We start from the raw sequence: 516161 nt of genomic DNA on the forward strand, positions 1-516161 counted from the left end.
ACTTGAGACATCATTGTCTAGCACTGGCAACAAGGTGGGCTTAACTAGCCTGACTAGTCTAAAATCACATATCTCAATGTAGTGTTTAACCTAACCTTAAAGGCTCTCATGTCCTTCATTAACATTGAGGGTATGACATTTGCTCAATACTGTGAGACTGCTATACAATGCTCCCTGAACCCTGAAGGGCTCTAGGTCATGGCCTGAAGCTTGACTACAGCACTACTAGCAGTGCCTAGAGGTGAGCCTATAGATTAGTCCTATACATACACAAGTAATACACCTAGGGCCAAGCACTAATGACCCACCTATGACATGAAAGGTGTCCCCTATACCATAGATCAGGAGTTATAGGGAGGGTATGTGAAGTAGGTGATAAAGGAAGAGTTCACTATATACTGAGCAGCTAGAGTCTGCCTATAGTACATAAGACTAGGGTGTAGTACCTCCTAGTGCCCCCTTAAGCCTACTATTAATCCAGCTACCCATCAGGCAGTTAATATCTAGGCCACATAAATAGTGATACTATATAGTACATAGCTAGCTAGCCTTCTAAGGGAAGATACTAATAAGGAGGACAATATAGAATTAGAAAACTGAAGTATATAATAGAAAATCACCTGTCACACAAGGTAGTAGAAAAGGAATAGGTATAGTTCTAGGAAGAGAAAATAATAGGTTGGACTTTCTAGACTAGTGTAGTGATCAACTAATAACATGCTCTTACTGCTTTAATAGACAATAGTTGTAACTTGTTTACTATAATTAATAAAGAAACTACTACCCTTCTAAAACTCATACATATTGAAATAAAACCCTACCCCCTATAATCTATGAATAACTAGTTGGTGTTGAAAGCTATTATTCAACTTGACCTAGATATGAGTGGTTCTTATACCTACTGAGCCTTTGTGTATGTAGTCCCTAGCTAAGCTGAGAAGCTCATCCTAGGCACTCCTTGGATCAAGTAATAGAACACTATAATCTCCCCTGATAGTAGTGTAATAGAACTATATCACCCTAATACTCTTTATAAGGTCTACCCTATTGCCTAGTATAATGTTGCCAGTGCTAGCTATTGATGTCTCAAGAAGTATACCTTAAAGTGTTTTATTGTTAAATAAACTAATGAGAAAAGAGAAAGAAGAGAAACAAGTAAAAACTAGAGTGTTCCCCCTCTTTAAGTATTGTGAGGATTTGCCAAGGACACATCTCCCCTTTATATGATCCTTTCCTATACCCTTGCTCAACCTTCTCATAGGCACCTAGCCTATAACATTACCCCCCTCCTTTCTTAGGATGATATCCTCTAGTTATAGGTGGTCTATTGTTTTCTGAGATCAGGCCTTATTTAGCTTCCTAGTGGTCTAAAGCTTTAGTGTCTTTGATGTTATCTAGGGGTACCTATGTTGGGTTGTCCTAACCTAACCACTTTATAAAGGCTTTTCTAGTACTTCCTTTTCCTTAGGCTTACATTATGTCCTCTACTATCTATTCTTCCTCTCTATCTTCATTCACTATGCCTAGGGGTTCCTCTAGCACTTATTACTGACTAGGAAATAGGTCTTTTATAGCTTTTTCTATATAGTCTATATTGAAAATATTATATATTTCCTTAGGGATATCTAGTTTCACTGTCAGGGGAGTTAGTATTCCTATGACTATGAACTTATAGTATAACTAGTCTAGCTTATAGGATATTCTTATTATCTAGAGGTTCCTCATAGTGAGCTAGACTTAATCCCTAATTTAGTATAGCTCTATAGGGCATTGAGGTTAGTCTTCTAGGCATTATTGAGCTACTACTAGGGCACTAGCTATCAGGTCATTTATATCTGCTATATACTCAACTAATACTTCTGCCTATCTATAATTTGAGCCTTCTACACTATACTCTCCTTCTGGAATAGCTACTTGGACTAAGTCTATATAGTACCTATAGCTTGTAAAGAAGGGGCTGATATTTAGTTATAGTGCTAATAGCTAGTTATTAATAGCTAGTATAGCTAATAGGAGTAGCTTATCCTAGTCTAACTATGTAAAGTTGATAAATACTTGTAAATAAGCCTGGATTCCCTGGTTTACCCTCTCTATACCCTTGTTTGACTATGGATAGTAGGCTATTATCAGTTTCTACTCAATCCCTAGTAGTTTACATAGGTGTCTCTAAAAACTACTTGTGAATTAAGGTCCTCTGTCTGAGATAATGGAATTAGGGAGGCTATAGTAGCTATAGTGATATTCACTGAAGTGAGTAATGACTATGTCTATCTAGATATTTAGTAGGGCTTATAGAGTAATACTTCCTATGAGCCTATTAGTAATGACTATAATATATTTATTACCTGTGTTATCATACTTTAGGAGGGGACCTATAAAGTCTATTAAGACCTGTTTCTATTATTAGTCAGGGATAGGGAGGGGTTAGAGGATGCCTTACTTCTTCTGTCTCTAGACTTTTCCTTTACTATAGATATTATAGTTATATATAAACTACCTAGCATCTGAATTTAAGCCTAGCTAATAAAATTACTAGTGTAGGATCTCAATTATACTATCTCATCCTAGGTGGCCTATCACTTAGCTATCATAGGCTTTCTGTAAAAGTCTAGTTCTCAGGGGTTTAGAGTTTAGTATCTATAACCTGTTTCTATAGAATAGATAGCTATCTTTCTCAGTAAAGTCTCCTAGTTATCTATATATATCTTTAGGTATTTTAGTAGAGTCTTGATTTCAGAGGGTATTCTAAATAGCTTCTATATCCTTATCTTCTTTCATAGCTTTTTCCTATAGGTTCTAGAGGTCTACTTTTTCAAATAGGTTGTTTAGGGCTTGGGTAGGTATTGTATAGAGATAGTTGATATGAAGGGGTTTCTATAGTTGGAGTTCTCACCCTTCTTTCAGATCTTCTAGTTCATCCTGTTCTCTCCTGGAAAGTGTATTAGCTACTTGATTAAGGTGTCCTAGGCAGTGTATAACCTTGAAGGGGGGAAGGGATTATAAGAATTCAGACCATCTCACTTGTCTTTCATTTAGTAACTATTTCTTTACAAAATATTCTAAGTTCTTATAGTCTATAATGAGGTTGAAGCCTATAAGGCCTTAGAGCATTAGATACTATTCTTTGAAATAGCCTATTACTCCTAGTAATTCTTTATTATAGATAGAGTAGTTTTATTTAGTATCATTTATTTTTCTAGAGAAGAAGGCAACTAGTAGTCTATTCTATGAGAGACATCCTCTAATACTAAAGCTAGAAGTATTACTCTCTATAATAGTTATATCTACCTCAAGGTCTAGGTCCTATCCTACTAGTAAACCTCTATAGTAGAAGTAGTCCTTCAGTATCTAGAAGGCTTATTCTTAGTGTTCACTCTAGACAAAGGGCTTATTCTTTCCTATCAACTCTACTAAGGGGGTAGTAAGCTCTGTAAAGTTTTCAATGAAAGTCTAGTAGAAGTTTATAAATCTAAGGAAGGATTAGACTCCTTTTACTATCTTTAGGGCTTCCTAGGTAGTAATTGCTTTGATCTTTCTAAGGTCTATACTAATACCCTTTCCTACTTCTATAATAAACCCTAGGTGCTTTGTTTTCTTAACCTTGAACTCATATTTATCTATATCTAGTTAGAGCCTAGCTTTCTCTAGTTCAGCTAGTACCTTTAGTATATACTCTTAGTGCTCTTGCTTTATCCTATTTTTATAAATTAATATATTATCTATATATACTAAATAGAAGTTATCAAGATAGTTCCTCAGTACCTAGTTGATATAGTATTAGAATACTATAGAGCTATTTGAAAGTCTAAAGGGTATTACCCTCTACTTATAGAGGCTATAGTGTGCTTTAAATACTATTTTCTACTCATCACCTTCTTTCACTCTGATATAGTGGAAAGTAGTATATATATCTAGTTTAGTTAGCTATTATACTTTAGCTACTTGGTAGAGGGTTTTATATATAAGGGGGAGAGGGTATCTATCCTTAATAGTGATTGTATTCAACCTATAATAGTCTATATAAAACTATAGACCCCCTCCTGGTTTCTTAGTATATATAACTAGTGCTATAGTAGCTAATTGACTAGCTCATATATATCCTTTGTCCAGGTATTCTAGTAGGGTCTTTCTCAGGACTAGTAGTTCATCCTATGACATGCTATAGAGGGGGCCCTAGGGAGCTCACTTTTCTTTACTATTCTCATCTTTCTCTAGGCAGATCTCTAAGTTAATTCCTAGGTAGTAGGGGATTTCTTTATCTTACTTATCCTCAAAGACTCCTAAATGTTTCTAGTACATTTATAGAACTTTTGTTTTTAGGTCTGTCTTGCTCTTGACTTATAGGGCTTTCTCAATGTCTATAATAGTAGCTGTAAAAACCACTAGTTCTTCCCCTTTATACACTCTGTGTCTATCTCTCAGTATTTAGGCTACTATAATAGCTCCTATGATTACCTTAGGTTTTTCTACTTTATTATACTAGGAGATAGGGTGAACCTTATAGCTTGTACTAGGGAGATAAAGTTCTATGATACTACTATCTAGGCAGATTACAGCACTATTCTATTTAATCTATAGTATTCCTAGAATTAATTTTTCACTTTAGCCTAGTACTATATATATAAATGCTCTATATGTCTAGGCACTACTGATGTCTAAGTCTAAGTATACCACTATATCTAAGACTGACTCTCTATTTACACCTTTAAGAGCATAGGGTTTTATCTTAATATACTTTAGTTTCAGGAGGGAAATAGTGTTTTCATTGATTATAGCAAAGGAGTTATAGCTATTATCTATTAACACTGTGATTATATATCAGGAGTTTACAATTATACTGGTCTAGAAGGTCTAGCTAGTCATTTTATCTTCAAACTATATCTATTCCTATTCTAATGTCTTGTGTAATAGGTACTTTTCAGCTATATACATTAGTTTTCTACCTTTATACTCAATTCCTCTCTATCCTCTATAATATCTTCTACCTCTAGAGCTTTCCACTATAACTAGACTTAGGTAGAGTTTACCTTTGCCCTAGTATATCTAGACAGGTTAATCACTACTAATAAGGGGTATCTAGAGGTGCTATACCTAGGGCAGGCATAGTGTAAATACACTTTAGCAGCTCTTTAGGCTATAATTTCTTCTACTAATACCTATTTTACCTATTTTCCTTTAAGTTCCTAATTAGTAGGAAACTTCTTTCTAAATGAGTCATAGGTAGGTCATATAGAATGTACTAGATAAGAGTATATCTAGTCTATTGGTTCTCTATTAGCTAGAGTAGGGAGTAGAGGCTAACTGCTCCTAGTGACTATTTTCAGGCCTCTAGGGTTTATTAAACAATACATTGCTAAACTACAGTATTAGTCAAAGGTCAGGCCCTCTATTCCTATTAGTAATATAAGGGTATATAGGTCTAGGTTCATGATATTTATTAGCCAGGTAATCTTTATATCCTTATACTAGACTAGGCCTCTAGCCTATGAGAGGTGACCCTTAAACATAGGGAAGAACTCTTAGAACAAGGTATTGCCTTAGGGGGTTTACAATATAGTTAGGTGATAGTCCTATATAGCTAGGTCCTTGTAGACCTTGTCTAGGTATTCAAACAATTTTACTACCTATAGGTTAGGTTCACTCTAGAGCCTTGTGGTGAACTCATAGCAGCTAGCCTTAGTAGTTCCTTATAGGTAAGAGACAATGTAAATAAGTTACACTAAAGGTATGCCTATAGCTTCCCTATCTATGAGGATCTTATTTACTATATCTAGGCACTAGTCTAGGTACTTTTTACAGTCTCCTTCAAATATATGTAATAGTAGGAGTACTTACTAGGGATGTGGTTGTATGTAGATAATCTAGGGAGGCTAGGGAGCTGGTGGGTTTTCTAGGGTTTTAGTAGGTGGGGCTTGTGAGGTCAGGGCACCTGTTACTATAGGTGTAGCTATCATAGTAGTAGGTAGTCCTTGAAATTAGGACTTGCTTGAATAAAAGGTCAAGTCTTAGGAGCTATCATAGCATAGTTCTATATTATTATTTTCCATAGTATAGGGGGGGTATGAAAGAGGAAAATGATTAAAGAGATAAAAGTGGATGTTAAAACACTATATAATAAGAAAGAGTTTATTTAACAATTGTTGCTAGTGCTAGCTATTGATGTCTCAAGAAGTATACCTTAAAGTGTTTTATTGTTAAATAAACTAATGAGAAAAGAGAAAGAAGAGAAAGAAGTAAAAACTAGAGTGTTCATGTAAGGCTTCACAAGATATAAGAAGATTCAATTGTATAACAGCTCTGTATTTAAGAAGAACTCAATAAGTTCTAAAAGAAACTAAAGGGAGCTATGCTAATAACAGTGGTCAAGTGGTTTATATGTACATTGGGGAAGATGCACTTTGGTAGGGGGACTAGGGGAAGATGTAAGGAAAAGGGGCTAGAGAGAGAAAGGGGGGGTGAGGGCAAGGCCTGAACTATACATGATCTATAGATCATTACAATCAATCCCTTCCCCTCCTTTCAGGCTGCCTAGGGATGGTCAGTGGTCTGCTCATATTCTTCTAGGGCAGCTGTGTCTTCAAGGTACACTAATGGTTCCCAGGTTAGTTCTGTATAACCTGTCTATTTTACTAGCACTTGGTATTATTTCCTGTATTTCTAGTGTTGAAGGATCTTGTCCACTTGGTATTCCCCTGTAACTGTATCATCTGTAGCTTCCTCCTGTGATATCAGGGGTAGCTCAGGATTAGAGGACACTTGGGATGGCAATAGGTCTTCTCTATGCTAGTGGACCAGGTTGACATGGAATACTAGGTGGATGCCAGAGGGGGTGTCAAGTTTGATAGCATAGGATCTAACAAGGCCAATGACTTTATATAGTAGTGCTAACCAGTTGAGTTTCTTTGAGGGGTGTAGGGTATAGACATTCTTGAGTCTCAGGTAGACTCTATCACTGACTTGAAATGATTCTACAACTTATCAGCCTTTATTGGTGTGTCATTCCTATACTTCTTGGGCTAAGGCTATAGATGCCTAGGAGAATGTAGTGGCTTCACAGTGCTTTACTAGCTAGTTGTGTCCTGTCATGGGCAGGCAGGAAGGTTCTATGAGACTAACCCAATAGCTCAAAGACAGGACAGGCAGGACAGGTAGACAGGGACGAGGACAGGCAGGACAGGATGTTCAGGATGGTAATAGATACCAGGACAGAAGACAGGGACAGGAAGTTCAGTATATTCAGGGTAGGAGACAAGGACATTGCTTGGGGAGCAACATTCAGGTAACAGAGGGAGGTTCTATCTAGTCTATATATCTACACAGGTTGTAGTTGACAAGATCTACAGTGGGGTGTGAGGCTGGTAGCAGTGAGTGAGGCTCCAGCATTGAGCAGGATAGCAGTCATGCAGGGAACACTAAAGTAGTGTGGGAACAGTGGTCATGCAGAAACAGTAGTCATGTGGACAACAGTATCATGCTATGATGGACAGTGGTTATGCAAAGGACACTAGTGTGCTGTTACATCATGCAGGAACACTAGCATACTGTAACAGTCATGCAGAAGACACTAGTGTACTGTGACAGTACCCCCCTCTCTATGGCAGAGCTCTGTCAATGCCAAGAGGGTAACCAGGAGGGTTCACCTAGGGGCCAGGCTTGTCAGGGTAATGGCAGTGGTAGTTTTCCACTAGCTGCTTTGCATTCTCCAGGTATTTGGTGGGTTCAGTTATTGGGTCATCATAGCTGGTCCAATGAACAACATATTTCAAGTAGGGGCAGTGTCCACAGCCACAGTGTTCCCAGAAGGAGTCCAAGACTTCTTCAACTTCATACTCAGTTTGTCCAGCCACTTCAACATGAGGTGGAGGTGGATGAACTTGACCAGGGATAGGATCAGAGGTGTCAGTGTATTAGAGCTTGGACACATGAAAAACAGGATGAATCCTCATAGAGGCAGGCAACTCAAGTTTGTAAGTGTATAGGCTTATGATCTTGCAGATGCAGAACAGTCCCAAGTTCTTCTAGTCTAGCTTCTTCTGAGGCCAGGCAGTTTGAATTGTCTAGGCATCAAGCCAGACTTTGTCATCAACTTGGAACTGGTGAGGTGGCTGGCAGTGCTGATTCACCTGCTCTTCATGGAAGTTTTGGGCCATTGCCATTTCAGAATGGGTCAGTTCTATTATCTCTTCTATTCAGGCAGTGAAGGCAGCAGTGTCTCAGGACTGGGTGGAATCAGGCAGGTCAGAGATTGGCTTGAATCCCATCTGGGGTTGGAATCTGTAATTCACAAAGAAAGGGGAAATATTGGTGGTTTCAGAGTAATGCACATTGCCAGAGAACTCAGCTAGTGGCAACTAATCTTCCCAATCATCTTGTAGATATGCTATGTACACACATAGATATTGTTCTAAGACTGAATTCATTCTTTTGGTTTGACCATTGGTTTCTAGGTGGTGGGCAGAGGACAGGGTTGGTTCAATTCTCAAGGACTGAGACAGGCACCTCCAAAATTCAGCAATGAATTGAGGTCCTCAGTCTGAGATGATAGTCAATGGAAGGCCATACAACTTCCAGACATTCTTCAGGTATAGACAGGCAGTGTCTTCAGTGTTACAGTTGCTATGATAAGGAACCAGATGACACATCTTGGTTAGCTGGTCTATAATCACAAGGATAGCATTATAGCCATTGCTCTTGGGCAGGTGGGTGATAAAATCAACAGATATATCATGCCATGCTCTCTTGGGAATTGGCAGCAGGTGAAGCAGGCCTTTCTGGCCATCACAGAAGGGTGTTGTGTGGTGGCAGGTATGGCACTGGTGAACCCAGTGGGTGATGTATCTTGCCATGCCAGGCCAATAGTATTCCTAGGATAGGAGGTCATAAGTCTTGGAATGACCTGGGTGTCCTGAGACAGGAGAGTCATGGTACAGGTGGAGGAGCTCTGCTTTCAGGGCATTGCTTTCAGGAATGTACAAGCAGTCTCATATGTACAAGTAGCCTTCACACTCCAAGCACTTAGCCAGGGTGAGTGTCAGCAGGTGGCTTGTTTCAGGGTTCAGGATTGTGGCCAAGGCAGCACAGGGTACAGGGTCAGAATCATATGCAGTGTAGAAGAGTTCTTGTAGATTCATCAGCAGGATGATCTGATTCAGGTGAGTCTGGTGGCTAGCATCAGGTAGGTTGTGATTCTTCAGGACAGTTTGGCTCTAGTGCAGAAGATGGTCATCACCCTCCTTGGGTAAGTCATCTGACTAGCACATGAGTGAATCAGGCTTCACACCTAGCTTACCCAGGTGGTAAATGATGTGGAAGTTGAATCAGGACAGGAATTCAGACTAATGGGCCTGATAGTGGTTGAGTTGCTTTGTAGACATGAAGTACTCCAGATTTCAGTGGTTAGTGATAACCTTCACAGGTGAAGGGGCACCTTCCAGTTCAGGACACCATTCCTCAAAACAGCAGATGATGGCCAGGAGTTCTTTGTTATAGATTTCATAGTTGCACTCAGCTGCTAAATGCTTCTTAGAGAAGAAGGCAATAGGGTGGAGGCTACCATTGTCATTGTATTAGGACATGACACCAGCTGACACATAATTGGACATATTGGTCTCAAGGATGATGTCCTTATCCTAATTGAAATAGGCCAGGACAGGGGCAGAGGAGAAGTGGTCTTTCAGGGTTTGGAACACTGATTCACAGGTAGAATCCCACACAAAAGGGACATCTTTCTTCATCAAGTGTGTCAATGGGGTGACTAAGCTAGAGAAGTCATGAATGAAGTAGTAGTAAAAGTTACTGAAGCTGAGGAAGGCTTGGGTATCTGTCAGGGATTTCAGGGTAGGCCAATTACACACTGTTGCAACCTTGGCTAGGTCTATTCAAATGCCATCATGGCCAATGATCAAGCCTAGGAACTTGGTTTTAGTGCAGTAGAACTCACACTTAGGAGCCTGGGTGTATAATCCAGTGGTGTAGAGGTGTTTAAGGACTGTACAGATGTGTTCAGTGTGTTCTTCACAGGTACAACTGTAAATCAGGATGTCATCCAAATACACTGTGTAGAACAGGTCAAGATATTCTCTCAGGGAAGAGTTGATGTATTGTTGGAAGGAGGACAGGGCTCCTGTCAGTCCAAATGGCATGACCAGGCTCTCAAAGAGGCTAAAACACATGTAGAAGGCAGTCAGGTATTCTTCTCCTGTAGTCATTCAGAGGTTGTTGAAAGCAGAGATGATATCAATCTTGGAAAAGTAGTGCATTCCATGCAGATTATTCAGAGTTTCCTTGACTAAAGGCAGCAGGTATCAGTCTTTGATGGTCATAGTGTTCAAGGCACAATAATTGACATAGAAATGCAGTCCTCCATCAGCCTTCTTCATGAACAGAATGGGAGAGGCAACATGTGAGGAGCTGGGGTGGATAAAACCTTTCTAGAGATTTTCATCAAGCCATTCACAGAGGGCTTTCAGTTCATCTCAGGACATGGAGTACAGGGGCCTGAAAGGCAGTTTCACACCTTCCACCAGGGGGATATGGTGATCCATGGGTTGGTGTGGTGGTAGTTTTTCCACCTCATGAGGGGAGAAAACATCAGTGAAATCTGACAATTCAGTGGGCAGGGAAAAGGGTTCAGGTTTCCAGGGACTTGCAGAGTCTGGGGAGTCAGGACAGTTCAGGATTTGATTGATTTCTTCCAGTGTCATTACAAACAGTCAACAGGCAGACTGGCAGGAATAGGCAATGGCACCTTCCTTTGAGATCAGGACAATGTTCAAGTTGTGAAGGGCCTGGGGTTGTGGGGGCAAGTTACTGGGTTGATCTTTATGGGGGACATTGTGTAAGGCCTAAAGCTTCTCAGGCTTTCCAGGAACATTGCAGTGGTTTTGGCAGTATTCAATTTTCCAGCTTCTGTTTCTCTTCCATCAAATACTTTGATTCCAAATAGAGAACAGAGGGGGTGGGTCAGAATTCAGTGCAGGGATACCTAGGTGGCATCAATGAAGGCTTTTCCTTCTGTACTACAGTCAGTCAGGGTGTATGTCAGGAAGGAATAGTCTTGAAGAGACAGTTCCACAGGGAGGATCATAAGATCTGACCACTGATTGTATTCTTCCTCAATTGGAAGACCATGTACAGCAGCAGCTGAGATACGAATAATCTGGTTCAGGGTTGTGCCAGGAGGTTCCACCTAGGGGTGGCTTATTCCAGGCGAGCTCCTTTTTTTTGGTCCATCACTGGGGCAGTCTGAGTGGAAGGACAAGAAGGAGTCACAGTGGTGGTGGGAGCAGGAGACCTGGGGCATCATGGCAGTAGAGGAAGGGGACAGTGCAGCTGAGTGGAGCTGTCAGTTATCAGGTTGTGGGCACTGGCCCACTAGGTGGCCCTTTATTCCGCAATGGTAGCATTCACCCCTTTCTCAGCAGGAGGCATGGCATTGATGGGACAGGTCCATGGCATCTGGGTCTGGTGGAGGGGCAGTTGTTCTTTTTCATCAGTGTATGAAAATAAGGAGCAGACATATTCAAACCAAGCACCAGTGTGGTTGGTAACCCCTTCACTGAAGCTCTCAAAGCTATCAGGCATGATCAGGGGTTCCAGGCAGGCAGACATCTCATCAGTGTCTATGGGTGGAAGCAATGTAATGTCACAGGTAGGCAGGAAGGTTCTATGAGACTAACCCAATAGCTCAAAGACAGGACAGGCAGGACAGGTAGACAGGGATGAGGACAGGCAGGACAGGATGTTCAGGATGGTAACAGATACCAGGACAGAAGACAGGGACAGGAAGTTCAGTATATTCAGGGTAGGAGACGAGGACATTGCTTAGGGAGCAACATTCAGGTAACAGAGGGAGGTTCTATCTAGTCTATATATCTACACAGGTTGTAGTTGACAAGATCTATAGTGGGGTGTGAGGCTGGTAGCGGTGAGCGAGGCTCCAGCATTGAGCAGGACAGCAGTCATGCAGGGAACGCTAAAGTAGTGTGGGAACAGTGGTCATGCAGAAACAGTGGTCATGTGGACGACAGTATCATGCTATGACAGACAGTGGTTATGCAAAGGACACTAGCGTGCTGTTACATCATGCAGGAACACTAGCGTACTGTAACGGTCATGCAGAAGACGCTAGCGTACCGTGACATGTCCTGCTGTGGCTAGGGAAATACTTGAGCTAGTGGGGTGTGGAGCATTAGCTTCAATAGGGTCTATGTAGTAGCTATGGCAGAAGAAAAAAGGGCTAATGCCTGTGGATGCTAAAACCTGGTTGTTCAAGGCAATCTGTGCTTAGGGCAGTAGGGAAGCCTAGTCATCTTGTAGGTAGGCCATGAATGTCCAGAGGTATGTCTCTATTTCCTGGTTCAAGTGTTCCTGTGCTCTATCAGTCTCTAGGTAGAAGGCTGTGGACAAATGACAGGTGATTCCAAGTTAGTAGTATACTTCAGCCTAGAAGAGGCTGACAAATTACAGACCTTAGTCAGAGGTGATCACATATAGGGTTCTATAGTGAGTGAATATATAGACTAAGAAGGCTTCAGCTATATTACAAGCAGTTGAAGACTTCAGGGGTATGAGGACTTTAGACTTTGACAGCTAGTCAGTGATACCTATAATGACAGTGTGCCTATTAGAGGGTGGAAGGTCAATGATGAAATCAACTGCAATTTCTTACCAAGTCTGTTCTGGGATCAGGAGGGGTTTCAAGAGGCTACACTTCTGTTCCTACTATATCTTGCTCTATCCACAAGTGTCATAGTTTCTCACAAAGCACTGTATATCTTCTATTAACCTAGGCTAGGTGTAGGAGTGGCTTATGAGGTCTTATGTGATAGTAGTGCTAGGGTGGCCTATCAGACTTAAATCATAGGTAGCTTGAATTATCATTGTACAAAGTGGCTCATAGGCTAGGATCTACAGGCACTCCCACTATAATAGGTGTGTTTCCAAGTCAAGGGAGTATTCACTGATTTACTAAGACAGGCCCTAGTCATTAGGGAATATACATGCTTTTTCTTATACTGCTGAGCAGGCTTACTAGTATCTCTCATTGTGTCATAGTACAGTGTCCTATAGGTTATAGAGTTCTAGGTTAGTGAATAGAGATGGAAGAACTAGGTAGGGAGTGACTTCCAAGCCTTCTAGATCTTTGTCAGGGTTTTTAGCCTATATTACTATAGTAATGATAAAGTTCTTACTATAGGGACATAGCATCTGGTGAACTCTGGATTATAGTCTATTATTAGACAGGTTGTATAGGAGGTCTTAGTCATATCAGGACAGGGCATCAGAGGTGACTTGTGTCATTCCAGGTCTATATATTAGTGTGAAGTCAAATTCAGATAATTCATGAGACTAGTAGTATTAATGTTCTGAGAGGGTCTGACAGGTTTAGAAGTAGACAAGGTTGTAGTGGTCAGTGTGTACTTGGAATGTAATGCCAGCTAAGAAAGGGTACTAATATTTCAAGTAGGAAAAGATTACTAACATTTCCTTATCATAGATAGGATAGTTGACCTCAGCTGGGGTGAGTTTCCATGAGAAGTATATAATAGGCTACTAAAGGGAATCCAGGCCTTATTGTCTCAATGAGGCTCCCATTACCTATCCAGAGGAATCCACTTCAATAATAGTAGGGTGATCAGGATCATAGGTAGCTAGGATAGGTATAGAGATGAGGGCCTAGCAGAGCCTATCAAAAGCTTCTTACTAGTCTAGGCCCTAAACAAACAGTTAGTCTTTCTTAGTCAGTGTAGTCAGTGGTATCACTAGAGTCAAGTAGTTCTTGACAAAGCAGTAGTAGAAGTTTGCAAAGCCTAAGAAGCTATAGAGGCTATGTATAGAGGTTAGGGCTTCCTCTTCTCAAATTACATAGGTCTTTTCAGGGTCAGTATAGATTCTAATACTAGGCTCTATAATAAAGCCTAGATACTTGATTAAAGAGGATTTGAAATCACTCTTATCCTAATCTAGTTAGAGGCCTACATTATCCAGGGCCTTAATGATCTGACAGACAAGCTTGTAGTGGTCTTCTCTAGAGCCTGAAGTATAGATCACTACATTATCTAGGTAGGCTGAGCAGGTAATACCTAGCTACTAGGAGAGGACATAGTTAATAAACCACTGGAAGGAAGCTAGTGCTCCACTTAAGCTGAATAGGGTTACCAGCTATTCAAAGGAGCTAAGGTAGGTATAGAAAACAGTCCATAGTTCATAGCCTTCTTTGACTCAAAGACAGTGGAAAGTAGAGATAATATCAACTTTAGAGACATATTTAGCTGATATAATGTTATAGAGGGTGTTGTAGATGAGTGGCAGTAGGTATCCATCCTTCTCTGTAGTGTTATTCAGGGTATAGTAGTTGATGTAGAAATGAATGCCTCCACTGGGTTTCTTGACAAAGATCACTGGGGCTCCTCCTTCAGCACTACTAGCCTGAATGAAGCTAGAGTTGAGGAGCTCATATAGGGTTTTCCATAGGACTAGTAGCTCCTCTCTACTCATGGAATACAAGGGACATACAGGGGTCAATTCATCTGGCTTTAGTTAGATCTCAGTGTCTAGGCCTGGTCATGATAGTAGTAGAGTAGTAGCCTTCTTTCTGTCAAAAGCACTGATGACTAGGAGTAGCTAGCTAGGGCAAGACATTCAGGGGTCAGTATAGATCTTGGTTTGTAAGGCTTTCTCAATGTCATGGAGGGAGGCTGAAAAGACATAGATACCTTTAGTCTTAGTAACTTAGGCCTAGAGTACCTATATCATACACTAGGTAATAGCTATAGTATCTAGGTCAAGGGGAGTGGTTATAAGGCAGAGTCTAAAGGGTTATTATAAGAGGACTTCATTCTAGGCTAGGTGTATAGAGGCATTATGGTCTATTAGCTAACATTAGCCTAGTATTAGGTCTTCTATCTGGTCAGGGACAATATATGTATAGAGTTTTTCATTATGACCCCTAAGGCCTAGGTTAATCACAGTGATCTAGGTTATTATTAGGGGGTTCAGGTCACTGATGACTTGTTCAACTAGATAGGGTACAATGGGTAGGGTAGTGGCTTTACACCTAAGAGCAGTGCATAGGGAAATAGTAGTAAGATAGAGGCATCTATTGTCAATGAAAGTAGCAGTAAAGATATATTTATTTAGAGTTATATCTATGTAAGTACCTGTTGCTCCTATTTCTTTCTTAGTAATTATCTCCCCTTCAGGCACTAGATAGTGATAGTCATCTAGGCCTAGTAGTTTTCCAGGTGTTTAGTAGGGACTAGGGCATTGTCAGGTTACTAGGCTTCTATAGCCTAGGTCACTACTGGCTGCCCCTGGTTAAGGGGGCAGTTCCACCATATGTGCCCTGGTTTATAGTAGTGGAAACATGAGTTTGTCTACTTTAGGTTCTCCCTCTCCCCTAGGGTTATAGGCTTGAGGGGGACATTGGATAGTTGCCAGTCTATTTTATCTAGTGAGGGAGTGGCCTGGGTCAGGGGTGCTGGAGCAGGTGTCTAGTGGCTAAATCTAGGGAGTGCATTCACCTAGGTCTAGTGCCCTCTCAGCACTTCCAGGTCAGAGGCCAGACTAAAGACCTCAGAGACAAAGGCAGAGTAGGTTTTGGCTTTGATACCTATATAGATAGCCCTGATGAGCTTGTCATTGAGGCATTATTTAAGGCTTGAGATATAAGTGCAGTCACTAACAATTCTAGCCTTAAGGAGTAGGTTCTCAAACTTTAGTATAAATATAGAAAATAGTTCATTGTTTCCCTGACTCAGGTGGTACAGCTCAGCCTCAGTACATTCCTCTACATAGGGATCTAGAAATATAGTGTCTAGTGCTTTGAGAAATTAGGCTATAGTGTAGTTCTTCAACTTGGCTTGTCTATATAGTAGTGATACCTTAGTTTATACTACAGTGGACATCCACATCTATAGGTAGGTGAACTAGTTACTGTCATTCCTAATAGCATCACTATCTTATTCTAGCTTGGCCTCTGCTGTCTAAGACTATACCTAGTATTCTAACCCCTTTCCTAAGAAGAGGTAGATGTCTAGGAGATAGGGCTTGGGGTGTCTAGTAGGTTGTGCCTCCAGGAATACTAGGGCTAAAAAGCCTGTTAGGGCTAAGGCAGCTGGAAGGCTTGTAGAGGCCAGGGGGGTGGCTGGGGCACTAGGTGCCACTGGGGGGGCTGGAGGTGTTGGAGTGGTGAAGGCTTGAGTGATCTATAGCAGGCTAGCTATCATTTGTTACTAGAGGGTTTTGATTTCCTCCTGGAACTGCTGGAGCATGCACTGCTGAGTATGCTCTGACTGCTCAAGTTTCTAGTGCATTTGTTCCTAGGAAGTTTAGGACTGCTTCAGCCTATGGTGCAATTCAAGCAGTGCCTCCTTCATTTCTACAGGTGTTGGAAGCACAGCAGGCTCAGGAGCATGTAAGGGTTGGGCTAGGTTTGAGGGGTCTATGGTAGTGGAGTTTGGAATGGGGACAGGGGACAGAGGACAGAGGACAGAGGACAGAGGACAGAGGACAGAGGACAGAAGACAGAGGACAGAGGACAGAGGACAGAGGACAGAGGACAGAAGACAGAGGACAGAGGACAGAGGACAAAGGACAGAGGACAGAGGACAGAGGACAGAGGACAGAGGACAGAGGACAGAAGACAGAGGACAGAGGACAGAGGACAGAGAAAAAAAAATAAGATTGAGTTCTAATGTAAGGCTTCATGAGATACAAGAAGATTCAATTGTATAACAGCTCTGTATTTAAGAAGAACTCAATAAGTTCTAAAAGAAACTAAAGGGAGCTATACTAACAACAGTAGTCAAGTGGTTTATATGTACATTGGGGAAGATGCACTTTGGTAGGGGGACTAGGGGAAGATGCAAGGAAAAGGGGCTAGAGAGAGAAAGGGGGGGTGAGGGCAAGGCCTGAACCATACATGATCTGTAGATCATTACAGTTCACCCTCTTTAAGTATTATGAGGATTTGCCAAGGACACATCTCCCCTTCACATGATCCTTTCCTGTACCCTTGCTCAACCTTCTCATAGGCACCCAGCCTATAACAATAAGAAGGCTAAGTGGCCTGAAGCTATGATTAGGGCAGTTATAGCTGTGTAGATCATCAAGGACCAGGAGAGAGTATGCCATGGAAGTGAACTAAGGGTGTTCACAGCTATGATAGCTGATATTGAGAAGGCTTTGTATATGAAAAGCTAAATAGACCTGAAGTAAAAAGTTCCCTACTATTACTAGAAGTACCTCAGGGTCTTCAATGAGAAAGAGGACTAAGAAATTCCTCACTATCCTAGTATTGACATAGCTATTAACCTAGAGAAAGGAGACAATAGACATGACAAAAGACCTCTATAGGGACTACTATATAGTATATCAGAGGATGAACTACTAGTTCTCAGGAAAACACTCCTAGAACATCTTGACAAGGGATATATTCAAGTGAGCTAGTCTACTATAGCTTCCCCTGTCCTCTTTATGAAGAAACCTAGGGGAGGGCTATATTTCTATATAGACTACTATAGCCTGAATAATATTATAGTAAAAGATTAGTACCCTATTCCACTCATCTATAAGACCCTATAACAAGTAGCTAAAGCTAAATAGCTGACTAAGTTAGATGTATATACTGTATTCTACAAGATTAGGGTGAGAAAAGGTAATGAGTAGAAGACTACCTTCAATACTCACTATAGTCTATATAAGTGGAATGTCATCCCTTTCAGACTTTCAAATGGCCTAGTAGTATTCTAGTATTATATTAACTAGGTCCTATACTAATTCCTTGATAATTTTTACTCTATATATATAGATAATGTCTTGATCTACATAGATAGGACTAAAGAGAAACACTAAGAATAAGTCTACTAAGTGCTTGTAGAACTGGAAAAAGCTGGCCTCTAACTCAATATAGATAAGTGTGAATTCAAGGTTTAGAAGACTAAGTATCTAGGCTTCATTGTAGAAGTAGACAAGGGCATTAGTATAGACCTAGCTAAGATTGAAGCTATCATGTCCTGGGAAGCCCTGAAAATAGCTAAAGGAGTGAGGTCCTTCTTAGGTTTCACTAACTTCCACTAGGTATTCATTAAGAACTTCACTGAGATCATAGCACTACTAGTAGTACTCATAGGGAAAAGCAAGCCTTTCATCTAGGGATAGGACTAAGAGAATACTTTCTAAGAGCTGAAGAAGTATTTTATCAGTAGAGGCCTACTTATAGGCTAGGACCCTGATTTAGGAGTAGATATAACTATCATTAAGTCAGATACTTTAGGATTCAGTATAGGAGGATACCTCTTGTAAAATAGAATACTAGTAGCTTTCTTTTCCTATAAAATGAATAATACTAAATAGAACTATGCTATCTATAATAAGGAACTCCTTAGGGTAATCTATTGTTTCAAAGAGTGGTATACTATACTATAAGGCCTTATTAGTTTTACCCTTGTGATAGACTATAAGAACCTATAATATTTTACTAAGAAACAGCTACTCAATGAGAGATAGATCAGATAGTTAGAATTCCTATAGACCCTACTACCTTTCAAAGTCATCTACTAACTAGGCCACCTGAATCAAGCAGCTGATACCCTATCCAGGAAAGAATAGGATGAGCTAAAAGACCCTGGTGAAGGGTGAGAATTATAACTATAGAAGTATACATAGGACCTACCCCTTTAAGTAATGCTAGCCTAAAGGCAGACTAGCCTCTTCAAGAACTATAAACTCTTAGACCTATAGGAGGAAGGAGTAGTAAAAGATAAAAAAATAGAAGCTATCTAGTCTATAATGAGAAATCAAGATACTACTAAACTCCTAAAGAGTATCTAAGGTCAATTAGGAGACTTCACTGAAAAAGATAGACATTTATTTTACTATGATCAGCTATATGTACTGAATTCTAAGCTACTCTAAACTAAACTTCTATAGGAAGCCTATGACAGTAGAGTGACTAGCTACCCAGGGAGGGATAGAACTATAGAGATCCTCTACTAGCAGTTTTACTAGCCAGGCCTGAACTCAGATGTTAGACAATTTCTATATAACTGTGATATTTATAGAAGGGGAAAAGTATAGAGGCAAAAGAAATAAGGCATCCGGTTTTGACTCCACCAGAGGTTCTTTGTATATAGGAGGCAGCCTAGTTTCACCTTACTATCTAGGTATATGAATAAGTAAGCAATTTGACTTAGGGGGTTACCTAGGGCATTCCCATCTATACTCAACTTATTCTCTATATAAAACCACTAATAACATGTATTTTGACTAGTCTCCCTTAAAATAATTCAGTGGAGGGAGAACTTGTCATAGTTAGTCCTATAGAACTATTATATATACTATTAGGGGTGCTGGCAGGGGAGTAGTATTAGCAGGCCTTACTTGTATAGTAGGCAGAGCTGGCATTAGGGGTAGTTGTATTACTTCACTTATATCTATAGGGTCTATGATTCTAAAAGGTAGTCAAAGAAAACTAGTTTTTTTTTTTTTTTTTTAAAAAAAGGGGGGGGGCATATAGATAGGCAGCTAAAAAAAAAGGTATTGAAGATATTTTTTAGGGGGCACACAGAAAGGGTAGCAAATGTTTAGTCAGGAGTCATAAGTAAAAGAAAATGATAAATGAGATTTTTCTAAATTATTACTAGTGCTTGACATTAATTACTCAATGAAAATACCATAAAGCATTTTATTTAGAAAAATCTGAAGAAAGAAAGAAAGAAGGAGAAAACTAAAACTAAGTGCCTATTATCCTATTTGTATTTCTTACTTCCCTCTAGCAGAGTTTTCTCTATACCATTTGTCATCCATGGTTGCCAGTTGTCTATGCACTCCTTGCTCTGTGATCCATATCAACTGTAGGCACATAGCCTATAACATTTGAGGTGTTGTCTGATCACAAGAACCTCTTGCACTTCATGAAGCTCTAATACCTGTCAGAACACCAAGCTCATTGGTACCTAACTTTGAGTGAATATAATTGTTTTATCACCCACTGGCCAGGCAAGCTTTCTCCACTCTGTGATGCCCTGTCACAGTGTGACCTACCTGAAGGCCTAGACAATGATCAATTTGAGGAATGAAAGCAACAGCTGCTGCAGCACCAAGGGAATAGGTTAGAAGGCATACTAAAAGTGAGGCAGACTGACAGCCAACTACCAGTCCCAAGTGAGTTCACACCCCTAGAATCACTGCCAGAGAAAATCAAGAACATCTGGTCTAATGCTATAGAGCAGGACAGTGATCTAGAACAAATCAGAGCCTACCTGATAGCAAAAGATAAGCAGTGGCCAGAAGATCTTAGACATAGGATATATGTGGGCATTAGTGATTACTCCCTGGATGACAAGACCTGAGTGCTGTACTAAGGCTGATTTTGGGTCCCTGACTCAGAACCTTTGAGAATATCATTGATATAAGACATTCATGACTCACCTACCCTCATTCACCCTAGAAAGAATGTGCTGCAAGCAGAGTTGGCTCACTTGCTTTTCTAGCTAAACTTTATTATAGATATACAATAGTTCTTGAGAAACTGTCAAGTGTATAGAAGCACAAATACTTAGCACACCAGCAAAGAAGGGTTATTGAAGCCTCTGCCTATCCTAGATCAGCTATAGCAAGACATTACAATTGATTTCATTAGCCTACTGCTAACTGCTAAAAAGGGTCAAGAAGAGTTCACTCATATACTCATAGTTGTTGACTATATGTCAAAAGGTGTACTCCTAATGCCAATGAATACACTAGACATAGAGAACATAGCTAATGTCTTCTTATATAACTACTACAGACACTATAGGCTACTAAGATCTATACTTTCAGACTAAGAATTCATCAATATAGCTTAGAAAATGATTTATACTGAACTTGGAGTGGAGAGGAGGTCAACAACAGTATACCACCCAGTAACTAATAGAGCTATCAAGAGGATAAATGCTGAGGTCAAATCTAAGCTCACTAAACTTAGTCCCTAAGGTCTACACTAGTTGAAAGCTTTACTAATAGTTGAATTTACACTCAATGCAATACTAAGCAGTACTATACAAGTTTCTCTATTCTTCTTAAGCTATAGCTACTATCCAAAGACAATTGACTTAGAACCTCCCTAGACACTACTACCAAACCCTGATAGCCCTCTTGGTCAAGCAAAATGGGTTTTGGACAAGTTGAGGAGTGCTTGAGATTAGGCCAAGACAAACCTCACCATAGCTAGAGCTACTATGGAAGAAATGACAAATGAGAAATGAAGTGTCACAGGCAGGCAGGAAGGTTCTATGAGACTAACCCAATAGCTCAAAGATGGGACAGGCAGGACAGGTAGACAGGGATGAGGACAGGCAGGACAGGATGTTCAGGATGGTAACAGATACCAGGACAGAAGACAGGGACAGGAAGTTCAGTATATTCAGGGTAGGAGATGAGGACATTGCTTGGGGAGCAACATTCAGGTAATAGAGGGAGGTTCTATCTAGTCTATATATCTACACAGGTTGTAGTTAACAAGATCTACAGTGGGGTGTGAGGCTGGTAGCAGTGAGTGAGGCTCTAGTATTGAGCAGGACAGTAGTTATATAGGGAATGCTAAAGTAGTGTAGGAATAGTGGTCATACAGAAATGGTGGTCATATAGACAATAGTATCATACTATGACAGACAGTGGTTATGCAAAGGACACTAGTGTGCTATTACATCATGCAGGAACACTAGTATACTATAATAGTCATGTAGAAGACACTAGTGTACCATGATAGTACCCCCCTCTCTACAGCAGAGCTCCATTGATACCAAGAGGGTAACCAGGAGGGTTCACCTAGGGGCCAGGCTTGTCAGGGTAATAGCAGTAGTAGTTTTCTACTAGCTACTTTACATTCTCCAGGTATTCAGTAGGTTCAGTTATTAGGTCATTATAGCTAGTCTAATAAACAATATATTTCAAGTAGGGGTGGTGTCTATAGCTATAGCATTCCTAGAAGGAGTCCAAGACTTCTTCAACTTTATACTCAGTTTGTCCAGCCACTTCAATGTGAGGTAGAGGTAGATGAACTTGACTAGGGATAGGATCAGAGGTATTAGTATATCAGAGCTTAGACATATGAAAAACAGGATGAATCCTCATAGAGGCAGGCAACTCAAGTTTATAAGTATATAGGCTTATGATCTTATAGATGTAGAATAGTCCTAAGTTCTTCTAGTCTAGCTTCTTCTGAGGCTAGGTGGTTTGAATCATCTAGGCATTAAGCTAGACTTTATCATCAACTTAGAACTGGTGAGGTGGCTGGCAGTGCTGATTCACCTGCTCTTCATAGAAGTTTTGGGCTATTACTATTTCAGAATGGGTTAGTTCTATTATCTCTTCTATTCAGGTAGTGAAGGCAGTAGTATCTTAGGACTAGGCAGAATTGGGTAGGTCAGAGATTGGCTTGAATCCTATCTGGGGTTAGAATCTGTAATTCACAAAGAAAGGGGAAATATTAGTGGTTTCAGAGTAATGTGTATTGCTAGAGAACTTGGCTAGTGGCAACTAATCTTCCTAATCATCTTATAGATATGCTATATATACATATAGATATTATTCTAAGACTAAATTCATTCTTTCAGTTTGACCATTAGTTTCTAGGTAGTGGGCAGAGGACAGGGTTGGTTTAATTCTCAAGGACTAAGACAGGCACCTCTAAAATTCAGTAATGAATTGAGGTCCTTAGTCTAAGACAATAGTCAATAGAAGGCTATATAACTTCTAGACATTCTTTAGGTATAGATAGGCAGTGTCTTTAGTATTATAGTTGCTATGATAAGGAACTAGATAATGTATCTTAGTTAGCTAGTTTACAATCATAAGGATAGCATTATAGCTATTGCTCTTAGGCAGGTAGGTGATAAAATCAATAGATATATCATGCCATACTCTCTCAGGAATTAGTAGTGGGTGAAGCAGGCCTTTCTAGCCATTATAGAAGGGTGTTGTGTAGTGGCAGGTATAGCACTAGTGAACCTAGCAGGTGATATATCTTACTATGCTAGGCTAATAGTATTCCTAGGACAGGAGGTTATAAGTCTTGGAATGACCTAGGTGTCCTGAGACAGGAGAGTCATAGTATAGGCAGAGGAGCTCTACTTTCAGGGCATCACTTTCAGGAATATATAAGTGGTCTTATATATACAAGTAGCCTTCACACTCTGAGCACTTAGCTAGGGTGAGTATTAGTAGGCAGCTCATTTCAGGGTTCAGGATTATAGCTAAGGCAGTATAGGGTATAGGGTCAGAATCATATGTAGTGTAGAAGAGTTCTTACAGATTCATCAGTAGGATGATCTGATTCAAGTAAGTCTAGTGGCTAGCATTAGGTAGGTTATGATTCTTCAGGATAGTTTGGCTCTAGTGTAGAAGATAGTCATCACCCTCCTTGGGTAAGTCATCTGACTAGTATATAAGTGAATTAGGCTTCATACCTAGCTTACCTAGGCAGTAAATGATGTAGAAGTTGAATCAGGATAGGAATTCAGACCAATAGGCCTGATAGCAGTTGAGTTGCTTCATAGACATGAAGTACTCTAGATTTCAGTGGTCAGTGATAACCTTCATAGGTGAAGGGGCACCTTCTAGTTCAGGACACTATTCCTTGAAATAGTAGATGATAGCCAGGAGTTCTTTGTCATAGATTTCATAGTTACACTTAGCTACTGAATGCTTCTTAGAGAAGAAGGCAATAGGGTAGAGGCTACCATTGTCATTATATTAGGACATGACACCAGCTGACATATAATCAGATATATTGGTCTCAAGGATAATGTCTTTATCCCAATTGAAATAGGCCAGGACAGGGGCAGAGGAGAAGTGGTCTTTTAGGGTTTAGAACACTGATTCACAGGTAGAATCCTATACAAAAGGGACATCTTTCTTCATCAAGCATGTCAACAGGGCAACTAAGCTAGAGAAGTCATAAATAAAGCAGTAGTAAAAGTTACTAAAGCTAAGGAAGGCTTAGGTATCTGTCAGGGATTTCAGGGTAGGCTAATTACACACTGTTATGACCTTGGCTAGGTCTATTTAAATGCTATTATAGCTAATGATCAAGCCTAGGAACTTGGTTTTAGTGTAGTAGAACTTGCACTTAGGAGCCTAGGTGTATAATCTAGCAGTGCAGAGGCATTTAAGGACTGTACAGATGTGTTCAGTGTGTTCTTCACAGGTATAACTGTAAATCAGGATGTCATCTAAATACACTATGTAGAATAGGTTAAGATATTCTCTTAGGGAAGAGTTAATGTATCATTAGAAGGAGGACAGGGCTCCTATCAGTCTAAATAGCATGACTAGGCTCTTAAAGAGGCCAAAATACATGTAGAAGGCAGTCAGGTATTCTTCTCCTATAGTCATTCAGAGGTTATTGAAAGTGGAGATGATATCAATCTTGGAAAAGTAGTGTATTCCATACAGATTGTTCAGAGTTTCCTTGACTAAAGGCAGTGAGTATTAGTCTTTGATAGTCATAGCATTCAAGGTATGATAATTGATATAGAAATGTAGTCCTCTGTCAGCCTTCTTCATGAATAGAATAGGAGAGGTAACATGTGAGGAGCTGGGGTGGATAAAACCTTTCTAGAGATTTTCATTGAGCTATTCACAGAGGGCTTTCAGTTTATCTCAGGACATAGAGTACAGGGGCCTGAAAGGCAGTTTCACACCTTCTACCAGGGGGATATAGTGATCTATAGGTCAGTGTAGTAGTAGTTTTTCTACCTTGTGAGGGGAGAAAACATTAGTGAAATCTGATAATTCAGTAGGTAGGGAAAAGGGTTTAGGTTTCTAGGGACTTATAGAGTCCAGGGAGTCAGGACAGTTCAGGATTCAATTGATTTCTTCTAGTGTCATCACAAACAGTTGATAGGCAGACTAGTAGGAATAGGCAATAGCACCTTCCTTCAAGATCAGGACAATGTTCAAGTTGTAAAGGGCCAGGGGTCATAGGGGCAAGTTACTAGGTCAATCTTTATAGGGGACATTATATAAGGCCTAAAGCTTCTCAGGCTTTCTAGGAATATTACAGTGGTTTCAGTAGTATTCACTATCAAAAGTGATTGAGTGATTAGTGAAGTAGATAGTTAGATCATATTGCTTTAGCCAAGGCATACCTAAGACAATGGGGTAATGAGTGAGCTATGTGATGAAGAACAAAACATTCTTCTGATAGTAATCATTTATATAGAGGTGGGTATAGACATAATGAGTATATTTTCCAGCTTCTATTTCTCTTCCATTGAATACTTCAATTCCAAATAGAGAATGGAGGGGGTAGGTCAGAATTCAGTACAGGGATACCTAGGTGGTATTAATGAAGGCTTTTCCTTCTACACTATAGTCAGTCAGGGTATATGTCAGGAAGGAATAGTCTTGAAGAGATAGTTCTACAGGGAGGATCATAAGATCTGACTACTAATTGTATTCTTCCTCAATTAGAAGACTATATATAGTAGTAGCTAAGATATAAATAATCTGGTTTAGGGTTATACTAGGAGGTTCTACCTAGGGGTAGCTTATTCCAGGTGAGCTCCTTTTTTTAGTCTATCACTAGGGTAGTCCAAGTGGAAGGATGAGAAGGAGTCATAGTAGTAGTAGGAGCAGGAGACCTAGGGTATTATAGCAGTAGAGGAAGGGGATAGTGTAGCTAAGTAGAGCTATCAGTTATCAGGTTATAGGCACTAGCCTACTAGGTGGCCCTTTATTCTATAATAGTAGTATTCACCCCTTTCTCAGTGGGAGGTATAGCATTAATAGGATAGGTCTATGGCATCTAGGTCTAGTAGAGGGGCAGTTGTTCTTTTTAGGTCTATGTTCCCTAGCACTAGGGCCTAGGGGATAGGGGCATAGGGTTCAGAGGTAGTACTATAGTTCTAGGCAGGGGGAGTACAATTCTAGACAGGGGGAGCATAGGTCTAGGTAGTAGGTAATATCACAGAGCTAAAGTAGGTCATGTGGTTCTCAAGGTTCTAGAGGAAGTTTGTGAATTCAGGGTATTTATAACTTAGGGGGTCATGATACAGTAGTATTGTATAGAGTTCCTTTGAGATATTTTGCTCAAGGAGGGTTGGCAGAGTTGATTCACTTACTTCTCCCTCAAGAGCCAGGTGCTAGAACTCAGAGAAGAAGGTAGTAAAATCCTTATTGCTTTGTCAGAGGTGGAACAGTTCACTATACACATAGTTGACCTTGTCTAGGTCCCTATATATATAGTCAAGGACCTTCAGGATAGTATTATAGTCTGAAAGCAGGCATTCCCTATCCTTGATATATAGTAAAATGAGGGCATATACTAGTCCTTTCAAGTAGTTATTGATATAGGCTATATAGTCCTAGGTATTAGGGAAATAGTCATAGTTTCTTTATATCTTCTGGTGGATCTAGGTATTAAAGTGATAAAGGTCTGATTAGTCACCTTTGAACTTATTAGGGTCAGGTATACATTCAGAGGGCTTAGTAGTACAAGTCATTATGAATAGTTCAGCTATAGAAAGGGCTAGGGCAGGAGCAGGAGTAGAGGTAGGGGAAGCTATAGGGGCAGAAGCAGGAATAGAGGTAGAAGCTTCTCCTTCTACAACAGTAAAGGTAGCAGGAGCAGTAGGAGCAGTAGGAGTAGTAGGGGGTAGTATAGCTAACTGGAGTTTGTCAAGAGCCCTTTGCTCATTGAGGTGAGCCTAGTAGAGCTTACCCCAGGCCTCTTTCAACTTATTTTACATATACTCAAGCTGGCCCTAAGTTGCCTGAAGGTTAGCAGTGAGACTGCCTTATACAGTAGTGTGGTTAGTAGACTCAGTAGTCAGTGTGTAGTTCAAGGTAGTAATTTTGGCTTCTTTTTCATTAGTATATGAAAATAAGGAGTGGATGTATTCAAACCAAGCACTAGTGTAGTTAGTAACCCCTTTGCTAAAGCTCTTGAAGCTATCAGGTATGATCAGGGGTTCTGGGTGGGTAGACATCTCATCAGTGTCTATAGGTAGAAGCAATGTAATGTCATGGGCAGGTAGGAAGGTTCTATAAGACTAACCCAATAGCTCAAAGACAGGACAGGCAGGACAGGTAGACAGGGATAAGGACAGGCAGGACAGGATGTTCAGGATAGTAATAGATACCAGGATAGAAGACAGGGACAGGAAGTTCAGTATATTCAGGGTAGGAGACAAGGACATTGCTTAGGGAGTAACATTCAGGTAATAGAGGGAGGTTCTATCTAGTCTATATATCTACACAGGTTGTAGTTGACAAGATCTACAGTGGGGTGTGAGGCTGGTAGTGGTGAGCAAGGCTCCAGCATTGAGCAGGACAGCAGTCATGCAGGGAATGCTAAAGTAGTGTGGGAACAGTGGTCATGCAGAAACAGTAGTCATGCAGATGACAGTATCATGCTATGACAGATGGTGGTTATGCAAAGGACACTAGTGTGCTGTTACATCATGCAGGAACACTAGTGTACTATAACAGTTATGCAGAAGACACTAGTGTACTGTGACATGAAGGCCATATGAGGACTACTAGCCAGGTGACTAGGTCTGGTTGACACTATGGAAAGAACAATTTGGTCCAGGACTAGGGAGAAGCCTACAGAACAAGCATATATATTGCCAGGTGAAAGAAAGAGTTAACAGCCATACCTACAAGTTAGATGTCCCAGGCTCAATAGCCTATGACACTTATCATATAGATAGGCTCAGACCAGTAGTAGATGATGCTTTCCCTTCCTAGACAACACATGACAACATCCTAGGCACAGTTGACAATCAAGAAGGCATAGATATGTATAATATAGAGAAAATATTGAGTAAGAGGAAAAGATATAGCAAGCTACAGTACTAAGTAAAGTGGCAAGGGTGGAATCAACCTACTTGGGAACCAGCTGAATACCTGGAAAACACCATTGCATTGGAGGAATGGAGAGAGACACACTCACCACCAACAGAGGGAAGAAGAAGAAGGAGAAGGAGGCAGATGTAAGGGCTGTGCCCATTGGTCAGCCTTTGGCTATAGTGAAGCACCCCTCCCCTTCAACAGACCCACAAGTCCTGCTAGTATAAGGACCCTTTACCCCTCATGATACTTTAGATTAGTTTCCTTTCCTTTCCCCTCCAATGTGTAATATCTGATTATCTCCAGACCTGCTCATATGAAACTATCTGTGATCTAACCCATGACAATAAGTCTACTAAGTGCTTATAGAACTAGAAAAAGCTAGCCTCTAACTTAATATAGATAAGTATAAATTTAAGGTTTAGAAGACTAAGTATCTAGGCTTTATTATAGAAGTAGATAAGGGCATTAGTATAGACCTAGCTAAGATTCAAGCTATTATATCCTGGGAAGCCCTGAAAATAGCTAAAGGAGTGAGGTCCTCCTTAGGTTTCACTAACTTCTACTAGGTATTTATTAAGAACTTCACTGAGATCATAGCACTACTAGTAGTACTTATAGGGAAAAGCAAGCCTTTCATCTAGGGATAGGACTAAGAGAATACTTTCTAAGAGCTAAAGAAGTATTTTATTAGTAGAGGCCTACTTATAGGCTAGGGCCCTGATTTATAAGTAGATATAACTATCATCAAGTTAGATGCTTTAGGATTTAGTATAGGAGGATACCTCTTATAAAATAGAATACTAGTAGCTTTCTTTTCCTATAAAATGAATAATACTAAATAGAACTATATTATCTATAATAAGGAACTCCTTAGGGTAATCTATTATTTTAAAGAGTAGTATACTATACTATAAGTCCTTATTAGTTTTACCCTTATAATAGACTATAAGAACCTATAATATTTTACTAAGAAATAGCTACTTAATGAGAGATAGATCAGATAGTTAGAATTCCTATAGACCCTACTACCTTTCAAAGTCATCTACTAACTAGGCTACCTAAATCAAGTAGCTAATACTATATCTAGGAAAGAATAGAATGATCTAAAAGACCCTGGTAAAGGGTGAGAATTATTACTATAGAAGTATAAATAGGACCTACCCCTTTAAGTAATACTAGCCTAAAGGTAGACTAGCCTCTTTAAGAACTTTGAACTCCAAGACCTATAGGATGAAGGAGTAGGTAAAGATAAAGAAATAGAAGCTATCAAGTCTATAATAAGAAATCAAGATACTACTAAACTCCTAAAGAGTATCTAAGGATAATTAGGAGACTTCACTAAAAAAGATAGACATTTACTTTACTATAATTAGCTATAGGTATTAAATTCTAAGCCACTCTTAACTAAACTTCTATAGGAAGCCTATGATAGTAAGGTGACTAGCTACCTAGGAAGAGATAGAACTATGGAGATCCTCTACTAGTAGTTTTACCAGCCAGGCCTGAACTCAGATGTCAGATAATTTCTATATAACTAAAACCTTTATAGAAGGGGAAAAGTATAGAGGTAAAAGAAATAAGGCATCCTATAGCCTCTCCCTATACTAGACTAATAATAGAAGTAAATCTCTATTATCTTTATATGCCTACTTCTATAGTGTAATAACACTAGTAATGAATATATTATAGTTATTATAGACTACCTCACTAGGAATATAACTCTATGAGTATTACCTAATATCTAGACTAAGACAGTTATTAACTATTTTAATGAATACTACTATAGATACTATAAACACCTAGACTTAATTATCATAGATAGAGGTCTATAGTTCATAGGAGGGTTCTAGAAATAGTTTTATAATCTATTCAAAATCAGATATAAACTTATAATAGCTCACTATCCCTAATTAAATAGAGGTATAGAAAGAGCTAACTAGGAAGTTCAGGTATACTTATAGGCCTTTATAAACTTTATATAAATAGACTAGGACTAACTACTCCCCTTATTAATACTAGCTATTAATAATTAACTATTAGTACTAAGAGTAAATATTAGTCCTTTCTTTACTAGCTATAGTTATTGTGTGAACCCTATATAACTCTCTGTATCAGATAAAGACTAGAGTGTAGAAGGTTTAAACTCCAGTTATATAGCAGCCTTAGTAGAAAAAATAACTAATATAATAGTTCTGATTACTAGTGCTGTAGTAGTAGTATAATAATTATTAGAGGTGACTGATAGATGTGTTGTATCTTGAAAGAGTCTCTAGGAGATTAAAGGGGAGAAGAAGGAGGAAAATGTGAAGGTAGAAAGAAGAGGAGGAATAGCTGTTAAACTTGATTTATTAGATATCTAGTTAGAAGAATATATGGTGGAAAGGCCAACTATTTATGCATTTTCAGTCAAGTCTTTTGGTAGGTCTGTAGTCAAGACTGAGTTCTCCAAGGTTGGTGATTATGCCATTTAATCTGCCAAAAGTCATTGCTGAGTCTCAATTTCCTAAAGTTCTAGATGAGTCTATCAAGTCCTTCAGATCCTTCAGATCCTTCAGATCCTTCAGATCCCTCAGATCCTTTAGATCCTTCAGATCCTTCTAAAAGAGTGGGGCAGAAATAGGCATGTGGAGGAAAAAATAATTCTGGCAGTAGATAGGTTTGAACCCAAGACTTTCAGAAAGAACAGAACTAGTTTACTAACTGAGCCTTGAGACTTTTCTCTGGATTTGTTAGAAACTAAGAATATAGATTTCATATAAGATGTATAGTCAGTTAGGAACATCTGGTCCTAAAATACTAACACACCCCCTTGAATTCTGTATTCTTAGGAATCTATCAATCCTAAGAGATAGATAAATCTTGAGAAGGTCTCTCCTTCAAGGGCTTTTATTAGTCCATCTGCTGCCATGTCTCTGCTTGGGATATGTGTAGGTTGAAGAATCCCTTGCTGAGTGGCTTCTCTCATCTGGTGGAAGGTAATGTCAAGATATCTGGACTGTTGATTAACTGCTTCAGTGCTAACTCTTGTAATAACATTAGCACTGTCACAGAACAGGGGAACTGGTTGGGGGACTGAGTGACTTAGTTCTTCAAGTAGTTTCAGAAGATACTTAGCTTCTTTAGTAGTGCTAGCAGCTGCTACATACTCAGCATCTGCTATTGATCCTGTTAGGATAGTCTGTTTAAAGGACTTCCAAGCAATAGGCCCCCCTGCTAACTTAAACAGATATCCTGAAGTTGACTTTCTATCTAGTAGATCATCAGCATAGGAGGCATCAGTGAATACCTGAAAATCTCCCTTTGAGTAGAAAAGACCTCTAGTTTTAGTTCCCTTGAGGTATCTAAGGATATGTTTAGCTGCTTGAAGATGTTCTTGAGATGGGCCTGCTATAGATCTAGCAAGGAAAGATGTAGCAAATGAAATGTCTGGTTGAGTCATTGTAGATAGCCACTGGAAGCTCCCTATCAGCTGCTGGTAAAGCTTTTGGTCATCTGCTGATAGGGGAGGGTTGGTGTTCTGGAATAGAAGATGGAAGTCTTTCCTATTGATAGGGGTTTTTCTACTAGAACAGTCTGCCATAGAAAACCTCTGAAGTAGCTTGTTAATGTAGGCTGTCTGTTTGATTGAGATAGAGCCTGAGCCTTCATCACTAGTGATTTCCATCCCTAGATACTGGCCTATTTCAGTCAGTCCTTTTATAGGGAATTTGGTGTGAAGGTTATTATAAAGCTATTGTATCTGAGATTCCTGTGGGCAGAAGAAAAGGATGTCATCAACATAGAGAGCAATGAGTAGGTTTCCCTTCTTAAATATACAAGGGTCACCAGTAAGGGCAGTGAACCTATAAGAGGTAATTTCTGCCTCAAATATCTCATACTATCTCCTAGGAGCATGCCTTAGGCCATAGAGGGCCTTTTTCAGTCAACAGGCCTGGCCTGTTTCTTGGGTATAGAGGCTATCAGGGAGCCTTATAAAGACTCTCTCACTATCATGAATATCTCCATGTAAAAAGGCTGTTTCAACATCAGCTTGTCTCACTACCCAGTTGTTCAGTGCTGATAAGGTAAACAAAACTCTTAGACTTATAGCTGAAGCTATAGCAGCAAAGGTGTCAAACTCAGTGGGGTATTGGTAGTTCCCATAGACTACCCATCTTGCTTTGTATCTAAGAATTGAGCCATCAGACTTCCTCTTTGTTGTAAAGACCTATTTTGAGGGGAGAACCTGGTCAGTTTTCAGAGGCTTTTCCATCTCAAAGGTTTTCATCTTTGTATGAGATTTCATTTCCTCTTTCATAGCCTCTTGCCATTGGAGGGCATAGGGGCTTGCTTTAGCCTGCCTATATGTCTTTGGATCATCTGAGACAATACTAGCAGTGAGCCTAAAGTGTAGGTGTCTCATCAAAGCAGTAGACTGGTTGTTTAGGTCCTCAGGTTCTTCTGTCTGAGTTACTGGAACTAGGGCTTGTGAGTCTCCTTCAAGGGGATCAGGAGAGGTTGGTGGGTATTCAAGGTAACTTCTCCTTATAGGGAGAAGCTGAGGGGAGTTTTGTCTTAGAGGGAGGATAGGATCAGGGGAGGAATGCCTAGAGACTTGAGATATAGTCTTGTCTTAGACTTGTCTTAATGGGCTTCAATTCTGTCTTTGAGATGGTCTGTTTTTAAGGCAATTCAGGGATCCAGAGGTTGTTGTATTGGTTAGGAGAGAATTTAGGGATGGGGAAACTGTCTGGTTGGTGTCATAGTCAGAGTGTTGTAGTAAGGGAACCTCTGTCTGATCATTGTTATAGACAGGGTGTAAAGGGAGATCTGTCTGGTTATTGTCATAGACAGGCTGTAAGGGGAGAGCTGTCTGGTTATTGTCATAGACAGGCTGGGAAAGAGGTGGGGTTGAATCTTGAATAACTCCTTCCATCTGGTCTAGTTCATTGGCTAGAGTGGATTGCTGATGAATAGGCTCAGATGGGATGTCTGTCATTTGGATATCCTGAGTGATTTCCTGAACACCCCCTGGAACTGAGTAGGATAGAGGGACTATAGGGACTAGAGGGCTAGTGGGTTGTGTGTCTTCAAAGCTCCCTGTAATAGACTTATCAAACTGTACACTTCTAGTTATAATGATCTTTTTAGAGTCAGGGAGATAGACTCTATACATAGAGTTCCCAGCATAAGATAGGAAAAGGCCTTTGTGAGCTCTAGGAGCAAACTTAGCACCCCTTCCATAGGTATGCCTATCACTATAGTGAGTCCTTGATCTTTCCTTAGGTGGTATATATACATAAGCAGTAGCACCAAAGACCACTAAGTTTCCTAGGAATGGTTTCTTATGATATACTGCTTCAAAAGGAGTTTTCCAGTTGTTTCCCTTTGTAGACATTCTGTTTGTAATATAAACTGCTGTGTCTAATGCATGGGGCCAGAAGGTTTGAGGGAGTGGTGAATCAGCTAGGAGTCCTCTAGCTCTAGTCTGTAGAGTTTGGATCCATCTTTCTGCTAGCCCATTAGAGCTATGGGCATAGGGAGCTGACTTCCTAATGACAGTGCCTTGGCTAGTAAGGACTTTTGAGATCTGGCTGAATTCAAGACCCCCATCAATCTGGAGGGATTTAATAGGAATCTCAAACTGGATTTTGATAAGGGCTAGCATTTCTTCAAGGATAGTACTAGACTGCTTATTACTAAGGCATCTAGTCCAAGTGTATCTGGTTGCAGCATCCATGACAAGTAGGACATACTTAAGACCTCCTGGGGCTTCAGGATGAATTGGACCCATTAGGTCAGCATGTATCCTATCCCCAAACTTCTTAGGCTTCTCATCTTCAGGGATTGATGGAAAGGAGAAAGCCTGGGCCTTACACTTTAGACAGATTTCACAGGCTTGTTGTGGGTGATTATCCTGTGTAATTGTCATCCCTGTTGTAGCCAGACTAGTTTTCTTGATATAGTCTAGGGAGATAGTAAGGAATTTCTTAGTCCTCTTTCTCATTAAAGACCCTGAGGTACTTCTAGTAATAGTAGAGAACTTTTTACTTCAGGTCTATTTAGCTTTTCATATACAAAGCCTTCTCAATATTAGCTATTATAGCTATAAATACCCTTAGTTCATTTCCCTAGGATACTCTCTCCTAGTCCTTAAGGATCTATATAGCTATAACTGCCCTGATCATAGCTTTAGGCCACTTAGCCTTCTTATACTAGGCAATAGGGTAGACCTTATAAAGAGTATTAGGGTGATATAGTTCTATTACACTGCTATCAGGGGAGATTATAGTGTTCTATTACTTGATCCAAGGAGTACCTAGGATGAGCTTCTCAGCTTAGCTAGGGACTATATATGTGAAGGCTTAGTAGGTATAGGAACTACTTACATCTAGGTCAAGTTAAACAATAGCTTTCAATACTGACTAGTTATTCATAGATTATAGGGGGTAGGGTTTTATTTCAATACATATGAGTTTTAGAAGGGTAGTAGTTTCTTTATTACTTATAGTAAATAAGGTATAACTATTATCTATCAAATTAGTAAGAGTATATTATTAGTTGATCACTATACTAGTCTAGAAAGTCCAACCTATTATTTTCTCTTCCTAGAACTATACCTATTCCTTTTCTACTACCTTATATAATAAGTGATTTTCTATTATATACTTTAGTTTTCTAATTCTATATTATCCTCCTTATTAGTATCTTCCCTTAGAAGGCTAGCTAGCTATACACTATATAATATCACTATTTATATAGCCTAGATATTAACTACCTGATAGGTAGCTGGATTGATAGTAGGCTTAAGGGGGCACTAGAAGGTACTATGCCCTAGTCTTATATACTATAGGCAGACTCTAGCTACTTAGTGTATAGCTAACTCTTCCTTTATTACCTACTTCATATGCCCTCCCTAAAACTCCCGATCTATAGTATAGGGGATGCCTTTCATATCATAGGTAGGTCATTAGTACTTGGCCCTAGGTGTATTACTTATATATATATAGTGTCATGGACAGGCAGGAAGGTTCTATGAGACTAACCCAATAGCTTAAAGACAGGACAGGCAGGACAGGTAGACAGGGACAAGGACAGGCAGGACAGGATGTTCAGGATGGTAATAGATACCAGGACAGGAGATAGGGACAGGAAGTTCAGTATATTCAGGGTAGGAGACAAGGACATTGCTTAGGGAGTAATATTCAGGTAACAGAGGGAGGTTCTATCTAGTCTATATATCTATACAGGTTGTAGTTGATAAGATCTATAGTGGGGTGTGAGGCTGGTAGTGGTGAGTGAGGCTCTAGCATTGAGTAGGACAGCAGTTATATAGGGAATGCTAAAGTAGTGTAGGAACAGTGGTCATATAGAAATAGTAGTTATATAGATGACAGTATCATACTATGATGGATAGTGGTTATGTAAAGGACACTAGTGTACTATTACATTATATAGGAACACTAGTGTACTATAACAGTTATGTAGAAGACACTAGTGTACTATGATAGTACCCCCCTCTCTATAGTAGAGCTCCATTGATGCTGAGAGGGTAACCAGGAGGGTTCACCTAGGGGCTAGGCTTGTCAGGGTAATAGTAGTAGTAGTTTTCCACTAGCTACTTTGTATTCTCCAGGTATTTAGTAGGTTCAGTTATTAGGTCATTATAGCTGGTCTAATGAATAATATATTTCAAGTAGGGGTAGTATCTATAGCTATAGTGTTCCTAGAAGGAGTCTAAGACTTCTTCAACTTTATACTCAGTTTATCTAGCCACTTCAATATAAGGTGGAGGTAGATGAACTTGACTAGGGATAGGATTAGAGGTATTAGTATATTAGAGCTTAGACATATGAAAAATAGGATAAATCCTTATAGAGGTAGGTAACTCAAGTTTATAAGTGTATAGGCTTATGATCTTATAGATATAGAATAGTCCTAAGTTCTTCTAGTCTAGCTTCTTCTGAGGCTAGGTAGTTTGAATCATCTAGGCATTAAGCTAGACTTTATCATCAACTTAGAACTGGCAAGGTGGCTGGCAGTGCTGATTCACCTGCTCTTCATGGAAGTTTTAGGCTTTTACTATTTCAGAATAGGTTAGTTCTATTATCTCTTCTATTCAGGCAGTGAAGGCAGCAGTATCTTAGGACTAGGTGGAATCAGGTAGGTCAGAGATTGGCTTGAATCCCATCTAGGGTTAGAATCCATAATTCATAAAGAAAGGGGAAATATTAGTGGTTTTAGAGTAATACACATTACTAGAGAACTCAGCTAGTAGCAACTAATCTTCCTAATTGTCTTATAGATATACTATGTACATATATAGATATTGTTCTAAGACTGAATTCATTCTTTTAGTTTGACCATTAGTTTCTAGGTAGTAGGTAGAGGATAGGGTTAGTTCAATTCTCAAGGACTAAGATAGGCACCTCTAAAATTCAGTAATGAATTAAGGTCCTCAGTCTAAGACAATAGTCAATAGAAGGCTATATAACTTCTAGATATTCTTCAGGTATAGATAGGTAGTGTCTTCAGTGTTATAGTTACTATAATAAGGAACTAGATGATATATCTTAGTTAGCTAGTCTATAATTACAAGGATAGCATTATAGCTATTGCTCTTAGGTAGGTAGGTAATAAAATCAATGGATATATCACACTATACTCTCTTAGGAATTAGTAGTAGGTGAAGCAGGCCTTTCTAGCTATTATAGAAGGGTATCATATAGCAGTAGGTATAGCACTAGTTAACCTAGTAGGTGATGTATCTTACTATACCAGGCTAATAGTATTCCTAGGACAGGAGGTTATAAGTCTTGGAATGACCTAGGTATCCTAAGATAGGAGAGTCATAGTATAGGTAGAGGAGCTCTGCTTTTAGGGCATTACTTTCAGGAATATACAAGTGATCTCATATAAATAAGTAGCCTTTATACTCTGAGCACTTGGCTAGGGTGAGTGTCAGTAGGTGCCTTATTTCAGGGTTCAGGATTATAGCTAAGGTAGTATAGGGTATAGGGTCAGAATCATATGTAGTATAGAAGAGTTCTTATAGATTCATTAGTAGGACAATCTGATTCAGGCAAGTCTAGTAGCTAGCATTAGGTAGGTTATGATTCTTTAGGATAGTTTAGCTCTAGTGTAGAAGATAGTCATTACCCTCCTTAGGTAAGTCATCTGACTAGTACATAAGTGAATCAGGCTTTACACCTAGCTTACCTAGGTAGTAAATGATATAGAAATTGAATTAGGATGGGAATTCAGACTAATAGGCCTAATAGTGGTTGAGTTGCTTCATAGATATGAAGTACTCCAGATTTCAATAGTCAGTGATAACCTTCATAGGTGAAGGGGCACCTTCCAGTTCAGGACACTATTCCTTGAAACAGTAGATGATGGCCAGGAGTTCTTTATTGTAGATTTCATAGTTACACTCAGCTACTAAATGCTTCTTAGAGAAGAAGGCAATAGGGTAGAGGCTACTATTATCATTATATTAGGACATAATACCAGCTGACATATAATCAGATATGTCAGTCTTAAGGATAATGTCTTTATCCCAATTGAAATAGGCTAGGACAGGGGTAGAGGAGAAGTGGTCTTTCAGGGTTTAGAACACTGATTCATAGGTAGAATCCTATACAAAAGGGATATCTTTCTTTATCAAGTGTGTTAATAGGGCAACTAAGCTAGAGAAGTCACAAATGAAGCAGTAGTAAAAGTTACTGAAGCTAAGGAAGGCTTAGGTATCTATCAGGGATTTCAGAGTAGGCTAATTATACACTATTATAACCTTAGCTAGGTCTATTTAAATGCCATTATAGCTAATGATCAAGCCTAGGAACTTGGTTTCAGTGTAGTAGAACTCACACTTAGGAGCCTAGGTATATAATCCAGTGGTGTAGAGGCATTCAAGGACTGTATAGATGTATTTAGTGTATTCTTCACAGGTATAACTGTAAATCAGGATATTGTCTAAATATACTATGTAGAACAGGTTGAGATATTCTCTCAGGGAAGAGTTGATGTATTGTTGGAAGGAGGACAGGGCTCCTATCAGTCCAAACAGCATGACTAGGCTCTCAAAGAGGCCAAAACATGTGTGGAAGGCAGTCAGGTATTCTTCCCCTATAGTCATTCAGAGGTTATTGAAAGTAGAGATGATATCAATCTTGGAAAAGTAGTGCATTCTATGCAGATTGTTCAGAGTTTCCTTGACTAAAGGCAGCAGGTATTAGTCTTTGATGGTCATTATATGGCTTCATGAGATACAAGAAGATTCAATTGTATAACAGCTCTGTATTTAAGAAGAACTCAATAAGTTCTAAGAGAAACTAAAGGGAGCTATGCTAACAATGGTAGTCAAGTGGTTTATATATACATTGGGAGAGATGTACTTTGGTAGGGGGACTAGAGGGAGACACTAGGAAGAGACTAGGAGGACACTAGGTAGACACTAGGGAGATGCTAGGAGGACACTAGGTAGACACTAGGGAGAAAAGAGAGCTTTTAGTGTATTGTATAGTTTCCTAGGTGAGGGTAAGGCCTGAACTATACATGATCTATAGATCATTACAATTGATCCCTTCCCCTCCTTTCAGGTTGCCTAGGGATGGTTAGTAGTCTACTTATATTCTTCTAGGGCAGCTATGTCTTTAAGGTGTACTAATAGTTCCTAGGTTAGTTCTATATAACCTATCTATTTTACTAGCACTTAGTATTATTTCCTGTATTTCTAGTGTTGAAGGATCTTGTCCACTTGGTATTCCTCTACAACTGTATTATCTATAGCTTCCTCCTATGATATTAGGGGTAGCTCAGGATTAGAGGACACTTATGATAGCAATAGGTCTTCTCTATACCAGTGGACTAGGTTGATGTAGAATACTAGGTGGATGCCAGAGGGGGTGTCAAGTTTGATAGTATAGGATCTAATAAGGCTAATAACTTTATATAGTAGTGCTAACTAGTTGAGTTTCTTTAAGGGGTATAGGGTATAGATATTCTTGAGTCTTAGGTAGACTCTATCACTGACTTGAAATGATTCTATAACTTGTCAGCCTTTATTAGTGTATTATTCCTATACTTCTTAGGCTAAGGCTATAGATGCCTAGGAGAATGCCATGGCTTTACAGTGCTTTACTAGCTAGTTATGTCCTGCTGTAGCTAGGGAAATACTTGAGCCAGTGGGGTGTGAAGTATCAGTTTCAATAGGGTCTATGTAGTAGCTACAGCAGAAGAAAAAAGGGCTAATGCCTATAGATACTGAAACCTGGTTATTCAAGGTAATCTATACTTAGGGCAGTAGGGAAGCCTAGTCATCTTATAGGTAGGCTATGAATGTCTAGAGGTATGTCTCTATTTCCTAGTTTAAGTATTCCTATGCTCTATTAGTCTCTAGGTGGAAGGCTATAGATAAATGATAGGTGATTCTAAGTTAGTAGTATACTTCAGCCTAGAAGAGGCTAATGAATTACAGACCTTAGTCAGAGGTGATTACATATAGGGTTCTATAGTGAGTGAATACATAGACTAAGAAGGCTTCAGCCACATTGTGAGCAGTGGAAGACTTCAGGGGTATGAGGACTTTGGACTTTGATAGCTAGTCAGTGACACCTATAATAACAGTATGCCTATTAGAGGGTAGAAGGCTAATAATGAAATTAACTGTAATTTCTTACCAAGTCTATTCTAGGATCAGGAGGGGTTTCAAGAGGCTACACTTCTATTTCTACTATATCTTGCTCTATCTACAAGTGTTGTAGTTTCTCACAAAGCACTGTATATCTTCTGTTAACCCAGGCCAGGTATAGGAGTAGCTTATGAGGTCTTGTGTAATAGTAGTGCTAGGGTGGCCTATTAGACTTGAATCATAGGTAGCTTGAATTATTGCTATATAAAGTGGCTCATAGGCTAGGATCTATAGGTACTCCTGCTATAATAGATGTATTTCTGAGTCAAGGGAGTATTCACTGATTTGCCAAGACAGGCCCTAGTCATTAGGGAATATATATGCTTTTTCTTATACTACTAAGTAGGCTTACCAGTATCTCTCATTATGTCTTAGTATAGTATCCTATAGGTTATAGAGTTCTAGGTTAGTGAATAGAGATAGAAGACCTGGGTAAGGAGTGACTTCCAAGCCTTCTAGATCTTTGTCAGGGTTTTTAGCCTATATTACTATAGTGATGACAAAGTTCTTACTATAGGGATATAGCATCTAGTGAACTCTAGATTATAGTCTATTATTAGACAGGTCATATAGGAGGTCTTAGTCATATCAGGACAGGGTATTAGAGGTGACTTGTGTTATTCCAGGTCTATGTATCAGTGTGAAGTCAAATTCAGATAATTCATAAGACTAGTGGTATTAATGTTCTAAGAGGGTCTGGTAGGTTTAGAAGTAGATGAGGTTATAGTGGTCAGTGTATACTTGGAATGTAATGCCAGCTAAGAAAGGGTACTAATGTTTCAAGTAGGAAAAGATTACTAACATTTCCTTGTCATAGATAGGATAGTTGACCTCAGCTAGGGTGAGTTTTCATAAGAAGTATATAATAGGCTGCCAAAGGGAATCCAGGCCTTATTGTCTTAATGAGGCTCCTATTACCTATCTAGAGGAATCCACTTCAATAATAGTAGGGTGATTAGGATCATAGGTAGCAAGGGATAGGTATAGAGATGAGGGCCTAGTAGAGCTTATCAAAAGCTTCTTACTAGTCTAGGCCCTAAACAAATGGTTAGTCTTTCTTAGTCAGTGTAGTCAGTGGTATCACTAGAGTTAAGTAGTTCTTGATGAAATAGTAGTAGAAGTTTATAAAGCCTAAGAAGCTATAGAGGCTATATATAGAGGTTAGGGCTTCCTATTCTTGAATTACATAGGTCTTTTTAGAGTCAGTGTAGATTCTAATACTAGGTTCTATAATAAAGCCTAGATACTTGATTGAAGGGGATTTGAAATCACTCTTATCCTAATCTAGTTAGAGGCCTATATTGTCCAGGGCCTTAATGATCTGATAGATAAGCTTACAGTGGTCTTCTCTAGAGCCTGAAGTATAGATCACTATATCATCTAGGTAGGCTAAGTAGGTAATGCCTAGCCACTAGGAAAGGACATAGTTAATGAACCACTAGAAGGAAGCTAGTGCTCCACTTAAGCTAAATAGGGTTACTAGCTATTCAAAGGAGCTGAGGTAGGTATAGAAAATAGTCTGTAGTTCATAGCCTTCTTTGACTTGAAGATAGTGGAAAGTAGAGATAACATTGACTTTAGAGATATATTTAGCTAATACAATGTCATAGAGGGTGTTGTAGATGAGTAGCAGTAGGTATCTATCCTTCTCTATAGTATTATTCAGGGTATAGTAGTCAATGTAGAAATAAATGCCTCCACTAGGTTTCTTAACAAAGATTACTAGGGCTCCTCCTTCAGCACTACTAGCCTGAATAAAGCCAGAGTCAAGGAGCTTATATAGGGTTTTCCATAGGACTAGTAGCTCCTCTCTACTCATGGAATACAAGGGATATACAGGGGTTGATTTGTCTGGCTTTAGTTAGATCTCAGTGTCTAGGCCTGGTCATGATAGTGGCAGAGTAGTAGCCTTCTTTCTATCAAAAGTACTAATGACTAGGAGTAGCCAGCTGGGGCAAGACATTTAGGGGTTAGTATAGATCTTGGTTTATAAGGCTTTCTTAATGTCATAGAGGGAGGCTGAAAAGATATAGATACCTTTAGTTTTAGTAACTTAGGCCTAGAGTGCCTATATCATACACTAGGCAATGGCTATAGTATCTAGGTCAAGGGGAGTAGTTGTAAGGTAGAGTCTAAAGGGTTATTATAAGAGGACTTCATTCTAGGCTAGGTGTATAGAGGCATTATAGTCTATTAGCTAACATTAGCCTAGTATTAGGTCTTCTATCTAGTCAGGGATAATATATATATAGAGTTTTTCATTATAACCCCTAAGGCCTAAGTTAATCACAGTGATCTAGGTTATTATTAGGGGGTTTAGGCCACTAATGACTTGTTTGACTAGATAGGGTACAATAGGTAAGGTGGTGGCTTTATACCTAAGAGCAGTGTACAGGGAAATAGTAGCAAGATAGAGGCATCTATTGTCAATGAAAGCAGTAGTAAAGATATATTTATTTAGAGTTATATCTATATAAGTACCTATTGCTCCTATTTCTTTCTTAGTAATTATCTCCCCTTCAGGCACTAGATAGTGTTAGTCATCCAGGCCTAGCAGTTTTCTAGGTGTTCAGTAGGGACTAGGGTATTATCAGGTTACTAGGCTTCTATAGCCTAGGTCACTACTGGCTGCCCCTGGTTAAGGGGGCAGTTCTACTGTATATACCCTGGTTTATAGTAGTGGAAACATGAGTTTATCTACTTTAGGTTCTCCCTCTCCCCTGGGGTTATAGGCTTAAGGGGGACATTAGATAGTTACTAGTCTATTTTGTCTAGTAAGGGAGTAGCCTGGGTCAGGGGTGCTAGAGCAGGTGTCTAGTAGCTAAATCTAGAGAGTGTGTTCACCTGGGTCTAGTGCCCTCTCAGTACTTCCAGGTCAGAGGCCAGGCCAAAGACCTTAGAGATAAAGGTAGAGTAGGTTTTGGCTTTAACACCTATATAGATAGCCCTAATAAGCTTATCATTGAGGTATTGTTTAAGGCTTGAGATATAGGTATAGTCACTAATAATCCTAGCCTTAAGGAGCAGGTTCTTGAACTTTAGTATAAATATAGAGAATAGTTCATTATTTCCCTGACTCAGGTAGTATAGCTTAGCCTTAATACATTCCTCTATATAGGGATCTAGAAATATAGTATCTAGTGCTTTAAGAAATTAGGCTATAGTGTAGTTCTTCAACTTAGCTTATCTATATAGTAGTGATACCTTGGTTTGCACTACAGTAGACATCTACATCCACAGGTAGGTGAACTAGTTACTGTCATTCCTAATGGCATCACTATCTTATTCCAGCTTAGCCTCTACTGTCTAAGACTATACCTGGTATTCCAACCCCTTTCCTGAGAAGAGGTGGATGTCTAGGAGATAGGGCTTAGGGCATCTAGTAGGTTGTACCTCTAGGAATACTGGAGCTAGAAAGCCTATAGGGGCTAAGGGGGCTGGAAGGCTTGTAGAGGCTAGGGGGGTAGCTAGGGCACTAGGTGCTACTAGGGGGGCTAGAGGTATTGGAGTAGTGAAGGCTTGAGTGATCTACAGTAGGCTAGCTGTCATTTGTTACTAGAGGGTTTTGATTTCCTCCTAGAACTACTAGAGCATGTACTACTGAGTGTGCTCTGATTGCTTGAGTTTCTAGTGCATTTATTCCTAGGAAGTTTAGGACTGCTTTAGCCTATAGTGCAATTCAAGCAGTGCCTCCTTCATTTCTACAGGTATTAGAAGCATAGTAGGCTCAGGAGCATGTATAGGTTAGGCTAGGTTTGAGGGGTCTATAGTAGTGGAGTTTAGAATAGGGATAGAAGATAGAGGACAGAGGACAGAAGACAGAGGATAGAGGACAGAGGACAGAGGACAGAGGACAGAGGATAGAGGACAGAGGACAGAGGGCAGAGGGCAGAGGACAGAGGAAAAAAAAAAGTATAATTGAGTTCTAATGTATGGCTTCACAAGATACAAGAAGATTCAATTGTATAACAGCTCTGTATTTAAGAAGAACTTGATAAGTTCTAAGAGAAACTAAAGGGAGCTATACTAACAATAGTAGTCAAGTGGTTTATATATATATTAGGAGAGATGCACTTTGGTAGGGGGACTAGAGGGAGATGCTAGGAAGACACTAGGAGGACACTAGGTAGACACTAGGGAGAAAAGGGAGCTTTTGGTGTATTGTATGGTTTCCTGGGTGAGGGCAAGGCCTGAACCATACATGATCCATAGATCATTACAGTCATAGTGTTCAAGGCATGATAATTGACATAGAAACACAGTCCTCTGTCAGCCTTCTTCATGAATAGAATGGGAGAGGCAACATGTGAGGAGCTGGGGTGGATAAAACCTTTCCAGAGATTTTCATCAAGCTATTCACAGAGGGCTTTCAGTTCATCTCAGGACATGGAGTACAGGGGCCTGAAAGGCAGTTTCACACCTTCTACCAGGGGGATATAGTGATCCATAGGTCAGTATAGTGGTAGTTTTTCTGCCTTATAAGGGGAGAAAACATTGGTGAAATCTGACAATTCAGTAGGTAGGGAAAAGGGTTCAGGTTTCCAGGGACTTATAGAGTCCAGGGAGTCAGGATGGTTCAGGATTCAATTGATTTCTTCTAGTGTCATCACAAACAGTCAATAGGCAGACTAGTGGGAATAGGTAATAGCACCTTCCTTTGAGATCAGGACAATGTTCAAGTTATAAAGGGCCAGGGGTTATAGGGGTAAGTTACTAGGTCAATCTTTATAGGGGACATTATGTAAGGCCTGAAGCTTCTCAGGCTTTCCAGGAATGTTATAGTGGTTTCAGTAGTATTCACTATTAAAAGTGATTGAGTGATCAGTGAAGTGGACAGTTGGATCATATTGCTTTAGCTAAGGCATACCCAAGACAATAGGGTAATGAGTGAGCTATGTAATAAAGAATAAAACATTCTTCTGATAGTGATCATTTATATAGAGGCAGACATAGACATAATGAGTATATTTTCCAGCTTCCATTTCTCTTCCATTGAATACTTCAATTCTAAATAGAGAATAGAGGGGGTAGGTTAGAATTCAGTGCAGGGATACCTAGGTGGCATTAATAAAGGCTTTTCCTTCTATACTATAGTCAGTCAGGGTATATATTAGGAAGGAATAGTCTTGAAGAGACAGTTCTATAGGGAGGTTCATAAGATCTGACTACTGATTGTATTCTTCCTTAATTAGAAGACTATATATAGTAGTAGCTAAGATATGAATAATCTAGTTTAGGGTTACACTAGGAGGTTCTACCTAGGGGTAGTGTTATGGGACTTGTAAATACTACTAAGTTTGCTGATTGATGACTTTATTGTCAGATGAGGAAGAAAGGAAGAAACTATCTAAAATGCTTGCTGGCTGTGTGTCCTTTACATGTCCTCCCAGGTTTCATGCCATCTTTGACTGCCTTCCTCATTTAGCCTAGCTCCTCATCTTCTGCATCTCTACCCTGTAATATATTTCTCTTTCTCTGGGTCAAGATGTGTGACCTTCTCAAGTAGCATCTGGTAACCTTGCCCATTTCACTTGCAGGTTTCCTGATTTAGTCAAGTAGGTCTCTTTGGGTCCATTGTTTTCCATAATCAGCCCCTATTTTGCTTCCCATTGATCTATTGCTTGTAGATTAGTCTCCAAGATCACATTGATTGGTTCTGCAGTTGGTTTCCTAAAACCTGTCCATTTCATCTAAACTTTCCTTGCACTCCCTGTCCCCACTATACATAGAATCTCATCCACCTCCTATAGTTCATGCCCTTCTTCTGATATGATTAGTTTCACTGCTACCTCTGCTTCCCTGTTTTGGCCTGGCTAGGGGTCCTTTGCTGTAGGTCTGAGGAGATCAATGTGAAAAACCTTGTGGATCTTTCCTAGGACATCCAGCTCATAGGTTAATGGAGACACTTGCCTAACCACCTTGTACTTTGCATTTAGCTAGTCTAGCTTCTTGCTTAGTCTGCCTATCTATATGTTCTTCATCTTTAGCTATGTACTGTCTCCAGGCTTAAAAATCAGTGCTAGGCTGTGGTGTTGGTTTGCTTGGACTTCTATGTTCTGCTGTATGTCTGCTGCTACCACTTGGGCCCACTCATTTAACTCTCCCAGTTTGACTACCACTTCCTCTGCCTTCACTATTCTGCTCCCTTCTGCACTTTTATCTATTCCTTCTATCTGCACTAGTATAATGTTGTAGCTATGTGTAAGGAAAAAGGGGCTGACTCTGTGGCAGTGTGGCTAGGGACAGTTGTTCAATGAGAGCTGTGCTAAAGGAATCTATTCTAGCTAATCTTCCTGGTCTATTGCAATGTGTATTCATAGGTAGAACAGTACTTCCTGGTTCACTCTCTCTATACCCCTATCTGTTTGGGGATAGTATGCTGTTGAGAGTTTCCTTTCAATACCCAGGACTTCACACAGCCTTTTCCACATCTCACTCACCCATTACTGCCTATAGTCACTGATAATCCACCTTAGGGTCCTATGGTGTATATATACATGTGTAATGATAGCCTTGATTACTATTTCTGTCTCAATGTCCACCAGGGGAACTAGTATCACATTGCCTGTCAGGCAGTATGTAACTACTAGTAAGTTCTCTGTCTCTCCTGGTAGATGTGTCATGAAGTCTATTGAGATTCCTTACCAGGGTTGGTTAGGAATTGGCAGTGGTTTCAGCAGCCCATAGAGCTTCTCTCACTATGGTTTTGTTCTCCTATACTAATCATAGTTTCTCACTAACCTCTTGATGTCATTATCTAGTCCTAGCTAGAGAAATTGTCATCTGAGTGCTGCTGCTGTCACATCTCATCCTCTATGGCTGGAAATTGGGTCATTATAGTGCTTCTACAGCAGGATTCCTCTCAGTTATTCATAGTTTAGTACCTAGATGGCATAGTGATGTTTTATAACTCTACCTTGTATTTTATACTCTGCCACTTGGGCTGACCTCAGTGGCACTAATGATGTAGGGAATTGTTGCCTATTTTAGATATATTGAGCAATCTTCTCATAGTCCTCATTGTCCTGTAGAGCTTACTGCTATAATTCTTTCAAATCTGAGTCTGTCTCAAATGGACCTCTACTGTCTTATACCTGGATCTACACCTCTGGTTTCAGTTCCCATTCTTCTTTCCAGAGCTATTGGGTCCTACTCTATTCTCTTTCCTTTAGGTCATTGAATTCATCCTTATAGGAGAGAGTGTCTAGTACTACTGCCAAGTGTCCTGGCTAGTGAATTGTTATGAAGGGTGGAAGTTCTTCTATGTGCTACATCTATCTGACTTGTCTCTCTGAGAGGATCCACTTTATCCTGAAGTACTTGAGGTTTTTATAGTTGATGATCAATGTGAATTCCTTGAGGCTCCTCACTTCTCCCCTCCACTTACATGTGGCTTCAATGACTGCTAAGAGCTCCTTATCATGGATGCTATAATTCTGCTCTACTGCATTCATCTTTCAGGAGAAGAAGGCAATTAGCTGCTTTTTGCTCTCTGGGCCCTGAGACAGGACTGCACCTATCCCTACCCCTGAGGCATCTGTCTCCAGCCATGTTTGTTCCTCTGAGTCCTAATTGCCTAGTATCTTGTTATCCTGGAATGCAGCTTTCAGAGTCTGGAATGACTCCTCCACTTCTGAACTCTACACAAAAGGCTTGTCCTTCTTTATCAACTTCACCAAGGGAGCTGTAAGCATTGAAAAATCCCTGATGAAATCCTAGTAGTAGTTTGTAAACCCTAAGAAACCTTGTACTCCTTTCACTGTGGTAGGGGGTTTCCACTCCTGAATAGCTTCTGTCTTCTCTGGGTCCATTGAAACTCCTTCTCCTGTAGTGACTATCATTCCTAAGTACTTAACTCTTTTCACTTCAAATTCACATTTGTCAAGGTCCAGCCTCAACTCTGCTTCTTTCAGTTTTTAAAGGACTTTCCTCACTTTCACTTGGTGGTCCATCCTTGTACCTTTGGAGTATATGATGATGTCATCAATGTAGGCTGAGGCAAAGTCATCTAGGAACTCCTATAGGACATGGTTGATGTATCTCTGGAAAATCAATAGTCTATTTGCTAATCCAAATGGCATAACCATCCATTCATACAAACCATACCTTGTCCTAAACACTGTCTTCTATTCACTCCCTTCTTCAATACAGATATAGTGGAAAGCTACTTAAACATCTAATTTCATGAGCCATTTCACACCTGCTATCACCTGTAATGTTTCCTGGATCAATGGAATAGGGTATCAGTCTCTCTTGAGAATAGCATTGAGAGCTTAGTAGTCTATGTAAAACTAGAGTCCACCACCTGGCTTTCTGGCAAATAGAACTAGTGCCCCTGCTAGTGAGCTGCTTGTCCTAATGAACCCTTTTTCCACCAGTTCAGTCAGTGTCTTTCTCAATACCAGGAGCTCATCTCTTGACATCTGGTATAGTGGACCCTATAGTGCTTCTTTACCTAGTTCAATTTCCAGCTTCACATCTAGTCCTGGTTTATGTGGTGGCAGTCTCTCCCCTACATGTGCAAAAGCTTCCCAGAGGTCTATATATTGCTTTGGCAGTGCTGCTTTGACCTAATTAGGGGTTAGCTCCTTTTTCTTCTGTAGAGCCTTATTGATGTCTTCCAGGCTGGCAATAAAAATCAATGACTCCCTACTATTCTTCTTTGCCTGTTTCACCATAGCACTGTAAACTGCTGCACTCACTTGGGTCACTGTACCCATTGTGCTCTTCTGCCTCACTCTCTCCTGCCTAACTCCTACCTGCTCTACAACTACTCCACTTGACCCAATGAAGAGCTGATTGGTCTTTAGTATGTAGTTTACTTCTTGTTGTTTTAACTAGGGAAGCCCTAGTATCACATCATGTTCATTTCCTGGCACAATGTAGGCAAAAACCTCCTGCTCTTGATGTCCTTCTATGTCAATCAACATGTGAGCCACTTCTACAATAGTGCTATGTGCACCTAAAATTCCTCTCACCATTTGTATCTCAATCAGGATTCTCTAGAGGTTGGCTTGCTTTGTAAAAGATTCTAATACTATGTTATATGCTGAAGAGCCTGGGTTAATGAGTCCTGTTGTCATTGTTTTTTCATTTACTAAGACATCTACTAGTAGGAGCTTATAGTCTATCCTATTTCTCTACACACTTTCCCATAGATCAGCAAGTAACTAACTCTCTCTCTCTTCTATCCCTTCCTAGTTCTACACCTATACATGACTTTGTATAGGGCTCAGGCTTTTCCCTCCTTCTTACAAATGTCTTCTAGCAGGGGGTCCACCTATGCTTCTAGATTGTTGATCTTCATAGCCAGTCTGTTCAGGTTCTAAGCTGGTTTCATCAGGCACACTTGCACTAAGCAGCCTCTGTAAGTGCAATGCAAGTATACACCTGCATCCTTCTAGGCCTGAAGTTCTTCTTTCAAGACCCACTTCAAGACTTTGCCTCAGTAGGCATTGTCTGTCAGCAGGCCTGGTCCTGGTCCTTGGGTAGGCCTATTTCCTGCCTGGCTGGTATTAATGTCAATATCCATTGGGTTGCCCTACTGAATTTCAGTAGGTTTGTTGAAAATAGTTGTATAGCTTCTTAGCTTTTTCTGCCTCTGGGCTTCCTCCAGGCACTGGGAGACTCAATATAGGGACTTGATCTGATCTACCAGCCTCTGATAAGTTGGTATTGTAATCATTCAGTCATAGAGGTCATTGTCTAAACCTCTCATCAGACCTTGGATCTTAACATCCTTGTAGTAGTCCTCTCCTCCTGCTTACTGCAAGAGGTCACTATACTCCACAATGTAGTCATCCAGAGGCCTTCCATGTTACTATACATTCTCCAGCTTCTCACTGGCCCAGGCTCTGTAGAAGGGGTCCTCAAAGCATTTGTCCAGGATCTCCCAGATGTCCTTCATTGTGGCTTTAGGTTTCTTTTCTAGTTTCTCCAGATCCTGACCCACTCCTTCATTAGCCTCCTCTACTAAGGCTATCTATAGGGCTAGGATCATGTCCTCTAGCTTTATGCAATGTTATAGGTTCAAAGCAGCTACCATGCACTACTTCCAAATGCAATATTTCCCTTTGTTCCCATTGAATGAAGGGAATTGTAGGGATCAAGGCTGGAGGGCATTGGGACTCTCTTAGCTCTGGTCAATGTCCATTTTATCTGATGTTTCTAGTTCATGGTATTCTGATGAAGATGATTGACTGCTGTGGGGTCTAAACTACAGCATCTGCTTCTACTGTCAAAGATCTGCTGATTTTCTGAATGGTGTTTCTGATTTCAGTGTTGTGGTTCTGAATTCTCTCATCTGAAGGCTTAACAAATCTGAAGGTGTAAAGAAAATGGTGTTTTTCACTGAATTTTTAATTTGAAGATCTGACAATTTGTTACAGGACTTGTAAATACTACTAAGTTTGCCAATTGATGACTTTATTGTCAGATGAGGAAGAAAGGAAGAAACTATCTAAAATGCTTGCTGGCCACATGTCCTTTACATGTCCTCCCAGGTTTCATGCCATCTTTGACTGCCTTCCTCATTTAGCCTAGCTCCTCATCTTCTGCATCTCTACCCTGTAATAGGTAGCTTATTCCAGGCAACCTCCTTTTTTTAGTCTATCACTAGGGCAGTCCAAGTGGAAGGATAAGAAGGAGTTATAGTAGTTATAGGAGTAGGAGACCTAGGGCATTATAGTAATAGAGGAAGGGGATAGTATAGCTAAGTAGAGCTATTAGTTATTAGGTTATAGGCACTAGCCTATTAGGTAGCCCTTTATTCTATAATAGTAGTATTCACCCCTTTCTTAGTAGGAGGCATAGTATTGATAGGATAGGTCCATAGCATCCAGGTCTAGTAGAGGGGCAGTTATTCTTTTTAGGTCTATATTCCCTAGTGCTAGGGCCTGGGGGATAGGGGTATAGGGTTCAGAGGTAGTGCTATAGTTCTAGGCAGGGGGAGCATGATTCTAGATAGGGGGAGCACAGGTCTAGGTAGTAGGTAACATTACAGAGCTAAAGCAGGTCATATAGTTCTCAAGGTTCTAGAGGAAGTTTGTGAATTCAGGGTATTTATAACTTAGGGGGTCATGATGTAGTAGTGTTGTATAGAGTTCCTTCAAGATGTTTTACTCAAGGAGGGTCAGTAGAGTTGATTCACTTACTCCCTCAAGAGCTAGGCACTAGAACTCAGAGAAGAAGGTAGTAAAATCCTTATTGCTTTATCAGAGGTAGAATAGTTCACTACATATATAGTTGACCTTATCTAGGTCCCTATATATATAGTCAAGGACCTTCAGGATAGTATTATAGTCTGAAAGTAGGCATTCCCTATCCTTGATATATAGTAAAATGAGGGTATATACTAGTCCTTTCAAGTAGTTATTAATATAGGCTATATAGTCCTAGGCATTAGGGAAATAGTTATAGTTTCTTTATATCTTCTAGTGGATCTAGGTATTGAAGTGATAAAGGTCTGATTAGTCACCTTTGAACTTGTCAGGGTCAGGTATATATTCAGAGGGCTTGGCAGTACAAGTCATTATGAATAGTTTAGCTATAGAAAGGGCTAGGGCAGGAGCAGGAGCAGAGGTAAGGGAAGCTATAGGGGTAGAAGCAGGAATAGAGGCAGAAGCTTCTCCTTCTACAACAGTAAAGGTAGTAGGAGCAGTAGGAGCAGTAGGGGGTAGTATAGCTAACTGGAGTTTATCAAGAGCCCTTTACTCATTGAGGTAAGCCTAGTAGAGCTCACCCTAGGCCTCTTTCAACTCATTTTACATATACTCAAGCTAGCCCTGAGTTACCTGAAGGTTAGTAGTGAGACTGTCTCATACAGTAGTATAGTTAGTAGACTTAGTAGTCAGTATGTGGTTCAAGGTGGTAATTTCAGCTTCTTTTTCATTAGTGTATGAAAATAAGGAGCAGATATATTCAAACCAAGCACTAGTATAGTTAGTAACCCCTTCACTAAAGCTCTTGAAGCTATTAGGCATGATCAGGGGTTCTAGGTAGGCAGATATCTCATCAGTGTCTATAGGTCGAAGCAATGTAATGTCATAGATAGGCAGGAAGGTTCTATAAGACTAACCCAATAGCTCAAAGACAGGACAGGCAGGACAGGTAGACAGGGACAAGGACAGGTAGGACAGGATATTCAGGATAGTAACAGATACCAGGACAGAAGATAGGGATAGGAAGTTCAGTATATTCAGGGTAGGAGATGAGGACATTACTTAGGGAGTAACATTCAGGTAACAGAGGGAGGTTCTATCTAGTCTATATATCTACACAGGTTGTAGTTGACAAGATCTACAGTGGGGTGTGAGGCTGGTAGCAGTGAGCAAGGCTCCAGCATTGAGCAGGACAGCAGTCATGCAGGGAACACTAAAGTAGTGTGGGAACAGTGGTCATACAGAAACAGTAGTCATGTGGACAACAGTATCATGCTATGATGGACAGTGGTTATACAAAGGACACTAGCATGCTGTTACATCATGCAGGAACACTAGTGTACTATAACAGTCATGCAGAAGACACTAGTGTACCATGACATATAGGACTAATCCATAGGCTCACCTCTAGGCACTACTAGTAGTACTATAGTCAAGCTTTAGGCTATGACCTAGAGCCCTTTAGGGTTCAGAGAATATTATATACTAGTCTTATAGTATTGAGTAAATGTCATACCCTTATTATCTATAAAGGATATAAGAGCCTTTAAGGTTAGGTTTAATACTACATTGAGATATATGATTTTAGACTAGTTAGGCCAGTTAAGCCCACCTGCTTAGGCTAAGTAGCTTTCAAATATTAGGAAGAAGTCCTAGAAAGACCTATTTCCCTAGGGTCACTATAGCTGAGCTAAGTTCTACTAGGTAGTAGTAGGATCTTCATGTATCTTATCTAAGTACTCTAGTAGGGAGAAAGGGCTAGGGTTTTGACTCTACTAGAGGTTCTTTATATATAGGAGGTAGCCTAGTTTTACCTTGCCATCTAGGCATGTGAATAAGTAAGTAATTTGACTTAGGGGGTCACCTAGGGCATTCCTATCTATACATAGCTTATTCTCTATATCAAACTACTAATACATGTATTTTGACTAGTCTCCCTCAAAATGATTTAATGGAGGGAGACCTTGTCATAGTTAGTCCTATAGAACTATTATGTATACTATTAGGGCACTGGCAGGGGAGTGGCATTAGTAGGCCTTGCTTATATAGGGGGCAGAGCTGGTATTAGGGGTGGTTATGTTTCTTCACTCATATCTATAGGGTCTATGATTCTAAATAGTAGTTAAAGAAAACTGGTTTTTTTTTTTTTGAAAAAAAAGGGGGGGGGCATATAGATAGGCAGCTAAAAAAAAGGTATTAAAGATATATTTTTAGGGGGCATGTAGAAAGGGTAGCAAATATTTAGTCAGGAGTCATAAGTAAAAGAAAATGATAAATGAGATTTTTCTAAATTATTACTAGTGCTTGACATCAATTGCTCAATGAAAATACTGTAAAGTGTTTTATTTAGAAAAGTCTGAAGAAAGAAAGAAAGAAGGAGAAAACTAAAACTAAGTGCCTATTGTCCTATTTGTATTTCTTACTTCCCTCTAGCAGAGTTTTCTCTATGCCATTTGTCATCTATAGTCACCAGTTGTCTATGCACTCCTTGCTCTGTGATCCATATCAACTGTAGGTGCACAGCCTGCAACAAACCCTTTTTCTATTAGTTCCATCAAGGTTTTTCTCAGTACTAATAGCTCATCTCACAACATTTGGTATAGTAGGGACTATAGTAGTTCTTTTTCTCCTTAAAGATCTATTTTCACATCTAACTGGGGTTGGTAGGGTGGTAGTTCTTCATTTGAGTATGTAAAGGTATCCTATAAGTCTATGTATTGTATTAGCAGTCTTTTACACAGTTCTACTAGTGATGTTTCAGGTTTCTTCTTCAGTGCTTTGTTGATATCTTCTATACTAGCTATAAAGATTTTTGTTATGTTATTACCTTTTCTCTTAGCTATTCTCATCATTATAGTGAATGCTATTAGAGGTGACTGATAGATGTGTTGTATCTTGAAAGAGTCTCTAGGAGATTAAAGGGAAGAAGAAGGAGGAAAATGTGAAGGTAGAAAGAAGAGGAGGAATAGCTGTTAAACTTGATTTATTAGATATCTAGTTAGAAGAATATATGGCGGAAAGGCCAACTATTTATGCATTTTCAGTCAAGTCTTTTGGTAGGTCTGTAGTCAAGACTGAGTTCTCCAAGGTCGGTGATTGTGCCATTTAATCTGCTGAAAGTCATTGCTGAGTCTCAATTTCCTAAAGTTCTAGATGAGTCTATCAAGTCCTTCAGATCCTTCAGATCCTTCAGATCCTTCAGATCCTTCTAAAAGAGTGGGGCAGAAATAGGCATGTGGAGGAAAAAATAATTCTGGCAGTAGACAGGTTTGAACCCATGACTTTCAGAAAGAACAGAACTAGTTTACTAACTGAGCCTTGAGACTTTTCTCTGGATTTGTTAGAAACTAAGAATGTAGATTTCATATAAGAAGTATAGTCAGTTAGGAACATCTGGTCCTAAAATACTAACAAATGCTTATCCATTGACTATACTCATTTTCATTTTTCCATTGTTCATTTTTTTTAATCTTTCCTCTCTCACTCTAAGTTTTTCAACTACTATATTACTAGAGTAGATAATCATTCTATCCTCTTAGGGTATATAGATGGCTCCTTGCTTTTTGATCTATAGTAGCCTAAGTATCACATTATAGTCATTGCTAGGTATAATATATGTAAACACTTCTTTTTCTTTATAGCCTTTAATATTAATAGATATATAGGCTACTTCCTTAATCACCCCTCTACTTCCTATTACTCCTTTCATTATATATACTAGGATTAGAATACACTTTAGTTGAGCTTATTTTATAAATGAATTAGATACTATATTGTATATACATAAACTAGGGTCTATTAATATAGTTATCATGTTTACATCATTGATTAGGACTTCTACTAAAAGAAGACTATAGTCTATTATTTCTTTCTATTCTCTTAACTAAAGTTTAGTCAGATCCTCCTCTTAGTGCCCTTACTCATGACTTTGTATAGGGTTCAGGCTTTTCCCTAATCATCTACTACTGAGGTTTCTTCTACTAGTAGTGTATTCTATTCCTTAACTATAGTATTATTGACTTAGGTATGAATAGGGGCTAGCCTTCTTACTGGTTTTTGGGGGTAAACTCTAGCCTAGCATTTGGGTTATATATAGTGTAGATAGACATTTGCCTAGTGTCTTCTAGACATCTCTTCATTACTGACCTATTTTATAACTCTGCCCCTGTACTTGTAGTCATCTAGTAGCCTAGGGCTAGAGTTTTATATTGTCTTAGGTCTTAGGGTAGAGTAGGACTATATATAGTTTAAGTCAATATCTATTTGGTCATTGTATTCTCTTAGGATCTCATTATACTAGTTTAGGCTACTAATGTATATACTGAATTTATTAAGGTTTTTATTTCTCAGGATGTTCATATATACTTATCTATAGATTTTGATTTCTTCCTCTAGTGTTTTGCCTAGAGCTATAGTAAGTGTATAGTACATCACCTTCCTATCTAGTCCCTTATAGAAGGCATCTATCTTAATCTCCTCTGGCTATGCCTGTCCTCTGGCCTCCTATAGCAGTTTGTAGAAGTCCTAGATATAAACTTCATATATGTCTCCTTTCTACTTCAGGGTATTTAGCTTTATATATATAGCATCTATATGTCCTAGGTCTTCAAACCTATTATCAAGGGCCTTCTACACCTTAGCTTCTATTACTCCTTCTTTTTTTCATAGTTCTATTAGTTTTTCACTGATACCCTCACTGGCTTGTATTGTCAGGGATATTAGGATGAGGGTGATTTTTTTTTAGTCACTAAGTGTCACAGTACACTAGTGTCTTCTGTATGACCATTACAGTACACTAGTGTTCCTGCATGATGTAACAGCACACTAGTGTCCTTTGCATAACCACCATCTGTCATAGCATGATACTGTCATGTGCATAACTACTGTTTCTACATGACCACTGTTCCCACACTACTTTAGTGTTCCCTGCATGACTGCTGTCCTGCTTGATGCTGGAGCCTCACTCACCACTACCAGCCTCACACCCCACTGTAGATCTTGTCAACTACAACCTGTGTAGATATATAGACTAGATAGAACCTCCCTCTATTACCTGAATGTTGCTCCCTAAGTAACATCCTCATCTCCTACCCTGAATATACTGAACTTCCTGTCCCTGTCTTCTGTCCTGGTATCTATTACTATCCTGAACATCCTGTCTTACCTGTCCTCATCCCTGTCTACCTATCCTGCCTGTCCTATCTTTGAGCTATTAGGTTAGTCTCATAGAACCTTCCTACCTACCTATGACATTACATTGCTTCTACCTATAGACACTGATAAGATGTCTGCCCACCTAGAACCCCTGATCATGCCTAATAGCTTCAAGAGCTTTAGCAAAGGGGTTACCAACTATACTAGTGCTTGGTTTGAATCCATTTACTCCTTATTTTCATATACTGATGAAAAAGAAGCCAAAATTACTACCTTGAACCACACACTAACTACTGAGTCCACTAACTACACTGCTACATAAGACAGTCTCACTGCTAACCTTCAGGCAACTCAGGGCCAGCTTGAGTATATGTAAAACAAGTTGAAAGAGGCCTAGGGTGAGCTCTACTAGGCTTACCTCAATGAGCAAAGGGCTCTTGACAAACTCCAGTTAGCTATACCACCCCCTACTGCTCCTACTGCTCCTACTGCTCCTACTACCTTTACTATTATAGAAGGAGAAGCTTCTGCCTCTATTCCTACTTCTGCCCCTATAGCTTCCCCTGCCTCTACTCCTACTCCTGCCCTAGCCCTTTCTATAGCTGAACTATTCATGATAACTCATACTGCTAAGCCCTCTAAATATATACCTAACCCTGATAAGTTCAAAGGTGACTGATCAGACCTTTATCACTTCAATACCTAGATCTACTAGAAGATATAAAGAAACTATGACTATTTCCCTGACACCTAGGACTATATAGCCTATATTAATAACTACTTGAAAGGACTAGTATATACCCTCATTTTACTATATATCAAGGATAGGGAATACCTACTTTTAGACTATAATACTGTCCTAAAGGTCCTTGACTATACATATAGGGACCTAGATAAGGTCAACCATATGTGTAGTGAACTATTCTACCTCTGATAAAGTAATAAGGATTTTACTACCTTCTTCTCTAAGTTCTAGTGCCTAGCTCTTGAGGGAGAAGTAAGTGAATCAACTCTGCTAACCCTCCTTAAGTAAAACATCTTAAAGGAACTCCATATGATACTACTATATCATGACCCCCTAAGTTATAAATACCCTGAATTCATAAACTTCCTCCAGAACCTTGAGAACTACATGACCTACTTCAGCTCTATAATGTTGCCTACTACCTAGACCTATGCTCCCCCTGTCTAGAATTATACTCCCTCTGCCTAGAACTGTAGTACTACCTCTGAACCCTATGCCCCTGTCCCCTAGGCCCTAGTGCTAGGGAATATAGACCTAAAAAGAATAACTGCCCCTCTACTAGACCTAGATGCTATAGACCTATCCTATCAATACTATGCCTCCTGCTGAGAAAGGGGTGAATACTACTATTATAGAATAAAGGGCCACCTAGTAGGCTAGTGCCTATAACCTAATAACTGATAGCTCTACTCAGCTGCACTGTCCCCTTCCTCTACTACTATAATACCCCAGGTCTCCTGCTCCTACTACTACTATGACTCCTTCTTATCCTTCTACTCAGACTGCCCTAGTGATAGACTAAAAAAAGGAGCTCACCTGGAATAAGCCACCCCTAGGTAGAACCTCCTAGTATAACCCTGAACTAGATTATTCATATCTTAGCTACTGCTATACATAGTCTTCTAATTGAGGAAGAATACAATCAGTAGTCAGATCTTATGATCCTCCCTGTAGAACTATCTCTTCAAGACTATTCCTTCCTGATATACACCCTGACTGACTATAGTGTAGAAGGAAAAGCCTTCATTGATGCCACCTAGGTATCCCTGCACTGAATTCTAACCTACCCCCTCCATTCTCCATTTGGAATCAAAGTATTCAATAGAAGAGAAATAGAAGCTGGAAAATGTACTCATTATATCTATGCCTACCTCTATATAAATGATTACTGTCAGAAGAACATTTTGTTCTTTATCACATAGCTTACTCATTACCCTATTGTCTTAGGTATGCCTTAGCTAAAGCAATATGATCCAACTATCTACTTCACTGATCACTCAATCACTTTTGATAGTGAATACTGCTGAAACCACTGTAATATTCCTGGAAAGCCTGAGAAGCTTTAGGCCTTATACAATATCCCCTATAAAGATTGACCTAGTAACTTACCTCTATAACCCTAGGCCCTTTTAACTTAAATATTGTCCTGATCTTGAAGGAAGGTGCTATTGCCTATTCCCACTAGTCTACCTATCAACTGTTTATGATGACACTAGAAGAAATCAATTGAATCCTGAACTATCCTGACTCCTTGGACTCTATAAGTCCCTAGAAACCTGAACCCTTTTCCCTACCTACTGAATTATCAGATTTCACTGATGTTTTCTCCCCTCATGAGGTAGAAAAACTACTACTACACTGACCTATGGATCACTATATCCCCCTGGTGGAAGGTGTGAAACTGCCTTTCAGGCCCCTGTACTCCATGTCCTGAGATGAACTGAAAGCCCTCTATGAATAGCTTAATGAAAATCTCTAGAAAGGTTTTATCTGCCCTAGCTCCTTATATGTTACCTCTCCTATTCTATTTGTAAAGAAGGCTGATGGAGGACTGTATTTCTATGTCAATTATCATACCTTAAACACTATGACTATTAAAGACTGATACCTACTGCCTTTAGTCAAGGAAACTCTAAACAATCTATATAGAATACACTACTTTTCCAAGATTGATATCATCTCTACTTTCAATAACCTCTAAATAACTATAGGAGAAGAATACCTGACTGCCTTCTGCATGTATTTTAGCCTCTTTGAGAGCCTAGTCATACTGTTTAGACTGATAGGAGCCCTGTCCTCCTTCCAACAATACATCAACTCTTCCCTGAGAGAATATCTCAACCTATTCTACATAGTGTATTTAGATGACATCCTGATTTATAGTCATACCTATGAAGAACATACTAAACACATCTGTATAGTCCTTGAACACCTCTATGCCACTGGATTATATACCTAGGCTCCTAAGTACAAGTTCTACTGCACTGAAACCAAGTTCCTAGGCTTGATCATCAGCTATGATAGCATTCAAATAGACCTAGCTAAGGTCACAATAGTATATAATTGGCCTACCCTGAAATCCCTGATAGATACCTAAGCCTTCCTTAGCTTTAGTAACTTTTACCACTACTTCATTCATGACTTCTCTAGCTTAGTCACCCTATTGACATACTTGATAAAGAAAGATATCCCTTTTATATAGGATTCTACCTATGAATCAGTGTTCTGAACCCTGAAAGACCACTTCTCCTCTACCCCTGTCCTAGCCTATTTCAATTGGGATAAAGACATCATCCTCAAGACTAATGTGTCTGATTATGTGTCAGCTAGTGTTATGTCCTAATATAATGACAATAGTAGCCTCTGCCCTATTACCTTCTTCTCTAAGAAGTATTTAGTAGCTAAGTGTAACTACAAAATCTACAATAAAGAACTCCTAGCTATCATCTACTATTTCAAGGAATAGTATCCTGAACTAGAAGGTGCCCCTTCACCTGTAAAGGTTATCACTGACCACTGAAATCTAGAGTACTTCATATCTATAAAGCAACTCAACTACTATTAGGCCTATTAGTCTAAATTCCTATCCTGATTCAACTTCTATATTATTTACTATCTAGGTAAGCTAGGTGTGAAGCCTGATTCACTTATACACTAGTCAGATGACTTACCTAAGGAGGGTAATGACTATCTTCTACACTAGAGCTAAACTATCCTAAAGAATCATAACCTACCTGATACTAGCCACTAGACTCACCTGAATCAGATTATCCTACTAATGAATCTATAAGAACTCTTCTATACTACATATGATTCTGACTCTATACCCTATACTGCCTTAGCTGTAATCCTGAACCCTGAAATGAGCTGCCTGCCAACACTTACCCTAGCCAAGTGCTTGGAGTGTGAAGGCTACTTATATGTATGAGACCACTTATATGTTCTTAAAAGCAATGCCCTGAAAGCAGAGCTCCTCCACCTATACCATGACTCTCCTATCTCAGGATACCTAGGTTATTCCAAGACTTATGACCTCCTGTCCTAGGAATACTATTAGCCTGGTATAGCAAGATATATCACCTACTAGGTTCACTAGTGCTATACCTACCACTATACAACACCCTTCTATAATAGCTAGAAAGACCTGCTTCACCTACTGCTAATTCCTAAGAGAGTATAGTATGATATATCTATTGATTTTATCACCTACCTACCTAAGAGCAATAGCTATAATACTATCCTTATAATTATAGACTAGCTAACTAAGATGTGTCATCTAGTTCCTTATTATAGTAACTATAATGCCAAAGACACTGCCTATCTATACCTGAAGAATGTCTAGAAGTTATATAGCCTTCTATTGACTATTGTCTTAGACTGAGGACCTCAATTCATTACTGAATTTTAGAGGTGCCTGTCTTAGTCCTTGAGAATTGAACTAACCCTGTCCTCTACCCACCACCTAGAAACTAATGGTTAAACTGAAAGAATGAATTCAGTCTTAGAACAATATCTATATGCTTACATAGTATATCTATAAGATGATTAGGAAGATTAGTTACTACTAGCCAAGTTCTCTAGCAATATACATTACTCTAAAACCACTAATATTTCCCCTTTCTTTATGAATTACAGATTCTAACCCTAGATAGGATTCAAGCTAATCTCTGACCTACCTAATTCCACCTAGTCCTAAGATACTACTGCCTTCACTGCCTGAATAGAAGAGATAATAGAACTGACCTATTCTGAAATAGTAATGGCCCAAAACTTCCATGAAGAGCAGGTGAATTGGCACTACTAGCCACCTCACCAGTTCTAAGTTGATGACAAAGTCTAGCTTAATACCTAGATAATTCAAACCACCTGGCCTCAGAAGAAGCTAGACTGGAAGAACTTAGGACCATTCCATATCTACAAGATCATAAGCCTATATACTTATAAACTTGAGTTACCTACCTCTATGAGGATTCATCCTGTTTTTCATATATCTAAGCTCTAATACACTGACACCTCTAATCCTATCCCTAGTCAAGTTCATCCACCTCTACCTCATATTGAAGTAGCTAGACAAACTGAGTATGAAGTTGAAGAAGTCTTAGACTCCTTCTGGGAACACCATAGCTATAGAGACCACCCCCACTTGAAATATATTGTTCATTGGACCAGCTATAATGACCTAACAACTGAACCCACCAAATACCTGGAGAATGCAAAGCAGCTAGTGGAAAACTACCACTGCCATTACCCTGACAAGCCTGGCCCCTAGGTGAACCCTCCTGGTTACCCTCTTGGCATTGACAGAGCTCTGCCATAGAGAGGGGGGTACTGTCATAGTACACTAGTGTCTTCTGCATGACTGTTATAGTACACTAGTATTACAGGGTAGAGATGCAGAAGATGAGGAGCTAGGCTAAATGAGGAAGGTGGTCAAAGATGGCATGAAACCTGGGAGGACATGTAAAGGACACATGGCCAGTAAGCATTTTAGATAGTTTCTTCCTTTCTTCCTCATCTCACAATAAAGTCATCAATCAGCAAACTTAGTAGTATTTACAAGTGCTGTAATAAATTATCAGATCTTCAAATTAAAAATTCAGTGAAAAACACTATTTTCTTTATACCTTCAGATTTGTTAAGCCTTCAGATGAGAGAATTCAGAACTATGACACTAAAATCAGAAACACTATTCAGAAAATCAGCAGATCTTTGACAGCAGAAGCAGATACTATAGTTTAGACCCTATAGCAGTCAATCATCTTCATCAGAATACCATGAACCAGAAATGTCAGATAAAATAGATATTGACTAGAGCTAAGAGAGTCCTAATGCCCTCCTGCCTCAATCCCTACAATTCCCTTCATTCAATGGGAATAAAGGGAAATATTGCATTTGGAAGTAGTACATAGTAGCTGCTTTGAACCTATAATGTTATATAAAGCTGGAGGACATAATCCTAGCCCTATAGATAGCCTTAGTGGAGGAGGCTAATGAAGGAGTAGGTCAGGATCTGGAGAAACTAGAAAAGAAACCTGAAGCTATGACAAAGGATGTCTAGGAGATCCTGGACAAATGCTTTGAGGACCCCTTCCATAGAGCCTAGGCCAGTGAGAAGCTGGAGAATGTATAGCAATGTAGAAGGCCTCTAGATGACTACATTATAGAGTATAGTGACCTCTTATAGTAAGTAAGAGGAGAGGACTACTATGAGGATATTAAGATCTAAGGTCTGATGAGAGGTTTAGACAATGACCTCTATGACTAAATGATTACAATACTAACTTATCAGAGGCTGGTAGATCAGATCAAGTCCCTATATTGAGTCTCCTAGTGCCTGGAGGAAGCCTAGAGGTGGAAAAAGCTAAGAAGCTATATGACTATTTTCAATAAACCTACTGAAATTCAGTAGGGTGACCTAATAGATATTGACATTAATACTAGCCAGGTAGGAAATAGGCCTACCTAAGGACTAGGACTAGGCCTACTGACAGATAATACCTACTGAGGCAAAGTCTTGAAGTGGGTCTTGAAAGAAGAACTTCAGGCCTAGAAGGATATAGGTGTGTACTTGCATTATACTTATAGAGGCTACTTAGTGCAAGTATGCCTAATGAAACTAGCTCAGAACCTGAATAGACTGGCTATGAAGATCAATAATCTAGAAGTATAGGTAGACCCCCTATTAGAAGACATTTATAAGAAGGAGGGAAAAGCCTGAGCCCTATACAAAGTTATATATAGGTATAGAACTAGGAAGGGATAGAAGAGAGAGAGAGTTAGTTGCTTACTGATCTATAGGACAGTGTATAGAGAAATAGGATGGACTATAAGCTCCTACTAGTAGATATCTTAGTAAATGAAAAAACAATGATAATAGGACTCATTGACCTAGGCTCTTCAGTATATAACATAGTGTCAGAATCTTTTGCAAAGCAAGCTAACCTCTAGAGAATCCTGATTAAGATGTGAATAGTGAGAGGAATTTTAGGTGTACATAACACTATTACAGAAGTGGCTCACATGTCAATTGACATAGAAGGACATTAAGAGTAGGAGGTTTTTACCTATATTGTACTAGGAAATGAATATGATATAATACTAGGGCTTCCCTAGTTAAAATAATAAGAAGTAAACTATATACTAAAGACTAATTAGCTCTTCATTAGGTCAAGTGGAGTAGTTATAGAGTAGGGAGGAGTTAGGTAGGAGAGAGTGAGGCAGAAGAGCATAATAGGTATAGTGACCCAAGTGAGCACAGCAGTTTATAGTACTATGGTGAAATAGGCAAAGAAGAATAGTAGGGAGTCATTGATTTTTATTGCCAGCCTAGAAGACATCAATAAGGCTCTACAGAAGAAAAAGGAGCCAACCCCTGATCAGGTCAAAGCAGCACTGCTAAAGCAATATGTAGACCTCTAGGAAGCTTTTGCACATACAGGGGAGAGACTACCACTATATAAACCAGGACTGGATGTGAAGCTGGAAATTGAACCAGGCAAAGAAGCACTATGGGGTCCACTATGTTGCTGGTGCTAGCTATTGATGTCTCAAGAAGTATACCTTAAAGTGTTTTATTGTTAAATAAACTAATGAGAAAAGAGAAAGAAGAGAAAGAAGTAAAAACTAGAGTGTTCCCCCTCTTTAAGTATTGTGAGGATTTGCCAAGGACATGTCTCCCCTTTATGTGATCCTTTCCTATACCCTTGCTCAACCTTCTCATAGGCACCTAGCCTATAATATCACCCCCCTCCTTTCTTAGGATGATGTCCTCTAGTCATAGGCAGTCTATTGTTTTCTGAGATCAGGCCCTATTTAGCTTCCTAGTAGTCTAAAGCTTTAGTGTCTTTGATGTTGTCTAGGGGTACCTATATTGGGTCATCCTAACCTAACCACTTTATTAAGGCTTTTCTAGTACTTCCTTTTCCTTAGGCTCACACTATGTCCTCCACTGTCTATTCTTCCTCTCTATCTTCATTCACTATGCCTAGGGGTTCCTCTAGCACTTGTTACTGACTAGGAAATAGGTCTTTTATAGCTTTTTCCATATAGTCTATATAGAATACATTATGTATTTCCTTAGGGACATCTAGTTTCACTGTCAGGGGAGTTGGTATTCCTATGACTATAAACTTATAGTATAACTAGTCTAGCTTATAGGATATTCTTATTATCTAGAGGTTCCTCATAGTGAGCCAGACTTAATCCCTAATTTAGTATAGCTCTATAGGGTGTCAAGGTTAGTCTTCTAGGCATTGTTAAGCTACTACTAGGGCACTGGCTATTAGGTCATTTATATCTACTATACACTTAACTAATGCTTCTACCTATCTATAATTTAAGCCTTCTACACTATACTCTCCTTCTAGAATAGCCACTTAGACTAGGTCTATATAGTACCTATGGCTTATAAAGAAGGGGCTGATGTTTACTCATAGTACTAATAGCTAGTTATTGATAGCTAGTATAGCTGACAGGAGTAGCTTATCCTAGTCTGACTATGTAAAGTTGATAAATACTTATAAATAAGCCTGGATTTCCTAGTTTACCCTCTCTATACCCCTATTTGACTGTGGATAGTAGGCTATTATCAGTTTCTGCTCAATCCCTAGTAGTTTATATAGGTGTCTCTAAAAACCACTTGTGAATTAGGGTCCTCTATCTGAGATGATGGAATCAGGGAGGCTATAGTGGCTATAGTGATATTCACTGAAGTGAGTAATAACTATATCTATCTAGATGTTTAGTAGGGCTTATAGAGTAATACTTCCTATAAGCCTATCAGTAATGACTATAATATATTTATTACCTGTGTTATTATACTTTAGGAGGGGACCTATAAAGTCTATTAAGACCTGTTTCTATTGTCAGTCAGGGATAGGGAGGGGTTAGAGGATGCCTTACTTCTTCTATCTCTAGACTTTTCCTTTACTATAGATATTATAGTTATATATAAACTACCTAGCATCTGAATTTAAGCCTAGCTAATAAAATTACTGGCATAGGATCTCAATTATACTATCTCATCCTAGGTGGCCTGTCACTCAGCTATTATAGGCTTCCTGTAAAAGTCTAGTTCTCAGGGGTTTAGAGTTTAGTATCTATAACCTATTTCTATAGAATAGATAGCTATCTTTCTCAGTAAAGTCTCCTAGTTATCCACATATGTCTTTAGGCATTTTGGTGGAGTCTTGATTTCAGAGGGTATTCCAAATAGCTTCTATGTCCCTGTCTTCTTTCATAGCTTTTTCCTATAGGTTCTGGAGGTCTGCTTTTTCAAATAGGTTGTTTAGGGCTTGGGTAGGTATTGTATAGAGATAGTTGACTTGAAGGGGTTTCTACAGTTGGAGTTCTTGCCCTTCTTTCAGATCTTCTAGTTTATCCTGTTCTCTCCTGGAAAGTGCATCAGCTGCTTGATTGAGGTGTCCTAGGTAGTGTATAACCTTGAAGGGGGGAAGGGATTATAAGAATTCAGACTATCTCACTTGTCTTTCATTTAGTAACTATTTCTTTATAAAATATTCCAAGTTCTTATAGTCTGTGATGAGGTTGAAGCCTATAAGGCCTTAGAGTATTAGATACTATTCTTTGAAATAGCCTATCACTCCTAGTAATTCTTTATTATGGATAGGGTAGTTTCATTCAGTGTTATTTATTTTTCTAGAGAAGAAGGCAACTAGTAGTCTATTCTATAAGAGATATCCTCTAATGCCAAAGCTAGAAGTATCACTCTCTATAATAGTTATATCTGCCTCAAGGTCTAGGTCCTATCCTACTAGTAAACCTCTATAGTAGAAGTAGTCCTTTAGCATCTAGAAGGCTTATTCTTAGTATTCACTCTAGACAAAGGGCTTGTTCTTTCCTATTAACTCTACTAAGGGGGTGGTAAGCTCTATAAAGTTTTCAATGAAAGTCTAGTAGAAGTTTATGAATCTAAGGAAGGATTAGACTCCTTTTACTATCTTTAGGGCTTCCTAGGTGGTAATTACTTTGATTTTTCTAGGGTCTATACTAACACCCTTTCCTACTTCTATGATAAACCCTAGGTACTTTGTTTTCTTAACCTTGAACTCATATTTATCTATATCTAGTTAGAGCCTAGCTTTCTCTAGTTTAGCTAGTACCTTTAGTATATGCTCTTAGTGCTCTTACTTTATCCTATTTATATAAATCAAAATGTCATCTATATATACTAAATAGAAGTTATCAAGATAGTTCCTCAGTACCTAGTTGATATAGTATTAGAACACTATAGAGCTATTTGAAAGTCTAAAGGGCATCACCCTCTACTCATAGAGGCTATAGTGTGTTTTAAATGCTATTTTCTACTCATCACCTTCTTTCACTCTGATATAGTGGAAAGCAGTGTATATATCCAGTTTAGTTAGCTATTATGCTTTAGCTACTTGGCAGAGGGTTTCATATATAAGGGGGAGAGGGTATCTATCCTTAATAGTGATTATATTTAACCTATAATAGTCTATATAAAACTATAGAACCCCTCCTAGTTTCTTAGTGAATACAACTAGTACTATAGCAGCCAATTGACTAGCTCATATATATCCTTTGTCCAGGTGTTCTAGTAGGGTCTTTCTCAGGACTAGCAGTTCATCCTATGACATGCTATAGAGGGGGCCCTAGGGAGCTCACTTTTCTTTACTATTCTTATCTTTCTCTAGGTGGATCTCTAAGTCAATTCCTAGGCAGTAGGGGATTTCTTTATCTTACTTGTCCTCAAAGACTCCTCAATGTTTCTAGTACATTTATAGAACTTTTGTTTTTAGGTCTATCTTACTCTTGACTTATAGGGCTTTCTCAATGTCTACAATAGTAGCTATGAAAACCACTAGTTCATCCCCTTTATATACTCTATATCTATCTCTTAGTATTTAGGCTGCCATGACAGCTCCTATAATTACCTTAGGTTTTTCTACTTTATTATACTAGGAGATAGGGTAAACCTTATAGCTTATACCAGGGAGATGGAGTTCTATGATACTACTATTTAGGGAGATTATAGCACTATTCTATTCAATCCATAGTATTCCTAGAATTAATTTTTCACTTTAGCCTAGTACTACATATATAAATGCTCTATATGTCTAGGCACTACTAATATCTAAGTCTAAGCATACTACTATATCTAAGACTAACTCTCTATCTATACCTTTAAGAGCATAGGGTTTTATCTTAATACACTTTAGTTTCAGGAGGGAAATAGTGTTTTCATTAATCATAGCAAAGGAGTTATAGCTATTATCTATCAATGCTGTAATTACATGTCAGGAGTTTGTGATCATACTAGTCTAGAAGGTCTAGCTAGTCATTTTGTCTTCAAACTACATCTATTCCTATTCTAATGTCTTGTGTAATAGGTGCTTTTCAGCTATATATATTAGCTTTCTACCTTTACACTTGATTCCTCTCTGTCCTCTATAATGTCTTCTACCTCTAGAGCTTTCTACTATGACTAGACTTAGGTAGAGTTTACCTTTGCCCTAGTATGTCTAGATAGGTTGATCACTACTGATAAGGGGCATCTGGAGGTGCTATACCTAGGGTAGGTGTAGTATAAATATACTTTAGCAGCTCTTTAGGCTATAATTTCTTCTACTAATACCTATTTTACCTATTTTCCTTTAAGTTCCTGATTAGTAGGAAACTTCTTTCTAAATGAGTCATAGGTAGGTTATATAGAATGTACTAGATAAGAGTATGTCTAGTCTATCAGTTCTCTATTGGCTAGAGTAGGGGGTAGAGGCCAACTGCTCCTAGTGACTATTTTCAGGCCTCTAGGGTTCATTAAATAATGCATTACTAAATCATAGTATTAGTCAAAGGTCAGGCCCTCTATTCCTACTAGTGATATAAGGGTATATAGGTCTAGGTTCATAATATTTGTCAGCTAGGTAATCTTCATATCCTTATACTAGACTAGACCTCTAGCCTATGAGAGGTGACCCTTAAACATAGGGAAGAACTCTTAGAACAGGGTATTGCCTTAGGGGGTTCACAATATAGTTAGGTGATAGTCCTGTGTGGCTAGGTCCTTGTAGACCTTGTCTAGGTGTTTGAATAATTTTGCTACCTATAGGTTAGGTTCACTCTAGAGCCTTGTAGTGAACTCATAGTAGCTAGCCTTAGTAGTTCCTTATAGGCAAGAGATGATGTAAATAAGTTACATTAAAGGTATGCCTATAGCTTCCCTATCTATAAGGATCTTATTTACTATATCTAGGCACTAGTCTAGGTACTTTTTATAGTCTCCTTCAAATATATATAATAGTAGGAGTACTTGCTGGGGACATGGTTATATATAGATGATCTAGGGAGGCTAGGGAGCTAGTAGGTTTTCTAGGGTTTTAGTAGGTGGGGCTTATGAGGTTAGGGCACCTGTTACTATAGGTATAGCTATCATTATAGTAGGTAGTCCTTGAAATTAGGACTAGCTTAAATAAAAGGTCAAGTCTTAGGAGCTATCATGGCATAGTTCTATATTATTATTTTCTATAGTATAGGGGGGGCATGAAAGAGGTAAATAATCAAAGAAATAAAAGTAGATGTTAAAACACTATATAATAAGAAAGTGAGTTTATTTAACAATTGTTGCCAGTGCTAGCTATTGATATCTTAAGAAGTATACCTTAAAGTGTTTTATTATTAAATAAACTAATGAGAAAAGAGAAAGAAGAGAAAGAAGTAAAAACTAGAGTGTTCCCCCTCTTTAAGTATTGCAAGGATTTGCCAAGGACACATCTCCCCTTCATGTGATCCTTTCCTGTACCCTTGTTCAACCTTCTCATAGGTGCCCAGCCTATAACACACTATACTAGATGTCAAGAGATGAGCTCCTGGTATTGAGAAAGACACTGACTAAACTGGTGGAAAAAGGGTTTATTAGGACAAGCAGCTCACTAGTAGGGGTACTAGTTCTATTTGCCAGAAAGCCAGGTGGTAGACTCCAGTTTTGTATGGACTACTAAGCTCTCAATGCTATTCTCAAGAGAGACTAATACCCTATTCCATTGATCTAGGAAACATTACAGGTGATAGCAGGTGTAAAATAGCTTATGAAATTAGATGTTCAAGTAGCTTTCCACTGTATCTATATTGAAGAAGGGAGTGAATAGAAGACAGTATTTAGGACAAGGTATAGTTCATATGAATAGATGGTTATGCCATTTGGATTAGTGAATAGACCATTGATTTTCCAGAGATATATCAACTATGTCCTATAGGAGTTCCTAGATGACTTCACCTCAGCCTACATTGATGACATTATTATATACTCTAAAGGTATAAGGATGGACCACCAAGTGAAAGTAAGGAAAGTCCTTCAAAAACTGAAAGAAGTAGAGTTAAGGCTAGACCTCAACAAATGTGAATTTGAAGTGAAAAGAGTTAAGTACTTAGGAATAATAGTCACTATAGGAGAAGGAGTTTCAATAGACCTAGAGAAGATAGAAGCTATTCAGGAGTGGAAACCCCCTACTATAGTGAAAGGAGTATAAGGTTTCTTAGGGTTTATAAACTACTACTAGGATTTCATTAGGGATTTTTCAATACTTATAGCTCCCTTAGTGAAGTTAATAAAGAAGGATAAGCCTTTTATATAGAGTTTAGAAGTGGAGGAGTCATTCTAGACTCTAAAAGCTATATTCCAGGATGATAAGATACTAGGCAATTAGGACTCAGAGGAATAAATATAGCTAGAGATAGATGCCTTAGGGGTAGGGATAGGTATAGTCCTATCTCAGGGCCTAGAGAGTAAAAAGCAGCTAATTGCCTTCTTCTCCTAAAAGATGAATATAGTAGAGTAGAATTATAGCATCTATGATAAGGAGCTCTTAGTAGTCATTAAAGCTATATATAAGTAGAGGGGAGAAGTAAGGAGCCTTAAGGAATTCACATTGATTATTAACTATAAAAACCTCAAGTACTTCAGGATAAAGCAGATCCTCTCAGAGAGACAAGTCAGATGGATATAGTACATAGAAGAACTTCTACCCTTCATAATAATTCACTAGCTAGGACACTTAGTAGTAGTACTAGACACTCTCTCCTATAAGGATGAATTCAATGACCTAAAGGAAAGAGAATAGAGTAGGACCTAATAGCTCTAGAAAGAAGAATAGGAACTGAAACTAGAGGTATAGATCCAGGTATAAGACAGTAGAGGTCCATTTGAGACAGACTTAGATTTGAAAGAATTATAGTAGTAAGCTCTATAGGACAATGAGGACTATGAGAAGATTACTCAATATATCTAAAATAGGTAATAATTCCCTATATTATTAGTGCTACTAAGGTTAGCCCAAGTGGTAGAGTATAAAATACAAGGTAGAGTTATGAAACATCACTATACTATCTAGGTACTAAACTATGAATAACTAAGAGGAATCCTACTATAGAAGCACTATAATAACCTAATTTCCAGCTATAGAGGATGAGATGTAATAGCAGTAGTGCTCAGATGATAATTTTTCTAGCTAGGACTAGATAATAATATTAAGAGGTTAGTAAGAAACTATGATTAGTGTAGGAGAATAAAACCATAGTGAGAGAAGCTCTATAGGCTGCTGAAACCACTACTAATTCCTAACTAACCCTAGTAAGGAATCTCAATAGACTTTATAACACATCTACCAGGAGAGATAGAGAACTTACTAGTAGTTATATACTACCTAATAGGTAATATAATACTAGTTCCCCTAATAGACATTGAGATAGAAATAGTAATCAAGGCTATCATTATATATATATATATATACTATAGGACCCTAAGGTGGATTATCAGTGACTATAGGTAGTAATAGGTGAGTGAGATGTGGAAAAGGCTATATGAAGTCCTAGGTATTGAAAGGAAACTCTTAATAATATACTATCCCTAAATAGATAGGGGTATAGAGAGAGTGAACCAGGAAGTACTATTCTACCTATGAATACATATTACAATAGACTAGGAAGATTAGCTAGAATAGATTCCTTTAGTATAGCTCTCATTGAATAACTATCCCTAGCTATACTACTATAGAGTCAGCCCCTTTTTCCTTATATATAGCTATAATATTATACTAGTATAGATAGAAGGAATAGACAAAAGTGTAGAAGGGAGTAGAATAGTGAAGGCAGAGTGTTACGGGTGAGGCGCAATGCTATGATTCGTATAAGATCTTTATTGATTGATGGGGAGGGAAAGGAGTCTATCTAGAAGGTTGTGCTGGTGAGCAGGGTGAAATACTTCACTTACCCCCCGCGTTTCTGCCCACCTTCACCGCCTTCCATATTCAGTACTAAACTGCAATATCATTCTCCTTCTCCTCCCCTTCCTTCTTCTTCCACTTGCTCTTCAGTCGGCCTGTCGGTGTGAGGTAAGTTTCTTTGGGTCTATCGTTTTTGGTTATTGGTCCCCATTTCACTTCCCAACTGTGTAGGGCTTCTAAATTGTCTTCGATCACATTGTCGATTGGTTCACAAGTTGGTGTTTCAAACCCTTTCCACTTTATCCATACCACCCTCTCTTTCCTCTTTCCAAAAGCACAAAGGATGTCATCCACAAGCCATACTTCTTCTCCTTTTTCATTGAAGAGTGGGGTTGTCTTGTCAGAGTCTGCATTTTGTCCTGGCCATGGGTCTTCTCCTGCTGGCTGTAGTAGATCCATATGAAATGTTGGGTGTATCCCTCTTGGCACGTCTAGCTCATAGACCATTGGTGCTACTTGCTTTATGACTTTGTATTTCGCATTGAGCCAGTCGAGTTTGCGGTTGGGTCGTCCGAGTTTCATATTCTTCAACTTTAGCCACACTTCTTGTCCTGGTTGGAACATTGGTGCTGCAGTGCAGTGCTTGTTTGCTTGTCTTTCCATGTTTTGTTGTGTGTCTGCAGTGACGACTTGGGCCCATTCTGTCAATTCTCCAAGTTTAGTCTTGATGGCTTCCACATCTGCTATTTTGCTCCCTTCTGCACTTGTACTGACTTCCTCACATATCTGGACAGGAGCGATATTGTAGCCATGAGTAAGAAAGAATGGGCTCACCCCATGTCTTCTTGGCTGTGGCCTGTTGTTGAGGGCTATCTGTGCTGCTGGGATCCACTTAGCCCAGTCTTGTTGGTCCATTGCTATTCTCGTGCGTAGAAAGATCTGAACTTCTTGGTTTGCTCGCTCGGTTGCACCATCTGTCTGTGGGTGGTATGCTGTTGATAGTCTTCTCTCAACCCCAAGGGTTTCACAGAATGTTTTCCATAACTCCCCTACCCATTGAGGACCTCTATCGCTGACGATCCATTCGGGTGGTCCATGATGTGCGTATACATTGGCCAGGACAGCATCGACCACTGTCATGGTTTTTGTGTCTTCCAGGGGTACCAAAATGACATTGCCTGTGAGTCGGCATGTAACCACAAGTAGGTCTGTGAACTTTCCAGGCAGATGTGTCATGAAATCCATAGAAATTCCTTGCCATGGCCAGGATGGAACTGGTAGAGGTGTCAATAACCCATGGATTTTCTCTCTCCAGGGTTTTGTTCTGCCACACCAATCGCAATTTCTCAGTAGTCGTTTGACGTCTTCTATCATCTTTGGCCAGAAAAACTGTCTGTGGAGTGCTACTATTGTTGCATCCCTGCCCCCATGTCCTGATATTGGGTCGACGTGATGCCTCTTGAGTAGTTCCCCTTTTAGCTCTTCACAGTCTGGTGTCCATATTGCATGTCGGTGGTATACAATGCCGTCTCTCACTGAACAGTCCGATGCTTGTGCTGAGCCTGGAGGGACCAGTGTTGATGGGAATTGTGTTCTTTGTTCTATGTGTTCTGCAATTTTCTCATAGTTTGAGTCTTTGTTTATCGCTGTCCTCCATAGTTCTCCCAAGTTTGAGTCAGTTTCAAATGGGTTTCTGGTTTCCACTCCTGTCGATGTAGATTCTTCTGTGATGGACTGTTGCATAATCTCAGTGTGTTGCGTTTCCACTGGGTCCCAACTCTCTTTCCAAAGGCGTTTGGTTCTGCTTTCGTCTCTTTCTTCCTTGTCAAAGAATTCATCCTTTCTCGATAGTGCGTCTGGTACCACAGCTAATTTTCCTGGACGGTGAATTGTGGTGAACGTTGGTAGTGACTCCAGTTCTTCCATCCACCTTATTTGCCTTTCGGATAGTAGTTGCTTTGTTCTGAAGTATTGCAGGTTTTTGTGGTCTGTCAGCAGTGTGAACTTTTCTAGCCCTCTCAGTTCTCCTCTCCACTTTCTTACTGCCTCTATGACTGCTAGAAGTTCTTTGTCATGTATGCCATAGTTCATTTCCGTTGGGGTCATCTTTCTGGAGAAGAAGGCGATTGGTCGTTTTGCTGCTTCTGGCCCTTGGTTCAAGACTGCGCCTATTCCCACTCCTGAAGCGTCAGTCTCCAGCCATGTTTGCGCTTCTGGATCCCAGCTTGCCAGCATGTCTCCTTTCACAAAGGCATCCTTCAGCTTGGTGAATGCTGTTTCCTCTGCTTCGCCCCACTTGAACGGTGTGTCCTTCTTCGTGAGTGCTACCAGTGGTGCTGTCAATTCTGCGTAGTCTTTGATGAAGTCTCGGTGGTAGTTGGTGAAACCTAGGAAGCCGCGGACTCCTTTTGCTGTTGTGGGCTGTTGCCAATCTTGTATGGCTGCTACTTTCTCAGGGTCCATTTCAACGCCCTTTCCTGCCGTGATGATCACACCCAAGTATTTGACCTTTTGCACTTCAAATTCGCACTTGTCGAGGTCAAGTCTTAGACCTGCTTGTTGAAGTTTCTGTAGGACACTGCGGACTTTTTGTCTGTGGTCTTCTAAAGATCCGTCAGAGTATACAATGACATCGTCGATGTAGGCTGAGGCACAGCTGTCTAAGAACTCGTCTAACACATGGTTGATGAATCGCTGGAAGACGGAGGTTCCATTTGCAATACCAAACGGCATAACCAGCCATTCATATGATCCGTATCGTGTGCGAAATGCTGTCTTCCACTCATCCCCTTCTGCTATCCTTACTCGGTGGAAAGCTGCTCGTACGTCCAACTTGGTGAGCCACTTAGCTTGTGAGATTACTCTCAGAGTTTCTTGGATCAGTGGTATTGGGTAACGGTCCTTTTTGAGTATGGTGTTCAGTGCTCGATAATCAACGCACAGTCTTAGGCCTCCCCCTGGCTTCTTCACGAATAGGACCGGGGCTCCTCCTGCTGAGATGCTGGGACGGATGAACCCTTTTTCTATCAGTTCTGTCAAGGTTTTTCTCAGTACCAACAGCTCATCTCGTGACATTTGGTATAGTGGGGACCATGGTAGTTCTTTTTCTCCTTGAAGATCTATTTTCGCATCTAACCGGGGTCGGTGGGGTGGTAGTTCTTCGTTTGAGTGTGCAAAGGCGTCCCATAAGTCTGCGTATTGTGTTGGCAGTCTTTCACGCAGTTCTGCTGGTGATGTTTCAGGTTTCTTCTTCAGTGCTTTGTTGATATCTTCTATGCTGGCTGTGAAGATTTTTGTCGTGTTGTTGCCTTTTCTCTTGGCTATTCTCATCATCGCGGCGAATGCTTGTCCGTTGACTACACTCATTTTCGTTTTTCCATTGTTCTTTTTTTTTAATCTTTCCTCTCTCACTCCAAGTTTTTCAACCACTGTGTTGCTAGAGCAGATAATCATTCTATCCTCTTGGGGTATGTAGATGGCTCCTTGCTTTTTGATCCATGGCAGCCCAAGTGTCACATCGTGGTCATTGCCAGGTACAATGTATGCAAACACTTCTTTTTCTTCATGGCCTTCAATGTTGATAGACATATGGGCTACTTCCTTGATCACCCCTCTGCTTCCCATTGCTCCTTTCATTGTGCGCGCTGGGATCGGAATGCGCTTTAGTTGAGCTTGTTTTGCAAATGAATCAGATACCACGTTGTACGCAGATGAACCAGGGTCTATTAATGCAGTTGTCATGTTCATGTCATTGATCAGGACTTCTACTAGAAGAAGACTACAGTCCATTGTTTCTTTCCATTCTCTCAACCAAAGTTTAGTCAGATCCTCCTCTTGGTGCCCCTGCTCACGACTTTGTGCAGGGTTCAGGCTTTTCCCTGATCATCCGCCACTGAGGTTTCTTCCACCGGTGGTGTATTCCATTCCTCAACTGTGGTGTTGTTGACTTGGGTATGAATAGGGGCTGGCCTTCTTGCTGGTTTCAGGGGGCAAACTCTGGCCCAGCATTTGGGTCGTGCACAGCGTAGGCAGACGTTTGCCTGGCGTCTTCTGGACATCTCTTCATTGCTGACCCATTTTGCGACTCTGCCCCTGTACTTGTGGTCGTCTGGTAGCCCAGGGCTGGAGTTTTGTGTTGTCTTGGGTCTCGGGGTGGAGTGGGACTGTGTATAGTTCGAGTCGATGTCCATTGGGTCGCCGTATTCTCTTGGGATCTCGTCGTGCTGGTTCGGGCTGCTGATGTACGCGCTGAATTTATCGAGGTTTTTATTTCTCAGGATGTTTGTGTACACTTGTCTGTAGATTTTGATTTCTTCCTCCAGTGTTTTGCCTGGAGCTGTGGCAAGTGTGTAGTACGTCACCTTCCTGTCCAGTCCCTTGCGGAAGGCATCTATTTTAATCTCCTCTGGCCATGCCTGTCCTCTGGCCTCCTGTAGCAGTTTGTAGAAGTCCTGGACGTAAACTTCATATGCGTCTCCTTTCTGCTTCAGGGCGTTCAGCTTCATGCGTGTGGCGTCTATATGTCCCGGGTCTTCGAACCTGTTGTCAAGGACCTTCCACGCCTCAGCTTCCGTTGCTCCTTCTTTTTTTCGTAGTTCTGTCAGTTTTTCGCTGATACCCTCGCTGGCTTGTATTGTCAGGGACATTAGGATGAGGGTGATTTTTTTTTGGTCGCTGAGGTTGTCTTGATAATCCATTGCTCCTTGCATGTGGTTTTTCCAAGCCCTGTACAGGGCTCGGTTACCATTGTATAGAGGGCAGCCTAGGGCTGCTGCTGGTGTGTTTTGCATCGTTCGTTTTCTTGTGTCTTCAACGGGGACACTATGGGTTCTTACGTCTTCAACGGGGACGTCTTCGTGATCTGTCGGGCTTTCGTAAATGCTTGAACCTTCCGACGAGAATTGATATGTTGGCATTAAGTTTTTTTTTGTATGAGGTGTTTTTGTTTATTTTTGGGATGATCAATCAATTTGTTACGGGTGAGGCGCAATGCTATGATTCGTATAAGATCTTTATTGATTGATGGGGAGGGAAAGGAGTCTATCTAGAAGGTTGTGCTGGTGAGCAGGGTGAAATACTTCACTTACCCCCCGCGTTTCTGCCCACCTTCACCGCCTTCCATATTCAGTACTAAACTGCAATACAGAGGAAGTAGTAGTCAAACTAGGAGAGTTAAATGAGTAGGCCCAAGTGGTAACAGTAGACATATAGTAGAACATAGAAGTCCAAGTGAACTGACACTATAGCCTAGCACTGATTTTTAAGCCTAGAGACAGTGTATAGCTAAAGATGAAGAACATATAGATAGGCAGACCAAGCAAGAAGCTAGACTAGCTAAATATGAAGTACAAGGTGGTTAGGCAAGTGTCTCTATTAACCTATGAGCTAGATATCCTAGGAAAGATCTATAAGGTTTTTCACATTGATCTCCTTAGACCTATAGTAAAGGACCCCTGGCCAGGCCAAAATAGGGAAGTAGAGGTAGTAGTGAAACCAATTATATCAGAAGAAGGGCATGAACTATAGGAGGTGGATGAGATTCTATATATAGTGGGGACAGGGAGTGTAAGGAAAGTTTAGGTGAAATGGACAGGTTTTAGGAAACTAACTACAGAACTAATCAATGTGATCTTAGAGACTAATCTATAAGTAATGGATTAATAGGAAGCAAAATAGGGGCTGATTATAGAAAACAATAGACCTAAAGAGACCTACTTGACTAAATCAGGAAACCTGTGAGTGAAATAGGCAAGGTTACCAGATACTACTTGAGAAGGTCATATATCTCAACCTAGAGAAAGAGAAATATATTACAGGGTAGAGATGTAGAAGATGAGGAGCTAGGCTAAATGAGGAAGGCAGTCAAAGATGGCATAAAACCTGGGAGGACATGTAAAGGACACATGGCCAGCAAGCATTTTAGATAGTTTCTTCCTTTCTTCCTCATCTGACAATAAAGTCATCAATCAGCAAACTTAGTAGTATTTACAAGTCCTGTAACAATCCTCTACCAGTAGTTTTACTGGCTAGGCCTGAACTCAGATGTCAGACAATTTCTATATAACTGTGATATTTGTAGAAGGGGAAAAGTATAGAGGCAAAAGAAATAAGGCATCCTATAGCCTCTCCCTATACCAGACTAACAATAGAAGCAAATCTCTATTTACTTCATAGGCCTACTTCTAAAGTATAATAACACTAGCAATAAACATGTTATAGTTATTATAGACCACCTCACTAGGAATGTGACTCTATAAGCATTGCCGAACATCTAGACTAAGACAGTCATTAACTATTTCAATGAATACTACTATAGATACTATAGACCCCTAGACTTGATTATCTCAGACAGAGGTCTATAGTTCATAGGAGGTTTCTAGAAACAGTTTTACAAGCTATTGAAAATCAGACACAAACTTATAATGGCTTACTATCCCTAATCAAATAGAGGTATAGAAAGAGCTAACTAGGAAGTTCAGGTATACTGACAGGCCTTCATGAACTTTGTACAAATAGACTAGGACTAACTGCTCCCTTCAGTAATACTAGCTATTAACAATTGACTATTAGCACTAAGAGCAAACATCAGTCTATTCTTTGCTAGCTATAGCTATCATGTGAACCCTATACAACTCTCTATATCAGATGAAGACTAGAGTATAGAAGGTTTAAACTTTGGCTATACAGAAGCCTTAGTGGAAAAGATGACTGATGTAATAGATCTGATCACTAGTGCCCTAGTAGTAGTATAATAATGAATAGAGGACTAGCCCTGATGCCTAGTAGAAGTGTACTAGGCAGGAGACTAAGTGTAGCTTACTATGAAGAATCTATAGTATAGTCCTCTCACAAATTAGACTAGTTACACAGAAAATTCACTGTAATTGAAGTACTAACTCCTCTGACAGTGAAACTAGATGTACCTAAGGGAATCTATGATGTTTTCCATGTGGACTGCATTGAAAAAGCATCTAATGACCCTCTACTAAGCTAGTAGCAAATGCTAGATAAACCAGCTGTCACGGGCAGGCAGGAAGGTTCTATGAGACTAACCCAATAGCTCAAAGACAGGACAGGCAGGACAGGTAGACAGGGACGAGGACAGGCAGGACAGGATGTTCAGGATGGTAACAGATACCAGGACAGAAGACAGGGACAGGAAGTTCAGTATATTCAGGGTAGGAGACGAGGACGTTGCTTGGGGAGCAACATTCAGGTAACAGAGGGAGGTTCTATCTAGTCTATATATCTACACAGGTTGTAGTTGACAAGATCTACAGTGGGGTGTGAGGCTGGTAGCGGTGAGCGAGGCTCCAGCATCGAGCAGGACAGCAGTCATGCAGGGAACGCTAAAGTAGCGTGGGAACAGTGGTCATGCAGAAACAGTGGTCATGCGGACGACAGTATCATGCTATGACGGACGGTGGTTATGCAAAGGACGCTAGTGTGCTGTTACATCATGCAGGAACACTAGCGTACTGTAACGGTCATGCAGAAGACGCTAGCGTACCGTGACACCAGCTGCTATTATCAATAATGATAGTGAAGATGAATAGATAGTAGAGGATATTGTATAGGCCTAAGGAAAAGGAGCCAGAAGAAAGGTCCTAGTAAAATAGGTAGGATAGGATGACCTAACCTAGGTACCTATTGAAAACATTGAAGAAATAGAAGCTCTTAATCACTAGGAGGCCAAATAAGGACTAATCACCACTAACAATAGACCACCAACAGTAGGGAGACACTAGCCCAAAAGAAGAGGGGGATGACATTACAGGCTATACACCTACAGTTGATATAGATCATAGAGCAAGGAGTACATGGACAACTGGTGACCATGGATGACAAATGGTGTAGAGAAAACTCTGCTAGAGGGAAGCAAGAAATACAAATAGGACAACAGGCACTTAGTTTTAGTTTTCTCCTTCTTTCTTTCTTTCTTCAGATTTTTCTAAATAAAACGCTTTACAGTATTTTCATTGAGCAATCAATGTCAATCACTGGCAACAACTCCTATCAGCCATGCTAGCCATCAACAACTGGCCATCAGCACTATGAGCAAACATCAGCCCCTTCTTTGCAAGCCATAGGTACTATATAGAACCAGTCCAAGTGGCTATTCCAGAAGGAGAGCACAGTGCAGAAGGCTCAAATTATAGATAGGCAGAAGCTGTTACAGGACTTGTAAATACTACTAAGTTTGCTGATTGATGACTTTATTGTCAGATGAGGAAGAAAGGAAGAAACTATCTAAAATGCTTGCTGGCCACATGTCCTTTACATGTCCTCCCAGGTTTCATGCTATCTTTGACTACCTTCCTCATTTAGCCTAGCTCCTTATCTTCTGCATCTCTACCCTGTAATATATTTCTCTTTCTCTAGGTCAAGATGTATGACCTTCTCAAGTAGTATCTGGTAACCTTGCCCATTTCACTCATAGGTTTCCTGATTTAGTCAAGTAGGTCTCTTTAGGTCTATTATTTTCTATAATCAGCCCTTATTTTACTTCCTATTGATCTATTACTTATAGATTAGTCTCTAAGATCACATCAATTAGTTCTATAGTTAGTTTCCTAAAACCTGTCTATTTCACCTAAACTTTCCTTATACTCCCTGTCCCCACTATACACAGAATCTCATCCACCTCCTATAGTTCATACCCTTCTTCTGATATAATTGGTTTCACTACTACCTCTACTTCTCTGTTTTAGCCTAGCTAGGGGTCCTTTGCTATAGGTCTGAGGAGATCAATGTGAAAAACCTTATAGATCTTTCCTAGGATATCTAGCTCATAGGTTAATAGAGACACTTGCCTAACTACCTTATACTTCACATTTAGCTAGTCTAGCTTCTTACTTAGTCTACCTATCTAGATATTCTTCATCTTTAGCTATATACTGTCTCTAGGCTTAAAAATCAGTGCTAGGCTATAGTGTTAGTTCACTTGGACTTCTATGTTCTACTATATGTCTACTGCTACCACTTAGGCCTACTTATTTAACTCTCCTAGTTTGACTACTACTTCCTCTGCCTTTACTATTCTACTCCCTTCTGCACTTTTGTCTATTCCTTCTATCTACACTAGTATAATATTATAGCTATGTGTAAGGAAAAAGGGGCTGACTCTATAGTGGTATAGCTAGGGATAGTTATTTAATGAGAGCTATACTAAAGGAATCTATTCTAGCTAATCTTCCTAGTCTATTACAATATATATTCATAGGTAGAATAGTACTTCCTAGTTCACTCTCTCTATACCCCTATCTATTTAGGGATAGTATACTATTGAGAGTTTCCTTTCAATACCTAGGACTTCATATAGCCTTTTCCACATCTCACTCACCCATTACTACCTACAGTCACTGATAATCCACCTTAGGGTCCTATAGTGTATATATACATGTGTAATGACAGCCTTGATTACTATTTCTATCTCAATGTCCACCAGGGGAACTAGTATCACATTACCTGTCAGGTGGTATATAACTACTAGTAAGTTCTCTGTCTCTCCTAGTAGATGTGTTATGAAGTCTATTGAGATTCCTTGCCAGGGTTAGTTAGGAATTAGCAGTGGTTTCAGCAGCCTATAGAGCTTCTCTCACTATAGTTTTATTCTCCTACACTAATCATAGTTTCTCACTAACCTCTTAATATCATTATCCAGTCCTAGCCAGAAAAATTGTCATCTGAGTACTACTGCTATTACATCTCATCCTCCATAGCTGGAAATTAGGTCATTGTAGTGCTTCTATAGCAGGATTCCTCTCAGTTGTTTATAGTTTAGTACCTAGATGGCATAGTGATATTTCATAACTCTGCCTTGTATTTCACACTCTACTACTTGGGCTGACCTTAGTGGCACTAATGATATAGGGAATTATTACCTATTTTAGATATATTGAGCAATCTTCTCATAGTCCTCATTATCCTATAGAGCTTACTACTACAATTCTTTCAAATCTAAGTCTGTCTCAAATAGACCTCTACTGTCTTGTACCTGGATCTACACCTCTAGTTTCAGTTCCCATTCTTCTTTCCAGAGCTATTAGGTCCTATTCTATTCTCTTTCCTTTAGGTCATTAAATTCATCCTTATAGGAGAGAGTGTCTAGTACTACTACTAAGCATCCTGGCTAGTGAATTGTCATAAAGGGTGGAAGTTCTTCTATATACTACATCCATCTGACTTGTCTCTCTGAGAGGATCTGCTTTATCCTAAAGTACTCAAGGTTTTTATAGTCAATAATCAATATGAATTCCTTGAGGCTCCTCACTTCTCCCCTCTACTTATATATAGCTTCAATAACTGCTAAGAGCTCCTTATCATAGATGCTATAATTCTACTCTACTACATTCATCTTTCAGGAGAAGAAGGCAATTGGCCACTTTTTACTCTCTAGGCCCTGAGACAGGACTACACCTATCCCTACCCCTAAGGCATCTGTCTCCAGCCATGTTTGTTCCTCTGAGTCCTAATTGCCTAGCATCTTGTTATCCTGGAATATAGCTTTCAGAGTCTAGAATGACTCCTCCACTTCTAAACTCTATACAAAAGGCTTGTCCTTCTTTATCAACTTCACCAAGGGAGCTATAAGCATTGAAAAATCCCTGATGAAATCCTAGTAGTAGTTTATGAACCCTAAGAAACCTTATACTCCTTTCACTGTGGTAGGGGGTTTCCACTCCTGAATAGCTTCTGTCTTCTCTAGGTCTATTGAAACTCCTTCTCCTGTAGTGACTATTATTCCCAAGTACTTAACTCTTTTCACTTCAAATTCACATTTATCAAGGTCTAGCCTCAACTCCACTTCTTTCAGTTTTTAAAGGACTTTCCTCACTTTCACTTAGTGGTCCATCCTTGTACCTTTGGAGTATATAATGATGTCATTAATGTAGGCTGAGGTGAAGTCATCTAGGAACTCCTATAGGACATAGTTGATATATCTCTGGAAAATTGATAGTCCATTCACTAATCCAAATGGCATAACCATCTATTTATACAAACCATACCTTGTCCTAAACACTATCTTCTATTCACTCCCTTCTTCAATATAGATATAGTGGAAAGCTGCTCAAACATCTAATTTCATAAGCTATTTCACACCTGCTATCACCTGCAATGTTTCCTAGATCAATGGAATAGGGTATTGGTCTCTCTTAAGAATAGCATTGAGAGCTCAGTAGTCTATGCAAAACTAGAGTCTACCACCTGGCTTTCTAGTAAATAGAACTAGTGCCCCTGCTAGTGAGCTACTTGTCCTAATGAACCCTTTTTCCACTAGTTCAGTCAGTGTCTTTCTCAATAACAGGAGCTCATCTCTTGACATCTGGTATAGTAGACCCTATAGTGCTTCTTTGCCTAGTTTGATTTCTAGCTTTACATCTAGTCCTGGTTTATATAGTGGCAGTCTCTCCCCTGTATATGCAAAAGCTTCCTAGAGGTCTACATATTACTTCAGTAGTGCTGCTTTGACCTGATTAGGGGTTGGCTCCTTTTTCTTCTATAGAGCCTTATTAATGTCTTCTAGGCTAGTAATAAAAATCAATGACTCCCTACTGTTCTTCTTTGCCTGTTTCACTATAGCACTGTAAACTGCTATGCTCACTTAGGTCACTATACCTATTGTGCTCTTCTGCCTCACTCTCTCCTACCTAACTCCTACCTACTCTACAACTACTCCACTTGACCCAATGAAGAGCTGATTAGTCTTTGGTATGTAGTTTACTTCTTGTTGTTTTAACCAGGGAAGCCCTAGTATTACATCATATTCATTTCCTAGCACAATGTAGGTAAAAACCTCCTGCTCTTAATGTCCTTCTATATCAATTGACATATGAGCCACTTCTGTAATAGTGCTATGTGCACCTAAAATTCCTCTCACCATTCACATCTCAATCAGGATTCTCTGGAGGTTAGCTTGCTTTACAAAAGATTCTGACACTGTGTTATATACTGAAGAGCCTAGGTTGATGAGTCCTGTTATCATTGTTTTTTCATTTACTAAGACATCTACTAGTAGGAGCTCACAGTCTATCCTGTTTCTCTACACACTTTCCTATAGATCAGTAAGCAACTAACTCTCTCTCTCTTCCATCCCTTCCTGGTTCTACACCTGCACATGACTTTGTACAGGGCTCAGGCTTTTCCCTCCTTCTCATAAATGTCTTCCAGTGGGGGGTCCACCTATACTTCCAGATTGTTGATCTTCATAGCCAGTCTATTCAGGTTCTGAGCTAGTTTCATCAGGCATACTCATACCAAGCAGCCTCTATGAGTACAACACAAGCACACACCTGTATCCTTCCAGGCCTGAAGTTCTTCTTTCAAGACCTACTTCAAGACTTTACCTCAGTAGGCATCATCTATTGGCAGGCCTAGTCCTAGTCCTTAGGTAGGCCTATTTCCTGCCTGGCTGGTATTAATGTCAATATCCATTAGGTCACCCCACTGAATTTCAGCAGGTTTGTTGAAAATAGTCATATGGCTTCTTAGCTTTTTCCACCTCTAGGCTTCCTCCAGGCACTAGGAGACTTAACATAGGGACTCAATCTGATCTACCAGCCTCTGACAAGTTGGTATTGTAATCATTTAGTCATAGAGGTCATTGTCTAAACCTCTCATCAGACCTTGGATCTTAACATCCTCATAGTAGTCCTCTCCTCCCACTTGCTACAAGAGGTCACCATACTCTACAATATAGTCATCCAGAGGCCTTCCACATTGCTATACATTCTCCAGCTTCTCACTGGCCTGGGCTCTATGGAAGGGGTCCTCAAAGCATTTGTCCAGGATCTCCTAGACATCCTTCATCATGGCTTCAGGTTTCTTTTCTAGTTTCTCCAGATCCTGACCCACTCCTTCATTAGCCTCCTCCACCAAGGCTATCTGTAGGGCCAGGATCATGTCCTCCAGCTTCATGCAATGTTATAGGTTCAAAGCAGCTACTATGCACTGCTTCCAAATGTGATATTTCCCTTTGTTCCCATTGAATGAAGGGAATTGTAGGGATCAAGGCTAGAGGGTGTTAGGACTCTCTTGGCTCTGGTCAATGTCCATTTTATCTGACATTTCCAGTTCATGGTATTCTAATGAAGATGATTGACTGCTGTGGGGTCTAAACTGCAGCATCTGCTTCTGCTGTCAAAGATCTGCTGATTTTCTGAATGGTGTTTCTGATTTCAGTGTTGTAGTTCTGAATTCTCTCATCTGAAGGCTTAACAAATCTGAAGGTGTAAAGAAAATGGTGTTTTTCACTGAATTTTTAATTTGAAGATCTGACAATTTGTTACAGGACTTGTAAATACTACTAAGTTTGCCAATTGATGACTTTATTATCAGATGAGGAAGAAAGGAAGAAACTATCTAAAATGCTTGCTGGCCACATGTCCTTTACATGTCCTCCCAGGTTTCATGCCATCTTTGACTGCCTTCCTCATTTAGCCTAGCTCCTCATCTTCTGCATCTCTACCCTGTAATAGCACTTACCTTAAAGATAATTTAGAAGCCCTATATAGTTGGGAAGTGAAATAGAGACTAATAACTAAGAATAATAGACCTAAAGAAACTTACCTTATACTAATAGGCTAACTAAAGAGCAAGTAGAAGAAGAAGGAAGGGGAGGAGAAGGAGAATGATATTACAGTTTAGTACTGAATATAGAAGGTAGTGAAGGCAGGTAGAAACACAGGGGGTAAGTGAAGTATTTCACCCTGCTCACCAGCATAACCTTCTAGATAGACTCCTTTCCTTCCTCATCAATCAATAAAGATTATATACAAATCATAGCATTGCACCTCACCTGTAACACTTTCTGTCCTCATCCTTGTTTACCTGTCCTGCCTGTCCTGCCTTTGAGCTCTTAAGTCAGTCTCATAGAGCCTTCCTGCCTGTCTGTGACAATAGGTGTATATCCTATAATAGGCATGACTTGTAGTGTAGAAAATTCACTTGAAAGACAGGAGGAAATAGTGGTTAGGAGTAAAATTAGGTGCTCACTCATCATAGACATTAGATAAATAGTTTTTTCAAAAGCAGACACTGCATCATCAAATGTCATTGGTTTACATTTCTAAATGAATGACTTGGCCTCACCCTCCTTCATTTTACCAGAGGCAATTAGCTCCTGCACCTTACTTTGCCAGACTGCCTTAATCTCTGATGCTACTGAAAGGCCAGCTAGCTTACCAGCCAGCTCAGCAATTCCCTCTGCCTCAAGTTTGCTCTGTACTAGATCAACATCACCTAGTACACTGTCAATAACTGCAGCACTTGGTTCACCCTCAGAGAAATATTGAGCATCCTTTACTGAGCCCTTCAATACTCGCTTGTTCTTCTTCACTGCATTCTTGGCAGCTTCCTTGGCCTTTTTATTAGCCTCACGACTGGACTTGGCAGCTTCCTCAGCCTCCTTGGCAGCCTTCTCGGCCGCCTCCTTTGCAGCCTTGGCTTCCTCCAGTGCACGCTTTTCAGCGGCTTCCTTCTCAAGGCGCTTCTTGTTCTTTGCAGCATTTGCCTCCTGACGGAAACGCTTGATACGCTCGTCCCCGGCCGAGCAATCATCCAGTAGCTTACGGAGGCGAGCATTATCCTCAACCTTTCTCTTCTTGCGAGCATTGGCGTTCTTGCGCTCGGTGTGGCGCTTTTGGTCACGGTTCTCATTGTCATCAGGTACATCTTCGTCTAGGTATTCGAAAGTACGCCAGCTGTCGAAGCTGTAGAAGAAGTTGTAGAAGTCATCGACCTCATCCTTTGTAGAGTTTTCGTTGCCAAATTCAGGGACTGGTACAATCTTGGAAAAGCGCCCTTCAGCCTTGAAAACGTCGCTCCACAGCTTGTAAAAGTTGCCTTTAGCGACTTGTTTCTTGGTAGGAGGCTCGACATCGGCAGCCTCGTCCACTGAGTCAAACTGACGGCGCTTGGTGGGGTCAAGGAGAACCTCAGTAGCCTTCTGGATGCACTTGAAAAAGTTGTCATCCTCAACGCGACCTGCTGCAGCCTTCTTGTCGGGGTGGTGGCGCAAGACTTTCTTACGATGAGCCCGCTTGATCTGCTCCTCATTGGCACGCCATCTATACTTGGTCAACCCAAGAACGGCGTAGTGATCCTGGGACTAGTAGTTATAAAGGATTGATAGTCAGCAATTATTCGCATTCATGTTGGGGGAAAGCAGAGGTAGAGTGGCAATGGTGGACAGATATCCTCTCTCCCATCTTTGTTAGGTTACACACCTTCCAGTCCTTGGCGTCACGCTGCAACATCATAGGGTCTTCGTCCTCGCTGATCTCACCGTCATCCTCATCTTCAACATTCTTGGCCTTTTCCTGGGCCTGGATGCGGTCATCCTCCGAAAAAGTACGTTTATGGCGGGCGCGACGAGCATGAGCCAAGAATTGAGGGCCAACAGGCTCGATCGTGCGGAGAGTTCCAGTCGAAAGGTTACCAATGGCATTGAAATCTTTTTCGGCGGTCCAGCCGGATGGCAGCTGAAGAGCTAATAGCTCACTAATAGTGACGGACGCCATGTTGTGACTGCGTTTCTATATTGTCCTTCTTTCGAGATTAAAGTCGTGGCAATAAATGAGTTCAACTTGAGCAAAAGGAAAAATTGCTTCAGGTAAAAAGCAAAACGAATTGTGAAAAGCCTAGTGGGGCCTATCGATTAGCTGTAAAACTGGATAGCCCCACCGAAAGACTACGAGTTATCCTTGGAACGCCAACTGCCAAGCTTGCACCATGTCATTCAAAAACTCTCACCTATTTATTTAATATTGTCTCTTTTACACCACCAGCTATAATATATATTCCCATAGCTATCATTATGCAACACCATAATCTCTAGGGCCAATTGAAAGGCAAGGCCAGTACACTTTCTTTGTGGCAGTTCTGCTTATCAACAAATAAATTGCCTTTGCCTAAAACCAACCTATATTGTCTCTATTCACCTTTTAATGAAGCGTAATGCGACTCCTCAGTTCCTGGGGGCGGGGCAACATGCGAAGTTTGCTTAGCAGACTTCGTGCTGTCATGGCCAGGGTGATTTGCTTGGTTTCCACTGTTGTTGGTTGACCTTGGGGCCATTCGACGGCCATCACGAAGCATCTCTGCTCTTTTTTCTTTATCCATCACACCTACCGACTTGGGAACACCCCAGCGAACTCTGAGGGGACAACCAGCGATAACAGCTTTACCTTGACAGGCTGAAGCCGCAGCCTCAGCACCCTCCCGAGTCTCGTAGTTTACGAAGGCGCAATGGGTCATGTGAGAACAAACTAAACTCTTGATTTTGCCATGAGCTTTGAAAAATTCACGTATTTTAAACTCAGGGAGGTCATCTTCGATGCCAGTAACAAAGAGTGACATGATATTCTTATCAGCTGGGGGGATCCAATCATTTGGTCCCGGGGGTGGCAAAGAAGATGAAAATTTTGCGAATTTGCGGCCAGAAAGGGCACCAGATGCAATGGCAGCTTTTGTATCACGAGTCCGAACGGGACCGGGCCCCCCAACTCCCGCTCCTACAGCTGAATTTCCGTGATGCGCACTGCTCCCTTTTGATGCCGATTCATAGGCAGCGGTTCGGCCGGATTTGAAGTATGGCTTACTAGTAGCAAGTTTACGCAGGAGTTCTCGAGCTTTCTCATCTGTCTTGCTGTACTCTTCAATGCCAGCCTGTCCATCTTCAATGGCACGCTCATTGTTTTGAGCAAAGTACTCACGATTGATATCGGACGAGGGCCAGGGGCAACCATTTTGAGAGCTGCGTCACGGACAACGATTGGCAGTCCAAACGATAAATCCAGCATGCATGACTGGCAGCAATTCTTAAGTCGTGCGCAGGTTAGACATATGTTCGTCCTCTTTTTGCGGCCATGTGCTCGATCAGAGCTCCAAGAGAATACTGTGAATGGTCGAGTGCAAAGCTTGCATTCAGCTCCGTGATCTTCTTTCAGAATTTTGACGTAAGGATTTTCCGGTAGGCAGTTTTCGCAGACAGATGGGAAGTCGGTTGTTTCCCATCCCGCCCGGTTGAGATCTTGTTTGATTTGAGGGGGCATTGTCGAATGCTAAGCCTGTTGCGCAAAGTAGAAAAAGATGTCGATCTGCGAATATTTGCGGCGTGAAGGTTGGATTTTCCAGAACAGTTTCTTAAAATATTTTAACTTGATAAAACGCAACTCTCCAACGAGTATTTCGATAACCAGTGATGGATTAATGTTTATTGAATGCTGCAACGCTGATGAGGCACGTCGAAGAAAGGTCTAACCTGTTGAAATAAGAATGATTCTGCCGTGTTTCACCGCCTAAGATAAGTATTTAAACCGTCAAGATGATTGCATCATAATGAGTGCTGCCACATGTTGGATAAGAAAAAAACCAGAAAGCCTGTGCATACCTAGAGGACTGAACATTGCACTTCATTTTCTGTGACATAAATTACAGGTTCGCTTCCTTATTTTCATAAAGAGTAGTCTGGATGCATGATGCAGGTCAAAGGCAACAGACAACACCAAACAATTCAGAATTTCATAGCCACGAATACGTTACAGCCGCACCAACACACACATTGTTTTATGGACAGTCAAAAATTCAGTTCTGCGCATTATGTGGTGAAATATCGACGCATTATCAAATTGCCGACTTACAACATACTGAGTAGTATGTGAATCTAACCTAGTTACAACCACAACCTCCAGTTTTATTTGCCAGTTTGCTAGTGGAATGTTTAACGCTGTCATTGTCACCTCTCTCTATATCATCATGAATATTTAGCCCTGTCATGTGTTAGAGCCAAATCCCCTTCGTTTCGTTTCAGTAAACGGAATCAGTTAACCTACTATAGAGATCATTACCATCACTCTGACCTTGGACAACATTATGTCTTAGGATGAGAGCAACATCTTGGGCATACTTGATTGCCTTTCCAAAAGCCGGGTCTGACGGCGAAAGCGACGCTTTTTGTTGAAATTCATGACGAATCTTTTCGCGTGCTGCTAACAACGTTCGCCCATCCCCTAAATCATAGTATATCAGTAAGTATACAGATATTCATGACAAGAATCACTAGCTCACCAGTGAAAGCAATGCGTGTTGCACGCAATAAACTCCTGTAAAGTGCTTGTGCCATATTATGAAGATTTATCTTATCCTATGCGTGTTTGGCTGACGCACAACTGTCTGGTTATCCGACGAGCTCTAAGATGAAGGTGTTCAAAAAGTTGCAGTATGTTTTGAGTTTAACCGAGTTTCTAACGAACTAGGTTGCGTTTGCTTACATAATTTCTTCGCGTTCGTATTCGTGATCGCTCAAAAGTAACAACTGATTCTATACTGTCAACACCAAACCCCCTATATAAACAAAATGTAGAATATAAGCGAATTAGGTATAACCAGATCATCACATTTGCTTCACAGCTATACAATATAACAACAAATGTAATTTACAATGCTGCGTATTCGCACCGAGTCGGCTTGAACAGAAATCCCTCTATAATACTCATCTAGGTTTCTCCATCTGTATTGAGCTTACTATAGTATTCATTACATTGTGTTTACCACCCACCAACATCCATGGTTATAGTTGCTGCCTTCAGAATGCTTCTTGTCTATTCTTTTTCTTATGAAGTTTACTATGGAGACAAGTTGTCAAGTTTGTAGACCAAGGGATGCTTATCACTGGGGGGGAAATCCAGGGGGTACGATTTACCTCTTGATTTCTTTATCTGTTATTGCACATGTCAGCAGGTGGGTCCAAAAGAAGATGAACGGGGGCTACTCGTACAACGTGGACAATGTTCAAGACGCTAGTTAATACTTGCTCTACATCTTCGCCCTACAAATTTGTTGTCTATATAAACTAGTTTTCGCAGACCCAAATATTGCTGCATCACCTTCCCCCTACTCTTCTCGGTATCCTTTTCCCTCGCCTTTAGTCTTCAGCTTGCCCTTCTTATCGCCTTCTCTTGTTACTTCTTTCTTCATTCAAGAGACAATACCTCTATTCATCACTTCTGCCATGTCTTCTACTACTTCAGCCCTTGAGCGCGAGGATCACACGCGCGATGCTGCTTTCAACAGAGCCATGCACGGCCAAAGTGCCCAGGCTTCTGGAGGTATCGCTGCTATGATGAAGAAGGATCGGGCAGCTAAGCAAGTTGCAGTTGATGAATATTTCAAGCATTGGGATAACAAAGCTGCCAAGGATGAAACCGCTGAGACTCGTGCGGTAAGTTTTGCAACAAATTGCTACTCTATCCAGGAGAAAGCGCAAACAGTTAGGAGCAAATTCTTGGGTAAACATCAGAATACTAACACTTGAAATTTGACCTCACAGGAGCGTACTGCCGAGTATGCTACATTAACCAGACACTACTACAACCTAGCAACGGATCTTTACGAGTATGGCTGGGGCCAATCATTCCACTTCTGCCGCTTCGCATACGGCGAACCCTTCCGCCAGGCTATTGCACGTCACGAGCACTATCTCGCCCATTCTATCGGGATTAAAGAAGGCATGAAGGTTCTCGATGTCGGATGTGGTGTCGGTGGCCCTGCCCGAGAGATTGCCAAGTTCACTGGTTGCCATGTCACGGGTCTGAACAACAATGACTACCAGATTGAGAGAGCTACCCATTACGCCCAAAAGGAAGGTCTTTCTAACCAATTGGCATTTGTCAAAGGTGATTTCATGGTATGTTTTCGTATATTACCCCCTGTTTTCCACGTTCATCAAGTTAAACTAGAACTTTCTACCAGCAAATGTCATTTCCTGACAATAGTTTCGATGCTGTGTACGCTATTGAAGCTACTTGCCATGCTCCAACCCTCGAGGGTGTCTACAGCCAAATCTACCGCGTGCTTAAGCCAGGTGGTATTTTCGGAGTTTATGAATGGCTCATGACGGATGAATATGACAATGACAACATCGCCCATCGTGAAATTCGTCTTGGAATCGAACTTGGCGATGGTATATCCAACATGTGCAAAATCTCCGAAGGTGTTGCTGCAATGAAAGCTGCCGGGTTTGAACTTCTGCATCACGAAGACCTCGCAGATCGCGATGACCCTTACCCTTGGTACTGGCCCCTATCTGGAGAGTTGAAATACATCCAGTCTGTTGGCGATGTATTTACCATTGTCCGCATGACAAAGTGGGGTCGTACATTCATGCACAAGCTCTCTGGTGCCCTTGAGCTTCTTCGGATTGCCCCTCCAGGAACTATGAAGACTGCCGATTCGCTAGCTGTCGCTGCTGACTGCCTCGTCGCTGGTGCCCGCCAGCATCTTTTCACCCCCATGTATCTCATGGTTGGAAAGAAGCCCGAGTAAATACGGATGGTCTTCAGTATTTAAACTTTGTGCATTACGATTTAACCCTTGCCAATGATATCAACATATCCTCCAAAATCCACGGCTTGAGAGAAATGCATCATGAGTTTCATGCTAGTAACTTTCACCACTCACAAGCCTCCATCTATCCTATTCCTCTATACCCTGTTATCTCTCTACATGATGCCATCATTTGACAGGTGCTGTAGATCCTGCTTTTTTTATTTGTTCTAGTCATTGCACTATTTGTATCTGTCATGCGGGCTGTGGACATGATGGATCCATAATACTAAATAAAATAGACTGCTACTTATTAACTTTTAATATGAGATTTCGAAGGAGAAACTAAAGTTAAGCACATGTGACTACAGTGTATATTATGTACCAAGACTAATAACAGGAGGGAATATGGGGCATCTTTGCTATTGTGATGATGATGACGAAGTTCGGTCACTGTTGACTCCGGGGGAAGATATGTTACTTCCAGCTTGAGCAGTTTCTTTTGCCTTTAAAACAGCATCAAGAATTTCAACACCTTCATCCAACTTGCCATTGCTCGCCCCACAAGACATACACTTCCAGATACCTATTTCTTCGAGACTTTTTACCCCCGGGGGCGCTTGACCATTGATCAGGCGGCATTTTTGACACATGAGAATAATGCGGTTTTTAGGGTCTTTTTCATCTTCACCCAAAAGTAGGTCAAGGATTCGGTCGTACCAATGAGATTCTCCGGGTATTTGTGAGGACGCTGTCCGTTGTACGGGGTTGGGAATTGTAAGCTGGGTAGAAGCCAGGTCTCCAAATGCATTAGGGGCAAACTCTTCGCTAACTTCGATTTGCGCCAAAGGGGTTGAAGCTCCTGTGTTACGAATTATTGAGGCACCAGAAGATGTAACGCGATTGATGTTAGCTGTTGGTGGTGGGGGCTGATTTGTTCGTTTCGGGGCAGCAGCCGCACCGCCAGACTTCGCTTTGGGATCAGCAGCGGATGTTATTGACTTTTCAGGTGACTTATTTGACTTGGATCCACCTCCGTATTTCTCTAGCAACTCCATAGTACTGTCGTACTTCGTAGCATCCTTTAGCTTCTGTATCGTTTTCTCACGTTCGGCCTGGAGCTCTTTTAGCCGAGTTTCCAACGTGTCGAGCCGGAAATCGTAGTAGGTGGCTACAGTATAACGCGCCAGATATATTCTAAACAGATAATACATAGTTAGATTTGAGGCTGTCACGATCAGAGCCTTTTCGGTAAGGCGTCTACTCACACTACTGGGGCACCTGATACACCTGTCCATTCCAAAGAGCCCATCTCTCGTGAGCCAACAACGAGAAAAGCCAGAATTACATAGACTAAGTAGGCGAAAGTAAGATATAGTACAAGTAATACCTTGACTCGACGAGCCCGTGTGCGAGTAGAATCTAGTCTAGTCTGCGCTGTTGAAATCTTTATGGAAAGGGCTGACAACGTCTTCTCGAAATCAAGTGTGGATGAAGAGTTCCTCTAAAACTCAGAGCAAGCAGTTAGCAATCAGGCATTCAAAGATCATTGATAACTCTTTGTCCGAGAAATTGATAACAGGAAGCGAAGAACAGCTCTCATATTGAGGATATCCATTGAATTGAGTATTGAAGAAAGACTTACACTCCATGGCCAGAAAGACACCATAGTTACTGAGACCGTATCGCATCAATTTTGGGCGCGTTCAAATATGGCGTTCAGTACCGAAGACGAAAGTATAAACGTATGCGTGAGTAAGATGTAATATAAATCATACTCAGACAGCAAGTATTTAAGGTCAACGATATTGTCATAATTGGACAAGAGCTGAAAATCAAAGTGGGACCTGCACCTAGCTACTTGTTAAAAGCTCCCCAAGAGCTCTGAACGCCCGACGTTTAACCGCTTTAATGACTAGATTATGTATTGGTAGCTTTGTGGTGTGCCTAGCCTTCTAATATTAAATATTACCAAGGGGCAATGAGATGTAATATTGATTGTTCCCACATGTCATGCTCATGTTTCCTGTAGAAAATGGAAAACAAATCAGCTCTAAACATATGCAATCTCTATACACACATCGACAAAGCATTTGGTATTAAAGACATCACACTCATGAAAAAGAAATCCCAATTATCTTATGCATAGGTCAAATCTAGGCGTTCATATATTCGGTAGGCACAACCTGCATCAAAATTACTTTGCCTCCATTAGTGACTAACCTAACCCTCTTCATCTGTCAAAGCTCAGGGACCCTTAAGCTCCAAATCTACCTTCGCGCCAAACCCCATCTTCTTAACTTTCGCAATCCAGTGCGAACAACTAGTTAACAGCACGCTTAGTGCTTTCTTTTTTCAGTCTCCGTCACTTTTGAACATTTTCGCTTATAGGAAACATTTCACATATTTGTAAACATTTAATTGGCTCTCTGATCTATTTAGGGTTTGGCCAGCATCACCGACGTTGTAGTCTTCATACTCCTCGTCATCTTCGAGGATGTTCCAGGTATAGTGACGACTGACTTTAGGCTTCCCTTGACTATTCTCAATTTTCGTTACTAATTATTTATATTTAAACCCACGGCAGCGAATCAAAGGTGCAATTGACCGAACCATTGCTGAAGAGCAAGCCCGTATGAAGGCTCTCTCTGACCAAACAACCTCCGCTTCTCCTAACGTGGTCCCAACGCGTCAGCTATCAACTCCACTTACGAAGGCAGCTTCCGCTGTTCATAGACCTCGCAAAAAGCCGACTGAGAACTTTGGCGACAACAATACGGCTGCGAATCCCGATCCTTCAGTGTTTGAAGCGGCTTTTTTACTCGACAACGACAGTGAAGAACTCAAGCAGCCCCATTTGTCCAAGTCGAACGTTGTAATGGACCCCCAGTCTACTCCCCAGGATCATGACGTTGGAAGAACCAGCGTCGAACGAGTTAATCATGACCATGATGAAAAGCCTTCGGATGCCCGATCCGTAGGGAAATCATCAACAGTCTCGAAATCAGAGGCAGGCTCTTCTACAGAACTGCCTATTGAAGTTCGAACTAAGCTGCGAAAGCTCGAAAAGATTGAAGGCGCATATACAGGTAATGTTAGAATATGGATCAGTCCTTCATCGAAGCCCCCTCTGATTCAATCGATTATTAGAACTTTTGCGATCATATCGTATTGCTCACGGACGAGCTACGTCAATTGAACCCTTTGAACAAGTCCTTAAGGAAAATACGCCTTTAACATCCATTCGCGACCCCGAAGCATTTGCTGAATATTTAAATCAGGCTAATCTTAAAAGCCATATGCTAATGGAGGAGCTCAAACGAATAACTACGGAAAACGATGGCCTACAAAAGGAAAAAGCTGCGCAGGCAGATCAGCTTAAATCTCTTAACGCTGAGCTCACAACTACGAAGGGTAAATTGGATGAGAAGCTATCTGCTAAGGACAACAACACCAATGCTGAAGCGGATGTCGACGATACCAATAAAAATTCAGAGGAACTTTTCTCGTTTGATTCTGAAATCCAAGAAACCAGTTCCGCTGCTTTAGTTGCTTTGCGCACCAGAATTTCAAATCTTGAGGCTGAGGTTGATATTGCCAAACAGGCTACCTTGCTGGCGGAACAGAATCTTGATGCTGCGGAAAAATCACACTCTACTGGCCTTCTGGAGCTTTCGGAAAAAGTCAAGTCTCTTACCTTGGAGTTGAAGTCTAAGGAAGAGGAGCTATCAGTGACGAGTACTAACCTTTCAAAGGTGGAAGATCAATTAAAGGCTTCCAAGTCTGATGCCCTGGCTACTCACCAGCATGACATTGGCGAAATAAATGAACTCGAAACCAAACTAGCGACATCATCAGCCGCGTCAGAAAGCCTCCAAAAGGAATTTGATACCGTCAACGCAACTTCTAACTCTTTGAAGGCTACCGTAGCAGATCTCCAGGGGAATATTGATGAACTCAAGTTGGCTAAAAAAGTGGATGAGGCTCGCATAGCCGAACTTGAAGTAAAGCTTACCGCAGTCACAACCGAAAATGGGACTACGCCTGAGATTGGTGTTCCAATCCAACCGTTAGTCGTGCCTTCCCAGGATAAAACGCAGGCGGCAGCTGGTGGATCGAAGAAGAAGAATAAGAAGAAGAAGAAAAATGGCGCGACCAGTTTAGCTCTACCATCAAGTTCTGCTGCAGCTTCACCCATCCCTTCACAGCCTGTTTCACCTGTACCTACCCCGATACCGGCTGTATCTGTTCAAGGCTTGACAGCAGAAATCACTCGCCTGGAAGCCGAGGTTGCTAGCAAAGAGCACCAAATCAAAAGGTTGACGAAACAGCACAAGGATACAGAAACACTCCGTGAGGAAATCGAAATTCTTCGAGATGAGCTTTTAGAAATTGGACAGGAACATGTCGTTTCAAAAGCCAAGATCAAGGAATTGAGTCAAGAGCGGGATTCGTTACGTACCCGTATCAAGGAGATTGAGGAACAGATGTCCCAGGGCGGAGAGCTCCAGGAAGAGTTTGATAAGCTAAAGGGGGAGTACGATGAGCTAAAGTCTAGCTCTGACAGCCTCAAGTCCGACCTTTCTGTGGCTCAATCTCTAGCTCAAAAACGATTCAAAGAACTCACTGAACTCCACGAAGTTCTTCAGCGAGCCCAGCCTGAATTGAAAAGTCTCCGCCAGGATTCAGAGGCTCTTAAATCAGCTAGGGCAGAGCTTATTGTTAAAGCAACTCGTATAACTGAGCTGGAAAAGCGCGAAAAGGATGTCCGTTCGGAGCTCACCCGTACCCAGCGAATCAGTGCTGATCGCGAGTCCGAGATAAAGGCCCTGCGTGAAAGATTGGCTAGCGATGAGAAGACTCGCCTCCGACTTGAAGATTCACAGCGAGTTGCAGGTCGTGACTTGCGACGAGCGCAAGCTGAGAAGATTGAGATTGCCGCCCGGGAGGAGAAAGCTTCTCGTGATCTCCAAAAGATACAACAGGAAATCCAAAAGCTTCGACCTACAGTTCAAGACCTGGAAGATCAAGTCGAAAAACTACAGCGTGAAAAGGAATCGTACAAAAGTGAAGTCGATCTTAAGACTAAGCAGTATGTCAATGTCCAGTCTCTTGTTAGCAGCATGCGAGATGAAACTAGTGAACTTCGAGTTCAGCTTCGTGAAGCCCAATCACAGGCTGAGTCAGTAGGAGAAGAGCTAGTAGAAGTGCAGCGCTTGCTCAATGAGCGCACCCGAGAGGGTGAGACCATGCGCAGACTTCTTGCCGATGTTGATGAAAGGGCAGACAATAAAGTACGAGAAATCCGAACACGTCTTGAAGCAGCCCAGGAAGAGAGAGACCGCATTGAAGACGAGTCAAGTGCCTTGGCCCGGCGCAAGACGAGAGAAACCGAAGAATTGAAAAAGAAGATGCGCGACTTGGAGCGTGATTTAAAACACCTGAGTACAGAAAACGAGGAACTTAAATCCCACGAAGATGAGTGGCGCCATCACCGCGAAAAATTAGAAAGTGCGGAGTCGGGTGCTGTTAAGGATCTGAAAGAAATGCAGAATGCCGTATCGGAACTCCGTACAGCCCTAGAAGCATCGGAAAAGCAACTGCATCATGCTGAGGCTAAGAAAGAAGAAATGCGACAGCTTCTAGACGAGACAAAGCAACGCTTCGATCGCACCATGCGGGACCTCAAGGCTGCCCAATTACGACTAGGGTCTTCTACAAGTAGAACATCCATTGACTCGACAGCGCCTAGCAACGCACCAACTTCGAATGGAGCGGCTGATGCTATGTACATCAAAACAATAATGCTGCAGTTTCTGGAGCAAAAGGATGCCAAATTAAGATCGCAGCTGGTGCCAGTGCTTGGGAGGCTTCTTCAGTTTAACGAGTAAGTCCCCAAGGTCCTATAAATTGTTGTCAATAACCAAACATGCTAACGCTATCTCCTTTAGATCCGATGAAAAAAAATGGATGGCAGCTGTGCAAGGCTTGGGAAACAGATGATCGAGGTCTCTGCATGGTTTTAGTCTTGGGTGTTAATTAATGACGTCATATCCGGGCATTCAATGCCGATCCCGGCCCATGGTGATGCTTTTGTAGGCGGGGCCGTGATGTGGGTCGACTCCACTATACACGTTACATGAGCTAAGACGACTTTGTTTAATATAAAGAATTTTGTGGTGTTCATATGTTCAATTTAAAGTACGAGTATTAGAAACTTATAGGAAAAAAACTCAGAAGGAGCACCAGACTCTGACAAATTGATTGATGTACTGAATGACCAAGTATAAATAAATGAAAAATCCATGGTAATAGGGATGAAGGGAATAAAACCGACATGAAAAAAAAAAGGGAATTACGAAACAGGAAAAATTGATGAGTAAACAGGACTGGAACCCATTTGAAATAGCGAAACAGGGGCAAAAATGGAAGCAAAAAAGGCTTGATTCAACATATCGGGCCGTGGGGATGTGAGAGGAAGAGTGTTAGCTAATAGTGGAAGGAAAAAGAAATAGAACCAAGAACAGGGCTGGAGGCAGATATAGTTAGGGGTAAAGGGGGGAGGGTTGAAAAGCAAACAGGAGATTGACTATAGGCCGTAAAGAGGAAGGCAATTGGAGAGGGAAGGGTATACAATACAACAAAGCTGGCATCAATGGCGTATAAGGCAGAAAATAACAAAGCATAGAAAAAGACGAGATGTTGACGTGGCAAAAGAAATAACAGAACAGAACAGAAGTGGTGGGCGTAGAAGATATAATGGGCGGGGCAAAAATAAGTGTAAATAAATATATGGCGTTAGGCGATGAAAATGAATGGAAATAAGTAGTGGAAGGGAAATAGTGTAATCGATCAGAAGATATTCTTAGATTTGAAAAAAAAAAGACATCTATGCACTTTTCTGAACGGGCGAAAGATCAACTTTGTTAAAGAAAGGTTTAACCCAGTGGGCATCAAGCCACCCAACTTGGTCGTAGGCCACATAAAGACGAGAAGCCTTGTTCACGTCGATATGGCAAGCATTTTGCGCGTCAGTTTTACGGAAGATCTTGTCTCTCTCGAGGCAGTCGAGACGAGACAAAAAGAGACGTCGCTTGCTAGTTATATAGGTGGCGCAGTCGAGACGGAGAACAGAGGCCAAGGTGCGCTCTAGAGGATGCAAAAGACTCAAGTTAGGATCGTTGGAAAGATTGATAGGGTTCCCTTTCCATTCTGCCTTGAGAGCACCTTCTTTGAATCCATCAAGTGTAGAAAGAGGAGGGCAAATATCAGCCAAATTCTCAAAGTTCTTGTCTTCGCGGCTAGCCACTGCTCCACGACGTCCCGAGTCGCGAGGAAAGTTATCAATAGGAAATACCCCAGAACCGGCAACCCCCCCGGGTAGCCCCGGACGTAATAGCTCGCCGAGAGCGAGGTGATGTTGAAGGCAAGGCTTTTAACTCAACAGCCGAATGGCCAGATTCGGTTGAGGTGGTGATAGCATCGCTGAGAATAGCCAAAGGTATACTTGGTGACTGGATAGCCGGTCTCACATTGCTTGATACAGTCAAGCGAGAGGTAGAGCGAGTGCCGATAGGAGGAGGTCCCGCTGGAGAGCGAGCTAGCACAGTTGAAGCTGACGTACAACTAGCACCGCCTTTTTTGACTCGATCCTGAGAAATAGGGCCTCCGGGGGATACACCTGAACGAGACCAAGTCGCAGGCCGGGAATAAGAGGTTATGGTATGGGAAACCGAGGCCCTTCGTTTAGACGCGGCGTTTGTATTTTTGGGTTGCTGGCGATGCTTCTGGTGAATATCGCGCGCCTTGCGAAAGCGCTGCTGCTCAACTAGGCGGTCGCGTGTATACTCAGGACGAGAGTTCAGAAACATGGCGTTGAAGTTGCTACCAATGAACTGTACGCTGCCAAAGCGAGAAGAAAGAACTTGTGATTGACTAAGATATGACGATTCTGCTACGCGGTCCAAGCAGGCATGGATGTCACTGGTCAACTGATGCAGCTCCTCATGTGGTGAGCTAACAGGAAATAATGGTGGTTGAGAGCTAAGATTTTCGTCGGTAGCGGGATCAACAGTGCTCGAAGCTGGCGACATAAATGGGTTTTGGGCATAGGGTGGAAAACTTTGATCAGTTACGGGAGGGGGACTAAGCTGGTCTGACAAGGAAGAAGCCGCCATGCAAGAGTGGATAACGGGAGGAGACACAAGGGGAGTGGCCGGTGGGGCCTTTCCGTGTCGCTCCCGAGTTTGCGAGACGTTCTGGGAAATATCAAAGACCGAGGCTATGGGAACAGATTGCACGCCAGTATGCTTTATCCCAGATTGAAGCATAGCTTCGGCCTGGGGAATGGATGGTGAAACGGACATGATGGTACGCTAGAGAATATGGAACAAGGGAGGCTAGAACGAGGTGGATTACGAGTCTTTTAACCAAAAACAAAAAGAAAGTGTGATTGAGCGACAGTCAAGATGAGAGAATATCGACAGCTATTTGCTGTTGGTCTCAAGCGTTAGAAATGGGGGGGGGGGGGGGGTGGGTTGGCTAAATGGCCTCTTGCAGTCACTATTGGGAGAAAGATTTAGTTGATTTAATGGCGCAAGAGATTGCAAGAATCCAAGTGATGAGGAGAATGGTGCTGGGCAACAGTCAAAGACAGCGCCGATGATGTCACAGCGCCAAGAGGAAGATAAGAAGAGACGAGACGAGCACCGAAGAAAATGGCAAGTTTCAAAGTGCAGACTCAGGGAAAGGAGGAAGGAAAAGAAATGAGAGGGCAGGGCGGTCAATATGTAAATAAATATCGGCTGTAATGAGACTGTTTGTTAGTGTAAACTCTTCGATATAGCTGCACGTGGAGGACTGCCTAGGGATGTTGTGATTTGTTGGTAGATAAAAGGATGGAGCAAAGGGTGAGTGAGTGAGCGAAGCAGGAAATATAAAGAGAAAGAGAAAGAGGAGGGGGGGGGGGGTGTTATTGTAATAGACAAGCGAACTGGGAGTTGGGAGTATAACAAATGGAGGAAATGGCGTAGGAGGAAGAAGAGCAAGGGAATGTAGAAGGAAACAGGAACTGAAGGAAACAGGAACTGCTGTCTGCAATCTAGGAAACAAGGCGAGATGCACAGAAGGGCAATTGCTCGGGGCTGTGTTCTTGGACTTACGGCTTATAACGATCAAAAATTGGACGGCCATTCACCCATCCCCTCACGTATGTACTGCCTAGAGATGGAAAGAGAAAGAAAGGGAAAGAAAGGAAAAGCAAAAAGGCCTCAGTGAGCCTAAATAGAAGGAGCAGTTTTTCGTCTTAAAGTGTGAGCGTGACCAATTCTGTTGTGCCTGGCTTAGGCTGATGACAGAGCAATTGCGGTTTAGGGAAGGGGAGGGGGGGGTAGATAAAGTTGAATGAATCACACACAAGGCGGATTTCCAAGTAGACGAAAGCCTTGCGAAGAAAAAGAAGAAGACGGAGACAAAGACGAGCGCAGTTCTCAGGAGCGGCAGGAAAGAATTTATGAGCAAAGCGACCGGTGCCCTGAATAAGAGCTGGAAGAAGCGTCTGATATATATAAAGACAGGCAATATTAAATGAAAGGTTACAGGACGGCGCGACACAGCGGTTAAAAGCCAACGCTATAGTCAAACGTGGGTAAGAATTGAGAGAGGCTTGTCTGTGTCTGGGACAGGCTAGAGCAGGAATGGCAACGATACGAGAGCGAGCAAAACCTCTTGAAACTGACGTCACAAAAACTTGGGCCCAAGTTCGCAGACAGGCCAGTAGACCAAGCCCAGCAAGTCGAATTAGAGCTTCTTCTCTGCGTGGGATGTATATTCCGATGCTTTGACGGTCGCTCTGAGCAATTGGCACAAGTCTAGCCAAGAAAATGCAAAGAAAAAAGCCCAAAGCGAGGCAAGATAGTGTGACATGCACACCAGTCGCAGCAAGATAAAAGAAGAGGAAAGGATGAAAGACGAGGGAAAGAGAAACAGTGAAGAAAGGCGCATAGGTTAGAAACAAAGGCTGGCAAAAGAGGCGCCTGCAAAAAACAAGGGCGAAGGCTCTCATATATACTTGCATTTGTGCTTGGCCTAGTTTTGTTCGACCTTATTCGCTCTCACAACTCAGCGAGCGACAGCTCGAATACCCAGCACGCCATGGCTAAGCCGTTCTTGTGATTGTCTTTATGCCCGCTTTCTTTTACCCCCCCCCCCCCCCTCCAAATTCTCGCCCCTCTCTTCTTTTGCTGTTTACTCGCATCTTCCTGTTCCTCTTTCGCTTTCTCTTATTGCGTGTGTAATCTCTCCTGCATCAAGAGCATTACTGCCTAAACCAAATCCCAATTGATTTTTATCTTGCCTGCTTATGCCTGTACTTTTTTGCTTGTTGCAATAAACAGCAACATGAGGACTTATTGTCTGCTTTTTTTCCTGTCCACTTCTCAAACGAAACTAGACCGTCGCCTGACCCAAGTGGTGTTCTAGCTCTAGAGCCATACGCAGCATGTGATTATCCTACCCATGCATTTTATTTTATCTACACCCGCCAGCCATGTCGCTTCTATCTCTATTTTACACTTCAGACCCGTGTTCGCATGTGCATAGCAGCGTCAATTGGCAGGCACAGGCGCCCCGAAAACACAGGAAGGCGCCCCAATTGCTATCTGGAACCACCTCTTGATAGTTCTCTCCAGGCGTTCTGTTCTGTCCAGCTTCGCTCAGCTCAGGAAAAATAAAATACGGAAGGGACCCCAACATATTATCAGTGCTTATCTTGGACATACAAAACAAAAAGAGCCCATGCAGGCCCGGACTTGTATCAGATCAGACCAGCGCGAGTGAGTAGCAGGAGGCAATTAGTCACCCATATGCCCCCATGTATGTTGAGATTCCGCTTCCTCTTTGGGCGTCTGCAGCGTCTGCAACTGCATAAAGTAATGCTCATTGCAGTCCTGTCTAGCTGATTACTAAGCGTCCTGGCTTTGCGAGGCGTATAAGCCTGTCTTCCTTCCTCCCCTCCTCTATTGGTCCCCCAGCCCAGGTCTCCCAGCCCAGGTCCCCCAAATACTGTTCGCGTTTTGCCCTCACCCCATCCATCTTGGAGGCCTTTTTCGCAAGCCTGCTAGCCAACCTCTAATTTTGTGCACTCCCCCCTCCCCCCGCCCAAAAAAAATTGCCCGCTTCTGCTTGCTCTTGCACCACAGTTTCATGTCATTGCGCGCTCTCTGACCTGCTGCCATTGCCATTCTAGCCTCTCTCGTAACATTAGCAGCCCTCAATCACTCCATGTTTTCCATCGCATGGCTTATACAGGCCATTGGGCAAGATGTAATGGTGAGACATACAATTATACCGTGGAAGGGCCAGCAAGCCTTGCACTAACCACCAGCCAGCCATTTGTGCACGTACTTTTACACAACTTGTTCACTTGTCCTACACAAGTATGCATATTTCTTATACATATTTTATGCCTACCTGCCTGCCTCGTAGGCTGCAGCGGATAAAGCAACCCCCCCCCTCCCTCCTCCCCCAATTCCACATCTCTCTCTCTCTCTCTCTCTACATTATAACTACCCCTTGAGAAAATAACGCTGTCAACATGGTTACCTACTGCTAAGGAACCCCTTCTAAACTCGTTGATATCTTAGCCTGTCTGTTGTGTTGCAAGGAGCTAAGTGGGTGGCCATGTGAAAGTGGCCCGCTTTACCACTTTACCACTTTATGCCTGGCCTAGCTGCCCATTCCTCTTTATCCTGGGAGCTTCTAGCAGCACAACTTTGTTTTGATGATGCATCATTATGATCCAGCCGACCCCCTCTGGGCGGAGACTTGAGGATAGTCTTGGTAAGCTCGAATTCACGGCTGTTTTTGCCGCGCGATCCTCGACCCGACGTTGTGTGGCTGGGGCATTTCCTGTGATAAACAGCCTCTTGAACGCTGCCCACCAAGTGTTGAGCGTTCTATTTAGCATTTATAGTCCCGCATTCAAGTGTTTATCACTCCATGTCCATCTAGCCTGCTTGGCCTAGCCTAGACTCCATTTTTGCCTCTTTCCCGATCTGACCTTCACTAGGCTTTTTTCTGCTTTGTGTATGCCATCATCCCATTGCCTTTTCTGCTAGCTACTTTAGATGTTGATGCATGGCGAACTCACTGCTACATTCACTAATCACTAGGAGCCTGTCCTGTGTGTCCTGTCCTGTGTCCTGTCCTGTGGCCTGTCCTGTGGCCTGTCCTGCCTGTCCTGCCTGTCTTGCCTGTCTGTCTCTCATTCAGTCTTGCTTTTGATTCTGGTTGTTCAACTGCTCCAAAATGTCCTACAACTGCCTAATCCAGACAGTGCAATTGGATGGCTTGGCTCATTGAGTCATCAACATTTCTTTCTCTTGCCTTGTAAGAGACTAGTGAACTAGACCAGACTTCCCAACAAGCCGCCACTACCTGCATACATGATTTTTTCCATATGGCAATAACTAGCACTAGATGCCATCATGTGTTTCGCGTTCCTGAATCACATTACTGGCCTAGCATCCTATCTACTGTCAACTCATTAGAGCCCCATTGGACCAGCGCTGTTGACTTTGTAACTAACTACGATTCATTTTTTAGGCCGACGCCGCTTCCGCGACACCAAGCTGTTAAGCCGACAGTATGCCACAACGCCGCCAGCTTTGGAAAGAAGACGAAAAAAAAGAAAAAAAAGGAAAAAAACACAAAAACACAAAAACACAAAAACACCAAAACCAAGTATACTAGAGAACAAACATGAAGCCCGCAACCCGTCCCTTGTCTGTCCTTCCTTTTTCCTTGGCCTCCGTCTTTGTTCATTGGAGAAGGAAGGGGTAAAACCCCAACTTTCAGCTAGCCACTTGATCCCCTCCATCTCACCAACCACAAGAGAAGTAGCAGGACCGCCATTCATCAATCACATGTTGCTTGTTCCTCTTATCCTCCTCGCCCTCTGAAACCCACCCCTACAAGCCCAAGGAGAAAGCGAGTTGGGGTAAGCAAATTCGAGAAAGGGAGAAGCCAACGCCAAGTGAGGAGGAGAGCCTACTTACTGACTGGCTGCGCTGTAAGTCATCCAAGACAGGCTTATCAAATCACACCAACATCAACAGCGACAAAATAAAAAATGAGGAAATCCTATATTTAGCAAGTTACGCGTGTTATCGTACCAACATAATAATGCTTGTCGCCAGCGTCCTGGCATCGAGGACAGGAGTAGATGAAGCAGGAGTCTTGGTCACCAAGTATGTGCTGCCCACTAGCCTATCATTGATGTGGCCAGCCTTCTTGAGCTGCCTAATCTTAGCTGCTCCCAGGCAATATAATATCCATCCTGAGGCCCATCTCCTCCATAGCCTAATATCCAGGCCAAATATCAATCTATCAATCCAATAGAATGGAGATAATATCATTGGTCTTTCATAAACATTTCTCCTACCAATGCCCTTTGTTCTCTCATACTGGTGACCTCATCAGGCTATTTGGGTAAGTCGGCCTCCACACAGTCGTCTCAATAACCAACCTATCACGCACATAGTAGATTTATTTCGGATTAGACTTACAGCCCAAAACAAATGTGCCCGAAATGCAAATGCGTAGTGCATGTTAATACTCTGTATACACGCTAGCCTGGCAGTACTTGTGGGCATTCTTTCCCGTGCTTCCACAAGCAAAAATGAGCGGACTTCTCCCTTCTTACTGAAATACTTGGTCCTTATCTTAATGCCTTCAGAAAATGCTACTTTGCACATCCACTGCAAGTATTATGATTGAGTCAAAACACACCTAAACTTTAATTCTCTTATCCAGCCCATATACACTCAGCTGTATACATGCTCCTGCAGACATACCCGATCGCCCTGCCTGATGTCCCTGCATATTTTGCTAAGAGGCCTTTCTTTTGTGCTTGTTTTGGAGCTTTTTAAATGTCCAGCATACGAAAGTTATATATGTAAGGGCAATAGAGCAAGAACCTCAATGCTAATTAGCATGTCCTTCTACGTGACGTGCCCTGGCGGCTTTTGGGAAGATAACAGGCCAGGGAAGCGCTGCACACAAGGACAGCGGCGACAAGATCAGGTGACAGTGAAAAAAGAGAAGTCAGATAGATATCCGATATCCTGATTGCAACTCGCCACGAATACAAGCAGTAGAGGATAAAATAGAAGGCAGAACCCAAAAGATAAAAGCGCAATAAAGAAACCATACAGCTAAGGTTATAACGTGACAATCTAGCCAGCCATCCCCTCCCCTCCCACTCCCCACCCCACACACACACACACCTTCTACTCCTCAACCCCTCTTTTCTACGCGGCTACAGCGCCGATATGTTTCTTTTTTCTTTTTCCTTCTTCTTACAAAGGCCGCTCAAATGAGACCTTGGTAGATTTCTATTCTTTGCTTGATATTTTATCTTGTTCCCACCTTGGGAAGGCTTGTGCGTCATCCATGGGCAGCCTCTCTTTCACTCCCAATCCTTCTTCCCCAGTCCAGTTGCACTGCACAATCTTGAGTATATACACATATGTATGTGTACCTATGTACAATTACATGTACATCGTATTTGCCAATTTATAAGGATACTAAAACCAAGCCTCACCGTCGTCAGGCTCAATGCGGTTGTTTCATCGCAGTTGTAAGCCAATCAGCATCAATCAGCACACCAACGCTTCAGTCACCCGGCTTTCCTACTTGTCATGCCACTTTCCACACTCAAAATTTCGATAACAAAACAATATTTGAATTTGCCTAACCGACATCAAATCAGTTTATTAGAAGGCACTCCTCTGCCCAAGAGACAAACAGGATGTCCAGGCCCAATCTTTTGCTCTACAATGGCGGTGCCCTCTTTTTCTCAATGCTGCGAGAACTCAACAACCAACAATCGAAACCAGCGCACCAGAACACCACAACACAAGTGGCTAAGCATTGGCTGAAATGTTTCTTGCAAGCCTTGTTTTGCACATGTCCCCAACCTAGCACATCCAATCCGTCCCTATATTCCTATTGTATCGTTTCCATCTGTCATGTGATGTATATCCAACGAGAAATCGAGCCTCTAAAACATTCAACTCCACTCACCTACACGAATGACGTTGTTGCATGTTCTTCTGCGCGCTCCACAGTCTGTCTTGTTTCCATCAGGTACTGCCGTGCTCCCGTAAAATCACCATCACCACATCTTCAAGGCCTTAAAACTAGAATACTACAAACAGTTATATAACCCAAAGTGAAGCCTTCCACAAGTAAGCCTCATCATGAGTCATCATAGCTTCTTGCAGCATACAAAGCTGCCATATGTATCGTCAGGAGATGTAGTAGTTGTCCAAGTGGCGGTATTGCGATGCTGCCCAGAAAAGCTAATCCTACGATCGACGCTAAGTAAAATCATAGAGCGTCAAGGCTTCCGTCCCATCTTCAAGTATCTTCAATACAGCTACATATTCATCATCGAACCCAGTCCAAAATCTATCGCTCTTCCATTCGCACCAACTATCTTCATGCGCGTGGGCAATGGGCATCGTTTTCTTGCAGCCTGGTCTTGGGCGTACAAGTGTATTTTCGGCCATGGATAAAGCCGTCCAATCCCGGGTTCTGCCAACGCCTGTCGTAGATATTCGTCTATGATTGAGCTTGGGTGATCTCCGCATTTTACTGATCTCCATGGCCTGAGAAGCCATAAGCAAGCCAAGTGCTTCAAGATCCCATACCCGAAGTTCATCTGTGTATTTTGAGATGCTTACTGCTTTTCCGCGGGATGTGATCCCAGCACCTGCAATAGCCGATGTGCTTCCCATCAATTGCACACCGTCCGTTATGGTCAACGATTCCTCCGTAGACTGGGAAATAAAAAGCATAAGAGTGTTGTCCGGGAGCGTAGCAACCAAGTACGGGTGACTATAATCAAGCGACCGCGGCTGTTGGCGTAGTGCCGGAGATGGGACGCTGCCGTTCACGATAGCCGATGCTGTGTTTGCATATGTCTGCGCAGGCCTCATAAAAGAGCGAGTGCTATGGAGCACAACTTTAGGAAGGTCTGGCCCATCCTGTCTCTTAATGTGTAGTTCTTGAAGCCCAATGCACCATCCATGGACAGAGGATGACGAGAAAGCAATACTGATCGTTGTTGATGAAGCAGAGTGATGCCTGGTGGAAAAAGATCCGATTCTATTGTAATTCCCACGAAGCGTTGATACAAGAGTAGGCCTTGCAACTGGGGAGTCCAGTGTTCCGCGAGTTGCATCAAGCGCCCCGCCAATGTCGAATATCTGCACCCTGTCTGGGCTCACATTTGCAATGACGTACGGAAACGAACAATCGATCTTGTTGATGTTGCCGATACCTTCCTTTGCGTCATGTCTTAGGACTAGTTTAAGGTAAGATTCCGAGCGTCTTTCCAACTTCCAGACCGCAAACGCCCCCTTCTCAAACCCAACCACGACTAATGGCTGGTGGCTCTCTGTCAAGGTGAAATCAAGCGACAGGCTCGTTGGAACCCCGTCTAACAGCGGTGTTTCTGCGATGAAAAGGCGCTCCTTTATAGAAAAAACTCTCAATCCGTGATTTGATGACGCGATACCAATCAGTCCATTTTGGGCATATCGTGGAGAGGGCATAGGGCCACGAGGGGTCTTCTTTTCAACTGTCATCTCCTCGTAATGGCATCTGCCCTTGGCCCAGTTGTACTGCAACTTATACTTCGATTTCCAGTCAGTGAGTTCATGGGCCCGATGGCTAGAAATCGGCATATCTCCAGTTTGTCCTCTGGCCTCCAAGAGTCCATTGCATAGCAAGACCTTTTGTTTGTGCTTCTTAAGTTGGCCCAAAATTCGCATGGCTCTTGGCCTAGCAAAATGCTGATGGAACAAAGAACGCCATAGTTGAGAATCATCAGCTATCCTGCTTATTCGCCGGGAGACTGTCGACAAAGATAGAACTTCGTCAATAGTCAAATAGCCCATAATGCGAAGCACGACTTCGTCGGACAAGACAGAGAAATAGCCATCATGGCGTAAACTGATGGCAGACTCCAGCTTTTGCCATCTCTCGTAGCATCCAGCCGAAGCCGGGCTATCTTTGCTATACTTTAGACGTTTCTCACTATGCCCACCAGAGTCTTCCAGCTGGTCATCGACATCCCTCTGGTGGCGTTTTAATAACATGGCTAACGATTCAATCTTGACGAAGTGGAAGGAGGGGTTAAGCGATACAGAGGAGGTATATCAAGTGACAAGCTAGTCGCTAGCAAAAATAGTGGCTAGAGCAATAGTGCTAGCAGTATGTAAAGTCTATGAACCAAAGTTGAGCGTCTTCTATCCCAAAGCACACGAATTGACCAAGAGCACATAGTACCAGGCACCAGACTGTAAGGCTCATCTAAGGGTTTGTGGCATGTTTCTGGTCACGTGACATGAGATCGACCAAACGGTGGAGCCCAAGATGATAAAAATAAAAAGTAGAAACTAATTACTCGCACTATTTACCCCTTTTGCTCTTATTTTCAATTTGGTGCATTTGGTTGGTGGATAAAGGCGTCCAACCCGCAGCTAGCCACGTGGGCCATTAGCTACGGATAATGAGAAGGGGAGAGGAGAATGAATATAAGACAAGAGCCTGAGGATGGGAGACGAAAGCTTCTTGAGCAGTCTTTCGTTGAGGGTGATATCAGTATCATCAGCCAATCTCCCCTCCCCCCCCCCTTCCTGACAAAGAATCCCACAACACACGGCAACACTCATAGAGGGGGGGCACGGATATGTGATGTGAATTAACAGACAGCTAATCACACAGATAAACAACGAAGATAACAAGATGAGGATGGAGAAAAAGGACGAAGAAATTGCAAGTATACATCAACCCAAACAAATCTTGGCAAGCGCGGGTGACCAAACGATTCATTCGCCTAGGGACATACACAATTGCATCACCCGCACAGACCTTTTAGCGAAGACAAAACATGCCTCACACGGGGCAATAGATGCAAATACTCATCCATTCACTCACCCAACGAATCCTTGCCAACTATGACATTCTGACCAGGAGGTCACGGGCACAGGGTCCCGTAAACTGACATCACGGCCAGGCTGGCGTTGTAGAGTGGAGATGCGTATGAACCTTAGATTCAGCTCTCCTTGTTGACAGCAATCGTAAAGACATGAAAAATAAAAAGCGAGGAGCAAACCATGGTCGTGGGTCTCGTGTTAATTTTCACTCGGCAACAGAAGAGGACGAAAGCCAAGCAATACCTGTCCACTATCGACTCTCTTCCATTTTCTCTGACTTGCTATTTCAGCTTCCTTCTTCTGTCCGTCATGCGTCAGCCCCCTCAGTCCTTTTATTCTACTTCTCCTTTCCCTCCTCCCTATCTCCTCCTTTCCCATCCGTCTTCTTCTTTCCCCTTTGTTTTCCGCGCACTCCTCGAACTTGCTGGGCGGGTGCGGGACAGTGCTCGAACCTCCCTTGTCTTTCCCCCTCCGCTCTAAATCCTTCCCATGACTTTTCCTCTTTTGGGCCCGTCCCTGACATTGACTCAACGCATTGATTTATTAATGGGGAGGGGAGGAGGAAACACGATTGAACCTAAGGCGAGATAATAAGCCAAATAAGGCCTGGACAAGACAAGATAGGAAGGGTATCCGATATGAAAGCGAGGAGAGACACCACCACACATACGTAGGGGAGAGAGAAATGAGAAGGAGACGGAGACCGCTACGACGACGCCTAGAGAACAAAAGGAAACCTAAGAAACTACAAACGAAATATATGCCAAATAAGCCGCCTACTCCAACACGTGGCTAGAAGACAGTAACTACATACAGGCAGAGCTAGGTATTACAGCGTGGCCCCCGGCTGGCTGGCTCCCTTGCGTTCAGGTACGCTACTACACCCAAGGCTGTCTGTTTTCATTCAATCATCCCTTTGAAGTTTTGGATAAGCTGCGAGCTGACTTTAGAGCTGCAGGCTGATACGAAGCCTGGGCCTGGGTACGGATCCGGGTGGAGAGTGATGCAAGAGAGTCATGGTGAACGAGATGCGTTATCTGTGCAGGCTTTTTCTTTTCTTTTGTATTTTTCTTTTTCCATTGTCGCCGTTCTCAATGTCTGTTCTCTCTGCCCGCTTGTGGTCCCGTTTTGTTGCGAATCTCTCTATCTCTGTCGCCCCCTTTCTCATCCGACAATGACAATGTTTTACGGCACAAGCGGAGTTTTTTTCCCCTCCCCCCTTCTTCTAGAGATAAACTCTCTAATTGTGCACAGAACATGCACTATTTCCTTGTCGCGGGAAACTACCCATAATCGGCCGTAGACCCTATCCACTTCTATCCGCCTCTGGACTTCTTGACTTTTCAATCTCAACTCTTTCCCATTCCCACACAACTTTCCCGGATGTTAGATATCAAATCATGCCAGAGACAACTGTACCTTCTTTCACCACCATGACAGGATATCGGTGACATGGAGGAAGGGGGGGTGGAGTTTGAGAAGAAGTGACTTTGTTGGGCGTGTCCCCCCTGCTGGTGCCCCCCTGTTCGTCTGTTCCTCTTCCTCTTCCTTATTGGCATTCCTACAAGAGGTCGTGGTGAACCGCATGAACTTTTGACCTGGATTATTTCTGAGCTACGACTTAAGTCGTACCGCAAGTACTGTGCTGTGCTTTATTTCGGCCCTTGGAGATTAGGGTTGGAAGTTTGTCGAGTCCAGCGGAAGCTGAAGTTGGAGCTGAAGCTGGAGCTGGAGCTGGAGTTGGTCCAATCATTGGGAAGTTATAAATCGGCCATCCTCCCGTTTTCTCGAACGAGTAAGCGAACCCCCCTTCTCTCTGCTCTTTCGTCTTTTGTGCTCTCTTGCTCTCCTCCTACTGGATATTTCTTTGTTCCTCCCTCGGCCCTGCTTTCCTTTCCTTTCTCCCTCTCTTCCTTTCTCTTCCTTTCCCTCCCCCTCTACTATCTTTCTTCCCTTCCAGCCATCCACCTACCTACCTTGAGCATTTGTCAGTAGCAGTCAGTGCCTGTGCTCCTTCAACCACTCGTCACTCAATCTCTCTCCCCCGTATAGACGTACAATAGGATCAGAATAGCCCGTTTCGACCATGAAGCATATTGATCGCAAGTCCCTCTACACCAGCCTGGAGGCTCGGATAGAATACCTCCACGACTTCCTGGATTTCAACAGCGGTATGTGTATGGCAGAAATCAAGCACTGGTGTTGAGCATGCTGAGGAGCCATGCCGCCAGTCAGCCCCTCTCCCACCCACTCACCATACTTAGGGCTAACTACCATGGCAACACATTTTGTGTTTTCCTTTTTCTAGATGACCTCGCTGCCCTGGCTTTCGGCGCAAAGTTTGTCAAAGACCTTATTCCTGCAGTCGTGCACCTGATCTATCGCAAGCTTCTCAACTATGATATCACTGCCCGTGCTTTTCAATTTCGTGATACTCGGGGCGAGGGCCCTGTTGAGGACCAGTTGGACGAGAACAGCCCCGAGCTGAAGCAAAGAAAGATGTTCCTGAATTCCTACCTAGCCAAGATCTGCTCGGATCAATCTCAGATGGCATTTTGGGAGTATCTCGACAACGTTGGGTAAGCTTCCAGTCTTCCTTTTGCATCACGTAATGTTTGTGCTCTGCGATATCTTTACTTCTGCTCACCCTCACATCTCTCTTCGTTTGATCTCCTGTCCTGGGACTCCATCGCTAACTTTACAATTTTGCCATTTCAAAGTGCGATGCACGTTGGCCTCAGAAGAGCCCAACCCCTCCACGTCGAGTACATCCACATCAACGCAACGCTCTGTTTGATTCAGAACCTTCTTAACGAATCCATTCTTACATACAATGGCTTGCCAATGTCCAAGAGAATAGCCATGGTTCGCGCTTTAGGAAAGGTCATATGGATTCAAAACGACCTCTTCTCCAAGTGGTGTGTTCGCGATGGCGAGGAGTTCCTGAAGGATCTTCAAGATGAAAACGTCAAGACCGGCGCATGCCCTATGGCCATGTCAGCTGGCGATAGCGAGAAGCCGGCAGTATGCCCTATGACAGGGCTCACCAAGACAGTTGAAAAGCTTACTGTAGTGGAGTAGGTCGCATAGAAGTAAAGGGCGCTAGGTTTGTGATAATAATGGAGGCTTTGTGTTTTTCACTGCAAATAACAATAATGGTCGACCCAAGTCCTTGCAAGTATTAAATCCTAGTAGATCAACAAGGGCTTTGGCTATGAGTTGTCAGAACTACTGAATGAATGACAATGGAATAGGTCATCTAAATTCCCCCATAAAACGCCAAAGTCGATGTTACCAAACCAGTGAAACACGTACATGCATACCTACAGATCTCCATTATCCGCCGCAGGAGGGTTCCACAACGTGTGACAACCCAGCGACAAGGAGTCGAAGTCCATCATTGACGTGGTGCTGATAGGGTTATTTGAATCGGATAACCCTAGGAGCCGCCCATTATCTTATCTATTTTGGAGGAACCATGAACCTTGATCTGGAGCTGATGATGACTTGCCAGCAACCAGCAGATGCTTACACAGCGAGGAGAGCAATTTTGATATAAATAACAAGTGCTGAACTGGAAAGAAATATCTCAACCCATAACCAAATGTGCATGGGTCGCTTTTCCTTGAGCTAGGGTACAGCAAAGTATAGGCACCCAGTACCCACACATGTCCACCCACAACTTTGCCTGGTCTTTGCATTGTGTTATTTTTTGCCTACTTTCCCCAACCCAAGCTTTGCTGTATTGTGGTCCCCCTCTCGCTGCTGTTCTTTCGGTGGTACTTGTTGTAATGTACATAGCGCTGGTCTTTTCCTCTTATCCTTGTCTCTTTCTTCCTTGCTTTCCTTTCTTTTCTCTTTTTCCATCCCCCTCTTCTCCTCCGTGATTCATTTCATCGTGCATTATTTTTTTTCATACTAAAGAACGAAAAAGAAAACACCAAAAAGAAGCTGGGTTAATCGCCTCATGCAGATATTTGACTGTCTTGCACACATATGTATCTTTAAACCTTCGTTTTCTCTTTATTGCCAACTTTACACTACTACGTCTGTCCTTTTCCTCCTGTATTTTCTTCCCATTGACGGATCCTGTCCTGTCCTCCTACCTCCTCATCTTTTTTACCCCCACACATTTTAATATTGTGAGACCATAGCGACCGAACAGAACTTTAAACTTCATTCTGCCATCTTGTGCACAGCCAAATCTCTCTTCGTTCTATTTTGTCCTGCCAGCCGACATTTCCTTCCGTGCCGTTCTCTCGCATTTTGACCTCAAGCGATATCCTGCAAGTATCCTTCGACAAACATAATACCTTCCCATTACCAATACCGATATCGACGCCGTCGACGAAAACGAACATAATCCCGACCATAATCACACAAAAGTCTTTTCGACAGTTTCTTACTTACCTTTCTTCTTTTCCCCTCGCTATTTATCCTTGACCGACGCACACAATTGTACCTTTATTCTTAGGCAATCATGGCCGACGTTGCGACCAACGGCCCGACTCTGAGCCATCTTAAGGCTGGCGATGCTTCCTATCCCAATGGCAGCACCAATGGTAGCACCAACGGTACCGGAAACAACCCGCAATCAAACTCGGGACCAGTTGCGGCTTCAAACAGCAAGAACTCCAGTATTGCCGACCAATCTAGCACTACTAACAACGCTACTGATGCCACCGGCTATCTTGATGCAGACAACGCTGCTTCTTCTTCCGATACCGCGGCTGCTAAGAAGCGTAAAAAGGAAGCTCTGAAGCCCATAATAACTTCGGATGCCGGGTGAGTTGGGCATTATCTTTCGCTATCCTCCTCCTCCTCCTCCTCCTCCCTTTGGTCTTTCTCTATTCCTGCCTTTATTTTGCTATATGCTATATTCCCATATTTCTGCACCTATTCCAACTCCAATCCACCACAGCCGACTTAGTCGCCGGCTAGGCTTCTAGGCCCGTCGTTCTGCACTCTGCACTATTACACGGCTTGATGCCTTTAATAGCTCTCTTGCAGCACAAATTCATGCACACAACATTTACAGGGCTTATTTATATCCACCCGCCTGTTCGTCTTTCATCTTACCATCTTTTCGCCTTTTTGAGCTTTCGACTCTTCTACGCTTACTACTCTGCATTGACGTTTATATAGCTTCTTCTTGAGTGACAAAGCGCTCAGGTCTTCTAGATGTCCCCCCTTCCCTTGTGCTCCCGTTACCTTCCCGAGAACAAACGAGCGACATTGAAGCTTTGTAGTGGAAGAGCAGATGTTCAGAAAAGACATACGGCACATAGTCTAGAAGTCTAGGTTTTTCAAGCCCATGCTGTCTATTGTTACATACATCTCTAAAACTCCTCCGTCTTTTCTGCAGTCTCTGTATGAATTGCGTACTCTTTCTTGTCCTACTCCGTTTGTTTGGCTGATCGGGCCGCTGTTTGTTATCATGCCCTCGGTAGACACTTGTTTCTTTCCCTGCCCCTTGCTTACCATGTTGTCATCATTTTTTTTTCCTTTGCCCCTCTTCTACAACTCCCATGTCCACGTCATTTCTCTTGTCTTCCCACCCAAACACACACAGCACTTGCACCTAGCCATGACAACACAGCTTCCTCGTCCGAGTGACAGGCTTTGTGTTGCCGTTCCAGCTCCCTTCATAATACCCGCTTTTTTAGTCAATGTCCACCTCTATATCATTTGATCATAGCCGTCGCAAACAAATTAGTCTTGGTTGATTCATGCCACCCGCCTCAACCAACCCTTGTCTTGTACAAGGCAAGACAGACATCAAGACGGAAAAGGCTCCACTAGGTCGTAGCCGCTGTGCTGCTATTGATTGTTTTTAGTACTTGTCTTGACCTGGCTAGGCTTGTGCTGATTTCATGGTACATACAATTCTTCATTGACACAAGGATGTTATTCGGCTTTACTTTTTTTTTCTTTTTCTTTTTGGCTTTTCTCTCCCACTCCAATGTCAGGTGAATTTTAACTTTGACGTTGGCCATTCTATTTTCTTCATATTGCACTTCCTTTCTCTATTTCCCTCCCATGACCTAAAGCCTCACAACTCTTGCGCTGCATCATACTAGGTGTGAGCCTTGTTAAGACCTGCGAAAAAAAAAATCTCACGCCGACAAATCCTGCCAGCCTTTTCCTCCTGTGTTGAAATCTATTCGCTGCCTGTCTTTGCCTATCTCGTTGCTATTTTCTTTTCTTGTCCCCCTCGTGGCTTTAAGCGCTTGTTCTATATTTGTTCATTTTTCTTCTTCTCTTTTCCCTACATAATTCACATCTCCGCACTTGACTCTTTTAATATCTTGTCTTTTTTTTTCGTATTCCAACTTCGAATTTTGTACTCAGTACAATTTCTCAACATGCCTTCTACTGGAAACACCAAGAAGCATCATCTTAAGACGCGGTATATAACCTCCTTTACCCTTTTGCAAATAAAAAAAAATCTAGGAGGTCTACCTCTTGCACTATTGCCGAAGTCGAGCGTCATGATTAATTGCTATGAGAAGTGGCCCTATTTTTCTATCTATTCTCCTGTTCCCTTTTTGCTGCTTGGCCTCTTTTGGCCCCTTGTTATGTTGTTGACATCATTCATCATTCAACCACGAACCCTGACAACTTCTACCCTACAATTACATCGCACCCATATTGGCCGCTAACGTCGCATACTAACATGCTTTATTCAACAACAGAAACACTCAAAACGGCCCCGATTCTCCCAACTCAGTTTCTTCTGCCGACGAAGGCACCGGTACCGAGAATGCTCCTGACGAAGAAGACTCTGAAGACTATTGCTACGGTGGTTATCACCCGGTGACCATCGGCGAAAACTTCAACAACGACCGTTATACCGTTGTGCGAAAGCTTGGCTGGGGCCATTTCTCTACAGTATGGCTTTCGCGTGATAACAAGGTCGGAAAACACGTCGCTCTCAAAGTCGTGCGGTCAGCCCCCCACTATACGGAAACTGCTATCGATGAAATCAAGCTTTTGAACAAAATTGTTCAAGCTAACCCAGATCATCCTGGTCGCAAGCATGTGGTGAGCTTGCTGGACTCCTTTGAGCACAACGGTCCCAACGGCGTCCATGTATGTATGGTATTTGAAGTTCTTGGCGAAAACCTATTGGGCCTTATTAAGCGTTGGAACCATCGTGGAATCCCTATGGCCTATGTCAAGCAAATTACCAAACAAGTTCTACTGGGTCTGGATTATCTACACCGAGAGTGTGGCATCATTCACACAGATCTGAAGCCCGAGAATGTGCTCATCGACATCGGCGACGTGGAGCAAATTGTCAAGAAGGTCATCAAAAGCGACCCTAATGATAAAGAGAATAATCGCAATGGCAGAAGACGTCGCCGTACTCTCATTACCGGAAGTCAGCCTTTACCTTCTCCTTTAAATACCAGCTTCAACCATAATGGTAATCCCTTCTCATCTGGTACTGCAAGTCTAGGCCAGGTTCTTGACAGTAACGGTATGCACTCCACAATCATAGTTGTTGATATGGGTATCCTATTAACTTCCTGTTATCCTGAAATATGAACTGACATGTTCTAGGCCCAACTAAAGATGACGCACTTGAAGAGCAGCAGAAACAGCGGGAAAAAACAGCGTAAGTACACTCCCCCCCTTTTACAGCTTTGTGTTTTTTTGGGCGACTTTATATGTGTCGAAAACGTCGCACCTAACATCACTTGCTTAATCAGTGATATCCTGAGCAAGGACTTGTCTGATGCGTTGTCTTTGGACAAATCAACCCCCAGTGACAAGCGTAAAGCCGAAGAACTATTTTCCAGCGAAATCATCAGTGTAAAGATTGCCGATCTTGGAAATGCCTGCTGGGTAAACCATCACTTCACCAATGACATTCAGACACGTCAGTACCGATCACCCGAGGTTATTTTGGGTGGGAAGTGGGGGGCTAGTACTGATGTCTGGAGTATGGCCGCTATGGTAAGTGCATACCCGTTTTTGTCAAATAGAGGATGTTTGACGCAGCCCACAGTCACATTTATTCATGTTCCGATCCGTAAACCCCTCGGGATTTTACTGGTACTAATAACGCAACTTTAGGTTTTTGAACTGATAACTGGAGATTATCTCTTTGATCCCCAATCCGGCACTAAATATGGAAAGGACGACGACCATATCGCACAAATCATCGAGTTACTCGGCCCATTCCCCCGAAGCTTATGTATGTCAGGAAAATGGTCTCTAGAGATTTTTAACCGCAAGGGAGAGCTTCGGAATATTCATCGTCTACGTCATTGGGCCCTCCCCGATGTACTGCGGGAGAAGTATCAACTGCAAGAATCGGAGGCAAACGAAATTTCAAGTTTCTTGATTCCGATGCTAGAGTTGATTCCTGAGCGGAGGGCTAATGCCGGTGGTATGGCTGGCCATCGGTGGCTAGAGGATACGCTGGATATGAAGGGTATCAAAATTGAAGGCCTCGAAGTTGGATCGCAAGGGGACAAGATTGAAGGGTGGGCATGTGAGACTCGCAAGAGATAAGAGACATTGCTACTAACGGTTTAGTTGTTGTTGTCTTTCCCTGTTGTCTGAACCCCATCATATTCCCCCCCCCCCCCCCCCTCTACTTGCAGCATACTATGATTGTTTCTAGATTTTTTAAATCTTTGCCAGTAGGGGTGGGTATAACCTCCAGTTTAAAACACATAGATTTCTCCCCCCGTTTACTGTCTGTTGATCCATTGCTCTCTATCCACGCTGTTCAAACACTTCCCAACCATGCATAACTTGTAATGAAGAAATACACTACGCCCCCATTGAAACAAAAAAAGACAATTAATTCTAGATTGCTTGTATTCTGGCATAGCATTATCTTGAAGTACAACACCTACATTGCTCATTTCCAAATGAAGGTAGTTTTTATAATAATACCAGTAAAAAAATGTTCCATACGCTAAAAATCAAAGGAGAGGAAATCGATATAACGACACCATTAACACAGTAGACAAGGCAAGCTAGAAACCAAGTTACCTTATCTAAGCATTCCGGCGTTTAGCCTTCGATGCCATACGACGGAAAGCGTCAATACCACTAGCGCCAATCGGACGATGGTCGCCATTGGCACGAGGCGCTCCACTGAAAGTACTGACGGGAGCCACCGTGTAACTGACAGGCCGGTCCATGAGACGGGCACGACCTGACGTATCGGGTAGAGCAAGGGCTCTTTGGCGCTCGGCTTCATGCGACGAGAGCCCAGGACGTTGGGAAAGACTAATCTGTGAGCTTTCTTGATGTTGTGCCAGTTTTGCAGCCCTGTAATCATGGTCAGAATCCAAAAACTCGAAAGGGGGAGTGAGAAAAACAAAATATTGACGTACTGGTAATCATATTCGGCAGTTTCAACATGCCGTTTACGATAGTCATCAGTGCGGCGTAAGATTGGACGACTCCAGTCACCAACCAGCTTCTCAGCCATACGTTTGATGGGTACCTCAGGCTTCTTAGACTTGGTATAAAAGAAAACAACCTTTCCTAGGCCACTGCTCAAGAGTGCTTCCTTGTCAATAGGCAGCTTCATGAGGCCAGAAAATAACTCGCGCTGGATGTTGTAGGCAGGAATACTGCCATCATATAGTGGCTCTAGAAAATAACGAACGGCTCGTAAAAAGCTGCTGTCAGGATCAACAACAGCTGCTTGTGCCGAATTCCTGTTCATCATAGCGACAACCTGAGGTAACAAGCGTAGCTTATGAACTGCAGGTTGGCCATTCTGTCGAGCATCGTTATCCGCCTGGCATGCCCTTTCCATCTGCACAACCAGAGTATTGATTTGATCATCGATGGGGTCATCAAGATCCTAGAAATTCAGACATCAGTAAAACATCATGGGGAGGGGGGGGGGGGGGGTATTCAGGTACTCCGGTAGCTACAAGAGCCAAAACCTAAGTAGCCGGTACGAGGGCATACATACCATTTCGCCTTTCTTTTTCCGCGCCTTCTTTGGCGCTTTACCAGCTGCGTCAAGAACTCGCTGAAGCTCCTTGCGACGGCGCTCTTCTGGTGTGAGATTGGCATATTCGTCTTCCTGTGCCTTGCTAGGCAGCTTTGTTGCGTTTTCTGAGGTGAGCCGGGCCTTCTGAGGTCGTGTAGCTACATCAGGGGCGTCACCCATGTTGGTATCCTCGTCGCGAGGTCGCTTTTTTTCACGGCGACCTTCACGGGGCTTTTTTTCTGCCTCGACAGGCGCCCTACGGGCAGCCTTCAGTGTGCGGGCAATATTTTCGTCAATTGTAACGGGTCGATCCTCGATGTTGGCCTTATCAGGGTCATAGTCCTCTGCATCAGCGTCATCAACCTCCGAAAGGAGATCGTGGTCGTCGTTGTCGGCATGGCTGTTGATTGGCGCTTCTTGAGCACCAGACGATCTGGTAGAAGAGTCTATATCAGACATAATGACGTAAGTTGAGTTCCGATCGAGGTCAATATAAATGAGAGTTACGTCTAGGTAGATAAAGCCTTCCTTCGTGAGCAGAAAGATAACGGTATATGATGCGACGAGAGATGAGATTGAGGAGTCGTATCAAAGAAATACGAAAGTAGGTTGAGTTTTTATGGTTTGATCTAGATTTCTAGTACAAAAGAGAAGAGTTGCATAGAGAGGCATCAATTTTTTTTACATCAAGGAATCAGGTTGTAAGATAAATTTCAACAATCTTAATCGCGACAACAACGTCAAAATCTCAGACAGCCTTCTACCCTTTTTTCTTTTGGAAACTCGCTGTCAGCCTTGTCGATGCACGTGACTTGGCGTCCAGCGAAACTAGAGGCTACTACGTAGTAGGCTTCTTTACTTAATTTCCAACTCTCTAGCGTGGCATCTCAACAAGCTCAAAGCCCTATGGTTGGTTGCCCCTACAACTAAAGAAATCCACTCGTAACAATGCAAAAAAGCTTTGAGAAAAAGGAAAACAATCATCTTCTCTTCTGGCTGCTGTGGCTTTTTTTCCCCTTGAATGAGATTATGCCGTCATAAGACAGAGGCTATAATAATTATCAAAGACTCGTTGATATTTCAAAGCATCGTGGAAGCTTCAAAAGACTTGCTTCCTCGAAGTTTCTGGTCTTGTTGTTTACACATTGTTATTTTTCTTGATTATTGGTTTTCGCTTTTTTTTTTTCCTTCGTCCTTGCCAAAGCAAACTTATTTCTAATTACATCCACATACATCGTATATCGCGATAGTCCGCCCCTCTCAAAGAAAAAACAATCGAATACATTGTCGCTATTTCCAACTAAGCGAGAGGCGCTTCTGAAAAACTGCCACTCATCATGATGGATCGAAGAACATTTGAAGGTCCCATGGACTGGGAGTATCATGGCACAGGACCGTTGGATGCAAGCAGCCCATTCACAAAGCATGTGACTAACAGCAACAACAATCTTGACAATAACAGTGCGACCACCGCACAGTCGCAGCCTCGTATGTTTAGTTCCTCCACTCCATGCTCTGCCATGGCTCGCCACATTGCCCTCTATCACATGATGCTACCTTTGTTCATGTTTCACGAAGCTAATATTCCTCTAGCCTTTGGAACTCCGAGTCGACCAACACCAGCCGTCTTTGCTTCGAATCCATTTGCTTCGGCCAATTCATCTTCAAAGCTACCTTCAACACCATCCAAGCCACTCGTCGCCCTGTCATCGAACAATCCCTTTACACCAAAGCTACAGCCACATGCAGCGCCCCCATTTCGCAACCCAGCCTTCACTACACCTCGCAGGCCCTTCAATGAGTCTATGTACTCAGAACCCGAAAGCAGCCCAACCATGACAGAAAAGACATCGGACATCGAAATGGAAACACCCGAGGGCGATAGAACAGATGACTCGTTTGCTACTATAACGCCCACGAAAATCGACAAGCGACATCGATACGTGAAAAGCTCGCGCCGGCCTGGCCGTGGCGAAATCCCCCGTGCCCACCGCGAGTTTTCTTCCATGGAAGTCATTCGCCGACGTACACGGCAAGTGCTAGATAGAGATATGGGAGCTTCGAGATACAGACTAGGCCACTACACCGATGCTTCGGATTACGAGACTGAAGACGATGGGCGGCCAATGTCATCATCATCTAGTTCAAGCATTCCCCAGCGCCGACGAGACCGCCCACAGACAAAGAGTTGGATGGGTGGCATGCTTAAAGCCATGGAGGAACATCCAAATGCCCCTGAAAACTTTTACAAGTGGATTCAGGTCGGCTTCAATATGGCTATCTTCTCGGGTGTCATGGTATTTTGCTGGCAAATCATTGGTGCTATTAAATCCGACCTTGATAAAGCCAATGCAGCGGCCCGGGCCAATTCGATCAACGAGGTACAGGAGTGTACAACAAACTATCTAGAAAACCGGTGTGGCCAAGCTGGGGGCCCAGTGCCATACCTCCGAGACCGATGTGCAGAATGGGATGTTTGTATGCAAAGAGACGTCGATGCTGTAATGAGTATTCGTGTTGTAATTCGCGAAATAGCTGAAATCGTGAACGAGTTTTCAGGGACTATGCAGTTCCGCTCATGGGTGAGATCCAACTTACTGGCCTTACCTGCTACTGGTATACTTGCCTATGCTAGTGCAGCTTAGACTAACATTATCTTTTTACAGCTCCTCGTTGGTGGAATGCTTTTCATAGCAATTTTTGCCGCCAATGTATCGCTTTTTCGAAACGCATATCCCAAGACCCCTTCGACATCGTCTATCACCACGTCCTCGGCGCCTACCGCACCAGCCGGTCCAGGTTTTGGAGGGTACCCGGATCCTAGCCAGGGCTATATGTATGTTCCTTTGCAGACACCATCAACCCGACGCCATATGGCATTGATGAGCGAAGACATGGACCAGGACGAACCCAGGTCAGCCAGGCATAGAATGCATGCGCTGATGGCTCCCCCCAAACCCCCACTAGCAAACGCAGTCCGTACAAGGGGTCCTTCCGCGGTGCCGATTACCGCGACCGAAGCATGAGCATGAGCCCTAGCAAGAGAAGTCCCTCAAAGATTCCAACAAGCTTTCGTTAATACAGTCGGTATGGTATTACCGAAAGAACTTAGCTTTTTTTTGGCAGCATAAAGCTGGACGTCTTTTTTGACATATTAGCAGCGGTACTTACATCAACAGACTAGACTTTAGGGCGATAGACAAAGCAAAGACTGCCAAGTATGCTCAGGGTTGGTTTCCTCTTATCGTTTTATTTTGGCCACTTATATTTGGGGGGGGTTTTTTTTTTTTCATTTGTATTGCATGGTAACATAGACTCCGCCTAATTCCACATTATTTCCATTGTCTAAACGGCCTATTCCGTACAGAAGTTCCAAGCCAGTGACTTGTCTCCCAATCGTTTTGCTGGTCCTTTGTCCCGCTTGGTTTTATGACAAGATAAGAGATGTCATAGATGATGACATGTACCCGCGAGGATAAGTAATGATCCTCCGTAATGGGTCCTATCTTGCCCACCAAACCTTAAATGGGGGTCACTATTTTCCCTGTAGGTAGAAAATGGTGAAACTCTCAAATCCTCGGGCCTGAATCCATATGGTTTCTAGTTACCATCAGCGCTAACCAGCCTATGCGGCAAAAGGCTTTTATTGCAGAGTTGATTAGGATCGGTAGATGGATTGGAGGAGTTGTAGTAGTCGATGAGAAGCATTATCATATCATATCAAGAGTCCCGACAAGGATGAAGGCCTGGTCTAGCGCTTCAAGCGATACAAAAGCAGTGGTTTTTACGCGCAAGTGGCTTTGATTGATAGGGAGAAGGCTGAAAGAGGAAACCCCAAAAAGGACAGCCGCCTAATCAGACGGCCCGTCAAAATCCGACACGGTTGCCGGCTTGGCCTTGTCATTTACTTCGCATTTCAAAGAACAGGAGGCTTGGCTTTGCCTTATTCTGAGCCGTTTCCATAACGCACAGATACGAACATTAAACTTAACGGACCTAACATACCATGCAAGATCAGAGCAACAAGACCCATAATTCTTCAGTAGTGGGGTGGCTGACCCGAAACTAGTGTCTGTTATCTTATTATCACCATGCCCATTCCCATTTGCCGCCATTGTTAGCACGACGGGTTTATCTCTAACCCCTAATTCGTCCATTGGAAAGGGAAGCATTGCGGATTCGCTAGCCTACAGGTTATGTTAGCTGAAGGATAACAACAAAGAAGACACTCCGAGTCGGAGGCGAAAGAGAGGGAACAGATAAGCAACGGCGATATGTCCAAGCAGGGCTCCTTGTGGCAGATCTATATATATGTGTATATAAAGACCATGGCCGTCGAGATGGCGCGGCCGTCTCTGCTACTGCCGCAAACCAAAGCTCATCTTCTCTATTGGCCCTGTGGGTTTGTCGATCTCCTCCCTTTCCTTTTTGCTTCATTTTCTCGGTGTTCTTTTTGTCTGTTGTCCTTTCGTCTGCCCGATACATCATGAATTCCGCCGAAAAGGTCAACGGTGGCTCCGAGAAGACTCCTTCTCTCCGGTCTGTCCACAGCATTGAAGAAGCCAGAGCCACAGAATTCGATGGGGCTTACGTCATTGATCCCAAAGCTGAACGCGCTCTTGTATGGAAGTTTGATCTCCGCTTGTTACCCGTTCTGGCTGTTATGTATCTATTCAACTCATTGGACAAATCGAACTTGGGCAACGCCAAAACCAATGGACTCGAGCGCGACCTCCATCTCCGCGGCACACAATACAACACTATTCTCAGCGTCTTTTTTGTGCCGTATGTCTTGACCGCCCCTTTCCTGGGCATTGCTGGAAAAAAGTATGGTCCTCACATTGTGCTACCGTGCATGATGTTCTGCTTTGGAACGTTTACACTTCTGGTGCTTACCGCCCATAACTTTGCTGGCATAATGGCTCTGCGTTGGTTTCTCGGAATGGCCGAGTCCGCATTCTTTCCGCTCGTGATCTACTACCAGACTTTGTAAGTAAACAAACTATCCCAAAAACGTACACATGACCCTTGGAAAGCCCTGCCATTGTTCAACTTGATTGTCTTTCTCCAGTCCCAAAAAAACCAATGTGCTGTTGCCGCGTTGCTCACCTCCCCCGTGCTCTGTACTTCACGTACCTAAATTAACTCGCATCTTCCCATGACCCAGATTTTACCGCCGCGGTGAGCTTGCCCGCAGACTAGCCATCTTCTATGCTGCCCAGTCAATTGCCTCTGCATTTGGTGGTCTTCTTGCCTACGGTGTTTTCCACATCAAGGGAGGCGCTCTGGCTCCATGGCGGTACCTTTTTGCTATCGAAGGCTCTGGAACCATCTTAGTGTCTCTGTTCACTATGTGGTATCTCCCCAAATCGTCGTCGGAGGCGTCATTTCTTAATGAGGAAGAAAAGAAATTGGCTTATCACCGTATGGCCATCGATTCCTCATCCAAGGTCAATCAGCCGTTTGATCTGAAAGATGCTCTTAAGATTTTCCGCCAGCCCACTTCCTATATTATCCTGGCCATCCAGGTGTGTCTTGGTGTGCCCCTCCAGAGTGTCAACCTGTTCTTGCCCCAAATTGTTGCTCGCCTAGGATACGGAGCTGCCAAGACCAATCTGTACACTGTAGCGCCAAATGTGACTGGCGCTGCCATGCTCTTGATTCTAGCCTTTGCCTCCGACTATCATCGCGTCCGTTTCCCTTACGTTGCTGCTGGGTTCATGTTTACTTTCATCGGAATGGTTATTTATGCCGCCATCGATGTCGAGCACAAAATCCACGTAGCTTACTTTGCCTCATTCATGATGACCTGGGGAACATCTGCGCCCAGTGTGCTTCTCGATGTTCTGTACAACAACAACATCGCCAACGAGAACAGGCGCATGCTATTGACGTCAGTCAGTGTGCCGGTAGCCAATCTGATGGGCGTCGTCAGTTCCAACATCTTCCTCAACAAGGATGCACCTAAATATATCCCTGCCCTTGTGACTACAGCGTGTTTTGGCGGCCTCGGTATGGTGCTGACTCTTGGTTTCGGCTTCTATATGATCTGGGATAATAGAAGACGCGACAGTATCCAAGGTGTCAAGGTCAATCCAATCACCATTCCAACCGAAAAGCTCAAGGATGGGCCGGATTCCATCGACTATCGCTGGTGTCTATGATCTATCGAAAATATCGAGGCTGGAGTCATTTGGTCATACCAGGGATGAAAAGAAGAAGAAAAAAGTACAAGGTCAAGTACTACTATGTTTCCTAATATTAATAATATCGTACATCATCTTTCTCAGTCGAGTCATTACTTTGTCCATGTATTATTTTATCTTGAATATTCATCCCTTATTTTATTTCACGTTACACTAGTTTTCGATATTCTTTTATCGGTGCCATTAAGTTTTTTTTAGTTCACGGGGTTTTCCCTTTTTTGCATCCTGCCCCGGTAGCTAACCTCTCTACAGCCTCGGTTCATCGCGATGTCTACACGCTAAACAAGCATCACGACCGCGGTACCTGCGTCAAATTAATTACTTCACAAATGCACTTTGTGGGCCGTGAGGATCATCACTGACATCACTTTGCCTGTTTTTCTCTCTCATTTTCGCTTCTCATCGCTCCTTTTTTTGTTTATCAATAATCCAACTCATCATAATTGTAATTTGTCTTGTCATTTCCCCGTCGTTAGCCTCGTCCTCCTTTCATTAATCCGTTCTCGACATTTCATTACCTTACTTCACAACAAAGCGGGCTCACACAACGACTCACGCCCTTTGTGCATTGATTCAATGGCCTCTTCGCATCGCGCAACACCACATAGCCCTATGCAGTCTAATACTAGTAGCAGCTGGCTGGGCATGTACGACTCGTATATTGAAAAAAATGCTGGAAATGTATCTCAAATCGAGTCAGCACTGCGGTCGTTGACGTATATCATTCCTGGTATGCAGCTTGCCATGTCCACTTCCATGTCCTAATTGCAACAGTTCCACCAGATGGCCTCGGTACATTACTGTATAGTCATCATCGTCATCGCCGTCTGCTGAAACCCTCACTCTAACGTCGCTTACAAAGGTCGCTTCAGAGATGCTGAAATTGCATCCGAGTCTCTACACTCTGGTATCCAGCTGCTTTCCATGTACCACGACAGCCTTCTTTCCCGTGCCATCACCCACCTCCCCGGTCCTCGTAGTGTGCCATCTCTACATACACGATACACACGACATTGGGCGACGCGGAGCTCATTTTACCGACGTATCGCCACATTGCTGCAAATGGCATCATATGTACAACTTCTCTGTGAAATGGCTGCGAAACGGCGTGGAGGGGAGAGACTCCGCTGGCGAGTCGTAGTTGGTCTAGAGGCCGTCAAGGCCTTTTGCAGATTATTGCTACTGCGCATTACACGAAGTCGCTCCCTCGTGACCCCCACTCTACCCGAGAGGCCGACCGTTCCTCAAGGCGCTTTTGACGATGATGACAATGGCGCTGCTCTCCGCGAGCTCATGGGAGAAGAGACACTAGAGGATTTATTGGGCACATCCAACTCTTCAGCACCAAGTGACACTAAAGATAAAGAGTGGCACATGCCTCGCACCGGAATGGTTATGCCACCGCTGCCGGATGCAAATGACATCAGTAGCTACCTTGTTGGGCGAGTCCTCTCCGCCGATGACATCAAGCCCGCTACAAGCCTCCTTAGTCAACTTCGTGGAACCGGCCATGCGGCCGAGATCATGCACATACTCGCACCCCTAGTTTATGCTGTCCTCACAGCACACATTGCCCGTACAAAGCCAAAGTCCAAGTGGGCCCAATGGTCGCCATGGATTTCGGGTGTAGTATTAGAATATGGCGCCCGTCAGCTTAGAAACCGCAGCCTGGGAACCCCACAACTTGAGAGAGACGAGTGGACCAAACGAGGCTGGGCTATGGGTTTTTGGGCTATGCGCGGGGCTTTCTACGATGACGTGACCAAAGCCTTTGTTGATGGTGTCAAAAAGCGGACACCATCTCTTGTGTCCGGCATATTGGCCGATTATGAGTACTTGTGGGAGAATTACTACTTTAGTACCTCTACATTATAGACGGTATAACAAGGCTTTCGTACCTGTCTTGTTACAATTCGGTATCATGTGCCGAGGAGTAAACTCTGTCGTTTTTTGAGGGGGTGGGTTGTCTTTCTATTGCCTTGAATTTCCCTTCTTTTTTCTTCTCTGTGTTTCTATTTACCGGCCGTACTAGTCTGTCTGTTTCTTATTCTTAGGTGATTTTTCCTTGCTTAGCGTCTGTTTCTTTGGCTTTTCTTTTCTCCGTCCATAACATTGGAATGATTGTTTTGCTATCAGGAGGAGTTTTGAACTAGTTAACTTATTTTCTTTGCATCTTTCAAATATACGTCATGCCATTTGCGCAGTCAATATAACATAATACATTTCCAAACGATAGATAACCTTGCTTACAATTCCACTTTGTGATCTACTTGCTGCAACCTTGACCACCATGTACACCGCTGTTTATCAGTCTCTCGGGCTTGTCTCTCTCTCCCTCTCCCTCTCCCTCTCTCTCCAAGTGCCCATGGCAAAGTCTGTGTTTCATCAAACTTGTCAAAGCCCCTCGGTAGTAGATCTTGGTGGGCATTTCTTTGTTTTGGTACAATGAACCTTGACCCTGTCACTCTGATACTCTGTTACTATGCAACTTTGTCTCCCTTTTTTTCACCTTTTGTTGCTAGCTCCATCACATTTGGCTTGTCTCATATTATATATGTGTTTGGGGCTTGGACACTAAGGAATTGGACAACTTGTTCGTCGAAAGCTTGTGTTTTACGTCAACATGTTCTTTTCGATCCTAAAGGGCTTTTTGTTTAGTGCCTAGCCTGCCAGGGCCAACAAACACAAAGCACGTTTAAACCTTCTTTCCCTCTTATAAATGCAAACATCAAAAGAAGAGGTAGAAGATGATATAACAGGGTCATCAATAGACAAACTCTATAGAAAAGCCCTGGCTGAGGAAAGTGAGGCCCAGCAAAAAGGCGCACGTTAATAAATTGTTACTAACAAAGCATAAACGCGACTGGACAGTGCACGCGTCTTGTGATCTGGATGTCTATCTTGTGGCCTGTATCTACTATTGCCTATACAAGACTCAGCAGTGGCATAAGCGTGGACATTTAGTACCACTGGCAATAGATATGGATATTCATGACGATAGGCTATGGTAGCGGGAGAAGCCCGTCGAAAGTAATAAGAGTTTTCTGCCTTGACATATTAGTTGGTGAACCCTAAGACGGTGGTTTATGGCAGGCTACTAGAAGAGAGTAGAATAAGCACATGGCCGGATATGAGACGCCATCTTGTAGGCAGAATTTGGAGGGCTTCACAAGAACTGGCAGGCAGGGCTAGTAGCAAGAAGGCAGATAGTTGGCAGCGCAGCGCCCAACATAGTGTGCCACTATAGAGTAGGGGAAGAACCAAAAGGACACTAAGGATATAATCACATCAGATTCTTGAGCTCCCGTGCTATCCTTATCGACGATCATGACGATCAACCTGGGTAGTAAAAAAGCCCTGAGAAATTAAGTTGATAACCCCGTTCGCCTCAGTGTCTATCTACTCTTCTTTTGTTTTCTTCAGTACCGAGACTGCTAAATGCGACAGCCGAAGTAAGAGCTTTTCTTTTCTGAAAAGCAAAAAAAGAAAGTCTATTCACACAAAGTGATTTCCGTCATAGCTATTCGAGGTTTATAGTAGATATTCGTTCTATTGGCCAATTCACGAGCTCGCCACGCCATAGCCTCCGCCTCCTTTATGCAGCAGCCACCTCGTCGTAGAGTATGGACCCTACCTTGACAGACTAAAAGCAAGGGGAAAGAAAGAAGAGCGACATGCCACTTAACTTTTTTCTTTTTCTTTTTAGGCAGGAGAGAAGTGGCTTGATCAGCTGTTGTCTAGTGATGGAGACTAGCCAGAAATGGCAAATATCAAAGCTATCCCCAGTCCAGTTCTGAGTCTAGAAGTTGCAAGCAACCGTGTTGAAAGTAGCCCCTAGTCAAAGGGCATGCAATTTTCTCTCTTTCCCTCTCTTCTTTGCTTTCATGTTCTCACATCTTGCTTAAAAGGGGAAGCTCAAAACTATAGTCGGGTGTTTTGGCTCTGTCACTGACCAATAGGCTACACTAAATTACTTGTCTGTAACAGCACAGCCATAAGGTGTGTAGCACTTTGCAACCAAAGCTTCCCCCATGCTAAAACACATTAGAAGAAAAAGGGCTGAACAAAAACATTTGCTACCCGTTATCTGCCTTTCTTACCGGGATAGGATGCTGGTTCCCCCCCCCCCCCCACCTATAAATGATAGCCAACAGACAAGGAACGGCTTTAGCAAGCAATCCCGGAAGGTTGGAAGGAAGGAGGAAGAGTCTTAGTAGGAGTCAGATAAGCAAAAAAGAGAAAAAAAAAAAGAAAAAAGAGAACGCCTAGCAAGTCCTGTTCAAAGAATGGAAAGAAAAAAACGCCGAAACAAGGAAACAATAAACAGCAAGACAAACATTTGCCACGCGAGTACAATGAGCGTTTCAAGGCTGTAAGAATTAAGAGGAAAACTGACCACACCTGTGATGTTATCATCATTACATGTACAACTTTTTGAACGGCATCTGTATATCATTTCTACGTATAACATCATCACCCAAGTAGCACTTGCTATATTTGTGCGACGTTTGTCAAGTCCTGCTTTTAGAACGTGTTTCTCCACGCGTTTCTCGAGGTCGAGTTTCCCGTACATGCATATGTACATGTACATGCCTATAGCATTGAGTTACTGCACGTTGACAGGTGGTACCTGCCTTTTGATTCAAATATGGATGGTACAAAGTATCCCTAACAAACCCACCTTCCCTTCGCTGTAGTTTTTTTTTTCCTGCAACTGCTTCTTATGTTTGGCCTGCCTGTCTGACATGATACAGTCCCCTGCTTTTCTCCGTCCCCCTCCCTTTCGTGGTTTGGCCCTTTGAGCTTTTTCTACCTGGTGGTTTTCTTTTCCCTTGCTACTGTGACTTTATAAGGGTTGTTTACTTGCAAAGAAAAAAACCCCCACTGTCCCAGCACTTGGCTCTGAAAGCGAGGTGGAGCCTAGACCCAGTAAAAGGACCCTGGCTTTATTTCTCATTAGTGGATCTGAAAAACGGCACTTTAGCCCAGGGCTTTTTGACGTAGGCTAATCCCACTCCAGCAAGAACTTGTTTCTACACACTTCGACCCACTTGTGAGGAGAAACTCGAAATTCAAAATCCAAACGATTTTCCCATGCACAAGCTCGGGTGGTCAAGGGAAAGAGCGAATATAATATTACAACAAAATAACGTCACTGGCGCTCGAGAAGAACTTTGTGGCTAATAATAGTGCACTAAAATATGCAGTTGCGTATGGGTGTGCAATGACTCAAAGTTGACTTGCATATATTGTCAAAAAGATGCAAGATACAAAAGCCAAGCCTGCGTACATAAAATTAAAGTCACTCATGATTTACGGAAATGTCGGGGGCGGATTTTCCGTCAATCTGTGCGTTTTCAAGTTGTGTTTATTTCGCAACATCAACCAGCACAATAGTTACAGGCTCGCTTGACCCTAAAAAGGTCGCCTTACTACCGAGCCTCGGACCCTTATCTGTGCAACTTTCCTAAATGAAGGGCTTCAAAATTGACACAAGAGTTGGCGTTCAGTTCTGGCCATGACACCGAAACTTAAAGTTTCCTTCCCATATCTGAGAAGCCTAAAAAAGCTAAAGGACCTCATGGGATTTGCGCTATGAGTGAGCGAAAAGGAAAAAAAAAAAAAACGATGAAAATTTTTGCTCGAGCTCAACCATCGATGACTATGGTATTTTTTTTGGCCTGCGTCAAAAGCGAGGGAAAGCCACACACAGGCACACCATTCACTTGCTCTTCTTGATGCCCTTGTTTGTTCTCAAAGATCCATGAAGTCTAGACTCAAGTGACAACCACGATGTTTCTGCAAGTCGCTTAGGGAGAACGGTCCCAACGAGGATACGTGCCACATGCACACGTACTATATGGAAATGTTTATATGAACTCTGGAAACATTGAATACTACCAATGGAAGGCGCAGCACCTTGGGAAGAACACACAGATAAACAAATATGTAAACGAGTACATAAGTGCGAACCCGCAGCTTGACGTTTATCCCTAGTTTTGTGCTTTTCATATCTTTATTCACTCGCATGCCACCCACACTGCTAAACGGGCTAATATTTGTTTCTAATGGTGTAGCTTTTCACCTATTTTTATTTGTCGGCCTTTGCTAAAGGTTGCTGATCGTATACAAAAGCTGACAACCTTCCTCTAGAGACCAAGTCAAAAGTATCAAACACTGAAGCCCTCCCCCTATAACAGCCAAGATGTGACCAGATGCTGCCATATTCAAATTACAGGCCCTAAAGTATATGCACATACATGTACATGTAAACATAATTTTTGCTGAAACGAACGAACTTAACTGGCTCTCGGTAAAGTAAACGTCCTTTCCACTCTGAAGTAATGGGTCGTATAAAAGATTGGGCATACCGGATGTTTCCATTTCCCTTTTTATCACCTTAGCTCGATTCTTCTAGCTTTATTCTTCGAAACAGCCGCTGTAAGGGCTCCATGACAAATAATAAAAGTCCAGGGATAAGAAGAGAGGACGCAAGGAAATGGATTAAAAAAAAGATCGAAGGGATGGACGGCATTAACAGATAGCTCGGGCGTTCTAGGTGCCCGTTGCTTTTTTTTTTTCTCTTTTTTTTTTTCCTAGTCAGCAGTTGATCTTTTTCGCTTCGCGAGAGTCTCTCTGAACAGGTGATGTGGCATGAATAAAGGCAGAGACCATTAAAGAGCAACTGCATCTTGCATCAAGCTAGAAGCTGATGGATAGGCAGAGTCGAGTCGAGTCGAGTCGAGCTAGGAGCTGCCTTGAAGGTAACTGCTTTGTGTTGTTCCTGGTTCCTGCTCTTCTTGCTTTCTCCGCTTGCTGCTGCATAACTCCTAGCTCCAAAGGCTCGTCCCTTTCCTTCCTTTCCTTGCCTATCCCGTTTCCTTCCACTTGGCGGATTGCGGTACGAGTACAGCTCATCACGCTATTGCTTTATTCCTTTCTTTTTTTTTTTTTTTTTAATTTTTAATTTTAGTTTTCTTGACTTCCTTCCTTTCTCTCTTTACTTTGGATGTGCTTCAGCTTCAGCTGTACTACCTACGTAGGTAATGTGTTGACGGATAAGTCCTTGCTGTACATTGCCCGTTTTCTATGCAAACCCGCCCTCGTTCTCGCATCCTGCTCCAGGTAACCTTCCTTTTTCGATCAAGAAAAATGATATGGCACAGGATGTATGTAGGTACAGCAGGTACGTATATATGTGCACATGCACGTACAGCATGTGTTACTGTTGCTTGCTTTATGATTCGTGATCCCCCTGCCTCCGCTGTACCTGGTCCTGCTTGCCTGTTTGTCCCATCCTTTACTTTAGAAGGGGTTCCTTCATCGCTTGGCTTGTTTCCTTCCTTGTTTTGCCCTTTTCTGCATTACTTTTTCCTCTTGTTTTCTCTCTTGTGCTTCTTTCCTTTGTTGGTGTTTCCATGTTCGCGTCGAGTACTATTTTCTTAGAACTTGATATGCACACCCCAAGAAAAGTCTAAAATCCAATAAATCTGTGTATCTGCATAGTACGCAGCATGCGTGCATGGCAGGTCTTTTCCCTCGTCCTTTTAGTGAACTGGTAGTAGTCATTGTCTTGTGCCTTGGTCGAGCACCTTCTCTAAATCATATATAATACCAATTTTTTTTTATCTTTTATTTTTTTTTATTGTCTGTTAAATCTCGGCCTCTCTCTTTCCATTTTTTGAGCTCCCCAAAATTTCCCCTGTTTGCTTTGTGCGTTGTCGCTCCTGCTGCTTCCTTCCCTGTTCTGCTCACATATTTTTCTCTCATTCTTTTTACGCTTTCCATTTGTTCCCTCTTATCCCCCAATCCCCCTCCCTTTCGTTGTCTCTTTCCTTTTCTCTCTTATTTCTTAACACTCTCCTCCCGCTTCTCCTTAAACTAATTGCTCTACTGTCTTTCGTTCACTTTTCATCATTATCCTGCTGTTGCAGTTTTTACCGGAGAAAACTAAAACAAAGATTGACTTTAGACAATTGACTAAGGGGTGACTTTTCTTCTTTTCTTTCTTTTTCTTTTTTTTTCTTTTATGAACGGTTTATTTTTTCTTGTTCCTTTGTTTTCTTTCCATTCCTCGTTGACAAAGGCAAAAACGGAACGCGGATCGGCTTCGCTTCCGCCCTTTTAGCAATTGCTCTCTCCCGCTGATCGTCTTTTTTTGTCTGCAACTACTTTACTATAGCAATCGCTCTTTCCTTCTCTTGTCACCTGAGGGCCGATCTTTTTTTGTTTTATCTGCGCACCTTCTTCATTCGCTTCTCTACGCGCCGTTACCATCGCGGTTCTCAGCTTTTCTTTTCCTTATTTTTGTTGTGGCCCTTCTCTCGTTTGACTTGATTGCTTGTTCACTCCTTCCTTTCCTTTCCTTTTTTACTTTATTTTTTATTCATCGACAATATTGGATGGAGCATACTGTCATTCTAACTTGACTGCTAAATATTGGTTCTTCTTCCGCTACATTAAAAATTAATCTTTCGACATCACCATCTGAACTGTCGCCCATCCGATATCCGTCGCTCCCTTAGCCCATTCTATCAAGTCGGCCAAGAACACTCACTCACTACTGCACCGGCTCGTAATTTTTGTCCGCAAATTCTTCATTCTCAACAAAAAGCTTTCGAATCTTTCTTCTCTTTTGGCCAATATTCTAAAGACCTACGTCGGGAGAACCCTCGAATTCTGGTAGTTGCTTTGTCACGATTGACTCGGACTTTGGCTATTATACGCGTACGGCAGGAACAACTTCGAGTCCAGACCGTTCATCCATTCTTTCTTATTGCAGTGCCCCTGAACGCAAAAAAATACATTTTTTTTGCCTACTTCTCTCTTTATCTACTTTTTTTTTTCTTCTTCTAATATCTTATCCTTCCGCGCTTCGACGTCTCGACATTACAAAGCTCTGTTTCCTTGTTGGGACAAGACCTAATTTACAATGGACACGAATATGACCGACACGCCTGCAGACGTACTAGTGGAAGCTAGACGTAACTTACAGGCCCTTATCGACTCTGGCATTTCCAAAGAAGCATTACTAGCTCTGCTCTCCGATTCTCCAGCAAATGCTGCTCAGCAATCCCAACAAAGACGACCTTCATCACAAATGCAAAGATCGCAGACAACACCCATCGAAGAGGAAATACCTATAATGATTAGCATGGCCCAGTCTCAACAATCTCGGCCCCAGTCTCAGATATCGAGAACCCAGAGTCAACCAGATATCAGGCTTGCTGCGTCTCCCATGCAACAACCAATGCAAATGCTGCCTCAAGCACAACAACAAAGTATAGATGGCCAAGGTTAGTATCCTTTTTCTAGTTGTGTTTTTCCTAAATATCACCTTTAGTTTTTGTCGTTTCAACTAACGCTCTTTCTTTTTTTTTTCTTCCTTTTTACAGCTGTTCCTATGCCCATGTTTGCACCTCCTCCTATTCCTTTTGCTCGTCGGGGTCACCACCCCAGGATCTCAATATCATCTACCAGCTCGGGCTCTAGTGGTCATGCCAGTATTTGGTCTCAAGCTTCATCACTTAGCACTGCCTCATCAACAGGCAGTACTTATGGAGCACCTGCAAGTGGAGCTAGTGGGAGCACTGGTTCAAGTGCTTGTAGCAGCAATAGTGGCGGCTCTTCGCCTGCAGCAGCTGCAGCATGGTCCAATAATCGACAGAACTTCTATTGGTGCACATCTTGTGATACACGTTTCAAACGCAAGTACGATTGGAAGCGACATGAGGAAGAGTTCCATGAACGTTGGAAAAAATATCCCTGTCCGGAGCCTGGTTGCAACCGGTCCTTTTGGGGCGCGAATACTTTCAACCAGCACCACAAAAGCTCTCATGGTTGCCGCACGTGCCCACACAGCGAAAAGGTGGTCAAGTATTTGCGTAAACGTAAATATTGGGCTTGTGGATTCTGTTCAGCACTACACCCCTCTCGTGAGCGTCATGTCGAGCACGTGGCACGACACTTTGAAGCAGGCAAAAGCAAGACTGATTGGATGCATTCCCGTGTTATTTATGGCCTTCTCCATCAACCTTTGATACATGAAGCCTGGAAAGAGCTCGTCATGTCAAAACATGGCGAATCCGCACCTAGCTTTAGTTGGAACCCAACCAAGACAGGTCGAGCCCAAGGATTCATGGAGAACGAATGCCCCGGACAACTGCAGGATCTCTTGGAGTTCTTTTCCGGCCCAATATCGGAGGCAAAGTCAATTGTGCAGATAGCGTATGATCTTTCTGATATTGTCTTTGCCGCCGCCGCCGCAGCAGCGGCAGCGGCAGCTTCGTCCCTAGCTTTAGAGTCACCGAGCAGAGCTCCAAACATGTCATATCCGACACCCCCAGAGTCTTCTCTATCACCCATATCTCCAGGACACTCGATGATTCCTCAACATTCACCACAAGAACAGAAGATGGAACCGATTCAGATGCAGCAGCAACAGCAACAGCTGCGCCAGTTCCAGATGCAAATGCAGCAACAGAACCGCCATGGGGCCCAGATGATGATGGGTACCGAGCCAACTTCCCCTACGAGCTTTCCTGGGTACCACCACCAGTCGATGATGCAGCCAGGCATGTTTGCCCAAGTAAACTCTCCCCATTCGACATCGCCACAGACTTCGATGCCGCCTCAAATACCAATGAAGACATCCTCATCATCATTAAGGCGAACTTCCATGGAGCGGGATCTTCCACCCCCGCCGCCCTCAGAGACACAGGCACCAATGGGTTACGAATTTATGCCTACAGTGATTCTAGACGATTGGTCTAGTTTCTCAAGTACTGTTGTAGATGAGCCAATGCATGCCCAGGCCCAGGCCCAAGCCCAGGCCCAGGCACATGCTCAGGCCCAGGCACAAGCTCAGGCACAAGCACAAGCACATAGCCAGATGCAGGCACAGGCTCAACACCACCCTCTCCAGACTGACTGGCCCATGATGCAATTTTATGCCCCGTCGCAGTAAAACAGGCAGTCTTCTCTTTTGTTTATTTTGTTTCTTTCCATGTGTTATTGCTTCATTTACTTCTCTCTATCTCTCTCTCTCTCTCTCTTGTGTCTGGCCTTGATGGCTACATGGCATTTCTGCTATTGATGATCTGAAACGAGTCTTGCGAGGGGCGTCGAGGGCTAACTATTTTTTCTTTTTTCTTCTTTCACTTTCATTTCTTTTCTATTTCCTTCCGTCTCTTGCGCACAACATCGTTTTCATGACCGTCCTTTTGGGGTGGCCGTCTGTCTCTCTTGTTCCTCTATGATTATTATTATACCTTGTTTCCTTCTCCCGCTCGATATACACATTCTCTTGTTGATTGTTATTCTTCTTCAACCCTTTGTCTCTTTTCCTTTGTACTAAACACCCACGCTTGCGCTTTGCGCATTTTCTTTTATCCTTACCCTATTTCCCCTGCTATTTTATGTCACAGCCCAGGACTTCCCTCTAGTGTAATACGCGAACCGGCTGGTAGACCGACCATATATGTGCACGTAGATTTCTCGTCACGCTCAATTAAACCTGCTTCTGTGTATGGCATCCTTTCTGCTATTCTTTATTCCCCTGCTGCTCATTCTACATGTCACTTAGGTCTTACTCACAAATTTATGGTTCTTGCTACATACTGCTTTAAAATAGTCGTAATAGTGTCTGGTCGGCGCGTAGTGCGTGACTCGAGTGTCTATATAGTCTAGAATACCACTCCGATTTCAACTCCATGCATGTATGTACATGAACACTGAATGCTAGACGCGAACCACGCAAAACCAAGTCTTGGTCTTAAATAGCAGCAATGTAACACGAGTTTTGTCGTCTTTTGTGTAACAAGAATTGAACATTAGATTGATGAGGTTGAGCGGTAAAATAAACAAATAATCAAGACAAAGCAAGTCTAGCAACAAGTGCTGAGATATTCTATGACGCAAGAAATAATTTTTGATAAGTTAAAGACTTGGCTATAAATAAACTGGTGCTCTGGGTTTACTAGGAGAAAGAAAATAGAAGAACAAAAAAACACAAGGGCCCTTGGGAAAGCATTACCACAGTCATTTTCTGCCCATGAAGATGTGAAAGTTGAGTTGAGATACAGGGAAGGAGGGAAGGAAGGAAGGATAAACGCTGGAACAGAAACAATGAGAAGAATTAATGAGCTGATTAGGACGCGCGGAAACATATGCCCAAGCGAGCAAATGGCGGTTTGAAAGCAAGACAAAAGACATTTGAGCGGCGTCTACTTCCACAGAGCCTCTAAGCTTGAAACCCGGGTTTTCAGGTCAGCGTTTTCCATGGCCAACGCTTTGTTTTTGGCCTCAAGGTGAGCAATGTACTCAGTGGCTTTGCTCAAAATGGTTGCCTTGTTGACTTTGCTTGCTGGCTCCAAGCCGTCGAGATCCTCTTGATGCTCGACTGCATCTTCGTCATCGACAAATTCGCCGTTGTTACCCCCGGCTAGCATTTGGTTTTCAAGCCGATGGACCATGACACGCATGGCAGGAATTGAATCGCGAAGAGCGGCGATTTTGTCATTGAGATTGTTGCGGTAGCGTTTCTCAATCATGTTATGGGTTGTCTTTTTGGGGGGGAGTGTTGTACGTCGGCTGCTGCCACTTTGATTGCGGGTCTGGGTCTGGGATTGGACTTGGTTGTGGCTGTTTGCTGTGGTGTTCACTTTGCTTGGTCGTGGAGGCGGTGAAAGGCTACTCCGCATGCTACAGGAAGATGAAGCATTGCTAACAGTCTTGCGGTGGCTCATGGGAGAAGTGTGAATGGAAAATGTTGGTGACCCGAGAAAATCAAAGTTGTTTGACCCTGCGATTGTCGTGGGGGCAGACACAGGAGCGGCAGTAGGTGGTGATGTGAATTGTTGGAATAGCATTTGTGATGCGTCAATGGGAGGGGAGCTTTGAAACATGGGGTCACCGAGGCTGTCACCAAAGGACGCCGCTTCGAGATCTAGAGGAAGAAGAGATGGGCTTTCCGAAGAGGTTCGCGGCATGACGGCCTTGGGGGAGATGTAGAACTTGGGTTGGGACTGGTGGGCCATCTGTGCTTGTGTCTGGACCTGGGCCTGAGCAGTAGCCTGGATCTGGGCTTGGGCCTGGAGTTGAGCCTGTTGTTGATGGTGCCACATATCGCTGTCAAACTGGGCGAAGGCCTGGTCCGCAAACGGTGATGTGGGTGAGAGACCGTACTGGCCGAGGGTCTATGACGTGCAGTTCTAGGGTTAGAATGGTGGGTCTAGGATGTGTAGTAGTACAAGAAAGGATAAGAAAGGTATGAATATGTGGGTAAGTGTAGGCAGGTAGGCAGGTAGGTGTACGAAAAAAAAAAAAAAAAAAAAAAAAAAGAAAGTAGAGGGGACACAAAGAAACTTGGACTTGGAGGGGGAGGGCAGTAAGAAGAGATAGAGGAGCGGGCCTAAGAGTGTATAAGGGAATGAAGCTAAAAGTTGAGAGGAGAGGAGAGTGGAGGACGGGCGGTGATAGGATTGACTGACCTGTTTGCTGTAGTAGTCGAGAGGACTTTGAGACAGCGTGGTTGTCATGATAGGTGGCGGATATAGCCTGAGAACCGGGCCGAAGGACGGTGGGCAGGGAAAGAAGTAGATGTAAAGTAGAAGGTGAGAAGTAAAGAATAAGTAGTGGTGGTAATATACTGCAGAGCAAGATAATGGGGCGAGTGTAGTGTGATGTGGTGTTTGCGATAGGATGGCAAGTCGAGCTTGATTGGGGTATAATGAATAATAAAAGAAGTGAGCCGAAGAGCAAGCAAACCCGGGGGAGGGGGGGGGGGGTGATTAAAGAAAGAAGAGACAAGAGATGAAAAGAGGAGGAGGTTATGAGTAAAAAACAAAGTTGGTTGAAATGGTGATGATGATAATGGTGATGGTGATGATTTTCAGAGCTTAGTACAAGGTGGGAGCAAGAACAGAAGAGGGGGAGGACTCATTACTATATATCGGTTTTTCTGGGCATACGGCATTTATTTTGGAGGGGAGGGTAGGGTAGGGAGGGGAAGCAACAAGAGAGAAGGGAGGAGGGTTTTTGGCGGTACGTACCTCCCGTCTCGTTTTGGGCTTATTCATTTTCTATTGCATTGCCCTTCTATTCGACTTCTTTTTTTCTTCCTGGGTTTTCTCCCTGCGCTTCTTGTCTCATTTAATTGATTCATTTAATTGATTTACTTGGTGTCTTTTCAAGAATAGGGAAAGGCAAAGGGAAAAGTCGGTCTTAGGCGGAAGGGAGACAGCAAAGAAAGAGTAAGAAGAGAGGCAGAAAAAGAGAAGAAGAAAACGAGGACAAGAGGAAAGCCAGAAACGGCGAAAAATTACGATAAACTCAATAAAGTGAATTTTCTTTTTCTGTCCTGGTTATAGCATGGCAGGAATTAAGGTTCCCGGACCTTTCGCGACTTGGTGAAGCTGTTGTCGTTCAGCTTTAGGTGGGAAACATGCGTTTATGTTATGTTCCAGGGCCATCCATCTATCCATACATGCACTCATAACCCCTCAATCCTCAATTGCGGTAAGAATGAGAACGGGGAAAATAACTGCGAGACAGCAGAACCAACAACGGGGCGACGGGGGCGAGGCAGATGCGATGGGCCGGAAAATGGGATGGAGATGGGCGAGGGCGAGGGGGGGGGGGCGGTACTAGATGGATATTACAGCAGCCAACACCAGCTCCAGCCAATCCGAGCTGGGAGAAATACCAGCAACTCGAGACACTCGCAGACACAGGTGCACGCACATACGAGCCGATGCAGCACGAGTCAATTAGTGCAAGTATTGGTTGATGTATTGTAATGGTAGGGCTCATGCTGATATCAAAAGGCTTCTTCTCCCAGCTGCTATAGCACGCGTAGATAGCATTGTGGTGAGGGGGTACGGAAAAACCCATAAAGGGCTAAGTTTCCGTGTCTAATCTTTCCCCCAAGACATTTTCTGCTGGCCTAGACTTTGCACTGTGGCCTTCCAAGATGGCAGACGTGAGGTGAGCACAGCCGAACCGGCAGTGTTTATCTAGCAGCAGTAGCATCATCAACGGATAATAGCCCGTCAGCCGTGAGTGGGTGAATGAGGGAGCGAGTAAGTGAAGAGTGAGCGAGCAAGTGAAGAGTGCATTTAGTGCTTAGGAGATAAGTTGGTTAATACAGGGTACGAAGCTACAAGATACAAGATACAAGGTACAGGCTACAAGCTACAAGCTACAGGCTACAAAGCTTCGTTCTTGGAGAAGGCCCGGGAATCCGGCAAAACAGTGGGTAATGCGAATCAAATAATATATTTTTTCCTTTTTTTTTTTTTTTCTTCTTCTCGGTTGATTCCCTGCCCGGCCGCTCTCTGGTTGTATATTTCTTTCTAATTCTTCTTCTTTCTCTCGAACCCCATACGCGCAATGTAATGACAGTTCTCGTCGCAGATGACCAAACAACGGGATCGCTGCATTAATTTTCTCAATACTAAATGACATAATAATCACCACACATCCAAGGGAAGCCCGGCACGAGCTCGAGAAAGCCCCGGAAGCAAGAGACGGCAAGAGTCATAGAAACAAGGACGAGAAGGAATATGAAGACAAGCACACGAAAAGCAAAATCACAGGATCTGTGAACGAGAAATGCAAGAAACCACACCATGCACGCCACATGGCGAGACGGTGCCTGGTGGAAGAGGCTGAAAGAGCGGAAGGGGCCGGGGCTAGGGCACTTGAAGACAGGGGGGGGGGCAGAAAAATAAGGACAGACAGAGCTCACTCATTATAATGTGCAATTGGGTTTGTTTGCTCGTTTCGTCCACTTCCCCGCTTCTTTTTGCTTGGACCAGCTCTCCACCTGCATTCCATTCCAGCCAAAAGCTCCGTCGTCCAGTGTAGATAGGGAGGCACGTACGTACGTACATACACGAAATGGAGTGTGTTCTTGCCATGAGTATCAAAAGCTAACTCTCATGCTAATTGCCATGCTAATTGCCATGCTAATGCTGCTAATGCTGCTAATGCTGCCGCTACTAACTTCTAGGTTAGGCGCATTGCAAAGTCTTGTGGGATTAAGGCCTTGTCCCGTTCCTGACACTTTCCCCCTCACGAAGCGATGAATGAAGACATACATATCGACTAAACCCTGAGACTCCAAGGCGCAGATATACGTGGACTAAGGCTAATTGGGTAAGAAGGCGATGATAACGATAGCAATAGCTCCCATGGCCCGCCGCCGCCTTGAGGCCGCGTTGCGACGCACAAAGAAAAAAAAAAAAGCGAGCGAAACCCTAGAAGTTTCTGAATATTTCCACGCCAACTTTGCAACTTCCTTCTCGACACTCGGATGAAACGCCTTCTCTATCACGCTCCTGCCCATTTTCTGCAATTCAACTCTAACTCTGGCCGATCTTTTTTACACTCATTTTCCACATTTATTGTTTTTGTTGCTTTCTGCTCTTTAATGCACTGCCGCCGCCGCCCCCCCCCCACACAAAACCCAACATGGGCTCATGGATCACAGTCTAGCCCCAGCTAGCAGCGTTGCACGGCATGATGATTGGCTCCTTCAAGGAAAATGGGGAAGAGGGAACGAGGTAAGAAAAAGAGCCAGAGCCAAAAGAAAGAGACGAGTCGATTAATGAAAAAAAAAAAAAAGAAAGCAAAAAGAGGAAGGAAAAAAGAAGAAAAAAAAAAAAAGAAACGCAAGAACCCTGCCCCACTTCTTTGTTGGGAAGTTGGGGTCGGCGAATGCATGCTCCAGGGAAGGGGGAAGGTCTTCTCCTAACTCCATGTACGTTGACGGTTGGACGAGCTAATACAGACAAAGAAAGCAAAGCTAGGCTAAGCTGGGACGAGCTATCCCCCCCCGTAAGGGTCTCGCGTTCCGCAGTTTGCATTTTATTTTGCTGGCATTGCACCTTGCAAGGCAAGGCCTCCAAAACAATACAGAAGCAGGCATGAAATCTCAAGAGGGATGAATGCACGTGGCTATGACTTCCTTCAAATGCTAGTTCCTCTTCCTCGGGCGTCCTCCGCGCAAGCAAGCAAATTGCGTATAGAAACAGAAGAACAAAATCCAATGAAAGAACGAGGGTGGGCAGGCAAGCGAGTGCGCGAACGAGCGAACGACAGAACAGAGGGAGAACAACCCCCGATCGGCAACGCCGAGCATCGAGACGGTCAAATTATGTGCAGCTGATTTCAAGGGAAAAGAAGGAAGGAAGAAGAAAATACATGAGAAAATCAAAGCAGCATGCAGTGCAGAGCAGAAAGAGGGGGGGGGGGGGCTTGTTCATGCTATGTCATGCCTGTTGAATGGCTCTTTTTGCTTGCTTAGGCTCTCATGCTGTTGGCCGAGGTTGCTCCTTTTCTTGCTTGCCTTGTTTGTATTGTTCTTCTGTGCTTTCTGCAGGCTATTGCCAATAGCAGCAGGATCTTGAGTTATTCTCCGAGTCTTGTTTCTTGCAATTGGGCCCTTCCACTGACTGCTCTTGCCCTTTTTTTTTTTCTTTTTTTTTTTGCTTTCGTGGCTGGTCTACTCTGCCCTCCCTCCGTCCGTGCCTGTCCTCTCGTTTGTCGCTTGCTTTGGCCTTATCTGTTATTCTCCCGTCTTTCCCTTTATTCTTTTGTCTCGTTGCCATTGTCTATTTCCTGTTAGGAATACTGGCCCGAGAAGCGACAAAACAAATATACAAATCTACTCGAGTCAAGGCCCTCAGCGCTGTCGTTTCGTTTCGCTCCCTCCCTACCACACACTAGCAGGCTCGAAAAACGTGCAACACACAGACAAAATGGCCTGATCCAAGTCGGTCCAGAAGCCCAGAAGCTCGCTAAAGGGCTGAGCTTATTATTTTCCCATTCGGGAAACACGCTGTCCCCGCTTTTCCCTGTTTGTTTGTGCTGGTATTTGATCGGTTTGATCGTTGATCACTGATTTTATTGCCTTGTTCCTGATATTCAGGAACAAGCATCCACTTGGCTGTCAAGCTCTCAATCTTGGGTCAACTGTCATCCATCGTGTGCAGAGAAAGCCTAAGAAAGGATCTCTAAGCACCCCCCCTTTTTTGAGACCGAATGCCTGGCCTGATGTTTGCTGCTTTGCTGGTTGGTATGAAGGTTGGCTTCGTTCCATGCTCTGGCTATACTTGATGCTTTCTTGTGACTAACTATGAACTATGATGTGGTGGCTATGTGGAGAATGAATGCTCATGAAAAATTCTCAACTAGCTCCTGTGCTGGATATCCTTGGCTGGCCAGCCATGACCTCGCCTTGTCGACGAGAAGCTCCCAAATCTCCCGTTTCCCCGCTGCTTCTTTTTCTAGCCAGCCGATCACAGCCGCAGTGACCAGTATTCTGGAATCGCCCACTCCCTGTGCCTTTCTACTAAGCTCGTCCACTGTAGTCCCGAGAACTTCCATAAGCTTGGGATCGGGCTCCCAACTTCCGCAAATTTCAGCTGCATTGATAATGATATCAAGGTCTGATTGTGCAGATTCAGGTTTGGGCGCTGGAACTTCCGAGAGCTGAAGCTGAAATCCTCTCTTACGACAAAGAACTAGAGGGGGGCTTGTGTGAAAGCCGGAAGGTGGCCCGGCAAGCTCAACGAGTGCAGAAGGACCGTCATCTACGCAAGATCGTGTAAGGGACTCGCGGGTGTTGGAGCTGGAAGAGGCGATGGAATGAAGCGATTTAGACGAATACCTTAAGAGGGTACCTTGATCAAAGGGGCTGGGAGAGGAGGTAGAACGAGCGGAGGATCGCATTCTAAGACTGTCAGGGCGAGATGGGCTGCATCTGAGTTGGAACTGCTGCGGCACACCCATAGCTGTTGGTGGGGTAAGCAAGCTGGACAGGTCATCCTTGATTTCTGCACTCGATTGATCCTCCCGTCTTTCCATGGCTACAAAGGATGTATACTTCCCGGAGATTTGGTATTTGACACCGAGTCGCACAAGCTCCCGCTGCACAATGTCGTCAAACTTGTCATGGTATTTGGCATGGAGTGGCGTGCCCGCTGTATCTTTAGCCTGATGGAGCCAACCTAGGTTGTCCTCTAGTTCCTGAGCCGCTTTACGTGCAGCCAGTTGGTGGATAGTCTCGCTGGGTTGGTCTAGCACAGCAACAGGTATAATTTGCTCAAGTGGCCCATGGGGAGAAGAAGCCCGCATGATGATGCTTTTGGGGGTTCTTTGTGCTGCCGTCCCAGATAGCAAGAGGTAAGCTGAGACTCTGGTGGAGGAAAACAAGCTCGGGATGACAGCAGGCGCCTGAATTATAGGAGGCACAGGAAAATCGGGAGCTGTTGTAATGTCGTTATCGCGGTTGAGAGAGTCGAGAGCTGGTTCATCGACATCGGCAGCAGGATCGTAAATCAATACGGGATTACGGTGTTGAGGCTTATCCTTGCCAACATTTTCAGCCTCCCCGGCCTCGCCCTGTCGTGTGCTCTTGTCGCCTTCCCCAGACTCGATAATAAGGGAGTCAGAGACGCGGTCAACTACCTCGAAATCTTCATCGTCGTCACAGCCGCTGGTACTGACACTGCAGTCAAGATCGCTTTTATACATGACCTCTAGGCTGACATCGTAGATTCTGGCACTCAGTGCCCCTTTCAGCATACGCATTACTTTGCGGTCCATGACTTCTCCGTCGGCTACGGCTTGGGAGAATCCGTTCCCATTCCGCGCAATCCCTTCAATCAAGGAACTGCTGGTGCCACTCCCGATGCCGATGCTGAAAACGCGGACGGCTCCATTCGAGCTTTGCACTGTTTCCCTGATGAGCCCAAAAAGATGGTCCTGGGCCCAGATTTGCCCGTCAGTGAGTACAATCACATCTAGGGTGGTCTGCGGGGACTTTTGCCTGAAGATGGCGTCGAGAGCCTCGTACATATTGGTTCCGCCCATGTCTGCCTGAAAGTTCTGAACCAGAAGCGAAGCTTCCTTGAAGCTCTCGTTGTCATAAGATCTAGACTTGGGCCACAGCATTGAATAGTTGCTTCCAAAGCTGCAAATGTTGAACTTTGCTCCTACAGGAAGGGATTTAAGGAAGACGCGTAAAGACGATCTGACGCCTTCAATAGAAGTGCCCATCATGCTGCCACTGCGGTCACACATGAACACGATCTCGGGTTGTTCAGCCTTTTCTAGCGGCAGAGAAAAGCGGGGAGTGAGTGTGACCATAAGTGCTGCTTCATCGGGAATTGTGGGATGTCGCTCGAGGAGGGCCATGGGCTCTCCAAGTTTGGTTGCTGTGATGTTTAGGACAAAGTCCTTGTCAAGCGCAGCGCTGGCTAGATGACAGAGAACGGAAGCCTTGGAAGGATTAGAGCGAATAGATGGTCCCAACTCTGCAGAAATGCTTCCAATGTTGACACTTATAGGATGAGAAGGCGAGTTAATGCACTTGATTTCGGATCCAGGGGCGAGCTCGGTATCGACGGTCAGCTTGAATGATCCACTGGGGTGATTGTGGCTCAGCCCGCCATCAGTACTGGCTCCATAGCGAGCAGCGATGTGTGTTGGAATTGTGAAGCGAAGGCCATTGCTCTCAGCATCATGTCTCAATTCGCCAACGTATTCAATGGTGGCTTTGACAGTGGCACCGATGGAGACGGTTCCCACCGAAATGGTGTAGACATCGGAATTTTGAGATAGCTCAAGGAGAGCAGCATTATGGCCCTGGGAGACGGCGCTCTCGTAGTCTTTGCGAGCAGTCTGCTTTTCTTTGACAAGACCATGGATGGATTTCCCGTCGATGTCGCACGAAAACGAAATGACCGAAATGCCGTCATAAAGTGGGAAGGAATAACGGGTTTGAGCCGCCGATGCGACGGTGCTAACAAAGGTTTGAGTGAAGACTGTGCGGGCCACATACGAGGTTATGTGGGTGTGAGCAGAACTGTCGACAAGTGGATGGTTTACCCGTTGGGCGGCGACTACGGTCCAAAGGCCGCCGGGGAAGTTAGGCTCGGGGGATGGCATGAGTGGAAAGGTGGTGGGTGATTGTTGGTAGGAAATGTGAGGTGGAAGGGGGAATGGTGAGAATCTTCTTGAGGGAAGTTAGGCACCTTTTTATAAGAAAATATATAGGCACATTGTACAACTAATGCATCCCAGATCAAAAGTGCCTGGCTGCTGCCTGTTTGCTGCCCAATGGCTATGAAAGCTGATGATTAATTCAGTTGTCCAGTAGGATGATATGCTTGTCTCTGCTGGCTACTGGTAGACATCCTTCCACAGCAGCTTTACGTCATGCCTCAATTTTCGGTACTAGGCTTGGTTGGGGCTACTGACGCATGGCTGACTATTTTTAAATTTTTATTATTTTTATTATGCTCATTTAGTTACTTACTTGGCGGTGTATATAGGCTGGTGAGCTCGAGGCTAAACTAACAAATATAACCGTCGTCGTCGTCGTCGTCGTCATAGAAAGATTCCGTAGAAATTGCCAGGAAGAAAACAATGACACCAAGACTTAAACCGAGCCTCGTGATATGTATGCAAGCTATAGTGTCAAAATATATTCTCGCGCAGCAGCTTCCAAGCCTTGTGCGCAATGCCCGTGGATGCCTTTCTATAGATTTTCGCAGCCTCTTTCTCGTCATGAACAAGCTTGACGTCTATGGCTAGATCAACTTCCGTGAGTGGCACAACCTCAGACTTGAGGAATATCTTGAAGAACACGTACAAGACTGAGAAAGAGATGGGGGGGGGGGGGTGTTACATTAGCAAATTTCCTACGCACACACACAAAGGGTAAATGACGCAAGTGCCGATAGCAAACGTACCGATGAATATAAGAATGTTGAGGTAGCAGCTGATGAATCCAGCAGCGGTAAAGTTACCTTTGACAAAGACATCCCAACCGGAAAAAATAACAATCAGCGAAATCATGATCAGGCTGAACCACGTTAAGTAGGGCTGCAGTGGTCCTTTGTAGAAAAGATCATCTCGGGTGTAACCCTGTGTCCGGAGAGCTTGCAAAAACCGCAGATATGTTATTTCAATGACAATCCACCCAATCATGCCAGCCAGCGTGGTCACATTGACAAACCAACTGAAAACAGTTGATGTGTTGTTATTGACATTAAGATAGACCAGAGGCAGGAGCAGACATGTGAAGCCAACAGCGACATAAGGCACGCCCTGCGAATTGCAGCGTAGGAAAATCCGGGGGGCATGGCCGTCCAGACTGAGGCCGTAGAGCGTGCGTGAGGCAATGTAAATGCAGGCTGAAGAGCCGCTGATAGCCGACGTGCATACTACCGCATTGATAATGGAGGGCACAGCAGAAACACCCGATCTTTTGAACGCAATGACAAACGGCGACTGGGCGGCATTTCCCGTAGAGATCTTGAGTTCTGGATCATTATAAGGCACAATCAGAGTGACAACGAAAACAGTGGTCACGTAAAACAGGGCAATGCGCCAGAAAATCTTCTTGGTTGCGTTGGCAATGTTATAGCGCGGATTCTGGGCTTCGGAGCCAGAAATGGCCACAATCTGGATGTTGCCATAGCTATAGGCTGCCGAGAGCATGACCTTCCACCAGGCTAGGAACCGGCCGGCTGTGCCGCCTTTGATATAGCTGTTGAACGGGCCGGGGTCGCGCCAGTAACGGAAGCCCAGATGCTCTTGATTTGGAGCACCGCCGAGATTGATTACAATGCCGCCAATGATCAGTCCGAGGATGAGCAGGATTTTGAGCGAGGCAAATAAAACCTCGGACTCGCCATACAGACGAACGCCGCAGAGGTTAAGTGTTACGATGAACACGATGAAAATCGTTAACCATATGCCAGGATTAATGGACGTATTCCAAAACTGAACGAGAGTGGCAGCGGCACTAAGTTCAGCAGGGACGGCAATGGCAATGGTGTACCCTGAAGAGTACAACGCCCGGCATTATTAGAGTTAGCGGGTTGAGACTTGGTTGCCTTTTGGGCGCAAGTAGAAACAGCCACAGCCACAGCCGCAGCCACAGCCAGGCGGAACGACTTACAAAAGTTCCAGCCAGTCGCAGCGCCCAAAGCTGGCTCAACGTACTTGGTAGCATGGCGAATGAAGCCTCCGGTATGGGGATAGAACGAGGTCATTTCGCCAGTGGTGAAAGAAATACCGGCTGCCACAAAGCCCATGACGATGTAGGCAAGTAAAGCGCCAGCGGGGCCGGCAATAGCAAGGGATTGGCCAGAGCCAAGGAAGAGACCAGTTCCCTAAGCGGGTGTTAGTGGGTGGTGGCAGCAATAAGGGGGGGGAAGGAGCCGTATCCAGGTCTCCTGACCAAAAGAGCAAGAAAAGACGGAGACTCACAATCATTCCAGCGAGGGCAATCATGTTGATGTGTCGCGAGCCCAAGTCTCTTTTGAGGCCGAAGCCGTCGGTGGCGGGAAAAGAGGCGGGCTTGGCATCGGGGCCCTGCTTTTCTTCAATATTTCTCATCATGGATGGCGGACGTTGACGCGCGAGAGAGAAAAGCAGGGAAAGACTAGGCCCCTCGAGATTGCGAGAGGTCAACCATTCATGAACGACCGAAGAAGAGAGCTCAACCAAAACAGACGACAATTGAATAGAATGAATGCATGGAGATCGGAACGGATGGGGGGGGGGGGTTGTGTGGGCGACGGCTGATGACGGTAAATGAATGATAATCCGCTGGGGCAGAGAGAAGGATATAGGGAGACAGAGAGAAGAAAGAACGATAGAAAGAAGAGGAAAAAGAAAAAAAAAAAAAAAAAAAAAAACAAAGGAGGCTCATTTTACAGAAGATCAAAGCAAATGGGAGAGCCGCCATCCACAATAAAACTAGCGCTAAACTGACTATCGACTAGTGCTTCCGCTCCCCATGCTAATTGCCAGAAGGGGGCAGATCTGATCATGGCAAGGCTTGCAGCGCTGCCAGTCTTGGGAGGAAGAGAAGGTCGGGAGGACATTTTGAAACCTAGACACCACCCACGGTCGCTGCATCGTCAGCCGGCCCCTGGCCATTGGTGATGGATGGTTGTATGCAATGCTGATTGTGCCACGCTGGTGGGGAGCCTTTTAAATAGCGAATCTATTAAATCGAATCAAATCAAATCGAATCCCCCCTCCTTGTTAGTGAATTTGCAATAGAAAGATTTGACGATAAGCATGCCAGTAAAGCGATGATGTCGGGGATGCAAGGTGCACCCTATGCCTGAAGCGCTGCAACTATTTTTTTTTCCCTGGAGCCCTTGAAGCCAGCTACTTCAGTGTTCCCTGAAACAAGCTGAGCTTTGACAACCTTGATAGCTAGCTTCTTTGCGCATAGGCACGATGTCAGATGTATGAGAAAAGGCTTAGATTATCAAAGTCAGTCTGGGTCTGGCATCTATATATAGCCGGATTAGTCAGTCGGTCTAAAATGCCGAGAGGCCGGCTGCCTCCAGAGCTCTGCGGGCGGGGGCACGATAAGGATAAGAAAGTGTGGGCAACTACTAAAATTGGCGTTTGTGTAATGACGTGATTTTATTTGGCCAACACGAACACGATGTGGTCGTGATGCTTGATTCTTTATATATTTTTATGTCAACCAAGGAAGAGACAGACAGAAGATGGGCGAGCGCCAAAAACATGGGGGCGGAATATTCCAAACGAAAAGATTGGAACGAGAACAAGAGACGAACACCCTAGCGGGAAAGCTGCCTCAAAAGGCATCATCTCCACGACCCATCAATCACCCAACAAAAAAGAAACCCCAGAAAACGGCCACCCACATCTCCCATTGCTTCCCCCACCACCGGGACTCTCTATCCGCCCATCGCCGCGGTCTTGCCTCTTCTGTAGTCCTTTTCGCGCAACAGCACGTCCAATGGGGATATACAGAGGCCCCGGCTTAGCCTGTGGCCATCGCGCAAGCCTTGAGTCCAGGAGCCGCAGCCGGACGGCATCAGTTGATGCCAAGAGCCTCCTCTGGCCTGAAGCGCCCTTCCATTTGCTGAAGCTCAACCAATGCCTGCGAATCGTTGCAAGCGTTGAACATTCGACGCGCAATGTCTAGCGATAGGCTAAAGAGCTTGGATCTGTGCTGGTACTTGGAGCTGCGCTCTAATGAATCTTCCAGGCATTGTAAAGCCTGATTCCGCAAGGCCTCATCAGCTGATTTGATGCCCCGGTAATACAGATTCTGCGCCAGTATGAGATAGATACGGGGCACAAGGGCATTGACAATGGCAAGCTCGGTCTGGGCCCTCTTTGAGTGAGGGTCTCCCGCTGCGGCCTGCTGGAACTCGGAACATCGATGAAGGACATTTTCCGTCAGGCTGGAGATGGACGGGTCGGTTTCTTTGATGTCGAGTTTTGTCCTCGCAACCTTGTATATCAGTTCAATTACAGCACGGGCCTCAACCCAATGGCCTTCTTGGCTTGCCGCGCCATTAGCTGTCGTGGAGCCTGTGCCGGGCGTGACGGGGTCGGAGATGATCATGGAGCGGAACATCTCGGTCTCGTTGTTCTGGCTCTGGCTATGGCTCTGCAGGTTTCTGCAGGCTAGGTCTAGAAGGCCGTCCATGTTGACCAAAACACCATCATCTACAAGATAGGAGCATCGACCCTCCAGCACGTGGTATAGACCCACAGGGCTGCCACGACCAAATGTCTCAAACAGCTGCTGGCCCATCTGCTGAGACATGTCCTCGATCAAGGAGCTAAAGCCGTTCTGAGGATGCATGAGGAACAGGTTTTGTAGACACATGGCCAGCTGAGACACAGGATGCTCAAGCCCGTGGGTGGCGATGGCCTCGGTTTCAAGCGTGCTCAAAAAAGAACCTAGAACGACATTAGAGGTGGTCACCTTGACCAGCCCGACAATGCCGGAGCACAGGGCAGGATAGATGTTGGCCACCAGGTGGTGCACATGGTTCAGCATCTCAGCCTCTGCACGAACAACGAGCTCTTCATCTTGGCAGCATTTGCGAATATGACCCCGGAGACGAGTCAGAAAGGCCACGGAATGGCTGAGGTTCTGATACATGTCCACCTGGCTCTTAATGCCACTGGAAGCGATGCCGGCAGGAACTAGACGCAGCAGCTCGGCATTACATCTTAGGGTAGTCTCGGAGCAGGAAAGACCCCCTAAACACTTGGACCCGCTGTGGCGGGAGATTGAGCCGCCGAAATTGAAGCCGGAGGCAGCAGCAGATGTAGTTACAGAAGGCTTTGACTCGACCGTCAAGGGCAAAAGCGGCGAGCTAGCAGACAGACTATCGGCGTAATCAAGGCTGTAGCTTCCTGGGATCGGGTCAAAGGCTGATGACCGCGGCAAGTATGTGTTTGGGGGAGACATGACGTGCTGGGGGACTACTTGCATGGGAATAGAGCCTGCCGATACGGGTAGCATGGACATTGAAGTGGGGTGGTGGTGCTGAGGGGCATAGATTGCAGGAGACGTAGTAGAGGACCGGGGGGCCGCTGGAGCCTGAGAAGACAGAGCATACTGGCTGTAAGCTGCAAGCGAGTTTTGGGGCACATAAGAATAGCCGGTCTTGGGGCTGGACTGCAGAGGAGGGGTGGGAAGGGTATCTTGCGGCGTGTAGCTGTACGGGTAGTGTGCGATCGTGGCGCCGGCGGCCGCTGCAGAAGCCGAGTAACCAGAGCCGGCTGTAGAAGAAGGAGAGATAGAAAGAGGGGGCGGCAGCGAACAGAAGCCAAAGTCAGTAGGGCCTCGTCCGGAATCCGGAGCATCTGAGGAGTTGCGGATAGCTAGAGTGACAGATGTTGAAGCAGGGCGACGGCGCGCCTTTGAAGGGCGCTCTCGTCTGGGTATATGCTTCTGGTACTTGCGGATGCCCCATTTGTCAAAGCGGGTCTTGAACATGCGCGGACTGTGGCGGAGGGGGGGGGGGGGCAGCAAGAGCAGGAGTGGTTAGTTGAATGGACAGAGAAAGATGGGCGACAAGAGGGAAGAGAGAGGGGGGGGGGGCCTTCCTAATCTTTGCATGCAAGTGCTGGTGTTGTAGGTGTGTAGGTGTAGGTGGGCGGAGGGTACTTACGTGACCTTCCAGCGGTACTTTTGCTGTATAGCCTTGAGGACGTCGTTCAATGTGTACTCGCGGTCCCGGTACAGGTAGATTATCTCCTCTCGCCGAGCATCCCAATCACGTTCTGTTGGTAGGACAGTGTACTCTAGGTCCTTGTCCCGCAAAGCCTCAGTGGGGCTAGACATCTTGCACCTGGAAGAGTCCATAGGAGAATGGTAGGTGGGTTGAAATGTCATGCTGCAGACACAACAACAGGAAGGGGGGTCACACGGAGAGGAGGAGAGGACGAGGAGAGGAGGAGAGGACGAGGAGAGGAGGAGAGGACGAGGAGAGGAGGACAGGACGAGGAGAGGACGAGGAGACGAGGAGAGAGAGAAACAGGAAGACGAAGGGGATGGGAGCGAGGAACGGGGAAAGGACGAGAACGAGAAGAAGAATAGAGAGAATGGGAAAGAGAAGAACGAGAAGAGGGACGAAGATACAGACAGACGGCTCTATCTTGAGTTGGACGCAACGAACCAAATGTGGTGGTGGCTAGTATCACCCAAGCCCTATCAGAAGTCACGAGGAATGGGGAGCACTGGGGCGAGAGACGATGGACTGGACTGGAGTGGATGGAGAAGCAGGACAGCCGAGGGAAAAAGAGCGAGGACGGTTGGGATGATGTCGGCGGTCTAAATACTCAAAAGCCACGCCATGCCTTGGCCGTGCTGTTGCGGCTTCGAAGTATGCCCTTGTCTGTAAATCTCAATGGATGCGATCTGTGATGATTTTATCAAAGAATTTTTATTTTTTATTTTTTATTTCTTGTCTATTCCTACTCTCTTTCTATGCTTCATCCTCTTTCTATTTCTCTCTCTCTCTCTCTCGCTTTCTCTCGCTCTCCCTCACTCATCTGCTCCTCCACCACCGGGGTACTTCCATCGTCTAAGGTTTCGGGTAACAGACCAACACAAGCATGTCATTGGCCAGGCTTCTCTTTCTTCTCCCCTCCTCTCTACTGTCCTCGCTCACTTTCGTCACATTTGTCCTGCATAATTCACATTCGCTCTTTGAGATTGAGCAAAGTAACATTTCGTACGTGATATTGTCAACGGCCCGGGGGGGGGGGGGGGGGGGTGGGACAACAAGGAGGTCGACAGCGACAGATTCAAGGATAAATCCAAATCCAACACCCCTCCCTCCCCCGTCTATCGCCTCGTCTCTTTTGTTTTTCTGAGGAGGAGGGGGGGTATTTCTTTTGGTTTTTCTTTTCCCTCGCTTCTTCGCCTTTGTTTCTAGAGCCAACAAGTTGGTATTGGGCAAAGGGAGCGAGCTGCAGACAGAATCCAAAGGAGGGCCCCCTCTTGTTTGCAGCCCTTTGGAATCTTTTAGCTTGAGGTGGCAGCATGCAGTATATGCCCAAGAGAACGCACAGCACAGCACAGCACAGCACAGCACAGCACAGCACACAGACCAGATAGATGGATATGGATATGCGACATGTGCGTGTGTAGTTGGGCCGCAGACACCAGACGCCAGACGCCAGACACCAGACACCAAGACAAGACAAAGAAAACAGTAACAGCGAGGACAGAAGCTAACTAAATCTAAAAAATGGCTAGCCCGCGCCCTGGCCCTGGCCCTGGCCCTTGCCGATGGTGGTGGATTGGACTAGGCAGCACGAGACCTAAAAAGCTTAACGGTGATTGAGCTGTTAACGAGAACGTTGGTTTGTTCCTGGACTTGTCACGCTGAGGAAGGCCGAGGTGATCTTTTGCTCTCTAAGATGCAGAGTCCTTTGGTCCTCTTACAACAGCACCTTTTCGGGGACGTCCTTGCAAGGGCGTTTTTCTGAGGCACGTCATGCTGGCAGGACGTGCTGCTTGGCTGTCAGGCAGGCTTTGATAGCCCAGATCAGAGGCGGAGGGAGGGGAAGAGAGAAGGCAGGGAAGAGGAGAGGAGGGGGGTTGTGACATGTGTATGCACGCACATTATTGAATGTGTCAATATGGCTTGTACGCTCTGCTATAGGGTGGTGGAGGCGGAGGGGCTCAGAGTTAAACAGCCCCCTGGCTACTAGCTAGCTAGCTGCCACCAAGCCTGTCTTGGCTGAGAGATCGCAGCACTCCTGTTAAAAGCGCACTGTAAACTGTTGTGGTACAGCAGCCTGCCTAGGGCCTGCTTACCCCTCCCCCCCCTGCCCTGCCCTGCCCTGCCCTGCCCTGCCCTGGCGCGCGTACTTGGCCCTCGTGCTTGCAACAAAGGGAAGGAGTGCGTTGCCTTTCCTTCTATTTGCACAGGCTCTTCAAGTACTTTTCGCCCTCGGACTATTTATTGCTCTGCTTGCTTGCTTGCTTGCTTCTCTGAGCTCATGGCCGGTCGGTGATTTCGTGCTGCTCGCTGTGTCACTCACTCCAAACCACAGATTCTTGCTCTCATGTTCGCTGCTTCGCTGCTGCGCCCAGACGGAGCAAATTCCCTGTTCCAGACAGCATCAACAAAATACAGCAGCGGCGCGAGCTACTGCTATTCTGGACCAGAGAAGCACCACCGACCTTCCCCTCTGAGACAAGTGCCCGCAGCTTGGCATCGGCGAGGAAACAGGCTGCTCAGACCGAGGCCGGCCGCGACGCAAGCATAGCGTGTAAAGTACAGTGGAAAGAACTAGCTATTCGGCCTTTTTGGGTTCCTTTTTTTCTTCGCGGTAGAATGGAATCACTAAAGGTTCCTGTCCAATAGAGACCAGCGAGCAAAGGATGAGGCACAGCCTGGGCCATCATGTTGGAGATAACCAGCAGCGGAGTGGGTAGTAATGAATGGTAATCACGGGTGCAAGTCTCTAGATGACGACGTCCAGCCATCGGCCGGCCAGCCACACATGCACATCCGCATCGTACAGAGCGCCATACAGCTACAGCATAACAAAGCGGCACAGCCAAAGGCAGAAGCATAGAAAAAGAAAGCCATATGGCAGAAGACAGAAGACAGAAGACAGAAGACAGGAGACAGAAGAACGCAGGCCATGGAGGAAATGATCCAAGCCGTTCTTCTTCGTGCCCCTTTGCTCGTTTCTCTCCCTCTCCTCGTCGCTGGCTCTGGTACGCACGTATGATTGCATACGCTGAACATTTGCATTCGCCCAGCTGTGTCCATTGAGGCTTGTGATCGAATCCTTTGCTCCCACTGTGGGTTGTATCGTATTCATCTCTTTGCTTGAACAGAGCAGCCAACCCATCTCGACGCGCCAGTCACAAGGTGGGATGCAAGCAAAGGATCACTGAACCCTGCTCAGAACTGCGCTGTTCCGCTCGACCAACAAGGTTTTGATTGTACCTTGTACATCCACATTTCCCAGTCTGGCTTTATCTCTTTCTCTTTCTTTCTTTTTCTTGCGACGGGGTTGTGCTGGGATCTTATCGCAATCTCCTTCCGACTGTTTGATCCTCCTCGGCGTGCGGAAGTTTGTGTCTGCAACGGAGCCAGATAGGCCGTCTGAGGCAGCAAGGAAATGACAAATAACAGGCGGAGTTGTAGCGGTAGCGGTAGCGGTAGTAGTAGCGGTAGCAGGAGCAGTAGCAGGAGCAGTAGCAGGGGCAGTTGTTGTTCTGGTTGTTGGGTTTCTTTTTTTTTCTTCTCCCAATAGGGCTTGTAATTTTATTTTATGTTACCTCTTGCCTAGAGGCAGACCGGCAGATAGGCATGTTACTTCTACACACACACACACACTCACTCACTCACTCACTCCCTCACTCACTCCCTCACTCACTCCCTCACTCACTCCCTCACACACACTTCCATACCTGCCCACCCACCCTTGCACACCCATGCCACCCTTACATCCCAATATACCCACGCACGCACTCAAGCACACGCGTATTCGTAGGGCTCGCCACAGCACCTACCCTCCTACCTACCCTATCTAGGCGCATTTGCCCAACACCGAGCGAGTAACGAGGACTAGGACTAGGCCTTGGACTCTTCCCTTTCCCCTCCTCCCTCCTCCCTTCTCTCTTCTCCCCTTTACCAGGCTAGACGGCCACAGCAGGAGACGCGCCCCTTTTGCTGCCGCTACCCGCGAGAGGATTCTGGTCGGCGCGGGTCGGGTGGCCCTTCTCAACTCGGAGCTGCTGGCACTAGCGGATGCAGAGGCAGCGAGCGACACGTAGAAGAGCGAGAAAAAAAAAAAAAAAAAAAAAAAAAAAGAAAAAATCATCGACCATGTATGTAGCTCTCATGCACCACGTCAGCAGCCTCACTATGCTGTGCGAGTAAGCTAATAGACTCAAATAGCTTGCAGCGTCTTGTGCTCCTAATCTTGGGATGGGACTCGAGCAAAGTTCCAGATTCCGTTTTACTTACCCATCTTGTCCCCATCGAGCCCAGAAGCGTCAGCAGCAGCAGGGTGCGTATGTGGACAATGATCTAGATCTAGATATACCATACCCACCATGCTCTCGTCGCCTATGCTATTCACGACAACATCTATGAGCACAGTGGCTGGTACACTGGCGCCCAAGCATGCAACTCCATGGCTCAAAATGCCGGTGTGGGGGAACCCCCCTAAGCCAGACAGACCTGCCCGCACCTCTAGACCCAGACCGAGAGCACCCCCTCCCAAGCCAACACTCCAACAGAAGAGGGCTATGCTATTGGACAATACAATGCAAAGCAGGTAGCCGGCTTTAGACCTCACCGCCTTCCCCTAATCCTTTCTTTGTTTCCTGCCCTTCTCCCCTTCTGGCTGCAGACCTGGTTGGCGAAGACGGGGGGGAGGGGAGGAGGGTTGCAAGCTCTTGTCACATCATTAAGAAGCAGTGGGGAGGGCAGAAGGGAGGGTAGGAGAGTCTGAGGTAGTACAAAAGATTATTATTAAAGGCCAAGCAATTCAAGCACGGTGTAATCTCAAGGACAGACTGCCATTGATACACACGCCCTCCCTTGAGATTACAACGAATCTCATGAATGGATCGGACGCCGCCGCTATTTATCCGCCAATATCTTTGGCCATTAACAAACACCTCTTCTTCGTATGGCATGCTTGGCCGGGAACACAAGCCATTTCCGGATGTCGGTGCTTGTTTCCGCGGCTTATCGAGGCCGGACCTCCGCTGATAGAGAGAGATTTGATATGATGGGCGGCAGCAGAGGTAGCAATGCGAGAGAAGAATCAAATGAGCTACAGTCCCCCATCAGGATATTGCACGCGGTCTTGGCCTTCTTGCTCATAGCCATAGCCTGCCTCTCGGCCTTGCAGCCGCGCCTCACGACTCCCTCCAGCCTGGAATCCAAGTCACCGCAGGCTCTGATAGGGCAGCCGTAGCAGATGAAGAGTTGTGGATACAAGCGAGGCTTGGGCGTGAGGTTGGGACCTTCGGTAGGCGCTGGGGGCGTGACCTGGTGTCACACTGATCATCTTAGTGGCAATATCCCCGTGGCCCCAAGGGCTCTAATCTCATCATGCACATTCTTCTTCCCAGAAGGGATGGGTCACTTGAGTACGAAGGGAAGAAGAAAGGGAGAGAACGACGAGAGACACGCAGTGGCCATGGTGTGTAGGGCATAGCTGAATTTAGGCACGAATTATTCTTGCTGCCCTCACTGCTGCCCCCCTTCGTATCCATCTTCCGGTTTCGCCATGTCCATCTGCTTACTGGTTCCCCGCTGGCGCTCCTCTTGACCCCCCACTCTCAGTGCCAATCTCCCTAGCCTCTGTCTGCTTTCCTTGTTTCCGGCTCGCACTCCTTCAGCCTGGGTAGGTGAGAAAGCGGCAAGACAGCGCAGTAGTCGCAGTAGTCTAGTCGTCATCTAGAAAGAGGAAGAACAAAAGAGAACAAGAAAAGACCTACGAGACGAGAGAGCGCATGTCGACTGCCTGTACTTCGCTCTATATGCCGTAACATATGTCTGCAGTCCTTTTCTCTCTCTCTTGCTGTGTGGGATAGACACAAACGTAAGGCACCAATATCCTGTCGTGGTGTTCTTCAAGTTTCGTACTTTCAGCTTGCCGCATCCTGTCACTTGCACACAAACTGTGGGTAGAGCCACGACTTTGTCGCTCTGCTCTGCTCTGCTGTGCTCTGCTCTGCTCTGCTCTGTAGCTGTAGGCTGCTGCCCCGGGCGTTCTTTTAATAGAAACATCTCTCTGTATCTTTGTACCTTCGAATCCCACTTTACCGCTATTACCACCACTCTCCGTGTACTTTCTGAATGTCACAGTGCGCCCGCGCCCGCCGTTTGACTTGGAGCCATACTTGGCTCCCCTATCAGATGAGATGGACGTCATTTGTCTTGACGCAGAGACATTCTATGCCACATAGCTTCGTATAGTACCAGCCTGTCAGCCCGTCCAAGTGAGTTGGCCCAATAATGCGCCTTCACTAGAAGCATAATGGAATCTTACTATAAGACTTTGTTTCGAAACAAGTCCTTTAGCTCTTAAGTCTTACCTTTGCCCGCCCTTCTCGTCATGCCTCGTCGGTATATTCTCTATTTACCACGGATGGCCTAGACTAGACACCCCTTTTTCCCTCCTTCATCGTCAGCACTACCCGCACCCCGTCCGCGGTGCCTTATATGGAAACGTTGCGCTATACATGTACCTGGTTTGGGCCCGCTGCTACCTCTTTAAACGAGAATTGTCGGATATGAGGAAAAAGCAAGCTCTGTGTATTCCTTTTTTTCATTTCCTGCTGCTCCCCCTCCCCTCTGATACATACAGTACACACAGCTTTGTCTACCCTTTTCAGAAGGCCTACGCGAAACGCTGACGGCTGCTCTGGAGTGTTAAAGCTGCTGCTGCTGCTGCTGCTGCTAAAGTGAGAGGAGGGCCCTCCCTCCCTATTCATGCTTATAGCCGAATATCTCCCTCGACACCCTGGTTAGTAGTAGCGGTATTATATGTACACACACATATATGCACGATGGCACGTATACAAACAATACTTACTTGCTTCTTGATGGGGCCGTGATGTGATGGGTGGAAACAACACAAGCGACAGTCTTCAATGAGAAGGAGAGAGGGGGGGTATCAGCACCTTGGTCTAGGTTTTCTTCGTTCATCCCTTGCACAAAGATAAGTCGCTCTCAGCCAGTTTTTTCTTTTTTTTTCGGGGGGGGGGGGGGGTTTCTTTACCCTCGCCCTACATTAGAATCAGGCCATATCACACCAAGCAGACAATATGCAGCCAAACAAAGCTCCTTGCTTCCCATTGTTATTCTCGTGGCCTTTGATTATCCTTTCTTCTTAGCACAGACACGGGAGCTGCATGCGAGGTCCTTGTTGCCTTATTGCTTCTCCCCTGTGTTTCATCCTTGCCCGCCTGCTCCCTGCCCTTCGTGATTTATAGATACTTGCACTTGCAACCAACCAGCCTTGGCAGCGTGGAGGGCATCAAATCAAGACTTTGTGCAAGTGGTGCATATACTACATACATAGTGGCCTTCGATCACGGGCCATCAGAGCTGCGTCTCCTGTCTTGTGCTGCCCCCGTCTCCTGCTCCAGCAGCTAGCATGACTTGTAGGGCATGTTTCGTGCACGTGGACAGCTATTTAGTTGTTTTCTAGAAGCCGTCTCCTCTTGTCAAGCTTAATTCCCAGCCTAGGAATATCCAGCATAGCTCAACTCACCCTGTATACCCCGCTCAAACGACCCGTGCTGCGCAACGGACAATGCACACGACACGCGAGTTATTTGTTGTTGTTCTTGTTCGTTTTTTTCTTTTTTTTTTCAATTTTCATTATCCCTTGCCTTGTCCTCGCTTTCCCCTCTCGCCTTATGCCAGGACTGCTGCAAGAACTAGTTGTATCTGCATGTCCATATACAGCATATGCAGATGGAATGTAATCCGCATACCACTTGCTCCGCATGACTTGTTGCCACGCAAATCCTACGTCTGTAACCGAACCGTATATTACACTCATCATTAGGATGAAAGCAGACGTTTCTTCGATACACTTCGCAATCTGCACCAGCAACATGTGATGAATAGCTCGTTGAAATAGGAAAGTCCTGCCTGCCTGTCGCTGTCTCTACTTTGAGACTGCCCCTTGCTGCTCTTCCTCCTCTAGATACGCCCATCTCCATGTCTCGAGCTTTGAGAGCGCCAGGGCTCATCCATCATCTGGTGTTGTATAGGCGGTCGCACGCTGGACGGGCGGCCTGGCCTTACTTCCCGCCCGCTGGTCATTTGTGCACACAGACTTCACACTTTATATGCTTGTGCTACTTGCCGTCGAGCCATCTCTCGACCTTCAGCTTCATTTAATCGCTCGCCCAGTAAGAAATAACACCATCAGGATACTTGCATATTGGAAAGTGGGTGCATATCAGCTTCTGGCCATATTTCACCGCCACTACTGCTCGGCAAGCTAGCCAGGCAGCAGCCCATAGGGGCTGCGGAAATTAGGTGGGTTTGATGATAGAATTGGCCTACCTCAGCTGCCTATAGGATATCAGAGGGACGAGAAATCTAGGGGAGAGGGGCGCTTGGTTGCTGGGATTTTGTACCACACGTGTTTGATATGAAATGGTTTCATCAACTCTCTTTGAAGAGTCAGCTCGAGCCGTGAAGAACACAGCTACTACCTACCCATACCATAATCAAAAGACTGGTTGACTTTTTTCCAATTTTCTTTTCCCTTGGCAACGCAACCGTGTGCCCTACCTACACATGCCTTGCAACATCTCCCTTCTAAACGTTGGCTGTACTTGTGTCTTCGCACTAGACGACACGTTGCTCTCCAGTTACACCAAGTACACCACCATCACGACAAACAGGCAACTACCTCAAACTACAAGCCGCAAACGCGGTTTGCCCAGGCTGCCTTTGCCTTAGTCAGTATGCACGTAAAAAAATTAGATGAAAAATGAAAAATGGACAACGGACAATAGACAATAGACAATGGACAATGGTCAATGAACAATGAAAATCTTTTCTGCAATCTTTGCTGCCAGCTTCTCTTCTTGTACGCCAGAAGCTAGGCTATGGCTAGTATCATGCTTTCGTCCATTATCCTGCGACAAACAACCTTCTAGCTTCTAACAAGCAAAGCTCTGGATATATCCTCCCGGCCCCCCATCGCTAGCTGTACTGCAAATCCGGCTGTCCTTATGCCAACTTGCCTAGCCATCACAAAGCGGCCAACCTTCCTCTTCTTCTAAAGCCGTCCCCGCGAAAATGTCCAAGCCGGAACTAGACACACCTGGCACTCCATCCTGGTGGAGGAGTGAAATCCCAGATAAGGAGGAAATCATCTCAGACTACCCAATTCTTCCCCTGGAAAATGACATTTCAGAGCTCCCCGAGAGTCGAGAGTCGCACGCCGCGATTCACTACTCGCTTCTACGCCATGAAGCAACTGAGCTACTACGCCGCTCCGTCAGCGAGTATAAAACAACCCCCGATATGATGGACAGCATGGAGACGAAAGTGTATTCCAAGGCATGTTATGTTGTTGGCTTGCATCTACTTGTGCTCCTTTCTGCCCCCCCCCCCCCCCGATTTTCACACTAACTCTTCGTTGCAAAATCTACTCGGCTTGCAGGTTTTCCTAGAAGGCCTTGTCGCTGACATCCACGGCATATCCTATCGCATATCCTTCTCAATCGAAAAAAGCCCCATCAAAATCGATTGGGCAACTTCTAAAAGACTCACTGCCGGGTCTCTCGTAGCTATTTCTCCGCTCTCTGATAACTTCACCTCCAAGGTTGTTGTCGCAGTCGTCACTAAGCGCATCCTAGAAGGCGGTCTCCTGCCTGGGGACGATGAACATGCCTTCACAGCCCCTCGTATTGATGTCTCGTGGAGATGTGAGGAAGACACAAAGTTTATGCTGGACCCTGATCAGGAGCTAGTCATGATTCAAGCTGGAAGTTCCGGGCTGTATGAGGCCGTTCGCCACGTAATGGAAGGCCTTAAGCAATGGAGTAAAACCCCGTGAGTGCCCTCCACTCATTTTCGCTGTGCAATTCTACGCACTAACAAAGCCACAAAGCACCAAATTCGACAAATTCTTCATCAGCGGCAACAAACACCCCCATTCAGCCCCTCTGTTCGACGGCGACAAGTCCATCATCAACATCGAGTCCATGGTGCCCCCCGACATAGACTTTCCCGACCGAAATGTCGACCTGAGTTCCCCTTTGCCTCCGGAATTCAGCGGCGCTTCTGGTCTAGATCCCACTCAGCTGCTGGCATTTCAAATGATGCTAGCAAAAGAGATCTCTATTGTACAGGGCCCTCCCGGAACAGGAAAAACATTCACATCCGTTTCAGCCCTAAAAATCATCCTCGAAAACCTGCCCCGAGGGGATGCTATCTTGGTTACAGCTCAAACAAATCGAGCCCTGGACCAGATTTTAATGAGCTGCCTCAATCTCGGTGCAAAGGTTGCTCGACTGGGGTCTCGAAGCCGTGAGGCCGAAATTTCCGAAAGAACAGTCCGCGCACTGTACATGAACATGCCGAATAAGCCCAACTCATTCGGGCTGCATGCCCAGGAAAAGAAGCGCATGAGCACAGTTGTTGCTCTCCAGCATGCTATTGAAAAAACATATCCCACTGAGCTTTTGACGGCTCAATCTCTCATAGAAGCTGGACTAATAACCTCCGAGCAGAGCGAAACATCCTTTTCTCTAGACTGGAGCGAGTTCCCGGGCTTAGAATATGTGGAGTCTTCGGCTAATCCCCTAGTTGACTGGCTTGAAGGGAGATTTGTCGAGACCTCGGCTCGGCTTGATATCCCGCCAGAAGTTGAAGAGGATACCAATGACGACTTGGACGTTCCTGATCCGGTTGAGGATGTGTTCGCTCCTCAGGACCAGGATGACAGAAAAGAGGTTTTCATTCCCGTCAAATTCAAGTACTCTGTCCAAACAGACAAGAACGTAATAGAGTCAGAGGCGCTATGGAGGAACGTTGAATCTGCAGCGAAAAAGCACAAAGATCTGTATAAGATTACAGTACCTCGCCGGCCTTGGCTATACAAACTGTGGCTCAAGAAGCTGGCCGAGGCCGGCCGTGATTCAGTTTGGAATCTTATCAAAGAGATTACCCTGCTTAGCAGAGCATGCAGTCGCTCTCGTCAGCATAGAAATGCAGCCGTAGTACGTGCTAGTAAAGCCAATGTTCTTGGATGCACCACAACTGGCTTGACAAAGTTTCGCGAGTTGATTGAACACGTTAGGCCACGGGTAATGTTGATAGAAGAGGCTGCGGAAACGCGGGAGGCCAATATCATTGCCGCCCCTTTGTCCTCTGTAGAGCAGATGATTCTTGTAGGAGACCATATGCAACTTGCGCCACACGCTGAGGTGAGATGTCTTACTGAGTCTCCATACAACCTTAACGTTTCTTTGTTTGAAAGATTGGTCAATATTGGGATTCCATACGTGATGTTGGGAGTCCAGCGCCGCATGACGCCAATGATCCGGAGTCTCATCGACCCGTTTTACAAAGATCTCGAGGATCATGAAATAGTGCGCTGCAGGACGCAAAGACCGCTTGTCCCTGGAATGGGCGGCTTGGAGACTTTTTGGTTCCATCATGAATGGCCTGAGCGACTGACCGGGCTCAAGAGCCGCATCAACGTCATGGAAGCCAAGATGTTGGTTGGTCTTTTTCGACATCTTATTCAAAATGGGACCCCGCCCGACAGGATCACTGTCCTCACGTTTTACAAGGGCCAGGTCCCGATTATTCGCATGCTTTTAGAGGAAGACTCCGGCATCAATGCCTTAACATCGGGCCCCTTTCACATCTTTACAGTTGATGGATTCCAGGGCGAAGAGAATGATGTTATTCTTCTCTCCCTAGTGCGCAGCCCACTGGAGTGCGGATCCTGGTCCATTGGATTCCTAGACGACTTCCGCCGCACTGTAGTAGCTCTCAGCAGAGCCCGGCGAGGGCTGTACATCTTTGGAAACTTCGAAAACTTCCTACATGCCAAGAAGGCCGAGACAGCCTGGCTCAGAACGCTGGAAATCTTAATGGAGCAAAATCGCCAAGGACCAGCTCTTGAGCTCATTTGTGAAAATCACGGAGTTAAGACGTGCGTCACACATCCCGACGACCTCGCCCGTCTTGACGGGGGATGTGAAGAGAAATGCAAAGAAGTTTTGGTCTGTGGCCATGAGTGTCCCAAGCTCTGCCATTCGTAAGTAGACACCGGCTGGCACACATCATGAAAGTGCCTTACACAGGAGTGATAGATTCTCTAACCTTCCTATTATCTTAGATACCACCACGACAAAATTTTGTGCGAGGCTCTATGCAACCGTCCAATGTCCTGCGGTCACCCATGCACAAAGACCTGTAGTGACGAGTGTAAATGTGACGAATGCAGTGGGACTACGCCAAGAAGCCTAGACACTGTCGATACTCCTGACTTCATGAATATGAGTCTCGACGAAAGACTAGAGATGATCATCATGTCTCGGGAGAAGCAAGAAGACGAAGTGAACGACCAGGAATCAATTTCTGATATTAATGTTGAGAGTGACGGTGAGAGTTACCCAAATAACTTGATGGAGGATCTAACCCTCAACAAGTCCTCTGCACCAGAAAAGACTGCAAAAAAGAGCAGGAAAAGGAACAGGAAAAAGGGGGACAATTCAAAAGGCAAAAAGACTAGCAATGCTTCTGAGGCGTCTAAGTTTGGGGTACTGATTGAATTTTAATTTACATTACATTACTAGTTAGCCAGTTTGTAGCATCATAGCGATAAGCGATACCCTATTGACATATGACTTAACCCTAGTGATAAGGAAGGGAAGCTTGGGACAAGGTACGCGATGATGTAGATTTGAAATCACCAAATCTCAAAAAATATACCCTTTTTTTTTTTCTCAATCCCTCTCTAATGCGCCTTGCGCCCGCGTTAGTTTAATTTCTTTACGTCTTGTCTTTATTGTAATAAAAAAACTACAAGTTTTTTTTTTTTTTTCATCGCGCATTTAAATACACACCACTACTCTACACCACGCACAACTGCTGCCCCCTCCCCATTCACAGAGCAAAGGGCTAATTGTTCGCAACAGCCAACTTCGCCAACTAGAGAGTGTTGCAATTGGCCCTTGCGAAAATGGATGACGACGATCGCGAATCAGTAGCGTCTTCAGAAAACGACCAGGACGAGGTTATGGACGATGTTGACGACAACGAAAATGACAATGATGAGGACGGCAACGATGACGATGTTGAAGATGAAGATGCTGATGCCGATGCCGATCATGATGGTGACGAAGATAGAGATGGCGATGGGGAGGCTGATGGCGACGAAGATAAAGAGCCAGAGGGCGATGGAGAAGGGGAAGGCAATGATGATGAAGACGAAGACGAGAATAACGCGGATGCCGATCACGACATGGCCGATGATGGTCTCATTTCCAACCCCAAGCCTGACCATAGTAACTTCTCAACCAGCGATCCGCAAAACCAACCAGGCTCTCCTTCCGGAACCTCAACTATCCCCTCAGCACTACGTTTGCGACCCTCTCTCCGACCCGAAACGATCACCGCTCGGTTATATGATATAGTGCCTACTATGGCAGCTCCACACAGTACCAGTATCAACGCAATTGCCGTGACTCCGGATTTGCGCTACTGGATGACGGGTGGTGCGGACGGATATATCCGCAAATATGACGGAGGCAGCACTATCAACGGCAAACTCCCTCTGACGGTGGCCCAGCGCCATCCATTTGTCGATAGCGTGTTCAAGGCTGGCGTTCTCATGGGATATTGGGAAAATGAAGAGCCCCCTACGTCTGGGAGTGTTCTCAAGCCCGAGGAGCACCTCCTATCCCCAGTGTATTCCCTTGCAGTGCATTCGCAGGCCCTATGGGCTCTCTCTGGACTGGACTCTGGGTGTATAAACTTGCAGACTGTGCGCCATGATGAAGGCAAGAGGATCTGCTCTCTTCAGCAGCATACGAATGCTGTCAGTGTTTTGACTCTTGCGCCCGACGAACGTAGCGTTCTGAGTGGTAGTTGGGATAAGCGCATTTTTAGCTGGGACTTGAACACCGGAAAGGTTGACCGCTCATTTGATGGAAACGGTGGCCAGATTGCGGCCATTGAACTGCGTCCAGCTGGCGGGGCTGCTGTTCCGGTAGAGGCGGCTGTTGAGCCACCACCCAGCGATACTTTCTCTTCAAACAACGGCTCTCGGCCCAATGCCGGGACTCTAGGAGGTGGAGCTAGCAGTGGTCGCCAAGCTCCTGGTTCTGCCGTCGCAGCACCTAACCTTAATGCTAGCGCGGCCTCGGGCAAAAACAACCCCTTTGCACCTAATACCGCGGCTGTATTTGAGTCGCAACCCTCACCGGGCCAGGAAAGTTTCTTTGGTGGAAGTGATGTGGGTTCATTATTTGGCGATGACGCAGGAGCCTCCACCTTTGAACCCGAGCGGCTTGACTCATTTGATACAGACCTCGGAACAACTGAAGCTCACGATATCACAATGACAGAGGCGGCGGAGCCTGAAGAGCAGCTCCAGGCGCAGCTTAACAAGGAAACAAAGATAACCCCTGACGAGGATGCTGCTGCCGATGCTGCCCCGTCTGCGGGTATGATGGATAACTCCCTTGATACCTCTCTTTTTGGCCAGCCGCTTGAACAGGACCACATTTCCGACGAGCCAGTTATCGACAGCGAGGCTCCTACGAAGCCGGATGAGACCAATCCCCCAAAAAAGCCGGTGGAAACTGCCCCTGAGACTAAGATTGAGCCTGTCGATTCCATGGCCCTTGACCCTACGGAGAGCCTCACTCAGGAGGGAGTCTCGTCTACTAAAATAAAAGAAGAAGCACCTTCACAGTCTACGTCCACGGGAATGAGTATAGATTCACGGCCCATAGTCCTCTCATCGCCCGAGCCTGAAAAGCCGAGCGAGCCTGGACAAATGTCGCAGTCAACGTTTTTATCTGCTGCCATTGATGGCACCCTTCGGATCTGGGATCGGCGAGTAGCTAACCATGTGGCCAAGATTGTACCCCCACGCGGAACGCCGCCGTGGTGCATGGGTACATCATGGAGTCCAGATGGCAATCAGATCTTTGTTGGGAGGAGAAACTCGACGGTTGAGGAGTACAACATCCACAAGGCGTGTAGCGGGTGGATGCCAGAGCGGTCTTTGCGTTTTCCAAATGGAAGCGGAGCAATTAGTGCAGTGCGGGCAATGCCGAACGGACGACACTTGGTGTGGTAAGTTTTTGTGTTGCTGCTAGCTGCGCTGGATCAAAATCAATGTTGCTAATGTAATGAATTCCCTGTCCCTTTACAGCTCCTCGCACGACATCCTGCGCTTGTATGATCTTCATGATACCAACGAAGGCAAGCATTCAGTCCCATTCCTGATCATACCCGGACCACCGCGAGCAGGTGTCATTTCACATCTGTACATTGACCCGACATGCCGGTTTATGATTTCCACAGCTGGCACGCGAGGCTGGGAGGGCACTTCAACAGAGGTCTTGATTGGGTACGAGATTCATGCACTGCAGAAGTAAGGTAATCTTTTTTTTCTTCTTTTCTTTTTTTTTTGCTTTTGCTTTGGGCGACGACTCTAGAGTTTGTTCATGCTGGCTCTTCGGAGACTCTTAAAACATCGCCCCTTCTAGAGGCTACTCTATTACCTCGGATGTTTTGCTGGAGACGTATGATGGCGATGGATTGGTGTCAGCTTTGCCATTAATGGCATACGCGTTTTGGCACATGGCTTTTTTTTTTTTTTCATCTGTCTCGGACTTGCCGGCCCCATCATCCTCCCTCGCGGTCTTCCAGTATACAACGGTGCTAGAGAAAGTGTAGTTGTCGTCTTGTGGAAAGTCGGCCTTGTTGTAGGCTGCGTCCATGTCGGCAATTCGGTGGGGTTTCTTGTTGGTGCCTGATAAAGACACACTGCGGGTTGGGCAAATTTTTTTTACTCTTTTAGTCAGCCTGTGTTCAGTTCTGAAGATACCCTTGATTGTGAATACAGCACAGCATGCTTTAGCTGCAATTTGAAGGTGGACTTGGGGGGGGGGAGGGCAAGGGAAGACTGGGAAGGGGGAAAGGAGGGGAGATGGAGGGAGAGCACGTACTTTTCCCACTCATCCCAGCTTGTACCAATGAAGATAGCTGGGAGGTTACGTGACAATATCTTGCTATATATCTCGGCGTAAAGGTGGATGCCAAAAACAAACGTATTCTCATCGACGCATTCAAATCCCGCCGGAGATATTACTACTTCGTGGCCTAGAGACTTGATGAACCTGCAGTCCTCGGATGTGAATGCCGGCTCTTGAAAGAAACATTTGATCGTGGCTGCACCCGGGTCCACATCTATAAAAACTATAGATTAGCGAGAGTTCGTACTATCATAGCACTAGGCGTTTTTGTTGTCTATCTCTGCGCGGGCGAACGCGCCCCATACTATGGCTGCCTTGTCGGGTTCCACGCTCCACGCTCTACGTTCCACCATGTCATTTCTGTTTGCTTGCTTGCTTACTTTGGTTCAGAGACTTAACAATGTCCAAGAATGCCAGGACTTGCATGTGTGCACGTTTCCTTGCTAGCCAGCCAATCTCGACGGCACCAAAACTCCCAACGCCCAGACACACAGCCCGTGCCACCTTTACTGTCGCCAGCCCCTTCCGGTCGGCCAAGAGCTTGACCAAGTCTTTGCGGCACGCCGAAACATCCCATTTCTGCGCAAGTGACTCGTGTGTTTTGCAGATTTCATCCAGCATCACCGCCGGGGGCTGTGGCAGTGAAGATGACTCTTGTGGGCGCTGACGCTCAGAGTGCAACTGGGATGTTGCTGGGACTGTGCGACGGCTCTTTTTCCCCCGACGGACGTATGTCCACTCTTGCGCGGGTTCAGCTGCAGACATTGCGTGAGGATAAAGGTAGCATTTATGGATTGTGTGATATATAATGTGCCGTGGCCGTGGCCGTGGCCGTCATCTTGTTCTAGATGGGCTGTAGAGAAGAAAGCCCTGTTTGGGGCCAAAACCCAACACCGCCCTTGTACGACCCAAGTCTTCTGCCGGTTTTATTCCTGATGAACGAGCTAGTGGTTCACCGCTTTTCACTAGCAGCACCTTAACTTGACCAACGGGGAGTTTAAGGAAGAAGCGGAAGGAGAACACCAATAAGAAGTGAGAAAAAAAAAATAATAAAAAAAAAAAATAAAAAAAAAAAGTCCCGTTACATTCTGAATCTGTCACGTCAGCATTTTCTCAACTACGAGCTCTTTCTAGCACGATAGTCTAGATCTTTTCTCTCGCCTAGGTGAAGGCTTCAAGGCTCAGGATTCAAACCCCAGGCCTTACGCCAATCAAGGCGCTCCATCCAGCCCCCCCCCCACTTACTGTATGGAAGAGCAGGGCGCTTAAAGAACGGCCAAGTAGCCAATCAGATAACGACATTAACCACTATTGCCCAGACTTTTGGCAGATTAATGGCATGTTGGTCCGGGGGCAGGTCGCTGGTTGCAGGAAGCCCGTCAATAAGGCAAGCAATATTAGTGGAATTGAGAAAAACTAACCAAGTGACATGGAGATCAGTCTAACTAATAAATCGCGGAGTAGGCCAGGCCTGTTCTGATTGCGCTGCGCTGTTCCAGTGTGGATAACGCACCCCTACATCGCCGCCATCACAACCAACAAAGCACTCTATCCTGCTCGTGTACAGCCGAAGAAAGGAAGACTCAAGGCGGAAATCACACTGGCCTAGGCTTGCATGGAGAAGAAGGATAGCCAGCCAGGGAGAAGAGAGAAAAAGAAAGAAAGGCAGAAAAAAGAGAACCCGCCCCCCCGGCCGTGCTTACATTGCAACCAAAGACCAAGAGTATAATATATCAGCTGCTTTCCGCTCCCACCCTGTCTTCGTTTTCTGACTGTCCAAGCAAGTCAGTCACATATAGCCCAACTAGCTTGCCCTGTTTCGCCCGCCTGCTGTGTTCTTATATTGCGTGCATCAGGCCTCCCCATCAGTCCTTTTGACTTTTATCCCTCCCTCCCTTTCCCGCCTTCTGCTTCATTTCTCTTTTTGCGCCATCGCTTGTACATACGGTATATACGCAGAGCTACGTGCTTGCAAACCATAAATCGTCATGCTCTGGTTCTTTGTCTTCACGCTGGCTGCGGCGTCACTGAGCAGCGCCCATATCGTGCTCTCTTATCCAGGCACTCGCGGCAACAACCTCATCACCAACGATAGCTTCCCGTATGGCATGCAGTGGATGTATCCTTGTAAGCGCTCGCTGCTCACTATCTGCCCTTCTTCCTCCCTCCCTCCCCACCAACTCTTCCCTTGCACAAGTGCCATCTACTAACTAGGTCTTTTCTCCAGGCGGCGGCCTCGGTACCACAACCAACCGCACCTACTGGCCCACCACTGGCGGCGCCGTCGCCTTCCAGCCGGGCTGGTTCCAGGGCCATCAACTAGCCAACCTCCATATTAACCTCGGCCTAGGCACCGACGGCCCTGATGCAGGCCCGCACAATATGTCGTTCAATATGATCCGTGACGTGCAGCTTATTGGCCCCTCCAACACCCCGTATCCCGGCACTGTCTGCTTCCCACAGGTGCCTATGCCGGCCAACATCACGGTCAAGGCCGGCGATAAGGCCACGATCCAGGTGGTCGAGCAAGCACAGCACGGTGCTGCGTTGTATGCCGTGAGTTGTCCTGTCCCTACAGTTTCTGCCAGCCCCATTCCTCCCCACTCATCCTTTCTTCCGGTGGCCTAATCTATCTAACCCATCATCACGTCTTTGCCAGTGTGTCGACATCGAGTTTGCCGAGCCTGGCGACTCCAAGATTGCCCGTGTCAACGAAAGCAACTGTTTCAACAGCACAGAATTCGGCTTTGCTGATGTCTACACCGTGACCGTATCAGAAGCCCCAAGTCGCTCCAGCTCGCAAGCCTCCAGCGCCCCGGCCATGGGTGCTGCTGTACCCAGAAATCTGTGGTTGGCCGTGGCTTTGGGCTCATTATTTGCACTGCTTGTATAGTTAGTGAGGCAGAGCCGCAGCCTTGCCTCTTTTTACCCTCTTTCATTCACTCCTTTTTATTTGCTTAAATACCCCTTCTTTTTCAGTTGTCTTGGTAGCTTACGTGTGTTGTTCTTTCTACTGTTTCGGAGTTCTTTGGTTAAGGCTAGATGTTAAATGTACGTCAAGGCGTTTTATTTTTACTTTTCTTTCTCCTAAGTTGATATTATTCTTTTCCCTCGTGCCTTAACCATCGCTTGCATGAATCTTGCAATATTCTTGTTCAGTTCCCATCGTCCCATACCTATCTCACTTCACAAATTCAGGCATTCTCTACCCAGACTCTTCACCCGCGCCTCGTCGCAACGTTCAACTACAGATTTCACCCACGGTCTCCAGTCCTGCGCTATGTCGGTCTTATGGCTAACCATCGTTCCCAAAGCCACTAGGCCACGGTACAGAACCTCGCTATCAGTATTGTCTTTTAAGATGATGCCCAGGATATTCACCATGCGTCTCCGGACATCCAAAGATACTTCAGTCTTCGCACCGAGAACAGCGAGGTTGATGAGCGTCGTTGTTGAGGCGATTTGTACGTGTCGGTTAGATGCGCCAATAGCTGTGCCGCTAATGCCGGCAACCTTCTCAAGAAACTCAAGTGCCTTGGTGAACTGGTCTGTCATCAGTGAAACACCCTCTGCTGACGTAAACAGGTTGGAAAGGCATCGGATAGCCATGACAATGCAGTTCACATTAATTTCTTGGCCACTAGGCACATTTAGAGAGCTCGAGATTACCAAGTCAATAATGTTTCTGGTTTCCGAATCCTTATACAATGCAGTCTCGGGGTAACGGACGAGATAGCGTAAAAGGTCTAGACCAGGAAGAACATCGGGATAGTTCCATCGAGAGGCCACTTTTATGACAATCTCTAGACTCGTTGCCTGGATTGGAGTGTTACCCTCGATGCAAGGGCGAAGCTCCGACAAGACCTGTTCTTCAGCAGGATTTAAAGCAAATTCTTTGTTGCCTGCACTGATGAGATTCTTGTTGACGGTGTGGATTTTGTTGAAAATATCTATAGACAAACTATGTTAGCACCAATCAACTACGAAGCATAATGCCATACATGACTTACTATCAAACTTCCCATTGAGTAGAGCAATGTAGTCGGTCTGAGGAAGCGTCTTTTGAGCAGGCGAAGGCCGGTTTTCATCGCCAGGATGATAGCGAGCATCCGATCCCATCGGATCAGGATGTGAGCTAGAGGAATCTGCGGCCTCTCCAATTGTAGCCCCCTGGGTATTTGTCTCCAGAAATTTAACGACATTGTCAAGGTAGGTAATAGGAAGCTCATTATCCTCAAGGAACTTTCTAGCAGCCTCAAAAACATTTTGTGACAGGTTAAAGGGAAGCTTTAGTGGCGGCTTAGAATCATCGATATCAACATCAAAGACAAAGTCGTACTGCTGGCCATTATACTCTTGCTTGCGGCCACTGCTTCCAGCCGAGTCAACAACAGCACCAACATGTTCCCATTTTTGCAGCATCATAGACCAGGTATAGGCTGCCAGAGAACCATCATCATGTTTGATGACCTGAACTTGACCGTCCTTTTTGCCCATCTTTGTCGTCAAAAACTCAGTGCCGGGAACTTTCTCCTTATTGATGCCGCCCATTGGCTTCTGGGGGATGGATGAGTTTGATACTGCCTCCTTAAACTCCCTCAGGGTCTCGGCATCGGCCAAGCGTTCTGGGCTTCGCGTAAATACACGTGCTACATTGTCACTAGCTGCGGTCACAATATCGCCCGTCTCGGCACAGGCAGCAACACTCCAGACACTGATCGCCGGGTGCGTAATGGTCTGGATGCAGGAAGAGCCGCTCCATATCTTCACGGTCCTATCTTCTCCAGAGCTGACAATTTCGCCAGAGGGCAAAATTGCCAAGCTGTAAATGTAACTATCGTGGCCAATCAGCTCTGAAATCATCGTTCCGTCGAGTTTGTAAAGACGTATCACGCCATCACTGCAGGCGCAAGCAATTTCAGCCCCAGTAGGATGGCCAGACGGGAGACGACAGAGGGCACGAACAATGTCTGGAGTGTGAATGGTAGAAGCAGGGCGAACATCACCAGCAACACTGTTGCGGAGATCAAAGATACGGATTTTTTTGTCAGCACAGCCCGTGATGACGGTGTTTTCATCGTAGGCCAGAACAGCCCAAACGCTGAGTTCGTGTTCCTGGAGCACTAGAATGAGGTCAGCAAAGGGATACTCGACCTCGACAATCTGATTTCCAACATCAGCATCCATAGGCACTCACTGAACTCGGTCTCCCATTTTTCAACTTTCCAAACACGGGCTTGGCAGTCCCATCCACCAGAAATCACGTATGTGCCTTTGGGGGAAGCGTCGAGGGTGCAGATGTTGTGGCCGTGTCCAATCAGCATGCGCTCAGCGTTATTTTCTGGTGTCGCCTTCGGGCTTCGCACATCGATGATAGTGTCCTTGCCGCCAGAAATGGCAAGGCCATTTGGATAGCGAATCGAGGGGGGGATGTAGGTTACTGAGTTTACATATTCGGAGCCTTGGCTGACCAAAAAAGCCTCAAATGCCGAGTCGGAAGTTCTCTGCCATCTCCGGACTGTTCCATCTCTAGAAGCCGTGAGAATGAGCGAGCTTGAGGGAAAGATAGCATCGCGGACCTATTTTTCAGTAAAGGTCGATTGTCTTGTTAGAAAACCGAAGAAGTAGGCAATGGAGGCACTGGACGTGGGGGAATTTGGGGAGGGAGAGGGGGACGGACATCGGACTCGTGGCCAATCAGCTGGGCCGATAGTTGGAAGGCCATGACAAAGGGCTGTTCTTGTTCACAAAAGGGTTGATAGACGCAAAAGACAGATCGCTTTGCCCGCTTGTAAAAATGGTATCTATGGATGAATTGATAGCTGAAGTCCACGATTGCCCCGCTGCTAGAAATCGGCTCGATGCACTATTATGGTAAGATGGATGTTAAGATCGAAACAGCAGCGCTTAGGCTATGATGGAAACAAGCAAAATGAAGAGAAAATGAAGACTGGTCCTAGGGAGGACAATTGGTTTGAGGGGGAGACAAAAAAGAGTGTCTTGTGGCCACGACAAAGCTGGTTGAAGGGGCAGCGTTACTGCAGAAGTTGGAAGGAAAAAGGCTGTCAAAAGGGAATTAGGAAACTACCATATGAGTTAATGGAAGGGAAGCTTGAAGCTTAAGTCAGCAAATCGTTGACGTATGTGCGTATCATATGCTGCACTACAGCAAAGCTATAGCTTAACAATGGCTACCTACTGCCCCACCAGGCCTCCTCCTCCTCTTCCTGCCTCTGACTAAGCCCACATATACCGTGCCCACACTGTACATGCGACTAGACAAAAGGAAGTTGGTGCACGTGCCATTCTTTTCTAGCGCTTGTAGTTTGTAGCATAGCTAATAGTATAGCCACTAGTACAGTACTATATAGAGCACCAAAGCACAGCACTTAGTGCTCTATGCCTTCGCCGAGACCAGAGCGCCAAAACAGGGTGAAAAGCCCCCATCCAAGGCAGGCCAGTGAAGCTGCCTCGCGAACGTTGAAGGCTGATTTGGGAGTTGCTCAAAATTAAATCCAGCATCACCAAGAGTAAAAAAAAAAACATTGAACTCATAGCTCTCGCTCTATCTTTGTTTCCCTTCCACTCTATCCACTCTGTTTTCTCCCCTTCCACCCAGAAAGTCTACCGTTCTTTTAGTCCCCAACTCTTTTCTTTTCTCCCTCTATCTTCTGTCTGTTCAATCGCTCTTAGATCCTGCCCCTCCTAAAACACAAACAAGTGTCTTTTTTCTCTCGGCTTTCCCTTTCTCGTTAACCCTTTTCTTTTTCTTACCATACGCAAGATACCCTCACACCTTAGTCCAACGAAACTCAAATCGCCAATCTATTGTCTAGCCCGTCTCCTATACTCTCCAACGATCATTGCGATAAATAAAATCCAGCTGTTCTCCTCGACGCTGCACTTACCAATCTCCAACCAATCTGGTCACATTCTAACCCCAACTGCGATTCTACTTGACTCGAGTCCTTGATTTTGCCTCCTTCTCCTCTCCTTTTTCTCCTGTCGCATTATCTGCCTCTCCTTGGTTATCATCCTATTATCTTGTTATATCCTCGTCTAGCCTTTTTCATCGATACATATCTCGCAATGGCTACCGAACAATCTCGCCAATACGTCCCTCTCACGTGCCACGGCCACTCTCGCCCTGTACCCCATATCGAGTTTTCGCCTTTAGAAAAGGAAGAAGTCTACTATTTGATATCCGCATGCAAGGGTATGTGAAAGCTCCTCTTGTGCGTATCATGTTTGGCTGTGTTACCCGCATGCTAACTAAGATCCTATAGACAATAATCCTATGTTGCGCGACGGCCAAACTGGCGACTGGTGTGTACTTGCGACAACATTATCGACACATGGGAGCCGCCTAATACATATGTCCTAACCTTTCTCTTCCCCTCTAACAACAGGATTGGTACTTTCATTGGCCACAAGGGCGCCGTGTGGCAGGCGCGGCTGAGCCCAGATTCTACAAATGCCGCGACAGCTTCTGCTGATTTCACTGCGTAAGGAATCTTGACCTATCCTCCGATCTTGTGTGCTCGCCTATTTGGCTTTGTCTAACTCATGCTCTGCCTAGTAAAATCTGGGATACCCACTCTGGTGAACTCCTCCACACTATTCAGCACGACCACATCGTCCGCGCGGTTGCATACCCTCCTGATAATTCAGATCTCCTAGCTACTGGTGGTATGGAAAAAAAACTGCGTATCTTTGATCTTGCCGGCCTTTCTAGTAATGGTGGCTCCTCTCCTACAACCATCCAGGCTTCGCAGGGCTTTGAAATCGGCGCTGGAACACACACCGGGAGCATCAAGTTTATTGCTTGGACCCAAGACGTAAACACTCTCGTTACAGCATCCGAAAACACTCTGCGCTGGTTTGACCTATCGTCGCGCTGTATGATTCATTCTGAGGTCTTGGATGGCGAAATCAAGTCATGTGAGCTAGCATCTCTAGCCCCCAGCTACACTAATGCCACGGATATTGGTGGTGGACGGCCAGTTCTCTCCGTTGCAGCTGGAAAGTTTGTTTACTTCTGGGGCGGCGCTCGGGCTATGGACGAGCTTAAGCGCATGGATGTCAAGTTTAAGGTTGCCAGTGTTGGTCTTGATGTCAAGGGACGCAAGATTGTTGTCGGTGAGGACCCTGGAACCTGGGCCAGAGTCCTGAGATGGGATGATGGAAGCGAGATCGGTAAGTCAACTATGGGCCTTGAACATGCACGCGTCTCCTCAAAGCTCATCTGTCTCTCTTCTCTCTTCTTCTCTACGCCCATATGACCAACTACTAATCGTGCTACAGAAACCCATAAAGGACACCACGGTCCCATTTGGTCCATTGCCTTTTCTCCCGACAACAAACTCTACGCTACGGCATCCGAAGACGGCACTATCAAAATGTGGAAGAACTGTGACGGTTTCTATGGACTTTGGAAAGGCGGTGCTGCGGCTGCTTCTAACGGGGCTAATGGTTCAGAAAAGGCTGTGGAATAGACTTCGACAGACTTTGATATTTGTACCAGGCCCCTTAAAGAGCAGGATGGACTTGGACCTGACTCTATGGGAAATGGCCCTTCTAGGCTCAGCAACATCGATGCGGTTTCGGTAATGCTAGCTCATAGTCGCAAAGTGTCAGATACATCCACCAAATCTTTGGATTCTTCAGGGTCCACTCAATCACAGCGCAGTCACACCCGCAAGCCCAGGGGATTCTTTGGGGCAGAACGGAAAGGCAATCCTTGCGAAAGATTGGCCGCTTCTCGTTCTGGTGCAGGCTCAAAATCACGTTCCAAGTCCAAGTTAATGGATTGGAGCTCCGTCAGAACACTTTCGAGTGGACCCGGGCGACGTACACACCAAGGAGGAGACTGTTAGTAATTTGGAAGAACCGCTAGCTTACTGTCAGTAGGAGAATAAGGATACCACGAGGGAAGGGGAGCAGTGTTTACAGGTATCAAAAAATACGTACAAGTCCAAAAATGAGAAAAAAAACCCCTCCTAAATTTCAAGAGAACTGAATAAAAACGCTAAGGACTGGTTCTATATGTGGTTTATGGGAGAAGCTGCGGGATTTCAGGAAGATGCAAGAAAAGGCTCGAGACTTTATTTAGGTAAGAGAAATATCTACATATGGGCACCCCCATTGATTGTTACCCACGGAAATACAACACGTGTGAAGTAACTCGATAAATCCAGCAAGAATAAATAATTCTATCTCCCCAATGGCAAACAACGCATTCTCTCTCCCTTGCGAACGAAACGTAGTAGAAAAGGGGTCTGAGCGACAACAGGTTCAGTCTATGGGCAAGGAAAGCAGAAAAGAAACAGGAAAAGGAAAAGGAAAGCAAGCCATTTATGGCCAAAGAGTGAAGAGTCAACATCCGAAAGAAAGGAAACAAAAGACTGAAGGGTTGATCCCCTAAGTGCCGGAACGCCATAGGAGGGAGAAGAAAAAGAAAGGATACAAAATATCACTTCATATCCCCTCTCGTCCCCCCCCCAAAGAAAGAAAGAAGAAAAACTAACAAACAAAGAAAAAAACGTCAGAGTTGTCCCCCGCGGAAAGAATAGACAAAGAGTGTAACGGAAGAAGCTTCTGCTTCTCAAGACACGGTTTTCCCCCCGCAGTCTGGAATCACCACGCCCTCCTTCAGATTGCGGTTGACATCCATAAGACCCCATTGGTCTTCCCACTCTGCCCCCTCCTCATTGAATCGCACTTTCCACGGCTCATCAAAGGCAGAAAACCAAAAGTAGTTAGTCCCATTTTCCATGGCCGCACAGACCCAGTCGTCAAGGAGAGCATTCAGCCCATCGACGCTGGCTATACTGCCTGTCGATCCGCAGTCCGTCACGTCAGCTGGGCAATTTGTGCCGCCACTGGTGGGCCATCCAATCTCACTGATGATGTTGTCTGCAGCATCGGCCTTGAAAAAGTCGGCGTTTTTATTGTTGAAGAACGACCAAGTCCAGTTGGCCGCCTCAGCATACGGCACTCCTCCAAAGAAGGGATGGATGTTGCTCATAATGACGTCACTCTTATCCGCAAGAGAAGACGTCCACTTGTCACCGAGATCAGAGGTGCAGACAGGCAAGGCATCAAAGCCACGATCGGTGAGGTTCGTACGCACCTCTGCCATAAGATTGCCAAGCTCTGTTTCGGTCATTTCTTCACGGAAAAGGATCTCATTGGCAACAACAAGCCCCCGGAAGGGAGTGGTGCCATAGTTGTCCAGGACATCCCACATCTGCGAGAGTTGGCGAGAGTTGGTTGTAGTGTTGGAATCTTGCCACACGCCCATCCACAAGGACATGGAGCTAGAAACATCAAGGTTTTTCATTGCTTCGAGAACCATTTCGGTTTGATTGCAATCAGTGCCATAGAGACGAATAACATTGGTCAGCTGCGAAAGCACAGCAATATCCCGGGTGATGTTGTTTTGTGAAGGTGGGTTGTGCAAGCAGTCGGGATACTGGGTGTTGAGTGGGGTATAGTCCATTCCGGGGAATACTTTGTGAAGATTCGCGTTGTTCAACAGTTTCTTGATTTCAGCGCTGTCTTTGGTCAAGACACCATTGGTCTCCGTGTCTTGGGATGCTGATTGGCCATTGTCAGAATCGCTTGAGCTGCCTTTTTTGTTTCGGTTTCCCAGGTATCCGCCAAGGGTACCACCAATAATAGCGGCCAACAGCAGCACACCCAAAGTTATAATTATGCACAATTTTCGCCGTTTGTTGCTGTTTTTGATGCTAAGAGCACTGTGTCCTTTTTCCGCTAGTCCATCGGGCGAAAAGCCTACTGCAGCTGCTGCTGCACCAACTTTGTACGTAGAGTCATGTGGAGTGGGCGCATCTGCAGCTAACCCAGTGCCACTTTGGTTGGGGGAACTACCGCCTGGCAGAGTATTCAACATGACAGCGCCACCCATAGCGGCTGCTGCCTTAATGTTGGGTGATACAGAACTGGCAGATTTTCTGTGCACGTTGATAAGCGAGTTGCGGCCTGACTTGCCATAAACAAGCCCGTCGTCGCCGTCGTCAGCAATCATTTGGGGGTTGACTTCGCCCAAGCGGGGATCTAGGCCGCGCGACGAGGCATAATTTTGGAAATGATCATCCTGGAATGGGTCACGAAGCGAGGAGGCGCTACGAGATGGAGAACGACTGCTAGACCCTAGGCTACGAATAACAGGCAAAGGCGTGTTGACGTCGAAGTCGCGGTGCAAAGGAACCTCAGGCCCTAAGACGGGGGAAGGAGGCTGACCAGATGTTGTTCGAACACTGTAGTCTGGGTTTGGACTGCTGTGGCTGCTGCTATTATCATATGTGGGTGTGTTGCTACTGCTGATTTGGCTGTTGCGATTGCTCACGGAAGCAGAGGCAGGCGCCCCTGACATAAGGCCGTTTGCGGGCATTTGAATGTTTTGGTTGCTTGCGGTGATGTAAGATGTCGTGCTAGAGCCAGTGCTGCTGCGAATAGATTGGCTTTGGTAAGCCCTCCCGCTATCACTAGTGGGGCTGAGGCGTCTTCCAAATGGACTACTGCGTCCACTAAGACTTAAGCTTGTAACGTTGTCAGGAGGTTCAAACGGGTGGTGATGCTCCTGGAGTCTAGATTGATTGCCTGACCATGTGGAGGACGACGGGATGCGTTCCAAAATCGCGTAGGAGTTGTCAAAGGGCGAGGTTTCTGAAGGCTGCTCTGCATCCAGCGACGCAGGCGATGTTGAAGCTGTTCGAAGGTCGGGATCGATTTGACGATGATACTCTGCAGATAGGGCGGGCGATGGAGAACAAAAGTACGGTTCTTGGTCGAAATCGGCGTATTTGGATTGAATTCCAGTGAGGGGATGCGGATGTGCGCGCTCCGGAATAGTCAAGTGTGAAGGGGGACGAGTGGACTGTTGATTTCGATCCGAGTGTCGGACTAATCGGGTGGGAGATGCTATGGTGTGAAGATCGTGGGAACTAATAACATGTGTAATAGTTGGTTTGCTACTATTTCGAAGGTTGTTTACGGATCTGTGCTGTGGTTGCGGTTGCTGTAGCTGAGTCCGCTGTGAGTAAAGACTGTTGGGGTTTGTAGTATAGCAATTAGAGACTGAATCCGGCAGCGAAGGTGAGGGTGGCTCTGAAAGCTCTGAAGACGCTGAAGGCGATGAAGGCGGCGAAGGCGTTGGCAAAGGCAGAGCTGGCGAGTCTTCGGGTGGGAGAGAAGGTGGAAAAGAGTCCAAAGGCATGTTAATGGGTTAAAACCAGAGGAACACTGATCCTGTTGATACGAATTAAATTAAACCGCCCCCCCGGTGAATCCTGAATGTGTGTGTGTTTTGCTCCACAGTTGAAGCCAGGCCGTTTTAGTGCGCAAAGGCCCTGTAAAACAGCATATAGAGCCGATGGGATACAGCTAAAAGCCAATCAATCAGTGTGTAAGATCGACCTCACACAGGCGGCTTTGCTGGGGGTTTTTTACTTTTTTCCTTTTCCCTCGTTGTCCTCCCTGTCTTGGCACAAGGCGTGCAACAGAAGTGAATCAGCCCCAGAGGCAAATGAAACCAGAGAAAAGTGAGAATAAAGCTACCGGAATTATGCTTTCTGTCACCATATGTGACGTCTTTCGCCTTCCTTTAGCACGGATCAAGCGGTGATCAACACAGACGAGAAAAATACAGCCCTAACGTTGAATATGTTCAGCCACAAAGGGGTCGTGGGGGCAAATATTTGTCGAGACAGGAGCCGTATATGCAAAAAAGACAGTAGGCGCAACTCGTGTTGCGGTGAACGGCAAACGTGTGTCGAGGCCTGGAAGGTGATATCGCCTAGAGCTGGGGTTTTAGATGTCTTAGCCTGAGGTCAGGTCAGGTTCAGGGCGTTGGTGCCGATGGAGGAAGTAGGCAGTCAGTAGCCACTTGGTGTAAATGTGTGAGAGCGAGTGCGTGAGTGCGGGTGTCAAATGAGGTTCATTGCTCAGGAGTTGCAGCCGCAGTGCGCCTCACGGGGGGACACACGACTTCTTGTATACTTCTCACCACCAGCAAACATCAACAAACAGTTTCGTGTTCCGTGCCATTGGGATCCGGCAAAGAATGCAGAAAAGACTACGCCTGATTCATGCCTCAGGAATGCAGTTCCAGGGGACAGGCTAATCAGCCAGCCCGAGATGTCAAGAATGAGAGAGCACTCACGCTTTCAGGACACCAGCAACAAAAACAAAAGACAAGGGAAGACACGCGCTAACTCACTCCGAGGCCTACGTCTCGGCCGCGTTATTTAAGCCTCATCTGCCATTGTGATTGCGCTCTGCCGCCTGTCACTTGTATCTGTCAAGATGTCTTGTCCTTCCTCAGTGCTTTTCTCATCATCTCGAGTTCCACACATAGAGTTTTTGCGTCAACTCCACCGACAGGCCTAGCACAGAAGCGCCACCGTAAAGCCCCTTGTTTAAGGTGTGTGTCTAGCCGGCCATCACCTTCCAAGCCAGGCCACCATGACAAAGGAAGTACGGGCGAGCTGTACCTCAACAGGAGGAAGGATTTGATTCATGGAGTTTTAGGAAAACAACAAAAACAGCAGAAAGAAAGGAACCAGGAAAGGTGCGTAAAAAGAAAGAAAAAAAAGATAAATTGTCACTTGGTAGCATGTTTGTTGATGGGGAAAACATCAAAAGCCACATCATCATTTTGGCAGAAAAAAGAAATTCGTCCGCTGCGTAATCATACATAAGTTTATATGCGTGTATCTGTATGTATTAGTACATGCAATACATACTTTTCGGCTAGTTGACCATGGGAAAGATACTTGCCAGTACCCCCAGCTCTCCCCGCGTATCCCGCCTGCTATTTTCTTGTCCACTACCACCTATATTATCAGTTCTTCATTCCCGCGACTCGTCATACGATAATTCCCATGCCGTTCTCGCACCAAGAACTTGTCATTTCCTAATATTAAATGTCACAAAATTATCCGAATAGAATCATTTCTCTCTCCCTGTTTTGTTTAGATGGCGCAAGCACAACCGCAAGGCAATGTAAGTTTCGAGTCAGATCAGGCCGCTATCCTTTCTTGGCCAAGCTTAAAAGTTATGCACATCTTGGGAGCTTGTAAACCATAACATTTCGACGCGCCCTCAACCAAATCAACCAGTCAACAACTATCTGTTTTCTTTTGTACAACAGAGAACTGACTACTGCTGGATATGTACGTAACGACGGACTCTCTTGTCCTCGCGAGACAAGGCCCCCATTCCAACTACCAACTAAAAGGCTAATTATCCATTAAACTTGGAAACTTGGAACCCTAAGTATGCTAATTATCCTTAAAGCACCTGCTTATCCTCCCCATATATGCTTAACTCCGCTTTGACCACAAAGAAACAGAGCTTGACCTCAACTCGTCGCGCACTGACAAGGTTGTGGCCACGCCAACAGTATGGCAGTATGGCACTGCCGCATGCCATGCTGTCTTCATATTTGCCCCACGGGGCCCAATAGGCGCACGGGTACCCGTGGTTTTAAAAGTCACACGGGACCCGTGGGACTTGCGCAAACTTCCACTTTCGGCACCAACACGACGCGTAAAATCGCAGCAATAACGCTCTTTAACCATGGAGAAGTAGGTAACGCAATAATGGAACAAGCCTGGATTGAAGTCGTAGCTTTGTTCCCTGACGATTATCTCCCACCTGCTTATACACTAGATCATTGTCATGCCTTTGTCATGAGGAGATCTACTAGGAAGAAAATCCGGCCGATTGACAGTTACATACACCTGTGATAGAGCATGTAAGCCTCCTGATGCTTTGAAGAACTGGCCATGGAAGATTACTACTCGAGGAGGTACCCACTGCCTGTTCTCAATAATATCAAAACGGTCTCTCGATAAGGATATCGAAGAACAGCAGTAGATAAACTTATGCATTATCGCCAACTCGCAATAGAATCTATTACTGTTTAATAATACAACTTGGATGTCTAATTGATCACAGTACTGTCTGTACTTGTACTTGATTATTGTGATGTGTGAGCTGTGCCTAAAGTGCAATATTACGCAAGTCCCACAGGTCCCGTGTGATTTTAAAACCACGGGTACCCGTGCGCCTATTGGGCCCCACAGTAAGCTCTGCGATTTATTAGTAATATTGGTTCATACTGACAAACTAGGGCTCCATACTTACAAAGTTGCATCATTTCTAGCTTACGGTTGCAACTCACTACTATGAGCTCCACCTCGCTCATGCTTAGCATGCCCTACTAATTCCAACTATGTAGTACAGTATGTTCTTATAATAAACATAACATGCAAAAAAAGCGGCATACTAAGTGAAAGAGGCGATGACAACATCAACACCAACATCAAATTCAACCATCACTAACCAGCATTTCCCGCAAATATTTATCCTCCAACAATTCACAAAAGCAATGTAAATCGCTCAAACACACACATGGCGAATCTAGAACGCCCGCTGATTCTCCGACTAACTAGTTGAGAGCAGCATAAAAACTCAAACCGGTGGCCATTTGTCCAGCGTAGTCCGGACATCGGTCATAATCTCCGTGCCCTGATGCGTTGGACCTCCTTGCCTTGAAAAACAGTCGGGCGTAGGGTTAGGGCTTGAGATAAGATGGATCCATAAGTACATGATTGATTGGCTGGAATAATGCTAGGCCGCTTATTTTTTGGGTAGGTTTGTTTAACGTGCGCCTAATATCGCGCGCGGGAACCCCAGCCAAGCCCCATTGAATTGATGGGCGGTTGTTATGGGTGGCCTAGCCCAAAGATCTTTTTATGCTGTAGTGATGCGGATGGTTTTGGCCAATATGTTTATTGTTGGTGCATACATAGAATCATGAAGAACAGGAAAGGGGTAACTGCCCAAACTTCAGGCTCTCTGTTATATTACGTAAGACAAAAAAACCTCCTGGACATGTAGGCGAAGCAGAAGTATATAAAGAACCGACTGCTGGTCCCCCTATTGCCTTTTTCTCTTTACATCATGATCTACTGCACATTTCCAAAACTTGTTGCTCAACCTTCGTTTCTGTTCCCTTGATATCGTCCCCCACTCAATTTATCATACCTAATATGACACACATTATTGTCCTTGGTTCAGGCTTTGCTGGCCTCAGCACTGCCCACAAACTGCTGAAACGCAGCCTGCCTAAGAATCCTGATCTAAAGGTCACCCTCGTGTCGCCTTCACACTATCTTTACTGGAACATGGCTGCTGTGCGTGGTATTATTCCAGGCCAGGTTTCCGAGGACGAGCTGTTCATCGATTTCCTGCCTGGATTCTCTGCCTACAAAGCCGGCGCTTTTGAGTACATTGAAGGCAAGGCTACTGCTGTTGACCCCGCCTCGAACACCGTATCTGTTGTCGCCAACAGCGGAGAGCAGAAGCAGCTTAGTTACGACCACCTGGTAGTCGCTACTGGAACTACTGAGAGCAGCGGCCTCCCATTAAAGACCCTTGACACACACCAGCAGACGATTGACGAATTACACAACCTGCAGAGCAAGGTTGATGCTGCTAAAACCATTGTCATTGGCGGTGGTGGTATCACCGGTTCCGAAATTGCTGGCGAACTGGGTACTGTGTATACCGGCGCCAAGAAGAAGAATGTCATTCTTGTTTCATCGAGTGACTCTATTCTGCCTGGCATGTCCAACAGTGTGCGCAAATCGGCTTCCAACACACTGGCCAAGTTAGGTGTGACAATAAAAACAAGCGCGCGTGTTAGCGAGGCCAATGGCGTCATCACCATCACCTACTCAAATGGAGCAGAAAGTCCTGAGACGTTTGCCGATGCCCTTTTCATACCTGCCTTTGGCGGCCGCGTTAACTCCAACTTCTTGCCGGAATCACTGCTCGACGGCAACAAGAACCTCGAATTGAAGACAACTCTACAATCAACCAAGGCTGCTAACATCTGGGGTGTTGGCGATATCGGCAATCTTGAATCTAAGCAGGCCGCTCGCATTGATGGTCAGGTAGCCCATCTTTTTGGTAACCTAGATCTGGCCCTTGCCGGCAAGAATACCTTTAAGGAGTTCAAGCCCTCTCAGGGCGTGATGGCTTTTATCTCTCTTGGAAAGTCGGCTGGCGTTGGCCAGCTTGGTACTATGCGTGTGTGGTCGTGGGTGGTTGCCATGGCCAAGAGTAAGACGCTTTTCATTAATAATGCCCCGAACCTGGCTTCCGGCAAGACTGGTATTTCTGCTGCTCTGTAACGAGTCTACAGGAACGCTGTCTTGTTAGAGTCAATGTAGGGAGGGGCTGGAGGAGCGGAAGAGACTTGAGGAGGACGTTGAACAGATACCCATTGTTGAAGGGCCGTGCGATATACCCGTTAGGTTTCTCTTTTCATCTATTTTAATCATAGCGGCTATTAATATTAATACTTTGTCATGAGACTTAACAGAATGTAACTTGTAGCATTATGTCTGGAAACATGAGCAAGGTTTGATATTTGCCCTGGATACCATAGAACAGTATGCATCGTCATGTAGGACCTGAAATTTGTGTTTTGACTTCCAACTTATGGACTGTGTCCGCACTGTGTATAACCCGCACTAGCCCGACGTTTCACAAGGCTTATCGTAGGTTATTACTCCTTGGTTGGACTCTCATAATCTTCTTTGGCTGTGCCCAGATTAGATTAGACCTGTCGCTATTATAACACCACAAAAACTTTTAGCAAATCCATGCTAGCGGCCTTTTCCAGCTTATACTGTCTAGCTTCAGCACTACTACAAGTATCCATCGATGACGTCGGCTGGATGATAAATCACGCCCAAGAAGCCGAACACGAAGCTTACCTCGGTCTCGGTGAAATGCCTGATGTTGAAGGTAATTATGGGCAACAAAATTTCATGTTAATTGAGTACCAAAAGTTTCGTGTCTAACCATAATCAGCTAGCCCTCTTCAAATCTACTAGTCGCGATCGACTGATTGTGCAGTCCCCAGCCACTCCCCATGTTGCAACTTCGAAGCAAGGCTGAGAGCGCCTTGAAACTTTCGAGAAACATCGTTTGGTGTCGCCATCTAAATCGCACCCCGCCTTTCGCGCCAGCTCATCACCCGGCACCGAGTCCATGGCCGCTGCACACCCTGGTTTCTAGCATGCCTCGCCCATAGCCATGTCTGTTGTCTTGCGTCGCTCAGCAACTCAATGGCCCTCCAAAGCTGCCCGGCCTTAGTGACGTCCTCCACAGGCACTTCAAAATATTCGCGCGATGCTGCTACAAACACTGTTTGAGATGGCCCTTCCCTCCAGCATCCGGCCAAATAATCTCGCACGTTTATGCTATTAGACACCTCTGGCCACGGCTCTTCACGCAGATACTCGGGCCGTACCACCACATAGAGCGCCGTCAAGTCGCTCCATATAGAGAGAAGACCGCCGACACTTTCGCGGTTGTAAAAGAGACCGCCATCTGCGCATGGCCCCGGCCACATTATACCCATGCATCGCAGTTTCCGCAGATCCTGTATCTGCCCAGCACTACTTCCATACACACCGGCACTTGCGGCCGCTGATGCCGCTACACGACTACAAGGGCGCTGCCAGCCATGCTCAAGAATAACAAGTTCCGAACGCGCATCGATGCGTCGTGCTGACAACGACCACGAGCTCCAGGGTGATGAATGCAGGAGTAGGCCTTCGGCTGGCTCATGAAGCAAAGCCTGTTCTTGGCATCGGCGGCGCTTGACGGCCAATGCTGACCGGCGGCAGGTTATCTGCAAGGCGGCAATGGATGCAAACAGGGCGTCTCGTGGCGTAGTCATGAGTTCAGGCCCATCGCGATGCAGAAAAATATGAGTGGGCCCAGGGGACGCGGTGGTGTGTCTGGAGGGCCGAGTTCTGACTACTGCCTGGGCTGCTGCTTCTGCAGCTCTATACGGCTGTGGGGCATGGGAGTATGCATACGTATCAGCATCGTCCTCGTCTTCTTCTTCTCCTCCTCCCCCCTCTGCTCCTTCCAGGTATTTTGGGCGTTGGCCTGGCCCATGAGCACTCCGCACTAATGTGGCATGGTAGGCACCGGCTGGCAGGACGTTGGATGTTGATATAATCAAGTCCCAAATATGGTCTTGCAGTTCAAGCGGGAGTCGAGAAAACGAATGAAACGATGTCGCCATGTGTTGAGGCACGTATTGCTTGAGGGAAAATGTGACTTGAAAAATATCTGGAGGGGGCCAGCTAAATTCTTTAATTACTTTAGGGTTTGCTAGCGTGGGTCTAGGGTACTTTTTAGCTCGTGTCTTGTGTTTTTTATATATTTAGTATTAACAAGATAAGATGCCTGTTACACATGACATCAACTTACAAAGTGTACAGCCGCTTTGTTTGAAATTGACCATGATTTTTGCTAATGCATACATTTATTATTCATACTCTGTAACTAAATTCGGCGTAAGAAAATAACCAACTATTCAAAAAAAGGCAAAAAAAAAGAAAAAGGGATAGGCTAATATAGCTTCGAAGATTTTCTAAGCCACAACCTGGCCCTTGAGTGTTTTCAACACTCGATCTAAACCTTCAACCAGATTCATTTTGTCAACGGCAAATACTATTCTGTACCAACCTGGTTTTTCAGAGCCAAAGTTAGAGCCGGAGGCTAAAAACACGCGGTTTTCAAGGAGAGCTTCAGTGATTTCGTCATTGATGGTAGGTGACTTGATCGTATTGGGATGATGTTTGAGGTAAATATCACCTAGGTTTACCCAAACAAAGAACCCAGCGTTGGTTCCCTTTGCATACTCAATGCCGTTGTCTTTGGCCCAATGGGCTACTATAGCAAATCGGTCAGAGAGCTGGCGATTGTTTTCAGCAACGTACGACTCTACCCATGCCCTATCATCAAAAATCTTGGCCGTCATTATATCAGGCAGCGAGGATATGGAGCTGTAAATACACGTAGAAAAGATGGCCTGGCGGAGAGCCTCGTTGTGTTGGTCTATAATCATACCAATTCGAATGCCGTTGGCTCCAAAGTCCTTGGACATTCCCCAAAGCACGTGGACAAGCTTAGGGTCGATCAGCCCTCGGTAGGAATTGATAGGCAGGAAACAAACTCGGCTGGAGTTACGTCAAGATCGACTGTATTTTTCCAGATTGACAGTGCATAGAGTTCATCAGTTACTAGGTGGATCTGATACTTCTGGCACAGCTTCATCAAAGCTACAATGGTTTCTCGTGTGTAGCAACGACCAAGGGGATTATGGGGGTTGCACAGCATCAGCGCAGCAACCCGCTTTCCCTGGCTCTGAGCCTTTATGATGGCCGCTTCGTACGCTTGAGCGGCATCTATACTCAAGGGATCAACATCGCCGAAACTCACGGGCATAACCTCGGCATCGGGGCGCAGGCCCAAGTCGGGGATAAAGGTCCCATAGTAGGGTTGGCCAAGAAGCCAAACGTCACCCGGGTCGGCCAAGATCCACGACAACTGCTCGATGGCCGCACTGCAGCCGTTGGTCAGCATGATGTGTGCGGGCAAAATCGGAGTAGCAGGCGAGTGTTTGTCATTCAGGAAGGAGGCAAGAGCAGTTCTCAGTCGAAGTGAGCCGCTAAGGCCATTCCCATAGGTGAAAGCAATGGTGGAGATATCGCTAGCAGCGGGCAACTTGTCGCACAGAGTATCGTGCATCAATGAGTTCTCAGCTACACCGAGGCTAACAAATCCAGAGGGGTTTGTTTCGGGATGCCAGACATTCGCAATGACCTCCCATATCTTAGTCAGGGGTGTCTGGCGAGCGATGGGCTCGGCGCGCTTTGAAAGAGACATGGCGGTGGCAGAAGGTATAGAATGGGATAGGCAGAGATTTGGTGAAAAGCGAAAGAAGAGAGCTACCTGGCCCGATATGGTAAAGCAGACCAAGGGAAGTAAAAGAGAGGCCTTCTCGTATGTGAGTGATATAGGAGGAGTACAGCTGTCTTGCCGATTATCGGAGACGGACGTAGATGAGTAACAAATTGATCAACTATAGGAAAGCCGGAAGGATGGGCATTGGATATATATACACGGATTTTTTTGGAGCTAACAGAAGCTCGGGTAATCTAACAAAGAAAGATTTAGTAACGATAAATGGAAAGAAATGGATGTAAGATAGGCCTTCAGTCAGGAGAGGATGGCACTAATAAGATGCAAAATGGCACGATATGCAGACTCTTTCTTTTGCAAAAAAGAAAAAAAAAAAGAAAAAAAAAACAAACAAACAATTGTGTCCTCAGCTACATCCTGGAAAGAACAAAATGAATAGAGAAGGCATGACAGCACGGAACCGGTGGAGGTAGACGTAGACTGACTGTTGTTGTCAAATGTGGGGTAGACATTTATGTCAGTAGGAAGGGCGCACCAGTAGAGAGCAAGATAAGAAAGATACTAGCCACACTCAAAGAAATGGCTGAGTAATGTAATTCAATGGGATGGCAAATATTGGTCATCGTATTGGTGGTGGGGCCATCTTCTGCTGGATGGGAAAGCACGGTCAACAAAAAAGGAAGGGACCCGACAGAAGACTCATCACGAGAGGTGAGGACGCCCGCCGTAGCCGTAGACAGACTGCCTCGAAGCGGACTTGAACCGCTGACCTCGACATTACTAGTGTCGCGCTCTGCCAACTGAGCTATCAAGGCTAGTGAGGCCATCGTGGCGGGCGTTTAAGTCAAATTAAATAGTTTTCGCAAAAGCGCGCATGGCAGCGAAGCTAGCGACCTTAGGAGGTCACTCTGACGAGTAACAAGCTTGCTTGGGAGCATACGAGCTTCTCTCGCCCAAAATCTGTGGTCGGCCCTGCGGAGGGTTAATTCCGTCTGGTAACCAGTCCGGCGTCGTTTGATCTTGGTGAATCCAGTAGACGTAAAATATATCCAAATCAAATCAAAATAGGAGGTCACTCGAAAGAGGCTGCTTTGTGTCTAGGTAGTGACTACTAGAAAGCCATGAGGATGGACTGGGAGCTTCTAGTTCCTGATGCAACCTGATTTGTCACCGTCGTTTAAGGGGTATTCTCGTGTTGCACTAGAATCTGCTGTTTCGTCTTCATGATCATAATCTTCATGACTTCGGAACACGTGAGGAGTCATTGCTGGAGAAGAACCTGGCTGGGGTTAGCTACACCTTTGGGCTTAGGGTATAGAGGGGAGTTTTCAGGGTTTTCTTTTCTTGTTTCCTTCTACTCACTCTGCAATGACTGCAAACTTGCTTGGGAGAATTTACGTTTCTCCTGTCGAAACTCGGTGACCAGCTTTGCAGAGAGTTTATCCTGCTCGGTAGCTAATCCAGCGTCGTTTGGTCTCAGTGATTTGTGCAGATGTTAAACATATTCGAGTTGTTCAAGCCCAGCACAAGCCAAGACAAGCGCTGTTTTATCTTGGCAATTTCAGCAGACCTTGCCTCGAATAAAGTCACATTGAGCTGGGACGGATGATTATAAACCTAGACTTTTCCTCTGGCGCGGACGAGTTCTCGGTGGGTCAAGTTGACTAAAGGCTCGCAGCCTCTGAGCTGGGACACTGTCGATGTCAAGGCTGACCACAACAGCACCGTCTAGGAATTGACCAGACGCCCCGGAATACCGTGGCTGCTCCAGGAAGCGCTGCATGGAATGAAATAACAATCCGAGATGTACGTTACAAAAGGAAAGGCGTGCGAATGGGCACAAAAGGTGTGGGCGGGTTTACAACCATCGAATCGTTGGGGCAAGCCAAGTTGTATGCATACATAAAAAACACAAAGGGTCCAAGCTGCTCCCGCCCAACTGATAGAGCCACACGCCAAAAGCAATGTGAAGACAGGAAGCAGTTGTTTTTTGATGGGGAGGTTCCGGGAACAATGGAACCCGAGAAAGAAAAGCTTTGTTCTCCTTGTTGTCGTCATCGAGAGAAGAGTCTCGATCTTGAGGCCTAGTAGCAATCATAGGCAACAACAAGTAGGAACAAGCAGGGCGCAAAACGAACAGTGCATTCACAATGAAGTGTGGACATGCGGTGTAGTCGGTTTCCACGGCACGAGAAGGTGGCGGACCATAGGGTTTAGGCAGTCTGGTCGTCTTGGCCATGACGTGGTTTGACAAATGCTGAAACAATAGGGCACGAATTGACTGCGAAGACAAGAGGGTTTGCAGGGCGACGCATGGCTGTTTACGAGGCGCTCGAGTTTGTTCTTGAGGCAAAATGGGTTCTCAAACGCCGGCCATGCGCATGTGCTTGGTTATTCTGTCTATGAGCACACGACCAAAAGCCTCCATATAGAATGGATGTCGTGGTCTGCGTTATGTTTCCGAAACCCAAGCCACCGGGATACATGGGCTGTACCACTCAAGTTGGGCCAGCTAGAAGCCACTAGGCTTGGCATCTTTTCAATCTCACGTTAAATTTGATTTGTGTTCATGTTTCCATATATTGCTATATTGCCGCACAGCGCTGTGCGTAGTGGCCCCATTAGCTTCGAGCTAGGGTTCCACCGGCCGGTTGAACGAACTAAAAACTCAGTGAAGGTGACCGAGACAGGTTAATGAGACAAGAGTAAGATATTTGGGCTGGTTTCAAAACCCAGGAGGAAGAGGAGCGGAGGAAGGGGGAGGAAGGGGGAAGGAGGAAACAAAACTAAAGGGATGGAAACGTTTCTTCCCAACCACGTACTAATGTGAGGAATAAAGAATACAACGAGAAAAGTTATCCGCCTTGTCTGCAGCAGGTTAAAGCAGAGCACATATACTGTCCTGCACCATCTGTGTGCATACCGTCTAGTCGTCCTGGTTTGCAGATCTCTGCATGTGGAATAGGGCCTTGGCCTGTTGCAGACTCCTTTCGTAGAGCTCCTAGAGGAAGCGAAGTTGCTGTTGTCCTCTTCTCAGACATTACCATCAGCCGACCGGCCTACCGTGCGTGCATGCCATGCCAGCCAGGAAAGGGATTTTCTTTCTTTCTTAGGTGTATTCGACTTTGTTTCCAGTCGGCTTCTCTTTTCCCCTTTCCCTTCCGCTTTCCACCACTGCCACTGGACCTGCCGACTTTTATGCATCCCCCTGCATTCCCATCTTGCACCCCTTTGCGCTTCTCTTCTTATGCCTGACTTGGCTTTAATATTATTATTTTGACAGCGCCCCTTCTCGCTTGGACAAGGAAAAGTAGAGTGTTACTCTGACGGTGCCTGTAATCTGGTAATTTGTAGCAAGGCTGCGAGCATAGAAAAAAAAAAGAAGAAAAAAAAAAAACAGCAAAAGCCGACGCTACGCCTACAACGTAAGGCCGCGTGTACACTAATCATATACACCGACCAATATGGGCGTACGTACGTATGCCCTTCTCTCGCTGTTACTGAGAATCACGCACTTGGATTTTGCAACTAGCCGCAAGTGTTTTCCTCATGCCCTCGGCCTGATAAAGGCGTCCCTATCTCTTAACCGAGATAATACTTGGTACGTGATCTGCGCCAGCTCGTTGTAACAGCCACAGGCCAAGAAGCGGCCAAGGCTAATCAAGTCCAGCTTACAGCCAAGAATCATGTCTGTGTGAAGTACGCAAGGCGTTTCGTGCTATACGACGTGTGTATACGCAAGAGAGAAACAACGTCCCCTGTGACGGCGCCTGCAACATGGAGCAGGACTCCAGGCTATTCCCCAACGTAACATGAGTGCAGCCACCAGCCAATAGGGATGCTGCAAATATCATCTAGAGATGCCATGCCGGGGCACAAAGACGAACGAGAACAGCCCTGACCAGAAACACCAGCATGGGAAGAACAAACCCGGAAGATCTGAGGTCCGGTGATGGGATCTCTGACACTGAAGGAAAACATGGATTGGAAAGAAGAGGTGTGGCTAGTTATAGATAAGCAAGAATAAGAGCGATCTGGCAGAAACGCCAGAGCTTAATAGAAGAGCATAAGAAAAACAAGACTTGGGTAGCTACGGGGCAACGGCGAATAAAGCCGAAAAAACGAGAGCATAACGAAAGAGAGAAACATGGCCAAAATAGAAAATAATAATAGGTAATACGGGAAGGCGGGAAGACATGGCCGCGATTGATGGAGTTAAGCTCCACACAGCCATTCCAAGACTCACTTGCTGTGCTGTTTCTGTGCGTCTATGTATGCTGCAGCACGCCCGTTCGCCGAAGGCGTAACTGTGCTCATTAGTCCTGTAATAACACATGCAACATGCACTGCATAGCATCTTGGCGGCATCTTGGCAGCACCGTCTCCCCCTTCTTCTCCTATCCCTGGCTCCTTGCCTGCGCTGGATGGCGATATGCAAAGCATTTATTTTTTTCCCTTTTAAAAGCGCGTTTTATAACAGGCCAAGAGTTGCTGCCACTGTTATCTCTCTACAAAAATGCTGGCCAATCAAGCGAATTAACGCTAATTAAACAGGCTGATCCCCCAAGTTCATCTTTGCTTGTCTTTTGGGCTTCTGGTTGACGCTGCCAAGCCCACCCCAGGATCAGAGTCCCCCAAATTGGGCATCAGGGTTGTTGTAATGCTAGTACGTACAAAAAACAGCGGAGCGGACGGAAGGCTGGCGGACGTTAGGGAGGGGGAGAGAGGGAGCAAGCTGTGCCATGCCAAGAAGACATGCATTGGTCGAAGTGGATCCCGCTGTAAATGTACTAATGGGTTTTGTATGGGTGAGGGAGAGGCTTGTCTGATGAGCGCCTGCCAGCTTTGGCTGTCTCCTTCTGTTTACGTCTCTCTGTCCTAGGCTGTTGCTTGATACTTGCATTGTATTTTTCTTTTATCGTTTTTATTCCTTCTTTGTTCTTGCCATTATTGTTTTTTTTTTCCCCCCATTTTATTTCTACCATGTTCTCTTTCTTTCTCCCCTTACCCTCCCAATCTGTTCCAGGCTTTCCTCCATTCGCTCGTTGCCCCTCACCTACTTCTACTTGCCTGTCAATGCCCAGCACGTTCCCATAAGTCCACGTCAGTCAGCGGCCATTGTGGGGTAGAATAGGGAGGGCGCTTTAGCCACTGTGACTCCTGCTTTTGCTCTCCCATGCACTATTCACTACAAGGCTAAAACAACTAGCTCCCTAGCGAGGAGAGCGGAGAGCAAAGGCCTTGGCCGTGGCCTTGGCCCTCTGCCTGGCCTCCTGTCTCGCCATTATCGACATCATGCTGATGTGAGGGGGCGAGGAAAAGCCCTTCTGCCCGCCCACCATTACTGCGGTTCTCTAATGGCCTCTAAAATTTGCTGCCCCCATTGGCCCCTCTGTCGTCTTCTCTATGGTCGCCTCCTGTACGTCTGCCTCCTGTGGCCTTTTCTCGGATTTTGTCCACTCCGCTCTGCCTCCCCCTGCTGTCTTTATTTTCCTTCGCTCTTTTCAAATCCTTTGAACCTTCCGCCTCCTAGTCTCCTAGTATCTGGCACAGGTAGAACCAAATGAGACAAGACAGGAACAAAGCCAGATGTGTGGCAGGGGGCTTTCTTGATTTTTTCTTTCTTTTTCTTTTCCTCTAACGCCTACCAGACTAAGCAAAAACGGACTGTAAGACAAGGGGTTTCTTTTTTTCTTTCTTTTTCTTTTTTCCTATTTATCTCTCATCTTTTTACTCACCGTTTTATTCGCCTTTTCTGTTTTTTTTTTATTCGCCTTTTCCTTTCTTAAACTCGCTTTTGCTCTTTTATATCCATTATTTATTCCCTCCCGGAGATAGCTAGGGCAAGCGATAGCTTGAAAGAGGCGGGTAGTCATTGAAAAGCGCCAAGCCAGTAGGCACCACGCAACTGTCAGGGTGAGAGATAAAAAGACGGCCTTCTAAAGTATAAATTGGCCTCTATTTTATTTAGAGACCAGCCTTCAATGGATAGCAAAGGCAATCACGCCGTGGCTCGGAGTTGTTTCCTGCTGACAGATTCCCTATAATATAACACCACCGCCTCCTCCCCCCCCCCTTCATCTTGTTTGATGCACTGGAGATTGTCTGGTTCTGGTTATTTTAGTGCTCCGCTCTCTTGACTGCTTCCTTATTAGAGATTTATCTGGCATTTTCATCCTTCATTGTGCAATTACTTCGCAGCTTCTTGCCCTTTTCTCTTCGTCCTTACTTTTTTTTTTCTCATCTACCCCCCTTCGCCTCCCTATTTCCTCTCACCTTTTCTTCTGCTCCTCCCTCCTCTTTCCGCCGGCCATTGCTCTCACCCTCGCATTTTTCTCTAGTTTCCTGTTCAGTCCTGGATCTACGAAAGGGTTGCTGCTGTTTCTTTTTGGGCCCCTTGCAACTCTTGTCTTCAGCTTAGTTTGGACATCCACTATTTGCTCGCCCAAACTCACATGTAACATCGGAGGCCTACGACATTCAATTTGCAACTGCTCATCAACAAGTGGAAATAAAGACAACTAAAAGCGGCAACTGCGTCTCTAACAACCATCATCGGCCAAGCTACCAACACCAACACTACTACAACCACCAACCACAGCTGCCAGCTTCCTTCTTATTTAGCTTGTTCTTTCCTTGTAGCAGTTTTTTTTTTTAGCCATCCGTTTGCGTTGCCACCGCTTTTCTTTCTTGCACATCTTGCGTCTTTCAAGATATTTATTTCTCTTAATAGCTGAGCCTAGCTTGCCGCCTCCGCTCTCTTTAATATTCTCTTTCACTTCTATTTCTTTGCGTCTTGACCACTCGCATTGGAATCCCGACATTGACTTTTCCGTTTCTGTTCTCTTTTTTTTTTTTCTCCCCTCTTCTGCCCCCGATCTTGTTGGGCCAGCCCATGTCCTGATTTGCACCCTCTTCCAACGACGACAGCCTCCACGATAGAGACGACAACAACAACAACAATAACAACAGTCGGCCCCCAACTACTTCGGCAACCATTGTTGTCAAATAGGCTTAAGCGCAACCATAGTCAACCGACCTCACCCATTCTGATTGCTATCTCTCCTGCTTTCCGCTTCATTCTCTCGCCCTCTTTTTTTCCTTTTTTTCTTTTCTTCTTCTTATCCCCCTACCGGCCCTTAACAAGCAACATCGTCCTCAAGTTCCTGCATTTTCTGTCCATTAGCCAGTCTCTATCTTCGACCCCCTCACTATGGCTATTGGAAAAGAAGGCAATGTTAAATGGGTCGACGTAAGTTTCTTGCCACATTCTTGGCGCCTCTTATCCCGGCTTTTGCAATCTTGAACCCCCTTCTCTCCCAAGACACATCGTCACTAACTGTTGATATCTTGCTCCTATAGGGCCTCCGTGGTATCGCATCTGCACTGGTTGTAATCACCCACATAGCCCGAGCTTTTGATCATGCTCTGTTTAGTCCCTCTGATGAGGAAGACTTGCCTGCCAGATTCTTGCAATGGCCTATGATCCGCGTATTGATCCAGGGGCGAATTGGTGTCACCATCTTTGCTTTTGTCACCGGATATGTTTGTGCTCTGAAGCCCATTCGTCTTAGCCGTGTTGGCAACCAAGAGACTGCTTTTGTTTCCATGGGAAAATCCGCCTTGCGCCGTATTCCCCGTCTCGTCATCCCGACCTCGATCGCCACCATCATGATCTGGGTCTTTGCCCAGATTGGTGTCTTCCATGTCGCCGCACACACCAACAGCAATTGGCTTAGGGATACGGCTCCCCAAGTTTCGCCCTACCTTGGAGATTCGCTCATGAGCTTGACTAAGAACTTGATTATGACCTGGACTCATGGTGCAAACATTTACGATGCAAACCAGTGGACTCTCCTACCGCTTTTGCGTTGCTCCATGTGGATCTACGCCTTCATGCTGGGAGCTGGCTTCATGCAACCCAAATATCGCATGCTGGCATCCCTAAGTCTGTTTTTCTTCTTCTGGCTCTGTGGAGATACTGCCTTTGGCATGCCTACCTTCTTTGGAGCCCTGATGTCTGATATTCAGAATCATGGCCCGGCCAATGAGTTTGTTAACAACAACAAGGGCCTCAGCCGTATCCTGTCTATATTCTTCATCGTTGCCTCGTTTTGGCTGGGCTCCTACCCTGAGGCAAATGCCAACTTCGCCTCGTGGTCTCGGGATCTGGACTCCCTATTCTCGTCTATTACCATGTCTGGAACCGAAATACATCGCTTTTCATCATGCATAGGAGTCGTGTTCTTGGTCATTGGTCTCCATTTTGCCCCAGGCATGCGCGATATGCTGTCGAACCGCTATTTCCTGTGGCTAGGCAAGATGTCGTTTGCTGTATACCTGCTGCATGGGTGCCTGATGCGCACCGCTCTAACCTGGCTGGTTTACGGCTTCAATGTCCCCGCTGACACTCACACCGAGACGGGCGAACTTGTACTGGGAATCATCGACTACCCCGGCCACTGGCACCTATTTATGGTTCTGATTTTCTGGATTCCATTGAACTATGTCGTGGCTTACATGTGGACGTCGTACGTCGACCCCTGGGCCGCTCGTCTGACGGAACGCATGGTCAACGTTGTCAACATTCCTCGTGACGAGAAGCCTCGTTTGCCTGCGTAAAGCAGGAGATGGCACTATAAACCGAACCTGGATGGTTGCCGTGTTTGACATACAAGACAACGGTCTTGGAATCGCAAATTCCTAGGGAGGGACTTGTGCATATACCATGAGGCGCATTGTGCGATGACGCCACAGGGCTACCAAAGTCTCCAATTCCTCTTTATTTTCTTCGCCTTTATTCATTCTTTTTTATTCTTTTATGACTTGCCCATTGGCACTCCTTTGCCTCGCCCGTTGGGAGGCTGTTTCTTTGTATAGATTTATCCCTTCCATGACTTGCTTCCAGGGCAGTCTTGGTATCGCTTCGCTCAGCGACAGTACTGCTTTTATTTTTCCGTTCTTTCTGGATACTTGAACACCCTTATTGTTTTGTTTGCGGGTAAATTGGCTCTGTTATATCCTGGGACTTGAGTCGGCTCCCCTTTTGACGACTACAAATTTTGTTATGTTGCTTGCTTCCTATCCTGTTTCATCCCATCAGCAAACTGACCAGCTGGCTGTGATTTCTTTTCTTTGTTTATCAGTAACCCTCCCATATTCACCGCGGCAAGTTCCCTCTTGGTCGTTCCCTTTGTATCTTTCCCTTTTTTGTTTGTTAAGACCATCAGTGTCTGGGGCGGAGTTTCTATGCTTTCTTGTTTTCTCGCTTTTTTTTTTTTTTTTTTTTTACTTTGGAGATAGAGTCCATACATGATTCCTTTTTTCTCTCTTCCATATATGACCACCTTGTACTTTGAATAATTTCTATCACTGTGAGATCACATGCAAGAAAAAGTAGGTGGCTATAATTAAGTGCTTTGTGCTTAGTAGTGTCGAGCTAGCGTTTACAGCTTTCGTGATTCTTATATTTAGCCTTCAACCTACCGCCACAAGTCCCTTTTCACTCGCCGCAAGGTTAACTAACATACTCCTTGGAAAAATAGCACTTGGCTCTTATTGATCGCCACAACGCTGGCACTATAGTATGTTGCCACACAACTCACAACTCCTTCCTATTAGATATGCATGTTTGGCTGCTTTATACGAAGTCGGCACGGAGACTAAATATGCCGCCCAGGTTTTCCTTCCTTCTCTTCAACCTAACTCCTCGTGTTTGAGCAAAGCAGAATCGATATCTGCCTGTGTTAAGTAGCTATCGGCTAGGATGAAAAAGAAAAGGACCATCCAGACGGTCAGTGCTAGCGATTACGATGACCTACCTACATACCTGAACATTTGCTGGCACGACGAATATTGATTCGAGAAATATCCAAGCTCCCGGACAGTGCCGGTCTTCAGTCTTCAGTATTGTCAGATTTAGTTCGTGTGAATTCCGTAGACGGATCCAGAGCGGGGATTTGGATGGAATATTCATGAGCTAGTCAAGTAGAAGGGACGAACGCAGATAGAGTCCATCCTGATACTAATTAAGAATCACCCGATCCACGTCCAAAGGAGTGACGTGTCATGAAGTTTGAGATTCAATTTCATCATCGCCCCAACTAATCAAAAAAGCTAGTCTACATTTATGCAAGCTGCATGTGTTGCGAAGAAGAATTCACATGCGTGTGTGTGTTTACATTTTCTCAAGTACTGACTGGCCTTGGCCTGGTTGTAGGCCAATGACGTTTGTTTGTATGATCCCTGCGAGAAGAAAATGATCAATGTATAATAGGGGCTTTTATGCTGGCCATGTTTTTCGGTGCGTAATTTCTATGAGGAAGTTACGGGGAGGTGCAGAAAGTAACTGCCGACAGTATATGCACCTAATCGGCGATCTCGATCTGTATTAAATAGAAGGCGAAAGAAGGTGGTTTTGTTGCTATTTTTAGCTCATGATACCGGGGGGGTTTTATGAAAGGGGATAGGAGACAAGGCCAGGTCAATGCAGATTGTGCTGCAGCTTCTTTCTGTGGAGTTGAGTTTTGACTACGCTTATTTTTCTAGGTAGACATGAAACCAATGGAGAAGCATGATATGGGGGGCTGTGAGGCTCGGATGGCACCACCGCGATCTTGTGTTATATGGCAGAGGAAGAGCAAGATGCTGACGATATAGGTGGTGAACTCTAGGAATAAGCTTAATAAAAAAGGTGATGTGTCTGCGGGAGAGCATACAGGCTTAGACTGGCACACAGGCATCGGTGTTACTCTTAGTGCTCCTCCGCTCAGTATCACAACAATCTAGCCACTGACCACCAAGCATAGCAAGCTGCGACAAGTTGTAACTGCAGCCCTCAAAACTTCGACTCCGTAAAGCCACCGATGACGTTAAGGGGGCTCCTCAAATGGCACTTTCTCCTTGGCCCCCAAGCCAAGAAGCTATGGATTGATTAGCATCAAGCCGGTCCTAAGCACGCTTAGACCCTGTTGCATTGAGTTTTGACGATTCGAATCTATTGGCGATTTCAAAACAACGACGAAGTCCACGAGTCGGAAACAAGACTTGCTATTTTTGGGAAATTTTAGCTGCGGATATAATATCAAGGTTGGATTCAACGGGGTTGAGCGGAATTCCACAATAGTGCGAAATGACGAAGTTCATCATATAAGAAGACGGCTGAGTTCCCTTTGTTTTTGGTTTCTGGAAGTTTTATTTGACAAGACAAACATCCCCTTCACTCTCTTTCATTTCCTCTTTGCATCATTGCATCGCATTTTCCTTCTTTTGTTGCCTGTTGCATTTCTACTTGCATATATTCGTTTTCATCGTTCATTCTCCCTCCCTCTTTCCAAAGTATCTGGTATTCTTTTGGACCTCAGCCGCCTCTAACTTGGTTGTCTTCTCCTTTGCTGTATCTATAAGACTACTCAATACTACAGAAACTTGCCTTCTTTGTTCAAGAACAACGCTCTTTTACAACCCCCCCCCCCCCCCCAACTATCTTTTCACTAAAAGACAACTTCCTTTGTACTACACCAACATGTATATGTACAAGTCTTTCTTCACTCTGGCCCTTGCCTCTGTGGCTCTGGGTCTTGATAAGGACACCCTTTCGGCTGTCACCATCACCAACGTCGGTTCCGTGCGTGGAAACATCTTCCTGCCCGCTACCGCACCCGATGGATCTAAGATCACATGGTCTTCGTCGAATCCCGATGTCATCTCAGCTGATGGTGTCGTCAAGCGCCAGCCTGAAGATACTGACCTGACTCTGACTGCAACCGCTGCTGATGGCTCTCAGTCCTTCACACGCGAATTCGCCGCCAAGGTGATCAAGAGCTATACTGTTGGTGAGATGGCTGGCTACGGGTTCGCCTTCTTTACAGGCAACTCCATTGAGGGCGAGAACATTTACTTTGCCTCGTCAGTCGGCAACAATGCCCTGCAGTGGCAGGAGCTGAACGACAACAAGCCGGTGCTTCGCAGCAACTTTGGCACCAAGGGTCTGCGTGACCCCTTCATCATCCGCTCCCATGAAGGTGACGTCTTCTACCTGATTGCCACCGATCTGTCCATTGGCAGTGGCACTTCGTGGGGTGACTCGGTCCGTACTGGTTCGCGCTACCTCGAGATCTGGGAGTCAACCGACCTCAAGACCTGGAGCGAGCAGCGCCACGTGCTTGTGTCCCCCGAGACGGCCGGCAACACCTGGGCTCCTGAGGCCTTCTATGACGAAAACCAAGGCGCATACATCGTCTACTGGGCCTCGTCGCTGTACCCTGCTGATGACAAAGAGCACACCAGCTCAACCTACCACCGCATGATGTATGCCACCACACGTGACTTTGTCAACTTCTCTGAGGCCAAGGTGTGGCAGGACGCCAAGGCATCGCTCATTGACTCGACTGTCATTAAGAACGGTGTCAACTTCCACCGCTTCACCAAGGACGAAAGCTCCACATCTGGCTGCACTGACATCATCCAGACGCGCTCCAACGACCTTCTGGCCACAGTTGACCGCTGGACTGTAATTGACACCTGCATTGGCCAGAAGGCTGGCGCCAAGGCTGTCGAGGGGCCCACTGTCTTCAAGAGCAACCCCGGTGATGCCAACGGCGACAAGTACTACCTGTTCATTGACGAGTATGGTGGCCGTGGCTACATTCCCCTCGAGACTGCTGACATTGAGAAGCCTGAGTGGAAGGTCAGCAGCGGCTACACGCTTCCCAAGAGCCCTCGCCACGGTACTGTCATTCCCCTCACTGCCAGTGAGCTGACCAACCTGAACGCTGTCAAGTCAGTCTCGGCCAGATCTAACGAGGCTGGCAAGCTGTGGAGAGCTTAAAAGGCTCGACAATGAATGCTGGCAGCATTGGGTGAGATGAAGTAGTTGAGTCGCTTGACGTGTTTTCGTTTCTTTTTTGTCCATTTCTTTTTCTTTCTATTTTTTCTTTTTTTACTCCGTGTACATAGCATAGCAGTCAGTAACTAGCAGAGTTGGTTATTTGTGGTGAAAGAAATAACAAACGACCAGGTGTCTTGTCAAACAAACCTTCTCATTCTTGCGTAGACGAATAAAAAAACTAATGTGATGTGACCAAATAACCAATAACCCTATATACCCATCAATCTTAGATCAGTCCAACACCTGTCCCTTTTTCCCTCCTTTCGGTCCCCCCCCCCCCTTCGTTGTTCTTCAGGCAGATAGACACTTTATATTCTCATTTCTGTTTGCCCCTCCCTCTACCGGCTACTACTGCTGGTAGCCAAGTTGAACAAACTGATGTCGTCCCGATCTCTAACACCTGCAGCTTCAGAGTGCAATGACCCGGGCGTTTGCACCGTCACTTCAGAGGTCGTCGCACTGCCGCACGCATTAACGCCGTCTGTAGAGCCCGAAGTGGCCTGTGCCAGGGTATGTGCTTGTGCTTCCGCTACTAGCTCGCCACGTGCCTCCTCCAGCCGTTCAAAATAGCCAGCAGGGACATCTGTCACATACTTGCCGTTAAACACACCAACTTCAAACTGCTTGGGGCCAGTGGGTGGTGATGCTTCGGCACAGGCATCGCACAAGTCTTGGAGGTCCTGGTAGATGACACCGTCGGCACCAATGGTTTCGGCAATCGCAAAGCGGTCCTTGTTAGTGGCCACCAGCTCTTTGGGCGAGGCTAGATCAATGCCGTAAATATGAGGCCTAGAAATCGGAGGGGCGCATGACGCAAAGATGACCTTGCGAGCGCCGGCTTCACGAGCCATGGCGACCTAAGAGTGCAGTGTTAGTCTGTTTTCTAGTAAAATAGGAGGGTTGGAATTGGACCGTAGGAAGGCTAGTTCGTGCCTTTCTGCAGCCAGGGCTAACTCACAATCTCCTTGCTAGTGGTACCGCGCACAATACTGTCGTCAACTAGAAGCACGCACTTTCCGTAAAATTCCTCATCGACTGTGCTAAGCTTGCGTCTCACTGACTTTTGGCGCGTGGCTTGGCTGGGCATGATAAAGGTACGGAACACATAGCGGTTCTTGACAAATCCCTCGGCATATGTGATGCCCAGGCTCTCAGCCACACTGGCAGCAGAAACCTTGGCCGTCTCAGGCACGGGGATAATAGCATCAATTTCTTTGATACCAGCCTCGCCCAGAAGCTCCTTGATCTTGTTGGCAAGCTTGATGCCCATGCGCTGGCGACTAGCGTAGACGCCAATACCGTCAATAACGGTATCGGGCCGAGCAAAATACACGTATTCGAAGATGTCGGGTGTATACGCCTTTGGTGGCACAACCTGGTGGAACACAGGCTCGCTGCCCTTGCCAAAGAAGACTGCCTGGCCGGGCAGAATATCGCGAATGTTTTGGAAGCCAAGCTGACGCAGAGCAACGCTTTCCGAGGCAACCATGTAGTCCTTGGCGCCAGGGTTGGTTTCGGAGGGCCGGGAGCCCATAACAAGAGGGCGAATGCCATGTGGGTCACGGAAGGCAAGAATTCCTGCGAGGGAAGTAAAGAAGAAGCACGTTAGCAAGACATGCTTGGATGGGAAAAGATGCGACTTTAACGTCGCTAGGAAAGACTTACCGAAGCCAGCAATCATGGCGGTGCAGGCCCAGGCGCCCTCAAGCTTTTGATACATGCGGGACAGAGCACGGAAGATGTCTTCTTGGTTAACCCTTGCCTTGCCTGTGTCGTTGAGCTCATTGGCAAAGATGTTGAGCATCATCTCCGAGTCACTATCGGTGTTGATATGGCGGTGGGCCTCCTGGTCCAGGAATCGACGAAGCTCGGGCGCATTGATGAGGTTTCCGTTATGGGCCAGCGTAATTCCGTAGGGTGAGTTGACGTAGAAGGGTTGGGCCTCGGCAGAAGCGCTAGTGCCGGCAGTGGGGTAGCGGAGGTGGCCAATTCCCATGAATCCAGGTCTACACAAAGCAGAGAAAGGCAAGAAAAGGGCTGTGGTTAGCCAAGGCACGGAGGGGAATTGCGGGAGAGGGGGGAGGGGGGGGGCGTGGCGGAATGAAAAATAGAAAGCGGGACTTACAAGTCCTGGACACGCTTGCCCTCATCGAAAACCTAAAGAGAAACGGAGGAGATGGTCAGATGGAGATGACTGGTTATTTGCTTCCGGTATGAGGCTGAAATATAGAGGAAAGATGAATAGTGAAGATGAACAAAGAAAGCGGGTAGCTGCAGCCGTACATACATACATATGTGTATGCATAGGTAATAGGTACACAGCTACAGCTACCCCACTCACTATCGCCTACCCTTCTATTCTCTATATATCACATGCGCATTGTATTGCACACCCCACGCAGAACAAGGAGGCTCAACGTACCTTGGCAGCCATGCCATTGCCCTTGCACTGATAGATCCGGCCACCAGCAGAGCAGGTGGCTATACCACAAGCATCCTGCCCACGGTGCTGCAGATAGTACAGGGCCTCATGCAGGGTCGCAGCTGCGTGGCACGGAAAGCTAGGGTCAGCAGCAATCTGGCCCAGAATGAGGGCAAGCACACCGCACATGATGGTTGGATCGGAGCCGATCGGGATCGAAAGGGGGCAAGGGCACACGAAGCACGGAGACGGTAGAGATAAGACAGATCAGACGACAGAAATACCGGTCGATCTGCGAGGTTGAGTGCGACTGGGGCAGGTGTCAGACTGGTTAACAAGCAGTGCGCGGCAGACGCCGGGGAAAGCAGACGAAGACCGGCGGATATTGGAGATAGAGAGATGCAGAAGAAGTGGGCAGAGGGCACCAAAGGCTGGGTTTGGCGCAGAAGCAAGCACGACGTCCTGTTTGAGGATTCAAGACCAATAACTTACTGGAAATAGAAAAAAGGAATGATAAGATTTTTAATAAATCACAGAAATCATTCACGAAGTCGAGTACAAAAGCGAGCAGCACAAATAAACAATCTTCACGGCGGAATTATTTTTTCCTTCCCTCCTACTTAGTCTTTTTTTTTTTTTTCTTCTTTATAGAGGGGCACAAAAATTTCCTCTTCGGCAAACGGGGATCAACTTTAAATATATGTGCCACAGATTTCGTCATTTTGATAGTATTTTATCAACCAAGAAACTGCTAAACTTGTCTCCCCCCCCCTCCCCCACTTTCCTTTCTAGTTCTTTCCCTCAACTTTTCTTCCAGCCAATTGTCGTCTACTGAAAACGGTCTATGATTGGCTCCCGGGGTTTCTGAACATGAATGTCTAGGCTTTCAGTTCTTTTTCCGTTCTATGGGTTGTCTTATCGTCTTATCGGCGACAACTTGCTGCCCACCGCCTGAGACCCATCTAGGGTTTTGCAGCCGAATTCGGGTTTTGTTTGAGCCGCCACTTCTGACATCAACATTATTGTCATATAAGAATCAGCTCGCATTGCAATGCCTAGTGCTGACGGTGGACTTCACAAGAATATGCTATGCTGTTTTGTAATTTATGATAAATTTTTTCATTCAAGGAAATCAAGCAAGTGGGTATCAAGAAAAGAAAGCAAGGCTAGCGACAAAAATGAACACAAAGAAACTAACAGCACCACGGCTCCCCTACCCCAAACATTACTCCTTATCCTCGCGCTTGGCTAGCCACTCGTTGGCGCCTATCAAGTCATCTACATTGAGATAATCCACGCCCGCATCCAAGAGGTCGCCCCACAGCCGCTCTCGCACAAGCACCGGCCATGACGGCTGGCTCCAGAAGCGTAGCTTTAGCCCGCGCTCATGCGCCTGTTGAACATAGGTTGCAATATCGTCGATACGCGGCCGGCCCATGTATCCTGTGTAGTGTCCAAACGCCCGTCCAAATTTGACACTAGAGTAGTACGAGTTGGTCCAGTTGTAGGCGTGTGTTACGTCATCATTTAATGCGAGAGTGGGCGCATCGAGGAATATATCACGGTATGTTGTGTTGGCAGTTATTGAAGAGAGACGAGCTTCGCCCGTTACAACGACGGTGATGGGTCCCTCGGTAAGAGAGCCGTCCTTGAAGTAGGTGAGCCAACCACGTTCGCGCAGAGGCTGAAGTTGTGCCGAAACAGTATCGAAGACTGCTTGGCTGTCTTCTTTAAAGTCGACAAGAAGTATCAGCGTCTGGTTGGGGAAATTGGAAAAGACACCGACAGGAGTATTGCCCTGAGCAAGGCCAATGTTATTTTGCTCAAGGATATTGACTAGAGGATTGACGTAGAGCTGGGTGAAGGTTGGCAATGCGGGGGTCTGTGGAGCCTCGTGAACAACATAAAGCTCGTTGTTGCGGAGCCATACGTCGGCTTCAACGCCAGTGCAGCCCGCCTCCAGGGCATCGAATAGAGGCCGTTTTCTCCAGTAGTCATTATGAGAATGACATGACAACGGGACACCAACAGTGGCAAGACGATGGTGTTGGTGGTTTTGGAACCAGGCGCGGCTAGCACCTAGAATAATGCATGCTACTATGGCAAAGTAACTGGTGAAAGAACAATATTAGAACATGTAGGTCTATGCGAATGGGATATGAGCCAGGCACTAGAAGCTTACACAAGAGATGAAAGGTTAGATGGTCGTTTGGGATGTGACCGATGCGTATGGCAAAGCGATTTGCCCTCGGGGTTCAAAAGAGGAGAGCAGCTTTGACTTGAGTCGTCACAACCTAAGTGAGTGTCGGATCTAGAGACAGGAAGAATGTTGTTTTGGGGGTGTTTCTCAGAAAGCATGCTCGTTGATTCTGCCATCTCGGTAATGGTGTGTGTTGACGATGAGGTAGAATTGGCACGGGATAACTGTGAGATAGAAGATCGAGGAGGACCCCTTTGGCGAAGACCGAACTGAGTGGCCATTGTGGAGGATTTATGTAAATGGAATGGAATGATAATGAGGGCTTATATGGATGGAGGGGGGCCAGGAAGAAAGAAGAAAAGAAGGTATAAGTTTGTTTGTATGCAAGATTAGCGCAGGGTAGGTAGGTGTGTTGACCGGGGGGGGGGAGGGACAAAAGACCAAAACCGGAGTAGGCGTGTGTAGGTGCGGGATCAAGTATTGGCCCAGATGCAGTCGTAGCGCTGGGTACAGGCGTAAATGCAGGTGCAAACACCAGCTCGCAAAGTACTGCCTAGACGGAAAAAAAAAAGAAGAAAAGCACCGACACAAACTCAGAGACAGGCTCTTGTCTAACTGAGTCAGCAACGATATGGCGCCGTTTTCGCGTGTTTCTGGTCTGCTGTTTCTGAAGCCAAACAACAAAGTATGATGGGCGTTGATAGAAGGTGTGGAAAATGAGAACGCGCCCACGATGTTTCTAATGTGTCTGGCACTTCGCTTTTCGCTATGGGTTCAAGGAGAAATATGACGTTTAATCCCTGTCCCGACGCGGTTAGCGAGGCATCAAAAGCCGGGATTGCAATCCTAGTCTATCTTTTTTTGGTTTTGCTTGGCTTAGAGCACATAAAAAGCAAGACGGACGAGTCGGTCTCCTTGTCACCAGAGCCGTAGGAAACAAACCACCAGATCAATAAGGATGGAAGAGGAAAGAGGAGATAGACAGGCTGGAAAGAGGGGGAAGACAAGAGACACAAGCGACCAGGGAAGAGTATCAGAGATGAGGCTTTCTCTCACCTTGAGGATCGCAGAAGTTGGTCCGCGCGAGTAAGTGAAGGGGGATGAGAAAAAAACAGAAAGGAAGAAATTGAACAATCAAAATAACCTCAATCGTACTCGCATTCGAGAGTCGGACGATGGCACCGGGGAAAAGATGGAATCGAAGAGGAGGGCAGCAAAAGCCTCACGTTGGACAACGCTTCGCCGGGATTGGATTAAAGATTAGACGGAGTTAATAGACAAGATGAAATAGGGAATAGAGAGAAAAGCAAGGAAATGAAATTATAGAAATAAGGTCTAAAAAAATCGAAGATGGATGCGCAAAAAAGGAGCTTCAGCTTAAGAGCCATGATGTAACATGTGGACAAGATTAGAGATGAGAGCCAAAGCTCCTGGAAATGCGTGATGCGAACCCACTTCGCCTGATCACCAGCCAATCAGATCTTGTGATGCGTCGTGGCCACTAAAGCGCGCAGCTTTAACTGGTCCGTTCACCGTCCTAAAGAAAGACATTGTATGTGGCTGAAGGAACGACAGGGAAGCTCACATGTGGCGTTGTGAAAAAGTACGCCACATCAGAACAAGTTGAGGCAAGGCTCGATAAGATACGCAGATAAGCAGATAAGACAAGCAATGAAAAAAAAGTTGTCCAGCCGAGCGAATCCTGGGCCGTGAATGTGGCACGCGGCGAGCAATTGAATCTTTGCACTTCCTCTTGGTTTAGCTCTAGTAAAAGACGGTCTTTGTCGCTATTGTCTGCAGATCCTCAATAGTTTCATTCCATTGCCTTAAAATGCCTCATAAACACACCCGGCGGGGTAATGACCCTTCAGAGTATGCTTCAACTACGCAGCCCATCGCGCGCCCTCCCCGCTTCTGCTCCCGCCCCTCCTTACTGGTCGCGGTTGCTAACACTTAGCTTCTTGCCCTTTAGGTACGATCTCCCACCTGACAGGGTAGCTCTGCCCCTGCCGGCGTTGTCGGCCAAAGAACGACGCGAAGTGGTCGAGGCCAAGAAAAAGAGAAAGACCCCCGCCAACGACGACGCCCAACACTCTCGGCCGCAGAAGAAGCGCATTGCCGAATTCAGTTCCAACGATGCGCCCCGTGCCTTCAAGCGCATCATGCGCCTTGCCCACAAGAAACAGGCTGGAACTATCACGACTACCGCACCGCAAAAGCCTAAGCTGAACCGCCAGGCTGAGGCTAAGAAAAAGGCTGCTGCCAAAGCCATGGAGAAGGCAGCGGCGGCAGAGCTGAAGAAAGCGGAAGATAGTAAGGTTGAAGTGCCCAAAATCCAACCAGGCGAGCGACTATCAGACTTTGCCGCACGTGTAGACCAGTCAATCCCTGTGGTGGGCTTGGCGAACAAGATGCAAAAGAACGGCAAGGACGTGCTGGGCCTCAAGGTACACCGCACGCGCAAAGAAAAGAAAATGCACAAGCTGTACGACCAATGGCGTGCTGAAGAGCGCAAGATCCAGTCAATGCGCGACGAGGAGGCCGAAAAAGCAGCGGAACGCGACATGGACAGTGGCTATCGACTGATGGACAACGGCATCATGGATGGGTTCAGCTACGACAGTCTACGATCAACGGGGCCGATGGACCGCGAAGATGGGGAAGGCGAGGGGGGTGGCAAAAAGAAGAAAAAGAAGCAGAAGCGCGGTGGAGGCAGCAAGAAGGCGGAAGACCCGTGGGCTATATTGCTGAAGAAGCGTGGAGAAGGCCGTGTCAAGTTGCATGACGTTGCACAGGCTCCGCCAGAACTCAACATGAAAATGGACGTCAAGCTGAAGACGTACGAGAAGCCTGAATAGTCAGTTGTCTTGGGATGTGGGTAATGCTTGAGTGTATCATATCAAGTCACCACCTTTGTTCATGGTGAGTGAGCGTATAAATGTACCACCGACTACTGTTAATTTGCCTACAGAAGATTATCTACCGCGGCTCATACTTGACATGGACTATCTGTACAGCCATGGAATCTGTGTAGCCTTCTCCCCTAAAGTGATGTCCTTGTGTCTAGATGGTATTGTGTCTCAGGTGTCTAGTATGAGGTTTATATTTGGGGAGGAGAAAGCGGTAATGACGGTGCACAAGCGTTGTTCACTGACTACGCTGTCGGTATGTGTACACCTGCAAGGGCTACAGGACGTGAATGCATGAAGAGCCTTGGGCGATGTTGTCCGGCTGGCATTGTCTTGTAGCCGACGGTCGACAAAAGGATCGTCTAATTTGAAACGGACTCTACAGATTAATTGTATGGCGCCCATATGCAAGCTATAAAGGAAGTTTTGCTGCTCCACTACATAGTCTCATGAAGGCTGCTGTCACTTGAAGAGGAGCTATGGGGAAGACGAGGACAAGCAAGGCCAAAACGCCTAATTGCCGAAGTCACTACAGCAAAACACACTGCGGCGGCGCGGGTCTCTGCTGCATACCTCCTCTAGCTATTACTGATGCACGTCTGCGGCTAGCAGCCATGTGAGGCGAAGATAGGTTGTCAGGGCGCTTAGCTACAGTCCAAGTGTTTCATAGTATAACTTTGGCCAATCAGCGCCGAAGGGGATACTTGACTTTTTAGCTATATTCTTAGTCAGCGTCACAAGATGCAGCTTGCAGCTAGGTATACCCTTGGATGGGGGCGCCATATTATAATGTAGCAGCGTTAGATCAAGGCATATGCAAAGCGAAGAAGGCAAAAGAGCATGCTGGCAAAGAACCAACAAAATCGTAATGATCCAGTAGATCAGTAGATAGCTCATAGCTCACAACCATGACATCACCCAATAGGCATCGTGGAAAAACCAGCCGCGCAATGATCTCAACTTATTAAGGGCAGCATTTCAAAACCGAAGACTTGTCTCTGCATCATTACCCCCCCCCCCCCCCCCGGCACGCTTTCAAGTATTAGCAGCGCTTCGCTCAGGTAAAATAAAGTACTAAAATACAGGCGCCTAGCCACTAACTCACCAGGTCTTTTGCCGCTCAGGGGAAGCAATTCCATTCCCGGCTTGCGCGTGTAAGCGCCCGCTGTTGACTAGCTACAAAACGTCGCTATACAAATTGCTCGACCAGATAGGAATATTAATTGAGCAGAGATGCTCCTATGTCCTACTCCCTCAACCTTCTCTACCATCTCTCTTTAGCACTTCTTTCTTTCTACTACGTGTCTTTCTCTCCACACATACCATCATCATCATCATCATCATCATCATCATGAAGATAGGATGTCTCCAGTTTGCGGCCGGGCAGGATGGGGCTGGTCAAAACCTTGCTCGTGCTGATTCAATCCTACTTCACGCAAATCCTGAAGAGCTTGATCTCCTTGTACTCCCCGAGCTTGCGTTTGTAGGTGAGTCAATATCATTCCCGCCTTGAAACACAGGCCTGAAGCACTAGTCTCACATATGGCACAGGTCAAGTCTTTGACTCGCTGAGCGGGATTTATCCCCATCTTGAATCGTCAGGCTCTGGCATCACCTCCTCGTGGGCTCGGGCCGTGGCACTCAAATACAACTGCACTGTTATGGTGGGATATGCCGAAAAGGCTGACATTTATCCAAAACGGGCCAGTGGCCCCAAGTGCTACAACTCAACTATTGCTATTGACGCGGATGGCGAGATAGTTGCACACTATAGGAAGCGCTATCTACAACCTTCAGAAGAAACCTGGGCTTCAGAGGGGCCAGGTTCTTTTCACAAAGGCTGGCTTCCACATCTTGGTCAAGTAGCTATTGGAACGTCAATGGATATCAAGTGAGAATGCAAAATGATACCACCCTGCATCGGCAGCAAAAGCTAACAACGCATTCAGCCCCTACAAGTTTCAAGATCGCTGGGATAACTTTGACTTTGCCTTCCATGTTATGAAAATCCAAGCAAACTTGGTAGTTGTAACGATGGCATGGCCAACCCACGAAGATCCCCGAAGTTTCAATCGAACCCCTTTAGAGCCTGATGCAAACACCTTGATGTATTGGATTTCGCGTCTGGAACCCATAATCAGAGCTGAAAATGAAAAGGAGGTTATTGTTGTATTTTGCAACAAGTCTGGCAGTGAAGGCCATGCTTGCTATGCTGGCACTAGTGCTGTTCTAGGAATCTCAGCCGGCGAAGTCCGTGTCTACAACATTCTCGGCCGCGGGACTCATGGGCTCTTAGTTGCAGACACTGACAGTCCCCCCTTGGGCCGTCTAGTTCGCAGCTCCAACGCATCGGCTGAGAAAGATCGAGAGGCCCAAGCCAAGGTCTTCCTACGTTTCGGGGTACCGGGTTTTATCAAGCCAGGCCATGATGCCCTTCACCCAGCCGAGCCTACAGCCGAAATCAAGATCCATTTGGACACCAAAAACACGGATCTCTCTCATTACTCTCGGGCTGAAATCAAAAGAGGAAAAGGCCGGCATAATTCCTCAAAGAGGACGGCTATTGCCTCTCCCCACAAAGTTCGCCCAACCCTCCCTTCTTCTAATGCAGAAGCATGTCGAAGAGCAGACTTATCAAACATCAGCCTAGGCTTATCAAGCTTGCCAGCGCCTAGCTTATCTGGCCAAAGTTTCAAGTCAATCTCTTCCACATCACCTATCAGTTCTATCTCGCAAGGCCGCAAAGTCTCTCTACTCGCACAGAGCTCCTCGGCAAACCATCAGAATATTCCAACTTCGCTCGTTCTCAATAACGATATGCTGCAATGTCCTCGCCCTATAATCCTATGGGGCCACCATATCTGTACCGTCATTGACACTCCCACGACAAACAGCAGCATTGCATCTCTAAACACAAGAGAGCTAGCAGCATTCTGCGGATCTGAGGTCGGCTCCTAGGCAGGAGCTGGTGATATACCTCGAGCGCTGTTCTCCCCATCCCAGTGCCACATCTCTTACGAGCAGTCTCATTGACCCCAAGACTCTCTGATGATCAACTACCCTCTATCTCACCCACCGCCTGCCTACATGGGCCAAAGAGCACTACAATCTCAAGCATGAACCCCCGACTGCAGATCCTCGTACCAATGCTCTTTTTCAAGGCAGCTAGCTTAAGATAACACCCAATAGCACACCAATGCTATGTGGAATAAGTATCCAAGCCTGCAGAAGAGATTCTTCCTTGGCACGGCTTAATTTACTCAAGCTTAGGCCAGGTTTGCATCCGCCACGAACTTTCCACTCGATGAAGAGTAGGAAAGCTAAATTAAGCTTAAAAGGGCCTATTCTCGGGAGCACGAATCACCCTGTCCTTCATAGATTAAACCTTGAAGGTCCGTATCTAGGTCACCCTTCTTTCTTCGTCGTAGGCATACCAAAGAGCCGACTCGGGCCGGTAAGCTGCCGCCTTTTGATGGACAGACATGGCTATCCTTCCCGATCAGACAAGTGCAAGCCAATCAAAAGAGGAGGGTTCTCAGCTATTGAAGTGTGTTCGCTGAATGTAGCGCATCTGGAAATCGGTATTCTCGCAAAACTCGCTCTGTCTGAGTGAAGAAGCTTCATAGTATGGTAAGCCAATAGCAGGCGTTTATGTGTATTAAGTAAGCGATATTCTTCCTAGTTTGTTAGGTTCACTAAAAAGAAAAAGGCTATTGCCTGCTTTATCTCTCCTGCAATTTTTGTCTTCTTTATCAAGGTGCTGGCTGAGTCTGCGTAACTTGTCTTGTCCCGTATCCCTTTTGCACCTTGGAGTATAATGCCTCGACAGATTACTTACCTGCTTTCTACTCAAATCCACTTGTAGGCAGACTTCCCTTGATATATCTGCCACTCCCCTAGTGTTTGTCCCGGGGCCTTTCGATATACTCCTCGCATGGAGTTAGGCAAACCAGGCTTGCGAGATGTTTGATGAAGATGCCAATATCAGCATAGCCATTTGTTGTCGGGGCTGCCCTACCAGTTTCCGCAGGTGTGTCTTCTCCACGAGGTCGCGGGCTCTCTATGCCGAGAAAATCGCTTCCACTATCGAGAAATCCAGCCATGGTTGTGCCGGAATGTACGGAGAGCACCTCGGTGACAATAGTCGCGATTACAAGCAGATGCCCAACAACAGGTCCAAGGTCGACAACTACCCTCTACTTCTAGCCAACATTAAGGAGCCATTGGCGATAAGGAGCTTTCCATCGCCGTCCCGTGCTTGAAGCATGACATGATGGCCTACACGGCCGAGGGGTGCCCCACTCTCCGGGACCCCAAGTCCTGCACTAAGGCTCCTGGCTGCCCTCTTGTTCCTAGCGATGGTTCTAGCAGTTTCTACACAACCACTTTCGTTGCCCTCGCCTTCAAGACCTCCCTCCCCCTTCCAATGAATGGTGATACCACCAAGATGGGACTCTAATAGATTCAGATAAGGCGGCTCTCCTCTAGGCTGCCACTCCAAATAGAGCTAGTCCAGTATCACTCCCGCACACCATGATAATGACGGCCAGCCTGGATTCTATGTTTGGATGTTGGTGTCGAGGCCCTAGTTGGGGTTTTCAAGGAGGCCTTCGAAAAGGGCGCTGAAGATTGCGAAAACAGTGGTCAGCAGTACATCGATGCCAAGTCCAAACTCCTCGGGACTTGGAACACTCCTACCCTGAAGCGCAAGTTGACGGAAATTATCACTAAAAGCCTATGCGGTACCATGGGCCAGATTCTAACTGAAGACAGCCGCGACTAGCGTACTCTTGCTCCCACGCAGAAAGGTGTCAACATAGGCCCTAAAAGCAGGTCCTTTTTACAGCTCTAAACCAGCGTGTGCCAGAAAAACAAAACAAAAAACGGCATTGTTTTTGTTCCTCGGAGTAGCATATTGTTTTTCTTTTCCTGCTCCTTGATCATTGCTCTAACGCTTTCTCCCCAAGTTTTTTTCAAGTAGTGCTTTCTATGTACTATTAGCCCCACTATGAAACTGTGCTCCACAATAAATTCAATCCTAGTATGTAACACCGTTCTAAAGGCGGTGAAGCGCAAGTAGTTAGCAACTAGACTTTACAGGGCCCACAAGGCGGCAGAAAAAAAAAGTTGGATTGGAAATTTTCCCATCCAACGCTGGCTTGGCTGAATTGCTCGCAGGAACGGCGACAAAGCATCGTAATCTTTTTCACCGTTTTACCTGCCCAATACATCCTATTTTCAACTGCATTTTTGCCTAGCCTTCTTTTTTTTGTTCCCTGTACACATATTGCCATAATGGTTGTCAAGAGCAAGCTGAAGATGGCGCTTGCCGCCGAAAAGAATACCGATTTCAAGAAGATCAAGGAGAAGCGCCGGTTAAAGCAGCTGCACAAGACCAAGGCCACCAAGGCTGTCCGCCCCGAAGAGTCTGATGAAGAGTGGGAAGACGAAGAGCCTGAGTCTGATAGTGAGCAGGACGAAGCAGCCAACGGAATCAACTACGAGGCCCTGAACGAAAGCGACTCGGACGACTCAGAGGTCGAAATGGAGGAGAAGATCGAGAGAGTCAAGAAGACGGCGCAAACGCCCGCCACTGCTCCAGCCAAGGCTTCTAAAAACGATGAGGACGAGGACGAGGACGAAGATGAAGATGAGGAGGATATCCCCATGTCCGACCTCGAAGACCTCGATGACGAAGACAAGGAGGACCTCATGCCCCACACTCGCCTAACTATCTACAACAAGGACGCTCTTATAACCTCTCTCAACCGCATCATAGTACCCAGCGATGTCTCAGTGCCCTTCGTAAGCCACATGTGTGTCGTGTCTTCCACACCCACCGCCAGTGCTATTACCGACGTGTCGGATGATGTCCAGCGCGAAGATGCCTTCCTAGCCCAGTGTCTGGCTGCTGTCAAAGTAGCCCGTAGCAAGCTGGTCAACGACGGCGTGCCCTTTACCCGCCCCACGGACTACTTTGCCGAAATGGTCAAGTCTGACGATCACATGGAGAAGATCAAGGACAAGATGGTGGCCGAGGCGTCAGCGAAGAAGGCTTCAGCTGAGGCCCGCAAGCTGCGCGAGCTCAAGAAGTTCGGCAAGAAGACCCAGGTTGCTAAGATCCAGGAGCGTGCCAAGGAAAAGCGCGAAACTCTTGACAAGATCAAGAACTTGAAGAGAAGTAAGTTATTAATTATATTGCTGCCGCTCTGTCCTTATTCTTTGGCATTGTCCATGCTAACCTTTTCTCCCTCTTTCTTCCCCCCAAATAGAGCGCCAGGAAAACACCAACGATGTTGGCACCCACGAGGCCGACGAATTCGACGTTGCCGTCGACAACGAACTCAAGACATTCCGCAACAAGTCTGAAGCCAACGGTCGCTTCAGCGGCAACGGGCCCAACGCCAAGCGTATCAAGAAAAATGAAAAGTACGGCTTCGGCGGCAAGAAGCGCCACCTCAAGTCTGGTGATTCCACATCCTCTGGTGATCTCAGTGGTTTCTCTCAAAAACGCAACAAGGCACCCTTCAGCTCCACTAGCGCTGGTGGTGGCAAGAAGAGGGTCTCAACCCAGCGACCGGGCAAGGCGCGGAGAAAGGCCATTGCATCACGGCGGTAAAAGGTGGCATGGGGAACAAATGTAGAGACAGCTAAAGTGAGGAAGGGAACTTGGAATTCTGGTTTCTAGCTCCTGAACCCAAGTCCCGCTTTGTATGTGTTTGGATTTTTGCCGCCTTTTTTTTTCTTCTCTTCGTTTCTTTCTTATCTTGTTTTTGTAGAGTACTCTTTACATATTCTCGTGGTACCCGTTTCTTTGCAGTAGTACTGTTTGCCATTTGGCGTTGTCATGAATCAAAATAGGACGTTTCTTTGCATGTAAAATGAACCCAATAATGAAGGGCCAAAAAAAACTAAGAGGGTCCGATTTCCATATCACGTGATTCTAGTATAAGACGGTATGAGAGCGCAACACTTGAGCAACTTCAACTTCCATCTGTGTATGTATGTATGTATGTACTATTTAGCGTCTACCTACCAGTTTTCCCGGTAATACGACGGCATGTTCTGGACGGAAGGGGAGTTGGAAGATGTCGTCTTCCGACCCCTCCTCCGGGCAGTCAGCAGTTGCAGGTACTCGTCCTCTTCGAAATACTCCTATGACTTTTGAGGGTCCAGCCTTGTGGCCAGGAGATTTCTCTGGAAGACGTTGCCCCAAGGGCTTCCCCGCTGGTTGGGTGGTTGTGTTTCCAGGATTGGTTACCTGGTTCTTTTTGGCTTTTGGCGCCCTACCTATATAGTGATCTGGTCTAAGAGGCCAACGGCTGTCGGCCCTGGGTGTTGGCCCTGGCGGAGTACGTCGGTTTTGTCCTCTGTTCAGCGAGGCGGTTGCCGCATTTTTAGTAGACCCTGGGCGTCGGGAGAAAGGACCTTCCGAATTCTCTTCCGCGTCCCTTCGACATCTCCGTCCGCTATTGTCTTCTATTTTCCTTCTTTTTTTTTTTTTTTTTTAAAAAGCACTCCCTCTCTCATCTCTCTTCCCCTCTCCCCTCCGTTCGTCCCCCGGCCTCCTCGTCCCCCTCGTCCCCCTCGTCCCCTTGTTCATCCTCCTCCTTCTTTTTTTTTTTTTTTTTTTTTTGGCTATTGCATCCGCGCCGTGTGCATCCATGAGGACTGCCTTCCTCACCTATGCTGTAGGTGCTTTAGGTTCCGGTGTAGCACGCTAGCAACGTACTTTGTTGCCTTTGTGTTTTTCAGTAGCTTGTCCGTGAACCTCTGGCCCCACGGCCTTGGTAAAGTCTTGCACGTCCACATGTGTCCTCGTTCTTTCGGCTGCTTGCAGTGGATGCATTTGCGTGGGCATTGGTGATTGAAACGGTCATGGTACTGGTCAAAGTCTCCGTGTCCCGTCCTGGCTGCCAGGATGTGCCCCAGTTCCGTTCTGTCCACTCCTTTGTAGCCCGGCGTTCGAAACGGGGGCTGCATGGAATGTCCTGTAATAGGCGATATCCTTTTTGCCCTTTCCACCATTTCTCGTACTCCTCACGCAGTTGGTTTCGCCTCCACCTCTTTGCCCCTGCCAGACTGACGCGGGGTTCGCGGATGTGTCCGAGGCATCCGAGCTTGGCTTGAGCGTCGGCTTGTTCATTTCCCTCCAGGCCTACATGTCCTGGGACCCAGAGCACTTGGACGCGTCTCCTGTCCTTTCTGTTCTTCCACGTGTTTAGGATCCGTTTCGTTCTGTCAATGATGTCCTGGGAGGTACTGTTTCGCTTTTGCGGGTTGCGCAGTCGGTCGACTACTCCTTGGTTGTCCAGACATATCCAGATTTCTTCGGCGTCTGTGTGCATCACAGCCCGCTTGGCTGCTTCGCATGCCCCGTACGCTTCTGCGTCTGCAACCTCCACCCATTTGCCCAGAGCACTATGTCCTGTTTCCAGGGTGGTTCCGTCCATGGTGGTGACCCATCCTGCTCCTGTGTTTCCCTTTGCGTCTTTCGAGCCATCAGAGTATGCTATGAGTGTTCCTACAGTGGCCATGTCCACCTCCTCTCTGTGTTTCTCAGCCTCTTTCTCTTTGCTGAGCCACTTTCGAGGGGGCATGCTTAGTCCTGCGACTGTCGGTTTCAGTGTCATGTGTGTTTCCATTCTCGCCGGAAGCAGTCTTCGTAGCCTCATCACGACTGGATTGTGTGCTCCTCCTCGCAGAGTATGATCTATGTCCAGTGTGTGCCAGCGTATGGCTTCCCTTCTCCTTTCGTCCTCCCACAGGAGTTCGATCGGCGGGAGGCCTGCTGCGTGGTGCAGGCACTCTTTTGGTGTCGTGCAGTACATGGGCAGTGCTGCCCTCAGGCAGTTTCTGATTGCGACGTTAACTTTTTCCGTTGCTGTTTTTGTCGTCTCAGTTCCCATCCATGTACTCGATGCAAATAGGGCTTTGCTCAGCGCACACGCTCGGGCTGCGTTCAGCATGCATGTTGTGTCTGCTCCCTTGTAGCATCCGGCCAGGTATCTCAGGCCGTTGGCTACTCGGTTGATGCTTGCTGCCGTTCTCTCTACGTGGCCCTTGAAGAGTAGGCTAGAGTCGATGTGAAGCCCCAACCATCTCATTGGTTCCTTTGCTGGTGTGGGTTTCACCTCTCCCATTCCTTCGATTGTGACAGATGGGTTCTCGGTGATCCTCCTCCTGCCTTTAATGTGCAGGAGTGTTGACTTTCCTGGGTCACTTCCATTTGTGTAACTTTGCCTGGAAGAGACAGGCAAAAAGCTAAAAAATTGTAATCCGAGGATCTCTGAGAGATCCTTCTCCTTGACCACGATGGGATTCGAACCCACAATCTTTTGATTCGTAGTCAAACGCCTTGCCATTGGGCCACGCGGCCGGTTCCGGATTCGACGGAGAAGTTGGCGGCGATAACGGCCTAAGTTTGTAAGTACGGGGGCCGAGACAAACAAAACAACAAACTCACGACACCGACCGAAGACCCCAGAGGCAGAGGACCATCATGTCCAGCCTGCTGAGGAGCTTCGAGGCCCAAGAACGCGCCTTCAAGGAGCGCAGGGATGAAGCCAAGAGGCTCATCATCCCCCTGATGGAAGTGATCGAGACGCACTGCGCTCGAGAAGCCACCCAGACCGCCAGAGCCGTGAAAGCGGAATTCCTCGAGACGGCGGTGCGGATGTTGGAAAACATCCTCATGGGAAAGACCAGCAACACGCTGAAGAGGGATAAGAAAGGCCAGGGACAACCCAAGGAGGCCAACATGACCCCCAAGGACGCGAATGTGGCCCTCTCCTTCGCAGAGGTGGCCAAGTTAGCCGCGCAAGCAACGGCAGGCAAACAGAGCCCTGCCCCAGAACCCAAGTCCCACGAGACCGCCAAACAGGGCGGAGAGTGGCAGACTGTCACGCGCCGCAAAGCGGGTAAGACCGCGCACCCGGCACCCCGCCAGGACGACAGAATCCTGGTCCGAATCAGCGCAAGCAACAAGCTGCGCGATTGCGAGAGCTTCCTAATGACAGAGAAGCTTAAAAAGCTGGACGCAGGGCTTGGGAAAGCTCTGAAGAACGTCCAAAAGACGAAGAGCGGCTTCGCGCTCATAGCAAACAAGGACGGTCGCACCACTCTCTTGGAGAAAAGCGACAAAATCAAGAAATACCTCGGACCAGGCACCGAGGTAGCACAGGCGCTGAACACAGACGCCTACCTCATTGGCCCGGTCGTGCGCCACCTCAACGGAGGTGGCAAGGCGGTAGAGGTCACTGAGGAGATGATCAGGGTCTGCTTCGCGGAGGCCACCCGGATAGCCCCGGTCTACATGACCGAAAAAACCCGCGGCAATGAGAAGACGTTCATTGCCAAGATCCCAGCCAACGGGGCGAAGGTCCCCAGGCAACTTAGGATGGGATCGAGACTTGTCCCGGTCCGCCTGCTGGCAGAAAAACCGAAGGCGACCCCCCAGTGCACCCGCTGCTTCGGGTGGCACGACGCAAAGAAGTGCTCCAGGGCACAGCTTTGCAGACACTGCGGCTCCAGCGAGCACGAGAGCAGCAAGCACCCAGCGTGCTGCGAGGTGGAGCACCAATGTGTCTCCGCCTGCTTCATCTGCCGCGGCCCACACCCGGCAGACTCCAAGGAGTGCCCCCTTCGCAAGAAGGGAACCACCCCAGAGGAGAGACGGGTCATCAGGAAGGAGCAGCAAAAGCTCACTTCCGAAAAACGGAAGGCTTGCCCAAAGGCGAGCAAAAAGACCCCAGCACAGGCCGCAGAACAGGCGGACTCCATGGAGGCCCGAGAAGAAGGGCCGGAAACCCCGGAAGGGAACCCTCAGACGGAGGACCGGCCGGTGGAGGCGGAGGAAGCCCCGGCCCCAAGGGGCAACGAGGCCTCTGAGCCACCCATGCCGGAGCCCACCCCCAGTGCCCCTGGAGCCCAAGGCTTGAGGAAATCCGCGCGCACGAAGGCGCGTCAGGGAGAGCAGCCCCAAACCCAGTCCGTATGAGAGCGGACATAAGGGGGCGCAAGAGAAGGTGCGTGATTTGGCAGTTCAATGCTGGCAAAGGGCAGCCGAATCACCTGGCTCTGATGGAAGAGGCAGAGAGGAAAGGGGTGGATGTCGTATGCATTCAAGAACCGTATATAGGCAAACCCCTAGAAGAAATGAGGACAGTCACACACCCGGCATACAAACTCATGACTCCACTAACGCAGTGGGACACGAGGCCGAGGGTGATGACATATGTCAGAAACACAATAATGGCGACACTCGTACCCGTCTGTGACGGCGAACACGCAGATGTAGTCATAGTGGAACTGACAGGACAAGGCCTACACATTGCTAATGTGTACAACGCCAACCCGCAAGACACCTCCCGAGGAGTAGCACTGGTGCGGGCGCAGAAAACAGTGAAGGACAAGAAAATGATCCTCTGCGGTGACCTCAACCTGCACTCACACATGTGGGACAGCAGGAAAAGCGAATCGAGAGACTGCTCCTTGATCCTAGACTGGCTAAGCGAAGACGACGTCACTCTGCTCAACGAGCCAGATGACAACACCTGCTTCCACAGCAAGGAGTCCCCATCGGTGATTGACTTGGCTTTCGCGTCGAGCACTCTGCTGGGCCAGACCGGATGCACGACCAAGGTCATGAAGGAGCTCAACTGCGGCAGCGACCATTTCCCCCTCAGCACCACCATCGAAGGCATACAGATCGACGATGTAGTCAGAGCGACCCGGCACAACATGAACAGGCTCGACACAGAGAAGTTCACGAGGGCCTGCGCAAGAGAGTCTACCTCTCTAAACGCAAGGGAAGCCCTGAGGGCAGAGGACGCAGAAGAGCTCGCAGCCGGGCTGATCAAAGCGATGACCAAAGCACTCGACGAAGCGGCACCCAAGGCCCTGGGCAGAGGCACAGGCAAGAGGTGGTGGAACCCGCAATGCACGGGGGCGGTCAGAGAGATGAGGTCAGCATGGCGACAAACTGAGGCGGACAACTTCCCTGACGCGAGCTACGATGCGTACAAGGAGAAAAGAAGAGCGTTCCAAGCTGAGATCCGAACGGCGAAACGGGAGCTATGGAGACAGACCATTGAGAACATGACGGATGCCACCCATGTGTTCAGGATGGTCAACCGACTGGGGAAAACAAACCCGGCCGGAGGACTCCCCCCGTTGACCCAGGGCGGCACTACGAGAAGAACACCGCAGGAGAAGGCCGAAGCCCTTCTGGATACCCACACCCAGCCGGCGGAAGACCGCTCGAGGACGGAGGAAGAAGCCAACCCAAGGGCAAGACTCTGGGGAAAGCTAACGCCGACAGAAGTCAGAGACGCGGTCTTCCACGCCGGGAACACGGCGCCGGGAGAGGACGGCATCCCAAACACAGCTTGGAAGCTGGCCTGGCCGATCTTTGGACAGTGCGTGGTCAAGCTCTTCAACTGCTGCCTGGAAACCGGATGCCACCCGAGAGTATTCAAGGCTGCGACGATGGTGGCGATCCCGAAACCATATCGAGACAGGAGACTCCCAAGGAGCTACCGGCTGATCTCGCTACTGTCAACCCTCGGGAAAAGCCTCGAGAGAGTGATAGCGCGAAAGCTGTCGACACAGGCGATCGAACTACGGATCATCCCGCCACACTACGCGTCAGCGGTACCCAGGAGGGCGGCCACAGACCTGACCTGGAAACTGGCGGATGTCATCGTAGGGGAATCAAAGCTCAAGAAGATCACATCGCTGGTCACCTTTGATATCAAAGGCGCCTTTGACGCGGTCAAGAAAGAGAGGCTGATAGCCAGGCTGAGAAGCCAGCTATGGCCAGAATCCCTGTGCAGGTGGGTGGCGTCTTTCCTGACGGACAGGCAAGTGAGCCTTTCTGTGGAAGGAGGACTCCCAGTGGAGAGGAAAGTCGGGGGTAGCCTACCACAGGGCTCACCGGCCTCACCGATCCTCTACATGCTCTTCATGGCAGACCTCTTCAAGAAGATGCAGAGTCTTGGATACGCAGACGACGGCTTGATCTACGTATCATCACGGTCAGTTAAGGCCAACCTCCTGTCGATAGGAGAATGGCTGAGAATGGCAACGAGATGGTGCAGCGAGAACGAGCTGGAGATCGACTGGAGCAAGACGGGATTCATGCACCTGTACAAAGGACGCAAAGCCGCAGGCATGAACGAGAAACTCCAGATGCCAGATGGAACGTGGCTGGCCCCGATGGACGAAATGAAGTGGTTGGGGGTCTGGTGGGATCCTAGCCTGAGTTTCAATAAGCACTGCAAAGAAACGATGGCGAAAGCCCGAAGGACCATCAACGTGCTTCGACGCCTCAGCAGAGTCTACTTCGGAATTCCACCAAAGTCCGCTTTGCAGGTCATAAGAGCCTGTGTGGTGCCTCAGCTGACGTACGCGGCCACCACATGGTACCCTATGGCAAGCAAGACAGCCCTGGACAAGCTGGAGGTTGTGCTAAGAGACGGAATCCGGGCAGCCTTGCCGGTCTACAAGACTACGAACAAGCCGAGTCTATACAGGTTCGCGGCTTTCCCAAGCCTCAGGTTAATCTGTCAAGAAATGATACGGGCGGGTGGGATACGCGCATACACATGCAACACAGACCATCCCCTGCACATAACAACGATAGACGGCACCATAGACAAGGCAAAGGCAATGCTTCCGTTCCCGATCAGAGATACCGACAAACTCCTGCCAGAGGGGGAGGGCCCGCCCGACCCACTAGCAGAGAAACTGAGCAAGGAAGAAGCGGCCAAGGCCCATCTTAAGCTGCTCGAGAAGGAATCTCAGGACACAATCTGGGTCTACTCAGACGGTTCGCGTGACAGCGACGGGAACACTGGTGCGGGCTGGGCCGTTTACCACGGAGGCAAGACCCTGGCGCAAGGCTCCGGGGCATGCGGGAAATACAGGGAAGTGGCGGACGCGGAAGCGATCGCAGCCCTCAGAGCAGTCAGGATCGCAGCAGAAGTTGCTCCACCACAAGCAGAGGGTCTGAATCTGTGCGTGGACAACCTAGGAGTAGCGAAGCGCATCAGCAAGCGAATGAGGAAGCCAGGCACTTCCCAACTCGAGGTCGACGAGATCCGGCGCATCCTTGCAAAGTGGGAAGGCGGAACGGAATGCCTCTCGCTGGACAAGCCGGTCGGCAGGGTACACTGGGTCCCAGGGCACTGCGAAGTCCCAGGGAACGAAGTAGTGGACCAGCTGGCCAAAGCGGGATGCAAGAGTTCGGATCTGCTGGTTCCAGAGAGGACGATGTCTCTGGCGGCGGCGAGACGCTGGAAGAACGATGCATTCAGGGCCGACTTCAAGGACTGGATGATAGACAACTGCCCAAACACCGACCACCTTGGAGGGGCGCTGGGAATCCCAAAGCCATATAAGCTGGACTGGATGAGAGGGCTGAACCGAGGCACCGTCGCGAGAATCTTGGCGGCGCGCTCCAAACACGGCGACTTTGAGGAGTACCATACCAGGTTCAACCACCAGGACGCCGAGACAAAGTGCCAAGTGCCAAACTGCGGCAAACCGAAGGATTTCAGTCACCCATGGGAGTGCATAGGCAACGCCACGAGACTGGCGGGGAGGTTCGTAAAGAAACTCCTCAGAGAGGATAGGTCCTGTAAGTACCTAGCGGAAAAACTAGACCCTAAATGGAGGGCGTGTCGAGTAGACACATGACAGGGGACGGGCTAGCACGGAGGGAGGAGGGGCGTTTAGACGGGGTTTTCATTTTGTTTTCTGTTTTATGTTTTCTGCTTCCTGTTTTTTTTTTTTTTTTCTCCTTTTTGTTTCTGACGACTACAGACGGAAGACGAGTAACAAGCTTGCTTGGGAGCATACGAGCTTCTCTCGTCCAAAACCCGTGGTCAGCCCTGCAGAAGGGTTAATTCTGTCCGGTAACCAATCCGGCGTCGTTTGATCTCAGTGATTCCAGTAGACGTTAAATAAATTCAAATTCAAATTCAAATTTTTTGCACTGCTGACTCAACTCTCCCTCTTACAACCCTCGGGGGGGTACCTTTGAGGTCTGGTGCCTCCCCTTCTTCCGGGCTGCTGGAGGACGACGTCTATGACACTGATAAGCGTCTTTCATTCTTTTCTTCTTCTTTGACTCTGTCATGGATCTTGACAATGAGCTGTGGAGCCTTGAGGCCGCACTTACCCAACTTTGAGGATAACCTCGTCGTCGACTCGCCCCCTTTTTCACGACAACTTTTGCGATCGCCAACTCCTCATCGCCGCAACACCACTCCAACTCAAGGAGTTCACCTTCATGCTCAGGACTGAATTTTGAGAGTTCACACAGTCCGCACCTTTTTCTTTTGTTTTGTTTTCTTTCTTGCGCTCCTCTGTCCTCGGATAGACTGGTGACTGTGGCATGTCACTAGAAAGGGGGCTGTCTCGCGCCTCATCCACACGCGCAAGGCAGCGGCCACCAGAAAAGCGGAAGGATATATCACGAGCCCTCGGATGCTCACACAGTCTGGTTTTTTCTCGTCTTTGGGGGGGTTTTCCCAGGCTGCACTGGACGCTGCCGTCTTGCTCTCGTGATTTTCACGACTTCAGGAAGCGTGGCAGGTTTTTCAGAGGAACGAATGTTTGTGGGGAAGTTGGGGGTTAGCCCCACTACTTCTGGGCTTAGGGTATATCTGGGGATTTCCTTTTTTTTTTTTTCTTTTTTTTTTCTTTTTGTTTCTGACGACTACAGATGGAAGACGAGTAACAAGCTTGCTTGGGAGCATACGAGCTTCTCTCGTCCAAAACCTGTGGTCAGCCCTGCAGAGGGTTAATTCTGTCCGGTAACCAATCCGGCGTCGTTTGATCTTAGTGATTCCAGTAGACGTTAAATATATTCAAATCAAATCAAATCAAAGCATGGAGCCAAAGGTTCGCGGACAAGCTCCTTAAAAACACGAAAGCGACATGTTATGTCGCCAACGTGCTTCGCCGCAACCTGAGGCTCTTTAAAGAGAAACAACAACCCGAGCCCGAGCTGAGCTGTCTGGACACCACAGAGGCAACCCCCCCTCAAGAAACGCGGAGAGGCAGGTCACTGCCACCGCAGACTACAGGGGAGCGATCACAACAAGGGCAGCCTAGGATGACACAACCAACTCCGAGACAGCAAGGGCAACAACGAAGAAGGGGACGAGGAGGGCGAAGTTGAGGGAGAATGGAAGGGCAAGAGAGAAGAGATGGGATGAGGAAACGTTTGCAGGACAGGAAGGAGATGTCGAAGAGGGCTCCACGAGAAGGTGCGGAAGGAGCTCTGCTACCGGCCACCAGCATAACGGGAAAAAAGATTAAACGATGCGGCAACAGCCATGCATATAGAAGGACAAAACCGCCGTACTCCGCCGGGGGCCTTTTAGACTAGTTGACACGCGGTCGTCGCAGACCAAAAACACCAGGAACCATACCCAACAAGGACGCCTTCAGGCAACAGCAGGCGGAAAAGCCTTCTGGCTGCTAAGCCGAGCCCTAAAAAGCATAGGAGATACTTGAAGCCGACGCACACCTGCAACCGGTGACTGCCCAAAAGCGGTAGTGGAAGACGACATCAACCACGCTGCTTCCGTCCCGCTGTATTGCTATGGAAGACCAGTAGGTAGACGTTAAATGGTTGTAGGTTGTAGGTTTTAGGGTTCATGGTCACATGACAATCTGACCCTGACCCCGTTCTGAGATAGACTTACGAAGCACCAGCTTCGGAAGTCTGTCACAGAGTTTGCTTCCTTCTCCATCAAGCTTTTAGAATCAGAGAATCGACATACATTTTTAGGATAGCTATTCATACGAGACTCACGTATCTATATGCATCAACGTGAGTGATTATAGCGCTTGTTTACTGTGGTCAATAAGCTGCAGGGTTACAACTTGTTGCGTGGCGCGGTATACATGTTAAGTGGCGTCCCATACGTGCCCCACTTATCCGAACCTATTGTGGCTGATCACGTGACATGATTGACACCACAATACAAAAGGAATAGTTCCAGGTCGTAGCATAGACTTAAACCCTTTAATAAACTAACTGATTCAACATTTAAGATCTATTCTACACAACTGCCGTATCATAGACGCAGGCGTAACACCCACATGGTGCAAACAAACAAAAGACCCACATTTCATGCTGTGAAACAACAGTAGGTAGACGTTAAATATAAATAATACAATAACATCAAAAATGTCAGGCCTTCTTTGAATCTTGGTTCTCACCCTCATTTTGTATTCACTTGTCGAGGCCTCAACCCTGACTCTGCATTATAGCCCTTGCCTTGTTATTTTTATTTTTACTACTTGAACAGAGAAAGCACTGCTGGAACCTTACTATTGGATGCCCTAGTTTCGACGCTTCACACCACCAGCCTAACAACAACTTTATCGCCACAAGTGTCACGTGATGCGTTGCGTCTGCCTTGTTTTGTATTGTTACTTTCCATCTCAGTCCTTCAATCTTGTCTGCTGAACCCATCGCCGCGCTGCACTTTGGTTCAAAATGGCCTTCACAAAACAGCAGATCAAAATCATTTCAGAAAATCCTCTCGAAAATACGCTTGACCATCTTCGAGAAAGATTACGCGTCGACGTCGACAATCCACTGCACAAAGATATCCTAGACCTCCTAGGAGCTCTTTTTGTATCTGAAGCAGCATTCTGTCTTCCTTCTCCTGATGGAAACGGTAACATGGCGGGAAAATTATCATCAATTCCAGATAATGTCCGAAGTGGTGCAGTTGGACTCGACGAATTTCGTCCTCTTGTCCGCCATGTCGTTGACAAATCTGCTGACACCGACATCTGGGAAGCTGTATTCAACATCATCAACAGCCTCAGCGCCCTCACTCCTCCCCCCTCCAGTGTCGCTCTGAAATCCAAAGAAACACCCACGAAGCCCAGCTCGAGCCGACTTGCCGATAGCGAAACGCGTGTTATTGTCGAAGCAGAGCTTTTCGAAGAGATAAAGAATTGCACCTTTCGTAATGTAGAGGGTTTCTGGGAGAAATTCTTTAACTCTGAGAGCTGGTGCATAAAACAACAGGCAATGCTCAAGAAGGTGTTGACCGCACACAATGGAAAGAAATGGAAGGCCTTTCCGAAGGTGCCTGACGAAGAGCCGGTCCGGCGCTGGCTTCAGTCTCTGGCAAAGCGCTTCTTGAAGCAGGCGCCATATAAGTTCCACACCACCAAGACCGCCAATCAGTTCCAAGAACGAAAAGGACAGGTGGACCTTTTCTTGCAGAGGCCAGCTGCGGAAGGGGGCGATAAATTTTCCTACAAGGACGTCCTTGTTGTGGGGGAGCTGAAGAAGTCCTACGACACAGGAAGGTTCAAGGCCAATTTCCTCCAGCTGACACGCCATGTTCGGAGTGTCTTCGCTGACCAGCCGACTCGCCGATTTGTCCACGCCTTTTCTCTTTGTGGTTGCAAAATGGAACTTTGGATCTTCGATCGGTCAGGGGCGTACAGCTCGGGTACGTTCGACATCCACAGCGAGCCGAAAATGCTTGCGCGTGCCCTTGTTGGCTATGCTACAATGGATGATGATACGATGGGGCTGGATACGTTCATAGAGCATCAGGATGGGCATTGCTACGTCACCTTGGATGATGCAAATGGCAAAGAAACAAAACACCGGCTGGACAAACTAATGATTCGACAGAAAGCCATTGTGTGTCGCGGGACGACATGCTACGAAACGCAGGACAGCCATGTGGCTAAATTTTCGTGGACATCGGATAAGCGGAAGCTTGAGGTCGAACCACTGAAACAGGCGGAAGCGATGGGTGCCAAGGGCGTGGCCAGGGTTGTGGCACATCGTCGAATCACCACTATCGCAGAGATGCGGGAGGGACTCCAATTCCCTGCACCCCACCATTTTCAGGCTGAGGACATTCAGTTTGACGATCTACCAACAACTACGAGTATGTCAAGCAAGCGCAAATCTTCAGCTGATTGCACTTCTGGCAATGCATCTGGGTCAAAGAGGCGGCGGTCTAGCAATACGAAGCCGAGTTTGTACACACCTGGCGAGGATCTGTGGGAGAACAGGATCTACTCCTGCCTTGTCGTATCACCAGCCGGTCGTGTCATCAGCGACTTTAGAACCATCAAGGAATTGCTGGAATCTGAGCGGGATGCGATCAAAGCGCATCGGTCTCTCTATGTGACTGGTAAGATCTTGCACCGCGACATCTCTCCGAACAACATTATTATCACCAACCCCGAAACAGCCAATGGCTTCAAGGGCATGCTCATCGATCTTGACTTGGCCAAAGTACTAGACAGTGAACCGAGCGGGGCACGGCACCGGACTGGCACGATGCAGTTTATAGCGATAGAGGTACTGCGCAAAAAGGATCACACCTACCGCCACGACCTCGAGTCGTTCTTCTATGTCTTGCTTTGGATGTGCGCACGCCAAGCATGGAGTAATGGATTCGCTGGTAAAGAGAACCCGCCCAAATATAGCAGCCTCCAGAAATGGGAGATTGGGAGATTCGAAGATATAGCACAAATTAAGCTAGGTCATATGACTGTGAATGGTCTTGAAGATATTATGGAGGAATTTCCAGAGGCGCTGGATGTCGTGAAGCCGGTCTGCCTGAAGATAAGGAAGATCCTTTTTCCTTTTAACAAGGACGAGCATATGAGCGTTGGAACACCTATCGGAGATCCAGACCAACTTTACAATCCTATAATAGCTGCCTTGGACGAGGCTATCAGCAAGCTTTAGCTAATGTCAAACAATTATTTTACCACCACATGCAGAGATATGTGACCTTGTAGGAAGGAAGTCATGATGGTAAACAGCTGGGTAAGTGAATATGTCGCTGTCATCTGACAGTTGAAGGCGTAAAGCCTCCATCGCCATACTTGTCCAGTGCAATGCATTCCTATACCACATGTCTAATCGAATCCTTCTTTGACAGCATTTACACAAATCCCATCACTGCTTTTCATTACTTATCTTTCCCACGCATGTCGCCGGTTTTAATCTCATTCTTGTAGAGGCTCGATCAAGTGGCTTACGAGTTAGTGGGGGGCATGTAGGCCGCAAACCTTGGTTATAAGTCAACGCTGTGGCCTCTCGGCGTCTTGGCAGAAGCTTGACAATACCGCAAAAAGTCTTGCAAAGACACAGAAGGGGAGGATTAGACATGGCCATTTGTCGGCTTCTAAGCCATGTGTGTGCAATGGCTATAGTAGGGCGGGAGAGGCTAATCGACGGGACTTGGCTAGAGTCGAGCGACAATCTCTAAGGGTGGATGGATCACACTGCTTGCCTGTAGCAAGCCTATGGGGGCATCATTCTCCGCGCAGTAAGATCTACTACACATGGCAGGTAGCTGAAGCTGAAGATATGTGCTGTTCATGCTGCCCTTGAACCACGAGCAGATCGAATGGAAGGGGAAGAGAGAAGGGAGGGAAGGAGGAAACGTTTGCAGGATAGGAAGGAGATGTCGAGGAGGGCTCCATGAGAAGGTGCGGAGGGAGCTCTACTACCGGCCACCAGCATAACGGGAAAAAGATTAAACGATGCGGCAACAGCCATGCATATGGAAGGGCAAAACCGCTATACTCCGCCGGGGCCTATCCCCCGTGCTGAAAGCCGGCGGCCTTTTAGACTAGATTACACGCGGTCGTCGCAGACCAAAAATACCAGGTACCCAATCCTGAAACCCCGCACGCCCTAGGGCTATGCTGGACAGAGAGCCATCCTGGCCCAAGCGCCGGACCCTAAAAAGTCATAGGAGGCGCTCGAAATCCAAGCAAACCTGCAATTGCTGACCGCCCAGGAGTCACTGGAAGATGACATCAGCCAGCGGCTCCTGTCCGGAATATGCCGTCGTATTACTGCGAAATAGTTGGTAGGTAGACGTAAAATAATGCAATACAATACGGGAGGTCCCAGGACACCGTAAGCGCCGGAGAAAAAAAAAAGCGTTGTTTGATCTTAGTGATTCCAGTAGACGTTAAATGTATTCAAATCAAATCAAGTCAAATCTCAGGACACCGCAAAGTCCCGGAGAATGAAGCAGCCAATCAACTAGCAAGAGCGGGCTGCAAGAGCGAAGGCCTTTTGGTTCCAAGGGCGATCACGACTATGTCACTAACAGTAGCGAAACGATGGAGGAACGACACAGAGGTGCGGTCGCCTGGATCCTGCCAGCGCAGCCCGGGCACGGCGACTTCGATTAATACCATGTGCAGCTCAACCCCGTGGATGCAGAGATACGGTGCCCAGTCCCAGGCTACGAGCAATCCAAGACTTTCGGTCGTCCGTAGGAATACCGAGGTAACGACACGAAACTGTTCACGAGATTTGTGTGGATGCTTTTTGTAGAAGACGGGAGTTGCAGGTATCTAACAGAGAAATTCGAACGCAAGTGGAGGGTATGCCATGGGCCCCAATAGGCGCACACGGCTGGCGACGCCTACATCCGCCTCCCCCCATTCCTATTTTCGCCTCCCCCCCCTGTTTTTTTTTTGGATTACATAACCAATTTTAGCTTATACACCAAATACACCAGAGATGGAGTCAGACGCTGTATCAAACGCTTTCAATGCTGTAAATGCAAACAACACAGCAGATGATGTAGCAGACAACTCGGAGGCGCTACAAATCAGACAATTTCCTGACGATATCCTCCCCCTTGAAGGGATTTACGAGTCCAGTTACTTCAAGAGACAAACCAGAATCTTTCCCTTCAATACTTTCATCCCCATTGGCATCTAAAACGAAACCAACTTCAGCAACAGCCTATTTTAGAGCCATGGAGATGCCTGGCTTTCAGAGCACCCACTCAGCCGGTTACAAGTACGAGGCGTGAGCTGTCTGGATTTGAGACTGTTGAGCCTAGGAGAAGGAAAGCATCAAAATGTAGCAAGTGTCATCAAGTTGGCCATATAATGACTTCAAATGCATGCCCCCTTAGGTATTCAGAGCTTCAAAATACATAATTTCCACTACATTATTTACCTCTATCTAGTATGTATGTATGTATTTTTTAATGTACCTCTATCTGGTGTATTTACGACATCTGCGTTGCTAGGAAGGGCCCAAAACACTGCTCACATACGCTAAAATTGGTTATGTAATCCAAAAAAGCAGGGGGGGGGGCGAAAATAGGAATGGGGGGAGGCGGATGTAGGCGTCGCCGCAGTGTGCACCTATGGGGCCCCGGCAAGGCTATGGACATGTTTTCTAGGATGTGAGAGCGCCGAGCTACAACTTGTTTTATTACTCTTCTTTTATATTGGTTCTACATCTTGTTCACTGCCCTATTTTGCCTTGTTCTTTTGTATCACAACCACGAGAGAGCGCAAACGAGCAACAAGTTAGCCTAGGAGTAATTGCGCTTCGCTCGTCAAGACTCTATAGCGAACATTGCAGGGCTAATTCTGTCCCGTAGCCAGGCCGGCGTCGTTTGATCCCTGTGATTCCCGTAGACGTCAAGTGTTACGGGTGAGGCGCAATGCTATGATTCGTATAAGATCTTTATTGATTGATGGGGAGGGAAAGGAGTCTATCTAGAAGGTTGTGCTGGTGAGCAGGGTGAAATACTTCACTTACCCCCTGCGTTTCTGCCCACCTTCACCGCCTTCCATATTCAGTACTAAACTGCAATATCAAGTATATTCCAGCTCAATTTCAGGAGCCGCAAATTCCGGCATACTGTTGCAAAATAACAGCAGGTAAGCATCAACATACAAGCCAGCACGTAAAGGACCAAGATCGTTTTGGTATCAGCTATATTAAAATTCCGAAAATCCAAGCTGCCAATTCCAACGCTCTACTGGTTCACTATATCCACATGTTCACAAGACAAGCACTTTAGCCAAAAAAAAAAACAAGACAATCAGCATTATAGCCCCTGCGTGCAAATATAAGAATAAGTCGCTCAGATAGTTGGCTCTTCCATAGGAACAAGAAGCGAAGCCATAGAATAACAGAACGGAAAAAAAGACGAGGGCAACCAGCGTAAAAAGAGGAGGCCCAATGGAGATAAGACTGGACAACAGAGAAATCAAAAGAAAACAAAAAGAGGGTAAAAAGCAAAACAAGGCAAAAACCACCGCCAAGCCTCCAAGTCCCAGACGTAAAGGAGGAAAGATAACAGTCAACAGTAAGAAAGAGAAGAACAACAAGTGGAGGGGATACAGTAGGAAAGGATATCGGTAGTAAAGACATCGAGTGCAGTCAGGACATTGCTGACGTAGCTCAGCCACACACAGGAAGGATATGAAGCCTCGAGAGGTTTGAAGCACCAAGTAGAATAGGCCAAGAATGTAATAAAGGCAAGATGAAGTGGAGAGGAATAGATGGATGCCAAAATAAGTATGAAGAACAAAGAGCAGAATAGAAGCGAGGGTATTATAAACATCTCAAAAATGATGGAGGAAATGAGGAGGGCAAAAAGAAAAAGAAATATAACAATAATGAAAAAGAAAATAATAACGTGGGAATATGGTGGTGAGATAGCGGTAGAGGAAACAAGACGAGCGACTCATACCTGAGTATTCCCTCATAATGTCCCTCTTTTCTTCCTCCTCTGCCTGCCTCTGCTTCTGTCTACCTACTTTCCAAGACCTTTCAAACACAAATCTTGAGCCCTAAAAACGCAAGCAGAACAGGTAATGAGAAGGATGAATGAATATAGGTAGATCAGGCGTGACAGGAGGCCAGGCAATAGAGGAATGAATAAAATATGTAAGGAAAAAAAATAAGAAAAATAAGAAGAACGAAAAAGCAAGGCTGGATGTAAATCGATGCTAGGAGATGGAAGATAAAAAATAAAACACAAACAACAACGGACCAGAGATGATGAAGAGGAGATAGTAGAAAAGTATGGAGGTTGAGCAGCACGGGTTGAACGGAACAAGACCTAGGTCACCGATCGATAGCTAGGTCAGCCTAGAGACGATACAAGCAGCCAGCACACAGTCTAGTACTTGTTCATATATATTTTGTTGTTTTTGAGTTTACTGCGACGCAGCAACACACCAATGTCTGTGGAAAGCCCATGCGCTTTTCTGACACTCCTTACTGCAGTACTTGGTTCGTCGGCAACGGCGGCACTTTGCAAACTGTCGTGTGAACTCTTCCCACTTGCCACATTGGTAATAGGCACATTGGCGGATGCCGCCCCGGGAGTCATCTTTCCGGCAAAGGTTACGCATGACAACACCAGCCCAGTACTGCATATCAGGACTGTGATGTCTAACAGTGAACTTCTCTACCAATGGGAAGATGTTGAAGTCATCCGGCAATAGATACTCCTCCTCCTCATCTTGGTCCCCGTGGTCGTGATGCTCATTCTCACAGTCGTCATTCTGATGGTGGTCGTGCTTATGTACATGTTTATGCTTGGGCTTCGATGTGGGCTGGTAGGAATGTTGGCTCGAAAACATGAGGGTGCTGGCATTACCAGAGTTGTTGGAGAGTCCGCTAGAAGAGTCGCTCGGGTCATCGTCAAAGCGGAGATACTCCTTACCAATCTTTAGTTTCGGGACAAGATGGCTGTGCTGAAAATAAGAGCGAAGACCGCAGTATTTGCTGACGTAAGCAAGCAACTGTAGAGACATCAAGACATCCTCTTCGCGAGGAATGACAGCCAGCATCTGAGGGTCATTGAGGACAGATGCTCGGGAGTCGGCAAGGAATCGAGGCACAGAGCCGGTTGTGTTAGGTTGCGACGTGACAGGCAGGGGTGCCACTCGAGGGTTGACATTAGTAGTCTCCCCTGGCACAGGATCAACTTGGATGCCAGTGGGATCATGAGTAATGTTGAAAACGGTGGCATCCTGGTTCTCAGAGACCACTTCAGGTACAGTTACAGCAAGATCCATGCCCTCTTGGCCAAGCAGCTCTGTATGCTCCATATTGACATCCTGGATGCCCACCGGAAGCTGAGCGGTGTTCTGGAGAATAGTAGTATCATCAGTTCCAGTCATGACAATATCACGCGACTCATCGGCAGCGCCCTCATTACCAGAGGAATTTTCTGACTCGGCGATCGAGGCCTGCGGTCGGACAATAGTGCGAGCAACAGGGGCAAGGGCATCACGAGTGGCATCCTGAAGGCGAAGGGGCGAGACGCCAGCAGCACCGGGCATGTCCGCGGCAGCCGCAGTAGCAGCCCCTGGACGAAGATGTGGGGGGACTGGGGTAGTAGGTGAGATGGGCCGAGATGCTAAGCGAGCCAAAACACTTTCAAGATCTGTAGCAGCAGAGCCCAACGGCTGAATTATGGGTCTAGACCCCATGCCGGGTGCAGTCATGGCACGTTCGGGTCTGGAGCCGCTAGCTGTCCGAGGCTGGCCCGAGGCAACAGAGAGTTGGGCGGATACGGTCGAAAGACCGTTGACGATGTGAGCTTGTGTGTATGCCATGCGGTCGGCACGGCGTGATTCTAGGGGGCGGAGGATGGCAGTAGGGTTGGAGTTGGAGTTGGTACTGATACTGTTGTTTACAGCCTGAGAGCCGGTGTAGGAAGCTTCATTGGTGCTTCTGGGGGAGGATCGGCTGGGGCTCACACGAGCGTTGCCGCCGTAAGATCCCGACACGTCAATGGCAGGCGGCACGGGCCCTCTGCGGCCAGAACGAGGCTCTAGGAGGTTTGAAGATGTTGTAGTGGCAGCCGACGTCAGCGATGTGGCCAGCAGCTGGGCTTGGGGCGTGATGACAGGAGCGACAGGGGTGGATGCGGAGATGGAAGTTGAAGTAGAGGTAGAGGTAGAAGCAGAAGTAGAAGTAGAGGTGGAGGTGGAGGTGGAGGTGGAGGTGGAGGTGGAGGTGGAGGTAGAGGTAGAGGAACGATGATGGTTGAGAGCGATAGCCGTAGGGACAGCAGTAGTTCGCAAGGAACGAGAGGGCCCAGTTGGGTGGCCATGGGGGTGATTGCCGTGGTTGTGGCTACGGTGGTGATGATGGTGGTGATGGTGATGCTCGGCTATGGCCTTTTTCTTCTGCTCCTCTTTTTCCTGGCACTTGTCGACAAGGCGGATGTAGTTTTCAAGGATTGTTGCAATCACAGGCACGACATCAGCTTCGACGACGCGAGTGCGGACGGCTTCAGTACCTCGAACGCCAATATTGACTACACACTGGAAGGCAAGGTTCCACTTCCACATGGCCATAACATCAGTGCTACGACCCTGCTTGAGGATGCAGATGAGGCGTTCGATGCCGCCATCGACAGTGAGAATGTCTCGAATGCGAGCCGATGAAGTAGTGAGATAGGCGAGATGATTAAGGGAGTTGATGAGAGGCAGGGTGGAAGTGCAGTCGAGAGCGCGACGGTCATAAAGGGCGGTGGTAATCCCGACCGACGCCTTGTTGACGTTTGGGATGCTGAAGTTGACTTCCCTCATGATGGCGGGAGAGTCGTGATGTCGTGTTTATCTTCTGATGGTTGTGTCTATGTAGGGATAAGAAGACGTGTTGTTGTTGGTAGTGGTGGTGGTGGTGGTGGTGGTGATGTCTTGTTTTTTATCTCGGAGTTTCGTATCCTGTATCTCGAGACTTGATTATGTTTTTTTTTGGTATGTATCCACGACTTGGTCGGTCAATTAGTCAGTTGGCCGGCCGGTCGGTCAATCAGTCACGGATCAGGAGGAGGCTGATATATCGGGCAAAGGGGGTTAACTGATTAGTTTGTACCTGTTGATGTTTTAAAGGCACAAAAGAATGAAGCAGCGATTTAGGTCAAAAGGGGAGTGAGAAAGAAGAGAAGGAAAGAAAAAGAAATGTAGATCGACTAAGAAGATGAAGTTGATCAAGCAGCCTGGCGATGGGGATGAAGCAACGAATGCAAAAGAAAAAAAAAAGGCCTCTCACAAACTTGACGAAGAACGAAAAGAAGGAAAAAGGGAAGAAAAAAAAGGCAGGCAGGGAATTGTGAATGAAGATGGAGATGGAGGCCAAGGCGTCAAAAAAGCGTCCTTTTCTTGTTCCGTCACAAGGAGGCAAGTTGAGACGGTGACTAATGTTAAATCGGGGGGGCAAAGACAACAACAATGCAAGGTCAACTAGAGAGAGAGAGAGAAGAAAATAAATGGCCAGTAATAAAAGCGATGCCTACAACAACTACACCAGATTAATTGCTCCTGGACTCTACGAACAAGAGATAAAATCGTCGGCGGAGCACAAAGGAAATGAAAAAAAATTACAGGGCCAGAAGAGCCAGAAGATAGAGGATTAGAAGTCCAAGTCTGCTATACTGTTGCTGCTGCACTACAGCACATGCCCACACTGGCAAGGCTGTCGGTGCTTAGCCTACCTGACTTGGACTGCACTGCACATATCTACCCAAAACCCAAGCCTACCTAAATGCCCAGAGCCCAAACCTAAAGTCCGCACGCACCCAGCCCAAGTTCAACCAAACAAAAATGCTAGCAGCAAGCAGCAAGCCACCACCAGCCAGTTAGTTAACAAGCACGCACGCGCAACAACTTGTCCTCGCCTCCCACCCCCCCGGCTTCGTCTGGTGAAGCAAAACAAAGGAGAAACGAGGCTGGTAAGGGAGTTTGTGATTCTAGGGTTCGTTAGGGTTATGAGTATATTGACGCCAATTTCTTTCTTCTCACATGGAGAAAAAGGAAAGAGAAACAAGGCACAAAGGCACACAGACATGCGGACACACGCAATTACTTGTCACCTAAGAAATCCAAGTCCGTGACAACTTCATGTTTGCTGCCTGCTCGGCCCAGCTTGTTCACAATGCTCTTTCAACTTATCCCTATCAACGGTCCCAATAGTATACCCCTTCCTCCCCTCCCCTCCCCTAAACCGACGTGAAACGCAATGAAAATTCAGCCATTCACCTCCCCCCTTAAGTGCAGCAAGTAAGCCAGCCAAAGTTCGCCCACCATAATCCACTGCAAATACAGAGGCTACTCGCCTGAGCCCACTAAATGGCTACGGCCTATCGGACTCAGCATATCCGTTCTTGGATAAGAAATTCTTTTTTTTTTCTCCTTTTTTTTTTTTCCCTCTTTTGCTAGGGTTAAGATAAGACAGCGCTAGTATCCATCAAGGTGGTTAGTATTTTATTTGGTACGATGCAGCTGACCAAAAAAAGATACATAGTTTGTCACCAATATCCGCCCGTGATGCAGGTACCCTTCCTGCTTGATGTCTCCGTCTCCCTACATCTCCCATCTCTTTTATTTTCCTTTCTGTTTCTTCCATTCACTCTATTACTATTCTTGCTTCCCCCTCTTTCTTGTGTCTCGCGTTTGAGCTACATTTGGCTTCCTGTTCACCTCAGACTCAGGGTCAGTGCGGTGTGTATGCATCCAGTAGTCCTGTTTCTTACTTGCAGAGTTTTTCCTCGCAACAGAACCAGGACACACACTACAGGCCCTGCGACTCTTGGCTATCCTCCCTCTTCTCTGCCCTAGACTGGTTGGTGCCCTGTCTCCGCTCTTTTACATCATCGATACAAGTCCTAATTTCGTTGTTAGCTATCGTTACTATCAAATCTTTATTTGGGTCATAGGTTCGCGCTTCAAACTCAACGGGACCGTTCTCCACTTTTATTCGTCTTTGTTCTCCTCCTCAGGCTCCAGGTGCGCGTTTTTATTTCTTCTGATGGATGAATCATTATTACAACAGCCTGTCTTGTTCTTTGTTCTTAGTATGTATACCTTTGCTCCTCACTCCCGCTGGATGCAAAGGCACCCCTTCAGACTTGGCTAGAAGTACATGAGCCATATCTCACATAAATCACATGATCTCCAACCATCCTCCAACACAGCACCACCCCTCTTCTTGTTCCCCTCCTCCCATTCCTGCGTTATTCCTTCCCACACGCCGGCGCTTATTTCATGGCCTTTCGCTTCGTTGGCTTTCCCTTGCCCTTGCCCTTTTGCCTTTGCTCGTTATAGTGTCTGCATCCAGATTCGCACGTAGTATTCACCCTCTATAATACGGTGGCTATATTACATAAGTGTCATGAGCGCAAACTGCTTGCTTATACACCAAGCCACTTGCTGTATTTAAGTCTCTTACCTATTTTCCGGCTATTACTGCATGCGCTCCACTACTACTCTGCCCGTATTGTGGCGTACTTGGTCACATTACTGTCTTTGGGGTGTCTAATACGTTCTCCCTCTTGTGCACCAAGAAAATCGTCCTTGACCCCCCCCTTATCTACTTATTATCACCAGCTCATCACCAATACTATAGCCTTGCCGTCCTACGTTTTTCTTCATACAACGATTATACACACTTCTAATTCCGTTTCCCGGTTCCTCTCTCCCATTCCACTTGAATCTTTGTCTATGAAGGGGTAGTATATCAGCAAAGCTGTCACTTGGGCCATTCCAAGTACGTGTATTACGGCAGTGCTGGCTACTACATCTTTAGGTAAGTGAGTCAGCTCCCCTAAAGGCCATATGAGACACAATGCTTTTTCTTGCCTACTGCGTCATTTTCTTGTCGACTGGCTGCCCATGCTCATTGTTCCAGAACAGTGGAATGCAATATGGGACTGGATATGCCAAACTAGGCAAATATGGATACTTAAACGAGCAGAATGGCGGAGCAGAACAAGGAGAAGGAAGGGAACCCGGCTTTGAAGGGATATTCTTCATGTTAGTTTCTGGTGTTTTTTCTTTAGCTGTCTTGTACTAGGCCGCCTGACGTCCTTTGTGTCTACTGTGCCTACGTACTGCCGAAACTGGCACCAGCACCAGCATCAGAATCAGTCAACCGGCCTGCTTGTCATGCGTGGCTCAGACTTGCCGCTATGAGAAAGTGGGAGTACTCTCTACTGATAGTAAGTTGACTAAGAGAAAGCCCTAGAAATGGGTATCAATAATAGGGTTACTCAAGGAGAGTTATTGGTTGAGATACGTTACACAAGAAGATGGGCAACTGGTTTTCAGGCAGCAACCAGAAGCGCCCACTGGCCTTAGGATCGCAGCTCTGGGCATTGGATAGGCAGATATACAGAAGGGAGTAAGTTTGGATGATTCTTTTTAGCCCGAGTAATAGCACAGCTGTGCCCGGGGGCTTTACTCGTACCAGTGATCGAGGTTTTCTATAATATACCCAGAAACTATAACTGACACATACATATTGATTGAGGGTGATATAGGTGCATGATTCATTGCATGTGATATCCGGCGTAACACGCATAGAGATGGGAAATTCCTAGAAAAGGCATTTTGAGGCCATATGAAAACTAGGAGGCTGGAGCGGCTTTGTGATAGTACAAGGACGCCGAGTGTATACTAAACATCAGCTGTTATATGGCTCTTAGGTATGCCGGACAAGATCCTACGCCTTCCAGGCTTCTGTGAAAAAGGCAAATGCCCGTGTGATGAGTCGAACAGACTATGAGCTGAACCTCCCTTTTTGGTCTCAACTTCCCCAACACCTACACTTTTACAGCATATTAAGGTGGCACAGACACCGGTTTTATGGTGGTGTGGTTTTTGAATCAAACTTTGTGGATTTAAAGCAACCCAATAATACGGTGTGGAGTCATCAATATTTTGCCCAACTACTCCAGTGCATTTGGGGGGGGGGGGGGGGGGCAACCGGTGATAAGCAAAAGCTAAGCGATGAGAGAGCTTATGAGGTGTAAGGGACATATTTTTCCCACCATGGCTATGCTTACGACTGGAGATAGACGCGCACTGTTCAGGTCCCGCTGGGCTCATCTTGGTAATTTAGCTAACATGTCAGCCCCCCGGGAAGAGGGCATCTTTCTGGAAAAGGGCCACAATGAGTCTCGGGCACCACCCGTTTATCCCATAGCTCAGGAAATCTTGTCTCATGTGGACGCACTGACTTAGAATATGATACATCCTAGTAACTGCTTTCCGATTGATATGGGTATAAGAGTGTGATGGGTAATCAATGTCCCATATCGCCAGGAATTATGAGAAATGGAGCAGAATCATGTAAGCCAATGAGATGCGTAAGAAAGAGTATAGCCAAAGGCAAACATGGAATATTGGTATCACGGCTTGGAAAGTCTTGTGAGCCCGTATGAGCTTACGACACACGCCCAAGGAATGCAGGGAGTAGTAGAAACCACTAGCTTCGAGAAGCCGCTGGCATTGAATGGAAAGGAGAGGGAGGAGGAGGGCGGCAAAGATCGTGCGTGCATGCGGCAGTGTTTTTTTTGTAGCCGTGCTTCTCTTCATCTCCATTGTATGAAGGAGAAGATCAAGGGCTTGCTGGTTTGTGACCCAGTCGTAAGGGTTGGATGGGCGATGATCGTGAGCTCCCTTGTTGTGCTATCTCCGTGTTTTCTAGTTCTGTTGTTCCTCCGTAGAGCATGTAGTTAGTTAGCTGACGCCGCACAGCTTAGGCCACTAAGTAGACTTTGCTAGTTCTGGTTGCGAATCTGGCCGGGGCGGGGCAAGTCGTGATCCGTGCATACTATTAGCATCGGGGTTCTGATTTAGCCGGTCGTTTTCAAGGGGTTCATAGATCTAGCTATAACAAGAGCCCTCGATTACCAAAAGTCTGTTTTTTGTACTTTTTGGGGCTAAGAGTGTTTTAATTCCCTGTAAGCCTTTAAAAGTGAATAATGCGTACTTTTGCGGACATCATGAAAGAGAAAGGGAGACAGGCCGTGGCCTTTTTTTTTCATTTTATTTATGCGTAGTCGTCTGCTTCCCTTTTCTCATTGAAATTGGGTATTGCAATCTATCAAGGGATGATAGACAAGAATCCGATACATTTAGCCCGGAATAAGGCCAGACCAAAGAAGCTATGTGTAAAGAAGCTAGCTGGAAAGATGCACTAGCTTCTGGGATATTCTTTGCGCGTGGTAGTCGCAGCGCAGTGCGTTGAATGACGTTGAGGCTAGGGCAAATCGTGGATTTGGGGAGTTAGGAATCTGTACGAGTGTGCTTGGCCAAAGCTTTCGCACAGTCAAGGCATAATGTACTAGTTTTTGAATAAAAAAAGTCGGAGCCTTGCTAGCGGCTATTATAATGTTGAAAGAAGAAGTGCTAAGAGGGAAGCCTTCTCTTCTCTTAACAATGAGATCGATCGAAGAATACCCTAAACATAGTTCTTGAGCCCCACCTCACTTGCCGGCATGTACCGAGCTAGGACCCTTTGCTGTTCTCAACACCTGAAATGCCGTTGTATCAAACCCAAGGCCCAGACAGGAGAGGGTACATAGAACATGCGCTATAGTGAGAGCCTTCCAGCATAATGGAAAGATGGTTGATGTGGCGGCACAGTAATATGTTTTTGGGGTGTTTTGTAGATTTTCCAAGGAACCCCCTGTAGCGCTTATGTGTTTAGTTTATGTTGTATTTTTGTACTGTATTTTTTTCTTTTTTAGTTTTCAAGTCCGTTGTCTCTAGCCTGGGATCAGTCAAATTTGTCACTTTGTTTCCTGAGATCATTAAGGAAGGGATTAGTTACAGTGAGTGACATTGGCATGTTATTTGAATGGATGGCGTCTCGGTGTTTTAGTGACTTTTTTTTTTCTTTTTTTGGAGGCGTGCTATTGAATGAACAACAGTTTATGGACAACAAACAATACGTGTTTTGGGAAACGCTGGTATGAGTTACAAGACAGACACCAGAACATAAAGGTTGACATCATGATGAATGAAGATAAATACAAGTACTGCTAGTAGTTCTTTGTGCGACTTCATTTATGGGGAAAGAGCCTTCGACTTGTGCATGCCTAAAACGAAAATACTAGCGCGTCTGGCGTTGTAGTAATTGCCATCCCATAACACCAAAAATCCAGCAAGCCTTCCCTCAATAGAACTTTCCATTTTTTTTTTGTTTTTTTCTTGCATAGAAACTAATCCAAGCGAACAGAAAACAAAGTTTGCTAAACAAGTGACAAGGAAAAAAAGCATATAAAAATCAATTAATTAAAAACACATAATCAAAGCCCCCAAAAAAAAACTCACAGTAAGCCCACCAAGTCTAGGTTCATCATTGCTTTGCTACTTTTAGAGCTGCTTACTTACTGCTTTGGTGTGTAGTTGCCCTGTGCATTTGTCCTTGACCTTGAATACTTTCTACTCTATGTCAATTACCATGTATTTCCGACAAAGGCTGTTGTTGACTTAGCTTTACTGCAACTTCCCTTTATTATATATCACTTCTTTCCTCTTTTTTGCTTTTCTTTCCATCTCCCGCTTCCCTCTCCTTAAGCCCCCACCACCTTGCGTCTCACCAAGCTCTTCTTTTCCTCGCCCAGCTTGATGTCTGGTCTGTCTGGTCCTCTCTCTCGTTTTATTTCTCTCGTCTTTTTTCCTTGATTTCTTTCTCCCTTTTCAGAGATTCTTCTTCATCCAGATAAATCTATGGCTTTCTTTTCTTCTCGTTTTTCTCTTGACTTCTTTTCTTCACCATACACCTATTTCACCATGTCTTCTCTTTCCAACTCCAACGCAAATCAGAATGCCCAAGGAGCAGAAGACGCCGCCATCGCTGCTGCTGTTTCAGCTGCCGATGCTGAGATCGCCATCCGAAATGTCCTTCTTATTGTTCTCCCCGCCCTCTGCTTTGCCTTTCTCGCTGGCATTGCCATCTGGGCATATATGCGTCACTGCCGCCGCCGCCCGAACAACCCCAATGACGTTCCGAGAGGCAGGAGCCTTGATTCGAGCTCTATAACCCGTCCTATGACTACTACTAGAGCAACTCTTATTCAAGTACCGGGACCGGTACCTACCCGCAACTACCAGTCTTCTCTCCGCTCAAATTCTACTCGTATAACCGGGCTACGGACTGAAAATACCACCCACCGCCCTGTACAAGGTCTCAATGAGTTTGGAGAAGCTCCGCCGCCGTACAACCCTCAAGTCAAGGCCGATGAGGAAGTTCTTCTCAGCCAGTGGGCTCCCGGCCACCCTTTGCCAAGTACCGAGATGCTACAGAGACAATTAGATGTACAGCGAGAATACGAGCAACAGCCTGGCCTGACTTTGGATCCAGATTTGGAGCGAGGGGAAACCTCACCCTTGCCGGCCTACGAGAGCAATACCAATACGAATGTTCCGCAAATCCCAATTATTATGGTTGAGTGTGTCGATGCCAACTCACCAACTTCTCCCCGTCCAGTTCATTTGCCATGAGTAACCACATGTTACCCAGCAAAAATAGTGGGAGAATTTCTCAATTAATATGGCCCGCTTGGGTTCTGAGTGTGCTCGCCCAGTCAAGGCTGTTGTCTTATACACAAGCACACCTTCATCTACACTACAAAAAAAAGCTGTACTCTAATGGAGTGCCGCAAGCATTGTTACATCATTTTTTGCTATTTCATAGTTCATATGGGCTGGTTCGGAGTAAGGAACAAGATGGCGTTTTTTTTCTTCTTCATGGTTGGCAACGATATCATGATTTTTGGTTTGGCGGGCTATTTTTTCTTTCATATATACACACACACACACACATACGTTCTCTCTTTCATCTGGCTTTCCCTTCCTTTCCTGTTTACTCCCTATTTTTCTCTTGCAGGTATTTACGAAGTCCATGTATATTAATGGTACTTTTCCTACGTTGAACTTAGTAATCGACAAATTCTCTTGCATCGTGCAAGTTGATGTAGTTACCCTTATGTCCAGTCTGAACTGTCAAAAATAAACTCATACACTAAAAATAGACCATTAATGATAAGCGACTTTGCCTTGTGCCTGGAATGGTTCGATCCTTGCCTATGCTGTTTTTTTCTTTTTTTTTCCTGTAGGACAAGGCTGAGGTTCTGCCAGTGCTACTAAACAACTTTTAAGTGGGATCCGGGAGAAGGCTGACAATCATTTACATGCCCAACGACAACCAGCCCTTATACGCCTTGTACTTGGACTTGAAACCACATCAGGAAAGCAAAGACAATAAACTACGACCATGCCTCGTGCTATTAGAGGTAAGGCTTTGAAAACTTGAATCTTCCAGTTATCCAATGGCATCCCTTCGTATCTAACATCACCAAGGCGTTCTGGTCGAATGCGACCCTTCCATCAAGTCCATCATCGTCAATATTGATAGCGCTCGCCACGATTTCATCATTGAGGATTTAGATGAAAATCGAGTTGTCATCAAGGAGAACATGGTTGCGGTTTTGAAGGAAAAGCTGGAACAGGTATGAGTCAGATCTGAGGGCCTGGACATATGGTTCGTTTGCTAACCGCTTTTGGCCCCAACAACACAGCGTCTTAAGGAGACCCAGCAAGCCATCGAAGACTCTGGCTCGGAGTAGGACGCAAAGAGACTCGGGGATTCAATTGTGTTGTCTTTCTCGGCTCTAATATGACAAGAATATGTAGTTTCACCCGTATTTGCCAAGTGGTTGGGCCATGCTGGACGCAACGGAACAGCAGCATGGATCAAACTCATGGCATGGTAATGTTTATATGGCGATTTATTCAGCTACATAAGTACAGTTATAGTCCTTATTGAGACGAGGCAACAAATTGTGGCCGTCCTAACATCTCCCGCTCCCTCTTGTCCTTCAGTAATTCCACCTTTCCACTATAGTTTTTCAAACTTGGGTTTCTTCTTGGTGAAGCCAGAAAGAAGTGATGACTTGAAATCAGACGACTGCAAAGCAGCTCCGTTCCAAACTGCCGTGAAACGCAGGTCTAAAGATTAATTTATATTGTTAGTTACCGTCGATGCTATAGAAATATGGCGGATCTAGGCAGAAAATAAAAAAAGAGAAGAAAAGGCAAAAAAATAAAAAAAATAAAAAAAATACTCACTGTCTTCTACAGAGTGATCGCGCGCGTGCTGGAGAATCTCCTTGGTGCCCTGTACAGCAACTGGACTCTTCTCTGCGATTAAAGTGGCCAATCCAATCGCCTGGACCAGCGCCTCTGATTTGGATAGGCAGACTTTGCTGACAAAGCCCACGCGCTCAGCCTCCTCGGCGCCAAAGTCACGGGCCGTAAAGCATACCTCGCGGACCCAGCTCTGACTGCCAACAATCTTAGGCAGCCGTGCCAGCGAGCCGATGTCTGCTGCCATTCCAATGTCTACTTCCTTGACGGCGAAGCGCACATCGGTCGTACAGAAGCGTACATCAGCACAGCAGGCAATATCGATTCCTAATCCAACACAGATGCCATGTAGCACTGCCACTACCGGCTTGCCTACTGTATCCATGCTCGAAATGCAGTCTTGGAATTCGCCAATATGGCCACGCAGCACCGTCGCAGCTCGTGCTACATCCTGGCCGTCCAGTCCAGCCAGGGGCCCTTCGGTGGCGGCTTTCACGTCCAGGCCAGAAGTAAAGGCGCGTTCGCCGGCGCCCGAGAGCACGACGGAGCGCACGTTGGGGTCGCGTGCAAGGCGGCGGAATATAGAGCCAAATTCAAGCCACACAGGCTCACTAAAGGCGTTGTGCTTCGAGGGCCGGTGGATTTCAACGTGCGCAACAAAGAGGTTGGGCTGTGTGACACGGAAAAATTCATAGTCCTCGTAGCCAGCAAAAGGCTCTTCGGAGAGCATAACTGGCCTTGGTCCAGGTGGGGAAAGCGGGCCGGAGCCCGAAGGTGGCGGAGGGGGTGCGTTGGACGCCATGTTGTACACAAGATTCCGAGGTATTAGTATGATGGTGTTTAGGCGCAATATACCAAGTTGAGAAGGCGACACTGGTAGATGGATTCCCAATCTTATCGTAATAGAGGGGAGCTAAGTATCGATGAAAAAGGGAGCTTAAGTGTTGCAGTAGTTAGCCGATTTGCTGTGAAAAGAAGAATTAGGGATGAAAAGCATAAAAGCGCATGAGAAACTACGATGCGCTGGCGAGCATGCAAAAGCGCACTTTAATATCTTACCCATCATCTCAGCCCTAGCTCTTTTAGACGTGTCATACTATATGATATATGGGTTTCACTAAATTGCAACCATGCATGTCCCGAAGCCGAGGTCCAACCCCAACTAGGCTACCAAAACAACAATTGGCAGAATCAAGAGGCCAAACATGCCTAGGATATCAATTGACTTTTTACAGCTTAGTTTGCCTTCTTATTCAACAAGCCATAGTTGGAGATTGAATCTAATAGACATCCAAGTTAGGTAGAGGATATCCCCAGTATTGTCTCTATTGCGGTTAATTGCATATCGGGATATTGACAAACAACAACTGATTGATTAGATAAAAGATCGCATCCATAGATTTTATGCTGTTGCTTCTCTCCTGTCCTTGTAAAGAAGAAAAAAATTCCTCACAGCTAACTAGCTTTAGGGATTCAAGGTCTAATGTTCAATCTTGACTTCATCGCCAAATGACATGCTACATGTTTCCACTAATGTTACGACGGATGTAGGGAGCAACTTATTGAGAAAAAAAATTAAAAGATAAACCAGAGGCACGACAAAGCAAACACCCTCAACAGTCTGGTGCGAAAAGAAATAATAAAAAAAAGAACATCAAGAAAGTTTATACACATAGCTAACCGCCAAGTATACCAAGCGAGTCCAGGATGACTCGACTTCCTGTAGCATAAGAGGGCTTTCCAAATTCCCGCCCTCTAAAGAAAAAAAAATGACACTCAACTCCCGCTACCTCATCTTCTTAACATATTTACAGCAGAATGGCGCTGAGAATTGTGACCATGAGGGCCACACCACTGACGGCGACGCCTGAAGCGATGATCTGAGAGCCAGCGTTGGGGTCGCCGCTAGAGGAAGAAGATGAGGACGAAGAGGAAGAGGAGGAAGTGGAAGTACCGTTCTTGTCAGCATCAGTGGAGTTAGAAGTAGACAATCCTGAGTCGCCGTTGGTCTGCGAGCCGGTAGTGCTGAGACCCTGTCCAGTACCAGCACCCTTAGACATGTAGGTGGCGGCCTTAGCGGGCATGTCAGGGATGATGGCAGGATCCACCTCCCAGGTGGCGTCCTGAGTGGGGCAAGCAACAGCGTGGGTGGTGCTGGCGGCACCAGCAGCATCGGTGGGAGCAGCGTAGGAAGACAGAGCCTTGGAATATGAGGTGAACTCGTCGAGCTCTTCAACCTTGGAGTTATCAATCTTGACAATTCCGTACTTGTTATCCTCCATGCTGTACTCGTAGACAATACCGCCAGAGTAGACACTAGTCATGTTGTTGCTCATCAGAGACTCGAGCTCTTTAAAGTTACGCTTGTTGGTGTTGCATCCGTACTCAGACAGGCTATGATCGCAGAAACCGTTAATTTCGTGTTTTTTCCGGATTTTGGTTAAAGCAATAAATAGACTTACAAAATAGGCAGGCCGTAGTCAGTAAAGTTCTTAACCTTGACGTCCCAGCCGGACTCGATAAAGTTGGACGTGCACCAAGAATAGTCGTTCTAAAGAAATTACGATTAGTATGCTAGAATTTGCAACCAGCCAAATAATACTTACGAAGGCGAAGAAGTCGGAGCGGATATTGTCAGGGCCACAGTTCATGTACATGGCAGTCTGCATGCGGTTGGAGCTAACGTCGGCAGCGGAATAGCCGACTGGCACAGCACGCAGGCTGCGGGCCTTCATGTAGGCCTTCATATCACGGCCGACAGCCTTGACATAGGGCGCAGATCTGGTAGTACCCTCCTCGTCGTTAATAACTTCGTTACCGGAGAAGAAAGCCAGAACGTTGGTGTACTTGGCGAAAGCCTCGACAGTGGCGAAGACGTTTTGCAAGTAGGCGGCGTTGTATGAGAGAGCAGGTTGAGCACGGTTGATTGAATAGGCGGGAGTGTTGACGTCAAGAACCAGGTAGATGCCAGCATCGGCCAGGGCCTGCATGCAAGTGTCATGGTTGGCAGTGTTGTCGACCGTGTAAACACGGACAGTGTTGATCCCCAGCTTCTTGAACTCCTTGATATCGCGAGTGCAAATGTCCTTGTCAGCAAGGGGATCAATGTTGGCAGAAGAACCACCGGGCTGGTAGTCGATACCACGGATGAAGAATCGCTTCTTGTCCGCATAGAAGGCTGTGGGGGTTGGCAAAATTAATTACTGTTCTCTTCTAGTGGGGGATGTAGATTCAAAAGACTTACCGTTGCCAGTGACAGTGACAGTGGGCAGAGTAGTAGCACGACGGGACAGGCCATTGGGAGCATCGGCACCGATAGGAACGGCAGCCGAGGCCAGGGTAGCGGCAGCAAAGATGGAAAGAGAGTACTTCATTTTGGCGACAAGTTAAATGTGCGGGTGAATGAGATTGAAGAAAGAAAAAGAAAACAGAAAAAACGACGTCACAGCTCAGCAAAGAAGAGGTATCTCAGAAATCTAGAGAGCGATTGATGGGCGCTGGTTCGGGTTGTCAAGGGCAATAAAAAGAGACAAAACGACTGATCGAAGAAGAAAGAGTCAAAAAGAAGAAGAAATCCAATAACGAGAGAATTGGACGAAATCGTTCTTGCCCGAGTTTATCAGCGAACTTCAGACAAAGAAGAAGAAAATAAAATATTAGAGAAGAACAAGAAAGCAATGCTGAGGAGGAAAAAGTAGAAGAGAAGAAAAAGAAGTGTCCAGCGAAATAAAGAAGAGAGGGAAGAAGGAAAGAAATACGGGAGGAAGGAAGCAGGCGGATAGATAAATAGGGACATAAATAAATAAAAATAAGTAAGTACCTGACGATGGCGCCAGCACTGCTTATTCCTAGCAGGTACCTGAAAACTTGCTTACTTGCACTTTTCGAACGGCACAGTGGAGGAAGGAGGTTTCGCGCGCATCATTGGGTTCTGTTAACGTCACTTCCCAGCTCCACACCGACCCAGCGCTGGTGGTAATTGCAGTTTACAACCACCCCCATTAAACATTAAGACCAGCATTGGCATTAGCCTACAACCAAGTGACAACCGCCGCCCAGAGCCCAAGGCTTTGCCTCCTATCTCCCCATCTCCCCCCCATCAGGAAGGAAGGGGCCTGCCTCTAGAAGATCACAGCACAGCCCTCAGCGTCCTTGAAACTTTCCCTCACTTTCATGCTTGGCCGGCCCAGGCCTGCTCTGCTGGCTGAGCCCGTCCCGGTCTAATTGGCCTTGATTACTTGTCTTGGTGTGTGGCTCTACTTTCTAGCAGGAATGATGAAGACGTGCAAGGAAAGCAAAAACGCAAGTCAGGGAAAGAGATCCCTTCATCCTGCTATTCTTGCCCTACTCGCAGGCCTCGTTGGCAATTTGGGGGTACAGCAAATAATTGCAGGCAAAAAGACATTATCATTTACAGGTATGCCCCCAGTTGCGTGCTCCAGACTGTCGCAGGTGCACCTGTAGCCGCAGCGTATTTGGAGAGTAGTAGTGACGCTGCACGCTGTAGCAAGGCTATGTTAGCTTTGCTTGTTTCTTCCTGCACTTGCCCTACCTCCCTTCCTTCTTTCCCTAAATTTTTTATCTCCAGTTGAAGGCCTCCCTCGACTCTCTCCCTGGATCTTGCCTCATTTCTTCGTTGGAGATCTTTATCCTTTCCTTTATCTCTTCTTTTGTTCTTTCCATATATAGCCACACGATTATCTGCTTGTACTTCCGTGCTTTCTTCTTTGTTGTTTCTGCCAAGACATTGCTATCGAAATCAAAGAGAGAACAAAAGGAACAATTAGTAGATGAGAAAAAGAATGACAACGCCAAGCCCAGCCAAGCAAAGAGAAGAATGAGAGAACAGAAACAGAAACAGCAGCAGCAACAAGGCCACCCCCACTGCTGGTCCTTTGTCGTTGTTGCCGTCGTCAATCGGGGCTAGGGGGGGGCTCCCCAGCAAACCAAGCTTTTCTTGTGCACTTCTATAATGGCAGCGTGAGGATTTTAGCGCGCTTCGACCACGCTTGTTCTCTGAAAGTACCAAACTGCGTATCCTAAGCGCATGATGGTACCTTGGGGGTACATTCGTATCCAGGGGCATGCTCCAAGGCAAAGTGCACCAGGGGTGAGCGACGGGCCGGGCTTTTATTTCTCACCCACTTATAGACATTATTTTAGTGGGCTTCTCATCTACGACGCTTTATTTTTTCCTGTGTGGTTTCTGTTACTCGGTTTCGGTCAATCAGACAAGACAAGCAAGTAGAAAGAAACTACAGGTGCAATCAAGAAAGCTCATGGCGATAACACACAAAGTGCCTGCTGCAAGCATAGGAAAGAATACTGGATGAGCAAAGAGTTTTGCGCGGTGAGAGAGGCTGGAACAAGAGGATTAAATCAGTCATTTTTACTCCATCGTGCTTTTAGTTTTATATATTTTATCTCTTGATTTTATTTTTATTTCCCTTCTAGTCCTTGTTTTTCAAATAGACCCCTGTCTTCTCCTGATTGGCCACATGGTGCTAGCTGAAGATGCTTTATTTACCAACTTTCGCTCTCCTCCGTGAACCAGTAGGCTAAGTTTCTTTTCTCTCAGTGCACTACGCCTTGTATTTTTATGCTTTTGCAGTCACAATTTCATGCCAGTGATTTAATGATCTCATGTTTCATGGTGAAAAAGAAAAAAAACATCTCGTACTGTTTTTTTTTTTTTTTTTGCTTCTGTAATGTTGTGTCAGCGTGCGGGTCAATGCCTTGATGTGCGAGTCTTTCGCGTTTTAGGGGCGAAACTGCGTTTAGGTCCTAAACAAGGTGATCAGGTGGGAAAGAAGCGGTTCATGTTAACCCTAACCCTTCGCCTATTATCAAACATATCAACATCAGCAGTGGTTTCAACTGCCCAAATCACAAAAACACGCACAAATGAAACATGTATCGATGTATCGATCTCTCATGCCCGCATCGCTTGGAAACAGAACAGGAACTCCTAATTCCATACACAGTTGAATGGTGTTTTTTCGTTCCTTTTTTTCTCTTTCTTTTCCCTTTTTGCAATACGGAAACAGTTTCAGTTCTAGCCTACATTATCAAAATTAGACGAGAAGGCTCTAAAAGCTGAAGCTTCTACAAAAAACAGACCTAGTTTCAAGTCAACAATGAAGTCATCAAACGATCCACTGAAAGAAATAACAGTGTCTGTATCAGCGACGAGAAGCAGAACTTGTGTGACGGAGGTCACGTGCTATCACCAAACTGGCGTTTCTTTTGAACCGCCGGTTTAATCGTGCGTTTCCCCCCAACTTCGCCCCCAGAGACTTTCTTTCATTTTAGTGCACATTGAAACAAAGCCCCCAACTAGAGGATGAATACGATGTAGTCAATACGAAGAATGGTGACCCAGGATTCATCGCTGTTCTTCAGCCTGCCCCTGTGAAATGTAGGATGCCTTCTATCGATTTGGTTGTGTGGTTTCTCTTCTGCCTGTTGATATTGCTGAAACGGCCTGCACTAATATGATCAGCGAAACAGCAAGCCGAAGCAGAGAAAGCTTGTCCGAAGCGGGTGGCTGTGCTTGTGGGTTTATTGTGCTACGAATATGACCTACCCCTTGTTTGTCTAGCCTCAACTGGCTGCTTTAGCATGGAATGTTCCCCTCTCCCTCACTCGGTATGAGTTTCATGTGGCTGTACTATCCCCGCCCCCATGCTCCCACAAGGCAAACTAATCTAACAAGATTGCGCTGGCTTGCGTGGCAGTAATTATCCATAGAGGCTCTCTCCGCTCCATTTATAGACATATTTGCTCACGCCATTCGTCTAGCTTCTGAATCCGACATGCGATTCTCTTCATTCTCAATTCCCTTTTTTTCCCTTTTTCAACCTTGACTGTTGCAATGTTGCCTATTTACTGTTATTGCCTTAACTTTGCCATCAAGTTGTTCCCTCGATTTGCATGTTAAGCCAATGTTCTAATGTGAAGCAACGCAGTAGGTTGGCGTTGTGGCCCCTCCCTTACCCCTTGTTCAAAACGGACCTTCTTCCCTCTTCTCCAGGTGTCGATCCATCAGAATTGCCGCCCATCTCTTGGCTTTCCTCGGTTGATGTAGGAGACACTGCCAAGAGCCGTCACCCATGAGGGATTGCTTGACTTGCCTTGTATTGCGTTAAGTCATCGTCGTCGTCATTCTATTTTTTTTTCGGATTCTTTTTTTCTGTATAGGCACATCTACAAGGCTGAGATGTCGTTCATCGAAGGTCGCGTGGCCCAATGGCAAGGCGTTTGACTACGAATCAAAAGATTGTGGGTTCGAATCCCATCGTGATCATCCTAGACTCTATGAAGGGCTCAATTTTACAATTTGCATCCCATTAATTTTTATTTTTACTTTTATTTTTGCAAAAAAGGGGGCGGTTCGATATCAGCAATTGTTGAAAATCACATGATGCTCAACTCTCCCTCTTACAACCCTCGGGGGGGTACCTTTGAGGTCTGGCGCCTCCCCTTCTTCCGGGCTGCTAGAGGACGACGCCTATGACACTGATAAGCGTCTTTCATTCTTTTCTTTTTCTTTGACTCTGTCATGGATTCTGACAATGAGCTGTGGAGCCTTGAGGCCGCTCTTGCCCAACTTTGAGGAACAACCTCGTCGTCGACTCGCCCCCTTTTTCACGACAACTTTCGCGATCGCCAACTCCTCATCGCCACAACACCACTCCAACTCAAGGAGTTCACCTTCACGCTCAGGACTGAGTATTTGAGAGTTCACACAGTCCACACCTTTTTCTTATGTTTTGTTTTTTCTCGCGCTCCTCTGTCCTCGGACAGACTGGTGACTGTGGCAGGTCACTAGAAAGGGGGCTGCCTTAGGTCACATCCACACCGCATGAGGCAGCGGCCACTAGGGCGGTGGAAGGATAGACCATGAGCCCTCGGATGCTCACACAGTATGGTTGACTTTCTCGTCGCTTGACGGGATGCCCAGACTGCACTGGAATCTGTTGTCTTGTCTCCATGATCTTCATGGCTTCAGGACACATAGCAGATTTTTCAGAGGAACGAATGTTTGTGGGGAAGTTGGGAGTCGATTCCACTTCTGGGTTTAGGGTTTGTCTGGGGTTTTTGTCGGTGGGGAAAGGGGGATGTGGAAAGTGGAAAATGGGAAAACCAAAGGTGTTGCAGCAGCCACGCATAGAAGGACAAAACCACTGTACTCCGCCGGGGCCTACCCCCCGTGCCGACAGCCGGGGGCCTTTTAGACTAGTTTTTACACGGGGCCTCCACCAACCAAAAATATCAGGTAACCAATCCTAGAACCCGACAGGTACGCCCTCGGGCCGCGCTATACAGAGACCCTCCTGGCTATATTGCTGGACCCTAAAAAGTCATAGGAGAAGGTTGAAGTCTATGCGTTCCTGTCACTGCGGACCGCCCGGGAGGTGCTCCCGGCCGGAAGGCCGTCGTATTACGGTGAAATAGCTGTAGGTAGACGTTAAATAGTACAATCAATCAACAATCAACAATCAAATCACATGATGCTATTTTTTTGGCCCCTCTATGCGAGGCGAATAGCTGGTGTCATGTCACATCAGTTACATTCCTTGTCTGAGAAAAAAAAGGGGATAAAGGACTGGGACTTGGAGGACTAGGAGATGTCTAGACTTAACATGCATTTATGGCCCAAGGCCTTGTCAAAACTCTGGTAATGTTGTAGCAGTCACGTAATTGATCGTAGTGTAAGGGTGCACATATAAGAAACATGCAGTAGCCTCTCCTCTTTTTGTAATACTTTGTAGACGAGCCAAAAGTCCTTAGCTTCCTAAAATCGACCCTGCTTCTGAAAGTGTGGCATGCGGTGTTCATAAATACCCTTTTCATCTATTAGCACAGAAGGATGATTTACGACTTACATATGCAGAAGTGAGGGTAGGTATCAGCACTTCAGACATGGGAAGCAGCTGAATATCTACACAAGTCCCAAGCTAAATGCCCGCCCGTCCTGTTTCGTACTGAAGAGTTCATCCTAAAATCGGAGCTGCAACATGTTGGTGTTCTGTTTCTCCTGTGGCAGAATGCTCATGCGTTTACCGGGATTATGTAGAATTCGGGTATACAGTGGCTTGAGCCGCAGTAATGCAGTAATCGGGGCTCAGATAGATAGCCTGTTTATATGCATTGTCACTTTAGAACGTCACCTTGTTCCTTTGCTACGTCCTCATAACATATATAATTGCCTCTCTACATACCAATGCGTAATTACGTCTGTTGTTGAATCTATCACTTTGACCCAAAGTCTATTGGGGCTATTGGCTAGTATTAATGGGAGTAATTGTTGATACTGAAAACCTTTTTGCTTATGATGAAATCTCTGTAGCTCAAGGGACATGTTGTGGGGGTTATGTAGCTAGGTGTCTGCAGATCATTGCACCTAGGTTACGATCTTGGCCTTGGACTGCCTCAGCAACTTCAAATATGGTAAGCTCAAGCCAAGCACTTGGATATAGCCCAGTTGAAATATCCAACGGCCCACCAATTTGTTCACGGGGGACTAAATGGTAAGTGAGAGGCTGTGGAACCGATGAGATACAGGTCTCTATGGAAGTTTCCTGAGCGGAGCGGCTGGGTTTGCTGCTGTAGTGCCTTTATCATATGTGCACAGGAGACGCCACAGCATCGAGGGAATAGGCTAGTAAGTCTTCTTTTTAGGAGAGCCTTCCCTTGCTCTTCAACATTCTATGAGGCCCAATGGGAGTTTTAACTACATGCAGAACTGTAACAAACCTTGGCGTGCTCGATTGTGAAGCGTGATCTTGACTTGGATTGGCTCGATCGCAGCCCGGCTATTTGATTTAGTAAAATATGCTTGATAGCCTTCTAAGTCTCAAATAGATCTAAGGTAGATTTCCTGAGATGGCTTTTGAACAACGAATGGATGCCTTCGTCATACGAGGTAGCTGAATAGGGCTAGTGATCAGCCCAAGTGTTGATACGCTTCTCATTCTAGAGGATATGGAAATTAGTCTTGATACAGCCGAAATATTTGAGGCGTTGCACCAGATAACACTTCTCAAGGTCCCTGAAATGCTCCTTGAAAGCTTCTTTGCCTGCTAATTCCCTGATTGTATGCTAGCAGTTGAAGAACTAATTTTAGCCATTGAGAGTCGCCCAAGAAGCTTTAGCTCTTTGGGGATGGCGTTTAAAGATTGGTTGGCAGTAGCGTAGGACGGCCTTGGTAGCATGAAAACGACAATGCGAGATTGGATTTGAGAAACAGTGAGCAACAGCATTCGTACATACAAGACGGCGATCTGTAGGTAAGTTGCACCACATGATGGTAAATAATCAAAGCTCACTCGGGATCAATAGTACTTCCCGCTCTCATTCAGAAACGCAAAAACGGCAGAAAGGCCGATGGTGAGCATCAACATCGAGACGTGCTCGTCTTGGGCGTACGATCTAGTAGGAGCGGCTCTGCATGAGACTCGAGGTATGATAATGAATCTAAATGTGTAAATGATACTGCTGTAACCCGGCTATCTGCATCAAGCCGCACCCGATGCCATATCACTTCCTTATCTAGTTGATTCGCGAAGGCATGCATGGTGCTCTGGCTCTCATATAATTACCGTCCAAGTTTATCATCTGGGTTGTGCGATACAACGGCAAATGTCTTGTCGGGTTGCAAGAGCACTTCTATGCTTGGAGACGTAAGCCCTGGTGTCCTTGGGCCCCGTACCGTGGTTTGTGAGATTCCTGATGGTCTTGTCAGTACCAGCTAGCTTGCGGTTAACAGGACAAGCGGATAGATACTAGCCTGACTCATAGTTATGTGCACCAAATCGGCCGTCTTCAGAGTGGTTTAAAGTCATGTGGTGGAATTGGAGCTTGCCTTCGCTGTCACAGAAAACGGGTCGCCTGTGCCTTGTGATGATGCCCCGCACTCTTGTATTGCCGAAGAGCTGCGAAATTGATGGCATTTAGAAGCGACTGTAAGCTTCCTATTCCCAAGTCATAGTCTTGTGATGCCACTTGGGCATTTGTTGCCTTGAATGAGGTATCTCAAGATCTGTAATCACATACAGGAGAGAGAAGACCAGTTGCAGAAACATATGGTAGTTTGTTCAATACTTTGTAGCATAGCAAATGCCTAGAAACAGTGTTGTTGCCGGTCGAATTGTTGGTATTGTCATATTGTTGTTGTGGCCATGTATTCGCCCAAGTCCATGTGCTTCATACATGTAATATAGTTGCCGCCATATTTGTATGACCACGCAGATGAATATTGTCCGCGCTTCTTTGCTTTCCTTGCTAGTTATTATTCCTCTTTATAGACAATAAACTAAGCATCGTATTCTTTGCAAGCAACTTGGGCTAGTTAGTATACAAATTAATGCATAGGATTTCATGATAGGGTAAATAGTGTAAAGCGCCTGGTGGAGGATTCATGACTAAGCGGGGCTGAAGTTAGTCAGCAAAGCACACTCAATCTGGGGCTAGCCAATCAGAAACACGATAATTGGCTGAGAGGGGACGAACTAGGCTTTCCAGACTGGGGAAGAAGACCCTCCCTTGATTCTCTGAGGGCGATTTGAGTGAAGCTATTCACGATTTTGACGCCGCGGCTTTTTTATTGGCATTGGTTGAATTTGCTCCACCGAGACACCGTTGCCATTACTTGTCCAATTGAATTGGACTTTGATTCCTGATCCCATCTCGGTTCCTGGTGATTTTTCTTGCCTGAAAATATTCATTCGCGTGTCTCTGCATTCATGATTTCCTCGGCTTCCATGATGCGCCCAGCTCGCATTGCCACGTCTATGGCTTTGCAGTGTACGTTTGCTCCCGACTCGTCCTTATCCGATCACCCCACGTCTCAATTGATATCCGATGGTTTGCAGTCCTCCCGAAGCCCGTAGCCAAGGGAACACAACCACCCATAGTCGACACACATCTAGCCCATAAACATGGACTGGATTTTGCCTCTGCCCGCCAGCTGCCCCGCCCCTCATCTGTACCCGATGGCCAGCTCGCTAACAATCAGATACCTTTCGTTTAGTGCGGCCGGCCAATGCCCTAATTCCCGGAGCTGCCGTCGCTTCGTCCCGGAAGGCGTCATCTCTGGCAGTCGAGCCCAAAAGCTACCGCCTCAACAAGCCTCGCCAGGAAGTCCTTCTTCCCAGCGAGGAGAAGCCCAAGTCTGTGGTGCAATGGGCACTGTAAGAGTTCACCACCCACATCATAATCAATTCTGGAGACTTTCCCTGGCTCTCTAGCTACAGCTTCATCTAAGCTAACACATGGCTCACCTGTTAGGACAACGTTGGACATCATCACCAACTGGGGTCGCCAAGGTTCCTTCTGGCCCATGACCTTCGGTTTAGCTTGCTGTGCAGTCGAAATGATGCACTTGTCCACGCCGCGGTACGACCAGGATCGTCTGGGAATTATTTTCCGTGCCTCTCCGCGTCAGTCGGATATCATGATTGTTGCTGGCACCCTAACCAACAAAATGGCACCGGCCTTGCGTCAGGTTTACGATCAGATGCCTGAGCCGCGTTGGGTGATTTCCATGGGCTCGTGTGCCAATGGTGGTGGTTACTACCATTACTCATACTCTGTTGTGCGTGGCTGCGACCGTGTGGTCCCAGTTGATATTTACGTCCCGGGCTGCCCGCCTACCCCAGAGGCGCTTATGTATGGTATGTGCAAAAAGTCCTTGCTTATGTTTAAGATCCCACAGTCCAAAATACATCCCATACTAATTCTGTGTTGATCAGGTGTATTCCAGCTGCAGCGCAAGATGCGCAACACCAAGATCACGCGCATGTGGTACCGCAAGTAAAGCTCTCTTTTTCTTTTTTTTTGCCAAGAGGGGAGTCTTTACTCGACTGGCGGCATTATCAACCCATAATACGCGTGACATGACACGACATGGGAATGAAAATGGAAAAGCAGCACTACGATCGATCAACCACCAGAAGCCCACAAAGGCCCAGACACAAACAGACAGACTTCTGCCATGCGCAAAACACGACAGATATACACACAACATCATACATTACCAGATCACAACCAGACAACAGCACGTAGTACAGTCGAAGCGGCGTTAAGCGCTGTTTCTTAAATTGGATATTTCCCGAAAATTCCTCCAGGCTCCATTTCATTTTCGTGCTGTGTGTTTTTATATATTTTGTTGTTCCTTTTTTTTTTCTTTTCTTCACATATCCTTTATATGGTTCCATGAGGACTTAAGAGGATATGGCCTAGTTATAGCCTAGTCCATGTGAATAGATGCATAGCTATTCTTGCCACAGGTTTCTGGTCCAATAATGATTCATATTTCAATGATGGGTAAAAGATAACGTTAGTTTAACCTCCCCTCCTCTTAACTCACACGCCTTCACCCCCGACTATTCAACACAACTGACGAACGGACAACCGACATATGCAAACTAACAAAGAGAGAAACAGAACTAGAGGTAACCACAGAAAGATAAAGAGGAAAAGAAAAGAGTGGACGGATGAGAGGTAAAAACAAAAAGAATAGAAAAAGAGAGGGAAAAGTATATAAACAAAAATATCAAAATCATGCCAAGTCCTTGTGAACGAGTAAAACCAAAGTCGCCTTATGACAAAAACACGCACAACGCAGAAGTGAGGGGAGAAGAAAACAGAAGTGGTAAAGGTATGGATAACAGAAAACCAAACAGGTCAGCAAAGATAAGAAACCATTGGTATCAGCAGCTTTACTCTTGTCCGAAGCCCATGGTCTCTTCGACAGCAATCGTGAGCTTTTGCTGGAGCATCTCTAGACTCTTATATGGAGGTAGATCCAGACGGTTGAAGCTGTGACGTCATGTTAATAACTCTACTAAGCACGAGAGAAAAAGATGAAAAAAAAAAGTAGCAAACAAGTCTCCGGCGGATTCACTTACCATGTGTGAGCCTTGGGCAGATTGTTAATATCTCCGGCCTTCTCAATTGTAAACCTTCTGGGACCGTCAGAGCCCTGCAAGTCCTTGAATCCATTCACTGGAATACGAGATGTTCCCGTGGCAAACTGGAGCAGGCGTGACTTTTGCTCGCCGTCCCATCCCCGAATTGTCTGCCAGAAGAATTGAATAACTTCGTCGTTCTCAGTGTAGCCGCGGTAGTCGGTATGCTTCTTCCAATCATCCACGTCGATTTCAGCAATACCTCCAATGAGCAGCTCCAGCTCACGCTCGTCAAATACATTGATAAGATCCTGGGGGATCAGCTCGGAAAAGCCTTCCTTGAAGGCCTTGAACTGCTCCTCTATGCGCTTCTGTATACGCCACTTGACCATGAGATCAACGTACTCTTTTTTGTTCTCGTTGGTCACGTCGATATTGCGGCCATCAGGAACCAGATCTTCGACGACGATGGTCCCGAAACGCTCGTCTTCAGTAGAGAAAGTCTGCTCCAGAATGCCATCTGAAATATCGTTGTCTAGTATCCATTGCAAAGAACGGTGGAAATCGGCGTCTACACCCTCCATGTCAGCTAGAGTAACAGCCTTGTTAAGAATCATCTTGTAAAGAGCTCCAATAAAGAAGGCATCAAGGAAGCGACGGTGGAAAATGGCGAGGCCAACAACACGGCCAATAAAGCGGAAGTAGTTGAGATGCTCAGGGTTAATGCCAGAGTGGGGGTTGATCTGAAGGGTATAGTTATCGTGGGCCGAGTACTCGAACAGACAGTAGAACGGATTGAACATTTCGTGAGATAGCAAAAAGAAAAATTCTCGGGAAAGACCTCCATAATCCAGGCCATCTTCTCCGTCGAACTTGATCATCAATCTCTTTTTCAAATCAGCTGGTGTCTGGCGTTGGATCTCAGCAAAGGAGTCTTCGAAAATGTGCGAGCGTCGAATTTTGATGTGACATTGCCCGGATGTTATCCGCATGGCAGGCTGTGAACGGAAGTAAATGAGCTTTCGGCGGAAGTCGCGCTTGTACTGAGGTACATTTTGGTCTAGAGATGAGGGTAACCGTGGGTCATCCCAAGTCGTAGTTTTAGTGTTGTGGTCGACAAAGTACACACGGGCGGTGTTGGTGAGGCGCATTTCCCAGCCACTAGGAAGGGGTCCCAGCTGCGACACAGGCTGTTGCTGTACTCCACTGCCGTTATTTTGAGGGTTGTAGACGCGGATGTACTGTTGGCGACGAGGGTCAACCCAAGTGGTTGTGCGTGTGTTGTGGTCAACATAGTATTGGCGTCCCTCAGGAGTGCGTCTCTCCTCCCATCCTGAGGGAAGCTCGCCTGATCCAGCTTGAGTAGTTCCCGACATTAACATATTTCCGGGTGCAGCGGTGGCCGCCGCCGCGGTGTTGGGAGGGGGTGTGCCTGCCGAAGATCCAGCCTGCTGTGCTTGAAGGGTGGGAGAATTGGCGCCCGTATCCTCGGGCAGGGTCCTGTTTTGATGGCGCTGCCGTTCGACCTGCGTATTTGCATCACGATCCGACTGTGCTACAGCGCCGTTTGCATTAGGGCGGTTCCAGCTGGTACTGCGGGTGTTGTGGTCGACGTAGTAAGTACGTCCAAGATTGTCCTCACGACGCTCCCACCCCGAGGGAAGGCGGCCCTGGGCATCTTCAAAGGGACTCATCTGGTTGGTGTTTGCAGGAATTCCAGTGGTGGCGCCGTTAGCGCCAGTGCGTTGGCCGGCAGCTTCAGCGGATGCAGGACCGGCTGGTGGTAAAAGAGATCCCGATCCTGATGTCGTGACTGATTGGCTGTGATTGAGATTCGCGGGTTTTGGACCAGGGCCCATGTTAGAAGATGGGCCAGGAGGCCCGCCAGCACCCATCTGACTAGGCGGGAGGGGGGATCGGGGCCGACCGTCGGTGCTCGTGCTCAAGGTGCTACCAGGGAGTGATACACGACTGCTGGATCCAATGTTCTGAGGGGCCGACGCGGGATTAACGCTGTTGTTGCGGGTCGGGGGATTCTGAAGGTTCATAGATAGGTTGAGGATAATTTTGCCGTTGACGACGAGGTTGTCGGCAGCTTTTTTCAAGTCGCGGGTGATCATCTGGTCTGAAATGATAGAATGGAGAACGTTAGTGAGCGGGACAGAAGATGATGGGCTAGGGGAGCAATAGAATGTTCTGTCCTCAAAATCCAGGAGGAGTAGAAAAAAGAAGCGTAGGCGGGTAGATACAGACGATAGTCACAGGGTGTGGTGTCTATCGATCGCTGAATCAGGGTTTTCTTCGTACCTCCAGCGTCAGCTCCAAAAGAAATGACATCACCAACACGAACATTGATCACTCCGAGAAAGCCCTGATCTTTCTTCTTAAACTTCTTTTGGTCGAACACTTGCACTGCCAAGATGCTATCTTCGCTTGCTCGGCTGCAGTTGGGATAGAAGACAAGGTTAGACAGGATTCCTGAATAAAACACTATAGAGGCAAGAAATAGAAGGGCGATCGTCAAATCATGGAGGGGAGATGTGATTACGTACAAATCGAAGCTTTCGTTCCAGTAAGGGTTCAAAGTGCGCTTGCAAACCCCCGTAGTTTTGGTCTGTTCGCCATTAAAGGTAACCACACAAAAGGGATCAGGGAAGCCTATGACGATGAAGCTGTTAGATATCAGGCGACTTATAGAAGCTAGCAAGAAGAAGCAGTGGGCTAGGGGGGGGGCGGATTTACGTACGGAAAACATCGCGCTTGTAGAGGCCATCAGCAGCAATAACTGGAGGGCTCAGCGGTTAGAATTAGAGCACCAATATAGGAGGTGAGATATGCGACAAAGAGAAGGACTACAGGAACACACCAGTAACGCGCAAGTTCATAGCCCTACAAAAAAGAAAAGGGACGGCGTTAGCAGATAGTAAAAAGAGGAGGAAATGTAAAAATAGAAGGGAAGCAAAATGCAAGCAAGACTGGTGAACTGCAATATGGACTTACCCTTGCGGGGTAGGCTCTGGCCGAGAGGACATGGCTATAATAGAAGAAACAGCGGTATTGGTAACAATAGTAGAGATCGGCGACGTGGCCGTCCGATGGCTTGCGAGTCACTAGAGAGCTGAAGCCGACAAAAGGAGAAAACACGGCGCAAGATGAAGGCCTGAGACGGCGACGGATGTTCGAAATACCGGCTTTGTTGGCCCGTTTTCTGGTCTACTATGGTGAGGATGACCAGATAAGTTCAACGAGGAGGGGTAAAACGAACGGAAACTGGCGACTTTTTTTTTTTTCTTGCGTGGCTTGGCTCAGCTTAGTAGCAAATAGAGTTTCTAGGGTCACGTCACAGGATCAAATTGGCGGGTTTTTTTCTATCAAGAAAGGGAAAAAAAAAAAAGAAAAAGACAGCCGTCCTTTTGGTTCAAGCAAGATGGCGATCGAGTTGAACTTGCAAGAAGATTTAGGAGCCCTCTCCAAAGCTGACAAAGCGAGGCTACCAAAAAAAGCGAATTGGTCACTGCTGATTTGCTAGCACTAGGCAGGCGGGCGTGTATCAACAAACACAAACACTTGGCTTTGTTGTAGACCCTATTAAAGTGAGGGATATATAGACGAGGCTGTGGACCAGCAGCAAGGCAACGCAGAATGGTCAATGACGCACCACACAACAGAGAAATAGAACAAGCGCAAAGACACAGAAATCAGTTGGCGGCAGCGGAAAAGAAGAAAGGTGTTCGAAATTGCAGCGAGAGAGAATCTCCAGAGCGAGGCGAGCAAAGAATGAGGAAAGAAAATAAATAAAATAAAAAGAGGGACGAAAAGAAAGAGACCTGAGAAGTGCTGTTTTGGGGGTGCCTGGGCTTAGGTTACAGAAGGGGATCAGGCGCTATAAAAAAAGGTCACAGCATTAACGAGGAGGAAGAGGAGGGCAGCTTGACTAGTCGGAAATAAGGGAGGTGGCAACAAAGATGAGTAGCGTAGCGGCACAAAGGGCAAACAAAGCAGAGATCAGAAGCAAAACAGCTGGATTGCAAGAAGCAGACGGTAAAGGATATCTAGAATAATAATTGGAAAATCATTGAGGAAGAAATTTACCTTGGGGAAGCCAGAATATCTGATGCGGCTTGGCCAAGACGAGGGAGAGGGACAAATTGTACATACAAGGGGTTAGAGGCAGTGCAAAATAAGAGAAGGGTTGGCAAGGCAGACAAGATAGTGCAAGATCCGGGTGTGTTAGGGTTACAGACCCTAAATAGATCATGGAGGAGATGCTGTAATCTGCCGCTCGGGTAGCACAGAGTGTTGCCCATTCCCGACAGCGCTGGTTTCACTCATAAGCTAGTGATTGATAACCTCTTTGGCTCCGTCGGCCAGTCGCTTTTATGGGACCTTCTTTGTTTCTCGACTTTGGCCTTTTACTCCTTTGTCTTCTTTACTGCCACGCCACCGTTGCGCTGCGACTGAAGCCGCAAGTCTAGCTCCGCTTCAAAGGAGACAAAACACACGCGGCCGGTGGCTTCTTTGGAGCCAAATCTTGCGTAGCCATAGGCCCCAAATTGCGCGGTTTAAAAGCCTCCAGCCTCGTCCATTTGCAGGGAATCACATGTCTCAGTCCTCCATTTCCCAAAGATGAGATGATGAAGGTGTTCTAGGGGAAGAAGAACAGAGAGAATGGCAAACAGAATACACAACTGACCCAGCAGTGAACCGGGGCCCCGCCGCGTCACCTTCTCGCCGGCTTTCATGTTGAATAGCTCGTACGTTGTTCCTCTTCAACACCAATTCAGATCCACCAATTTAGATCGGGTAAAGAGTGGGTCTATCGCGCTTATGCTTAAACGCACAATTAAGCAGCTAGGATAGCCGCAAATATGCGGGTAAAGGACAGACCCACAAATTATATGAATACAAAGAAGTTGCTATTTTGTTCAGCCTCGTCTCAGCTATTCTTAATATCTGTGACTTAATAAACGAGGGCTTTGCCTGAGAATATTCCAATCCACCACTTTCTGTCCTTTTTGACCTTCTACTCGGGCCTGACCAAAACCCTAGCCTGAGGACTTCTGCTTAAATTCCGCTGTAAGTAAACATTCGCACTTTGCGCGTAGATGCTACTTTCTGCTTGATCAGTCCACCGCTGGAATGACGTCGCCTTTCTTCGCCTTGACCTCTCGATCCTCAACAGCCCCTTCGGATCTAGATGTCTGCATATTAGAAAGAAAATTCCATCTGTTTCTTGTGGCATGAGCAAAGGAGACTCCTCAGCGTTGCATGTTCCTTGCGCTAACATGAAAGCTATGCTTTCAAAAAGTCCAGGCCGCTTTATCGAACAACGATACCTCCACCATTGACGATCTGCAAGTTATATCAACGCTCCAAACCAAACCCGCTTCAATCTCTACATCTACCGACGCCCATATAATAAATAATGTCAGACGGCGCTTCCGCTGGTCCCTCGACCACTGCTGCCGCGACGGCTGCAACTGTTGAGTCGGGCAACTTTGACACCGTCAAGCCCGATCTCGCTGTTGACATGGAAAAGCCGGCCAATGAAGAGGAGGTGCGCAAACAAAAAAAAAAGCTGTTACGTGATTTATGCCTTGGCGAAGTGTGCTGTGAAGCAGCTGGCTGATTCGCAGACTTTGTCTGTGCATCGCCCTTTGCGACCAAATACTTGAAAGGCAGAGGGGGTAAAACAGAATGGGGACAAGAAAGAGCAAGACAGGACACAAAGCTTACTATGGACTTTGGCAACCAATAGGAGGAAATCTCTGCGATGAAGAAGCGCGTAGCCGAGATGGAGGCTGAAGCCAGCAAGCTTCGCGAAATGCAAGCCTCTCTAGCCCAGCAGAGCCACGACGCAAACGAGAGCCGCGAGGACATCGATAGCCGTAGTGTGTTTGTCGGCAACGTCGACTACTCGGCATCTCCCGAGGACATCCAGGCGCATTTCCAGGGCTGTGGCTCCATCAACCGGGTCACTATTTTGCTAGACAAATTTACCGGGCAGCCCAAGGGGTAAGTTGGATTCAGTAATGTGCCCAAGGCCTGACATGTTTCTCCTGCTATACTCAGTATTGCTAACTCATGTACTCACTATTTCTCTTTCGTCTCTGTCGTGCAGCTACGCCTACGTTGAATTCTCCGAACCCAGCCACGTAGCACAGGCTCTTGTGCTAAACGAAAGCATTTTCAAAGACCGCAACATCAAAGTCACGCCCAAGCGCACCAATGTCCCCGGTATGAACAGGGGTCGGGGCGGCTTCCGCGGCCGAGGTCGTGGTAGCTTCCGTGGAGGCTTCATGCCCCGTGGCGGCTACCGTGGTGGCTACCGTGGCCGCGGCCGTGGCGCTGCGCCGTATTGATGCTTTCTTTACACGACCGACTACTAGTGCAAGAGAGGGGAGGGGAGAAGAGTTATCGACTGGAGACGGATGACATGAGAGGAGGAGGGACTTGTCTTTTAGGTTCTGGAGCTGTTTTGTTTTCATGTTATTGTCATATACGATTTGACAATTTGGGGTGCACACGGTTTTTTTAAGGATTCACATATACTGTCTACATCACACTAATTTCATATGTTTCTTCCAAGCACCGATAGCAATGGAACAATGCAAGGAGTAAGAGTTTGACATCAGGAATAGGGGTAGGAGTCATGGAGGGGGCAGAGCCAAACAGCTTGCTTGCTGTATACCGCCTTTTTGGCCATGATGTATGTATATCGCACACACACTCCCGACCCCCTGGCCAGGAATGGCACATTGAGGCCAAAAAAGAAATGCCCCGAGAATGTGACTAGAAGAAAGCAAAAGAGGTAAATTGCAATTAAGTTATCGAGGATTAAGAGGAATCACATAAACTTCAGCGCTATCATTTAATGGCTGTACAACTCCTGTATGGGACCCGAACCGAATGCGCTGTAGATATGGCCATCACGTGATACATAACACAACATATACTAGGTGATGCCGTACGCTTGAGAGACTTTTACCATGAACTGGTCACGGCTTTCATTGTGAAGACGCCTGGACAAGACGTGAATGCAAAGAGAATGCTGTACTAGGGTTGCTATGGGTTATCATGGGTTTAAGATTTTTGGCCCCTTGGGAAGCTGTCAGCTTCATTTCCACAAGGTGAACATCTGCAACGGTGAATGAGTGAACGCCCTATGCAAGGGCTAGTTGCAGTCTGGTGGCGGCCAATTTCCCCCGATTTGATTTAGCTTTATTATAGGGATCTGTAGCGGGCAAGGAGAGGGGAAAGGGATCAGGTCCAGGCTGAATGGGAAGACAGGCCCTTGAAAGACAGAATAGACAAGGGAGGACAGAGCAAGGAGGAATGTGTGCATGTGCTCAACTGCTATGTGGAGGGACAAAAAAAAACAGGAGAGGTCTGTCTTGGTACGTGGGTGCTTGGGGATACATACCGCACCATGCAAACGCGAGGAATGGGAGAGGCAGAGCAGAGTGAATAAAATACGCATGATGCGCAGGGCACAACATGAGAACGCTGAGCAATAGGCAAGCAAAACAAAACAGAATAGCACAACCACAGCACAGACAGTCTAAAGCAGAAATGCGGCTGGATACATGAACGAGGCTGGTGCGCGTCTGTTGTGGTGCAAAGGGGCATAAGTGGAGAGGGATGGACCAGAAGGGGGTGGGTAATACTGTGCTAGTACTGCCTGGTTTGGGGGAACCAGGAACTGAGGGGATTAGCTTGTTCTGTCTGTTGCTGCTGCACTGAATTGTGCGTCCATGTCCATGTCCATCCATGCCCCATGTCCGTGTCCGTATTGCTGTGCTTATTGGTTGCGTGCGGCCTTGTCGTGTTGTGTTGCTGTGTTTCTTTGCCTTGTTAATCTTATTGTTTGTTTTGTTTAGCATGAGCTGGATGGCTCGGTAAACAGCGGTAGTGGTCTTGGCGTTGGGTTGTTGGGGCGTATCCTGACAAGGAAGAAGAAGGAGGTCAGCCCAGTCAAGCTGTCTGTCTGTATGCAACAAGAAGTAGATACGTATGTGCACACTGACTGACTGCTGGCTGTTAGTGGAACATCCCTTGAGCTTAAGGCTATGTGTGTTATGGGCATATGACCAGAGAGCTGCTCCCTTCATTTCGTTTCCAGACTGCTGTTCCGTATAAGAAGCCGACCAACCGCTGCCCCATTTGTGTCAGTTTCACTTCTCTTCTCTCTTCAAGCTCATACCTTCACTTCTTCGTTCTACCTGTTCCATAATCATATTTAATCATCACACTCTTTATTTTCTTCTCATTTTCGTTCGTTAGTTAATATCTTCCACACTACGTTTAATTCCACAGACACAATGAAGTTCTCTACTGCCGCCATCTTCATCGCCGCCTCGGTTGCTTCTGTTGCTGCCGTTGACGAGAGCTGCAACGCCGCCAACATCGTTGAGGCCTGCATCAGCATGACCCAGCCCCGCGTTGACGCCTGCACTGGTAACGACTGGAGCTGCCTTTGCTCTGCTCACACTGACCTGGCTACGTAAGTACATGTGGTGCAAGGCTTGAACTGGCCGGCACATCTGATATGCTATGTGTGGTGCGATCTCTTGCTAACCAACGCTCATATAGCTGCTACAACAACTGCCCCAACGACCCCGCAGGCTTCTCTGCTCAACAGCAGGTTGACTCGTACTGCGCTGCCGCCTCTCAGTTCCCCGCTAGCACTGCTGCTTCTTCTGGTGCGGCCACTGGCACCGGCTCTGTTGCCACTGCCACTACTACTGGGTCGTCGCGGTCCTCCAGCACTGCTTCTGGCTCTGGTGCTTCGGCCTCAGAAACTGCCTCTCTCGAGACCACCGGCGCCGGTGCCAAGATGGCCATCTCTGGTGCCGCTATCGTTGCTGCCTTTGCTGCCCTCGTTTAGGATGGAAATACTCTGTGAATGGTTATCATGGTTATGTGAATTTTTGAGCGTTTGAATTCTTACTGAATATTGAATCACATATCTAATAACAAATGACTTGTGTGTTGTAACAACCTAATTAATTATAATCCGCTGATCTGTCCTGCCCCCCCTCTGTCGTATGACTTCCTATCCTTTCAAACCTCACACATGAGAAACAACCCATTTGCGCTGTAGTTTGATGCCATCCTGCCCTTGTAACCTGGCCGCGTTGAGATCAGCCTCCGAACCATCGGTGCCATCAGAGTTCCGCGACTCAGTGCGCGAGGCCTTGAGGTTGTGGCCGATCTGCATCTCGTCATCATCGTCGTCGTAGTTGGTGCCTACAGCAAAAACATTGCTTTCCAAGCGGCGAGCCCGAGCCTTGGAACTGGTGAGAGCAAAGTCACCACCCCCATTTGCCTGCGAATTCTTGTTGCTAATCCCCTGCCGCCGTCCAGCACAACGAAGGTGAGTTGCTGGCCGGAGCATGGGAAGTGAGATGCAGAGAATGCCAAGAAGCGGCTCAGTGGCTGACAGGAAAGAGGCATACACCATGGTGCCGGTGAGATCCGTGTGGATTCTGAGCTTGGTAAGCGCAACAAGACGCCACACCGATACGACAGTCACCAGCAAACCGATAGTTAAGACAGCTGTCAGAGCGACTTTCATCCCCAAGCGGGCTTTGAGAGACCAGACTGTGTGGATGGGGAGGACTAGAATCATGAGATCGGTCACAGCGTTGAAGCAGCCAATGGCAATGAAGGATGCTTTTTGGCTGCCACAAGTGCCTGGTGTATTGGGATCAATGGCTGCCTTGAAGGGGCGGCAGATCAGAAACACCTGCAGAATGTTGCCGATTGACCAGAGCAGCACGAACCAGATGGTGGCTTTGGTTGCGAACTTCAAACTGCGGTTGACGAAGACGCGGAGGTAGAAGAACAAAGCCGAGAGTTTGATGCAGAGGGTGCTGGTTGCAAAAATAAGCTCGTAAACAATAAGGAGCTAGGGTGAAGAGAGAAGAAACCCGAGACGTTAGACAAAAGGCGGCTTGTAATATAGATAATCTCTATTCAAGGGAAGCGAGGAATGGGGCTGGATCAAGAAGACGAGGAAGATGTAGTTGGAAACGGCAGGTGGGACAAAGGTTAAAAAGGCAGGAGCGGCGGTGGGCGAGTCAGCTTTGCACACGGCAACTGCCGAATAGAGGAAGTGGGTAGTGAAGAAGAGGGCAGGTGGGACACTGACTAGAACAAGCGAGCAGGCAAATAAGGAATGAACACCTTAAAATAGAGCTACGAGGACTCGATGGTATGGAATATAGAAAAACTGTATTTACTTACTCGCAGTATAAGCGGCAGATTAACCAAGGTTTCTGTGGCGGGGTAGCCAGCACCAAGAGAAGAATCTGTAGGAATGCGTTAGGGTCTTTGTAAGCCAATTTGAGCCTTAGCTTCAAGCTTGGGGGTTCTGAATCTGAGATGTGAAGATTTGAAGGTGTTACATACACTAAAATTAAGTCAGTAGGTTGCACACAGCTAGGGGAACACAGACCATCGTATTGAGAGGCTATAAGTTTTGACACTTGCATCATCTAAATATCCTCCCGAGGAAAACTTACCAGGCCTTGGACAACTAGCATGACGAGTGCCTGCGGAAGAGCAATACACACAAAGAAATCGTCCAGTCCAAAGTTGGAGGGACCTTGTTGTGTCTGCACACGACTAACCACACGAAGCACAACGACAACCACCGTGAAAAAGCCGAGTACGCAATTGATGATCAGATGGTCGCGAACAATGTCCTTGGGCTTCATATACACAAAGTGGACAGGCATAGACTCGGCGCGATCAATGAGGGTGGGATACTGGTGCTTTGGCTGTTGGCCCAAGAACAACAGGGCGCGCTGAGCAAGGTCCAAGAGAGACTCCATCGCGGAGGTATGGAGAGGATGGAGGGCGAAGGAACAAGATGGAGGAGCCACAAGCACGAGGGGATAAGTGTTGGGGTTGGTGAATATGGGCAGTGGTAGTAAATGAGGAGTAAGAGGAGGGGGAAGTTGACACTGGAGAGAGGAGGGAAAGAGAAAACAACCCTCGATGCAAGGCGTGCCGACTCTAGGCTATTTATGGGGGGATAGACGCCGGGGAGAGCCACCGATAGGATACCGCTGGGAGCTAGTATCTATGGCTAATGAAGAGGAAGACAAACAGAGAAACGAACTGTAAACCGGTCAAAAGGGCCCTTGGGGGCTGTCCAAGAGCCACAACGGGAAAAGAAAGGGGAGGGAGGAGGGAGATGGCGACTATTCAGCTAAGCATCGAGCTGGATCACAGAGTAGGAAGTCGAAATGTGACAGAGTGAAGAGCAGGATCAACGGAAGAGAAGTGACAGAATAGAGTGGTGAACATGCACATCGAAATAACGACTTGGGGCCGGTGATCGTTCAGACAAGGTGTTTCGACAGTCCAGATGTTGTCTCGGATCAAACCAAGACCAACACGACCAGGCCAGAAGGGGCGAGTTGTGCATGTGCGCATGCATGTTATATAGGAACTCGAAAGATGGATAGGATAAGGAAACAAACGAGGAGAAGCTGGAAGTAGAGATAAAGAGAGAACAACAGAGAGATGTCAATAATGCTGGTCATTATTATGCAGGAGTGCAGAATAATGTGCTGTTTGCCGAGAGGTCAGCAAATGACAAAGCTCACTTTATGTGGCTACCTTTCTTTACCGGGAGCTTGTAGACGTAGTCTCCCCGGCGTGTCAAAAGATCTCATAAGCCCTGGTAACTCTTGCTCATGCAACTGTGTAGAAAACCCACCTTAGGATGCTACTCACTTACTGCCCCTCAACCCACAGTGAAGCCCACGGTTGACTGCTAGTCGGGGTCGTCCTTCTCCGCACAATTAAATCATGCATGTTGGGTATTTTTACATGTGTAGCTATAGCTATCACTTATATACGAATAGGATGGGACCGGGCGGGACAATAACAAGGGACAAGACACGGAAAGATAGGGAAAAAAGGGACAAGAAAGGACTGGGACGACAGGATAGGATGGGACAGGGGAAGACAGGCCAGGGACCTGATGAAGAAGTGTGAGTTGTCTAGCAAACACGTCTGCATGGGAAGTGGCATTTGCCTCGGTGCTTTCTTTTTTCTAGTGTAGTGTTTTCTCTCGTTTCCGGGGCTCTTATTATCCGGCCCGTACCGGACAAAATGATGCCGGCGTATTAATCGGTTTTGGTAGCCGCTTGGCTGGAGCATTACAGAAACCTCGACTGATACCGAGTTTGGGCCGGGAGCAAGACGAAGATGCGTGCGTAGACAAAGCTAGACCGTGGGAGCCTCTGCGGTATAGTTTAGAGTTGACAGCCTGTCTGCCATTTGCCTGTCTAACCAAAGTAAACTCGCAGGCTGAACACATTGTGAGCATATCGGACATCCCAATTTATGGTTCTGACCGCTAGTGACTTGTCGATTCTCTCTGCATCACTCCTGGTGGCCCAGCCTGGATTTTTCAGCTAGAGAGTTTAGTAAACAGTCACTTACAATATAGTCACCCCTATAGCTACCTGTCGTATTTGCCTTGCCATGTCTGTCTCCTTACTGGAAGACCTCTTGGTTAAAAGGAAGCAGGAAGAGACGAGCCTAGCCCTGGATCAACTGACTTCCCTTCAGCGGCAGTTTAGCAGGAAATACCGCACAGGAAGAAGCAAACATGGAAACCTTTGCGTGGATTACCTCCTGCTTGTCTTCTTTTTTCCTTCTTGTACCGGTTCCTAGTATTCGCGGAGTCGGCTTGTGGAGAAGCCAGCAGGCCTGTTTGAATGTCTAGTAAGGGCTGTGCTATATGCATGCATATACAAGTGTATAAGAACATATGGATGCCTTGACACATAAGTACTCATGCTCTGACGGACTGTTACTATGCTCATGTAACCAACTACTGGTTATCACGTAGGCAGTGAGTTTCAAGCCCATGCCTTGCTCTCTGCTTCGATCCCAGTCCCTACGACGCTGCGTTGCCAAAGAAAAAAAAAGAAAATCTACTGTTAGCAAACCATCACCAGTCCTAACAAGGAACACGTCAGTTTTTGCGCTGTGCTTATTTCCGGCTGGCAAACGGGACGGCCCATAAACAGATGCATGCGCTCAAAACAGGAAGAGAGAGCAGAGCATCCATTATACAGGCATGCAGCATATAGGAGAGATAGGCTGTGTACGTGGATGGACAGAGAGACTTCTGCGTGTTTACGCACATTGCGTTATTAACAAGAGTGACGACGTCTTGCTACACATTTCCCATGCTTCCGGGCGACTAGATACTAACTAGCACATGGCCCGCCCCGTTTCCCAAGCCGTGCAGGCGACTTCGCCCCGTCCCTTGCCCTCGGCTTGTTTGCTGCATCCACCAAGTGAAGAGACAGACAGGCATATGGGCGGGCCTAAGGAGCAAGACACAAAAAAGGCGTGAAACAGGAGTGCAGCGAACAGGGTAGCAAAGGACAGGAGGGGGGGGGGGGAGGGGGTAGCCCCTAGCCAGAAACCCACACTCTCTGGGCGAGTCGTGTACTATGGGAGGTAAAAAATGACATATGATAGTTTACGTTCAGCAGTGTTTCTTGCTGGCTGGTCTGGCCTTGCTTTTTTTTCTTTTCTTTTTTCACTCCTTCTTTTCCCATTATTGCTCTATTCCCCTTTGCTACTACTGCTGCCCTCTTCGTCTCCCTCTCCCCTCCCTCTCATCGTACGATTCTACCTTAGGACTAGTCATTCCCTCCGGCATCTCGCCTTCAAATCACCTTCCTCTTGGTGGTCGGTCGACTTAGACCCCCATGCCGGCAACAAGCAGCGCCTGTAGTTCAACAACATTACTATGAGTCTACCACCGAAGATCAGTAAAGAACATTCTAATGCTATGACATTGCAATGGCACCCGCCTGGCCCGTGAGCTATAACACAGCTGGCCGCCAAGACTAAAGCTCCATCTATTCGTGGTGCCTGTTTTGCCCGGCGGCTGCTGCTTTAAGGACGCAGATTGCTCGTGATTGGCAGCTGCCAGCGTCTTGTAGATTTCTGGGCTCCTTCAAGGGTACATTTGCGTGTATTATATGGTGACTGTTTGTGATTCTGACTCTAGCAGAGCAGGTGGGTGTCTGTGTTTTTGTCCTTCTCCCTGCCTATTACTGCTGCTGCTGCTGCCGCTGCTGCCGCTGCTGCATGTCTGTTTGTCTCTTTATAGCATTGTGCTTTGCATGCCCCATGTCCCAAATCCATGGCCTGACCCTTGGCAAATTTTGGCCGTGATTTGCTGTCTCGCTTCTTATTCTGGCCACTCAAACAGCTTCAGATAGCTAGCCACTACTACGGTAAATGCCTGGTTCTTTCCTCTTCCTCACTTGCCACGGCTTCCTGCACCAAGTCCTCCTCCCTCTGCTTTGCTCGGCATGCCGCATCAACTTCCAAGTCTCGCCGCTTTCCTCTGCACTGGCACTGTAGTTATCTAGGAGCTCAGGCTCTTTGCTGTTTAGCGGGAAATACCACTGGCTGATTCCATCTAGCACTGGCTGCTAAAAGCCAGCAAGGGTGCCATCTTGGTTTGAATGCTGGATGCATGTTGCATCTAAATTGGCTGCTGGTTGAGCTAGTGTGATTGTCTCAAACAAACTTAGACAACAGATTGAACATGTATGCACATCAAAACTACCATGCCAATTCGTTCTCTAGCGGCCTTTGCAGAGTATGTAGCAGTATATGTGCTGTCCAATTTCCCTCAGCCCAAAGGCTGACTGACCGATTCGACTGTGACAGAGATGTGGCAATTCAGACACATCATGGACAAGCAGCAGACGAGGCAATCTAAGGGTCTCAAGCCAGATGATAGCGTCGCCTTTGACGTCTTAGTGGGCAACTATAAGCCCACATGATCCCTGTCCTGTAACTAGAGCCTATGGCCTTTGGGCCAAGCTCAAAATGCGCTCTTCTCTGCTCACATATAATGTCTTCTTTTGTGGCAGTAGTATAATGTGTGCTCCTTCCTATTTGGTTGTCTTATTCCTATGATGCTCTAAGTTTGCGATGAGCTTGTTTTTAGCAAAGCTTCCTTCCCTTCGTATTTGGAATGCTCCTGCCCTGTCGATTAAACTACCTTCCCTCCGTCTTTTCCTCCGTCTTATCGTCTTGCAGTCTTACAGTATCTCTAATTCTCGCCCTCTCTCTTCCTCATTCCTCATTGGATCATCTTCTCTCCCAGCTTAATTGCAACTTCTATCTTTGGTTTTCCTTGCCTGCCATCTCTGGATCTCTGGCCCCACTCCTCCCTCTCTCCATGTTGCCTCCTTCCTGTTTTGCATACGGCCGTTTCCATCAAGCTCAGGTCGCAAACTACTACCCATCATCCCTATACCTGGAGTCTCTCATCTACATCTATCTGCTTTTGCCCTGGGGGGGGGGGGGGGAGGGGGAGGAGGAGGGGGTCTGCCTTTCTGCCCACGCTTTAAAGTTCTTATAAGCCCTCCTTGTGGCCCTTTCCTGCTTCTGCATCTTTCGACCCGTTCATCTCAGTTTCCAGTCTTCTCGAAACTTACACACTCTGTCTCCCTTCTTCCTTAGCCTTTGCTTTCGTTCTATCGTTCAAGCCATGTCTGAATCTACACCCACCTACCAGCCTTCCTTTGACTACGTCATTGTCGGCGGTGGCACGGCTGGTGTAGTTGTTGCCGCCCGTCTCTCCGAGGACCCTAATGTCACTGTTCTTGTCGTTGAGGCTGGTGATGACAGGACCCAAGATCCTCTGGTTTTGACGCCAGGCTTGATGGCTGGTCTTTATGGCAAAGACGAATATGACTGGAATTTTATGTCTCCCCCACAGGCAAGTCTTCAATCCAGTGCCTATTGTGTCTATTGTTAGTGCGCTGCACACTCTATTAGTCTATTTTCTCCGCCCTATCCTTCCCTCTCTCCCTTTTTGTTTCTTGTCTCTTCCGCTTGCGTTGTTCTTCTCTCTGCCCTCTTCAAGACTTTTATTCCCCTTTGAGCTTTTGCCTAATCCCAAAAATCTAGCTTCCCTGCTCTAGATCTGCCCGTTCCTTCCTAGCCATCTAGTCACAGCAACCCGCAACCTCCCCTCCTCACTCAAAACCCCCTGCCGGTTTAGCCTCCTTCTCGCTCAGTAGCACTTGCTATCCCTGCTTTATGCAATCCTGTTACACAGACTTGGACTAACACAACTATCTCTCCTCTCGTTAGGAATCCCTTAATGGCCGTGTTATCAACCAGGCCCGTGGCAGAATGCTTGGTGGCTCCTCGGCGCTGAATTTCGCCATGGCGGTCTATCCCAGCAAGCGGTCTATTGACTCGTGGGCAAACCTGGGCAACGACGGCTGGGATTTCGACCATCTTGCTCCCTATCTGCGCAAATTTGCCAGCACCAGTGACCCTAGTGAGGCTGCTGCTGAAACTATCCGATGTGAAAGCTACTACGACGGCGAGATGTCCGACAAAGAGGCCGGCCCTGTCAAGCTCGCCTATTCTGATGGATATGGCCGCATGAACTCAGCGTGGATGGATGTCTTTGAGAGGCTTGATCTGAAGATGACTTCTGATCCGCGATCGGGAACTGCAATCGGCGCTTTCCAACAGCCTGCGTCCATCAATCCCGAAACGCGCCAGCGGATGTTTTCCGCCAACAGTTATCTGACCCCTGAAGTCCGGGCTCGCCCTAACCTGACGGTGATGACCAATAGCCTCGTTTCCAAGGTTGTGTTAGACAAGGGCGAGGATCGCGGAGAAGCGGTTGCCACCGGTGTCATGATCCGCGGCGCTAGTGGCCATGTCATCGAGGTCAAGGCTTCTAAGGAGGTTATTCTTGCAGCTGGTACCCTCCAGTCGCCGCAGATTCTCGAGCTTTCTGGGATCGGCGGTAAGGACCTTCTTGACAAGCACAACATCCCCGTCATCGTTGATAACCCCAATGTGGGAGAGCGTGTGCAGGATCACCCCATCGTCTGCCAGAGCATGGAGGTCGTCGATGGCATCAACTCGTCTGATGTGCTGCGTGATCCCGCGATCCTTGGTGCTGCCATAGCCATGTTCCAGGATGGCGGCAAAGGCCCCCTTGGCGAGAGCATCATTTCTACTGCTTTTGTGCCTGCTGCTAACGGAAATGGCCTTCTGCCGGTCGAGACGCGCAAAGAAATCCTAGACAAATACGTCACCGGTTCAGACCCCACATACGCAGAGATCCGCAGCATTATTGAGTCTGAGAAGGAGCCAGCTTATCAAATGATGGCGTTCCCTGGCCAGACCAACATGAACCCCAAGCCGGCCTCGCTACTTGATGTCATTACTCCAGTGCAGCCCGAAACCTACGTCACCATTATGACAATCCTCAACCATCCCTTCTCGCGTGGTACCTGTCACATTGTTTCGCCAGACGTAACCGTCAAGCCTGAGTGGGACCCGCGTTACAACTCCAACCCAGCAGACATGGAAATCCTGGCCCGCGGAGTTCAGTTTGCCCAAAATCTGACGACTGTGGAACCGCTCCGGAGCATTTTCAAGGCTGGCGGCAAGTGTCTACCTAACATCATGGGCAATTCGCTGGAAGATGCCAAGGAAGTTGTGCGTCAACGCCAGATTTCGGTTTTCCATGTTTCTGGCTCGTGTGCTATGATGCCCCGTGAAAAAGGTGGTGTCGTTGACAGCAAGCTCAGGGTTTATGGAACTAAGAACCTCAGAGTCGTTGATGCCTCGGTATTCCCGGTCGAGCCATTGGGTAATATCCAAACCACTGTATATGCGGTGGCTGAGAAGGCTGCAGACATAATCAAACTTGGGGCATAAGCACAGGTCGGTCAAGGAACTGACCGTAGTTTAATGGGTTGTGTTAGAAAAAAGTAGATAGCATCAACCAAAAGCAGAAGAGAGTCGTAAAAAAAAATCACATTACTCTATATTATTGTCCGTATCAAAAAGATACTCCGAGCGAGTTGCGTAATCTGGGAATCGAACCCAGGGCTAATCGAAATCATTACCGGATGGCAACGATTAATGTTACCACTACACCAATTACGCGATTGGACGCTTCGTCCGTTTCAATGGGCTCTTACCAGAAACCAAATGGTTAATTTATCTCAGAAATTCGGGAAAAAAAAACCACACGAGCCAAACAAACCACTAACCAAGTTCCCAGAAAAACAAATAGACTAGAAACATGTAGTCTACACTCAACCAAGAGACTATGTAGATAAAGCAAGAGACAATTTTCTGTCGTAAACCGATACGGTCTAGCAGGCAGCGGCAGCCTACAGAGATAAACAGTAGACGCGAGAAAAAAAAAAGGACGTACACAGGGGAACAGATTTAGATGTATCCTGACAGAGCCGAGGCAAATTCGACAACAGAAGAACAAAGTCTCTTTGTAACTCTTTCGGCTGCTCTAAACGTGTACCCACACTAGCATGATGATGATATCCAGGCCCTTGGACGCAGCACCGTCATACTTGAAGCTCCACATTCCATCCTGAGCATCATCCCAGTATGCAGCAGTGGCGCTGTGCATGCCGCGGCGACCACCCGAGGACTTGTACTCTTTCTCCTTGAGTTCAGCACCCTCCTCGGTCTCGTCATCGTCATCGTCATCGTCATCTTCGCTGGGTGCCGTATGCTGCACAATAGAACTGTTGCAGACAAACTTGTACCGGGGGTTCTTGCCCTTCTTCATCGCCTTAGTCTCCTCAATGCAAGTTTCGAGAATGGTGTTCTATAGTTCGAAGGCGTCAAGGCAGTGAAATTAGTATGGGAAACTGGTATTACTTGGAAGGATATTGCGGTCTGTCAACTGGTGTGTTGGCGGCATATAGACGTCACGATTCCGATGATTCGCGACACAAATTGACAGCCGGGAAGTTGCGCGTGTTCTCACATACAATGATGGTGTTGTTCCACTCGGCAGTCTTGGGATGGTCGTAGCACTTGGCATTTCCAATAGCCTTCTCGCAAGCCTGATTGAAGTAGAAAAGAGCATATTAGTATCCAGGTGTGTGTGCAGTATCCTCAGTTTAAGGCGAGGTGATGGATAGCCTAAGTCGTCGTTATCCAGTAGCTTTGGCGACATACCATAGTGGCAATCTCTGTGAGGCGCGAGACGGCAATAGGCTATATTAGACAATAACGCATGTTAGTAAACAGAGGGTCATATCATCATCGTATGGTGCAGAGCCTTGCGACACACAATGTGCGCGCCAATGAAGACAATGATATTTGATGCGTGTGTCCCTGTGCTGTGCTGTATTTGCGAGCAAGTGTGGCGATACACGAACAAAATCAGGTTTAGCGAAAAGCCAGGTAGCAGCAGCTAGTTATATCGGTATCGACGTTGATGACTCTGCACAAACAGAATAGAAGCAATGAAGGACGCTACAACATACAGCCTTCTTAGTAGTAGCCACGACGTCAGAGGACATGATAGCAGGAGGGCCAACGGAAATAGTTAAGTGTCAATATTACGGATTATAGAGAGGATTGGCGGGCCGGTTGTCGTGCGTGCTGTCCGGCCTGGGGCTTAATTTAATTGTGTCTAGAGAGCGGGTACAACGAAGTTATGGTCGATGATGGAGGTTTGGCGTCAAGTTCCAGTAGAAAAGAGATAAAAGGAGATAATATGAAGGAAAGAAGAAAAGAGAAGCAACGTTCAAAAGCGAGAACACGAGGGATTGGAGGAATGGGCTTTTTTTACTGGGTGAGGGTCGACTAATGGAGGTTTTTGATGTGTACTTTCATTTAGAGGGATGAGAAAGGCCAGGCACGGCTGAGACAAAGCAACTAAAGCTAGTAAACAAGCCTAGCCAATCACACGACATAAATTGGGGAGGGGAGAAAAAGAAGGGCCAAAGGGCTAAAAATGGGTATGAGGAAGCCGCGTTGTGGGGCGCAGGGGGGGGGGGAGAGATAGCAAGAAAAGTAGGGTTGTATTAGGGTACGTCTATACGGGGCTGTCAAGTCGTCAAGCTTCCTTTGATCCTTAATAAAGCTGGCGTCCATTCCAGAGAAGGCAGCATTCGCTCCTTCTTGCATGAACTTACATACTTACTTGCAGCCGAGTGGATCAAATATAATCACAATCTCAACATCTAACGTCCGCGTCCGCGTTGACGTTGGTGTGCGTGCGTTGTGTGCTGTGTGCATAGGTAGACAGCGACATGCGAAAAATGTACTCACGTATCTCCATGTGCGTGTCTGCGTGAGTCAGGGGTGAATAAAAGTAAAATAACAAGCAGGGCTTTTCTTTTGCTCAGCCTTGACCAAGTTGTCAGTGTGTCTCTGACAGTTTTGTATGTATGTCAGTATCCATATTTTGAGTGAACTTTCTGAGGAAGTGACTGACTGCTTGGCCAGGCAAGCGGCCTTGACATAAGTTACTCAAGACGTGCAAGATTAATTAATTGTCAGGAAGCCAAAAACAACTAGAACCAAGCACCAGAGTCCTAATAACGGATATTTAGCCAATCATGAACCCACATAGTTCAACGTGACGTAAGCTAGTACAGTAGCTCTTGTCTTTTTTTTCTCCTTGCTTGCTTGGGGGAAGGAGCAAGAACTGAAGAAGATGCACAAGTGTAGTTGAGCATGAAGCAACTACCCGCAGCGCGACTGGAGAAAAGCACCAAATACTACGAAAGCTTGAATAGATGGGTACCAGCAACGTAATAGACACCATGATAGTTATTTGCAAATATTAAATCTCGCACCAAAAGCTTCGTTCATTTCCTCCCGTCGAGTTTTTTTCGCTCTGGATTTTTGAGAAAAATCGCATTGCCCAGCGTTTCGCCTCTTTGAGCAAGCGCGCAAGGAGCCGTGCCTTCCTTCCTAAGTGAGAGCAAGAGAAAAATAAAGCTAGAAGAAGTCCGGACTTTGTATAAGCTCCAAAATCTTCTTCTTCTCCCTCTTCTTTTCTTTCCGGCCACATCATCATCACGACAATCGTCGAATTCTTTTTGATCAAGTATTTTTTTCCTTATTAGGCCTTGCATTTGCCATAAATCTATCTATACGGCTATTCTTTATTTCTTTGAGCTGATCTCCGGCCCTTGAAGTCAAAACCACCTCCCTCCTTCAGGCGCAAGCAGCTTTTGACGAAGAAACAACCCTTTGCTTTATTTTGCTGTTTTTCATCGCGACCGCTACGAATACGAGTCACGTTGGGTTCTTACCAACATCGCACAATCTCACCGCTGTCATCATTATCAAATTCGCTGTTGTTTATATATAATCGCCCCTCATGTCTACTCAGCCTCTTCTCCAGACCGCTCCTGGTACGTCCTTGGCTCAGCCAACACTACGCCCAAATCCATGCTAGGTCATGTTTTGTCTCTAATAGTCTCTCTCTCTCATAGGCAAACGCATCGCCCTCCCTACGCGTGTCGAGCCCAAAGTCTTTTTCGCCAATGAACGCACTTTCCTTTCGTGGCTCAACTTCACCGTTGTTATCGGAGCCTTGGCCATTGGCATGCTCAACTTTGGCGACCGCCCGGCTTTTGTATCGTCCTTTATGTTTACGGGTGTTGCGATGCTGACCATGATTTACGCTCTTACGACGTATCATTGGCGTGCCAAATCTATTCGTATGCGCGGCCAAGCAGGCTTTGATGATCGTTTCGGCCCGACGTTCCTGGCCATCATTCTCATGCTTGCCATTGTTGTCAACTTTGTTCTCCGGATATCCTATGACAACTCATCCAAGCACGTTGATCCTCAGGCCTAGACCGTGTTCTTAGTTGCCTTGATGTCCACACTGTAGCCGCGATATGCGACTGCTCTTTTCCATCGGGCCTCTCTATACCACTCGCTTCTCGAGAGTGAAAGCTTTGTTGAAACTTTGGGTTAATATGCATTTGGACCATGTTCCAGTGTATCACGTATTGCCCTAGTTTGCCTTCGACCTTGTCTATGGCTTGCAACAAAGCGACCGACCTTTGTGTGCTTTTTTTTTTTTCACTCATGTTTCGTTGACGATATAGCCAAAACTTCGCTCTTGCTTTCTTTTCCTTTCATATTTAATATTGTGTCTATGGTGTCTATGGTCTGGGTATCTTGTAGTTTGTCCGTCCTTTTAGTGCCAATTGCTTTGAAAATACTTGGTTATGCATTATCATGTTTATCCTATTCAACGGTATCCTTACTGGACTGTATACTGACATGTCGAATATTCCGTAGCTCTGGTATTGGCGTGGTGGAGAGGAATATACTGAGCGACATAGTGAGCCGTGTGGGTTCTGGGGGGTTTGCTGCCTTATCGAATCGCCGAGCAGTCGATTCGAAGTAGTCATCATCGTCATCTTCGTCATTACTGTTATCGTGGATGTCTTGTGCGTCTGGTTCCTGAGCTGCTTGTGCGTCGCTGCCCACTGACACAGCCACTATTTTCTCAGCCCCACCATTCGACTTTATTAGGCCTGCATGCTTGCTGAGCTTTTTTCCCTTGGGTTTGGAGGCACTTTCAAACAGCCGATTGTATTGTACCCAAGGCTTGCCCTCTGCTGCCATAAGACACTTGACTTTCTCGGCTATTGAAATCATTTTGCCAACATCACCTGGCCGCGCGTGTAGAAAGACTAAAGCGGGCTGGCCCGCAACGTTCCCATTATTAGCTGCAGATAGATGGTTCAGCGCGCGCGTGATGCGTGTTCGCAGCTGTGATGATGATATGACAGAAAGCGCAAGAACAGAGTATTTTGCGGACAGTGTCGAGAGGAGCGGCTCGTGGGCGGTCATAGGTAGAGGCGTTGAGGGGCCGTTGGTCAGAGCGGTGGGCTGTTGTGGCGCAGGCACGGCGGAGCTTTTGTCCTCTGTAACTTGGGCGCCAGAAGAGTTCTCTTCAGCATCAGGCTGAAGCCTTGGCTTCTTGGCAGATGGAGATGCGCTTGAGACGTGTTTTCGTTTATTAGAAGCAGAAGCGTACGCCATGATGGTCGAATTTCACGGTTGCGTATGGAGATGGTCGGTATGAAATCGAGAATAAAGAGATCTACGTAGTTTAGGGTGAAGGCGATGAAGTAACGAAAAATGGCTAACAGAGCTACCGTAGAAAAAAAAGTACCAAGAAATTGGTGATGCTAGTTTGGTGTTTACGGTGCTTCATGCAAGAAATCTCCACGAGGTTGGATTGATAACATATAATCCTTATCGATAGCAAAATATGGGGCTCTTTGGAAGGGTTGGTATATTGTATACTAAAAGTGTGTGCTCATCAGACTCTGTTTGTAATTTATCAGACAAAACTGGATGGCTAGATAGCTTGCTGGAGTGTTGGCCTATTATAAACCCGTCTATATCCGGAGGTGGCGCCCTGGACATATTAAATGCGCAGTACGTCGGAGAAATTCAACCATATTCCAATTCTAGAGGGCGCTGCGATTGTGCCCAGTTTTCTTCGGCCCTCATTTGATGAGGTACGAAGTGGCTTCTAGACCTACTTTAACAGGTGTTAGGTGCGCTCTTCCAATTTAGTGTGTGAAGGCTAGCATGGAGCGTGTGCTACAATCCGCGAGATGTCTCCTACAAAAACACTTACCGTGCGCTAGAAGTTCGGCTTTGCACATATAGCCATGTGGTAAGGTGGCTTGAACTTTATGCATCTGTCTACCTATCAAAGACATCGGGCTGTCATGCAAGTACGTGTACATCTGATATGCATTACTCAGGATCAAAGTGCTACCTGCCACTGCTACTCGTATTATGCAGCATAGTCAATGTTCAAGGAAACTTACAGGGCTAGGATTGGTATTTAGTCACTAGCGGCTTGTCTGTACAGCATCAGCTCTGAAGTTGGTTCTGTGTCATCCTTTGTATTATCCTTGAATATAGCTATTGCATGAACTTGAATCGGCGCGAGTAGGACGTGGTCCCTCTCTATTCTGTGTTGGTCCCGTAATGGATCTGCAAAGTCCTGGTAGGGGTATTCTGTCAGTTTCTTTAGAGACTGCTGTTCAAAGTGGAAGCTTGTCTAGCAGCGTGAGTTTTGATAACTTGCCATCACACTGACTAGCATAGAAATGCATCGCGTTCGTCGGAGCGCTTATTTAAAAGCTGAAATAGGACGACCTGGGCGAGAGTCCGTCATGATGTTAGATCCAAGAGACAGAAACGTTGGCCTCATCCCCACAGCACCACTGTATACCGTTCAGACCAAGCTGTTTGATTAGCTCATGACTGATTGTTAACAACAGCCCAATCATGGCGATGCCTTCTCTACCAAAGCTTCCACAACTCTCCGTGCCCACAATGGAGAGTCTATCTCTGATGGAGCAAACACTTTGCACCGCCCAGCAGAAAGCACGAAGCCTCCACATGCAATTTTGGATATCGAAACAGCAGGATGGAAGATGTCTAATGCTGTATTTTGATGAATGTATTGCGCCAGAGCTGTTGTAAAGGGGCCACGGATATCCCTCTGGGCCATTGACTCAACGCTGTTTTGTTCTAGTGTTTTCCCTCTACGGACAAACTTTTTCAAATCATCCGCGGCAACGACAACATCTAGCGATGTCAAGCCACAGTCGATCTTGTCCTCCTCAGGCTGGTGGGGAATAGAAAAGGAAAGGGTTAAAACAAAGTCTTTTGCAGTGGGACCTTGGATAGGTGTCGATCTGATCCAATGCTCCCAAATGCCTACCAAGGTGGTGACATCTAGGCGGAGCGGCACAATGCGGCAGTCAAATATGCCCTGTAAGAAGTCGATGATCACTGTCTTCAGCGGCCCTGGAAGTCGGATTAGGAGCAGCGGTAGCTCGGCAAACTTTTCCCGTGTGCTCTCTGACTCTTCGACTCCTGCCATCCACACATCACCGTCGCTTGTTGGCTTTGAAGACTTGCCTAGTCTTGGCAGCAAAATGGCCTCTCCATGGGTATTTTCGTAGTGAAGCTCCAGAACTAGGCCCTGCACACCTGCCATTTCGCTTTCTTCATCATCTTCTTGCAAAGGCACGTTTAGAAGCTCCGTAGCAGCAGCCCAGCGGAGTATGACGCGCTCGAGAGCCCCGGCGCGTGCAAGCGACTCGTCTGTTACTGCAGTCACATGGATCCCACGCACAACATCGCCGATCAGAGTATCGCGCAGACGTTGCGAGAGAACCTGTAGGCGTTCACTGCTGAGGGGAGAAGAAAGGTACAGCGGGGATACACGGTACATAGAAAAAGAGGTGTTGAAGACAGAAACAGGCTCTGGTGAGTCTGATTGAGCGGCCATGTTTGTTGTCTGTGCGATTATGGGCGAAAAGTACGTGCGGGAGCGGAAGCGGCCATCAGGCAAAGCCAAGCTAGGATGAGTCAGTACGTGGCTATATAATTATGTGCACATGTAAATATGCACAGCGACACATGTAACCATGTCGTTTCACTCTGCTTCGACACACGAGGATGCTGTGTAGCCCTAACCCTTAGGTCCAACGACTTTCAACAATGGGACACGGGGAGCGTCTCCACAAATATGATCCATTTAGGACAGCTTATACTGCAGATCACTGAGATTGAGATAGTGCTTGCATGTTGCGTATTGCATTGCAGCCAGTTATTGGCTGTTGCTATTGCCGTTGTTCATTGTGGTGCCGCCGGTTGTATGGCTGGCCTGGCCAGTTACCCCTCCGCGAAAAACGTCCAACACTCGTAAACTGCAGTTTTGTGGTTGTTATCTTGGCCTGCTGGTACCCCGCTGTTAGCTCTTTCCAAATGCTAGAAATCCATTTCAACCTGATGCTTTTTTTCGCGTTGTTTCCATAAATGGCTCTTGCCTTTTCTTTTTGTGCTTTCTGCTATGCCTGAAAAATTGCGTCTTCTTTTTATTTCAAATATCCTCTCTGTCTCTACCTGATAGTCATCATCACCAAGCTGCTTTGTTCTCCATGCTAGCCCAACTCCCTTTTATCTCTCTCCACTTTGTCAACTTTTGTGCTGAGGTAGCATTTAGCTAAAGCTGATTTGCTGGTTTTTGGCGCTCGATTTCTTTTCGTCTAACTGCTTATGTAGGGACCTTGGCGCTGGCTGTGATATGACTTCAACTTATGCCCTCTTTTCCCCTATTCTGTCTCATTCTTTGGCTTTTTATTGTTTAGAGGCTGAGATATCCTTTTGCCCCTCGTGTTCCGCACACCACTAAAACATAACTTTCCAATATCCTTACCCGCTATGGACAGGCTCTACCCTCGTTCGCTCCACAGTGACGAAATCCGTCTTGTGGAGGTTATACCTTTACCTGAAACCGCCGTCTACACCTACGCCGAAGACCTTCCGCTCGAATTAAAACTCCGCGTCTTCCATGCTTCCAAGGCCCCAAGATATACCGCATTGTCTTATACCTGGGGCAGCTCCGAAGAAGTGGCGTCAGTCTTCGTTAATGGCGCCGGCTTCTCCATCACCCACAACTTGTACTGTGCCTTGGAACAGTTTAGGCTGGACATTAGTGATGGCACTGCAGACCACAGCAAAGCATATGACGCCATGTCTCCAGATGGCGCCGATAGCTGGCCATCCCATTTCATTTGGGTTGATGCGCTGAGTATAAATCAACTCGATGAGATGGAAAAAAGTTGTCAGGTAGCCCATATGAGCGCCATCTATCGCAACTCAACGTGTGTAATGGCTTATCTCGGCGATGACGAGCCTGATGATGATGTTGATTCGCGGACATCTCGGGTTGATAGTTCTCCAGCACTGGCCAAAATTCACGCAGTTGTGGAGAAATACCATGCCATGGCCCCGTCGTCTCGGTCTTTTGCTGATATCCCTGAATGGGCTAGCGAGGCGTTTGCAGATGATTTCTGTGTGTGTGGAGATGAAACAGACGATGCTCTTTGGCGGGCTGTCCAGGCATTATTCGCAAAGCCATGGTGGTCGCGCATATGGGTAGCCCATGAAATGATGTCTGGAAGGCCGACATGGATTGTCCATGGCCACGTGCGCCTCGATTTTGACGACGTCCTGGTGTTTGCAGCGCTCATGGCCATGGTGCGCCTGCACCCTAATGACTCTGCATTTGCGGTCTACGGGATCTCGCCGTTTGTGTATGAGATCAAGGATATTCTGGAACAGCACCGAATGTCGGATGTCCATACCCCGCAGCTTCTTGATGTTCTGATGTCGTACCGATACTTCGGAGCGACTGATCCACGTGATAAGGTCTATGCAGCCCTCGGAATGATGCAGCCTAACAGTATCAAGGGCTTGATGCCCGACTACTCTAAAGACTTGCTTAGGGTTTACACCGATGTAGTCAAGGCACACGTGAGGTCTAGTGACTACAGCAGCAAGCTCGACTTCCTTGGCTCAGACGGCCTCCAAGAAGGAGGAATAACAGGACTGCCGTCATGGCTTCCTGACTGGCGTCACCAGTCCCAATACCAGGTACCGTTTCGCAAATATTCTGGGGACATGGCCAAAATACCACGACCGAAGCAGCTTCATAGAGGGCTTGTACGCGCAGCGTATTCTGCTTCTGGGACAAGAAGAGACCTAGAAGATCTTGGGATTTCACCAAGACAGCTAGTGGGGTTTTCTGGCCGTTCGCTCCATGTCAAGGGCTACCGACTGGGATATTTATATGATCTTCAGTCTGCCTTTCAGCCAGGGGACTCGCAACAGGTAATAAATGGATGGCGTGACAGTATTGGTATGGAGCCATACTTTACAGGAGAGTCTGAAATGGAAGCATTTAGCAAATTACTTGTTGCAGGACTGGAACTTTCTAGACACGAAGCGTTTTGCCGCACGCCGCTCATCGAGGAGCCCACCGCGAGTCTCTCAGCCATGTCTCGACACAAGTTCCAACCACCCGCATTCAGCGGGATTCGTATTGCGTGTGCCGGACGAAAAATGGCAAGAGTGGTACAAAAGGACTGGACATCGGACGGCCTGGCCTTAGTGCCAGAATGTGCCCGTGAGGGCGACCAGGTTTTTGTGTTGTTCGGTGGCCAAGTTCTGTATATTCTGCGGCCAGCGGCTGGGGGTGGATATCGGTTCGTGGGCGAGGCCTATGTACATGGACTCATGGATGGAGAAGTGCTAGATCTCTTGAAACAGGGTTTGGCTGCGGTGCAGGAGATAGTAATACGCTAAAGGTGAGGGTTGGCGAGGAGAAAGAGAAGGAGCGAAGGAACGAAGGAAATATTGTGGCTCTTGACGACTTATTGACGGATGGCATTTGTTTTTGATATTGGGCTTTTTATACACGAAGATTATTACCCTGATTTCAAACTAGTATATCCAATCTCAACTATGGTATAAACACAACACTCCTCAACTGAGTTTGACCCTCTTCCATTATGGCGCGACTAGTCTTCCTATTTTTCTGTTTTCCTATCGTCAAGTATGTGACACCATTAGATGCCAACACTAAAACCAAAAGAACCCTCAAATACATCAAGTTTTTCATCACCCTTGCGTAGAGACAAAAGATCATCAAACTCGGGCACTGCACCTTTTTCGTAAAACTGCAGCAAATTATCCATGTCTTCGTCGGTTAGCTCGCATAGCTGAGACCACGAGTACTTCTCACTAACAGAAGACATCCTATGAAAATGAAAGAAAAAAGTTAGCATTCGCATGTGCTGGTCTAGTCCGGATTGCTCCGTAATACTGTCGCTATTTGCTTTGCTTGGCTCCAGAACTCACCACTTCATCCGCTTCGGCCCATCCTCCACTGCTGGGGCTAGCTGGCGTAGTTTTGACCGTAGTTTCCCAATACTCTCGATTGCATTTCCAGCATTTCCGGGCAGATTTGCGGCAATCCAGCGGCGGATTATGGCTGCTAGCCGGGGGCCCTTGCCATTAGTGCTAACCATGACTTGTAGTGGACCATCGCGGTGCACCGCACCAAAGTAAAAGTCACACTCATCTGGCACGTCGGCAATGTTTGCTGGGATCCTTTTCTCTTTGCACAGCTTCCATATAGCAGTTGACGCAGCCGGGTCGTCAACAGCCACAAGAACCATGTCGGCACCATCTAGATCGGCTGGCTCAAAGACACGAGAAACATGGGTCACCTGCTTTTGGGCAACACGGTAGGCAACTTCGGGAGACAGGCCATGAAGCGGGCACACAACAACAACGTTGGCATCGGCATTAAGGCAGTGCAAAATGCGACCAGCAGCAACCTGTGGCTTAGGGTTAGCGATAGGTGTACCAGTGATAGAAAAGAGAAAGGTAGGGGTTTCTCGAGGCAATGGCGGTGATGTGTTGTCGTACCTCTCCTCCACCAACAACTAGAACTTTCTTGTCACGAATCTGCCATGCTAGAATTAGGCTACCGCCGCCTTGTACGGCGGGAAACTTTTGCTCCGACATGACGTGTGCGACTTGAAGTGATGTGTAGTGTAGGTTTATGTATAAGTGTATATGTCCATGTGTGTGTGTATATGTGTATGTGTATGTGCACGTGTATGTGTTAGTGTATGTATACGTATATGTATACGTATATGTGTTCGTATGTGTAGTGTAAATAGTAGGAAGAGACCTGGGTGGAGGTTGAGGCTGAGAGAAAGAGGTAGCAAAATGAGATTGTACTACTAGAAATTGGACGGATCCAGATGGATCGTGAAAGAAATTCCTCGGCGGCAAATGTTAAACAGGAAATATGATTCGATAAAACGAAACCGATATTAGAGAAGTATATTGCAGCAAAGGGATCGCAGATGCATTAGATCGCATCATCCAATAATCACCAAAGAAAGATCCCCCTGTCGTGTCCTGACCAAAGCTTCTGGTCGTCCCCTCTAAAAGCTCTGGAAGCTATGTGTTGGCGTGCTTATCTTATCCGGCTGATCATCGGGTTGTACAAGCACCATGCTGCTCTAACTACGGATCTGGATTTTTGCATATGGCGAGGGTTACCCGCCAAGTTTGGTCGTTGATTGGCTAGGGTCTTTAGATGCAGAGCCTTGCCTCAGACCCACTTTTCCTCTGAGGAACAAAGAACTAAGCTTCAACATTCATTTCCCCCCAATAATTTCTTCGTCATGATTATGACTGAATTCCAACGTCCTGCCAACCACTAGATGTGAGACGTTGAAACAAAATTGAGCCGCCATTACTTGACTTTGCTGCTGCCTATTTAAAGAAGCCGCTTTTGCTCGGAGGATCCTCTTCTGGTGCGTCCAACTTCGCAGGCCAATTCGCTGTTTACTCGATTTATTTCTACGTCTTGGCTAGCCTGTCCACGCCCCAGGGAACTATTGTCTTCTTATAAGGCTTCTTCTGTCGTGCAGCCTGCTTTTATCTTTCCTTCTGTGGTCTTTCCCTGCGAACCCTTATTTGTCGTAGCTGATAACCCACCCTATAGAACGCAAAAGCGACTTCACGAACCAGTCATTTCCCCCCACATCCTCCATCGTCCTCTCAACAACACAAATCGATGCCGATGCTGATGCTGGAGCTACCGTGCCAGCGCCGTCCCTTTATATTCGAGCCCGGCATTAGCACTTGACAGTTGTCGCCTGCCAATAGCCCCGCTACCAAGCAACCTGTGAGGCCTAGCCTTGAGAGCTTGCCTACACCCAACACATTCAACATCGACAACTCATACAACTACATTAAAAAAAAACTTACATACTTGCGCCTCTAAACTCCCGTCAATCTTTTGCCTCCCTTTCCCTCACGACCTCCGACAGCTTCTAGAGGTTCCATCTATACCTCTGCCCATTCGTCTTTCATATCCAGCAGTCTAGCAAAACTGTTCATCCCTATTTTGATAGTATCCCGGCTTCACTAGCATAAATCTTCTCTCTTGTCAGGTTAGGACTGCTATTATGTGCCATGGATCGAGAAAAGCGCCGTGAGTAATCGAGAATGCTGCTGTTCGCTATCGCGTGCGACAGGAAACAAAAAGTCACACACACTAGATTATACTAACTTTTCTCTTTGCACAATCTAGAAACTTTAAGACTGCTAAACACTCGGGCTTGGGATGGTGAACAAGGTATGAAATAATTGCTGTATCCACCCTCCCATCTGCTTAGCCCTTACACTTCTAACCAATCTCCTCCAGATGTCTTTCCCATCAGTGCATCTCTCGACTCGTCTCTCAAGAAGAATACGGCCTTTATCAAGCGCCTACGAACCACCATCTCTGCAGCCACCCTGCCTACTTTTCTCCAAGAGATCCGAACTCTAAGTCTGCACAAGTATCTTGCCGAAATAGTCTCCGCCTGCTATGAGGGCCTGTGCAAACTGAAGAACCCTGGCGATGTTGAAGCCGGTGTGGAAATCACCAGTGCTTTGCATCAGCGCTTTGGTCCCACGGAGTTCACCATGTATCTTGGTTGGCTGCTGGGCAAGGGGATGGCAAGCCCAGACAAGAGTCTAATGAAGACGCTCTCGCCGGAACAGCGGGAAAAATCGGAAAAAGAGCGTATCCCGCGCCAACGCATACTTTTGCGCGTTGTTACCGAGCTATGGCTGGTTGATGTCTTGCGTACATTGGATGATGTGGCTCGGCCTGACGATGTGGCTCTGGCACCCAAGGCTGCTGCTACTACTAAGACAAGTGAAGCCAAGGCTAAGGCGGTGCGCCAGGGCGTTTCTGCTGATCCATTTCCATATGAGGTCCTTAAAGACCTGTTGAACCATGACCGGGAGCACGCTAATCTGCCATTGCTCGTTATATTTGTCAAGTCATTTAACTGGGATATTCTCGGAGTCAAACCCTTGACTGCTGAGGGACGCCGGACCACCGACGATGAAACCACCGCCACCACAAACACAGACGGAAACCCTCAGGAAGATGGCCGAGATTCGTCTGGAAAGGATGCCAGCGCCGAGTCTTCTCATACAAAAGACGTTTCTGACTCTGAATCTCACCCTCCGTTTGCATCTGCTGAGCTTCAAAACAAGTTCAAACATATTCTGTCCATGTATTTTGAAGACGTAAAGCGTCATGTCATCCGAGGACAGGAGGCTATCACCGAACAGGCTCGCAAAAACTCGGAGACGTATGTTAAGGCCGGTGAGGTTTTTGAAGATCGCCAAGCCAGCTTCGATAAACAGCTTAAAGTCCAGGAACGTCTTGTTGCAAGTGCTCAAGTCTTGGCCGACGCTGTTGGTGCAGAGATGCCAGACCTTAAGAATTGCTCTGACAGCGGGGTCAACGCTAATGGGTCTATTGGCTTGGTGAAGGCTGGCGAGTATCTTAGATCTCTTGGCGAAGGTGCTGGAATTTGGAACGATGAGGATGAGCGCCGCTTCTACGAAAACCTTGTTGATCTTAAGGGCAAAGTGCCGCCAATCTTGCTTGAAGACGCCAAAAAGAAAAAGCAAGACAATGACGAGCAGGTAGGCAAACCGGCCGAGGTTGAGGCGGCAGTTGCGGTAGCGCCGGATACATCTAGTGCTGGTGCTAGCGCTGCTGCATCTGCAATTGCACCTACATCTACGCTTACGCCTACGCCTACTGCAACTCCCATCGACGACCAGTCAATGATCATTGCAAACAAGACAATTGGTGCCCAAGTTGATGCTTTGGTTGGCCGCCTGCCCTCCATGAACACCAAGGACCTTGTTGATGAAACTGCAATTGACTTTTGCTTCCTCAATTCCAAAGCCTCTCGCAACCGCCTTGTCAAGGCTCTCACTGATGTTCCCAAGGGCCGTAGCGACCTCCTCCCATACTGGGCACGTCTTGTAGCTACTTTGGGCCAATATATGGCCGATGTCCCCAAAGGCCTCGTTGACTACTTGGATGCCGAGTTCCGGAGCTTACAGCGACGGAAGGAAAAAGAGTTTCTAGGCCAAGTCCGGCTGGCAAACATTCGTTATCTAGCTGAACTGACTAAGTTTGGCATCGTCCCTGAGCATGTTGTCTTCCACTGTCTCAAGGTCAGTTTAGACGATTTTTCACGCATGAATATTGACATCATGTGCAATCTGCTGGAAAACTGCGGCCGCTACCTATTTCTGAATCCTGAGACTAGCCCACGCATGACGTCGTTTCTCGAGACCCTACAAAGGAAAAAGTCGGTTCTACATATTGGCCCAGATGAGCGGATGAAGATCGAGAATGCCGTCAACCTAGTTAACCCTCCTGAACGCCCAGCAATCCAGCAAAAGGAGCGCACTCCAGTGGAGCTATACATCCGCAAGCTGATCTACTCTGACATGACTCGGCGTAATTACAGTAAAATTCTTAGACAGATTCGTAAGCTGCACTGGGAAGAGCCCGAGGTAGTTCACATTCTAGTTAAGGTCTTTTCCAAGCCGCACAAGATCAAGTTTGGCAGCATTCATTTGCTTGCCATTGTTCTTAGTGCTCTTTACCGCCATCATCCCCATTTTGTGGTAGATGTGATCTCACGGCTGCTCGAGTCTATTACCCAAGGCTTAGAGCAAAACGAGTATCGACTATACCAAAAGCGCGTTGCCGAGATGCGGTATCTTGGAGAGCTGTACAACTACCGGATGTTGGAGCATTCCATTGTGTTTGATACACTCTGGAAAGTTATTTTGTTTGGATACCGTGAGTCTAATTTCTTCGCCCCATATTATTGTTTGTTTTATAGTCTACTAACAGTGTTTTCTCTGTCCTCTAGCCGGTCCTCCCATTCCTGGGACCAACCCACTTGATCCCCCTGATGATGTCTTCCGTATCCGTCTTGTTGCCACCTTGCTTGAAAGCTGTGGCACGTATTTCAACAAAGGATCTGCCGGCAAGAAACTTGATCACTTCTTGACCATGTTCCAGTACTACATTTTCACCAAGGGTCAATTGCCCATGGATACTGAATTTGTGGTTCAGGACGTATTTTCCTTGCTACGCCCCCAGTGGCAGATGGCTAATGACATCCAAGAAGCTGCTGTCATCTTCCAGAGCTCCCTTCTTGAACAACAGAAGGCTGCTGGTATTGATACTAGCCAAGACCCTGACGAGCACAACCAATCCGACGATGCTAGCGATGATAGCGGCGAATCTGATGATGGTGACGATGACGACGAGGATGACTCTTCTGATGAGGAAGACGATGATGACGACGATAGCTCGGATATGGGTATGTCTTCAGAGGACGAGACATTTGTTGTCAACCAACCCGAACCCGAGGAAGACCCCGAAGAAGATGATGAGTTTGATCGGGAGTACGCCAAGCTCATGGCCGAAAGTCTTGAGTCCCGCAAGCACGATCGCAAGCTTGTTTTTGATGTTCCACTACCCATTCGCCCTCGTGGTGAAGCCGGAATTGCCAGCGGTACAGGCAGCAACGATTATAGAAGTTTGACCACTAGCGATAATGGAAGCTCTACGTTTGCCAACGGCGATGCCAATCACATGAAAAGCTCGACTGCCCCAGGCTCAAAAATGGCCTTTTCACTCTTGACCAAGAAGGGCAACCGACAACAAACGCGCACCTTTGAGCTGCCCTCAGACTCATCCTTTGCTGCAGCCCTGCGCACACAACAGCAAGCCGAGCGAGAGGAGCAGCAACGCATCAAGAACCTAGTGCTAAGCTATGAGATGCAAGAGTCTGACGAGTCAGATGGTCAGGAAACTGCACGTGATCGCGATCGGCCAGCAACCTTCCAGAGGTTAGATCGCAAGGACCGGAACAAGCCGCATTCGCGTAAGCTGCAGTGGAGCGATGTTGAGTGGTAAGTTAGTTTCCATATAGTAAAAAAGTAGTGCTGCTGCTGACATAATGATATAAAAAACAGGACTTGAAAACTTTAAAACTACAGTTTTTAAACCCGCCAATTTTTTTATCCACGCAATGAATGGCCAGCATCAACATGAACACCCATCCATTAGCAGACCCAAGCAAGCAGGACTCACAGCCTTGTTTGGCCTTCTCTTTGTCCATGAATAAAGCAAGGGCTACGACAAAGGTCGGGTGGGCCATCCCTATCCTTGCCTCGTTTTTTTCATCCAGCTATGCATGACCAAGGCGAAAAGGCATATCTCGTGCTATCCAAATTTTTGGACAGAAGATGATCATAATATTATGTTGCGCTTTTTCTGTACTCAGGACGGCCAGAAGTCGGGCGGGCGGTTGTAGAAGAAAAGGAAGTCTGAGTTTTTATTAGTCGCTATACAATGAGATAGGTGCATGTAACATAGCTAAGTTAGATTACAAAGAAACACCAACAAACATGGCTTAGGTATAGCGTCTCGTCGTGCTCAAGAGAAGTTAAGGAAAAAAGAAACTAGATTAAACTATGCAAGTTACGAATCGCAGGGTAAAATAAATCGGGAGAGAGAGTCCTCATTAAATATCTTGTCTAGTTGGTTAAAGCAATTATAGAAAACAAACATAAGATCAGAATATACCACATGGAAAACAACAAAAACAAAAACAGAGACGCCTAGCCGTTTTTTTTTCCAACTTCGTTTTTAACATCACAAAAAAAAGAGCCCAAAAAACTCTACTCTCTAGGCAGCAACACCAGCACTGTCAGCGGCCGCTCCATCACTACTGCTGTCACCACTGTTATCCTTCTCCTCAGCATACTTCTCCCAGTTAGCTAGAACATGGGCGATACGAGGCGAGTTGGTCAAGCGGTAAACATCCTCAAAGTATTCCTTAGTCAAGGCAAACGGACGGGCTGTCACGTTGGGAATATACTTTCCAACCAGCTTTGAAGGGTCAATCGTCGTCTTGTTAATCTTCTTCAACAAGAACGAACGGAAGGGCTTGACTCCAGACCGCAGGAAAGTTGAGTGGAAAGGCACATCAATGCCACGAAGAGGGATGGTGGCAAAGCCACGCTCCAGCTCTACCGGGGTAGGCTTCTTCAGAGTAGCCTCCATGCATCCACGGATCACCTTCCGCAGGACATCCTTAGCCTCATCAATGTTGGCACGCAGCTCATCAATATCTAATTGCTGCTTCTTCAAAAAGTTTGTCACGCCCGTCAGAGTGTCCAAGGCGCGCAGATCACCAGCACAGACATATTGCATGTTGGCAACGTTGAAGTTGACAATCTCTAGAAGCCAGCCAGATTCCTCGGCAATATTGCTAACAACAAATCGAAGGGCTTCCTCGTTGAAGGTCTTGGAGATACGGCTAGGATTGACGGCGCACATTGAGTAGTTAGACCGGCCAGCAGCATCACGCTCCACAGCAACCTGCATTGTCAGACCACGGTAAAACACAACCGACACCAGAGACTCAATGGGCATGACGTCAGCCAGAGCAGCCAGAGCAGAATACTCTCCCAAGGAATGGCCGGCAAAAGTGCTATCACGAGCAACTAAGCCCTTAGCCTTCATGTCTTCAAAAGAGGCCTTCTCCATCAGGGTCAGGGCAGGCTGCGTAAACTGAGTTGCTGACAGAAGGCCAGTGGGGGAACGGTAAGTGTATGAGGTGGTGGTCTCGTCAACCGTTTTGAAGATTTTCTCCGACTTGATACTCCCATCGGCACCAACAGTCTCGAAAGTCATCGTCATGTAATTCTGGCGGATGGCCTTACCCCGAGGTCCACCAAAGTGCACAGTTAGCTCCTTGGGGTTGTTCTTGACAATGTTCGTGATGGAGAAACCGTAGTTATCCATCAGGTAAGTGTCGGCACGGTCCCAGACCTCGCGGGCAACTTCACTGCTGGCGTAGAGATCCATACCCATACCCTGTTCCTGGGAGCCCTGGCCAGTGAAGACGTAAGCGGTGACAGGCTGCTCAATCTCGGCCTCACCCAGCAGAACCTTTTCCTCGGTCTCCTTGTTGCTAGCAACAACCTTGACTAGTTTGCGGCCAGCAATCATACCAACATGTTGTAGCTGAACTTCGATCGCATCATTGGGAAGAACCATGCCTACAAGAGATGCATGGAAACTACGAACGCGACCAACATTGTTTTCCGCTGCCCAAGTCTCAACAAGGCTACGGACAGCAGCACTCGAGTACATGCCATGGGTAATAGTGCCAGGAAGGTTGGCATATGTTGAGAAAACGCGAGACACGTGGATGGGGTTGAAGTCACCCGATACTCTGGCATAGTTCTCGTTCGAGGCAGGAGCACGCAAAACCAGAGGGGCCTTTCCATTCAGAGGGATGGGGTTCTCAAAGTTGATGGGCTGGTCAAGAGGCGAGCCATTGCGGTCAAGGTAGTCAATAACAGGGTTACCGTGAGAAACACCCGCCTCGTAGTCAACACTGGCAATCTGGATAACCTCCTTGGTGGGAAGTTCTAGCATGACAGGGCCACGGGTCTCAACACTAGCCAAAATATCCTTGTCCTTGTAACGAACCAGACTTTCTAGGCGGAAAGTCAGCGTCTTACCCAAAAGTTCAATGCCTTGAGGAATCTCATCAGCCATAAACCACTGCTTAGACCGAAGAACGGCAACATCCTTGTTAGTGGCCAAGTGAACCTGGACAGGAGTCTCAATCTTGCGCTGGAAAGTGTTTTCAAAGTCAGTGTAGGTACCACGGTACAAGAACTGAGAAGTGACCTCCATCACAGGCTCATTATCGCGGCAGAGAGTACCGCAAACTTCAACCATCTTTCCAGAGTCTTGGTTGATGACAGCGTTGATTTGAGCCGTAGTAGTGATCTCATCACCCTTCTTCAGGGGCTCGGCACCAGGCATCATGCGGAACTGATTCGACAAATGGACCAGTTTCAGCAGATCACCATCAATAGTACGAGGGAAGATGGGCTTGGTGATGGCCTTCCAGCCAACAACGATAGCAAAGTCCATAGGGGCAAACATATCCTTGCCAGGGCGCTCAACAAAAGCCTCGCCTGTATTGCCAACAGTGTAAACAAAGTCCTTGATAGCCTCAGCAGTAACAGTAGTCTTGCCACCATCAAAGATTCCAGTGACAGAGGCATCTAGGTCAAGAGGCTCGTCACCAAACCATGCGCGCCAGTAGAACTCCTTAATACGATCGTTACGACCTTCCATAACCTCATGAATAGGCGCGTATCCAGTCTCGGGGTGATAGGTGAACTCAAGAACCAGAGGAACAGGCGATCCCAATGCGGTAGTGTCCTTTATCATATTGACCACGATACGGTTAGGGCCAGCTAGCTTAACCTCGATAACATCCACGTAGTGATTGTGGCGAGGCTGCTCCTTCACAATAATAGTAGTCTTGGAAGGGTCATTGGGGTAGTTGATCTCAACAAATAGGCCACGAGTCGGGGAAAAGATACGGCGGATAGGATTAGTCTGGAATTTCTGGCCCTGGACGAGTACATCAGACATGAGCAGTGCGTAGCGCCACGACCGGTTAGGGCCAGCCAGGAGAGATAACCAGGCCTCAGGAGAAGGCAGAGCGGAAGCAGGCGAAGACGAGAGACGGTAAGTGTTCTTCGTCTCATCGTAGGCAACTGTCAAACCCTCGATGTCCAAAGGAATCTCAGGCTCGATGAGATTACCGCCAAAGTACTCTACAATAGGGACCTTGGTTTCATCAGACTTATAGTTATCCTCAAGTAGGCTCTTGATGTGACCCTCATGAACACCGTCAAGAATGTCCTTGATAGGCTCATCCATAATGGTAGAGAATTTGACAGCCATGGGACCCTGTAGGATACAAGTACGGCCAACATCCTGATCAATAACAGCCTCCAGGTCCTCAGACTGCCAAAGGGAGTCCTTCTTGAAAAAGAATTCAAAACTGTCATCAAGAGTAGGGACAAAGGTGGGGGGCTTCTGGCCACGGCGCTGGCACAGAGTCACGAAGTACTGAACATCCTGGGCATTGACAATCTGGTTCTCGGCTTCGGGGTACTGGGCCAGAATGCGATCAATGGTTTCAAAAGGCTCATTGAGGTCGGCATAGCTCTGGAGCATAGAAGCCTGGTTGGAAGCAGTAGTGAAACGTTCTTCAACACGGTGGATAAAGTCACCAACGAGGCGAGTGTAAGTGGGGTCAATCCACCGAGATTCGTGCTTGACATACAAAAGATAAACCATGCGGCGAACGATTTCACCGTAGGTCATATCCTCCAAATCAACAGCCTCACCGGCCTTGTTGCGACCAAACCACACCTTCTGGAAATCAGCATTTAGCTTACGAATGATGTAATCACGCATTTTGCGCAACTCGGGAACACGTTTTTCACGGGGGAGACTGAAAATCTTCTGGTCCATCTCAGCCCAGAAGCGTACACCACGAGTAGCAAGCTTGTGAATAGGCTCGCCCATCTCAGAGCGAACAGTAATCACACCACCAGCAGGTCCGGCATACGTCTTCTCCCATTCGCTGTCAGTGACACCGGCAGCATCGATTATAGCCTTCTTAGCATTCTTGCTAGTGTGGCACTCCTTGGCAACCATAGCACGAGAGCCAAATAGAACACCGTCAAAGGGCATAGAAGGGTAGCCATATGCCTTGGACCATTCACCAGTTATATACGGATAAGTGTCTTCAGCGCCACCAAAGCCGCTACCAGCCACAAGGATGATGTTGTCATGGCGACGAATTCTGGTGTACATCTGAAGTATGGGCTGGTGGAAGTCCTCAAATGAGTGATGGCCACCGCCACGGCCACCAGTCCACTGTAGAATGACTGGGAAAGTAGGGTTAGCCTTAGCAATGTTGATGACAGATTGAATGGCATCAACAGAGCCAGGCTTGAAGGAGATGTGCTTGAGACCCAGAGTTTCAATGTACTCCTGAGCAACCTCAATAGAAGGAACACCAGCACCAATTGTGAGGCCTTCGATAGGGACACCCTCAGCACGGAGGCGTCCAATCAGAGGAATCTGCCAGCCCATGGCACGCGGGTTTACGTAAATCAAATTCACGGTGATACCGCGGCCAGCAGGAATAGCGTTCTCGATCTTGCTTAGAGCAGCAGTCATAGTCTTAGCATTGTAGTAACCACCGCCAGCCAGTTCAATATGGTAGCCAGCGTTCATGGTAGCAGAAACGAAATCCCAGGGAACAGTTGAAGGGGTCATACCAGCAACCATGATAGGAGGGACACCCAAAACACGGCTCATCTTCGTGTCCACGTAAGTACGACCGTTAGAAGTTTTAACCAAGCGAGGACCAAATTCCTTGACCCAGTTGATGGCATATTTAACAGCATTTTCTTCATCACGGTCAAACAGCTCAGGTTTGTAACCAACTTCGTTAGAAGTTCCAGAAACAGTACCAGCCAGGATAACTCGAACACCAGTTCCGTCTTTGTTGCGACTAGTAAGAGCACCAATACCCGAAATTCCGCCAGGGCCAAAGTCAAGAATGTGAGTGGCATTAGGGAATTCAGTGGCCTTCTCCCACTGAACAGTGTCACGGGTGATTAAGCGCACCAGAGTAGGGATAATGTTTCCAGAAACAAACGAGCGTAGGTCTTTACCGGTGTGAGTGTCAAAAACAGGGATACCCAGAGAGCAAACGTCAATGTTAACTTCTTTAAGATCATTGTCAATAAGCTCACTTGCTTCAGCCAAGTAAGCGCTGTGGAAGGGAGCTGTGATAGGCAAGAAGCGGTTGGCAAAGCGGACTTTGCGCTGACTGTGAGGGACGCGGTTCTGATCAAGACCAGTGGGCGCCTTAACCTTGCGCAGACGAGTGTTGAGACCATACAAAGAGATGGGAGGGCCGGCTACGACCATGTTACGTGGGCTGTTGATAAGAGAAATGCCGATGTGTCTGTCGGCAGGGAGATAGTGGTTGGTGGCGTCAATGTGCTTCTGGACGTCAGCCTGGGACAGGTCACGGATGCTCAACATGGGGGTAGGAGCACCCTCCCCGCTCTCAATTGACTCGCTGAGAACTGTAGGAGAAAGAGAGGTCTTGGGGAAAGTCTGTTGACTACGGGCACCAATCCAAAAGAGAATAGTGAGAGCACTAGTAGTAGCCTCACGGAAAGACTCCCAAGAGTCGGCCGCCGAAATGGCCGCGGCGGTAACAATACCCTGAGAATGACCCGTAGCACCACGGAGACGATCACGGAAGAACCCAGGGTTAACACCCAGGACCTTGCAAGAAACCTCGTAGTGAGCTAATTGCAAAAGACCAATCAGAGGGAAGCTAATTGGAGCAGAAATAAGGTAATCAACATCAGGAGTTGATTCAGGGTTCAAGAGCCAGCTCATGACATCCAGACCCTTAGGGTACATCTTTTCAGCCTCAGGGTGCTTTGAGAGAGTGCGCAGGAGCTCAGCCGATGAGGTAACGAGCTCGCTAACAAATGAGCTGTAAGTGTTATGTATTTCACGCAGCTCCTCGAAGTACTCCTCAATATTTCCCTGGCCACCGAATATGGCGTAGATAGAAGCAGAACGGTCATCAACTGCCCGCAGAAGAGCAGACTCATGGGGCTTGATAGCACGGTTGGAGACGGACCGAGCACTGTAGTAACTACTAATCACAGCCAGCTTCTTGGACTCAATACCAGGCAGAGTGCTAGCAAGAGCGTGGACCTCGTTTCCTCTCAGGAAAGCCCGCTCGAATTCGTTCAGGATTAAACGCAGAACTTCTTCGTACGAGCCTTGAGAATCATCCTCGCCTTCCTCGACCTCCACAGCAATAAAACCGAGATATCTGGCAACAAGTTCTGCCACTGAGGATGGCTCATCATCCTGGGCCAGCTCATCAGTCGGTGTGGGGAGGGTAGCCACGAATCTTTCTTTTAGTTGAGAAGCATGGAAGTGTAGGCCGGAGGGTACAAGAAAGGAAGACTCTAGAGAGCCGTGGCTAAGCGTGAGAGGACGCAGAGAGGCGTTGGAGCGCGGGGTCGAGACTCCCGTCTGGGGACCGGTGCCAGTTCCGTACATTGTGAATGGGGGAGGGGTATTTTTCAAAAGATGTGAGAGGAAAGCTACGGAAGAGAAAACTGTTAGAAAATTGGTAGTCTTGACTACAGGAAAAGCTTCGATTTGGATCCACGGTCGTAGGACTAAGACTAAAACTTACTGCCAGCTAACTAGTCCGTTCAAATTACAGACAAGTCGAGTCGGAATCGAACCTCGTGAAGGTCTCCACTGGCGTTTTGGCTTCGTGACAAGGGAAAAAGGGAAAAGGAAAGAATAGAAGCCGGCAGGAGAAATGCAAACCCTTGTGCAAATTTCGTAGGCGTAGTTTTTGTATTAGGAAGAGCTGTACATGTAGAGAGAACACGACCCCAGGACAAAAGGGAAAAAAATAAGAGGGCGGAGAAGTCGTAAGGGAAAGAAAGAAAGAAAGGTGAGAAGAAAGACTGACCCCACGATGACCAGAGCTATAGATGAGAATTGATGGCTTGATGACAATCAGTCAATTGGTCGATAGGAGAAATGGTTAGAAGAAGGATAAGAGGGGGGGATCAAGAAAGAATAAAGGAGATTCAGGGCCAACGAATATGGCTTCTCTTGAGAACAGGCACTCAGGATTTTGGCAAGAGCTCTTACTTCAACGAAGTCAAGGCAGTCAGCAGTCAATACTAGCCGTTCTTTCCATACTGCCCTTTACTCAGTACCCCCCACCCAACTTTGTTTTCTTGTAGCAGGGGTTGTATTATTCACCTGCTTTTCTTTCTTAGCTGTACCTGATTACTGAGTGCCACCTTTTTTTTTAGCATTGAGCCCACTAAGATGAAAACCTAAACTGATGGGCTCAACGAGTGGGAATTTAACAGGGCTAGACTACCTTTGGTACATGGCCACTTATGTCTATGTACTATGTACTTACATGGGTCAAGTCGTTTATGCCCCTTGTTGTTTCTTTTCCTGCCAACCTTTGCAGACGTCGGCTCATTGTTTTGAGCACTTGCCCTGAAGCATTGCTAGGAAAGAAAAAAGCAATCTTCTTGCATCCATTTGTTGGGAGGGACCCACACCATCTTTCTAAAAAAACTTCTTAAAGGATGTCTCAATTACTATTGCTACTCACCATTTGACATGCGCCTTTCCTTCCTTCCCTTGAGCCGCAGAACAAGACGCCTTTTGTAGGGTTGTGTGGTACACACATAAAATCTTTTTTTTTTTGGTCATCATTCACAGACAAGTAGACCCCCCTGTACTTGTCTCACACAAAACCTGTTGCATATCACAAATTTCGAATCCCCAACACCAGCAGAGTGTTCTTTACAATCAATGTTCAGCCAATAGAATTGCTGCTGATGTTGGGAATGCTCATGTTTGCACTTTCCAACAATGCAGGAAAAAAAAGGTTGTTTAAGTACTTGCTTGAAAGTTCACCTTGGGCTTTCTGAGCCACCTAGCAATTGCCTTGAACATACCTACTAATCTACTCCTGTTTGTATGTATGGCTGTTGAAGCCTAGAATGTTATGGTTTCTTCCTTAAAAGCTAGAACTTCAGCCTTGCCGAGAGGAAAAATTCCCAATCCCTTTTTCTTTAACGATTGTGTGCAAATATATCAATGAAAAGAATATCAAGTATGGACTGCATTGTAGAGGTTGAAAACCACTTAAAAATCGAATTAATTCAGTACTTCAGTTGCCAATGCTTGTCACAAAGTGACTTCCTTCATTTGTGCATAACTCATTAGGTGGTGTTGGGCAAAGACTAGATTATTCATCCCTTGGGTGATCAGGGTTTTGATAGCCATAGAAGGTTGGTACCCAACATTTCCCCCAGCGTGGAAGCACGGGCTTTGCAAGAGAAACTCCGTTAGTCAGTACGGTGGGGAGTTTTGGTGAGTTATAGTGAGCACAGCAGGGATGAATGAGAATGAATTCAAGCTTGCAATTTGTTTACACAGAGCTCACTAGATTTGTATATCTGTGAGTACCTAAGAGCGAGTATATGAGTATTTCTACAATCAACAATTTAATATAGCTCATGTATCAATTATAAGTCCTACAGCACATGAAATGGAAACGAATTGATTGCTCAAATGTCTTGTTTCTAGTGTTGAAAGATTTGTTTTATCGATACGGGCAAGAAACGCAGCTACCCCAGCTATCTCTTAGCATGAGTACCAAACCGGGCAAGGATTGAGTAAGCCCCAACATTTGGGCATGGGTTAAGAATGCCATGTCACAAGATTCATGGAGAAGAAAAAGGGCACAAGGCAACAGGTAAGCTGATGGCTTCTGACTTTATTAGCTTGATGTCTTGAGCCAACAAATGTAACAACATTGCATAGAATGATTGTGTATTGCTTAGACTTAGAGTAATATTCTAATATTCTAGGCAGTTATTTCTAAGTTGTTGAAGAATCAACTAAACCCTAATAAACTCACTTGAAAAAGGAACCGTCGGGAATTCTTCCTGGCTCAAGGGCAGCAGCTAGCATAACAGTGGGTCCTAGCAGGTACAATGAGTGTGAGGTGTGTATTTTATGCCCCAATGAAAAATGTGGGGCACAAGGCCCATGAAGCATGCTTCTTATTATGCCTACTTCCAGTTATGGACTAGTGCCTGGTGTTTCTGGTTGGGAAAATGACCTTTCTTTTGAAAGCTCTTGACATCTGCCCACCCACACCACATCAAGTACACAGGTACATCGAGAAGGTACATGTGTGTTATACACTTCTCTGAACCAACACCTTGCCTGCCCTTGAAAAAGCATTGAACGCAGAATTTATGGGTAATTTTTTTTAGTGTGCTCTAGTTCTCAACGAAGTAATTGCATTATCGTTCTCTTTTGGGGAGAGGCTGGCCATTGGATTGAAGGCCACTACCCTTCCCAATCAAACGCTGCCTCAACTTTTTTGCCATGGTTGGTCGTGGCCTGTTGCCTACATTGCTTGTTGTGTGTATCTTTTGTTCACCATTTCCTGTTTTCATAAACCCTTGAGCCAACAGTAGTTAGACATTGATTACCGCTTTATCGGCCCTCTCCTTCCCTGTAAATCTTTAATCGGCCCTGTCAGCTTCCCATACAAAACTTGGGTGGTTGCTTGCCTTCGCTGTGGTGGCCTTGTGAGCATTGGAGCTTTCTTTGAATCTAAAGCCTTGTCCTGTTCTTTCTTTCCCTCTCCCTCTTCTCTGATACCCCTTGGCGTCCAATTGTCGACGATCTTCTTGTTACCTCTTCTATTTCCTTTTTTCTCTTTTTTTTTCCCTCTTTTTTTACGATTAACAACAAGGCTTGAGAAACAGCGGAAGCTGAGCCTTGTGTGTACTTTTTTCTTTCTCTCTCGATTTTTCATCCCCTAGAGATTTCCTTACTTAATTGGCCTCCATTTAGCAACCCCTCCATACGCACCCCCATCTTTTCCTAATAGAATTCTCCCTCCACAAAAGAATCTCGACAAAATGCGGCCCGAAGTCGAACAGGAGCTCGCCCACACTTTGCTCATTGAGCTTCTGGCGTATCAGTTTGCCTCGCCTGTTAGATGGATTGAGACCCAAGATGTGTTCCTCGCCGAGAAGACAGCTGAGAGAATCGTCGAGGTTGGTCCTGCCGACACTCTGGGTGTGATGGCTAAGCGGACATTGGCTAGCAAGTACGAAGCCTTTGATGCCGCAAAGTCAGTACAGCGTCAAATTCTTTGCTACAACAAGGACGCCAAGGAGATCTACTACGATGTTGACCCTGTTGAAGAGGAACCGGAAGCCCCTGCTACTGCCTCTGGTAGTGATACTCCGGCTGCTGCTCCTGCTGCTGCCGCAGCCGCACCAGTGGCTGCTGCCGCAGCCCCTGCTTCTAGTGCCGGTCCCGCTGCTGCGGTTGCTGATGCTCCCGTTCAAGCAATTGAAATTGTGCGCGCTCTGGTCGCCCAAAAGCTCAAGAAGCCCCTTCTTGATGTGCCGCTAGGCAAAGCCATCAAAGATCTTGTTGGTGGTGAGTTGTACAATCTTTTGACATTCAACACCTGAGATATATCAATTCTTCTCGATTCTAACGTTTCTCTTCTTTGCCTTAGGTAAATCTACTCTCCAAAATGAGATCCTCGGTGATCTTGGTAAAGAATTTGGTTCGACGCCGGAGAAGCCCGAAGATACCCCTCTTGATGAACTTGGTGCTGCCATGCAGGCCACGTTTGATGGCCAGCTCGGCAAACAATCCCAGAGTCTTATTGCTCGCTTGATATCATCAAAGATGCCTGGTGGTTTCAACATTACAGCCACAAGAAAATACCTGGAGTCTCGTTGGGGATTGGGATCCGGTCGTCAGGACGGTGCCCTCCTTTTGGCTCTTACTATGGAGCCGCCCTCTCGTCTAGGATCGGAGGGCGATGCCAAGGCTTTCTTGGACAATGTAACTCAAAGCTACGCTAAAAACTCTGGAATCAGTCTTTCTACTGCCTCTGCTGACGGCCCGGCCGCTGGTGGTGCTGGCGGTATGATGATGGACCCCGCCGCTATTGATGCTTTGACCAAGGATCAGCGTGCACTATTCAAGCAGCAACTAGAGCTTCTGGCCCGCTATCTCAAAATGGATCTTCGGGCTGGAGACAAGGCTTTTATCAATGCCCAGCAGACTGAAAAGGTTTTGCAGTCACAGATTGACCTGTGGAATGCCGAGCATGGTGATTTCTATGCTTCAGGAATCACCCCCTCATTTAGTCCCCTCAAGGCCCGCGTTTACGACTCGTCATGGAACTGGGCTCGCCAGGACTGCTTGACCATGTACTACGACATCATCTTTGGCCGCCTGCAGGTCGTTGACCGCGAGATTGTTTCTCAGTGTATCCGCATCATGAACCGCTCTAGCCCGACTATCCTTGACTTCATGCAGTACCACATTGACAATGTTCCTACCGAGCGTGGTGAGACATACAAGCTTGCCAAGGAATTGGGTGCTCAACTTATCGAAAACTGCCGTGACGTTCTTAATGCGGCTCCCCACTACAAGGATGTTGCTGTTCCCACTGGTCCCCGCACTACCATTGATGCGAAGGGCAACCTTAACTATGAAGAGGTGCCTCGTGCTAGCTGCCGTAAACTTGAACATTATGTCCAGCAGATGAGTGAGGGTGGGAAAATCTCTGAGTATGGTAATCGCACCAAGGTCCAGAATGACCTTCAGCGCATCTACAAGTTGATCAAACAGCAGCACAAGATGTCAAAGACCTCGCAGCTTGAAATCAAGACCCTTTATAGCGAAGTTCTGCGCTCCTTGGCCATGAACGAAAGTCAAATCATCCCTAAGGACAACGGCAAGCACATCAAGAAGGCTATGTCTGGTAATAAGGGCAAGGTTGAAACCATACCATTTTTGCACCTTAAGCGCAAGGCTCACCACGGTGGATGGGATTACAGTAAGAAGCTTACTGGCCAGTATCTCAATTGCCTGGCTCAGGCTGCTCGCGATGGTGTCACCTACAAGGACCGCTATGCTCTCATGACTGGCGCTGGCGCTGGCTCCATTGGTTCCGAGGTCCTTCAGGGCCTGATTAGCGGTGGTGCGAAGGTCATTGTTACTACTAGTCGTTACTCTCGTGAAGTTACAGAGTACTACCAGTCTATGTACACACGCTACGGTTCCCGTGGCTCGCAGCTAATTGTTGTTCCCTTCAACCAGGGTAGCAAGCAGGATGTTGAGGCTCTCGTTGACTACATTTACGATCCTAAGAACGGTCTAGGCTGGGATCTGGACTACATTGTTCCTTTTGCTGCTATTTCCGAGAATGGCCGCCAGATTGATGACCTGGATTCCAAGTCTGAGCTGGCTCACCGCATTATGCTGACCAACCTCCTGCGTCTGTTGGGTGCTGTCAAGAGACAGAAGCATGAGCGTGGCTTTGAGACACGCCCTGCCCAAGTTGTTCTTCCTCTATCACCTAACCACGGTACTTTCGGTAATGATGGTCTGTACTCAGAGTCTAAGCTGGGTCTTGAAACCCTCTTCAACCGTTGGCACTCGGAATCTTGGGCCAACTACCTCACCATTTGTGGTGCTGTGATTGGCTGGACTCGTGGTACTGGTCTGATGAACGGCAACAATATTGTTGCTGAGGGTGTCGAGGCTTTTGGCGTTCGTACTTTCTCCCAGCAGGAAATGGCCTTCAACCTTCTGGGTCTCATGTCCCCCGCCATTGTTGACCTTTGCCAGAATGAGCCTGTTTTCGCTGATCTCAATGGAGGTCTTCAATTCATCCCCAACCTGAATGAGATCATGACTAAGCTCCGTTCTGATATTATGCAGACTAGTGAGGTTCGCAAGGCTGTTTCCAAGGAGACTGCCATTGAGAACACTGTTGTCAACGGTGCCGATTCAGAAGCGCTTTTCAAGCGCAAGGTTGTGCAGCCTCGTGCCAACATCAAGTTTGACTTCCCCCAGAAGCTGGACTGGGACTCTGAAATTGCTCCTCTCAATGCCAAGCTGAAGGGCATGGTTGATCTTGAAAAGGTCGTTGTAGTCACTGGTTTTGCTGAGGTCGGCCCCTGGGGTAACTCTCGTACCCGTTGGGAGATGGAAGCTTACGGTGAATTTTCTTTGGAGGGCTGCGTTGAAATGGCCTGGATCATGGGTTTGATTAAAAACCATAACGGCCCCATCAAGGGCAAGCCTTACTCTGGCTGGGTTGATGCCAAGTCTGGCGAGCCTGTCGATGACAAGGATATCAAGTCCAAATACGAGAAGTTTATCCTTGAACACAGTGGTATTCGTCTCATTGAACCTGAGCTGTTTGATGGTTACGACCCCAACAAGAAGCAGCTTCTCCACGAGGTCGTCATTGAGGAGGATTTGGAGCCCTTTGAGTCCTCCAAGGAAACCGCCGAGGAGTTCAAGCGTGAACATGGCGAGAAGGTTGAGATTTTTGAGATCCCTGAGTCTGGTGAGTATACTGTCCGTGTCAAGAAGGGTGCTTCTCTCTGGATTCCCAAGGCTCTTCGCTTCGATCGTCTGGTTGCTGGCCAAATCCCTACTGGCTGGGATGCCAAGCGCTACGGTATTCCCGATGACATAATCAGCCAGGTCGATCCCGTCTCTCTATTTGTGCTAGTGGGTGTTGCTGAAGCTCTGCTTTCCGCCGGCATTACCGACCCCTACGAGTTCTATAAATATGTCCACGTCTCCGATGTTGGTAACTGCATTGGTTCCGGTATGGGTGGTTCTACTGCTCTGCGTGGCATGCACAAGGCTCGTTTCCAGGATCAACCTCTGCAAAATGATATTCTTCAGGAGTCTTTCATCAACACCATGAGTGCGTGGGTGAACATGCTTCTGCTCTCGTCTTCTGGTCCCATCAAGACCCCTGTTGGTGCTTGTGCTACTGCTGTTGAATCCGTTGACATTGGTTACGAGACCATTGTTGAGGGTAAGGCCCGCATTTGCCTGGTTGGTGGTTTCGATGACTTTGGCGAGGAGGGTTCTTATGAGTTTGCCAACATGAAGGCCACTAGCAATGCTGTTGACGAGTTTGCCCATGGTCGCACACCTAAGGAGATGTCTCGTCCTACTACCACTACCCGTAACGGATTCATGGAATCTCAGGGCAGTGGTATCCAGATCATCATGACTGCTAAGCTGGCCCTTGAGATGGGTGTTCCTATTTATGGTGTTCTTGCCCTTACCACTACTGCCTCTGACAAGATTGGCCGCTCTGTGCCTGCCCCTGGCCAAGGTGTCCTGACTACTGCTCGCGAGCATGCTGGCAAGTTCCCCTCGCCTATGCTGGATATCAACTACCGCCGTCGCCAGATTGAGCTTCGCAAGAAGCAGATCAAGCAGTGGCAAGAATCTGAGCTGGAGTACGTGTATGATGAGGTGCAGGCTATTAAGTCTCAAGGCGCCGATATTGATGAAAAGGAGTACACTAGCGAGCGCATTGCCCATATCAACAAGGAGGCTGCTCGCCAGGAGTCCGAAGTTCTTGCCAGCTTGGGCAACCACTTCTGGAAGAAGGATCCTTCGATTGCTCCCCTGCGTGGTGCCCTGGCTACTTGGGGTCTCACTATTGATGACCTTGATGTTGCTTCTTTCCACGGTACCTCAACCAAGGCTAACGACAAGAACGAGTCCTCTGTCATATGCCAGCAGCTGGAGCATCTGGGCCGCAAGAAGGGTAATGCGGTCATGGGCATTTTCCAGAAGTACTTGACTGGCCACCCCAAGGGTGCTGCCGGTGCTTGGATGCTGAACGGCTGTCTCCAAGTTCTGAACACCGGTTTAGTCCCAGGCAACCGCAATGCTGACAATGTGGACGAGGTTATGGAGAAGTTTGATATGATTGTTTACCCTAGCCGCAGTATCCAGACTGATGGTATCAAGGCTTTCTCGGTCACTTCTTTCGGTTTTGGCCAGAAGGGCGCCCAGGCCATTGGTATTCACCCCCGCTACCTGTTTGCTGTCCTAGACAAGGCTACCTACGAGGACTACACAAACCGTCTTGAGTCTCGCCAGAAGAAGACTTACCGCTACTTCCACAATGGCCTCATCAACAACAGCATCTTTGTTGCCAAGTCTCACTCTCCTTACACTGACGAGCAGCTTACTTCTGTTCTGCTGAACCCTGATGCCCGCGTGACCGAGGATAAGAAGACCTCCGAGCTTAACTTCCCTAGCAACTTTATGAAGCTCTCTGAGAAGACTCCGACCACTGCCCAGAACCGGGAGACTAACGAGATGATGGAGGTCTTGGCTCAGGGTGTGCAGTCAGAGAACAACAAGGTTGGCGTTGATGTTGAGGATATTTCAGCGATCAATATCGACAACGATACCTTCCTTGAACGCAATTTCACTGATGAGGAGATTGCTTACTGCCGCAGTGCCTCTAGCCCCCAGAGCTCTTTTGCTGGCCGGTGGAGTGCTAAGGAGGCTGTATTTAAGTCTCTGGGTGTTGAGTCTCAGGGTGGCGGTGCTGCTATGAAGGAGATTGAGATTGTGCGTAGCGAGACTGGCGCCCCTTCAGTCAAGCTGAGCGGTGGGGCTGCTGCTGCCGCTTCCAAGGCAGGCGTCAAGAGTGTGAGTGTCTCAATTTCGCACTCTGAGACACAAGCTGTTGCTGTTGCCGTGTCGACCTTTTAAGTTATAACTTTTTTGGTTCACGGGCTTTCTTCTTTTTCTTTCCCCTTTTCCTTCGGGTTCTCTCCCTCGCCATTATTTTTGGCTTGACTTCTCTTGCTTCTTGGGTAACAAACGGCTTTCAAGAAAAGAGATGGTGTTTGTACGGTTGATTTATTGGGTTGATGGTTTATATTTTACGTCATCATGTTTTTGTTTCTTGTGTTTTTCTATTTGCCCGATTTTGTGCGTCGTTTTTGCTTTTTGTGTGGTATAAAATAGTTGAAAGCCAATATAGAAATTTCTGCTTGAAGTTATTCAGTTGATGAACATGGTGGTCAACGAGATGTAAAAATATGTTCTGGTAGTTTTGTGTTGATATCTAAATCCAAGACTTTGTTTCTTTTACATGTGACGCGCGGGTTATTAACCCTTAGCATGTCATAGATAAGCTGAATATGTCGTAATTGTGGGTATGCGGAACTACGGTTTCTTTGTTGAGTTTAGCTTATTAGCTGGCAAGGCTTTCTTCCTACGGTTTCCGGCGTACATACATTACCTTGTCCCTATCTTGCCAGAGAATACGCTTATTGTTGTAAGTGGGAAAAAAAAAGAAGGGAGGTGTGTATCAGTAACATGGCTTGTACCTAAAAGGGGCTGGCTGGATAAGACAACAAGTGTAAGGGTGATCGACGGCCGCATTTGACTTTGATAGCGTATTTTTCCCACGGTCAGCTTTATTTTAGACTTGCTTTCGTTTATTACCTCTCTATTGTAACAGCAAACTTGCCGTCTCACGAGGTCGTTTTTTTGCTTCTCCATCCCAATATCTATCTTATACGAGGCCACAAAGATCCTCAAGCCTGTCGTTGTGAAACAGGCAACACTGTTGTACGATCCTTACACACTACAACAACAAAGAAGGCGGGTTGATAAAGCTGGATGACTAAGAAAAGCATTCAATAAACCTGCTATATCCACTTGCTCAAAAGGACAGGTATAAAGGGCCAGGTTTCCCTTCATCTGAAGAAGTTTTTGTTGGAGAGCAGCTGAAAGTTGTTGGCAGGCTTGTATCTCCGCCTTCTTGTTTTTTCTTTCCTTTGCATACGGAAGTTGCTTTACTAGAAAACCACCTTTCCTATAACCCTATTCCTTAGTCCTGGCAAGTTTACTTCCATTGCTTTCTTTTTGATTCTGGCACTTTGACTTCATATTGCTCCTCTCTCCCTCTCTCTCAAACCCCCTGTTTTCATTTTTGCCATGGCTTCGTCGGCATCCGATCTTGGTGGCAAGAAACCACAGCGTCAACACCAGCTCTTTCTGGGAAACTTTATACATAGTAAATCCCGCGAGGAGCTGGACTACTGGCATAACACGGCTGTGGCTGTATCATCAGAGGGCGTGATTTTAGCTATTGAGAAAGACTGTGATGAGGCTAAAGCAAAGGCTGAACTACTGCCAAGGCTGAAATGGGCACCTAGTGATGTTGAAGTGACTGTGACGTCAGACAAGCAGTTCTTCTTTCCAGGCTTGATAGGTAAGCCTGAAAAGGCGGCGGTAGCTGGCAGATTGGCCCTATTCTAGATGCATGCTAATAAGTCACAGATACTCATGTTCACGCATCCCAGTATCCCAATGTGGGAATATTTGGCAAGTCTACACTTTTAGACTGGCTTGATACGTACACTTTTCCCCTCGAAAGCAGTCTCGCCGATAGGGCTAAGGCCCAGCGCGTATATACGGCCTGTGTGCGCCGGACGTTGTCACACGGTACAACTGCTGCTTCGTATTTTGCAACCCAGTCGACAGAGTCTACTAATGTGCTGGCTGATGTGTGTCTGTCTCTTGGTCAGCGGGCGTTGATCGGCCGTGTATGCATGGATAATGCCGCTATGTGCCCTGAGTACTATCGAGATGAGTCTGCCGAGACTGCGCGGATTGCCACCGAGAAAAGTATCGACTACATTCGCAAAATAGATCCTACATACGAAATCATTAAGCCAATCTTGACACCGCGCTTTGCGCCCTCCTGTTCCAGTGCTTCAATGACGTCCTTGGGCAAAATTGCTGCTGAAACCGGCCTTCCCGTGCAAACTCACATCTCGGAAAATAAGCCTGAATGCGAGCTGGTTGATTCTCTCTTCCCGGAGGCGGGATCCTACACAAATGTCTACGAAAACAATCAGTTGCTGACGCCACGGACTATACTTGCACATGGAATCTGGCTGTCGGAAGAGGAGGCGGCTTTGATTTCCCAGCGTGGTAGCAAGATTTCCCACTGCCCGTGCAGCAACACTTCCATTACTAGCGGCACGGCTCGTATCCGCTGGCTGTGGAATCATGGCATCGATGTAGGCCTTGGTACTGATATGAGCGGTGGATATTCACCTAGCGTGCTAGATGCTGCGCGCCAGGCGGCTTTAGTATCGCGCCATGTCGCCATGGGAATGGCTGAGGGTAAAGAGCGCGAATGCAGCAAGTTGACTGTGGAGGAAGTGCTGTATCTGGCGACCAAAGGGGGTGCAATTGTCATGGGCATGGAGGACAGGGTGGGCTCGTTTGCGGTGGGAATGCACTGGGATGCAATCCAAATCAAGCTGGCCACAATTACAGAATTAGGAGACCGTGAAGAAGATGGTGGTGAAGCGGGAAACGTGGATATCTTTGGATGGGAGTCCTGGGATGAGATAGTGGCCAAGTGGTTGTACAATGGCGATGATCGAAACTGCAAGAAGGTGTGGGTCAAGGGCCGTCTTGTGCACCAGCGGAAATAGAAGCTAAGGAGAGGGTGTAGGGGATGGTGATCAGTGTTTAATACTAATGCAGCTAGCTAACTGTATGTATGTATGTACTATTTAACGTCTACCTACAGGTATTACACCGTAATACGACGGTAGCTAACTGACTTTTACATGAAATAACAGAAAAAAAAAAAAAAAAAAAGCTATGACAACTAAAAAGAGGTGACGGTTTTGCCTGCAAAAATGAATGCGTGAACATCGGCTGACCCCAACCCGATTTGAACGGATAACCTTTTGATCTGGAGTCAAACGCGCTACCGTTGCGCCATAGGGCCTGTTGCATATTTAAAACCGGTGCTATATGGTTATAAATAGTCAAAATTTCGGAGCCTGAATTTTGAATCCCCACGCTGGGGAAGGGTCTGGAAAGATCAATAGCGAGAAGGCTCGCAGAGGAAGCGATTGATAGGGAAATCATCCCTAGAAATTACATCTGTGCGGTGCCGAGAAGGGCGGTAACGGACCTGCTTATTGACCTCCGTGGGAAGATAGAGGAAGCCCAGGAATGGAAGAAGGTAACCTCAATCTTCACGTTCGACATCAAAGGAGCCTTTGACGCGGTAGACCCGGAGAGAATGGAACGCAGGATGGTGGAGTGCCTATGGCCCACAAAATTGTGCAGATGGGTCAGAAGCTTCATGGAGGGAAGAGAGGCGAGCATCCGCGCCGAAGAAACAACTACAACCCTCGTGGGAGGCTCTCTCCCGCAGGGCTCGCCAATCTCCCCAGTGCTATATATGCTCTTCATGGCACCGCTCTACAAACACATCCCCCCGCTACTGGGATATGCAGACGACGGGGCCTTAGTGGTCAGTGGGCGAGACTTCGCAGAAAATAGCAGCTCAATCGAAGTCATCATGAAGGAAGTGGTAGAGTGGACCACGCTCAACGGTCTAGAAATAGACCAGGGAAAGTCAACGCTTCTACACATCAAGGGCAGAAGGAGGATTGCAGGAAGCCCATCCGTGACCGTGGAAGGCCTAGGCACGTACAAACCGACCCCGGCAAAAGAATCAATGAGATGGCTCGGACTGCACCTGGACTCGAGTCTTCTCTTCAACAAGCACATCGCAAAGGTCATTGCGAGTGTCAACCGGTTGGCAAATGGCTTGAGGTATCTAGCCGGCTGCTACAAAGGAGCAGACACAAAGAGCATGCTCACAGCGGTACGGGCCTGCGCCGTGAGCAAAGCGCTCTTTGCAGCGAGCGCCTGGTCTGGGCTAGAGACAACAAAAGAGGCAGCAGAGAAGCTGAACATCTCGCTGAGGAAGTGCCTCCGAGCAGCTCTCCCCATGTACCGTACGACACCAAGGGAATGCTTACACCATGCCGCAGGCATTCCTCCTTTCGAAATCCTCCTGGAGGATGAAAAGAGGAGGGAAGCCATACGGTGGCACACACTAGATGATAGGCACATTCTGAGAGGGCCAAATTTCAACCCAGTGGTGGCGAGGCTACGCAAACTCCTCCCAGCGCAAATGGAGAAACACACTAGGTTGAGGCCGCTCTTGGAAGGACCGGACATGGCGCCCCGAACGTGGCTCAGCAAAGAGGAGGAAGCGAAGCGACACCAGGCAGAGGTAGAGAATACCCTACCAGGAACGCTCGTCGCGTACTCCGACGGATCGAAAGATGCAAGTGGCAACGCGGGCGCAGGATGGGCTATCATCGAAGACGGAGCTACCCAAGAAGCAAACCACATAGCTCTAGGAAAGTGGATGGAGGTGGCAGATGCGGAGGCAGTTGGCGCTCTCGAGGCAACTAAGCGAGCAACAGCTCGCGAAGGAGCTGGAGAAATCTGGCTGTGTCTAGACAACAGAGGAGTTGTGGACCGACTCCGAAATGCAGCCACCAAAAACAGCACATCACAGGAAGCGGTAGACGAAACCAGACGAATCCTAAAAGCCTGGGCAGACAAGACACCCGGAAGGCTCGCCCGAGTGCTATGGGTCCCAGGACACATGGGCATCAAAGGCAATGAGCTAGCCGATACCCAGGCCAAGTTAGGAAGCCAGGGACTGGTAACGGAACACCGCTTCAGCCTTGCAGGAGCACGGAGATGGAGAAGAGACCAGCTACGTCTCGACTACGAAGGGTGGTGGAAAGAACAAAAAGGATACCGTCCGCTTGGAACCGGCGTCTCCACTGAACCCCCCTTCCGCAACTCCCGCTACAAAGGGCTGACTAGAATAGAGCTGGGCCACATCCTCGCGGCTAGAACTGGCGATGGAGACTTCGACAGATACCACGAGCGATGGGGACACAACTGCCCACTTGGATGCAGAGCCTGCAACCAAGCCAAGGAACGAGGACACTGGTGGACCTGCAAGGCACTACCCAGACCATGGAGCCAAAGGTTCGCGGACAAGCTCCTTAAAAACACGAAAGCGACAAGTTATGTCGCCAACGTGCTTCGCCGCAACCTAATGCTCCTTAAAGAGAAACAACAACCCGAGCCCGAGCTGAGCTGTCTGGACACCACAGAGGCAGCCCCCCCTCAAGAAACGCGTAGAGGCAGGTCACTGCCACCGCAGACGACAGGGGAGCGACCACAACCAGGGCAGCCTAGGATGACACAACCAACTCCACGACAGCAAGGGCAACAACGAAGAAGGGGACGAGGAGGGCGAAGTTGAGGGAGAATGGAAGGGGAAGAGAGAAGAGATAGGAGGAGGAAACGTTCGCAGGACAGGAAGGAGATGTCGAGGAGGGCTCCGTGAGAAGGTGTGGAGGGAGCTCTGCTACCAACCACCAGCAGAACGGGAAAAATATTAAAAATGATGCGGCAGCAGCCATGCATACGGAAGGACAAAACCGCTGTACTCTGCCGGGGCCTACCCCCCGTGCCGATAGCCGGCGGCCTTTTAGACTAGATTACACGCGGTCGTCGCAGACCAAAAATACCTGGAACCCCGCAGGCACGCCCTAGGGCAATGCTGGACAGAGAGCCATCCTGGCCCAAGCGCCGGACCCTAAAAAGTCATAGGAGGCGCCCGAAATCCAAGCAAACCTGCAATTGCTGACCGCCCAGGAGGAGTCACGGGAAGCTGACATCAGCCAACGGCTCCTGTCCGGAATATGCCGTCGTATTACCGCGAAATAATTGGTAGGTAGACGTAAAATAATACAATACAATACAATACAATACCTGAATTTTGAAGCAAGTCCGGGCCACAGGAGGGCGGGCCTCACCAGGACGGAGCTGGGTCGCATCCTCGCTGTTAGAACTGGCGATGGAGACTTTGAAAAATACCATGAGCGATGGAGACACGACTGCCCACTTGGATGCATGGCATGTAACTCGCTAAAAGAATGAGACCACTGGTGGACATACAAGGCATTGCTGAGACTATGGAGCTAAGAATTGCAGACAAGCTCCTTAAAAACACGGACGGGACACGTCTTGTTAAGCTGCAACCTGAGGTCCATCCAGGACGTACAAAAACCAGAGTCTGAGCCGAGACGAGCCGTCCGGACACCACGGGGGCAACCCGCCTCAAGACATGCGGAGAGGCAGGCCGCTGCTACTAGAAACTACAGGGGAGTGTTCGCGACACAGGCAGCCTAATATGACGCAGCCAACCTCGAAACCGGATGAATAACAACGAGAAAGGGGACGACAAGGACGAAAATGAGTGGGAAGGAGGAGCAAGATAGAAGGGATGGGAGGAGGAATTTTTGCAGAATCGAAAGCAAACGTTGAGGAGGGCTCCATGAGGAAGTGCCGAAGAAGTTCTACTCCCGGCCACCAACAAAATGAATTACACAATGTGGAAACAGAAGGACAAACTCGCCGGGGCCTATCCCTGGCAGCCCTTTAGACTAGCTTACGCGTGGTCGTCATCAGGTAGTCTACAGATGGAAAAGTCAGATCTTAAAAGTCGCAGCAAGTACTCAGAATCGTCTATGCAATCTTGCAGCAATCACTGACCAATTAGAGCTGTTCTAGAATATTATATCGTTACTGTGCGTGCTTTCGTCTGACGCCGTCGTGTTGCATAAATAGTAGTGGATAGACATAAAATCAAGCGTGTATATGTACCAAACTGGATGACGTCAATTGAAACAACCATAATGGATGTGTGGTGTTTTTATGGTTGGGTCCGTTCTGAAGGAGTCCAGTGCTGATTGGCTATGGTGATCGCAGAAGATAGTGAGTCTGTTCAAGCTGAAGCTCAAGTCAAAGAACTGGCGGATAGGGTATTATGGGCGCTTTGTATGTTTTATTGGCTTGGTAGTATATAGAATCTCATTTCTCGCTAGAACTGTATACTTAAGAAATCCCAGCAGCCTCTCCGGTCTTCCCGTCTTCCAATAGGCATTGCGCTATCCTGGATTCCAGGGTGCAAGCATCTCTGGAGATGGCCTTGTCGCGTTTGACAACATGGCGTGCATGGGGTAGGTACTGCTGCCACAGTTCAGGGTCCTTGCGGCGTACATCCGGAAACACTCGGACTATGTGCTCAAGTACGGCGAGTCTTTGTTTTTCACTATTCCCCAGACTTTTGCACCATTGCTGAACTACGCAGTGCACAAGAATAGGCATGTCAAACAGCCCAGGAGCTTTGAGTTTGCTCAGGAAACTGTGTTGTAGCAGCATTCCAGTAGCCTCTATCATGTCAAGTTCTGTTTCAAACTGCGGAAAAATAGATTTGGGGATAGATTTGGAGTCGATTTGCGCGATAAATTCAAGCAGAGCCACTGCATCCGCAGATTCTTTCCTGATTTGCTCGAGTGTACTACGCCAGGCAGTGGCTACTGCGCCTTGGGAAGGGCTATGGTAGGTTTCATCAACATGGCTATACTCAAGCAGGGTGATTCTGTCAGTCTCTCTGCCCCTGAAGAGCTGTAGATACTCGGAAATCGACATGTTGCGCGCCGACATATAATCTGCTGCTTGCATGATTGCTAGGGGGATGTGGCCGAGCTCTTTGACGAGGTCGTTTATCAAGTCACTGGTATGGACCTGTGCGTTGATGTTTGGAGACCGAAGAAAAAGGGTAGCCGACTCCTCAGGGGTCATTTCGTCAAGCTTTATTGTACTAGCTCTACTTCTAACGGCGACGCAGGCAACCGTCTTGGATCGAGTGGTGAGGAGAACCCGTCCGTTCTCGCTTTGGGGAAGAAAATGGCAAATTCTATCCTGTGTTGGAATGGCATAAAACAAACTGGCGTCATCGAAGCTATCGAGGACGAGGAGCCATTTTCCAGATTGATCGGTTTCCAGATAATGCCTCACAAGCATCTTCGGGTCTTGATGGTTGGCGTCTTGTATGCCCAAATGCTCGACAAGCTTTTGGCAGGAGCTGTGAAAGTCAGCCATGCTAGTGACTGTAAGCCATATGACGGAATAATCAGGCTTGGTTTTCTTGACCCAATGTGCAAAGCTCAAGGCTACCTGGGTTTTTCCTATGCCGCCTAAGCCCATGAGGGCAACATTCTGAAAGCCGGCGCTAGTAAAGAGTCTATTGTTTATTGTAGAGAGGATTTCTTCCCGTCCTACAAAAAAGGGGTTTTCACTAAACGGGATGTAATGAATGGATGGGGGAACTGTCACGCGACATATTAGCTCTCGAACACCATCGAGTTTATTCTTGTGCGTCGATATCAAGGCAATGTACCTGGAGAAGGTGTCCGAGAGGGCGTCCAAGGGGGTGTCCAAAGGGGCGTATCTGTAGATGTATCCATGGACGTCCTGGGGGACGACTCAGCAGATGTGCTAGCAAACATGCTAACGGGAATCTGGGTGGGAGTCGTAGGAGACATATCCTCAGACTGGAGGTCTATGCTGGAGTAGGAGGGCGAATTCATATTGTTCTGTTTGGTAACCTAGTGGAATCAATAAAGGGCAAGGTAGAGAGAGCAACAAGGCTGAAGGTGAAGGATATGAATGAGTTGGGAAAGGCTCGTCTGCATGCTCTATGTTTGATGGAGCAGGGAGTAATTCATTCGTTAGGCGATAGCAAGAAATGGGTTGTCATATGCTTGATGACATAGGAACAGAGGAAAGAGGGCTTGCATCTAGAGAGTGGAACTATGTGTGGGAGAGAGCGTCTTGAGCAGTGTGTTCTCCACTTGACTCTTATTAGCTGGGAAACGGCATACACATATGTGGTCTGAAAGGCATTGCAGCTTTGAGGCAAAGTCTAAGCTAGCACACCGATATTCATGACGACATAAACGAAAGAGCCTTTTGGTGTGATACAGTCGTCACACTGGCTGAGGATGAAGACTGTAATATTAGGCTCCAAACTATTAACATGGTGCTACCTGCCAACTAGCCAGTGCTTACACGCAGAGAAGAGCAGTGGCTGATGGAGGACCGGTGAGTGGGATATGTGTGGTGGTGTAAGGATGAGATCGCAGCGGCTGGGCCACACTAGACGAGGTTATGTATGCATACACGAGGGGATTTGGCCAATGGGCAATTAGCCGTTGCCAAATGGAGGGGCTGGCAATAACAGGAATCATGATAGTGGCTTGGCTCAAAGGGCATCGACTAGTACATGAGATCGCCCTATGCTACATGGCAATGGCAGCTAAAAGTAGTAGAACCCGGGGGTTACAAGTACATGCTCTGTCTGCCAACCCGCCTTCAAAGGGGAGTCATCCAGCGAAAGCTATCAAGAGATGAACATAAACATTTGGCCAACGGTAGCAACTCCAGGCCAGCGCGCCTCCAGGATGTTTTTTCGATTAATAATAAGGATGGCCGCTGGACATGGAGAAAAGAAGGGAGGAAAGCACGTTTGGATATGGCCAATAGCCAGATGAGCCTTTCTGGCATACTGTAGCCAAGAACCAGCACTGGAGGGATCGCTCGCGCTGCTTCCTACCGAGAAAAACGATTTCGGTCTCAGGGGCGCTATTCTGAGAATGGCGATTCACTCTCGGCCTTCTCATAAACTAGATAAGTAGGACGGGTGGTTTTCCTTTTACCACATCTGTTCAGGTGCATGCGAAAGGTTACCAAATGCAAATATAGCCACCATATCAACGAAGCAAAGCTAGATCGAAGTGCGAAGAAAAATGGCTAAGCAGGGGCCACCGTGGTATAGATGTGTGAAATTCCCCGCCAGGATCTCTGGCCTTCTGGGCTGGCGTTCTCTGGCCACGTCTCTGCTTCTCGTGCTGGATGGAGACTTGAGAACTGCCACACCTTGCCTGCATCCTCCCGCAGCCCACACTTGTCTTGTGCTTGCCCCGTCGCCTTTTCTGCTGCTCGATAGCGCGTGCTGGTTGAGATGCACGCGGTGAGGGCCAAAGCCTTCTTGCGCTCATATCCAGATATAGCTTTGGGTGCCCTGTTCATGATTTTGGAGCTTCTTCATTTTGCCCAAACCCTCTACCACCAAAAAACATTTCTGCCTTGAATTCAGGGCAAATTTTGCTTTGTGGGTCGCTCTTGGCTCTCGTGTAACGCTGGGGTCTACTTAGCCCCACTTTCCATTTATGACAACTTCGACCTTGTGCAGCGATTTTCTTTCATTTAACAAAGAACAAAGAATCTAGACTCGACAAGTGTAACGTGTATCAATGATGAGCGTCATTATCCAGACACACTTGCACTGGGCTTGTTTATTATAACTACAGTGGGCTTGCCCTCCAACCACAGCCAGCTCTCCCTCAAAGGAAGCACCTGCAAAAGCCCAGTCCTTTGCTATTAGCCCAATGCGCGCATGCTTGCATCCAGTGTCTGGCTAGGTGTGGCTCAGACGATAGGACCGCATCGTTGCACTACTTCGCCTGGTCGTCGTGTCTATCTTAGGCACAGTGAAAAGGCCTTCATAAACAACATTCCTGCATATCTAACTAGTACCGGTGGTAGCACTCGTCCACCAACCCATAATCTTAGCAGTTCCCCATCGGTTATTCGCTACTTTTTACATACGCCCACGCGAGGTCCCTTGAACATGCCTACCACAACATCGAACCAACAAAGCATAGGTGAATCATAGCACATTACTCTGTATTTTACACTCAGACGGCATGGTGTTAATGTTGTGCACGGCTAGATGCGCTCTGTGTACCTGTGTCTAATTCATGTACAGCTAATGCCTAGTCATTGAGGGCTATGCGCCAGCTACCGAGCAGGCGGTCCAAGGTAGGCAGGTAGCTTGCAGTCTAGTAATATGACTGGTTTCTTTTAGCGTGACTTGCTGCACTGCAACAAGAAGTCTTTGGTGTGACGCCCGTGCATTCATCCTACTAGCTTAGGGCTGGCCCCAAATTACTACTTGAATGTTCGTCATGACAGCGTTCAAACGCCAGAATACCCTTTTGAAGCGAGTGCGCATAACATGAAGCAAAAAGCCTTGTAGTGCCTGCCTCCTTCTCCTTGGAAAAACGGTTGTTGTTTGATCTCATAAGACTAGCCACCTAATCTACTTTTTTCTAACGCTTGTTTATCTTCCAGGCAGATGAATTGCTAGCTATCGCCCATTCGACTCTATCGGTTTGATCACGTTGGCCTTTTCCTTCTTTAGCCATTTATCATTCCCGAATTTGGCATCAGCACCACTTCTGCTTTTTCTGCTTCCGCGGCAACTTGATAGCGATAGCAATGGTGAAGACAAGCCCTGATGCAAGATCTTTTTGGTACGCTGCCAATGCTCGCCTATAGCGTGAGCCTCTAGTTCCGCTGATAGCATTTTAACCCCTGGTCCCTCAGCCAGTCCGCTATCTTCCCTTTCCCAAAAACCCGCGCGTCGTTGGATGTGAAGGGATACTCCCTACACTGAGCGCCTGTACTTTTAGCTATATGTGCTGCTAGATATCGTGCTTAGGCTTAAACGAACTGTTGCTCAGCTAGACTACGATACCAAAGCTAGGATGGCATCGCGGTGTATGCAGACCACAATTCTAAACGATATGGGGAGCTTGGGTCACTGTTTTATGACGTTCTAATTACTTGGGACGAATCGCACGACTACAGTATAGCATGCATCCTTTCAGCGTTTTGAACATGCTTACTTTTTGTGGCTATCTCTGCATGTATTTCAAAGCTGCTGCTATGTCTTGATAAAGGCTCTGGCATTCGCTGCACGCTCGGGTCTCGTAAAGTACACATTAGAATGATAGACGGCATGGGAGCAACACATCAGTTTCTAGTACTCGCAATGAGATTGGTGCTCTTTTTAACAGCCGGCGCTTATCTCATATTGCTACCAAGGAAGGTGGATCGATGCATGGAGAAGAGTTGAAGCCCTGAGCCCGGGTTTCAACATCTTTCACGAACTAACACTCATACTAACTTTGTTCTACCACACTGTGATTCACGACCCAAAAGGTAACTAGACAGAGCCAAAGCTGCATTAAAGACGGCACCAAGGCAGCAAAAGAGTCTAGAAGACTTGGGGTAGAGAGCTCTAGCATAGTTGACGATGTGACATTAAAAGTCTAGCAAGCCTATAGTTGTTGAACCCTCCCTTGCAAACGTTCGAGGCCTGGCTTCTCCCCTCCTTCTAGATATTCTAAAGTACTGAGAACCCGACAAGTGTTTCCGTTCTTTGCCCTCCCTTTGGTCTCATTCCATTGCCGATTACAAAAGAGCAGGCTGTGAAGCCTTGAACCAGTTCTTTCCTAGCTTCGGGGGTAACCTCTAGCTATTTGCCCCTTCTCGCGTCTATTGCGATCACCAACTCTTAATCGCCGTAGCACTACCGCAGCCCAAGGGGTGTGTATTCACGTCTGAGACTGTGCTTTGATAGTGCACGGACCGGGACCTACGTCCCTCTTTTCTTTCCCCTTTTATGATCCATGATGACGGCAGAGTTGTAGGTGATTAATACGCTTACTTGGGCGCAAGTGCGCCTCAATCATCCCAAATCTATCGCCACCCTCACAAAATCTACCAATGGATCCAAAAGCCAGCTCAAGCTCAGCATTGTCGTCTCCGTGACCTTGGCAGCCATAAAGTATGCTCAAATAAAAACTCAAGCTGAAGCCATCAGTGTCTGTTATGAGCAAAAGGCTCGGAGAAAAAGAGGATCTCAGATGAAGAATGGGAATGCTTATTCGATAATGAGTCAGTTCAGGACACCTCTGGCAGCTTGCCCTTTACTTTTTCGTCTAGTCTGCTCTAGTCCTATGGCAGAGGCCAAAGGGGTAGCGCTCAAGACAAACAACGACTTTGTCTCTGTGCAACAAACGACACCGATATTCACGTGGTGGGACGAGCCCAAGACAGTTGATATAAAACTATCGACATTCCGCTTCGCAGTCGGCTCGCATAGCCACTATCATAGTGCCCTTCAGAATTCTCTTATTTGGGCCTGCTGACCCCACCGACCAGACTTCATCATCTCAATGACTACTGCCACCCGCCCCGGAGTCCTGGCCATTGGCCCCCCGCCCCTTCCCAAGTGGATACACATTGCCCGATACGCAGCTACGATCCTGAGCCTTGGAGTTCTAGTTGCATCGTGCTACAGCGTCTCGCTGCTTGGAAATGCGATATACGGCCAAAGCGGGCCAGGTGGATTTCTCATATTCAACGTATGTCCATGTTCTTTCTTTCCCTTTTTGCCTTGAGTAAAAGCAAAATCACAAAGGCTCACCACATCCATCCCTCGTGGTGTATACTCTAGGCACTTCTGACAATGTTTGTCCTTGGAATCACCATCGCACTTGAAATGAGCGCCCGTCACGTCTATTGTCGCTTTGCCGTCGTTGCTGCCCTTGGGCTAGACACTATCCTCTGGCTTGTGGCATGGGCATGGGCAGCATCTGTGGCATCAACATTCCTAAATATACGCAAGTGGCACAATAGCGACAAATATGCTATCGGTCTTGCGGTTGCAGCTTCGTTAGCTGCATTGACGTGGTGAGTCTACAGAAACAGCGGAGAGGGGAGTAAAGTGAGCAAGTACTTGAAAGATCCTATTACTGATTTCACCTAGGATGCTTATGATTACTATAACTGCTGGGTTTATTCTAGCTTGCATTCGTGAGCCAAAAGGCGTGGTGAACAATGAAATACCTAATGAGGTAGAGCTACAGGAAAATAAGCCTGCCGGATATCCTCAAGCTATTACCGTGGAGGATTGGGACAGACAGGAGAGATACAATGTGATTCAGACAGTATGACGGGGTCTTTGATACAGTGTTTGCCAGAAACAGCAAGACATTCTTTGGATGATATTCTAGATAGGAAGCGGTGTGTGTTGCTCAGACTAGCCACTTACAAGCGTAGCCGTGCTCAGGCCTATAGTTAGCACTGGTATAAAACCACAAACTCCCCATCAGCAGCCCTAGTAGCAATCTTTACTTATCACTTGCTCCATTTGTTGATAAGTAGTCTCTTTTCCCAAGGTTATGCTACGCGATAACTTCCCTTTTGGCCGGTCCGCGCCTCGGCGTGACGGCCGACCATTCACCTACACTAACACCATCAACCCAACTTCAAACCCTGGCTCCAATAGTCTACTCTCTCGATATCAGGGTCTCTCCCCAGGCCGCTCCCTTAGCACTTAGCTAGTGTCTCCGGAAACAGCCACTGGGAGCAATGCCCCAAGTCACGCCCAGCCCTCTTCTTCGTATAGGTCATTGGTTCCCTTTGCCAATGGCGGCGAGCAGCAAAGGGAGGAAGTCGTGATGGACTTCCATCCTTCCGAGAATCAAGAGCAAGAAATTCAATTCTCTCCGCCAGGTCTAAACGGCTCTCTCGACAATCAGCATGATCCAAGGCTTCACCTTCGCTCTCCTTCGCCTCCCCACAAGTCTGGATATTCCCCTAACATGACAACCACTAACAGATCCGCTGCCGGAACCTGTGCTATTCCCGACTCAGAGCTGACCTCTCCGGCTGGCTTTATCAATGTGTTCCGTCTAGAGAACAGAAAAAAGACAGATGACAGTAGTAGCAGCGATAGTAACAACAGTGACGACAGAAGTGCCAGCCCCACTTCTGAAGATCTAGACAAGCTAGCCCAGATTGAAGCTACACAGATCCTCGCCCATTCAATGTCTTCAAACTCGTCAGTAGTGCCCTTCTCATCCTCGTCAGGAAGCTTAGGCAGCCAGCAATGGGATATAAATATCGACGACAGCAATACACTAGCCTATAGTGATGGCAACTTGCCAAGAGAAGAGTCACCGCCCGCTCAGAACGTCCTCGATGAGGACTTTTTGCCTTGTAATAGTGTCCCCCCGTGGTCCCTAACACGGCTTTCCTTTTGTGCCATGTCTATATGTGAGCCTTCCTTGGGCAGTGCAGCAGATAGCCAGTCAGCCAGTAGCACTAGCAATAGCGATGCCAATGCCGATATCAACAAAGAACCTCGTGAAAATAGCCCTGGTGTCCTCCCCCACCTCGACGATAACGCTTCTCCCCGCTACTCTTATACTCACGCAGCGCGGAATGCCGTGAAAGACGCATTTTCTCATCTAAAAAGTCTGGTCAACATCATACCATTACAACCGCCACCATCTGGGCCCAGTGAAACATCAACCACAGCTATGCGAAGAGCCCTCATTTCTGCTGCTGTTCAGCGTGTGGGAAGCCGCGACGAAGCTGATGTTGCACGGATATCAGGGGAAACACAGGTCAAGGGCGTGACGAGATATGACGATGTATCAAAGCCCCAAGAAGGTGACACAGAGGTAGAAGCCCTAAGTAGCAACGAAGACGGAGATAATGACGAGGATGAGACTGCAGATAACCTGTATGAATCAAGCCCCGACATCAACAGACCGCAGCCAGTCCACGGGGCCGCCCTAAATGAAAGCAGCTGCGAATACAGGGCACTACAACGACGTGTTATAGAGCTTGAGTTGCGTGTAATCATCGGTGAGCTCCAAATTGCCCATCTTGGCGGCCAAGTTGATCTATTTGACCAGATTGATGCAGATATCTTAAAGGAGGCTGTTGAGACAGGGGTTAATGTGCTAGCTATGAGGCGAGAGTATCTCCAAAGCATGCATAAGGATGTGCTATCGCCGTCATCGAGCCAGGATAAATACTGTAGTGACGGCGATTTGGACGAAGTCATGGCAGATATCAGTGACGGGGGGGGGGAGTTAATGAATCAAGCTATCCAAGTGGAGTTTAGTCTAGCCAGGCTTTAGCTAGCAGGACGGCTTATCGTATCGTATCAGTACCCAGCTTCATAGTCTTCATTTTATACACCATATACCTTATCACCACCACACCTTTGTGAATGATCTTAGCCTTCTCGACTCTTGGTATCATTCTTTATTTATGTCTATATGTGGTTCCAGTTTCTTGACTTCCCTTTCCCTTTTCTCCATCCCCAAATCCACCCATCGATCGCCCTTCATCCACGATTAACCGTGTTTCCTGCTCCACGAGGGTTGTCATCTTTATAGTCATCCCACTTTCTTGCCTTCATTGTCTCCGCGTCCGCCTTCTCCTCATTATCCTCGTCTGGTTCGGGCTTAACCATGCTGGCCGCACCTCCACCCTCAATGATGTTGCCCCGTCGCTTTTCCTCCTCTAGATACTCGTCAATCGACATGGTGGGCAGGTTGTGTCCAGGTCTGAAAACACCCTTCTTCAGGTCCTGGCGATTGCCCACTAGCGTGAACGGCTGTAGTGGCTTTCCTGCCTTTGAAAGAAGAGGGCCCCCTGGATTGCGCGACAGAGGCGCATCCAATCTCTCTGAGTAATCGGTTTCGGGCTTCCCAGATGCAGTTCGCCGCGACCGTGGGTCTCCGCCATCTGCCATTAGCGGTCCTGAAGACTGTGGCTGCGGTGGCCGCGGGGGAGCCTGGGCCAGGATATCAAGCTCACGGTTCACGCTGTCAATCTGCTGCAAGGCGTCGTGGATCTGCAGCTCCAAATTGGCGAGGTATGTCTCACGCACCAGATCCTCGTCGCCGCCGTTCTCTACGTAGCGTGGGTTAGCACGCAGAGTGGCCAGTCTTTGGCGTATCTGCTTCTCAGCTGCAAAGCTGGCCATTTTAGCATCGCGCCGGGCAGCAGGATCGCGAGCATCGATGGCACTAAACTTGTCGCGGTCGTCAAGGAAGCGTAGATACTGCTCAGCATATTGCACGCCAAGGAGATCGTAATGGTCCATCTGTGTAAGAAAAGCCTCGAATTCATCACGCGCTTTACGCACAACGCCCACGCGGGCCTCGGGGGTTGTGAAGGCTGTCTTTAGGGTTATCTCAGCCAAATGGTACTGGATGCTGAGGAACGGCAAGTCTGCAGTCGCCAAGTCATCGATAGTCTCGTTGGAACTGAACAAAGCCATATCCCTAGACAGGCGAAGACATTCGGTGAAGCCCTGGAGGGCCTCGGTGTAGGCAGCAGTCCATTCCGGTGTGTTGTATTGGAGGGAGGCAATAGAGAGCTTCCGTTCTTCGGCATTAGCAAATAGCGTCTTAAGTGAGTGGCTCTCAGTCTCCGGTGAGGTTGCCATAGCGAAAAGATGTGCGAATAATGAGCAAAATCGAGCAATACAATCACTTGTATGTGTAAAAAGAACAGCAATAACGTGCTTCACAACGTAGCGCAAGAGCTACCCCGCCAAAAATGTTCAGCTATTCCATAGATAGTTTGACGTCCTTTACTTCTTAGGGTTACATATATGTGTTGCCGCCTAGTTAGGCGGACTTATTAGTTGTAGTGAGTGCTTGTGCCACACTTGCCCCAACGCCACATTTTGACGTCGCTCAGCCACAACAAGCCCGGCTGGGGCCCCTTCTCAGCTTCACGTCTTGACGTACGACTTGGACCTTTGTAAGCTTCCCATTCGTTTACACTTTGCCAAACATTTGCAATCAAACCCTTTCTTTTTTCTTGCTTTGATTCTGTCTTTTCTTTTCTTGTCTATTTGAGCGCTTCTGCCTTTTTGTGTTTGATATTGTATTCTTAATTGCCTACTAACAACAATCCCCCTTCTTTCCTAGTCTCGCCTCGTCTTCCCTCTCTCTCTCTCTCTCTCTCTCTAGTTTACTCTTCTCTCACCCATTAGCCACCATGGCGCCCAAAATTGAACCCCACGAAATCGAAACATACTGGAACATCTTCTCCACGCGCACTGGTGGTGGCAAGTTCTTGACTGGAGAGCAAGCCGGTCCAGTGCTCAAGAACAGCGGCTTGCGTGATGACCAGCTGGCCAAAGTATGGGACTTGGCTGATGTAGACAATGACGGAAACCTCGACTTTGAGGAGTTTTGCGTGGCAATGCGTCTCATTTTCGATATTCTGAATGGCGTGCGTCTCAATTCCCTTGCTTTCTTGCCTTCATTTTCCCCCATTCCTTGAGCTTTCTTTTATCCCCTCACCACTCCCTCTAGAGTCTGGCATGGTATAACGCAGTATAGTATTGGATTTACTAACTTGCGACTCGTATAGGAATACTCGGATGTACCGGCATCACTGCCCGACTGGCTGGTGCCTGAATCCAAGGCACATCTAGTCCAAGCTGGCCGCGCTTTGACGGGAAAACAGGTGCAGTTTGAGCAGGTGGATGACGACTCGGACGACTTGGGCTTAAAGGACGGCTTCGACTGGTACATCAGCCCCGCGGACAAGGGCAAATACCAATTAATCTACCAGGAGAACCGCGACATGCGCGGCGAGGTATCATGTGAGTTTACCATGTTTCTCTTCTTTTCTTGTATTTCCTTTTCAATTGGTATACGTTAGCTTTCTTGGTATCTAACTGCTTCTTTCTTTTCTCTACTCTAGTCGCTGCCCTCGAAGACCTGTACCAATCTCTCGATGTTCCTGACACCGATATTCGCTCGGCCTGGAACCTTGTCAACCCATCAGCCTCATCTGCCATCAATAAAGATGCCTGCCTCGTGTTTCTGCATATGCTTAATTACCGCCACGAAGGTTACCGCATTCCGCGCAATATTCCCGCCTCCCTTCGCCACACCTTCGAGAGCAGTAAAATCGATTACAATGTTGACAACCAACGCACATCCCGCTGGGCTGTCAAAGCCGACGACTCCACAGCTACCGGTCGCAAGGCCAAGTTTGGCGACCAATATCTGACTCGTCTTGGGCGGAGCGGCTACAAGACTGCTGGTACCGACTTCTCCACCGAGAAGACCGGAGACTGGGAGGAAGTGCGTCTCAAGAAGCAACTGGCCGAGCTGGACGAAAAGCTCAAGCGCATGGAGAGTGATGCTGAGGATCGCAAGGGTGGCAAGCGCGATAGCAAGCCGGCACTAGTCAAGCGCGAGCTTGAGCAGCTGCTAGACTACAAGCGTAAGCAGCTACGGGAGCTAGAGGAAGGTGCGAAATCCAGCTCTGGATCAAGCCTGAAGGGAGTCCAGGAAGATCTCAAGACTATACAAGAGCAGGTTGACGGTCTGCAGATACATTTAGCCGGGCGTCAGGCCGAACTAGAGCAGTTAAGGCGAGACTTGGAGGATGAGAAAGCGCGCGCCTAGACTAGAGAAAGAGAGCGCACCACACACACAGAGAACGAAGAACAGAAAGACAGGAACAGAGAATGACACATAAGGGCTGCTTAGGCCAGAAGTCCTATCCCACTAAAAACGCTTCTTATTACACAAACTTTGAGTAAGGAAATCAAAAAGAAAGACATATAAGCATCGTAAATATCTACGCAGGCAACATTAACATTCATTGTAGGCTTAAGATTGCCTATCTCCCCCCACCTCCCATATCCTTCTGTCTCTCCCTGTCTGCACCCTTACCACTGTGATCCGTTCACATACTTCGGTGCTGAGTCCAGCCCTAGGGTCCGGCTCTTAGCAGCCCATGCCAAGATCGACGGCAGCCCTATCCAGCCTGCCCGCACGAACCCACGGTCTCTACCAGCCGCTCCAATCATAACATCAAAGGGGAAGCCCTTGACAGCCAGCTGGGACTTGCCCTGAAGGGCCAGCTCGACGTTCTTGGCCACGCCAGCGGCCTGTTTATCTGCCAACATGAAGCCAGCACGCGGCTTTGACACGATATCTCCACATGCCCATGCATCTCTAAGACCCTGGACTTGGAAGTTTTCGTCGACATTGACGTACTTGTTTTCATTCAGACTCTTTGCGGGCAGGTACTCGGAGTTTGGTGCTAGTCCCATAGTAGGCAAGTACAAGTCAGTCTCAATCGTTTCGCCCGACTCCAGCACCACTTCGGTCTTGCCGTTAGCTAGGCTGCGAGTATTGGTCACGCGTGCGTTACGCTGGATCTGCACGCCGAGGGAGGTGATTTCCCGCTCGGCTGTACTGCCGATAGAATCTCCGGATAGCAGCGTATCGCCGGCTGTCAGCAATACGACGGTCTTGTCTTTATGGGCGTAACGAAGCTCGGCACTTGTCTCGACTCCGGTTGGGCCAGCTCCTGCAATTATAATGTGCTTAGCAGCAGCGACACGCTTTTGCGTAGCGTGTAGAGCAGCTAGGGTTTGGCTGTAGTTGTCCTTGTCGTCAGGGCCCGTAGCAACAGCCTTCCATGGGGTCTCAATGTCAGAAGTAGCCGCCCGAGCGCCACTAGCTAACACAAGGTAGTCGTAGGAGATTTTTTGCGTGCCAGTGCTAGTCTGGATAGAGGCCGTCTTGGCGGAGTCGTCAATACTAGAGGCAGTGCCAACAAGAAACTGGAAGTTTGCTGATGGGTATGAGGCAAAGCCGGGCTCGATCGGATGAAAGAGTTGGTCGTCGCGGATGGCCTCGGGAACGACGGCACGGATGGCGGCAATATTCCAGTAAAACTGGCTGCTCTATTGCATACGATTGGCCGTTAGAAGGCACAGGGAATAAGAAAGAAAAAGGGACGAAGACAAGACACAAGAAACGGAACTGCTAGTAAAACTCGCGGCCATGTATGAACTTACCTTGGACACCAGAACAACCTTCAAATCAGGGCTTTGCTGGCGTGTGTACTTTAGCAGTCTATGCGAGACAGCTAGGCCAGCGTAAGAAGCACCGACAACAACAACCGTCTTGACCATCGTCAAGGACTTTGCAGGAAAAGAATTTGAAGCGTTATATCGAGTGAGGGCAACTAAGGGCAGTAAGACAGCTTAGATGATGGAGAAATCGGAAGAGTTGCAAGTTTATTTACGTGCATTGGCCTGGTATGGATAAGACCACCTTCTTATATAAGGCCCTCCTTCTTATACGTCTCTTCCACAGCATAGTTACCTAGTACGCTTGTCCGCTGTACGTCTTATCTGCATGTCAGCTCGGACATTTCCAAGCCCCGAATCAAGCAAAAAAAGACACAGCCTACTTCAAGGCCCCTAACATTCCCCCAAGATTAAGCACGTAGAATCAACTTCCCTCTGCACTTTTGTAGCTCAGGACGAGGATGACAGCTAGACTCGTGTTCGTCTCTACGGCATAACCTATTGTTTCGTGTGCATCGGCGCTTATGGCCTTCGATCAGGTATCTTTTAGCTTTTCTAAGCCATGTAAGCCGTGCAAGTTGTTTCGGACTTTCCCCGGCCGCATATCCGATGATCCAATTCCGTCTCCGCGAACGCCAGCCCACTTTTCGTGTAAACGAAGGCTCCCCCGCTAGAAGACGGCTAAACTTGGTTGAAAGAAGACCGACCTAGTGTGGCTGAACCCTAGCATGGTGTGGCGTGCATTAAACCCTGGGACACTTCTGTCCTCCTTTCCCCAACAGTGGGGGTGGGGATTTCTGCGCTTGCAAAACAAGATCCGGAGCATGATGGAGACTAGGCTTTCTTGAAACGCAGGAAAGAGGGGGAAGGGAGAGCTGGGAGGGAAGGTGGGAGAAAGGAGAACGAGGGGAAAACAGCTAGGGACTACTTTTGCTGTTGACTAGGCCGAGGCCAAGACTAGGTTAGCAAACAAAGCCCCTCAACCTCAACCAAATTGAATCCTTTGAGGAAAGCTCTTGTTGATTTAGGGAAGCAGTGGTAGTTTCTAGATTCTGACTTTCTGAATTTGGCCTAAGATTATATTTTGACTCGACTTGACTTGATTTTATCTTTTTTCTTCTCTTTTCTTTTCCTTTTTCCCCCATACCTACTACCCACCCAACTCTGACACCACCTTCTCTCTCCTTGCTTTGTTGCTTCACCACAAATACCCCTACGACTATTTTCACCATGCCGCCTGCTACCGTTCCCCTCTCACCCGAATTCGAGAAGGCTATTGCCGACTCCAAGAAGCTGACCTCCAAGCCTAGCAACGAGGACATGCTGGAACTCTATGGTATGCTGCCTTCCATACCACAAACATGTGTACATTGCACACGTCGCCCATGTTCTACTTATATCTCACCTGCGATTCTGCGAGTATAGTTTGCAGATAGATGCATAGGGCCTTTTATGGCTTGCCGTGTAGCATGTCACCTGGACAAAATGCAAGAAGCAAGATGACTGACATTTTCTGGAATGGGAATTTCTATGTTTTAGGCCTGTACAAGGTTGGCACTGGCGAGAAATTTGCCGATGCGACTCCTCCCGGCATGTTCGAACTGAAGGTGTGTATATTGTCATCACCATGGCTGTTGTTGCAACCGTTGCCGCTGCTTTCACTGCCGCTTCCAAACGCCCCTCCTGGCTCGCTTCAATAGGTCATATGCAGGCGTCATAATGCAGAGCAGCCAGCCTCCCAGTGCCTGCATGTGGCACCATAATCACTTGCGGGAGAGCGTTTATTTTTCCTCTTTCAATCCTCTTACAAGCTTTTCATATGCTAACACTCCTGTTTTCTTCCCTATAGAACAAGGCCAAGTACAATGCCTGGGATGCTGTTCACAAAGAGGGTATCTCTGTTGAAACTGCCCAGAGTCGCTACGTCGCCAAGGTCGAAGAGATGAAGGTGACTTACGGCTATGACGAGAACAAGGTCCCCGAGACTGTTGGTGCTTAAATCAAACACAGAGCGCGAGCAATCAAAATGGACGAACGATCGACCCCATCCATACCAGGCATTCTAGTACCAGAAAGACCAATAAATAAAGATAATAGCATCCATGCACACACCCAAAAAAAAGGCTGTATGACAACATCCTTTCTTTGCTTGCTTTTGCTTCACTGATATTGGGGACAAGAGCAGAAGACTACAAAGATCTCCAAAAAAAAAAGTTTGGTAACAAGCGTTGTGGAAGCCTCCCCACACAGCTCATTGCGGCCTGGTATCGGCCAGGCTTCCAGCCCATTTCCTCTGTGTATTCTAGTTTTTGGTGCAGTGTAATAAAGTTAGAGAGCAAACGTAGAGTGGGTGACACATGGCATAGTTAGGCCAATACTAACCGGCAGAACTGGAAGGAACTTCGTTGTTCTATTTGTCACTTCCTCTGACGTTGCCCTAGTTTGGAAGGATGATAAATGCCAACCAGACAAGCTTATTTGCCTCCCCCTTTCCATCCCTGCAATCTACCCTGTTTCCCTAGACTCGCCCTCATCTCCTTATTTACAACAACTTACAGCTCATCCTCTTCTACCTCCATTCTCTCTTCCTTTTTCTTCCCTCCTTAGTTAGACCATCTCCATTTCTTTGGCCCACGGTTCTCTTGAATCTTGAAATGCTTCATCCTCTCTAGTTGGTCTCTTTTTTTCTTTTTTTCTTCCTTATTTTACCCTTCAGATCACGGCGGAATTTTATCATCATCATAAATCCCAAAATCCCGGGGCACAAATAGCCTGGCCCTCTCGTAAAACCAAAACAAACCCGTGCCGGGCGAGCCACTAATTGATTTGTCTCGACAATTTCACGATCTTTTTTCTTTCTTTTTTTTCTCTCCCTTGTTTCTCTCATAGGAGGTATTTTTGATCTTATTTTTTTTCTTCCATCTCGACGGCAAAAAAACCCCTAATCGATCGACCACGTATCATCGTCCATCGCCGGATTTTCGTTTCTTTTTTTTTTTCCCTTTATTTAATCTTTTTTTTTCTAGTGTGGTTTCACGTGCTGAGCTAGACAAGACACGCCAATTGGGCTTTCCTTTTTTCCCCTGGATTTTTGGTTTCAAGCAGCCTTGCCTTGCTCTGCTTTGCCTTGAGCAGCCAGTATCGCATTGCCTAGAGATCACTTCTTGCACGAAATCGAACCCCCTTCACTCCGACTCTATCTTTGAGTTTCCTGTTGATCAGCTGTGCCTCCAATACGCACTAATCTTTCTTGCTCTCATATCGCCATGAGGCTTTTGCCGTTGTATATGCTCCTTGGAGCTACTGCTCTTGCTAGGGCTGCAGGCGTCGCCGACCCTCTGCTTGAAAATGAAGAAGAAGAAGAAGATGACGAGTACCAGAAGCCGGTTATGACCGTCTTCAACCACCAAGAGGTCCCTCCTATGTTTGAGTTGACGCCCGAAAACTACGATCTTGAGGTGGCAACGCACAAGTACATGTTGGTAAAACACTACAGGTGAGTAAACGTAACCAAGTAGTCGCTGTTGTGCCATATCCTCTCAAAGCCACCCATTGTCTCATCTACCAGCTAACCCCTCTGTGTGTCCTTGTCCCTAGCCCATACTGCCATCATTGCCAAGCTTACGCCCCCGCCTTTCAGACGACTTACGAGTACTACTGGACTACGAAGTCCTTTACCGAAACCTATGATTTCAAGTTTGCCATGATCAACTGTGTTGCCTACTTCGACCTATGCGCCAAGAAAAAGGTCACGTCGTACCCCTTGACCATGCTGTACAAGAACGGCGAGCTCGCCAACAACATCAAGGGTGTCAAGAACGTCACCTATCTAAGCAATGCTATTGAAGAAATACTCAGTGCCGACTTCCCAGATACTCGCCCTGCCCAGCTAACCCTTCCCGAAGCTGGCGATGCTGAGTCGCCCGACTACAAGGCCGGCTCGCAAGAAGTTCTCAACAACCCCGCCTCCGACGACAAGACTACCGACAACCAGGACTCCAAGATCGACAGCTCCAAGCCCGTTCTCGTTGTTTCCGATCCCATCAAATCAAACGACGTCAGCAAGCCTGCTTCCAACGCCGTCGCTGTTATCAGCCCCTCCAAGCCTGCTGGCCCTCTCCCCAACCGCAACGGTCTTTCTGTTTCTTTGGATGCTATGAGCTTCGCAAACCAAGTTGTTGCCACACGCGAACCCTGGTTTATCAAGTTCTACGCCCCTTGGTGCCATCACTGCCAGGCCATGGCTCCCAATTGGATGCAGCTGGCTAAGAATATGAAGGACCGCCTCAATGTTGGCGAGGTTAACTGTGAAAAGGAGTCTCATCTCTGCTCTGATATCAAGCTTGACGGCTACCCCACAATGCTGTTTTTCCAGGGTGGCCAACGTGTCGAGTACGATGGTCTTCGTGGCTTAGGTGATCTTACTCAGTATGCCGAGCGTGCTCTCGAAGCCTCAACAGGCGTGCCTGATCTTGATCTGGCTGCCTTTGAAAAATTGGAGGAGAAGGAAGACGTCATCTTTGTCTACTTCTACGACTTTGCAACGACCAAGGAAGACATGGAGGCGCTTAACCGTCTTCCTCTCAGCTTGATAAACCGTGCTCGCGTCGTCAAGACAAATGACCCAGCTATGTACAAGCGCTTCAAAGTCACTACCTGGCCTCGTCTAGTCGTCTCCCGTGAGGGTCACCCTACCTACTACACTCCTCTTACCCCCGGGGAAATGCGCGATGTCCGCAGCATGCTCAACTGGATGAAGTCGGTCTGGCTGCCCATCATGCCCGAGCTGACAGCTTCTAACGCCCGTGAAATCATGGACGGCAAGATTGTGGTTCTGGGAGTGCTAAACCGTGAGGATCAGGAATCCTTCATCGGGGCTGTACGTGAAATGAAGTCGGCCGCAAATGAATGGATGGAAAAGCAGATCCAGCTATTCCAGCTTGAGCGCCAGGAACTGCGCGATGCAAAGCAGCTACGGATTGAGGAGGCTGAGGATCGTGATGACCAGCGTGCGCTACGCAATGCCAAGAACATCCGTATCAGCATGGATATGTCTAGCCGCAAACAGGTTACCTTTGCCTGGGTGGACATTATCTTCTGGCAGCGCTGGCTGCGGACGACGTATGGCATTGACATTAAGAATGGCGACCGTGTGATTATCAACGATGAGGACGTACGTATCTTGAGCCCTCTCCCTATTCCATCCCGACCTCTTCAACTAACCTTTTTCTTTGACAGAACCGCCGCTACTGGGATACCACCATCACTGGCAACAACATTGTTCCCTCTCGCACTTCCATTCTGGAGACCATCACCAAAGTCACCGCTTCACCACCTCTCATCAGCCCCAAGTACACTGTTGGCAACGTGCAAAAGATCTTCTACCAGCTCAAGGTTACCTTTGGCGAACATCCTTATCTCTCGGCCCTGGCTATTATTGCCTCTTTTATCGGGATGGTCTCGTGGTACCGAGGCCGCGGCCATTCGCTTGCTGGACGTGCTCGCTCCATGAGTCTCGCTGCTGAAGTCGGCAAGGCTCGTTCTGAGGGCAGTGGTCTTCTTGGCTCTGCTATGGGTGGTGGAAGTGAAACAGTGGGCGGAAAGCAGGACTAAAGACTTTTGGCCAGATAAGGAATGATTTTGATGCTGCTTTTTTGAAGAGAAATGAGGAGTAAAGAGAAGATAAATGGGGAAGGCAATATACACCTTTTGTTTTTTTTTTTCCTTATTCTTGCTGCCTTGTTTTTTGTTTCCCTTGAGTCTCTTATTTTTTTTCCTCCTTTTTCCTTCTCCTCATTCTCTTTCATTCTTGTTTTTTTTTTGCTTTACCTTCTTGTTCTTGGCTTGTTTTTTTTCTCCCTTTACTTCCTGCTATTATTTTAACGAGATGGAGTTTGTACTGTAATGAAGATGATGCAATGCGTACCCAGCGCCCCCAAGTCCAACAACAAGGTCTTCTTTTTTTTTTTGGTTTCCCCCTTCCTACGCTCCTTGTTTTTCTTGATCATAGCTCTCTCCCATTGTTTATTAGTGTATATCTTATTTTCCTGGTTCTCAATGCTTTTTCCTCTTCGTTTTCTAGGTGGCGATAGCTTCTTTAGTATTTTTTTTTTCGTCTTTCTTTACTCATTATTCTTTCCAAGCTTATATAAATGGCCGATGTATTGCTTCCGCCTTATCTCGAACTTTTATTCCTTTTTCCACCCTGTAAATATTTGACGTTTCATCTAGTCTCATGTGTATAGCTCATCAGTTAGCGTGTTGAGCGCTAGCCCTTCGACTGCAATGTCAGCGACATCCACCAAGAAGTTTAAGGGCATCTCCACCAGCGTTCCGCGCACCCGGCCTAGCCACTCCTTGACTTCGGAAACGCCACCAGGGAACTCGGACTTGACGACATGGCCATAATCGACCTTGCTCTCCTCCTCTGCCTTCGCTTCGTCATTGTTGCTCTTCTTAGGCTCAACGCCAGGAATGCGGAAGTGCTTGGAGAAGAAAGTTTCGTAGTCCTTCCATGTACGCACGGCATCATTGGGCACATTGTGAAAGACCTTGGTAAAGACCTCAGTGTTGTTGCTTGCGACGCCCTGCCACAAGTTGCGGAAGTCAGCGCTTAGTGGATCAGCAACCAAAGCATCAGCAGCCGAGCCAAAGTCGTAGGTGTTGATACCAGCATCAACTGGATGCCAATTTGGCGTAGGTCTTGCGTGATGCTGCGGTGGCAGCAAGCCCAGATGCTTACGGAAAATGTAGCGTCTGAGCGATGCAGCAAAGCGAGAGGCTACAAATCTTCTGCCGTTCATAGTAGTTTCAACAGGCGTTGGATCCTCAATAATCACAGCAATTTCGCTGTCATGGTCGCCGCACTGGCTGCGGTCATTAAGGTTGGCACTGCCACAAATAACAGTGCGGTCATCAGCAATAAGCAGCTTGCTATGCACGTAGAGCTCTTCGCTAACGAAAGCATCAATTTCAGCATCTTCGGGGCCACCCCATGGAATGGTGTCGAGCTTGCTCGGGGTATCCATATAACAGGAGGAAATCGTATCCCATGTGCTAGACTTGCTAGCAGTAGCATGCTGGTAGCGTTCGTATTGGGATGAGCCATGAGTCCCCTCACCACCGTCTCCATAGCCAGCACCGACGTGATCGTCGTGTTCACGCCGAGCACTTTCGTATGAAACCCCACTTTCCCTCTCGGCTTCTTTCATGATATTGGAGACATTGATGCGGTCATAGTTGCGCAAGTTGTAAAACCGAATGTACTTGGTGGGGTCCGTAACACCTCGCTTTCGAGCCGTTTCCATGATGCTGTGACCTCCACGGCTAATAGAGGCATATTGGAACTCCATAATGGCGCGAGTACCTAGAGCGCCATCAGACTTGAGATCGCCAGCAAAAGCCGGCACAGCGGGCATGATGACAATAATTGAAAAGTCCTCGTCAGCTTGGTGGGCACGGACGATTCGGTCGGCAAGAGCGGCACCGATTTTGTTGGACACAGGGTGTTGTTCATCACTGGTAGCGGTGATGAAGAACTAAAATCGCGGTGTAAGTGGAATGAAAGAATGGGACAACAAGAGACATCGCATTAGAGTGAGAATATAATTTACCTGGTTTTCGATGTAAATGAAGTGCTTGGCCTTGTGAATAGTGTCAATGTAGGCGTTTGCAATAGAGTGCTCTATGTAACAGTTGTGAGACCACTTAGAGGCACTAAATGAAGAAAAGCAGAAGTTAGTGAAAGAGATAGGAAACATGAAAATATAGAGCGAGCTTGCCTTCTCAACAATTGAATGCGAGGAACTCTGTCTTGCGAGCCTCCATCCCCTTCATCGCCCTCTCCGTCAGACCATACACCCAGCTTGTTAAACTTGGATTGCATTTCGCCGAGGCCGCGATGAAGCATTTTGCTGATGTTGTGACTGGCGTCTTCTTGACCAGACGAGGCGCTCATACTAACACGCTCATACTTTCCGGGGTTCTTGATGCTGTACTTGTCGTCGTATAAGAAGTTCCACCGCTCCGAAAAGTGCTGCAAAAGGCTGGAGGTTATAGGGCCATTGAGACAGATGCTGACGTCGGTCCACCCCATACGGGAAGTCTTAGTACGATCAAGCTTGTTCTGATTCCAGTCCTTTACATCAGCAAAGTCAAACACACGGGCATTATTGTAATCTTGGCCAGGGAAGACAATTTCGTCAAGATCAGCAGGATGAGCATCTGCAATGGGGTGGTCTGAAGTATCCCAACGGCCAAAGCAGGCGTCCAGGCCGCCCATGAAGCCAATATGGTTGTCAATCAGACACAGCTTTTCATGATGGGCCCAGTACAACACGACATCATCGCTGGAGCCATAAAGCTCTTTGAGCATATTTCCAGGGAGCTTGGATAGGCTGGCGGTGTCTAGCTTGCCACTCTTGAAGGTATTCGTGATATTTGTCTTCAAATCATAGTGGGTGGGCGTATGATCGGGGTGGCGGAAAACAGAGATGTTAGGGTGCAAAGACTCAAGGTGTCGGCGGGTGTGCTGTAGAAGCAAAAATTCAAAGTTGCATGTTAGTTTCGAGTAGAAATCGGTATTTTTTCGCGCCTTAAATACACCTTACATTTGAGTCCACTACGAAAAGTTCATAATGTTAGCATGGACAACCATTCTGGCCAGGGGGCAGTGGAAACTAGAGCACGAGCACGACTTACACGTCAAAGCGGCTTCAACCTCGCGGTACACAATAATCTTGACCTTGACACCTCGCTCGGCTGCAGCCTTGAGCATGTTGTCCAAGCGATAGGGCTCGTTTTTGCTTGGTGGGCGACGTAAGTAAAGCTCAGGGCTCAACCACCAGTCTAGAATGTAGATGCTCTCTCGGGCCCCTACATGAGGGTGAAGGATAGATCACTGGAAGTTAATATACTAGCGCCTTGATAAAAATTACGGTAGGTCGACTTACTCTCCAAAGCCTCAGATAGCGCCCAGAAATACGAGCAACCGTCAACATACCACTTTACATCTCCGGTTGTCGGGGATACAAATGACTGGAAACGATTATCACGGTGAGGCTCAGGGTGCAGCGATGTGCAATCATAGCCTAGTGATGTATGCGAGTGCTTCTCTTGACCCCGGGCATTGTTAATGGCCCGCTCAGCCTTGAGAAATAGGGCATGCATACTGAAGAGGGAACAGGCCTGGGATAGCGAAATAAATAAGAGAGAGACAATGGAAAAGAGTGTTAGAAGTAGGGGTCACGAGGGAAAGGAAGGAGAGAAAAATCAAAGGAAAAAAAAAAGAGATGCAAAGTCGAAGGTGGACAAAGAAGACAGAATTTCTAAGTCAAACAAGCTGAGGAAGGAGGGGTCAGCTTCTGATATAAGAAAGGGATGGAACGCGAGCCCAGCCAAACCTAGCCTGAGATTCTCTGCACTTCCCCCCCTTGGGCTGGCAGCTAATAGCTCCCCGGAACACAGGGAATTTCCAGAAAAAGAAGGAACAAAGCCAGCCCGAGCCCCACTACTGTTCGGATCTCAGGATGAAGCAGCAATCAGGGAAGGAAAAAGATATAGGATCCACAATCACCGCGCTCATCACAAGCCCGAAGCTGGGCCACTCTTGGAATAGGAAGGGACAAAATGGAGAATGAGACTCAGGTTTTCTTTTTGGCAAGTTCTGTCTTTGTTTTCTGGGAAAAGTGACCAAGACAGGAAGAGCTTACCCCTCCTTCCTCCTTCCTTAGCCCGTACGACCAACCACAAACAAATAGACCTGCCGTTGATTATTTCGAGCGCCTGTTTATTCTCCTACGCAGTGTCATACAGCGCCTTCACCCATGTGAGCTTACCCCCAGAGGGTGCAGGAATCCAATAGACTTGGAAGACATGATAGCAGCGGCAATCATGGGGGCCGTAAGGCACTTTGAGATGCGAAGGAGGCCTCTTCCACACAAATTTATACCTGTCTTTTCTCTCTTCCTCTGGGCTTCCGGATATCCCCCTGCCCCGCCCTCACTTTGGCCTTGTTAGAGTGCAGTGCATATACGGAAAAGCAGACACTAAACAATCCCAGCTGAAAACGATAAATGGACAAGACAAGCACAAGGTCTGTTACGCTTTTTCTGTCATGCCTGCTTCGTCCGTGTGTCTTGAGCTGACCACTTATTGGCTTAACAGCACTAAGCTGAAGCTGCAAGTGCAAAATAGACCCTAAATGCATTTAACCCTTGGCCCCTGGCTTCATTATCGGCCCCGCTCTTAACTACCGCCAAAATTGACGAAGCTTCGTAAAGTGGACTTCAGGCCATTGCTGAACCATCTGGTAACACTTTTATCGGGATGTTTTCTATTCTCGCACTCTCCCCTTTGCTATCTCTATATAAATCTCTTAGCCAGCTTTGTTCTGCTCAGAACTTCTTTATCTTATTTCACTTTAATTTTTAGGAACGCCGAACTCTCGCCTGCCAGAAGCCCTTCCATCTCTTATCACCTCCACCTTAGCCTTGCGTCTTACCACTGTTGTCCTCCTGCTTGCGCTGTCTTACATACCCGTTTCCTTCCTCTCCTTTACAATGGCCCCGGTTGTACGGCTGTTAAACCCTGACACAGACAGTAGCCTCGTTCCGTATCTCGCCGCCCTGCACGCAAATTGCATAACTTCGGACCATACCATTGCGACCTTCTTACCGCCATTATCACACGACAAGCTGCTGACATGGTGGAAGGATAGCATCAGCGCTGTAGTGCGCAACGAAAGTGTTATGTTTCTTCTCTTCGATGAAGCACCACCGCCGATGCCAGGGTCAGCTGACATGTCGTCGCGCTTCCCATTAGAGCAATTCAAAGGCTCTAATCTAATGGGTGTTGTGATACTAGCCATGCTCCGTGCCGAGACTGGTCCGTTTCGAGCGCAGGTGGACAAGCTACTGGTTAGCCCCAAGTTCCGCCGGCGAGGCGGCGCAACAGCTTTGATGAAGGCTTTAGAACAGGAGGCTGCCAAACGCGGCCAGACACTACTGGTGAGTCCCCTCATTACATAATTCTCTTGTCTTCTCCCATTTCTCATCTTATCCCGGTGGGTATACGCATTATATACACACATGCATGTGCATATATCTTCCCCCAGCTCCTCCATTCTGAACTACTCCATATCTCCCCTTTTTTCTTTTACCTTTTTTCTTGGCAAAACAACTTACCCGTTTCTCTCTTTTTCTCTCTACTTTTCTTTAAATCAAGATGCTCAACACAGAATCCGGCAGCTCTGCCGAAACCCTCTATCGTCAACTCGGCTGGACTGAGGTCGGTCAGGTGCCCAATCACGACATAAGCCCAGATGGCGGTCTACGGCATGCAACATTCTTCTACAAACAGCTATCAAAGTAGCAGATAGTATGCAGAGCAGTGAAGAAATTAAATCCAGGTGAGGGGAGCCTTTTTAGATGATTCTTTTTAGAGGAAAAGAGCCGGAAGAAACAATGGCAAATGGCCAGACAGGAGGTAGACATCAGCAATCCGGCCTTTGAAACTCTAATGATGTACTCCAGATTATTGAAGGGCGAAAACATTCCCTTGTGAACAATAGAGAAGAGAAAAAGAACCAGAACCAGATTAACGAAAAGTAAGACAAATACAGAACAAGCAAATGTGAAAACAAAATAAAACAATGAAAAAAAAAACCGCCCATCACATCTTCAACTAGCCAAGTATCGGTGTGTAGGGGAAAACGGTTACTTGTACACACAGAAACACAAGCATATATAGGAGAGCCATTCCGCTCCCTTAGTCTGATTCATCCTTAACTTCCGGTGCTGAGTATGGCACCCTTTCCACCAAGCCCTCAGACTCTGTTTTAGCACTCCCAGTGTTAACTTGGGTATCAGTAGCGGTAGTCATGGCCACAGCAGCCGGAGCATGGCCAATGGCAGCATTCATGTGCGAATGGGCCTCAGCGTTGGCAGGAGCGGTCTTAGACTTCTTAGACTTCTTCTTCTTGGGGTTAGGCTAGACGGAAGGAAATTATAAAGTGTTAGAAGTGAACTCGCAAAATTGACCTCATACAAGGCCAAAAAGAAAGAAAAAGGAAGACCTACATCATGCCACGCCCACACGGGACGGAAACTGTCCATAAACGACACATCTTCCCAAAGGTTGGGATACAGCCAAAGGCCTGGTGGCACCAAAAAGTATGTAATGCAAAACAAAATCACACGGAAGATGGCCATAGCAAAGAACAATCCCAGAAGGCCCAGGAAGCCCCAACTCAGATAGTATACGCCCTGACGCAACTTCAAGGGCCACAAGGGGTAAAGCACCACCAAGAAAATCAGCACCAGCGCAAGAGCGGCATACACCTTGCGCATAACTTGGCTTCCCTCCCATAGCCATACATAATACATATCGTCAGCCGCATCCTGTTGCTGAATAATCGACACGGTCCACTGTCCCTTGATGCGCTTAGTCTTCTTGTTGCCGTGGTTATGACCGGCATGCGGATCAGACTTTCCTACACGCAGGGCCAGCATAGACATAGGCAGGAGTTTAAAGGCATTCTCAAGCGAAGCGCGATCGGTAATTGCTGGGAGGATGGGGTTCTTTTTACGGGCTTTTTCATAGGCCGGGGTTTGGAGTGCTCGGAGCGCACGTTTGACTAGATGAAGGCAAAAGAAGCACGATAAATGTTAGCCTTTGTTTTCTGCAGTCTCTCTCTATGAAAGTTAGAGTATAAACAATAAATTTACCTTTAAACATATCCTTTCTCTCGCCGTTGAGAATTACAGTACGTGGCTTCAGTGACTGGCCGCGCAAAAACTTGGCCACGGCCAGAGCTGCAGGATTAGGCGGGCCCGGTACAATAGGCTGCGGGCCAGCTTGCCTCTGCTGCACAGCATGCTGTTGTTGTTGCTGCTGCATCATTTGCTGCATGTATTGGACTTGTTGGGGAGAAGGTGCGCCTTGGGGATTAGAGCCTTGTCCTGCCTGGCTACCCTGAGGCGGCGGAGGAAGAATGGGATTACCGTTAGCGTCCAACGGCATAGGAACGAGCTGGCCATTAGGGCCCATTTGCACGGGAATCTTCTCGCCATTGGGCCCATGTTGCATAGGTATCGGGATTCCGTTTGGACCCATCATCATGTGGACAGGTTTACCATTCGGCCCCATCATCACGCGTTTGCCATCGGGACCCTCAACTACACGGATAGCAGAGTTACCGGGAGCAATGGATTGGCCTCCTGGCAGTATCATTCTGCCATCAGGACCTCGGGTAAGAGGAATGGTCTCTCCGTTGGGGCGGACAGCTACCGGGCCGTTTGGGGTCATGCGCACAGGCATAGGCAAGCCATTGGGAGGTAAAGCGCTTCCAGCACCACCAGCACCACTAGCGCCAGCGTCAGCGCCAGCGCCAGCAGCGCCAGCAGCGCCAGCCTGTTGCTGCTGGAGAGCAGCCATACGGCGCATGTTTTGTTCGTAAGCCTGGCGCTTGAGCTGTTCAACAAACTGGGGAACAGTCATGCCGTGCTTTTGGGCCTCGGCAGCCAGTTGACGCTCCATAGCCTGAATCTGCTCGGGGGTAGGCTGTGGTCTAGAGCCAGGAAACGAAGGCATTTCCTGGCCGGCAGGAGGGCCCTGAGATGTAGGGGGGGCGGACATGACGATGAGGAAGCGATCGAGGCTAGTGTTGAATTGAAACTGAAGAAACGAAACGGCTTATCGAGTAGAAAGAAGAAGAGACCAAATAGATTAGCCTTATTGCGACTGTTGAAAAGAGAAGAAAAGCTTCGATAACGAAGAGAAGTGGGAAAGAATGGAAAGGAATGGAAAAGAAAACTTTCCCCTTCAAGAAGAAAAGAAGGAAAGGTTAGGAAAAAGACAGATACACAGTGGGGAAGGCGCAAACGAAAGAAGCAAAAGAGCTGAAAAGAACACGAATGATGAAAGGGCGAAAAAAAAAAGAGAGCCGAAGAAGAGGAAAAGTGGTGTCCTGGATTAAGGGACAAATGAAATATGAAGAGGAATGAAAATGTAGAAAGAGTAAAGAAGAGAATATAGAATAAAAATATGTAATAAAAATAAAAATAAATGTGAAGTAAAAGCCGACACATATAACAGCTAAAAGCAGTTGCCCTGGACGGGGGAATATCTCGCAAACAGCCGAACAAAGTAGAAACGTGTTGCCAAATGGTTTACTGTGTTCACTTTCCCACTTGAGCGCTCAGACAAGCACGGGCCAAGGGTTAATAGGGTTGAGCAACACCCTTGTCTTTTACAATGGCAGCCAGGGCTCTAGCTTATCTTATCGGAGCTTATTGATTGTTTGCATAACTTTTTAACATCTACTATCGAAAGTAGGTACAGCCTTGTTCACGTGCCTAACAAGACCGTCTCAACATTTTCTTTTTTGTGTCGGCGAGTTTCTATTGAAGCCATCGTTTTTTTTATAATTTCTTGCATTTCTCCTCTCTTCCCGCTCTCTTTTGTCATCGCATAGCCATCGACATATACAACAACCAAATCTCGCCTACTGTCCCCCTCTTCTACAAATGGGCTCCGTCGTCATCCCCCACCTCAACTCCGCCTGGCACGTGGACCAGGCCATTCTCAGAGAAGAAGAGCGTCTTGTCGTCATCCGTTTTGGCCATGACTGGGATCAAGACTGCATGAGCCAGGACGAAGTTCTGTACAAGATCGCTGACAAGGTCCGTAACTTTGCTGTGATATATGTGTGCGACATCACCCAAGTGCCAGACTTTAACCAGATGTACGAACTATACGATCCGTGCACCATCATGTGTAAGTCTACCCCCGATAAGAAAAAACCGCGTAGCCGGCCTACACAAAAAGAACAAAGTGGCGTATGCTCAGAGGAACTGCAGGCTTTTGCCGACAATGCGGGCTTTCGGCGCTGGCCCCTCTTCACCTAGGTTCTAATTGCAACCCAGGGGCCCTGATATTCCCGTGTAACACTAACCCTATTTTGATGTAACACCTCTTCTAACTTCATTCCATTACGCCTCCATTCGCAGTCTTCTTCCGAAACAAACACATGCTCTGTGATTTCGGCACTGGTAACAACAACAAACTCAACTGGGTGCTCGAAGATAAACAGGAGCTTATCGATATCATTGAAACCGTGTACCGCGGGGCAAAGAAGGGCCGTGGTCTCGTTGTTAGTCCAAAGGGTAAGTACTGAATGCTTTACCAGTTACTTCCCTAGTCTTTTCTTGAGGATGTATAGCTGATTTTCTTTTCTAGACTACTCGACCCGTCATCGCTACTAAAGGTCTTTTCTTCCTCTTGCAGTGCTCTGCTGTACTCCTCCTAGCATCCTCTCAAATCACTTGACTACATTTACTTGACGTTAGATACCAAATGCATTTCTCTCCCTTGTTACTAGCACCTCAGAAACCAATCAAATTTCATGAGCTTTTTGATTCCATGGCTACATTATATATACGAGTTGTGTTCTATAGTGAAGATGGTGGCCTGCATGTAAGATAAGACTAGGAGATTATCAAAAGAAAAATAAAATGACAGCAGATGATTGAAATAGAAGACGCCAGACATAAATTGCAGAAGTGAAAAAAAAGGGAAATCGACTAAGAATAGCGAGAGAAAACTGGGGGTATAGATCAAAAGTGCGTATAATCCAAGAAAGGCAGAGGCGACAAATTCATCAAAGAAAAGAGAAAACGTGGCGCAAAAACAGCCACGATAAGCTAGAAGAAATGAAGTAGAAGAAAATAAAGACCAATCCCAAGAGTCAGTTAAAGCATCTCACCCATGCCCATTCCACTAGAAGTCCCCATATTCTGCAAAGCATTGGTTTGGTTGTTATGAGGCATATTTGCCGTACTTGGGTTAGGGGTTATTCCAGCTGCCCCTTTAGGCGGGAACATATTCGTACTGGCAGAGAGCTTTGGCGCATGCATAGAGGTAGATGGCGGTGGGCTGCGAATACCATCTCGCCAATCTAAGATATCCCGGCTAGAGCTTGCATTGTGGATTCTTCGAATAACGTCTGATCTGCTAGGCTGGTGTTGAGATGTGAGGCCCGAATTTCCCAAAGATAGCTGTTGCTGTTGTCCACCCATCAGGTATACATTGCCATTTGAGCTTATCGGAGATGCGGGGGAATACATGGTGTGTCCTTGTGGCGGTGTTTGTGTCTGTGACTGTACTTGTGGCTGTGTGTGAGAGCTCCCCGGCAGATTCAGACCCCAAGTTGAATTATCCGCAAAGTACGGGCCTTCTGGCTTTTTGAAGAAAGGTGTAGGTCTCTCCTCATCAGCCTCGGCAAATCCACGTCCTTCTTCCTCTAATCCAGCACCATGTATCGGCATGAAAAAACTAGAGGGCTGTCCAATTGGTGCTGAGGGTGAGGTGACAGATCGTGAGTGTGCGGCGATATTGCCGGTTGTGCTACCAGCTGGACTTAAGCTTAGACCAAGCCCTGTGCCATGCCCACTAGAGTTAACTACACCGGAAGATGTTCCTGGTCTTGCAACAAAGGCGCCGGGATTCATAGTATTGTTAGGCTGCATGTGACGATCAGCAAAGCCGTTTTGAAAGGATGAGGCTGTAGTAGAGGCCTCGTGTAGCATAGGAAGTACATGCTCATCATATAATTGTGCGCCAGATTCGAAGACTTCAGGAGAGAATTCCGTTACAGTACGCGATGATAGGCGACCTTCGCTAGGCGGGCTTTGTTCCAAATCGTCAAAGAAGTCATCCAGGCTATCCAGCTTAGTGACGAGATCACCGACCATGGAACTCGCTACAGCGCTAGTTCCAGCGATATCATCAGAAACCATGGTAGTGGTCCGATCAGGGGGCGGCGAGAAGAATCCGTACGAGTAGTCATCAGCGTGGAAGGCAACCTCAGAAGCATCTCGAACGGGAGGGGAGACATGAGAAGTTCCGTCAGCGGCATTCTGGCAAACATAAAAGACAGCATGTATGTTGGCCCTCGTGGCATCGGCCTTGCGACCAGGCATAGGAATTGCCCATCCATTCGCATCAGGGATACCAAAGAGCGACTGTACACGAGAAAACTCGCGATGGTTAGTACGCATCATACTCATGCGTAAATGTTGTTTGTCCATAGGGCTAGCATACATAGCCATGGTGTTGTCAATGACCCTGAGAGCATGCATGCAGTACTCAGTCTGCAGCAACCTCAAAACAGGAGACACCAAATCGGAACCATGACCTGCAAGCTCTGGCTTGTGCAAGTCAACCTCAGCCAGCACTACACATAGAATATCCACGGTCTTGAGCTTAACCCAAGGAATGGCGTTTGTCAAAAAGCCCATCATCATCACGACCATTTGGAATTCATAACGAGGCAAAAAGGCTTCCCGGAGGCCAGAATAAAGCTCCATGAGAAAATCATGGCTAGTAGGAAAAGACCCGGCAACATAGGCGTTCAGGGCCGCACTAATACTAATGTGGCCCTCAATATCAGCCACCTTGATCATGATTCTGGCCGTGTCCATCACTTGTGGCGCTCTTTGCTCTAGTGGGAGTTCTAGTTCATGTAGGAAACGAGGCCAGTTAGCTAAAATGGAGAGGAAAAGTCTGCTATCGTCGCCAATTAGGGTGTTGCTAGGTAGTTGAGTCAGTCGGTCTAGGATTCGAAGAGTGAGGTCTATGCTACTCGAGGATCTCAACCCCTTGTACACCAGCGGCTGCAGGCCTTGAAATGGCCCGTCCCATTTAGGTGGCTGGCCTTCCATAAGTATTTGTTGCACTGTTGGCGACGAAAAGTCAAGTTTGCAAAGATATTGCTCGAGAATTGTTACAGCTTCGATAAACTCGAGCTCATTGACAGACTCTAGACAAGCACACATTGTCCAAAACAACTGCGGCAGGGCCAGTAACCTGTCGCCGTCGAGTTTTGTGATGAGAGTGGTTAGAGTGACTAAGATCTCCATGGAGAAGGTCTGGATCTCAGCATCATCATCAGCTGCTGTATTGGAAAGTCGTGCCAGCATATCCGCAAGCATGAACTGGTCTAGTGATGTGAAGATGCAGCGGAAGATTTGAAACGACCGGCAAGCCAAATGACGCACAGGGCATGATGTAGCCCACGTTAAAGAGAGGCGGCCCCAGGCTTCCTTAACGCCTGGATATGCCAGTTCAAAAATTTGGACCACACAAGACGTCAGACTTTCCATACTCGTAGGAAGGCTATGATCGCCATTACGACCGTTGCCGTTCTTGTCTTCATACGTCCAGATCACTGACTGGTCGAGACTGCGGATCTTATCAATTAAGTCTTCCATCTCGGCACGACTGGTCTCATCTTCTCCACCGAGATAGCCACGGCAGATTACAAGTTCGTGAATCATGTGCACAAGCATACACTGGGCCTGCTCCTGTACCATAGGAGTGTAATGATCCCATAGGACCATCACTACCTGGAGAAGCAAGGGTATATGCTCAGCAGCCACCTTAACCCCCGATATCATCAGGTCAACAAGCAGAATGAGCGAGAGCTGACCTAGGGAAAAGCCAGCTTGTTTTGTGCCCACAGGCAAAACCTCCGACAAGTCTGCACAATAAGAGAAGGCACTGACCTCTGGCGGAGGTGCTGTGGCCACTGCTACTGCTGCCACGGAAGCCGATACTGACGATGTCTTCTTCTCGGTAGGAACCATAGCCTTAGGGGTCATTTGTAGCACTAGAAACTCAACGACATTTATATCAGGACCACTGCCAGCAGCCAGGAATGCAACAATCTGCTTGACATACTGCACAAAGTTTTGCTCGCCACGTTCTAGACATAGCGCAATCACAAAGTCCAGGATAATGCGCACGTTGCTTACATGAGAGCCTGTAATCAAGGCTAGCCACAGGGCCTTAACCTCATTGTTGAGCAAAGAATCGCCTGCCTTAATAGTAATCTCCAGCAGGTTTGCTAGCACCATGTAGGCCTGGGCAGAGGGGCTCCCATTGGCATCGTCTAAAAGCTCAACTGTCTGTAGCCATGGGATAATCGTGCCGACTAAACTACGTTGCGCAGCAGGCTGCAGATCCTTGTAGAACATGCTGAACTCGGAGAAGACATGAAAAGCAATATCCGCGTGCTGGCGAGACAGCCGTTTGGAAATCTCCAATTGTGCATGCTTGTAGACTATCGGTGTCTTATCAGATATGCTGATATTGAAATCTTGGATCTTAAAGCTGTGGCCAGGCTCCCGCTCGTTCAATGCCTGTAAAACCTTGACTGAGTTGGTTCGGATAGCCGCTTGTTCATGGCCTAAAGTGAAGAGACAGAGCATAAGCACTTTGTAGCCTATGACTGGATATTCGGGTTTCTCTAACAGAACTTCTGTGACTACATTGAAGTAGCTTTCTAGACCCTTCACATTATCAATCAGATAGCAACGTGAGATGCAGTGCTCCAGTAAAGATGGGAACTCGGCATTATGAGAAACAAGATTCCGAAGCGCTCGTCGGCCAATAGAATTCATGCGATCACTGCCCGAGTTGAAGACGGATTCGATCCAAGCAACAAGCCGACGAGGGTCAAACTGAAGCACAGCACCGCCTTCAGTAGTAATACCGATTGGTCCTGCACAAAGGGAAGCCATAGCATTGAGCGCAGCTGTCCGAAGATTCCGCTTTTCAATCTCCATGGCTGATGTGATGTTACCCCGTTCACCAGCACTTTTCTTGCTGATTATGGACTGACGCATGGTATCCTCGCGGGCCCGTATCTGCTGTTGGTTAGGTGAAAAACCACACCAGTCTTCCATTAGCAAAAAGGCCGATTTGCGGGCTTCAAAGGTCATCCAGCGAGACGGGTCAGCCGTACCACTAATACCCTCGAAAAGTTCCTCCATCAAGCCACAGTAGTGCTGTCGAAGAGTATGGAACTCCCAATCCATCTGCACCTCTTCGTCCATAAGGAATAGCTTTAGCTCTTTAGTAAAAGCAATCAAATTTTGAAATACCGTCTCATCTTTGTGCACCTCGGGATTGCGCAGGAAATGGGCAGTCAGTCTGTAGATATGAGTTATTGACGTACGGAGAATATCCGTTTTCTGATTACGGCGAGCAGATCTTTGATGCATGCGCGCCCGGGCATCTTCGTTGCATTGAAGAACAGATTTCTCAAGCACCTCGAGCAAGCAACGATAAAGATTGATATTGATAGAACCAATTGAGACGACTACTGACTCACGAATCTTATCCGAGGTTGCACTTAGTAGTGGAAGTAAAAGTTTGAGAAAGTTGCGCCCTGTGAATAACATCTCTTGGGAGCTAGATTTAGAGGCAGATCCCTTGCGCGAATGTTGGTGAACGGGCAGGGAAGCCGAAGGCGGTGCACTCTCAGTATCGGTCATAGTTGTGCAGGCAAACATGAGGAATAATTTCCATTGGTCAACCAAACCATCATTAAGCCCCTTTACTCCTCGCGCACTTTGCTGTCGTGCGCTGCTAGGATCTGTCCCGGAATGGGGAACGCGAAGTGGTTCTGACATCTCGGTAATGGCAGGGTATATTTGGACAATGCGATTGCAAACAAGATCACGACAGAGTGTGACCGTAAAGGGACAAGTTTCATATGAAATTCGAATGAGGTTAGGGAACACTTTGATCCATAAGGCCGTGTCGTAGTGGACATCACTAGTGCACAACTCGATCAAGGCGTTCGAACTACTGTCGCTTTGTTTGCCCCGCTGGATACGGCTTCGCTCAAATACGGTGAGGCGGTCGTCATCAAGCTTCATTATATCTTCCGAGTGCTTCTCCAGAATGGAAATGAGCCGGAAATCCCCTTCTTGGGACTTTTCTTTTCCCAGTGCAGCGTCAAACTCAGTAATGAGTGTCAGCACAGTAATGGCAAAGTGGCGGACCCGGCGAGATTGCGAACACAGGAAGAATAGGCCATGAGACTCGACAACCTCTACTTCAGCCCATACACTTGAAAGATCCAGCTTAATAGCACGAAGCTCAGGAGGACTCGGACTATTGGGATCGAGTTCGTCCGCAGCAATGGCATCCTTTGTCTTGCGTTCAATTTCTTCAATCCAAATTCTCAAGAGCTCGACATATAACTGCAGTGTGTTTTCAATGTGGCCTGGGCCCAGCATACCACCATCAGACATGGTCGAATAACGTCCGTCAAAGTTGAAAATGAAGCGCGAGAACCCCATAGTAACTTGTTGCGCATGGCCCTGGCGTGCAATAGCCTTAAGAGAGATAGCAGCTGACTCTGCAATGCTGGATTGCACATGAGCTGTGCCCGTGCAAAGCAGGCTAATCAAACGATTGAAGGGGATATTAGCAGAAAGACAGCGTGGCAATGCCTGCACTCCTACATGAAAGAGCTCATAAAACGCCTGCTTTTGCTCTCCGGGGTTAATATGGTCGTCACGCCGGGTGAAGTTGAATGTATCAGACACTGGGGTCTTAGGCCCAGGGCTGTTAAACTTTTCATCCAAGGTTGCTTGACCACCAAAAGTGTTGTCACATAGTAGAGCAATTTCGCCTAGAACAGCACAAAACCGCACGTGCACCTCTCTCACTTTATCGCTAAAGCGGGAGATATCAAGAGGCTCTGAAATTATCACTTCCTGGACCGTTTGGGCTTGGGATGGCTGCGAATATAGAGATCCGCTCACGGCTGCTGAAAAGTTGACTGTAGGTGAACTTGGCGTTTTATCAACGTGAGAGGGTGGAGGGTAGTATGGGGGAAATTCGGGACGGCCGGCCTCACCCTTTTCCAGGTCAGACATTATAGCTAGAAAGGCTTTGATGCCAACAACAATGCGATCAGGGTCAAGATTCTCGATCTTGATATCCTTCTTAGACATGAACAGATCAGCACTGATGAGTGGGAATATAATTGATCGACAACAGTACTCAGGGAACTTGTAACCAATAATTCTTAGCAACAGAATAAAGGGCTCAGATAAAAGTTTGTCGGAGGCAACGATGCTGCGTTTTGCAGGGGCCAAAACAAGCTTCACTGCCTCGTCAAGCTTGCGCTGAATGTTTACTGGTGAATCCACACACCGGTACAAATATGTCCATACAAGCCGGGAAATAACCTGGAGGGCAATTGACTTGGTGTATCGGTCCTTAAACTTGGGTTGCAACGGGAGTACAAGCTGTAGCCACTGAGAGTTAAAGGTCTCCATCGGCGAGACGCATAGCATTGTGGCTGCCAAGGGAAATGCCGAAGACCAGTGCCGTGGTTTTGGTAGCATTTGGTTCAGCCGTGGCCCAAAGCTTCCAATGACCTCTATCCACCTAGAATGACCAAAGTCAGTCATATTAGCTGTAGCCGCAATCGGCCGTAGAATCAGATCCAAGACCTGGCAAAACGCAGTTTTGACTCGCTGGCCATGGGCCTCCTTAAACAGCTTCCCAAGGCGAATCAGGAAGTCACATGAAAGCTCATAACGGTCATGATTGCTCAAGGAAACCTTGAGATACTTCATACCCCAAAGCACAAGCTCGATTTTGCCCTCAATCTCACGACAAGCCACAGAATTAGGGCCCTTGGCTGCAGCATCTTTCAATAATCGCTCAAGATCGTTCAAGTATCGGTCTGTGACAGACTTGAAGTTGATGTTGCTCATCTGGCCGAGAAGGAGAGCAAATATATTCCAATTCGCCATTTTCAGCGGCGAGGCCAGCAGTTGTTCCGGCTCGGCTATCTTCAACTGGCCAAAGATAATACCCTCAAGTTTGCCTTCGGTTTCAATTGTTATCTGCTCCAGATCACTTTGGTTGACAATTTCTAGCAACACTCGACACAGTATGTATATAGAGACAGTTGCTCGTCGATCGGCCTGGGCAATAAACTCGTATCTAGGCGGAGTAGGATGGTGTTCGTCGTTTAGTGCGGCAAACATATGCTGAGCAGGCTCGGTATTGCGCCGTTGAAAGCCCGGTATATTAGGGACACCTCGAGCCTGCTGCAAGTAAGCGCGGGCTTCATTTGCAGCGTCACTTTTATTCTTTCGCCATATCATCATGAAGTCAATGAGAGGCTTTGGCCGTGGGGCAGCCATGTGGCCCAAAGCGCGGATGGCATAATCAAATGCAGGGTCAACACCGGGACCACAGATGTGATCTATTATGGGTTCGGGATCATTAGCGGCTGTTGCACAGGCATTGAGCTTGTCTTCAGCCTGCTGTATGAACTATAAATACATAGAAGGGAGTATATTATTAGGTTAGCAAGCAAATTCAGTGCGAGAGTGCTCAAGAAATCCAAGTCTTTTTCAAGCTAAGCTCCATGCCTCATGAGAGAATCGTCTTACGGAAGTATAAAGCACGTGAAGAGCGTATTCGCTCATAGGGTCCTGGACAGATGACTTCAGTGAATGGCCATTGTGTCGTGACCCAGACCGCGAATGCGAGTGTGAATGTGAATGTGTATTTGAATGAGGTTGATTGTAGGCGTTTTCGTGTCGTGATTTTGTACTTGGATTGCGTTCGGGCTTTCTCGTTTGCGGCAGCCCCCCGCCAAAGGTCGGTTCGGTTGGTGTTCCTGGGGTTCCATTCAGGGTCGCTGTAGTTGCTAATGAGCCGGACTGAGCCGTAGCAGGGCGAGACTGTGACTCGGCTTCCATACGATCAGCAATGAGAGCAGCGCCTGCAGCTGCGATCATCTGAGGACTTAGAGGGCTAGAAGACAAGCTTGCGTGACTTCCGTTGCGTGAGTGTTGAATTCCATGGACGATTGATGTCTGCCGGTGATGACCGTAGGTTGCGTTGGTCCTAGTGAGGGTGTGATCAACAGACCGACCACTGCTATGAGAATGGGAATGCGACAATGGGTTGTATTGTTCTTGTTCCTGTGATTGAGAGGATTGACGTGAGTGGGAGATGGACGCCGTAGGCGAAGTCCGGTGACCAAAGGGTGGCTGTTGTTGTTGTTTTTGTTGTTCCAGGTGATTCTGGGCCTGGCTCAGACCTTGGACGTGATGCGCTGATGGATGAGGATGGTTGTTTATGACAGAGGCAAGGGTCGTCGCTGCTTGTGTCTTCTTCCCTGAAGAGTTCTGAGAGAGAGGGAGTGGTCGCGATGCAGGTAGAAACGAAGACTGCAGAGAGGGTGGCAGCCCGTCTGAGGCAGCAGCAGCAGAATGCCCCAAGCCTGTGGTCGTGTTTATAGCAGCAGCAGATATAGGAGCAGAAGAATAACCTGCGGTAGATGAAGGCGACTCAAAGGCCACGATTGGGTCCGTTTGGTGGGCAGCTAAAGCTTGACGCACGGACAAGATCTGGTCTGGGCGAAGAGTGCGATTCCATTCCTCTCCGTGCTCGTCAAGTCCAGGAGGATCGGGTGTGTGTAGAGAGGAGAGCTTTGGGGGTTCAGACAAAGGGTCTGGCGGCGTCTGTGGCGGAGCTGAAGCAAAAGAGAAACGTTAGCTTTGTAAGAAATACCTTGCCTTGCAAGCAAAGCTGTGGGGATTTCTGTTGGATTTCTGTCGGTGTACAGGTACTGTGGGTGGTTGATTGATCAGGCCAAGTCATGAGGACAGGTCTGGTTGGGCTGGGCTGGGCTAGGCTGGTCAGGTCTAGTCTGGTCTGGCCTGGTTGGTTTTTGGTATTGTGTAGAGTGATGCTCAAGAAGCCTCTCACTTTTTCCTTTTTGCGAGGGGAAGGGGGGCCTGTCAAGATGGGGAAACATTTATTCTACCATATAGTATTCTCCGTTCGTAATTTTATAGCAGGATAACAGCTTTTTTTTGGCTTTTGGTGTTGGCATCTGAAGTGACCTTGTTGGTGAAGGCCAAATGGGAGGAGGGAGTAAGATCAATCAAGCAATGGGAGCAGGCAACAGACAAACAACAAAGGGAAAGAAAAGCGTCATATTCAACACCCCAATAACTCAATAATTCACTCTTGCACCATGTTCATTCATCCACTCACCCATGTTTGATTGGGCTACAACCCATCATCTATCTCTTAAGGCCCGACCTACGGCGATATGAATGAGCCACTGCTCTAAAGAGTGTGAATATCGAAAAGCGCGCTGCTGCTGCTGATGGGTTGCCTGTTGCGCAGTACAGTTACAATGCGGTACGGTGCGGTACGGCGCGATGGAGGGCCGGCTGTTTGAAATGTGTTTGACGTGATCCTTTTGCCCTCCCGTGATGGCTGTTCGTTTGCTTCTTCTTTTTGTCGCTGCTTGTCGGTACTTTGCCCGGAACGCTGGGATTGACTAGGATGTGAGTTGTTTTAGGGTGCAGTAGGGGGAAGGGGAAAATCAAGATTAAATATAATAAACAGAAATTAATCTTATAACGGGATTATGCACACAGTCTAGCAATATTCAACTCTCACGATCAGGACAAAGCCACGAAAGGACAACAAAACCGAAAGAACTGCTCAAGGCTGACAATCAGCAGGCAAGGCTGAGATTTATCAAAAGACCCCTAAAAATTCAGGATTATTGCCTTCTATCATGGAGAACCACAACCAGAAAAAAGCAACTATTATAAATTTAGAGAACAAAGAAACACCCCCGTCCTGAAAAGATGAATAAACAAGCAATAACCCCCAGGTTGTTATAATCAGTTCGCCATCAATCTTGTTTCATGGACCTTTTTTCTCCGTCCTCGTTTACAGAGCTATTTTACCATTTTATTTTATCCTCGACACTTGCCCCGCTAAAAGGAAAGGAGCGAAGATGGCCTGGCCAATCAACCACGCGCCTACCTCTATCAGGTCGAGCCAGCTTATTATCATGGTCTGGGCTGCATTATTTATCCATCGTCTCGCTTTCCCCGTTGTTCTCCTTCAGATACTAGTAACAACCCTGCGCCCAGGCTCGTTCTCATGTCATGATTTTTCTGTCATTTTTCTTGTATGTCACGATCTCTATCTTGCCCCTTTCAGAAATGGAATCCACGCACATACATGCACACAGACTGCTATCGTGCATGCTGTATAGTATATGGCGAGGGGACAAACATGTTCTTGACATGTATTAGTTGGTTCCAGCGCAGCAGACACTTGATAAACGCAAGTTTATTCCCTGCTCTGCTTTATAGGTCAGCAGCCAAACTCAAACAGGATAGGATGTATCTTATTCCACAGGCATATCTCCCCCGTCTTCTTCTTCTTCTTCTTCTTCTCCTCCTCCTTCTCTTCTCTGTAAACTATCAAGTCTCACTTTCTGTTGTGCAAGTCTGCATGCACTCTATTCGTGGTCAGTCATACTTACAAACTCCTTCTTGTTTCCTATTATACTTGTCCTTCTCTCGTGTATGCGCTGCATTTCTATCGTCGTACCCCTTTGTGTATCCCAAGTAATAGCAACTAGCTCCCCTCCCATTAGACTCCAAGTCTTACAGGTTCTACCTGGTTAAAACACCATTTATGATTCCGGACAAATGCACAAGCAGCTCTCCATTTTCATATTCAAGACCAAAACCTTCTGTAGACTGAAACCCCTCTATGTGCTCAAGTTATCATGACCACGTGTTTTTGAGCTCTTAATCATCCTTCGCTAGTTTCCTTTACACAAAATACCACATTGACCAGACGGGCATTGTAGCCTAAAAAGGGCTACCCTTCGATTAACAAAAGTATATGGTTAAATTGTATAATCTCCCAACGTTTTCTAGGTGCAGAAGCTGTAACTCAGCTCGGACGCGGCTACAGTCGCGTTAACCCTACTATTAGGCTACTTTCTTCCTTATCTTATCTACAGACCCTAGCGCAGGCAAGCTAACTCGCCCATCGCGAACTCGAATACGAGATGACTCTTCAATATGCGTAGTCAAGAAAAAACAAGTCAACCCCAATGGGCGAGCTTTCATTATCGATCGATAAATGTCATGAGCTAGCACATGTAGTCTCCCTGCGATCGTATTGTTTGGTAGTTGTTGGGTTATTTGCTCGTTTATCATGTGGCTCTAATAACGAACCAACATATTGATTAGCTGTCCTCTTTTTTTGACACCGCCAACACATGCGGCACTTAAAGAAGTTGCATCCCACATATACTTCCCGAGCCGCCGTCTGTTCTAAGTCTGCCAATTGAAGGAATATCGCTATTTTAGACGTCACGTTTCCTATTGACCTCCTTTTCCCTTCTTTCCCCAAACCCTTCTTGTTGAACATCTTGGCCCATCCCATTCTTCTAGCCGAAAAACCCTAACCCTCGGCAGAACATCCAAGACTTCGGCAAATGGAGTCTTGATCCCATTTTGTGGTGCTTCTCCGCTGTCGTCTTCTCGTGGTATTTTCTTTGCCTTGGATTATCGGCACATGTTCGGCTCAAGTGACTTGATTTACATCAAGAAATTGGATTGCCTCGAAACCCGTGGCTGTATCAGTTAAATAGAGCTAAGCCAAGTAGCCTTTCTCGCGCTATTCAAAAGATTGGCTTAATCGGACTGCCCCCCTCCCTCGTTCTGGGTCGCCCTTGTCCATCTCCTAAATAAACCTAAAAAGCCCCTCCCTTACCGTTCCGAACCTGGCCTACTGAACCCACATCATTCGATCGATAAGATAATCGTCCCATCGCTTTATATACTCTGAGCTGTCCATTGCTCCTACTCTCGACTCTCTCTAACCAATTTCTTCCGTCCTTCTCGCCTCAACGCCGTCATTTCTGACATTCCCCACGGACCACCTGTCACATACACTGCTCGATATTCACTTCTCCTTCTCCCTACCTGGGCGCTCAACTGGCTCTGATAATTTCCTGAAGCAACCCCGCCATCAGATGGCTGAACTAGATGTTCTGGACCTCGTGGTCCTGGCCACCATTCTCTTCGGGACTGTCGCCTACATAACTAAAGGCAAACTATGGGCAAAGGCTGACGATCCATATGCCAATGCTATAAACACATCCACTGCTAGGTCTGAAAAAACTCGCAACATTGTCGAAAAGCTTGAAGAGTCCGGCAAAAATTGCATCATATTTTTTGGGTCGCAAACCGGGACAGCTGAGGACTACGCTTCGCGTTTGGCTAAAGAGGGCAAAAGCCGCTTTGGCCTAGATACAATGGTTGCTGATCTTGAGGATTACGACTTCGATAACTTGGATGCTGTTCCTTCTGACAAGATCGTCATGTTTGTCTTGGCTACCTACGGCGAGGGTGAACCCACTGATAACGCTGTCGATTTCCACGAATTCCTAAAAGACGAGAACGTCGAGTTTTCTGAAGGCACCACCCCGGCTCTTGACAACCTCAACTATGTTATCTTCGGTCTCGGAAACAATACCTATGAGCATTACAACCTCATGGTGCGCCATGTTAATAAGTTGCTGGAATCTCACGGTGCTCATCGTATTAGCGAGGCTGGTGAGGGTGATGATGGTGCGGGGACCATGGAAGAAGACTTTATTGCCTGGAAAGAATCTATGTGGAAAGCCCTGGCCGATAAGATGGGCTTGCAGGAACGCGAAGCTGTTTATGAGCCCGTCTTCTCCATCACCAAATGCAACGAGCTTTCTACTCAGGATGAAAAGGTTTACTTGGGTGAACCTAATGGCCCGCATCGCGATGGCACTGCAAAAGGTCCCTACAACGCTCACAACCCGTACATTAGTCCGATTTCTGAGGCTCGAGAGCTCTTCAACTCTGAAGACCGCAGCTGCTTGCACATGGAGATCGACATTAGTGGCTCTTCCCTGCACTACGAAACTGGAGATCACGTCGCTGTCTGGCCTTCAAACCCCAGTGTTGAGGTCGACCGCTTCTTGGATCTTTTAGACTTGACTGACAAGCGCAATGAAGTAATTGACGTAAAGCCCGTTGAATTAACCGCCAAGGTCCCCTTCCCGACCCCTACGACCTATGATGCCATTGTTCGTTATCACATGGAAATCTGCGCTCCTGTTTCACGCCAGTTTGTTGGTACCCTTGCTGCTTTTGCCCCTAATCCCGAAGCCAAGGCCGAAATGGCCAAGCTAGGCGGAGACAAAGACTACTTCCACAGCAAGACTCATTCCCAGTATTTCAATATTGCCCGGTTGCTGTCGCATGTTTCTGGAGGAGAGAAATGGGATAAGATTCCTTTCTCTGCCTTTATTGAAGGTCTCACCAAGTTGCAGCCCCGTTACTACTCTATCTCGTCTTCGTCTGAGGTTCAGCCCAAATCTATTTCTATTACTGCTGTTGTCGAGTCGTTTGCTGTCCCTGGCCGTAAGGAGAATGACTTCTTCAGTGGCGTTACTACAAACTACCTTGCTGCTATTTCCGATCAAAAGAATAACGCTGAGAATGCCAGCCAGTCTGCTTGCAATTATGAAGTTGATGGCCCTCGTGGAAAATATGCTGGTGCTCATGTCCCTATTCATGTCCGTCACTCGAACTTCAAGATGCCGTCCAACCCTAGCAAACCCATCATTTGCATTGGCCCTGGTACAGGTGTTGCTCCTATGCGTGCATTCATTCAGGAACGTGCTCATCAAGCCAAAAACGGCAATGACATTGGCCGTACTATTTTGTTTTTTGGATGTCGTAACCGCAACGAAGACTTCTTGTACGAAAAGGAATGGGAGGTGCGTGCTATATCTTCAAGACAGCATTGTTGTTATCCCCTTTTTGAGAATTGCGCTATAATGGCCGCTTTATCCACATCTTTTTCATTTCTGTATCACTAACAATTTTGTAGGAGTACAAAGAGATTATGGGAGACAAATTTGAGCTTGTCACGGCTTTCTCTCGCGAGGGCGCCACTAAGGTTTATGTACAACACCGCCTCAAGGAACGCTCCGCCGAGATCAACGAGCTTTTGCTTCAAAAGGCCAATATATATGTTTGCGGTGATGCCGCGAACATGGCCCGTGAAGTCAATGTCGTCTTGACCCAGATCATTTCTGAACAACGTGGAATCCCTGAAGCCAAAGCCGAAGAGATTATCAAAGGCATGCGGTCATCTAGCCAGTACCAGGTACGTATTGAATTTATTTTCCACCATTCGGAAGAAAAGAGGAAAGACTTTACTAACAGCGAATAACAGGAGGATGTGTGGTCATGAAAGCCCTTCCCCCTATATTTTTGTGTAACTCTATTGCTACATAGACAGCGTACAATTGTCTTATTCTTTTTAGCTCGTCTCTTGTAATATCGTTGGAATTATGTTTTAGAGTAGCAGGAAGCATTCTATGAAGCAAAGCGTTTCTAGCTACGTATGTTTATGTTCCTTCCAAAGAGGGCCTTGTGCCAACACTAGAGTTTCACGTACCGCATACAGCGTAGGGCTTTGGTGTCTTTTTGTGTTATATTGTGGCTTGTGTGGCTTCTTGTGACGGAAAGACCTGGCTGATGGGCTTCATGCCCGTATATATATATATATCTTAATGTTATATCATGTTATCCTTTATTACCATACAGTGTTGTTAGGTATTGTAGATGTCGGATCTTGGAAGTGCTCTACGTGACACTGTAACAATACTGCCATCCTCATCCTCCAAAAAGAGGCAAGAAGCAAAAAGAAAAGTTTTACCTTGGAAATGACACGAGGAAAGGACCCTACTAGTCTGTTTTCCAAACTTGAATCAACGAACGTATGTTCTTTTCCCTTCTTGCCTATTTCTCTTTTGATACTTGTCTGCTGTTCTTCTATTCACCTCTTCTCTCACTCACCCCTACTTTTGGCATTGGAAACCTGCCCATAGCTAATGCCAAAAGATGTGATGGAATAAACAAATTGGCAGGAATGGGCAGCTTTCAGGATCGATGGTTCGTCTTCTCATTGCCCTACCCATTAGTATTGATACAAAACTTACTGCCTCCTTTGTGATTTATGCTGAGCGCCTAAGGCTAGGCAGTCTAGACTTTCTACAGAAAGTGCAAGATTGAGAAGGTAAACAGAAAGAGCCTTCATAAGGGAGGTGCAAACCTCTGAAGGAAACCGCGGTGTAGCATGTGATCGGGAAAGCATAGGAAAGTGCATTCGAAGTTATAGCGTCAGAGGGAAATAAGCGAGAAGAGAAGACCTGCGTATGCCTAGTACCTGAACAGATGTTTCCAAGACATGGTGATGTATATAGTATAGTGTGACCAAACTTCACACCTAGATATTACTTAGTCAGCCCACAAAATTCTACATATATGCAGACATGCACAGCAACAATCACCTACTCATCTTAATGAATCTCTTTTCTTTCCATTTTCAGAGCTTGTCCATCAATACCAGATAAGCTACATCTATATTTTTCAATATTTTCGATCTGTACCCTCTTGGTCCCTGCCTGCAGTCTGGCTGTAAAAAAAAAAGAGACTCTAGTTTGATTGTCAACAATCCAATGTTAAGTTTTTGATCCCGAGGAGAAGCATTACATATTGTAACTGCTTTCTCTAGCTCAACAATTTAGCTTCAAAAGTCACCTATTATTGGACCTCGTCGATGTGGCAAGCATGCGCACCTTCTTGAGGCTTTTCCTCAAACCTCGGTTCAACAAACCCATAGTTCCAAGCCAAGCGATCAGAACTTGGCATGAACCTCAAAGCAACTACCGAGAAAAAATAAAATAAAATAAATGGTGTTGTCTCTCCATCGTAATTTATGGAAACCATGTTCTTTCTGTTTACTTCACTCCTGCTACCTGAATCATAGGCTTTTCTGTATATCGTAGGCAGAGTTTTTCATAGCCTAGCCAGGCAAAAACACCATGTCAGTTATCACGAGATCATCAAAGTGTTTATTTGATTAAACTAAAAGTTTCCAAGCCGCTGGTTGCCTAGCACTGGCTACTCTTCTAAGAACTCGAATCTTCCATTTAGAGACCATATAAAGTTCTCATATCTGTTTGTTTGCTCTTCCCAAGTTCTATTTCTTTTTCCCTCCTTCTTCTACTTCTACTCTTCTGCTCAATTTCTTTGCATACGAAACTGCCAAGTTTATCCTCAGCAGGAGCTCTGCTCTTACTCTTTCTTATTCATTGTTACTATTGAGCCTTCAGGGCCCTTTTCTTATTCTAGAACAGTACTTCATCATTATCATTCAGTTATTCATACTTCATTGTACTCAGCTCTCTTGTAAGTTACCACAAGCAAATCCGTACTGCGCTTACGTCTTTTCGTACATACACCATCTGCATTGCAATAGTTCGTTTTTTTCCAAGAACTCCCTGTTTTTGCTTGATTGTTGACCAATGTGCTATACATGCTAGAATACTCTATCCCACCTAGTTGCCTTGATAGTATCAAGTAGTTTCCTTTTAGCCTCAAGACAACAAACGCCGAACTTCACGAAGTTGGAAAGAGCGTACGTACGCATTTTCACCTGCACCTTCCTCAAATACAGTACGCGCAAATTTTTCCCAGTCCTTTTATTGAGGGTATCCCACCTCTTCTCTCCCCATCTTCTTCCCATCTTTCTCCCTTTCTTTCTTTCTCTTCCTCCTTTCTTCTGTAGCATCTCCAAACTGTTCATTTCACCTTCTACCTTCACACTATTCTCTTGCGCCTTGCGCTCTCTACTCTCATTTCCATATTACCTGCCCCTCAACAAGGCCATCGAGAAATTAATAGGTCTTTTCTTACCTTCACTACACGGTAGTAGTGTCCATCTAGATACCTGTCGCTATCTTTCCAGCTATCAAGGTGAGTTCTCCGAGGTTAGCCCCTATTACCCTACAAGAGCATCTTGTTCTTGTACAGTTGTATTCTTACACCTAACATTGCCTTTATAGTGTGTTGGAGTTCATGTATCATTCCCGCAACAGAATCATGTCGGAAAACCAAACTACCTCGTATGGCCATGGCCACCCTGGCCCTCAGTATCACTCTGAAGCCATCGGCAATGTTGTTGGTCAGATGAGCGCCATGAACATTGGCGCCGGTATTCCTGGCCACATGTACCCTGCTGCCAATCCTTCGTTTGTCTACATGCAGGACGGCCAGCTGTATGGTATTCAGCATCCCAATGGTATGCCTCAGGCTCTAATGGACCATCACTATCCTTCGTACCCCTCGGTCCCTATGCCTCATGGAGCTATCCCTTACCCTGCTATGATGCCCTACACTCCTGCTCGTGCTCCTGGAAGTCGCGTTGATCGGGATGTCCCTGGCCTTGAAGAAGGCCGCCGTTCCTCGTACTCAACTAACGAGTCCACTCCGGCTACTCCTTTCTATGGTACTGGTCGTGAAAATGTTACCATCATGGGCGTTGATCGCTCGGCTTATAACACCCCATCCCCTCACAACGGAGCTGGTATGCTCGGTAAGCACCAGGCTGCGGGAATGTCGGATTCCGCTATTGATAGCTTGTTGGAAAAGGAACCTGCTATTCCCAAAGCTGTTCCTGCTCTTTTCACCCCCCAGAGTCATATCAAGTCGCTAGAGCAGAGCCTGGATAACCGCATTACTGGCAACCGTAATGTTTACATTCGTGGACTTCACCCTACCACTGACGACGAACTTCTTCTGAAGTACGCTGAGCGCTTTGGTAAAGTTGAAACCTCCAAGGCCATCATCGATGCTGCTACTGGAGCCTGCAAGGGGTGAGTTAAATTCACAATAGTCCAATAATAGATAATTACTAACTCGATCTCTAGCTTCGGTTTTGCCAAGTTCTGTGAAGTAGCTGACTCGGAGCGCTGCATCCGTGGCTTCTTCCGCCTTGGCTACGAGGTCGGATTTGCTCGTGTAAGTAGTCTGGATATATCCATTTCAAAATCCATGTCTAACATCCAACAGGAATCGTTCAACTCGCGCTTGAAGGCCGAGGGAGATGACAACTCCGCCAACCTGTATATCTCTAATCTCCCTCGTCACTTCACTGAAACTGTAGGTTCAAATTACTTCTGTATCTGCTATAGTTTTCTCTATGTCTAACGCAAAATACAGGAGCTTTCTGCTGTCTTCCGTGGCTACACCATCATGTCGTCAAAGATTCTTCGTGACTCCATGGGCAACAGCCGTGGTGTTGGCTTCGCTCGGTGAGATAAATCCCTCTACTTCAGACGCAGTTCACGGAAGTCACTAACACATTTGTGTAGCTTTGAGAGTCGCGATATTTGCGACGAAATTATTCGCCAATTCAACGGCCACACACTGGTTGATCGTGACGGCAACACTTCGCTAATCATGAACATCCGTTATGCCGATACTCCTGCTCAGAAAGAATTGAAGCGCGTCACCGCCGAACGTCGTCAGTTCCGTACCAACGAATACAACCTCGGCGCTTATGGCACTCCTCATGTCGGCACTCCTGGAGCTCCTGGAAGCTCTTTTACTATTGCGCCCAGCTACCGTCGCCCCAACCCTCCCTCATCGACAGGATTCAGGTAAAAATCTATGTTTCCCTTTTTTAATCTAGATTTATTTTGCTGACAAACTTTTCGCAGTGGCGTCTACTCTATCACCACTGAGTCAGGACAGGGTGCTACCGGTACCGACCGCATTCGCTCTGCTCGCCGTCAGTATGTTCACCCTTCATATCCAAGATTTTCAACTGTTTGGAGATGCATCTTCCAACACTTGATAGACCATTTCTGTTTTCAATACCCCCATTCTTGACCCTTTTCAGCTGCCTTGATTATTTACTAACAATTTAATCGTAGCTCTGACTGTGCTGCCGTTCTGTCAACCCCGTCTCCCACCGACAACAAGGACGAGGCTATCTTTGCCAAGCGTAGCTGCGCTTCCATCGACAGTGTGCAGTCATCTCCAGTCAAGAAGGAGTCCTCGAACTAAGATGACATCACACTTGGTTGGGAAAGAAGAGAAACAAAAGCTCCCCGGAAACCAATAGAGGACGAGTGGTGCATCTTCAATGGGCACATTTTCTGATCAATAGATCTAAGTGGTTATTGCTGTTATTTGTTATTCGGTTTATCGCTTTCTTTATCTTCTGTCTTTTTCATTGTTATTGAAAGTTGGAGGTGGGTGTTCGTTTTTTGGGCTTTTGCATCCCTTAGGAGAGGAGGACTATGTATGTCATGGAGAAAGATAGGGTCATATGTTGCGCCTTTCTCGCCAGTCCACTCCCTTTAGAACATAGAAAAAGAGGAGAAATGCCTGAGGAAAAGCCAAGGGGGGCTTTAGGTCATCATGGTGCTTGATTTTTTATTACAGAGGCTACGAAAGACTGACAGACGGAAGATTATGGCATTTATTAGGCTGTGTATCTTATTAGTCAAATGACAATATCCGATCTGGGTAGCAAAGTTTATGAAATATTCAGCCGATTTATAGACTCCGTTGTGTCTTGGTTCCTAGTGGAAGGTTGGTTGGTTGACTGTGATCAATATGACAAGCTTGAATCTTTGTACTACATGGAATCTAGGAAATCAGGAAGTCTTAGAGAAACAGTAGGATAAACAGATTGTAAGTTTTGTGTGTCCAAATTCCCTGCTATGTTTTCATGCCTTTAGCCAAGAGGCGATGAATGAGATGACAAGAAACAAAATGGAAAGGGGTTCCATTGACTAGATGCCTGAAACAAGACTTTTGTTTGCCAGGGCTGTCGACACACTTTTAAATGATGATAGGATCATGTTATGTGGGTATGTAGGTAGTGATCGAAGGCAGCTTCTTTCCCAACTAATCTTGAAGGGTCACCTAGACACTTATTTGTTATGCTATTGCGTGGCGGCTGTTGTCATGACAAGTCTAAGAAAAGGCAGTTCTGAGGAGGGAAAAGCTATTATTACCAAGTTCGTTGATTGCCCAGGCGAAGCCCCCCTCCTCCAGCCGTTTGTTTGGTGAATACAGGCATTAGATAGGATGAGCTTAGGCGGAGATTTCGGGAAGAAGGGACGGCGGTAAACATTGAATGGTAGGTGAGATAGATGATGGATTGGTTGGTTCTGGTGACAGAAGCATTTGTTTTAGCTGTATTCTGACAGTAAGATTAAGTGACATTAGTTCCAGAAAAGAGAGCAACTTTGAGCGATGACTTTCGTTATGAACTAGGAAGCATTAGGGTTGATAGGGGTTGAGTTTCCATATGACAATTTGCTCACATATAGTTAAAGAAAATATTAAACACAAAAAATGGGGGCTTTTCCTTTTCCTTCTAAACACTAGAAATTTCGGTCATAAACAAAACCAAACCCCGGCGGCTCACCATCAACGCCACGCCAAGATAAAAGTTTTATTTGATTTTGTTGGTTGGGCAAGCTTCCAAGGAGGGGAGGCTTTCCTTTTTCTCCTCTTGTTCTCTTTGTTGTGTTGTTCATTATGGGTCTACTTCCTTTTTTTTGGGGCTTACATTTTGCTTTATTTTATTTAGAGGGGGGGCTAAGGAAACACACCAGGGGAACAGATTTGGTGATTGGTCTCAGAGACAAATAGGAAGGAAGGATTAGGAAGAGGAGTAAAAGCACAGCGGCAGATAACAGGAGTGTTGCAGTTACATGCCTTTTGTTCTTTTTTGTTTTTCATCGGACACAAGCCGCACATAATACGGGTTTGTTTTACTTTTAGGAAAAATAGAACAACTCACAAAAAGAAACTAACAGGAAGGATGAGTTGGCGACCGCATTTTTTCCTCCGTAAATGCACGATATGGTCAAAATGTATGTGCAAGTATAAATATTGCTGGGCTCACCGCTTTTGCTCCGAAGTTGTCGATGGAAAATCCTAAGAAAAGGTGACAAGGGATGATCAATGGAAGGAATAGGGAACAAGCAGTAGAGATTAGGACAGAGGAAAAACAGAGGCGATAGGATAAGACAGAAAGACAGGATTACGGTGGATAGATGGACAACGGGCCTAGAAAGTCAAACACTCACGATAAGTGGAAGGGGGGAGATGAAAGCGACATCGTAGCACATGAGAGAGAAACAAAGTAAATTGACGATGGGTTGAACGATCCTTAGGCTCATTAAACCCCGTAGAACTAAGACCAAATAAGGGGGGGGGCGCCTGGTGACGACAACAACTTGCTCTTGTTGTTACGATCTGCAAAGGTGGTCTCTAGTAGCATCTGCCTTTTTGTTCCTTTGCTACAGCTGGCACCGATGTAGCAAACATGCCCTGGTTGTGTCCCTATGTTGCTGGAAAGTTAAAGCGGATTTGGCAGGTGTCATGGAACTTCAGGGAGAGGGAGAGAAGGGACAAAAAGAGGAGATGAGAAGGGGGAGGGAGGGGGCTAGTACGCGAAAGTGAGTCTGTGTTGTTGTAGGAGAGAAGCAGAAACAAGAGAGTCAAGGCTAAAAGGGCTGGTTTACATGTAAGATAAATGCACAGACATCTTCAGCCACAACCACGGCTAAGCTGTGTGAAGCAAAGAAGAGCAGAGAGGCAGGTAAAGGTGAGGACTTGAGCTTTTAGCGATGTGCATGTGGTGTCTGTGGTGTCTACCGCTAGCAGCGTTAAATTTCGAGTTTGTTTGGTTATCTGGATGGGGTTGGAGCAGAAGGAAGAGGGAAGGGGGTCGTGAGCCTTGCCGACAGGGGAGGGGATTCAGGAATATGGGGGCAAGGCCAGGTGGAGCCCACGTTATTTGTGCAAGCTGGTGTTTTGTGCAGGTGTCTATCCGCCCATTCCATTTTTGCATTCTTTGGCTAAGAAAGCAAGATTACTAGCATGGCCAACTATCTTAATATTTGGGGGGGGGGGGGGGAGGAAAGGGACATGGCCACTATATTATTGCGTCAGTGAAAAGTGCATTAAAATGCAATCATTCTGTTTCTACTTAAAAAAGAACGCTGAAAAGTATGACCACAAGTCTGTTTGGCTAAACTCACAGAATAAGACTAAATGATAGCAAGAGGCACAATTTATCCTATTTTTATGATCATGGCCTTTGTCTTTTTCATGCGTTGGGCCGGTTGCAGTGGTGATGAGTGGTAGATTATTTTTGTTTTAGTGGCACATTAGTGCAAATAGTAGGCTAGGCCAAAGTCAGAGCAAGGCCTAGAGTTGGGGTTGACAGAGGCAAAGCATCCCTTAAATAACTAGCCAATCACACAACTAGCACTGTCAATCAAATGAAAGAGCCCCAAGGCCAAGTGCACTGCCCTGATCGCTGGTTGTCAAATCGACCAAACTTCCACTTTTGCCTACACACCATCGAAAGCTGAGCCGCTGTTGAGCCAGCGCGAATGAACCTACTACTGAAAGACTATTACTATTTATTTCATGCCATTTTCTCATCTGCCTGCTTTGCCCGCTCCCCTAATTCTTATCATTTTTTCTATTTATTTCTCTTCAGATAGGACCCTGAAATTTGCACATCTTCTACGTGCCTCATTCGTCATGATGCGCTGTCAGTCATTGAAAGGAAGACGACTAGCAGCAGGTAGCGACTAGCAGCAAGCCGTGGTCATGGGCTAGTGGTAAGCCAGGCGCCGAGCAATACTTGTGTATGTATGTGGTGGCGGAAGGGGTAAGATTACATAGAGGTCATCTTAGTCTGCAGGGAGTGACGGGTTGCAAGAAGAGCCTAAAAATTATGGATGTCTCAAGTTTAATTTCGATGGTGCTTTCTCGTAAGCTTGGATGGGTGGGGGGAAGGGGGTAAAAAGTAGCTGCTGATTTGATGATCTTGATTCACGGTTCACAATGACCCAAGGTGATAAAGAAGATAAAGACAAAGACAAAGACAGAAGAGAGACAGAAGAAAACCCTAGTCGTCTTAAACAACGGGGTCAGCGATATGGGGCAGTTGCTTCTCATACAGCAGGTGGCCGGGGCACGGACCGCAGAACAGCACAGCATGAGTCGCGTCTTTTTGGCTCTTTCTTTCTTTGTCTTTCCCTCTGTCTCCTGCAAACTCTGTGCAAACGCACTCTTTCCCTTCCCTTTCCTTCTCTTCCTTTCTCTTTGCGTCCCCTGGCTGGCTGCCTTTGCTCATATCCACAGAACAGCGCTTCCTTCCTGCCCTGGTCCATGCGCCAGCCCTCCCAGTGCCCCCCAGTCTCTCCCAGCCCCTGCTTTCATTTGGGTGCCTACTGTAATGCGCTCTTCAACCTGCTACGGCTACGACTACGACACTGTTGCCACTGCTACTTTCTTTCTAAACCACCCTTGAGAGAAAAAGGGTGGATAGCCAGGAACAGAAGGAGGAAAATCTTGCCAAGACCTTAGTGGGCTCTTGAGAGGAAAGAACGGATCCAGCCCAATCGTTGTGCCTGTCCTGTCTCCTGTAAGTCCAGCCCTTGCCCTTGCTTTGCTCTTGTGCCTCTTTCGCTTAATCACCACCACCGCTGCGCTATGCTGCTCTTGCCAAGTTTGCCGTACCCCATGGCCCCTGGTCGCTTTTTTTTCTCCCAAGTCCATCTATTTTCCGACGGCCCTTTATTCTTTTTTATCATGCTCACATGTTGTCTATTGTGCCACTAGGCTTCTTGATCTCCCTTCCTTTATTATCTCTAGGTTTCCGACGAAGCGAGCTCTTGTGTTTTCCCTCTCTCTTCCTTTGTTTCGCACCACGACATTTTTGTTCTGTCTTTCCTTAGCAATTTCTTTTTGCTGTCCATTCTTTACCAAGCGCGATAAACTCTCTGACCTAACCACTCACACGCTCTCTGCCGTTTTTATTTCTCTCTTTTCCTCATATTTCACGCGATTCGTTTATCTTTTCTACACACTACTCAAATCAAGTCGTCAATATGCGTGTTTCTACCGTCTTCCTGGCCCTTGTGGCTTCTGTTTCCGTCTCGGCCACCGAGTTCACTAGAATGTCCTACCCTGAGGGCCTCCTTCGTCGCGACAGCTCCGGATATGAGCCTGAGGTTACCTCTTGCGGCAAGGGCACTACTTGCGCTGAGGCTTGTGGTGCCGGCTACGAGACCTGCTCTTCTTCCGACAAGAAGAGCCATTGCTACAACCCAGCCGTTGGAGAGACTTGCTGCGCGTACTCTGGTGGTGGCAGTAAGTTGACTTGTTGCACTTGTCCAGCAATACAAGACATACCTTTTTACTAACATTATCGTTTGATTCCTCTAGGCTCTTGTGAAAGCAAGTACTTCTGCTCCCACAACATCGCTAACACAACCGCTGCTGTTTGCTGCGCTCACGGCGGCACTCTGGACGACTGCGCCTCCAAGAACAACCTGTACCCTGGTGCTCTCGCTGCTGACCCTCCTGTCTCTACCACTACCACCACCACCACAACCAAGACTTCTACTACTTCTACCACCAAGTCGACCACTTCTTCCATCAGACTGAACACTGCTGTCTACACGACTGCCAACACTACCACCTCTAGTATTCCCCTGTCTACTGGAATCTACACTGCTTCTGCTAGCTCTGGTTTCCCCGTTTACTCTGCCAACCGCACCGTCGCCTACATTGCGACCGCTGTGCCTACCTATGGTGGCAAGGTGCCTGGTGTCCCTGGTGTTGCCTCTGGCACTCTCAGAGGCCCTGCCCAGCCTACCGGATCGACTGTCACTAGCTCCGGTGCCACCGCTGCTCCTATTGCCGCCCTGGCCCTGGTTGCTGGTGCTTTTGCTGCCTTCTTCTAGACGTCCAATTGGAGCAAGATTTTGGAAAAAAGAATATAGCGCTCCATGTTACCGGTCGTCATAATCTGCTATTGTCTTCAACTTTGACTTTTGCTTTGAATAGATGTTAGGATTGACTCCTAATACATACCATTTTCTATTACGTGTTGTCCTTATCTATTCATGGTATAGAGTGTTCAAAGCCAATGCTCATTTGCGACTCTCAGTGTTGCTATCTTGTTCCTCGCGAGGAGACTCGGTGAGGAAGCCAGTCAAACCAGCCTCGTTTACCACATCTATCTTCGATTCTTCGATTCTTCGTATCTTCTCTTCCTCCCCTTTTATTGCCCTATTTACTTCATTTCTCCAATCCCCTGTCTTCGTTGATTTCTTGGCGGTGCTGTTCTATGGGACCCAGTCAGCTGATCTTGAATCTTCCACTGTCTTTTTGCTTGTTCATTGTCTTGACTGGATTTTACATAATGTGCTTGCCATCTTGGGGTATTCCTTCTGGTGGCTTGATTTCGCAGACACCACGTTGATCTCAACAGTTTATTTTCTTTCCTGCATATACCCATTCTTCTTGACACATTTACCAGCTTCAGTTTTCCCTCTTTTTTTTTCACACGATGTTGCTGTTAGTCCCAATTTTTTTTCTCTCAGGAATCTGCTACATAGTATGAGGCCCAAATATTATGAATGTGATGTGATCTATTCAAACCCATCTTGAGTCTTGTGTGATTGTGAAAAGCCCAGTGGGCATAGCAGAAGGTCTAGGTTTGCCGTTGTCACGTGATATCATGCTAAGCATATATCATGCTCCACCAAATGTTGTACCACGTAGCTTATGTAAGCTGCAAACAGGAGCTTTCAAGGCTGATAGAGAGAACAAGCATACATGAGAAACAGCACTTTGATCCGATTATCTACCATTTGCTTAGGGCTGGGTTTCTTTTGTGCTGGCTCAGTCGATTTTGCCTGATAGCTCTAGTGCCATTATTTAACCTTAAGATTTCGTTTCGTTATACAAGCTCCATCAACTATTGCTCTTGTTGTCTTATGTTAGTGATTAATACACGACGTGGCATCCAGCTCGAGGATGGGATATCAAATATACAATAGTCGCCGTATTATTCCTTTCATTTACTGGGCTTGGGTGTAGAGGGACCAAAACTTATGTCATACTTTCTCTAATGAATTTCAAATTGACACCATCTTTCCCGACACAGACGCTCTCTTTCTCCTATGATTAGCCAGCCATGGCCCACGAACATGACACCGACCAAGACGCCGGCGCTCCGCTAGTGCCTCTGCTTGCGAATGAATTTGATACGCTTCAAACCGATGTTCTCGTCTGGGTGTCGAGATATGACACTCTCCGTAACTTGGATGACCAAGGCCCTATGGACCTACAGTCTCTTAAAGTATTGGTTTTCAACTGGCTGGTGGACCCAAAAATAACAGAGCCAGATTTCGATACACATATGGGATCCCTCTTTCCCCCAAAACACTGGTCATTCGTATCTTGGTGGCAGGCTTTTACATCCAGAAGCTGTGAATCACTGATGCCTGGCACGCCTGAGATTTGGAAAGGGAAGGTGGAGTTTCTCACCACTATTTGGCCTGCCCCTTTTACCGAGATCATAGAAAGGGAGAACTGGAAGACTCGATTGCATAACATCTGCACTGGCCGCTCTAGACGAACAAAGAAACTCAAAGCAAAACCAAAGGCAAAACAGCCCTCGTCTTTAATCTTTGACAAGGCACAAGTCCTGCGGCTCCGGGCCCCAATCCTGAATATGCGGAATATGCAAACATGCTTGGAGCGTCTTGTTGTCATGTTTCCAAATATCCAGGTAGATGTGTTTCGGGAACTGCTACATCTCTACCGCGATGAGGGCTACTCTAAGCTAGCAGTAGTTGCCGACGTGCTTATCCGCAGGAGGGACGAAGTTATAAAAGGTCGTTTTCGAGAGCCTGAAGACCAGTGGCAAATACGATGGCCTCTAAATACCGATAAGGCCGATGCTGCGGATCGCAAGAGACTAGGGAACTTGGGATATCTCCGCCGACCCCTTCCAGATGTGCATCTGAAACGCTCTCCGGAATATAGAGCAGCTGCAAAAAGACTGGCCACCAAGGAGTTTCCTGGGGTGACAAAGCCTGAGGTTATGGCTGCACTAGCTGGCTGCAATCTGCGCTATCTTGAGGCTCGCCGAGTCCTTGCAGCCCGCTCAAATAGGCACTGGAGAGGGCACCGCTTCCATGATTTGATTCGGAATCGTACAACACTGCCCGACGATCCTCTTTTGCGCTGGGAAGCCCGCAATGGGCATGGAGTTGGCGATAGCGCCGAGCCATGTATTGAAAGCACGGGGAGCGCCGAGCTGGACGCAGAGTTGTTTGAGGCTCTAGTTCAACCAATACTGGATGAAAGGTACACACAGAAGATGCAACAGGACGCCGAGTCTAGAGCGGCTGAATTCCAAGATGCTGTTAGACTGGGCGCTGTAGTAGAGTGTGAATCGTGCTTTTCGTCGGTGACACATGACGCTGTTGTATTATGCTCAAGGCAAGGCCATTTTGTGTGCAGAATTTGCATAAAGCAAGCTGTTTCTGAGGCTACGTTTGGCCTAGCCTTTAGGAGCACCATTGATTTATCCACGGGCTCTTTGAGATGTCTCGCGGCAACAGATGTGAATTCACAGGATTGCGACGGTGTTATTTCTGGCACGGAAATAAGGGGCCAACTTCGTGATTTAGACGGATGTTTAGACTTGCTACGTCGGTTTGATCGGCGCTTTGCTGAGCATGCATTACTTGCCACAAACTTGCGCCTGCTGAGGTGTCCGCTTTGCGACTATGCGGAAGTTGACGACATTTACTTGCCAGAATCAGAGCAAACTCCGAGAATTAGAGTCAAAACTATTAGCAGGGTCTTCTGTATTGCCTTGTGTATTATCTGGATCCCATTTCTTGTCAGCATCGCGTCTCTCAGCCACTTGTGCGACATATTTTCTCGAGCTAGCACAACACGACCGTCCATTCTTGAGGATCTTGATGTACATGCAGCCTGGGCCCGCGCTATACGTCGCTACCATTGCCGCAATCGTAGCCTCCGGTTCCAATGTCGGGATCCGCACTGCTCACGCACAACCTGCCTGCGGTGTCACGCTCCGTGGGCTGATGGCCACTCGTGCACTAGCGACGAAGCTAATGGCTCAATGCGCATGTATGTCGACGAGGCATTGACACGAAGCGTCAAGCGAGAGTGCCCTCGCTGTGCCACGGCATTTGTACTCGCGCGTGGCTGCAACAAGATGACGTGCCGATGCGGCCTCACCATATGCTACGTTTGCTGTGCTGATATCAGCTCTAACGGGTACCAGCATTTTTGCCAGCATTTTCGCGAGCCTGGTGATGGAACCCCGTGTAAGGTCTGTGATCGGTGTAACCTGTGGCAGGACACGGGGGAGATTAGCAAGACGGATGGTAGGAGACTCGATATGAACCAGCTCCGTCAGCAGGCCGAGCTCGAGTGGCGAGCGAGTCAGAAAAGGAAGGGCTATCGGGGAAGGAAATCTCGACGGGCAATAAGCAATGTCTTTGGCGTAGTGGATGCACACAATGCGGGCGAGGCTGCAAACCCACTGCAGCTGCTGGCGGAGGGCGAATATCCACAGTTGGATGATATAGCTGATTGCTTGGTAGCTAGCTTGTTTTGACGTAGTGAGGATGTCACTGCCGTTGTTTTTATTTGGACTTTATAGTATTTTGTGCTGGCAGAAGTTTGTGGTACGTAGCTAGCCTCCAGCGAACAAGAGCTTTTTGCTCAAGTCGCCCCTGTCTGGGTACTATGATGCTGAAATAAATTATCTGTGAGGTGGTATCGTGATCGTGATTCTTTTTGAAAGGTTTCCAGAGACGTCTTGAAACTGAGCACCAACATGCTTGAGCTCTTGAACAAGTAAGGCGTCATGGAACTAAGTGTTCGGCTGATATGGCAATCACGCCTGGATTTCTCTCGGTAGTGCTAGAGGGGGGGCTCAGAAGTTGGGGCTGCGGTTTGTCTCTGTTCATCAGAGTGGGAATGGAGATGCTGAGAGCTAAGCTAAGAGCTAGAACAACATGAGCAAGCCATACACGCAGTACATTGGGTCGAGATATAGTACATGGAAATCGTCGGCTAAATGAAGGGGATAGACCGTAGAAAGGATAAAGATCTCCGGGGAGTATATTCAGTATCTATCCTTACAAGGGAAGGTCTGGAAACACTTCAATGAGCCATCAAAAATAACACCCAAGACACTTGGAACGCCGCTGCGGAAGTGTTTTTTCCTCCATCTATTCACAGTCCCGAAGTAAGGTATCTTGACTGAGCCCAAGACAAGCTTCAGGTAGTGGCTATGGAAGAGTATACGAAATGCACTGGTTGAGTTATCGGAGAGCCAGCTTCTGCACTAGATGATAAATGCGTGGTGGTCTCTCCGAGTGGCAGCGCTTGTTTAGTAGGGCGGGCTTTTCTAGTAGTATTGGGATGGCACGGAGGGAGCTGCCTGCCGTGGCCCTTAAGAAAGCTTGGATGCTGTACATTGACAATACAAGGTGATATAATACTGGCTGACTTGAAGCTACAATACTCTGCCTCCTGTGAATGAGCCACCACAAACACCTGGAAAGAACGTATTTCAAACACAAACTAAAGAGGCCTAGGGAAGGACCATGAAATGGGAGTTGGCAGTGGTAGTGGGGGAATCGACAAGTATTAGTCTTTTGAGTCTTGTCCCGCTGTTTTAGCAATCTCATTCTCTCTTATATGGCTGTTTGCAAACATCACCATCTGTCTGTATACATCTTGGAGCCTAGCGGTGTTGTCTTGTATTTAGATGGCGACATAAATACATGGATCATGGATGACCAAGAAGCGGTTCAAGGAGAGTCTGCTGTTGCGAGTTCCTTTATCTTCCATTATTCAGGCCCTCTTTCGAAAATAAGACTTTTAACTAAGGGGGTATATATCCGGGGTTTCATAGACCGGCAGTGGATAGATGAATAGATGTGTTTTTTTAGATTTACTACGCAGGTTTGAGATGTCCAAATGAACTAATATATTGGTGGATGGGCCATCTGACGCCTAGCCAACCATATTATTGTCCCTGAGATATCTCCGCGGACGAACTATGGTCACATATCCTCCGGCCAACTTTGAAAAAAAGAATATCCGAATTCCGGGATGAATGTGTTGGGGGAATGAAACGGAAGACATGTACTTAGCAGGTGGTCGGTCTCATTGTGTTGCGTGGCGCTCCACACACACCTTCGAAACCAGTGTGGCTGAGGACCCCATAAAAGAGTTGACACACCTCAAACGTAGAAGGGTTGGTAAATAGAGAAACAAGGCATGGAGTGTAAGAAAGATTAATCGGATGCCTAGGAGGCAGAGATGTTGAAATAAATATAATCTTAATTTGCATATTGCACTCCTAAGCTTGATGAGCCTTGCAAGCAGCCCCCCTCCAGCTCTTCAAGGATTCCTGGATTCCTGTATTTCAGCCTCTTTGATAGGCAACTAACTATAGAGATGAATAAATGAAATTTCCACCCTTTTGTTCCGACTACCCCTGTCATTCAGTGCATCTTGTGAAAGCGAGGCTAGATCAAGAAGGGGTTCTTTGATGTGATATGGGCGTTGGTAGGTATTGCACCACTTTAGGAGCTCACAGTACTCCGTACCTACGAGATAGAGACTTGTGCATGGATGTAGGAGTTTGTATCTGTGGCTGAGCGATTTTGATAACGTCGTTATATGTCTGCACTTCAAACTATTAGCCATCTTCTGACACGCCCTAGCGACAGATGCTGGGCATGAAATCTGGGTAGTCCCAAATACTAGCACCCTATGTTCACAGCTTGAGCCCTAACCTTTCCTGTTCCCCGCGTATCATATATGCACTCCTCATCCTCAGCACCATTTTCCATAGGGACGGTCTAAAGGCTGAGTATTTTTTTGCCGAAGGGTACTTTCGTGGGCGCTTATTTCATGTCTATACAAAGCTGAGGGTAGCCCCTCTTTGCTTCTGTCTCTACCAATAGATTCTTTGCTCTGTCTACAGGCTACATTTTTGTCGTTTGTGGGGGTTCAGTGGTTGGCATCGCCAAAGCGGCCTGGCTTGGTCTGGATACAATGTATATTGCTAGGGAGGTAGCGATCCCAGGTTTCCGCGCACTAATCTGTCGTTGATTCTGCTTCTGGCGCCAAAGCAGGAGAACAGGAGAGGTGGCTTGTTGAGTGTTTTGGACAATGATGACTGCAGAAGCAACTCTAGTCATTGAGCCTTGTGGGATTTTGAGGCCCGGCTGATTTGCAAAGCACAAGTCTGAATATAGAGGGGATGCGGGGTTAGTGTGGTATTCCAGTGTTCAGTAGCCATGACTATCCTCTCAAGGCTGAGCTTGCTGTGTCTATGATGAATTAGTACTGCTATTATCATGTCTATTGCGAGCTGTTCCCAAGCCTTAGGGCTCTTCCAAGTACTTGCTAACGGTATTCCCGAAGATTGTCCTGAGTCTGCCTGGTTGTGACTGGTGCTATCGAAGGGATGATGGACTGATATCTGTGTAACTGGGCATTGGGATTGGAGACATAAATATACAGGTGTTGGATGAAATGTTGGATGAAATGTTGGATGAAATGTTGGATGAACTACATGGAGGATGGGTATTGAGGGAATCTGCCTTTTGTCGGATTAACACCGGGTAAACTCGAACCTGAATACTCCAGCTTAAGCGTGCATGATGGAAGAACTTGACACTTTAGACAAAGAATAGAGAGACAAGCTTCACATCAGTATACCAGCACGGTTCCTCGTGCGGTTGTACAGGATCACGAGTGACTTCAAAAGTGATTGAACCGAATTCAGTAGATTGTTCCGACACAGGAACATAATTCAGACAAGTTCAAACTGTCTATCGATACAGGCCCGCGACACATCATTCTAGCCTTACTTCAGGCTAAGTGGAGGGTTCAGGTATATAGCACGAACACCGATTACATGATACTGTGAGGACAAGATCATATTAACTGCTACATTCGTAAGTATCTGGCATGAAAACAGCCCCCGCTGCACCAATTACTAAAACAGGACCTAGATCATCGTATGTATTGACATAGCAGCGATGCTAGTTCTAAATGTTGAGCACTCTATCAAAAAGTTACTTTGCAACGCCACAGTACACTACGTGGCTTGGAGTAAATAAATACCACCCTACTTGGCTGGGGATTGATGCGGACATCTAGCGAATCATGATCCAAAAACTGTGACGCTATGAATAGCGTTTGGGTGGCCAATGAACTGGGCGTAAATTGTCCCCTTGGACATCATTCCACTCAAAGATGTTTTTTTCCTCCAGCCTGACTCAATCTTTCTTTCGGTTGTTTATTTCACTTGAGTTACCCGAATAAACACCAAAAAGCGAACAGCACCACTATCCCACATTGATTCGTCCTGCATATCTTTGAATTTGCACGTCTTCTTGATCTCGATTTCCGGCTTGCCCTTCTTTTTTTTTGGCTTTATCGTCCAATCTGAACCGTCATGAGCTCATCTAAGCCACTAGCCGCCACCGAATCGCCTGTGAGGATCCTCTGCCTCGGTATGGTATTCTAATCTCAACCTACTGTGTTGTCATGTCACTAACTCTTACAGATGGCGGGGGTGTTCGTGGGCTATCTAGTCTGCTAATACTAGAAAAGATTATGGAAAAGATCAAAGAATCAGAACATCTATCCGAAGTGCCGAAGCCTTGCGACAAGTTCGGCTTTATTGGTGGCACAGGGACTGGAGGGTATGACTTATGACTTGCGCTGGCTCGATTCACATTCTATAAAAGCTTTGCTGACATTGTTTAGGATCATTGCCATAATGCTTGGCCGACTGAGAATGGGCGTCAACCAATCCATTGAAGCGTATAAACGCCTTGCCAGTACGGCATTCGTCGCAGAGTCAACGCCTACAACATCTCCAAGCGCCTTTTCGGCCATGAAGTTAGAGATTGCCATTAAACAAATGGTCCGCACTAACTGTGGCGACCCGCAATGTCTGCTGCAGCGGAAGAGTGGCGGGTCAGCAACTGACGCCGAGACATGCCAGCATGAAGATATGTTGTTCCTAGATGAACATTGCACCAAGACGTAAGTTGTACACGAATACTACCAGGAGGCTTATTATCTAACGTTTGACCCCGTTCATCCAGAGCCGTCCTAGCAATGACCAAAGCCAATCTTGATACGCTACCTACGTTATTAACGACATATGACACATCTGAACGCTTCATGGGATGCAAAGTTTGGAATGTGGCTAGAGCTACGTCTGCGGCTGTCACCTTCTTCGACTCTATCAAACTTGGGCGTGATGATATTGAATTTATTGATGCTAGCTACGGCTACAATAACCCATGCGAAGTCCTTATTCGAGAGGCTAAGAAGCAATTCCCGGATGAGGAGATGATAATTCTCAGCATTGGGGCGGGACTAGGTGATGTTGTTGAGATCAAGGATTCGAAAAGTTCTGTTCTTGAAGCACTGTCGACAATGGCCGCCAGCTCTAAACAAACCGACTTACGACTGCGGGAGACATACGGACGCACTAAGGTGTACCATAGATTCAATGTCCAAAATGGGCTCAAGGATACTTCGATTTCAGACTGGCACGAGCTTAGCAATATCTCGGCACACACGATGAACTACCTCAATGAGAATAATGACGTTGTCATGCAGTTTGTCACGGCATTTACTGGGCGCGGCGTTTCTCAACCTACAATCTACCACGATGAAAAAGACAAGCAATGTCTTATCGACCTTTGTGTGACCGATCCTCGCACGGACAAGAAGAGCATCGAAAACAAAAAAGGCGGTTTGCTGAAAGACTGCTACCAATGGATTGTCAAACACAAAGATTTCCAGCGGTTCCTGAACGAAAGTGAATCCCGAATCCTTTGGATCAAGGGGGACCCTGGCAAGGGAAAGACGATGCTCCTTTGTGGCATTATTGATCAGTTGGATTCAGACAAGTCAGTGTCTCTGTCCTACTTCTTTTGCCAAGCTGCGGGTAATCAAGCGAACACGGCCACCTCTGTGCTACGAGGTCTTATTTACTATCTGGCATACTATAATCCGCACCTCACAAAGTATGTGCGAAGCAAGTACGACTACAGGAAAGATATTTTCGTACATGAGAATGCTTGGCATGACCTCTGCGAGATATTGACCACTATGCTAAATGACCCGAGTCTGAGCGATGCCATCTTAGTTGTCGATGCCCTGGATGAGTGTAATACAGGCCGTAAAGAATTGCTTGAATTCATCGCACAGAGTTCACGGGCTAAGTGGATTGTGTCAAGCCGCAATTGGCCGGATATCGAGGAGATCTTGGATGATGCCGAACAGAAGGTCAAGATACATCTTGAAGTAAACCAGAGCTCAGTCTCTGATGCAGTCGACCTTTACATCCAGGCGAAGGTGGACAAGCTTGCACGGAAAAAGAGATATGATGACAAGATGAAGATAGAAGTCTTGGAACATCTGCGGTCGAATGCTGATGGTACCTTTCTTTGGGTAGCCTTGGTTTGTCAAGAGCTTTCTAATGCAAATGCACGAACGTGGCATACGCCAACTAAACTGAAGTCGTTTCCACCTGGGCTCAATCCTCTATACGCAAGGATGCTACAGCAGATCTCTCAATCAGACGACGCACAACTCTGCAAGGACATCATTGCAACGGCTCTTGTTGTATACCGACCTATCACTTTGAAAGAGCTGCATGCCCTAGTTCATGAATTGGAGCAGATGCAGGAAGAAAATGTAACAGAAGTTATCGCCTTATGCGGGTCTTTCTTGACTGTTCATGAAAATGTCATTTCTTTTGTGCACCAGTCAGCAAAGGACTACTTGTCAGAAAAGGCGTTGAATGAGATTGTACCTTCTGGAATGCCATACCAACACCAGAAGGTGTTGTTACGATCACTTGAGATTCTTCATCAACGGCTAAAGCGCGACATTTACGGCTTGAAGGCTCCCGGATGTCTCATCCACGAAGTTTTAGTTCCTGAGCCCGACCCACTAGCTGCCATTCGATATCCTTGCACATTCTGGGCTGACCATCTTGAAGATTCAGCAGGTGATGTAGCTAGTACAAACGACGGCATCCTGGTGCTCTTCAAAGACAAGTACCTTCAGTGGTTAGAAGCGCTTAGCCTTCTACGCAGTATTTCCAGCGCTGGATGGGCAATGGAAAAGCTAAGGCCCTTTTTGGTGAGTACTTTATAATGAAGGAAAAGGCTGTGATGAAACAGTGGTTAACAAACTATAGCAGGAAAAAGGGTCGCAAGATCTACAAGAAATTGCTAAGGACGCTCAACGGTTCCTTCTCTTTTATGGGGGAGGTATTGAGATTGCACCGCTGCAGGTTTATGTCTCCGCTCTCATATTCAGCCCTACAAAGAGCGCGATAAGGCAAATGTACAGTCATGAAGAACCAGACTGGATTGAGCCGAAGCCACGGGTTGAAGAAAACTGGGATGTGTGCTTACAGACTCTTGAGGGCCATCACAATGAGGTGACATCAGTGGTCTTCTCAAATGATGGGCAGCGACTGGCATCAGGGTCTTATGACAAGACAGTCAAGATCTGGGATGCGACTTCTGGTGCGTGTCTGCAGACTCTTGAGGGCCATCACGATGAGGTGACATCAGTGGTCTTCTCAAATGATGGGCAGCGACTGGCATCAGGGTCCAAGGACAAGACAGTCAAGATCTGGGATGCGACTTCTGGTGCGTGTCTACAGGCTCTTGAGGGCCATTATGGAGCTGTGACATCAGTGGTCTTCTCAAATGATGGACAGCGACTGGCATCAGGGTCCGGGGACAAGACAGTCAAGATCTGGGATGCGACTTCTGGTGCGTGCCTGCAGACTCTTGAGGGCCATGAAAGTTGGGTGACATCAGTGGTCTTCTCAAATGATGGACAGCGACTCGCATCAGGGTCCGGGGACTCCACAGTCAAGATCTGGGATGCGACTTCTGGTGCGTGTCTGCAGACTCTTGAGGGCCATCACAATTGGGTGACATCAGCGATCTTCTCAAATGATGGACAGCGACTGGCATCAGGGTCCGGGGACGAGACAGTCAAGATATGGGATGCGACTTCTGGTGCGTGTCTGCAGACTCTTGAGGGCCATTACAGTTGGGTGACATCAGTGGTCTTCTCAAATGATGGACAGCGACTGGTATCAGGGTCCTGGGACGAGACAGTCAAGATCTGGGATGCGACTTCTGGTGCGTGTCTGCAGACTCTTGAGGGCCATCACGATGAGGTGACATCAGTGGTCTTCTCAAATGATGGACAGCGACTGGCATCAGGGTCTTCTGACAAGACAGTCAAGATCTGGGATGCGACTTCTGGTGCGTGTCTGCAGACTCTTGAGGGCCATCACCATCCGGTGACATCAGCGATCTTCTCAAATGATGGGCAGCGACTGGCATCAGGGTCCGGGGACAAGACAGTCAAGATCTGGGATGCGACTTCTGGTGCGTGTCTACAAACTCTTGAGGGCCATCAAAGTTGGGTGACATCAGTGGTCTTCTCAAATGATGGACAGCGAGTGGCATCAGGGTCAGATGACAAGACAGTCAAGATCTGGGATGCGACTTCTGGTGCGTGTCTGCAGACTCTTGAAGACCATTATGGAGCTGTGACATCAGTGGTCTTCTCAAATGACAGACAACAATCATCTTCATCATCGTTGGCTGACCAAACGTCCTTGTTACCTTCCAAATCCAACAGCCATATTGTCGCCATTGATGGTGTCTGGATCACCGAGGATCAGAGAAGAGTACTTTGGCTGCCACCATCATATCGTCGTAATAGACCAGCATTCACACCTGGCAAGATTGGGCTAAGCTTTTCCTCTGGCCGCGTCACAATCATAGGATTCAGATCTACTGACCAGCATCAAAACTCTGGCACTAAATCGAGCTGTTTCCATGTCACTCAATAATATTGAACCACAGATTCTATATTTTATTGTTTTTTCTATAGTCATAGGCTAGTATAATTCATCAGGCTCCTCGGTCTAATAATCAATTAACACCATCCAAGATCCTTATAATCCCATTTCATCATACAATACCCATACCGGCTAACTAACATACGATCATCAGATCAACGTGCGTTCTCACAAAAGTTTAAGCCGTCCAACAACATAAATCAATAGCAAACGAACCCTCTTAGATGCAGGAAACGAAGACTTTTGCCAACATAAACTTAGAGTAGTGAATATCTCAAGGTGAAGGGCGAAAACCTGCCTATGTACTAGGTGTAACCAACATTTCACTTCACTCCTATTACTATTCACAACAGAATTCATGTATACTTGTCAGGGTTCTTGCTGCGGTAGCCCAGGTGCCCTCGCTTCTTCATCTCGAATCATCCAATGTCACTCAGTTGAGAGCCTAGTTCCGTCAAGTTACAGTCGATAGGCTGAGTCGCCTTGGTTTCCTTCTTCACCTAACTGGCAGGCAATGTTGCTGGCAATTTCAGATTGATATACAATCACCTCCTTTTGCTTTCTAGAATATTACTAAGCTGTCGTGTAATTGCAATTATATAATCTTTCAGCTACTCCCTGCAAAATCACATCTCAGAGTAGCAAGTCACAGCTGCACACAATCGTCAGGGTCCTCGCTTTCTTACCTATTAATCGTCTTATTAATGCTTTTAGCCCCAGGTCCTCTTCTCGGAGCAGCACTTGGAGTTAGCTGTTTATGCTACATGCTTACTTGTAACTAGTCCTTCCAAATCGCAGCAAAACTTTCACAATACTATGGACAAACCGCCTTTTGGAATTCGCCTTGCTGTATGTAACCCTTGACTAGGCTGGCTTTAGGGTCCGGGGTCACATGACAATCTGACACTGACCCCGTTCTGAGATAGACTTACGAAGCGCCAGCTTCGGAAGTCTGTCACAGAGTATGCTTCCTTCTTCATCAAGCTTTTAAAATCAGAGAATCGACATACACTTGTAGGATAGCTATTCATACGAGACTGACGTATCTATATGCATCAACGTGAGTGATTATAGCGCTTGTTTACTGTGGTCAATAGTTGCAGGGTTACAACTGCCGTATCATAGACGCAGGCGCAGCACCCACAGCAGTCAATGCTAAGGGTACACATATAGTTATTTGAGCTCTATTTACTTCATATGGATGGGCCCTTTACAAAATTCCCTTGAAATTGGCAAGCTTCAAGAGTCTGTGGGCCCATAGCATCAGAGCAGCATGCATGCTTATCTAGGATAATAGCCACCTGCCGTGTTTGCAGTTTAAGTTGTCTGCGTTGGCATATTCTAACGGGGACTCGCTTATTCTCTTTTGGCACGCCTTGTTAAACTCGGTACTGCATCTGTTGATCCCTCGTAAGTATTTTGCTATGAGCCATGTTCCGTCAAGATTTCTTCCCAATATATTCGAAGCATGCTGTAATATAGATGTGCTTGCCCATGGGTGAGACGTGGCAGTCGGCAAACTCTCAGCTGGACACCGCGCAGCTGCGGAGGAAACCCTCGCGAATACAGGTCTAGAATGAACTAGACAACCACCTACTTCTCTAGGTCGCATAGTTCCCCTCGTTTGGGGATGGTATCGCGCTGAGATTCAATGATTTTGGGGCACTCGCTTATCATGCACGTTAATACCAATGATCCGGTTTTTTCTAGACTAGAGATCCTATCATGATAGTCACTCTAGATTATTATGACGGGTTATTTATACGCGTATTTGCCCAGATGACACCACACATATATATCGAAGACCTATCCAAGAGTCTACTGAATAGAGCCTAGGTCCCCATGGCAACTTTAATTCGAAAAAGCCATCTCATGCAGTTTCACCACAATAGCGTAGATACATGGACTTAAATACAAAATCTTTTTTGTGCCAGTCTTTAAATCTTCAATGACTGAAGATCAACATAAGGAATTTATGGAGAGCCCTAGAATATGAAGCGAGTTGCGAATGCCAACACAACAAGGCAAGCCAAGATTTGCAACGGCCGGAAATCATTAGCTAGAGACATTAGATATGGGTCAGTAGATAAGGGAATTATGAATTCCTTAGGGTTGGTCACTACATAACCCTAGGCATAGTGGTTCAAGGTTAATGTAATACAAGAGCCATAATTGTCGCATGAGAGCCTGCCCTCACTTAGGCCGTCATTTTTGCTACGCGACATTGAAAATATTGGAACAAGCCTCCCTAAATGTACAGATACTGGCTAAACACATCGCCTGGCTTGTCTTCTGGTGTTGACAAGCAGAATGGCAACGGAGGTAGTTCTTAGTCGGAGAAAAACGCTGAAGGTGAATTCTGTTATATTGAGGTCCGAGATGGCTAATATACTCCAGTCCATTGATCTATATACATATCAGTATTAAACCCATGGCTAACCCGTCGGCCATCTGATACCAAGGGACAAACACAGAGCGAATATCTGCCGGCAGAGGCCCTTCAATATTGAAATGGACGTCCTTCCTAAATTGTTTGCTAGGTCTTGTCGACGGAGGCTATCGTGAAGAATCATGTTGGAACTATAGCCTTCATGGTTTACTGCCAGGAGTCTGCCTTTGCACGTGGGAGGCGTAAAATTACGATTTATCAACTTGGAGAAAATGCCAAGATTCAGCTCGACATTACCAGCAACTGCGACTGCGAGGTCCAGTGTAACGAGTCTGGCTTACTGAACACTGCTGTCAAGACCATTTGCCGTCCTCAAAGCCATGCATTTGTGGGCAAGGGGGTGGCAGATTTTGGGTTGGAATTCATCAATCATGATCTACAGGCATCCGGCTGCTTGAAGTATACACAATATTTGTTAATTCTAGTGTGTGATGCCAATGTCTCCATGTATCAGATAGTGAATGTTAAGCTTCCCCCCATCTGTCAGATGCTTTTGGTGTCCTACTCGGGCTGATCAGACTGGTGATAAACGGGGATGTGGTCGGCAGCGTAGAATCACGAGTTTTGATACTTGGAGCTGCTCATGACGAGATCAGCGAGAACATATCATATGACATCAAATACGCGTGCACTATGCTCATCAGCTTCCACTAGACACAAATTCTGTAACTAATGCCTAAATGTACGTTTGTGGCTCAAGGTGGAGATGCACATGTGCAAAAGAACCAATATAAACGCGCTTAAGGTGATGATAGGCTTGAAAAGCAACACTGATTAGCGACCTTGTTGGGTGTATTTCATTGGAATTCGTTCATCAGCTTCCCCTATCACAAATGCTGTCTTCCGATGATCGAGCGAGGCAGTGAGTTTAGTGCTTCAGCAGTGAGTTTAGTGCTTCAGCAGCAGAATCTTTTATGTTATCATAACCTTACATTCGGGCTTGCCGACATCATATAGCCTTTAGTCATGTTATTGAAGTTAGGCTACATTTAGAAAAGACCCCTAATGTGTGCTACTTTCAGGCCATGTTTTGCCAACATAGAAATCTTTAGATGGATTAATTAGTATGTGGCACACTAAAGATTCGTGGTATTCTCTATCTACAAGACCTTAAGACAAGCGAAAGCATATCCGGGGCTGCACGGCCTTGAATAGTGTCCCTATGTTTCTGTATTACACACAAATCATTAGCCCTCTTGCGAAAATTGGTCGCAGTGACACAGCCTAGAATATGTGCCTAGCAAAAATTGGGTGTTTTCGACCTCAGTCCTATATTACCCCGTTCCCTAATACACGCCTCCCTGCAGCCCTCCACCGTGGCCATAGTGTAAAGATATCGTGGTCTTTGTCTTGAAGTATTCGTGTGGGTACACAAGCTGGAGCTTTTTACTAACCTGGAGAGGCGACGATGGCATTATTTGCTTGTCTTTCTGCTAGCGCAATTGCTACTAAGTCTATCCATTGGGCATATGGTATCTGTGTCGAGTTGGCTGCTTTTTACTTCCAGGATAGTCTGGCTTGATATATTATATTACCAAGACGGTAGAGACTCACCCTCCCCATACAAAATACAGAGTCTTTGCGTGCCAGTGACACTGCAATTGGTATAGCTTTTGTCGAGGTTAGTGTATTAACCAGCATTGGCGACTGCGTTAAAATAAGGTACACTGAATGATCGAATGGCTTGCTATTACCATTTCCAAGTCTAATTTTGAGCCAGTTCCCATGTTATACAAGCAGGCCCGGCGTTCCTAAAAATTGCCTTGACACAGCCAGGGCTACCAAGGGGTCGATAAGCTGATAGCTACATAGCAGGGAAACTGAAAGATAGAAGCATGTAATTTGCCAGTTGCTAAGCTCTGACGCTTCTAAGCATTTAAGCTCGTAGCTCTTGATTCTATGTCTTCTCTCGGCCTAATATATGGGGTGACCCTTGGTTACACGATAGTATTATGCAAGGATAATGCTGGCTACTCCATCCAGTAGCAACTCCCAGCATCACGTACGGCACCTTTAATACCCGACTAGAGTGAAAGCGAGACACGCTAAATTATACGTCCCATAGTCATGATACTGATTCCGAGTGTTGAACAACCTCATCAAAGCAACTGAACTTTGGAAATTCAGTACACTATACCGTTTGAGGCAAATACCATCTACCCTACTAGATCGAGCACCAACACTGAATATCTAGCTAATCATCGAGTAGAAGTTGTGACGCCCCGCATAGCGTTCAAGTAGCTAAGAAGCTGGGTGCAAATTGTAACTTTGGGCATAATTCCCTTCAAAGTATATATTATTGACGCTTACTTGGCTACATCCCTCTTTCTATCCGCTGCCTGGGTTCGGTTACACAGGTACTCGCCAAGAAGGGAATAACACAACTATCCAACCCTAATTAGTCGTGCCTATAATTCGCTACATGCGTATTGTTTGCCTCAGCTGTTAGTGCGTGCTGTCGTGGTTTCTTTTCACGCTGAACCTCCATGAGCTTGTCTACACCATCCGAGGCTGGGCCGCCGATGAGAATCCTCTCTCTTGGTATGCTGCCTTAATCACGGGTTGCTAGATCGCTATGCCACTAATTGTTACAGATGGTGGTGGTGTCTATGGGCTTTCTAGTCTGCTGATTCTCGAGAATATCATGGAGGACATTGAGGAGTCCTGTGTGAAGTGCCAAGCCCCTGCGATAGTTTTGATTTTTATAGGTGGTACAGGCACTGAAGGGTATGCGTTTTACTAGCTACATTTGGATGTTATAGTTAACGTACAAGATAAACATGCGTCGCAGGCAAGTATGTGTCGCACTTTTCTTATATCTTAAGATAGAAATCGCGATAAAAACATACCAAACTATTTTGGCATATTTAATGGCGGAAGAATCAATGAAAAGTTAGATGTGAGAGGGAAAAGTGCAACGCATACTTGCCCGTGACGCACGTTCAACATGTATGTTATGTTATAACACATCCAGCTGAAATTCAATTAGAGCGCTACGTCAAGAGCATGGCTTTTGCGCTGTTCCAGGACGCCCATTTTCATGTCCTCGACCCCGACACACCGTCCTGTTCTCCCTTTGCGTGCTTCTCTACGGAAGCTGTGTATTATTTGGTTAATAGAAGCCTCGCGACCCCGCTACACGGTATATTTGATTTTCATAAAAAGGCAATGTCAGCACGTTTTGCTTGTCTCTCTATTCGTGGATTCCTTTGCTAGGCCTACAAGTCGCATTAGCACTAGTTGTGAGGGCGCTGAGTGCTTGCCACTATTAAGATAGTGTAGGTTTTAGGGTTCAGGGTCACATGACAATCGGACCCTGACCCCGCTCTGAGATAGACTTACGAAGCGCCAGCTTCGGAAGTCTGTCACAGAGTTTGCTTCCTTCTTCATCAAGCTTTGAGAATTATAAGAATCGACATGCATTTTTAGGATAGCTATTCATACGAGACTCACGTATCTATATGCATCAACGTGAGTGATTATAGCGCTTGTTTACTGTGGTCAATAGCTGCAGGGTTACAACTGCCGTATCATAGACGCAGGCGTAACACCCACAAGGGTTTACCCAGTGTTAGTCCGACTAAAGGGAGATTCTCCTCAACATTAAACTTTCCTTCAATACACATCAGAAAAGCTAATTAAGTCTACTGACTACTTTGACATGCAGAAAGCTTATTGGTTCATAGTAGACGATCTATTGTCTCTTTGCAATGGCAAGCCAATGTGCAAACAACTTAGTTCAGTTCATTTCACTTTCTTCTTCATCAATGTGGTCACTGGGAAATGACTTAACCTAGCTTTCTACTACCTTTGCTGCTAGTGACTTGGAAATGTCTGTTAAGTGTAAAAATAGTGAGATGGGAACTGGTTCTCAGCTTCGCTGTCTATTCTCAGAAATTAATCACAGATCATCGGATGCTTTTTCCCATTCACTCCCAGGGGAGTGAGGGCATCATTGTACTAATTCGAGCTCCTCCATCGGACTGCCGGGCCATCATGAAGGCCATTGCAGGATCTTGGTCTTCAGAGAGTTGAGGCTTACAAAGGTAGTTCACACCCCCCTCCCCCAACTACTAATACAATAGAATGCCCATTGTTTAGCATAACTCAGATCTTTTCTCCCTCATTAACTTATCATTACTGATTCTTTCCTCTCCTCTCTTGCCCTCTTTCATTCACTACCAATTGCATAGCCTTGCCATTATCAACACTCACTTTCACTCCATTATAAACATGCGCTTCTCTCTCCTGGCGATTCTGCCATCTTTGGCTTTGAGTCATGCTGGCAGCTACCATGACACCTATGACCTCTGGTCATTTGATGTCAGTGATGGGCCATATGCTGACTGGATGTACCACATTGCAGATAATACCCCTCTCTCAAGCCTGTCGATCCCTGGCACCCAGAGCTCCATGACAGACAAATTGGAAAAAGAGAATCTGCAGACCCAAAGCACACCTTTGGCCATGCAACTTACTGGTGGCATCAGATACATTGACATAAGCTTACAGAATGGCAATGATATACTCTTGGTTACTCATAGGAAAGCTTTCACTGGGTATAGGCTTGACGATGTCTTGACCACTATTTATGACTTTCTTGACCAACACCCTCATGAGACTGTTGTCCTACACATAAAGATGGGTAACCCACTTGATAAGTCTCAGATCTTCACTGAACTTCTCACTGGATACTTAAGCCCTGGAACTCCTATTGGCAATCGTGCTGCTCAACATGTCTACTCAAAAGGACCTGATGGGATTATCACCATCCCAACCCTGGGTGAGGTTCGCGGCAAAATTTTGATATTGCAGGACTTTAATAGTGACTCTTATGGCCAATTTGGCCTCCCTTGGAGTTCCCCTCTTATCTCTAGCCACTACTTCAACTTTGAAGCCGCTAAAGATGTCCAGGTGAAACAACAGCCATCTTCGACATCATTGGCCAACCGAACGTCTTTTTTTCCCTCCATATCTTGCATATTTAGCATTAGCAAGGATGGTGTCTGGATTGAGGAGAGTCAACAAAGGGTGCTTTGGCTGCCACCATCACGTCGTCCTAGGAAATCAGTATTTGCACCTAAAACGATTGCACTAGGCTCTCTCTCTGGCCGTATTACAGTCATAGGATTTCGATCTACTGATTAGCATCAGCAGTGCGCCACCAAACCGCATTATTTCCATGTCCCTTCGTAGTATTGAAGCACGGCTTCTACTTTTTACTAGCTTCTATATTGCCGTACGCTTAGCCCCCTCAATCTAATAATCAATCAATATCGTTCAAGACCCTGAATAACGCCACTTCATCATACGCTATCTGTACTGACTAGCCACCATATGAGCATCACTTGAATGTGCCAGCTCAGAAAGTCCAAACCGTCCAGTCATACAACAGAAAGCGATTCCCATGAGATGTAGGAGGAAAAGGGCATATTTGCTAGCATGAACCTAGCATAGTGAAAGCATTAAGGTGAACGGCAAAACTTGCCTACGTACTCGCATCGTAATCCACCTCATTTCACTCCCATCCTTATCTATCAAAGAACTTACGGGTTACTCGCCAGGGCTCTTTGTACTGTAGTACAGGCGCCCCACTTCTGCAGCGACATAAAGTCTCAGCCACATTGTGGCACTGCCATGTGGCTGGCTCTTATCTCGCAGGTTATATTCAGTCCTTGGAAAGTATGTAGATAGGCTAAATTGAAGTCCTTCATGCAAAATTACTACAGCTTCTGCATGGCCTATCTAAAATTCTCTTCAATAGGGGCAGATTATCCTCAACATCGTTGGCTTGGGAGATCCTTCTCATGCAAAATCACCATCACAATCCAGCCGCAGACATGTTATTACGCAATCATAAGGCCACATGACCTAAATGTTAGCCTGCTCAGTCAATATTTCTAGAGCAGAAGATCAGAAAAGGTCAACAGGGAATTCATGGTAGAGAACCCCCAAAATACAGCTAACTGAAGGTCTCAGGTCTCTGTCAAAATGTTGAGACAAGGCTGAGAGCGGAAAGGAATCATCAATCCCTGACACTAAACATGGGGCTCATGAGACAAAGCCATTGTAGATGTTCGTAAACATCGTACTAGGCAATCCCTTTTTCTCACTAGTGACTAACTTTCTATTTCATTCGATATATACTCACAGGCATGTTTTAATCAAATACCAGGACGAATATCCTTCAGTTCTAGCTCTATATAACATTTCAAGCCAAGTTTTTGACAAGAAACTAAGGCTTATCAAGTCTTGAGATCAAAGCTACATCCCTGGAAGAGGGATATAATATTCAATATTGGTGTGATTAGATGTCTGTTCAGAGGACGCCAGGCCTTAGACCTGGGCTGTCACCTGGCACTAGGTCATTCATTGCCTGGCCCATTTTGATCCGAACTGGCAAGGCTTTCGCTGCGAAATCTAGTATTGAAGAAACAACCAGCCAGCTGCTTTCTGAACACAACGCGTAAACCGTCAATAAGCGCTAGGCTTGCAACTTTGGCAGGCAACATCTGGAGCTTAAAACTTGGGTTTTCTTTCTTTTCGTAAATGTGACTGTTGGGCGGCTAAATGCGAAGAGCTTACTGCTCCATGGAACTCGAAAGATATTGTGAGGGGAAAAATATTATCAGACCTTGTATGCCACTTCATTCGACTCGTTAACTCCAGCCTATTAATGACGGTTGCTTTAGCGAGCTTAAGAACGCTTGTGGCCAAGAAATAAAGCATCTCATTAGGCGCTCTATAACCCACGTTCCGAAGACTCAGTTCTTGCCATCCTTTCATGCCGCATTGCAGGCCACCGTAGCGAAAAAGAATACCAAGCTAGCGTTCAGAGAGGCTAGGCCTATTCCTCTTGACCCGGAAAGTCCTGTCTCGAAGCTCGATGTGTAGCTATGGACTCCAACATCTGCTAAGAAGGAGGTGAAACAGTCGATCTCTTTGGTCTCAAAAGACCCTCAAGACCTTGCCGAAGCCACAATATCAGCTAGAATATCTTGAGAGACGAGTTTAAAGACGCAAAATTAGCTCCCGTAGAATTCCAGAAGCCATACAGTACTCTTCTAATGAAGAAAAAAAGTTTGTGTATGAGGTTGCCTACTGAAGGGTAAGTGAAAGACCTTTAGCAGGCGAATGAGATGCCAAGTCGGCGTCGGAGGGCAAAAGGAACTCGACTACGGAAGAATGAGGTAATGTCATCGGAGGAATGACGGAGATTAATTGATCGAATGGATGTTGATGTGTAGGTCATGGCCGGATCGTCGAGACGTGGTGGTGGTCGAGAAAAGTCGGCGCTACTAGGGGTGTCTGGGACAGCCTTGGTCAGAGTGGAAGAGCATGTCAGGTAGTAATCTAGACATCTGGGAAGAGTAGTTATAGAAAATAATATGATTCATGAAATAGTTTGTTGTGTTTTTAATGCGGTTTTTATCTTGAAAATATAGAAAAAAGTGCAGCGCATTACCCTACTCTACTTTGTTGGGTATCAACGCCAGATACGCGAAAAAAAAAAGTTGACACCTTGTAAAGTACTAAAGTGGCCAGTAAACTGAGCGTTTTGTGTTTCGGGCATCATTTCCCCAACATCGTGCTTTATCAACTTTTACTTCGCCAGCCTTTTTCCTATCGTTTACACGACTTTAACGCAGATACTCACAAAAAAGCGACAACACGACTATCCCAATCGTATCAATCGTGCCTATTCTCAACGTTGTGCACCTCCTTCACCTCGATTGTTGTTTGATTTCATTGTTCACGTTGAGCCGCCATGAACCCATCTACATCATCCGCCACCAGGCCACCAGTGACAATCCTCTGTCTCGGTATGCTACTCCGGTCTCAACCTGTTCTATCGTGATCATACTAACATACACAGATGGTGGTGGCGTCCGTGGACTATCTAGTTTACTAATTATAGAGAATATCATGGAGAATATCAGAGAATCCGAGAGTCTATCTGAAGTGCCAAACCCCTGCGATAAGTTTGACCTTATTGGTGGCACAGGCACTGGAGGGTATGAGCTTGACTAGATATACTCGCGCGCTATAAAAGTTTTACTAACAGCCTTTAGCATCATCGCGATTATGCTTGGCCGACTGAAGATGAGCGCCAATCAAAGCATTGAAGCGTATAAACGTCTGGCCAATACAGCATTCAAACCTGAATCAACACTATTCCCTGCAACATCCTCAAGTACATTTTCAGCTACGAAATTAGAAATAGCCATCAAACGAATGATTCGGGAAAGCTGTACCGACCAGCTATGTGTACACCGCAGAGGGAACGATAGCTTTTCAGCTGACAGCGACGCGTGTCCACATGGTGATATGTTGTTTGGAGATCAAGATGCCACCAAGACGTACGTTGCATCTACAGACATATTAAAGATACAGAGGACTTTACATCTAACGTTTCATTATGCTTATCTAGCGCTGTCCTAGCGATGACCCAGGCTAATATTGACGCAAAGCCCACACTCTTTAAAACATACCAAACACCTGGGTACCTGACAGGATGTAAGGTTTGGGAGGTGGCTAGGGCCACATCTGCAGCCTTTACCTTCTTCGATCCAATCAAACTCGGCCGAGATAACATTGAATTCATTGATGCCAGCTATGGCTACAATAATCCATGTGAGGTGCTTGTCTCAGAGGCTGAGAAGCTGTTCCCGGGCAGGGAGATGATAATTCTGAGCATTGGAACCGGCCTCGGCGATGCCATCGAGATTAAAGATTCGCAACATTCTGTTGTTGAAGCCCTGTCGAAAATGGCCGTCAGTTCCAGAAGTACGGACCAGCGAATTAAGACCAGATACAACAAGATCGGGATGTACCATAGATTCAATGTTGATGTTGGCCTTAGAGACGCTGCGACGCTAGGCTGCTTTGAGTTGAGTACCATATCGGCACACACGATCAACTATCTCCATGGTAATGGTGAATCCATCACGCGGTTTGTCAAGGCTCTTGCCACAGGCAGTGTGTCTTACCCCACCGTCTGCCATGATGAAAAAGACAAGGAATGTCTGAGGGACCTTTATGTCACTGATCCCCGCACAGACAAGAAGAACATCGAAGAGAGAAAAGGCGGTTTGATGAAAGACTGCTACCGATGGATTGTCGAACACAAGGATTTTCAACAGTTCCTACAAGAAGAAGAATCCCGAATCCTCTGGATCAAGGGGCACCCCGGTAAAGGCAAGACAATGCTTCTCTGTGGCATAATCAACGAATTGGAGCTACAGAGGCCAGTTCCTCCTCTCTCCTACTTTTTTTGCCAAGCTGCAAATGATCAAGTCAACACAGCCGCCTCTGTACTACGAGGTTTGATTTATGACCTTGCGAACCAGAATCCACAGCTCACCAAGCATGTGCGAAAGAAGTACGACGTAGCGGGGAACAAGCTCTTCAGCAATGGCAGTCTTTGGAATGACCTCTGCGACATACTGACCAACATGCTGAATGATTCGAGCCTGAGAAATGCTATCCTGATCGTCGATGCCCTAGATGAATGTGGCAAAGACCGACAAAAGCTGCTTGAATTCATCAGCAAGCCTTCACCTGCCAAATGGATTGTGTCAAGCCGCAATTGGCCAGAGATCGAAGAAGTTCTGAGTGATGCAGACCAAAAGGTTACGATACACCTTGAAATCAACCAGGATTCAGTCTCTGCAGCAGTTGACTCTTACATCAAATGGGGGGTAGATCGGCTTGTGAAGAGAAAGAAATACGATGACGATACAAAGATAGTCATGTTGAAGTATCTAAAGAAGAATTCGAGCAGTACTTTCCTCTGGGTGGCCTTGGTTTTGCAAGAGCTTTCTAATCCAAAAGCCAAAAAATGGCAAATCCTGGATATATTGAGGTCACTTCCACCAGGGCTCGACGAACTATATAAGCGAATGTTGGTGAACATATCTGAGTCCAAGGATGCACAGCTCTGTAAAGAAATTGTTGCTTATGCCTTGGTTGTGTACCGACCTATCTCTTTGGACGAGCTGTGTGTCCTTGTCGAAGGACTTGAAGACAAGGGAACAGTGGAAGTAGAGGAAATCATCTCCTCATGCGGGTCTTTCTTGACTCTTCATAACAATGTTATTTCTTTTGTGCATCAGTCAGCGAAGGACTATTTTCGGTCCGAAGCTTTAGACGAGATCCTGCCTTCTGGAATTCCACACCAACATCACAGGGTCTTGTTACGATCACTTGACACCCTGCACGAGAAATTACAGCACGACATATACGGCTTGAAAGCCCCCGGATGTCTCATCGACGAAGTTGTAGTTCCTAAGCCTGACCCACTAGCTGCCATTCGATATTCTTGCACATTCTGGGCTGACCATCTTGAAAATTCAGGCGGTGATGTAGCTAGTACAAACAACGGCATCCTGGCGTTCTTCAAAGACAAGTACCTTCAGTGGTTAGAAGCGCTTAGCCTTCTACGCAGCATTTCTAGGGCTGGATGGGCAATGCAAAAGCTCAGGCCCTTTTTGGTGAGTACTTTATAATGAAGGAAAAGGCTGTGATGAAAAAGTGGTTAACAACTTGTAGCAGGAGAAAGCGTCGCAAGATCTACAAGAAGTTGCTAAAGACGCTCAACGGTTTCTTCTCTTTCATGGGGGAGGTATTGAGATTGCACCGCTGCAGGTTTATGTCTCTGCTCTGATATTCAGCCCTACAAAGAGTTTGATAAGGCAAATATACCATCATGAAGAGCCAGACTGGATTGAGCCGAAGCCACGGGTTGAAGATAACTGGGATGTCTGCCTACAGACTCTTGAGGGCCATTGCGGTGATGTGACATCAGTGGTCTTCTCAAATGATGGACAGCGACTGGCATCAAGTTCAGGTGACTGTACTGTCAAAATCTGGGATGCGACTTCTGGTGCGTGTCTGCAGACTCTTGAGGGCCATCGCAAGTGGGTGGCATCAGTGGTCTTCTCAAATGATGGACAGCGACTGGCATCAGGGTCTTCTGACGCCACAGTCAAGATCTGGGATGCGACTTCTGGTGCGTGTCTGCAGACTCTTGAGGGCCATCACAATTGGGTGACATCAGTGGTCTTCTCAAATTATGGACAGCGACTGGCATCAGGGTCCTGGGACAACACAGTCAAGATCTGGGATGCGACTTCTGGTGCGTGTCTGCAGACTCTTGAGGGCCATCACAAGTGGGTGACATCAGTGGTCTTCTCAAATGATGGACAGCGACTGGCATCAGGGTCCTGGGACAACACAGTCAAGATCTGGGATGCGACTTCTGGTGCGTGTCTGCAGACTCTTGAGGGCCATCACGATTGGGTGAGATCACTGGTCTTCTCAAATGATGGACAGCGACTGGCATCAGGGTCCTGGGACAACACAGTCAAGATCTGGGATGCGACTTCTGGTGCGTGTCTGCAGACTCTTCAGGGCCATTACGGAGCCGTGACATCAGCGATCTTTTCAAATGACGGACAACAACCACCTTCATCATCATTGGCTGACCAAACGTCCTTGTTACCTTTCAAATCCAACAGCCATATTATCGCCATCGATGGTGTCTGGATCACGGAGGATCAGAGAAGGGTACTTTGGCTGCCACCATCATATCGTAGTAATAAATCAGCATTCACACCTGGCAAGATTGGGCTAAGCCTTTCCTCTGGCCACGTCACAGTCATAGGACTCAGATCTACCGACCAGCATCAAAACTCCGGCACTCAATCGACCTGCTTCCATGTCACTCGATAATATCGAAGCACAGATTCTATGATCGCTTATTATATAGTCATAGGCTAGTCCACTTGGTCACGCTTCTCTGCCCAATAATCAATTAACACCATCCAATATCCTTATAATCTCATTTCATCATACAATATCCGTACTATCTAAATAACACACGATCATCAGATTAACGTGCGTTCTCACACAAGTTCAAGCTGTCTAACAACATCAATCAATATCAAAACGAACCCTGTTAGATGCTGTAAGAAACGAAGACTTTTGCTCACATCAACTTAGCGTAGTGTATATCTCAATGTGAAGGGGCAAAACCTGTCTACGTACTAAGCGTAACCAACATTTCACTTCACTCCTATTACTATTCACATAAGAGTTCATGGATACTTGTCAAGGCTCTTGCTGCGGTAGTCCAGGCGATCTCGCTTCTACGTCTCGAATCTCGAATCATCCAATGCCACTCAGTTGAGAGCCTAGTTTCCTCAAGTTACAGTCGATAGGCTGAGCCACTCGAGTTTCCTTCTGCACACAATCATAGGAGTCCTTACCTTCTTACCTATGAATCGTTTTGTTAATGCCTTCAGCTCCAAGTCCCATTCTCAGGGAAGCACTTTGAGTTAGCTGCTTATGTTAAATATTCACAAGTACTCCTTCTAAATCGCAGGAAAACATTCACCATGCTATAGACAAAACTCCCTTTTGAATTCGACTTGTTGTACATAGCTCCAGGCCAGGCTCTTTCACAGTCTACGATGAGTGCACACACATGTACTTTAAGGACCATTACACAATTCAACGTAACGTGCATTATAAGCGAATGCACCAAGAACATGGCACAATCAAAGAATGAGGCTAGCATTGTTCTGGCTCTTCGGCCCTTCAAAACAACCCGGAATTAGGTCCCTGACCTACCGCAAGGTTATACCACATGGATCATCTTACCCTTCATTACCTGCCACGTACTTGTGTATCTTGCATAGTTATTCAACATGTTAGCTGACAGGCTTTCACTCTCTTGCCTCATACAAGCAAGGACTATTGTTATTTAGAGCACTATTGAGCCTACAAATTCTAATGCCTTCCATCCACCTATTGTGTAATCTTGTTTTTTTCTGGCCTTTCGTTCTTAATGGATGTAGTGTTGTTGATCGCTTAGTATGATGGTGTGCATTGGTCCTGTTGATAAATCTGATTGCTGACCCTGGCCAAGTTCAGCCAAACTTTAGGGTTAGTCTCAGACATAAAGGGCTTTTTCCAAGGCCATTTGTTTGGTCTAGACACTCTAGTGAGACATAAATCGGTAGAGATCTGCTTTTCAATCAAGAATCAGATAAACAACTAACAATACAGCAATCACTTATTCCTTCTTCTTCTTCTCATTTAAGGAAATTCACTGTGTCTTTCTCATTTCTAATGTTAAGAGTCCACCCACTCTCTTTCTAGTAAAACCTGCTCCTTAGGCTGGTATCACAAGCAAACCTTGCACAGCTACTGTGACTGTCATATAGGTTACCCTCTGCTAGACAAGGTTCGCTATGGGGTCTTATAAATGTTCAAGTAAGACTGGCTAGATATGCAGACCCGGAAAAAGCCATTTGACTTGGCTTGTGGCAGTCGCAAGCAGGGTTATAGCAGAAGCATCTATTTCACCTTTTCAGATTGTATATCTGCCGATGCTCTTACTTGCTAGAGGTTGGTCAAGCTAGCCTCGTCGATATCCTCAAAGAAAACATATAGCTCGCCGGAATATCTTCATGAATCATGGCTTATATCGCATATCCCATTCCGAAGATTACCTGCAAAGATATCTGTTGGGTCTTGTAGACGGGGAGCATGGTAAGTAATGCTCGAACGTCGTCCTGCGCTCTTCACTGCCAATATTCCACCTGCCTTTGTGGCAAACACTCAATTGCGCTATCACAGCCTATGGAAACTTTCTAGATCTAGTCTGATACTGACGTTGGCCTTGGCTGTAGTCTGGTGTAACAAGCCTCACTTGCTGGGCACTCTTGTCAAGCGCATTTCCCGCCCTCATAGTTATACGTTAGCTGGCGCGTGGATGATGTGACTTGAATTACTGCTTGTCCCTCACGAGCTATAGGTGTACAGGTGCCTGAGATATGTGCAGGATGCATTGGTCCTAGTGTCTGATCGTTGATGCCTTAGATGAGTGTGCCACAGACCAAGAAGAGCTGCTTAAATTCATCAGCAAGCCTTCGCCTGCCAAATGGATTGTGTCAAGCCGCAATTGGTCAGAAATCGAGGACATGCTGAATGATGCAGAACAAAAGGTCAAGATACACCTTGAGATAAAACAGGATTCTATCTCCGCGGCAGTCCAGTCTTATATCAAGTTGAAGGTCGATCAGATTGTCCAGAAAAAGAATTACGACGATAGCATGAAGATGGCCATATTGGAATATTTAACGGCAAATTCGAGTGGTACTTTCCTCTGGGTAGCCCTGGTTTGCCGAAAGCTTGTCAATCCATGGGGCCGAAAACGGAGCATCCTCGAAACGTTGAAGTCATTTCCACTTGGGTTGGATCTACTATACCAGCGAATGCTAAGGTATATATTTGAGTCAGACGATGCGCAGCGTTTCAAAGATATCCTTGCTCAAGTCCTGGCTGTGTACCGACCTATCACTTTAGAAGAGCTTCATGTCCTAGTCGGGGGACTTGAAGACCTAGCAAAAGAAGAGGCGGATGAGCTCATCGCCTCATGCGGATCGTTCTTGACTCTTCATAACAACGTGGTTTCTTTTGTGCACCAGTCAGCAAAGGATTACCTTTTGGAGTCAGCTATAGGCGATATCCTGCCTTTTGAAGCTCCATAGCAACACCAGAAGGTCTTGATACGATCACTTGATATCATGAACAAGAAGCTGCAGCGTGACTTTTACCAGCTGAAGGCCCCTAGATGTCTGATTGACAAAGTTCTTGTCCCTGAGCCTGATCCGCTGGCTAGCATTCGATATTCATGCATGTTCTGGGTTGGCCATCTTTGCGATTCTTCAATAGGTTATGAAGCCGGTATAATCGATGGGATGTCAACCTTCTTTGAAACCAAGTATCTTCAGTCGTTAGAAGCACTCAGTCTTCTACACAGCATTTCTAGTGCTGGAAGGGCAATTGAAAAGCTCAGGCCCTTTTTGGTGAGTACTTTCGTGATGATGGAAAGGGCTATGATGAAACAGTAGTTAGCAACGTGTAGCAGGAGAAAGCATTGCAAAGTCTACAAGAAATTATCAAATACGCTCAACGGTTCCTCCTCTCTTATGGGGGAGTTATTGAGGTTGCGCCGCTACAGGTTTATGTCTAAGCTCTCATATTCAGCCCTACAAAAAGCTTGATAAGACAAATATACAGTCGTGAAGAACCAGACTGGATTGAGCCGAAGCCACGGGTTGAAGAAGGTTAGGATGCCTGTCTATGGACTCTTGAGGGCCGTGATGAGAGTGTGGCATCAGTGATCTTCTCAAATGATGGACAGTGACTGGCATCAGCGTCCGGTGACAAGACAGTCAAAATCTGGGATGCGGCTTTCGATGCGTGTCTGCAGACTCTTAAGGGGATCATTCGGCAACATCAGTGCTCTTCTCAACTGATGAACAGAGATTGGTATCAGGGTCAGAGGACGGGACTGTCAAGATCTGGGATGCGACTTCTGGTGTGTCTCTGCAGATTATTTAAAACCGTCATGGCGATGTGGTGTCAGCACCAGGACTCTCAATTAACCAAACTTCTCAGCCTCATGCCGATTCTCACAGCTACAGTATTAGCAGCGATAAGATCTGGGTTATGGAGGGTCAGCATAGGGTGCTTTGGCTGCCACCATCGTGTCGTCCTGTCAAGTCAGCAGTAGCACAAAACAGACTTGGGATAAGCACTGCCTTTAACCGCATCATAATTCCATTAGTCAGTAGAGTTAGCCTAGCATGCAATCCAAATGTTATTAGATATTACGGTTTGCACCAAATGAGACAAGGGGCGGAAGTGGCAGATAAGAGGCTGTGAGTAGATCCAGAGAACCCTACCACCAAAACGATAGTTACATCTTGCTCTTCATCATCCCATAACCTTGTATCATATGCGCGCTACCTCCGTGCTCACACCTGTATCGCAACATTACTCTAAATAGTGAAGAAACACGACTTGGGTCAACGCACAATATTCATCCTAATTTTATGCTTGTTAACTGAGATTCAAAGAATGAAAGAGCTAGCCTGAGATAAGAAAGCGCAGACAGGCGTCATAAGATATAGGAAAGTAGCAAAGGCCACCGTCAATAGTTCCTTTATGTAGATTCTTTCCCTCCCTTAAGCGACATCAAAGTCTTCATATTCAACCCAACTACGTAACGCAAAAAGATGGTGTTCTCTTCCACAAATTGCAATGGACTCTGTGAGGTTCAAGCAAGGTACAAAATCGAGAAGAAAAAACACAGGACGAGTACACTCAGAATACCGAAATAAAGAAAGATAGAAGAGTTTTAGGTGAACGGGGCAAACAAGAGATATAATGACAAAACCAGATTCCATAACAAACTAGACACAAAGATAGCAATAAAGGCACGTTTTAAGAAAAAGGGGAAGCAACATGTAAAAAAGGAGAGAAAAACCGATGTCCACAATGTGTAGAGGTTAGAAAAAACGAACAAGAAAAAGGAATAAGAAAAAAGGTAATGGGGATGAAAATAGTGTGAGGAGGAAAGGGGAGGGGGAGAGGAAGACAGGGAAATCAGGCTTGGATGTTGAGGAAAAGAAACAACGAGAAGCTCTTTTTGATCATGAAAGAAAAGGAAAAAAATAGACAACAGAAGTTTTCTTTGTCAGGCATGTTTTGTTCATTTTGGTGAGTTCATTCTGTTTGTTCTGCATCTTCTTTATACACTTCATCGGCTTTAGTCGTCGTTCTCGTTCCGCTCCTTAGGCTCCCTCGGCTGCTTATGGTCACGACCACCGCGGGGCTTGTGATCACGGTTGTTGTTATTGGTGTTGTTGTGTCTCCGGTCGCCGCCACGGCCACCCTTGCTGTTTCCCTTCTCGTTATCGGCGTTGTTGGCGGCGGCAGCGGCCAGCTTGTTCTCAAGCTCCTGAGCTTCACGCTCTTGTTGGACCTTAAGGTCAGTGCGTGCCTGAAGCAGATTGTCTAGCACTGAACGCAACGTAGTCTTCCACTGGTCGACGCGCGTCGACAGCTCGCGCCATTGTCTAATGCTAAATACTCTGAAAGTGACCTTGTGCACCAGGAATACGCTCTTCTGCTGGGACAGCTTGCCCTCGACTAGGCCCACACGGATGGCATCAATGGTCCACAGCTCGACCTCATCATCAGGGATTTGCAGCGCCTTGACAATAGCAGCATAGGGAATCTCGCGGTTAGGGGTGGCGGCCGCCAGGCTGGCAAATGATAGCAGACGCATCTTGCGGTGTAGGACGTTGGCATCAAGACCCTCAGACTCGAGGAAGCCATTATGCTCATCATTGAAATCGTTGTAATCCTCCAGATCCTGCTCAGCAAAAATCTCGAGCAGCTGAGCGTAGGCGGGGTGAGAGTCACTCAGGGCCTGCACAGCAGGAATGCTACGTAGCTCTTGGAATAAGAAGTGCGTGTTAGACAGAAGGGCAGCCTTAACAGCGGCCAAAGCCAACCGCTGGGCAGGCTCAGAGGACAGGTCTTCGGTTGAGTCGGGGTTGAAGGTACGCAGAGCCTTGAGAACATACTGGAAGCTCTCCCTGTAGTGAAAAAGAAACCAAGGTTAGTTTTGAACGAAATGGACAAGGGGAATTTGCAAAAGCGCTGACACGCTATTGCTTGACATAAGAGCGTGACGTTTCTCTCTACATACCCATCATGGCCGGCCTCCTTGGCGACTTCGGACGTCTCCTCGTAGACTTGGCGTTGTTGGTCTCTAGACAAGTCCCATTCTTGGATCCAGGCGGGCAAAAACTCGAGGTAAGGGCGCAGGCTCTCCCACATGCCACCTTGCTTTAGGTACTTGAGGATCTCGAGCAGAACACGGAAGCGCACGGGATTAGACGAAGGGAGTAGGTTGAAGATGGTGGTCAGGGCGTTTAGGCTCAGGCCGACACCGTTGATAGAGTTGGCAACGGGCTTAGAGAATGAGCTGCAGAGAGCAGGAAGGTGCTTCTTGGGATCGGCAGACTGGAAAACGAGGTAGATCATCAGATTGGCCGCAGCAGTGAAGTTGTTCTCAGGGACAGAGGTGAGCGAAGACGAAGCCTTAACTAACTTGGCTAGAACCTCCTCGGTAGCCTTGGTCTCCACCAGAGGCTTGACTTCATCGGCGATACGGAGGAAGTCAGCCATCTCCAAGGCGAGCTCCTCAAAAGAGCCCTCGACAAAGACAAGGGATGCAGCCTCGGAAGACTTTTGGGCCTGAGAAACGGCAGCCATGATTGCGACAGAAGGGTGGGAAAAGTAGAAGAAAACAGATAAAGAGTAGATTCAATATGAGTGGATGAAGTCCAAGACCAGCCGTCCAGAGGAAAAGAGGGAATAAGCAGGAAGGACAGACAAGCTAAAGCCACAGTTTGGGTCGTCGTCAGGAGAGGAGAGAGCAAAATGCAGGATCTCAATTGGGTTCGCGAAACGGGTGTCTTGTCGGTAAAACGTCGTCTTTGTGAGAAGAAAAAATATTATAATTCTGTGAAAATGGAGGGGCAGTTTTTGTGGGGATAAAGGTTAAGCAGAGTTTTAGGGTGACCCCGGTTAAACATCGGTTGGCCCAAAAAGAAATCAAGGGTTTCATCCAAGTGTGGCTGCTTAGGGTTGTGTGCAGATTGAGAAATAACAGTCCCTTCCTAAAGTGGTGCTATGTAGTAGAAACGGAATGGGGCTCCTGAGCTGCTGGTAGCTACTCATTAAAGCTCTGGTCTAAGATAGAGTAATCTCATATTCTCATTCTGGCTGAAATTTGTCAGACTGAACTATGAGCAAGCCATCTTGGTTGAAATTTCACAATCCCCATCGCAGTTGCATGTCATAAAAGAGATTAAAGCAGTAAAAGACACCCAAACAAAACCCCACTTGTGGCTTGCCTCTCTTCCCCCTGTTTCCCGTCTTCCCTGTCATACGAACTTGGGCTTATTGGCAGATTTGAAGGTCAACGCCGCAAGTTACAGCTTGCTGCAAGTCGGACGTAACTTGACTGGGGGGTATTGGAGGCCTGGCTAGAGCTGGAGAGGAGGGGCTCTACTTGCCCAAGCTGAGTAAGTGGGCACTACGTGCAAAGTAAGTAGTACTGACTGCTTGTTGGCGAAATAAGGAGCTTGGGCCAATGCTCTAAGCTAGGGAGAAGAAAATTGCGAAGCGGAGTTGAGTTATCGAGGCCAAAGTCGACATGGAAGCAATGCAGGTCGAGATAAATAAGTATATGGGCTCCCTTTCCCTTGTTGGTCGCTTCTCGCAGATCCCTCATCACTCAGGCCTAAGCAAGGACACAAAGGTACAAAGCCCTTGTTGTTGCCATGTCAGGCTTAAGCACATGTACGTGATATATGCATATGTACTGTTACATACAGAACATACATATGTGTATAAGCAAGATCGATCACACAGTAATGGCCTCATTGTGTGTTTATTACCGCGAATGCTGGCTTCCCCATCTCAGCCAGTACCTGGTGCTCTTGCCCCGGTTCCGCGATTCCTTCCCGACCCACTTTCTGATGTGATTGGTGAATCCTACTGTCTGCCTATGTTTCGCTCCTTTTCTCGTCCCTTTGTCTCTTTATCAATCCCTCCTCTGACTCCCTCTGTTGTCTTCTGCCTGTTGCCTGTCTGCCCTGTCTGCCCTTTCTGGATTCTCCAATGCAAGAAATAAGAAGAAATGGAAGGAAGAAGAGGTGGAGGGGAAGGAACGTAAAAGAGTAGTTGCTAATTGTTGCTGTGTGCCATTGACTTGTTGGCTGTTACATGCGTGAGAACGAAATCTGCGCCCAGCTTTCAGCAGTCATCTCCAATTCGCAGTCGCGCTTTCTAATATTACATTAAGCGGTCTTGCCTCTTATAATTTTGTCAAGTACGTGCATATCAGCCTAGCCGCTTGCCTCTCTGATTCTTTATAATCTCTCCATATCCGTCTTTTTTCTTTCTTGAACACCTTTTCTTGTCTTTATGTGTATACCTTTCGCTCTTTTTTTCGCCTTTTTGCTGTTGCCATCTTCCTCGCTTTTTGCTCTCTGTGTTGTTGCTTGTTGACTCGTATTACTCCTGTCGTCTCTTATGAAAACGTAATAACGACCCTTGTCGTTTACAGAAGCAAGGCCAGGCAAAAGCGGGCGAACCTGACATTAGTGCAGATTGATGGTAGTTTGGCTGGTCCTTTTCTACCCTTTTTACCTTTTTATTGTTCTTTTTCTCTTTCTTTCTCTCTACTACATGCAACCTTGTCGCTGCTGTTGCCCATAACTTCCGCGTTGTGTCTTCTTGTATCGACCTTCACTAAGCCAACAATGCCACGAGTAAGCCAATTATCTTTCACAATGTTATGAAGCCCGTCATCTAAAGTCATGTGCACTGACAAAGCCTCTCCTAGGCTCGCGACACGTCCCCGGATTCTGGCGCACGGCGCCGCTCTCGCCGACTTGCTGCACAAGCGAGCTTGTCTACTGCTGCTACCTCCGTTGAGGCTTCAAGTGGTATTAGGCGCAACCGTCCAGCGAACGGCCGAAGGGCTAATCGACAAGTTTCTCCGGGGCACGATGAACGGTATCTAGCATCGCTCGCAGACGACGATTCTTATAGAGACTATGCTGCGACTCCTCCAATTTCTCGAAATGACCACCGCCCGATCGATCATGTCAGATATGGGCGTGGTGTCGAAAGCCGCGACCAGGTCCATATGCCCTCCTCACCAGGCGACACACAGACGCCCTCACAGCCCATCGCTCGCGTCAATTCGCAGCTAGATGAGGTTGAAGAGTGCGAGCAGGGTGTGTGGGGATACTTAATTGTATATGGGAGGGGCTCTTACTCGCGTATTATCCTCAAGCGTGAAATGCCACGCCCAACCTCTGCTCAAAGGCAACTTGGTATCACCGGCAGGCCAAGAAACAAAATTACGCCAGGGCGCTTTGTCATCGGCCGTCGGCAACAAGAGACTGATCTTTGCATCAGCAACCCCGCGCTGTCCAATAGACACTGCATAATCTTCTTGGAGAACGGGACTAACGGCAGCGTCATCTTGAAAGACCTCTCAACGAATGGAACCTTTGTCAACAACTGCATAGTGGGACGCAACAATCACAAAGTCCTTAAAGATGGCGATAGGATCGACTTGTGTGGTCTGGCCTTTTTCGTTTTCCATTACCCTCGAGGATTTCAAACCTCGACCTTCGATTCAAAATACACTATGTCTTATTCTCTCGGGTCTGGTCAATACGGCCAGGTGAACTTGTGTTTTGAGATTAGCACCGGTAAAAGATATGCGGTTAAACTTTTCAATGTTGACCATACTGATCCCCAGTGCGACGAGGCCTTGCGCGATGAAATCAAGATCCTAATAACGCTAGACCACCCAAATGTTTTGCAAATCAAGGAAAGCCTCTACGATCATGGTGCTATACGCATTGTGCTCGAATACATGGAAGGTGGTGAACTGTTTGATTTCATCGTCAAAAAAGGGCGCTTGAGAGAAGACGAAGCACGAAGGCTTTTCAACCAAATATTTAATGGCGTCAAGTATTTGGTAAGATACTTTTGTCCTTTTTTCTCGCTATACAATATTACTAACTGCTTCATCAGCATGATTGCGACATTGTTCACCGTGATTTAAAGCCTGAGAATATCCTTCTTCATCGTGATAACTTGAACTTAGTCAAGATTGCCGACTTTGGCCTTGCCAAGATCGTGGGTGAAGATTCATTCACCACCACGCTGTGTGGCACTCCAGCTTATGTTGCCCCCGAGGTTCTGGAGAGAAAGCATGGTTACAATAGAGCCGCAGATATATGGTCACTTGGCGTGATTCTCTATGTGTCTTTATGTGGCTTCCCCCCATTCTCCGATGAGCTCACAAGTCGTGCCTTTCCATACTCAATGCAAGAGCAGATCCTTCAGGGGAGATATGAATTCCCATCCCCATATTGGGACCCTATTAGCGAAAATGCCAGTAAGTTATATCCTTTATCTTCACTAGAATAAAAGACTAACATGTCATTGCGATCAAGGCGATTTTGTTGAGAGCATGCTTCAAGTAAATCCAGAAGAGCGTCTTACTATTGATGAATGCCTTGCACATCCCTGGATGGCCGGTGGCATAAACCCTGCTGATAGCACCAATGGGCTTGTTGAAGGCGTCCGGGGTCTCCGCGTCCGTCGTGGTGTGACACGACAGCGGACCATGCTTGCTGATATAGCCGCTGGGATGAGACATCCTGGCGATGCTAGTCACCAACAGCGCTCCACACCAGCGTCGGCAAACCGCTGTCGCGAAATGCGCCCTGCAGATCACAGGCGTCCAGAAGAATTTATGGCCATCGGTGGTTATGGCGACCCAGTGTTGCTTGAAGCCGATCTTTCGTCTACAACAGAGGCGACACATGACATAACAACTGCAGGAGCTATACGTGCTCGTGACCGCGACTTTGCAGATAGTCACCAGCGGGAGCGCCCAAGAGACCGCGATAGGCAACGAGATCGAGAAAGAGAAAGAGAAAGAGAAAGAGAGTCTCGAGCTCAGGATGGGGAGAGAAGAAATGGCCATCGTGAGCGACACAGGGAAAGAGACAGGGAACATTATAGGGAAAGAGACCGAGATCGTGAACGGGACCCGGATCGTGACCGAGCTAGAGCAAACCGGCGAGAAAGAGAGCGGGGAGATGACCGGAGAGAATATCGTCGTGACGGAGAGGACCGACGAGCCCGAGAGGGTCGTCGATAGCGGAACGACCGAGAGTCATGAGCCTTTACCAGGTTTCTTTCAACTTGTTGCCTGTCGTTGACATTATCTGGATATTTTTATGGAAGCTTTGTTATTTTTTTGTCTTTGGGGCGTGTATTTTACAAGGTTTCTTGGTTTAATTAGCTATAGTTAGGGTCTCTCGTCTTAGACGGGGTTTTTTTTTGGGGGCTCTCATGATGATGCAAGGAAGTAGTTGACGTCAATATTATAGTAAATCCATTTTTACGAGCAAAAATTGTCCCAACGATGAAAGCAACAGGCTGCTACAGAGAAAACGTTAAGTACTATTATTATAAGTCTGAAGACCTCGGAGTCGGTTGAAAAAGAAGAGAGGAACCTAAAAAAAAACAAAAAAAGAAAAGAAAAGAGACATTGGACATTAAACATGCTGCCGGAGATAATTCATGGCAAAGAGGTGGATGGATAAAATAAACAGATGGGTGGAAGAGGTGAAGATATCCGGTAAGATCGACGCAAGAGGAGAGGAGAGAGAGGAGGACAGGCCGTGGATACAAAAAGGAGGGGAAAGAAAAAGAATACAGGGACAAGTTGTGAAAGAGCATAAGACATCGACATCGACGGAGCAACGGCTAGCTAAATATCCGGTCGGGGCTCATAACCAAGAGTCAACTAAGAAGAGCCAGAAAGCTACTCTGACTCCGAGATCTGCTCGCGTACCAAGCCCGGTTGTGACGACGTCGACTTGCGCAGCGGTGACAACGCCCGGGACCGTGGCGGAGACTGGGACGGCCGACAAAACATGTTGCGTAGATCGGTGTAGTCATTTTCCGATAGCGAAGGCACAACCAAACGCGGGTGAGGGAAGACTTGCTGGTATGACTGCAACTGTGACTGTTGCAGGGGCGGTGGTGGTGGAGGCCGTTGTGGAGCCTGTGGTACATGCGACGCCTGGCTTTGTTTGTGCTGGTGAGACCGAGCGGGCGAAGATGGCGCAGATATTGAATGCGCAGAAAACGACGCCAATTCTGGTTCAGAGTCGCCCTCGCGGTCTCGTTGATCGTGCCGCATTAGGGGATTTTGCAAGACGGATGACCTGGTGATTACGTCTGGTTCACTGCAGCGCTTTCTCCGTGGACGAAGAATCGATGTCGTAATCGAGGCTCGTCGGGGCCGGGGACGTCCAGGCGAACTGTGTTGTGAGCTAGCACGACGCACATGTGTAAGTGGTGGATGTGTTCGGTCATGATGGCGGTGGTTTTGTTGTTGTTGTTGCTGCTGTTTCTGTATCTGTTGCAATTGTGGCTGCTGTTGATGATGAGCACTAGGGCCCTGATAAGAAACAACATCTGGCCGGTTGTATTGAAAGCTCCATTGATCGCTTTCCTGTCGAGGAAGTTGACCCTGGGCACTATTATTGCTTTGGAATGGGCGAAGGCCTTGGCTGTGACTCTGGTCACTCGCATTTGAATTCAAGTTCGAGCCTACATCCAGAGGCAAATCTATGCAGAGCCCCAAGTCTAAATCCAGTTCCATATCCAAACTCGTGTGGTCGTGTTGATGCTGTTGTCCTTCGTGGTATTGACATAAACATCGAGACGGTAGTCTGCCAAGCCGATTAACCCAATCTGGGGACTTCTACTTCTCAGGTATGGGAGATTTGGCTAGCCGACCTCCAGCACTCAGGCGTTTTTGCACTCTGGCTTCCTTATCGCGCTGCATTCTCTCATGAGTGCTGGGGCTCGAAGTGAGGGTTTGACCGGCTTCAGGGCTAGTTGATGTCAGTAGATTTGCGCGGCCTCTCTTTAAATCGAGATATGCCTGGGCACTGCGGCTTAGCGGGAACGCCGGTGCTGACATGGGGACCAAAGCCCCATTTTGGAAAAGCATTTCGGCTACCGGGAACGTGGCAGTTTTTTCAGGCTCAGCCACTGTTGCTACAGACTTAGTGAGGCCTGTAGACGCAGGCGAAGCCGGGTTCGCGGCAGCCATGGCCAAGATTACAACAGGCGTGCCGCGAGATCGATCAGCAAGATTGGGGTTAGCCTTGAGAGCAAGGGCATAAATCACCTGCTGAATGTCATTCTTCTTAACGGCAGCCAAAAGAGTTTCATCGGCCGTGGCATAACGCGACAGCGTAGGTGAAATCGGAGTCACATACTCGCGATTGACGTATTTGGCTGTAATAAACCTCAGTCGTTGCTCACGTGTTGCTTGAGGGGAACATTTTAACGCCGTATCCAAACGTGCTTCCCAAACCATATTGGCCACACGGTTTCCCACTTGCATCAGAAGCTCGATAATATCGGGCGTGAAGGACGTGATGTCAAGGGTCAGGGAGCGCACCTTGCTGATATGGGTACCCAAAGATCGATGAATGCCACTACACTCAATGCATAGGATAATAGCCAGGTTTATGGATACCCACTCAACCTTGGTTCCTGAGCCGCAATCAGCACACCAGGCATTTCCCTGGTCATTTTCGCGCAGCATTTGAAGCAGGCGATCTGGGTTCTCGTCGTAGCTAGATGTAGTTGTCCTAGCCGTGCTAGGGCGGGCTCCAACCGTGATTCTACGGGTTGGAACGCCAGCTGAGTTGCTAATGGCCTGGTAGTTGCTATGTAGCCCATGAAGAGACCCAGTTTTGCCCGTTAGGATCTTACCAATATCTCGTTTAAAGGATGATGACTCGACCACAGGGCTAGGTTTTATATCCCTCACACCGCGACCTTCCATGGCGCTTTGGAGGGCGTTGTTGATTGATACGATCCAGCTGTTCATGTCCTCTTCTGATGTCGCTTGGTAAACACGCCGCAGGTTGGGTGTAATGACTTCAAAGCAAAAGCGACGCTCAGCATTACGGGCTTCTCTGACCGAGGCTGTGCGCAAATCAATTGGGTCCATGTGCAAATCCAGCTTTTCTTTCCAGTTGCTGTACTCTTGCAGCTTGCCCTGGTCCAGCACGAGCCAAAATTTGTGCCAATTTGACTGTTTCAGGGCCGCACGAGGGTCTACATGACCATTTGGTCGGCTAAGTGCCCACACCAAGCCCTCTTTTCTTTGCGAGCTGCCTCCGGGGCTCGATGAGGTGTTGAGCATAATATGGTTGCGATCCTCCAGATCACGGATGCCCTTAAACTTTGAATTGTTTGCCGGACTTGATAGACCAGAGGATTCCACCGTAGATCCCGACCCCAATATGGGGCGAAGCTGCGAGCTAGTACTATCAGCCCTTCCAAGCTCTGAGTCAGACAAGGCTGACTGACCGTTTGTAGAGCCCAGCGGATTTGCGTTAGCGGAGGCAATTCCTGTGTCGGAAATAGGACCTCGAGTTTCAAGAACGCGGCGTTTCTCCTCGCGCTCAATCTTCTGTAAGTGGTATTCCTTGTCGGCCTGCTGAACCTCTTGACGCAAGGCTTCTAGATGAGGCATGAGACTTTCTATTCGTTTAGACGTGTTTATAAAGCTCTCAGCCTGGAGTTTGGCAAAACGAGTAAGCTGGGAAAGGACTTCTTGGTCCTTTCGGCCGCCGTGTAGGTCCTGCATAAAGCTTGAGTAGTCAAATCGCTTGAGCTCGAAGTTCTTCCGCTTGGACTGATACTTGCTATCGCTCTCGGCAAGCTTCTTGGATTTGACAGAGTCTTGCCGTTGGCCGAGATAGCGAGAAACATAGGCATAGTAGTCTTTGCTTTCGTCTTCGAAGTCCCGTTTCTTGAATTCAGCCTGCTTAATATCTGAGGTGTACAGCCTCGTGATAGGATCAATAATGACCTCCTTGAGGTTTTCCATGTTTTGTGTTTCATACTTGAGGATTTCCTGGGAGATCTTGTCGAAGAAGTTGTCAATGGCTGGCTTCACTGCGTTCATGTTTGTCTTTGACGCTTCATGGAGCGACTGAATAAATGATTCAAAAGCAATATTCGCCTCGGTTTGAGAAGCGTGTGCGCTCTCGGCTTTTTTAAGAACTTTCTTCATTTGTGTTCGCATGTTCCCTGTCTTTTGCTCTAAAGATTTCATGGTGGCTCTGAAGACTGGCCCATCGTCGGTAGCTATTAGTTCGCTATCGGGCTTAGGACATACTATATCGATCTTGACAGGAGTGGCAAGAGACGGAGTGCCGATGAATTGTGGGGGCGAGATGGTGGTAACTGAGCTAGAAGGTGTAGGATTGAGATTTGGGATCATTGGCGAAGTAGGCTCATCGATATCGTTGCTGCTGCTTAGTCTTGAGTCAACTGTTTGTGCCGACACCACCCGAACCTTTGGTGGCACGCTCATGAAAAAAGGGATCGGGGACGTTGGTTGGCTAATAGATTGCTGGGAATCGTCTATGGGTAAATCTGTTAGCGTTTACTCGACTTGGACCGAGCCTATCTCCGTGAGAAGCTCGAAGACAGAGAAGACATGAGAATGAGTAACAAAGTGGCGCCTGATCGCATGCGCCGTCTGCATTTGTATGCGGGCTGGATCAAGGTACGACACGACAGTACTTACTTGCAACCCAGAAAGAAAAGCTAGCCAATGTTTCTAAGCGATGGGCACGGGAGTCGTACTCAACAAACTAGGATGAGCAGGAGTTAGCAGGGGGGGACTATTTCATGGCCGACAGAATAATATCGAAAACACCAATCAGACAGTAGTATTTTTCCTTTCTTCTAGTGGGTGATGGTGGCAGGGGGAGACGAGGCAAGTCTTACACTGCAAGTATTTCTCCAACCAGCTTGACGCTCGTCCATGGCCTTGGGAGGTTGCCATTTCCAAGTCCATTCAAAACTCACAGCCGGACTCCCATTAGTTGCATAGTCGCCTATTAATGTGACATTGTCCATTTTATGAAGATTGGGGTTTGAGTGGAATTCGCTGGTGAGAGTATTCTCTACGTCGCGGGGATTAGAGCCATGGACAAAGGTGAGACCGGCGATATTAGTATCAATCGGCGAAGAGGTCCCATCATCAGAGCGCCGGATAATGAATTTAAAGTTGAACACAAGCTCTTCATCGCTAGAGAGTTTGAGCAGGAAAGAGGGTGGTTGCGCCGGGGAAGCTGAAGAGACATCGCCTTCCTGTAGCATCAGAGACAGAAGGTTAGTGGCATGTTGATGGAGGAATCTAGAATGAGCCGCACAAGACCGGGGCAGAGCCAAAAACGAAGACCTGTCTTGTCTTACCTGGATAAAGTCGATGGGGGTTGTATCACCAGTAGGCCGAGAAGCAAGGAACCTAGAGGCAGGGAAGGAACTTGGCAATATCTGTATATTAGAGTGTTTTCGAGGGCTTGTGATGCTAACTGAGGATATGAACACTATTTGTTTCACGGGCAGTGTCAGCACTCAGAGGAAAGAGGTGTGTTGCATAAACAAGATTTGCGATCCCAGTACTGCAGGAAAGGAGCAGCGCCTCGAGGACACTGGGGCGCGGAGGGGCAACCTACGTCGATTCTGGTCTCTAAAGAAAAGAGCAGCCTGAGTATCCAGACGACTGCTGACGTTGCCCATGGCGGGTGGGTCGGTCGGTCGTCCGAGGGATTATGATGGCGGGATATGTTGTTTATAGTAATTTGGGCGAGTCCTCGAGTCGAAGTGGGCTAGCAGAAATGATGTTGGACGGGTGGCAGAGAGAAAAGAGGGAGACAGCAAGAGGACGGAGATCGATTAAGCTAAAAATTATCGTATAAACAGGGCAGCCAGGACAGGACGCAAGGCGAGGATGTGGGAGCCAGAGGTAGGGCTGGGGTTGCCAGTTTTGGCGTGTTGTGTTGGTTGCCGCAGGTGAGCAGAGAGGAAAGCGGAGAGAAGTTTATTGGTGGGATGTGATTCTGTGCCAGTTGTCGAGGTGGGTTTTGGTAGAGGATGGAAGATAAGATGGAGATATGTTTTCTTTTTCGCAGGTGTTGTCGAACCAGTCGAGACAAGGGATGACGGCCAATAAACAGCAGTTGTTCTGTTTGTGGTGGGTGCAGATCTCAGGCTTTGTACATCGTGCTGTGATGCAAGAGACAAAAGACGCAGTCAGAAGATGATAAGCAAAATTCCCAGGGCAGCAGCGTGCAGCGGTTTGGCAACGGGCCTTTTTGCGACAAGAAGATGGAAGAAAGAAAGAAAATAACAAGGGAGGCAGGGGTAAAGAGGAGAAGAAAGAGGGGAGAGAGGAAGACGGGAGATATGAGGAAAATAGAACAAGAAAAAAGAAAAAAAAAAAAAAAAAAAAAAAAAGGAAACAATAGAAGGGAAAAATAGCGGAAGGAAAGAGGAAAAAAAGGAATAAAAAAGAAAAAGAAACGAGAAAAAAGGAAGAAAAAAAGACGAAATCAACAGTGCTTCACGCTCGCTCAGGTGGGGGAAAATTAGATTGATTATTGATTAATCTAAGAGTTGGAAAAGGGAAATATTCGTGATGAGCAATGGAAAAACAAAATAGACACAGCTTCGACTACAAGGGGCGTCGTTTCAGTGACTCTAGCGCGGTGGCTGTAGTGAGTCTGATGGCCCCGTTAGCCGTTAGTCCTTGATGGGCCGTAGTTAACGGCTTCAATGCACTGATTCGCTAGGGTGGCTTTTACTCCTGGCTTTAGTGCCGCTAGGCCTCTGTGCAAGCCGAGAGCGCTAGTGCTGATGCTTTGCTTTATTTAGGCTGCAGAAGTTTAAGCGGAGCTCTGCTGCAGGGGTCACCCTCATCATGGGCGAAACAACGGGGGGCAGAACAGTACAGCTGAGAAGAATGGAATGGAATCACCCCAGGGCCAAAGAGGGGCCGCATGGCCGGAGCGAAGGGTCCAACAGCCGGGAGACGAGCGGACAAGAGGCCCAAAGGGACAGGAAGAGTGGCAAATACATCACTTCAAAATGGGAATCGCGGCCGTCGTGCGCTACGACGACCAGCACGCAGATGTTCGCACACACTAAATCGCGCCGCACAGTGTAAATGTACAGGTGGCCAGCGAAATAGCAGCAGGGAATTAAGCTTTGCCGCACGAAACCAGAAGAGAAGAAGCGAAACCCAGAAAGGAGGACTGTGGCATGGCGTTGGCATCAGGCATCAGGCATCAGGCAGAAACATAAGGGCATAAGAAGGGGAGATAGATAGTGGGTGTACTGTACATCGCACGCAGCACAGCACTGCACACGGAGCAGAAGGAGGGAAGGAGGGAAGGAGCGAGGGGGCGAGGAAGAGGCCCAGAGAAAGCATAGTTGCCATGGGCATGAGGCCAGCGCTGCCTCTACCTACAACTTTCACTAGGCGGGCTTCGGAAAGAACGTCTCCCAACCAGTCAGGCTAGGAGAATCCGTGTGGAAGCCCGAGCCAGCCACCAAGCCGCAATGCTCGCCAGACATGTGCAAAGCTGCCAGTCTTCGCTGCCAGCATTAGACGGCGATCAAGATGGAAGCAGCTACAAGGAGCGTGTGGGCCTGTCGATGTCTACCTTACTAACGCACTATCTCCCACCTTAGCATAGCCTTTACGCATCTCGACTGTAGATGTCTTGCCATAGGCCAGCGGTATGTACTTTACTTTCGCATATTAGCCAGGTAGGTGCGTGTGGGTGCCCATGTCGATGCAGCTACACCTTTAAGTCCGTACACGACGCAGATACTAGCGCGAACTGCCCCGTCAGCAGATGGCAATCCTGCTAGTTAAACGACGAGATGATCCGTATTTTGTCTTGTGATTTTCCAAGTACGGGCACTTAGAGCACGTGATTATGTTGACTGCAACGTTCTAGTACGTGGGCGCTATTCTTGCTGGCACGTGAAAGGCACATGCAGGAGCATGATACGTCCTTGGAGTGTCATACACACTACATGTGCAGTATACATTACACAGGAACTGCCCAAGTAACTCAAATGCATGTATTTACACGCCACAGATCGCAGGCACGCCATGCATGTCCTAAGGAAATCTTCAGCGGCCTCTTCCTTATACGCTTCCGCCCATCTTTCTTTTTACCTGCAGCACACAGCCTCACACTCCCACCCCTAATTCATGATCCCATTACCGCTCTCCTTACTTATCTCTCGCTCTAAACTCCTCCCTTAAGTCCATAGGCCAGGACTAGCGCCAAGCGTGACCCAACGTCACCTCTTTCCTCATTCTAGTGAAGCCACTTGGGCCAGCTGTAAAAAAGACTCTCCATGTCGTTCCTCTTAGTCCAGATCTAGTCGGCGGGGAAGCAAGGAAAAAAAGATAAAAAGAACCCCAGAGCGAAATAAACCCAGATATAATCGCGACTTACTGCTACTGTCTCCGGTTTAGCGGCACCGTCCAAATAAGCAAAGTATGCCTACGGCAACACTTACCCCTGCCGCCCCTAGCGCCAGATCCCATCCTGGATAAGGATAATTCTATAACCCATCCTCGAATGCTATTTCCTGCTCTTACGCTACATTCCATCCGGACTCCCTTCCTTCTCGCGCTCTCGCAATGTCAAACAGCGCCTGGCAGCCTGGAGAAATTCCCCTGCCAAACTACCTTATGCTTCCCAAGCGCCAGCAGAGCCTCTCGCACTCTCTAAAGACACGCAGATGAGGAGAGGGCTGATATTGCTGGGAAGCGTCATGACGAGCAGGTTTGAGTGAATGATCGCGAAGCGGTGAGTCTGCAAGTGAGGTGTTGAGCGAGAGGAAAACAAGCACCCTTCCAAGGGGAGCATCAGCATTCTTATTCCTTCCATGATTCCCTCGACTGATCTGCCGAGAGGGAAACAGACCGCAGAGTCAACAGTGCGGATGCGAACGCAGGCCGCATCAAAAACGACCACACCTGGTACAGTTGCAAATATCTGCAACAAAGCGTGGTTATGGCACAATGGTCTTCCAGAGCTAACAACCCACAAATGACCCACTAAGTGTATCTCAATCACATCCTATTGGATGTTTTCTTCTAGCTCCATACGACGTATGATGAACTTGGCAGAGATGTATGTTTCTATTTAGTGGGCCTAACCCTAAAAATTATCAGTTCATCGATCTACAGTTCTAAGAGCCCACACTCTATGTCCCTCAAGCATTACTTTGCCCTCATCAGTATTGCAAACCACATTGCATCTGTCGATGAATCAATTCTCGATTGGGGGTGCAGCAGTACTTGACGGAGAATAGTGGAGGTAAATGACAAGGCGAGAACGATTCTAGTGGATGTTGAGAGGTATTTAGTCGCTCCATCTGCTATATATCTCCTCTCAAGGTGGTGGTGACTCATGATTTGGTTGTCTCTCGGATGGGCAGCCCGTTGTGAATGGCGGTGACGAGGCGAACCTGCGTGAAACGGACAGCTTGTGGTTAATGAGGTCGATGACTCCTTAAAAGCTATGAATGTTCAGTAACTGCTTGTCAAGCTGACAGATGGGCCATAACACTTTTCTAGCAATCGGGAAAAGATGCATTTCTCTCAGCTGCCTACTCTCGTAAGGCACTTCTCGTAAGGCAGAATGCCGTATCTGCTCTTCGTCTGAGAGGCCATCAATCCAGTAGTTACCCTGCTTGAGTTCCGCACGCTGCTCTTCCAGCTCGACAATTTCTGTGTTATCATCATACACACCATGATATCATGCGACAACGATAAGACCAGTCCAATCTAGTTTAAGGGGATTCAGTACGACTCTATCACCTGTCTTTACGCGCCGGTTGGTTCTTCGCTCGGGAACCTGATCCTCTCTATCAGTCCATCTGGCTGATGCTTGCCATCAATTCTTGGCGCTTAGTATCCGAAACAGGGGACGATTGCACTGCGATAATACTAGCTGCGTGTTGGTACAGCACGAGAATATGCCTAATGCTCTGGCGCACTGTTACGACTCCGGTTCGATCCCTAACATATCTTGTACACTTCCTTGGTGTAATTCCGATCCATAGGCTGACCTGGCCATTTACCGTCGTATGAAGCTATTGGAACTGGCAAATGTGGTCGTTTCCGCTGCCCCATGATGTGATTTTGTACCATCCGCATATTTAGAGGAGGAGTTTCTGCATGGTTCCGCGTTCGATGTTCTCGAGCGTCGCCTTCCACTCACCAGCTCTCATGCCAGCGCAGTACCCGTACAGGATCAGGCCAGTACACGCTAAATGTTACAACTGGCGGGAGCTTTCTCACGTACCATCTCCATTTATTGAAGGTACCACTAACTTTGTTTTCGGTTTTCTTAGAGTATCTGGGCTTGATGAATCGGACTTTGCCTACCTATGCCCGGCGAGCAGCGTGTTCTTCCACCGAAAGCGTGGGTTTCTGCTTTGCGGCTTGATTTTGTGCTTGTAGAACATTGAAACGTTCGGGGGTGGTCATTGCCACCATTTATGGTTAAAGAATTTCATTGCATTCCCATGAGGGTCGCCCCCAAAAGGAAAGCAGTGGCCTCGACGTGGTCACCATGTGGGCAACAGGAGACTCAGACAGCACAAATGATGCAGAAGATGGACGCCAGGCCGCTGATGTCTTTTCTCCAGAGTCCGGCATGTGCAGGGGATCTGTGCGCCAGGGGTCCTCCACTCCACTGCCCCGCACTGCTGAAGCCTCCAAAAACAACGACGCTTTCCGACCAAAATGGAGGTACCAACAGCTCTCTGTCTTTAGAAAGAAATAAAGTATAGAAAGTAAGATAAAAACAGCCCAAAACTATCTTGGGACCTCAGTCAGGACTTGCTTTACCTTTCTCAATATTTTCTCTTGCTACTAGACTCCCCACAAAACCCTGATCCACTTTTGACCCCTTTGTCCAATATTTCATTGTTCTGTTGTCTATGTCTCACCCTAACCCTTATGTCAAGCACACTTGGCTTCTTGCTGTTCGGCCTAGGAAACACAATCATGCCAACGAATCCAAAGCTTCTACCAAATTCTAGTTATCCTCCTCATCTTTTCCTCCGGGTTTCAGGCCCCCTTGTTTATGTTTCTTCCTTTTTATTTTTCTGTTTTTGATAGCCGACATGCTAATCATCTACTACTGCCCACTGTTGTCCCCTCCTGCTTCGCTAGTCAGGCTACCGAATAACCCCCCTTACAATTAGGCCATTATACGGGATTTGTCCCAGCCCTGCTCTGCACTTCTGCACTTCATCCTTCCAGTGATCTCGACCACGAGAACCCACTGTACTGCAGTTTACATCAACCCAATATTCAAGCCTCTAGCTGTCCACAGCTTCTACAGCATTATCCCGCTTTTTGGGCTTGCCGCCCCTCTCGCTCTTGAAACTCTCTTCCTTCTCTTTCTTTTTTATTTTTTTCCTCGAAACACTTCCACCGCCATTTTTTGATTCCGTCTTCCTATTTTATAATTAATTGGCCTAGCTTGAATTGTCACCCCTATCCTAGTTTTCCATCTTGTCCTCTATCTTTCATGCCCAGCGCCTCATCTTGCTTTGGCTATTAGTATCTTTCGTCTTGCGAGCACTTCATGCTGGATTCTACAATAGACTTCTACAGCCAGGCCCTGGAATCCTTGACCTCATCGTCGTAACAATATCGGATGATGATAATTTTGAGACTGTGATGACGATCCTTCAGTATTTTATCAATTAATTGATACCTACAAGCAAATATACTACACTGAACCGAACTGGACCGAACCGAACCGATCGAACAACTTGCCAACTCACATACCCACCGAGCCGATTCACTACCTATCTTCCAAGCTATTCGACTATTGTGACTTTGCTCTATTTTGCACACCGAGTCGAGCTCCTTCATACGTCGCTCTCCGCACGAAGCCGCAGAGATATTAGAGCTAGCTACCACTCAACTCCCTATCTTTGCTTCTCGCCTCCTTCCCCTCCCGCCCTCTCTCTCCCCACCCCCCTTTCGACCTTTCGCCATGTCTACCGCGTCTGTCCGCCAGTCATGGGCCAACAACAATCACCAGAGCATCAACCGCTTTTCCTCTCCACCGACTCGCGCAACACGAAGCTCGCCCCAGACCGCCGAAATCTCCCAAGACGAAGCCTTTTCCTACGCCTTGCGAGTAGCCTTCTTGCACCACCTTATCCAACCTCGCCAAAAACGCCGCCAGTTCATGCAGAACCCCCAGAGACCTATACATCGCTCCACCACCAGTGTAAACCACCTCATCTTCACAGAGCTTTCGACGGGCGGCTCGTCCAAGCTCCCCCATGGCTTCAGAACCCCTTTGCTAGAGCGGCTTCAGGGCGTCGTCGTGGGATCCGAGCGTATGCCTGGATACAACGACCCTGCTGTAAAACGATGTTTCGCAGAGGTCTACACCAAGTTTACGAGCAAGGACTTCCTCCCTACCCTCAAGGACCGCAAAATCGAACCCCTGGTGCTTATGGTCTATTCTAGAGCCACCCAGGCCGCTGCCAAGAATGCTGCCCCCGGAGATGAATCCCATCGCTTGCTTCCCGATCGCCATGTTGCTCTTTTTGTACGCTTATTGATCCGCATTCTCCGAGACGAAGGCCACGACCGTGACAAGGCCAATTTGCTTCTGCAACTTGAGGCCTTAGAAAAGAAGCTTCTTACCAACTCGCAAGACTTATCTATGGATAATAATACTACATCTGTCGAAATCACAGTACCCATAAGCTACGATGTCAAGGACATGCCTTATGTCCAGCAGGTTTGTCGTATCTTTGGCTACCCCCAGTCCAAAGCCCAAAATGAGATCAACACCAACAAAAGCATTTGGACCGAAGAAGCTGCTATGAAAGATTTCAAGACGTACCAGCAAAGATTGAACCTTGGCATGTCAGGCACTCTCCAAAGCCGCGATTTTGACGTCGAGGAGGCATATGAAGAATGGAAAGCCTCGGAAAAACGCGACCTCAGCAGTATCATGATGGACATGCTCACCGTCCGCCCTGACCTGGCGCGTATCTCTACAGGGCCCGTGGAAAACACTGGCAACAATAAGGCGTTGCCTCCGCTCAACATCGAGTCAGATCGCTCTTTTTCTGAAATGGCCCAGGCGATCACTTCTGCTGGCGATTTAGATGGCATGGGATTTGACCCTACTATGGCAATGAACATGTTGTCAATGGATGACAACTGTAGCATTCGTAGTATTGAAAGCTCTTCTTATACCTTTACCCCAATGAATCCTCGTCTTTTCTACAAGACTGTGGTACAATATACCATGACGTCACACCTCCTTACCCAGAGCCAGGCTGAGAATTTTATACCTGTGTCTAAGCAGTCAGCGGAGTTTTTGCTCTTCCTGGCCACCGTATGGCGTGTCCCACAGTTCAGTCGCCATGTCACTCTTCTTGAAATTGCAGCCCGCAAGTATGTCGATGATGAAATTGAACTCAGCTCTATTGGCTACATCTTCCAGTACATCCAGAGTCCACCAGAGTCCGTCAAGCGACCGCCTCATTTGGCCAACTACGACAAGTCTCTAGTTGATATTGATTCTAGTCGGTGGACTATGCAAGACTTTGTTGCCTACAAGCAATCTCTTACCTTGATCTACGATAAGATCATGGGCGAGGTTTGTGATATGGTGGTCAAGTGCTACGAGCCTGACCCACCAAATCCATCAATGGCCTTGACAATCTTGCGAGAGTGTATATACAGCGATCCCGCCTTTGACCAACGGCCATCGGATAAGGAGAAATTGCGCAAGGGCCTAGAGGAGGATCTCCAAGAAGCAACACAGAAGATCTATGTTGAGATTTTGCAGGGCAAGGTTCCTTCATCTGAGGATCGCTGGGACTTTTCACATGTCCAAGCTCTGCGACTGGGCGTCATGGCTGCCCTGAAACGCATTCAGAGCTACCTTGGAAACATGATCGAAGACGAGGAGATCGAAGGAGTTAAACCGCTAGACATACTCATCGAAAAGCTCCTGCCTTCATTTGAGGTTGATGCTGAGGCTATCATTAAGAAGGTTATTGAGAAGGGGAAGATTACGGGCGAAGAGGTTGCGTTTGAAGACGGATTCACAATGTATACCGAGCTCGTCAATCTACGCAAGATGCACAAAAAGCTGCTTCCGAGTGTTCGGTTTGCCTTTAACGTCGAAGATCTGTTTTTGGAGTTTGTTCAAAAATGGCTTGCTAATGCTGAAGAGAGGGTGATATCATTTGTGGAGGAAGCCATCAAGCAGGACTCATTCAAAGTACGAATAAGTAGTCCTGATGAGATCCCAACCGATAGCCAGCGGCACAGCTCGTCTATCATTGATATTTTTTCACTGTTCAATCAGACCCTTGACCAGATTCTCAAGCTCAAGTGGCAGAGCGAACTACATCATGCACGTTTCATGACTACTTTGGCCCGTATTTTTGCCACTGGTATTGGCCGTTACTGTGAGGTTGTCGATTCTCAGTTCACCAAGGAGATGGACCGGCCATCGGCCCGCGAGCTTGCGGCTGCTTCACAGTCTGCTCAGGAGAAGCTGTTTCAATATGCCAGAGACGCACTGAATTCCAAGATTAAGGCTGAGCCCTTCCAGTTCTTTCCCGAGGCAAGTCACTGTTTCTTTCCCTACTTTTTTTTTTCTCATGGCCGTATGCCCATGCGTATACTAGGAAAACTACTAACACACGTTTATTCTAGTCATTCGTGAAATTAAACAACGTAGAATATGCCATTCAGGAGTTGGACAAGCTAGAGAAGCTCATGAACGTGGATGCTTGTATTGCCACGATCGAACGGTTTGAGGGCCCCCCAAAGCCTGCACGCAAGGGTTCCAACACTTATATTTTCACGATCAAAATGATTGAGGCCGAAGATCTTAAAGCCTGCGACACGTCGGGCTACAGCGACCCATACATTATTCTATGTGATGAACACCGAAAGCGGCTGGCCAAGTCTCGCATCATCTATCGTAGTCTAAACCCTCGCTGGGACGAGTCTGTGGATATCACTGTGCATAGCACCATTAATGTTATCGCTACAATCTGGGATTATGATACCTTTGGTGATCATGATTTCGTTGGCAGGGCAGCTTTGAAGCTTGATCCACAGCATTTTAAAGACTATCTACCGAGAGAGTTTTGGCTAGATCTAGACACACAAGGTCGTCTTTTGCTACGTGTGAGTATGGAGGCTGAGAGAGATGACATTCAGTTCCACTTTGGCAAGGCATTTAGACACTTAAAGCGTACGGAGCGCGATATGGTGCGACGAATCACAGATAAGGTAAGTCTAGACAGACCGAGTCAGACCCGCAACGGCATACGCATAGGATGTACCATACTAACTCTCATGACCTTTTCTACAGCTTACAGCAGAAATCAATGATACGCTGTCACTTGAGACCCTACGTGCAATTCTCAAAACAGGTGGTATTGGTGCTCAGGTCATGAACTTCTGGCACAAGTCACAGCCCGCTCAGCCTGCAGCATCAGAAGAGGACGTTGACAAAGCACTTGACCCCCTCTATGATTATTTCCATGACAACTTTGCTATAATGAAGCAAACTCTCACGGAAAAGACCATGTTGGCTGTCATGACGCGTCTGTGGAAGGAAGTGCTAATGGCATTAGAAAGCCTCATGGTGCCGCCGCTTAGTGACAAGCCATCAGACCAGAAGCCGTTGACAGAAAAGGAGCTTGATATTGTACACAAGTGGCGGGACCAGATGTTCACGTTTTTCAATGCCAAGGATCACAACGGCGTGGCGTTGGGTGTTCCAGAAGACATCCTCAAGTCGCCCAAGTACCACGAGTTTACATCATTGTACTTTTTCTATCTCGAGACTACTGATAACCTCATTCGCGAGTCTGAGCGCATGGCAGCAGCCACAGCACAGCGACACCGCACAATGCTGCAGAACCCAAACCGGCTCTCGGCGCCAGCAAGCTTGGGTCCCATGGCACCTGGCTTTGGCAGCATGGGGACGATTCGGCGTGGACGCAGTATCATGATGAGCCGAAACTTAGGCACAATGCGACGGGCGCGTGAGCAAAAGCGCAAAGAAGCCCAGGCGGACCCGAGCGATGACGGGATTCTGCGTATCTTGCGCATGCGGCCTGAAGCAGCCCCATATTTGCGCGAGCGCTCGCGTCAGCGTGAGCGACAGGAATCAACGGCAGCAGCAGTCATGATGATGCAACAGGGCGGTGCAAGGATGTCTGGGGCCTTTGGGCGGAATAATCTTCCCATACGGTAAGGTGGGGGTTTGGGGGGGGGGGGGGGGGCGAGCTTACGGCCGAGTAAGTGGGGTGGGATGGGCATGGTGGGTTGGTATTCAAATTGGTGTGTTGATGCTGGTGGAGGTGTGGGGGACTCGTGATATGACTGGAATGGAATGTGCAAGCTATGTTTGTATGTGTAGTTTCTTTTTTTCCTTTTTTTTCCCTTTTCTCTTTTTCTCTTTTTCTCTTTCTTTTCTTATTCTCTTTTATTCTCCTCCTCTTTTCTCTAATTTCCTGCCATTTATTGCCTGACCTCACTCAGATATGCACGCACACATGTAGACTCGGGCACAATCAACATAAACAAATATCCCCTTCTCCCTATTAGTCAAGTTAAGATCTTAATTAATATTACTGCGATATTTTGGTTTTGCTTTGATATTCTTTGCTTCCTTTGTTTCGTCCATCGGGTAGATGCGCAGAAAGGAAGTTGCTGATCACGTTTCATAAGTGTGCAGAAAATCCTCCCCAAACTTGTTCTGAATAGAACCCTAATGCATGAGGAACCCTAATATGTATCATGACGTCATGATGGAGGATGGAGCTAAATCCTTACTTGATTTCCCGAAGGACTTTGGCCCGAAAAGAAGGCCAAGGGAAGGAGGGGGCTACGAAAAAAGGGTTCTGTTGTTTTTCTTGTCGTCACCATGAAAGGGAAGCAAGCTTTAGGCACCACCAGAAGGGATTTTTGCCAGACATCAAAGGAGAGGAGAAAGAAAAAGGGGAGGGCATGGGAGTAAGACACGAATGAAGGGAGCAGAATAATAAGTATAGGAGTGATATGGTGTACTGAAATACAAGTAATGATATTGCGTGTGTCCATATAGCACGTAGTACAGTAACAGTGAAAGCTGGAGTAGCAGCGGCAAGATGACAGACTAAGAGGGGTTGGAATAGAGTCACGGGGCTCTAAGCTCGCAGCAGAGCAGCTAGGATGTCCGAGATAGTGCAGTGGTACTGCATGAGGATGTAGCACACTTTATTTGTGTTTGAATTTCTGGTTCTGCGCGTAGAAACGGACTGACAAAAGAATAGCACTGTTAGATGCGAAGATTGGAGCTGAGAATGCGCTGGGCGGTGTTTTTATTATTGGGGTAGATAGGATAACGATAAGCAGGGCAGGGTACAGGGGAGAACAGTGGCAGAAATGAGATGAAGAACAACAGAAGAAACTAATCTGGATGGGCACGGCCATTGAAACTATGTATTAGCGGTTATGGGTTGGAACTAGCAGGCTGTTAGCTGAACGTTAGCTGGCTCCTGGTGAGTGTTTGGATTGAGATACAAACGTAGAGAGTAAGTTTTGTTTCTGTGTAGAGATTCGCGCCAAGTTGCTGATGTTGGATTGGGTGGGAATCTTGGTGTATAGCGTGATCTATCATGATGTGCTGCTCTGGCGCTTTCTTATTACTCTCATGTATCGAGGTCCTGTGGCTAGCCTAGGCTGGAAATACCCCTCAATGTCCCTCCCCCTCTTTCTCCCCAAATTTGTTGTCAAGGGCCCCTCCCCTTTGTCTCAGTCATCTTAGCATGTCAGGCTTCATGTTCTCAGGTCTTCAGCGCCTAACCTGTGATTAGATCAGGGGAAGAGGCCCCTGAAGATGATAACAAGCCTAACACCCGGTAGGTGGTGAGTGCGTGAGCTGTTAGTAAGGCGTGTGGCAACTTGGCAAGCCAGCAACGGCAATCCTCCAAATAAGTGTAAATTTTACTTTATTTTATTTTGTGGAAGAGCAGACAGTGATAGAGAGACGAATAGTCTGAAGGAAAAGAAAGAACTAGAGAAAAGCCCGCTGGTAAGTTGGGGTTGGCCTCTTGTATCTTTATAGTAATCTGTAGGGTGTGTATGGCAATAAATGCTGTTGCATTTCTTGATAATTCTTCTCTTCCTTCCCTTCTTGCTGCTGCTTGCCCTTTTTGTTTTTTTTCTTTTTTGTTTCCTTCCCTTTTGCCTGCACTCGTACTTGCACTTACTAACGTGCTTCTTGCCTTGTTCCGCTCCGGATCCTTCTTGGCCGTCTTTTTTCCTTCTTCCTTCCTTGTTCTCTTTTTTTTTTCCTTTCCATATTCTCTTAATTTTCTCTTCCCTAAAATTTCCTTTTTCTCTTCTACTTCTTTTCTTCCTTTATAAACCTAGGATTAGCTAAACTAAGCACGATATTAACAACAAACTTCCCCCTCAAAAAGGAAGCTCTGCAATAGCAAAAGGCATAACGCTGAATGGGAAAGCCTCTGAGGGACAAGAGGACGTGCCTTTTATATTTCATCGCTATTTCCCGTCTATCTCCATTGTAATTTCCATCACCGCCTTCGGCTTTTGTCTGTCCCTCTAATTGCAATATCGACGAGAAGGGCCCTTTGCTAGCACAATATACGCATTTTCCTCGATCCTCTCGATCTTCTCGATCTCCTCGATCTTCTCGATCTTCTCAGTTTTCGTTTCTTTTTTTCCCTGTCTTTCTTTTTCTGCCGTCATTCATTAAGGGCCAAAGCTTCTTCTGGGAGACAAGAACAGCGAAATATCGGCCAAAACGAACCAACCAACGCATACGCACATACGTCCCCATACCCATATCAGCAAAATAACAAGCTCACGGCCATCCCAATAAAGCTTTCTTCCAGCCTCCTCCCCGACCCCACCTTTTTTTCCTCGGCGTGTTTTCTCTCGCCGTCTTCCGGGCCTTGAACCCCACTTCTGAACCTATCTCTTTCCTCTTCTTTTTCTCTCCCCGCAAACATACATCATGGGCGACAAGTCAGCCTTCGCCGCTATCACGGCTGTCATCTCGTCTTTGGCCCCCGACCCAAATATTCCCACTACTCTACCACTCAATCTTGCTTCTCAAATCAGACTGCCTGGTGATGACAGCGCTCAAAAACGCCTTCTAGAACAAGAGCTAGCCAAGCTTGTTCTTCGAATCGAAGGTCTAAATACTCGATCTGAGCCTATTACAGAGCCTATCGCCACTGAAAACTCGACTATTCCTGGTATTTCGGTCTCTGCTACCGAAGCTCTCTCTGCAGCTGGCAAGCGGGCAGCTGCTTCAATACCGACATCTACAGATGCCCAAGGTGTGTACTAGCTAACCAACCGGTGTTTCTCTCCTGTTTTCATATATTTCTCTGCCTCAAAACTGACAATTCTAGATCTCAACTCTTCTGTCGTCGCTCCTCCTCAAACTGATCTCTCTGCTTCCATCGATACCCAGCTAGCCCAGCACCAGACTACCGCATCTGAACCTCAAGATACACACCGCATAAAGACACTGGAAGCCGAGCTCTTGAAGCACCAAAAAGCAAATGAAGCCTTCCAAAAAGCACTCAGAGAAATAGGGGACATCCTTTCCGCCGTTGCTCGCGGCGATCTCACCAAAACTGCCAGTCTTAGCGATGTCGAAGTCGATCCTGAAATTACTGCTTTCAAGCACACAATCAACCGCATGATGCAGCAATTAAATGTTTTCTCCAGCGAGGTTTCACGTGTAGCTCGCGAAGTCGGCACCGAAGGTCTGTTGGGAGGCCAAGCGCGTATCGACGGTGTTGATGGCACTTGGAAGGAGCTTACGGACAATGGTATGTCATGTCCCATTTTTTATTTCTTTTGTCAATGTTGGGTTTCTTAGGTCCAAGGCTAACGCATCTCCTAGTCAATGTCATGGCCCAAAACCTGACCAATCAGGTCAGAGAAATCGCCTCTGTCACTACTGCTGTGGCCCACGGAGACCTGACAAAGAAGATCGAGCAGCGCGCTCAGGGAGAAATCCTGCAGCTGCAACAAACTATCAACACCATGGTTGACCAGCTACGTACATTCGCTTCCGAAGTCACGCGTGTCGCTAGAGATGTCGGGACAGAGGGTATCCTGGGTGGTCAAGCTGATGTTGAAGGCGTCAAGGGCATGTGGAACGACCTGACCATCAATGTCAATGCCATGGCCAATAACCTCACTACCCAAGTCAGAGATATCATCAAGGTCACTACTGCTGTCGCAAAGGGTGATTTAACGCAAAAGGTCCAGGCCGATTGCAAGGGAGAAATATTTGAGCTCAAGTCCACAATAAACTCCATGGTTGACCAGCTGCAGCAGTTTGCTCGAGAAGTTACTAAGATTGCCAGAGAAGTCGGCACTGAGGGGCGTCTTGGCGGACAGGCCACCGTGCATGACGTTGAGGGAACCTGGAGGGACCTTACCGAGAACGTTAACGGCATGGCTATGAACTTGACAACCCAAGTGCGTGAGATTGCCAATGTCACTTCTGCAGTCGCAAAGGGAGACTTGTCGAAGAAGATTCTTGTACCGGCTCAGGGCGAGATTCAAGATCTCAAAAATACTATCAACACCATGGTTGATCGCCTGGGCACCTTTGCCTTTGAGGTTAGCAAAGTCGCGCGCGAAGTCGGTACTGATGGTACACTGGGAGGCCAGGCCCAGGTGGCCAATGTTGAGGGCAAATGGAAGGATCTCACCGAGAATGTCAACACGATGGCATCAAAGCTTACTGTTCAGGTATGTTGGCGTAAACAAAGCGCGCTTGTCCGCCCGCAACAAGAACACTTGAGCGCATATACTAACCGTTGCTCTTCTTTTCCTATAGGTGCGCAGCATCTCCACCGTTACCCAGGCTATTGCCAACGGTGACATGACCCAAAAGATCGAAGTCCAGGCTCGAGGCGAAATCATGATATTAAAGGAGACAATCAACAACATGGTTGACCGTCTATCCAGCTTCTGTAACGAAGTGCAGCGTGTGGCCAAGGATGTGGGCGTTGATGGGAAAATGGGTGCCCAAGCCGATGTAGAGGGCCTCAATGGACGTTGGAAAGAGATTACAACAGATGTCAACACCATGGCTAGCAATTTGGTAAGTGGAGTACCCCAAGTCAACTTGTTTTTTTTGTTTCTCGCTTTCTCCTCTACTCTCACCTATCTCTTCACGCGAATATTTTCGTCTAACACATGTAACCTAGACCACCCAAGTGAGAGCCTTCTCCGATATCACAAACCTCGCTACAGATGGTGACTTCACCAAGCTGGTCGATGTCGAAGCTTCAGGAGAAATGGACGAGCTGAAGCGCAAGATCAACCTCATGGTGTCAAACCTGAGAGACTCTATACACAGAAATCAGCAGGCCCGTGAAGCTGCCGAGCTTGCCAACAAGACTAAATCCGAGTTTTTGGCCAACATGTCGCATGAAATCAGGACGCCTATGAATGGTATCATCGGCATGACCCAGCTCACTCTTGATACCGACTTAACACAATATCAGCGTGAAATGCTCAATATTGTACACAACCTCGCCAACAGTCTTCTTACTATTATTGATGATATCCTAGATCTGTCCAAGATTGAAGCTCGTCGTATGGTTATCGAAGAAATCCCGTACACACTCCGGGGCACTGTTTTCAACGCGCTGAAGACTCTGGCAGTCAAAGCTAATGAGAAATTCCTGGATCTTAACTACCGTGTTGATAGCTCTGTCCCCGATCATGTCATTGGAGATTCATTTCGTCTGCGCCAAATCATTCTTAACTTAGTTGGGAATGCCATCAAGTTTACGGAAAACGGAGAGGTCAGCCTCACAATTAGAAATGCTTCAAGCCAGGATACTAAGACGTACCAAGACGGCAATATCATTGAGTTTATCGTGCGCGATACCGGAATTGGCATCGCCAAGGACAAACTGGATCTCATTTTCGACACATTCCAGCAGGCCGATGGATCCATGACACGCAAGTTTGGCGGTACTGGCCTGGGCCTTTCAATTTCCAAGCGTCTCGTCAATCTTATGGGCGGTGATTTGCGAGTGAACAGTGAACCTGGCAAAGGTTCCGAGTTCTATTTCACGTGCCAAGTGCGCCTGGCCTCCATGACAATCTCTCCTGAGGAGCTTAGCCAGTACCGGGGTCACCAAGTACTTTTTGTAGATAAGGAACAGTCTGATTTTGGGCCTGGCGTCCAGAGCATGCTCAACGAGATGGGCTTGATTCCTGTTCTTATTACGTCGGAGACAAGTGTGTCGCTGTCGATGAGGCCCGGTGCGACTCTGCCATACGATATTATCCTGGTAGACTCGATCGAGACGGCTCGCCGTCTTCGGTCTGTGGATGACTTCAAGTACCTGCCGATTGTGCTGTTGGCCCCAGTGGTGCATGTTAACCTGAAGTCTTGCTTAGACCTCGGCATTACATCATATATGACGACGCCTTGCAACATCATGGACTTGGCCAATGCCATTGTTCCAGCACTAGAAAACCGTGCCACCCCGTCGCTAGCCGACAATACCAAATCGTTCGAGATTTTGCTTGCCGAAGATAACCGCGTGAACCAACGGTTGGCAGTTAAGATTCTGGAAAAGTACCATCATGTGGTACACGTGGTGGACAATGGACTGGAGGCTGTGGAGGCTGTCAAGCGCAAGAAGTTTGACGTGATTCTGATGGATGTTCAGATGCCCATCATGGGTGGCTTCGAGGCCACGGGCTCGATTCGCGAGTTTGAAAAGACCATTAGCCGCCGTACCCCTATTATTGCACTTACAGCACATGCCATGATGGGCGATCGCGAGAAGTGCATACAAGCACAGATGGATGAATACCTGTCAAAGCCACTGCAGCAGAACCACCTCATCCAGACTATTCTCAAAGTAGCGACTTTTGGCTGTGAGCTGCTGGAGAAAAACCGAGAACGGGAACTGGCGCGCCAGGCCGAAGCCAAGTCTAGCAGTGGCCACCATATGGACCAGAATGCTAGTGCTAGCTTCCACCAGTACAGTACACAGGGACATCAGCGGACTAATGCGGAGTTGGTGTCTGCATATGGAAGCTCGTTCCAGAGCATGTCCAGGGCGGGCAACATGGATCAGAAACGGCCTTCGGCAGGGTCATCAGCGGCGGGAAAGAAGAGACACGCAACGTCATCAGCCTCATCGAAAAATCGGAGTAAGAGTTCATTGACTTCAACTTCGACGTTGGCATCAGCAGGTACCACAAGGGGGAAAGCTGAGATGGAGCAAGAGGCTGGGAATAGCACCGGCCCCGTGGTTAAGCCTGCATCTACAACTCGATCCGAAACGGAGGCTGGAGATGCGGCGGAGGCCATGGACATGGATCCTGTTGTCGCAGCATAGAGTATAAAAGGGCGGCTGGGAAGGGGGGTGATTGGACGTTGTGCCTGATTCTCTTTGGTTGTTTTCTTTTTCCGCCGTTGTTTTCCCGTTGTTTTCATTATATATATATGTGTGTGTGTGTTGTACAAGGCTTTCAGTTCTTTTCCTTTTTGTACTCAAACCAATTGGATGGTATTTAGAGACTCTATTTATCTATGCAAGCCTTTCTCTTTCTCTTCTTGCCAACACGGGTGAATGGTTGTGAAGAAAGCATCTAGTGACGTCATTAGACTCGGTGGCAGAGACAAAGGGCGTAGCTGCTGCTACATTTGGCTTAAGAGATGATGCCATGACAGCTGCTATCGCTACTTGCTTCCTTGGTTAGTTAGGTACCTATGAGCCCAGCACTTTGCTCTTATCCTGCAGCCCTCTCTCCCTGTTTTGTCTATGCTCACCCCCTTTCCCCTGTCCGTTCTTTCATGTACCCTCCCGTCCTTGGACTCGCCTACTCTTTTCTTTCCCTTTTCTCTCCTTCTGTCTTGGACAGGATGCACAATCACAATGTGTTTTTCAGTCACACATCAAACTACAAAATCACAATGTGTTTTTCAGTCACACATTAAACTACAAAATCACATTCATGAAAGACGCTGAAGCATTGAGAAAACAAAGGGGGAAAGAAGGAAAGAGGGAATGGAAAAGAAGAATAAAAGAATAAAAGAATAAAAGAAATCTTGCTTGCTTGTTTTGTTTATCCTGATCAATGAGCTAGTGGCTAATAAATTGCACATTCACCCTCTCCCCCTCCCCTTCCCCTCCCCCATGCAAAGTACGGATTTTATCTCTTTTTTATTTGTTGCCAGAGTATTAAAATAAAGAATAATACTAGCAAAAACAGGAAGGTAAGTCAGTTGAGCTGGTCTTTACGGCCACGTCTTACAGCAGCGCTGTTCGTAGCCGGTTCCTTTCTTTTCTTTCTCTCTCGCCTCATGCCCCTTTGTCCTCTCCCTTACTCTCTTTTGCTTTGTCTTCCCTTCGTAGACTCGGACCTGATAACTGCTAATGCATAAACAAAGGAACTCTCTACTAAAAACTTTGCATACTGCACCGTACGGTGCTTGCCCTGTTTCAGGCTAGACCATCAAATTCGCTTTTACCGATGGGGATCTCCCTGGGCTGAAATACCTCGATTTAGGAGCGGAGAGAGCGCCTAGGCCTTTCTCTTTCTCATCATGGGCTCTTTGACTCCCCCGCGTATCAATTAGACGAGTGTGGCGCTCCTGGTCATTTGTTATTTATACCCATGGGGAACTTGTAACTGCTGTGCTGTTGTGCATTCACATCCTCTTGTTATCTGAGTAGCTGTTCTATCGGTTTGCCTATTTTCTACCTGTTTTTTTCCTGGGCCAAGATAAGAAAAAGAAGAAATGTGTTCTCGGTTTGTCATGGGCAAAGGGAAGCGAGTGTGTCGCTGTCCTCCCCCTCCTTCGTCATCGCCATCCTCACCGCCAGCGCCAACAACAGCCTCTCGCCCCCGGACTCAGCCATCCCTCGCGTCTAATAGCAGCTTCTCAACCATATCTGCACCAAAACAGCCTACATTGCTCAACCCTTCCCGTGGGATGATGGATATGATGGCCCTAGCTCTTCATCGAGCCGATGCCTTTCAGTCTGTAGGGACTGCAAACTCAGAGTTGTGTTGTGTCGAGAACAAGCTGACTCTTGAGGAGGAGCAGTATGCAGCCGAGATGAAAGAGGCTCTACAAAACAGAGCCCGAGTCAAGGTCGAATATCGTGTGGTAGAGCGGCAGGGATAGGGGAATAGGGGAAGAGAGACGCAATAAATGTTACTAGCGAGTGAGATGTGCTTTCTCAACCATCACTGCTGTCGGCCTACTTGACGTCCTTCTCCGCCTCTTCTTCCTTCTCCCCATTCCCCTGTCCATCCTTCTCGCTCTCCTTGCCCATCTTTTCTTCCTGCTCCTTCTTCCGTTTGTGCTCTGCCTGTCTTTGCACTACTCCTGGCGATGCCCCCTCAAATTCTGCCATCAGCAAGTCTAACGTCTTTTCGAGGTTTGCTAGGCTGTTTTCCATGGCAGCAGCCGTCTGCTCGCCCCTGCACACAAGAGAAGATGAAGATAACAGAGTTAGCCCAAGATGCATACATACATAGAGCGGGAGATTTTGCATGCTTCGGGCAGGGAGTTTGGAGATGTGGAGGAGACCGAAAAAGCCAAGAGCAATAACACAATTTACGACCGCCACTGCCCATTAGCAAAGAGCCTCAGAACAAAGATCGGCCATTGACAGCCGGCCAAAAAAAATCCTTGGCTGCATCAAAGAACAAGAGAAAGAAACGGGCCCGCTTCTGTCGCTTGTATGACGTCATCGTGAAAGGCGCTGATCCTTGTTCATCTCAGGGAAGATAGGGTTTAGACGGGCTTCTTTGAGGGCTAGGGCTTGGATTGTATAGGTTGGGGTGAGGGGGTAGACGGGGAGGGGAAGGAGAGGAGCAACATACTTTAGAAGTTCGCGGTATGCCTATTAATAAGAAGTGCAAGAAACAGGTTAGTGAAATTGCTACGGTAGATAGTAGATTGTTGGAGACCAAGAGCGCTTGTCCCCTGTTTCAATAATCTCTCACCTGCGCAAGCTCGGCTTCAGAAAGTTGCTCCTCGTTGGCCGAGTTTCCGTGGCCATTGACGCCATTGTTGCTCATGATGAATACTAAAGTGCCTAAGCAGTTTATTGGTTCTATGGCGATCGAAAGGATGAAAACCAGAAAACGGGAAGTAAAAAAGAAACACACCAGAATGTTGAGCCAATTAGGAAGGCTAATATCATACAGTGCAGCTGAGCAAGGCTGGCAAGAATGAATCGCCCCACTTGACGCTTTAGTGCATGTGTAACGTGACGAGTTGATGGGTTTTGGGGGTTACACTAAATACCAACCAACCCCTTGGTAGGAAAGAACTAGAGCAGGAGGCGCGCCTCTGTAGGACTTATTTCGCAGCATTGGAACTAGGGAGAGAGGGCGAGGCACTATACGAAAATGCCCTTTATGCTGTTTGAAACTGCTGATTTCAAAGGGCTCCCTCAAAGCGACGCTAGAAGGATAGAGAAAGCCCTTGCTAAAGACACAATTAAAGTTCACAACAGTCAGCATAGTGAGGACATGATCTTCTTGTGAGTCCTGGGCGATCAAGGCAACAGACAAGGTAAAATAAAAGAGGACGCTGTTAGACGGAAATTATAGTGTCTGCAACATCTTAGACGCTCACTGGAACGTGAAGACCAAAAGGAATAAATGGAGATGTATCATCCAGGCGGATAGTACGGGATGGATGGAGAGGCCCAAATGATGAAGAACATAGAGCAGCCAAGAATACTGGCAGCAACCTAAAAGTCAATCTCACAACGTAAATTAATCTGATGTTCAGATATACCTTAACCCTAGTGGAGTTGGTACGTTATATCTTCATATATTACATCGATTCATGATTGCATGCTGGTTTTCCTCATGACACTCTATACCTAAGCTCGCCTCTCTTATCTCTACTCTTCTACAACCTCTGCTGTCCAGTCTTTCCGGATATTTAGTTCTTGCAAATCGTCTGTCTTCTCAATCACCAATCCCCGCTCATTAGCCAGATGCAGCAAACAAATAAAGCAGTAGCTAGTAGAAATATCGTCCATGACGGCCTTGGGATACACCGTTTGCAGGTCGTTCATAACCTCTGTGAACTTGAGGGTAGGATCATTGCTGGGGTCCCGCGGTGTTTTAGCTTCGTCTGTGTCCTCTGGGCTGCCAGGCTCGTTCTCGTCAGTCTTTGGTCTTGGCGTTGGCGTAACTGGTCTCTCGCCGTCGGTTTCCATGCTTTCAAAGCCAATGGTGTTCCATAGCTCCTGTTTCAAGCGTCTCACATCGACCTTTTTAGCAACGCGAGCATACTGCACGTATTCCGGCCGGATACGTCGTGTCTGTGTGACAAGTGTTGTGCCAAAGTCTCCCATCGTGTTCATGACTGTGTCGCCGCCCATCATCATATGCGTCATGCCGCCGCCTTCGCCCATGGCTGGTGCATCTGCGCTAGGAGAAAAGTGATCTCGAGCATCGGCAAACTGATCGTCGTTGTCATCATCATAGCCGCCGGCAAATGGCATATCGTCTTGGAAGAAGTTGGCATCGTAATCACCGCTCGGTGCAGCATCATCGTCGCCATCCATAGTAGGCGGTGTCTGCTTATGTGTTGCCCAAAAGGCTTCATTCATGTCGGCTTCATGCATGTTGTCAGCTCCATTGTTCCCATCGCCCCCTAGTAGAGGACCAAAACCAACGGCTCTCCGGCGACCCATGCGTGCACGAGGCTTCAGGAAAAGACTGAGGAGGTTTTTAGAGCTAAAGTGCTTATCGTCGGGAAGCAAGTTGCGATTCTTAGCCTTCCAGTCCTTCTTTGGCAGGGAAATGGCAGTGTTGGAGGCTGCAGGCGTGTAGAGAACCTCTGCAATGGCGTCCTCCAAAGGTGAGTCAAAGTTGATAGAGAATGTTTCCTTTTCTTTGCGTTGGCGGGTAGGCCCAGCCGGCTTATTGATATCCTTGATTTTACGGATTCTCCAATGCTCAGCACTAGTCCAGTTTTTCTGCAGGGCCTGGTCGAAATAGCTGAGGATATCGTCGTGCATCTTTTCATTTGTTTGGGGATGGCCCATTGTCACAACGTAATCGCCATTGGGATCATCAAGCAGTTGTGCATCATCGCCGCCGTCCTCTAGGTTACCGCTAAATACGCGCATTTGTGGTTCCAAGGCAGCTTCGCGGGCCCAAGCCTCGCCACCTTCTCCAAATGCAACGTCGTCGGCAAGGTCAAAGGTTCCAAGGCCGAGATCATCGTCGAAGCCGGCGGCATTGTCGTCGTCAATCATCATACCGGAGTTGTTGTCAAGTGAGCTCTTATCACCCTCGTGCTTCCAGTCTTCAGGTGCACGCAAAAACGGAATATCAAGAGAGCCGGACGGATCGCCTAGATCAAAAGTCTTGAGCGAAGGACACACATCGAGTTCGTCCAGGAAGTTGAGGTCGGGGAAAAACCGCGCCCGCAGCGACGCCAAGTCAACATCAGCACCAGGATATTCATCTTCCGGATCAGCCGAATCTCCGTCTTCCCTTTCCTCTTCTTCTTCAATTCTCGACAAATCAGCCCCCCCGTCAAATTCGGCGGTGGCATCAGAAGCATCCGTTTGGGAGCGCTTTGCCGCGTCGTCGGTATCATCACTGCTATCAAAGACAATGCGACCCTTGGAGTCAATCATGAGATGGTTAAGCAAAAGGCCCTTGGCGCCGCCTTCGTCGAAATCGGCAGAAGCCTTTTTGAATAGAGGGTCGACAGCAAATTCGAGCTCGAGCTTTTTGAGCTGCAGTGAGGAGAAAGATGGAGCGAGCGTGGCCTCGGAGCGAGCCTATTAGTCGAGAGGGATTAGGCGGTTAGCACTGATAGATGGATAGATAACAATGGGGAGGAAATTCTTGTTAGGCCTACCTTGCGTTTAGTCTTCTTTTTGACATTGCCGTCCTCGTCAACCTCGTCATCATCACTCTCGGCATCTTCGGCCTCTCCGTCGCGGTCCTTCTTTTTGTTATTGCTGTCGGCAAGGCCGCTTAACAGCTTTCCAGTTTCGGTGGCTACACTGTCGATTCTACTAGTGTAGATCTTGACACAGCCGTCGAGCGTACAGCTAGCCTTTTGAAAGTTAACGCCGTCGCCTTCCTTTAGCAGCGACATGTCATGGAAGTAGTCGATTAGGGCAAAATTCCACGAGTTGGCGGCGTTGATCTTGTTGTCGGTAGCCATTTTCATCCACTCTTCAAAGTTTGCTAAAATGGGAACACGCTTCATAGGCGTGACCGCAGTTCCATTGACCACAAGGCTATCGTCATCGTCGTCGTCGTCGTTGTTGCCACCGCCATAGCTGCTGGCTCTGCGGTTCCCACGGGCCGGAGTTGTCGGGGCGCCGGTGTTGTCAAAGTCCGTTAGTCGACGGTTCTTTCGGGGTGTGGCGGTTGCTGCACGCTTGAGCTCGTTTCTCTGGGCTTCGTGGGCGGCCTGGCGACTGTGCATGCGACGGGCTTTTTCAGAGGCGTCATCATTAAGGGGAATTCTGTAGGCAGAGAAGGGCTGGTTAGCATGTAAAGGCAAAGGCGGGACATGGACATGGGTAGATTTACCGCATAGTGGTGGTAGTAGTCGTGGTCGAGGATTTGAAGGGAGAGTTCATTGTGCCTGTAGACATGCGCGAGCCCGCAGGCCGCGGTTTCTGGGCCACACGAGGCATATCTGCGAGGGGGTTTTCTTGCTTGTGCGCCTGATTGTCTGGCTCAACAGCGCTGCCGTTGGTTGGTTGGTTGGTTGGTTGTATTTTCTTTGAGGATAAGACTAGGCAAATGGACGAGTAAACAAAGGGAGATGGGAAAGAGAGGGGCTGCTATATAGATAAGTGGCGTATGTGATATGGTGCCAGGGATTGGGGTAGAAAGATTTTCTTTTAGGTCGTCTTTTTTGTTTGGCCTGCGTCACTTGCCCAAAACTTGGCACAAATATCTACTATCACGACTGCACCCTCTGTTTATCTGCCTGTTTTTTATGGCTCTTTGAAAGTAAACAAAGCCTAGGCCAGAGTAACCAGGCTAAAGAGACGTGGGGTTAGCCGCAGCCTTGCTGCGACAGCTCTCCCAGAGTTCTGCCGTCATAATCGTGCTCTCACGTGCTAACCCTAACCCTAACCAACAGACCCTAGATCTGTTTCTGATTTTACCTCTTTCGGCCTAACTTGCCTCCGGCCGGTTTTTCGCTACCTTCCTCTTTTGCTCTTCCCCTGCCGTGCGGGTTGGCAGCTCAGCCCCCTTTCCGGCCCACGATCAAAGCTCCTTGTCTTTTTTGCAGCTAAATCCTCAGAGCTCCCCAAGCTTGGCTGTTTATTAGGACGTCAACCATCGTTGGACCAGTGAATTCCGAGTGTTTTTGTCATCGATTTATTTACTGGGAATGTCTTTAATTAGCTGTCATTTTTCCCTCGATGCAAAGAGAGGCCGCCAAGCTTGACGGGAGCTTCCCCTTGTTTGTCCCATCCCCCTTTGTTGTCTAATCGCCACCTAAAAAGCACCCCAAAAGCCCAAAAACTGTCCAGTTCCAGCCCAGCCAAGGCCAAGCGATGCATCAATTAAGCATGCATTAATTAAGCTTTGAACCTTAACATGAACTGGAATGCGCGCGCTGCTGCCGATTTTGTGCTGTTTTTTTGGGCGACAATTTCTATTTATTTTCCTCCTTTTTCTCTTTTTGTTGCCATCACAATGCACCGCCCACCACCGACTTGAGCTTATTGAATAACTTCTTGGCCGCCTTCTACTATATGATAACGTGCCTTGGGCCTATTTTCCTTCTCTTTTTTATTTTATTTTATTTCTTTCACATTCCCTATTTCCCTATTGAAGCGAGTGAGTATTGGTCATTCGCTCTATTTCCGGCTAGTAACCCGCTCTTGTGGCTCAAATCGATGTCTAATGGCTCGATCCCTCGTGACGATTCCCTGTCTTACGTTGTCTTTGGCCTCTTGGATGTCTTTTCTCCAGCAGTTTGCTCTTAGTCGCCTCTTCTAATCATCTTGCTCCATATCTCTTCTTTTTTTCTATTTTTCTCTTCGGCTTCCTCCCACACCTACACCCACGCCCATGCCCACGCCTCATCCTCGTCCTCGCTCTCTCCAACTCCTTCTCGCTGCTACTATACCTGCGATGCTCTTATATGGCTGTGTTGTGCTGTCACCTCGTCCTTTACCCGTGACCGTGACATACATGTAAAAAAGTACCTTAGGTCTCTGTCGCCCCCCCCCCCTCGTTTCTCGCTTGTGCGTTTGCTATTTGTATCTTGCCTAAATTTTGAGTGTTATACTCCCGGCGTCGTCATCACCCATAATCCTACTTAAAGCCTTTTTTGCCTTTCCATGCACCCACCCAGCAGCCCCCATCCTTATACATGCACATACAGCCAGGCCGAGGGCATGCCACTGTCCACCTCATTGTCCGTGTCACATAAACCATCACATCCCATTTTAACCCGTCTACCCTACCTACCTATCCACCTCCTAAGATAGCTTCTCCTTTCTTGTCTTCCGTCCTCCTATGAAACACTCCGAGTGTTCGCTTAATTAATTGCCGCTCCGCCGAATCTGGGGTTTCCAATATCCCCCTTGCGCCAACTCCAGCCAAATCGACTCCTATCCGAACTCTTCATAAAACCCCCGAATCTATAGGACTGTACCTCGTCAATGTCAAACTCTAGTCCCCCTCGGCTCCGGCCGTTGAATCCACGGGCCCGACCAGCTGTGTCTTTCCGAAAACCCAGACGGCCCCTTAGCCTGCGTCCCTTTGCAGCTACTATAGCCACCATATTCCTACTTGCATCATGGTCCTATGTGTCACATACTATTGTGCCTGGCCTTAGAATTAACCGTGGCCCTGACGACCCCCCCGACTCTCTCCCACAATATTCTTTCGCAACTCTGGAACGCTCCGTCGCCAAGCAGCTCGACTGCCGTGACGTCATCTACGCGACCGACAAATGCAGCTTTGTCCAGGAGCACTGCAGCGACGAGAATGCCGGCCTCATTTCTTATCTTTCGCTATACTACTGCTACGCACCATTAGGCAAGCCCGTCAACTTCGTCTTTTTGGTAATGTGGCTTGGTCTTTTGTTCACGACTATTGGCATCGCTGCTAGCGACTTTTTCAGCGTCAACCTAGCCACAATCTCTAGTCTGCTGGGTTTGAGTCAGAGCCTAGCCGGCGTAACTTTTCTTGCCTTTGGAAATGGGTCGCCCGATGTCTTTAGCACTTTTGCTGCCATGGGCTCGGGGAGCGCATCAATGGCGGTTGGTGAGCTGATTGGTGCTGCCTCCTTCATTACAGCCGTAGTGGCGGGCTCTATGGCCCTTGTGCAGGAGTTTCGGGTAGCTAAAAAGACGTTTGTGCGCGACATCTGCTTCTTCATTTTCGCGGTTGTCTTCACCACTTATTTCCTGTTTGATGGGAAGCTTCTCTACTGGGAGTGCTGGGTCATGATTGCTTACTATGGTCTGTACGTGGTGACTGTTGTCACCTGGCATTGGTACGAGAAGAGGTCAAGTATCTCTGCTCGACATATTTATCAGGACAACTGCGAGTTTGAACCCTATAGAGACCGAGATGCAGCCTCCACTTCACATAGCATTCGCCTCTATGGGTCTAGCAATTCCTCTGTCTTGCTACTAAGTCCCGACACTCGGCACCCATCGCCACCCGAAAACGCGGATCCAACCACGCCTCTTCTTGAAAGTGGTATGAAACGCCATTACGAGGAGGAAGAGGCCCAGGAGAATGACGATCTTGAAAGTCTAGTGGCTGCTGAAATCTCGTCTAATATGCGTGTTTTACGACCGCCTGGGCGTAGAAGAAACACTGTAATGACACCTATCAGACCCAGTCTAGTTGGTGCTCTTGAGTTTCGCTCTGATCTCGCCCGTGTTCAGCGAGAGCTGAACCCTGTGCCATGCCATAACCATTCCTCTTCTTCTTCTGCCACCAGACCCCCATCGCACTCGCGGTGCTGGTCAACTACGGATATGGAAGGCATGTTCAACCCACCCACCAGCCGCTCTCGCTCACCTAGTCCCCATTTCAGCACTGGGGCCGTTAGTCCTTTGGCTCTAGGTGATCTAAGTCGACCTTCTCTGATGCGTGAGCGAGCTCTATCTTCTGGAGATCAGCCTAATGGCAATGACCTGCCTGTGCTAGTCCCACCTCCTGCCATGGCCTCGACTGATGACCTAAGCCGTCTACTTCGTGGCGCCTCAGTCAGACACCACACGCCCTCATCTGATCAAAGACCAGTTCACCAGCACTCGCGAACTGCAAGCTCAACTTCGTCCTCTTTTCGTTCTTTCAAGATTGACGGCAATCTCGCCCCCCCTCCTGTTTTCCAGCACCACCATCACTCCAAGAGTGGCCATTCTGCCGGGTCAAGTAGTGCAAGGCGTAGTCCACTAAGTCCAACGACTCTCCCTAAGCTTCATATTCCTAGTCCTTTAGCACAAGCTACGGTTCCATCAGAGGTAGAATCCCCCCTTTCTCCGTTCCCTGGCCTTGATGTTACCTCTCTGCCAGTCTCGCCTACTATTCCCGAAGAAGTCGAAGAAGGGTTTGAAGGGCCACAAATGTCCGTAGTCGTCCCGACGTTGAACATAGAGAGTCCCCGCTCAGCTAGCCTGCAAGAGAGCTCTCCATACTCCTGGTGGCCGTCGTTTCTTCCATCTCCAAGTACCTTGAGCTGCACTCTGTTCCCCACACTTCAAAGATGGGAAGACAAGGGCCATTGGGATAAATTCATCAGCATCGTTACAGTTCCCAGTATTCTGCTGCTGGTTTTGACCCTTCCGGTTGTTGATGGAGAAGATATCGAGGGCGAGGACGACCACGCGGACTACACACTGCCATCCTCGACTCCTATTCCTCCATTAGCCCCGCCTGTAACAACAGCAACTTCCGTAGCTGCAAACGGCACATACACACCTGTAAATCTAACAACGCCGATTAGCATTACGGCGCCTTTCTCTCCCTCTCTCGTCAATCCTCCGTCTTGCGGTGAAAATGAGTGGCAGCGCTACCGACGCTATAGCCTGAGCCGCGGGCGTAAGAACTCGTCAGTATTCCGGTCGTCCCGTGTTGCCACGCCAGCCCTGATTGCTATTGACTCGCCGACCAATACTCGCTCTGAATTGCACATTACAGCGCCCGTAGATGCGGCGATGCTCTCGGCTAAGATCTCGGAGACTCAGCAAGAAGCTGCTGCGGCACTTAGCTGGTCACGATGGCTCGTTGGGGTGCAAATTTTCACCGGACCAGCCTTTTTTGTTTGCGTGGTCTGGGCCAATTTACTTGAAGATCTCGCCAACCCCGTGAAAAGTCTCAAACACTTTCTTCTTATGGGCTTAGCATTCTCCATGCTCATGTTTGGGGTCTTCCTCCTGACTACAGCGCATGATGTGCGGCCTAAATACCACTCAATGCTGTGTTTCATGGGGTTCCTGGTGAGCATTGCCTGGATTGCGACAATTGCTGGGGAGGTTGTTGGCGTGCTCAAGGCAGTAGGCGTCATCATGGATATCTCTGAGGCCCTATTAGGCTTAACCATCTTTGCGGCAGGCAATAGCTTGGGTGATTTGGTAGCAGATATAACCGTTGCGCGCTTGGGATACCCAGTGATGGCCTTGTAAGTTTTACCTTTTTTTTTTTTTTCATCTCTCTACTTTTACCCCTTCTCTTGTGGAACATAACTAACACCTTACTTTTCTTGCTTGTTTTACAGAGCCGCATGCTTCGGTGGTCCCATGCTTAACATTCTCCTAGGGATTGGTGTCGGCGGTGTCATGATGATGTATCGCCGTGCACATCACAAACACCAGCATGACCCCTCAAAGCCAATTCACTACAAGCCCTTCAAGGTCGAGGTTGGCGGAGCGCTATTGATCTCAGCCATAGGCCTGCTGATTACACTGGTTGTTTTGCTGGTAGTAGTGCCGGCGAATAAATGGGTGCTCAACCGCAAAATCGGCTGGGGTCTCATCATCCTCTGGGGGGTGACCACAAGCATCAACGTTGCTTTGGAACTCGGTGGCTACCTACGATAAGGCCACAGCTACCCGTTCATTTTCATTTTCATTTTTTTATAATGCTTTCATTCCCTATGTTATTGCGATAGTTCCTTGGTTACGGCCCTTTCTTTCTAATATGGTGTCATTCTTTAGTTTGTGAGCGTGGGCAGCGTTGGGATTTTATTTGTTGATTTGATTGGATTTGGCGTGGGTGGGCGGCGCTTTTGGTCACATGGTTGTTTTTGTATATTCATATTCAGCATAATTAACTATATGGGAGGCCATTATCATTATCGGCTTCCAAGATACCAAAAGATTGCCCCGGATGTCAATTTGAGAGGTCTTATCCTTCTCTGCTACGGGATAGGCAAAATATTGCCGCTCAGCTGATAATGCCACTAGAGATAGTGGAGCTGAAGCTTAGAGTCCAAGCTAGCCAGCCATAACTCTTTTGACATGGTTTTCCTTCTAGCGTACGATGTAGCTCATTCGACGGAAGAGGAAATCCAGAGATGGAAGTTCCTAATCTTTTTTTCTAATGCTCACCGATGATGCTACGAGGGAGAAGGGATGGCGAGCTCGAGGCAAATAGGCCGGAAACGGCGCAGCGGAGGCGGTATTTTCGTGTATATAAAGCATGAAAAGCACCGCGCAATGGACATTTACAACCCACCCAATCACCAACACCGTTCACATCATCCAGATCTTGCCGATATTGCAACACCAACTTCTTTACTTTCAGCTCCACTTCCAAACCCACATACACAGACTAACAGCCGCAAACATGAACTTCGGATCTATTGCTTCCAAGGCCGGCGAATTTGCTGAGAAGCAGATGGGCGGCAACAAGTCTAGCTCAGGCCAGAATGCCCCGGACAGCCAGGCCCAAACCGAGGGCCAGAGCATGTCTGCCGCCGACTCCAACTCGGGAGCCGCCGCCTCTTCCGGCAAGTCGAAGTGGGAGGACGTTGGATCGCAAGCTTCCAAGGCCTACGGCGACTTCAACAGCAACCGCGCTGCCGGGAAGTCCACCGACTTCTCAGAGATTGGCGCCGTGGGCAAGAGCGCATATGCTGCCTATGGTTCCGAGGGCGGCCAGCAGGACGACCTGATCAACCTAGGCAAAGGCATTGCATCGGGATTCTCAGGCAAGGGTGGGCAGACTCAAGACAAGCAGTAGACCGAGGCCCATTAAGAGCTAGTGGCGATTTGATAGGATCACAGGTCCAGAGTCGATAGAATCTTAAAATCTTTGAGACATAATAGAACTATAATAATAAATGACTTGAGAGCAAACTGTGTGTTATTAAGAGGCCAAGGATGGTTATCTACAGATCAGTGCTAAGACTATAGTCTGCCACCTGGTGCCAGGTGGAAAGCACAATAACTAAGCATTTATGGCGCCACATGAATAATGAATAAAGAAACAGACCATTGCAAAGTATTGTATTTATTGCCTGAGTAACTTCTAAGCAGCCCCACTCTGTAGCTAAGGTGTCCTCTCCAATTGCAGGTGGGGCTCTTTCATGAAGCTCTTGTCTTGAGATCAACCAACAGCGCTGCTGCCATCTCATCGATTAAATTACAGAAAGAGGAAGCTATAGACATTGGGGTTTCGAGCTCATCACCCCAATTGATCGCCAGCTGATGAAGAGGCGGAGAATTCGTCAAGTCACAAATCAACCTGCGTAGCTTTACTTGCCTCACTTCTCGCCCAAAGCCAAAGATGCCCCACACTGTCTTGTCCCCGTGTTAGTTTATCGAAGGCTCTTGCTTGAGACCACGCCCTCGAGGCTCAAGCAAACAGACAAACAAGGCATGAATGATCGCAAGCTGTAATATAACATTGCACGTGTGTAGATAAACAAGGCGGCTAACGCTTTGCCTTGCCGTATAGATAAATAGTTGAATTTACCATACTTCTACTGCACATCTATACATGCATGCGTACCCTCTGCCCCTCCTTCCTCCAAAGTTCCTTCCTGCCCGCTCTCTCTTTCCTTCTGCTCTCGAAAGGAAAGGACCCCCAGGGTAACAGCTCCCTTCTATTTTACAGCGACTTGCACCTCCTTATTTTACTTCCGTTGTTTGTCGTTTTTTACTCTTTTTCTTCTTCCCTATCTTGTACTATCGCAGCGTCTTTTTAACTCGCCCTCTTTTCTTGATACCCCTTTATATAACAATCATTCACCATGGCTACTCCTTCCTATCCTCCTATCGGCCAGCGCCCCATCAATGATACCATCTGCCTCTTCGATGTCGATGACACTCTGACTCCCGCCCGCAAAGTTCGTTCCCATCAGCCAAATGCTTATTATGACCCCGTTGCAATTTCCTCTCATATCTAACCCGATTTTCTTGTCCCCCATCTACAGAAGATCTCTCCCGAGATGGTCGAGGTGCTGTCCAAGCTGCGCCAGACCATGGCCATTGGCTTTGTTGGTGGCTCCGACTACGGCAAGGCCTCTGAGCAGATGGGCGACACCGGTCGCTCTGTTCTCGACATGTTCGATTTCTGCTTCCCCGAAAACGGCCTGACCGCCTTCTACCAGGGCACCCCGCTGCCCTCAGCCAACTTCATCGGCTGGTTCGGTGAGGAGGAGTACAAGAAGTTTGTCCGCTTTGTCCTCCACTACGTTGCCGACCTCGACCTGCCCATAAAGCGCGGCACCTTCCTCGAGTTCCGCCGTGGAATGGTCAACATCTCGCCCATTGGTCGTAACGCTTCGGCCGAGGAGCGTAACGCGTACGAGAAGCACGATCTGGAGCACAAGATTCGGGAGAAATTTATTGCTGCTCTGAAGAAGGAGTTCTCACACATGGATCTGACGTGAGTAGCTCTTTTTTATACATCTCTACCTTTTCTTCCCCCCTCTCTGTTACCCTTTCTATGTTTTCACAATTGGAAACAAAAGCGCACATCTCCCTCTAACAATCGTGTTATCCTTCTCGCACCACAGCTACTCCATCGGCGGCCAGATCTCCTTCGATGTCTTCCCCACTGGCTGGGACAAGACCTACTGCCTGCGTCACCTCGAGGAATTTGCCACCAAGCCCGACGGCCATGCCTTCAAGAACGTACACTTCTTCGGCGACAAGACTTTTGAGGGCGGCAATGACTTTCAAATCTTCAATGACCCCCGCACCATTGGCCATACCGTCGTTGGCCCCGCCGACACTGCCAAGCAACTGAGTGAGCTGTTTGGCATCTAGCCCAACTTGTATGGAAACAAGCGAGAAAGTAGTGATGGAACTGAAGAGAAGACGCAATCGAGCCTTATGAAGAAAGAAGCTATCACGCTAGAGGGAAAGCAAATACACTCCCAAGGCTACAAAGAAATCAATGGACGAAAAAACATGTTCTTCGTTGATGATGGGATGAATCCTGCAATTTTCTTGTCTTTTGATTAATTAGGGCACCCTCCCTAGATATCATGAATACCACGAAATTAAACAAAAAAAATAAGTTGTTATCTTTGCCTTACAACTGTACAGCTTTAACCCCAACTCGACAATGAGAAAGGAGGATTGGCTGATAAGATAAAAGGAAAAAAAAAAAAAAAACTAGGAGCTATGTTAATGTTGATGTACATGATAAAGGGTTATGCAAAAACATGGGTTGGGGTTATATTTTATCAAGCCTAGGAGCATCATTTCGTAACCACCGTCTACACAGTCACAAAACTTGTGTTTTTTTTTTTTTTACGAACAGGCAATTTTTATTTTCTTTCTTTTGGGTCAAGCCCAAGAGATACGATAAGTACAGGAACTATCCGCGAGAATCTCAGAGTCCAGTTAAAAGCATTGGGAGATTATTAGCGTTCATGATGAGCGTAAATGAAGGGGGAATAATAGGAGAATCATAAATAAAAGGGCGTTAAAAATGAAGAGAACCAGGTGAGAGGGTAAAACAAGCAGAATAATCATAAATGGGAGGGTAAAAAGGAAAATGCTGCCGAGTCAAATTATGACAGAGATGAAAAGAAAGAAGAAAGGAGAAATACTGTTGAGAAACGAGAGAGATGGGAATGACTTCCGTCTATATGCATGAAAAAAAGAAGAGAAACAAAGAAGGGGATGGGGGAATAAAATAATCCGGGCGCAAGAAAAACTGAGCGGCAGCCGTGAGAAGCCAAGGGAAATAGAATAAAGCAAATGATGCAAAGCAAAAGGCACGAATCCAAGGTTGTTTAAAAGAATCGGAACTCGCACCCATTCTTCACGTCTATCACCTAGGTATTGTTTTGCATCTGGGCGGATGACCGCTGCTTCGTGACACGACACCTTGGTGTCTTTTGAGGTCCACACGTAACGGCACTCATAGGAGCACCTTTACCAGATGCTCCGGTTGCAGCTCCCGCTCCGCTTCCGCTTCCAGATCCAATGCCAGTACCAGCGCCAGTGCCAGCGCCAGTGGCATTGGCTCCACTAAATCCACTGCTTCCATTGTCGTGCAACCTCTCAGTATGGCGACGAAGCTGGTCTAGCCGATGGAAATCACGGCCACACTCGGTACATATGTGGCTCCCAGTAAGGTTGTGGGTACGACGATGCTTGGCAAGATTGGAAGACTCATTGAAGCGCATATTGCAGCCTGGGAAGGGGCACGCAAGTGGTTTTTCACCTGTATGGATACGCTCATGCATTGCTATGAGTCGATAAAGTATAGAGAGTCAGCTTTTATTTCCGCATAATGTAGGACTAGATGGCTTAACTTACTCAAGGAGCTTTGTTGTTTAAAAGTTTTCTCGCAGCCGGGGAATTTACAAGCGAATGGGCGGTCATTTGTATGCGTACGGACATGTTGTTCTAGTGCCTGTTTTGCCGAGAAGTGCTCTTTACAAATTTCACACCGGAATGGTTTGTCTGAAAGCACATGGTTAGTGGACGGCTCTCGAGTAGAGTGAAATAAAGAGAATGGTCCGTATGTAGAAGGAGCTTACAGCCAGAATGTGTTTGAAGGTGGCGTTCCAACTTGCTTCGTTGTCCAAACCCTTTATTATCTATTCTTCTTGGGCATGATTCCCAGCAACAGGCAAACTCGCTGCCTTTCCTTTCACAGGACTTCGCGTGGTCTTGAAGCAAATGTGTATTCAGCTGCTCCTCCGTTTCAAACACAATGGCGCACAAATTGCCGTCATGTACCCATTCGCACCGATGACAATGGCCAATATCTGTCTTGGTCCCAGGGCCGGAAAGAGGCATGGAGGTATTGCTGTCATCCATGGTATTAGTAGCAGGTGTTGCGGGCCCCGATGTTGGTGGGGGTGTCAACGTAGAAGCTGAGAGACCCGACATTTTAGAGGTAGCGAGTCTAACATCTTCTGATGATGGTGGCCATTGGGAATGCGACGATTCCATTTCAAAAAGACCCATGGAGCAAGGAATCTGAGTGAGGAATGAGGACTGCATCTCCTTTGTCGATAACTGATGGACCTGCCTCAAATGAAGATGGGCTTGGGCGGGATCTGCTAAAGCCATACCACATTCTTGAAGTGGCATAGTATAAGGCGATTGATCTTGCAACAGCATACTGATGTCTGAGTAATCGTGACGAGGCAGGTGGCATGTGTTAGGCCAGAAAACAGCGTTATCGGCTATACATGGCCGTTTATGCTGGTGTGCATCACTAGTACCGTCATGAAAAGAGATGATATCGCTGTACAATTGCTGCATGGTCAAATGCGGATGGAAGGAGGTATCCAGGGCCGCAGGCGACATCGTGCCCATTTGGTGGTGGGTGTGAGTGTGGTTATGGTGACTTATGTTGTTCAAATCAGAGACATTGGGATCGCCATTATTGGCTACAGTGTTTGGCCCGGAAGAGTGACTATGACTTGGGACCTGCGACATGTAAGTGGGCCAAGACTGGTCCATGCCGACAAGCGGCACTTTCATGTCTCCATGGCCACCGTTGTCGCCGCTGTTCTCTCCATGAAATGATGTCAGGGCTTTCACGGCACTAGCAACGTCACGCGGCTGACAATCAAGCTGGGAGCAGGCTTCACCAATGTCGCAAATCGCATCGTCGCACTCAAGAACAACATCGCCGCAATTAGCATCAGTGCAAACATCAGACAAGCGGTCGCAGTCCGGGTCATGACATTGAGAGGGGCAGTCATTGCAGTGTGAGCCGCAGGCGATTGAGTAGACGTCATCATCGATATCGGTTGTAAATTTAGGGCCCGGAGAAGGATGAGAAAAATCCATCATGTTCATCATAGGTGTCGAGGTGGGCGTGGAAGGCTGAAAAGAAGTATTTTCTGTTCTAGCCTGTGCCGAAAATAAGGGATTTCCACCGCGCAATAAAGCGTACGACAAATTTCTGGACCTTGTAGGCAGATTGACGTGCCCAAGGGTTTTGTTATGCAGGTGGATTTGGTAAGGGGAGGCGGTCGAGGGATTGGTAAAGTCAGTGTTGAAGTTGTGCACGGAATGTGCGGAGTTGTGAGCGGCTCTATTGTTATTGATATTGTTGCTGCTGCCGCCGCCGCTGTTGCTGTGGTTGTGGCTGTGGCTATGGTTGCGATTATGATTGCGGTGGTTGTTAGATATTGAGGATGCGGTGGAGGAGGCTCTGTTGTTGCTAGCATTCAAATAAGACCCCATATCTAATTGGTCCAATTGGCTAGAGGCGGTGGAAATATCGAATTGCAGTTGGTGTGATTGTTCCGCCTGTGACTGTTGGTTCTGTTGATAAGAGGGCGATTGCTGGGATGCCGAGACTAAAACAGAAGAGGATGGCTGCAGTACTCCATCTAAATGGGAAGCACTATTTACTGCAGTACCATGTGCTGATTCAGCAGTTGGTGTTGATGTATTGAACATGTCGAGATCAGTGCCTTCAAAACCTGCCAGATCCGGAGAAAATCCCACTGCTAAGGGCCCTGAAGTAAAATCATCGTCATTGGAGTTTGCATCTCCAGGGATAAAGAGGGAGATCGGTGGCACGCAATCTGGCCGGTTGTCAGAAGAGGAAAAGCCCATGGGGGGCCAAAGGAAAAGAAAAGAAAAGAAAAGAAGAAAGGGAAGAGGAGGAAGAAACAAAATAAAAAGAAGAGAAGAGCGAGAGCGAGAGCGAGAGAAGAGGACGGAAGGGAGTGGCAAGATAGTAATAAAACGTGCGAGCCAAACAGTGGTGAAGCTTGGACTGAAAGGAGGCAGAAAAGGTTACCTGAAAAGGGCAAGAGATGATCCAAGGCAAGAGGCAGGAAAATGGCGAAAAGAGCAAGAGCGAGTAGGAGGAGCCAGAAAGAAGTATCAGAAGAGGCAAGAACAAGAGGTAACAACAGTAAGTACCATGAACTAGAGAAGCCCAAAGCTAGACAGCTTGCCAAGCAAGGCAGCATCAAGAAGAAGCAATAGAGAAAAGGAAGGGCCGCACGTATGCAAAGCAAGTTCTAGATCAAGCTAAGGCTCTTCACAATGTCAGTAGACTCTTCTTCTCAGCAAATCAGTTATGATGTGGGATGTCTGTAAAAATGGCAAGTACACACAGCATACAGAACAACACAAGCCTTTTAGCCTATCCTATCGTCCATTCAAAGGTGCGCCGAGACAAAAGGAACGTGAGGATATGGTAACAAGAAACGGAAGAAAGAGAGAGAGGGAGAGAAAAAGAGGGACACACGGGGGGTATATACAGAAAAACAAAGAAGAAAAAAGGACAGAAACTGAGGTTTCGCTCTTGGTTCAGTCCGATAATACAGAAGGGTTGCTTCCACTGCCTACAAACTTGCTTGGTTGCCATTGCTTCTGCTGCTGCTCCTGGCGCTGGTTACTATTGCTCCTGCACTCACTTCCTCTCTTCCTTCCTTCCTTCCAAACGCCTTATTGTCGACTGTCTGCTTGGTGGTTGTTCGTTCTGTCCCTTCATCATGTCCTCCTTATCCATATCCATAGTGTTTTCAAACACCCCTCTTGCCCTTCCACACTTGGGCTTCTTCTTCTGCCTCTACCCTCTCATCTCTTCCTCTAGCAATTACCTGTTTCTTTTCAATCCCCATTCAGCCTATTACAGCACCACATGAAATAGGGCGCCAAAGTAATCACAAGGCTCTTTCCTTCCAGTGTCTCATGTACAAAGAAAAAGGGAAAACGAGCCAAAAAAAAAAAAATAAGAACCTTGATGGCCATTTTCCCCCACTTAACCAGATGGAATGGGACTTTGACTGATTTGGAACCTTTTTGGGTTGACGTATATCTCAAGGTACATAATACATATTGCATTTTGAGCCAAGCAAGTGGGGCTCTTCAACCTCTGGGCCCCCCCACCAATTACAGACATTGTTCCGTCTCTCGGTGAGGGAGTGGTCTTGCAGCCGGCCCCTCACCGACAGCAGACGAAAGAAAACGGCGCCCCTGCGTTTTACAATTCTATGACCAAGAAAGACTATTGAGTGGGAGCTCTTGCGTATGGCCTGTGAGGAAAAATACGCCGAGAGCTATTGGTTCCTAGCTCTCTCTATAATCTTAGCTTGTATAACCCTAGTATCCTTTCCTCCTCGCTAACCCTTCTTCCTCACCGCTCATGAGGCTCTTCGGTTCTGTTCCCATTGTTCTCTTTCCAATCATATCGCTTTGAACATGTACCTTCCCGTTGTGCTTTTTTTCCTTTTTTATTTCAAAACGAGCTCTTATTTAAAGGCATTTTTTTACTATGTTCCTGGTATTTGTTTAGTACTTTTATTTGCTTCTTCCTGTGATCTACCACGCTTGTATATAATCTTAGTCCTTGTCACACGGGAACGATCGCAGAATGAGCTGAGCATACGAAAAAAAAATACCATTGCCAAGCTAGAGGGTAAATCAATCTGCGCAGGCAAGAGATAGCAGAGAAAAAGGCAAACGAAAACTAAAGGAATAAGTATGGAGATAGCGAGGAAGAGTAACCACCATAGATCCCATTTCCCTGGCTATAACCTGTCCCTAGGCTGTTCTTTCTTGTGCCTTTTTGGGGGGTTATTGCCGCGTTTCTGTCGTCATTATCGCTATCGTAATCCTCTCAAATCATTGTCCGGGTGAACGATTATTCATTCTATGCTTCATTTTTCTTCTTTATTTCTATCAAGTTCTTTTAATCATATTCTGCTACGTTACTCACCGAGTCCTGAATACTGCCTTTGAGGGCTTTCGATCTGTGGCCCTTGACCATATTTTCGCGCAGTCGCCATTCATCACACCTTGAACCGACATTTATTGATAACCCTTAGCGATATTCTTTATCGATAGTCTCCACAGCATATCGACCTCCCTCTCCGACCTCAGCTCACCACATCCGTCTTTCTTTTTGAGACCATCCAGTCCAGTCTATTTACTAATCTAGAAAACCATGGGATGTCTCTGTGGTAAACCCGACCCCGACGCTTTCAACTCACCCGGCCGTGTTCTGGGCTCTGCTCCTCCCCAGCCGCGCACTTCTGCCGTACCAAAGAACTATACCGGCACCACTCAGCGGCTCGGTAACTCTAGTCCTGATACTAAAACAGCTTCTGAACCAAGTGGAAGGCCTGCTGGTGGCGCATCAGATGCCAACGAAGCGCGACGACGAGCGGCAGAAGCTGCGGAGGTACGTTATATAACGTGATCCTTGATACTTGAGTTCTTACTCTTGTTTCTTTTCCTATCTTTTGCCCCCTTTTGTTTTTGTTTTTTTCAAAAAAAGAAGAAAAAAAACAAGCATTTATCAGATAATCTACCAGCTTGACTTATTCTTGCGAAAACCGCCACAGTAAATATTACAACCCGTTGAGCCTTAGCTAACTTTCTCCATTCAGCGTCGCGCAAACGCCACCTCTCGAACACCCGGAAAGCTTGGAGCTCAACTTGCTGCCCAGCGCAAGAAGACAACAAACGATCACCTCAAAGATGCGAGCCAACAGGCGCTGCGTGAACGGGAGTTGGACGCCAACACAGCGTCCTTGCGGCACGATTAAATATTGGGCTCACATGTACAGTGGGGTCGAGGAGAAATGACACACAAAGATGGCCAAAGGAGAAGAAACTGGCGTCGCATTAACATTCCTTAGCATTAATATCGCCCCTCACATGTGTTGCACTTCTTATATCAAATCATGTCATTATCCTGTTCATCAAGATGGCCCAAGACGACTCAAGGGTGGGATGGACAGATGAATAAGGCTTCTATCTTGCCACGGTAGATGACAATATAGTACAGTCACGAGAAAGGAACGCCACTTGTGTATTATATAGAGGGCGCCGTTGTATGCGATATTTGGTTTAATTGTTGACTAGCAGAACCTGACATGATCATACTCGCCTAATCGCATGCATTTACTATATTGAGGGAGGCCCTTTAACCCTAAGCCATAAAGCATATAGCTGTTTTCCGATAATGTTTTACTAGCAGATTAGGGAATCCACCGCTATTCGAATCTTCCCAAAAAAAACGTATGTGACTGTTCTATCATGACGTTGGCCTTTACCATGTCTATCAATATCTAGAGCATCACATGACAAGATCTGCCAATCTAAGTTCTACCATGAAGCAATATAATCAATAGTAGCCCGGATCCTCTGGAACAACTATAAAAATTGAATATGCCGTGCAGTGATACATGAAGAAGCATTACGGACACAAGAAACGATGACACAGGTTAGCCTCCAACAATAAACAGTGCAGCAACCAGCCAGCTCATCCGTTATCATTACCATCAACATTATTTCATAACATAACGCAAATTGGGTTGCAAGTAATGGAGATCCCGACATCGCCAAAGAACATCCATTACCTAGGGCACAAGATATAGGAAGCGAAGAGAAAAAAAGGCGAAAACAGGTGTGAAAAAAAGAACAAAAAAACAAGGTGTTGTTTGTTGATGGACTATTCGATTGCCATTGACCGATAACTTCGCAAATTACAACCGAAAACCGAAAGACGCTGACTAGATGTAGGTAGGAGAGGTAGACGTTGAGAGACTAAAAAGACGTGAACGCGGGCAAGCAATCAATGCGCCGTGTGAACAGCTTTGTTATCGCAAGCGCATATTAGCTGTAGATTTATCTTTATCGACGATAGAAAAGCCTTTACTGGTGACCGGCCTTGCGAAGGGTGTTGGCAAGCCACTCAAGACCCTCGTATAGACCATCACCAGAGGTGGCGCAGGTCGACTGGATGTACTGTGAGGGGAAAGAATACTGTTAGCACACCAAGAACAATGTGATGCGAGCATAAATTTTGGGGGATAGCTTACCCAGGCCCGTTGCCTCAAGCTGTGAAGGCCGAGCTTGTCTGTGATCTCGGCGGCGTTCATGGCGTTCTAAGGCGAGAAATTGTTAGAACATAAGCTTCCAAAGCATTGCTAGGCAGTAGACATGAGGATAGATGATGGGATTGGCCAAATCCACTTATTGGATATCGCCGCTCTTGGCGAGAGCTTTATCAGGAGCTCTAGCACGTCTTCATCCCACATGCCAAATCTGCGAAAAGGGTATAAAACATACAGGCAAATCCTGCTTGTTGGCGAAAACCAGCAGAATAGCATCACGCAGCTCATCTTCGTTCAGCATACGCTGCAGCTCCTCGCGGGCCTCGGTGATACGATCGCGATCGTTGGAGTCAACAACGAAGATGATACCCTGGGTGTTTTGGAAGTAATGTCTCCACAGGGGACGAATCTTGTCCTGACCACCAACATCCCAAACGGTGAACTGAATGTTCTTGTACTCGACAGTCTCAACATTGAAACCTATACATTACTACAAGTTAGCAGACATGGCTACGAAGAGTTTGGTGTACCTGTCATGGGACAAGCCGATTATTAACGTACCGATGGTGGGGATAGTGGTGACAATTTCACCCAGCTTCAGCTTATACAGAATGGTAGTTTTACCAGCGGCATCGAGACCAACCATCAGGATTCTCATCTCTTTCTTGCCCCATAGCCGGTCAAACACCTTCGAAAATGCCATACCCATCTTGGCGGTATTTTGGGGGGGTGTCGGTCTTAAAAAATGGTGGTATAAAAAAGTTGAAGAGTTTAAGGAACTAAAGCCTTAAATGTGTACCTGCGGAGTAAAGAAAAAATATGGTAAGTAGGTAGAATTTATATAGGTTTCGCGTTGGGCGTGGACAGAAGGATGAAAAAAAAAGGAGGGGAAAAAGCTGCGAAATGAGTGCTCTGTATTGTGAAGGTGGTCTATGCCAGGTTATTTAATTCAGTTAGGCAGGCTCAGCCTCCTGAGGTGAGGACAGATAAACAGCATTGGAGGCTAGAAAGACTACCACTGCCCTGACATAATAATGGAACTTCTGAAATAGTTGAAGGGGAAAACGTGCCTGACTGTGGATTATAAAAACCAGCCACAAAATCACAGCGGATAAGGCAGCTAGCCATATTGTTGTGAGACTATCAGGGGAAAGTGAAAGCGGGGTGTTGGGTTTGTCTCACTAGAGATTTGAAGGATAGTGAAGACACCAAAGTCTCATGACACCTTTGAGGCAATCTGCCACAAAGGGACGAACCTAAATGAATAGATGGTTCCTCGTAACAGTCGATGAAGACTCTAATGGGTGTCAAGTAAACGCCTATCTAGACGAACTACTAGTACTCAGATGTAGGCTGACTACTCTGGACGAAGAATATGGAAGGTGTGCATAGGACAGAAGCATAAAAAAAGAAAAGAAAAGGTAAAAAAAACTAGAGCGGGATGGGCAACAGGCGACACTAGGCGCGTTGCTGCCGTTAATACTGCCGATGCGGTGATGAATGGATTGCGAAAAGGTAGGCTATTATTGGGTTGGTGTGTGATGACCATCCCCCTCCTGCCACTGTTCAGGACTGGATGTATGTAGACGATAGGATGGAAGCAAGAAAGAAACTGAGCAGCGTATTTCAAGCAAAGTATCACAAGGAAGAGAGACAGATGAAAACACCAACTTTCGAGGATGAGATGTAGTCTTGTAGGCACGCGTGCGCGGAGAGCAGGATAAGGATATCCAAGACGCAAATAAAGGAGTCGTGATGCAGAAAGAAGATTGCCAAGGCTGTGGTGAATCGTAGCAAGCAGATGGCGAATGGCGAAAACAGAAAAGTAAAGCAATGAGGAAAGCGGATAGTGGTAGAATGGAGACTTACTATTAGAATGCGCGGCGATGTCAGTGAAGAGGTAGAAAAGAGTGAAGGTCCCCTTTATCGAAGGTATGGCAGTAGAAGATGTGGTATACAACGTTTGTTTGTCGGTGAGTTAAGGTTAGGAGGTAATAGAGGGGTGGCCTTCCCTTGCTAGGCTGAGTTGATAGGCAGGTTTTCTTGAGAACAGCTGTCATGGTTGTGTACTAACAAAAGGCTATGTGTATAAGGTGTTGTACTGTTAGTGCTGTATCAGCCTTACTTTGAAGACAACGAATGCAAGATAGACCCCCTTGTTTCCCAACCCCCAAGCACTAGTGGCAAGTACTTAATAACGTATTTAAAGGTACCTGGAGCTTTCCAAGCAGCACATAGAAAAGTTGGGATATGGACAAGTACCTCCTAAGTACCCTGCTCCAGTCCAGGTTTTACGGCTAAATATCGGTACAATAGAAGCCCCTTTCGTTATGGCCACGTCGAAGTTTGAGAGGAGTAGACTAGGGTTGGGTTGTGTGAAAAGGTTGAGTGTCCCTAGTAACAAGGCTGCTGGGAGATATGCGGCTTAGCTTTGGACCCGCTTGGTGTAATTTTGGGCCAGCTTATGTAGGCGCACGCACTGATAACTTGGTGATGGGGTGCGCTGTAAGCTTTGCTAGCCAAACACCAAACCGAAGCTGACGATACTAGCAATTTCCAAATCAATCTTTTAGTGAACGACGGCTCTAAAAGGAACGAGCGAGGCTTTATCTGGTCCTTATATTTTCTATTCTGTCCAATTGCTTTCTTTATTCCCTCCCATTAGCTTGAATACCACCATGTTCTTCTCGACCGTAGCAAAGCTGTTGTTAGCAGCCACTGCTTTCCACACTGCTAGTGCCCACAACATCGCTTTGCCTGCCCACGATAGAGAATGCTTCCACGAAGAGCTCCACAAGGACGATCGAATGTCAGTGACTTTCCAGGTTGGCGACCGTCAGTTTGGGTCTGCCGGAAACCTGGATATAGACTTCTGGGTGAGTGCCATCTCCTCGAACCGTACTGAGCCAAGGATCTCCTGCGAATGCTAGTATGAGACACGAAATCATGCTAATCTCCATCATGCTTCCTTTGCATTATTTTCGGTTAGGTCACGAACCCCATGGGCCAGTATGAGACCTATGAAAAGTCGGTTTCCAATGGCGATTTCTCTTTCGATGCTAGATTTGACGGTCGCTACGTTTACTGCTTTGGTAACGAGCACTGGGGTGCCAACAGCAAGGAGGTCTCATTCAACGTGCACGGCATTGTCTACGTCAGCGAGGCCGATATTGAGGCTGACCCTCTCGAGACCGAAGGTGTGTTTCTTTTAGTTGTGAAGTTCGACGGCCGAACAACGCACCCTATCATGCTCTTCAAAAAATCACATGCTAACATGGCCTCTTCTTCTCTCTTCTTAGTCCGTCATCTCTCCGAGCTCCTGGCCCAAGTCAAGGACGAGCAGTCGTATATTGTTGTCCGCGAACGCACCCACCGCAACACTGCCGAAAGTACGAATGCCCGTGTCAAGTGGTGGAATCTGTTTGTTATTGTCGTGGTTGTTGGCGAATCTCTGTTCCAGGTATGGTGGTTACGTCGCTTCTTCGAAGTGAAGCGGGTAGTATAAGACCCCTGGAACTAGGCATAGGCAATGCATCGGTTGGATAGAATGGGGGGAAGGGGCGGTGATAAACAAGTCATTAGTGTCCCATGGAGGTGAAAGTAAGACTAGTGCAAAGCCGATGTTTCTACGTCGCAATTACAAAGGACTCTGCGACAGCGTATTTCTGGATAAATACAGACGAGTTTTAATAGTATACTGTAGCGAATATGATTGAGATCAAGGATTGACCACCACGTTGGCGCATATATGGTTATAGTTGTTATTGAGTGTACATCACCGAAAAGAAACTAGATAGATAACGGCATCCCCCCGCAAATCCAGAACAGAAACACCCCAACTCCTCTAAATGAATGAATATTATTATCCTTACAATTTTCTCAAGATCCGGCGTCAAACTCCTCTTCAGTCTTGGCCTTTGCAGGTGGCGCCTCTACTGGAATTTCGATGCCCTTGACGGGATGCAGCAACATAGGCGGCAAGCACATTCTTCCTTCACCACCCTTCATGCTGTCAATAGTCTGGCCATTCTTGGATTCGTCAACCTTGGTCTCAAACCGTTGACCGGAAGTCCATTTAGACTGCAGACCAATGAACTGTCTGTATAAGTTGCCCACAAACTCTGAGCGGTAGAAATAAGACATGGTCTCGAGACTTCCTTCTTTGTTACCAAAGACACTTGATGAGGCGCCTCCGGAGGCACCGTTTCTTCCGCCGTTGATGGTAGATGCAAGTGCGGGCAGTGACCATGCACGATCAACATAGATGGGCTGGGGCGCGTGAACAGCCTTGTAGCCGTGATGTAAAGCAACAGTACCAGGCCACATCTCGGCAAAGGCAAAGTGCTTTTTGAGGGCAGTCTCGCGGTGCATTTTGTTGAGTAGACGCCTGGACATACGACCGGCAACTGTAACAAAAGCACGGCGAGGAGGGAAGCCTTTGTCCTTGTTGTAGCCTGTTATGTCATTACCACCCCAGTAAGTGCCTTCAGGATCAAATATGGGACTTAGAGTGATCAGGTCAGCCTCTTCACCCACTCCCCAAGTGTCATCCTGCCCACTAGGAGGCACCGGGTCGTCCTCGGTTTCGAAGAGATCAGACTTGTGCTGCGGATGCTCAGGGCCCCAGATCATGCGCTCACCAGGACCAGAAACGCCCTGGGTAGTCTGTCTTTCGGTTTCCTCCGAAAAGTTCTGCCATGAGCCATGCACAGTAGGCACGTAGTAGCGTGCATTGCGCTCCCACAGTCCCTTGCGTGGCTGGTCACGACTCCAGTCTTCGATACGACGGAAGAAATCAAGGTAATGTCCGATGTAGTAAAGATCCATCTCCCATTGCCAAAAGTGTTCGTATTCGGGGTGGCGGTTAGCAAAGAGCTGTAGCGGCATCAGCAGGCCGCGGTACACTCCATGGATGGGCAGGTGCTTGCCCTTGGGGAAATCGTCGTACAGACCCTGGTACAGGGCGAGCATCTCAGTTTCCGTCCATAGCGTCGAAATGCCTTGGAACTCCTTTGGCACAGTGTCAATGATGCGTTGTTTGTAAATGGAATCGTCAGCCCAGATAGGATGCGCGGCTTCGTCCTTGACCTGGACAAGAAGATGGACATCGTATTGACCGCCCGATGCGAGGGAAAGCTCAGAAATAATGGCACGAAGGTTCATGATGTCATTAGGAGTCCAGTTGTATTCATCCCAGCAGCGAATGACAACGGCGGTGCGGGACAGCTTTCCGGTGCTGGCCGACTTCTGCTGCTGGTCGGTGGCACCAATAAAGAAGCCATTGGGCTGATGGCTTGGTTGTTCAGTGGTATTGAATCTGGATAAATTCGCCTTGTAGCACCTGCGCTGAGCATCGGCCCAATCGGTGTTATGCCAGTTGACCTTGGAGGCTTGTTTCCAAACAGAATCCATCCCCTCAACATCGCCGTACTCGCCGGCGCCCAGACCACCCTCACGGATGGAGTACCCAAAGCCGTAGGGACCATAGCGACCGTATCTATCGAGGCAGATATTTTCGGGCAGAGAAAGGACCTCATATGAGCCAGTGGCATGATCTGGAAAGCCATGCGGGCGGCCGTCGTAAACGTGCAGAGGCGGCACTTTAAAGTGGCCAGCGGTGTCAAGGTAACATTCCTTTTGATCGTTGAAGTGAAGGGCGTCTGAGTCAAAGGCATGGCTTGTGGGCACGTCCCGAGACTCCGCTGCTTTAGGAGCCTCAGGGGTTTCAGGGTTCTCGGGAGTTTCTGGTTCCTGCTTTTCAAACATGGGGAACTCGGGCTCGACCTGGCCGAACGGCCGAAGGGTTTTGAGACCACCGTAATATCTGGTCAATAGGGGAAAGATGTTCCAAACGTCGGTATCGTCGGCAAGCAGCTGGTCTTGTATGTTTTTGGGAGGCGGCGACAGCTTGGGGCGGTTGGTGGGCAGTTTCTCAAGTTGCGCCTTGTGCGTGCCGTTGGCCAAGCTGTTGTTCTCCTCGATGCTTGCGTGTACCAGCACGCCCATGAAGGCAATAACAGCGAGGGCTAGGAGTAAGCAAAGATAGCGAATGAAACGCCCTGGAATATGGTATCGCGAAGTCCTGGAGGCCATTGTTGTTGGTAGCAAGCTCACAGTATTCCAGTTGCGTTGAGGGTATGCCGCCGAGGACGGGTTAGATTCTGGGTAGGCATCGTCCTTATCGTCATATTCGTCGTCGGAGCTGCTGTTGGTTCTGGGACTACGAGGCACCCCTGTGTTGGAATTTTCGGCGTTGAACAGTGGTAGGGAGGAGTCGTCTTTATTGTCGGATTGCCTCGAGGCTTGGGTTAGTTTTTGTGTTTGTAGCCGGAAAGGTGGGAGACGTTTGAAGGCCTCCATTGTGGCTTGAGGAGATACTAAAAGAGCGAAGAAAAAAAAGGCAAGAAGCAAGACAAAGACAGATAAAGAAGGGATGAAAGAAAACGAATGTTCGGGCTCAAGGCTCGTAATTTATTCGACGGGGCTGTCTCTTGTAGATCCAGCGACACAAGTTCCGAGCCGCGTAACGTAGCTACCCAAACCAGCTGTGTACGTTGTAGACCTTGTTGCGATCCAGGTACGACAGAGCGACAGAAACGACCGCGAGGATAGTTGGGTATGCCGTGGCGGAAGGGGCGCGATACCGAAAAGGATTGACTGGTCTAGTTGTGGGGATGCCGAGCCGTATCACTAGGGGCAGGGGATCAGAAAAAAAGGAGGAATACGTAAGACAGGAGCGACTGGAAGAAAGAGGAAAGTGCAGAACCAGGGAAATGAACGTGGAGGAGAGAGACGATGGGATGGGTGTCATGGAATGTATACTGCAAAGCCACGCATTTTCTCAATTGCTTGTGCTGGTTGGTCAATCCGTAACGGAGTCCCTGAGTATTGTGCAGTCCACATATACACCGCATATTGGTTCTCGAATCTATATATAGGATTTCTGGCCCTAAAGATCACCTCACGCACGAGCCGGATCTTTGTCGAGGTTGGGGTGTATAGATGCATCCCGAGCGCTGGTAGGATTTGTTTCATGCTATTAGCTCTCCCCTGTTTGCCTATCACATTCATATTAGGAGGCTCTACAAGCTTGCAGGGCCACTCCTGTGCAGTGCTTTACGAGCGGAAGACTAAGGCAGATGGAGCGTGGCAAGACTTGAAAGACTTGTATCTAGCCTTGAGATATATGAAACCTGCAGTGAGGAACGGCGTAACAGCTTGCCATAGACTCACAGCTTTGGTTTAAGAAGATGTCTAAGAACGGGGCTTTTGCGTTTCAGGGTCTCGTTTCCTTGCATCAAGCTGAGGGTGCAAATGTATATAAGTTAAATTGAGGCAAAAACATGCCAGAGACAATAGCATAGCCGTAATCATGCGAGAGGGAAAGACCCTAAGACCCCGTCGTGGCAGCTGGCGACGGCTGGTGAAGAATTATCTCACGCTATGTCTAGTCTAGGCTAGTCTGTGATGCACACACACTGTTCACAAAGTTGTAGTTGTTTATTCGTTGTCAATTTGCTTTTCCAGGAGGTGCTCAGGCAACAAACAGTGCGCAACAATAAAACAAATCATTGGACCCAAAAAGCAGCTGTCATTAATTAAAAGAGCGTGCCGTGTTCATGTGCATCTTGAAAACCACCGACTTGCCCACGGCTAATAGCTACGTAAACAAGGGACCTGTGGTTCTTGGGCGATACATCATAGGTGCGCACAGTGGCAAGACAACCGAGTCAAAAGAAAAGGGGTGTACTACTTGCTGTGGTTGCACTAGCGGGGAGGCGAGCCGGCAGGCCACGTGGGACATGATGAAGATGAGCCGCATTCGCATCATAGACAGCTAACAGTCAAGTGCTGACATAACTCAATATCAGCCGTTAGAAAGCTTACTCACTGCTAAAATCTCGTGAGGCCAGACAATTACGCCACCATTTATTGAGCAGCGAAGTATGCCTGGAGAAACATATGCTATGGACGAGCAGAGACTCGCGCCAAGTGTAGCGATGTTGTGTCAAGGGACGCCAAAAAGCTTGTGCAATGATCCTGAGATACTCTTTTGGGTTGGCCTACGGAGTGTTTGAGTTAGATATGCTTGCTAATAAGACAAGAGCACTAAAGATTCTATTCGTGGAACTCATGGACATGCAGATTTCGCGGAAAATTGATTGCAACAACTGAAAAAGAAAATGGAGACAATGATCAGGGCAATTTGCTACACTGGGACTATGCGATCACTAACGAGGTCGATTGGCGTAGACAAGGGACTGCATCTGGTCATGTAATGTGCTACTACAATTAAGTAACGTTTGGCAACTATCGAGGTACGATGTGATACAGCATATGCACTAGGTCGAAGGGGCGACGTGTTCAGTCAACCCAAAGCAGAGATGCAGGAAATGTGGCTGAAATAATAATCTTAAAGGACTGCTGTGACTGGCTCTGCGGCAATGGGGAATCTGATCAAAGACGTGATCGGGCTAGGAGCTGGCAAGCATTCTGTTTTTGAAAGAGTACGATCAAAGCGGATGAAGTAACTAGGAGTAGGCGTTGACTAGACCCTAGAAGAGCTCGAATATAGGGCTCCTAGATATGGCACATGCAACAATTTGCTGGCCTCACGAAAACCACAACGTCTTAGGTCATGTAGCGCTAGCGGCGGAAGCGCAGATGTTGAGCGATCTAGGGGATTGGTAGGGAAACTCATGTGTTTGGCAGTGGGAATAAGGCTAGCAAACTGTTGTTGGACATTGAAACTATCTGAGCCTTTTGGCTAGCCATGTTCAAAATAAGAAGCACTACGCGCAAGGACGGGGCCAATAGGCCATGTAGAGGTAGTGGGAAGTCAAAGCTATTAGGTCCATACATTGTCAGCCGTGCAAGAGCAGCAAACGGTCTTTGGAACCATCGACGTTCGGGTTTGAGTATGAGCAGGTTTCGGCAGCGAGGAAACCAGGACTACTTCGTGGACTGTTTTCAGATAGGCATATTGTGGTAAATACGAGATTGCCACTTGGGGCCAATGCAACGAGGGCACCACAACACTGGCTGGGTGGGAGTAGCTAATGCCTAAAAAGAACTAAACACATTGCTGTGTACTACCGCTACGTGGGCTCATAAAGCAAAGTTGATTGCACGCTGAGCCACTCGGGACGCATCAGATAGTAGCTGATGGCCTGGCTAAGAGACTCGACAGAAATCTGGGCCACTGTTTCCCTGACGTACCAGGGATGATGACTCGGCAAGCTGGTTGGCGAAGAGAGTGCTGAGAAGGGCCAAGCATTTAGCAGCAACACGCAGGGGCGAATCCCATCGAATAGTATGACACGTCTCATCGAGCCAAGGTATTTACACCTTGGCCATATCAGCCTCTGTCCCTTACCAAGCCTTCGTACATGGTATCTTTGCTCCCTCTGTGGTATGATCTTTATGATATAGAGCTTGTTTGGTCGGTGATGAAGACAACTGAACGACGAGAGTTAGACAGATAAGCAATCCGTTGAGTCTCTGGAAACTTGAGGCTACCGCAGCTTAATGTAGAGTCTAATAGCCTTTGTCCACTTAAGAGTATCGCAGCGTACCGAGGGATGTATCTTGGATAGGCTATAGTGCCATATGCGTCGGTTGTTGCTCTGCCTGAGCTGGCAAGTACTTTACTGGCTGTATCACTGGACGATAAGTCGGCAATGTTAGTTCAAGTATGAGACGAAGTGTCTGCCGAGCTAGCAAATTTTAGTACATATCTTTGATTTAGAAGACCGCTAACTCAAGGTGAGCATTCTGTTGTGTTGTGTCTTTTGTTAGGCGCCTTTGGATGGGAGGAAGCCTTCTATGCCAAGAAGTCGGATCACGGCTATGGAAGCCACGTTACCTAGCTTAGGCTGGCTGAGCTCATCGACAGTCAACTGTTGATTACCCGTGAAGCTGGCCCTGCTTGTGCTCCTGACCTTCTGTAAACCAACGTTTGCAAGTGGTCCCTGGCACCCCGCATCATGCACATGTCTCTACCTCTGTCGAAACCGCCTGGATGTTGCACGTAGCCAATTATATAAAAACCAGAGAAATGCAAAATGTTGAACTGCATGTGTGTTGTGGAACTCTGAAGCAAGATTACGCCACTAGGAATGGCTAAAGCAATGATAGCAAGGCGGAGGTGTGCAGGTAGAAGTGATACTCCTGTATCTATGAGGAGTGGCTGAAAGGCGATGGTAAACCCTTACGGCTTCGTGCCTTGAAGCTAGCTTGTTGATGCGTGGAACAACACCTTTGTTTGTCTTTTCCTGCAATTAGTTTATTTTACTGATTAGATACGCGACTCATATGAATCATATGAGGCCTCGGTTGGGCACGATTTGCACTTTGCCTAACCGAGTCTCGCGGTGACTTTCCTACTCCCCTAGCCGTATTTATATCTGTCTCAGTTTCTCCTTCCTCTGGATGATGGTATACATATTTGTGTCAATCGGTAACTAAGACCCAGCATCTTATGTCGTCCTTCAACAAATTTCCATCCAGCCAGCTACCACTGGAAAGTAGCGATGCTCAGCGTGGAACTAGCCAGTAATGACGTGCATGATAGATGCCCTTCAGAAATTGAATGCCAGGCTCGCGCTCCTGATTGCTAGCGGGGGCATTTCGACAGTTGCGCCAAGAATTGTCTAGTGACAGCATGTTCCCCGTCTGGACAAGACAATGGGACCCAAAGTGGTGGGGAAGACGTGAGACGTGCGTTTGACAAGCCACTGAGATATTACTACACTTGCTAGTGCCCTCTATAGGGCAGAGTTTGTCCTTCGAATGGCAAAGAGAAAGACTCGAGAAGCGTTTAGATTCGAGACAAGAACCTTAAATCCTCTTGATTCACTTGCTGATATGGGAACACCGAACACTACAAATGTGCTCTCTGGCTGACGTCGAGTATTCGGTGACATCATCTACTGCGCTGTCCACTTCGACGATCGAAACGGAGTTCGAGATCTACTGCTTCACGTGAACCTGTCTCAAGTCTCTCGTATCTGCTCCGGTTACTTCTGGGCCCTATAAATCTCCCAGGGACACTAGTGAGTGGAAGGACACCGGGAGGCGGTGCATGGGCGAGACTTTGATACGTGCTGTTGTCGTATATTGCGGCGAACTATCTAAAATGACGCGTGCACTAACCATTTGGGCATTATAGCTTGTGGCCGGATCGGGCAGACAAAGTTTTCATGCCTGGAGGGCCTAGAAAAGGTAGTCGTGAATGACGAGATATTTCAGGTGGCCAGGGTCTTTGGTGTGGAAGACAAGCCCCAGAACCACCATTTCACAGATGCTGGGTGGCAAATTGTGCGAAGCGGAAATAAACACACCTATGTGTAGTGGAGGTATACGAGTGGGCAACCCAGATAGTGTGACCTAAGACTTCTAGAGAGGTCTAGTCGCTAGAAGGGAGACTCTGGAGGAGATGGGCGGCCAAGCGGGGGTCATAGTCCCGATAGTCGTCATAGCATGGCTCTGAGTGAGATGGCAAGAGGGAAGCTGCCATCTATGGGGTAGCGAAAAGTTTGGTAACCTCAGGATTGATGTTGATTGCAGAATTCTGGTCTTTGATACATGATTCAACCAGACATGGGAAGATGCGGTTGGCAGGCGCCTTTATACTTTGGGCGTGCATATACTCTCGAAAGCAAAGGCCCATCATCTCAAGACTGGCAAAGACACTGAAGATGTCCTTATAGGCCGGAGGACGAAGTTTCAAGGAAGACGATAGTCAGAAACATCGTGAGTAAGCATTGATGGGCTAAAGCGGTAATAGGCTCTGGGCTTTTTATTAGTTGCATGCATTGGCGGCTAAGGGAGGACTTTATTAAGATAGCCCCTTTTTAGACCCTTTTCGCCAATCAGTAGCCACGTCTGATGCTACTTGCTTCTATCTGAGGTTAGATCTGATGACTTACAATGTAAGAGAATGAATGGGGTGCTAGTTAGCCATGCAAAGTTGTCCATTTGCCAATTGTGGTGATCAAAATTAGTTTGCTGCTTTCTGTCAATAACCCGAAGTCAGAATTACCAGGATTTCTGACCCTGATCTAGTTCGCCCAAACGTTAGGGTTAGAAACACACATCAGGTGCTTCTTCCAAGGCTGGTAGTGATGGATCTATAAATCGGTTGAGAACCGCTCTTCAGGCAAGAAACAGATAGAGATAAAATAACTTCTTATTCCTCCTTCCAGGACATTCAGTACGTCCTCCTAATATCTACTGCTACCCTCTTATCTCTAGCCATGGCTACGTGAGATGCAGGCAGGCTCGTCATTTTTTGCTATTGGCGCTCTTGCTGTGGAAGTGTCTCTGGCAATCTTCGTACGCTCACTCTTGCAGACAAATACACAGTCAAAGACCAAATCGCGGCTCTACACGATCGCTTCAAATTGTCTACTGTTGAGAAGAATAAACAGGCACGCGAAGCCTGGAAGAAGGCTCTTCAGATGCCAAAGAAGCAGGGCCTCGAAACATCGTTCAACAACTTGCTGGCAGCACACACGAATCTCATAAAGCTTGGACTGCCAGAAGCAGAGAATGCCAGCGCAGTCGAAGCACTGTTATCTTCTATCAGCCTTATCACACCAACTGGCTGGTTCGAACGAGTGGTTAGCCGCTAGTTAGAAGGTGAGAGCATCATCTTTGGAGATCTTCTAGCCAAGTTCAGATAGGAGTGCCAGGCGATCAATGCCCCGAAGGCTACGAAGCTACAGAAGGCAGCTTTGCCACAACCATAGATCAATCAAAGCAAAAGCCTGTGGAGAAGCCATGCCTAGATGGAGATATGCATCGAGTCAGCGCATGCCCCTACCTCCACCCAGTACTTCGTACCGCAGACTGGAAGGCTAGTCAGCAGATCCAAGATACCATCGACCAGAAGCCTAGGGACAGCTGGAAGCTACGTAATGTAGTTGAGAATTCGAAAAAAATATGTCTAACAGCTGAAATCCTCACAAAATGAGACAGAAAAACCGTCGATTACGGGTGACAGCATCGATGTCAAGAAGGCCTTTGTGATATCAAGAGTTAGGGCTTTCTCAGTCTAACATCGCGATCATTTTGACCTTCTTCAAGACAGTTGGATCTACAATGCTAGATCTGGTATCCATGTTACGAACACGCGCGGGTCTCACAGACACACAAGGCGGACAATGTGTGGCTAGTTGTAGGCAGTCAGAAAGTCGGAATTGAAGCCTATGGAGGAGTCATTATACCAATCAGTGGCCCTACAAAGACCGAATATATCAAACTCACCAATGTCGCCTACGTGCTAGACTTCCTGACCAACCTCGTATCCAACAAGCTGCTTAAGTCTCGCAGAGTCTATCTGAATACTCATAGCAACGTAATGTTCTGCGACGAATAATCTGTTTTTGTGCACCTGCGTGAACTAGATGGACATCTATTCGTCAACTTTGGCCACGATACACTAGTGGAGCTCTTTCGGAGCGGCGCATTCGCAATCACAAGCGCTGCACATTCTCGCACCTAGTCTTTACTCAGACTCCGATTTCTCTCTAGACGATTCTTACACTTTCTTTGTCTCGGGCCTTATGCAGGCTTCCTGGTCCTCTCACTGACTCGTCTTCTGCCTTCCCGGTCGATATCTTATGTTCTATCTAGTCTATGAATAAGCCAGGATTAGTTGGCGTGTGGCTGCTATTTAACTTCTCTGACAGTAGCCGAGCATTGCTTAGCCTGCACTCGCAATATCTCTAACACCCCTCTCGTCTACCGCTCACCGGCCCATCTGACGTACTTTTGGCACGTAAGTTCATGGAAAGAGCACACAGCATGTGCGTTAGTTCCCCACCGTCCCCTCCCTCCTCCTTTACCCTAATCTCTCGAGATCAGAGGAAGCATGATTCCCATTGATATCCAAGAGTGTGGGCTAGAGCTGCCTACTCCTAAAACCAGCTGTAGTGCGCCGTTGTAGCGCATAGGCAGAAGATAATTGGCAGACAGTCTTCAGCCATTGGCGAGCGAAGGTGGCAAGTGCGTGCGGATAGATGAGAGGTAGTGTGTCTGTTGTCCTATTTAGCCTTCCCTAGAGCAATATGATACTTTCTGAGCACGCATTATTTCTACTCTATGCCAAAAGATGCCGTCATTATTCTCCTGGGATCCCATGAAACATTAAGCTAGATTATAGTTTTGGAAAGGAAGGACAATAAAGGCATTTCTACTCCCTGATGACTGGCGTTGTGCATATCCTGAAACTTTTCATATACACACACACACACTTGCGCTTCTGCTTACGCGCATATACGAAATGTTGGATCACCTGCAGCGTTTATTCTCCTTGCTACATTTAGAACAGCGGTTCTCTGCTCCCTAGCAAAGCTTCTGGACAAAGTTTGCCTGCACACTACCTTCTGGTCGCTTTGCCGCTTGACCATAGACGTTAGCTCTAAGCCTTCTATCGACACTTGCTGAATTTCAGCATGAGCATTAGCTGTTACTAGTAACTATGACCAATGATTCTTTTCATTGTAGTACACAAATAATCCCCCGCTTACAGTGAGACGAGGGTACACAGACCTCATTGTTCTGTCCCTGAACATGGAATTTTACCTCTATTCATGGTACGACGCAGCTGTCAGTTGCTCGCTCATTGCTTCAGTTTTTTGCTGGGTTTTGCAGCAGTTATGTCAACCCCTTCAGCCTCCCTGACCGTCGTTTGTCTTACTCTGTCTCATCTGGGTCAGTGTAATCGCACTTCTATCGCGTAGTCCTTTCTTCTCCAGCCTATTCCTGATAATTGTCTGGTAACTTTTATTTCTCCGCTTGTACTAACTGGCGACTGTGGCTCATATCCTTCACAGGTTATCCTCTATTACGACTGGCTCATCTGCTAGGGTACCCTTAAGAGATCTCTAAGAACTTCCACTCTATCAATCTTGCTACATATTCCCCTAGAAAAGGAATTTAAATCTCGCCTCCGTAATTCGCGGCAATATTCTCAACACTACGTGTTATCGAGTGCTTACTGATGCTATATTCTGTCTAGACCCGCCGATAACCAGCAGCTTTCCAAACCGCACCTCTTGTATTTCTCAAGTAAATCCGCCGCTCTTTCTTATGGCGCAAGTGCCGCTAAGTTTATCTACAAACAAAGAGTTCGTCTCTTTGATTGGGCCACTTCCAGCAAAGGAATATGTCGGAAATGCATCATAATTTGAGACAACGAGACCTCCAGCCAGCGTTAAGCCAGAGAAACATGCTAGAAATGCAATGTAATCTAGTACAGCATAGTTTCACCCAACATAACCCTGAGCCATTCCTCTGCCAAGGCAATATGCCGCAAACCCAGCAGAATTTCTTGTAGCAAGTCCCTCAGCTAAACCTGATGCAGTGCCTGAAGCACCACAGTTGGCGGATGTTCCCCCATACTCGCCTGGACAGATATGGGACCTAGTTGGACTTGAACATGGATATCGATCTGCCAGCCGGCTAAAATATGTCTCCAGTCAAACAGCTCATTCACATGTCTAACAATGGCTCTTGTAACACTAGCTACAGTGCCGAAGCCCAGCAGTTCCCACCTCAGGGCTTGAAGCCACCAAAAAAGCCTCTTCACAACGAGCCCGTTACAAATGTGTCTAGGCCAAGACTGAAAGCTCCTGTGCTAACTCAAGATGAGGCAAAAAAAACGCCAGCCTACACAAGAGTCATTGGTTGTTGGATTCGATGCAATATGCGGAGTATTCAGGTAAGTCGTGCTTCGTGAAAGGGCTATGTTTTGTGATGTTTTATTAACCAATTCTCTATAGTGTGTCTAATGAGAACGACAAGGACGGCGAGTGCGTCACGTGTACAAAGGCTCACCCCAGAATCAGATTCTAGAGATTACCTTGCCTTCGCTACAGAATCACAGAGGTTGAGCTTTACAAGCCTCTTTGAGATGCGGGGAATCCAATTTTGACAAGGCGAGACGATGCAAAGCTTTTGGGCATAGAACGATTTGATTGGGAATCATCCGACATGCGAACCGTCTGTCTTGTCGACGGTCATACCGATATTTCTACCAAGCTCACCGTCCGCAAGTTCTTTCCTAGAGATGGTGATGAGATGAAACGGACGTGGGCCACTAGCAACAGGACTGAGGCCGGTCGATGTTATACTGTTTGCCATTTCTGATCTAGATGCGGCGTACTGGGAACTTAAGAAACACTTTTCAAAATGGGCTATCAGTGCATGCAAAAAGTGATTCATCCACTTGGCGAAGTTATGTTCAACACATACTCTTTAGCACCAGATGCTAGCAAAGATTCCTAGGTATCAGAGAAAACGCTACTTCGCCATTCACGGAAGCTGTGGATGTTTATCCATCTGACAACCAGATCCCAACACATAGTTGGATAATTTGGATATGCAGAGCATTTCGAATGACACAAGTCCATTGTATAAGGAAACAAGAAGCGCCAGTGGTTCTTGTTCTACCTTTCCATTTTCATCATTCTGCACAATATTGCCCCGACCATAGCGCATGACGCTGTGTGCTCGCAAGGGTGGGCTAAAAGTGAGTCTTGGTTTCCCTTGTACTGGTAGTGTTAGAACGCTTGGTACTAACAGGCCCCAGCAGCGGTTTGCTCGTCCAAGCAGGGCTGAGGAGTATCACAAAGAGAAAGACAAGAAGAACCTCGCCAAGAAACAGAATGTGATAGTACTATGGGCAACGCACTTGCTATGCAGTGGCTAATAGGTAGCTTTTAGGAGCGAACACTCTTCTGGGATACTTCCATAACTGCAACAAGGGCTACTATCCGTTTAGCACCGAGTGCAATGATATGGACCCGGAAGCTCTGGGCGAGCTTGACGAAAAAAAGACGCAGTTCATACATGACACAAGGAAATGTCCGTTCCAAAGGCAAGTGAAGCATGGGCTGAGAAAGCTAGGCCATCTCGTTTCCTTGTCTTTCTTGTGGGACACATCATATGGCCAAGGCATGGGCCCAAATAAAAGCCAAGCGGTAAGAAATACGCCGGTAGAACTGGTGTGAGAAGGGCTTTTTTCATGTCAGCCAGCACTTTCAAAAGGAATGGAGGCCAATGGATATCAATACCAAGTTCTGCCTAAACAAGAGGATAATGGACAAGGGACAAGGGACAAGGGACAGGGGACAAGGGACAGACAGAACTGGGAAAAGTGACAAGTGGCAGGAGTGAATAACGGAGAAATAGCTTCTGTTTTACTGTCCGCATAGTTGCATTTAGTGCAGTTGGTGATTGATACGGAAGTAAACTGTTCAACAGAGCTTTTCCTGCTTTTTTCCCAAGGCTTAGCGGTCATGAAGAAACACACCAGTTTCACCTGTACACAAGCTGCATAAGCGGAAATTGCTGAAAGATGCTGATCGATAGATGCAAGTAAGCAAAGTGCTATACCTGCATGCAAAAGTAACTTTACCTGCGAACATTTTCAACCATTTGATCCATGGTTGTCGATGACAAGTTGGATAATCTGGGAAGGAGGAAGAGGAAAAAAGAGGAAAGAACTTGCGTAATCACCAGGTTGAGCTGAAAAGCGAAAAAGGCAATGACAAATGAAAATTTTGACATTTTCCCCTCCGTCTCTCGTCTAAATTCCTTCTGTCTTTTTTGTTCTAGTCCATTTAGTTTGTCGATTAGATGCGCACCGCGCCTTATGAAAATCAGGTTGCCTATTATTTGCACACCCTATATTAAAAATGGCTTAGTGAGTCTCACAATGATCTTTGTCCCATACATATAGTTATGCTCCATTGTTCCTATGCGATTATTTTCTTAGTAATTGACAGTTATATCCAGAACAAAGATCTAGCACCTTGTGCGCTTGGACACATTCCATCACTAGCAAATAGCGACGCCCGAAATACTAGCCAGTCACAACGCACATGATGCACCCCTCAAAAGTCACACCCTAGCCTCACGTCCCTAATCCCCAAAAAAAGCTTTCGATGGCTGTCCCAACAGTTGTCGCCCAGAAACAGCGTGTTATCTTGCTGGACAAGCTGATGGGACTCGAGGTCACAGGGAAGACGTGGGTCTTGTGTTTGGCAAGCTATCCAGATATCACTACACTTACCGTTGCCTTCTCCAGGACGGCCGGCGCCTTTTCTTCGAATCGAATCGCGGAAAATAGACTCAGGAAGGGCTTAGATCAGAGACAGCAAAAGAAAATTTCCTTGATTCGCTCGCTGATACTGTAATACTCAACACTGCAATTGTGCCCTCTGGCTTATGGGTCAAATTTCGAGTCAACCGCTTCCCCCTAATAATAACTACAAAGCTATTGGCTATAGAGGATGGGGAGTTGCCCTTCTAACTGTTCAACTCATCCGATGGAATCACCGAGCTCTACTCGCTGGTCGTGACAGATGTGCTTACCATAAAATATCTACAGACCTTTTACTACGGATATCGCTAGCGGACAACTCAGCACTTTCAATTCTATACGGGAATCCCTGGAACCTGACCGACCTATGACACATGCTGCAAGAACATCAGCTTTTAGCAACCGAGGTATTAGTTACCCTGTCGGCTGTACATTTCCGATCAAACCCATGACATGTGTTTGAAGGCCATAACAACGGAGGAGGTAATTAGTCTTACATCTGTAACTTTCTGTCTCTCACTCGACAACAGCAGGATTTCCGTAGTGCCTTGGAATATTTCAAATTTGGGGATAGGGACTAGCCGGCTTCTTTTCTGACCTAAGATTATCAAATCTGATGCACATGGTTGCAGCCCACACAGCCCTCTAGAGGCGGGTCACAGGACGAAAGACTGCCATTCTTTATGCTGGGCTCTCCCGTGACTACACTACAAAAACTACAAAGTTCACCTAGGGCCTGCTAATAATGACGGACTGAGAGTGATACAGAAGGAGACTTCGCTATGGAATGGCTCTAACAAAGTTCCTGGCGGACCCCATGGTTCTTTGTCATGGCTTACTGAAATAGGGCCATGACCCAAGCCATCAGCCTCTTATGATTGAAGGCACAGACAAAGCCAAGGGCAGGGGGGGGGGGGGCGAGGAAAGATGGTGGAGTACATGGCTTGAGCTTGTAATGAACGAATGTTTGATTGGACTACCTACACTAACGCTTCCTATGGACTAGACAATTTAGTCATCTCCGACCGCTTAAAACACTGTACTGTCAGATAACTAATGCTTACTTGACCTGGCAAACATATCTAGCTCTCGCTCCACTTCAGACAGTGTGGGCCTATCATAATAGTTGTTGGACCAAGAACCTGCTTCTATCTCTTTCTCTCTCGTATCCAGCCACATCTCTGCCTTTTCCACCTGATCCCTCCAAAACTGCATTGACAGCTTTTTAATAGCTTCTTGATGCCCCTGTGGTGATAGATTGCTTTCATCGTATCCTTCGGCAACCAACTTACTACCCTTTTGGACAACAAGAGAGTTGAGCTGTTCTGTCCGTCCTCTTGTACAACGGTCAATCAAGTCTCGAATTGGCTGAGGCGTCAGGCGATATTCGGGAAAACTGATATGAGACTCCTGGGCGTACGATTGCCATATTATGGCCTTGTCGGGGGCTGGGACACCCTCGAAAAAACACCACAAAACACGGCCAAGCATGTAAACCCCGGCATATTCTCTCTCGGCCTTGTTTAAAGCTAGCCAAGGCACATTATAGCCTTCCACTGGTTCGTGGTACTGTTGCGCCATGATCAAGGAATCCCAGCCCGGAAGTAGCCGTGAGAGTCTTTCCACACATCGCTGACGTACTTGCTCGTCAATCTTGTCACTCTTTGCCAGAATCCGAATGTATTCAATGGCATTGACTTCGGGCGCACTAAACTCGCACCAGACTCCACGCTGCTCGAAATCAACCATGATGATATTGTCATCCTGGCTCAGGAGAATGTTCTCGCACCGAAGATCAGGGTAATATAGACCGAACCTTGAGCTGAAAATATGGGAGACGGCACTAGTGAGCTGCTGGGCCCAGCGGATCTGGTCCTCCAACTTGAGAGTCTTATCAATACGTCTCTTTGGGAGAACATCACGGATACTGCCTGCACTGTGGTACTCAATCAGAAAGCCTACAACACCTTGAGTGCCTCCAAAGGGAGACCGCTTTGTTACAAGTTTCACCGGCCGACTGATGATATTGGGATGTGGGTGCTTGGAGAGCGTCAGGAGTATGTGAAGCTCGTGGTACATGAACTTGATGAAGTTTGTGACGGCTTTCATAGCATACACTACGCCGCCCACTTCAACAATGGAAATTGAGTCCTGGATCTGCTGTTTCACATGGATATCCCTAAAATCGACAGTATCGGGTAGAAGCACTTCTGGGCCCCATAAGTCTCTCAAGGACGCCACTGAGTGAAAGGACGCCTCGAGAAAATGCATGGGAGCGACTTTGATAGGCGCTGTCGCCGGATCTTTAGGCAAATCATCCAGAATGATGCGTGTGCCGAAGATCTGGGAATCATACCATTCACCCGGATTAGGCAGACGATCCGTCCATGCCTGAAGCGCCTGGAGAAGGTAGTCGTGGATGCGGAGATGTTTCAGGCGCTCGGGGTCTCTGGTGTGGAAGGCGAGGCCCAGGTCCAGCGATTCACAGATATCGGACGACAAGTTGTCAGATGTGGGAATAAACACATCGATGCGCAGTGGGGGCACACGAGTCATGAACAGTGGGTAAACCAGGTAGTGCGACCCAAGGCCTCCAGAACAGTCGATTCGCCAGCGAGGAGACTCTGGGGGAGACAGGTCACCGAACTGAGAAGCCTGGCTGTCAGAGGTGTCATGGCGTAGCGTTGAGTGAGATGGCAAGAGGAATCCCGCTGTGGGGTGGGCAATGAGGTCAATAATTCCAAGATTGATGTTCATGATGAGAAGGTGTGAAAGTGCAGTGTCATTCTGACGAAGCAGCCAGTGGCGGCAAATGCCTTTTATGCTTTTCCTCTTCAAGCCTATATACTCTCTTAATATTGAAGGCCCACCACCTGAAGCCTGGCAAACACACTGACGATGTCATGACAGGGCTGAGGATGAAGCCTAGAGGCAGACAGTGGTCCAACACATTGTGAGTAAGCATGCATGGGCTAGGATGCAAGTGCGCTTTATCTTCTCTTGTTATTCGCCACTTCCAACGGAGCAAAAAACGCCTAAAGCAAGGCTCTCTCCAGACCCTTTTCACCTATCAATAGCTACATCCAATGTTACTCCACTTCTATTTGAGGCCAGATCCGACGACTTACAAGGTAAGTTAATGAACGGGGTGCGTATTTGACTAATGCTACGCTGCAGCTCCAGACAAGGATGTATTTGCCCATTCCTGTGCATACTATCAATGTGTAGGACTCGTTTCTACAGCCACAGCTACGTAATATACTGGTTCACCATTGCTTGTCATTGGTGCCTTTACTGCCAAAACAATCGAGCTGTGGCTGCCCAACAGGAGGAGAATAAAGTAAAAGTCACCTGCAGTTAGACAAATGCAAAGCCTTCGACGCATGCCCTGCTATATTTATTTGCTGTGTCCTTTTTTCTTTCCGTCGGTCTCTTACTTCTATTTTCCTTTTCTCTCCTTCTCCAACTTGCTCTGCTTGGCTTGGTCTTCACACGCCTCTTCCTTTTTCTTTCACCGACTCAGCCATTTTTCGCCCTACTTACGCTGACGCTCTAATTAATGTCTTGTTTTATGCTTAGTCTACGAATAAGCCAGGATTAATTTGTGTGTGGTCGATTTTTCTTTTCTCTGACAATAGCCTAGCCTACGCTAGACTATGCTGTGCATCCTAGCCTGCATTCACGATATTTACAACATCCCTTCCATCCGTCGCTCACCGGCCCATCTGACGTGACGTACCTTTGGTATGTAAGTCCATGTAAGGAGCACGCACCATGTGTTGGTTAGCTCCTCACCGGCCCCGCTCCCCTCCTTCTCCGCCTCCTTCTCTTGAGACTAGGAGACACATGGTGTTCATTGCTATCTAAGAGTGGGCCGCAAGTGCCTGGCCCCAAAACCAGCTGTAGTAGTACCCCGTTATACTACAGGAAAACGTAATCAACGGGCAGTCTTGAGCCACCGGTGAGGGAGAGAGTGGTGGGTACGTGCGCATCCATTTGGTACGCCCGTCCTCCTTCCATTCAGCCCTCCGTGGAGTAATGTCGTACTCTTAGCACACATAACTTCTACTACAGGCTGAGAGATGCCGTCATTCTTCTCCTGTCCTAGGAAATGTTAAACTCATTGGCATTCCACAATGGCCTGTTACGTCTAGGAAAGAAAAGAAAAGAAGAGGAAGGAAAGAAAAGCATTCCTGATTCCTAATCACCGACCTTGATTGCTCATCTTGGAACTAGACGCATACACACATACATGCACAAACATGATGTTCAACATTCTACCACTCAAATTTCTTCTGTTCCAGTCACGACAGCGGCCCTTTGCTTATTGGCAAGGTTCCTGGGCGAAACTTACACGCGCATACCTCCCTGCCGAGCTAGACGGTTTTGCCCGGCTTCACTGCTTCACCCTGCCATCTGACCCCAGACACCGGTCTCTAGTTTGCTTGTCCGAATTACAGAGCTAACCAAGTATTCCTTTCTTTCTAGCACGCACGATCGATGATCTCATGCCCACTCAAGACATATAGACAGACCTTATTATCCTGTCCCTGCACTTGAAACTTCACCCCCAATCATGGTAGGACAAATCTGTCACCTATTCGTTCTTTGCTCCAGTTTCTTGTTGGTTTCTGTATCAGCTATCACTATCACCACTTTCAACCCAACCCCCCCCCCCCCCCCCCCCCCCGGCCTTCATTTGTCCTAATCAGTCTCATCTGGGCCGGCATAGTCGCCATTCTATCGTATAGCCCAGCTCGCTTCAAGCCATTCCTGATTTTCACCCGCCCTTTCTAGTTATCCACTTGTACTAACTAGTGACTACGAGCCGTTCCCCTTACAGGCCAGGTTCAAACACTTCCACAACCAACACACGCCTCAGGAGCATTCTTTTAGGATCTCCAAGAGCTCCTGTCCCCCCAATCAAACCAGGCAATACCGCGGCAAGCGGGGATATATCTCGCGTCCATCCCCCGCTCACAATCTACACACTGTCTGCGCAGAATGTATCCAAGTTCTGCCCAACATCGAAGATAGTATATCACCAGAAGTACAGCCAGCGTTGTATCCTGAGAATCTCACCCTTCCTTACACTATGCTCGACATATCTTGTTTTCCTTATACTGGCAATAACGAGAATGCATATCTGAATCTAACTGCAACCTCCGGGTATGGGGGGTGTCAACCTGTCAATGGCTGCTTCATGCCCAAAATTTGCCTTCCATTAATAGGCAACGGCGAACCAAGTATGTCTATACCTTGCCCACACTGCATGTTATCTGGTTCCTACTACTAACACGATGTTACATCTAGATTTGCCGACATCTAGCAGCTTTCCAAACTCTACCCCTTATCTTTCTGAAATGAACCCATCGCTTCTTTTCCAGACAAAAGGACTGCAAAACCCCTCTAGCAAGAAAGAACATGATATCTTTTTTGGGCCACTTTCAGAACAAAACAATTTGCCGCAAATGGGTGAGGTTATCGTCCAGCCAGACCTCCAGCCGGCGTTGGGCCAGGGAAACATGCCAGACATGCAATATAATCTAGTAGAGCATCGTCTCATCGAACATAACCCTACGCCGACTTCAGGCCAAGGCGATATGCTACAAATCCAGCAGAATTTCATGCAGCAAGTCCCTGAGCAAAGCCTGATGAACTCGGTATGTGGAGAACCTCTGCTTCAAGCGGGCTGTGACCTTGACTCTTGGGCGCCAAGTTCTCTCCCACAGGCCATGCAATTTAGCGCAGCGGTCTCTATGCCAATACAGGCCCCACTCGTGTCTCCCGATGTTTTTGAACCCAACGGAGCAGTGCCTAAAGCATTGAGTTTGGTGCCTGTTCCCCCATATCTGCATTGTCAGCAAATGGCCTCAGTTTGGCATAACTATGTAATGCCTGAAGACAATCACCTCGATCTGCTAGCCGACCAAAATATGATTCCACCCAATGAATGCCACGCCATGCCTGACATCGACCTCTACCCAAGCAGCTACAATCATGAAGGCCAGCAGCACCCGCATCAGGGCTCGTTGCCACCAACGCCACCTCCTGACAACTACTGTGCTGAAGCGCAGCAGCCCCTATCTCAGGACTTAGTGCTACTAGAAACACCTTCTGATAATGAGTCCACTACAAATGTGTCTAGGTCAAACCAACCTGAGGAACAACCCCTCAAAAAACTACGTAGCCCTTTTTCCAAAGAGTTACGAGATGGGACAGCTGCGACAAGACGCATTGGCTCCTGTATTCGATGCCAGATGCAGCGTATTCGAGTAAGTTATGTTTAGTGAAAGAGCTATGTTTTGTGACATTCTATTAACCAATTCTCTAGTGTGAGCCTAATGAGCAAGGCGAATGCGCCACGTGTAAAAAGGCTCGCCCCAACACCAAATTCTGGAGATTGCCTTGCCTTCGCTACAGAATCACAGAGGTTGAGCTTTACAAGCCTCTCACAAGTGTGCAGAATCTAGCTTGGACGAAGCGAGGCAATGCAGAGCTTTTGGTCACGAAACAGTTTAAGTGGCAATCAGACCAAATCCGGACTGTTTGCCTTGCCGACGGCCATACCAATATTCCTATCAAGCTCATTGTCCGCAGGTTCTTCCCTAAAGATGGCGATAAGATGAAACGGACGTGGGTCACTAGCAACGGAGAACTGAGGTCGGTCGATGTTACACCTTTTGCCATTTCTGATCCAAAAGCGGCGTACGAGGAACTTGACAAACACCTTTCAAAAATGACCTATGAGTGCATGCAAAAAGTGGTTCGTCCACTTGGCGAAGTAATGTTCAAGACATACTCTTTAGCACCAGACGCTATCCAAGATTCACAGGTATCATATGATGAGAAAAAGCTACTTGGCCATACACTGAAGCTGTGGATGTCGATCCGTCTGACAACTACATCCCAACACGTAGTTGGAGAGGATACTTTGGATATGCAGAGCATTTCGGATGACACAAGTCCATTGTATGGAAAAGTGCCAGTGTCTCCAGTTTTGGGTGCACAGCTGGACACTCTTCTAATTGACAGAATCCAATACCGGCTCCGTAATGACGTTCTCAAATTGCTGCAGAAAATGATCCAGAGAAACAAAAAACAAGAATGGTTCTCGCTCTACCTTGCCATTTTCATCATTCTGCACAACATTGCCCTGATCATAGCACACGATGCCAGATATGCTCGCAAGCATGGGCTGAAAGTGAGTCTTCGGTCTTAATCATTGGTGTCAGGACGCTTGAAACTAACAAGCCACTAGCGACGTTATGCCCGTCCAGAGAAGGTTCAAGAGTATCACAAAGGTAAAGAAAAAAAGACCCCTGCCAAGGAGAAGAATCCGATTTATTACTGGAAATGCTGCATGTGACCTATGCAACGGCTAATGGATAGATTTCAGGGGCGAACACTCTTCTGGCATACTTTCATTACACGAACAAGACCTACTACCCGTTCAGCGCCAAGTGCAAAGATGAGGACCTAAAAAGTCTGGCTCAGCTTGACGACAAAAGGATGCAGTTGATACGGGATACAAGGGAATATGTCCGTTCTAAAGGTAAGTGTAGTATCTTGTATGATGAGCTTAGAAAGCCGAATCGTCTCTTTATCCGCCGTTCTGGTGGGTCACATCACATCACATGGCTAACAAGGTATTGGCCGAAACAGAAGCTGAGTGGAAAGAGATGCGCGAGCAGGGCCAGAACGACAACGACTTTTTCTATGTCAGCCAGCTGTTCCAAGAGGGATGGAAGCCGATGGACATAGATGCCTCTGCCTCTGCCTAAGCAAAGGGACAATGACGGAGGGACAGAAAACAGCAGGCGGGGAGTGACAAGTGAATGAGCAATGGATGAACAGGAGAAATGGCTTCTTTCTTGTTCTGTTCCACACTTGGTGCAAGGTGAAAGATTAGTCACCCTTGGGCATTCCAAGTGCTGATATGCGGATACCCCGATGGCCGGGTGTGAAAATGACAATTGCGAAGGATGGCATGTGGTGAGATTATGTGTAGAACTATGACAAGTGTTGCGGCTTAGCACGGAGAATAGAAGGCGGCGAGGCAGGGCAGTAACATAGTGGAACCAGTAGATATAGTTCACCCTGCACACCAGCATAGCCATCTAGTTGGACTCCTTTGATGTCCCATCGAACAATAAAGATTTCATACGTTTGTCAGCATTGCGCCTTCACCCATCACTACAAGAATGGCTCCTCTATGGGTATGATTGCAAGCGGAACGGTCGTTACCGTTGTAAAAACACGTGAATGGCCAAAATCAACAAAGCCTGAAAACTGGGAATGGGCTACGACTATGAAGGCGATTAATGCGGAAGGCCAAGCGATCTAGCCGCTTATAGTGGGAGAATGGTGAAACTACCTTGCACTCAACCTCCCAGGCGATTGAGCTACTGCCACACGACCCACAATGGCTGGGCTGATGGCGAGACGAGTCCTGAGTGGCGAAAGCGCTTTGATCAGTGTACAGCCAAGCGAGCTAGCAGTCGCTATCGTCTTCTCGTCAGATTTTCTATAACTAGCATTCCAAAAACCGAGTTTTTCCCAGCCTTCCATGCGTCATTTCATGCTATTATGACAGGAAGAAACACCAAGTTGGCATTTACAGGAGACTGGTCGGCCCCCCTTGCCCCAGAGAGCGTGGTCTTGAGGCTTAATGCGCAGCTACGGACTCCAGCGCCTGCCGAGGAGGTGATTAGCCCTGCGACCCCTTAGGTCTCCAAGACCCCAGAGACTATTCCTGAGGCCGGGTCTCAGTCTCAACATCTTGAAATACGGATTAAAAGGCATCAGAGAAGCTCCCCGCAGTCAGTTCTAGAAGCTCCAGAGTCTCCTGAGAAATGAACCAAGGCAGTTATGCACAAGGTTGCCTTACTGGAGGCTGAGAACCAAGATCTTTGGCAATAAGCACGCTAGGGTGCCAAAAGGGCTAGACCATAGAAAAGAGGGGCAGTGATAGTAGAGGAATCGGTCGAACGGATGTTGATGCGCAGGTAGCAGCTGAACTGTGAAGGAGCAGTATGGTGGTCAGGGAAGGGTGCTCAGCACTGTAGAGCGCCCATAATGCCAGAACATTTCGGGTAGCGATTGGGACCATCAGGGAAGGGCACAGCGAGTGATTTTGATTAATCAACTGGCTTGTTACGTGTTTACTGAGGGCTATAGGAGTAGGGGCGAAGAAATTGTGGCCCATACTTGGATGCAGCGCGTGCTTATCATGTATGTTGGTGATTGACAGGAAAAAAGGATGAGAGAGAGGGCAGTAAAGTTTCTCACGGGGCTTTTCCCGCATTGTTCCTGGGGCTTATCAACACATCATTACATAACTGATGCCGTCTTGAGTTGGCAAGCATTTCCAGCTCTTGCTCCACGTCAGATAGTGTTGGCCTATCAAAACAGTTGCTAGACCAAGAACCTGCTTCTACCGCACTTTGCCTTGTTCCACGTTGTTCAAAGTCAACCATGATATTGTCATCTTGACTCAGGAGGATGTTGTCAGACGGAAGATCAGGGCAATACAGGCTGAACTTTGAGCTAAAGATGTGCGAGTGCGAGACAGCGCCAGCGAGCTGCTGTGCCCGGCGGCGTTAAAGGGTGGCTCCGGGCGAGATGGAAAGAGGAAACTTGCTGTGGGATAGCCAGAATGTTCGGCGATTTCAAGATTGATGGTCATGGTGAGAGAGTGTAGGATTCCGCCGCCATTAAACTGAAGATACGAGTAGACGCTGCTGGTAAGAGTCTTCTCTAATCTTTTGGGTTTGCATGCAGGGCCTGTAAGCCCAAGACCAGCAAGGACGCGGTGAGTGTAAGCCTGCGTGGGCTAGAGGGATAACGGGGTTTGGACCTCTTACAGTCTGTCCTGTCCGCCTTTGCCAAGAAAGGAAAAACGCCTAGGCCTCTATTGAGAAAGAGTCTCTTTTGGCCGCGCTCGCTAATGCTATCAATGGCTGGCCATGCCTGATGCTACGCCACCCTCTTCAGGCCAAGTTCAGTTCAGTTAGCTACCAGATAATGAATGAGATGCATAGTTACCTAATGCTATACTTGATGATGTAGATGCATTCTCTTATCTCAACCCTTGAAATCATTCTGTCTTCTCGCCTCTAGCCACGGCTATGAGATATGCAGGTCTAGTGTTCCTGGCTATTGGTGCCTTCACCGCCCAAGAGACTTGGCTATGGCTGCCCAACAAGAGCGGAAAGAACTAAAAAATGCTTGCAGTGGAACAGATACAAGGCTCTTTCCTCTCTGCATCTTCCCCACTTTATTTATTTGCTGCATGCTTCCTTCCACTCATCAGCTCGGCCTTGCGCATCCTTTCCTTCCTCTCTCACTGACCGCTCTTCTGCCTTCCCCAAGCTGATGTTGATTAGCCTCTTGTTTTTGGCTCTTGCTCAGTTTATGCACAGGCCAGGGCTACTCCGCATGTGGCATCTACTTTTTTCCTGTGGCAGTATCTTGGCCTAGCCCAGCCTATGCTAGACTGCATGTCACAGCCCGCATTCAGGATGTCTGTCCATGACATCTAATCCCCCATTCATTAGCCCATCTAGACTGGTGTAGCCATTCATCCCTCGATGGTAAAATCTAGCTGTAGTACAATCTTGCTTTTTTAACTCAATCCCAGTGCTTGTTCTGTGCTTCCCATTGCTCCACTTGTACTAGCTAGTGATTACAGGCTGTACTCCTTACGGGTTAAACGCCATTACGATTAGCGCATCTCTCGGGAGCACCCCCCAAGAGATCTCTGGGACCTCCCGCCCCACCAGCCAAGCCACATATCACCCAGACACTATACCATGTCTTTTGTACATAGAGTTTATAGAAGTAGCGCTAGTACAGCACTAGAGCCAAATCCGTGTAGACGGCTGGTGACCCTCCTTTTTGTAACACCATGGTTGTCATCCTATTTTTACCAAGCCTTCGATAATTAATAGATCCCAATAGCGCCACCCCGCGAACGTTATATAAGCCAACTCATAGTACAAATCGGTAGGGCGTACTGAATGTCCTTGGAAAAGAGAAAAAGAGATCCGTAATTTATGGTCGCTGCTTCTTTCTAATTCTTGGCCGAAGAGCGGATGCTCATCATCTATTTATATATTCCTCCTTACTACAGTGGCTAGACCGAACAAACCAGCCCCTTATGTCTGATACTAACCCTAATGTTTGGCCAAAATTAATCAGGGTCCACAATCTTATTAACCCTAACGCAAGTTACTAACAGGGAGTTTTACTAAACCATCACAATCCAAGCCTTTTCACAATCGAACTTGATCATTATAAGATGCAACGGGTCTGAAAGGGAAGCTGAAGATTATTAGAATGAATCTGGGAATCGGGGCCACACATATATTAGACTAAAAATGTCAGCCTAGCTCTGCTCAGATAGTTGTCTTTGGCCTTCCTTTAGTGACGATGATAACGCTGCTTTTCAACACACTATACATGACTGCACTGAGATACCCGTTGGCTTTTTTTCTTGATTTTGACGTGGGCCGTCGCTCTCCGTAGCCCTTTGCAATCCTAGTTTTGCTCCAAGGATGCCTCTTGAAATGCGGACTATTTAGGTCATCACACAGTTGCTAAACTCTTGAACTATCTATGCTAAGCACCAACTACAACACATTCCCTTCTAGGATCTCGATTTCGATTCACAATGCAGGCTACTACTCCTCCGTATGCCCGTCCATCTCCCTTCAGATATCTCCCATACCTCTTCTTTCAGTATCTACTAGCGCCTTTCCCCCCTAAGCCCATTACCTTCCAGTATTGTTGGGTGCCTTTGATACTCCCTCGCGGTTGGGATCAAGTCTCTGATAGATGGCCTATGGGCAATACTGGTGCAGTCAAGTCTAAGGTGAATTGAACGAAGGCAGCAGTGTCGGTATAGGTGAGGAGGGCACAGTCGGTAGGGGCGCACACCATGAGGACGAATCTTCGATGATGACTTTGAATGATGGCACTGCACCTTCTGTTGATTGTGAGATCACCTCTGAGGTTGAGAATTGCTGTGGTAGCTGTACATGCTTCTGGGGACATGCCTTTGAGCTCGCTATGCAGCCTAATACATGCTATTAGCTGCATCTCGACTGCCTCGTTCGCTACCCCCCGCCGAGACCTTGGATATGGTGCTATGGTGCTGTAAATTCTTAGTAGCTGGATTGATGTATCGCCGAGGCTTCAATAACAGCCAAGGAGTACCACTGCGTTTAAATGCCAGCGAGGGGAGAAATGATCCAGCCGCAGGACTTGGTACTGACTGAGCAAGCCTCTTAACATCTAAGCACAAAGTAGCCCCATAAACTAAAAAAAAAGGAACTTGAAAAGTATCACGATCAGAATGGACCGCTTCTGCTCAGGAGTGTCCCCTGCTCTTCAACTCCCTCTCGGCCTCGTGTGACACTCAGTCACGTGCTGAACTACATAGTTATTCAGAAAGGTTGATTAGTAGAGGTGTTTGCCGCTTGGTTTTGCTGGACTTGGGCTCTCTGGGTCGGTTAAGTAGTACATGCTTTATCGCTCTCCAAACTCCGGAAAGGTCCTGTGTAGATCTTTTGACATGCACTCTGAGAAAGCCGTGAGTACCTTTAGCATGTGAGGGTGCCACATTACCCAAGTGAGGGTGCTGGCCAACTCAAGCCTTCACGAGCTTGTCTTTACATGGATCAAGCCAAGTTGTCTTGATATATCCAGCCTCTTCTATACACTCCAGACAGCGCCGTGTTTCGAAATCTTGCACACACGTGCAGAATGTTTCTTCATCCAGCTATGTAATCATTGCACTCCAGAATTTAAAGAGATGATTCCAAGATTCAAGTCCTCCGTGTCGGCGTATGAAGACTAGCTGGCAGTAAGAAAGGACTCCTTTGTTTACGTGCCGTAGGCATAAAAGCGAAGCAGCAGACACATATCAGAAAGCAACGGCATCCATTCAAGTGGTACATCGGTCTGTTGAGATAGCAGGGGGGGAACTCGAGTATTACAGACTTTGCAAAGCAATTTAAGCCGGTCTATAGCCCGAATGTAGCCCTACTTCGTCTGGCTACCGAGGAATCCAAACACAGTCCAGAAGTAACGCTAGAAAGAACCAACTACAATCACATCAAAAAGTGGCATATCGTATTTGTCAGTCTTGTGTGCGTAATCTAGGAATAGGGTCTCTGGGTAGAGCTCTGACCTTTACAAACTGCTCGTTTAGTATCTGCAGTGCAGTTGCAGATATCTCGTTAGCGGCCAGCCAGGCACTTGTAACCATCTTCCAAAAATAAGCGCTAGACGCAAGGGAAGGACGTCTTCTTCACTTGACAGAGCGATGTCCTAAACACTCACGGGCATTTCATGATGAAAAACGCCACTTCAAAGTACACTGAAGGTGTGGCTGTCTGTCCATCCCCCCAACCGCATCCCAGCAGACCACCAGAGAGGATACAAGATGTACAAAGAATTTCAGATGAGACAAACCACTGCATGGAAAAGCATCAATGCTTCCCGTTCTAGGTCCCCAGATCAGGCTTGTTCTGGTTGGCAGAATCCAAATCAGGGACCGTGAAAAAACCATAAAATTGCGACAGCAAATGACTCAGAGAAACGAAAGCCGCGATTTGTAGCCACTTGCTGCACAATTTTGTGCTGACAATAGCACATGATGCAACATACGCCCGCGGACGTGGGCTGAAAGGAAGTCTTCATTTCCTTCTCGGCCCCTCAACCGTCGGTGTCAGAACACTTGAAACTAACAACCCACCATCGGCCTTTTGCCTGTTCATGCAGGGTTCTAGAGTATCACAGGTGAAGAAAAAAAGAGCCCTGCCAAGAAAAAGAATACGATGTATTACTATAGGCAAGGCAATAATGTATGTCAGGTACACGACGGCCAATAAAGAACTTTTTGGGGCGGACATTCTTCTGGGGTTCTCCCATTGCTCTAGCAAGAATGACGAGGAGCTAGAAGCCGACAGAGCCAGTACGAGAACAAACTTCCTCTCTACATCAGTCACGAAAACAAACGGAAGCATGGAACTGATGTCTCCGATTCTGCCTAAACAAAAGTACAGTGAGTAGAGGGCCTAGGGACAGGGGACAGGGTTCAGGGGGAGTGAGTTGCAGGGGCTAGTGGCAGTCAGTTGACGAGTGCAATGAACACAAGAAACAGAGAATGGCAGGGGGGGTCTTCCTACACATTTGGCTAGCTTGCACACAGAGGTGGGTGATTGATAAGAAGAAAGAATGAGAGGGCACCATCATTTGCCTTTTCGTCCGCCTCGCAGCCGTGAAGAAACACAGCGCTATTAGCTTCACAACCACTCATGAGTTGCATAAGCGGGAATCGGTGAGGGGCGTAGATCGGTACATGCAAGTAAGGCAAGCAAGTACTCTGCTTGCATACGCAAGTGCTTCACTGATAGACATATAGGCATGCGGATAAAAACGCCTCTGAAGACTCGACATGAGATTTGCGATAGAAGCTAAATCTGGGAAGAAAAAAAGAGGAAAGGCACGAGGGAAAGAAAGGAAAGAGCGTGCGTATTGGGTAAAAGACGTAATTGCAGTAAACGGAAACCCGTTTTTTTTCATGCTTTCCTGCCTTATTTGCACACATTGTTCTGTGCAACTAAATCCTCGCCTTGTTTTTTTTTTAACTTGGTGACAACTTGGGAAGCTTCCCTCTTCTCTTACTTACCATACTTATGCTGATCTTCAAAGTAGCCTGCCGCTCCTTCCCCATCACACCGGTCCAAGCCTGTATGCCTCCTGCTCCTGGTCATGGCCAACATCATACCATCTTTTCGCTCACTTTTACATTGTCTCCTTTGTCCCCCCCCCCCCCCCCTGACAGTAAGTTGATTATTGTGCCCAAGTTTTATTTTACCTTATTTATCGAGCCTGAGACTATTTTCCTCTCGTCTTTAAGCCTTCTAGGCTGAGGCTGTCTTGCCTGGCCGTAGCAGGCCCTCCCCTGGGATAAAAAAAGAAAAATAGAAAATAAAAATTAAAAAAGAAGACCGGCTGACACTGCCTAGGAGAGTTTTGCTCTGACAAAGGACCAAGGGAACGGAGGGTCCTGTTTGGCGCTCTGCTCTAGTTAATATCCGGCACTGCACTCCTTTCTTGGTCTATGGCCCTCCCTCCGGCTTGGAGCTGCTCTAGCGCAGATGCAGATGCAGATGCAAGACTCAGTCGTGCACTCCCCTCTCCTGTGGCTCTATGCTTATTTTATCGCAAAGCATCCCTCCTGCGCTTTTGTGCGTGCAAAATGTGCCCATCTGCCTAGGATGGGCGCATCTGAGCATGTGAAAAAAAAAACACGGAAAGGAACGAAAAAGAAATGAGCCAGTAATGGCACAATGTTCATGTTGATAGACTGGCAAGCAGGCAGCAAGAGAGATATCTCGCCAAATCAGCCTCCTTTCATCAAGCAAAAAAATGACACACACAAAACGAGGGACACAAAACGAGGGACACAAAACGAGGGGACAATATCTAACGAACAACAACCAAGCCCGGCCAAGCCCGGCCTGGCCCTTACCTCCAAGCCACCGTCTAACATCTTGTTGGTAGGCCACCCCCACCCCACTCCCTCCTCTTTCTTTTTTTCCATCCCACGACGCTATATGCTATGGGTATCTAGAACAGCCGTTAAAGGCTTGCTAGAAGACGTGAAGACGTCAGAGAAACAGTTGGGACACCAGCAATGCAGGCTAATATAACCATATTCCTCCTTGGTGAAGGAGTCCCCCCAGTAAGAGACGCTCACTTAAACGGGGAAGCAGGCCTCGGGAAATGAAGGCTGCTCCTTACTGCCACCGCCGGCATGATATACCGCGCTACTGCACATCTGCTAATTAGTGAGTCCCCTTGGCCTCTTCCAACTCTGCCTCATCTGTTGAGTTCAAGTTTCAAGTTGGAACCCTCCACGCCTTGGTTGCTCCATCACTCGGCTCCTATACCATTGGCCTGGCTCTCTTCAGTATTCTAGCCAATCTTCTTCTAGCTGTGGGCATCTGTATAATGTTCCCGACTTGGTGCTCGGATGACTTAATCATCCATCCGTTTTCATCAGTCATGGCTACTCCCTCCTCCTTCTTCTCCTAGCTCTCAACCCTTCTATACACTCCTCGATTATTGCCCTTATACTTATCAAGACACTGCCTTTGCTCGCCTAATTGTATCCTCACTCATCGCTTTCTATTATTACCTCTTCCTGACTCACGTTGTGTACTGTTTCTAAACGCAGTCATCATCCAGCCTATCCATCTTGTTGCCGCAGATCCCCTCTCCAAGCCTGACACCACTACGCTGTTCTATACTCGAGGGTAGTGTCCACATTGTGTGCAAGACCCATCGTGTATATATACCTCTCCCTCGTCCACTGTCAAACTATTCTCTCGTTCTTTCTCCTCATCCCATACTCACATACCTCTTCTCTCACATACCAAACCATCTTCCCACTCAGATATAACTCGTTGCACAATCTCTTTCTTCATATCAACAACAAATCACTCACCTTTTACTACTCTTAACTTATTATAACAATGCTCGTCCAGTCTCGGGTTTGTGGTGCTAAGGCTGCGTCTGCCAACGTTTTTCCTGGCAGCCATCCCCGCAACATTCGTGATACTGCTCTCCCCCTTCCTGCTGGCTTGCCAAGCAGCTTCAACTCCCCCAGGAGCTGGACTGGCTCTGACTATGCCAATGACAATTCCTACATCTTGATGCTCTCTCAGGAGGATGTCAAGGAAATTGATGAGGCCCTGGCCCACGTCAATGGTAAGTCCCAAATGTCACCCAAGCACTACCAACGAATCCATTGTTACCGCCACACTGGTATCGCCTTATCCCGGTGTCTCAGACATGGATATTATTTCTACTATCTTGTCTGCATGTCTCCTGGCCACCATGTCTTTCCTCTGTGCCCCCCCCCACCCCCCCCAGTCACTATTCTTTCCCTTGCTTGCCAACAGAGCCATACCCATTCTCCCCACCCACCGCTTGTCTTTTCTTTCCCTAGTCCGTTTGAGTCTTACATACACAAGCTAATCAAACGAATACCATAGCCTCGGAACTCCCGAATGGCGTTGATTCGATATCGCCCGCCACTTTCCCCCTGCCCCTGCTAGGTCCCAAGCTATCGGGTGTAGGAGATGAGCTCTACAATGGTCGGGGCTTTGGCCTGATTCGTGGCCTCGACATCAACAAGTACAGCGTTGAGGATCGCTCGACAATTTGGCTTGGCATTCAGAGCTACATCGCGTCTCTTCGAGCACGCCAGGACAAGGCCGGGAATATGATGGGTATGTTGAACTTTTGTCCTCGTCTTCTTTTCCTACAGTCACTAATAAGATTGTATGAATTCGATTACTGACTGCCTGTAGCTCATATCGTAGCCGACAACAGCTCTGCCATTAAGGCTACTCACTACCGCCACTCAACCTCGTCGATTGTAAGTACTCTCACCCAAATATGCCTAATCCGTATTCTTATGGTTGTTTCATACTTTGAACCGAGCTCAGTCTAACCCTGCTGATTGACAGTCGTTCCACAACGAGGATTCAGGCGACATCGCCAGCTGGCTCACATGCAACACCGCAGCTTCGGGGGGGAGATGTATCATCGCTTCAGTTGAAACCATCTTCAACGTTATCGCTAAAACTTCTCCCGAAATGATCCGCACGCTGATGAAGAGTGACTGGCCTTTTGCTCTGTATGTTCCTTTTTTTTCTTCTTTCCTCTATTTTACCCTTCCTCTCCCTGTTCTCTTGTTCTTAAAAGCCTGGACACAAGGGACAAAAGCCCTTCCTTCTTCCCCATGCTTACTACACACTTGCCAGCTGTTTCTCAACCCCCTGTCATCCCTGTTTCTCTCAGCCTTCAAGATCCTGTCTCTGTCTATGCTATACTTGTTTCCCGTCATCCTGTCTTACTAGACCCAAGCTGCTGGTACTCACACCGCTGCGCTTATGCCTGTCATCAATACGGGTGGTAAAAATAAAAACCCCTTACTAATCTTTCTACTTTGCTATTTCACAGCCCCTACTTCCGGTGCCGTCCTGTCATGTACTACCATGACAACAACCTCATCATGAACTTCAACCGGGCATCTTTAATGGGTAGCGCCAGCCATCCCAGATCCGAGAGCCTCCCTTCTCTGAATGCCGATCAGATCGCTGCTCTCGATGCTATCGAGGCCATTGCCAAGGCAACGCAATTCGAAGTCCAGACGCAGCCCGGAGATATCCACATGATCAACAACCTCTATCTTCTTCACCGCCGTGATAGCTTTGTCAATGGAGACGAACCCTCTGCTCGCCGCCACCTGATTCGGATGCGCCTTCGGTGCGAAAAGCGTGCCCCGGAATTGCCCATTGAGTTGCAGGATGAGTGGCGTCCGGCCTTTGACGGTACCGGCGACCGCCTGTGGCATCTCATGCCGATGCCTGATGGTTTCTACCCGCTGCGCGCCTTCTCCCTCTAGGGCCTTGATTCTTCTTCAACATTCGTCTGAATGCGTTGCTTCTCAGCAATATCCCTCCCATGCATTGCGCTTTCCTGTTCCACATTTCCTTTTTGTTATTGCATCGCGAACTCTTCCTTGGGAACATCTGCTTATGAGCAGTAATAATTATAGTTGCTCTTTTTTAGTTATATTTCATTAGATCCTTTTAAATAGACCGTTTCTTAGCTTCCACTGCACAAACTCTTTGTTTTTTTTTTCCACCTAAAGCTGTCACATTAGGGTTATTGATAAGGTTAAATTACTCAAGCGCCAACGGTCTAGCCCGCTGTTGTGAGTGGGGAACACTGTGTGTATCTGTACGTGGGAAAGGCATCAGATCAGCGTCCGTGTTTGCAGTTTCAATATAAGCGCAACTTCAGCGATCAAAAAATAGAAATGCCGTTGTTTCCTTACTCAAGGACAACCAGCCGCTGCGGATGGGCTCTTGGCGAGTGTGATCTTTTTTCAGATGTGAGGAGATGGGTGACAGGGTGGGGCCGATGGGCGGCTAATGGGAGGGATCGCACAGATATCGTGGATGTCTAGAATAGACTAGGCAACGGCAGTTTAGCAAAAAATAGCATTGGCTTATTCATGAACTAGACAAAAAAGGACATTGATTACAGCGTCAGTTTGGGAAGAGAGGCGAGGACAAAAAGCACCGTTTCTCAGTAATTGCGGGCGCGAGGCTGGCATTTAGCTTTTACAGGATGTATCACACACATCATAATTGGCTGCTTCATTCCGAGCATCAGTCTAGACTCAGAGATGTCTCAAAGGCAGCAGATAAGGAGAACTCGGTGTCCAGATAGCTAGTTCGCCGGATAAAACAAAGTAATTAAAGTGGTGAGACAGGAAGAACCTCGTGGACCGAAGGACACCATAACTTTCCGTTATTGCCTTTTTTGTGTTCCTGCTCGTTGTGGTTATGACGCAAGTTCTTTCCCCTCTTGTTTCCTCCTTGCCGAATTTTTCAGCGTACCATCGAGAACCACACATCAAGTGCTCGAAGGCGTTTTTGCGCTTACTTATTAATAGAGATACTTGCGCATACAAGCGTAGTACCGCACTTTACTTGCCCTGCTTCCACATATTGGCCTGCACTTTTAATCATTTCCCGCATATACGACTTGTGTGTGGATGGGCGTCACAGGCCGTCAAGTTAATAGCGATGCGTTTCTTTACAGCCGCCCTCGGAACAAGGCAGAAAAAGGAAAGCCCCGTGGACGGAAAACTGCCCTTCTTTCTTGCTGCATTTTCAATCACTTTGTGTAGTGTACGCAATTATGTAGAAATATCCACTTCTCCGTCTCATCCATTGCTTGCGCCCTCGTCAACTCAGCTACCACTAACCTCCTGCCCTGCCCCTGCCCCTGCCCCTTTGTTGGAACAGGACTGTCGACATCGATATCCGTTGGTCTCCATTCCTTTTGAAAGAGCCGAGCTGGCTGATAGAGTAAAACACGATCCCATGCTGGTTCTGCTGCCGTGAACCCACCTATTCCGCTCCGCGTTTTGTTAGTGATATGTCATGCGGCACAAGAACGCCGAGGAAGAGCGCCAAGCCGGTTTTCTTCTCCCATCATGAATCACACTACACTCACCTCAGGAGCGGGCGTATTTCCTTGTGTCCTGCATGAGCTGCATCTGTGTCTCGCTAAGCCCAGCCAGAGCTGCCAGGTTCCTCTCGTTGCACTCAGTGCTAAACGGGTAGTAGTCCTTATTGCAGTAATGGAAGTATCCCAGAAGAGTGCTCGCACCTAAAATCTATTTATTAGCTGTCGCGGAGCGGACCCCCGTCAAACCCATGCTCGCAAGCATACCCGGCATCGTGTGCTATCATCAGGGCAATGTTGTGCAGAATAATGAAAATGACAAGGTATAATGAGAACCACTTGCACTTCTTGCTTCCCCAGATCATGTCCTGCACCGATTGCAGAACCTTTCCACAAAGTCCGGTTTGATTCTCTCAATCAGAAGAGTGTCAATTTGCGCGCCTAGGTCTGGAGGTATCAGTACTTTTCTAATCGGGTTGTCTTATCTGAAATGCTCTGTATATCCAAGGTATCCTCTCCAACAACGTGTTGGGATGTAGTTGTCAGACGGATAGATGTCCACAGCTTCAGTGTATGGCCAAGTAGTGTTTCCTCGTCATCTGATAGCTGTGAATCTTTGCTAGCATCTGATGCTAAGTTGCACGGCTTAAACATCACTTCTCCATGAGGACCAACTACCTTTTTTATGCACTTTGAGGCTATTTTTAAAAAATGGTTGACAAGTACCTGGAGGCCGCGTCTGGATCAAATATAGCATAGGTGTAACATCGACCGGCCTTTGTTCTTTATTGCTAGTAGCTGATGTCCGTGTCTTCTTGTCGCACTCCCGAGGGATGAATCTACGAGCCATGAGCTTGATAGAAATATCAGTGTAGCTGTCAGACATACTGGCCATTCGAATGTTAGATGGCTCCCACTCAAACGTTCTCCTGTTCAAAAGATCTTCAGGGGTTCTTTTTGTTCACTCTAAGTCCTTGACGCCTTTGAGAGGCTTGAAAGGTTTGATTTTTGTGATGCTGTAGCGAAGGCAAGGGAAGCCCCTGAATCTGTTATAATGCTTGCCCAATCCCGAATCTTGGATTTCAAGGCTACGACTACCAGTTCCCAGTTGCTTTTCCATGAAAACACTATTCACGATGCTGCTTTACGTCCTCCCACTGGCTTGCCTACCCATTTCAACTCCTCTAGGACCTAGGCTGGCTCTGGCCATTCTAACAGCAAGACCTACATTTTCATGCTTTCTCAGGACGGTGTCAAGGAAATTGATGAGGCCCTAGCCTACATGAATGGCAAGCTCTAACGTCACCCGGTCGCTAGCCGAGTGTAACTATTTTCGCCGGAATCATTGTCCCGTTTAATTATCCAACATGGGTGTTGTTTCTGCTACTTCGCCTCATGTCTCCTTGTCGCCTTTTCTCCCCTATCCCCACCCCCGACTCTTGTCGTTGTATTCGTTATCTTACAAACAAATCCATGCCATGCCCATTCTCGCCGCCCGCTTTTTGTGTTCTCACTCCTAAGTTAGATTCGTAGTCTGGTGCATGTTAATCAAACGAATACCACAGCCTTGGGACTCCCGAATGGCGTTGATTCGATATCGCCCGCCACTTTCCCCCTGCCCCTGCTAGGTCCCAAGCTATCGGGTGTAGGAGATGAGCTCTACAATGGTCGGGGCTTTGGCCTGATTCGTGGCCTCGACATCAACAAGTACAGCATTGAGAATCGCTCAACAATTTGGCTTGGCATACAAAGCTACATTGCGCCTCTTCGCGCCCGTCAGGACAAGGTCGGAAATATGGTGTGTATGTTGGGCCTTTGTCCTCGTCTTCTTTTCCTGCAGTGACTGGTAAGATTCTAGTGAATTCCACTATTGACTACCTGTAGCTCATATTGTAGCCGACACCAGGCTGCCCATCACTGCCATTCAACCTCGTTGACTGTAAGTACTCTCACCCAGCTATACCTCATCCGTATTCTTATGGCTGTTTCATACTTCGAGCCGAGCTCAGTTTAACCCTGCTAATTGGCACACTTTCCGGGCAACATCGCCGCTGGGTCACATGGAGCATTGCAGCTTCGGGCAGTCGCTGCATTATCGCTTCAGTTGAAACTATCTTCAACACTACCGTTGCGAACTCTCCTGAAATGGCCGGAACGCTGATGAAGGATGACTGGCCTTTTGCTCTGTGGGTTTCTGCTTTTTCCATCTTTTCCTTTGGCGTTTTGCTTCCCTCTTCCCCCAATGTTCGCTTGTTCTCTTGTTCTCTTGCTCCCCTGTTCTCTTTTCCTTCAAACGCCCAGGTACGTAGGCAAAACAAGTCTTGTGCATAGCTCATTCTCCTTTCCCCATCTTTGATGCAACTCGGCCTCTTACCGACTGTTTGTCAACCTCCTGTCACCGCCCTCTCCACCCTGTTTATGTTATACTTGTTCCCTGTAATCCTGTCTTACTGAACCCAAGTTGCTGGTATTTGCACCGCCACCCTCATGCCTGTCATCAATACGAACGGCGAGACCCCAGCTAACCTTTCTGCTGCTCTTCTATTTTGCAGCCCGAACTTCCAGTTGCGACCTCTCATGTACTGCCATAACAATCAGCTCATCATGAACTTCGGCCGAACAGCTTTAATGGGCAGTGCCAGTCATCTCAGGTTTGATGATCTCCCTTCTCTGACTGCCCATCAAGCCGGTACTCCAGATGCTATTGAAACCTTTGCCAAGGCTACTCAACTTGAGGTCCATACGCAGCCTGGTGGCATCCACATGATCAACAGTCTCTGTCTTCTTCACCGCCATGATGCCCTTGTCGACGGAGACGATCCCTCTATTGGCCGTCATAAATGTAGCCCAGAATTGGCCATTGAGTTGCAAGATGAATGGCGTCAGGCCTTTGAAGACAGCGGCGATCGTGTGTGGCATCTTGTGCCCATGCCAGATGGCTTCTACCCGCTACGCCTCTACGCCAACTAGTGGCTTAGCTCTGTCGGGCCATTCATATGAAGGGCTTTTAAGCAACCGTTTCCCTCCCGTCTCCCTTCCGATTTTCTGTTCCGTCTATTTCTTCTCTTATAGCATTTCGAGGTTTGTGTGAAAAGCGGATGCTTATGGGCATCAAAATTTTGCTTTGTTCTTGGATAGTTGGGTCTCATGTACTTGAGTCTTGCTCACGACCTACATCGCAGGTTTCTGGTATCTAAGCTAAGGGCTTCGACTTGACCTCGCAGCCTGGATCGCCATGTTAGGCTTATTTATGAGGTTATCTAAGTGCCACGGACTAGCCTGAATGGTGGTACGAACTAGCAGCTAAATGCAACTAGGTGGAATATGCCCTAGTAGATTTAAACAACTCCTGGGAGAAGTGCCACTCGAAGGCCTGGTATAGTGCGATGGAATCAATATTTAAAGACGTTCACCAGGAGGACATACCTATTGCAGTCAACGGACGCTCTGGCGTTTCGGAGTTGCTACTTCTAGATCAAAGTCGCTGTTTCGGGCATCTACCGTGAAGGTTTGCAAAGACTAGACGCTGACAACGATGGTTATAGCCAAGGATATATGTGTAATGCCTGTCCGTTTGTTTGAAAAACAGGCCACTTTCAGTGGCGGGGCATCATGCATGTATCTAGATATGTCGCTTTTGATATCGTGAGCGCCATGGGCTCAAACATATCGTAAAGGCTTCAGCCCTTCTGGGATAAATGAGTTTAGTACAATAAACATGAGCATGCTCTGATGTTATTGCCTAAAGCTTCATTTCCAGACAAGGGACATGCTTGTAGGCCGATTGGCTGATGCAGAGCTGCCCAACATCAACCACAGCGATGTCATGGGGATGGGATGGAAATCGGGGTCAAATAAATGCAGTTGTATTGCTCCAGGCAACTTAGGAGCAAAGGCATTGTTCGGGCGGGGATCAGCCAAAGGCTTTGTTTCTCCCTTCTGTCTATGAAGTGGCCACAGGACTGAATTAGCCGTCTACAGGGCTGGCTCCAAAATCTTGACGAGAGAAACGCCTATCCCTCCAAGCAGGCTCGTTACCGGCCGTTGAAGAGCGAGAAGAAAAGATGTAAAAGGGAGCAGGGGAAGAGAGAAAAAGGGAAGCCGGCATACCCTAGGGTAAGAAGGTGGGTGAACCAGTGACGGACGAGGCCATCATAAAAGCCAGGGAAACCTAGCCTCAAAGCTCAACAAGTTATTGTCGAAATCAATGGCCGAATCAATTCAGAACGGAAGCATTGGCGTTGGCCTCTGAGAAATCCGAAAAAAAAGGAGGCACCGAGCCCTCCGGCCCGGCGGCATTGCCTTTTGTAACGGCTGCCGGGAAACAACAGTTCTTAGAAATCAGCATCGCCAGTGCTTGATAGGCGGGGACGAGTTGTGAACTCGGACTCTGAAGATAGGACACTATCTCCGCAACTTGGGTCTATAGCTTAAATCCGGCTACCCATTCAGTAGGCCTATGCGCTAGGCGCCCTCTGCTGAAGAGTAAAGCTCTTATCTATCCGCTCTAGATAAAAGCAGGGCTTTAGTGCCAACACCTCCATCTCCCTACCCATGATAAACTATTAGATAACATCGGCAGATGCCAAAGAATACCTGTAATGTGAGCTTCCAAAATGCTTCCATGTGTCATGGCTGGGTAGCTGATGACGAGAAGTGGCCAGAGAACCACGATGCTGGGCTAATCTGTTACGTTTATACACTCAGTGGTCAGCAGCTTGGCATGTGTCCATGTAGCACACGATGAGAGACGCTGGAAACGTTTGATTAGCCTTCTTGGCATCGCGAAAAAAGAAACTAAAGACGTCATTAGTGCCTAATTATCGTTAATATAAGCCGGCGTAATACGGCGAGACTAAGTGTATTTAGCTAAAACGCATCTGAGATCTAGGCATTAGCCATTTATTGCCCTTCACCAGGGACCGTAGGCACAGATAGCGGGAGGCCTGGTCCGGGCTAGGCGGTCCATAAAATCCTCTTGTGCTTATAATAGGCAGATTGACAAGAGTGAATAGGCTAATGTTAAAAGACAGCCTATGCGTCTTCCGTCACTAGTTATCTGTTGAGAGTTGGGGAAGGGTGTGTTGTTTGATGGCGTGTATGCATTCATGTGTGCATGTTCATGTTTCTCTCTGCGTGTTTCTCTCTTCGTCTTTACAGTCGACTACTTCCGCTGTCGCATTCCCTAGTTTCCTATTCTTGTCTTCTGCGTCCATTGCTGTCTTGGTGTTTGTCATGCTCCACGATGATGTGATTCTCTCCCATAGCCCTCCGTTCCATGCTACCTGTTTGGCTTGTAAGCTGAGATACGGGCTCGGCCGTACGTAGCTCAAGGGGCTAGCTAGGGCTGATACGGCTTGTCACGTACATCGTGCCATGGTGTATCTACAGTCTCGAGATCATATCGCGTACATCGTGTCATGGTGTATCTACAGTCTCGACATAATATCGCACACTCACTTTTGACTGACATCGCAGGTGCCTAGTTTACAGCTACAGCTTCAGCCAACACCCGCGTTTCCCAGCACTACCAATTAGCATAAACATGATTAATATTACCAATGAGGACAGAGGGAGAGTCTTGGGGCACTAAGAGCACTTAGGGCACTTGTAGCACTTAGCATCGCCCTCTCCTTGCCAGATGCTGCCACGTGCAGGCTGCTACACCAAACATAATACGATGATGGCGCATACCTAAAAGCGAAGGGGGCATTTAGGAACAAGCGTAAAGCCTGTCTGACGCGGGGACTTTTCGGTATATAAGCATTGTTGGAGTCACTTTCGTTTGATCTTCATCTAGCATTCTCTCTGAATCCAATCCCGTTCGTACTCATCCTTCGATTCCATACCCTCTGGCTTGCCTACTACTAGTATCTGAGTTAAACTCGACCGCGTCCACGACCTCCACGGCTAGAATGCGATCCACTTTCTTCGGCCTTCTGTCAGCTGCAGCCGCCCTCGCTTCCCCCTGTCAATTCTGCAACGAGAATGGCAAGATTGAGGCTAGACGTCTCTCCATCACGGTAGTCGAGGTTCTTCCGACTGGGATATTCCCTAATGAAGTTCACGCTCTTGTGGGCGATTACATTTTGTTTAAATTCGGTGATGGACTCAACTCTGTTGTCCAAGGCACATATGAATCACCCTGTCGAAGCTATAAAGATGGCTTTTCCTCGGGCGCCATTTGGAATTTAGACGTTGAAAATTACTACCATGAGGCATATGTCATCCGGATCATGGACGCTAGGCCTATATGGTACTACAATGGCGAAGAAGACAAGTGCAGAAATGGCGGTCATTTAGCTGTAATCAATCCGCCCGCAGATGGTGTGGAAAACCTGCATTCGTACCTGTCCAGATCTCGTGTACCTGGCATTACTGATTGGAAGAATCACAATAAGGGCCTCATGTTACCTCTTCGTAAAGAGGCTTGCCAGAGAAGACCAAGATAAAAAGCCTGGAACGTCTGTAAACAGCCAAATAGAAAAGTATGAATAGATCCAAAGCACAGGTTCAGCAAGAGCATTTCTAGTTGCTAGTTCCTGGCTTATTCCATTCCATGTCATGCTTTCTTGGTATAATTAACACCATTAACAACAATATGACGGGCCCTCGATACTGCAGTTAATACGCAATTTTAAATCCCACTATTTAGGGCCCAGGACCTTGTTGAAAGTAGCAACACTGGGTCTATGTAGGTGTTTATCCAAAGTTTTGCAGGTTCATACTACACTCTCCCAATAGCAGTATTTTCTACTGGCTCTGCGAGAGCGCTTGTTGCCACTGACCCTTGAAGCTGTGCAGGACATGGCCTTGGTTGTCTACCGCGCTCGGTGGTTAATTTGGCCAGCTGAATAGGGAATCTTTGGTGTTAAGGCCAGGTTCGTTCAGTAAGATCTGCGGTGGTGCCGATAGGTGATGTCTCGGCGGAGTGTGGACGGACGCCCTCTGGTGCAGGTGCTGTTACTTGTTGAGTTAAGCCGCCGCTATCTCCCTGAAAACATGTAAGGAGGCGTCTCCAATACAGCACTTTAGCTTGCTTGTCGAAGTAGATGCAGTGCCTGCCATTGCAAGTTGCAAGTTGACTAGCCAAAAACACAAGGGCTCTAGTCTATGGCGAAGAAAGCCCGACTTGTTCGTCGCCGCTGGCAAATGCACCTTTGTGACGAGCGGAGCCTATGCTGACTTATCCACATGTCAAATACACAGCCGGGATTGCCAGAATGGGGAAATAGGGCTAAAGGTGTTTGTGTAGGGAAGCCTGGGTTGGGTAATAGAAACTATGGGGGAAAGCTACTATAAGCTTGATATCCCAAAGACTTGAAATAAAACCACTCTTCATGCCGCCAGCCCAAGAAGAAAAGCTAGAGCAGAGTCGATTTCGCTCGCACAAGCATCAATGCTGTGCTGGTATTAGCGTGAGTGAATAAGATCTTGTGGAGGCTGTCGTCAGATTAATTGTCGTTGGGGGCGCTCCTGAACAAGACTAAGAGTGGTGCAATTTGGGTTGGCCTATATTGTTATGGGTGAAGGCGCAATGCTAACAAACGTCAAAGGAGTCTAACCAGATGGGTTCCACTATGTTACTGCCCTGCCTCACCGCCTTCTATTCTCGGCGCTAAACCGCAACATATATAACTCGCGTCATATTCTAGGGCTTTGCACCGTCGGTTCCTCATGCCATCATGCTCATCTCTGCTATCTTGTTGACGACTTTGGTCGTAGGGGACCGTCTGTCACGTGCTCATAATGGTCGCATTGTACGCCAGCTTAGATATGTGCCCATAAGTCTAGCTGGTAAAAGGCCTCTAAATTTAACAAAGAGCCCAACCTTGGCGATGCGCCCAACTTAATGCCTGGTGACCTCCTCAATATTGCGACCATACGTCCGTTTTAGGGGATCCAAGATCCCAATGGCAATAGCTGGATATGTTGCGGTAGACGGGATACCATGCAAACTGGGATAGTCTTCATGGTCTTACGGAACTGGAACTGCCTGAGCTCGGCGGACTGAGAAGCATCGTGGCAGCCAGTCACCAATCAAAAGCTATTTCCCCTGGTACAAGAAGCAGAATCTCATCTAAAATCCTGCGTTTAGCAAATGCTAGCCGTGTATTTGATCCATTTATTGGTCGTGAGCTTGAGGATTCGGCAAGATGAGAGGCCGCATTTTGTACATAAATCAACAAGCCCGTAGCCTTCTTCAGCACCTACAAGCAGGAAGACGGCATATCCCTCTCCTCTAGTTCATTAGACTAGCATAGCCCATTCTCGGCTTCCAGATTGCTGTGGTTTCACCTGTACGCGTTTTTTTTCAGCACTTGTAGTAACTGATGAGAGCGAGCTAATGGCTATCATGAGGACCGTTCTCATCAGCATTGTCAAGGCCGGCGTCAGAGATGACATGACATGTCTGACACTCATGTTTTGCACAGGCGCCAAACACGTCTTGATGATAGTCGAATATCCGTGTACTTCTCTCTCTGGTAGTCGCAAGATTGGAGCGAGTTCAGAACAGTAGCCATCCTTTAGACGAAGTTGGGGGTCTAGTAAGCGCAGAAAGCTTTCTATACCTTCTACATCGCTCAGACGGGGTGAACAAACCTCGCAAATCAGGACCCAGAATAAACTCAACGCCGGTCTCTTTTCTTCGGGGAGTGCGGGATGAATCGAGCAAAATAGCTCGTTTGCGTAGTTGGTTGATGTTGATAGCGTCACTAGAAAGCTATTGACATCATATGTGAAGTGTTCTCTCCATCCAATCGCGACATGGAGGCTTCCTTTGTAGATTTGGTGGCCACGGACTACGCTGATAAAGCCAACAACTATAGCGTGTTATTGCTTAGCACGCCTGTGAGTGGCAGTCCACCGCTTCAGACTTGCCTTTACAGTTGGCGAGACAGAAGCGAATTTCATGAGACTCTTGGGCGGTTTTAGAAGATATCCTAAGCTTATTGTGATTATCCTCTGTTAGTTATCCTAGCCGATTAGAATATAGCTGGTGTAGAAGTCTTTAATGTTGCTTCTCGTCCTAAACCTGCGAACTCGTGTATTTGGTATGAGCACAGAAAGCCATATAAAAGTGCCTTACAGGAGTATGGGGAGTAGGTGGAGTTTTACTTGCAATGGGCCCCAACCCGTTAGTCTTTTGACAAGACGGCTTGTTCCAAACCATTAGCTGCCTCGTTTCGCAGGTTTCCAAACGAAAGCCCAGCACCAAGTACGTATAGTTCTAGCTGCCCAGGGAGACACTGGTATCGGCTTTAATAGCAAGGAGCGGCGGTTCTATATCACAACTGTATCAAGATCCAAGGGCGTTCATGCATCATGAAACACATACCTATGGGCATCGGCCACGGGTTATTTCGAGACTATCCTTGTCATGTGCCAAGGCGGCCCTATTCGACCAACATGATTAGACATCATTTGTAGAAATGCACTTTGAGTTTTTTCTTGATTTGTCCGCCGTTGGGGTAGAGGATGCGAAAAGCCCCCGACCATTATGTAATTCCAAGAAATATGACCGGAAAGTCTTTTGGAAAACAACAATCCGCTTCCTCTTGCACTGGCGGGTGTCCTCCCTTTGCCTTCGAATTTTCTTTATACTCGTATTATTCAGCAGGAAAGGCCTCTACAGGTGAAATTGCCTCTACAGTTGAAATTGCCTCTACAGTTGAAGTTCCCTCTACTGTTGAAGCCGCCTCTACTGTCGAGATTGCGCCGCCATTTCCTTCAAGGCCGCCCTCTAGTAGTTCATCTAGCCTAGCCTCTTCTTGTATCAGCCATGTGAATTGATGTGACGTGGTTGAGTGTGTAGGCGCCGGTATCATGCACTGGATGTAAAACAGGAACCTGATATCTGGGTATTGGGCGCGACAGGAGACCGAGACGTTGCGCTACTCAGACGTAAGTTTCATAGTCGAAGATGGTTCTAGGAGAGGGAATTAGACAGCAAATATCTTGCCTAGCTAAGTCCGTCTGGGGCCACTTGGGATTCACTAACTGTTGTTTGGCTACGCCCGTGATCCTACCGTGTTACACGAGCGACTGCTGTGTGATTTTAGGTGCAGTCGGTTTTTTGGAGGCATGTATCATGTAGGAATACGATTCAATGAGACTTAGTCACAAGTGAAGTCTATGGCTGAGTATGTAGGACATAACGAATCCAGCGAGGGTAAATGCAGTCACGTGACTGAAAACCGCACAACCCTGAAAATATATGAGCCAAAGGCACCAACATGACGAGAAAGGAAGGAAAGAAGAAGAGAGGCCACAACATACGTACGCAGGCATTTACTTTTAGAGACCATCTTCATCCCTTGCTCCCCACCATACAATGCCTCGAGCTTTTAGCGAGTACAGAAGCAGGCAGAGCCCCTGTTTTTGGCTTGTCCTGGGCTTCTTTTTTATCTAGTAGCATGTAGGCCTGTGGTGCTCTTAAGCGGAGCGGAGTTGGGATGATGACAGGGCATCCAAGTGACGCTTTGACAAAGTGATTAGCCCTATAAGCCTATAAGAAAGCATACGATGCCCCATCGTAGTGAATCTTGGGCCCTCATAGGTACAGAGCTTATGATAGCACTCATATAGCATAGTGTACTATTGATTTCCCACTAGATGGGCGGCGATAATTTTATCATCAAGCAGTAGGCCTGTATTGGGGCTTCTTTGATTTGGAATCCGCTTTGTCAGCTGGAACGCCATTCCCTCATTCATCTACCTAATCAAACAAATTCCGAAAGAAACAAAGTGAAAGGGATACGATGTGCTGAGTCGCGGTATAGAATAGATCCGAGCCTGATATGCTCGGTATAAAATTGCGTAGTGCGAGGTATAGTGCTTATACAGCAGGCCATGTTATTTCTTGGAGTGGACTTTTGCTTTGAAATTGGCGTAATGAACTACGCAGATAGATGCACGGACGTGGGTTTCTTGGCCACCACCACTTTGGCAATAATCAAGCATGGCTGCTGACACGGTCTAATGTTTCCCTCCGACATGCTTGAAGAATCATGGGGAGCGGTTGGTAAGCTTTGAAGATTGAATGCACTTCCGAGGGAGCCAAAACGCGCCGAATCTCCCTCTCACGTACGCTTCGGAGCAATAGCAGACGAGGAGTCGGAATGTCGAGGAAGCTGATTAGAAATAGCGCCATGGTGGATATGAGCGATCGGGAAACGACGACGGAATTTTCCGTCTTATTAAAAATAAGGCTTCTAGAACAGACAGTGAAGCTAGTAAATACATCACATTAGTTGCTGGCTATGCAAATCTGAGACAGTCAGTCCCTACACGCTCAAGTAGAAGAAGAGCGAGTCGAGATCGAAAATCAAGAAGCTCGATCGGACTTACCTTTTGGACTAAGGTCTAATCAAAGACGCGAACAAGACGGCATAATGTAAATGTAAAGATGTATGTAGGCGGCTTGACTACAGACTCGCAAGATAGGACCAGGGATTCGCCCAATATTTTGCGTCGCTTATACGTAGGAAAAAAAAAACACCTTTTCCACAAGCGTAACAGACATACACCGCCGCGACTAGAGCCACAGGTGTCCGGACCCTTGTATAAAAAAGGAGTTTACAGCAGTCTCAAGCTATTTGCGTGGTGGTAGGTGTAGTGTCTCGCTGGTTCTACAAGGTCTAAGTAGGGGAAAGACCCAAGAAAGGGGGCCTTTGTTGGTTATGAGCATACATGCTATTTTGCACACATTTCTCTATTCCGTCTATTGTCTGGCTAGAACGGGATGCCATGCGATGCAGTGCCAGTTAGAGTAGACCTAGAGCATTAGAAGGCGTTGGAATTATAGTTGAAGGAAATACGGCAAGTCGGGGTAACATGAAAGAACATCCGCGTCTTGGCACTGGTGATGAACGAGAAAAGGAAGAAACGAGAAGAAAAGACTTCCATTCCCGCGCAGGATATACGGAGTACGGATAGGCTGATATTACGCCTCAAGGCCGGAACAAGTTGACAGAGGCAGCCTAGTCATTGAGCTTTCTTTGGCTCGTATGGACATTCAGGACCAAGCCAAGCCCTAAAATTACAGTGCCAAGATGGCAGTCTTATTCGCAAAACTTGAGCCTATGCATAGCGCTGCTTTGCTGAAATGGCTACTGTCTTCCTTGTCTGGTTACGATGGCAGGAGAAATAACACATGTCCGTCCGGCTTTTCTGGCTGCCATACGCACAAACATGCAGGCATTTGTCGTAGAATTGCTTGTATTGATTTCCTGACTCCTCTCCGTCGTTTCCTTGAGTGCTTCCATTGTAGCATATGTGTATTATTCGAGTTAATTAAGGACTAAGTTCTAAATCTCTTCACAACATCGTGTGCCATGTATCTACATAACGTATTTATCCGAGGTTATTCCGAGTGGAGCTGGAATCTCTCCAACATTGCCCCAGTACCTGATCTCACGCAGATGCGGATGCGGGCCGGACGTTTATCTCTGACCGGAAGTTGTTAAACTTTTGGGCGCTTAATGGCTTTGTGAAACCATCCGCTAGCATCTTATCAGTGGTAACGTATTCCGGTTTTCTTTTGCCTTCGTATCCAGTCCTTGATAGTGTGAAACTGAACGTTGATGTGTTTAGTTCTGGCGCTTGCACTCAAGTTCTTCGCGGTCTTTAGGGCTGCTTGATTGTCGCCATATATTACAGTGCCTTTTCTTAATTTTATGGTTTAGACGCTTTGTTCGAGGTTGTCTTTCGTTTTTAATGTTTCCAGACACCATCTTACCAACCTGCGTATCCAGATTCCCTCTTTTGAATTTGAATTTGAATATATTTAACGTCTACTGGAATCACTAAGATCAAACGACGCAGATTCCCTCTTTCGCGCAAGGGGTGAGGCCAGCGCGATATCATCGACATAGATCAAAGCTATCATTCCCCCATTCGGGTCCACCATTATGCATTCATCTTCTGCACATGGGATAAGTCCGAGTCGAGATAAGCATGCCACTATCTTGTTGCGTGTTGAACTCTTGTAGGGTTTTGATTTCGATGTCAATAGCGTCTCGCCATTTCGATGCGTTGGTTGGATGATTGATTGCTTTGTCGTAATTTTCTGGATCACGGTGGGCCAACCTTGCGATCATGGCTCTGATTCGCTTTGTTTTGTAGCTTGGATCGTCGTCCTCCGCTTGGTTGTGAATGTATGGCCTTTTTAACACACCTCTGACGTATAGGTCCTGGAGTCTCTGGTTTATCCTGTCTGGGCTGCAAGAGTGTGGGAGTGACCATTTGTTTTGGTGATTTTCCCTTCGGTGCACGACTGGCATTAATGTTAGTAGCGTCCATTCGGTACATCATTGGTACAGGTGGCTGCGGAGTCGACTCCCTAGTCTCTATGATTGTACCATTTCCCCCAACTGATCGCATGTAAATTCAATGATGTGTTTTGGCAACTAAGTCAACCAAAGTTGCCTCATCCTTCTGCAACTTTTCGATCGCACCAGTGATGGTATCAAGTGCGATATCGTCGTCTGCATGACAAGATAACCGTGTAACCGAAGCACGCATCTTCTTCAGTTCATATCGCTTGCGGTAAACTTTCTGTAGGTCCTTCTTCATGGCCTTCAGTGCTTCCGCGGCCTGGGCGTCATTGCCCTGGCCCAACTGCTCTCGCAGACCCGCCTCATCGTCTCCATCTTCGCCCTCAGCATCCTCGTACCGCCCGTCCTCTGACAGGCGGTCGTCAACATCAGAGGCACCTGCCTCATTATCGGTGTTGAATTGGTCGCGTGATTCGTCACGGACAGATGCTCTAGCATCGCGTGCTTGGGACATGGTCTCGATTGTCGGTTGTGCAGCGCCTCGGCGTCAGCACAGTCAATTGAAAATGGGATTATTTTGCCGTTCTAGTCACCGCGGTGATCTAGTGATTCGATTTAGTTTTTGTAGTGTAGCTCTACCGGGCTCATAACCTGTAAATTCAATGATGTGTTTTAGCAACTAAGTCAACCAAAGTGTGAACATCATTGAATTTACATCGCATGATACTATCAAATAGATCGTTCGGGTTATAGTTTCCAACCTGAGTTTCGTTAACGGGAGGAGCCATATCAAAGGTTTCAACATGGCCACGTCGATACTGCTGCTGGTTTCGTGTGCCATTGATAGCTATTTGTGCCGTACCTCTTCTAGGTAGATTGGGATCTAGTGTATCCTCAGAGACGATGGAGGAGCTCACCACAGAAAACATATCATCATCAACTTGATCCATAAGACTGCGTGTAGCGTTCATTCCCCTACCCACAACAGATCCTTGTGGCCCCATGCTTCGAGCATCTCCGGTACGAGATCGGGGAAGAGTAATTTTGATGTTCTGGTCTCTTGCCAGCCACGTATACATATCATCAAGCATTTGAGCTACAGATTCCAAAGTGAGAGGTTCATCTCCTGTAGCCAATACTGCCGTGATTAAGTGAATAAAGGTTGCCTTTACTTCACTACGCAGTGCCAACGTACGGGGACGCCGAGCGATTTGGTCCTGCCTACCACCGTCCCTTTGGGTAGGAGCTCGTTGGGTATTGCTAGTACCCAGGCGACCGGATCGAGATGGATTCATGATATCCCAATGGCTTCGAGTCGATCTGGATGTAGTCCTTGTCTGCCGATTGGTTTCGCATTTTTCTCATTTTATGTTCGCCTGCATGGCCGAATTCCTCATGAGCTTTTTGGTTTGTCATGTGTGCGTCTATCGTTCTTTTGCTTCTGGTGTATGGTAAGGTGTAGAGATCACCGGCTTCGTTCAAGTAGGTCCGACGTGAAGCTTTGCTGACGTATGCGCCTGTTCCCTCTGCCACAATTTTTATTCCTTGTGCACAAATTCTTTTTACAGACAGTAGATTTTGATTAAGCCCCTCAACAAAGTACACTTCTATGGCTACCGCACGTCCCCCCACATTGATCTCGGCATGTCCCAGTGTTCTGGTTTCCAATCGGAGTCCGCCCCAGTAGACCGGGATCGGATCTATTTTTCGGGGACTGTGAATCTTCGTTAGATCGCCTGATAGATTGTCTGTGCTGCCACTGTCTATGATCCAGTAGCTTCGGGTTTTCGTATCTGACGGTGTTTTGTCCAAGTGTGTCGTGTTGGAGTGAATCATCTTTTCAGACTGCTTTTTCTTCGTTCGGCACTCATCTTCTACGTGACCAAGTTTGTGATACCAATCGCATTTCGGCCTTTTTTCTTGACGGGCTTTGGAGCTCTCAGCCCGTGTATGGGTTGGATTGTCCTTTAACAGACTCTCCAAGTCAGCATCGATACTTTCCATGACATCGTTCCAGTGGCCTGAAGCTTGGCCTGTTTGTTTTTCGAAGACTTTCGCGATGTGGTTTGGTAGTTGCGTGATCCAATGCTTGACGATTAGCATTGCCAGGAAGCTGTCGGTTGTCGGGTCCGTTAACAATTCATCCATTCCTTGGTAGTTCGAGATTTTGGTTCTCAAACTGTACCATCTGGATGATGCCCGATCTCCGACCTTCCATTGTTTTCCCATGTCTTCGGCGAGATCTGCGAAGATGTACTTATTGCGATGAGTTTGTCCCTTGTTGTAACGGATCTTAAGGAGAGTCCAATATGCCTTTGCAGTCTCGGCATTTTTTTGCCAGGTCCTTATCTTCCTCAGTGAGGCCGGCTCGTATGATTGCTATCGCGTTTGATTCGTCCCTCGCCAGTTGTCGTGGTGACTTTTCGATTTCCATAGCCTCCTTGAATTCTTTCTCCTCTAGGCCCTTGAATACGTAAAGACTATCGAGTCCCTCAACGTTTCGGATCGCTTGTCGGGACCACTTTTCCCATTTTATGTTGTCTAGTTTCTAAAGATCTTGAAGCATGTAGTTGCCGGATAGGTTTATGTCAGCTTCTAGGATGAGCTTTTGTTCTTCTTTCGTGAGCCTTTCGACTAATGACTGGAGGATTTTGGAGATGCTGTCCGGTTCCGTGGGTTGGGGGCAGTACTGTTGTGAGTGCTCATTTTGATTTTTCTGGTCGTATTAGAATATTGAATGATGTTTGATTATGAAAAGATGAAGTGAAAATAAGAAATGATATCGTTTTGAATACAGAAGTATGAATTAGATGCTTTTGAACTGAAACATGCTTATTGGTATGAGTCATCAAATGTTCCCTTTCGTGTAGATTTAAATCGGTGTTTTCGATATGTGCATCTTTGATAGAGGTTTTTATATTTGATGTGTTGATGCTTTCTTGGAGGTTCTCAGACTTTTGAAAGCCCCGGAGCCCCGGGTTCATAACCTGTTGTGACACATGTGTATGATTTGAGTTAATCAAGGACTTAGGTTCTAACATCGTGTGCCACGTATCTACATCACGTATTTACCCGACGTTATTCCGAGTGGAGCTAGAATCTCCACAACAGATACCATACTTGGGGCTACAGTTATGTGTTGCCTGCAGACGACAGGACCCCTCATTGTATGTGCACCGGCAATGACTACGTGGGGATCACATTTTATACACTCTGATTGGCTAGAAATATTTCTATTAGTGCATTCTGATGAAATTGGTTCATAACTTTTATTATTTAAAGTAGATGAAAAGTTTTACTACTCCTCCTTTCCTAAATACTCCCCTTATTTAGATAAGCACAAAGTCTTATCAGTTTAACGTAAGTTACAAGTGAGCGCCTAATCCAAGTGAGTGCCTAATTTCTTTCCCACCTACATTCAAGATTCTTTCATAAAAACACAATAAAGCATCTTATTGAGTAAAATTGATTTTTATTCTCTTCTTTAGATGTCTTGACACCAATCTAACATGTTCTTGAGTTATGACCAGCCTTACTTAATCTTCCACACTGCCTTTTCCTTGCCAGCTCTGACCTTCCCTAACCACCACTTCTTGATAGTTCAGCCATCACCTGCACATTAACATCTTTCTGATCAATTTCATCTCTTCCCTCACCTGCAGTGAGCTTTCCTCCATCTGATAACCAGGTCCTTTTTGCTCTACACTGCTTACTAACAGTCATGTTTGCCTGTCAAAGCATCTGGTTCTCAGACTTCAATAAGGCATTCCAATGCATTATTTCCATTATTCCCTTTGAAAATGACCTAAGTGTCTCATGAATTCATGAGGGAGAGTTACTTCAATCATACCTCACTTGTCTTTTGAGGTATTCAGATTTTTAGCTGGCCTCAAGCACTGTCTTTGGGGTCTTTGAGACCCAAGGGTCCAGGAGGCCGGCCTCCTCCATAGCCAGTGTTGGAGTCTGTAGCTGCACAATTTGAATACCTCGAAAGATGAGTGAGGTGGCATCAAAGAAGCTCCTTCATCAATCCTTAGGGCATTTAAGTAACTTTCAAAGGGAACAAAGGCAATAATGCATGACAATGCCTTATTGAAATCTGAGAACCAGATTCTTCAACAGGCAAATGTGACTGTTAGTAAGCAGTGTAGAGCAAAAAGGACCTGGCTACAGAATGGAGGAAAGCTCACTGTAGGCGAGGGAAGAGATGAAATTGATCAGAAAGATGTTGATGTGCAGGTGATGACAGAATCATCCAGAAGTGGTGGTCAGGGAAGGTCAGGGCTGGTGAGGGAAAGGCAGTGTGGAATTTATAGTAAAGCCAGTCATAACTCAAGAACATGTCACATTGCTTCTGAGATATCTAGAGAAGAGAATAACACTTAGTTTTAATTGATAAGATGCTTTATTGTGTTTTTATAAAAGAATCTACAATGTAGGTGGTAAAAAAATTAGGCACTCACTTGGATTAGGCGCTCACTTGTAACTTACGTTACATGAACTTCATCCGGAACTTGTTGGGAAGTTTGCTTCAACATCCCCCCCACTTTTCCGGAGTTCCGGATAAGTGGGTTTCTGTGGCCACGCCGCTTCTGGATTCCGTAGTCCTACCATTGCCCTAAATTCGGGCATCTTTTGAGGACCCAGTGGTTCTGTCAAGCCATCTGCTGCCATGCTACTCGTTGAGACAAATCCGATTTTTACTAACGCAAGTGCAGAGGAAGTCGCAAAGTATAGGAAGTCGGAAGGAAATCGGCACCCTCTGGACAGGATTCTATATAAAATAAAATAAAAACACATGAATCAATTCAAATTAATTACTATTCTGTTCTCCAGACATTTCAACAGCAATTTGACATGTTCTTGAGTCATGGTCACCTGTACCACATCTTCCACATCGCCTTTCCCTCGCTGCTGCCGAGCTTCCCGAACCCCGAACCCTCGATAATTCCGCCCTCACCTGTGCATCAACATCTTCCTGGTTAATATTATCCTTCCCCTCACCTACATTCATCCTCCCTCCATGTTGTAATCGGGTTTCTTTGGCTCTGCGCCGCTTGCTGAGGATCTCATTTGCCTGTCGAAGGTCATGAACCTCAGACTCTAATAAGCTGTTCTGATGCATTACTGCTTTTGTTCCCTTGGTAAATGACGTGAGTGCTTCAAGGATAGATGCAGGTGAGCTGCTCTTATGCCTGATGATTCGCCTTTTGAGGTATTCAAACTGAGAGCTAGCTTCAATTGCTGTCTTTGGGGTCCTAGGAATCCAAGGGTCAGGGAGGCCGGCCTCCTCCTCGATCGGTGTTGGAGTCCGTAGCTGCATGTCAAGCTTAGATATCACACTTTCTGGATCTAAAGGGATGATTCCAGCGCCTCTAAAACCCCTCTTGATATTACTTTGTGTCATAGCTGCTTGGTGGGCGGCATAAAAGGCTGGAAAGAAATCAGCCTTGGAAACGTGGGTTATTGAGCACTTGATTAGGTGCTCAATTTCTCGACCATAGGCCTTTTTAAGTGGCCCAAAGCACCCGACATCAAGAGGCTGAAGTAGATGAGATGAATGAGCTGGCATACAGAGTGTGATTATGTGGTTGTCTTCACAATATTGCTCAAAATCGACTGAATGGTGGCTTTCATGCCCATCGAGGATCAGAAGGCGATAGTGACCGGTTGATCGGCCCTTGGTATGTTGGTCAAAGTGCCTTAGCCACTCAAGACCTGTCTCATTATCAGACCAGCCATCATGGGTTGTCGCAATAGCCCAATCGTCCGGGAGGTTGCTTTCTCGATACCAGCTGGCGAGGTGATATTGGCCTGCAACCACCATGAACGGCGCGATTGCCCAGCCTTCAGCATTGATCGCCTGGATGACGGTAACCCATTCTCGGTTTCCTGGCTGAACTGATTTCGCCTTTCCATGTCTTTCCCCGCCTGTGACGACCATTCCACTTGCAATAACGCCCACGGTAAAGCCAGTCTCATCAAAATTATAGATGTCAGCTATGGTGATACCATACTTCGCAATTGTGCTTTCCACGAGCCTAAACCAATCGCGAATAAGGACTGGATCTTCGCATTTAGCCCTCTCGTAGTCATATCTACGATTAAAACACGTCTTGAGGTCTGGTTGTCGCTTGATGAAGTTAGAAGCCCAACGTTTGCCGACGGGTGACGCGTCGCGGTCGGCGAGCAGTCGGTTGGCCATTTCTTCCACACCACGAAGCCGAGGGGGAAATCCTCGAGACCCTAGGTTGATAATGTATTCAACAATAACCTGTTCCTCTAGATCAGATAGTTTGCGCGATTTAGGGACAATATCGCTTCGAGAAGGCTTGCCGTGATATCGATCATAGAGGGTACTAGGCGGGGCTTTGTACATCCTTGCAGCGCGATAAATGCGTAATTTTGGGTCATTTTGAAGGGCCTGAAGGGCGAGAATTATATTTCTTTCTTTATTCAACTGTGGCATATTTGGTGGTTGAGAAATAGTTGGAAAGGGGAAAGTAAAGGGAGTTGCAGGATTTTTTTCCGATTTCCCATGTTTCACGACTTCCTATGCACTTACGTTACGTCGTAAGTGTATACCCTCTTTCGCACATGGTGTTAGTCCGATGTACTCGGCTTCCGTTGTCGATGTTGCCACAGTTGCTTGTTTCTTGGAGCTCCAGCTCATGGCCCCTCCAAGTCCGATGAACACCATCCCGCTGACTGACCTGCGGTCTTTTGCATTTGCGTAGTCCGCGTCACTGTGTCCGGCAATATCCATCCCCCCTTGACGCGCTTCGTAGCATATGGAAAAATTGGATGTGTCACGCAAGTAGCGCAGCACTCTCTTGAGCCCTTCCACGTGTCTTGGTGTTGGTCTTGCCGATGCCTGTGCTAGGCTGCTATATCTGGTTTTGTCATAAGGGCTGGGTACATTATTTTGCCCAAGATTGACTGGTACTTGGTTGATTCCAAGATCATTTCTCCCTCTTGTGCCGGTTCCACGTCTTTCCAGTCCCCAATTGGTGTGCGAATTGAAGTCTTCCTGTGTTCTCTAAAGCCTGACTGGTCGACCATCCTCTGGATGTATTGTTCCTGGTTTAACCACATTCGTTTCTGGGTTCTGTTCTTATGAAAGAGCAAACAAGGTTCCGTAATTTTTTTCGAAAATCCCATTGCACTGAGATGCGCTGTACAATCCTCGTTCCACTGGTATGCGGCTTGCTTCAGACCATACAGACAGCGCTCCAACTTCGCAACCATACCATCAGGGCATTTAACGTTCGCCGGCAACTTGACGTAGACCTCTTCTTTCAACCTTGACTGTGCAAACGCATTGCATGCATCAATCTGGTGGCATTCCAGGTCATATTGGCATACGGATGCCAAAAATAACCTCAGGGTCGCACTGCCACTTTTGACAAGGTGAGACTTTTATTTCCAGTTTCTATGGCTACTGATCCAACCTTCGACGCTTCAATGCTTCTCCCGTCCGCCACTTTTACCGTCTCCCGGGTTTTCTGTGCATTATTCAACACTGTTAGCTCTTTCGTCATATGACATGAGCATCCGGAATCGATTACCCAGTTGTGGCATTCAGGGCACTTACTTTGAGCATCTTGGTTGACCAGTTGGGCCTTCTGGTCGGAGTTGGTCTTTTTTCTCGACCAGCAGTCAGCAGCTAAGTGTCCCTTCTTCTCACAGTTGGTACACTTAACCTTTGGCCTATCTCCTTTGGTCTTCTTGTCCTTTTCTTCTCCCGAGGTATCGTTCCGGACTTTTTCGAGAGAGGCAATCGTCTTCGAGATGTCGTTTTTCGCGCGGGTGTTCTCAAGGATCACCTCCTTGTATCCTCTCGGAAGTTGCCAAAGGAATTGCTTGAAAGCGCGCTTCTTCTTCATCTCCTCGTCCTTTTCGGTATCTTCATCCATAAAACACCGGTTGTGGACTGTTTTGAAGTACAGCCAGTTTTGCAACATGGTCTTGTCCTTCGCTAAGGGGGATCGGAGCACCCTCTTGTACTCCTCGTATGCCGTCTCAAGCGGGTCGGGAGCGCAAGCGTCTTTCAATACCTGGTAGGCCTCGATCAGGGTTTCCTCTCCTTCAACGATAGTCTGGAAATACTTATCCAAACTGAGATCTAGCAGGCTCTTAGCTGCTTCTAGGTCTTTGGTATAATTCGGTTTGTTGCTCGAGTCAGAGGATTCTGTCCTCTCCACGCCCTCCATGGAGTCTTTCTGGAGTAGATAATGTAGCCCAGCGTTTTGAGGCTGAACTAAGAAGTTGTCTTCCCACTCCTTCCAGTTACTGCCGTGAAGTATAACTGACATCTTGGTTTGCAACTCTCCCTCTTACAACCCTCGGGAGGGTGTCTCCCCTTCTTCCGGGCTGCTGGAGGACGACGCATATGACACTGATAAGCGTCTTTCATTCTTTTCTTCTTCTTTGACTCTGTCATGGATCTTGACAATGAGCTGTGGAGCCTTGAGGCCGCACTTGCCCAACTTTGAGGACAACCTCGTCGTGGACTCGCCCCCTTTTTCACGACAACTTTCGCGATCGCCAACTCCTCATCGCTGCAACACCACTCCAACTCAAGGAGTTCACCTTCACGCTCAGGACTGAATTTTTGAGAGTTCACACAGTCCGCATCTTTTTCTCTTGTTTTGGTTTCTTTCTTGCGCTCCTCTGTCCTCGGATAGACTGGTGACTGTGGCATGTCACTAGAAAGGGGGCTGTCTTGCGCCTCATCCACACGCGCAAGGCAGCGGCCACCAGAAAAGTGGAAGGATATATCACGAGCCCTCGGATGCTCACACAGTTAGGTTTTTTTCTCGTCTTTGGGGGGGGGGGGGGGTTTTCCCAGGCTGCACTGGACGCTGCCGTTTTGCTCTCATGATTTTCACGACTTCAGGAAGCGTGGCAGGTTTTTCACAGGAACGAATGTTTGTGGGGAATTTGTGGGTTAGCCCCACTTCTGGGCTTAGGGTATATCTGGGGATTTCCTTTTTTTTTTGTTTTGCTTTTTGTACTTTAACCACGGTAGAGCGGAAACGAGCAACAAGGCAACTTGGGAGCAATTGCGCTTCGCTCGGCAAAACTCTACAGTGAACCTTCAGAGGGTTAATTCTGTCCGGTAACCAGTCCGGCGTCGTTTAATCTCTGTGATTCCCGTAGACGTTAAATATATTCAAGTTCAAGTTCAAGGCTGTGAAATGGCCCTTCCAGAAGAAGAAATTGACAGCAACTGTAGTGTTGCTACTTGTAAAGAATCCTTGAGATTTGGCTGGCTGTTGGTGCACAAGATTCACCGACTTTGTGGGGCTTGTACTTGTCAGTTAATGCCAATCAGAATGTGTAAAATGTGATGCCCACATAAACCTGATGCCCACGTTAGTCATTGCTGGCGCAAATACTCAATGAGGGGGCGCATGTACCTGCACGTCTGCTTAGTCATGTTCCGACAGCATTCCGCCACGCAAATGAAGTCAGGTGCGAGCATTTGAACCGCCCCCACTGGAGTCACAGAGTAGCTTGCTCAACGTATGCCAACGTGCCTGCTAGCCACAACAATTGTACACAGCAGCACGCTGTGCGATCTACGGTGTCGACGATGGGTTTCTGGCTCGTCGGGGTTAGTCTGGGATGCACGCATGAAGCTAAATAAGCGATAGCGCGCTGTGCATATTATAGTGCGCTACTATTCTGCATATGGTGGAAAGCGAGTTTACGGTGAGTATCGATTTAGATGTCGATGCAGATTAGTCTCTACAAGACGCTATGCCATGTGTATTAGTGGGGGCGCCTGAGAAGCACATGCTATCTATAGCCACTATATCACAAGTGTCATGTAGCGCTAGAACTTGCCAATACTGCGGCCGGACCAGACTGATGAGGTTTTTTTATTTCCTTTAGTCCCATTTTCTTTGCTGAGTATAGCCATGAGATATCTTTCGTCTTCTGGGCGTTGCTCTGGCCACGACATCGATACCTGAGATGGAACATTCCATGCAAACTGCTGTCCAGAGTGTCCTAACGACTACGTGTCTTCTGACATGCACACAGCTTCCTGCGTTGAGACTAAAACTTAGACTATCCATATTGCAACAAAGATGCGCCGCACCCCCTGTCCATGAAAACAAGCCCAGCCTGGCTGAAATATGCACTGCAGGCTTTGAACCACAGGGTTTCGAAGCCCAGCTATAAGATAAGAACGATGTTTGGTGTTGATGGGGGCTTGGAAGCCGGTCAGACCATCGCTAGAGTCCGCAATGCTGGCTTTCAGGACGGGGCCAGAGTTGCCCCTAGTAGCAAGGAATAATACACGCTTATTGCACCAGATATCATGATACCGCGTTCAAGGTCGTCGA

The 516161-nt window shown here is 46.7% G+C and overlaps 107 protein-coding genes across 107 annotated transcripts; 62 read left to right on the forward strand and 45 right to left on the reverse strand.

The window, feature by feature from the left end:
• Window positions 1-71142: 71142 nt before the first annotated feature.
• On the reverse strand, window positions 71143-74841 carry HOO65_090044 (retrovirus polyprotein; the record flags this gene model as incomplete). The annotated part of the gene is made up of 1 exon (XM_071001583.1): window positions 71143-74841. One exon carries the CDS (start codon window positions 74839-74841, stop codon window positions 71143-71145), a length of 3699 nt encoding a protein of 1232 aa, XP_070855930.1.
• Window positions 74842-74918: 77 nt separating this feature from the next.
• HOO65_090045 (Retrotransposon gag protein) lies at window positions 74919-75968 on the reverse strand (the record flags this gene model as incomplete). Its single annotated transcript, XM_071001584.1, has 1 exon — window positions 74919-75968. One exon carries the CDS (start codon window positions 75966-75968, stop codon window positions 74919-74921), a length of 1050 nt encoding a protein of 349 aa, XP_070855931.1.
• Window positions 75969-85120: 9152 nt separating this feature from the next.
• On the reverse strand, window positions 85121-86573 carry HOO65_090046 (DnaJ domain-containing protein; the record flags this gene model as incomplete). Its single annotated transcript, XM_071004525.1, has 2 exons — window positions 85121-86155; window positions 86280-86573. 2 exons carry the CDS (start codon window positions 86571-86573, stop codon window positions 85121-85123), a joined length of 1329 nt encoding a protein of 442 aa, XP_070855932.1.
• A 412-nt stretch (window positions 86574-86985) lies between these two features.
• On the reverse strand, window positions 86986-88106 carry HOO65_090047 (RNA recognition domain-containing protein; the record flags this gene model as incomplete). The annotated part of the gene is made up of 2 exons (XM_071004565.1): window positions 86986-87720; window positions 87768-88106. The coding sequence occupies 2 exons, from the start codon at window positions 88104-88106 to the stop codon at window positions 86986-86988; spliced, it is 1074 nt and encodes a 357-aa protein (XP_070855933.1).
• A 1958-nt stretch (window positions 88107-90064) lies between these two features.
• HOO65_090048 (Sterol 24-C-methyltransferase erg-4) lies at window positions 90065-91377 on the forward strand (the record flags this gene model as incomplete). Its single annotated transcript, XM_071004545.1, has 3 exons — window positions 90065-90274; window positions 90383-90739; window positions 90805-91377. The coding sequence occupies 3 exons, from the start codon at window positions 90065-90067 to the stop codon at window positions 91375-91377; spliced, it is 1140 nt and encodes a 379-aa protein (XP_070855934.1).
• A 422-nt stretch (window positions 91378-91799) lies between these two features.
• HOO65_090049 (uncharacterized protein) lies at window positions 91800-92591 on the reverse strand (the record flags this gene model as incomplete). The annotated part of the gene is made up of 1 exon (XM_071001585.1): window positions 91800-92591. The coding sequence occupies one exon, from the start codon at window positions 92589-92591 to the stop codon at window positions 91800-91802; it is 792 nt and encodes a 263-aa protein (XP_070855935.1).
• Window positions 92592-94012: 1421 nt separating this feature from the next.
• HOO65_090050 (Golgin IMH1) lies at window positions 94013-97380 on the forward strand (the record flags this gene model as incomplete). Its single annotated transcript, XM_071004439.1, has 3 exons — window positions 94013-94466; window positions 94528-97264; window positions 97329-97380. 3 exons carry the CDS (start codon window positions 94013-94015, stop codon window positions 97378-97380), a joined length of 3243 nt encoding a protein of 1080 aa, XP_070855936.1.
• An 886-nt stretch (window positions 97381-98266) lies between these two features.
• On the reverse strand, window positions 98267-99743 carry HOO65_090051 (SWIRM domain-containing protein YOR338W; the record flags this gene model as incomplete). The annotated part of the gene is made up of 2 exons (XM_071004523.1): window positions 98267-98809; window positions 98910-99743. The coding sequence occupies 2 exons, from the start codon at window positions 99741-99743 to the stop codon at window positions 98267-98269; spliced, it is 1377 nt and encodes a 458-aa protein (XP_070855937.1).
• A 7014-nt stretch (window positions 99744-106757) lies between these two features.
• Window positions 106758-108542, reverse strand: HOO65_090052 (F-box domain containing protein; the record flags this gene model as incomplete). The annotated part of the gene is made up of 1 exon (XM_071001586.1): window positions 106758-108542. The coding sequence occupies one exon, from the start codon at window positions 108540-108542 to the stop codon at window positions 106758-106760; it is 1785 nt and encodes a 594-aa protein (XP_070855938.1).
• Window positions 108543-111468: 2926 nt separating this feature from the next.
• On the forward strand, window positions 111469-112463 carry HOO65_090053 (uncharacterized protein; the record flags this gene model as incomplete). Its single annotated transcript, XM_071004576.1, has 3 exons — window positions 111469-111553; window positions 111691-111961; window positions 112103-112463. The coding sequence occupies 3 exons, from the start codon at window positions 111469-111471 to the stop codon at window positions 112461-112463; spliced, it is 717 nt and encodes a 238-aa protein (XP_070855939.1).
• A 1399-nt stretch (window positions 112464-113862) lies between these two features.
• On the forward strand, window positions 113863-114171 carry HOO65_090054 (uncharacterized protein; the record flags this gene model as incomplete). Its single annotated transcript, XM_071001587.1, has 1 exon — window positions 113863-114171. The coding sequence occupies one exon, from the start codon at window positions 113863-113865 to the stop codon at window positions 114169-114171; it is 309 nt and encodes a 102-aa protein (XP_070855940.1).
• Window positions 114172-115747: 1576 nt separating this feature from the next.
• On the forward strand, window positions 115748-117905 carry HOO65_090055 (Protein kinase dsk1; the record flags this gene model as incomplete). The annotated part of the gene is made up of 5 exons (XM_071004472.1): window positions 115748-115791; window positions 116078-116865; window positions 116949-117003; window positions 117098-117344; window positions 117465-117905. The coding sequence occupies 5 exons, from the start codon at window positions 115748-115750 to the stop codon at window positions 117903-117905; spliced, it is 1575 nt and encodes a 524-aa protein (XP_070855941.1).
• A 494-nt stretch (window positions 117906-118399) lies between these two features.
• Window positions 118400-119814, reverse strand: HOO65_090056 (Transcription factor IWS1; the record flags this gene model as incomplete). The annotated part of the gene is made up of 3 exons (XM_071004531.1): window positions 118400-118676; window positions 118742-119220; window positions 119335-119814. 3 exons carry the CDS (start codon window positions 119812-119814, stop codon window positions 118400-118402), a joined length of 1236 nt encoding a protein of 411 aa, XP_070855942.1.
• Window positions 119815-120692: 878 nt separating this feature from the next.
• On the forward strand, window positions 120693-122434 carry HOO65_090057 (Di-sulfide bridge nucleocytoplasmic transport domain-containing protein; the record flags this gene model as incomplete). The annotated part of the gene is made up of 3 exons (XM_071004498.1): window positions 120693-121937; window positions 122001-122269; window positions 122323-122434. The coding sequence occupies 3 exons, from the start codon at window positions 120693-120695 to the stop codon at window positions 122432-122434; spliced, it is 1626 nt and encodes a 541-aa protein (XP_070855943.1).
• Window positions 122435-123841: 1407 nt separating this feature from the next.
• On the forward strand, window positions 123842-125519 carry HOO65_090058 (MFS transporter; the record flags this gene model as incomplete). Its single annotated transcript, XM_071004503.1, has 2 exons — window positions 123842-124344; window positions 124523-125519. The coding sequence occupies 2 exons, from the start codon at window positions 123842-123844 to the stop codon at window positions 125517-125519; spliced, it is 1500 nt and encodes a 499-aa protein (XP_070855944.1).
• A 618-nt stretch (window positions 125520-126137) lies between these two features.
• Window positions 126138-127436, forward strand: HOO65_090059 (Peroxisomal membrane protein PEX16; the record flags this gene model as incomplete). The annotated part of the gene is made up of 2 exons (XM_071004547.1): window positions 126138-126291; window positions 126424-127436. 2 exons carry the CDS (start codon window positions 126138-126140, stop codon window positions 127434-127436), a joined length of 1167 nt encoding a protein of 388 aa, XP_070855945.1.
• A 7057-nt stretch (window positions 127437-134493) lies between these two features.
• Window positions 134494-136527, forward strand: HOO65_090060 (Homeobox and c2h2 transcription; the record flags this gene model as incomplete). Its single annotated transcript, XM_071004478.1, has 2 exons — window positions 134494-134857; window positions 134957-136527. 2 exons carry the CDS (start codon window positions 134494-134496, stop codon window positions 136525-136527), a joined length of 1935 nt encoding a protein of 644 aa, XP_070855946.1.
• Window positions 136528-137785: 1258 nt separating this feature from the next.
• On the reverse strand, window positions 137786-139099 carry HOO65_090061 (Processed sterol regulatory element-binding protein 1; the record flags this gene model as incomplete). The annotated part of the gene is made up of 2 exons (XM_071004544.1): window positions 137786-138757; window positions 139052-139099. The coding sequence occupies 2 exons, from the start codon at window positions 139097-139099 to the stop codon at window positions 137786-137788; spliced, it is 1020 nt and encodes a 339-aa protein (XP_070855947.1).
• A 4639-nt stretch (window positions 139100-143738) lies between these two features.
• On the reverse strand, window positions 143739-146516 carry HOO65_090062 (von Willebrand domain-containing protein, variant; the record flags this gene model as incomplete). Its single annotated transcript, XM_071001588.1, has 1 exon — window positions 143739-146516. The coding sequence occupies one exon, from the start codon at window positions 146514-146516 to the stop codon at window positions 143739-143741; it is 2778 nt and encodes a 925-aa protein (XP_070855948.1).
• Window positions 146517-147047: 531 nt separating this feature from the next.
• On the reverse strand, window positions 147048-149467 carry HOO65_090063 (Proline-specific permease; the record flags this gene model as incomplete). The annotated part of the gene is made up of 5 exons (XM_071004461.1): window positions 147048-147206; window positions 147276-148417; window positions 148537-148750; window positions 148848-148960; window positions 149356-149467. 5 exons carry the CDS (start codon window positions 149465-149467, stop codon window positions 147048-147050), a joined length of 1740 nt encoding a protein of 579 aa, XP_070855949.1.
• A 977-nt stretch (window positions 149468-150444) lies between these two features.
• On the reverse strand, window positions 150445-152718 carry HOO65_090064 (uncharacterized protein; the record flags this gene model as incomplete). The annotated part of the gene is made up of 2 exons (XM_071004464.1): window positions 150445-152377; window positions 152546-152718. 2 exons carry the CDS (start codon window positions 152716-152718, stop codon window positions 150445-150447), a joined length of 2106 nt encoding a protein of 701 aa, XP_070855950.1.
• Window positions 152719-152767: 49 nt separating this feature from the next.
• On the forward strand, window positions 152768-153211 carry HOO65_090065 (uncharacterized protein; the record flags this gene model as incomplete). The annotated part of the gene is made up of 1 exon (XM_071001589.1): window positions 152768-153211. One exon carries the CDS (start codon window positions 152768-152770, stop codon window positions 153209-153211), a length of 444 nt encoding a protein of 147 aa, XP_070855951.1.
• Window positions 153212-161692: 8481 nt separating this feature from the next.
• On the forward strand, window positions 161693-165233 carry HOO65_090066 (Helicase required for RNAi-mediated heterochromatin assembly 1; the record flags this gene model as incomplete). The annotated part of the gene is made up of 5 exons (XM_071004435.1): window positions 161693-161944; window positions 162060-162451; window positions 162510-164669; window positions 164859-165016; window positions 165211-165233. 5 exons carry the CDS (start codon window positions 161693-161695, stop codon window positions 165231-165233), a joined length of 2985 nt encoding a protein of 994 aa, XP_070855952.1.
• Window positions 165234-165596: 363 nt separating this feature from the next.
• Window positions 165597-168024, forward strand: HOO65_090067 (Transcription factor spt8; the record flags this gene model as incomplete). The annotated part of the gene is made up of 2 exons (XM_071004460.1): window positions 165597-167719; window positions 167799-168024. The coding sequence occupies 2 exons, from the start codon at window positions 165597-165599 to the stop codon at window positions 168022-168024; spliced, it is 2349 nt and encodes a 782-aa protein (XP_070855953.1).
• A 114-nt stretch (window positions 168025-168138) lies between these two features.
• HOO65_090068 (uncharacterized protein) lies at window positions 168139-169389 on the reverse strand (the record flags this gene model as incomplete). The annotated part of the gene is made up of 3 exons (XM_071004553.1): window positions 168139-168415; window positions 168598-168838; window positions 169005-169389. The coding sequence occupies 3 exons, from the start codon at window positions 169387-169389 to the stop codon at window positions 168139-168141; spliced, it is 903 nt and encodes a 300-aa protein (XP_070855954.1).
• Window positions 169390-170612: 1223 nt separating this feature from the next.
• On the forward strand, window positions 170613-171517 carry HOO65_090069 (gpi anchored protein; the record flags this gene model as incomplete). The annotated part of the gene is made up of 3 exons (XM_071004583.1): window positions 170613-170751; window positions 170852-171180; window positions 171284-171517. 3 exons carry the CDS (start codon window positions 170613-170615, stop codon window positions 171515-171517), a joined length of 702 nt encoding a protein of 233 aa, XP_070855955.1.
• A 293-nt stretch (window positions 171518-171810) lies between these two features.
• On the reverse strand, window positions 171811-174349 carry HOO65_090070 (Ubiquitin homeostasis protein lub1; the record flags this gene model as incomplete). Its single annotated transcript, XM_071004456.1, has 4 exons — window positions 171811-172574; window positions 172635-173747; window positions 173822-174203; window positions 174266-174349. The coding sequence occupies 4 exons, from the start codon at window positions 174347-174349 to the stop codon at window positions 171811-171813; spliced, it is 2343 nt and encodes a 780-aa protein (XP_070855956.1).
• A 1364-nt stretch (window positions 174350-175713) lies between these two features.
• Window positions 175714-177119, forward strand: HOO65_090071 (Serine-threonine kinase receptor-associated protein; the record flags this gene model as incomplete). Its single annotated transcript, XM_071004534.1, has 5 exons — window positions 175714-175840; window positions 175911-175950; window positions 176034-176129; window positions 176204-176820; window positions 176929-177119. 5 exons carry the CDS (start codon window positions 175714-175716, stop codon window positions 177117-177119), a joined length of 1071 nt encoding a protein of 356 aa, XP_070855957.1.
• Window positions 177120-178228: 1109 nt separating this feature from the next.
• On the reverse strand, window positions 178229-180865 carry HOO65_090072 (putative glucan endo-1,3-beta-glucosidase btgC; the record flags this gene model as incomplete). Its single annotated transcript, XM_071001590.1, has 1 exon — window positions 178229-180865. The coding sequence occupies one exon, from the start codon at window positions 180863-180865 to the stop codon at window positions 178229-178231; it is 2637 nt and encodes an 878-aa protein (XP_070855958.1).
• A 3841-nt stretch (window positions 180866-184706) lies between these two features.
• HOO65_090073 (amid-like mitochondrial oxidoreductase protein) lies at window positions 184707-185852 on the forward strand (the record flags this gene model as incomplete). The annotated part of the gene is made up of 1 exon (XM_071001591.1): window positions 184707-185852. The coding sequence occupies one exon, from the start codon at window positions 184707-184709 to the stop codon at window positions 185850-185852; it is 1146 nt and encodes a 381-aa protein (XP_070855959.1).
• An 815-nt stretch (window positions 185853-186667) lies between these two features.
• HOO65_090074 (PLP-dependent transferase) lies at window positions 186668-189414 on the reverse strand (the record flags this gene model as incomplete). The annotated part of the gene is made up of 3 exons (XM_071004448.1): window positions 186668-187812; window positions 188212-188653; window positions 188716-189414. The coding sequence occupies 3 exons, from the start codon at window positions 189412-189414 to the stop codon at window positions 186668-186670; spliced, it is 2286 nt and encodes a 761-aa protein (XP_070855960.1).
• A 7249-nt stretch (window positions 189415-196663) lies between these two features.
• HOO65_090075 (Acyltransferase family protein) lies at window positions 196664-198072 on the forward strand (the record flags this gene model as incomplete). The annotated part of the gene is made up of 2 exons (XM_071004533.1): window positions 196664-196702; window positions 196813-198072. 2 exons carry the CDS (start codon window positions 196664-196666, stop codon window positions 198070-198072), a joined length of 1299 nt encoding a protein of 432 aa, XP_070855961.1.
• Window positions 198073-200974: 2902 nt separating this feature from the next.
• HOO65_090076 (Glycosyl hydrolases family 43) lies at window positions 200975-202279 on the forward strand (the record flags this gene model as incomplete). Its single annotated transcript, XM_071001592.1, has 1 exon — window positions 200975-202279. The coding sequence occupies one exon, from the start codon at window positions 200975-200977 to the stop codon at window positions 202277-202279; it is 1305 nt and encodes a 434-aa protein (XP_070855962.1).
• A 398-nt stretch (window positions 202280-202677) lies between these two features.
• HOO65_090077 (Amidophosphoribosyltransferase) lies at window positions 202678-204950 on the reverse strand (the record flags this gene model as incomplete). Its single annotated transcript, XM_071004465.1, has 5 exons — window positions 202678-203196; window positions 203298-203917; window positions 204005-204345; window positions 204465-204496; window positions 204762-204950. The coding sequence occupies 5 exons, from the start codon at window positions 204948-204950 to the stop codon at window positions 202678-202680; spliced, it is 1701 nt and encodes a 566-aa protein (XP_070855963.1).
• Window positions 204951-205986: 1036 nt separating this feature from the next.
• Window positions 205987-207242, reverse strand: HOO65_090078 (Altered inheritance of mitochondria protein 6 -like protein; the record flags this gene model as incomplete). The annotated part of the gene is made up of 2 exons (XM_071004552.1): window positions 205987-206872; window positions 206944-207242. 2 exons carry the CDS (start codon window positions 207240-207242, stop codon window positions 205987-205989), a joined length of 1185 nt encoding a protein of 394 aa, XP_070855964.1.
• Window positions 207243-208835: 1593 nt separating this feature from the next.
• On the forward strand, window positions 208836-209819 carry HOO65_090079 (uncharacterized protein; the record flags this gene model as incomplete). Its single annotated transcript, XM_071001593.1, has 1 exon — window positions 208836-209819. One exon carries the CDS (start codon window positions 208836-208838, stop codon window positions 209817-209819), a length of 984 nt encoding a protein of 327 aa, XP_070855965.1.
• A 1402-nt stretch (window positions 209820-211221) lies between these two features.
• On the forward strand, window positions 211222-212828 carry HOO65_090080 (Protein N-terminal amidase; the record flags this gene model as incomplete). Its single annotated transcript, XM_071004511.1, has 3 exons — window positions 211222-211357; window positions 211422-211761; window positions 211820-212828. The coding sequence occupies 3 exons, from the start codon at window positions 211222-211224 to the stop codon at window positions 212826-212828; spliced, it is 1485 nt and encodes a 494-aa protein (XP_070855966.1).
• Window positions 212829-214140: 1312 nt separating this feature from the next.
• On the forward strand, window positions 214141-214653 carry HOO65_090081 (Chitinase 1; the record flags this gene model as incomplete). The annotated part of the gene is made up of 2 exons (XM_071004624.1): window positions 214141-214303; window positions 214421-214653. The coding sequence occupies 2 exons, from the start codon at window positions 214141-214143 to the stop codon at window positions 214651-214653; spliced, it is 396 nt and encodes a 131-aa protein (XP_070855967.1).
• A 512-nt stretch (window positions 214654-215165) lies between these two features.
• HOO65_090082 (rRNA-processing protein EBP2) lies at window positions 215166-216489 on the forward strand (the record flags this gene model as incomplete). Its single annotated transcript, XM_071004541.1, has 2 exons — window positions 215166-216051; window positions 216143-216489. 2 exons carry the CDS (start codon window positions 215166-215168, stop codon window positions 216487-216489), a joined length of 1233 nt encoding a protein of 410 aa, XP_070855968.1.
• A 1132-nt stretch (window positions 216490-217621) lies between these two features.
• On the reverse strand, window positions 217622-219235 carry HOO65_090083 (putative double-stranded RNA/RNA-DNA hybrid binding protein; the record flags this gene model as incomplete). Its single annotated transcript, XM_071001594.1, has 1 exon — window positions 217622-219235. One exon carries the CDS (start codon window positions 219233-219235, stop codon window positions 217622-217624), a length of 1614 nt encoding a protein of 537 aa, XP_070855969.1.
• Window positions 219236-219372: 137 nt separating this feature from the next.
• Window positions 219373-220869, forward strand: HOO65_090084 (Endonuclease/Exonuclease/phosphatase family protein; the record flags this gene model as incomplete). Its single annotated transcript, XM_071001595.1, has 1 exon — window positions 219373-220869. The coding sequence occupies one exon, from the start codon at window positions 219373-219375 to the stop codon at window positions 220867-220869; it is 1497 nt and encodes a 498-aa protein (XP_070855970.1).
• Window positions 220870-221123: 254 nt separating this feature from the next.
• HOO65_090085 (putative double-stranded RNA/RNA-DNA hybrid binding protein) lies at window positions 221124-224570 on the forward strand (the record flags this gene model as incomplete). Its single annotated transcript, XM_071001596.1, has 1 exon — window positions 221124-224570. One exon carries the CDS (start codon window positions 221124-221126, stop codon window positions 224568-224570), a length of 3447 nt encoding a protein of 1148 aa, XP_070855971.1.
• Window positions 224571-227388: 2818 nt separating this feature from the next.
• On the forward strand, window positions 227389-229626 carry HOO65_090086 (serine/threonine-protein kinase Sgk2; the record flags this gene model as incomplete). The annotated part of the gene is made up of 1 exon (XM_071001597.1): window positions 227389-229626. One exon carries the CDS (start codon window positions 227389-227391, stop codon window positions 229624-229626), a length of 2238 nt encoding a protein of 745 aa, XP_070855972.1.
• Window positions 229627-233876: 4250 nt separating this feature from the next.
• HOO65_090087 (MYND-type zinc finger protein samB) lies at window positions 233877-236267 on the reverse strand (the record flags this gene model as incomplete). Its single annotated transcript, XM_071001598.1, has 1 exon — window positions 233877-236267. One exon carries the CDS (start codon window positions 236265-236267, stop codon window positions 233877-233879), a length of 2391 nt encoding a protein of 796 aa, XP_070855973.1.
• A 6993-nt stretch (window positions 236268-243260) lies between these two features.
• On the forward strand, window positions 243261-243971 carry HOO65_090088 (uncharacterized protein; the record flags this gene model as incomplete). The annotated part of the gene is made up of 1 exon (XM_071001599.1): window positions 243261-243971. One exon carries the CDS (start codon window positions 243261-243263, stop codon window positions 243969-243971), a length of 711 nt encoding a protein of 236 aa, XP_070855974.1.
• Window positions 243972-244743: 772 nt separating this feature from the next.
• Window positions 244744-245095, forward strand: HOO65_090089 (RNA polymerase II transcription factor B subunit5; the record flags this gene model as incomplete). The annotated part of the gene is made up of 3 exons (XM_071004631.1): window positions 244744-244762; window positions 244830-244978; window positions 245048-245095. 3 exons carry the CDS (start codon window positions 244744-244746, stop codon window positions 245093-245095), a joined length of 216 nt encoding a protein of 71 aa, XP_070855975.1.
• A 272-nt stretch (window positions 245096-245367) lies between these two features.
• HOO65_090090 (Delta(3 5)-Delta(2 4)-dienoyl-CoA isomerase mitochondrial) lies at window positions 245368-246417 on the reverse strand (the record flags this gene model as incomplete). Its single annotated transcript, XM_071004571.1, has 2 exons — window positions 245368-245477; window positions 245598-246417. The coding sequence occupies 2 exons, from the start codon at window positions 246415-246417 to the stop codon at window positions 245368-245370; spliced, it is 930 nt and encodes a 309-aa protein (XP_070855976.1).
• A 1006-nt stretch (window positions 246418-247423) lies between these two features.
• Window positions 247424-248989, reverse strand: HOO65_090091 (1 3-beta-glucanosyltransferase gel1; the record flags this gene model as incomplete). The annotated part of the gene is made up of 4 exons (XM_071004513.1): window positions 247424-248009; window positions 248078-248166; window positions 248222-248793; window positions 248860-248989. 4 exons carry the CDS (start codon window positions 248987-248989, stop codon window positions 247424-247426), a joined length of 1377 nt encoding a protein of 458 aa, XP_070855977.1.
• An 8394-nt stretch (window positions 248990-257383) lies between these two features.
• On the forward strand, window positions 257384-258435 carry HOO65_090092 (Ferredoxin hydrogenase; the record flags this gene model as incomplete). Its single annotated transcript, XM_071004570.1, has 4 exons — window positions 257384-257423; window positions 257650-257809; window positions 257907-258292; window positions 258371-258435. 4 exons carry the CDS (start codon window positions 257384-257386, stop codon window positions 258433-258435), a joined length of 651 nt encoding a protein of 216 aa, XP_070855978.1.
• Window positions 258436-259339: 904 nt separating this feature from the next.
• Window positions 259340-262560, reverse strand: HOO65_090093 (putative E3 ubiquitin-protein ligase hulA; the record flags this gene model as incomplete). The annotated part of the gene is made up of 5 exons (XM_071004440.1): window positions 259340-259439; window positions 259529-261653; window positions 261836-261969; window positions 262081-262200; window positions 262529-262560. The coding sequence occupies 5 exons, from the start codon at window positions 262558-262560 to the stop codon at window positions 259340-259342; spliced, it is 2511 nt and encodes an 836-aa protein (XP_070855979.1).
• A 2393-nt stretch (window positions 262561-264953) lies between these two features.
• HOO65_090094 (Polyadenylate-binding protein 2) lies at window positions 264954-265890 on the forward strand (the record flags this gene model as incomplete). The annotated part of the gene is made up of 3 exons (XM_071004582.1): window positions 264954-265085; window positions 265287-265543; window positions 265650-265890. The coding sequence occupies 3 exons, from the start codon at window positions 264954-264956 to the stop codon at window positions 265888-265890; spliced, it is 630 nt and encodes a 209-aa protein (XP_070855980.1).
• Window positions 265891-267849: 1959 nt separating this feature from the next.
• On the forward strand, window positions 267850-268415 carry HOO65_090095 (putative gpi anchored serine-threonine rich protein; the record flags this gene model as incomplete). Its single annotated transcript, XM_071004618.1, has 2 exons — window positions 267850-268031; window positions 268121-268415. The coding sequence occupies 2 exons, from the start codon at window positions 267850-267852 to the stop codon at window positions 268413-268415; spliced, it is 477 nt and encodes a 158-aa protein (XP_070855981.1).
• Window positions 268416-268598: 183 nt separating this feature from the next.
• HOO65_090096 (uncharacterized protein) lies at window positions 268599-270366 on the reverse strand (the record flags this gene model as incomplete). The annotated part of the gene is made up of 4 exons (XM_071004497.1): window positions 268599-269403; window positions 269777-269942; window positions 269984-270002; window positions 270055-270366. 4 exons carry the CDS (start codon window positions 270364-270366, stop codon window positions 268599-268601), a joined length of 1302 nt encoding a protein of 433 aa, XP_070855982.1.
• Window positions 270367-275081: 4715 nt separating this feature from the next.
• HOO65_090097 (GMC oxidoreductase) lies at window positions 275082-277285 on the forward strand (the record flags this gene model as incomplete). Its single annotated transcript, XM_071004471.1, has 2 exons — window positions 275082-275339; window positions 275690-277285. 2 exons carry the CDS (start codon window positions 275082-275084, stop codon window positions 277283-277285), a joined length of 1854 nt encoding a protein of 617 aa, XP_070855983.1.
• Window positions 277286-277880: 595 nt separating this feature from the next.
• On the reverse strand, window positions 277881-278907 carry HOO65_090098 (Dynein light chain Tctex-type; the record flags this gene model as incomplete). The annotated part of the gene is made up of 4 exons (XM_071004572.1): window positions 277881-278204; window positions 278371-278445; window positions 278561-278599; window positions 278872-278907. The coding sequence occupies 4 exons, from the start codon at window positions 278905-278907 to the stop codon at window positions 277881-277883; spliced, it is 474 nt and encodes a 157-aa protein (XP_070855984.1).
• A 1814-nt stretch (window positions 278908-280721) lies between these two features.
• On the forward strand, window positions 280722-281204 carry HOO65_090099 (Vacuolar transporter chaperone 1; the record flags this gene model as incomplete). The annotated part of the gene is made up of 2 exons (XM_071004626.1): window positions 280722-280755; window positions 280837-281204. The coding sequence occupies 2 exons, from the start codon at window positions 280722-280724 to the stop codon at window positions 281202-281204; spliced, it is 402 nt and encodes a 133-aa protein (XP_070855985.1).
• A 398-nt stretch (window positions 281205-281602) lies between these two features.
• HOO65_090100 (uncharacterized protein) lies at window positions 281603-282406 on the reverse strand (the record flags this gene model as incomplete). The annotated part of the gene is made up of 1 exon (XM_071001600.1): window positions 281603-282406. The coding sequence occupies one exon, from the start codon at window positions 282404-282406 to the stop codon at window positions 281603-281605; it is 804 nt and encodes a 267-aa protein (XP_070855986.1).
• Window positions 282407-283673: 1267 nt separating this feature from the next.
• Window positions 283674-284687, reverse strand: HOO65_090101 (uncharacterized protein; the record flags this gene model as incomplete). Its single annotated transcript, XM_071001601.1, has 1 exon — window positions 283674-284687. The coding sequence occupies one exon, from the start codon at window positions 284685-284687 to the stop codon at window positions 283674-283676; it is 1014 nt and encodes a 337-aa protein (XP_070855987.1).
• Window positions 284688-285622: 935 nt separating this feature from the next.
• On the forward strand, window positions 285623-287548 carry HOO65_090102 (Heterokaryon incompatibility protein (HET); the record flags this gene model as incomplete). Its single annotated transcript, XM_071001602.1, has 1 exon — window positions 285623-287548. The coding sequence occupies one exon, from the start codon at window positions 285623-285625 to the stop codon at window positions 287546-287548; it is 1926 nt and encodes a 641-aa protein (XP_070855988.1).
• A 263-nt stretch (window positions 287549-287811) lies between these two features.
• HOO65_090103 (siroheme synthase Met8) lies at window positions 287812-288775 on the reverse strand (the record flags this gene model as incomplete). Its single annotated transcript, XM_071004577.1, has 3 exons — window positions 287812-288001; window positions 288104-288585; window positions 288677-288775. The coding sequence occupies 3 exons, from the start codon at window positions 288773-288775 to the stop codon at window positions 287812-287814; spliced, it is 771 nt and encodes a 256-aa protein (XP_070855989.1).
• Window positions 288776-290242: 1467 nt separating this feature from the next.
• Window positions 290243-294065, forward strand: HOO65_090104 (uncharacterized protein; the record flags this gene model as incomplete). Its single annotated transcript, XM_071004430.1, has 3 exons — window positions 290243-290261; window positions 290475-292937; window positions 293011-294065. 3 exons carry the CDS (start codon window positions 290243-290245, stop codon window positions 294063-294065), a joined length of 3537 nt encoding a protein of 1178 aa, XP_070855990.1.
• A 774-nt stretch (window positions 294066-294839) lies between these two features.
• Window positions 294840-301145, reverse strand: HOO65_090105 (Fatty acid synthase subunit beta; the record flags this gene model as incomplete). Its single annotated transcript, XM_071001603.1, has 1 exon — window positions 294840-301145. One exon carries the CDS (start codon window positions 301143-301145, stop codon window positions 294840-294842), a length of 6306 nt encoding a protein of 2101 aa, XP_070855991.1.
• Window positions 301146-304573: 3428 nt separating this feature from the next.
• Window positions 304574-310235, forward strand: HOO65_090106 (Fatty acid synthase subunit alpha; the record flags this gene model as incomplete). The annotated part of the gene is made up of 2 exons (XM_071004413.1): window positions 304574-305102; window positions 305185-310235. The coding sequence occupies 2 exons, from the start codon at window positions 304574-304576 to the stop codon at window positions 310233-310235; spliced, it is 5580 nt and encodes a 1859-aa protein (XP_070855992.1).
• Window positions 310236-311471: 1236 nt separating this feature from the next.
• Window positions 311472-312985, forward strand: HOO65_090107 (putative guanine deaminase; the record flags this gene model as incomplete). The annotated part of the gene is made up of 2 exons (XM_071004519.1): window positions 311472-311748; window positions 311817-312985. 2 exons carry the CDS (start codon window positions 311472-311474, stop codon window positions 312983-312985), a joined length of 1446 nt encoding a protein of 481 aa, XP_070855993.1.
• Window positions 312986-313758: 773 nt separating this feature from the next.
• On the forward strand, window positions 313759-315648 carry HOO65_090108 (putative double-stranded RNA/RNA-DNA hybrid binding protein; the record flags this gene model as incomplete). Its single annotated transcript, XM_071001604.1, has 1 exon — window positions 313759-315648. One exon carries the CDS (start codon window positions 313759-313761, stop codon window positions 315646-315648), a length of 1890 nt encoding a protein of 629 aa, XP_070855994.1.
• Window positions 315649-317285: 1637 nt separating this feature from the next.
• On the reverse strand, window positions 317286-318823 carry HOO65_090109 (putative disease resistance RPP8-like protein 4; the record flags this gene model as incomplete). Its single annotated transcript, XM_071004516.1, has 2 exons — window positions 317286-318511; window positions 318634-318823. The coding sequence occupies 2 exons, from the start codon at window positions 318821-318823 to the stop codon at window positions 317286-317288; spliced, it is 1416 nt and encodes a 471-aa protein (XP_070855995.1).
• A 4790-nt stretch (window positions 318824-323613) lies between these two features.
• On the forward strand, window positions 323614-326080 carry HOO65_090110 (uncharacterized protein; the record flags this gene model as incomplete). The annotated part of the gene is made up of 3 exons (XM_071004458.1): window positions 323614-323837; window positions 323914-323960; window positions 324507-326080. 3 exons carry the CDS (start codon window positions 323614-323616, stop codon window positions 326078-326080), a joined length of 1845 nt encoding a protein of 614 aa, XP_070855996.1.
• A 209-nt stretch (window positions 326081-326289) lies between these two features.
• HOO65_090111 (uncharacterized protein) lies at window positions 326290-327399 on the reverse strand (the record flags this gene model as incomplete). Its single annotated transcript, XM_071001605.1, has 1 exon — window positions 326290-327399. The coding sequence occupies one exon, from the start codon at window positions 327397-327399 to the stop codon at window positions 326290-326292; it is 1110 nt and encodes a 369-aa protein (XP_070855997.1).
• A 560-nt stretch (window positions 327400-327959) lies between these two features.
• HOO65_090112 (Actin cytoskeleton-regulatory complex protein END3) lies at window positions 327960-329386 on the forward strand (the record flags this gene model as incomplete). Its single annotated transcript, XM_071004529.1, has 3 exons — window positions 327960-328196; window positions 328338-328572; window positions 328674-329386. 3 exons carry the CDS (start codon window positions 327960-327962, stop codon window positions 329384-329386), a joined length of 1185 nt encoding a protein of 394 aa, XP_070855998.1.
• A 266-nt stretch (window positions 329387-329652) lies between these two features.
• Window positions 329653-330909, reverse strand: HOO65_090113 (uncharacterized protein; the record flags this gene model as incomplete). Its single annotated transcript, XM_071004551.1, has 2 exons — window positions 329653-330669; window positions 330793-330909. 2 exons carry the CDS (start codon window positions 330907-330909, stop codon window positions 329653-329655), a joined length of 1134 nt encoding a protein of 377 aa, XP_070855999.1.
• A 1128-nt stretch (window positions 330910-332037) lies between these two features.
• HOO65_090114 (acyl-CoA-binding protein) lies at window positions 332038-332806 on the forward strand (the record flags this gene model as incomplete). Its single annotated transcript, XM_071004605.1, has 3 exons — window positions 332038-332143; window positions 332347-332414; window positions 332657-332806. 3 exons carry the CDS (start codon window positions 332038-332040, stop codon window positions 332804-332806), a joined length of 324 nt encoding a protein of 107 aa, XP_070856000.1.
• A 1267-nt stretch (window positions 332807-334073) lies between these two features.
• HOO65_090115 (Thioredoxin domain-containing protein) lies at window positions 334074-336420 on the forward strand (the record flags this gene model as incomplete). The annotated part of the gene is made up of 3 exons (XM_071004462.1): window positions 334074-334303; window positions 334405-335980; window positions 336046-336420. The coding sequence occupies 3 exons, from the start codon at window positions 334074-334076 to the stop codon at window positions 336418-336420; spliced, it is 2181 nt and encodes a 726-aa protein (XP_070856001.1).
• Window positions 336421-337040: 620 nt separating this feature from the next.
• On the reverse strand, window positions 337041-339975 carry HOO65_090116 (Phospholipase D1; the record flags this gene model as incomplete). The annotated part of the gene is made up of 6 exons (XM_071004443.1): window positions 337041-338345; window positions 338421-338450; window positions 338615-339337; window positions 339417-339427; window positions 339508-339681; window positions 339759-339975. 6 exons carry the CDS (start codon window positions 339973-339975, stop codon window positions 337041-337043), a joined length of 2460 nt encoding a protein of 819 aa, XP_070856002.1.
• Window positions 339976-341366: 1391 nt separating this feature from the next.
• Window positions 341367-342177, forward strand: HOO65_090117 (uncharacterized protein; the record flags this gene model as incomplete). The annotated part of the gene is made up of 2 exons (XM_071004598.1): window positions 341367-341813; window positions 342031-342177. The coding sequence occupies 2 exons, from the start codon at window positions 341367-341369 to the stop codon at window positions 342175-342177; spliced, it is 594 nt and encodes a 197-aa protein (XP_070856003.1).
• A 396-nt stretch (window positions 342178-342573) lies between these two features.
• Window positions 342574-344442, reverse strand: HOO65_090118 (Translocation protein SEC62; the record flags this gene model as incomplete). The annotated part of the gene is made up of 3 exons (XM_071004491.1): window positions 342574-342795; window positions 342885-343441; window positions 343533-344442. 3 exons carry the CDS (start codon window positions 344440-344442, stop codon window positions 342574-342576), a joined length of 1689 nt encoding a protein of 562 aa, XP_070856004.1.
• Window positions 344443-345332: 890 nt separating this feature from the next.
• On the forward strand, window positions 345333-346134 carry HOO65_090119 (Thioredoxin-like protein 4A; the record flags this gene model as incomplete). The annotated part of the gene is made up of 3 exons (XM_071004600.1): window positions 345333-345582; window positions 345816-345971; window positions 346115-346134. 3 exons carry the CDS (start codon window positions 345333-345335, stop codon window positions 346132-346134), a joined length of 426 nt encoding a protein of 141 aa, XP_070856005.1.
• Window positions 346135-346556: 422 nt separating this feature from the next.
• HOO65_090120 (Cell morphogenesis protein PAG1) lies at window positions 346557-355696 on the reverse strand (the record flags this gene model as incomplete). The annotated part of the gene is made up of 3 exons (XM_071004406.1): window positions 346557-353954; window positions 354075-355165; window positions 355693-355696. The coding sequence occupies 3 exons, from the start codon at window positions 355694-355696 to the stop codon at window positions 346557-346559; spliced, it is 8493 nt and encodes a 2830-aa protein (XP_070856006.1).
• A 2802-nt stretch (window positions 355697-358498) lies between these two features.
• On the forward strand, window positions 358499-360762 carry HOO65_090121 (NADPH--cytochrome P450 reductase; the record flags this gene model as incomplete). The annotated part of the gene is made up of 3 exons (XM_071004466.1): window positions 358499-360283; window positions 360397-360675; window positions 360745-360762. The coding sequence occupies 3 exons, from the start codon at window positions 358499-358501 to the stop codon at window positions 360760-360762; spliced, it is 2082 nt and encodes a 693-aa protein (XP_070856007.1).
• Window positions 360763-363458: 2696 nt separating this feature from the next.
• Window positions 363459-365426, forward strand: HOO65_090122 (Sporulation-specific protein 5; the record flags this gene model as incomplete). The annotated part of the gene is made up of 7 exons (XM_071004483.1): window positions 363459-364231; window positions 364286-364376; window positions 364428-364517; window positions 364578-364669; window positions 364730-365017; window positions 365078-365152; window positions 365294-365426. 7 exons carry the CDS (start codon window positions 363459-363461, stop codon window positions 365424-365426), a joined length of 1542 nt encoding a protein of 513 aa, XP_070856008.1.
• Window positions 365427-370291: 4865 nt separating this feature from the next.
• Window positions 370292-371149, forward strand: HOO65_090123 (uncharacterized protein; the record flags this gene model as incomplete). Its single annotated transcript, XM_071004589.1, has 2 exons — window positions 370292-370553; window positions 370629-371149. 2 exons carry the CDS (start codon window positions 370292-370294, stop codon window positions 371147-371149), a joined length of 783 nt encoding a protein of 260 aa, XP_070856009.1.
• Window positions 371150-372387: 1238 nt separating this feature from the next.
• Window positions 372388-373732, forward strand: HOO65_090124 (E3 ubiquitin-protein ligase RNF216; the record flags this gene model as incomplete). The annotated part of the gene is made up of 2 exons (XM_071004538.1): window positions 372388-373648; window positions 373701-373732. The coding sequence occupies 2 exons, from the start codon at window positions 372388-372390 to the stop codon at window positions 373730-373732; spliced, it is 1293 nt and encodes a 430-aa protein (XP_070856010.1).
• A 4991-nt stretch (window positions 373733-378723) lies between these two features.
• HOO65_090125 (Vegetative incompatibility protein HET-E-1) lies at window positions 378724-383181 on the forward strand (the record flags this gene model as incomplete). The annotated part of the gene is made up of 5 exons (XM_071004422.1): window positions 378724-378781; window positions 378835-378973; window positions 379038-379319; window positions 379382-381437; window positions 381499-383181. The coding sequence occupies 5 exons, from the start codon at window positions 378724-378726 to the stop codon at window positions 383179-383181; spliced, it is 4218 nt and encodes a 1405-aa protein (XP_070856011.1).
• Window positions 383182-389872: 6691 nt separating this feature from the next.
• On the forward strand, window positions 389873-390787 carry HOO65_090126 (1-phosphatidylinositol phosphodiesterase; the record flags this gene model as incomplete). Its single annotated transcript, XM_071001606.1, has 1 exon — window positions 389873-390787. One exon carries the CDS (start codon window positions 389873-389875, stop codon window positions 390785-390787), a length of 915 nt encoding a protein of 304 aa, XP_070856012.1.
• A 2620-nt stretch (window positions 390788-393407) lies between these two features.
• HOO65_090127 (Vegetative incompatibility protein HET-E-1) lies at window positions 393408-397372 on the forward strand (the record flags this gene model as incomplete). The annotated part of the gene is made up of 5 exons (XM_071004428.1): window positions 393408-393462; window positions 393516-393654; window positions 393712-393999; window positions 394071-396132; window positions 396191-397372. The coding sequence occupies 5 exons, from the start codon at window positions 393408-393410 to the stop codon at window positions 397370-397372; spliced, it is 3726 nt and encodes a 1241-aa protein (XP_070856013.1).
• Window positions 397373-399114: 1742 nt separating this feature from the next.
• On the forward strand, window positions 399115-400197 carry HOO65_090128 (Vegetative incompatibility protein HET-E-1; the record flags this gene model as incomplete). Its single annotated transcript, XM_071004568.1, has 2 exons — window positions 399115-399196; window positions 399542-400197. 2 exons carry the CDS (start codon window positions 399115-399117, stop codon window positions 400195-400197), a joined length of 738 nt encoding a protein of 245 aa, XP_070856014.1.
• Window positions 400198-402263: 2066 nt separating this feature from the next.
• On the reverse strand, window positions 402264-403780 carry HOO65_090129 (Eukaryotic translation initiation factor 3 subunit M; the record flags this gene model as incomplete). The annotated part of the gene is made up of 2 exons (XM_071004518.1): window positions 402264-403098; window positions 403212-403780. 2 exons carry the CDS (start codon window positions 403778-403780, stop codon window positions 402264-402266), a joined length of 1404 nt encoding a protein of 467 aa, XP_070856015.1.
• Window positions 403781-405837: 2057 nt separating this feature from the next.
• On the forward strand, window positions 405838-408266 carry HOO65_090130 (serine/threonine-protein kinase chk2; the record flags this gene model as incomplete). The annotated part of the gene is made up of 4 exons (XM_071004459.1): window positions 405838-405846; window positions 405921-407072; window positions 407129-407495; window positions 407554-408266. 4 exons carry the CDS (start codon window positions 405838-405840, stop codon window positions 408264-408266), a joined length of 2241 nt encoding a protein of 746 aa, XP_070856016.1.
• Window positions 408267-409883: 1617 nt separating this feature from the next.
• Window positions 409884-413740, reverse strand: HOO65_090131 (putative ribosylation factor GTPase-activating protein cnt6; the record flags this gene model as incomplete). The annotated part of the gene is made up of 5 exons (XM_071004429.1): window positions 409884-412573; window positions 412740-412806; window positions 412943-413308; window positions 413414-413494; window positions 413624-413740. The coding sequence occupies 5 exons, from the start codon at window positions 413738-413740 to the stop codon at window positions 409884-409886; spliced, it is 3321 nt and encodes a 1106-aa protein (XP_070856017.1).
• Window positions 413741-420045: 6305 nt separating this feature from the next.
• Window positions 420046-424305, forward strand: HOO65_090132 (uncharacterized protein; the record flags this gene model as incomplete). The annotated part of the gene is made up of 3 exons (XM_071004425.1): window positions 420046-422659; window positions 422773-423332; window positions 423415-424305. The coding sequence occupies 3 exons, from the start codon at window positions 420046-420048 to the stop codon at window positions 424303-424305; spliced, it is 4065 nt and encodes a 1354-aa protein (XP_070856018.1).
• A 2769-nt stretch (window positions 424306-427074) lies between these two features.
• Window positions 427075-431458, forward strand: HOO65_090133 (Histidine protein kinase NIK1; the record flags this gene model as incomplete). Its single annotated transcript, XM_071004424.1, has 5 exons — window positions 427075-427402; window positions 427478-427903; window positions 427978-428837; window positions 428926-429192; window positions 429299-431458. The coding sequence occupies 5 exons, from the start codon at window positions 427075-427077 to the stop codon at window positions 431456-431458; spliced, it is 4041 nt and encodes a 1346-aa protein (XP_070856019.1).
• Window positions 431459-433330: 1872 nt separating this feature from the next.
• HOO65_090134 (uncharacterized protein) lies at window positions 433331-434156 on the reverse strand (the record flags this gene model as incomplete). The annotated part of the gene is made up of 3 exons (XM_071004595.1): window positions 433331-433553; window positions 433959-433978; window positions 434082-434156. The coding sequence occupies 3 exons, from the start codon at window positions 434154-434156 to the stop codon at window positions 433331-433333; spliced, it is 318 nt and encodes a 105-aa protein (XP_070856020.1).
• Window positions 434157-434992: 836 nt separating this feature from the next.
• On the reverse strand, window positions 434993-437767 carry HOO65_090135 (Condensin complex subunit 2; the record flags this gene model as incomplete). Its single annotated transcript, XM_071004446.1, has 3 exons — window positions 434993-436894; window positions 436975-437593; window positions 437661-437767. 3 exons carry the CDS (start codon window positions 437765-437767, stop codon window positions 434993-434995), a joined length of 2628 nt encoding a protein of 875 aa, XP_070856021.1.
• A 1992-nt stretch (window positions 437768-439759) lies between these two features.
• HOO65_090136 (putative cation exchanger C3A12.06c) lies at window positions 439760-443155 on the forward strand (the record flags this gene model as incomplete). The annotated part of the gene is made up of 2 exons (XM_071004438.1): window positions 439760-442737; window positions 442834-443155. The coding sequence occupies 2 exons, from the start codon at window positions 439760-439762 to the stop codon at window positions 443153-443155; spliced, it is 3300 nt and encodes a 1099-aa protein (XP_070856022.1).
• A 748-nt stretch (window positions 443156-443903) lies between these two features.
• On the forward strand, window positions 443904-444299 carry HOO65_090137 (uncharacterized protein; the record flags this gene model as incomplete). The annotated part of the gene is made up of 1 exon (XM_071001607.1): window positions 443904-444299. One exon carries the CDS (start codon window positions 443904-443906, stop codon window positions 444297-444299), a length of 396 nt encoding a protein of 131 aa, XP_070856023.1.
• A 1012-nt stretch (window positions 444300-445311) lies between these two features.
• On the forward strand, window positions 445312-446332 carry HOO65_090138 (Phosphomannomutase; the record flags this gene model as incomplete). The annotated part of the gene is made up of 3 exons (XM_071004573.1): window positions 445312-445407; window positions 445495-445949; window positions 446080-446332. The coding sequence occupies 3 exons, from the start codon at window positions 445312-445314 to the stop codon at window positions 446330-446332; spliced, it is 804 nt and encodes a 267-aa protein (XP_070856024.1).
• A 1019-nt stretch (window positions 446333-447351) lies between these two features.
• On the reverse strand, window positions 447352-450106 carry HOO65_090139 (Zinc finger protein 76; the record flags this gene model as incomplete). Its single annotated transcript, XM_071004447.1, has 2 exons — window positions 447352-447767; window positions 448063-450106. 2 exons carry the CDS (start codon window positions 450104-450106, stop codon window positions 447352-447354), a joined length of 2460 nt encoding a protein of 819 aa, XP_070856025.1.
• Window positions 450107-452450: 2344 nt separating this feature from the next.
• On the forward strand, window positions 452451-453054 carry HOO65_090140 (uncharacterized protein; the record flags this gene model as incomplete). The annotated part of the gene is made up of 2 exons (XM_071004616.1): window positions 452451-452687; window positions 452896-453054. 2 exons carry the CDS (start codon window positions 452451-452453, stop codon window positions 453052-453054), a joined length of 396 nt encoding a protein of 131 aa, XP_070856026.1.
• Window positions 453055-454165: 1111 nt separating this feature from the next.
• HOO65_090141 (ADP-ribosylation factor) lies at window positions 454166-455056 on the reverse strand (the record flags this gene model as incomplete). Its single annotated transcript, XM_071004585.1, has 4 exons — window positions 454166-454276; window positions 454333-454398; window positions 454583-454827; window positions 454909-455056. The coding sequence occupies 4 exons, from the start codon at window positions 455054-455056 to the stop codon at window positions 454166-454168; spliced, it is 570 nt and encodes a 189-aa protein (XP_070856027.1).
• Window positions 455057-457025: 1969 nt separating this feature from the next.
• On the forward strand, window positions 457026-457852 carry HOO65_090142 (Endosomal protein P24B; the record flags this gene model as incomplete). Its single annotated transcript, XM_071004594.1, has 2 exons — window positions 457026-457223; window positions 457337-457852. The coding sequence occupies 2 exons, from the start codon at window positions 457026-457028 to the stop codon at window positions 457850-457852; spliced, it is 714 nt and encodes a 237-aa protein (XP_070856028.1).
• A 374-nt stretch (window positions 457853-458226) lies between these two features.
• On the reverse strand, window positions 458227-460707 carry HOO65_090143 (uncharacterized protein; the record flags this gene model as incomplete). The annotated part of the gene is made up of 1 exon (XM_071001608.1): window positions 458227-460707. The coding sequence occupies one exon, from the start codon at window positions 460705-460707 to the stop codon at window positions 458227-458229; it is 2481 nt and encodes an 826-aa protein (XP_070856029.1).
• A 5897-nt stretch (window positions 460708-466604) lies between these two features.
• Window positions 466605-467408, forward strand: HOO65_090144 (uncharacterized protein; the record flags this gene model as incomplete). Its single annotated transcript, XM_071004599.1, has 4 exons — window positions 466605-466612; window positions 466667-466970; window positions 467030-467264; window positions 467329-467408. The coding sequence occupies 4 exons, from the start codon at window positions 466605-466607 to the stop codon at window positions 467406-467408; spliced, it is 627 nt and encodes a 208-aa protein (XP_070856030.1).
• A 6104-nt stretch (window positions 467409-473512) lies between these two features.
• On the reverse strand, window positions 473513-475216 carry HOO65_090145 (Protein kinase domain protein; the record flags this gene model as incomplete). Its single annotated transcript, XM_071001609.1, has 1 exon — window positions 473513-475216. The coding sequence occupies one exon, from the start codon at window positions 475214-475216 to the stop codon at window positions 473513-473515; it is 1704 nt and encodes a 567-aa protein (XP_070856031.1).
• A 2714-nt stretch (window positions 475217-477930) lies between these two features.
• Window positions 477931-480243, forward strand: HOO65_090146 (uncharacterized protein; the record flags this gene model as incomplete). Its single annotated transcript, XM_071004463.1, has 6 exons — window positions 477931-478122; window positions 478231-478734; window positions 478794-479663; window positions 479721-479763; window positions 479859-480001; window positions 480046-480243. The coding sequence occupies 6 exons, from the start codon at window positions 477931-477933 to the stop codon at window positions 480241-480243; spliced, it is 1950 nt and encodes a 649-aa protein (XP_070856032.1).
• An 8766-nt stretch (window positions 480244-489009) lies between these two features.
• On the forward strand, window positions 489010-490949 carry HOO65_090147 (Taurine catabolism dioxygenase TauD TfdA family protein; the record flags this gene model as incomplete). Its single annotated transcript, XM_071004486.1, has 5 exons — window positions 489010-489244; window positions 489532-489768; window positions 489850-489917; window positions 490009-490178; window positions 490505-490949. The coding sequence occupies 5 exons, from the start codon at window positions 489010-489012 to the stop codon at window positions 490947-490949; spliced, it is 1155 nt and encodes a 384-aa protein (XP_070856033.1).
• A 2631-nt stretch (window positions 490950-493580) lies between these two features.
• Window positions 493581-495496, forward strand: HOO65_090148 (Taurine catabolism dioxygenase TauD TfdA family protein; the record flags this gene model as incomplete). Its single annotated transcript, XM_071004489.1, has 4 exons — window positions 493581-493674; window positions 494092-494328; window positions 494484-494712; window positions 495079-495496. The coding sequence occupies 4 exons, from the start codon at window positions 493581-493583 to the stop codon at window positions 495494-495496; spliced, it is 978 nt and encodes a 325-aa protein (XP_070856034.1).
• Window positions 495497-505918: 10422 nt separating this feature from the next.
• HOO65_090149 (Copia protease) lies at window positions 505919-507101 on the reverse strand (the record flags this gene model as incomplete). The annotated part of the gene is made up of 3 exons (XM_071004558.1): window positions 505919-506310; window positions 506522-506944; window positions 507002-507101. 3 exons carry the CDS (start codon window positions 507099-507101, stop codon window positions 505919-505921), a joined length of 915 nt encoding a protein of 304 aa, XP_070856035.1.
• A 3579-nt stretch (window positions 507102-510680) lies between these two features.
• Window positions 510681-514121, reverse strand: HOO65_090150 (uncharacterized protein; the record flags this gene model as incomplete). The annotated part of the gene is made up of 4 exons (XM_071004437.1): window positions 510681-510766; window positions 510811-512230; window positions 512372-512577; window positions 513401-514121. 4 exons carry the CDS (start codon window positions 514119-514121, stop codon window positions 510681-510683), a joined length of 2433 nt encoding a protein of 810 aa, XP_070856036.1.
• Window positions 514122-516161: the final 2040 nt, after the last annotated feature.

This window comes from Ceratocystis lukuohia (assembly GCF_044167205.1).
Source record: "Ceratocystis lukuohia strain C4212 chromosome Unknown Supercontig9_pilon, whole genome shotgun sequence".
NCBI lineage: Eukaryota > Fungi > Ascomycota > Sordariomycetes > Microascales > Ceratocystidaceae > Ceratocystis > Ceratocystis lukuohia.